Source organism: Talaromyces amestolkiae (genome assembly GCF_001896365.1).
Source record: "Talaromyces amestolkiae strain CIB chromosome Unknown scaffold3.1, whole genome shotgun sequence".
NCBI classification, from domain to species: Eukaryota; Fungi; Ascomycota; class Eurotiomycetes; order Eurotiales; family Trichocomaceae; genus Talaromyces; species Talaromyces amestolkiae.
The window spans coordinates 1,032,792-1,581,651 of record NW_024468039.1 but is presented as its reverse complement, the minus strand read 5'-3'; the positions used below and the strand labels follow the sequence as shown (position 1 = coordinate 1,581,651).

At 46.7% G+C, this 548,860-nt stretch overlaps 174 protein-coding genes across 174 annotated transcripts; 95 read left to right on the top strand and 79 right to left on the bottom strand.

The window, feature by feature from the left end:
* Positions 1–1,770: 1,770 nt before the first annotated feature.
* Positions 1,771–4,509, top strand: BHQ10_002564 (uncharacterized protein; the record flags this gene model as incomplete). Its single annotated transcript, XM_040874724.1, has 1 exon — positions 1,771–4,509. One exon carries the CDS (start codon positions 1,771–1,773, stop codon positions 4,507–4,509), a length of 2,739 nt encoding a protein of 912 aa, XP_040731069.1.
* A 528-nt stretch (positions 4,510–5,037) lies between these two features.
* Positions 5,038–6,105, top strand: BHQ10_002563 (uncharacterized protein; the record flags this gene model as incomplete). Its single annotated transcript, XM_040874723.1, has 1 exon — positions 5,038–6,105. One exon carries the CDS (start codon positions 5,038–5,040, stop codon positions 6,103–6,105), a length of 1,068 nt encoding a protein of 355 aa, XP_040731068.1.
* Positions 6,106–6,355: 250 nt separating this feature from the next.
* Positions 6,356–7,162, bottom strand: BHQ10_002562 (uncharacterized protein; the record flags this gene model as incomplete). Its single annotated transcript, XM_040874722.1, has 1 exon — positions 6,356–7,162. One exon carries the CDS (start codon positions 7,160–7,162, stop codon positions 6,356–6,358), a length of 807 nt encoding a protein of 268 aa, XP_040731067.1.
* A 245-nt stretch (positions 7,163–7,407) lies between these two features.
* BHQ10_002561 (uncharacterized protein) lies at positions 7,408–7,845 on the top strand (the record flags this gene model as incomplete). Its single annotated transcript, XM_040874721.1, has 1 exon — positions 7,408–7,845. One exon carries the CDS (start codon positions 7,408–7,410, stop codon positions 7,843–7,845), a length of 438 nt encoding a protein of 145 aa, XP_040731066.1.
* A 214-nt stretch (positions 7,846–8,059) lies between these two features.
* BHQ10_002560 (uncharacterized protein) lies at positions 8,060–9,918 on the bottom strand (the record flags this gene model as incomplete). The annotated part of the gene is made up of 2 exons (XM_040874720.1): positions 8,060–9,456; positions 9,507–9,918. The coding sequence occupies 2 exons, from the start codon at positions 9,916–9,918 to the stop codon at positions 8,060–8,062; spliced, it is 1,809 nt and encodes a 602-aa protein (XP_040731065.1).
* A 1,140-nt stretch (positions 9,919–11,058) lies between these two features.
* On the top strand, positions 11,059–14,194 carry BHQ10_002559 (uncharacterized protein; the record flags this gene model as incomplete). Its single annotated transcript, XM_040874718.1, has 7 exons — positions 11,059–11,077; positions 11,140–11,368; positions 11,423–11,505; positions 11,592–11,877; positions 12,090–12,869; positions 12,936–13,110; positions 13,175–14,194. 7 exons carry the CDS (start codon positions 11,059–11,061, stop codon positions 14,192–14,194), a joined length of 2,592 nt encoding a protein of 863 aa, XP_040731064.1.
* A 667-nt stretch (positions 14,195–14,861) lies between these two features.
* On the top strand, positions 14,862–18,638 carry BHQ10_002558 (uncharacterized protein; the record flags this gene model as incomplete). Its single annotated transcript, XM_040874717.1, has 4 exons — positions 14,862–14,989; positions 15,044–15,273; positions 15,365–15,472; positions 15,532–18,638. The coding sequence occupies 4 exons, from the start codon at positions 14,862–14,864 to the stop codon at positions 18,636–18,638; spliced, it is 3,573 nt and encodes a 1,190-aa protein (XP_040731063.1).
* A 609-nt stretch (positions 18,639–19,247) lies between these two features.
* Positions 19,248–20,545, bottom strand: BHQ10_002557 (uncharacterized protein; the record flags this gene model as incomplete). The annotated part of the gene is made up of 2 exons (XM_040874716.1): positions 19,248–19,799; positions 19,865–20,545. The coding sequence occupies 2 exons, from the start codon at positions 20,543–20,545 to the stop codon at positions 19,248–19,250; spliced, it is 1,233 nt and encodes a 410-aa protein (XP_040731062.1).
* Positions 20,546–21,594: 1,049 nt separating this feature from the next.
* BHQ10_002556 (uncharacterized protein) lies at positions 21,595–22,629 on the top strand (the record flags this gene model as incomplete). Its single annotated transcript, XM_040874715.1, has 2 exons — positions 21,595–22,392; positions 22,456–22,629. 2 exons carry the CDS (start codon positions 21,595–21,597, stop codon positions 22,627–22,629), a joined length of 972 nt encoding a protein of 323 aa, XP_040731061.1.
* Positions 22,630–26,531: 3,902 nt separating this feature from the next.
* Positions 26,532–27,972, top strand: BHQ10_002555 (uncharacterized protein; the record flags this gene model as incomplete). The annotated part of the gene is made up of 5 exons (XM_040874714.1): positions 26,532–26,672; positions 26,723–26,846; positions 26,914–27,037; positions 27,102–27,556; positions 27,650–27,972. The coding sequence occupies 5 exons, from the start codon at positions 26,532–26,534 to the stop codon at positions 27,970–27,972; spliced, it is 1,167 nt and encodes a 388-aa protein (XP_040731060.1).
* Positions 27,973–28,356: 384 nt separating this feature from the next.
* BHQ10_002554 (uncharacterized protein) lies at positions 28,357–29,415 on the bottom strand (the record flags this gene model as incomplete). The annotated part of the gene is made up of 2 exons (XM_040874713.1): positions 28,357–29,203; positions 29,303–29,415. The coding sequence occupies 2 exons, from the start codon at positions 29,413–29,415 to the stop codon at positions 28,357–28,359; spliced, it is 960 nt and encodes a 319-aa protein (XP_040731059.1).
* A 1,794-nt stretch (positions 29,416–31,209) lies between these two features.
* Positions 31,210–31,932, bottom strand: BHQ10_002553 (uncharacterized protein; the record flags this gene model as incomplete). Its single annotated transcript, XM_040874712.1, has 1 exon — positions 31,210–31,932. The coding sequence occupies one exon, from the start codon at positions 31,930–31,932 to the stop codon at positions 31,210–31,212; it is 723 nt and encodes a 240-aa protein (XP_040731058.1).
* A 1,356-nt stretch (positions 31,933–33,288) lies between these two features.
* Positions 33,289–34,593, top strand: BHQ10_002552 (uncharacterized protein; the record flags this gene model as incomplete). Its single annotated transcript, XM_040874711.1, has 1 exon — positions 33,289–34,593. One exon carries the CDS (start codon positions 33,289–33,291, stop codon positions 34,591–34,593), a length of 1,305 nt encoding a protein of 434 aa, XP_040731057.1.
* A 424-nt stretch (positions 34,594–35,017) lies between these two features.
* Positions 35,018–36,896, bottom strand: BHQ10_002551 (uncharacterized protein; the record flags this gene model as incomplete). The annotated part of the gene is made up of 5 exons (XM_040874710.1): positions 35,018–36,119; positions 36,187–36,428; positions 36,486–36,560; positions 36,621–36,712; positions 36,761–36,896. The coding sequence occupies 5 exons, from the start codon at positions 36,894–36,896 to the stop codon at positions 35,018–35,020; spliced, it is 1,647 nt and encodes a 548-aa protein (XP_040731056.1).
* Positions 36,897–38,609: 1,713 nt separating this feature from the next.
* Positions 38,610–40,241, bottom strand: BHQ10_002550 (uncharacterized protein; the record flags this gene model as incomplete). Its single annotated transcript, XM_040874709.1, has 1 exon — positions 38,610–40,241. One exon carries the CDS (start codon positions 40,239–40,241, stop codon positions 38,610–38,612), a length of 1,632 nt encoding a protein of 543 aa, XP_040731055.1.
* Positions 40,242–40,823: 582 nt separating this feature from the next.
* Positions 40,824–42,584, bottom strand: BHQ10_002549 (uncharacterized protein; the record flags this gene model as incomplete). Its single annotated transcript, XM_040874707.1, has 1 exon — positions 40,824–42,584. The coding sequence occupies one exon, from the start codon at positions 42,582–42,584 to the stop codon at positions 40,824–40,826; it is 1,761 nt and encodes a 586-aa protein (XP_040731054.1).
* Positions 42,585–43,123: 539 nt separating this feature from the next.
* On the top strand, positions 43,124–45,072 carry BHQ10_002548 (uncharacterized protein; the record flags this gene model as incomplete). The annotated part of the gene is made up of 2 exons (XM_040874706.1): positions 43,124–44,624; positions 44,705–45,072. 2 exons carry the CDS (start codon positions 43,124–43,126, stop codon positions 45,070–45,072), a joined length of 1,869 nt encoding a protein of 622 aa, XP_040731053.1.
* Positions 45,073–45,396: 324 nt separating this feature from the next.
* Positions 45,397–49,495, bottom strand: BHQ10_002547 (uncharacterized protein; the record flags this gene model as incomplete). Its single annotated transcript, XM_040874705.1, has 4 exons — positions 45,397–46,063; positions 46,113–47,057; positions 47,113–47,204; positions 48,761–49,495. 4 exons carry the CDS (start codon positions 49,493–49,495, stop codon positions 45,397–45,399), a joined length of 2,439 nt encoding a protein of 812 aa, XP_040731052.1.
* Positions 49,496–50,539: 1,044 nt separating this feature from the next.
* On the bottom strand, positions 50,540–51,250 carry BHQ10_002546 (uncharacterized protein; the record flags this gene model as incomplete). The annotated part of the gene is made up of 1 exon (XM_040874704.1): positions 50,540–51,250. The coding sequence occupies one exon, from the start codon at positions 51,248–51,250 to the stop codon at positions 50,540–50,542; it is 711 nt and encodes a 236-aa protein (XP_040731051.1).
* Positions 51,251–51,865: 615 nt separating this feature from the next.
* Positions 51,866–53,380, bottom strand: BHQ10_002545 (uncharacterized protein; the record flags this gene model as incomplete). Its single annotated transcript, XM_040874703.1, has 1 exon — positions 51,866–53,380. The coding sequence occupies one exon, from the start codon at positions 53,378–53,380 to the stop codon at positions 51,866–51,868; it is 1,515 nt and encodes a 504-aa protein (XP_040731050.1).
* A 737-nt stretch (positions 53,381–54,117) lies between these two features.
* On the top strand, positions 54,118–56,040 carry BHQ10_002544 (uncharacterized protein; the record flags this gene model as incomplete). The annotated part of the gene is made up of 6 exons (XM_040874702.1): positions 54,118–54,226; positions 54,267–54,613; positions 54,671–55,426; positions 55,495–55,560; positions 55,631–55,807; positions 55,888–56,040. The coding sequence occupies 6 exons, from the start codon at positions 54,118–54,120 to the stop codon at positions 56,038–56,040; spliced, it is 1,608 nt and encodes a 535-aa protein (XP_040731049.1).
* A 2,378-nt stretch (positions 56,041–58,418) lies between these two features.
* BHQ10_002543 (uncharacterized protein) lies at positions 58,419–60,345 on the top strand (the record flags this gene model as incomplete). Its single annotated transcript, XM_040874701.1, has 3 exons — positions 58,419–58,696; positions 58,747–59,360; positions 59,411–60,345. The coding sequence occupies 3 exons, from the start codon at positions 58,419–58,421 to the stop codon at positions 60,343–60,345; spliced, it is 1,827 nt and encodes a 608-aa protein (XP_040731048.1).
* Positions 60,346–60,714: 369 nt separating this feature from the next.
* On the bottom strand, positions 60,715–61,749 carry BHQ10_002542 (uncharacterized protein; the record flags this gene model as incomplete). The annotated part of the gene is made up of 1 exon (XM_040874700.1): positions 60,715–61,749. One exon carries the CDS (start codon positions 61,747–61,749, stop codon positions 60,715–60,717), a length of 1,035 nt encoding a protein of 344 aa, XP_040731047.1.
* A 618-nt stretch (positions 61,750–62,367) lies between these two features.
* Positions 62,368–65,300, top strand: BHQ10_002541 (uncharacterized protein; the record flags this gene model as incomplete). Its single annotated transcript, XM_040874699.1, has 5 exons — positions 62,368–62,370; positions 62,433–62,905; positions 62,959–62,963; positions 63,006–63,147; positions 63,194–65,300. The coding sequence occupies 5 exons, from the start codon at positions 62,368–62,370 to the stop codon at positions 65,298–65,300; spliced, it is 2,730 nt and encodes a 909-aa protein (XP_040731046.1).
* Positions 65,301–65,583: 283 nt separating this feature from the next.
* Positions 65,584–66,697, bottom strand: BHQ10_002540 (uncharacterized protein; the record flags this gene model as incomplete). The annotated part of the gene is made up of 3 exons (XM_040874698.1): positions 65,584–66,383; positions 66,440–66,575; positions 66,641–66,697. 3 exons carry the CDS (start codon positions 66,695–66,697, stop codon positions 65,584–65,586), a joined length of 993 nt encoding a protein of 330 aa, XP_040731045.1.
* Positions 66,698–66,981: 284 nt separating this feature from the next.
* Positions 66,982–68,589, top strand: BHQ10_002539 (uncharacterized protein; the record flags this gene model as incomplete). The annotated part of the gene is made up of 3 exons (XM_040874696.1): positions 66,982–67,054; positions 67,112–67,214; positions 67,278–68,589. 3 exons carry the CDS (start codon positions 66,982–66,984, stop codon positions 68,587–68,589), a joined length of 1,488 nt encoding a protein of 495 aa, XP_040731044.1.
* Positions 68,590–69,114: 525 nt separating this feature from the next.
* Positions 69,115–71,429, top strand: BHQ10_002538 (uncharacterized protein; the record flags this gene model as incomplete). Its single annotated transcript, XM_040874695.1, has 4 exons — positions 69,115–69,123; positions 69,269–69,422; positions 69,524–69,635; positions 69,698–71,429. The coding sequence occupies 4 exons, from the start codon at positions 69,115–69,117 to the stop codon at positions 71,427–71,429; spliced, it is 2,007 nt and encodes a 668-aa protein (XP_040731043.1).
* A 988-nt stretch (positions 71,430–72,417) lies between these two features.
* BHQ10_002537 (uncharacterized protein) lies at positions 72,418–74,308 on the bottom strand (the record flags this gene model as incomplete). The annotated part of the gene is made up of 3 exons (XM_040874694.1): positions 72,418–72,586; positions 72,638–73,755; positions 73,808–74,308. 3 exons carry the CDS (start codon positions 74,306–74,308, stop codon positions 72,418–72,420), a joined length of 1,788 nt encoding a protein of 595 aa, XP_040731042.1.
* Positions 74,309–80,627: 6,319 nt separating this feature from the next.
* Positions 80,628–81,554, top strand: BHQ10_002536 (uncharacterized protein; the record flags this gene model as incomplete). Its single annotated transcript, XM_040874693.1, has 1 exon — positions 80,628–81,554. The coding sequence occupies one exon, from the start codon at positions 80,628–80,630 to the stop codon at positions 81,552–81,554; it is 927 nt and encodes a 308-aa protein (XP_040731041.1).
* A 662-nt stretch (positions 81,555–82,216) lies between these two features.
* Positions 82,217–83,209, top strand: BHQ10_002535 (uncharacterized protein; the record flags this gene model as incomplete). The annotated part of the gene is made up of 3 exons (XM_040874692.1): positions 82,217–82,270; positions 82,321–83,062; positions 83,121–83,209. 3 exons carry the CDS (start codon positions 82,217–82,219, stop codon positions 83,207–83,209), a joined length of 885 nt encoding a protein of 294 aa, XP_040731040.1.
* A 418-nt stretch (positions 83,210–83,627) lies between these two features.
* On the bottom strand, positions 83,628–84,074 carry BHQ10_002534 (uncharacterized protein; the record flags this gene model as incomplete). Its single annotated transcript, XM_040874691.1, has 1 exon — positions 83,628–84,074. The coding sequence occupies one exon, from the start codon at positions 84,072–84,074 to the stop codon at positions 83,628–83,630; it is 447 nt and encodes a 148-aa protein (XP_040731039.1).
* A 503-nt stretch (positions 84,075–84,577) lies between these two features.
* On the bottom strand, positions 84,578–84,982 carry BHQ10_002533 (uncharacterized protein; the record flags this gene model as incomplete). Its single annotated transcript, XM_040874690.1, has 1 exon — positions 84,578–84,982. One exon carries the CDS (start codon positions 84,980–84,982, stop codon positions 84,578–84,580), a length of 405 nt encoding a protein of 134 aa, XP_040731038.1.
* A 456-nt stretch (positions 84,983–85,438) lies between these two features.
* Positions 85,439–86,503, bottom strand: BHQ10_002532 (uncharacterized protein; the record flags this gene model as incomplete). The annotated part of the gene is made up of 1 exon (XM_040874689.1): positions 85,439–86,503. The coding sequence occupies one exon, from the start codon at positions 86,501–86,503 to the stop codon at positions 85,439–85,441; it is 1,065 nt and encodes a 354-aa protein (XP_040731037.1).
* A 1,240-nt stretch (positions 86,504–87,743) lies between these two features.
* BHQ10_002531 (uncharacterized protein) lies at positions 87,744–88,200 on the top strand (the record flags this gene model as incomplete). Its single annotated transcript, XM_040874688.1, has 2 exons — positions 87,744–87,821; positions 87,877–88,200. The coding sequence occupies 2 exons, from the start codon at positions 87,744–87,746 to the stop codon at positions 88,198–88,200; spliced, it is 402 nt and encodes a 133-aa protein (XP_040731036.1).
* A 412-nt stretch (positions 88,201–88,612) lies between these two features.
* On the top strand, positions 88,613–89,825 carry BHQ10_002530 (uncharacterized protein; the record flags this gene model as incomplete). The annotated part of the gene is made up of 5 exons (XM_040874687.1): positions 88,613–89,082; positions 89,151–89,262; positions 89,309–89,399; positions 89,453–89,537; positions 89,591–89,825. 5 exons carry the CDS (start codon positions 88,613–88,615, stop codon positions 89,823–89,825), a joined length of 993 nt encoding a protein of 330 aa, XP_040731035.1.
* Positions 89,826–90,268: 443 nt separating this feature from the next.
* Positions 90,269–91,695, bottom strand: BHQ10_002529 (uncharacterized protein; the record flags this gene model as incomplete). The annotated part of the gene is made up of 3 exons (XM_040874685.1): positions 90,269–90,996; positions 91,098–91,496; positions 91,602–91,695. The coding sequence occupies 3 exons, from the start codon at positions 91,693–91,695 to the stop codon at positions 90,269–90,271; spliced, it is 1,221 nt and encodes a 406-aa protein (XP_040731034.1).
* A 933-nt stretch (positions 91,696–92,628) lies between these two features.
* On the bottom strand, positions 92,629–93,690 carry BHQ10_002528 (uncharacterized protein; the record flags this gene model as incomplete). The annotated part of the gene is made up of 1 exon (XM_040874684.1): positions 92,629–93,690. One exon carries the CDS (start codon positions 93,688–93,690, stop codon positions 92,629–92,631), a length of 1,062 nt encoding a protein of 353 aa, XP_040731033.1.
* Positions 93,691–94,513: 823 nt separating this feature from the next.
* On the top strand, positions 94,514–95,566 carry BHQ10_002527 (uncharacterized protein; the record flags this gene model as incomplete). The annotated part of the gene is made up of 1 exon (XM_040874683.1): positions 94,514–95,566. The coding sequence occupies one exon, from the start codon at positions 94,514–94,516 to the stop codon at positions 95,564–95,566; it is 1,053 nt and encodes a 350-aa protein (XP_040731032.1).
* A 500-nt stretch (positions 95,567–96,066) lies between these two features.
* BHQ10_002526 (uncharacterized protein) lies at positions 96,067–97,106 on the top strand (the record flags this gene model as incomplete). The annotated part of the gene is made up of 3 exons (XM_040874682.1): positions 96,067–96,196; positions 96,298–96,625; positions 96,725–97,106. The coding sequence occupies 3 exons, from the start codon at positions 96,067–96,069 to the stop codon at positions 97,104–97,106; spliced, it is 840 nt and encodes a 279-aa protein (XP_040731031.1).
* Positions 97,107–98,173: 1,067 nt separating this feature from the next.
* BHQ10_002525 (uncharacterized protein) lies at positions 98,174–102,093 on the top strand (the record flags this gene model as incomplete). The annotated part of the gene is made up of 3 exons (XM_040874681.1): positions 98,174–98,437; positions 98,494–101,926; positions 101,987–102,093. 3 exons carry the CDS (start codon positions 98,174–98,176, stop codon positions 102,091–102,093), a joined length of 3,804 nt encoding a protein of 1,267 aa, XP_040731030.1.
* Positions 102,094–102,558: 465 nt separating this feature from the next.
* Positions 102,559–104,882, bottom strand: BHQ10_002524 (uncharacterized protein; the record flags this gene model as incomplete). The annotated part of the gene is made up of 9 exons (XM_040874680.1): positions 102,559–103,179; positions 103,237–103,477; positions 103,541–103,687; positions 103,745–103,907; positions 103,980–104,211; positions 104,267–104,375; positions 104,442–104,557; positions 104,618–104,656; positions 104,721–104,882. 9 exons carry the CDS (start codon positions 104,880–104,882, stop codon positions 102,559–102,561), a joined length of 1,830 nt encoding a protein of 609 aa, XP_040731029.1.
* A 2,504-nt stretch (positions 104,883–107,386) lies between these two features.
* Positions 107,387–110,942, top strand: BHQ10_002523 (uncharacterized protein; the record flags this gene model as incomplete). The annotated part of the gene is made up of 4 exons (XM_040874679.1): positions 107,387–107,432; positions 107,491–109,798; positions 110,016–110,749; positions 110,803–110,942. The coding sequence occupies 4 exons, from the start codon at positions 107,387–107,389 to the stop codon at positions 110,940–110,942; spliced, it is 3,228 nt and encodes a 1,075-aa protein (XP_040731028.1).
* Positions 110,943–111,805: 863 nt separating this feature from the next.
* Positions 111,806–113,204, top strand: BHQ10_002522 (uncharacterized protein; the record flags this gene model as incomplete). Its single annotated transcript, XM_040874678.1, has 6 exons — positions 111,806–111,946; positions 112,014–112,166; positions 112,221–112,301; positions 112,360–112,743; positions 112,871–113,050; positions 113,100–113,204. 6 exons carry the CDS (start codon positions 111,806–111,808, stop codon positions 113,202–113,204), a joined length of 1,044 nt encoding a protein of 347 aa, XP_040731027.1.
* Positions 113,205–113,959: 755 nt separating this feature from the next.
* BHQ10_002521 (uncharacterized protein) lies at positions 113,960–118,802 on the top strand (the record flags this gene model as incomplete). The annotated part of the gene is made up of 14 exons (XM_040874677.1): positions 113,960–114,157; positions 114,218–114,262; positions 114,339–114,746; positions 114,796–115,340; positions 115,395–115,900; positions 115,955–116,564; positions 116,616–116,890; positions 116,947–117,122; positions 117,177–117,270; positions 117,347–117,657; positions 117,717–117,923; positions 117,990–118,149; positions 118,211–118,650; positions 118,704–118,802. The coding sequence occupies 14 exons, from the start codon at positions 113,960–113,962 to the stop codon at positions 118,800–118,802; spliced, it is 4,074 nt and encodes a 1,357-aa protein (XP_040731026.1).
* Positions 118,803–120,045: 1,243 nt separating this feature from the next.
* BHQ10_002520 (uncharacterized protein) lies at positions 120,046–121,625 on the bottom strand (the record flags this gene model as incomplete). The annotated part of the gene is made up of 3 exons (XM_040874676.1): positions 120,046–120,831; positions 120,891–121,091; positions 121,161–121,625. The coding sequence occupies 3 exons, from the start codon at positions 121,623–121,625 to the stop codon at positions 120,046–120,048; spliced, it is 1,452 nt and encodes a 483-aa protein (XP_040731025.1).
* Positions 121,626–123,170: 1,545 nt separating this feature from the next.
* BHQ10_002519 (uncharacterized protein) lies at positions 123,171–125,522 on the top strand (the record flags this gene model as incomplete). Its single annotated transcript, XM_040874674.1, has 8 exons — positions 123,171–123,212; positions 123,275–123,624; positions 123,687–124,137; positions 124,197–124,601; positions 124,679–124,690; positions 124,748–125,083; positions 125,139–125,357; positions 125,418–125,522. The coding sequence occupies 8 exons, from the start codon at positions 123,171–123,173 to the stop codon at positions 125,520–125,522; spliced, it is 1,920 nt and encodes a 639-aa protein (XP_040731024.1).
* A 1,201-nt stretch (positions 125,523–126,723) lies between these two features.
* BHQ10_002518 (uncharacterized protein) lies at positions 126,724–127,963 on the top strand (the record flags this gene model as incomplete). The annotated part of the gene is made up of 4 exons (XM_040874673.1): positions 126,724–126,943; positions 127,005–127,339; positions 127,409–127,855; positions 127,922–127,963. The coding sequence occupies 4 exons, from the start codon at positions 126,724–126,726 to the stop codon at positions 127,961–127,963; spliced, it is 1,044 nt and encodes a 347-aa protein (XP_040731023.1).
* Positions 127,964–129,526: 1,563 nt separating this feature from the next.
* Positions 129,527–131,369, top strand: BHQ10_002517 (uncharacterized protein; the record flags this gene model as incomplete). Its single annotated transcript, XM_040874672.1, has 7 exons — positions 129,527–130,025; positions 130,081–130,194; positions 130,245–130,330; positions 130,383–130,637; positions 130,696–130,724; positions 130,786–130,981; positions 131,052–131,369. The coding sequence occupies 7 exons, from the start codon at positions 129,527–129,529 to the stop codon at positions 131,367–131,369; spliced, it is 1,497 nt and encodes a 498-aa protein (XP_040731022.1).
* A 561-nt stretch (positions 131,370–131,930) lies between these two features.
* On the bottom strand, positions 131,931–133,942 carry BHQ10_002516 (uncharacterized protein; the record flags this gene model as incomplete). The annotated part of the gene is made up of 4 exons (XM_040874671.1): positions 131,931–132,282; positions 132,336–132,773; positions 132,823–133,515; positions 133,572–133,942. The coding sequence occupies 4 exons, from the start codon at positions 133,940–133,942 to the stop codon at positions 131,931–131,933; spliced, it is 1,854 nt and encodes a 617-aa protein (XP_040731021.1).
* Positions 133,943–134,850: 908 nt separating this feature from the next.
* Positions 134,851–135,786, top strand: BHQ10_002515 (uncharacterized protein; the record flags this gene model as incomplete). Its single annotated transcript, XM_040874670.1, has 1 exon — positions 134,851–135,786. One exon carries the CDS (start codon positions 134,851–134,853, stop codon positions 135,784–135,786), a length of 936 nt encoding a protein of 311 aa, XP_040731020.1.
* Positions 135,787–135,945: 159 nt separating this feature from the next.
* BHQ10_002514 (uncharacterized protein) lies at positions 135,946–136,682 on the bottom strand (the record flags this gene model as incomplete). The annotated part of the gene is made up of 2 exons (XM_040874669.1): positions 135,946–136,479; positions 136,533–136,682. The coding sequence occupies 2 exons, from the start codon at positions 136,680–136,682 to the stop codon at positions 135,946–135,948; spliced, it is 684 nt and encodes a 227-aa protein (XP_040731019.1).
* Positions 136,683–138,042: 1,360 nt separating this feature from the next.
* On the bottom strand, positions 138,043–140,658 carry BHQ10_002513 (uncharacterized protein; the record flags this gene model as incomplete). The annotated part of the gene is made up of 5 exons (XM_040874668.1): positions 138,043–138,236; positions 138,294–138,778; positions 138,830–140,157; positions 140,212–140,439; positions 140,581–140,658. 5 exons carry the CDS (start codon positions 140,656–140,658, stop codon positions 138,043–138,045), a joined length of 2,313 nt encoding a protein of 770 aa, XP_040731018.1.
* A 2,610-nt stretch (positions 140,659–143,268) lies between these two features.
* On the top strand, positions 143,269–144,420 carry BHQ10_002512 (uncharacterized protein; the record flags this gene model as incomplete). Its single annotated transcript, XM_040874667.1, has 3 exons — positions 143,269–143,619; positions 143,680–144,077; positions 144,129–144,420. 3 exons carry the CDS (start codon positions 143,269–143,271, stop codon positions 144,418–144,420), a joined length of 1,041 nt encoding a protein of 346 aa, XP_040731017.1.
* Positions 144,421–145,442: 1,022 nt separating this feature from the next.
* On the bottom strand, positions 145,443–146,783 carry BHQ10_002511 (uncharacterized protein; the record flags this gene model as incomplete). Its single annotated transcript, XM_040874666.1, has 5 exons — positions 145,443–145,589; positions 145,649–145,896; positions 145,954–146,247; positions 146,299–146,396; positions 146,449–146,783. 5 exons carry the CDS (start codon positions 146,781–146,783, stop codon positions 145,443–145,445), a joined length of 1,122 nt encoding a protein of 373 aa, XP_040731016.1.
* Positions 146,784–147,380: 597 nt separating this feature from the next.
* BHQ10_002510 (uncharacterized protein) lies at positions 147,381–148,961 on the top strand (the record flags this gene model as incomplete). Its single annotated transcript, XM_040874665.1, has 4 exons — positions 147,381–147,583; positions 147,643–148,043; positions 148,113–148,248; positions 148,301–148,961. The coding sequence occupies 4 exons, from the start codon at positions 147,381–147,383 to the stop codon at positions 148,959–148,961; spliced, it is 1,401 nt and encodes a 466-aa protein (XP_040731015.1).
* Positions 148,962–150,222: 1,261 nt separating this feature from the next.
* On the top strand, positions 150,223–152,440 carry BHQ10_002509 (uncharacterized protein; the record flags this gene model as incomplete). The annotated part of the gene is made up of 2 exons (XM_040874663.1): positions 150,223–151,699; positions 151,749–152,440. The coding sequence occupies 2 exons, from the start codon at positions 150,223–150,225 to the stop codon at positions 152,438–152,440; spliced, it is 2,169 nt and encodes a 722-aa protein (XP_040731014.1).
* Positions 152,441–153,207: 767 nt separating this feature from the next.
* Positions 153,208–155,711, top strand: BHQ10_002508 (uncharacterized protein; the record flags this gene model as incomplete). The annotated part of the gene is made up of 3 exons (XM_040874662.1): positions 153,208–154,266; positions 154,672–155,086; positions 155,143–155,711. 3 exons carry the CDS (start codon positions 153,208–153,210, stop codon positions 155,709–155,711), a joined length of 2,043 nt encoding a protein of 680 aa, XP_040731013.1.
* Positions 155,712–158,248: 2,537 nt separating this feature from the next.
* BHQ10_002507 (uncharacterized protein) lies at positions 158,249–159,513 on the bottom strand (the record flags this gene model as incomplete). The annotated part of the gene is made up of 4 exons (XM_040874661.1): positions 158,249–158,702; positions 158,758–159,140; positions 159,205–159,309; positions 159,364–159,513. 4 exons carry the CDS (start codon positions 159,511–159,513, stop codon positions 158,249–158,251), a joined length of 1,092 nt encoding a protein of 363 aa, XP_040731012.1.
* An 867-nt stretch (positions 159,514–160,380) lies between these two features.
* On the top strand, positions 160,381–161,361 carry BHQ10_002506 (uncharacterized protein; the record flags this gene model as incomplete). Its single annotated transcript, XM_040874660.1, has 3 exons — positions 160,381–160,447; positions 160,505–160,948; positions 161,000–161,361. 3 exons carry the CDS (start codon positions 160,381–160,383, stop codon positions 161,359–161,361), a joined length of 873 nt encoding a protein of 290 aa, XP_040731011.1.
* A 443-nt stretch (positions 161,362–161,804) lies between these two features.
* Positions 161,805–163,220, top strand: BHQ10_002505 (uncharacterized protein; the record flags this gene model as incomplete). The annotated part of the gene is made up of 1 exon (XM_040874659.1): positions 161,805–163,220. One exon carries the CDS (start codon positions 161,805–161,807, stop codon positions 163,218–163,220), a length of 1,416 nt encoding a protein of 471 aa, XP_040731010.1.
* Positions 163,221–168,129: 4,909 nt separating this feature from the next.
* Positions 168,130–171,121, top strand: BHQ10_002504 (uncharacterized protein; the record flags this gene model as incomplete). The annotated part of the gene is made up of 6 exons (XM_040874658.1): positions 168,130–168,171; positions 168,269–168,427; positions 168,488–168,594; positions 168,661–168,971; positions 169,045–169,212; positions 169,569–171,121. The coding sequence occupies 6 exons, from the start codon at positions 168,130–168,132 to the stop codon at positions 171,119–171,121; spliced, it is 2,340 nt and encodes a 779-aa protein (XP_040731009.1).
* Positions 171,122–171,808: 687 nt separating this feature from the next.
* Positions 171,809–172,914, top strand: BHQ10_002503 (uncharacterized protein; the record flags this gene model as incomplete). The annotated part of the gene is made up of 3 exons (XM_040874657.1): positions 171,809–171,866; positions 171,928–172,218; positions 172,271–172,914. The coding sequence occupies 3 exons, from the start codon at positions 171,809–171,811 to the stop codon at positions 172,912–172,914; spliced, it is 993 nt and encodes a 330-aa protein (XP_040731008.1).
* Positions 172,915–173,108: 194 nt separating this feature from the next.
* BHQ10_002502 (uncharacterized protein) lies at positions 173,109–173,989 on the bottom strand (the record flags this gene model as incomplete). The annotated part of the gene is made up of 3 exons (XM_040874656.1): positions 173,109–173,468; positions 173,525–173,688; positions 173,737–173,989. The coding sequence occupies 3 exons, from the start codon at positions 173,987–173,989 to the stop codon at positions 173,109–173,111; spliced, it is 777 nt and encodes a 258-aa protein (XP_040731007.1).
* Positions 173,990–174,441: 452 nt separating this feature from the next.
* BHQ10_002501 (uncharacterized protein) lies at positions 174,442–175,630 on the bottom strand (the record flags this gene model as incomplete). The annotated part of the gene is made up of 7 exons (XM_040874655.1): positions 174,442–174,793; positions 174,852–174,989; positions 175,040–175,092; positions 175,149–175,238; positions 175,297–175,412; positions 175,498–175,516; positions 175,577–175,630. 7 exons carry the CDS (start codon positions 175,628–175,630, stop codon positions 174,442–174,444), a joined length of 822 nt encoding a protein of 273 aa, XP_040731006.1.
* A 945-nt stretch (positions 175,631–176,575) lies between these two features.
* On the bottom strand, positions 176,576–177,100 carry BHQ10_002500 (uncharacterized protein; the record flags this gene model as incomplete). Its single annotated transcript, XM_040874654.1, has 1 exon — positions 176,576–177,100. One exon carries the CDS (start codon positions 177,098–177,100, stop codon positions 176,576–176,578), a length of 525 nt encoding a protein of 174 aa, XP_040731005.1.
* A 3,314-nt stretch (positions 177,101–180,414) lies between these two features.
* BHQ10_002499 (uncharacterized protein) lies at positions 180,415–181,680 on the bottom strand (the record flags this gene model as incomplete). The annotated part of the gene is made up of 2 exons (XM_040874651.1): positions 180,415–180,955; positions 181,004–181,680. The coding sequence occupies 2 exons, from the start codon at positions 181,678–181,680 to the stop codon at positions 180,415–180,417; spliced, it is 1,218 nt and encodes a 405-aa protein (XP_040731004.1).
* Positions 181,681–182,420: 740 nt separating this feature from the next.
* BHQ10_002498 (uncharacterized protein) lies at positions 182,421–185,612 on the bottom strand (the record flags this gene model as incomplete). Its single annotated transcript, XM_040874650.1, has 4 exons — positions 182,421–183,143; positions 183,194–184,441; positions 185,065–185,437; positions 185,491–185,612. The coding sequence occupies 4 exons, from the start codon at positions 185,610–185,612 to the stop codon at positions 182,421–182,423; spliced, it is 2,466 nt and encodes an 821-aa protein (XP_040731003.1).
* Positions 185,613–186,795: 1,183 nt separating this feature from the next.
* Positions 186,796–190,470, top strand: BHQ10_002497 (uncharacterized protein; the record flags this gene model as incomplete). Its single annotated transcript, XM_040874649.1, has 4 exons — positions 186,796–187,970; positions 188,021–188,777; positions 188,831–190,393; positions 190,459–190,470. 4 exons carry the CDS (start codon positions 186,796–186,798, stop codon positions 190,468–190,470), a joined length of 3,507 nt encoding a protein of 1,168 aa, XP_040731002.1.
* Positions 190,471–191,091: 621 nt separating this feature from the next.
* On the bottom strand, positions 191,092–193,862 carry BHQ10_002496 (uncharacterized protein; the record flags this gene model as incomplete). The annotated part of the gene is made up of 7 exons (XM_040874648.1): positions 191,092–191,223; positions 191,283–191,488; positions 191,543–191,696; positions 191,753–191,845; positions 193,168–193,511; positions 193,566–193,638; positions 193,707–193,862. The coding sequence occupies 7 exons, from the start codon at positions 193,860–193,862 to the stop codon at positions 191,092–191,094; spliced, it is 1,158 nt and encodes a 385-aa protein (XP_040731001.1).
* A 733-nt stretch (positions 193,863–194,595) lies between these two features.
* On the top strand, positions 194,596–197,272 carry BHQ10_002495 (uncharacterized protein; the record flags this gene model as incomplete). The annotated part of the gene is made up of 6 exons (XM_040874647.1): positions 194,596–195,171; positions 195,222–195,494; positions 195,542–195,742; positions 195,793–196,011; positions 196,059–196,284; positions 196,335–197,272. The coding sequence occupies 6 exons, from the start codon at positions 194,596–194,598 to the stop codon at positions 197,270–197,272; spliced, it is 2,433 nt and encodes an 810-aa protein (XP_040731000.1).
* Positions 197,273–197,814: 542 nt separating this feature from the next.
* BHQ10_002494 (uncharacterized protein) lies at positions 197,815–198,304 on the top strand (the record flags this gene model as incomplete). Its single annotated transcript, XM_040874646.1, has 3 exons — positions 197,815–197,978; positions 198,043–198,166; positions 198,236–198,304. The coding sequence occupies 3 exons, from the start codon at positions 197,815–197,817 to the stop codon at positions 198,302–198,304; spliced, it is 357 nt and encodes a 118-aa protein (XP_040730999.1).
* A 196-nt stretch (positions 198,305–198,500) lies between these two features.
* BHQ10_002493 (uncharacterized protein) lies at positions 198,501–201,642 on the bottom strand (the record flags this gene model as incomplete). Its single annotated transcript, XM_040874645.1, has 4 exons — positions 198,501–199,435; positions 200,238–200,834; positions 201,316–201,534; positions 201,585–201,642. The coding sequence occupies 4 exons, from the start codon at positions 201,640–201,642 to the stop codon at positions 198,501–198,503; spliced, it is 1,809 nt and encodes a 602-aa protein (XP_040730998.1).
* Positions 201,643–204,244: 2,602 nt separating this feature from the next.
* Positions 204,245–205,894, top strand: BHQ10_002492 (uncharacterized protein; the record flags this gene model as incomplete). Its single annotated transcript, XM_040874644.1, has 1 exon — positions 204,245–205,894. The coding sequence occupies one exon, from the start codon at positions 204,245–204,247 to the stop codon at positions 205,892–205,894; it is 1,650 nt and encodes a 549-aa protein (XP_040730997.1).
* A 138-nt stretch (positions 205,895–206,032) lies between these two features.
* BHQ10_002491 (uncharacterized protein) lies at positions 206,033–209,434 on the bottom strand (the record flags this gene model as incomplete). The annotated part of the gene is made up of 1 exon (XM_040874643.1): positions 206,033–209,434. One exon carries the CDS (start codon positions 209,432–209,434, stop codon positions 206,033–206,035), a length of 3,402 nt encoding a protein of 1,133 aa, XP_040730996.1.
* Positions 209,435–209,751: 317 nt separating this feature from the next.
* Positions 209,752–215,280, top strand: BHQ10_002490 (uncharacterized protein; the record flags this gene model as incomplete). The annotated part of the gene is made up of 4 exons (XM_040874642.1): positions 209,752–210,128; positions 210,179–210,779; positions 210,843–214,767; positions 214,844–215,280. The coding sequence occupies 4 exons, from the start codon at positions 209,752–209,754 to the stop codon at positions 215,278–215,280; spliced, it is 5,340 nt and encodes a 1,779-aa protein (XP_040730995.1).
* A 692-nt stretch (positions 215,281–215,972) lies between these two features.
* Positions 215,973–219,661, top strand: BHQ10_002489 (uncharacterized protein; the record flags this gene model as incomplete). The annotated part of the gene is made up of 2 exons (XM_040874640.1): positions 215,973–216,320; positions 216,383–219,661. The coding sequence occupies 2 exons, from the start codon at positions 215,973–215,975 to the stop codon at positions 219,659–219,661; spliced, it is 3,627 nt and encodes a 1,208-aa protein (XP_040730994.1).
* A 340-nt stretch (positions 219,662–220,001) lies between these two features.
* BHQ10_002488 (uncharacterized protein) lies at positions 220,002–221,666 on the bottom strand (the record flags this gene model as incomplete). The annotated part of the gene is made up of 1 exon (XM_040874639.1): positions 220,002–221,666. One exon carries the CDS (start codon positions 221,664–221,666, stop codon positions 220,002–220,004), a length of 1,665 nt encoding a protein of 554 aa, XP_040730993.1.
* Positions 221,667–224,301: 2,635 nt separating this feature from the next.
* On the bottom strand, positions 224,302–226,108 carry BHQ10_002487 (uncharacterized protein; the record flags this gene model as incomplete). Its single annotated transcript, XM_040874638.1, has 2 exons — positions 224,302–225,648; positions 225,698–226,108. 2 exons carry the CDS (start codon positions 226,106–226,108, stop codon positions 224,302–224,304), a joined length of 1,758 nt encoding a protein of 585 aa, XP_040730992.1.
* A 2,169-nt stretch (positions 226,109–228,277) lies between these two features.
* BHQ10_002486 (uncharacterized protein) lies at positions 228,278–230,579 on the bottom strand (the record flags this gene model as incomplete). Its single annotated transcript, XM_040874637.1, has 6 exons — positions 228,278–228,296; positions 228,350–228,570; positions 228,623–229,075; positions 229,125–229,173; positions 229,240–230,460; positions 230,536–230,579. The coding sequence occupies 6 exons, from the start codon at positions 230,577–230,579 to the stop codon at positions 228,278–228,280; spliced, it is 2,007 nt and encodes a 668-aa protein (XP_040730991.1).
* A 666-nt stretch (positions 230,580–231,245) lies between these two features.
* Positions 231,246–232,668, bottom strand: BHQ10_002485 (uncharacterized protein; the record flags this gene model as incomplete). The annotated part of the gene is made up of 2 exons (XM_040874636.1): positions 231,246–232,163; positions 232,213–232,668. The coding sequence occupies 2 exons, from the start codon at positions 232,666–232,668 to the stop codon at positions 231,246–231,248; spliced, it is 1,374 nt and encodes a 457-aa protein (XP_040730990.1).
* Positions 232,669–233,255: 587 nt separating this feature from the next.
* Positions 233,256–237,272, top strand: BHQ10_002484 (uncharacterized protein; the record flags this gene model as incomplete). Its single annotated transcript, XM_040874635.1, has 4 exons — positions 233,256–233,499; positions 233,655–235,728; positions 235,910–237,194; positions 237,246–237,272. 4 exons carry the CDS (start codon positions 233,256–233,258, stop codon positions 237,270–237,272), a joined length of 3,630 nt encoding a protein of 1,209 aa, XP_040730989.1.
* Positions 237,273–237,661: 389 nt separating this feature from the next.
* On the bottom strand, positions 237,662–238,973 carry BHQ10_002483 (uncharacterized protein; the record flags this gene model as incomplete). The annotated part of the gene is made up of 2 exons (XM_040874634.1): positions 237,662–238,447; positions 238,500–238,973. The coding sequence occupies 2 exons, from the start codon at positions 238,971–238,973 to the stop codon at positions 237,662–237,664; spliced, it is 1,260 nt and encodes a 419-aa protein (XP_040730988.1).
* Positions 238,974–240,099: 1,126 nt separating this feature from the next.
* BHQ10_002482 (uncharacterized protein) lies at positions 240,100–244,563 on the bottom strand (the record flags this gene model as incomplete). The annotated part of the gene is made up of 3 exons (XM_040874633.1): positions 240,100–241,767; positions 241,830–244,253; positions 244,303–244,563. 3 exons carry the CDS (start codon positions 244,561–244,563, stop codon positions 240,100–240,102), a joined length of 4,353 nt encoding a protein of 1,450 aa, XP_040730987.1.
* A 996-nt stretch (positions 244,564–245,559) lies between these two features.
* On the bottom strand, positions 245,560–248,414 carry BHQ10_002481 (uncharacterized protein; the record flags this gene model as incomplete). The annotated part of the gene is made up of 12 exons (XM_040874632.1): positions 245,560–245,903; positions 245,960–246,172; positions 246,226–246,448; positions 246,499–246,557; positions 246,609–246,690; positions 246,740–247,118; positions 247,171–247,197; positions 247,253–247,452; positions 247,504–247,685; positions 247,735–247,790; positions 247,857–248,341; positions 248,397–248,414. 12 exons carry the CDS (start codon positions 248,412–248,414, stop codon positions 245,560–245,562), a joined length of 2,268 nt encoding a protein of 755 aa, XP_040730986.1.
* Positions 248,415–253,760: 5,346 nt separating this feature from the next.
* BHQ10_002480 (uncharacterized protein) lies at positions 253,761–255,449 on the top strand (the record flags this gene model as incomplete). Its single annotated transcript, XM_040874631.1, has 4 exons — positions 253,761–253,846; positions 253,912–254,141; positions 254,196–254,570; positions 254,617–255,449. 4 exons carry the CDS (start codon positions 253,761–253,763, stop codon positions 255,447–255,449), a joined length of 1,524 nt encoding a protein of 507 aa, XP_040730985.1.
* A 1,104-nt stretch (positions 255,450–256,553) lies between these two features.
* Positions 256,554–258,515, bottom strand: BHQ10_002479 (uncharacterized protein; the record flags this gene model as incomplete). The annotated part of the gene is made up of 1 exon (XM_040874629.1): positions 256,554–258,515. One exon carries the CDS (start codon positions 258,513–258,515, stop codon positions 256,554–256,556), a length of 1,962 nt encoding a protein of 653 aa, XP_040730984.1.
* A 3,653-nt stretch (positions 258,516–262,168) lies between these two features.
* Positions 262,169–263,773, top strand: BHQ10_002478 (uncharacterized protein; the record flags this gene model as incomplete). Its single annotated transcript, XM_040874628.1, has 3 exons — positions 262,169–262,763; positions 262,824–263,477; positions 263,529–263,773. 3 exons carry the CDS (start codon positions 262,169–262,171, stop codon positions 263,771–263,773), a joined length of 1,494 nt encoding a protein of 497 aa, XP_040730983.1.
* A 356-nt stretch (positions 263,774–264,129) lies between these two features.
* On the bottom strand, positions 264,130–265,723 carry BHQ10_002477 (uncharacterized protein; the record flags this gene model as incomplete). Its single annotated transcript, XM_040874627.1, has 6 exons — positions 264,130–264,237; positions 264,313–264,432; positions 264,491–264,595; positions 264,663–264,706; positions 264,780–265,258; positions 265,329–265,723. The coding sequence occupies 6 exons, from the start codon at positions 265,721–265,723 to the stop codon at positions 264,130–264,132; spliced, it is 1,251 nt and encodes a 416-aa protein (XP_040730982.1).
* A 667-nt stretch (positions 265,724–266,390) lies between these two features.
* Positions 266,391–267,402, top strand: BHQ10_002476 (uncharacterized protein; the record flags this gene model as incomplete). The annotated part of the gene is made up of 3 exons (XM_040874626.1): positions 266,391–266,558; positions 266,623–267,016; positions 267,086–267,402. 3 exons carry the CDS (start codon positions 266,391–266,393, stop codon positions 267,400–267,402), a joined length of 879 nt encoding a protein of 292 aa, XP_040730981.1.
* An 830-nt stretch (positions 267,403–268,232) lies between these two features.
* On the bottom strand, positions 268,233–268,919 carry BHQ10_002475 (uncharacterized protein; the record flags this gene model as incomplete). The annotated part of the gene is made up of 1 exon (XM_040874625.1): positions 268,233–268,919. One exon carries the CDS (start codon positions 268,917–268,919, stop codon positions 268,233–268,235), a length of 687 nt encoding a protein of 228 aa, XP_040730980.1.
* Positions 268,920–270,882: 1,963 nt separating this feature from the next.
* On the top strand, positions 270,883–276,862 carry BHQ10_002474 (uncharacterized protein; the record flags this gene model as incomplete). The annotated part of the gene is made up of 5 exons (XM_040874624.1): positions 270,883–270,905; positions 270,961–271,107; positions 271,581–272,274; positions 274,200–275,015; positions 276,278–276,862. 5 exons carry the CDS (start codon positions 270,883–270,885, stop codon positions 276,860–276,862), a joined length of 2,265 nt encoding a protein of 754 aa, XP_040730979.1.
* Positions 276,863–277,497: 635 nt separating this feature from the next.
* On the bottom strand, positions 277,498–283,199 carry BHQ10_002473 (uncharacterized protein; the record flags this gene model as incomplete). Its single annotated transcript, XM_040874623.1, has 9 exons — positions 277,498–277,692; positions 277,752–278,063; positions 278,127–279,009; positions 279,066–279,680; positions 279,730–280,071; positions 280,120–280,350; positions 280,490–282,075; positions 282,125–282,938; positions 283,000–283,199. The coding sequence occupies 9 exons, from the start codon at positions 283,197–283,199 to the stop codon at positions 277,498–277,500; spliced, it is 5,178 nt and encodes a 1,725-aa protein (XP_040730978.1).
* Positions 283,200–286,334: 3,135 nt separating this feature from the next.
* BHQ10_002472 (uncharacterized protein) lies at positions 286,335–289,577 on the bottom strand (the record flags this gene model as incomplete). Its single annotated transcript, XM_040874622.1, has 5 exons — positions 286,335–286,425; positions 286,483–286,857; positions 286,909–288,032; positions 288,090–289,452; positions 289,501–289,577. The coding sequence occupies 5 exons, from the start codon at positions 289,575–289,577 to the stop codon at positions 286,335–286,337; spliced, it is 3,030 nt and encodes a 1,009-aa protein (XP_040730977.1).
* A 1,806-nt stretch (positions 289,578–291,383) lies between these two features.
* On the bottom strand, positions 291,384–293,916 carry BHQ10_002471 (uncharacterized protein; the record flags this gene model as incomplete). The annotated part of the gene is made up of 3 exons (XM_040874621.1): positions 291,384–292,525; positions 292,577–292,895; positions 292,942–293,916. The coding sequence occupies 3 exons, from the start codon at positions 293,914–293,916 to the stop codon at positions 291,384–291,386; spliced, it is 2,436 nt and encodes an 811-aa protein (XP_040730976.1).
* A 719-nt stretch (positions 293,917–294,635) lies between these two features.
* On the bottom strand, positions 294,636–296,337 carry BHQ10_002470 (uncharacterized protein; the record flags this gene model as incomplete). The annotated part of the gene is made up of 3 exons (XM_040874620.1): positions 294,636–295,289; positions 295,338–295,992; positions 296,090–296,337. The coding sequence occupies 3 exons, from the start codon at positions 296,335–296,337 to the stop codon at positions 294,636–294,638; spliced, it is 1,557 nt and encodes a 518-aa protein (XP_040730975.1).
* Positions 296,338–297,729: 1,392 nt separating this feature from the next.
* BHQ10_002469 (uncharacterized protein) lies at positions 297,730–299,130 on the top strand (the record flags this gene model as incomplete). The annotated part of the gene is made up of 3 exons (XM_040874618.1): positions 297,730–298,012; positions 298,076–298,354; positions 298,412–299,130. The coding sequence occupies 3 exons, from the start codon at positions 297,730–297,732 to the stop codon at positions 299,128–299,130; spliced, it is 1,281 nt and encodes a 426-aa protein (XP_040730974.1).
* A 419-nt stretch (positions 299,131–299,549) lies between these two features.
* BHQ10_002468 (uncharacterized protein) lies at positions 299,550–300,191 on the bottom strand (the record flags this gene model as incomplete). Its single annotated transcript, XM_040874617.1, has 1 exon — positions 299,550–300,191. One exon carries the CDS (start codon positions 300,189–300,191, stop codon positions 299,550–299,552), a length of 642 nt encoding a protein of 213 aa, XP_040730973.1.
* Positions 300,192–301,632: 1,441 nt separating this feature from the next.
* BHQ10_002467 (uncharacterized protein) lies at positions 301,633–303,075 on the top strand (the record flags this gene model as incomplete). The annotated part of the gene is made up of 3 exons (XM_040874616.1): positions 301,633–301,900; positions 301,943–302,098; positions 302,225–303,075. The coding sequence occupies 3 exons, from the start codon at positions 301,633–301,635 to the stop codon at positions 303,073–303,075; spliced, it is 1,275 nt and encodes a 424-aa protein (XP_040730972.1).
* A 1,212-nt stretch (positions 303,076–304,287) lies between these two features.
* BHQ10_002466 (uncharacterized protein) lies at positions 304,288–307,505 on the top strand (the record flags this gene model as incomplete). Its single annotated transcript, XM_040874615.1, has 4 exons — positions 304,288–304,692; positions 304,741–307,041; positions 307,092–307,289; positions 307,344–307,505. The coding sequence occupies 4 exons, from the start codon at positions 304,288–304,290 to the stop codon at positions 307,503–307,505; spliced, it is 3,066 nt and encodes a 1,021-aa protein (XP_040730971.1).
* Positions 307,506–307,762: 257 nt separating this feature from the next.
* BHQ10_002465 (uncharacterized protein) lies at positions 307,763–309,706 on the bottom strand (the record flags this gene model as incomplete). Its single annotated transcript, XM_040874614.1, has 6 exons — positions 307,763–308,026; positions 308,080–308,153; positions 308,203–308,867; positions 309,134–309,251; positions 309,305–309,398; positions 309,452–309,706. The coding sequence occupies 6 exons, from the start codon at positions 309,704–309,706 to the stop codon at positions 307,763–307,765; spliced, it is 1,470 nt and encodes a 489-aa protein (XP_040730970.1).
* Positions 309,707–310,484: 778 nt separating this feature from the next.
* BHQ10_002464 (uncharacterized protein) lies at positions 310,485–310,970 on the top strand (the record flags this gene model as incomplete). Its single annotated transcript, XM_040874613.1, has 2 exons — positions 310,485–310,723; positions 310,787–310,970. 2 exons carry the CDS (start codon positions 310,485–310,487, stop codon positions 310,968–310,970), a joined length of 423 nt encoding a protein of 140 aa, XP_040730969.1.
* A 236-nt stretch (positions 310,971–311,206) lies between these two features.
* BHQ10_002463 (uncharacterized protein) lies at positions 311,207–312,191 on the top strand (the record flags this gene model as incomplete). Its single annotated transcript, XM_040874612.1, has 2 exons — positions 311,207–311,286; positions 311,336–312,191. The coding sequence occupies 2 exons, from the start codon at positions 311,207–311,209 to the stop codon at positions 312,189–312,191; spliced, it is 936 nt and encodes a 311-aa protein (XP_040730968.1).
* A 2,003-nt stretch (positions 312,192–314,194) lies between these two features.
* On the top strand, positions 314,195–315,022 carry BHQ10_002462 (uncharacterized protein; the record flags this gene model as incomplete). Its single annotated transcript, XM_040874611.1, has 1 exon — positions 314,195–315,022. One exon carries the CDS (start codon positions 314,195–314,197, stop codon positions 315,020–315,022), a length of 828 nt encoding a protein of 275 aa, XP_040730967.1.
* Positions 315,023–315,535: 513 nt separating this feature from the next.
* BHQ10_002461 (uncharacterized protein) lies at positions 315,536–316,450 on the bottom strand (the record flags this gene model as incomplete). The annotated part of the gene is made up of 1 exon (XM_040874610.1): positions 315,536–316,450. One exon carries the CDS (start codon positions 316,448–316,450, stop codon positions 315,536–315,538), a length of 915 nt encoding a protein of 304 aa, XP_040730966.1.
* A 587-nt stretch (positions 316,451–317,037) lies between these two features.
* Positions 317,038–317,850, bottom strand: BHQ10_002460 (uncharacterized protein; the record flags this gene model as incomplete). Its single annotated transcript, XM_040874609.1, has 2 exons — positions 317,038–317,577; positions 317,722–317,850. The coding sequence occupies 2 exons, from the start codon at positions 317,848–317,850 to the stop codon at positions 317,038–317,040; spliced, it is 669 nt and encodes a 222-aa protein (XP_040730965.1).
* A 2,538-nt stretch (positions 317,851–320,388) lies between these two features.
* BHQ10_002459 (uncharacterized protein) lies at positions 320,389–321,075 on the top strand (the record flags this gene model as incomplete). Its single annotated transcript, XM_040874607.1, has 1 exon — positions 320,389–321,075. One exon carries the CDS (start codon positions 320,389–320,391, stop codon positions 321,073–321,075), a length of 687 nt encoding a protein of 228 aa, XP_040730964.1.
* A 4,027-nt stretch (positions 321,076–325,102) lies between these two features.
* On the bottom strand, positions 325,103–326,260 carry BHQ10_002458 (uncharacterized protein; the record flags this gene model as incomplete). Its single annotated transcript, XM_040874606.1, has 1 exon — positions 325,103–326,260. The coding sequence occupies one exon, from the start codon at positions 326,258–326,260 to the stop codon at positions 325,103–325,105; it is 1,158 nt and encodes a 385-aa protein (XP_040730963.1).
* A 2,592-nt stretch (positions 326,261–328,852) lies between these two features.
* Positions 328,853–332,894, bottom strand: BHQ10_002457 (uncharacterized protein; the record flags this gene model as incomplete). The annotated part of the gene is made up of 6 exons (XM_040874605.1): positions 328,853–329,491; positions 329,570–329,863; positions 329,919–330,131; positions 330,189–332,525; positions 332,577–332,667; positions 332,725–332,894. The coding sequence occupies 6 exons, from the start codon at positions 332,892–332,894 to the stop codon at positions 328,853–328,855; spliced, it is 3,744 nt and encodes a 1,247-aa protein (XP_040730962.1).
* Positions 332,895–333,990: 1,096 nt separating this feature from the next.
* Positions 333,991–335,418, top strand: BHQ10_002456 (uncharacterized protein; the record flags this gene model as incomplete). The annotated part of the gene is made up of 6 exons (XM_040874604.1): positions 333,991–334,036; positions 334,275–334,391; positions 334,448–334,479; positions 334,530–334,647; positions 334,703–334,899; positions 334,957–335,418. The coding sequence occupies 6 exons, from the start codon at positions 333,991–333,993 to the stop codon at positions 335,416–335,418; spliced, it is 972 nt and encodes a 323-aa protein (XP_040730961.1).
* A 752-nt stretch (positions 335,419–336,170) lies between these two features.
* On the bottom strand, positions 336,171–338,167 carry BHQ10_002455 (uncharacterized protein; the record flags this gene model as incomplete). Its single annotated transcript, XM_040874603.1, has 4 exons — positions 336,171–337,387; positions 337,445–337,529; positions 337,584–337,699; positions 337,765–338,167. The coding sequence occupies 4 exons, from the start codon at positions 338,165–338,167 to the stop codon at positions 336,171–336,173; spliced, it is 1,821 nt and encodes a 606-aa protein (XP_040730960.1).
* A 3,384-nt stretch (positions 338,168–341,551) lies between these two features.
* Positions 341,552–346,778, bottom strand: BHQ10_002454 (uncharacterized protein; the record flags this gene model as incomplete). Its single annotated transcript, XM_040874602.1, has 4 exons — positions 341,552–342,952; positions 343,006–346,245; positions 346,309–346,641; positions 346,698–346,778. 4 exons carry the CDS (start codon positions 346,776–346,778, stop codon positions 341,552–341,554), a joined length of 5,055 nt encoding a protein of 1,684 aa, XP_040730959.1.
* Positions 346,779–348,555: 1,777 nt separating this feature from the next.
* BHQ10_002453 (uncharacterized protein) lies at positions 348,556–351,371 on the top strand (the record flags this gene model as incomplete). Its single annotated transcript, XM_040874601.1, has 3 exons — positions 348,556–348,990; positions 349,040–349,632; positions 349,682–351,371. The coding sequence occupies 3 exons, from the start codon at positions 348,556–348,558 to the stop codon at positions 351,369–351,371; spliced, it is 2,718 nt and encodes a 905-aa protein (XP_040730958.1).
* Positions 351,372–354,638: 3,267 nt separating this feature from the next.
* BHQ10_002452 (uncharacterized protein) lies at positions 354,639–355,317 on the top strand (the record flags this gene model as incomplete). The annotated part of the gene is made up of 2 exons (XM_040874600.1): positions 354,639–354,972; positions 355,031–355,317. 2 exons carry the CDS (start codon positions 354,639–354,641, stop codon positions 355,315–355,317), a joined length of 621 nt encoding a protein of 206 aa, XP_040730957.1.
* A 1,348-nt stretch (positions 355,318–356,665) lies between these two features.
* Positions 356,666–358,686, bottom strand: BHQ10_002451 (uncharacterized protein; the record flags this gene model as incomplete). The annotated part of the gene is made up of 3 exons (XM_040874599.1): positions 356,666–357,173; positions 357,229–357,455; positions 357,508–358,686. 3 exons carry the CDS (start codon positions 358,684–358,686, stop codon positions 356,666–356,668), a joined length of 1,914 nt encoding a protein of 637 aa, XP_040730956.1.
* An 840-nt stretch (positions 358,687–359,526) lies between these two features.
* Positions 359,527–360,780, top strand: BHQ10_002450 (uncharacterized protein; the record flags this gene model as incomplete). Its single annotated transcript, XM_040874598.1, has 1 exon — positions 359,527–360,780. The coding sequence occupies one exon, from the start codon at positions 359,527–359,529 to the stop codon at positions 360,778–360,780; it is 1,254 nt and encodes a 417-aa protein (XP_040730955.1).
* A 141-nt stretch (positions 360,781–360,921) lies between these two features.
* On the bottom strand, positions 360,922–361,984 carry BHQ10_002449 (uncharacterized protein; the record flags this gene model as incomplete). The annotated part of the gene is made up of 2 exons (XM_040874596.1): positions 360,922–361,856; positions 361,918–361,984. The coding sequence occupies 2 exons, from the start codon at positions 361,982–361,984 to the stop codon at positions 360,922–360,924; spliced, it is 1,002 nt and encodes a 333-aa protein (XP_040730954.1).
* Positions 361,985–362,541: 557 nt separating this feature from the next.
* On the top strand, positions 362,542–364,253 carry BHQ10_002448 (uncharacterized protein; the record flags this gene model as incomplete). Its single annotated transcript, XM_040874595.1, has 2 exons — positions 362,542–363,037; positions 363,088–364,253. 2 exons carry the CDS (start codon positions 362,542–362,544, stop codon positions 364,251–364,253), a joined length of 1,662 nt encoding a protein of 553 aa, XP_040730953.1.
* A 659-nt stretch (positions 364,254–364,912) lies between these two features.
* On the bottom strand, positions 364,913–365,705 carry BHQ10_002447 (uncharacterized protein; the record flags this gene model as incomplete). Its single annotated transcript, XM_040874594.1, has 3 exons — positions 364,913–365,210; positions 365,287–365,452; positions 365,702–365,705. 3 exons carry the CDS (start codon positions 365,703–365,705, stop codon positions 364,913–364,915), a joined length of 468 nt encoding a protein of 155 aa, XP_040730952.1.
* Positions 365,706–366,305: 600 nt separating this feature from the next.
* BHQ10_002446 (uncharacterized protein) lies at positions 366,306–367,328 on the top strand (the record flags this gene model as incomplete). The annotated part of the gene is made up of 1 exon (XM_040874593.1): positions 366,306–367,328. The coding sequence occupies one exon, from the start codon at positions 366,306–366,308 to the stop codon at positions 367,326–367,328; it is 1,023 nt and encodes a 340-aa protein (XP_040730951.1).
* A 158-nt stretch (positions 367,329–367,486) lies between these two features.
* On the bottom strand, positions 367,487–369,559 carry BHQ10_002445 (uncharacterized protein; the record flags this gene model as incomplete). Its single annotated transcript, XM_040874592.1, has 8 exons — positions 367,487–367,810; positions 367,869–368,579; positions 368,631–368,726; positions 368,786–368,939; positions 368,989–369,179; positions 369,241–369,382; positions 369,443–369,453; positions 369,539–369,559. The coding sequence occupies 8 exons, from the start codon at positions 369,557–369,559 to the stop codon at positions 367,487–367,489; spliced, it is 1,650 nt and encodes a 549-aa protein (XP_040730950.1).
* A 1,988-nt stretch (positions 369,560–371,547) lies between these two features.
* BHQ10_002444 (uncharacterized protein) lies at positions 371,548–373,442 on the top strand (the record flags this gene model as incomplete). The annotated part of the gene is made up of 5 exons (XM_040874591.1): positions 371,548–372,572; positions 372,622–372,746; positions 372,797–372,909; positions 372,963–373,092; positions 373,150–373,442. The coding sequence occupies 5 exons, from the start codon at positions 371,548–371,550 to the stop codon at positions 373,440–373,442; spliced, it is 1,686 nt and encodes a 561-aa protein (XP_040730949.1).
* Positions 373,443–375,012: 1,570 nt separating this feature from the next.
* BHQ10_002443 (uncharacterized protein) lies at positions 375,013–375,989 on the top strand (the record flags this gene model as incomplete). Its single annotated transcript, XM_040874590.1, has 2 exons — positions 375,013–375,214; positions 375,271–375,989. The coding sequence occupies 2 exons, from the start codon at positions 375,013–375,015 to the stop codon at positions 375,987–375,989; spliced, it is 921 nt and encodes a 306-aa protein (XP_040730948.1).
* A 53-nt stretch (positions 375,990–376,042) lies between these two features.
* Positions 376,043–377,378, bottom strand: BHQ10_002442 (uncharacterized protein; the record flags this gene model as incomplete). Its single annotated transcript, XM_040874589.1, has 5 exons — positions 376,043–376,350; positions 376,413–376,512; positions 376,570–376,739; positions 376,820–377,000; positions 377,103–377,378. The coding sequence occupies 5 exons, from the start codon at positions 377,376–377,378 to the stop codon at positions 376,043–376,045; spliced, it is 1,035 nt and encodes a 344-aa protein (XP_040730947.1).
* Positions 377,379–378,642: 1,264 nt separating this feature from the next.
* On the top strand, positions 378,643–380,559 carry BHQ10_002441 (uncharacterized protein; the record flags this gene model as incomplete). Its single annotated transcript, XM_040874588.1, has 1 exon — positions 378,643–380,559. One exon carries the CDS (start codon positions 378,643–378,645, stop codon positions 380,557–380,559), a length of 1,917 nt encoding a protein of 638 aa, XP_040730946.1.
* An 836-nt stretch (positions 380,560–381,395) lies between these two features.
* On the top strand, positions 381,396–383,224 carry BHQ10_002440 (uncharacterized protein; the record flags this gene model as incomplete). Its single annotated transcript, XM_040874587.1, has 6 exons — positions 381,396–381,593; positions 381,661–381,720; positions 381,781–382,072; positions 382,129–382,397; positions 382,448–382,728; positions 382,945–383,224. 6 exons carry the CDS (start codon positions 381,396–381,398, stop codon positions 383,222–383,224), a joined length of 1,380 nt encoding a protein of 459 aa, XP_040730945.1.
* Positions 383,225–383,934: 710 nt separating this feature from the next.
* On the top strand, positions 383,935–386,133 carry BHQ10_002439 (uncharacterized protein; the record flags this gene model as incomplete). The annotated part of the gene is made up of 1 exon (XM_040874585.1): positions 383,935–386,133. The coding sequence occupies one exon, from the start codon at positions 383,935–383,937 to the stop codon at positions 386,131–386,133; it is 2,199 nt and encodes a 732-aa protein (XP_040730944.1).
* A 541-nt stretch (positions 386,134–386,674) lies between these two features.
* On the bottom strand, positions 386,675–388,063 carry BHQ10_002438 (uncharacterized protein; the record flags this gene model as incomplete). Its single annotated transcript, XM_040874584.1, has 2 exons — positions 386,675–387,603; positions 387,661–388,063. The coding sequence occupies 2 exons, from the start codon at positions 388,061–388,063 to the stop codon at positions 386,675–386,677; spliced, it is 1,332 nt and encodes a 443-aa protein (XP_040730943.1).
* Positions 388,064–389,644: 1,581 nt separating this feature from the next.
* Positions 389,645–390,265, top strand: BHQ10_002437 (uncharacterized protein; the record flags this gene model as incomplete). The annotated part of the gene is made up of 1 exon (XM_040874583.1): positions 389,645–390,265. The coding sequence occupies one exon, from the start codon at positions 389,645–389,647 to the stop codon at positions 390,263–390,265; it is 621 nt and encodes a 206-aa protein (XP_040730942.1).
* A 2,115-nt stretch (positions 390,266–392,380) lies between these two features.
* Positions 392,381–394,015, top strand: BHQ10_002436 (uncharacterized protein; the record flags this gene model as incomplete). The annotated part of the gene is made up of 3 exons (XM_040874582.1): positions 392,381–392,549; positions 392,643–393,034; positions 393,662–394,015. 3 exons carry the CDS (start codon positions 392,381–392,383, stop codon positions 394,013–394,015), a joined length of 915 nt encoding a protein of 304 aa, XP_040730941.1.
* Positions 394,016–396,156: 2,141 nt separating this feature from the next.
* Positions 396,157–398,456, bottom strand: BHQ10_002435 (uncharacterized protein; the record flags this gene model as incomplete). Its single annotated transcript, XM_040874581.1, has 4 exons — positions 396,157–397,072; positions 397,128–397,592; positions 397,640–398,340; positions 398,400–398,456. 4 exons carry the CDS (start codon positions 398,454–398,456, stop codon positions 396,157–396,159), a joined length of 2,139 nt encoding a protein of 712 aa, XP_040730940.1.
* A 1,225-nt stretch (positions 398,457–399,681) lies between these two features.
* Positions 399,682–400,053, top strand: BHQ10_002434 (uncharacterized protein; the record flags this gene model as incomplete). The annotated part of the gene is made up of 1 exon (XM_040874580.1): positions 399,682–400,053. The coding sequence occupies one exon, from the start codon at positions 399,682–399,684 to the stop codon at positions 400,051–400,053; it is 372 nt and encodes a 123-aa protein (XP_040730939.1).
* A 3,711-nt stretch (positions 400,054–403,764) lies between these two features.
* Positions 403,765–405,638, bottom strand: BHQ10_002433 (uncharacterized protein; the record flags this gene model as incomplete). The annotated part of the gene is made up of 4 exons (XM_040874579.1): positions 403,765–403,932; positions 403,993–405,061; positions 405,110–405,310; positions 405,376–405,638. 4 exons carry the CDS (start codon positions 405,636–405,638, stop codon positions 403,765–403,767), a joined length of 1,701 nt encoding a protein of 566 aa, XP_040730938.1.
* Positions 405,639–407,192: 1,554 nt separating this feature from the next.
* BHQ10_002432 (uncharacterized protein) lies at positions 407,193–408,846 on the top strand (the record flags this gene model as incomplete). The annotated part of the gene is made up of 9 exons (XM_040874578.1): positions 407,193–407,369; positions 407,422–407,458; positions 407,517–407,584; positions 407,651–407,836; positions 407,904–407,967; positions 408,023–408,031; positions 408,097–408,179; positions 408,232–408,372; positions 408,424–408,846. 9 exons carry the CDS (start codon positions 407,193–407,195, stop codon positions 408,844–408,846), a joined length of 1,188 nt encoding a protein of 395 aa, XP_040730937.1.
* An 857-nt stretch (positions 408,847–409,703) lies between these two features.
* BHQ10_002431 (uncharacterized protein) lies at positions 409,704–412,277 on the top strand (the record flags this gene model as incomplete). Its single annotated transcript, XM_040874577.1, has 5 exons — positions 409,704–409,848; positions 409,914–409,946; positions 409,996–410,105; positions 410,161–410,978; positions 411,029–412,277. 5 exons carry the CDS (start codon positions 409,704–409,706, stop codon positions 412,275–412,277), a joined length of 2,355 nt encoding a protein of 784 aa, XP_040730936.1.
* A 177-nt stretch (positions 412,278–412,454) lies between these two features.
* BHQ10_002430 (uncharacterized protein) lies at positions 412,455–413,108 on the bottom strand (the record flags this gene model as incomplete). Its single annotated transcript, XM_040874576.1, has 1 exon — positions 412,455–413,108. The coding sequence occupies one exon, from the start codon at positions 413,106–413,108 to the stop codon at positions 412,455–412,457; it is 654 nt and encodes a 217-aa protein (XP_040730935.1).
* Positions 413,109–413,692: 584 nt separating this feature from the next.
* On the top strand, positions 413,693–414,238 carry BHQ10_002429 (uncharacterized protein; the record flags this gene model as incomplete). The annotated part of the gene is made up of 1 exon (XM_040874574.1): positions 413,693–414,238. The coding sequence occupies one exon, from the start codon at positions 413,693–413,695 to the stop codon at positions 414,236–414,238; it is 546 nt and encodes a 181-aa protein (XP_040730934.1).
* Positions 414,239–417,496: 3,258 nt separating this feature from the next.
* Positions 417,497–418,849, bottom strand: BHQ10_002428 (uncharacterized protein; the record flags this gene model as incomplete). Its single annotated transcript, XM_040874573.1, has 4 exons — positions 417,497–418,017; positions 418,071–418,525; positions 418,587–418,720; positions 418,784–418,849. 4 exons carry the CDS (start codon positions 418,847–418,849, stop codon positions 417,497–417,499), a joined length of 1,176 nt encoding a protein of 391 aa, XP_040730933.1.
* A 477-nt stretch (positions 418,850–419,326) lies between these two features.
* BHQ10_002427 (uncharacterized protein) lies at positions 419,327–422,442 on the top strand (the record flags this gene model as incomplete). Its single annotated transcript, XM_040874572.1, has 2 exons — positions 419,327–420,461; positions 420,509–422,442. The coding sequence occupies 2 exons, from the start codon at positions 419,327–419,329 to the stop codon at positions 422,440–422,442; spliced, it is 3,069 nt and encodes a 1,022-aa protein (XP_040730932.1).
* Positions 422,443–422,722: 280 nt separating this feature from the next.
* BHQ10_002426 (uncharacterized protein) lies at positions 422,723–424,711 on the top strand (the record flags this gene model as incomplete). The annotated part of the gene is made up of 1 exon (XM_040874571.1): positions 422,723–424,711. One exon carries the CDS (start codon positions 422,723–422,725, stop codon positions 424,709–424,711), a length of 1,989 nt encoding a protein of 662 aa, XP_040730931.1.
* Positions 424,712–425,388: 677 nt separating this feature from the next.
* On the top strand, positions 425,389–428,758 carry BHQ10_002425 (uncharacterized protein; the record flags this gene model as incomplete). Its single annotated transcript, XM_040874570.1, has 7 exons — positions 425,389–425,686; positions 425,745–426,085; positions 426,147–426,599; positions 426,670–426,902; positions 427,386–427,615; positions 427,806–428,175; positions 428,263–428,758. The coding sequence occupies 7 exons, from the start codon at positions 425,389–425,391 to the stop codon at positions 428,756–428,758; spliced, it is 2,421 nt and encodes an 806-aa protein (XP_040730930.1).
* Positions 428,759–429,000: 242 nt separating this feature from the next.
* On the top strand, positions 429,001–430,286 carry BHQ10_002424 (uncharacterized protein; the record flags this gene model as incomplete). The annotated part of the gene is made up of 2 exons (XM_040874569.1): positions 429,001–429,928; positions 429,988–430,286. 2 exons carry the CDS (start codon positions 429,001–429,003, stop codon positions 430,284–430,286), a joined length of 1,227 nt encoding a protein of 408 aa, XP_040730929.1.
* A 221-nt stretch (positions 430,287–430,507) lies between these two features.
* BHQ10_002423 (uncharacterized protein) lies at positions 430,508–432,742 on the bottom strand (the record flags this gene model as incomplete). Its single annotated transcript, XM_040874568.1, has 5 exons — positions 430,508–432,352; positions 432,404–432,469; positions 432,525–432,582; positions 432,636–432,667; positions 432,722–432,742. The coding sequence occupies 5 exons, from the start codon at positions 432,740–432,742 to the stop codon at positions 430,508–430,510; spliced, it is 2,022 nt and encodes a 673-aa protein (XP_040730928.1).
* A 648-nt stretch (positions 432,743–433,390) lies between these two features.
* Positions 433,391–435,593, top strand: BHQ10_002422 (uncharacterized protein; the record flags this gene model as incomplete). The annotated part of the gene is made up of 2 exons (XM_040874567.1): positions 433,391–435,478; positions 435,534–435,593. 2 exons carry the CDS (start codon positions 433,391–433,393, stop codon positions 435,591–435,593), a joined length of 2,148 nt encoding a protein of 715 aa, XP_040730927.1.
* A 2,980-nt stretch (positions 435,594–438,573) lies between these two features.
* On the bottom strand, positions 438,574–439,269 carry BHQ10_002421 (uncharacterized protein; the record flags this gene model as incomplete). The annotated part of the gene is made up of 1 exon (XM_040874566.1): positions 438,574–439,269. The coding sequence occupies one exon, from the start codon at positions 439,267–439,269 to the stop codon at positions 438,574–438,576; it is 696 nt and encodes a 231-aa protein (XP_040730926.1).
* Positions 439,270–439,739: 470 nt separating this feature from the next.
* On the bottom strand, positions 439,740–440,336 carry BHQ10_002420 (uncharacterized protein; the record flags this gene model as incomplete). Its single annotated transcript, XM_040874565.1, has 1 exon — positions 439,740–440,336. One exon carries the CDS (start codon positions 440,334–440,336, stop codon positions 439,740–439,742), a length of 597 nt encoding a protein of 198 aa, XP_040730925.1.
* Positions 440,337–441,060: 724 nt separating this feature from the next.
* On the bottom strand, positions 441,061–442,041 carry BHQ10_002419 (uncharacterized protein; the record flags this gene model as incomplete). The annotated part of the gene is made up of 2 exons (XM_040874563.1): positions 441,061–441,374; positions 441,435–442,041. 2 exons carry the CDS (start codon positions 442,039–442,041, stop codon positions 441,061–441,063), a joined length of 921 nt encoding a protein of 306 aa, XP_040730924.1.
* A 5,586-nt stretch (positions 442,042–447,627) lies between these two features.
* BHQ10_002418 (uncharacterized protein) lies at positions 447,628–448,915 on the top strand (the record flags this gene model as incomplete). The annotated part of the gene is made up of 2 exons (XM_040874562.1): positions 447,628–448,231; positions 448,293–448,915. The coding sequence occupies 2 exons, from the start codon at positions 447,628–447,630 to the stop codon at positions 448,913–448,915; spliced, it is 1,227 nt and encodes a 408-aa protein (XP_040730923.1).
* Positions 448,916–449,549: 634 nt separating this feature from the next.
* On the top strand, positions 449,550–450,358 carry BHQ10_002417 (uncharacterized protein; the record flags this gene model as incomplete). Its single annotated transcript, XM_040874561.1, has 4 exons — positions 449,550–449,866; positions 449,918–450,017; positions 450,073–450,171; positions 450,233–450,358. The coding sequence occupies 4 exons, from the start codon at positions 449,550–449,552 to the stop codon at positions 450,356–450,358; spliced, it is 642 nt and encodes a 213-aa protein (XP_040730922.1).
* A 760-nt stretch (positions 450,359–451,118) lies between these two features.
* BHQ10_002416 (uncharacterized protein) lies at positions 451,119–454,822 on the top strand (the record flags this gene model as incomplete). The annotated part of the gene is made up of 7 exons (XM_040874560.1): positions 451,119–452,008; positions 452,070–452,302; positions 453,391–453,506; positions 453,571–453,999; positions 454,073–454,426; positions 454,491–454,587; positions 454,674–454,822. The coding sequence occupies 7 exons, from the start codon at positions 451,119–451,121 to the stop codon at positions 454,820–454,822; spliced, it is 2,268 nt and encodes a 755-aa protein (XP_040730921.1).
* A 5,348-nt stretch (positions 454,823–460,170) lies between these two features.
* Positions 460,171–460,728, top strand: BHQ10_002415 (uncharacterized protein; the record flags this gene model as incomplete). The annotated part of the gene is made up of 1 exon (XM_040874559.1): positions 460,171–460,728. One exon carries the CDS (start codon positions 460,171–460,173, stop codon positions 460,726–460,728), a length of 558 nt encoding a protein of 185 aa, XP_040730920.1.
* A 167-nt stretch (positions 460,729–460,895) lies between these two features.
* On the bottom strand, positions 460,896–462,015 carry BHQ10_002414 (uncharacterized protein; the record flags this gene model as incomplete). The annotated part of the gene is made up of 2 exons (XM_040874558.1): positions 460,896–461,558; positions 461,617–462,015. The coding sequence occupies 2 exons, from the start codon at positions 462,013–462,015 to the stop codon at positions 460,896–460,898; spliced, it is 1,062 nt and encodes a 353-aa protein (XP_040730919.1).
* A 425-nt stretch (positions 462,016–462,440) lies between these two features.
* On the top strand, positions 462,441–463,994 carry BHQ10_002413 (uncharacterized protein; the record flags this gene model as incomplete). Its single annotated transcript, XM_040874557.1, has 1 exon — positions 462,441–463,994. One exon carries the CDS (start codon positions 462,441–462,443, stop codon positions 463,992–463,994), a length of 1,554 nt encoding a protein of 517 aa, XP_040730918.1.
* An 853-nt stretch (positions 463,995–464,847) lies between these two features.
* BHQ10_002412 (uncharacterized protein) lies at positions 464,848–466,954 on the top strand (the record flags this gene model as incomplete). The annotated part of the gene is made up of 5 exons (XM_040874556.1): positions 464,848–464,982; positions 465,039–465,125; positions 465,181–465,749; positions 465,807–466,240; positions 466,296–466,954. The coding sequence occupies 5 exons, from the start codon at positions 464,848–464,850 to the stop codon at positions 466,952–466,954; spliced, it is 1,884 nt and encodes a 627-aa protein (XP_040730917.1).
* Positions 466,955–469,251: 2,297 nt separating this feature from the next.
* On the bottom strand, positions 469,252–470,175 carry BHQ10_002411 (uncharacterized protein; the record flags this gene model as incomplete). Its single annotated transcript, XM_040874555.1, has 2 exons — positions 469,252–469,949; positions 470,007–470,175. The coding sequence occupies 2 exons, from the start codon at positions 470,173–470,175 to the stop codon at positions 469,252–469,254; spliced, it is 867 nt and encodes a 288-aa protein (XP_040730916.1).
* A 2,844-nt stretch (positions 470,176–473,019) lies between these two features.
* On the top strand, positions 473,020–475,015 carry BHQ10_002410 (uncharacterized protein; the record flags this gene model as incomplete). The annotated part of the gene is made up of 5 exons (XM_040874554.1): positions 473,020–473,295; positions 473,362–473,468; positions 473,522–473,732; positions 473,792–474,704; positions 474,765–475,015. 5 exons carry the CDS (start codon positions 473,020–473,022, stop codon positions 475,013–475,015), a joined length of 1,758 nt encoding a protein of 585 aa, XP_040730915.1.
* Positions 475,016–475,124: 109 nt separating this feature from the next.
* On the bottom strand, positions 475,125–478,384 carry BHQ10_002409 (uncharacterized protein; the record flags this gene model as incomplete). Its single annotated transcript, XM_040874552.1, has 2 exons — positions 475,125–477,915; positions 477,963–478,384. The coding sequence occupies 2 exons, from the start codon at positions 478,382–478,384 to the stop codon at positions 475,125–475,127; spliced, it is 3,213 nt and encodes a 1,070-aa protein (XP_040730914.1).
* Positions 478,385–479,275: 891 nt separating this feature from the next.
* On the bottom strand, positions 479,276–482,484 carry BHQ10_002408 (uncharacterized protein; the record flags this gene model as incomplete). Its single annotated transcript, XM_040874551.1, has 2 exons — positions 479,276–482,041; positions 482,095–482,484. 2 exons carry the CDS (start codon positions 482,482–482,484, stop codon positions 479,276–479,278), a joined length of 3,156 nt encoding a protein of 1,051 aa, XP_040730913.1.
* Positions 482,485–484,077: 1,593 nt separating this feature from the next.
* Positions 484,078–490,290, top strand: BHQ10_002407 (uncharacterized protein; the record flags this gene model as incomplete). Its single annotated transcript, XM_040874550.1, has 10 exons — positions 484,078–484,335; positions 484,389–484,739; positions 484,817–484,962; positions 485,033–485,486; positions 485,540–485,783; positions 487,343–487,557; positions 487,622–488,364; positions 488,428–488,657; positions 489,320–489,829; positions 489,896–490,290. 10 exons carry the CDS (start codon positions 484,078–484,080, stop codon positions 490,288–490,290), a joined length of 3,546 nt encoding a protein of 1,181 aa, XP_040730912.1.
* A 489-nt stretch (positions 490,291–490,779) lies between these two features.
* BHQ10_002406 (uncharacterized protein) lies at positions 490,780–491,977 on the top strand (the record flags this gene model as incomplete). Its single annotated transcript, XM_040874549.1, has 2 exons — positions 490,780–490,792; positions 490,857–491,977. The coding sequence occupies 2 exons, from the start codon at positions 490,780–490,782 to the stop codon at positions 491,975–491,977; spliced, it is 1,134 nt and encodes a 377-aa protein (XP_040730911.1).
* Positions 491,978–492,111: 134 nt separating this feature from the next.
* On the bottom strand, positions 492,112–493,568 carry BHQ10_002405 (uncharacterized protein; the record flags this gene model as incomplete). The annotated part of the gene is made up of 3 exons (XM_040874548.1): positions 492,112–492,498; positions 492,547–492,898; positions 492,958–493,568. The coding sequence occupies 3 exons, from the start codon at positions 493,566–493,568 to the stop codon at positions 492,112–492,114; spliced, it is 1,350 nt and encodes a 449-aa protein (XP_040730910.1).
* Positions 493,569–493,875: 307 nt separating this feature from the next.
* BHQ10_002404 (uncharacterized protein) lies at positions 493,876–495,756 on the top strand (the record flags this gene model as incomplete). The annotated part of the gene is made up of 1 exon (XM_040874547.1): positions 493,876–495,756. The coding sequence occupies one exon, from the start codon at positions 493,876–493,878 to the stop codon at positions 495,754–495,756; it is 1,881 nt and encodes a 626-aa protein (XP_040730909.1).
* Positions 495,757–497,167: 1,411 nt separating this feature from the next.
* On the top strand, positions 497,168–501,132 carry BHQ10_002403 (uncharacterized protein; the record flags this gene model as incomplete). Its single annotated transcript, XM_040874546.1, has 3 exons — positions 497,168–500,806; positions 500,874–500,944; positions 500,994–501,132. 3 exons carry the CDS (start codon positions 497,168–497,170, stop codon positions 501,130–501,132), a joined length of 3,849 nt encoding a protein of 1,282 aa, XP_040730908.1.
* A 465-nt stretch (positions 501,133–501,597) lies between these two features.
* BHQ10_002402 (uncharacterized protein) lies at positions 501,598–503,092 on the bottom strand (the record flags this gene model as incomplete). The annotated part of the gene is made up of 2 exons (XM_040874545.1): positions 501,598–502,797; positions 502,856–503,092. The coding sequence occupies 2 exons, from the start codon at positions 503,090–503,092 to the stop codon at positions 501,598–501,600; spliced, it is 1,437 nt and encodes a 478-aa protein (XP_040730907.1).
* Positions 503,093–503,739: 647 nt separating this feature from the next.
* On the top strand, positions 503,740–508,348 carry BHQ10_002401 (uncharacterized protein; the record flags this gene model as incomplete). Its single annotated transcript, XM_040874544.1, has 6 exons — positions 503,740–504,724; positions 504,784–504,849; positions 504,900–505,073; positions 505,135–505,159; positions 505,213–505,818; positions 505,867–508,348. The coding sequence occupies 6 exons, from the start codon at positions 503,740–503,742 to the stop codon at positions 508,346–508,348; spliced, it is 4,338 nt and encodes a 1,445-aa protein (XP_040730906.1).
* Positions 508,349–509,522: 1,174 nt separating this feature from the next.
* BHQ10_002400 (uncharacterized protein) lies at positions 509,523–510,511 on the bottom strand (the record flags this gene model as incomplete). Its single annotated transcript, XM_040874543.1, has 3 exons — positions 509,523–509,573; positions 509,630–510,279; positions 510,355–510,511. 3 exons carry the CDS (start codon positions 510,509–510,511, stop codon positions 509,523–509,525), a joined length of 858 nt encoding a protein of 285 aa, XP_040730905.1.
* A 491-nt stretch (positions 510,512–511,002) lies between these two features.
* On the top strand, positions 511,003–516,596 carry BHQ10_002399 (uncharacterized protein; the record flags this gene model as incomplete). The annotated part of the gene is made up of 7 exons (XM_040874540.1): positions 511,003–511,055; positions 511,121–511,187; positions 511,264–511,379; positions 511,442–511,810; positions 511,863–512,937; positions 513,075–513,678; positions 514,483–516,596. The coding sequence occupies 7 exons, from the start codon at positions 511,003–511,005 to the stop codon at positions 516,594–516,596; spliced, it is 4,398 nt and encodes a 1,465-aa protein (XP_040730904.1).
* Positions 516,597–517,054: 458 nt separating this feature from the next.
* BHQ10_002398 (uncharacterized protein) lies at positions 517,055–518,624 on the top strand (the record flags this gene model as incomplete). The annotated part of the gene is made up of 5 exons (XM_040874539.1): positions 517,055–517,173; positions 517,237–517,424; positions 517,477–517,538; positions 517,592–517,801; positions 517,857–518,624. The coding sequence occupies 5 exons, from the start codon at positions 517,055–517,057 to the stop codon at positions 518,622–518,624; spliced, it is 1,347 nt and encodes a 448-aa protein (XP_040730903.1).
* A 751-nt stretch (positions 518,625–519,375) lies between these two features.
* On the top strand, positions 519,376–520,182 carry BHQ10_002397 (uncharacterized protein; the record flags this gene model as incomplete). The annotated part of the gene is made up of 3 exons (XM_040874538.1): positions 519,376–519,473; positions 519,527–519,952; positions 520,020–520,182. The coding sequence occupies 3 exons, from the start codon at positions 519,376–519,378 to the stop codon at positions 520,180–520,182; spliced, it is 687 nt and encodes a 228-aa protein (XP_040730902.1).
* A 186-nt stretch (positions 520,183–520,368) lies between these two features.
* On the bottom strand, positions 520,369–521,102 carry BHQ10_002396 (uncharacterized protein; the record flags this gene model as incomplete). The annotated part of the gene is made up of 2 exons (XM_040874537.1): positions 520,369–520,401; positions 520,452–521,102. 2 exons carry the CDS (start codon positions 521,100–521,102, stop codon positions 520,369–520,371), a joined length of 684 nt encoding a protein of 227 aa, XP_040730901.1.
* Positions 521,103–522,543: 1,441 nt separating this feature from the next.
* On the top strand, positions 522,544–528,399 carry BHQ10_002395 (uncharacterized protein; the record flags this gene model as incomplete). The annotated part of the gene is made up of 4 exons (XM_040874536.1): positions 522,544–524,516; positions 525,678–525,758; positions 525,821–526,047; positions 526,103–528,399. 4 exons carry the CDS (start codon positions 522,544–522,546, stop codon positions 528,397–528,399), a joined length of 4,578 nt encoding a protein of 1,525 aa, XP_040730900.1.
* A 2,767-nt stretch (positions 528,400–531,166) lies between these two features.
* BHQ10_002394 (uncharacterized protein) lies at positions 531,167–533,123 on the top strand (the record flags this gene model as incomplete). The annotated part of the gene is made up of 5 exons (XM_040874535.1): positions 531,167–531,298; positions 531,362–531,469; positions 531,522–531,814; positions 531,874–531,942; positions 531,995–533,123. The coding sequence occupies 5 exons, from the start codon at positions 531,167–531,169 to the stop codon at positions 533,121–533,123; spliced, it is 1,731 nt and encodes a 576-aa protein (XP_040730899.1).
* A 211-nt stretch (positions 533,124–533,334) lies between these two features.
* On the bottom strand, positions 533,335–536,026 carry BHQ10_002393 (uncharacterized protein; the record flags this gene model as incomplete). The annotated part of the gene is made up of 7 exons (XM_040874534.1): positions 533,335–533,366; positions 533,424–533,754; positions 533,807–534,002; positions 534,066–534,190; positions 534,256–534,324; positions 535,055–535,818; positions 535,867–536,026. 7 exons carry the CDS (start codon positions 536,024–536,026, stop codon positions 533,335–533,337), a joined length of 1,677 nt encoding a protein of 558 aa, XP_040730898.1.
* Positions 536,027–537,385: 1,359 nt separating this feature from the next.
* On the top strand, positions 537,386–538,506 carry BHQ10_002392 (uncharacterized protein; the record flags this gene model as incomplete). Its single annotated transcript, XM_040874533.1, has 5 exons — positions 537,386–537,742; positions 537,798–537,882; positions 537,978–538,065; positions 538,122–538,348; positions 538,409–538,506. The coding sequence occupies 5 exons, from the start codon at positions 537,386–537,388 to the stop codon at positions 538,504–538,506; spliced, it is 855 nt and encodes a 284-aa protein (XP_040730897.1).
* Positions 538,507–539,350: 844 nt separating this feature from the next.
* BHQ10_002391 (uncharacterized protein) lies at positions 539,351–543,005 on the top strand (the record flags this gene model as incomplete). The annotated part of the gene is made up of 5 exons (XM_040874532.1): positions 539,351–539,409; positions 539,483–539,693; positions 540,275–540,530; positions 540,587–542,156; positions 542,204–543,005. 5 exons carry the CDS (start codon positions 539,351–539,353, stop codon positions 543,003–543,005), a joined length of 2,898 nt encoding a protein of 965 aa, XP_040730896.1.
* Positions 543,006–548,860: the final 5,855 nt, after the last annotated feature.

Sequence of the window (548,860 nt, the reverse complement as noted above, 5' to 3'; positions counted from 1 at the left end):
CACACTCGTCAACAAACAACTTCGATTGTCCGAGTCTAGTCAGCACAAAGACTGGATTTGTGTCTAGCTGCGTGGAATAGGACCAATACCAACCATCGGTGAAGGCTGAAAACTTGGCCAGCAGCTGCACGGCATGAAGCTGCAAGTGCACCACGAGCTCTAAAGCGAGTGATCCAATCGCGACGAGCTCCAGAAGCTCGAGGTCGACACGTCTGGATCCCTCGCCACTTAATACAGATGCTAGCGTCAGATGCGGTACGGACTACGTATTTTGTCCTACATCGGAAGACATGACGACCGTGCACGGAGTATTGGGCTAACAAGTGAGGTAGGTTGCCCAATCCCGAATACACAGTTCATTGAGTTTCTTCGATCCGAAAATTTTTCAAGCTTGCGATCTGCGGATAGCTAATAGTCTACTTTCTCCATAACTAAACTGACCAGTCCTTGGATACTCTCGGCTTGTCTTACATCATTGTGCATGGAGCTAGTCAGGTTGCGGAGCAACAATTGTCTGGATCTCATAGCAGACCCGATAACGTCGTACAGATTACACCGCCACAGATTTTTCGAAGAAGCAGTCATAGTGACTGTCATAAATACTTGAAACTCAAGTTAACATACTGAGATGCGAATGAGGCCGATAAGACGGTTCCGAATACCCCTTGCATGCAACATCCTTACATTTCGCATGACACCGAAGCTGCAACCTACCTTGGGAACTTGTTGAAATAGCTTGCGTGGCCATGTGTATTGATGTGTTAAGCTAAAAGGGCACGATTTTGTGTGTTTACACACGTTGTCCACGAGTTGTTAAGATGATGCAACTTTCTCGTGGAGTCTAGACAAAACTTGGCCCAGCTAGATTTCATGGCTTCGGCGTTGGCTCGCGGGGKGATCCCCGGCGCCACCTCATCACAAAAATCGATGCGCTACCGCGCCACGTACCAGGGACGGCGTCAGAGGCTAAAAAAGGTTAAAAGCATACTACGTAGGTCACTAAGTTACTAGCTTTTGTGGTTGGGACACTTGCATCTGCGCAGATCGAAAGCTCTGAGGTCGAGAACACACTCTATGAACATGCTGTCATCTGAATGTCTACATACAAATTTCCTTCCGTAGATTTGCGAGATGAAAGATCTGATCAACACTCAACTGGCATGTTTCATCCTAGACAGAATGGTCGATAAAGAGAAGCTCTTCTTTACAGGGGTGTCTTTGTCCAATTAATAATCCACTATGGAGAAGGGTGATAATTCGGCTATAATATAGATCAAGAATGGTCCTAGCAAAGGGGCTGAAAGAGTCCGAAGAGCGTACCTCGCTGTCAACAAAGGACTTGACGGAAACTACGTTTGCGCTGGAACGAGGCTCAAAGTCCGTTTCGCTTCAACTCATGACGCTCATAATACTTGTTGCTTGGTGTCTGGCCCTATTAGTAGAGACAATAGCCTTGTTATTCGGCCTTGTCATGCTGTGCATAAAGACCTTGTCATACGTGCGATAAGATCTCAAAAGAACCTAGCTGGCTTTATGATTAAATCATTGTTGTCTAAGAGGGTTGGGAGAAAATGGAGGAGAGTCATACATCTATATAAATCAGGTAGAAGAACGTTAACATCACTCTATCTGCATATTTACCTGACAAAACAAACGACGCACATTTTTCACGAAGTTTACAAAGTACGTCCACAACTGACAACAAAAAACATTTTCATCTGCATCTTGAAATAGCAAGAGGGAAATCATCACAGACATACCTCAATAAGCATGGCAGATGAGATCACGATAGCGTCTGAAGGGCAGGATAACGAGAATGCAGTACCAGAAAGCCCACTACTCACTAATAAGGAAGCTAAATCGAAGCTGAGGGACAAGTATAGCAAAGAGATAGACAAGCTGCATAGAAACTTTAAAAAAGATTATTACCAGAATTACAAGGACCCCGAAGAAAACGACAGTCAAATCATCGATCTATCCCAGCTCCAGGACCCGCCTGATGACTTCAAGATCACGAATCTCGATGCTAGACACCCCGAAATGGCTGACGGGTTTGCCCTGGTCGTACACCATTTCTGGAATATCAATCCGCAGATATTCCCGAGAAATGCGAGGGATAGAATTACACTATTCAGAAAACTAGCCTACAATCAAGATGAGCAATATAGGCCTCGAGATCTTAGGGAGCTTTCTGACTTATCACGCGATGCAGGGCCGCGGTTGTTGAAACCAGAGATTCTTCGCCGACTTGGAAAGCTGCCTATTAGTCGTCATTATCCAGAGTTCAAAGAAGAAGCAGATTGGGAAGAACAACGAACCCGCCCTATACATCTTCTTCAGCATGAAGCTTTGGGAGAAAATGCCGGGGACGGAGGTGGAGATGGGCCTGATGCTCTTGCTTTGGAAGAAACCCCACCTAATTTGGATCTCATTCGAGAATGTCTTGAAAGACTGTTAATTCAATTGAGGTATCGACAGCTGGAAGTGGTAGATGCGAAACGAGGAGAGGAGTTATTCCATGCCTTGATTGATACATCCGAGAGCAGTCGGAGGAAACACTTGCCCCTACGGAAGGTACCGTTGACACTTGACAATAGCCACAACGTGGAAAAGGCTTTCGGTGGGTTCACTCAACCAGAATATCCATCTCGAGAAAGAGGCCCTGCTTGTACCGAATTTGAATCGGCCAGTAACTCGAAATTTGACTGTTTGATGATGGTTGGCAAATTGCTTGATGCTGGAATCACGAAAATAGATGTTGACCACCTCCACTCTCATAGCGGGCAGGAGACTAATGCTCATAGAAATTTTTTGAACATGATACAAGCTGACTGGAAACAAGGAAACGGTACTAGAAGCGACGAGGCAAGACGGTATTTCCACCGCCTGTTAAATGATCTCCATGCCAAAGACTTCAGGGATCTTGTATTCAAATCAACTCTTTTGCGCGCACAATTCAATCACACTGTCTCTCGCACAATCCAGTGTGACAATGATCACGATATGCCAATTTCATCCAATACAGCGGCACCCTCACTAATTATCTTTGATGGGCCATATATCAAAGAAGACGGTACAGGTGTTACCATGCAGGAGGTTTTACAAACGTCCTTCCCGCAACAGGAACCCCCTCAGGGATATGGCAAGATGAAGGATCATGCTTGTACGGTCAAGGCCTGCGAAGGAAACCCCAAGAAGACAATTATCCGCCGTTCCATGCCGTTACGCATGGCAGTCAGCTTGTCTTCTCAGGTATCACCCTTAGAACATACCAGCAATGATATAAGGGTCAAGTTCCATAATGATGCCAGAGGAGGTGCGGAGGACGTTGCAGTCTACCGTTGGATTGGAGGGGTATACGCTAATACGCAAATTGAAGAGTCAATGACACGTTATCGAGTTTATTGGACGGACTCACTGCGAGGAGGCAAACCGAGTGAAACTGTTTCAATTTATGACCCAGTTCAAGCTGGTGGACAGGTGATTGAGGGGGTCTTCCCAGCTTCCCAGAATGAACCTATTCCGGCAGGCTGGTGGCAGGATAAATTCAAGCCAGTTCTATTCTATGAACGTGTATTCAATCCTGACTTGCTGGATATTACCCTGGCAGCCGCTATACTCGGCGATATGAAGCATACGTTGGATAACAGTCAATATATTCTGCAACTTCACGATCCCCAGTGGAACCTTTCTCAGCCACCTGATGACCGGTCTGTGGATTATGGTGCCTCAAATCCCCCTCGTCCCATTACACCTCCTACTTCTGGTAATCCGTCTGGATCTTTAGTTCCTCAAAGTATTGGAGGATACACAGGTGCAGCCTTTGAAACACAGCCGAAAAAGCTGGACTCCAGAGATGTTCAAATGCAGGATGGTAATGATTACAACGAACCATCACAGTCGCGTAGTGATTTCTCTCAGAATATTGGAAAGCTCGGGGTTGGGGTAACTGGATACAATTTAAACCAGAGCGTCCGCTCAATGCCTCCACCAGCCCAACCTCCACCAGACAATCACGGAATGTTTCGTGCATTCAACAGCGACATGAGTCAAGTAGCACCTGATCGACCTAGAACCCTACTTACACAGCACTATAACCAAACAGCAACTACAAATACCTCCATCTCGAACTTTGCTCAACGAGATCTTGGACAACGTCCACAGTTCATTCCTGTGCAATCGTCTAACGTCCAAGGCTCGAATTTTGCTCCTCAAAACATACAGACCAATACTCAATACAAACCCATAGGGTTCGGAAACGCTAATATGGGTCTCTCTCAGCCAATAAACACTTTGAACCGGGCAGGAAACTCGAATATTGGCAACGGATACCTTAGTCCTGCGCTAGACATAGACTACAACGAGTATCTGCGAATGACACCCCAAATGAGTAATATGAACTTACCGTTACCGGATACACAAGAGGACGTCGGAGCACAAGCTCCTACTGTCGAAAAGCCAGATCCTTTATTTGATTTTGATGACATTATGGTGGAAAATCCACAATAGATAGGGAGTATATACCAGGTACGTTACCGAACTATCCTTATAGAACATCGGCCCGTGGATATCATCATTCACATACCTAACAGAGTAGGAGATGTAACAGTAGGAGATGATATATTGGTGAAGAGTTTGCATAGTAATATCGTCTCCACCGTCACTTCTTCCCATCACAACTCATCTTGTTTTCTCTTCACCTTTCCCAGCTACGACTACCTAGATGGCCTCATATTAATGCATGGCATGATCAATTAAACCATGGACGACAGAGCATAGAAGTTTCAATATAAGCCGTAACATTTAATGATCATGAAGCCATTCATGAGTTGGATCATGACTGGGTGGCCTATTTATTGGTTACATCTAACGCACTCGGCAGTTTCCCGCGCGGCCCCTCTTATGCGGATGACATCCGCACGCTGACTCCGCATACAAAGTCGGAATTTAACATGTATTTTGCTAGCGTCATGATACACTGAAGATATATGACAAATGAAGTACTCTACGCTATTTATATAGACATAATCAGCAAAAATGACTGAGCCAAACACCCAGCAAGTCCACCACATCCAGCCAGCCGAGCTTCAGAACTTTGTTCAACGAGTTTTGGTCGGCAACGGCGTACCCGATGACCATGCCACCATAGTTGCGCGTTGTCTCATCCAAGCAGATCTTCGAGGCGTCGACACACACGGCTCAAATCGCATTCCGTCCTATATGAAGCGTATTCGCCAAAAAGTGCTAGATCCATCCGCAATCCCAGAATTGAAGCAAGTCACACCGGCTGCTGCTATAGTCGATGCAAAGAATGGATTCGGCTTTGTCGCAGCTCATATGGGAATGCAAAAGGCGATTGAGATGGCGCAACAGATTGGTATTGGGATGGTATCAATTAAACATTCAAACCATTTTGGCATGTCGGCCTGGTTAGTGCAACAGGCGATTGACGCTGGGATGATGTCGCTCGTATTCACCAATTCGTCGCCTGCATTGCCTGTCTGGGGAGGAAAATCTCAGCTGATGGGTGTCTCGCCTATTGCCTGCGGAGCACCAGCTGGCAAAGAGCGACCGTTCATTCTGGATATGGCTCCATCAGTCGCCGCGCGAGGCAAGATCTACAAAGCGTTACGAAGAGGAGAGAAGATCCCTACTGATTGGGCTCTTGACAAGGATGGAAATGTGACCGATGATCCTGCAAGAGCTCTTGAAGGCGTCATGCTTCCTATGGGTGGACCAAAAGGATCTGCATTATCGATTATGATGGATGTGTTTTCTGGTGTACTGTCCGGATCTGCGTTTGCAGGTCATGTAACGGGGCCATATGATCCATCAAAACCAGCGGACGTTGGACACTTTTTGGTGGCCATCAAGCCTGACTTGTTTATGGACTTGGAGGAGTTCAAATCACGAATGGATTATTTGTATCAGCGTGTCGTTACCTCTGATAAGGCAGCTGGTGTGGACAAGATTTATTATCCTGGAGAAATTGAGCAGATTACACGAGATAGACGGCTGACTGAAGGGATACCTTTTACTGAAGTAGAGATCGCAAATTTGAATGAGGAGGCAGAGTTGGTCGGTGTCGAAAAGTTGAATATCTAAGTCAATCCGCAATCCACCCTACTTTCTTATATCCACCCTCCTGTAATTTATCACACACCAATGTCATGCACCGATCTAGCAACTTAGTGCATTCAAAGATTGTTGTGTAAATGTTAACACTGTCTAGATAGGATCAAATGCTCAGATCTTGCATTCGGGTATTGAAATAAGTCATTAGTGTCGACACGGACTTATGGTACGATGGTATGAAATATGGTATTCTGATTTAAATACAATCAGGGACAAGGTGTTACACCCTTCCTGTCGATGAAGTAATACCTCCATCAACTACTAATTCCTGACCTGTAATGTACTTGGACTCATCAGCAGCAAGAAACACGACTGCGTTAGCCACATCCCAGGCGTCCCCCATACGATTCATCGGTACCTGCTCATCCCGCTTACGCATGTATTCCTTTTCATCTTCACCAGGCGCATACCGTTTCGCCATCTCCCGTGTATACGGGGTGTATATCAGACCCGGCACAACAGTGTTCAACCTCACATTCTTTCCAGCATATATAACTGCCGTAGCCTTTGTAAATTGTATTATTGCTGCCTTGGTAGTCGAGTATGCGATTTGCGGCTTCCCAATATACCGTAATCCGGCAATACTTGAAACATTCACAATTGAACCAGTTGCTTGCTTCTCCATAATGGGTAGTACATGGTGACAGGTCAAATAGACGCTTTTCAGGTTTAGATCGACTTGCGAGTCCCAAACTTCCTCCGCCATGGTCACTGGACAGCCGGGCTCGGATTTTCCGACGTTGTTGACGAGGATGTCAATGCGACCATGTCGTTGCATACAGGCGTCTACCAATGCTTTGACGGAAGCTGAATCGGTGACATTTGTCTCCTGGACATCGCATGTTCCCCCAGCGCTCTCAATGCGGGATTTTGTGCGCTGCGCTGATGCCAATGATCTGTTGCCGCCGAAAATAACTGCGCCTTGTTTTGCAAGATTACAGGCTATTGCGGCGCCAATGCCCCAGCCTTCGTCCGTTGTTTGGCCGAGGCCGGTGATGAGGACGACTTTGTTGTCTAGTCGTAGCATCGTTTCTAATTGAGCAAATTGGTAGTAAATTGCCAGATGAAAAGATTTGCGGTCCCTTCCGGATGTGCTTTTGTTGTGTCGCGATTGCAATCACCTCAACAATCCGATCTTCTGGTACGTATGTTTACGGAGCGGATGCATCCGAATTATCGGAACCTCTCCGCTTTGCACTTTAACAACGGGCCAACAACAACACGAGCCCGGTCTTTTTTCTTGAGCTTTTTATCATCTCATAACAAAATACAATGGTTTCTGTGCTCACCCACGTCCAAAATGTCTGGGAGACCCAACGATCGAACAGCCCTATCTACGCCTTCCTCCTAACCGATGTCACCATCGAGGATGCCTCCGAAGGCACAATCCGCGCCCGTCTCCTGCTGAACCAAAACCACACAAACTCCAAAGGAAGCTTACACGGGACTATGACTGCGTGTCTTATTGACTGGATTGCGGGCATGGTTATTGCTAGTTATGGTTCGACTTATACAGGCGTGAGCACCGATATTCACGTCTCTTACCTTACTGGTGCGAAAGAGGGGGAGGTTCTGGAAATTACTGGACGGTCAATGAAAATGGGAGGGACTCTTGCATTTGTGTCGGCTGAAATTACCAAAATTCAGGGTGGAGAAAAGGTGGTCGTTGCTACGGGATTGCATACTAAATATGTCCGACAAAAGTCTTGATAGAAAAGCTCTCCTGTTGTAGCCTTCATGCTCACTTCACATGTCACGAAGTTTTCTTATGAGGCTCAGTACGTCATATTGCATAAAAACGTCGTATTTGACGATAGAGGGTATTCACCCAGATATCTGTTGAGGTTTATTCCCGTATCAATATGTCAAGTCTTTTACACCAAGCTAACATCTCTGGAAAGGAAATAAGTACCCTTTCCTCCGTCTAAAAATTCGGGCCCTTTGCGGTGAGGAATCTAAAGTCCGCACCATCATGTGCCTGATTTACCTCTCGCTCATAAAGACCGCGGTATCCTCGCCTAGTACCCCTTGCGTTCCATATCGAGTCTGGTTCTTTCTCAATTCTCTTTTGACGCTGTGTTATTCTTTGTTGTAATTCTTCATCACTAATATCCAATTGCAACAGACGATTTGCAATATCACAAATTATAGTGTCACCTGTCTGAATAACTCCGAATGATGAGTTTGGAATTGCAGATTCCGGTGAGACGTGGAGAATAATAGTTCCTCCAGCTGTGCCAGACATGCGTCCATCTGATATTCGAAGCATATCTGTAACTCCTTGAGCGGCCAATTTCCGTGGGATGGGAATCATGCCCGCCTCAGGCATACCAGGATTTCCGATAGGGCCAATGCCTTTCAGGACTAGAATCGATTCCGCAGATACATCTAGATCAGGATCGTCTAGACGCAAAGCAAGTTCGTGGGAGTTTTCAAAGACAATCGCAGGTCCTTTGTGATTGAGAAGTCGTTTGTCTTTGGACGCAGAGGCTTTGCATACAGCTCCGTTGGGTGCGATATTACCCTTTACTACAACCAGGGAGGAACTGGGATGGAGAGGGTTGTTGAGTGTTCGAATGATGTCGCGCGAAAATTCAAAGTCTCTAAATGGACTTTTATCCAGCAATTCACCCAGAGTCTCTCCCGATATTGTCTTTGCTGATTCCCGGAGTAAGGGCCGTAAACGATGCAAAAGACATAACATCCCACCGGCATTGTGGAAATCAGTCATGTAATTGTCTCCACTGGGCTTCAAGTCGACTAAGAGGGGAGTCGTACGACCAATCTCGTCTAATGTGCCCAAATTAATGGAGCCACTAACAGCTGGGTGGCGATTGATGATAGCCATGAGATGTACCATGGCATTTGTCGAGCCACCAATAGCCTGAAGCACGACGGCAGCGTTATAAAATGAGTCGGATGAGAGTACGTCCAGGGGGGTCCGCTGGTTTATGGCGGCAGCAACAGCATTTGCACCAGTCTGCTCCGCAATCCTAAGCCTTCCAGCAGATACAGCGGGAGCAGAAGCACCTTGTAGAGGAATTAGACCCAATGCAGCCGTAATACAAGCCATAGTACTGGCAGTACCCATCACGCCGCAGGTGCCTATTGTTGGTGCTAGCTCTTCGTTGATAGCTCCTATTTCTTCCATATCTATTTTGCCGGCTCGGTAGGACGCCCAGTTGTTTCGGCAATCGGTGCAAGCTCCAAGTCGTTTCCCTCTGTGACTACCAGGCATCATGGGCCCAGTCAAAAGAGGCAACACAGGTTTATTTGCGGAGATACCTCCCATGATCTGAGCCGGAACCGTCTTGTCGCAGCCTAACTGTGCATTAGCGTGGATTGACCCATATCTTAGGGATGGCACAAACCTCCAATCATGATACAAGCGTCAACGGGCTGAGCGCGAATCATTTCCTCTGTGTCCATGCTCATGAGATTCCGCAAAAACATGCTAGTAGGGTAGGAAAAACCCTCGTGTAAGCTTATCGTAGGAAAGTCAATGGCGATACCCCCATGAAGATGGATTCCTCGTTTGGCAGCTTCGATCAGTTGGGGCACATTGCCGTGACAGGGATTAAAGCCCGAGCCAGTATTGATAATTCCGATAATCGGGCGCGACAGAGCATCTTCTGAATAACCCAAGGCTTTGATAAAGACTTTGCGCAAAAACAACGAGAAATGGGCATCTCCGTATGAAGTCAGCCCTCTTCGTAGTCCCGTTGTGGAGATAATTGACTGTTGCAAGTCGTAGTCTTGGTTTGTAGGCTTCGTATTTTCCATGATGGTGTTTACTTACTGCTTGATGGGTTCGTACCAGGGTGAAACAGCGAAAAGAAACCCATCAAATTTGCCTGGGATACTTGGTGAAATGGAAATCATCTTACACAAACCGAGTTTTGGTGAAATAGTTTAATCGGATCAATGTCTGACGGGTCGCGGAAGGCTCCCGTCTTACAGCAAACGGATTCTCGCCGGTTCGCTCGACCACCAATCTCTTGAATCTAACTTTTGGAGAGCGGTCATAGTAAGTTGAGAATCGGCTAATCCGTTGAACTGACCCATCCGGTAGAAAAGGCACATACCATACAGCATTGTCCCGTGTCATTGCAACAAATAAAGCCTTCTCATCACGATTCAAAACTCGCTAATGAGGTGATGGTCCATTAGAGACCAACGAATCGACTTGTCCGTCAAAATATATCTGAAAAACAAATCCTGTGGGATCCTGTAGTCCAGGCATATCCTGGTCAGTGAAGTGTATGACTTCATCTCTGGAGATGACTAGATCATTCGGCCCTTGAAGGCGTTCCCCATGATAAAATGCTGCAAGCTTTCGAAGCTTTCTAGAAACCGGGGTCAAATTGTATTGCCTGAAATCCGGGATCACAATGGTCTTAGTGATACGATTCCAGAAAAGTCTATTTGGTTCGCCATCATATTCGAGGACTAGGGTCCATTTATCTTTCGAGTCGACAGAGAAAATGCAACCGTAAGTTATGTCGGTTACAATAGAAAGTCTAGCTCGGCGACGTAAATGAACACTTTGAGAAAGGGATCAAGAGGTCTGCCTCGTTTTTGGTCTGGAAGTGTTCGTAGACGCCTGTACATCGGAACGCAGCTCTGTCCTTGAATGACGATCGGTCTATCAGGTATCTTGGTGGTCATTTCTCTATTCTGAGATGAAGGGGCTTCTGAAGCTGCTGGTACTAGTAAGGCACCTACATCTTAATCAGAATCTTGATCACAAAGCCTGGTACGCCACGGAAGACATCCGCGGATTGACCGGTTGACATCCGTCATCCTTATGGATCGGGTGTTTCAGTCAATCATAAAATCCTACGTAGCTTAAAGTAAGCCGATGATTTCGCATACGATTTCCATTGTATCATCTGACTTTACCTACATAAATACCTAGACACTATGACGCTGGTACACATTGGTCAGTCGCCTCCTCTGTATCAGATACTGCCGATTCATCTTGCTAATTCGTTTTTCGAACAGTTCTTTTTAAATTCCGTCCCGAAGTCAGCGATGAACACAAGAAAACCTTTGTCACGGAACTCAAGAAATTGAAAAACCTTTCCTGCGTCAAAGACGGACGGCTTATTGTCGGAGGCCCCAGTGTCACCGACCCCATTGATCGCAGCAAGGGATTCCAGATCGCCCTGGTCAGCTACCACGAAGATCTGGCAGCTCTAACAGTATACCAAGCAAGCCAGGAACACCATTGGTATGAATTACTCTTAATCTTATAGTAAGCAGATCGACACTGACCTTCTTCCAGGGTGACCTCTACATACATGTTTCCATACAAAGAGGATTTGGTGCGATTTGATTTTGAGGTCGATCCCGAAGACGAGGAAATGTGTCAATTCCTCCCATTAGTTACTAAATAGGCTATGTGAAGTATAGAATCGCATACTAGAATTGGAATACCCCAATGTTAAAAGTAGCAGAGAGTACATACATCTCGAATTTCGAAATAACCCCAACCATGCTATCGGAACCACATCCGAAAGCGGTTAGACAACTCGCGTTCAACAGGAAACTTTGTATTTTTCAGAGTCGCCTTCGACAAGATCATTCGACATTTTCAATGCTTTTCAACCAGTCGTTGTACATGATATCTGTCAACATTACATATCAATTCTACGGTCCGGAACTGAATGAAAAATGGATTCCTCAAAAAGAGGTCGGAACCGAGCCGCATGCAGACGTTGCCAGCGGCGGAAAATCCGCGTATGTGATCTGGCCATCAAGAGCGCTATTTCGTGTCACCCCTCTAACTTCAAAAATGTCCATACTTGACAGTGTGATGGGACTACACCCTCATGTGGCGCATGCCGAAAGGCAGGCGTTGACTGTGTCAATGATGGAATACAGGAAGTCCATCGCTCGTGAGATTTCGACTATTCCTGCTACTAATCCAATTTTGTGCTGACAATCGGAAGATATATCGCCAACATGGAAAATCGGATTAAATGGCTAGAATCAATCATTCGGGAGAAGTGTTCTACTGTTGACCTAGACACTGGGAACGACCGAGTCCCAGACTTTTCGGATGAACGGCCGGATATATCACCACTAGTCGAAGCTAGAGGCTTGAATAATCCTCAAACACAACCTACACAGGTCATTCAAGACGAAATACAATTTCCGGATCAAATGCGCCAACAATCAAGTATGAATAACGAAGCCCCCCTTGCCCAAGACGAGACCCAACAGGCACACGAGATTGGCCTGGTTTCATTGTTCCGAGGCGAGGACCCTCGGTATATCGGGCCTTCCAGCGGTTACTTTTTTGCTAAACGAATATTTTCAAATACCGGCTGGCGAGGAAGACACAGCTTCCCCSAAATATCAGCCACCGGGAAAGTGTCTCATTTCCCGGTCGAACTGCTGAATACCCCGATATCATTACCCCAGCAAAAAGAAGTAGCAGTGAAGCTATCAATCCAGTACTTTCGAAGTATTCATCTTTTTTACCCATTTCTGCATGAACAGACTCATATGCAAATGATCGACGAGGTTTATCGATCTCAGGAGGATGCCGATCCTATCAGCAGCTTTCAAACATACATGGTTTTGGCGATCGCTTCATTGAATCTGTCTCGTCAATGCAAACAATTTCTACCTGTGGATGGATACTACGCATCTGCAATGAAACACGTTGACTATATCTGTAATCATGGCTCAATGGCAGCACTCCAGTGTCTATTGTTGCTAATGATGTATGCTCTGTACAATCCGTCTTGCAAGATCAATATATGGAACCTTAACTATCAATGTCTTGCCAGTGTGGTTGATCTTGGGCTCCAGCGTGACCTCCGGGCATCGCCAAATTATCCAATGTCCGTATTCAAACAGGAAATGAGGACTCGTGTCTTCTGGGTAGTTTATACCATCGATCGCACGCTTTGCACGATGATGGGCCGTCCAATTGGAGTCAGAGATGAAGCTTGTGAGATGAGAGTTCGTCAAGCCTGGTTTAATTGTGCCGTATAGACCTTATGAGCTGACTCATACATGTTCATAGTTTCCCCTAGATATCTCAGATGCCGAGCTCATCACCGCTACCGCAAACCAATCCGCGTCTGACATTAACCCATCGCACATGTCAATTTCAATCCGTCTCTCTAAACTGGCACAGCTTAATTCAGAGATTAAATATGTTATGCACAGTATCTGTCGAGACGTTCCATCTTACGCTTATCCCCCTGTCAAAGATATCTTCGCCTGGCAGCGAGATATGATGGCGACTCTCGAAGGTTGGTACTATGATGCATTGCAGCATACAGGAAACGACGATAGTGGCACGAAAGAATATTGTATTGCAAAGTATCATGAGCTTATGGTATTATTGTTGCGGCCCAGTCCTGCAATTCCAGATCCAGCAGACGAGATATTTGATACTTGTTCCGAGCATGCATTTGCGCTGCTTCAGTGTTTCGGCGACTTGTACGAAAAGGGAAATCTGCTTTACAGCCGGTTCATAGTGCATTCGGTGTTTCTGGGCACTCTGATTCTACTGCACTGTATCTGGAAATTTCCAAGGACAGCTTCGAAGTTCTCAATAGATCAGCTCATGATCAAGTTCAATATTGCACAAAATGTTCTGAGCAGCATTGGTGAACACTGGGCTGAAGCTCTCAGTGCACGGGACTGCATCGCGCAATTGTCAACTGTTACCATCCAGCGTTTATTAAAAAGTCAGCCGACAACATGTTCGACATTGCAGTCCGGCGGTCGTTTCAGTGCTGTGAGTTCGCGACACGGCAATATGCAACCAACAAACTTGGAACGATCATCTCGAGATTTCGATCAATTCACAGTGACCCCAAGCAGTAATATCCAAGGACAGACATCTGCAGAGAGCATTGGGAACGTATCTATAGGAACCTGGGCCACAATTCAACCATACGTCTCTACTCAGAATCCACCATCAGAGTATCCGAACCTATTTGATGACCTTCTACAAACAGATCTGGGGGGATGGAATGGAATGTCGGACATTGATGGGCTGCTAAATGACTTGTTGCATAGTTCCCACTACTAGCTATAATTCCAGAGATATAGAAGAAGTGGTTTTCAGCTGCATCAATTTGAGCACCAATGTACAAGGAGCTCTCTCATAGTGTCATGTGCTAATATTTTCCGGCTCAATGTTGAGCAAACAAGACGTTACAATTATTTTACCCCTTTTAAAATTGCGGTCTGCCAACAAATATGGGCCCTAATTTGTGGTGACAGGGATGACACGGTCGTCCTCTCCTATCTGGCAGCCTGACTAGTTGACCTGAAGGCTTGCAAAGTGCAAAAATGGCATGAGCCAATAAGATATGCAGGCTGATTGCATCAGTAGAATGGCATTAGCCTATCAAAAACGACACTACAGCGACATTCAGGGACGTGGAAATGCTTGTAGATAAGTTTGATTGGCCATGGCCAAAAATCAGCCCCATTTTCATTTGTTGGTGAGTTTCTTGTATTGCTTTTTTGTAGACAAGGCTGAGAGCAAAATGCTATTTTGCGATTTAGGCAAGAGCCAATAAAAACATTGCATTCCTTTCAGTGAGGATTTTGAAATATTTAAGAACCCTTCCAATACCTAAATCATAATTAAATCGCTAAGCATTGCCCCATTCACTTTTGAAAAAGAAGTCTTCGGTGTCATATTATTGCAAGAGTAGCACCCTAAGCAGCCTTTCATCCAATCGTGGACCATGGCTCGCTCCAAGAAGGAGGACGTAGCGTGGGAAAAGCATCGCTCCGAGCTTAAAGCTTTATACGAACGTCTCACTGTTGACCAAATTCGAGAATACATGTTCGAGCAATACAGTTTTTCTAAAAGGTGAGTCCGCCAGTACGGAGGCATTGTGTGACAAATCAAGCTAATATCTCCTAGCAACGAACAGTATACCAGGCAGTTCACTAAGTGGTCTTTCAAGAAGAATCTCACTAGCGAAGATTGGAAATTTATTGCACACCGTCGCGAGAAACGTAAACGCGAGGGAAAGGATCCCGGTCCGGTGCGGAAAGATGGCAACATGATACCTGAGCCCAAGGTCAGAAAGGCAATAGCTCGTCATGTTCTGCCAACAGCGCAATATCTAGAGACGGTTAACGGTGATATCGGTATGTAATTCCTAGGTTTGGTTTTTTCGACGCGGAAATCAAATCTCAAACCCCCGACTCTATTTTGAAAGGTTGTTAATTCATAGTTCAGGACCGCCTACTCCAGAGGGAATCGTTGTCGGGACTCCAAAACCAGATGTGCAAGGTACAGATTCATCTTCTCTTCGGTGGGATTGGTTTCCTAATCCTCTAGAATCACGTACGTTATAATTACTTCTTATTTAGTCTTTCACTCAAAGGGCTTATCAGAAAAAACAGTCGTCGGTCCAGATGTCGGTAGGCCTAGCTTCGAAGCAGCCACTGACAATATTAACTTTGCATCACCAATCGACGTCTCAGAATTATTTACTTTCCCAACACACCAAACCTTTGATCAAGCAGGTCTGGATATTGTGACAGACACAGACATTGGCCCTGCTTCGACTACGACGCATGTTCCTCCAGGTGCATTCGGTTATTGTGACTTTGAAAATCTCAACAAAGAGATTATGGAAGGGACGGGAGAACTATTTTCTTTTTCTAAGCCGGTTCGAAACCTTAGCGACCTGAGTGAATCTCTCGAGCCTATTACTATGGAATATGTCCATAGTGATCTCATCAGAAAGGCGAAGAATATATTTCAATCCGATCGCTCGAACAATGTCACGCACTACTTGAGTCTCTGTGTTTACTTGTCGTCAAACAATCTATTGTCACCTCTCGCAATGAATAAATTGGTGGCTTTACTGGCAAAAATCAAGTTTCAGGCCATATTAGGAGACTTTTTGCAATCAGCAAATACGACCAATGAAATATTCATGAGCAATTGTCTGGCCAGCGCCGCCGAGCTAGGCGAAATAGAGATCGTTCGAACACTGATCAATTATGGGGTGGATGTGGATGCTACGCGAGGAAATCTTGTGCGACGGACACCACTTTCTTTAGCGATTATACATGGAAATATAGAATGCGTCAGGCTCTTGATAGAGAACGGTTCCGATCTCAATCCAGTCACAGCCGACGAGACGCCACTTCAGCTTGCATGCAACACTTACAAATGCTCAATCGAAATAGTGCAGCTCTTACTTGAGTCCGGAGCTCATGTCAACCCTCCGCAGGACTCTTCTCGGCTCACAGCGCTTCAACTAGCTGTGAGTCAATCCAGAAAGGATATAGTGAGTCTACTTCTTGAATGGAAGGCAGACCCTAACACCTTTACGACTTCTGAAAGTGGTACTGCCTTACAAATTGCTTGCAGACGTTACTCAGGCGCGGAAATTCCAGAGCTTCTGATAGACAAGGGTGCGGGTATCGATACACATGCAGTCAGACATCGCAATGACGATAAATCCGGCCTTACTGGATCAGAATCAGAGTCCGACGTAGATTCTAATGATGAAAATACTCTTTTTAGATTCAAGTCACCTATTCTGATAGCTGCTGATCATGAGAATTGGGAGACAGTCCAAGTCTTACTTGAGGAAGGGGCTGATGTCAATCTGAGTATGAGTGCATTTCCACTTAAAGCTTTGAAAATGGAATTTGAGGAGGCTGACTGGGACGAAATGGTTGTCTTGACCCCCTTACAAGCCGCCGTTCGGGCAGAGAATATTACCATGACACGAATGCTCCTTAGTGCCGGGGCGCATGTCGATGCGAGGCCCAAGGGCAAGTGTGGCCACACGGCCCTCCAAATTGCTGCTATGGTCGGCAACCTGCGGCTTGTTCGAATCCTTCTCCTAAAGAATGCCGACATTGATGCGGGCGCGAGTGTTCTTTCAGGGGGCCTTACGGCGCTTCAAGCAGCTGCGCGCCATTCAGATACAGAGCTGTTGAGCTTTCTGATAGATGAAGGAGCTGACGTTAACGCCCCTGTATCCTCCGACAACGACAAGTCTGCACTTCGGGTTGCAATAGCGAAAGGAAATATTGAAGCAGTCAGAATTTTACTTGATGCAGGTGCATCCGTTAACGTAAATGCGAATTGCAAGGAGGGGCTTTTGGCGATCCAGGAAAGCATTCGAATTTGCAACCTGAAGGTGAGAAACGAAATGGTATCTTTAATTTTGCGTGCTGGTGCCCCATTTGTACCCCCTGCAGGTCTCGAGCATTTTGGAGCTCTTCATGCTGCAGTGTACATGGAAGATTTTGACATGACCGAAAGATTCTTGAAAAGAGGCGCGAAACCGAATATCGGCTACAGTAGAATCTCCCCCAACTATACCCCTCTTCAAAGGGCCTCATCTGAGGGAAACGAACGGTTAGTGAAGCTTTTAATCAGTAATGGAGCAGACGTCAATGCACCACCAAGTTCTTCATATGGTAGAACTGCTCTGCAGGCAGCCACTGAATGTGGCCACTCAAAGATGGTGAAATTTCTACTGGACTCTGGTGCCGATGTCAGAGCACGCGGGGATTACAGAAATGGAACGACAGCAATAGGAGGTGCTATCGAAAAATGCAATCAAGAAATGGTTCAGATGCTTCTTGATATTCATCCGGATCTGATTACTTCAGATCCAAATATGAGGCGCGGGGCTCTCCACCGAGCCCTACGATCTTGGAAATGCAACGCATCGTTTGTCAGGTTCCTAATTGAACATGGTGCTGAGGTGAACGACTCACCAGGGCTGGAATCATCTCTTCAGATAGCAGCCAAGATGGGGGACTTTGAAATGGTACAATGCTTACTTAATGCTGGCGCAGATGTGAATCATCGTTGGGTATCTGAATGGAAAGCTACGAAAGTCACTGCTTTGCAAACCGCTGTTGACTCTCGAAATATCGATATTGCTCGATTGCTGTTAGAACGAGGAGCCGATGCCAGTGCTCCAGCAAATTCCGTTGCTGGAGGAAAGACGGCACTTCAGATAGCAGTGTCAATGAACTACTTTGAGATGGTGACCCTATTGATGGAATATAAAGCGGATATAAACGGCTTACCTAGTCCACGAGGAGGTCGAACAGCCCTTCAACAAGCAGCGAGCTCGGGTTATCTCAAATTGACCCAATACCTTCTTCAGCATAATGCAGACGTCAATGCCCCAGCTGCTCAATTCAACGGCGTAACTGCATTACAAGGTGCTTCCATCAGCGGCAACATTCGAATTGTTATGATGTTGCTTGCTGCCAGAGCTGACATCAACGCACCTCCTGCTTTAGAGAATGGACGGACTGCTATAGAAGGAGCTGCCGAAAATGGCAGATTAGATACATTGCATCTTCTTTTGAACTTCCACCCCTATACTGAAGATTTTGAGATCAAGAAAAAGAGAGTGGTGAAGCTCGCGCTCGCAAACGGCCATCTGGCAATTGGAAGGTTCTTGATGGCATACCGGAAAAATTTTCGAAGTGATGACTTTTCCACACGCGATAGATTGATCTAATCACAAGATAAGAGATTTTTTTTATGTTGTTATATTATTATATGTCATGTTATCTCTACCATTATCATCCATAAAGGTCGACTATAATATAATTTCGTCAAACAGGCTTAAATGTAGCTGAAATAGATTGTGAGACGACCAGTACTAGGCATGAAATCACTAGTAAATATTGCGTCGCCATATTCCGGGTATAACTTTGACAATATCTTCAGGCTCTATTTGTCACTTGGCTCTTTTATATATATTTGGATTTTACATGCTAAAAGCGATCAAAATATACTGACTTACTATTGTAAGTAGTAACGATTTTTAGCAAGTCTTGTCATAGGCAATGGTCTCCTTGTGAAGGACGAACAATATCCGGTCCTTATGAACTTAATGAACTTCAACGGGTAGTCTCAGCAAATGCCACAAAACACAGATTGAGATTCTGGGTTGTGCACGTAATGATGCAGGCAGTTTAAAAACCACAGGCAAAATTATAATATGCAAGGTCTAATGAGAGTCACGGAAGCTTCACTTCTTTTAATTTTCATGCCAAAGGTGACTGCAGTAAATAACACAAGTAGGTAAATATTTCCAAAAACTTTACAATAGCCGCCCCTTTTCCTAAAGCTTGCTCTCCGTTCGTGATGGTAGAAACCAATCCATATATTTTTCCTGCATTTCCGGCGTCACGCCTGTAACAAGATGTGCAGGCTCTTTGCCTTTGTTGATAAGCCTTGCCACAGCAGCATCAGCATGAGCCTCAACGTCATAACCATAGACGTCGAGAACGGTTTCAGGATCACCGTATAAATTGGCACTTCGGACAAAGTACTTCCCCGCGAGCTCTGGTGCCATCGACGAATCACGAGCCTGTTGCTCTGGGCCATCTGGAAGCATCCATATTGCGCCATTAATGTATGAGACCTGTTGCTTGGAATAAGCTTTCGGCATGCGCTCTTTCTCATACAATGACACTGCATCCTTAAGGTCGATTTTGCCTTGCACCACAGCACCAATGCATTTGGCTAGGAATGCTCCGTCCTCCATAGATGTAGCCGCGCCTTGAGCCATATGATTGACCATAGAATGAGCGGCATCACCCATCAACACAACCTTTTTGTTTGCTGAAGACCAGCTTTCCAACGGCCCAGTCACCATGAGCGGCCATCGAGACTACACAAAAGCAGATATTAGGACTCAATTAAAATCAAGATCCATCTAAAAGGAGTACAACTCACCGTTTCTGGGATCATATCGACAATTCGCTGAATACGGGGATCAAAATCCTTGTACTCTTCTCTCATCTCCTCGATAGGCACCTCATTCTGAGTTGCGCGCAGCTTCTCTGGTCGATGATGAGACAGTACCAGGTTGAAGCCCTTGCCAGCGCTAATGGGGTATGTAATGATGTAAGCACCTGGGGCCATCCAGACTTCCATTGTCAGCTTCTCAACAATGGACTTTGCCACTGGGTCCTTGCGAATTTGCTCATAGGGCACAATCGCGCGATATGCGCAATTCGTTGTTGGTGGTTCAGGGGTGACGTGAGGAAACAGTTTCTTTCGTACTATACTATTGATTCCATCTGCACCCAAGATGAGATCAAATTCATATTTGACCCCCTTATCTGTTGTGACTGTGGGTTTGTCGTTGCTGGAGTCAACCTCGGCAATTCGAGACGCAATATGAATAATGGCCCCGTTCCTTTTTGCGATGGTAACTAGGCCTTCATGGAGGTGCGCACGGTGGACAACCCACCATGGGCGCTTCAAGCTACGCTCGATGGTGGCGATATCTGTGTGTCCAACGAGTGTTCCGTCTTTTCGCCGCATATTCAATTCTTCGAACTGGACCAGGTTCTCGCCTATCACATCCGCAACTTTCCAGCGCTGTAGAAGCACAGAGACATTTGGCGTCATTTGAATTCCTGCGCCAATCTTCAAAGCACAAAAGCTATGTTAGGGTCTTACTCTCTAGTTATAGTTGATTGAAGATTTCAGTCACTAGTACTTACTTCTCCGAGCTCATCAGCGGCTTCCAACACTGTCACGCTTGCTCCAGCACGCCGAAGTGCTATGGCTGCCGCTAGGCCACCAATACCAGCACCGACTATACCAACATGAATATTTCGTGTCTTTTTTCACTTTCTAGTTAGCGATATTCAAGGATCTACCTTTGTGAATGAACTTTGATACAGATATCTCTTACCATTTTTCTCACGGTACACTAGGACAGCTCAGATCTAAGGAATTCGTTAACAGAGAAGTACTATCTTTTCTTTGCAGTTTCTATTTCCTACGCATTTACCATGCCGCATTTTAAATAATGCATGGTTACTTGCCCAGTACTGTGGACTCTAGGAATATGTCAGTGTCCGGGGACTTCGGGAGGGGAGATAGGGAAGGGGAAAATAGGTGCACGTCCACGAATTGTACATGCATGCCCCGGCTATTGGTCCTGTATTGTAATTTATAGTATCTGCACCCTCAGTTTCTCAAGTTTGGGTTTGGCACTTATGCGGGGTTTTTTCCATTTTCACTTGTCAAGAATGTCATTTCAGCATTGAGGGTGAGTATGTATACACACGACCTAAATACCTTAAAACAGAATAAACTTTAGAGCGAGTAAGCTATCGTAGATCTTAATTGATTTAAGAAGTTACGAGTGTATACTAAGCGGACTGACTAAGCTGAGTCAGAAGGAGCATGATCGAGAACGATCTCCTCCCAGATTAAGATTATGGGGGCCTTCACCCAACATAATTCGGGGCGGCATGCGCGAAGTGTGACTAACAGATCGCGAAAAGGAGGGGAAGGAGGGGAACTTTCATTTAGGGCAATAGAACTTCAGAATACAGCTAGTGTATATATAACAAGGAGTTGACCCATTCTTCTGGTCTTTCTCCTCGCAGATACAAGGTTGTCGAAAGCCTCTACAATTCACTATTCACTTCCGAGATTCCTGAACGATGGCAACTACCTCAAGACAAACTCTACGGGTCCCTCATCTTGGAGGGACTGCAGTAGGCTATAGAACGTCTACTCCTAATTTTGATTCTACAAAGCCAACTGTAGTGCTGGTGAATCCATTTACCGCCACCGTCGACTATTATAATGCCGAGTTTGAGAGTCATGAATTGACAAAGGCTGTGAATCTCATTGCAATCGAACCACTGGGTCATGGAGCGACAGTCACAAAAAGCGAGACATGGACGTACTGGGACTCCGCATCTGTCAATCTACAGCTCCTGGACGCACTTGGTATTGATCGAGTGTTTGCAGTAGGAACATCTCAAGGCGGATGGATAGTTACGCAGATGGCGCTATTGGCACCAGAGAGAGTTGGTTTTTTTCCCCCTACAATGCTTCAGATTAGCTCGACTGTACTAATTGTTGATCTTCAATCTATCAAGATTCAGGGACTTGTTGTGATTGGGACATCCATGGATTCTGAGTCTCCTCGAAGCCGTGACCTAGGCTGTTGGGATTGCCCGACAGCAACTGCCGGATTTGTCCAGCTTGCGGCTGACTTAACACCCAAAGACGACTTCGAACCCGGACAAGATTATTACGATTATCTCATGGATATCGGGCATGGGAAGGATGCCGATGCTCCCACGAGGGCGTTTTGGGCCGAAATCATCAGAAAAACGTATCAAGGAGATGAGGGTAAGAAGAAAATTTGCATGGCTGCGATCAACCTTGTCTCGCGAGATGGTTTATACGAAAGGCTGCCATACATTAAATGCCCGGTACTTTGGTTGCATGTGAGATTTCATTCATCGCTATATGGCATAATGTGTGTGAACTTTCACTTACTTTTTATCTAGGGCACTGCAGATGTCGTATTTACCGTTGCAAATGCACAGGAAGGAATCTCACATTTTGTCAATTCAACTGACGCCCAACTTGTAATTATAGAAAACGGAGTTCATTTCTTGGGTGCCAGTCACCAAAAGGAAGTGCAGGGACATATTCTCGACTTCACGTCTCGCTGGAAGTAAGGCCGAACCAATTTTTAGACGAGAGGCTTAATCCGACATATTCATCGTTGGAAACTTTTACCGAGTCTGAAATACTTAATGGAATGAAGATTGGCATTTCAAATTTAGTTGTGATAGACGTAATTTCGCATATAAACACCCTAGTAAAACTTGTGAGCATCAAGTACTTCGACTAGCTAGCTAAGCGATCGAAACCTCAAGCTACGAATCATTTCATTAAATTGATATATCTGTTGAAGTTTTGCTTCTTAATTGCATAAGAGATGAATTTTGTGCCTTTTCTAGACAATGTGATGGCAAAACAAAAAAAGTCCCCGAATTCCGAGAGCCATGAAAGTTTCGACTTTGTTACTACAATCAAAGGGCTTGTGGGGTTGGCCTCACGATTTCCTTCGAACCTAAACATTTCGTCTATTTAGCTGTTGAAGACCCATATTTACGTTGACACAGTTTGAGTCAGGCATATAAAGGGGGCAATGATCCCCTTCCCGAAGTCCCCGGGCTTTTCTTGTTTTACCCAACACTCCTCAGACGCTAGTCGGACATTTGTCCGTGTCTTCCATCAATTCCATCACCAAAAAAGAAGACGAGGGCTATTGCTTCTCCACTGGACATGCCCCCCACATCTTCGGAATCCAGCAGGTCTCGTCATAGGCGGCACGAGCACCGAAGTCCCGCCATCCCCGCCAATGCACAACCCGACAAAGTTGTGTCCACTACTAACGGGGACCTATTGACTAACAATATTCTTATCGAGAGCGGGGGTCAAGAAGCGCCAATTAAACGACGACGTATTGCATTGGCCTGTGGCACATGTCGAAGCCGTAAATCAAAAGTAAGTGGCGAATACACCTCAAATTCGAAGATCGGTGCGCAGTGTTCGGCTAGCTGCTTTATTCTATTGTGTTGACCATGCGCTAAGTGTGACGGCTCTCGCCCAAAATGCTCAATGTGCCAAGAGTTAGGCAGTGATTGTGTCTATCAACAAGTTAGAGATTCTCCAAATCTGACTTTAGGCAAGGAGTAAGGAAACCCCATGAACCAAAAATAGTTAAGTTTGTGATGAGTAATGCTGAATGTGAATATTGTGTCATGAAGATATGTTGCACAATTGGAGCATCGAGTCTCCCAGATTGAGGACTTCATACGCTCACTACGTGAGGGTCGTACAGAGATCACCGCAAAAACCATCTTCACGCCGTTTCACGAAGAATCAGATTCATATGGGCGCCATGGGAAATCAGCAAGCAGTACTGAGCATCAATCTAGTCACATGAGGATGGTTTCATCCGTCGTCAACTCGAGTGAAAATGAGACTCGGGGATTGGACAACTCGGAGGACGCTATAGATGGCATGGCGGCTGTTCAATTTCAAAACGAAAAAGATCCCGGTTTTTTTGGTTAGTTTGACCGCTTCTTACGTTTGTCAGTACAGCAACTAAAGTGACACTGTAAGGCCCATCGTCAAATATTGCTTTCATGCGGCATATTTCACAGGCGATCTCTCAAGTTTCGCACAGTAGTACTTCTCTATCATCTGTCCCGGTTAAGACAAGACATGAGAACCGAATGAAGTCTCGGCCGCCTGCCCACGAATCAACAGAAAGAGTGCTTGATGATACACGAGTAGGAAGTTATGAGCTTCCTTCTGATGAGCAATCCTGGGATCTTCTCGATATTTATTTCTCAAAGACGGGTCAATTGCTTCCATTCATTCATGAACCATCATTCCGGGAAACATATCTTCAAATGAAAAGCAACAACTTCAATAACGTAAGGAGAACGTGGCTAGGCCTCCTCAATATCATCTTTGCGATCGCAATGAGTCTATGTAACGATGGCGATATACCCGCGCAACAGCGGATCGAAAGATCAGATATCTTTTTTCAGCGTGCAAATGCCTTGTGTGATCAGGACTCAAGACGGAACACGAGTCTCGAGATGGGTAAGTATATTTACATTACGTCTTACGAAGACATTTCTCCAGTCATTCACACTTTACGGATTGCAACATTTTGATTCCTACTAAGCTTTATTTGTTGTATAAATGCTGACATCATTCTATTTAAGTGCAATATCTGCTCATTCTGGGACAGTACCTTCAAGGTACTCAGAAATCTGCGCAAGCCTTATCCAATCACGGCCTTGCAATCACAGCAGCTTTTCGGCTTGGTATACACTCTCCGGAGTCGAATAGAGGCTTTTCTCCTCTAGAATGCGAGATTCGCAAGAGAACGTGGTTTGGATGTGTGTTGCTGGATAGGTATTACTCTGTAATCACATTTTGTTGGTTGTGGCCTCGAATCTAATTAGAGCTTTTAAATCAGGACACTGAGCATGACTTTCGGTCGACCCTGTGTCATACCCCAGTCATATATTCGGCTTGAAATGCCTCTACTTGGGATGCAGATGATGGGCCAGTTTCCCCAGCCAGCCACTCACGCGCATCTCGATGGTTGCTTTTTTACCGCTGCAATGTGAGTCTAACATAATTTGCTCTAACATCCTTATCACTAACTCGATTAGTCAACTTTATTTCGTGATGTATAACGTGATCGACACTTGTTACGGCCAAAATCTGGGGTTTGACAGCCGTGATACACCCCAGGGTCTTACATCCTCAATTTACGAAGGCAATCGCCAATTAAACAAATGGCAGTACGAACTAGTACCTTCCCTAGGTCTTCATGTTCTCCAAAGCCCCTTGACAGCCACAGATATCGATATTATGAAAAGTGAAAATGTGGTCACTGCACGATTCAATATTGTGCTTTCCATGCGTTTCCACAATCTACGTATTCTACTTCATCGACAGTCCTTGGAAAGATTCTTGAACAGGGAAAATCAGAATTATTGGCATAGTACGAACGCAGAAACCGGAGATAAATCGCAGCTGCAGGTCGAGATAGACAACATTTCTAATTGTGTTGAATCAGCAATCATCATTATTTCAACTGTCCATACCATTGTTACTGCGGATGGGTGGCGTCGCAACCTCTTGGGAGCTTGGAATTATTCTTTGTATTACAGTAAGTCTCATGCCTGTTTTTACTACGCCAGCCATCATGTTCATGGGTAATCTAACCCTAAGTTTCCAGCCTTTAACGCTGGACTGGTTATTTTTAGTTCTCTCTTGGTCTCAGCGACGGAGAGTGCTAAGAATCCTGCTGCGTGGGAGTTTGCCGAAAGATCAAGGCCGTATCTCGAGCTAGCCTTGGATGCACTTCGTCATCTGGATAGTGGCAATAGTGTTATTGAACGGTGCGTCGAATATTTGTCACAGATATTAGCACTGACGGCTCTCAATTCCAATCCCGGTCCAAGGTCACCTCAACAGCAACAACAAGAATTGCTCAATAACCGTGGGAATCCATTTTCTGATAACATAGACTTGGGCGAGTTTATGATCGACAGTGACCTGGATTTCCTCGGTGGGCTTTTCTTTGACATAAACCAACAAGGTGAGGGCATTGACCCTACCATTAGTGATTGAATAGGCAGATGAAATGGAGAAGACAACGTCTCTATATTTGTAATCATATCCGATGCGTGTGTAGTCGTCGGACTTAATACATTCGGCATAAATCAAGATGAAAATGATGACAAAGACTTCGGAGTCATACTCATAGTCGATGGACAATCAATTGATTAATAAAATGCTCTGAAGATTTCACTCAATCCTTCTGAACCCTAACCTGACGTGGAAGTCCGAGCCAACGAGTGTTTAAACCCGATCCCACCGCATGCAGTAATCACGGCCGATGATAATAAATTTAGAGCATAAAAGACATTCGAGGACTATATATCAAAGACGCCCGGGGTAATTACACTATCGAAAGTATTTGCAAGATACATATTAGAATTAGCACCGAAATTTGTTCGTTGAATACAACACAAAAAAAATGGAGTTGGCCGCAGCACAAATTAGAACTCTGGCGCAGACCGCTGATAAAGCTGGTCGTCAGGAGATTTTGAGCACATTGAACAAATTGCAGTCAGAAATTGAAGATCCCATGGAAATGCTGATGCGACTTTCTAATTTTGTACGTATAAAAACCCCATATTGTTGAAAGATCGATGCTGATGTTAGTAGAATATACTTATTGCAATGTTTCGTGTTGCTGTTCATGTGCAACTTTTCCAAGCACTCGATAAGTCTGAATCCTTGGATATTGATGAGATTGCAAAAGCGACAGGCGTAACATCTGAGCTTCTTAGTCAGTGGTCTTAACTCGCTGCGTTTCGATTTAAAGGGTTGATTCTGACTGGCACCGTTTCCTACAGCGAGAATCCTTCGGTATCTAGCATCTATGAACGTTATCAAAGAAAACCCGAACGGCCGATACACGGCCAACAACATCACCCGATTTTTTACTAATTCTCGAGTGCAAGGTCAAGTCCTTCACGGGTAAGAATAAGTGACATCATATTAATACTCAAGAAGCGAAGTCTCGCTAATTGATTCATATCAGATTCGAGACAAATATTCCGGTGGCTCGTGAGCTTTTCGATTTCCTGGCTACCACAAATTATCGAGAGATCACAGATAACAAACATACACCATTCCAGAAAGCGTACAATACCAATTTACATCCTTTTGAGTGGTTTGCTCAGAATAAAAAACGTTTCGAGCACTTTCATGAAGGAATGGCCGCAATGGCCTCGGCAGCGTGGATTGACGTAGTCGAAGTATTTCAGAAGGCGGCCGAGCAAATCCCACACGCGACTCCAAAGGCAGATGAAGTTCCATTTTTCGTGGATGTTGGAGGTGGCTATGGTCATCAAAGTGTCCTGGTTGGGAGATTATACCCCAATCTTTTGCATCGCATTGTGTTTCAAGACTTACCGCAAACCCTGGATCAGGTTTCTGTGATCGAGGGAATCGAAGCACAGGCACATGATTTCTTCACGCCGCAACCGATCAAAGGTGAGCCAGCCATCTTCAATTTTTGACCTCGATATCAAAGCTGCTATTTTGTTCTCATTTTCATGATCTTTATAACTTACTTTGTAACTCTAGGCGCCAAGTTCTATTATCTTCGTCGAGTCATGCATGACTGGCCCGACGCAGACGCACTGAGTATTCTCCAACACCTGACCCCTTCCCTGTCAACAGACTCCCGCATATTAATCGATGAGATCGTAATGCCGGATCAGTCGGCTCACTGGCATTCTACGATGATTGATCTGTCAATGATGATGGCATTTGCAGGCAAGGAACGTTGTGCGCAGCAATGGAAAGACTTGGCGGCACGATCAGGCTTGCGTGTCGAGGGAATACATACTTATGATGCAGCATCTTATGCCTCTGTCATAGTTATGGTTTCAACTCGGCAACTTTAGGAAAGGGTGGTGCAAGAAACGCCCTTAGGGTTGGGGCGGTCACCTGATGAAGGACGAGCATGCCCCGGACGGAGCTTCTTTCCCCGCGTTGTTGCCGTCTCCACCTTCCTTCCCCCGTCGTCCTTCTCTCTCTCTCTTCTATTCTTCTCATCTTCTCTTCTTCATCTACCTCAACCCATCATCTGGCTAATTTACACCCAAGCCGTACCTTCTACAGAGCGACTGTTCGTCGCTTCGGCCTTGTCCAATCAGTATTGTTCCCAATCGCTCTATTGATCTATTGTCTATGTTTAGTCCTCTATTTCTCTATTACTCAAGTAACAAATGCCTTCATACTCCCGTCGTTCTATGTGCCAAACACCAACAAACAATGACAAGAACATCCTACAACCGTGCCTTGGCGACAACTTCCCACCTTTGTTCCTCTGATTTGAGCGGTCCTGTAGGTGCCGAGCTCTTCTTCGGTGCAGAGATGTAACCGCCGAGAACATTGTCGGTATTAGTCACGTTGCCCTTTTCGTCGCGCTTGATGCCAAGCTCCAACAATTTCGCAAACACATCGGCGAAGTGTTGGAAGAACAAATTTCTGTCTTCCGCATACTTCTTGACCCACGGAAGGAACCCTGCGTCGGAAATCAACGCCATATCAGTAGGCAGCATCATCAGCGGCTCTTCCTTTTCGTCCTCAGATGCGTCAGGGTCGCTGTAGCTGAATTGTTTCACTCCGTTCGATAGATTGCGGGGCTTCCACTCGAGGTTCAAGAGCAACCTAAAGAATTGATTAGAGAACCGTGTCGGATTGTTCACCCAAGGACCTTCGAAGCCACTGCGATCGATATGCCCGCGTCCCAAGTTATGTGCGCCCGTCAACGCGACGATTTCCTGATCGTTGAACCCCATACGATAAAAGATGTGTCGCAAGTGATCAGATCCCTGAGCTGCATCTGGTAAGCGACCACGTGGAGGCAGCTTGCTATCGTCAACATAATCCGTTCTTCCAGGCAACCACTTCACGTCTGGTCCGCCCATCTCTTTCAAAGCGACGACACCGGCTAACGTCCAGAGGTCGGCATACGTGATCCACGGATTTCGTTCTTTCACCGGTTCGAGAAATGCGCGCGCAATTTGAAGTCCTGCATTCGCCGGGTCGCCTCCCTCCGCTTCGTATCGCATACCTGCTCCGTTTGAACCGCCCGTGTCTGTCTCTGCATCATACGTGCCGGCCGAATGCCTGGAGTTAAAGCCTGTTAGCGATTTCCGATACACATCAGAAAAGGTGGCTACAAATGCGAATACCTGATAGCAACCAGTCAAAAGAGGTGGAACTTACCATGCCAAACGAACAAATACAGGTCCTGCGCTACCATCGTCATAATCCGGCTTCTCGAGCTGGGCGGCAATATCTTTACGCACCGCAGCGTAGTCGCCAGGTTGGCTAACCATTTTGTTCCTTTCGGCCGAGAACAAAAATAAGGGTTTAAAGAATGAAAGACTCTGTTTTCGTCTCTTTCGCGCGCGTATTTGTCTTTTGCAGTTCAGTAACCTGCAGTTTTGGGATACACAGAACAATGACGGTCAGGAAAGAAGGAAGATGATACGTACATGTGAAGAGTTGATTGGGATGCCACAACATCCAGCGGAACGCCCATCGGGGCCCGCAGCTTGTTCCTATCGCAATCGGGTGGAACGCAGACTCGAATTTGCCAACAAGAACCGCTGAATTGATAAAGAGCCTTTCACCGATTCGCGGTTCGGATCCACACCGATGATTTTTTTTGTTAATTAGACATCGAATCGTCACCCGACGGATGGCTTGCCGAGGTAAATCGCGGTAGTCGCTCCGTTTTCTACATCACGCTGTTTGATGCTGTCGCAATATTAATCTGTGTAATAATTTCCGCAATTTATTCCTTTGAGGTAGGTATCTGCATGTGAGTGGCTGACAGCCGCCCTGACGAAACCTCAAAGCAACCGTCTTCCGTTGCTACATGGACTTCACCGCTCTTGATTTGATGTGTCAAATACAATGCGATGCGTCCAAGACCAGTAGCGATGGTGGACCTTCGCCTCAAGATTGACCTGTGATGAAGACACAGCATCTTCTGCAGTCGATCCCAGGTTTTCTGCAACGCCTTTTCTGCTTGCAGTCAGGAAATCCCCGTACCGTCTGTCATGTTCTACAGCACTAGCTGTGTAGCCAAGGTGGGTTTCTGTGTAGATAGAGGACAGTTTTCGTAAAACATGCACAACTTTCTAAGAATTTCAATCACACTTATAGTCTCAGGCTACTTTAAGGGATGGTTCGACAGGGAACCGCCTGAATGCGCCCATTTGTATCCACAAGAGACAGTAATATAAAAGCAGTCATAGTCATGTTTAAAGTTGTTACACGAGCATCGAGACGGCGAATAAACTATTTTTGAGATCAAGGATCTACTTGAAGTAAACATGATTACCTTCATATGCTTATTCAACGCTTCCGCCCTACAGGGGAAACAAATGAGGTATTACAAGAATATGGCAATCCGAATTTCCAAAAGGCTTCGTCTGAGACTGATCATTCTGATCGCGAGTTCTTTCTTTACCGTCGAAATTGCAGGTAATCAATTTTTCACCTACTCAAATACGGATATGATTGAGATATGTGTAATTATGGCGCCTCAACCAGCAGAAGAACATTGCTTCGGTTCATGCCCTTGTAGATGGACAGACCAGCATCCGCAAATGTTCCAGTATTATGGAATCGATCCGGCAGCGTCTACATGCTCTTGGTTTTCATTACTTTACGATTCAGCCGGAAGTTGTAAGGACATCTTTTGTGCTTGCTGAAGGAGCCGAAGATGATGAAGATGCGGTAATCGAGGCATTAACCGTCGATGATCATATTAGCAGGTTATGGGACGACGTGAGAACCCAGGAAGGTGGCTAGATGATTCCAAGCTGGCGAGGCATTGCCATGTTATTAATCATATTAACGTTCCTCCTCTGTGAGCTTTGTTGCCAACTATTGGCACATGAGTGTTTGAGGAGTGCTCAAAAAGTATTCATCGGCGGTTGATAGTAAGGATGAAGTAGCCGTTGGCTGGTTTATTTATGAAATAGCTAAGTGAAAACTATCAATGCATAGATTTATCGATTTACAAGCATCTTATCCAACCGTCACCCGCGATGATTAAAGTACATTATGGAAAGGAACTCGCAATCTAAGCAAGTACTCACCTACGAACGTAGCCCTGATCAAGGTAGAATACTTTGCCAAGTCTGTTCTTCGTAGGGAAGCTGAAAATGTACAGTCTTCTCATAATCAACCTCCATACTTCTTCGAGGAGGAGATGGAAATGCGGGGGGAGGAGAAGTCATGGGTTCATCGGGAGACTCCACAGACTGAATCGGTGCAGTGCCTTGCAGTGCTTGTCCCGTGCCGTCACCCCCATTGATTGCTGACCGAAATGCCTCGTTGGACTTGCCATCACGTGTCGAAAAAGTAGTTTGCATGGAAGCCATTTCTGAGTAGATGGTCGACGTATCTGAATCATTGGAACCCTCCTCGGTGTGTTTTGCCCTCTCCTTTTGCAATTTGGCCTCTAGTCTTTTGCATCGTTTCTTTTGCGCTTTTGCCCGCTTCTTGTATCGCTCTAATTTGCGAAGTGTTCGCTGTAGCACCTCCTTGTTCTCATGGCGTTCGTCATTATGGATGTCATTGATGACTTGATCAAATCCGAGCGTGTGCGTGGAGTCTAAGACACCAAGCTTGCTATAATGACCGATGGCCCAGATGCAACCTTCTATGTCTTGGGCGATGGAGTTGATCAGTTCGGCTTTTGCTTTGGTGGAGAGGTTCGCGATGTTGTGTGGCTTTTGGCTGCTGTGGATGCGGAGCAAAGAGAAGCCCGGTTTGGGGTTGGCAGGACGAGGCATTTTGATATTGACTTGTTCTGCCTCGATGATGAATTTGTTCATGGACGGTTGTTGTTTTTCGGAAATTGAGAAATGGTCGCGATGGCTGAATGATACTGTCAGAGTTCTCATGGAAGATTCTGAAGATGAGAACGATGGTATGATTTAGACTTTCGATGAGAGTCATACCTGACTTATATGTGTCTCTTCTGGCAAGATCCACAATTCTCTCTTTCACATTGTACTTATTGTTTTCAATTGATATAGAAGAAGGTCTATTCACACCAGACAAACACATAAAGGTTTGCTTTTTCTTCCTCCGCCATGGAAGTTCATTTTGGTAACAATGGAAACTCAAAACCCATTTTGAATATATAAGAAATATTCTTCAAAAGATATCCAAATGGGTTCTCTAAGACAATTTCTGATGGTACTTTGCGTGTAGGAATATTTCAAGAATCCAACCTTCAAATTTTCGCTCATACAACTGTCAGCTGAAAGCAGTGTTTGGATAGGCATGGTTCCTCTACCTTTGAGTGTACAATAATACACATCACAATGCATGCTCAATAAAGGAACGTTTTTATCTTAGATCCTATGGAACGTCTTATCGACTTGAAATATTTAACGTTAACTGTACACAGATAAAAGCTCTCGAACTAATACACGCTATCGGTTCTGGCTCCTGAGCAGTAGCATTGTATCTGTCTACATAGTATCGAATTAGGGCTTATCTCATGACGAGCCTGTGGCTACTAATTTTGGAAACTAGGAAGTGTATGAAAATTAAAAACCTTCAAGATTGTTTTTCCCATTGATGCTTAATGAAACAATCTATAGTATTTGAATATCTGAACAACCTTGATACCATCGATACCTGGGTGTACTTGTTATGAATCGAAAAATGCGTAACCGATTGCGCATCTCTCTGAAATATATACAAATCTCTTGTGGGCCATGTAATTATATGTGTATCGCTGGATCAACATACGAAACATCCCTGGATGTAAATGAGACCTCAGAAGCACCACTATTCAGCAAGACATACCACGGAAATGACTCATTTCTTGTATTCCGAAGCAAACACGTAGAAGTCGCAAGTGCACGTTAGTACAAAATTCGGAGTTCAAATGTTGGTTTCGGAGTTGGAGATAAGGGAATGTGGCTAGACTGATTAATTTTAAGCGATACCACCTTCCGAGTTCCGATTAGAGAGAGCATATGCTAGCTTTAATATAAATGCGGGGACTTCAGCCTTCTTCAACAACTTCATTCTTGATTGCTTACCTACTAGACAGAGAAATACAAACGTACACGTGAACGAGAATTTTGAGATTATTGGCAAAAGAAGTTCTTGCGACATCAATCCTCCAAAGTTACGGCGGAAATCATTCTTTAAAGGAAAACTTGAACATCGACATGCGTGTACGTCTGGATCAAGAGGCCAGCTCTAGGCTACCACTGCGCCCAGCATCAATGACACAGCGCTCAAGTACCTCAGACAAGAAGCTAAAAGGACTGAAGGCTTCGCTTCTGATACCTGGCCGTGGAGAACCCATCAGAAATGGCGCACTTGTGATTGACGGCCCGAAAATCGCTTGGGTCGGTGAACAGTCCGCCATTCCGAACAAGTATCAAGATGTTGAATTCAATGAGGTCCCGGTGCTGATGCCAGGTCTTTGGGATTGCCATACGCATTACTCCGGAATGGAAGACGATAGCGATAATATACAGAATTTCTTCGGCTCTCCTGCATTGCAAGGCGCACGAGCTGCTAAGGAGCTCGAAACAACGTTACTGGCTGGATTTACCACGATACGCGAAGTAGGGGGAATCGCAGGAGAGATTTGGCCTGCTATAAAAAAGGGTACCCTCGTTGGCCCAAATGTCTACTCCAGCATTGGTGTTTTGGGTATAACCGGTGGTCATTCGGATATCCACGATGTACCACTCGATGTGGTTACTGCCAGGCGAAGCACCGGAACTTACGTGGTATGTGATGGTGTTTCAGACTGCGTCAAGACTGTCCGTTTGATGGTACGCAGAGGAGCGACACTAATCAAGATCTGCGCAACTGGCGGTGTGGGCTCTTTGCTAGACGATCCAGAGGATGCCCAATTCTCGCCGGAAGAAATAAAAGCGATGGTTGATGAGGCAGCACGTACGAAGAGGATAGTTGCGGCACACTGCCATGGGAAAGAAGGTATCCTGAATGCTTTGAATAATGGTGTACACACAATTGAACATGGCAGTTACCTAGATGAGGAAGTTGCTGCATTGATGAAGGAAAAGAACGCTATTCTCGTTTCGACTAGATTGATTGTTGAAGAGGGCCTCAAAAACCCCAGTATTTTCCCACCAACGAGCTACCAAAAGCTACTCAAGGTTAGCGAGGCACATAGGAAAGCCTATGCATTGGCCATCAAGTCTGGGGTCAAGGTCGTACTCGGTACAGACTGGACAGCTGGCGAAAATGGAAAGGAACTTGCTTATGCAGTGGAAGCTGGTATGTCTCCACTGGAGGCTATTGAAGCTTCCACAGCACGGTGTCCGGAGACACTAGGCTCCCATTTTGCGCCTTTGTCGGGGCAATTGAAGGAAGGATATGACGCAGATGTGATAGCTGTGGCGAGCAATCCATTGGATGATATCAATATTTTGGGAGAGCCAGAAAGAATCACTCATGTGTGGAAGGGAGGAAAACTATATAAAGGGTCACTTTAAGTTCTTTCCGTGTAACTTACGTCTTTCACAGAGGCTTTGTTTTCTGGTTCTCAAAAAGGGACAATCTATGCTCAATTGAGCCACCAGCCACGGCAGCAGGAATTCATCTGCACAGATAACATTTCCACATTCAATTCTAAAAAAAAAAATGTACAGACTATTGTCCATGAAAAGTCAAGGCCATGTCAATTTCCAAAATAATGAGTCACAAATGGATCATGCGTGGCATTCCCATATGCTTCTCCACCATAAGTGAGATAACCAGCCGCCAGATCAGGCGATGTTCCACGTATTATGTCTGACGCATTACCCATTATCCAAACGGCTTGCATCCCCATGACCATGTGTTGCAAAATGTGGCAGTGTACCATCCAGACACTGCGAACATAAGCAATATTCTAGGAAAAGAACAAGAGAACTAGACTTACCCAGGGTCAGTCACTTTTAACCTCCAAGCTCTCCATCCTTGACTAGTATAATTACGGCCGTCTCCGTAATGCGGGTCACCATACTTGAATAATAGGCTCGTGTCTCGAACGATGGGATTATAGTCCTTCAATCTCTCCTCATTAGCTGTAGCGTTGTATATGCCCGATCCACTTCCCATGTCCCATACGTGAGCTCCATGAAAATGGAATGGATGCGCGTCGTATCCACCAACAACACCAGCGGGCTCATTCACAAGAATTATATCAACTATCTCGCCAATTTCAGCTGCAAATACGTTGAGTTCAGGATCCCATCCGTTATTCTGGATAGCCTTTTGGTAGTCTGGAATGGCTCGCTCGCCCTCCTTATACACATTCACTAGGTATGGAGTATCAGCAGTTGGGGTGGTGTCATTGAATGGAGTGTCCCCTTCGTGCTGATTAGTTTCGGTCCACGTGTGGTTATTGATAGTCCAGTATTGTCCAGAATCAACGTTCAATTGGGCGGCATTCATAATCACTTGGCGACTTACTTGATCAGAGCCTGGAAAGTTGTTTGGCATCAACGGTTCCAGTGTATACTCCAACCAATCTTGCAAGAAATAAGGTATTGATACCGGAGGTTGAGTAGGGGGTGATGATGATATAGTGCTGGCGTTGTTTTGGGCATATGATAGAACTGCGTAAAAAGTATCGTTTAATTCACGATACCTCGTTTCAATCTGGAGCCAGAACTCGGTTTTTCCAATAGCTTGTAGTTCTTCCTCTGTCTTGGTATGAAGTAAAAAGTCATACCGTTGTCCTGCGGCCATTTGTATGACATCTGTTTCGGTCCGTTGCGTATACGAGGAATCGGCGGCGATAATGGTTAAATTGTCATGATCTTCAAAAGCAAAGGCTAATGGGCTCAATGCCACTCCTCCGATGGCTCGGAAACGGTATGTCTTGTTTGCCTCGACTTGGATAATTTCAGGATGACATTTTTCGTCGCTGCTGTTCGACGGTGCATCCTCAGGAGGCATGCTTGCACTCGTTCCGTTTCCGAGGAGTGCTGAAAACCCATTTCCATTGACAAGGATTGATTCGGATTCACCCGGCCTGAATGATAAGACGTAGTCAGTCAAAGAACGAGGACGATTCCAGCAAACGCAAAGCTTGTACTAACCATAAGAAATGTGCCAATGAAGCAGTAAGTCCTTGTTCAATCGTTTTATCGGTATTATTGAACAGTTCCGACAAAAACAACGTCCGCTCCTCGTCATATTTGTAGGGAATGTTTCCATCCGCTTCGTCCACAATCAGTGGCCCGGAGGCAGAAACTGCTTGAAACCCGACATGAGAGTGATAAAAATAAGTGCCGGCTTCACCAATTCGAGGTCGAAGTTCGTAGTCGAAGAAATGTTGTGCCTGGTCAAGGTTGGTGTCATTGTCTTCCCAAGGATGTAAGGATTGGTGTCAACGCACTTTGATGGGCCACTGACTTGCTTGGGGTGTTCCGTCTGCCCACGGTGCGACGGACTGGCTCAAACCATGCCAGTGCTATAGTAGTCAGTAAGGAACAAGGCAAATAGCAAAATCTTGATATCTTCCTGCACGAACTATTGTTGCATTGTCGGAGTGTAAATCGTTATATACCCTAATCCAAGTGGTCTGATTCTCCCTCAAATAAAGAGCAGGTCCAGGGATCGTTCCTTGACTAGATTAGCATTAGAAATATGCTATTAGATTGAAAGTTATACCATTGACGACAGCAGAAAGCCTCGTTCTACACGCGACCGTGATGTTCTCTGCGGTGATTCTCAAGATGTGGTCTGGCTTGAAGTCGCTGTCGTGCCTGATTTGTTTCAAAGCTATGCTCAAAGGCAATATGGCCATGAGACTTTGGAAGAATAAGAACAAAGAAATTGCCATGATTACAGACCTAGCTGTCGCCTGATAGGTGTTATGTGGTAGTTTAATATCGGATGTTGATCAGAATGGGCAACGAAATCGTGTTTTTTTTGGGTGCTTGAAGTGTCTTTATACATGAAATCCATATAAGGAACTTGTTGATGATATAGTGTTGCCTTACACGACCTGAACTTGATTCTAGGAATAGAACTGGGTGGTGGATAAATGATTACAACCACTACGGGATAGAAAGCGATCAGCAGTTCGGAAATCGTGCTCGATTTGGGACGTGTAGATCCCGACCCTCCCTAGCTGCGATTCTGAACTCCTTGGAGAGATTCTTGCTACGTTTTCGTTCCAGTTGAGGCGTTCGGTTCCATTTTTGATGTTGGGTGGGACAACGAGGGCGGTTGTTGGCAATACCATCGACGTAACCAACGCACCTCAACAGCCATCCTATATCGGAGAATACGATTTGCATCTCAGCTGAGGGTTGAAATCGTTCAAAGAGGAAAAAGTCTGTATTCCACATATTCCATACAGGTGTGAGATACTGCGCAAGACTAGCTCTCTTGGGTAAACCAGCCGTTTTCCATTTCGGGTGCTCGGCTGACTGCCCGGCTTGATCGCAGATTAGCGGAGTTTGTAGCCATTCTAGGGCTTTATCGCCGACTTAGGGCTAAATTACCGAAATTCAAGGAACTGACTCGGAGTTGCACGAGCAACTCTTTCAAAGCAGCGTCGTATTTCGCATGACTCACGACATCATCTTAGTCATTATAGGCACTCGAGTTTTTTCTGCATGTTGTCCACAGGCTCCACGCCTTCCTCCCATTTATCCGGAACAATCCTCAGCTTGGCTCGTTCGTCGCCTGAAAAGGCAGTTGGGAGGTCCACACGCATGTTTTCTTCAGTGTCTGCAACTATTTCCGACCCTCCACAATTTCCATCGTGTAACCCGGCACAAGCAGTACGCCTTCGCGAAAAAGTGATCGAACTAGCCCATGGACGCGATTCAAAAGGTGTCTCGACCGCATAACGCATCACTAGTCTTGTGATTCGGCATTGACAATTCACAGAAGTCATACCACTTCTGCGCTAAGTGTAGCTTATGAAAAGTTTCCTGCCTGTAGAGATTCAGCTGGTCAAAGTTCTCTGCAAGCCCGAGCTATACGACTTACTGGAGTAGATTTATCAAAGTCCAGAAGGAAAGGGACGACGCATTTGGAGTACATAGGACCAATATGTACACGTTGCCAACCAATGAGATGCTATGCTTCGCATCACCAAAATGTTTTGTCTTTATAGACGGCCGAGTATCACAATTTCGGACGATGCGTTGGTTTTCGGAAACATGTGTTGGTCTACGTTCATATACGAGTTCAGGTAAAGCTGCTTGTCAAACTTCGCCAGCTGTTCCACAACCTTTGCCATTTTATATCATCTGTTTGACCCCAGACCATAGAAATCTGCACGCCTGGAAACTTCTTCAATAGAGTGTACTTAGCATGCACGGGGTACTTGCTGGTCGGAAACACCCACAACACACGGTGCAGAATTGGAAAATTGTTGAAGGCCGAATTAATCTCATCAAAACATTTGAAGACATAGTATTACATTCATTCCTAATTTTTAATTCAGCGCTCCCTTAGATCTTTCACTTAGACAATTTGGTGCCATGAAAAATTTCGTCCCAAACTAGCAGCTCTCCTTGAGCACCACCTGAGCTTTCTCATCCTCGTGCTCAACAATAGCCGGACCAACACGATGAAAAAGGTCAACCTTAGTTGACTTGAATTTGCGAGCAGAGACCCCCTGCGCAAACAGAATATCTAACTCAGCATATGTCCTTCCTTTCGGTTCTGGAAGACGGAAAAATATCCAAATCAAGCAAAGGAAACAGCAGCCGGCCCAGAAGAAGGCAGCTTTGGCACCCCAGTTCCAGGCTGTGCTGGTCAGTTGGTAGTTTGTCAGGATATTTGCGACGATTCCTGCAATATTGTACAGGTTGCGAGCGAGAACGATGGATTTGGCGCGCAGGCGGGTGGAAGAGATTTCGGAGACAAGTGAATAACACACTGGGCCGACGGTACTGTCGTAAACAGCGGCAAAGACGAGGAGCATCGATCCAATAGCCCAATTCGCTGCTGAATTGGTCTGTGAAGCGAAAGATATAAATCCGATAATCATAAGAAGAGAGAAGAGAGCAAACGTCCCATAAAGGTACAAAGTGCGACGCCCGAAACGGGTCATGAGAAACCAAGATCCAATAGTTCCGAGGGCACCAACAGCATATTGTACTAAGGTCATATCAAACGAACTACTTTCAGAAAGTCCGGCAGCAATGTAAAAAACAGTTGAATAACCCATAAATGTCGATCCACACAGATTCTGGACGAGCCATGCGACGCACACAATTTCAGTTCGACGAAGGTTGGCGCCTTTGAAACAGTCCCAGTAGGTTGTGCCACTTGTGATCTCTTTCTCTAATTCATTGGTGTGCTGCATCATAGAAATGGCCTTGTCAACATCGAATGTTGTATCGGATCGGCTTKTAAGCCGGCGTAGACTGTGTTTTGCGTTTTCGATCTGCCCATGTCGGACGTACCACCAAGGAGACTCCGGAGCAAAAAGACATCCAATGATCAGGGGAGTGGGCCAGAACCATTGAATAGCAAACGGGATACGATACGCCCAGGAGCTAGGTAGCTCTAATAGCCCACGAAGGACCCCTGAAGCAATGAAACCTCCAATGACCCAGCACAGATTGACGTAAGTTGTAAGATATGCTCGAAGCGCGACAGGGCAGACCTCTGAGGCATAAGCAGTTGTAAGAGTCTGAAACACACCCCAGGGAATACCACAGAGAATTTCGCCAGCAAGCAGCATTTGCACATTTTGCGCAAAGAACACAACAAAGATGAAGCAGATAACAAGCACCAAGGCGCCGAGAATAGTCTTACGATAACCAAACCTATCCTGTATGATACCCGTCATGTAAAGACCAAGGATCTCGCCGACAATAACACCATTGGAGAGTGCCGATTTCCATGGAGCAGGAATGACATAGCTGCCGTCCGGTTGCAATTCGCCGTACTTTTGGTTGAATTGAGGCAAGGCATAGAAGTTCGAGAGAAGGGAGACGTCATATCCTTCCATGACAATCGCAGTGGACAGAAGGATCGACCAGCCTACAGCCTTGGGGTACAGCTTGAAAGCCTGCATGATGCTCATATGGCGTTCGGTCTCAGTTGCATCGCGGGCATCTGACTGGCGATATGCGGCATCTTCAGGGCCTACATCGCTGCAGTTGGTCATGGTTTGCTCCATGATAGCCGAATTTATTCTCCTTGATAGAGAATGCCAATAAAATATTAGTGCTAGACTGATGTTAGTCGGCCTAGACCTGGCTAATTCCTTCCACTTTATACCCCATCGGCACTTGAAGTGCTATCCGGGAAACGTGGGGAGGCCGAGTTCGTACTCGCAAGTAAACATCATTCTCGGAATATTCTCAGGCAAAAGCTGTAGCTATTGCAGTGCTTCTCGCCAGCGGGCCCGTGTTTGCTATGCGGAGAAATCTCCTTGCCCCACAGAATGTCGATTTTGCCTCAACGGCGGATTGTCGGGGAAACTCTCAACATATGCATTTGGACTGTATTTGATAGAGCAACTGACTGAGAGATCGTTGATCACACTGGTGAATGTTAATACCGTTAATGGCAACATAACGTAGTTATCAAATTTTGGCGTTTCTGGACTGGCAAAATTCAGAAAATGAATTCGTCTATACTGGCATCGCATTCTACCATCTCACAAGCTAAACTTGTGGGAAATTTGCTGGCTGCGCTTTTCATTCATACATATGGTGCAGATAAGTAAAATGAAGAAGTTGCTACATACGTAGGTACATCAGACAGGGAATCCCAAACAGGAAACAATAGCTTCATAAGGCCGCAGTACAATCATCTCACTAAAACTTGGAGGAGTCGAGTAGTTACCTCGCAAAACCGTCCACCCTGAAAGCCAAGGAATCGTGATTGTACTATTTTCATCTGAAAAATTCAGCAACACCAAGGCTTCTTTATCAGAGCCATAATCCTTTCTCTTGTACGCGACCACTTTCTCGTGGGTAGCAGATTCGAGCAACATCTCAAAAGAGCCATAAATGAAGACGTCGGCGAATTTTTTTCGAAAATCTAAGGACTCTCTCCAGAACGAAAGAACACTATTTGAATCATCTTGTTGTGCCTCAACGTTCCATCCCAACGTGTAATCCGGATTGACAGTCATCCRGGGACGAGCCTCTGGAACTGTGAATCCGGCATTTGGCCCAGCATTCCATTGCATCGGCAATCGTCCATGGTCTCTTGCCTTAAGCTGGAGTTCATACATAACATCTGCCATTTTGCTGTGGTCACCACCTCGAGATTGAAGTATTTGGTTGTAAAAGTTCCGACCTTCGACGTCAATGTACTGTTCGATACCCATGTCCTTGGGCAAATTCGCCATACCGATCTCCTGTCCTGCAAGGAGAAAGAGCGTTCCACTGAGTGTAGTAAGATACGTGGCAAGCATTTTTGCCGCATAGATACGATAACGAGGGTCATCAGAGCCATAACGGCTAACTGACCGACCGCTGTCGTGGTTGTCAAGGTAGAGCGTATTCCATCCATCGAACCGAGGCATGGCAGTTTGCCATTTCTCAGTGAGCATACGAAGCTGTCGTGGATGGAATCCACCACCGGGCGTGTACTTTCCATTCGGCCCAAAGTCCATGTCAATGATATCTCCAGTAAAGAGCATATTTATTTCGTGTCGAGATTTGGCGACGTATTTAGAAACCGATTCTTCGTCCTTTGTAAAACCCAACTCTCCGACTGTGACTGCGTCGTATGCATCGAATACCTTTGTGCGAATTTCTTGTAGATACTCGTGCATTCGAGGTCCTGAGGCGAACCATTTGTCTCCGGATTGATATTCCTCGTCAGGGCAAGTGATTTCACCGTCTGGAAGATCTGGATGTTTGGACATCAGGTTCATTGAATCTATGCGAAATCCATCCACACCACGGTCAAGCCAAAAACGGATGTCATCGTGTACAGCTTGTCGTAGCTCACTGTTCGTCCAGTTCAGATCCGGCTGACTAGGTAGAAAAAGAGAAAGATAATATTGGCCCGTAGCCTCGTCGAAAGTCCACGCACTGCCACCGAACATCCCCTTCCAATTATTTGGGGGCTTCCTGACTCCTTTTTTATCGTACTTGGGGTCCCTCCAAAAATACCAATCTCTTTTCGGGCTGTCGTAAGATCGGCGCGACTCTTTAAACCATGCATGTTCGTCTGAGGTATGGTTGACGACTAGATCCATCCACAGCTTCATGTCACGATCACGTAGCTCAGCTATGAGGTGATCGACATCTTCTAGTGTACCATATGGCGCATGTATAGATCTATAATCGGATATATCATATCCCATGTCATCTTGAGGAGAGGCGTAGATTGGTGATAGCCAGATCGTGTCCGCCCCGACGGATTTGATATAGTCGAGTTTACTGATGATACCGGGTAGATCACCCCAGCCATCGCCGTTTGTATCTTTGAAGCTGGCTGGGTAGATTTGATAGACGACTGCTTCTTTCCATGGTTGTCTCTCTGAATTTTGTGCTGCCATGTTGCATCGAGTTCAAATGCTAAATCTGATTTTTATGATGATAGTACGTACAGATAGTTTTTTGAAAAGTGTTGGCAAGTACACATCCTCCTAATATCACCTTATCAATTGACAGTCAAGGCATGTTGATATGTAAATTGCTTGCATGTTTCATTTTCTAGATCTGCTTTGACCCATAATGCTGCGGAGATGCCCGTGGAGAATTGTCGGAGAAATMCCCCATCTTTCCCCAGCCACTACACTGTGCTCTGGTACAACGAATCATATATTTATTTTAATATTGCCTAGATAATGACTATGATTTTTAGGATCCGCCGGTACTGCTGTAAGAGGGTCAAAGTTACATTGATCAATACTCTGCGAAGATCTTCCCTTGTCGATATATCATAGCTCCGACAATGCTGCGTACCGAATTCATGACCTTGTAGAAGAGCAAATGTAAAAGCACGAGCACCTCTTCTTAGTTGTTCAATACAGGTGTAGACTTTATGATTGACTCCTACACCGACTCATCAACTATTTTTTCAAGGTTTACAGTCATGTCTTTCACCTCCCTCACATCTACACAGCAGGAGCTGGAAGTTCTACATCTGCGAAACAGACTATTCATACATAAAGATCGCAACAACGAATACAGAACACCCATTTCGTCAAATTGGCGACCGACATTTCACGTCACCGCGCCCAACGGATGGCTGAACGACCCATGCGGACCAGGCTACGACCCTTCGACCAAGAAATACCACCTCGGCTTCCAATGGAATCCGAAAGGAAATGACTGGGGAAATGTATCATGGGGAAACGCGACTTCTTATGATTTGGTATCTTGGAACCGATCGGCCGAACCAATGCTCTCCCCGACAACAGAGTATGACCACTCCGGCGTGTTTACGGGCTGTCTCCGGGCAACTGATATCGATGGAAGAAGTTCTGGAGCATTAACGTGCATATATACCTCGGTCAGCCATCTGCCGATTCATTATACGCTTCCATATGTTCGTGGATGCGAGACCCTTAGTTTGGCTGTCTCGCATGACAGCGGAAAGACATGGCAGCGATTGGAGTGTAATCCGATTCTTCCTAGTCCTCCGCAGAACCTTGAAGTCACCGGTTGGAGAGATCCCTTTGTCGGCCCTTGGCGGAGAACAGAGCCGGACCAGCAGTTATATGGTTTCATATCGGGTGGTATTGTTGGACAGACCCCCACTATATTTGCCTACACTGTCAACCCAAAGGATCTGCGGGAATGGATGTTTATTGGTTGTCTGGTTGATGTCGGACTGAATTTTCGACCTTCTCGGTGGTCAGGAGATTTTGGTGTGAACTGGGAGGTAGCCAATGTCTTTGACCTCGTCAGTCAGGAGGAAGAAGTTGTATCTAGGACGTTCATGGTAGTCGGCACAGAAGGATGTCTCCTGGTTAAAGATGATGACAGAGTCATGGCGCGCACGGCTAGAACGCAGCGACAACAATTGTGGATGGCATTGAAGGCTAAACCTACAATCATCTGTGACGAGGAAAACAATGATCCCTCGACCAATACTCAAGCACTAGCCACGTACTCATTTGCCGGCATCTTCGACCATGGCTGCTACTACGCCGCAAACTCGTTCTATGACCCAGTCACTGCTCAGCATGTAGTCTATGGTTGGATCACCGAAGAAGATCTACCAGATGACCTCCGTCATGGGCAAGGATGGAGTGGATTGATCTCTCTTCCGCGAACGGTGCATTTACAAGTCCTACAAAATGTTGTCAGAGCTCGTAACTCAGAGCTCCAAAGTATCACATCCATGGAAACAGAAGTTGACTCCCGAGGAACCCACACAGTCCGAACTTTGGGAATACGGCCGGATGATAGACTCCGAAAGCTTCGAGACAAGGCTCGATGGGTACACACTATGCAGAGTCCGAGTCTTCTTTCTTCTCAATCTTCACAATCTGTTATACCATTACGGACATCAAAATGGGAAGTCGAGGCGGAATTTGCTGTTCAAAAGCAATGTACTCGCGTCGGTATTCAGATTTCGCATAGCGCTGGTATGTCTTTGTTCATCACTTGCAGTCCTATCATTCAAGGATTACGATTATGCTAACATCTTACTTCCGTCAATACACAGACCTGAAATCACAAACCGTCATTTCATGGGACTCGTGCACTGAGACCTTCACCATCGACCGACCGTATCCCACATATCCAGGAATTAATCATGGCGTCGAGAGCGCACCGCATACATTGTTGACGTTTCGCAACGATCAGGGTGACGAGGTCGAAGAGCCACTTCGAATCCACGCAATATTCGACACAAGTGTATTAGAAGTCTTTGTGAACGAGCGTACGGCGATCTCCACACGTATATATCTAGATGAGGATCGTTGTTTCCAGCTCGCTTTCTTCGCTGGAAGGGAATCAAATGATGAGAAATGTGACTCTGGAGCCCATGCCGTGCTATTAAGAGCTCAGGCGTGGGATGGTCTGGAAACATGAATGATTATATATAGATTATAGACACATACAGACGGCGTCCCGGTCGGCGTTCAACTAAAGAATCTATCCATTCCATTCCCCATTAGCCCCTATGTATCCCAGAGACCTCAGATAGGCATTATACTGCTCCATGTATGGGTGATGGCCACCACGGAGAGTCTGCATAAGTTTCAAGTAATTTCTCGCGAGCTTGTATGTCCCTGAGTCTGGTATCATACCACTATCCACGTTGCTCATATTCATGATAGCACTCGTCGCAATGTTGTATAATTTTTCAATCTGCTGTTGTTAATACAACAAGGCCAATGAGAGAATACATCGATTTTAAATACTCACAATACCAACTCCGTGCGCTTCCATCGCACTAATCCTCAAGGACCGACACAACTCTAGTGTCTTCACTCCATTATCGAAGGCAAAGCGGAAGCATAGCTCTGGTTGCTCGGAGTGCTGCCTTAGAAGTCCATGACTAAAGCATAAATTCCACAGTCGATCCAGCACCCATTTCTGTGTGACCAGCACATCTGCGCATTGTGTTTCTGAAAGAAAGTCTCGCATGACTCTGACAACGTTAAGCTCCTCCGAAACAGACTGGGAAGTATTATCGCCACCATTCTGTTTTGGCAGATCGGGGTCGCTATCAACAATGAAATGGTCTTTGTTCTTGCGTTGCATGTATCGATTGACATTGCTGACTTGCGCAAGAATGCGATACATATTAATAGCTTTAGATTCGATAAGTGTTTGGCACTTTCCCGTGGTGATTATGCTGCAACGCGAGTTCCAGCATACAATGATTGCCTCATCAATGGAATCAAATACCTCCATCAGCAAGGTAAGTCCCATCATGGCGGCGGCATCTTTTTCGTTGTGGACGATGATTCCGGATACCAGGCGCCGGGTAGTGTTGTCCATTTCGTCCACGGACCCTATCGGGTTTGACGGAGGGTTGACAAAATTGACTGGGAGTCGACGCTGTAGGGCATAAGCCCTGTTATCATCAGCAGTGATCTTGAGACTGTAGACAGAGAAAAAGCTACCTTTCGGTCACCGATAACACCAAATATATTCTCAACAACTGCCCCTTATACTCAGAAGAGTGATTCGTATAGGTGCTTGGATCATTCAGCCCCAATATCGATGCCAAATCAACGGCCTCGCGAAGTCGGAGCCTTGCAGCATTGTGTTGATTACTACCAAACAAGAAGCCAAATAAGAAGAAACTGGTGAGCACAGATTCGACAGTCGGGTGCTCTCCAAAGTCAGATGAGCTATGCATCTTTGTTGCTTCTGTCATCATCATTCTCGCATGGTCTGCACGGGAGGAAGAAGAGGGCCGTTCGATGATATCGATTGGTTGTGTAAGTGCAAAGGCGCAGAGCGACAGAATCATGGCACCAAATTGAGGATTTTGGCGATGCTCCCGTTGAAATAGCCTAGTGAATAAAGATGATCTATCCAAAACTGGTAACGTTGGATGAAGACGGTCGAAAAACACATCGATCCAGGGAATGAGATTAGTTTCTTGAATATATGGTGGCCAGAATTCTGTTTTTGATGTGCTAGCGTTAGGTGCTCCCATCGAATTTACACTCTGCGTGTCATGCGCATTGATATCTCCACCCATGAATGGCATCGATTCGTCGAAATTGAGATTCACATCATCAATTATCGGAGGGAGTGCCTGCTTTACAAATATATTTGCTCCTGGAAAATCAAAGAGTGAGCCTGTTTGCGAGTTGAAATTGTCTGGAAGCCAAGAGTCGGGGTGAGAAGGACTATTCCAAGTGGCCTCGGTAGCATTCTTGTCGAGAAGCAGGCCAAACCCAAAATCCTGTTCACCTGGAGTCTGTGAATCATCAAAAGTAGGCAAATCAACAGTCGCCGAGACACTCGTGCCATGAAGACTGGCGAGGCTAGCACTATCCGCACTGCCAGATGACCGCCTGGCTTGACCTTGTCGCTCTTTTATCTGTGTTACCCGGCTATGAGGAGTTAGATTACGTGGTATGAAGGTAGTTAATAGATAAGCAAACGTACTGTGCAGGAGGCCCTCGCTTTTTCTGAGGATTGAGGAACGTACATTCGAATCCATTCAAAATGCACGTCTCACATGGTCGAGATAGACTACACTATCAGTCTCGTTATCAGCAATGACCAGTGTATTGGATGTATATTTGGGGCCTTCCAACCCTTGTCTTGCGCAACCTGCATTGATCGCAGGCGCGGGTGGCACATTTTGTCGGTGTCTGGGCCTGACTGTGACCCTTGCGGCTTGAGGATCCTTTTGTGTTCATTATGCATCTAAAATCTTGATCAGTCAATGTATTCGAATGTTGTTGATGCTTAGTTTATGGAACTATACCAGCTTAGCTGCTTGGAGGATGAAAGAAAGAAGTGGAGAGGAGAGGTGAAGCCGGCGCCCCAGCCATTCAGAGGAAAGAACAATCCTGCGCACGGGCCATCTTTAAATAGGGTTAGGGTTAAACTCAGGTCGCGTGGTATCAAATTCCTTTTAATCCTTAGAATAATCAATCTATCGTGAGACAAAGGGTATAGTTAAGTAGAGATGTAAATCTGATTTTTTATAATTTCATAATAGGATATACACTAACAGATGAGAGATATGTGACGATGCTTCTTTTTTGTTGATCGGTGAACAAACCCTGTAGAAATGGCTATCGCTAGTTTATATAGACGTTGAATGGTGACGGTAGTACGAATAAGAGCTATTGCTAGGTCGATCGGCTATTGGCCTGAAAGACAACTCAGCCAATCAAAAGATTCTAGTTCTAAATCTTGTTCATTGGCAAGTGCGAAATCTCCAACCTCAAAAGGCCGCAGGACTTCATTTATGGCAATGGGTTTGGCGGTCGGTGACAAGTGCGCATCTATATCCATAGCAAGCGCATGCTCTAGGCCGCGCAAAACCCCTCCTTCAAGTCGATTGACCGCATATCGTATCGGCTCSCTGGCTTTGCTCTTCATACGCAGATCCCAGAGAAATGAGACTAGAGTCTGTCGCCAATAGTCCCTTTCTGTCGGCGACAAAGAAGTGACAAGTAGAAGTGTATGGTAGGAGCCAACCAGAGAAAACAAATACGGGGATGCTGTAGATAAAGAGGTGATTAGTCAAAGGATAGTTATGGGATGAGTAGTTGTCATTGTGAGTTATTTACAGGCCGTGGATGGGGCGATTGTGAACTTACGGAAGTACCAGAAAGACTGAATCTGGTCGAGCTGAAGAGAGCCGACAAAATTGGTCGCGTCATGGGCAGCTCTATAAGCTAGTTGACGAATATTTGCTAGAACTGAGGTGTCTGAGCATAATGGTGCAAGAGCGGTTGAGCGGACAAGACGTCGCATAATGTTGATGAGAACTCCGAAATAGCATAGATGAACGTACCCTAATCCATTTTGTTAGGATCCCCATATCAGATTGATGTAATCATGTGCATAGTGACTTCAATAATGGTAAATATGAGGAAATTTGCGCACCTGAAGGGCAGAATTGTCCTGGACTTGAACGTGTCATTGGCAATTTCAGAATAGCTGTCTTCCTCCACTCTTCTAGTTCTTGGATAAAGGTCTGAGCCTTTCCTAGAATCAGAACGGTATCGTGGCTCCGGCTAGATTGTATAGAAAAGAAAGTAGATAACACGCGACTGAGAATTTTGGTAAGATTTACCATGAGTAAAAAGATCTGTCCGCTAATATGTTCATAGCTAGTACTCAGTTGCAAAGTGTTATTTGCTTGCTCACCACAAGGTTCGAAGTCAAGCAAGCACGGGTCTTTGACAGTCCAGTTAACTTCTAAGATATGAGATGGCCTTCCATAGGAAATTGCCGTCCACTTCTCTTGCATGTATAAAGCCCATGAGATACGGCGACGCTGTGCTCGTTCCCATTCTGGTATTGTCCATTCGGAAGCATCAACATGGAGTCCAATGGCCTCCGCAACGGCAAGCATCTGCGACGTTAAGCCTCTTGAGAATGTGTGATCCGAAGTAAGGGGCTCATAGTCTGTTCGCTGAAGGTAGAGAAGCATGGCCTCAATGGAGGACAAGTGAGGCCGATGGAATTCATTCATGATCGTATCTAGTGTCAACTTCCGCAACCGCGTAGAATTTGGGGGAGGCTGAAGGGACAATTCAGAATCATAGTTCCACCATTGAATAGCATTCAGGTAGACAGCACCCAATAGAGCGGCGCCAATTTTCCTATATGAAATGTTGTACAGCTCCATGAATCGTCTCTTGTCGAGCAAAGGATACGAAGGCTGCACTACAAGCCAGAACAGGCGGATCAATCGTGGGCCACAAGGTCGAATCATGGATTCAATCGCATCAGCCTCGGTATAATCACCCACGGAACTAACTGCTTTGCTATCAGAGACCATATGGAACACGACAGGGTACTCCATGCCGTGATCTGTTTTTTGCACTCGTCGAATGCTATGCGTATCCAGATGATACTCGTGATCTTGTGGATCATAGGGCCGGTGTCTCTTCACTCACGGCAGCCATTCCGTGTCAGGATTGAAATACTAGAGATGCCAGGGGACTATCAGAGTACGCACCATTAGTATTGGCTCCATGTCACTTGTCAAACCATACAACTCCCCAAACCTATCGTCACTCATTCCCACACTTCTTGATAATGACAGTGAATCACTGAAACGAGCTACGTTCTGATGATTTGGCCATAAATTACTGGGTATCGCTGTTGGTGATAGAAAAGTCGAAGGTTCTTGATGAGGATTAGAATTCTCAAAGGAAGGGTTTGAAGGATTTGTGTTCCCATCGTCGGTAGGATTTGACTGGTTGGTTCGATTGAGAAAGACGCAATCCGACTCGCGAACCTCGCACATCGTACATATCCTGCTATTCTTTCTAGTGATGCATCTCGACTTGCGGTGACGGCATGCCTCGCATGGATTCGAGGCTCGTTTCGCGCGCTTTTTATTTATTTGACTTGAACGATGCCACATAGTGCGTAGATGCGTTTGATTTGTCAAAAGGATGATAGGATAACGGAGGATGTGGTGAGGTACTTAGATGTGATGTGTCGTGCAATTCTCACTGGCGGATTGGTTGGTATGAACTTCCAAGATTGGAACTTACTCAGTTTTAGAAATATATATGGAAGACATCACGTGATGCAAGATGACAGGAAGTTCACAGCTTTTTACATGCAATACAAAAGGCAATGAATTTGCGATTGATATAAAGTATTTGTGTGGAGTGTTTATGATTAAGACGATTTCTTTCTAATATGGTCTATGGTGGCTAGCATCCTTACTACGAGCCAAGAACAGAGAGTTGCTCACCCATACCCCATGACCACTTCTAACACCTCGCTCATAAATCAGGTTTCTAGATACTTAACAACAACTGTTAATCTTATTTTGAGTTCTAAATTGTTGTTATGTCCCAACACTTCGGCATGTTCCAACTTGTCTCTTCTTTCATCCTCCCATCAGTGCCTCTTGTATACTTGTGACGACAATGTCCGGTACCAGAAGCTTTTCGTGAATAGTAACCCCATTGACATAATCGTTACCATCGACCCGTAAAAGAGCATCCTGGTGACATTTTCCAATTCCAGAATCCACATGCCGTCTCGCCAATCGCTCTCGTACTTCTCGTAGATCGACCTGGATGAAGATGCGCAAGTCCACGAACACTGTGATTTCTCGCCATTGGGGCTCATCCAGGAGTAAATAATTACCTTCAATGATAATTATGGAGTAATTATCAGAGATCGTGATTGCATCCGACACGGGGTCTTTATCGGCGTGGGAAAAGCTCGGAGCATAGAGGACTTCTTTGCTCTTTCCATCCCCAATGGGCACCGTGTCCGCGAATACACGAAGTCTCCGCACAAAGTCCACACATCGCGCTGCATCAAATGTCCAAGGAGCTCCGCGACGAGTGTACGCCTCTTCGCGGTTGGGAAATTGATCTAGGACGGACCGAGGAAAGTGAAAGCCATCCATTGAGATCGCCACTGCCTGTACTTTGGGTGACAAGTTCCGTATATGTCTTAACACACCATCAGCCATCGTGCTCTTTCCAGATCCTGGTGCACCAGCAATTGCTACCACATATCTGCCCCTGTGATTGTTTTTCGCATTGGTGTGGATGATATTGGCCACTCGAATGTATTCGGCCTCCATCCGTTCGACTGAAGACGAGGGAAAAAAAAGGCAAACTGCGGAAAGGTGAGTGTACTGCAATAGGATACCTTAGTAGAAAGGGATCGAACAGGAAAACTGATTGCTGGATATTTACATTCTTTACGTGGTTCGACTGATTTACCAGGGCACTGAGTTATCGGAGCACAGTGCTCCTTGGAAAGGTAGGCTAATGGCAGTCCAGGCATGCTTTCTCAATAGTGGGCTCTCCTCATGGCATTTCACTGGCCTATGGAAAAGGGCTTTTTGTAGAAGGTGGCACAAGCGGACTTTGTACTTCTTAGGTCGATTGCCTCCAATGGCGTGAAAGGAGAAGTTGCAGTACGCAGCCTATTCTGGGATTACAATGACTTGATGACAGAATATAGACATTAAATTCTTTTAGCCAATCTTAAGTAGTGGATTTTTGATTCTAGAACGAAGTATTGAAATTAGAAAGCTCGATCGATACAGAGTAAGCCAGGAAGTCATTAGCCTCAATTCTCTCTTTCTAGCTTTGCTCAATTTGGATTTGTCGGGTATTCAGCTATACAGCGAGCAAGAGAACTCAATTTCAAGGACCGTGCTCATTGTCATTTCAAACAACAGTTTGAGCCCCTATAAGTAGCGAACAGGCACACATCGCAGAAGATTAAATTCAATCTCGCCATCTTCCACAAAAAGGCCTACCGAGTTCTTCATCTTGGCAGAAGTTTTACTTCGTTGCGGTAGGCGATAAGTAATGACTTTGCCCCCGACGAAGAACTCTATGATATCTCCGCTTCGAATCAAAGTCATTGGTTGATCTAGACGGACAGCGCCATGCCGAACTAATTCTGGGCCATCCACTAATTTTGGTATAGAGTGACTGGTGAGGTCAGCCCAAAAGTCATCAAAGGGTGGCATGTCGCACACTAGTGTCACTGAATAGTATTGGGATGCTACATGCTGGAAAGAGATGCGATAGCCGCGCATGTCGTCGTCGTAATCCAACATGAGCCCGAATGAATTAGCTTCAGCTTTCGGCAGAGCGAAAGTCAAGTAAAAGTCGCACTGCGGAGTTGATACAGCTTTTGCGACTGTTGTGCCCGGTCCATTGAGAATCAATTGTTTCGAATGGTCATTAAACATTGTGCCTGCTTCTTGTAGACGCTTCTCGATCTCTGGTAGCACACTGCATTGCAAGGTTCCGTCCATACGAGCAGAGTATTCTCGAGGCTGAGTCGTACTACCTCCCCAAAGCCATTTTGAATCGGCTTCAACGTAATCGTGCACCCAACCGAAAGCGATTCTTTTAGATGGGTCCCCCGCTCGAGCACAAGACTTGGCAGCATACCACCGGCGACCATCGATGACACCCCCAGAGCAATCGCGAGGAAGGTGAAAAGGGCCTCGCGGATTGTCTGCAATCATATACAAAGTTCCGGGGTGTGGAGCCGAGAAGCGTGAGTAAAGAAGGTACCATTTTCCATTTCCGAGAGTAAAAAGCTCGGGACATTCAGGGCAAAAAATATTGTTTGGCGAATGCAATGGCTGAGATGCAACAGTCCATGCTTTCAAGTCCTTAGACGTCAGGAGCGCAACGCATCCTCGAGTCCAATAGGGCCCTTTCGCGAGCCGTGTGGCAACCAACATCCAGTATTGACTCTCGGGCTCGTGGAAGAAGACGTAGGGATCTCGGAAATCTGTTGCTTCGTACTGTTCCAAGCTGCCAGATTCGATGCAGATAGGAGCTTCCGGTTTCGTGAACTGGGTGCCTTGGCGATCGGTCGATTTGGCGTGCAAGATAACCTGTTTACCATTTTCTAGAAGGTTGTATCCTGTGTAAAAGATATGCATATGGCCATCCGGTCCTAGAACTGCAGAGCCTGTCCAAGAGCCATCGCTATCAAAGTCGGTCTTGGCCTGACCGGGAGAGATGACAGGCATCTCGTCCCTCTTCCACTGAATCAGATCCTGAGACCGCTGTCTTGTCCAGGTACATCGAACACGTGGAGGGTGGTAAAGTGTGTCCGGTGGCGACGATAATTGAAAGAGGTGGTATGTGTCATCTTGTAAAAATGGGATTGTATCTCCTGCTGCTGCGTACCCGGTTGGGCGTGAGAACGAAGCAGTCAAGGATATAGCAGACATGGCGTTAGAGATGATGAGGACCCTTGCAAAGGATGTTGCGAGATAAAATTCTCAATAAAACAGAATGGAAAAATAAGAAGGGAAATGGCATTTTCCATTCCATTTATCTATCTGTGCCGTGCGAACTAGTATGAACAATCGACTGCCGGTCACTCAATAGTGTGCACGACTTACAATTGTTGGTCCCACCCCTTCCATACTCCATCTGTCTACAGAATCAATTATTTTAGCAAAATAATGATAGTATACCAAGTAAATCTGCAATATGCTGTACGTACCTAGCTTAGGGCTTCGTCGGTCATGTCTCCGATTAAGATGCCGCGCCGCGTGTAAGCTCTCGGTATAGTTGCCGTCGGTAGAAGATGCCGCGGCGCGGCGGCGCAGTCCACCATAGAGAACGATTTGTATCTGATCAAGTTTCCACTTGTGATAGACAAGACTGTCCACTTTTCCCAGATTTGGCCGTTCATCAGTGGACGCGAGATTTCTCCAAGTTACACTAGTGTACCCCGGACTACGTACTCTGAACCTGCCCCGGTTTGACCCCAATATGGATATAAAAGGCATTCAATCCAGGTCACAATATCGAAAACCTCTGGGGTATCATTTCCATCTTGACATCGCCTAATGTACACGTGAAAGGATACCTTCATCAACTCAAAAGTCTGCGTGGTCGGCCAACAAAAGAGATTTTAAGTATACAGCACTGAAAACCGGGAATTTGAGTTCCTGGATCAATGATGTGTCTTCAACATCCCTATGCGTGGCTGTTCTGCGGCTTCGCCGCGCTGGGAGCTTGGTTGTATGGCTATGATGGTGTGTATTTCACCGGTGTTACTGCGTTAGGTAAGTTCTTCACTTCTAAATGGCTTTACGTTTACTGTAGGCACCTCTACTTATGGGAAATGTACTTACAATCAGGGGGCTTCAGATGTGTTTTCTCGTGAGTTCGGAACACAGCTATCCGACGGAACGTATGCTATCTCGCCAGCGTCATTGTCATTGATGACCTCGATGATCAATCTGGGCGAGTTGGTCGGTTCCTTGTCGTCCGCTACTTTCAATGACTACCTAGGCCGCAAAGGCAGCTGGCTGTTGGGTGCTCTTTTTCTCAGCATAGGGGTTGTCTTGCAACTGGTTACCTCCTCGCAAACAAGCTTTATCAGTGGCGGCAGGGCTATCATGGGTTTTGGTGTTGGGATCTTCTGTGCCACTTCCCCGCTGTACATTGCAGTATGTTATCAAACCCACCGTGAAAGAAAGATACAATATTCTGACAGTCATCGACAGGAGGTTGCACCCACAGAAGTCCGCGGTCCTTTACTTATGTTCTGGCAATTGACTCTGTCCGTCTCTCAAATTGTGGCCGCAGGGATCAACCGCGGTGTCTCAATGAACGAGACAAATTTTGCTTGGCGATTCCCAACTGGTTTCCAACTCCTTTTTCCTTTCTTTGTCTTTTGCATGGTCTGGTTCATCCCTGAGTCTCCGCGATGGCTCGTCCGCAAGAACAAAGTGGCCAAAGCAGAACATTCTCTCAGACGAATCCATCGTGAAAAGGAAAATTACGACCCTGCGAGTGATATTCAACAGATCAATGATACTCTGCAGCAAGAAATACATCTTTCAGGTCAAGGGTCCTGGTCCTCATTGATCAAAGACCCTATCGAGCGAAGAAAAGTCTTGTATTCAGCAGGGGCTTTAATTGCCCAGCAGATCAATGGGATACAGTGGTTCTACTACTTTGGAACCGTCTTTTCCAAAGCCATTGGCTTGAGTGATCCCTTTCTGATGACACTGATTGTGTTTATCATTCAGTTGTTCGTCGTACTTGCTGCCTTGCTTTTGTCGAACCGTATTCCAAGACGTCCGCTGATGCTAACCTGTACGTGCATCATGATGCTTTCCATCTTCATTGTTGGATGCATGGGTATTCATAGCGATGGCAACTACGTTGCTCCTATCTACGGCAAGGTCATTATTTGTTTTGTTATAGTTGAGATTGTCGCTGCCAATTTCTCATGGGGGCCACTTGGTTGGGTCATTGTAAGTCACCACATTTCCTTTCCGAGACTCTTCTCAAATTATTATTGATACTGATACTACGTGTTCAGGCGTCTGAAATGGCAGTGGGTCCGAATCGGAACAAGATTTATGCAATTTCGGTTGCTTGTTTCTGGGTATGGTTGGCCTTTTTTGTGTGGTTTCAGGGACATTCAAAATACTAACGAAACAAATGTACTCTTATAGATTTCTATATGGGTAACTGTTTTTACACTGCCTTACCTCTACTATTCGGCCAATCTGGGACCAAAGACGGGATTTATCTACACCGGTCTGTGTGGAATTTCCCTATCCTACGTATATTTCTGCGTTGGTGAAGTGACAGGTCGATCTATGGAAGAAATTGAAGAATTCTTCCAAAAAGTAAGTACACTCAACTGAAATGCTCTTGCTTCAGTAGAATAAACATCACCGCTAACATTGCCGGCTTCCCTTCATCATAGGGTATTCCGGTCACCGAATGGAAGAATCAACCTCGACGCCAGAATCCACAGCTACACTCATCACACGAAGATCCAGAAATGACAGGTGGGGAAAATGGTGCTAGAGAAATGGGGAAGCATGAAAGCGAGGCTAAGGAGATTGAGCTTGCTTAGCTTAGATTTAAGTAACTTGCAGAATTGTATTGAGTAGATACACCTGACAGCTGTATGCAATCAACATTTGCTAGAAAAGGATGTTTGTGGAACAGTGTTACCATTTATATTCAATAGCAGTACTCTACTGCATGTATCTATCAATACATGTAAGTATCCTCTATCTAGTACTTCACTTACTGTCTCATATTCCCAATAAGCTAGGCCTTGGATTTATATGTTTAAAATTTGAATGTGGAGAGCACGGATTTATAGCGGCGTAAAGCAATCAGGAAGATTTTAACTAGCTACTATGTGTTCCATCGGGTCTCTCCCACATTGCAACAGTGCTGTAAGCTTCGGTTAACGGGCATTTGCTGTAAGGCGCGAAGGTTGGTGAATGCATTGCGAAAACTCTTAACGACCGAGCCCAGAGAGACAATAGCGCATCACGAACGCCCTCATTTCCCTGCAGACTGTCAAGTGTATCATCACTCAAGGATAAAATCTTCCCAATTTTCTGCTCCTTCGCCCTTAAGGATAAGACGCTTTCTACCTATTTCAACCAATTCCTTCTACTCAGAATTTTTTAGTGTACTTGGTTTGGTAAAGAAAAGCGGGTTAGTTCTCAGTGAAAAATAGTAAAATTCTACGGTAGATCTAGATTATGATAAATATCCGCCCTTAATACGCAGCAACACATTCCCACGATCATTCTATATCCATTATCGATCTGAGTCTCAAGAATTCTAGGAAATCAATTCATCAGGTCAGTACTATTCCATCGATTGACTGACTCTAGAGCAATTTTTTTTTCTTCTTTTTTTTTTATCCAAGGTTTGAGTCTTACTCGTCCAAAGGCCGGGTGAAGACAGGCCCGATCAATGGAACTAGATATCCACCTGCGAGATTATCAATCTGATAAAAATTTTAGCTTGGCACCTGTGCTAGTCTGCTTTACTTGTGCAAGTGTGGCTTGCAATCCTTAAGCATGGCATGACTCGGTTGTTGTGATCCGGAGTCACAGCATCGTCCTACAAAAGAAACACCTCCGGTCTCGGAGAGCTTGACAATGCTCAATTCATAGGGACTTGATCCCTCAATCCGCATGAATTTCTCAAGTAACGCCATCGAGTATACTCCTCAATCCTGTGTACGTAGCGGCTCACCGTTGAGTGCACAGGATGCCCTAGGTGCATGAAAATCGGATCATAAAACTAGGATAGCCACCGTCACACACAGTCCAATTCAGAGTCACCCTTGGCATGTTTCTTTTCCGGAGTATAGCATTTTATACGTGGTATGTCAGAATGATGTTAGTTAATTGCTTACATCGGAGACGCCGGTCCTGCAATGGATTTAATTTTCTCGCCCGTCAGCTTGGCATCGGATGATGCAGGCCTGGCCTTAGGTTACCTGGGGGGACAGGAGCAACTGCTCGCACATGGAAGAGATCCTTCAGCGAGTGGGGCCTGAGGCTTCTGGCTCGACTGGCCGGGCTAAAGTATTTTTACTTACTACATAGTACTATGTAGTTTGGAGAAGTCACGTAGCTAGGTAATGTCCCTGTACCCCCTATTGACGAATTCATGTCTGTATGATCTTGTCTTGCGCTCTTTCAATCTGCCATTCAAACATTGACTCGGCATGACCATCGAGCTGCTGGAGGAACAACACGAAGCGAACCCTTGCTCCATGTACCTGAAAATCACTCATGTTCGTTTGGCCCTGTGGAGTCGTTGGCGTTTTTGCTTCATATTTTTTTATTTTTATCAGATCAAAAGCTCGTACGATCCACTTGAAGCTCGTTTACATCCTTGTACATTGTTATGACTAGTATTTACAAGAACCAATACATGACGATCAGCAGAAAACACGGTCACAGACAGTATCAACCGTAACAGTACAGTCAGCCGTATCTTATCAACGCGTGGCCGAGCATCGGAATGGATCGTTGGGCGGGCATTAGCGAATCAGCAGCGCAGCTGATTAGATGGTTGCGTTAATTTTTCTTTATCAGATCCGCTTTTGGCACTACGTAGTACTTATCTGATCCGGTCAGCTCTTTCCCTCTGCCCCTCTCGCCGTTCTTGCCTGTTGTCCGTCCTGCCAAGCCGCAGCTTAGGAAATTTCCCTCTTCTCTCTCTCTTCTTTCTTGTATTTTTTTTCCCTTTCTTCTTTTTTTCGCTGTAACGCATGTTCCTGTTACGGAGTAGCGCTGGTGCATAGTTCTGCGTATATATTCTTATCGCATGCCCTCCCGTTACTAGCCGGCCTCGTCTTTTTTCCTCGTGTCGGGCGTTTTCAGTGGTACTTGCACTTCAGATCGGCCTCAGCCTGACTCTCTCGCATTCGTTTATCAATTAAGTATTAAACGGTGGCCAGGCCCAACCAATAATATGGGCGTTCTCGACAACATTCGCGGTCGCGACACTTCTCAGCTCAGCGCTGCGCTGCMCCGCTCGGAACCCGCCGATGTTCCTGACGAGAAATCACCCGGCCAAGCCCAGGATATCTCCTCAAGCGACTCCGACACTCTGAGTCTGGAGGCTCGAAATGAGAAGGAAATCCGACTTCATCCCGATCAAATCACTGCCAATGCAGAGCTTGGTGTTCAAAAGGCCGAAGCTGTTACGCTCGTTTGGGGCAAGAAGACCGTCTATGCGGTTTATGCATGGTGAGTACAGATCTCTTCTTGTCAACTGAAAATACACTAATCTGTGGCAGGATTTGGATCTGCTTCTTCATGCTGGCTTTCCAGTCAGCTGTGGGCAACAACTTGCTTTACACTGCATACTCTGATTTCGCTTTAGCACCCGCCGTATCGACCGCTAGCATCTTAGCCAGCGTCATTGGTGGTGTGCTTAAATTGGCTATTGGTAAGACTCTCAACTTGGTGGGCCGCGCCGAGGGTCTCCTGTTCTTTGTAGGCGTCTACATTTTGGGTATCATATTGCTTGCCTCGTGCAACGGCCCAGATGCCTACGCAGCTGGTTATGTACTGTACTGGATCGGGTACGACGCTATTTACCTGATTCTCGATGTGTTTATGGCCGATACCTCGGGTTTGCGCAATCGTGCTTTCGCTTTTGGATTCGTCAGCACTCCATTTATCTGCACCGCTTTCACTGGTTCACTAGCAGCTCAGTCCTTTATCAACACGAGCGGATGGAGATGGGGCTATGGGGCTTTCGCCATCATCATGCCTTTTGTATTCGTCCCTCTAGCAGTCGTTTTCAAGTACTATGAACGCAAAGCCATCAAGCTAGGTCTCTTCAAACGCCAAGACAGCGGTCGTACAACGATGCAGTCAATTTTGCACTATTTCCATGAGTTTGATAGTATGTTTGCATGTGACTGGTTCTTGACCACTTATGCTAATATTTCCTAGTGATCGGCGCATTCCTTCTCATGGCAGCCTTTGTTCTATTCTTACTCCCATTCAGTCTGCAAACATCCAACCGCATCACATACGACAGCGCTGCATTTATTGCCATGGTTGTTATTGGCATCTTGTTGTTCCCCGTCTTTGCTGTTTGGGAAGCATACTTTGCGCGTACGCAATTCATCCGATGGGAACTTTTCAAAAACCGCACTGTTCTTGGTGCCTGCATCTGCGCCGCGACAGTCAACTTTGCCTTCTACTGCTGGGATCTGTACTACTACTACTTCGTTATGGTAGTGTACGACCTCGATGTTTCCCTAACCGGATACATGACGCAGATCTACAACGTCGGATCCTGCTTTTGGGGCCCTGTTTTCGGCATGTACGTTCGTTACACCCAGGAATTCAAGTGGTTCTGTTTCTTTTTCGGCATCCCACTTTTGTTTTTGGGAGCCGGACTAATGATTCACTTCCGTGGCCAAGATGGATCTATCAACTACATCATCATGTGTCAAATCTTTATCGCTTTCTCTGGTGGTACTTTGGTCATTGGTGAAGACATGGCTGTCATGGCAGCCTCTGATCGCGAGGGTGTGCCCATGATGCTCTCTCTCGTCAGCTTGTTCAGTAGCATTGGCAGTTCCATTGGATCTGCCGTCTCCACTGCCATTTTCTCCAGCACGTTCCCCAGAGGTCTCCTCCAGGCTCTTCCTGAGGATCAAAAGGCCAATGCCACGGCCATCTATCTCGGTGGATACACAACACAGCTTTTGTATCCTGTCGGGAGCCCAACACGCGATGCCATCAATTATGCCTGGGGTTACAGTCAGAAGTACGGCGCCATTGCCGCAACGTGTGTGACTATCTTGTTGATTCCTGCGGTTGGAATGTGGAAGAACTACCGTGTCGACAAGGCGCAGAACAAAGGAACTCTTTTTTAGATCTCCATCTTCTGGGATCTGAGAGAGAAAGGCATACTGTATAGTTTATGCCATTTACCTGCACATATGCACACATACACATACCAATTCTAATTCGACCTATAGTAAATTAATTTTGGACGACAGCAATGTATATCGATTATTTTAATTAATCAAGCATCTTCTTTGCATTGATCACTAATATTGAAAAATCCGACGTAGTTATCTAGAGCAATGTTGAATTAAGATTGGCGTAGTGTGGCACAATTATTTGATATTCACGCATGCTGTCAGGGATGACGTCGGTTGGCCCTGCCAAGGTATGACACCATTATCTCCGCCCACATAACATACACGTATTAGGACTAGGACCCATGCATGTTATTATAGCTAGGAAACTGGAGCAACCCTAACAACAACCTTCCCCCTAGCCCTATTCGTCCTCAACCTCTCAAATGCCTTGACGGCATCGTCAAACTCAAACACTGTATCTATGACAGGCTTCACTTTGCCATCTTGCATCATGTCCGCAATCTCCTTCAGATCCTCGTATCGGTTCTTGAAGAAAACAAGTTGATATGGCCGCTGTCCACCGCCGAGTATGCGTGGTGTGATCAGGCGTCCCGCAGTCGAGAAATGCGATTCGTTCCCTACTTGTAAGTATGGTTTGCCGGGGAGTAGGAAATTGTGGCTTTCGCGATACATGTTATCGGGTTTCCCAATCATGTCTAGCGTTAGACTGAATAAAGGTCCCTGTTTGCGAAGGTAGTCGACCACGTCGACGGCAGTGTAATCGATGACTTCATCGGCGCCGATACTTTTGAGCAAGTCGACATTTCGCGTGGAACATGTGGCTGTTACGTGACATCCGTACGCCTTAGCGATCTGAATCGCAAATGTGCCCACACCCCCCGAACCACCATTGATAAAAACATGATCCCCGGCCTGTACTTTTCCCTTGATAACCTGCAAGGCAGTTTGGCCCGCAATACCCACCGTCGCAGCATCATCAGCACTTACACCTTCGGGCACAGGCACCACAAGCCCGGCGTCAGCAACCGAATATTCCGCCAACGCACCAAACTGACGCGGTAATGGCAGCGATCCAAACACGCGCTGCCCAATCCTCACATTGGTCACCTTTGCGCCAGTGGCGACGACTTGGCCACTGAAGTCCATTCCGGGCGATGCCGGCATGGAGACTACACATTTCCAGAGCAGGCTGGGCGTGTCTTCGGGGACTTTGTAGTCTGCTGGGTTTAGAGAGCTAGACAGGATTTTGATGAGGCATTGATGGGGGCGTAGGGTCTGGCCGGGGCGGTGGGCTGTGTCGGATTTGTGTAGGTTGTTCTGGAGACCGCCGCTTGTGCTGGACCAGAGCCAGGCGGTCATTATGGAGGGGATCTGGGAGCTGTTGTCTGTCATTTTGTCTCTATAATGAGCCAAAATTATCTAATAGCGTGATGAGTTGATGTAGAGTTAAGTCACTACATGATGAGGATACGTTTCTGATACAGAGGTGAGACCCCAAACCTAAAGATGGAGACGGCGCACGGGCCATCGGATCGATCGTATCAAAACGTCCCTCGAACTATTCGTCGGAGGACTGTGTACTATGTTTTTCAATATTTGCACACTTGGGATAGAGCATATCACTATAGCAGTTATCTCACTTGAAACATAAACATCTAGGATAAGGTACCAAGGCACAGAACGATGAACACCTGCCGAAAACAGCCTAGCGCGCGATCCAAGGGGGACCGAGGTACACGATGACATCACATCGCGAACGCAGCAAGAACTTCCGCCGAACTCCTCTTGTTCTTTGTTAGTTATACATTTGTGAATATAATCTACTCCCATAGTACAGCACATATGTGACATTGCTATCTGTCTTCTTTCTTGTATACTTTTCTTGAGAACCACCCAAACCGCGACACTTCTACATGTTCCCTGATCTGGTTCCTAGACAATCCCAATCGCTGATATGCCTCTAAACACAGCCTGTGTTGGAGCAAGCGTTGCTCCGACGGTGCTGTCAACATGGTTCGCTCATGTTAGTAGATGTTTTAATCAATTAAATCAGTCAACCAACTGACCATGCATAGTATATCGACAGAAAACCCCGTCACCAAAAACCCACCGCTCACATATCGTATGACGAGGGCCTCAATATCGTCCGCGCCTTCCTCAAACATGCCGCGCACCACACAGTCGAGGACTTGCAGGCCTTCACAGCCCAAAAGATCCCATCACCGACGTGGGTCAAGGTCCAGGAACAAGTCATTCCCAACGCACACTTGACCGAAGCCGCGGACCATGTTAATGCGCAATTGGGTGAGCGAGGCATTAAGCGCGTTGGTGGAAGGACATGGTGGCAATGGCGCGGTCTACAGGGCGATCTAAAATGTGAATGGATAGAGATGAAGAGCGATTATAAGGCGAGGAAGCAAGCGAATGCGCATTGTAAGCGGGTCATGTTGTACGTGCATGGTGGTGCGTACTTTTTTGGGAGTTTGGAGACGCATCGATATCAGATGCAGCGTCACGCGCGAAAGCTCAAGGCTCGTGTTTTTGCTCGGTATGTTCTTTTTCTTTGTAGACCGCTCATGATTCCTACTAACTTGCGCCTAGTAAGTGTTCGTTCAGCGAGAAATAAATTGTTCTAATCATGTCGTCAGCTGAGTATCGCCTGTCGCCGCAGTTTCCGTTCCCTTGTGGATTGCAGGATTGTCTGGCAGCATATCTATATCTCCTGACACTGCAAGATCCAACCGAGATTATATTGGCAGGCGACTCTGCCGGTGGAGGCATGGTACTGTCGTAAGTATCTCATATCTTCACTACGTCATTTAACTAACGCGATTAGCATGCTGGTCATCCTCCGTGATCAAGGCATTCCACTACCCGCCGGCGCAATTCTCGTCTCTCCATGGGCAGATCTGACGCACTCTTTTCCGTCCATTGCAAGGGCTAGCAACTTCGACTACATCCCCGAACATGGCTTCTTGCATCGTCCATCACGCAGCTGGCCGCCACCAAACTCAGACGATCTGGCGTACATGTATCAAAATGCCAATCAGAAAAAACCTGGCGAGATAGGTAGTCACGTGCAGACCGACGGAATCGGGGAAGCAAATGACAACGACCAGCAAACTGCAGTTCAGGGATTCACCGTGCGCGAAGAGAATACAGCAGGCGTTAATCATACATATCCCGGCCTGCACAGCGGCATCAACCGAGTCGGGACTGCGGATGTAGGAACGGCTCATGCAGACAACATCGTTGTCCCCATGGCGGATAACACTGTCGTTGAGATCAAGGACCAGATTCAGATGTATGCTCCAAACCAGATGCTCTCACACCCACTGGTCTCACCAGTTTTACAACCTACTCTCGGTGGTTTACCGCCATTGTTGATTCTGACAGGTGGAGGCGAATTACTCCGGGATGAGCAGATCTATCTGGCGCACAAAGCCGCGGATCCATTGTCTTACCTTCCCGCGGATATCTTCCTCGACGAGCATGATCCCGATAGAATATTGATACATAAATACGGGCCCACGAATGTGCAGCTGCAGGTTTGGGATGATCTGTGTCATGTTGCTCCCACATTGAGCTGGACAAGACCTGCAAAATTCATGTATCGCTCTATTGCGCAGTTCGGCGCATGGGCCCTGGCGCATGCTCAACATGAAGAAATAGACATTCCCGAAGACGATGCTTCCTCTATCTCAAGCGAATCGTCTTCAACCTCGGAAATTGAAGAGCCGGTAGCATCGGTAGGGAAAGCAGGAGACCCCTTGCCAGCTTTTCGTAAACACATGATCCGTCAGAGAGTAGATAGACATGGTATAGTCTATCATCTCGATTCACCTCAATCTCTACCAGCTCTTCAGCATCCGCGCAACAAAATCGGTGCCTTGAACCCAGATATCGTCAAGAAATGGATGGGTGCAAAGAAGACGTGGGATGAAAAGTTCGCGAAAGAAAAACTTACCGTTCAACGTCGCCGAATCAAGGATTTTGAAATGGGATATTTCAGGTTTGATGGTGAATTACCTCCTGCATGTGCCATGGCTAGTAGACGCACGGAGAAGGACCTGGCTGGAGCCAAAGTTCGCAAGAGTTACGGTATGATGATGTGGTCTCTTCTTGCTAGTAAACATGACAAGGATATCGTCGCGAGAGAGGCAAGAGAAGACGCCATTCCACACATCACCAACAAGCCATTGAAAGGCAAGGAAGGTCAGGGAGATACAGACATCGTTGCGCAAAAGACCAGTTCAGGACGTGAGGAAAGCATATCGGCGCCCGATCGTCGTAAATTGTCTCCCTTTCCTGTGGAGGAAAGATCTCACAGTCGTCCTCGTAGTCGATCACGGATCGTCAGTGATGCCGGCCAAGTCGGCGAATATGGTACCGATCAATCTGAACAACACTCAACAGGCGTCTCAACACCTATCGTACTCATTCCCGGTGTCGATATCAACACCGACACTCAATCTACTGGCAAAACACCAGACAACGTTAGTACAATAGCAGTCTTGAACGCTGACGGCGTCCTCTCTACCACAGACACGACCACAGTCAAATCAGACGACAGCATCGTCCTACGGCCATCATCACTAAGCGATCAGAATGGCACCCTGTCAGATAGTACACCTCATACTCCAAGCATCATCACCACAGACACCGCCACCGAACTCGGGGTCCATGGATCAAATGCCAGTACGGTGGCTGTCCGCAACGTTCCTTACATTCTCAAGGAACATGAGGAAGAAAAGCAAAAAAGACCCAGCACGGTTGACGAAGTCTCGCCACATGCCGAGCGAGATGCGGTTGTCAGCAATGGGGCAGAAACGCCTAAAGCGAACGGTCAAGATAAAGATGCCTTCTCGTTCCATGCGGAGAAAGAGAGACCTGAGATGCCTGATCGGGATGAGTTTGTGACTGCTGAGGAGATTCAGGCTTGAGTTACACAAGATATATACCCTCGTTTATACATGCTTTTTTAAAATTTATGTCTTGCGTGTTTGATATATACACCAGACGATATCCCTTGCTGGCTTTCTCTGTGTTGAGCGATTTTGATATTTGATTTATATTGAAGTTTTGATTAAATATACATGCAACAGCCTCACGGTATAAAATCCTCCGTTTATACATGATCCGCAGCTTTCTTTCACCTCGTAAATTCAATACATACATGGACATATCTCCACACCAGTGATTCATTATAATACAGCATTTCATGGGCTACAGCCAGTCCATCCCCACCCCCCTCACAACCTTCTCCGCTATACTCATAAACGCCTTTCTTCGCACACTATTTGGGTCCCCTTCCTCCGCAACAACAGTCGGCATCCCCCGGTCCGCATCCTCGCACACTCTCGCATCGAGCGGTATATCGCCCAAGAACTCAATTCCAAGTCTCTGACACTGCGCCACAACACCTCCTTCAGCGTCATGCGCATGCGAATGCGAATGCGAGAATATCTTTGTCTCGTGCCCGCAGTTCGGGCATGCAAAGAAAGCCATATTTTGAACCATACCCAGAACGGGGACGTCCATCTTTTGAAACATCCCGAAACCGCGCACTGCATCACGTAGAGCGATGTCTTGTGGTGTTGAGACGATGACCGCGCCGTCGAGGATGATTTCTTGCCCGATTGTGAGTTGTACGTCACCTGTTCCTGGTGGGAGGTCGAGGATGAGGATGTCGAGTGGGCCCCAGGATACGGAGTGAAGGAGTTGTTGCATTGCTTTTGTGACCATTAGGCCGCGCCAGCTGATGGGTGTTGTGTCCATGGGTGGAGGGGAGGAAGTGGTGAGTTCGGTATCAGAGCTGGAAGAAGAGGAGGAGGAGGCTTGAGGGAGGAGATAGCCCATTGACATTGATTTCAATCCGTAATTCGTCAAGGGGATGAGACAATTATTGCTGTCGAGGCGCGGTTCGCCGTGTAAGTTCAAAAGGGTCGGTATGGAAGGTCCGAAGATGTCGGTGTCGAGGATACCGGTGCGAATGCCTCGACGGGCCAGGGCCAGCGCCAAATTCACTAGACAGAAGATATATAAGCATCATATTGCCCACTGCTCGAAGCCCTCGACATACCAGCAATGGTCGATTTTCCAACCCCGCCTTTGGCCGAAGACACTGCGACGACTTTTTGGACATCCCGGATTCTGCGTTTTTGAGGAAGGCCGCGGCGGCTTTTGAATGTGGGAGGTGTTCCTGATTTTGGAAGGCCCTGTAAATACCAATATGGTCAGTAAGATTCAGTAGGGAAGAAAAGGTAATTGGTGATGGACGTACTAGAGGATTGTCATGTTGTAGTATGCGGACAGTCGAAAAGAAACGCCGCAGGCGCATCTTCCCTTGTATGTATTTCTAGAAGATGAATATAGAAAGACAAAAAAAGAGTTGAATATGTCAATAGTCCCGCTATCGACTGGATCCGACAAATCTGTACAATTGATTGTAGTATTCGCAAAGATGAAGCTATCGAGCTTGTCGTATCCGGCAGCACTTTCCTTCTAAGCAAAAAGCGGCCCCACTTTAAAATCTTAGCTCCGCATCTTCAAAAAAGTTTTGATGCAGAAGAATTTTTGACCTGCCATTCACCACGTCTTTTCACCAGCAATACACTATTCGCAATGGCAGTCAAGAAATCCGGTTTCAAAAGTCTTGCGGATCAGCTTGCTGATTTGGAAGACCCTACACCCAAAGGTTCGTTGCGATCGTATGGAAAGGGAAAAGCGGTTTTTGCTAACGATACTTGCTTAGATTTTGATCCCGAAGATGAAGACAACGGAAATCAAGGTAGCGGCGATGAATCTGGATCTGATATGGATGAGGATGCCGGACGTGAACACTATGAGAAAGTTGGGTGAGTGAATACTTGGTATTTTGTGTATTTCTAAAATCGCAGCTAACGGTAATGTACCATTAGCAAGAGCAAACTCAGGAAACCGGAAACCCTTTCCCTGGGAAAACAATATGCGGGATCGCATGTGAGCAGAGATGCATTAGATGATAGCGACGACGAGAATCCCTTCGGGCGAGGTTCTGACGAGGACGAGGACGAAGATGAAGACGACGAAGACCTTGAGGGAGATGAGGACGAAGAACTTAGTGGATCGGAAGATGATGAAGACGAGTTGGAGGAGGAGGAGGATGAGGATGAGGATGAGGATGACATTTCAGATGACGACGACGACGCTGCGGAAGACGGAGACGAAAACCAGGAGTCCTTGTCAGACGAACGTGCAGAGCTGAGACGGTTAATGGCCACGGACCAGAAATCTGTCGCTGCGACTATTTCTCAAGCCGCCAAAGCCGATGCCGCCAAAGGATTTGCCGTCAGGCAACAACGAGTTGCATTCGACGCGTTGCTTAATGCCAGAATAAAGCTACAGAAAGGGTTCACAGCAATCATCAACTCGTCTGAAATATCGTGGGAAGAAGCGCAAGAAAATTCCGACGCTATCAAGTCAGCGGAATCGGCTGCCTTGGCTCTGTGGTCAACGTTGGAAGATTTGCGATTGACTCTTGCGGATGTTCAGACAAAGGAAGGAGCAAAGAAGCGAAAGCGACCAGGTCCGGTGTCTCATATCACCACTACCGAGTCCCTCTGGCAGCGTATGCAGGACTTGGAATCCGACTCTCAGACTCATCGTCGCGCCGTTCTTGAGAAGTGGAACCACAAAGTACGGGGAACGAACGCCAGTCTACCCAATGCCAAAGGCAAACTTATTGCCAATTCTGACAATTCCATCACCGCTGTACTTGATGCACATGTTGCTACGGAGCTCAGCGAACGATCTACCAAGAAACAGCGCACTGCTGAATCATCTGATTCTGTCTACGACGACACTTCTTTCTACCAGACACTTTTGCGCGACCTAGTCGAGCAGCGAATGTCATCCTCGGACGCTGTTACTAACGGACTAGATTCTCTACATTTACAAATCCCTTCACATCCTACATCAGGCATGCGAAAGGACAAGATCCGCAAGGATGTCGACACCAAGGCATCCAAGGGCCGAAAGATGCGCTATAATGTGCATGAGAAGCTTCAAAATTTTATGGCACCTGAAGATCGTGGTACCTGGACCGATCGCGCCCGAGACGAGTTCTTTGCTTCGTTGCTCGGTAAGACTGCTAGTGGGCTGCTCGGCGAAGATGAAGATGAACAGATAAATGGAGCTGTGTCGGACGAGGAGGATCTAGAGGAAGGTGGTTTGAAGCTGTTTAGAAGCTGAACGATGTTAGTTTGCATAAATAGGCGCTAAAGAGAAATATTCCAGTTAAAATTGAACATAGTTTAAAGTGTTTCCATATATACTCCGAGAAATCGTAGCGAAGCTTAGGGATATTCGTTTCATGTAGCTGAGCACGCGGCCACTCCTAGTACCGTACAATAACTGGCGGCTCCAAGGATACACATGCTCAAGCTAATAGTCTTTATTGAAAATCTACCTGGGAGCAAAATAAATATTAAATCATTCGTTCGTGTAAAAGATAAAAGAACTCAAACGACGCGGCAAACAACAAGATTCCGTATTGGGCTAGCGCGGCGTCTCTGGCTGACCATCAAATTCATCAAACTAAGCAAACTTCGTCCATCAACAACAAGATCCAACCTGTCCCTCATCCTTCCCCTTACGGCCTCGCTCATTCATTCCTCCTTCTCATACCCCTCATTCCACCCTGCTCTATCGTACTTTTGGCTGTTGACTACCAAGACCAGCACATAGCTCTCTTTCTTCTTGACCAAAACCTCACTCATGGCTTCGGTAAGTCGTTCTGAGCTCCGCAAAACCCCCTTGGACCTGTGCATGACCGCATTGCGCTGTCCGGGGGAGCACACCTACAGTGCTCTCATGGATTATTGTTTTGACCTAATGGTTTGCTAATGGTTTTTTATTTGTCTACTTATAGCCCCGCCCTCCTCACAGCTTCGGTATTTCGAGTCCTCTTCCCAATGGCGCTGCGCCCAGTGGTCCCGTGCCAGGCGCAACTCCCCTTCTCCCAAATAATGGCAGAGTCATCCAGAACGGCCCTGTGAGGGTTCTCTGTGTGGCGGATGTTAGAGGTATGATTGATTTGTGGATAGCTGTAGCTAGCTGGACCTAGCTAGCCACGGCGATTCTCCTCAATAACGAAAGTGTGCTGACGTCGCCATCATCTCGCTAGGAAACTTGAAATCTCTCAACGAACTCGCCAAACAAGCCAACGCTGATCATATCATTCATACTGGCGATTTTGGATTTTACGATGACTCCTCGCTGGAGAGAATTGCTGACAAGTGAGTAGTAACGTGATGTCAGCTCTATGGTATTTACTAACACTTCTTGCTTCGCATTACAGGACCTTGAAACATGTCGTTCAGTACTCCCCTCTCCTGCCCGACCACGTGAAGCGTTCAATCTCCCAGATTCCTCCACAGCAGCCGGTCAAGGCTCGATTCACCTCCGATCAACTGCCACTTTCTGAACTTCCCCAGCTTTTGGACAAGCGACTCACCCTTGAAGTGCCTGTTTATACTGTATGGGGTGCTTGTGAGGATGTCAGGGTTCTAGAAAAGTTCCGCTCCGGCGAATATAAAGTCGACAACCTTCACATCATCGACGAGGCCAACTCTAGACTTCTCGATATTGGTGGCATTAGGCTTCGTTTGTTGGGTCTTGGGGGTGCTGTCGTCATGCACAAACTATTTGACAACGGTGAGGGGAAGACAACTATCGCTGGTGGCCAGGGTACCATGTGGACTACTTTGCTACAAATGGGCGAACTCGTCGATACCGCTAACCGCGTCTACGATCCCTCCGAAACCCGAGTCTTTGTTACCCACGCTTCCCCCGCCCGTGAGGGTATGTTGAACCAGCTTTCCGTTACCTTGAAGGCCGATTTCTCGATATCCGCCGGTCTCCATTTCCGATATGGTTCTTCTTACAACGAATTCTCCGTCAACCCTACCCTCGATCATTACCGTGGCAAGCTAGCAGCGTCCAAAGCATCCTTTAACGATGTTTGGGATACTGTCCGCAGCGAGGTGGAGTCCGCTATCTCCTCCAACGAAGCCCAGAAAACACTCTTGGAAAATGCACTAGACATTGTCGATAAGATGCCTTCTGTGGCTAATGGTGGAAACCCCTTTGGTGGCCCTGTTGCTGCCGCCAACGCTGGAGGACAAGTGGACGAGAGTGCGTTCAAGAACATGTGGAACTTCAATTTGGCTGATGCTGCTTTTGGTTACCTTGTTCTTGAGATCGACAATGGTAGAATCGGTACTGAAATGCGCGCACAAGGTTTCAACTTTTCTCACAGGACAGGCAAGCCAGGCGTAGCGGCTCCTGCTGCCACTCAACTCGGTGGTGGACCCGGTGGTCCTCAGTTCGGCCAAGCTCCTCCTGCTGGCCGTGCTGCATTCCCGGCTACTCAGGCCAAGCCTCAGGCGCCCCCGGCCACCACAGTCTCACCCGCTCCTGTCATCCCTAAGCCTGCTACTCCTCAACCTACCACCGCGGAGAAGGAGGCCAACGGCAACAAGGACGGCGAAAAGACATCTGAATCCCCAGCGTTCAAGGGAGAGAAGAAGCACAGCAACGGACTATTCATCTCCAACGTCGAAAACGAAGTGGCTGCACGCGACCTTTTCCCCGAAGAGGACCAAGGTAAAATCGTCAAAGTTGAGAAATGGGGCAAGTTCGGCCACGTCGTAACCTTTGGAACGCCTGAAGAGGCAAAGGCAGCACTCGACCGACAGCCCATCGACCACAAGAAGCCCACACCCCAAGGCCAACCCCGCAAGCCCAACATCAAGTTCTTCGAGGACCGAGGCTCTCGTCGTGAAGGAAACGCAGGTACCTGGMAAGCCAGCTCTCGCGGTGGTGCGTCTGCACCTACCCGGGGCGGATACCAGAGCGGTGCCAGCGACAGTGAAACCGGCCGGGGTCGTGGAGGCTTTGGTCGTGGCCGTGGAGGTCGCGGAACTGATCGTGGAGGACGAGGTCGTGGACGCGGTGGATTCAGCAGATCCGGCGATTCACCTGCCACCGACAAGCCCGCTGCAGCAGGTTCTACCGGCGGCGAGTCTTGAACGTAAATCAATGAAAGCCTTTTCTTCCTTCTTGTGACGACCTACCTGCCGCTATTACTTTTTATTTTTTACCCTTCGTGTTGTGTTCATTCCATACCTTTTTACTCTGTCTTCTCTCAGTTTCCATTAGAAAAATGTCCAATAATTTTTTTACTGATTCCCCCCACCTCTCTCTCTCCCACCCTTCTAATTCCTCCGTTTTTGTTGTGAGCGAAACCTCATCCATGTATGTGTCTAACCACATTTACAACCTCTTTCTTCTAAACAGAGACAGAAAACATCGTTGTTTATGTTACTACGTTTCTATGTTTGAGTAAAAAAATTCAAAAGGTCTTTTTTCTTTCTTATTTCCTTCTCGGTGTATTCTTTGTATTAACCTTTTTCTATACTTTTTGGGGGGCCTTTACAGGGAACTGGAGTATTAGCAAGGGGGAGTGAGATTGGCAGCGGGATGTATGTTTAACCGAAGTAATTGGGCAAGAAGACATGTTTTGGAATATTGAATTGAAAGGATATTCGATCGATAAGATACATCGCTGTGACTAGCCTGAGGTCTTTGTATTTCAAGGATACCTATTTCAAGAATCGAGACACGAAGTCTGGTGCAATCATCTAACTAGAGTGAGGTAGAAGATGCTGAATATTATACAGCTGGACGTATCAAATGTACAAATCTCATTGACGAACTCGGATATACATCTTATTATCAAGAAATCTTCCTCCTTCGCGCCATCCTGCTTATTCGTGTGCCGAAGGTAAGCCAAGGTAAAAATCATGAAATACATAAACCTGATACCATAAAGCATGAAGAGAGAAAAAAAAGTAAAATCAGGATCCAATATCTTTTCGCCATTCCATACCATTTCTCCATTTTCGATGCTCCTCTACGTCGAGAGGGGATGAGATATAAAGCGACCAGTCAAGCAACACCGAACGACCGAACACGATAGCATGAGGGGAATAAAAAATTAACAAGTTTCTGGGTCAACTAGTGAGACTGCATTTCGTTGCCGGCACGTCCAACGATGTCATCTACATCCTTCCTAAAGACGACAACACCGCCTTCTGAACAGCGTGCTTTGGTACGCAGCTCCGTACACAGCGAGTCAATATCGATTTCTCCATTGCGGAATTTCTCCATAGATTGAAGACGGTCCCTACGAGAGTCAGTAAGTTGCGACGGGGATCTAAATCTAGATAGTACGTACCATATGTTGGTGCATGACATTATCTGTGCCTTATCCTCCCCAGGGACAACCTCTTCCTCATCGTCTTGCTTCCGACCAGCTTGTGCAGGACCCTTCTTGGCAGCGACGGAATCCTTAGGGCTGGTGGTGACGTCATTGGCGTCGCCAAACGGACTGTCCAGGTCAGGCAATGGGAAAGCATCGTTGAAGAATGCGCCAAAGTCCTGGGACAAAATAGCATCCTGTGGCTCGCGGKAATCGTTGAATAGCACGGGGKCGAAAGAGCCACCATTCTGTTGGGCCAACCAGTCAAATGAGAGAGACTGATCAGCTGCAGCGGGTTGTAATTGGCCTAGTAATTGTGGATTGTCATTATTCTTATTCAACGCCGCCGGCATCGGATTGTTGATATTGCCACAGGCCATGCCCAGCTTCTCACAGAAGGATTTCTCACCATCAATGGTGCCGTAATTGGTAGCAGCTTCATTTCCATAAAATTCAAACGAATTATCACCCATCTTTCCAACATTAGGCGAATTCAGACTCGGCTCGGGCGAAGTACCTATCGACGACGACTGGCCATGCTGAGAATCTGAAGAGGCACTAGGTGAGTCGGTGTTTGATGCTGCCGAACTAGCGCTTGCCCGACTCTGATAAGTTTGTCCGTTAGTCATCCCATTAGCCTTTGCGGCCTTGGACAAGTTCTTGCTGTTGAGTGAGTTGCGGCCATTCTCGGGAACTTGAGCTGTAGGTGAGACGGCCGTCGTCGAGGGAGTAGAAGACTTTTGCTTGTTCTGACCACCGTTGCTGAACATGTGTTTTCCGGGTAAATCTCCAAATTTGGGGAAGTCGAAATAGAAGTCATTGTTGTTGAGGTTGGAAAGATTACGTGAGTTCATGTTGCTCATGGCAGCCATGGTTGATAGGCCGTTCCCTCCACTGAGCCAAGAAATACGTTTGCGATATTCCTTAAGCTCTACTTGCAATCTCTCTACTTGAGCGCGAAGAAGCCCGTTCTCCTGGTTGGCGGTCTGTGATGCTTTCTCAAGTTCGTCTACCTTGGTCTCAAGGTCTTTGAGATGTTTCTCCTTTCGCTCGCGGAAGGCGCGTTGTGCAGCACGATTCTGAGCTTTCCGTTTCTGCACAAATCAGTGATCATCCTAGATCCATGGATAATAATGGTATACGTACGGTAGTAGGCTCAGATGTGAGTGGCTTTCGGCCAGGTTTCTTTGCGGACTTGTCTTTATCATCACTTTCCCGTCTCTTCTTGCCACTGCTAGAATCATCTTCATCGCCGTCGAAAGACTTCCTCTTATCACCTGATTCATGATTCTCGAACTCAGGAAGATCGCCAATCAATTGATCGGTACCCTGAAAGTCGAAATCAACATCGGGGTCAAAATCGAGGAATGGACTTTCGTCGGTGCCAAATCCCAACTGGCCAGAACCGGGAGCATCTTGCAAAAGTGGAGATTCAAAGTAACTTGATGATGCTGGGTCAAAAGCATTGCTATTAGACGGAGATGTATCGTTAGAAGAAGATTGTGTGCGAGAACGATTCTGGGCATCTTTCTTGTTCTCAACCTGGTTCTGAGATGGGTTGTTGGAGTTTAGAGCAGCCATGAGTAAAACCTGCTGCTCAGGCGAAAGGTAGAGACCCTGCTGGTAAAGAGAATTGAAATCAGACATGGTGAATATTATTATATGTGAAGTTTAGACGATGTGTGAGAATGCTGATAAAGTGTCGATGAATGTCGTGCCTCTATGTGGTACTGGTCGGGCTTCCCGCCCGTGCTGGCTTTGGCACGTATTTAACAATCGACTACAGTTGAGTCGATGACTGATTGATAGAATGATCAATCAACGGTGCCAATGTACCGGTTGTTTTGCGGGTTCGTCCTGTAAGATGAATTTGTCAGTTATGGTTAAATCAATGCTGGTAACTTTTGACAGAGGAACGATTGATTTCCATAAGACAATAAGATCTCAAAACATCCCATATACTTCGAGATAAAGTATGGAGATGGGTGGAAGAGAGAATTCTGAAGTAATGATGAAGTCGAGGACAGATAACGATGACATATGTTTGAACGGGTTTCCAATAACGCCTCAGATGTGGCTTACCAGTGGACAGGTCAATAGTCGACGTGCGCAATCACTCGCACTTGCGAAAGCCAAATGCCAGTCGCCAGATATATCTGGCAAGAAGGACTGACGAAAATGTAGTACGTACAGCTGGCAATTGTCGGTGGTAGAGATTTTGGGGCGGGGCGCGGAAGGACGGGTTGAGGTCGGAGATGACTAAGGCAGGAAATTCTAGAAGATACGCAGAGAGATGGGAAGATATAAAAGGCAGGACTGCGCACTCCGAAGAGGTCAAATTAAATTCAACTAGTAGCACAGAATGACACGACTCGCATGGATAATGGTGTCGAGCAGGGAGGGAGGTGTAGTGGAGAGAAAGTTGGCTGGCGATAGAAGGATGGCGAGCGAACGATGGGAGGCGAATGGAGGCGGGCAAGAACGGCTCTCGGCTCTCCGGGCAGTGGGCTGATAGCGCGAGACTCTATGAGCGGCTAGCCTCAAGGAAGGAGCGTTGCAGGCAGCAAGGCCGCAAACTTTACAATAGGACTAAGTCCGTCCGTTAAAAGCGGCGCGAGGAGGGTCTGTAATGCTGAGTTGGCCAATCAGCAGTCTGCGATGTGTCGTGGCTGCTCTGGCGGCTTCCATTCTCGGCCATCTGCTTATAAATCCAGAAATCGGTCGCTGATTGTCTCGCAGCCAATCAACGCATTCCCTGCCGAAAATAGCTCAGTGCTTACTAACATGCACTAGAATTGACCAATGGGGGCCGCCCAATCGCTACGTGCTCTCAGTCTCAGAGCATTTGCTGGAACGGGCATCGTTCGTATTCATATTGGTCAATCTGATTATGATGACTCACAGGCAACCATGTCAACTCCGTTACTCCTTGACCATAACCACATCCCCGGGAATAGCAAATCAAACAAGCTCAAATCCATCTCGTGTTTCTGCAGCCAGGATAATACCCTAGTTGACGACTTCCTGATGACCACACTTGCGAAAGCAGGCGGTGTCAACTACGTACGTAAATGCCCCATGGAAATGCATAGCAAGGTTCGATCAGAAGAAGCCACAGCCGTTGATCTGGGGTTGATCATTGTTTGCATAGTTTGCACTGTTTGCTTGCTGACAGCTACATGATGCATTGCTGATCCAACCCAGATTAAGCCGTAGCGTACCAAGAATTTAGGGCAATGCAAACACAGCCCTACTAACTACCTCACGACTACAGTATTGTTTTTCGCCTTCCCTCATACCCTTTATCAGCTGTATTCTGCCATGCTTATAGATTAAACCTTTAGTTTCAGAGCATTGGTTATACAAGGTAAGCTGTTGAGCGAACCCACCAAGACATATCGTCTGCTACACTGTTCGAACCCAATCGAGTAGGACTTACCTGTTGTAACTCAATTTAACCACTCTGAGTTCACTAGCCAGACCGCCTTGTCTTCATCTCCAAGCCTACATTGGTCCATTGAGCAGTAAACTGAATCTACTATGTATGTAGTATGTACACTTGTTTACAAACCCGGTGCGCGTTGCTACTCACTTCGATTGTTTGTGAACATGCAAGACCACGGTTTGCCGGAACATAAATATCCCGGCCTGACAAGAATGCTTGGCAAAGTTGCCGGAGCTCTGACCTCTTATGACTCCCCCGTATGGAAATTAGGTGTATACAATATCAACATCGTTGTTGAGCTATAATGCAAACCTCCAGTTCTCTGGAAAGTGGCCCGCAGCCATTAGCCAAAAGGGGGAGGCCTACGACAAGCTGTACCGAGTGTTACCGGCGAAAGCAGAAGGTTCTTTGTCCCGGAGTTTCTCTGCGTCCCAAGTCCCCGCTGAGAACTAACAACAGCTAAAATCCAGTGTGATCGGAAAAAACCCTGTAACCATTGTTCTGCTCGCCAAGTCGCCGACAGATGCGTTTACGAAAGATCCCAATCGTAGGTGATTCGAGAATGTTGTCTTTGTGTTTCTGTTTCTAATGATTCTAGTCCACAACCGATGAGCTCTAGTCTCATACCAGACGAGTGGGAATCAGAAAATCATCTCTCCCAGGCTGATGAGCCAGCCAATTTCCTCCCTCATGGTAAGGAAAGTTTTCACCCCTTCAGTCAGCTTGGATACTCGTCAGTTGCTGGAAGCAACTCCGTCGTGGAACTAGAACGGGTCATGCCCTGTACTGGGCTTCCTACGCCACCGTCCCAGCCTTGTACCGAGGCCTTATTACTTATTTCCCATTTACCTCCTAAGAATATAATAGATGAGCTTACTGCCACATTTTTTACGGATGTAAACTGGCATTATTCCATCGTGGAGGCGTTCTACTTCAATGAATTGCTCGTACGCTGGTACGGCACTGAAACAAGCCATATTTCGTATATTAGCTCATATGAGTTCTCTCAAGAGTTGAGATACTTTCCAAGTCTCTTGTTTGAGGTTGTTGCGCTATCTTTACAGTTTCTACCACCAGGCGCGCCTGCGTGGAAGTTTTTGGGAGACGAGACAAATCTCTCGCAAAAATATAGCGACATCGGCGTCAAGCTTTTGGAAGTATTGGGGGGCGAAGGCACAGCCCTGACTGCCATCCAAGCAATTCTCTTAAGGGCATCTTGGTTGAAGAATCTTGGCCGAGGAATTGACGCTTGGCGGTCTTTGGGAAACGCGATTAGGTATGGCATGCGTATCGAGTCCTCTAGATTAAGGATTCTGACACGTTGACAGACTATCTCAAGAACTTGGCCTCCATCGGCAACAGGTCTATCATCAGTCAAGCTCAGATAGTGTTGAGAAGTCATTGGGCTCTTTCTGGTATAATGAGTATAAGAAGCGCGTGTGGATTAACCTATACTCATGGGACAGGTACGGTCTACCTGAGTTTGAGCTGGTCCTGCTTTCTGTCTAACCGAATAGTCTCATGGCTCTGATCCTTGGTCGACCAATGATGATTAGCAATTTTGATTGTGATACGCAACTTCCGATCGACTGTGATATTCCTGATAGCCCTTCCAAGACTGTTCCAATGACAATATCAAATAACTTGAGGAATCGTCCGACCTCTTTTTCAGCATCCCTTTTCAGGTACTTCATATCTACCAACGTTCACCGAATACGTGAATGGAGGCTAGACACCCCACATCCCAAGGATTACTCTATGGTGGGAGTTTTGCATCAGGAAGTTCTATCGATTTTGGATGGTACGAAACCAGTTCTTCGACAACAAAATCCTGACACTTCCTGGGATTCGCAGTACGCATATCTTCCCCAACAGCGTGAGGAACTTTTGACCATTGTGTACACTTTCCTCACGGCATTACATCGCCCCCATATCAGTGCACATGTGCAAAGCCTAAGAGCTGTTTTACAGTCAGGTATCGTTGTGTTGGACTCTCAACAAAGACTTTTCGATCTAACAAGAACACACGATTATATGCTATGCAACCTTTCATTCTACACAGTGGATGCCGCTATTCTGCTTTTAGTGGTCTGTGCACTCTATCCACAGCAATTGCTTGAGGACACGGCCAATATCCACCGTGTGCTCCAACAGGCTATACTGCGATTGTCCAAGATGGCACCAGTGAATCCTACAGCAAATTCGGGCCTGGACGTTATTCAGCGTTGCTATCGAAGACTTCAAGAATCATCTACATCCTCTCTCCCGGCTGATGCGACACCAGCGCATTCTGCTTCCGCAGGAATTCAGCTGCAAGATATCTGGGGAGCACGGAGCCATGAGCAACTGAATTTTCAGGACTGGGTGCCAGCCCAATCATGTTCTTCTCCTGGTAACCTTACCCAGAACTTATCAATAAGGGACGGGTCTGCAACGACACACTACTACGACGAATCATACTGGCTTCACCAAATAGATGACATCTACTCTGCTGCTAATTATCCCTCGGACATTGACGCAATACTGGAGACAGGCCTAGATTGAGCCAGGTGATACAAAGGCTTCAACGTAGTCGTTTATTGGCGCTAAGAAAAATAACAAAACTGCACAATATGCAAATTTGATTACGAAGCTGGCAGTGTATGACAAGCCGGCATATATGGCAATGCAAGTACTCAAATTGGGTCTGACGATGCCCTCCTGTCAGATTCGTTATACGGGAGATGAAGTTAATCTTTTTTCATTAAGCAAATCCAAGGTTTTGGCCCACAATTTTGCTTCCATTTCTGGACTGTTTGCCCATTCCGCATAGCCGGGGCCATGCCGCTGTGAGGGATCGGCCGGTGGTGCGATTTGACAGTCATCCAAGTATTTCCCCCCCCCCAGTGCCTTCCAGTTCCCTTGCCACTGCCCCCCAAACAGTGGTAGCGGCACCTTGTTCGGGGCTCTTCCAATAGTTCGTTAGGAACTCGTTTGTCTCCCAGTCAGCTTTTTCTTCGACCGATATGTGGCGGAGAAGCTCTGTAGCTATGGCACCAGGATGCAAACTGAAAGCATGAAGGCCCTGGGTACCATATCGTCTCTCAATTTCGTTCGCCATCCAGATGTTGGCGGTTTTGCTCTGACCATAGGCTTTCCAAGGCTCATACTCTCCTTTCAGTGTGAGATTGCCAAAGTGAACGGAGGAGATACGGTGAGCACTAGACGCAACGATGATGACTCGGGAATTGAAAGCCGGAGTTGACGAGGACAGGAGGCAAGGTTTTAGAAGATGAAAGAGCTGAAAGTGTGCTAGATGATTTGTTCCAAACTGGGTTTCAATTCCGTCTGTCGTCCGACCTTCCGGACATGCCATCACGCCGGTATTCGCAATCAGGACGTTCAGACTACTAGACGTTGAGTTGAATTCCTCGGCACATGCACGTACAGATGCCAGAGAATTCAAGTCAAGGTACAAAAGATGGACCCGAGTGCTTGCCACTATATCAATTAATGCAGACTTTGCCTTCTCCAAGTCATGAGCAGTAAGATATAGTGTTGCTCCAGCATGATATAATGCTCGCGCGGTCTCTATGCCCAAACAGACGAGCAACCTGTGATTAGAATCACTTTGCCAATCAAGTCATTTTCACGGCCTGTGTCTTTCACGATTTGAAGCGCGGTGGGACGCGTATCTCCAGGGCCCTTTGGCGACTGGTGGACTTTGGCGTACTTGGAATCCATGCTAACAAATGAGAGGTAGTTTGGTGAGATGAGACTTTCGCAGGAGTGCAGCTTGAAGGTATAGAGTAACATGTCACATCGCCGTAATTAATATGGCTTTATATCTTTGCCTCCGCGGGTCAAATTAGCCTCCGATAGAGATTGTGATTTTTTTAGGGGTTCGGAGAGGGTTCATGTCAGCAAAGTCGGCTCTAGGGATTATCACTGGTATTGAGGCCCAATTCGAAAGCTGACAAGTGGCAGCTTCCTACATTATCGCGGCTATAATTTTCCTTTTCATCTGCGACCCAGCTTAACAAGGTAAACTAAATCCTCCTTACATTGATTCTACTTTGTAGACTTTTCATCAAATAATTCCCTTGGCGGCTCTTCGGAAAATGATCTGCAAATTTCGGGAAAAGATGGGGTCGCTGTGGGGAATGCTTCGTTGGGATTGGACCCGTGAAATACCACAGAACTTAGGCTCCAAAAACTTCATAGCAATTTTGATGATTTATAACAATCAAGCCGTTATGTCCGGTGTTTGAAACAGAGTAGACTTTATGGCCGTGGTGTAATCTCTTATTTCCGAAATAGAATACACTGTCAGCCCTGAACAGCTTCAGCTGCGACCGAAAGGGTTTCGGAAAAATCAGTAATTCACTACGTCATGGACTCCTGGGTTTTGTTACTATGTAGCTATACATATTAAAGTCAATTGAAGGATAAAAAGGGCCGATCTCGACCAAACCCGACATCTATTCTACGCAATCTATATCCAAGAACCCGTTACTACTCCTGGTGTTCTTTATCTTCACAATGTCTGCTCCAACGAAAGTCACCTTCCCATCCTTCATGCTGCAGATCAGCGGCGAGCTCTACGCTCCCGTTGCTGGCGCCCCCAACCGCAATGGCGCTGCTGTTGTGATCAGCCACCCCATGACCGGTGTTAAAGAACAAACCGCTGCAGACCATGCCCGGCTTCTATCCAAAGCCGGGTTCTACGCCCTTACGTTTGACGCCGGTTATCAGGGCGAAAGCACTGGACAGCCACGTGGGCTAGAAGATCCACATCAGAGAGTCGAGGATAATAAGGCTGCTGTGAGCTACTTGAGCACGTTGAAGGGCAAAGTCGATCCCGGCCGGATTGGTGTGCTCGGTATCTGCGCCTCAGGTGGTTATACATCCTATGCTGCGCAGTCTGACAGCCGTATCAAGGCACTTGCTACCGTGAGTGCCGCTTGCGTTGGTCGTATGACCCGCAATGGAGGTCTACACAAGGAGAACAACAAGGAAGTCCCTGAAGCCATCGCTGGTGCACTTCAGGCAGCCGGCCAGTGGCGGACGAGTGTGGCCAACAACCCCAACATTGAAGCCCCGCCTATGTTCAGCAGTGATATCTCTCAAATTCCGGAGGACGCAGACTCCTTCTTCAAAGAAGCCGCCTCATATTACGGATCCAAGCGGGGAAACCATCCCCGTTCAGACCAGAAAGTTCCACCATCTAGCTACGATCTCATGATCGGCTATGACTCATTTAACCTCCAACACCTGATCTCCCCACGGCCATTATTGATGGTCGCTGGATCCAAGGCCGAGACTCTTCACTACAGTGAGAACGCTGTTGCTGCAGCCCGTGAACCCAAGGAACTGTTCGTCGTCGAAGGGAAGAACCATTTTGACCTCTATGATGACCTTACAGTGTCTGGTCCGAAACTTGTAGAGTTTTTCGGAAAGAATCTTTAAGGGGGATGCTAAGATTTGAGAAGGCATGAAAGGCAATTTGAATTGTGACTTTTAGATGCCCATAAGTTCGTGATCATGGCTCTGTCTTGACATGTAATCGAGGAGATCGTACTCAATAAATAGGAGGAAATATTGTTATTACTGTGATGGTGCTCTTACTAGTATTCCGGACATTCCCAACCGGGGCCTGTAAATGTAGAACGGCAGAATAGGAATGAGAAAACAGTGAAAAAGTAGCCAGGATGTTGTTGAGTTTGCAATACCTACTAGATACTCTCGCACCTACAAGATCAGACAAGCGATGTGTGTAGAAGAGCGCACTGGTTTTGCAAACAGCTGTACCTCGACAAAGCTTCAAAACGGCTAGTCGCGTTGGGTTAGGGTTAAACTTATCACTATCCATTTAGTTGATGGACCCACATCAGCGCGCGGCCTAACACTGTCCAATTAATTTTCATGCGCTACCTTGCTCCACGTGATCTGCGTTGCTCGTTCTTTGCAGTCGGAGAATCGTCGTCAGCAAAGAAGTAATCCCCGCTTCTACTCTGCATTCTTCACTACGTACACACAGTTATAGCTAGCTTTACATTCGCCGTAAGCCTACGCGACTCTCTCTTTCTGGAAAACCCTCGCGCATCATCTCACAAAATCGTTCACACCAAATGGCTTCCGATGTGGCGGCCCTCGAGGCAGAGGTTAAAGAATTCAAATTACAGGTGAGGTAGCGCGTACCCGTCTTGATAAAACAACAATCTGACTTGGATAGCTCGAAACTGTTCAATCGAGCTTGCAGGTAGATCCCGATAATGCGGAGCTTCAGAGCCTCAAGGCTGAATTAGAAGAATTCATTGGCTTGACAGAAGCATCGATCGCCGAACTCAAACCTGCTACACCTACACCTGCACCACAACCACCCACAAAAGAGAAATGGTCTAGAGAAAGCCATCCCGCCTTTCAGTCTGGTTATCGCAAAGCCACGGATTCTGCCCCGCCCGACGAACCTGCCGCTCCTATCTCATTCTCCGTCAACGATAGCGTACTCGCGCGGTGGAAATCTGGAGATGGGTCATATTACCCTGCACGAATAACTTCAATTACTGGATCTTCCAGTAATCCGGTGTATATCGTTTCATTCAAGTCGTATGGCACGACAGAGACACTATCGGCGAGAGATATCAAGCCTATTTCAAGTGGAGCTGATTCGCGGAAACGCAAAGCTGATGGAACGCCAGGCACACCTTCATCGCAGTCATCCACGCCGCAACATACGGGTATCATCTCAGCGGCTGCTGATATAAATCCCACTCTTGCCGACCAGGCTCGCAATGAGCCTAGCAAAGTTAGCGATGGACCGGCACGGCCGAATAAGGTACCGCGAAAAGTGAAGGCTAACAAAGAGCTTGAGGCGGGGAAATCGAAATGGCAAGATTTTACTAGCAAGTCAAAATTTGGAAAGACAGCGAAGAAGGAGAGCATGTTTCGCACACCAGAAGGTGTCAACGCTAGAGGTATGCATTCGCTCAAGTTTCTCATAGATTTTTGCTGGGGCTGACACTTCACGTATAGTGGGCTTTGTTGGCTCCGGCCAAGCGATGCGAAAGGACCCGACGCGTAGCCGTCATATTTACCAGCAGGGCGAAGAAGAGGGCTACTGAACTTGATGTGCGATGGGCGTGCAGGGATGACTATTTTTACAGTTATCATTACTCCAGAGCGATTCTTTCTTTCATGTTATGTTCTGCTATTTCTGGTTGATCTCATGGCTGACTATGGTGTTAGTGGCGCAGGCGTGTTCATAGTTGATCAATATGAAGTTTGTGCATGATTGGGTGTCATCCGTCTCCAATTTGAACGTTGGGCGATATTGATGAGCATCATGTTGAAGTTCGTTCAGCAATGGTCGATACTCGTAGGTCGGGTGTTTTTTGTATGACGGTTCGTAGTGTGCTTATGCCATAGCATATCGCAGTCGAGTCGGCAAGTCTCTATCCTCAGGCGCTCCATTCCGGACTTGAAATGGGTGACCTGAAAAGAGGCCGACCCTCTCACAGCCAACATCTACTTTTATGTCCCTCAATCAATATCGTTATTCTCCGACAGTATAAATTTATCCCTCGCCTTCCGTCTAGATTCCTGACACATATCTTCCCTGTAATCTGTCTGCGGGCCTCGAACCTTCTCTCCATTCCTGGACCCGACAGCAGTACCCCCATTATTAGCCCCTTTACTCTCCACCTCTTTGCTGGGCTCGAATAGATATCCCAGCTTCAGCTCCCTTATCATCCATCGATAGACAACACCATTGTCATCATTGTAGTGTTGCACCGGGCGCCAAAAGATGGTATTCAGAATCGATTTGGAGTAGGTTTTGAAAAGGGGGAGGAGTTCATCCGGGAAGGCATTGAGGAGGGCATTGAGGGTGTAGATATTGTCGAGTTGGTCCATTACGGTGAGTAGCAGCTCGAGGGGGAGGTTCAGGAGGKGATTTGCTGTGGTTGCGGAGTTTGGTTCGGAGCTCATGGTTGTGCTTTTTTTTTGGTCCGTGAATTTTGTTAGGTAGGTAGGTATACGTTGATGGCCGGTTTGGTGTCTGGCATGGCTGGCCAGACTGGTATTAGATGGCGCTCCATTTGTACGGGATTGGTGTTGAGAATTGGCTGTACATTGTCTGGAAGTGAAAGGGACGAATCTAGGTTGAGGAGGTTTTTAGGGACAAAGTTGATGATCTTCGCCGGCGGGACTGAAGAACAGCCCCAACGCGCGGGCCTCATTGGCCCAAAGCTACTTGCATTGTCTGATCTTTGGACTCGGACTGTTTCACTCCTGTCTGGTTTCAAACACTTTGAAGTGACTTGAGTTTAGACTATGTCTTGGGACTCAAAGAAAGTAAGCATACACAAGAAGCCTGGAAACATTCTTCTCTCAATGGAATAGCGGGTATACATTGAACTCGCGAAACAACAACGAAGTGAAATAAGACACGGAACAATCACAACAAACATTCGATGCAGTCGTAGGTATATTCAATCATCCAGCTTCTCAACAATACAAGCAGTTCCATAAGCACAAATCTGCGAAAACCCGCCCATATCAACAACGTCAAATCTCATCGCCACCAACGCGTTTCCGCCGCGGGACATACACTCCCCCACCATCCGCTCCACGGCCTCGTTGCGAGCTGTGTACAGCAACTTCGTGAAGATACGGATTTCTCCGCCGACTATTGAGCGCGCGACACCGCCTAGACCGGCGCCCCAGTTGCGTGAGCGCACCGTTAGGCCGTAGACTGTGCCGAGGACTTTGGTGACTTTGTAGCCGGGGATGTCGTTCATGGTGCTTGTTATGACGCCGTGGGTGTCGGTGAAGCAGGCGAACATTTCATTTTCGGGAACGGACGCATTGCTGTTGTGCTTGTTGCCGCCGGCCATTTTGTATCAATTGTTTGGAGTTGCAATTGGGGTAATATTGTGTTGAGTCTCTGCGGTATGGAAGATGTGATTTCTTCAGGATGAAGCTTGCAAGTTCTTTGACGGCCGACCTATATACTCTAATGGCCAAGGCAGTGTTGAGGGAATATATACCTCTTCAGTGAACGAAAAATCACTCATTTGCGCCTTGTAAACTTAAACTACGAGATGAGGCTTATAGGGGGGATCGATCAGACATCGTATTTACGCAGCTCTTATTGGAGGCCGTGTCCTCAGAGTGTGCCCCGATTTGCCGGAAACGGTAATTTGGGGACTCGAGCCAAGAATTTTGTACCAGTGATCAGGTGGTGATTAGCAAATTGCGTTGCCTGATATATACTATGTATGGGTAAATCAAATTTCTGAAGTCTCCAAAACACAAAATAATCGATGGAGAGATCCGTGATAAAGTTACATTCACGCTCTTGTAGCTTCCCGACTAGAAATATACTCCTGACGCTCAAGAGCCCACTGAGGACTCACAACAGACAGAGGCGACGGCTGCTCCGTGCCGCGTATCCAAATACCAGGGTCGATTGTGCGAATCTTTGCCCCGCGAGGGAGTTGTAATGTATCTTCCTCTGGGAGATCTTCTGACTCCAATTGCTTCAGTATCTCCAGTTCGTTGGAATCAGCTGAATTACGCAGCAATTCCCAGAACTCCTGATCTGACACAGTCCATAGAACTTCCTCCTTAACAGCCCCTCGTCTGACTACGTCTCCAATCAGCTGGCCAGTCCTCTGGTATAAATTGACATGGGCTCTGTTCGACCAAACATCCCTATCCGTCGCCACATATGCCCTTGACAGGATCAAAGCTAGATGCTTGTCCTCTAGAACGAGCAGCCTGCGTGTAGCCGATGCGTCTGGAAATGCCTTTAAAGTAGCAAAGATCTGTTGCGCATCGTCTAGAGCAAGTTTTCCAAGCGCTGTGGCATCTCGCAGCGCATAGTCAAGCCTATCAGCACAGAGATGAGGTGATGGCATCTCTACCAACGGATAGAGATCCTCGTTGAAAGCCTTCAGATCTCCAAATCCATGCCTCGTAAGAATTTCCGGCAGTGGTGTGGTCTTGATATATCGTTCTTTATGAACTTCGTGGAAGCTCGTTCCACTTTCATCACCCGGCGGGTTTTTAAGTGCCCAGTCAACGACATGGCTAAGCACTGTATGACTGATATCGTGAAGAAGGGCTGCCACTTGCTCTTCGAGGCTAGCACCGACTTTGCGGACCAGAAGGAATGCGCCTACAGAATGCTCGAAACGGGTTACTCTAGGAGTGAAGCCTAATAATGCTGTAACTCCATATTGACAGATACCTGTGAGTCGGAGGACAGTAGGTGAACGGAGTAGCTCGACCAATATGGGCTCGGAAATTATGTGGTCGCCGTACAGTTGGTCTCGAATGAGAATTGTGGTTTCAGACACCGATTCGAGGGTCTGAAAAACCCCCACGTTGAGTGATGTAACCGGCGACAGCATCTTTATGCTGTAAGATATATCAGCTACCATAAACAAATTTCGGATGACATATGAGTAGTATATCGTTAGCTCAGTCACTTCGCTGAAGATATATGAACGAATATTAGTTGATGGTAGATAAAAACCAACGGATGTCATTTGGGACCAATCAATTTAGGCAGCAGTGCATTAGTTGACGCAATTTCAACAACGAAATGATGTTTTCCAACCTGCCTTATTCAAAAGTCTAGCATCTTTTCCGAACTTTATATGAGCACCAAACTTCGCACCCATCATTGAGTCGTTACCTATGATAGCTACGATTGTTTGATTGAGAACCTCATGAGTATCTTGATTACCTATGATCTAAAGTGAATGCAGCTAGTACACAGCCAATCGAGATGATCCTTTAGTTCACTCATACTAGACCAAGGTACATTTGGAGGTTCTGAGGTCTGGTCGACATTTGTTTCGTTTCATCAAGAGAAAACAACCTTCATCAAGTCATACCAGATGGAAGGAAGGAATAGTAGGCATATGGACCAAACATGCTGGCACATCGGATATCGGCACGCTTGCCCCGTGTTTCCCGTACGACAGCTCGAAGAATGCATCACTTGAAGCATGGGAGCAGTAGGGCATTCCTTCCTATGCTCGGATCATACAACCATGTGGTAGTTGTCCATTTTACAATCCATCACATATGCCTTCTCAGCCACGAAATGTCAAACCTCGACGTTGAATTCGATAGTTTGCGAAACTCAGTTTCGGCATGTTGTACCTTGAATGTGGCTGTTTGCACAAATGAAGGGATATCATACGTGAGAGGTCTGAAATTTGGGCTAGATACAATGCCTGTCAGAAATAAGAATTGAGTCGGTGGTAGGTCCACATTCCATGGCCAATATTGCTATGATACGTAGTACCGTGCTGGGTCTGTTGTATTTCTACCTAGGTAGGGCCCGCATTCCACTTAGAACCCTAACTCTATAGACACTTCATCGACGATTGTCCAGTGGAGGGTGGAAGTAAACAATCCCGCTTCCCCGGTCAAAGATATAAACGTGTTGGTAGTTCCACCTGTCTGTCGCCAGAGATCATCTTTGTATTGTCATTGCCATCAACCTTGTTTATTATTCTCCTCCCCATACCGCTCGTGAACCGAATAGAAGTTCCAGTGCTTCAAGTCGTGAGTTATTCCTAATACATCAAATAGTTGACAGAACAGATCTAGGCTATTATCGGAAATTTATCATTCGACATGTACACCAAGGCACCCTCGACTTTGTTGTTGGCGCTGCTCGCGCTTTTGTTGGTTGGTGTCAATGCTTTACCAAGGGTATGTTTGTAACTTCCTTCCTTCGATTACAAGTGCTCAATGAACTATTACACAGGTCTTACACGCAAATGTCACACCTACACCAACTACAACACTACCATCAGCTTCATTCAGCATGCAAGCAAGCAGTCAAGTGCCGAGCTCAATGGCTGTTCAGACCCCTGAGACACAATCAACACTACCTGGCATCCCCGATGCCCCCATGGCCGAATTTGAGGATGGCAGCGAAACAGAGGCGAATTTGACGGCGTCTTCAACGACACCTAGTCCTTCTGCTAGTGCGACGTCGTTAGCCTCGAGCCTGTCTTTGTTGGCGAGTATGACTAGCTGGTTGTCGTCGCTTACGTCGTCGCTTGCGGGATTATATGGATTGGCGTAGGGGCTTTCGAACACTGTGTGAAAAATCCGGATCTGATTTACTCAATACGAAGGCTGTTTAGGGAAATTGAAGTGGCCATAGAGGGTCATACAGAAATATTGGAGGTCATTGTTCTGAAGCGTTTCACCAAATCATGTTTGTTATACCTCCGCCTGTATTTATCACCAATACCCATCGAACACAATGTCTATCAGCGAATCGGAAAAGTTATCACATCTTACCTTCATTTCTTATGTTAATCACTCAATATGAGCTGCCACTTTGCCAGCGGAGGGTTATTCCGAGAGTCAAAATGACATCACGTCACTCTATAAGTAAAAAAATGAGTCAATTTTACTCAAGTAATCTTCTCTTATTCTTAATAGCACAAAAAACCTAGTAAATAGCATCAGGCCTCTTACTTTACTGCAACATGTCGCGAAACATCTGCGTCAGTACAGCCGAGGGCAACACCGGCTTCCTCATCGCAAAACTCCTCCTAACCGACCCCAAGTTCAGAAAGAACGTTGATCGAGTTACAGCGTTGGCCATAAACACACAATCCCCATATGTGCAGGAGCTCGAAAAACTCGGCGCAGTGGTCGCTCAACACAGACCCGGTCGTGTCAGCGATACTACTCAAGCTCTGCGATATACAGAAGCGGATACGCTAATGCTCATCCCGCCAGCACACGTAGACAAGATTGACATTACTTTGGAGATCCTGGAAGCTGCTAAGAGGGTCAACATTGGTAGTGTTTGTCTGCTCAGTGCAGCGGGTTGCGATATGGCGGATAGAGATGCGCAGCCGAGATTGAGGGAGTTCATTGAGTTGGAAGTGGCGCTGATGAAGATGAAGGGTGATCCAAGTACCCGAACGGGATATTCCAACTGTATTATCAGGTCTGTAACCGCGTTTGAGTGAATCCGTTGTATCAAATCTTTTAAAAAATGCATGCTTATGAGAATAGACCAGGTTTCTATGCAGAGAATCTTCTGCTGTATACACCCCAAGCTCAAGCTGAAGGGCTACTTCCCATTCCCATTGGGAGGGATCATCAATTCCCTCCCATTGCTCTAAAAGTAATTTTGACTGTCAACATCGAGATTAGAAGCTAATGTGGTCTAGGATGTTGCCGAGTTGGCTGCTCATGTCCTTACCAGCAAAGGCAAACATGGCTTTAGCGATAGGCATCGCGGCCAACTCATGACCATGACGGGTGAGTTGTCGTCTCTGGAAGCATTAAATTCAAAGGCTGATCAAATTCAATAGGACCCATGTTAGTCACTGGTGATGAATTAGCTGAGATAGCTAGCAAGACACTTGGTGTCAAGTTAGTCTTCGATGATGTTTCAGGGTATGTACCACTGCTTTACCCCCTGACACGATACTAAGCAACATGTCATAAAGCAACGAGGCCCGCCGTCTTCTCCGCTTTCAGACTACCCATGACGAAGCCGAAAGACAGTATCTGCTCGAATATTACTCTCTCGTTCGCGAAGGGAAGACCAACTACATCTCCACTAATTGCTTTCATGATGTTACGGGCTCGCATCCAATTGAGCCGCCCCAATTTTTCGACATTTACAAAGATCAGTTCATGCCGAAGATGGCTTTGCAGAAGGTTGAATCTGACGGTGCATAAGACGGCTCCAGGGATGTCTTCCAAATCGGTTCGACATTCAATTATGTATGTATCCATGGATGGTTGATAATAGGGCCCGTTGGTTACTTCTAAGAAGACTTTAGTAGTGGTAGTATGTGTGCTACTTGATCGCGAGATCATATTCATGATGTAGTCCCTAACCTTAACAAGGTTTTTGGTCAATACATTTGACAGCTAGACTCATGGTAGCAGCAGGAAAGGGCAATTCATAACCGCCTTACACAGATGTGAATTCTTTCCCCTGTAACCTACGTAGTCGATTAGTAAAGCTGTACTCTGAATAAAATTCAGGTTCACAAGAGTATGAATATTTCAGTCTAGTAGAAGAATGATCAAATACTTCAAATTGCATAGATGTCTATGTCTTCTAGATTACCTACAATCCTAACGTAGAGCTATAGAGCTTATTCCTCTGTACACGATCACGAAGCTTTAAGACCGAGATCTCCAAGCTCCCCGTTGTATATCGCGTACTCAAATCTCTCAAAGGCTGCCCTGGAAACACTATCTCCAGGTGGTAGCAACTGACTACCGTAGAAGAAAGCAACGCCCGTCTCACGGTCTATCACCCACATCAAGTTGGGCAGGCCACCCCAGGACATGCTCCCAGATTTTCTGCCATTAAGCCAACCTTTCTCTGAAATCTGGCCACCAACAGAGTAGTTCATTTCATATTGTGGGATGAGTTGCTTTGTTGCTTCGGAGCCTGCTTTGCTTTCCCGAAAGGACTTATAACCTGCAGCTCTGTTCTCACGCAGTGATGCAGTCCCATCAGGAGTCAGGCATGGAGCGAAGAGATCGTCCATTGTAGATGGCTTGAGTAGTGTACCGTCATTCTTCAGGATCGATATCAGAAGCTTCGCATAATCCGCTGGACAGGAAAAGAGCCCACCACCACCCTGGTCATCGCTGGCGTTGTCAGGAAAGAATCGTGTTGGGCTGGGACCAATAGTTCCCTCGGCAGATCTCATTGACATGTCCGCGCGCCTAGATATGATATCTGGTCGTTCTTGGAGCCTAAACGTTGTTGCCTCCATCCCAAGCGGTTTCCAGATGTTTTCTTCCATGAATGAGCCTAGCGTTTTGTTGGTCACACGCTCGATCATCTGACCGGCCCAATCGAGGCCGACCCCATAAGTCCAGGCGCTGCCTGGCTCATGGAGTAGTGGAAAGATATATGACTCAGTCTGTATAAAGATGACTTTTTCTTAGTAAAAATCCTTGAAATGTTGAAAAGTAGAACGAATATACGTCGGATGCATACAATACGCTTTTCGCCAATTGGCGGTATATTTGCATACTTGCAGTAGCGCATCAGTTCAGGCTGTGCAAAGCCATAGCCCAGACCGGTCTGATGCGTGAGTAGCATTCTGAGCGTGAGTTTGTTTTTGGCGTCTTTGAGAATGGGCTTTCCCGAATCATCCTCGAATCCGACAAGGATTTGCGGGTTTTTCCACTCGGGCAAAATACTAGAGACGTCTTCGTCCAAATTGAGAAGCCCTCTCTCTACGCACTGCATAGAGGCAATGGCTGTCATAAGTTTCGTGCATGATGCTATCCACATTGTCGTGTCCGGAGTGAGAGGCTTAGTCGACAGCTCTGAGGCAGGATCCAGCGACATTGAGCCGAAACTCTTGGAATACGTGATTCCTAGACATTTTAAGTGGTTAGCATTCGACTTGTCTACTTGGAAGCAACAGACATTGCATGGTCCGAGTTTGTATGTAGATCACTCTGGAGCAAGTCCGCACGCACCATCCTTATTCGCGACTATCAGGACAGCGCCTGGAATTTTTTGATCGGAGCCCGAGGCTGTGGCCCGCTGCATGTATTCTTCAATAGTATCCATTTTGGTCAACGAATATTCCAAGTCTATCGACCGTTGCTTTTGTATACATGTCTGTGAGCCGCGACTTCTGGCGGCTAACAGGACCATCGCCCCTCATCCCCTCATACCTCGGTTATTAACAAGGAGGAGTCGCATATATGAACGAAACTTGGCCTATTCTCCACTAAAACGATTGCTACCACGCTCAGAAAGACTTTCATGCGGGCTTTGTTCCTTGCCCCACGTTCAAAGACACATCTCTCCAAGCTTTGGGTACTTGATTTTTTAATTGAATTAATATCTCGGGTCCCATGCTCTGTACAGCAGACCTTTCCATGAAGTACATGCTAAAGTAGTTGACAAAATGAAGAATAGCTGTGAATTTTGATGGAAAGAGTACTTGCTTTTATCCGTAAGGTAGGAACTTGGGCCGAATGTCGTGACATCGAGACTGGAGCAATATTTGGCGAAGTGTCATCCGTCACTGTCGAATTCCTTTCATAAAAAGCACACCTCCTTCTCTACATACTATTCCTTGCTTTCTCAACATCACCATCTACTAGAAATACCTTTGGCTCAGTGTTACGAGTAATTCTAAAACTACCACTCTATTTCAATGCATCCATATGTTGTTAAAAAATAGAGACAATGGGCCCAATATCTAGCCATGTCGAGCAACTTGCTGTTGAAGTCGATGTCTTCTTCCCTGTCCTGTGCGGTTTTGCTGCACGTATGGTTTATGCGTTCGATCACCTTAATAATGTTTTAATTACATACTATGGCATTTATTCATCTACGACTGGCACCCTTAGGGTTGGCGGTCTTATTCTACTATGAAAACGATTCGTGCGCTCCATAGCCACCTCACTCTAATAATGAATAATAACATATTACTGTAACTTGTACTTTCCCAAGTAACAGAGTATAATTCATTGGGTTGGTGATATGTGCTAGCTACTTCTTGATGCCTAGGCGTAGGCTTTCTGCTTGGGCAACCTTCGTGAGAACTTCGTCTTGGTCTTTCACCGGCTCGTAGCCTAGCTGTTCCTTTGCCTTGCTGATATCCCATTGGCAACCACCTGCAAGGTGTGCAAGTCGCTGACTGCGCATCTCGGGGAATTTTGTATTGAAGGTGAAAGCCCAGTACAGCCACTCACCAAGCTGCGCAATACCGACGACGAGCCAAAGCGGTATGATTTTGATTTGATCTGGCGGCACCGGATGACCGGCGCCGGCGTGCAATTTACGCACGAAATCAAAGTAGGGGAGACTGACGCCGTCGGAAATAAAGAAAGCTTGGCCGCCGTTGAGACGACCCTCGAGTATTCGTTTGGCTGCCAGAATGTGTGCTTCGCAGGCCTTTTGTACGTAGACAAATTCAAAGACTGGCTTGTTATCCCCAAGTTGCACCTTATGCTCGTCTCTTTTGATTGTGCTCAGTATTGTCCCCACGCAGTTGTCATCGTTCTCCCCATAAAGTCCAGGGATGCGTATGACAGCAGTGGTCAGGGAGGGCGGTGTATTAGCAGCCTGCACCTCGGCATCGGCAATGGCTTTCGTTTTGGCGTATGGGTTAGCGCCTTTGCTGCTTTCGGTATAGAGCTTCGCAGTTTCCTCTGTCTGTTTGACGCCGGGCATCTGTTCAAGCGCAGAATCCGAACCAGTGTAGATGAAGGCCCGCGCGTTTTCTGTTTCGCGAGCAACCTTCAAGAGGTTACGGGTGCCGTCTACATTCGTCTTGTACAGCAGAGGCTCTGGAGCGATGTCTTTTGGCGATGCAACGTGAAACACGACTCGCGGATTGATTTTTGTAAAAAGATCCGCCACCTGCTGAGCATCACTGATATCTCCTGCATGGTAGGTGACGTTTGGATACAAATTCTGGTCCGGCTTGCGACTGATAACGTGGACAGCTGTGCATGTCGATTCTGCCTGTAGTGCTTTGACCAGATTAGAGCCCAGGTAGCCACAGCCGCCGACGACCACAACAATCCCAAGATCGGAATTGGAGGCCATGCTGGAGATTCAATGAACTACGGCGAAGCTCCCTGAAGAGTAGATCAGCGACGATATATTTTCCTCCTTTTCTCCTGTTTTGTTGCAACCTGAGGAGGTATTTGTGACAAGGAAATAGAACGTGGAGAGTCGAGGTACAAATGTACACAATTCAGCCGCACCAGGCTACCTAAGACACGGTCACACCATTCCTAAATAGACACAAAGACGAACAACGGTTTTGGATGTGTGTGTACCTAGCTCGCCATAGTTGATTCATGATGACAATTGCTATGTCTGTCTTGTGAAACAATTGCTCTATCGCTAAACATCGAGTCATCGACAACGCGTCCGTTTTGAGGCAAACAAAGTAGACCAATACAAGGCGTGACAATACGAAACTATGAAGGTACGGAGAAGGTATAATGGTATTATTACAATAATTCCTTTCATATAATTTACATAGAGTCAATATTAGATCATCTTTGAGATAATCTACTGAGGTCGATGTTATGCCCGGCGTAGAATCTGTTAACCCGCACCACTAAAAACCCTAATCCGCCGCTAATCCGCAGTCTCCGCAGCGCTTGCAAGGCTAGTTACTGCTCAACGCTTATCATTGGATGTGAATAATTGACGAGTGAGTTTTATTTTGTATGTTTGTGCTTGTATGGATGTAGTTATAGCATATCGGTCACATCAGCGCTCCTCCTATGGCGGCAGCCAGTGTCTTGTTCCCCTGAGATATACAGTATAAAAAGTCCCTTGGCTATCACAGCTCAGAGTGAGAACTTATCGGACAATAATTTCCCCCAATCTTGTTCTCTTCCTATCTATCTCTATCATGGCAAAGACACAGCAGCCAGAGTTCCCTATCCAAATAAACCTTGGAGCTGCCCTCGGCACCTTCTTCAAATCACAGCTCTTCGTGACTCCACCTTATCCAGAGGCCTCATTCACTGGCAAGACCGTTATTGTCACAGGTGCTAATAGCGGACTAGGGCTCGAGGCAGCTCGCCATTTCTATCGCCTCAATGCAACAAAAGTGATCCTTGCCGTTCGCACTGTGTCCAAGGGCGAAGCCGCCAAGGAGGATATCCTCACCAGTGTCAAGACAAGGAACGATACCAACGCAATTGAAGTTTGGTCACTTGATCAAGCCAAGACGTCTTCGACACTCGCGTTTTCCGAGCGTGCACATACGGAATTGTCCCGCGTGGATGCCGCCGTGCTGAATGCTGGTATCAACACCAAGAATTTCAAACTAGTCGAAGGATATGAGCACGTGACACAAGTCAACGTACTCAGCACGTTTATGTTGGCATTGGCGCTGTTGCCCAAGCTCCTAGACACGAAGACCCGGTTTCTGGAATCAACGCCTCATTTGACCATTGTTAGCTCGGAGGCACATCACTTGACCAAATTCGAGGAAATCAACGCCCCGAACTTATACGAGAAGCTGAATGAGGAGCAATCGTACGCCCAACAACCGAGATATCAAGTCAGCAAGCTACTCGAAATCCTCTTGACACGCGAACTAGTCGCCCGGCTCAAGGCCAATCCCAAATTCGATACGAATCCCGTCATTATCAACCTCGTAAATCCAGGCTTATGCTTGAGCTCCCTCACCCGCGACGACGTCAAGCCTTCACTCTTTTTCCGAATTGCGAATAAACTTATCGCGCGCACAACCGAACAGGGTGGTCGATGTCTGGTGCTCGCTGCGTCTGCGCCGGAGGATTCGCACGGAGAATTTCAGAGTGATGGAAAGAATCAGGATGTAGAGGCCTGGATATATAAAGATTTAGGCGAAAAGGTGCAGAAGAAGGTCTGGGAACAGACTGTGCCCATTTTGGAGGCCAGAAAACCGGGCCTTCTGAGCGCCGTCGGGCTGTGATTATCCTTCAGTTCGGATTGACTCAACAGATCATTCAGAGTAGTTAAAGAAGAAAGGGTGAGCTGATAGCTACTAGTACAATGCACGATGTTCAATTAGTGCTTTCTATGGTTGAGCGGAGAAGAGTATGTTTCCCCGCACTCGGCATTCCTTCCTTATTTGTACAGCAACGATTACCCTAGATAGCTCTGGTAGTGACGCTGGTAGTACTGGAGCAACAAAAAGTCGACTCACAAGGTCTGCTTTTATTGCTTACCGCCAGCCTGACAGAATAGCAAACGCCATACTGTTTGCATCGCTCTTCGAATCCAAACAGATCGTGTGATCAAGCTTCTCCGCATCGGCCTTCTCCAGTCCGACTCTGGATAACCTACTTTCCACTGTAGATTTCTCGTTCCCTTCACTGAATCATCAACTTTCTTGACAGAAAGTAACGGCTGCCTCATACGGAAAAAATGGCAGAGATTCCTCTTCCTCCCATTCCTCATGTCATCTCAAAGATGCCATGGATACAACTAGGGAACTTTGAGACTGCCTCGTCCAAGACGCCGCCACCGAGACCATATCCTGCACAAAGCCAGCCAGCGGAGCGCGCAGCTGCAAGGTTTGGGGTACACGGAAATGCAATTTGTATGGAACCATTGATTTGATTTTGAATACCAATGGGGTAGCGCTTACGGGATATGTATATGCAGTGACTGGAGGCGCTGGCATGCTGGCTCTAACTTCAGCTCGAGCTTTACTTGAACATGGTCTCACTGGGCTCGCGTTATTTGACCTACCGAGCGCTATAGAAAAGAGCGAAAATGCCATCGAAGCACTACAAACCGAGTTTCCGTCAACGAAAATCATCACGCAAGCCTGCGACGTGACGGACGAGAAAGGTATGATAGAGGCGACTCGATCTGCAAAGGCGCAATTGGGTGAAATCAATATTCTATGCTGCTTTGCGGGGATGGTTGGCGTTGTTCCTTCCGCGGAGCAGTCTGTAAATCATTGGAGGAAGATAATCGACGTCAATACGACTGGTTGCTGGATTGCTGCACAAGCGGTTGGGCGGTAAGTATTTGAAGTCACCTGCATAATGCTTTTGAAGGCATAACATTTGTTGGGACATGCAACACATCGCACATAATGCATACTGACGTGGTGGCACAGAGAGATGATTGCTAGCAAACATGGAGGGAAAATCATCTTCATCGCATCGATCTCCGGTCACCGCGTCAATTACCCGCAGCCACAGGCCGCGTATAACACCTCAAAAGCCGCATTGCTACATATGAAAAACAGTCTGGCTGCGGAGTGGACGCGTTATGGGATCCACGTCAATACCATTTCGCCGGGTTATATGGACACGGTTCTCAATGAGGGCGATGACTTGGCGCCTTGGAGGCAGATCTGGGCGGAACGAAATCCGATGCGTCGTATGGGGTCGCCGGAGGAGCTTACGGGGCCTGTCATTCTGTTATGTAGCGATATTGGCGGAAGTTATATCAATGGCGCGGATATCGTGGTTGATGGAGGTGGTTTGGTTTTCTGAACTAGACAATGGACGAGGTGCACGGCAGGCTTGTTAGAGCTCGCTATAGCATGTGACAAGAACACTGAGATCGAAGCCTAAACTTGAATAACCTAGAGCGTTAACTGCATGTAATCGAGTAGCCAATTCTACCTTTAGAGACGGTGAACCTGTTGGGCCCAAACGTCTCATTGGCACCGCTCCTTGCGTCTGCCGCCTGTTGGATGCCTCGTCAACACAATGTAGGTTCGTCGCCTCGAGCCCTCAATAGCCCTGTTATGTGTTCTTCTCGTCCTAGTCTGCCGGAACACGTGGCGCCAATGCGGACCGGAGCCTTTGCGAACGGCATTGTACATTGAGTGGTGGAAGTCGGATGCAGAGGTAGGCTACTAGCGATGGTGTCCGACCAAGACTAAATATCGCAGAGTCAATATCTATTGTAATGAAATGATTATCTGAGCCGAGGCTCGCTGACATTGTTCATTAATGACTTGGTGAAATTATATCAGGGTCGAATCATAACGAAGGCAAATAAGGATGTGGTGCAATGGAACAGGCAATAGTAGTACGGAGAAAGTCCAGATCGCGGAGAGCTGCTGATGTCATTAGCGTGCCTTAGTCGCCAGGCACCCGAGCTTCCTGCCTTGTCTGCTACCTTCATTCCCGTCGTCACCTGCCTGCCCATCAGCGATCGATCGTCAATCCTTTTTCGTACAACTTGCCGGCCACCAGGCTATCCTTTCAGACTAACTGCCTGTTGGACTTCTCAGTCCTACCTCTTATTTACATTCATTATTCGCACTATAAAGCTCCAACATTCGATTATACAGTATCAATCCCGCGATCGGTCCTGTGTGGATCGGCTCTTGCGAAGCTAACGGCTTKCGCGACTCCACAACCAGCACTCGTCACTACCTTTCTTGCGCAGGTCGGATCGTTAAGCCGCCTCGCCACATAATCGCATCTGTCTTGTATGATATCACGCTGAAACGCGCCGTCCGTCCGCTCATAGTGCCAGGCAGGGATAGAAGACCGTTGGGCAATCACCAGTACCAGCTTGGTCTGGTCACGAGCCGCCGGTTGACAGGATGAGAGGCCTGCAAAACCTAGCTGCGGGCTTGCTCTGTAGCACGCTGGTTTCTACAGTTGCAGCACAAGGAATCACTGCTCTACACGAAGCTGGTCGATGTGCTATTCGTGGTCATTGTGGAAAGAAGAGCATTTTTGGTGGAGAGTTGCCTTGTCCGGACAACGGGCTTGCGCGCGAGCCGGATGACGCTGTCAGAGAAAAGCTAGTTTCGCTTTGTGGAAGCAAATGGTCTGAGGGACCTGTGTGTTGCGAAGGCGAACAGGTAAGTATCATATTTCGGGTACTGGGTAGACTAGCTGACAACCTTCGGTCAAACAGGTCGACGCCTTGAAAAAGAACCTGAAGCTTGCGGAGGGTATCATTGCCTCGTGTCCCGCATGCGTCGATAACTTCTTCAACACGTTCTGTACATTCACATGTTCGCCGGATCAGTCTTTGTTCGTCAATGTCACACAAACTGAGCCTAAGGGAGACAAGTTTCTGGTCACGGAAGTAGACAATCTTTGGTCGGAAGAATGGCAGAGCGGATTCTACGACAGTTGCAAAAATGTCAAGAATGGCGCGTCTGGAGGAAAAGCTATTGATTTTATTGGTGGGGGAGCCAAGAATTATACACAATTCATGAAATTTCTAGGCGACAAGAAGCTGCTCGGCAGCCCGTTCCAGATCAATTATGAGACAGAGCCTCGAAACCCGGATCATGGCATGAAAGCTCTGACAATCAGTCCCAAGGCCTGTAATGATTCAGATCCAGCTTATCGTTGCTCTTGTGTGGACTGTCCTGAAGTCTGCCCAACGTTACCAGAAGTCAAGTCACAAGAGTATTGCCACGTCGGACTTATGCCGTGTATGTCCTTCGCAGTCATTATCATCTACTCGGTATTTTTATCTCTCGTTGTATCCATATCAAGTTTTGTGGCCTATCGAGAACACCGATATCGCAAACCCGAAAGGGTTAGATTGTTGCAGGATCCCGTGCAAAGTGATGACGAGGACGACGGCGAGCTCGTCCATGGTGCTGGCTACTTGGAAACACCTCATAAGCACTACAAGCTGAATGGAATCTGTGATAAAGCTTTCAACCGGCTAGGTAGTCTCTGTGCCCGCTTTCCCGCAATAACGATCTCTGCGAGCGTCGTTGTCGTCGGACTTCTCAGCTTAGGGTGGACCCAATTCACTGTAGAGACAGATCCCGTTCGTCTCTGGGTCAGCCCTACTTCGGACGCAGCTCTAGACAAGGAATTCTTTGATGACAACTTTGGTCCATTCTTTCGCGCCGAACAAGCATTTTTGATCAACGATACAGGCCCAGTACTGAGCTATGATACTTTGAGTTGGTGGTTCGATGTTGAGAGTCGTGTTCGTCGCATGATATCCTTGAAGCAAGGCTCAACTCTAGATGACGTGTGCTTCAAACCTGGTGATGCCTGTGTGGTACAATCACTAACAGGATATTATGGTGGGTCATTTGCTGGAGTCACTCCCAGGAACTGGCAAAAGACGCTCGCTCATTGCACCGAATCACCTGGTGATGTTAGCTGTCTCCCGGACTTCAAACAACCTCTTCAACCTACCATGGTTCTTGGTGGCTATGAGGATACTGACAATGTACTCGACGCAAGCGCTATTCTGGTCACTTGGGTCGTAAACAACTTTCTGCCGGGGACAGAAGGTGAAAGCAAAGCCATCGACTGGGAAGAAAGTTTAAAGCAAGTCTTGGGGGTCGTGCAAGAAGAAGCACGCGAGCGCGGTCTACGTCTATCTTTCAATACGGAGATGAGTCTAGAGCAAGAGTTGAATAAATCAACCAATACTGACGCTAAGATTGTGGTCGTCAGTTACGTCATTATGTTCATCTATGCATCTATTGCGTTGGGATCTGGGGCACTAACTCTTCGGTCGCTCTTGACTAATCCATCAAACGCATTGGTCCAGTCCAAATTTACCTTAGCGATTGTCGGAATTGTGATTGTTCTAATGTCTGTTTCCTCGTCGATTGGATTATTCTCTGCGCTTGGAATTAAGGTGACCCTTATTATTGCTGAAGTCATCCCATTCCTGGTGCTTGCCGTTGGAGTCGACAACATCTTCCTTATTGTCCACGAATTCGATCGCGTGAACATCAGCCATCCTGATGAGGAAATTGACGAGCGTGTTGGTCGTGCCCTTGGCCGCATGGGACCTAGTATTCTCCTATCAGCCATTACTGAAACCGTGGCATTCGCTATGGGTATATTCGTCGGCATGCCAGCAGTCAAGAACTTTGCAGCTTACGCCGCTGGTGCCGTTTTTATCAACGCCATTCTCCAAGTTACCATGTTCATTGCTGTACTTGCACTTAACCAAAGACGAGTAGAAAGTCTTCGCGCGGACTGTTTTCCTTGTTTCACCGTTCGCCGAGCAACATCTTCTGGTCTACCGGAGGGCGTGGCGTATGATGACACGGCAGGAGAAAGCTTCCTTCAAAGATTTATTCGCCGCGTATACGCACCAGCTCTGCTAGACCGGAGAGTGAAGGCAGCTATAATAGTCATCTTTCTCGGCTTATTTACAGCAGGTCTGGCCCTCATACCTGAAGTCGAGCTAGGTCTTGACCAACGTATTGCGCTACCAACCGGCTCATATCTTATTCAATATTTTGACGATCTTGCCGATTACTTTCAAACGGGCCCTCCGGTGTATTTCGTCACACGTGGCGTCAACATAACAGCACGATCACATCAACGACAAGTTTGTGGTCGATTTTCCACATGCGAAGAATATTCGCTTCCTTTCGTGTTAGAGCAAGAGTCCAAAAGGCCCAATGTTTCTTATATATCCGGATCTACTGCCAGTTGGTTGGATGACTTCTTTTACTGGCTCAATCCCCAATCAGATTGCTGCAAGGAGGACAAAAAGATCTGCTTTGAGGATCGCACTCCAGCTTGGAACATTACCTTATCAGGCATGCCTGAGGGAGAAGAATTTATCCACTATGTTGAGAAGTGGATCGAGTCGCCCACGGATGCCTCCTGTCCGCTCGGAGGCAAGGCTCCTTATAGCAATGCGGTTGTGATTGACAGCAAACACCTGACCACAAACGCCACTCATTTTCGAACGAGCCACACTCCCTTGAGAACTCAGGCCGATTTCATCAATGCACAAGCCTCAGCTCGACGCATATCAGAATACCTGTCAAAGGAACACGATATTGACATCTTTCCCTACTCGAAGTTTTATATCTTCTTTGATCAATACGCCTCTATCGTTCGCCTGACAGGTACCCTTCTCGGAGCCGCGATCGGCATCATTTTTGTAGTGAGTTCTGTGCTACTGGGATCTCTGGCTACTGGTGCAGTCGTTGCCACGACTGTCGTTATGATCGTCGTAGACATTATAGGAACCATGGCTATTGCGGGTGTATCGCTCAATGCAGTTTCACTCGTTAACCTGGTCATATGTGCGGGAATCGGAGTCGAGTTTTGTGCTCATATTGCTCGTGCTTTCATGTTCCCGTCTCGCAACATGCTTGAGAAAAGCCCCAAGTTGCGCGGCAAGGACGCAAGGGTCTGGGCTGCACTCATCAACGTTGGAGGCAGTGTCTTCAGTGGAATCACTATTACGAAACTTCTTGGTGTCTGTGTACTCGCTTTTACACGCAGCAAGATTTTTGAGATATACTACTTCCGTATCTGGTTGGCCCTCGTGGTCTTTGCCGCGACCCATGCATTGATCTTTTTGCCTGTTGCTTTGAGTTATTTTGGCGGGGAAGGTGAGTTCATATCTTTTATATATTCATTTGTGCATTACTGACGGTCGTGCTTCTCATTAGGCTACGTGGATCCTGAATCAGATGGCGGTTTGGAAGACAACCTTGCAGCTCGCGGCTATCGATCGCTACTCATGAACGACGACTACGACTCTGAAGAAGAGGATTGAAATCGAACATTTGGTCGACATACGTAATCATAAATTTTATAGGTCACAAGAATGACTCCGTCATGTCAAATGGAAGAATCCATCTTATCGCTTTTTGTTGGTGTTTTTATACGGATGGATTTAATTTCTTCAATGTTTCGATGGGCAGGAAAAGTAGATGATATTCCATATGCCCACCATATGAGAGACAGATATGTAAAACCAAATATCTGGAAATCTAAAGCGTTTCTCGAGCAATAGAGAAAGTAACACACCGAAATAGTCGTTCCTGGGAACATTGAGAAATAGTATAATGCCATTCTTCGATGATTAGCTAGAAGTTATTACAAAAGCCCTTCAAGCGTACACTTTGTAGGCATGAGTCTCGACATAGAAACGAACATCCAGTCATATCAGTGACCTGCACCTTGACAGTAGTCCTAGAACAGACAGATCATCTCATCAGAATCATGAACATAACCATCATCACCTCCAGGTGTCATCAACCGTCGCAGTCAACCCTGCACAACCCGTCGGCACAGTATAACTCCTATTCGGATCACTCTCCCACGTAATGCTGCCATCAGTATTGACAATGATAAACTTATACTGAAACGACTCTCCAGCGGGTAGACTAATAGTTACCGTCCACACCGGATCAGACGAGGTGTATTGACTCGCCGACAACAATACAGCGCTGGACGTACTCCAATTGCCGAGCTGGCTGATCGACCCGGAGATATACACTTCCTGGCCGTAGGTGGTGGTGACTACTTCTTCGAATGTGACTGCTACAGTTGACGCAGCTGTGCAGCTTGAACCACTGCCGCTACACAACGAGCTTCCAGACACAGAAGACCAGGGTAGGAATGCCCGCGGGGAACCCGAGGCCATGGGCACGGCGATTGTGCCGCTAGAGCTAACAGTCACGTTTGTGCAGGTGTATAGTTCTGTGACTACAGTGCCGGATGTGTACCCGCTGCCGCTGAGGGTGAGAGTGCTGGAACTACCGCTTGCGCCGAGATTTGAAAGGACAGTGACAAGTTGCAGGCCTGTTGTGCCTTTGCGCATGGCGATGGTGTTGGAGTCTTGATAGATGGGGGTATTCTTTTTCCTGTTAGTCAACAATGACAGCGTGTGTTTGGGTTAGTGGTGAACTCCTACCTTATAAGTCAAGAAGGCGGAGTCTTTAGTAATGGCCAACGAACGGATGGCATTCGAAGTTTTCGTATGAGTATACAACTGTGCAGTAGTCGAGTAATCTGATGTCCAGAGAGCTTCACGGTTGAGAGGAATGTTTCCGCCGTTGTAATGCTGTTCTTGTCCGTAATATAAGATCGGGATCCCGTCAGTCAAGAATATGAAAGAGATGACATTCTTGGCTTCAGAGTAGTCACTTGTGTAGCTGTTTGGTATTTATGTGTGATGAGAAAGATGCTCCCAATCTTTGAGTTGATCGGTGACTTACTAAGCGAATCTTGGATTGTCATGGTTCTCGATGAAGTTTCCGAGGAGAGATGTGTCGGCGCAGTCGGATTTGACGGTATTGATCATATTATATAGATTGCTGATGCTACCGCTGGAGGATTCAAAAGCGTAAAGCAATTGATAGTACCTGCATGGCACCATTAGTGATCTCGATAGTAGTAGATATATGGACGAATGTACTCACATTGGATAATTCAAAACACCACTCAGATAATTCTGGTAGGGGCATACAACCGCTGGGTCGCCATAGTCTACTTCTCCGATACAGTAAACGCCGGACGATTCTTCGAAAGCAGTGAAAAAGTCCTGCTGGATATGCCCTGCGGAGTCGATACGAAGTCCGTCAACTATATCACTATGGTCAGTAAGAATTCCTACCTAGGTAAAGATGATGAACGAGATAGCCGGGAGTATCATACTGGAATAATTAGCTACAAAGGACTCGACCCATGTGCCCCAAGTGTCCTTCACATATGTCTGAGTAGTATCGATATCCGGTAGAGAGACGATGTTGTCTCCTTCCCAGCAAACATTCCAATCAGTCGCATTGTAAGTGCTATAATCTATCAGGCAGTAAGAGTGATAATAGCTTTTCGATGGGAAAGGATTGAAAATGCTATAGTCGACACTGGTGCCGGCTCCATCGTATGCCTGCGGATTTTTAGTCGCCCAGTCTGTCTAGGTTCCGTTGAGGGAATTAGCATACCATATTGTTTACCACGATATCGACCATGAGGTACATTCCTCGCGCGTGCAACGCTTCGGAAAGTTTGAGCAAATCTGAAGAGGCACCATAGTGAGAGTTCGTCGCGTAGCTACCACGTAATCAAAGTCAGGTACTTTGTTCAGAGTCAACATATGAGTTTAGTGGAATGTATTACGCATTTTGCTGCCAGTAGCCATGATAGGCTTCGCCATCAGAAGTGTCGCCTTCGAAGTTTTCGGTGACAGGTGTGATCCATATGGCTGTAAAGCCCATGCCCTGGATGTAATCCAGCTGTGGAGAAGAAGTCAATCGTTAGCCGTTGCACGTACGGTGTGACTGTGAATCACATACGTGGTTGATCACTCCTTGCCAGCTACCACCACAGTACAACTATTATACACATCAGTATCAGGACTTGTGAAGGGTTACCGGACTAAAAGTCGTCTTGACTCACCCCATCGGCAACATCGCAAGAAGCTGTAGTAGAATTACTAGTCAATGCAAACCGATCCGTGAGCAGAAAATAGATTGATTGACTACGCCATTCAGCTGCAGTCAATCCCAGTGCCACACTTGCAAGAGCACTCCAAACTAGAGAAACGTTGGAAAACTTCATTTTGGCGGTTTTCAACTACAACCGAAATGAGCGCCCGAATCCGAGAGGCGATTGCTTCCTGAAAGAAACAACATTCTGAAGGGACGGGTTGATCTCCGTCTTTATATATTGGACGGACGATTCTTGAAGAAGACTATATGCCGGCTGTTCCTTTAGGATTAGTTTCTCCGCAACCTGGACGGGGGGCCTGTCGAGGGCAGGGGTTATGTGGAGAATGGCGCCGGCAGAAAAAAAACCCTAATGTCGGCGGGKTTTATTTGCCAGGGACTTCTCCCACCAGTCAGTTGACTCTCTACTGGCTTTTTCTTTGTGCATATCTAACTAGCTCATAATAGAGTAGCTTATTCCATAGCCCAGTCCTATTCCGTATAGAACGTTTCATTGCCGAAACGCTAACCCCGCGCTATGCACTTGTATGCAAATGATACAGCCAATTCTGACATTGACCAAGCAACGTGGCGTCAAGCCTGTTTGGCCTTTTCTCCTGGCTAACATGATTTTAAATGAGGTTGAGTATGCCCAACCTCGTATAGGTTCTGCGTGACTTGATCTTGTTCGATTCATTTTTGGGCAGTCCGTTCGTGTCCGATCAGATGGGGCGGGCATTGTTCTATTGTTGGCAAAAGAGTTTTTCCGGTGATTTGAAGATCTACGTGAGTTTAAATTAACTAACAAATGAAGTTAATCTACTAGGGCTCTTACCCCAGTCAAGAGTACGTACGTACCCCGATTTTCAAGACCTGAGAAACACATGCCAGGGTATTTTGTATCTGCCGGAGCCGGGGCCTCTCCTCAGTTTCCGTAGAAGAGAAGAGACGGACAGGATCAAGTATAAGAGGCAGTATTATGTATTTTCACTGCCCGAATATCATCACATGTCCAGCGTTTTGGAGAGTCCAACTCTACAATCCGGATTATTTTTCTGCCCATTTTGCTGACTACTGATCCACTGGCCTAGTATTGAAGCTACCCACGGAAAAGGGTTACATTTAGTGAACGCCTCATTTTTTAGACGCCTTTCATAATCCGTCCTCGCTATAGCTAGACATACCTGAAAATATGCTGAATAAAGGTAAACACCCCACAAAACCGATTTGACTCCTCAAAGTCAAATCTCCGCACACGGGCAATTACCGGACCTGAACCATGCCTTTCGTGGTCGGCATATAAATCTGCGCCGCGCCACGCTAAACAGGTTATAGTTCGGTTAATCATATATCCCTTCAAGATCTAGTATAATCATCAGCCTTGTGTATTACAGAACATGTCTAAAGTTATACATATAATCGTGCTATACTATCGTCAGAGGGAGAATTGAAAACTCTGATGCCTTCCCAATCGGGTCCGTACTGCAGCGGAAATAGCCTGGGTACCTCTGGAACAACCGAGCCTAAGAATAAATAAGGAAATAAAGTCGAGTTGAGATATGCACAGTTTTCCGATAAAGCTCCGATCATAGTGAATGTGAGAAGTAATGACTGGCCTTAAAGCAGTCAAAACAATAGAATGTGGGCGGCTGGAGAAGGTCAGTCAAGTCCTTATAGAAAGCAGAGCCCGTCTTATTTGCATCATTGACTCGGGTGGCATCCCTATACATAACACTTTCTTAATTCTTACGCTGGAGAATTTAATTGTAGGGTTTCTGGCGGTAAGCCCTAATCGAGCTATATATATGTAGGGAGCCAGGCAGTACGTCATTGCCCACTATTAACGTAAAGAATACTTGCCAGACGCCCAGCGGACTACTTTCAATCTAATAGACACTCGAATGGAACATGGTACTCATACACGTTCTGACCCGTTAACTGTAGGCAACAACTGCCGCGTTTTGTGTAAACTCAAGCAGTTGAGTGCCTAAGAGGATGGCTGATACATATTTCGTCCTTGTGCACTCCCGAGGTCAAGATAGGCTACCTCAGCCATGAACGAATGTTTCCAATTTCCTCGAGAAGGGAGTCTGCTAGGAATGTCTCTGACTGTCGCAGTCAGAACCAAAGAGAAGAAGAGATAGATACATGGAAAGACGAGAGAAGAGAGAAAAATAGAGGGGCAAAACAAAAGTCCCAAAAGGGAAAAGTGCGGGGTGGAGACGCGTGTGGCCGTCTTATTGGCTATGAGAGCTTCGTCAGAGCAACGCTAGGCCAAATCTGGTATAACAGCTGGTGGGACAACCGCAAAAAAATTTACAACGTTTACTTTTTTTTCTCCTCAACGTCTCCTTTCCCAATAAGCGGGAAATCAAAACACACACTTTTCCTTTTTGCTCTACTTTTGTGTGTTTTCTTGCGTATTCCTATTGCTCTCAGTGGGCTTTGAGGAGACTGCAGAAGTTGTTTGTGTCTTTTCCAAAAGCTTTAGCAGCACGTTTTTGCTTGTGACCCCGCATCTTGCAAGTTTCTTTTCTTTTTCTTGCAACCTCATCACGCTGAACACAGCCTTTTGGGTGAGAAAGAGGGGATCATATTAGATAAAGAGAGAAGATTATCACATAAAAATTGCCCACCATGGATCAACAACGATTCTTGCAGCAACTGCAAATTATTTTGAACCGTGAGAACATGTTGTTTTATTGATCCGTTCGTGCGAGACTAACCACCATATGATATAGCTTCCACCGGGGACTTGAAAGAAGCCACTGGCGTCCTTCAGAAAGAGTACTACAACAAACCCGAGTCCTTCCTTTTTCTCCTCCAGCTAGCCACCTCCCACGACAGTGATGACCTACGCCAGTTGGCTGCCGTCGAAGCCCGCGGTCTTGTAGGCAAATTTTGGCTAAAGGTTCCTGCCAACCAAAAGCCTCAGATCCGGGAACAACTCCTACGTGGTACCATGAGCAGCAATTCCGAGCTTGTTCGTCACGCCATTGCCCGTATAGTTTCTTCCGTTGCCAAAATTGATCTTCAGGACGGCGAGTGGGCCGATTTGCCCAACTTCTTGCTTCAGGCTGCCCAGAGCGGAAACAAGGACGAGAGGGCTATTGGTGTTTATATTTTCTTCACCATCCTCGAGTCTTTGGGAGAAGGATTTGAAGATAAGTTCCAGGACTTGTTCACTCTTTTCAGCAAGACCATCCGTGACCCCGAGAGCGCCGAAGTCCGCATCAACACTCTTCTGGCTTTAAGCAAGCTGGCTATGCACCTCGACTCTGACGAGGATCCCGCCCCTGTCAAGGCATTCCAGCAGGTCTTCCCCGACATGGTACGCGTTCTCAAGGATGCTATTGACACTACCGACGAGGACCGCATCATGCAAGCTTTTGAGGTCTTCCAGACCTTGCTCGGATGTGATCCCGCCTTGATGAACGTCCATCTTAAGGACTTGATCACTTTCATGAACGAAGTATCTGCAAACACACAGCTCGCTGAGGATACCCGCACACAGTCCATCAGCTTTTTGATGCAGTGCGTCAAATATCGCAAGCTCAAGGTTCAGGGTCTTCGTGTCGGTGAACAGCTCACCCGTACCGCTCTTCACATTGCAACTGAGCTTGACGATGACGACGATGAGGACGAGATTACTCCTGCTCGTTCCGCTCTCGGTCTCCTCGACATGCTCGCCCAGAGCTTACCTCCAAGCCAAGTTGTTGTTCCTCTTCTCCAAGCCCTTGGCCAATACTTCAACAGCGAAAATCCCGACTATCGTCGTGCCGGTATCTTAGCTTTGGGTATGTGCGTTGAAGGTGCCCCAGACTTTATCAGCAGCCAGTTCAACGAGATCTTCCCGATTGTTCTTCACCTTCTCAGCGACAAGGAACCCAAGGTCCGCCAGGCCACTTTGCATGGCGTTGCCCGCCTTGCCGACGATCTTGCAGAGGACGTTGGAAAGGAACATGCCAAGCTTATGCCACTTTTGGTCCAGAACCTCGCCAGTGCTATGGAAAGCTATAAGGGTGAGGAGAGCGGCCCCACAGTAAACATCATGAAAGCAGCTGTAAGCTCCATCGACTGTGTCGTTGACGGCCTCGACGAGAAGGATGTTGTCCCTTACCAGGATGAGCTTGTTCCTCTCTTGCACAAACTCTTCCAACACCCCGACTTCAAGATTAAGAGTCTCACTGCTAGCGCTATTGGATCCCTTGCATCTTCTGCCGGAGAGGCTTTCCTCCCATACTTCGAAAAGTCCATGCACCTCATGCAAGAGTACGCCACCAAGAAGGAAAGTGAAGATGAGCTTGACCTCCGTGCTAGCATCATTGATGCCATGGGCGAGATGTCCGCTGCTGCTGGCCCTCAACACTACCAACCTTACGTCGAGCCTCTCATGCGTGCCAGCGAGGAAGCCCTTCACCTCGACCATTCTCGCCTCAAGGAGAGCACCTACATGCTTTGGGGTTCCATTTCCAAGGTCTACGGAGAGGACTTCAAGCCTTTCCTTGATGGCGTCTTTAAGGGCCTGAGCGCCTGTATCGAGCAGGAGGAAGCCGATCTCGAGGTTGAGCTTGGTGATGCTGCTAAGGACCTTGTCGGACAGGAAGTCACCATTGGTGGTCGCAAGGTCAAGGTTGCTGAGGCCTCTGATGACGAGGATGGTGATATTGAGGATATTGACCTCGATGACGAGGAGGACTGGGAGGACTTCACTACCGTCACACCCTTGGCTCTCGAGAAGGAGATTGCCGTTGAGGTCATTGGTGACTTGATCAGCCATACTAAGGGTGCTTATCTTCCCTACTTCGAGAAGACCATTGAATTGGTTCTTCCTCTCACCGAGCATCCCTACGAGGGCGTTCGCAAGAGCACTATCAGCACCCTCCACCGTGCCTATGCTACCTTGTTCGCATTGGCTGAGGAGAACGGCCAGATGCCCAAGTGGCAAGCTGGTCTCCCTCTGAAGGTGCAGCTTCCTGTTGAGGTTCAGAAGTTCGCTGAGATCTTGATGACCGCTACCATTAAATTGTGGGGCGAAGAAAGTGACCCGTACGTATATCATTTTTTCTTTTTTGTTCTACTCTGCACTAGGTTGGCTCAAGGGCCAGTCTTACATGATGACAACACCGTTACCCAGCTCACTCAGACATGCTATAAAGCATGATTGATGTTAACAACGTATTCCAACGTAACCTGATTGTTATATCATCTGCTACATGATTCGCGAAGAAGTGTCTTGATATTTGCTAATAAGTCTCGAATACAGGGCCACCGTTGGCGATCTCTGTGGCAACCTTGCCGAAAACCTCCGTTACACTGGACCTGCACTTGTTGCTGACGAGAGTGTCTTGACTAACGTTGTCCAACAAGTGACCGATCTCATTACCAAGAAGCACCCCTGCCAGCAGGAATTCGCCGAAGACGAAGAACTCCAGGAGGCCGGCGATGAAACCTCTGAGTTTGACTGGATTGTTATTGACCGTGCTCTTGACGTCGTTTCCGGACTTGCCGCAGCGCTCGGCCCCGACTTCCCTCAGCTGTGGAAGATCTTCGAGAAGAGCGTTCTCCGATTCGTCAGCAGCTCTGAGAACATCGAGCGCGCTACTGCGGTGGGAACCCTCGCTGAGGTCATCACCGGAATGAAGGATGCTGTCACTCCTCTGACTGGTCGTTTCCTGCCTCTTCTCTTGAAGCGTCTTGATGACGAGGACCCTCAGACCAAGTCCAACGCTGCCTACGCCACTGGACGCTTGATCGAGGCCACAAATGATGCCTCTATCGTCTCTCAATTTCCCACCATCCTCCAGAAGCTTGAGCCATGCCTCCAGCAGCAGGTGTCTCGTCTTCCAGACAACGCCACTGGTTGCTTGTCTCGCATGATCTTGAAGCAGCACGACAAGGTTCCCATTGCCGATGTTCTCCCTGCCATTGTCAGCATTCTTCCCTTGAAGAACGATTATGAGGAGAACGAACCTTTGTACAAGATGATTGCTCAGCTCTGTAAGTCACTCTTTACTCGCTTAATTTTTATGATGTGCTAATATGCCTTGTAGACAAATGGGAGGACCCTACTGTGCGTCAACTTACTCCTCAGCTTCTTCCTATCTTCCAGGCCGTCTTGTCCGATGACGACCAATTAGAAGACGACCGCCGCAAGGAGGTGATGGAGCTCGTCTCATGGCTCAACAAATAAATGGCGAGTTTAGGCTCGATTTTACGTGGTCATTATCAGGACCACCGAACAAAAACCAAAAAACTCACCCCTTGATGACGAATTGTAATGATGGATAGATGTAATGATCACCAGGAGACGGAAAGAAAGAATCAAATATCAGAGATACCCCGGGAATTTTGATGACGAGCGAAACGATTACAAAAAGTTGGAAACGAAAGGGAAAAAAGGATATGGTCACAACTGGCTATAATTGAACTTGAATGACTCAAAAATGGTGACTCGGAGGACACATCATTTCAGTTGGGCGAGTGGATTATGTTGCGATTTATATATGTGTGTGTGTTTTTTCTCTTTTGTTTCGTCGATACATAAATAGCCCTTCCCCTACCCATACTTGCATCTCGACCAATCTAGTATTGATGTCAGTTAGTAAATAGACAGTTATGCAAATTCTGAACATAGCTTTTGGATTAATTTTCTGAGATCTGTGGAAATCGTGAGAGAGCTACTGCTCAATCTGCCTATAGTCCAATGTACATCGAATATGGTAAATGGTATAAAATGGGTCGAGCACGACTTTTATTTCTTAAATTGCGTTTTCGGTATTCTTTCCGAGAGAGATCTGGTAAAATTCATCGTTAGATCTCTATCCAGGCGATAAAATTTCTGTGGCTGTCCACTAACCACTCTTCAGTTGTCTACCCAATAATCTCCGTGCCTTGGGAAGTGTGCCATTTCATATGTGCCAATTAAGAGGCATTTCTGTCGGAAAGTTATGATGCTACCATAGGTGGGGTACCTAGAGATTCAACAAGCAGAAGATTTCGATTCCTTCCCAGGTATACTATACCCCCCGCCAACTGATTTAGGACAGACGAGCAATGGCAACTTCATTCGAGACCCTCCCAATAATAGATTTCCAAGCTCTTGGAATCCCGGCAACAAAGTCGGAAGCCCTTGAAAAGTTGAAACATGCTCTATTCAACGTTGGCTTTTTGTATCTCGCCAATACGGGGCTGGAGGTAATTATTCCATCAGATCGGTTCCATGTCCAATGTGAGACGCTAAAGCTAAGATTTTATCAACTAGAAACTTATCGAGGAAACACATGAAACGCTGCCGGAATTCTTTGACTTACCGGAAAGTGTCAAGCAAAGTTGCAACATGCTCAATTCTCCTTCGTTCTTGGGATATACTAGCCTAGGTGCCGAGACTACGGCGCGAAAGACAGACTTGAGAGAGGTATGACACTAGGACTTCAATTATGAAGAAGTGTTGTTGACAATATGCATAAAGCAATTTGATTTTGGGACCCCGGTGACGCAGCTATGGAAGGAGAACGATTTACCCTGGCAGCGCCTTGAGGGTCCTTCCCAGGTTTGTGACTAATTTATCCATTTCAACAATCGAAAATCCCAAACTCATATGCTTCTAGTTCCCAAATAAACAGGTTGAAAGGCTCGTCACAAGATACACATCCGCGCTGTCGACACTCTCTGGAGCATTTCTGCGAGCGGTCGCAGAATGCCTCTCTTTACCCCCAAACACATTTGAGACCTTTCTAGGCAACATGCACCGGCTTAAATTCGTCAGATATCCGCGATCTGAGCCTGGATCTCAGGGTGTGGGTCCACATAAGGACTCTACTGGGCTTTTCACTTTTCTGTCTCAGGATCCAGTTGGGGGCCTGGAAGTTCTGAACAAATCTGGACAGTGGATTAGTGCGCCGTACATAGAGGGTACGTTTGTCGTTAATGTGCAGCAGGGTTTCGAGGCTATTACAGGGGGCTTGTGTCCAGCAACGACTCATCGGGTTATTGTAAGTTCTATGAGGTTCTTTCATCTTAGCTGGTGATGATCTCTACTGGGAATGTCCTCGGAACCCTCCGCGGGACGCAGAACTTATCGGACTAAACTGATAGAAGACGTAAGCTAATTGGTACAAGGCACCCACGACATCTACCCGCTATAGCATACCATTTTTCCAAGCTGTAAGACTAGATCTTACCTTGTTCTTCCTGAAGGAAGCAGCGGCAGATATTGTCCGTCGCATTCCTACCCAGAACGTGACAAACATTGAACATATCACAATTCCTAGCGAGTTCTTGTCACCTTTATTCTCATGCGTAAGATACGAAATTGGACCCATTACTGGTCATTTACTAATTGAAGTAGTTCGGTGAAGCTCAATTGAGAAATCGTATTATCAGCCATCCAGATGTTGGCCGGAGATGGTATCCAGATCTATACGAGAAATATTCCCAACAGAGTCTAAGCTAGTGATTGAGCGGAGACAATCATTTAGGAGTTACATATGAGCAAAGCAAAGTAGGAGGTATTTATTTTCTATATTGAAAACCGTAGTAAGAAGGTTCCGGATCTCTACAATACACGGAAATATACTCCCAGAAATCTGTAAAATGGCTTAGCGCCGATTCACCTCGAATCATACGTACGCAATCTCTCGTATAAGCCCGATGGTCCCGGGGTGGCTGCCGGCAATGTTGCGATAGGTACAGATAGAGACTCACGTATACCCAATATGTGAATGGCGTGTTTCGGGGTACCGACTCGACTGGACCCGAAAAACTTGATAATCATTGCACAAACTACGTGGATCTCCGAGGCATCATGAACTGACGTATCATAATAGAATCTATGGAGCAGAAAAGATGTGAAGTCTCCATTGTGGGCACGGAAAGAGTTATATATTCGGAAAACCGGAGTTACGGAAGTACGGATATACGGATATGTTGGGTGTGCCCTAGTTAGTTGACGGGGGTCATCAATATTGAACGAGTGAAAAACCACGACTCGAATAAAGGAGTTGTGACTCACGGATACAAGAAGATATATAGACACAGTGATTATACTCCTGATTCGAAAGCTAAAAGAAGACAGTAAATGCCATACCTCTCACGTGGCAGATAACACTCCTGAGTTGCCCTAGTGTCACTTGACAAGCGAAGCCCTAATTTTCCCCCAACCGGAAGGGAGTGTATGGCAGACTTGAGCCATCAAGCAAGTGCAACAAGATGTACTCATCTAATTCGTCAAGTTTGACGGATGTTGAGTCGGGAGGTTGTCAAGCTCAGAAGCGTCTGACGTTGACGTTTCGCAATATCAATGTTCGTGTCACGGCGCCAGATGCGGCGCTTGGAGATACGCTGCTGTCTGTGGCGGATCCACGGCAGTTCATAAAGGGATTTTACAAAACTCAGCAGCCAAAAAGGGTATGAGAGAATATACTTATAATGGACTCAAATTTTGAAGGGCTAAACAAATACTCGCAGACTATATTAAAAGACATAAGCGGGCAAGTGAGGCCAGGAGAGATGGTAAGCACCTCTTTCTCACTCGTAAAGTCACACGCTTTTCAATAATGTATGACACTAACATTCTGCCTATCGCTAGCTACTTGTATTGGGAAGACCTGGCTCTGGATGTACTTCCCTGCTGAGAGTCCTCTCCAACGACCGCGACTCTTTCGACGAAATCGACGGAGAAACCAGATATGGTAGTATGAACCATCTCGAAGCCAAGCGTTACCGACAACAGATCATGTTCAATAATGAGGATGATGTTCACTTTCCAACACTGACTGTCAATCGTACTTTGAAGTTTGCACTGCGAACCAAAGTTCCAAACGAACGCCCGGAAAATGTGGAGAAGCAGGAATATCTTCAGGAAAAACGGGATAGTATTCTCAACGCACTTGGTATACCACATACGAAGAAAACAAAAGTGGGAAATGAATTTATTCGTGGTGTCTCTGGGGGTGAGCGAAAGCGTGTATCCTTGGCTGAGGTTATGGCTGGACAGGTACGTTTATGCCTCGACAATCAACAGACGTAACTGACGATCCCACTAGAGCCCAATCCAATTCTGGGACAATCCTACTCGAGGATTGGATTCCAAAACTGCTGTCGAGTTTGCTGAGTTGTTGCGCCAAGAAGCCAATGACTTTGGTAAGACGATTGTGACAACAACATACCAGGCTGGAAATGCCATATACGATCAATTCGATAAAGTCCTTGTACTAGCAGAAGGACGCGTAATTTATTACGGACCACGATCATCGGGTCGTTCTTACTTTGAGGACTTAGGATTTGTGTGTCCTAAAGGAGCAAATATTGCGGATTTCTTGACATCAGTGACCGTGCATACCGAACGAGTAGTCCGCGAGGGAATGGAAGGGAAAGTGCCTAGTACGCCCGACGAGTTTGAAGCCGCTTACCACGCGAGTAAAATATATTCGAGCATGATGGAAAGTATTGAGCCGCCTGAAAAGCTGCAAAATGAGAAGGATAATTTGATCATGGCTGTGAATAACGAGAAAAAGAAGAGTCATATTCCTCGAGGTCACAGCCCTTACACCACCAAGTTGATGGATCAGATAATCTCTTGCAGTATCCGGTATGTACCTCTGCTTGAAAATGAGAGGAATAACTAGAACTTAACAAATCGCAGTCAATTTCAAATCATGATGGGCGACAAGTTGTCTCTCACAATCAAGGTCGCATCCGCTATTATTCAGGCCTTGGTATGCGGCAGTCTATTCTATAATCTTCAACCTGATAGCACTTCTATCTTCTTACGACCAGGAGTTCTCTTCTTTCCGGTTCTCTACTTCTTACTAGAGTCCATGGGTGAAACAACTGCTGCTTTTATGGGCCGACCGATCTTATCACGACAAAAGCGATTTGGATTCTATCGTCCAACTGCCTTTTGCATCGCGAACGCCATAACCGACATACCCATCGTTTTAATCCAAGTCACATGCTTCTCATTGATTTTATACTTTATGTCCAACCTACAGAGGGATGCTGGAAAGTTTTTCACGTTCTGGATCATTGTTATTGTCAACACTCTTTGCTCAATGCAATTGTTTCGGGCTATTGGTGCTTTGAGCAGGAAATTTGGAAACGCATCCAAAATCACTGGATTGCTATCAACAGTATTCTTCGTCTATGGAGGTAAATATTAATGATAGCCTATACCTTGGTTTTAGATGCTGACAAAAAAGCTAGGCTACTTGATCCCTTTTGAGAAAATGCATGTTTGGTTCCGGTGGATATTCTACCTGAACCCAGGAGCATATGCCTTTGAGGCCCTCATGGCCAACGAGTTCAGAGGCTTAGAGCTTGAATGTGTCGCCCCTGATTATATTCCTTACGGTAGTGGATACTCAGATACTATATCACAGAATCGTGGCTGCTCTGTCGTTGGCAGCAGCAATGGTATAATCGATGGAGAAGCATACATCGGCCAGCAGTTCCACTACTCCTACCATCATATCTGGCGCAGCTTTGGTGTCATTGTTGGCATGTGGTTCTTCTTTATCTTCCTTACATCTCTCGGTTTTGAATTACGTAACAGTCAGTCCGGTTCATCGGTGCTTCTGTACAAACGAGGCAGTGAAAAGAAGCGTCACTTGGACGAAGAAAAGGGTAGCAGCTCGACAGCCGCTGAGGTTGTCTTAAGTGGATCTGTCAAGCAGTCTACCTTTACATGGAATCATCTTGATTATCACGTTCCATTCCAAGGAGGAAAGAAACAACTGCTGCATCAAGTATTTGGCTACGTTAAACCAGGAAACCTGGTAGCATTGATGGGATCCTCGGGTGCAGGCAAGACAACGTATGACTTTAATGCTCCCACTATATTGTTCATGACTGATCGTATCCACAGTTTGCTAGATGTACTAGCCCAACGCAAAGATAGTGGAGAAATCTACGGCTCTATCTTGATTGATGGTCAACCTCAAGGAATAAGCTTTCAACGTACCACTGGATACTGTGAGCAGATGGATGTTCACGAGGGCACAGCTACTGTTCGAGAGGCTCTTGAGTTCTCGGCACTTTTGCGCCAGCCTTCGCATGTTCCACGAAAGGAGAAAATTGAGTATGTGGATCAGATTATTGAGCTATTGGAATTATCAGATATCCAAGATGCATTGATAGGAGGTGAGTTCTCTTTTTTGACATGGTCGGATGAAATGTTAAATCTAACCTATCAAAAGTGCCTGGTGCCGGCCTCAGCATCGAGCAGCGGAAAAGAGTTACATTGGGAGTTGAACTTGTGGCCAAACCTACATTATTGTTCCTTGACGAACCGACATCGGGTCTTGATGGTCAATCTGCATACAACATTATTCGATTCTTGAGAAAGCTAGTTGATGGCGGACAAGCGGTTCTTGTCAGTTTAACTGCGTTCTGTCTCTGCATTTCCCGATTGACTGACTGTGAATAGTGCACTATCCACCAGCCATCGGCTGTGTTATTTGACGCCTTTGACTCTCTTTTGTTACTTGCCAAAGGAGGCAGAATGGCCTATTTCGGAGAAAGTAAGTGCCACGATTGTTTTTTGTCAATCAGACATCGAAGTCTTAGATAGTATATTAACCCTGCATCCAACGATAGCTGGCCAAGATTCTTCCAAAGTGTTGGAATACTTTTCGAAGAACGGTGCCCGATGTCCTCCAGATACAAATCCGGCCGAGCATATCGTCGAAGTTATCCAAGGTAAAAGCCAGCAGAAAGATGTGGACTGGGTCGATGTATGGAACAAGTCAGAAGAGCGTCGAGTCGCCATTGAACAGCTGGAAACTCTTAACAGAGAAAACATTGCAAAACCACGGACAGATGAAGATGAGTCGGACTACGCAACTTCACACTGGTTCCAGTTTTGTATGGTGAGCAAGCGTCTGATGGTCCAGCTATGGCGTTCACCGGTAAGCCTAGGAAGAGTCCTCCCGAATGAAAACCACTTTCTGACTTTCATTTTTGACAGGATTACATGTGGAATAAAATTATTCTCCACATATTTGCAGCTCTTTTTAGTGGGTTCACGTTTTGGAACATGGGCAATAGCAGCTTCGATTTGCAGCTCCGTCTTTTTGCGATTTTCAATTTTATTTTCGTTGCGCCAGGCTGTATAAATCAGATGCAGCCGTTTTTCTTACACAATCGTGATATTTTCGAGACTCGAGAGAAGAAGGTTGGTGCAATATTTGCTTTTCATTGATGCAAAAAGGTTGTCCGGTCCCGCTAACATCTTACATAGTCCAAAACATACCACTGGATCGCCTTTATTGGAGCCCAAGTTGTTTCCGAGATTCCTTACTTGATACTCTGTGCCACCCTCTACTTTGTATGCTGGTATTATACAGCGGGTTTTCCCAATGTATCCAGCATTGCCGGCCAAGTCTATTTGCAAATGATTTGTACGTTCTTTTCTGCTTCTGTAATGCGTGGCAACGCTAATAGATAATTCGTGAAATCTAGTTTACGAATTTCTCTATACGTCACTCGGCCAAGGTATTGCAGCATATGCACCAAATGAATACTTCGCCGCAGTTTTGAACCCTGTTATTATCGGAGCTGGAATGATCAGTTTCTGTGGCGTCGTTGTGCCTTACTCTCAAATGCAACCTTTCTGGCGATACTGGCTCTACTACTTGGACCCATTCACATATCTCGTGGGAGGTCTTCTTGGTGAAGTCCTCTGGGACGTGAAAGTCGAATGCACGGCATCCGAGTTGGTACACTTCGCCGCTCCTGCAAATCAGACATGTGGAGATTATATGGCAGACTTTTTGTCAACTGCTGCCGGATATATTGTGGATGCAAATTCGACAGACACATGTTCATTCTGTCAGTATTCCACGGGAGCAGATTATGCAAAAACTTTCAATCTTCAAGAAAAATACTATGCATGGAGAGATGTAAGATTTTCTTTCCGTTTGAATTATTTGCATTACTAACTCTTCGTCCTTAGACCGGCATTACTGCACTCTTCTGTATCTCGTCGTACGCTGCGGTATTTCTCATGATGAAGTTGCGAAGCAAAAAAACAAAGAGTGCAAGATCTGAGTAATCAATGAACAACTTTTGACAGCTACTAATAGCGGAAATATATGGATATTTGTAAAGGCCCAAAAAGGCCTTGGTGACCGCTCTGTGATATTATAGCGCACTGTCATTTAGCGAAAGAGTTATTACATGTGTGATCGTTACGGCATTTGATACATGATAGATCTCCATAATATGATAGAGAGACCACAGGGAATGCTATAGTGAATAGAGAAAATATTGATAGACAGGATTACCTCAATTAAATATTTTGAGCCAAAGCATATCGCGAGATGAATCGATTAGGGCTAGGGCTAGATCGATCGGACTAAACCACGGTTCTTCAATGACGTCATATAGCCGCCCAACTGGTTTGTTTACTTCTTTCATGCCTGGGATTTCTATCGAACTTGACTTCCTTGTGTCTGAATGAGATAGGTTAAAAGAGAAAGCAGGGAATTTCGATCACGAAAGGTAGGCGCACGAAGTGGTAGGGAGAAACCTGGACATATAAATTATGAGATCTTTAGCTGACTCGGCGATACACTCTTAAAGCTTAGTACGAACTCGCTTTCATCATCGATCAGCAAATCACCATAAATCCCAAATCATTGCAATGGCCTCCTCACAAATCGAACTCCCCGTAAACGGTACTCTCCCGACATCGTCGTCGTCATCTTCAACTTCAATCAAGGGGGGAGTGAAGGGAATCAAGAAACCTTGCTTTGGCTGTGATTGTGGTGATACGGAATGCGACTGTTGTATACTCCCTTGCAGTGTGATGTGAGAAGAGTATCGGGGCTATTTCGGAACGGTTTCTAAATGGTGTATCGCATTACAATTTACGAGGATGGAAACGACATAGACACAAGACTGTTCGGAAGTCAACGTTCCATGCCGTGTATGAATGTCAAACAGGTTTTTGCTATTATGAATATAATGATACGAGATAGAATGATAACTATTTTTTGAGTCTCATTCGATAGCTCGATGTTTGGCCAGACCAAGGGTCTAAGCTCACCAAATGTTAGGTGGAATTTGAAGAATAAGAAAGACATATGTAAAATAAAACCGACTTCATCTTCTGGTATATTGACGACATCTATTCAATGTTTGACAACATTCTCGACTCATTAATATTTTCAATACAATAGTATTCACACCTAAAGAGGCTCGGGACATGGACAGGCGACATATTGGAGAACTTTTTTGGCTAGCAGAATGCTTGTCACACGCAAAAGACAAGTTCTTAAAAATCTTTCTGCTTTCTAATATTGCCTAACAACCGGTGCAGGTCTGATCCTGGTGTCTTGAGCATCTGATATCATCTTGTGCCATGCATCGATTGTTTTCTCCCAGTCAAACTCGACATCACGCAAGTAGTCATCGAGGCGAGGTGCAGAAGAGCTCGTTTCGGTAAATTTCCTGTAATTTCTGTTGGCGCCTTCTATCACTCGATCAAACTTTACCTCGAAATCGCTTTTCCCATCTCTCTCCTCTCCCAATACGTCTGCATCTGAAGTGGCGACTAGGGAAGGGGGCCAACGCAGGAGAATGACGGCTAGCATAATAGGAATGGTGGTGCCAGGCCAATCGGGCGTAACGTCGAGAACATCGATAATGCCCTCAGCAAGAAACTTTGCACTAACCTGCTCATCATATTGATGCGTGGTATACCTGGTTGCAAATCGAGTCATATTGACTAAATCGGTGTGAATCCGAGTGAGGGTGTTTTTGCGATCCACCACAAATCTCAGTGCTTCTGTGGAAGACGTTTGAACATCTTTCAGACTTTGAATGTGCTTGTTGATATCAGTTCGATGGCTGTTGAGGTCTATGAGAGCGAGTTTTGCTTTCTCTACACGCCCGAACGCTTCATTGTACCGTGTTTGATGGGTAGCTTGAAGAGTCCTTTCTTCACCTAGCTTTGACTCGTTTGATTCGATAGATTTGGACAATGAAGCTCTCTTGCCGGCAGCGACTCCTGCACCAATACCAAGAAAGCCCCAAGCAAGTCCCTCTCCGAAATTCTGTGGCTTCTCTAGCCTCGTTCTCTGATTGAAATCCATCAGTAAGAGTCTGAAACAAATCGGAAATCGAAAGTGAAGTATACCTTGCTTCTAAAATTTTGAGTTTCCTGTGTCAGGCTGCTTATTTCGCTTTTAAGTGTCTCCAGCTCCGCTTTTTCAGAGTCCATCGTCTTTGTATCGGAGGTAAGGTTGCTTCTTTCATGTTCGCTTGAAGTATCAAGATATTTGTTGCCCTTTTCTGCTCTCTTTAGAAGGGAGTGCATTTCCTGCACCTTCTCGGCGATCTAAAATTCTGGGCGATCAGCGACAATTACTGTCACATCAGATATATTATTATTCAAGATCCAACTTACAGTCTCTTGATGATCGTCGAAAAGTATTCCCAGCTCGGAATGACCCTTCTCAACAAGCCCGAACAAATTTGTCGTCATATTTACTGCCTCAGTCAAAGAGGACTCATGCATACTAGACAGCAAATATGATCGTAATCCATCACGAACTTGATTGACCAGCGCCTCCATCTCAGGTGGAAAGGAGGTATATGCATGAGAGGCAGAGTCAATCAATCCCTCGAGCCCGCCTGGGTAGGTTTTGATGATTAATTGCAGTGATAGGTCAAGCAGTGAGTCATATACAGCATGTATCATCAATTCCGAACCGATTTTGATATTCTCGTTTTGTCTCTGTATTGTCGCGGATATGTTGACTCCTTCGGTAACCATTTGCTTCAGGGCCGCGTCAACTTCATCAACATCTTTCAAGCTGGACACATCCTCCACTTCTTTGTATTCAATTGCATAGTGACGGCGAAATACCATACAGCTAGTGGGTTTTTTAGAGTATAGATTCGCAATCGGATATTGCAAGAGGCTTGCTGGAACGAGCTTCTTTGTCCATGAGTTATGGCCTCCGCGAATAAGAGTAGCTCTGCCATAATTTCGTAGTATATGAGGGGTACGGACCTTAACGAAGTTCATTTTGAGCACAATTTAGTGTATATTTGAGACTTATCATAGTCGAAAGATGAGTGAATGAAATCTGGGCAGCATTGTCTTTATTCAATAGCCTTCCCCAGCGCGGATGCCCTTTTCCCCCTCAACACAACGAGGCATTTTTCTTTTTTCACCGTACCTTTCTGAACTCAATTTTGAGACAAAGAATGAGCTGAATATCGTATCAGCATTCGTCTGCCATTGGTCATTCAATGTCACCACTATACGAGACCGAGATCGACCGAGCCAAACAATACAATTGATGATGCCCGATATTATCTAGCAGAAAATTGAGGTCTGATAAATTGGATCTCCGGTCGGTCTAAATCTTATTTCAGCAAGCTGCTTAATCCTGATTTTGTCGTGCATGCAGGGATCGGCATGTCTCTTTCTCGTGGCACTATCTAGACACGATACACGGCAGCGGGCCGTGCGGGTATCGTGCATGAACGGTGGAGGCAATGGAATTCTATTTCGACGAATGGGGACTTATATGCGCACATTTGAGCTCGTATCTTCATCGCCTCTGAGCTCATTGTACGCAAGTCCCGCATTTCAGCCAGCTGAAATGAGGTCGAGGCGTCAGATAGTGGCTTKCGCTTCCTCTACTGCTTGACTTATTTGACTTCTTGTTGTGATATGTTCGAAAACTATTCGAGAAAGTCTGGGATTCAAAATCATGCTAGAGACGGAGATCATTAGGGGTGCCAGGTCATCTTGCAGAACGTGAGCTATTTAGAGAGCAAGGGTGGTCTTTGCTACCAAAGGATGATAGATTGGCACCATTTTCCATTGCTCGTCACGTTGGGTTGACTGCTCAGATGGGTATAAAGGGACTCATTCTCTCTATTCCGATTCATGTGTCTATATTTCCCATTCATAGTCAGGAAACTACCTAGGTAGTCAATCAATTACCCTCGCCGAAAACAAACATGACAAGTTCAACTCCGGGACCGGACACTTTGGGTGTCCTGATCACCAAGAACACTGCGACTATTTCGTCGTATAAAACAGGTTTATGATCTATTTTGAATGCTCATAGATAGTCGGAACTAATTAGGTACAGATCTACAGGCCAAAGCTCATGCCTCGAAACACGGATGGCTTGCTTACCTTGGAATGGCTCCAGTATGTTTGGAGCTTCTAGCATTGTGTACGTTAACAGCGGCACGAGACGATGCTCGGGGCATTCTATTGATACCCAACAAGAAATATGAATATCTCAAGGGGTATGAGCCATCACGATTGTCATGTGTATTGCAGTGTGGCTAACAAAGCATCAATTATTTCAAAAGAAATCTTTATCTGTCCACTTGCTTGATCGAAGTGGCAAATAGAGGTAGCACAGCCTTCGCAAACTGCAACAAGCATATGGAAGAGATTCGAAGCACTTCTCAGGCTGTCAAGGATACGGTACGCATTGAAAATGACATGATCTACTATCCGAACCAAAAGACTAACTCATTCAAAACAAGGTTACTATGATTGTCAAAGCACTGCTGCGAGGAAATCTTCAGCTTAGCAGACAGTTAGAAACACTGATTGATGCAGCCGAGACTTGCAAGAATGCCGCCGTAAAAATGGATGAGGAACTTGAGATTTGGAATAAATATGTCATGGAGCTACACGAGGCGTGTGATGCCACAGATCAATCGACCAAGAGCAAATATCAGATTGCTCTGAGTGATGAAAAGGCTCGTAAAGTTGAGCAAGACCTTATGAACAAAAGCATTGCCGACGCAGAGAAATGGGTCAAAGAGCGCGAAGAGCAAGTCAAGGAAATGAAGGACTTGGTTAAGGAGGAACTCAAAAACTATCCCACAGGGTACGTTTCTGAATTGGAGGCAATCGTCCTGTCGAATTGTGCTGATTAGTTTTACAATTCAGAAATCAATTGATGGTAATGGACCTTGTCCAAACACTTGGCAACGCCGCTGCTAGTGCTAGCAACATCCTTGCCGGTGCAGCAGCAAGCCGCATTGGCCGTGGTGCAGCGTTCAATATCAACACCAAAGATGCAAGCTTTTCCAGTGGCGGAGATCAAGGGAGTGAGGGAGACGAAGCCGCGGATGAGGTTGCTAATGACCCGGCTGCCACTCAGTTGCCCTTTGCTGTCATGGCTATGGAACAGCTTTACGGACTGGTCTGTGACAAGACTGGAGTCCAATGGGACCTCATCACCAACCAAGACTCGACCAGTGGTAAAGGGGGCCAGTTGGATCTCTCTGGAGTGGCAGGCTCTTTGAAGAGACGCCGCACATACTTGGAGAAAAATAAGAATACGAAGAGTTCCAAGGTTGGTAAGGCGCTATTGAAATCGATTGGTGAGGCAGAGACGGTAAGCTAGTTTCTTTCTTGAATTATGGTCTCTTATCTAATCTCATGTATGATTTGTAGGTTATCAGCGAGCTAAAGGTGGAGAGAACCAAAAGCCGCAACATGGGAGACACCTGGAAAAAGCCCGCAAAGGATTCCAAGCAGGTTACTGACTGGCAGGCGGTAGTCAAAAAGACGAAAAAAGACGTGCAGAAACTTGACACCAAGAACAAGGCATTAACCTCAGGAACCAAAAACCCTCCACTACCTGGCGCAAACCTCCAGGCGGCTGCATCCACTGGAAGCAAGACTGCTAGTCAAATGGCTGTCGAAACAGCTTCTTTCAAAGTATCTACGGCACGAGAAATGTACAAGTCCAGTCTCACTAGTGCCGACACTGCGAGAACTCAGCTTCTGTCATTCCAAAGCCAAATGAACAACATTAAGGCGGACCTCGACAGCTTGAAGGAGGACAAATTGACGCTAGTAAGTTTATTTTCGCTTCAAAAATCTACAACTTGCATGTGTTTGGACTTTCAAGATCAACCTAATCACCATTTTAGGAAGCAGTTAAAGTATGCCTCCGAAATTGCTTGACCTTATTGGTCGAGTTGAAAGATTGTATTTTGCAGCTCAGGCTCTTCTTCACCAAACTTTCTGTGCAGATCAAGACGCTAGTATCGAGCAACGTTATCCCATTCAAGGGCACAGTTCAAGATGCTATCTCTTCACCAAATGCTCTTATTGACCGCATGATCCTGCAGCAATATACTGTAGCCATCTGGGCCGGTTTCGACCAGTTCAAGGAGATTGCCGAATTCTATAAGAGTGTTCACGACCCTTATATCATTAACGGACTTAATTTGGTCAATAAGATGACTCTTCAAACCAACGTTGCTGCTGGGTATAAGGAGATCGAGACATACTCTCAAGCAAGCCAAGACGCAGTTAAGAACTTGATCAATGCGGTAAGTCTATCGTGAGATTCCTCACCATTCAAAGGTCAAACTAACGGTCCTTTAGGAAACGGAAAAATTCAAGACCAGGATTGAAAAGACATACAAGGAAATCATGGAACTTGAAAAGACGGCTCTCCCAGCGACAGAAGATGAGCAGAATCTTATCGGCAGTGCAGTCCAAAATGCGGAAGGTGTAATCAAAGATCAGCTAGACGCAAAGTCCGGCCCTGTTCATTACCTAGTACAACCCCGCGAAAAGCGAGATGAGCAAGCAGACAAGCTAGTGAGTTGTCATACTCACAATTTATGAAACAGGAGATCGGAAAAGCTAATAATCACGCAGTCCAATGCACTCAAGCCAGAGATATTGCAGCAGCAAGCCGACGCCTTGGCTGACGAAGGGTTCTTTGAACAGAACAGCCTTGAGTATCTAGGACTAGACGATTGATTGATTTCTAAGCCACACTACAGCGGAGAGGCTCGATTGAATGTTTTGTAGTGCGTAGGTGCGCGCCAAGTTGGCATAATACATATACTTACAAGATATTGAGCGTGGAAGACTCTAAGTTAGTTAATAAGTTCATAAAATAGGGAGGCGCCCATCAAATTAAGCCTTATAAGCCTTCTATAAGACTGCCACAAGATTACTGACTTATAATTTAGCTAAGTCTCGTTGTATATCCGTGCTATGATAACGGGTTGTCATCTTTTTTAATTACTGTAGGGCTTACAGAACGAATGTCTCAATCACTGGGCAATTACCGGCTAAGGGCCCGTCACCACGCTCTTAGAACAAACTACTATTTGCCGCTATTGAAGGAATTAGGTAGTTTTATATTGAAGTTTCAAGATTCTTTACCTAATAAGGCAACTTGCAATTTGCTTCCTTATTGAGCAAGCATTGAGGTCATAGCTACCTGTTTGATTTCTAACCTTGTGACAGCAAGTTTCTGTGGTCCTTAAAAATTCACTTTCAGATTGAGTAGGAGATTATTTCCAAAAATTGTTTGTATTAATGCCTAATAATAATTAGGTCTGCGGAGAATGGACGAAATATTCCTAATAAAAGAAAGAACCGCCATGATTTGAATACATACCCAGATATGAATTTGCTGTGTGCTATCCACCTGGACGGAGACATTTGTAATCATAAATGATTTACACGAGAATTTTCAGCGGCTTTCGATGTTATCCCACACGGCAGTAGTGGATCTGATGATAAATACTGCAAACGACGCCTCAATCCAGATCTATTACCCAGCAGTCTTTACGTAACAACTATACTTAATTGATGGTGAGAATTCAAAAAACACACGAGAGGAGAGGAAAAATCGGTAAGCAGACTGTTGATGATTTAGAGTTCATGGAACATTGCACAAAACAACGTCAACGCCCCTCCCACCCGGCAGTTCAACAAGACAAAACCTTGGAATCATCAAAATCTTTGAAATCATAGCTTAAAAATCAGAGCTATCATGTAATTTCAAATGGAGGACAAGTTTCATCAAAGCACTATAAATATGAACGTTAGGGTGCGTTTTAATGTAAATATCTTCTAGGAATCATTCTCTAATTCTCGTGAGGTATTCAACTTATTTTGTATCAAATTCGATTCTAGAAATTCTTCTCCAACTATAGTTAGATGAAAAATGGCACCAGCAAAGACCGTCAAGCAATGGACCGTCAAGGGAAATGTAAACGGCTTCGACGAGCTCAAGCTGGACACCGCCGCTTTCCCGGAGTGTGGTGAAAATGAAGTGCTGGTTAAGCTTGGTGCAGCATCATTGAATTATCGTGATCTCATGATTCCTAAGGCAGGTCTCAGCTTGCAAAAAGTAATGCAATATGAAGAGAAGTTGACTTACAAAAGTCTAGGGCATCTACCCTTTCCCAATCAATCTTCCAGTAGTCGCATGCTCCGATGGCGCAGGTGAAGTCGTTGAAGTCGGATCCAAAGTGACAAAATGGAAGAAAGGCGATCAAGTCGTGACACTCTTCAATCAGGGTCACCAGTATGGTCCTATGACTGTTGCTGCCGCTTCAACAGGTCTTGGAGGTGCGCTTGATGGTACGCTTCGAGAGCACGCCGTGTTCAATGAGAATGGTCTTGTCCGCAAGCCAGACAATCTAAACACAATTGAGGCCAGTACTCTTTCATGTGCTGCGCTGACGGCTTGGAATGCGCTATACGGCTTGAAACCGTTGAAGCCTGGTCAGACAGTCCTGGTCCTTGGGACCGGAGGGGTGTCCATTTTCGGTCTTCAGGTAGACATACCCTAATGAATCAGTGAAGATACCGAGGATTAAGAATCTCATATCATGCGTTCTATTTAGTTTGCCAAAGCAGCCGGCGCAAAGGTCATTGCAACAACCTCATCCGAAGCAAAAGCCGAGAAAATGAGAAAACTAGGAGCAGACCACGTTGTCAACTACAAGACTGATGCGAACTGGGGAGAAACGGTACGCAAACTTTCCGTGGGTGGTGAAGGTGTCGATCATGTCCTTGAGATTGGAGGGCCTGCTACATTGAAGGACTCACTCCGAGCCGTCAAGTTTGAAGGTGTAATTAGCATTATTGGACAGGTTGGATCTTCCAAGCGCGAAGATGTTCCGCAGATCATCGATGCGTTATCAAATGTGTGCATCTTTAGAGGCGTGTATGTGGGGTCTAGGGAGCAGATGGAAGATATGGTTCAGGCTATTGAGATGAATAATATTCATCCAGTGGTGGATGACGAGGTTTTCGACTTTGAAAAGGCTAGGGAAGCATATCAATACCAGGTGAGTGACCATCCCCTAAAATTTCCCGCGGAGTAATGAATAGCATGTTTGCTAACCGTACTTCAGTGGGATCAAAAACATTTCGGAAACGTTGTCATCAAGATCTAGTAAAGGAGAGCAATCATTGGACCGGCAAACCCGATTTATTGCACTTATTAATGTTTCGAAGCCAGGATGGCAATGATCCTCCTCTGAACGATGTACTGAAAGTCCATTATTGTTTCTATAGATATTCATTGGACGTCCCTAGGCGATTTAAGTTCCATCCGTCCAATTGCAATACAATCATATGCCATCATAACGAAAAAAACTTCTATACAGCCTCGGTATTATTTTTCTTCATACAGGGGAAGTCATTCATTCGAATCTTGAATGACTCGAACCCCGCAATCTATGATAGGTTCGTAGAATAGTACCTCGTTAAAAATCGACGATCTCGTACACCAGAGAAATTGATTCGTTCTACGGAACGTCGGAATCGTTTGCCATTTCCACTAGGAACATCCCTCGGTACGCCACGATCACAAGGATTATTGAAACCAAACTCAATCTAGATAAAGTGTTTGCTGAATATTTAGTTGGCGTTCGTTTTTAGGAAATTCAACGCGGAACTTTCTTTAACTTCTGAGGTTTGAAGAATCTCTGGATATCTACTCATGTCGTAAATGACATAGATTTCTGCCGCCAGCCTTGACTCGAATGAGTTTTAGACAGCATATTGATGAAAAATCATAAAGCCTTATTTCACCAGAATTATAAACCAGCATTGTAGATCTGCATGATGCATCTGACAGCCGTCAAACGTGCATGTCGTGTAACCCAAGCCAGGACTTCTACGAGCATAATGTGCAATGACGATATGGCTTCAAGCCAACAAAATGGGATTCTTAATGGCGTTAATCCGAGTACATCGACATGGATCATTCCTTGATTCTGTGGTGAATGCGGTGCCTTTTATTTTTCAACTGTGTACTAAGACTTCTTTTTAGATTAATATTTCCCATCTTCATCGGAAAATCCGAGTGTTCATAAGTGCAGATACCTAGGTACGAGCAAACTCAATTAAAAGATTTAATTTTGTCCTAAAACTAGAAAAAGATCTGAATGACTCAGGAGGTGTTCATCACTACCCCTCTCCTTTAGGCCTATAACGACAATCTTATCAGTACCCAACAAGCTACAGGCCCAGCCAACCGTGCCGAAATCCACGCCAAGTTTTGACAAGTGGGCAAAGGATTACTGGCGGCTTTTGTGGATGGCGATCTTATCTAGATTTCGGCCCTGATTTGGAGCTAATAGCCTAATGCGGCAATTCGAGGCAGGTGGCTATGGAGCTGTCACAGTTCACGGATTCATTTTCCTCCTTTTTCTCCAATCGGCTGTGGGGAATTGGATGTATCCCCTTGATATTGAGGTATAAGATATCTATTATTATCAAGGTAGAAGTGCGATGAACAGCAAATCAGGCCTCTACAAAGTCTACATTGTAAAAAACAAGGCATCGCTCTAGATCCAACGACTGAAATTCAGGGGGGACAATTGCGAGATTCAGCTCATCCTACCTAGGATTTATAATCGCTGTCTCCCTCGGTTTTTCGGAGTTGAGTGAAGCACTCATTCACCGCCGTCGGATCGCTGTACATCTGGTTATGCGCATGATATAGCGTCATCATGTATACACTAAAAAATCTTCCTAGGGCAGTCGCCCTGTCTGCATTTGCATTCTCAACCTTATCATCGGCGGATATATGTTCCACCGTCCAAACCGAAACAAACGCCGTCCAAGAACCTCTTTCCATCGCCTACGAGTCAGAACTTCAGGATTACTGGTCTGAGGCATGCTCAGCCCTACGGCCAACCTGTATCGTCTTCCCTACTAGCGCCGAAGAAGTATCGGAGATCATTGCCACGCTGCAAGGCACCGATGACCTCTTTCAGATCAAGTCTGGTGGGCATATGCCGAATAATGGGTTCTCGAGCATACAGGGTGGGTTGTTGATTGCGACCAAGAATTTGAATAATGGGGTTGCGTATGACGCGGAGACGCAGACGGCTAAGATTGGGCCTGGACTGACATGGTCGGAGACTCAGGATGGGCTTGCTGGGACGGGTAGGACGGTCGTTGGTGGGAGGTTGGGAGGTGTTGGTGTGGGAGGATACATCCTTGGCTGTATATTCTCCTGCAATTCTTTTATTATACCTAGTATACAACTGACGATCGAAAGGTGGATTGAGTTTCCTGAGTTCTCAATACGGCTGGGCAGCGAATAATGTGGTTGATTTTGAGGTCGTTTTGGCTAATGGAACAATCACTCATGCAAACAATTCGACTAACACAGGTATGTTATGTCTCAATCTATGAATGTATGAAGAGGGGCTCATGGAGTAGACTTGTTTGCTGCTTTGAAAGGAGGCGGAAATAACTTCGGCATCGTCACTCAATACACTCTACAGACACATCCTATCTCAGATCAGGTAAGTCATATATATGTTTCCTTATATGAATCTACTAACTTTTGAGAACAAGGTCTGGGGTGGTGTCCTCACATTCTCATACGATAAATCTTCTCAACTACTGCAAGCTATCCGCGATTTCACCGAATACTACCCCGATGACAAAGCAGCCATCATTCCTACATGCGAACATACTGCTCTCTTCACGGAGTGGTTTGTGTTCGTTTTTTATGATGGTCCTACTCCTCCGGATGGTATTTTCAATAATTTTACGGATATTGGAGCGGACCTAAACACGGCTCAGACGTGGGATTCGTATTATGACTTGGTATTTTCCGTCGATATGTTGTGCATCATTGGAATTGAGACTAACATAAGAAATTTAGCTTCAAGATAATGACAATTACGATTTACAGTGAGTTCTCATTTTCTCCCAGCCGAATTCGGTTCAGGATTACTCGACTAACGTTTCACAGCGGCCAACGCTATGCCATTGCCACAGAGACAACACCTCTACCCAACGCAACCGTGGGCGTTGAAGTAATGACAGCCCTCTTCGAGACATTCTACAACACCACATCCGAAGTGCTTCTAGACACAGGCGTGATCGGCACAATCGCATTCCAGCCTATGCCGCGCACCATCACCAGTAAAGCCATTGCTTTAGGCGGCGTACGTCTCAAACCCATTCCCTCTCAAAATTAAACATTGAAAATTCACCCAAGTCTAACTGGTATCATAGGACCTCCTCTCCTTCCCGGACACAAACGACTACATAATCATGGAACTCGACATCTCGCACTCCCTCGCCAGCGACGACGACACCACTGAAGCTGCCATTCAGCAGCTCTACACCGCGCTAGATAACCATATCCAGAACTTCATTGCTGAAGGCGTATTGCCAGACGTGTATAGGCCATTGTTCATGAACGATGCACACGGAACACAGGATTATTGGGGTCGAATCAGTACTGCGGATGAGGCGAGAACAGTTCGGGAGAAATATGACCCCGAGCTGTTTTGGCAGAAGAGAACTAGTGGTGGATTTAGGCTTGGGTAGGCTGGTTGACATCGGTGTACATATACTTATAGTACAGAAGCTATTACATGTAGGCCTCGCCCCTCGGCAACAGCTAGCTGCGAAAGGTTGTGTATGTGACTGGCGGCCTCTACGGTTGCGTATGTAGAATGCGTGAAAAGGACATAAATTTTTATAAGAAGTGTGGTAATACTTAGATAACTAATGCGAGATAGTTAGATGGTTGTCAGGAAAAGGTTTTGCTCACATGCCATGTCCAACCCTAAGCAATCAACAATTGCCGTGTTTGGATATTCTCCTTAGTTTCCCTTTTCGCACGCATGCTACGTATTAGCGTAAGTAGTTGTTTCGTCTTGAAATGAAGGTAAAAGCGAATTAGGAACTGCACAAGATATCATTGAATTGATGTTGGGCTTCCACCCGTGTCTAAATGTATGAGTATCAGTATAACTGACAATTAAACAATAAAGGTTTTAGATACAAGTAAAATACATATTAAAAGTTGTATCGCGCTGTTGCCACAATAATGATAGATCCACTTTGTTAGCAATTGCAATGCATACACAACGGAAAGTGTATCGCTTAACAAGTGTCATCAGGAGGAGTGGTGTCACTTTCTTTCTTCAACAACCACAGGTAATCTCCAATTGAGCCATCATCACCACGAACGAACTCCCATTTGACGGCAGTCTCGTTGAAAACGGTCATCTTACTGAAACCGTAGTGAGTTTGGTCAAGAAACGCGGTGATATTCTGGACTTTCTGGCTGGAGCTCAATGTGCTGTGGCTCTCAATGTTACCTGCCATGCCGTTGACGACGTGGGTAATGGCTTCACCGGGGCTGGTGTAGTAGGTGTGGTTGTTGACGATGGCAGATTCAAGAACGGTGCCATTGGCGGTCAGAGGGAACATACGTTCATACCAGTGAATATGACTGTGACATGTTAGTCGATTGAAAAATCAAAATGGCGAGGTACTAAAACTTACCCAGAAAGATAAGCATCAACCTGGTGCTCCAAGAGCAGCTCCTGCCAAGCATTCTTGATATTGGTCATGTAGGATGAGAAGGCAGAAGAGTACATAGGACGGTGAGACATGACAAAAACCCAGGGAGTAAGGGAACGGTCAACCTTCTCCAAGTCTGCCTTGAGCCACTGGTACTGCTCGTAGGCCTTGTTGTCGCTATAGTTACTAACACGGCCAAATGGACCACTATCGGTGATGTAAGTTTCATTTTCCTTGGGATGAGTCTCATTGCCCTTGAGGTCGCGAGCAAACGGCCATTCGGGACTGTTGACAAAATCGGTTTCACCATCGAGAGTAATGAAATGAGCCAGACCGTAGTCGAAGGAATACCAGAAGTTGCCAACACCGCCGGTTTCATTGCCGGGATTCCAGAAACGATGCTGGTAAGCAGTGAAGTTTCTACGTCGGTGAGTCAGCAGCTTGAATCAAGATAGTAAAATTTTCTTACCTCTGAGAAGGAGGGCAGCTGTAGTAGGTGAGTTCAGCCGAGGCTGCAGTGCCATTGAGCTCGCCGCTATCCAACAAGGCGGTCAGAGGGTTGCCGGGACCATCAAACTCTGCGCAAGCAGCTTCGTGGTTTCCGACAACGGTCATGTAAGGAACCTTGGTAGTAACGTTCAAGAGCCATTGTTGCCATAAATCCCAGTTAGACTCGTACAGCACACTCATGTCACCACCGTAAGGACCACCTTGGTTAGGAATTTCACCCTCAGGCAAAGGGTCGTTGTAAGAGTCCGGATAGTCACCTGCGGGGAGGCTTGAGCTTGTTCCGTTATAACACACTGGCCAGTCATCCGCACAGGGCAGGATACCAGAGTACCAATCGTCGGCATAACTCAAGTCACCACCGTGCCAAGCAAACGCAGCCCCGTCGTCGACGGCCTTTTGCAATTGTTTAAAGGTGCCGCCGGCATTTGTGTAACCCATGTCATTCAAAACAGCCAGAGAGAATTCACCGGGTGTACCGGCTGGGCGGGATGTAGTGAAGGTGAGGACGTCGGACTCGGTTGTGCCATTGGCCGCTGAGATCTTGTAGTAGTACTTGGTGCTGGGCATCAAGTCACGTAGCTGGACCTCGTGAAAGAACTGACTGCATTGAGTGATAGCAGCGACGGCGGAGCAGGGAGGAGTTCGGTCGTATCTTATCAGCCAAGGGTTAGTCACGATTGTCTATTCGTATTGAAAACCTCTACATACGTGTGAGAGTAACCAGTAGCAACTTGATGCAGCTTCTTTGGATCAGTACCATATTTGATCTTGGGGAGCTCTCCCAATCCGAACGGAGTTTGGTAATGAACGTTGATACCCTTTGGCATAAAGGACAAAGAGATGACATTGATGTTATTGGTAGGGTTCTTGTGCTTGGGTTGCACAGCAGGAGCCTCAACTAGACGCGGGAAGCCCTTTCCATTGCCATTGACGGTTGGGTCGACCCAGTCACCGACGGGAATGGCAGGACCATTGTAGGGATAGGTCTCATCGACATCAGGTTTAGGTGCGGCATTGACAGCAGTGAAAGTCGTGGCCGACAAAGCGGCAAGCAACGCGGAGGCAGTGGTGGCCTTCATGATGTCTGAACGAGTGACTAAGATGCAGCTGCTCGGTGAAATTTCTCCTCGTGAAAATTGAGGAGATATATAGCTGTCCAACGGTCGGCGTCCTCCGTCGAGCGTTAGATTAAATGTTGGACAAGCACTCTAAATGAGTTATTACATCGTCCAGGGCTGGCGCTGTGCCTGGCCAGTTGCAACGTCAACAAAATCCGCATGGTGGCATCTTGCATCAGAGGCTGATCCATCCGATAAACATGTGATAAACAAACAGGCTATGATTGGTGCGAGAGTGTCGAGATTGAGATTCGAGAATTCCAGCTCTTTCCTCTATCCAGCCTAGCGTTACCCCACGCGCGGATCGACTAAGTCTTTTCGGACGCTCTGGTAGCACTCTAAGCGTGCAGGGCAATCTGATAGGCCGGAAGGGCTGGGCTTCATCTGGCTAGACAGGGGGAAATCATTGAGAGGAGAAATCAAGCGACATGGCTTTGAGGAAGTTGCAGCAATACGAGGATAGTTAGAATTAGCAGATGGAAAGTCGAGGGTTGATCAGGAACAAGTTGGGCAAGTACGATGCGGTTAGATTGTACTATGTAGATTGGACGTACATGGTAATCAAGGAAGGTGCGGGCGGCGGCCCGGAAGCCAGCCCAAGAAAGGAAGGAGCCAACTGGGCTCATAAGTCAGCCAATCATGCTCTGCTGATTGATCATTCAAGATGGGTCAGCTTCTAAACATTATGATAGGCCAGCTTCATTAGTCATCCCGCGTGCCAAGCTATMCCTTATTTGTCCTAGGCMCCTGCCACAATCCTCTCGTTGGTTTGCTTCGCTGCAATGTTTACACGTATTACAGTCACCGTACCATAGGCGAGACCTTTGAAGGGTGTCAACAGAAATCAAAAGAAAGAAAAGACGCAAAAAATGCCCGCTCGTAAAGGCGGAAAGATCATCTTGAACCCGCCTACCCAAACAGAAATCGTCGAAGACGAGACGATAGAAGACGACGAGAATATCTGGTCACCACTCCAGGTCGCCTCGCGCGATGGCAACCTCGAAGAAGCGCGCAAATTGATTGAATCATTGACATCAGATGAAAGTAAAAAACATATTATCAACGAGTCACCGCACGGCTGGTACGGCCAGACAGCATTACAATCCGCCTGTGCCAATGGACATTTAGCTATCGTCAATCTACTACTGGATGCCGGTGCCGAAGTTGATGCCCCAGGCGGAAATAATGGTGGGCGTACCGCCTTGACCCTTGCTGCCATCAACGGTCATCTACCCATCGTTGAGCGGCTAGTCGAGGCGGGKGCTAATGTGAATATTCCCCCACACAAATATTATGGCAGGACGCCTTTACAGGGTGCTGCTGAGCATGGACATGTCGAAATTGTCAATTTTCTCATCAGCAAAGGAGCAGATATCAATGCTCCCGTCGCAAATAATGCTGGTGTTACAGTTTTGACGGGTGCAGCTTCAGGCGGACATGTTGCCTTGATTGACATGCTAACCGAGAAGGGAGCCAACGTGAACCCCCCGTTGATGCGATATAAGGGTCTGACTCCTCTTCAGGCAGCTGCTTATCATGGTCATATGAATGCAGTGGAAAGGCTACTCCAGGCCGGCGCTGATGTCAATGCAGAAGGGTGTCGCTACAATGGTTATACAGCGCTTGCGGCGGCTGCTGAGCAGGGACATGCTGATATTGTTGAAAGGCTGCTTGATGCTGGGGCTGATGTCCTGCAGACATCTGGAAATAAGCATTGGACAGCATATCAGTGTGCATACTTTGTTGGCCAGCAGGATATTGCGGAGCGTTTATGGAAATTGGAGAGAAATAAAGCTCCATCCTAAGCATCACTCGATCTACATGACGCCTATGAAATATAATTGCGGCACTTATATCATGATATTTATTTTCTCCACGCCTCACAGCATGTTTCATGTACACATAATATCGCCAACATCACCAACCCCCCTTTCGCCAACATTCAAAGCGACTCAATCAATAACCTAACCGCTCGCAATAGCCTTGAGCTGGGACAAACCACCATTGAAAATATCCGAATCACCACCATACGTATAACTATCTGCATTCTGCCAAATAGTCTCGTAACCCCAGTTACCAGGAATGGTTCCTGCAGAACTACCATACCTGGCCAACACCAAGGGACAAGTGGAACTAAACGCCGTCGAGTCACCAGTACAGGTCGTCCACCAATCATTCGTGGTATAAATTAAAGGATAAACACCCTCCGAGGAATGGTAGGTATTGACAAAGTCACTGATCCAGCTCACCATCGCGCTGGCCGAGAGACCATAACAGGTTGCGCCGCTGGGGTTGTATTCGATATCTAGCATACCGGGCAGAGTGATTCCGTCGCCGGACCAGCCGCCGCCGTGGGCGATGAAGTATTTTGCTTGAGTTGCGCCGGAGCTGCTGTCCGGGTGTGCGAAATGGTAACCGCCGCGGATGAAGCCGGCGTTTGTGGCGCCGGTGTAGTGGCTAGAGAAGGTCGAGTCAATGTAGTCAGTGCCTTCGGTTGCCTAGTTGCCTATCAGTTCGATGGTCCGTTGTGCTAGGAAGATGAGGGATGTACCTTAATGATAACGAATCTGGCACCGGAGCTGTACGCGGCACTGAAGTCGACGCTGGGTTGGTAGCTGCTGATATCGAATCCTTGAACGGTAGCCTTTGCAAGGCCAATAAGGGAGGCCGAAACGGCCAGAGTAGATACAAGCATATTCATGTTGGATGATTTTTCAATTTTGCTTTGAATAACTGAAAACTTGAACGGTTACTAGTGTGATATACAACCTCTAAGTCAAGCCTTTGAAGTGTGACGGGACTCTTATTTATACACGTCTCCAGCCACCCCATGCTATGAATAAACTACTAAAGTCGGTAACCCATTCGCAAATCGAATATCTAAATGATCCCTTGCCTTTGAAAACCCTAGTCCATACCCCAAAAGCAACCCATTCAGCGAGAATTACATCAAGCCATCTACTAATGAACTCCGATCGACAACGCCACTCGCTTATGAAAACTTCACCATGTAACGAAGCCATGGATTTGTTTGGCTGATTGATGTACCTAGCTAGAAAAGTACAAGATGCAAACAACGAGTATCCAATCATTTCGGCATATCAAACACTCCGTAGTAGATTAAAGATGACGATCAATTTGGGGCTCAAAGTTTACCCACTGGTCAACCTAAGGTTCGACGCTCAAGATTGAGGGTTCAAGGGTTGCTCCACTTGAGTTAATTGATCCATGGGCAGGGATATGCTTAAAATATAGTAATACTACAGCCATGAGGTCCATCAATGGATCGTCAAGTTTACGGGGATCTACGAGATAGCATTTCAATACGAGGTGATCATCTATTTGCTGACGAGATACATCTACCTGCATACATATCATTGGCTCGTATTTGATGTCAATAAGTCAATGCATATTGCAGATGATCATATCGGTGATCAATTCGGGACATATTTTTAAATCATTATTAAAAAGAAATTAGAAAGTGACGGTCCTCCAATCTCCTGGGCGAAAATACGATGTCCTGATGTTTCGTCCTGAGAGCGAAGGTAGTTTACAACATTGTGAGCTATACTGTATACGGAAGGTACATAAGAGTCCATCCTAGTTGCCGTATAGGGTAAAGTGATGTAGCATTTGCTTCATATGCTAGAAGCGTTTCAATGCAGATACTCGGGATTCAGTTGGTATTTAGTGCTAATCGAGGTGTTTACCCTTCCTTGTCAGAATCACTCTCGTTTCGAGATTTGAAGAAATGAAAGGGGTCGCGGATAAGCGCTTTACTGAGATCAAAGCAGGCAATATGTTTAGTTTCAAAATTGAATTAATCAAGTACTTGAAATGTAAATCATTGGTGTTTTCCAATACCAAAATTGAAAAGATGTCGATGAAATTCCCATGTTCCTTCCCATACCCAAGTAAATACCATATTAACAAGAAATAATCTATAAATGATAGTAAAATAACAGAAAAGATCGGCTCAAAATGTCTAATCCAAACGAAGAGGATATAAAAAAAAATCAAACGAAAACGCTCGAAAAGCGAAAGTCAAGATGAAATAGAAATCAATGCCATGAGGACGGTCCAAAAGTTTGACCAGGCGCCAATGATTTCCAGGGGGTACCGAGACCATCTGCGGTCTTTGCATAAACAGTGTTTCCCCACCACTGCAGGGTACCGCCGGGGAGAACGATGCAGAGGAAGATGATGACAGTGGAGACTGCGACGCCGCAGTCGAGTGCCGAGGCGAGGATGTAGTCTGTAAGACCCCATTAGTTCTAATGTCTGAGAGTTGGACTGGAAATGGGAAACTCACTATATTTAGACCACCAAGCTCCTCTCCTGCGCTTGATAATACCATTGAAAATGGCATTGAACGCAAACCACGACGAAAAATTGATACCCGTAGCAGGCGGTACTAGACTCATACCACCAAACACTACAGGCCAGGCAATGTAGTTAAAGAACTTCCATTTACGTCCTAGAGCCCATGTCAAAAGGACAACCAGGGGTCCAACGAGGAAGAACCAAAGCAAATTTCCGTAGATCTGGCCCGGGGAGAAATTACGCCCGGGGCCCAGGGCGCCCCAGATAAGAGAGGATGAGTAGGTGACCGTTCCGTGGGGGCAGGTGTACCCGCCAGATTGTTTGGAGGTGCAGACGTTGTCAACGCCTTCGAGGATGCCGATTGTGAGGCCGGATTGGACTAGGGCTCCGACTAGCGTAGCGATGCCTTGGGCGAAAAAGACTGTGCGAGGGGGGATGTGGAAGTAGTGGCCAAGTTTTTGGTCGGCAATGAACCTACAATTATTAATAAAATCCAAAAGATGGATAGAACGAATCCAGACTTACTCTAGTCCTTGCGCAACACCGGCATAACCAAGAAACTTGAACGACATATTGGCAATAGGTGTGCCCAAGAAAGCATATCCTCCAATGAACTCGGTGATCAGGTTGATTTCATTGGTGCTGATATTAGTCAAGGCTTTGATGATGCCAATTGGCAAGAAATACACCAGAGGCAACAAGAAGCCTAGAAGAACAGCCCACACTGGCAAGCCGGTATGCCAGACTTCATTGACAATAATACTCAACACCCACATACCCAAGGTAATACTAGCAAACCACCACCATGGGACTTGTCGATAGCCTTCGTTAATTCGAGCATGTACATCTTTCTTGCCATTGCCTTTCCAAATAGTCCAGATCTCTTTGCCATGGTAAAGGGCAATATGCACAAAGATTCCAGTCAAATTGGCAAAGGCAATACCGTAAGTCAAAGCATAGCCGGCAGGAAGGAACATGGGCGAATATTTTTCGTATTTCTCCACGTTGACAGTGGCATCCGCATTCATAATCCTAGATGTGTTGTACGATTTTCCGGTATTGTCGAATGTGTTCGAGCTCATCATGGGCATGTATGCAGAATACCAGGTATTGGTGTAGTAAATAATAGGGCAAATCAGCCAGTAGAAAAAGACGAACCCGAATATGACGTTGACACCAGCCCAGAAAGGAGTCAACAAAGGGTTGGCATTGGCGTAGACAACCTGAGCCCAATCGAATGTCAAAACGGACATTCCCAATCCGCTGACTTGGCCAAAAAGCTGGTTGACCACGACGTTGTGGGGAACGATCCAGCAGATAAAGCTGAAATAGCTCAATGCCTTGAAGAGAAATCCGGGAAGGAAATACCAAACAAATCCTGCTGAAAATACGATAAGGAAGAATTTCCGGCGCGATATAGTCCATCCATCTGCAAGAGCATTCGTTCTAGAATGAAGCGCCATCAAAAGCGCAGAGTTTGATAGAACACTAGGCCAAATCATGGCGGCTGGCTGAACGAGCCATCTCTGAAATAGACCTGCAAGACCGAAACCGAACAGTTGTGTCGCAATTGTGAACAAGATACCGAAGCCGGGATTGTTGCCGAGGTTGTAGAACTTGACCATGGCTTCGATGACTTGGGTTGCGGAAGCGGACCCAAAAGAGACATTGGCCATGATGGTGATGAGAGCATGCTCTTTAATATTGAAGTGACGATCCGGATTCAAGATGCCGATGGGCATCACGCGAGCCCATGCGACGCCTACAGGATATGCGAGCAATTGACCGACAAATGCCGAGATGGTGACACTCGGTTGGCGCAAACTGAATAACTGATTCAAAACGCTTCCAATCTTTCGAATCATTAGCTAACTTTTTGCTCAGCACAAAAGATTTGATATACTCACGATAGTGAACAAAAGACCAATCACCCACATGCGCACTGTGTTGGTAGGCGTGGTTGGATCATCTTTAGCTGGCACAACAGCGCGGACCTCTGGGTATGGCGAATCGTTCGCATCATAGTCGAGGGTCTTGCGAGCCTCATCATCGTCAATGATCATCTCATCGCTGCTACTGCTACTGTTGGGATTGTTCTTGTCGGTTGGCGAAGTCGCTTCGTGACTCGTTTGTTCCTGAAAATTGGATACAAAGAAACGTGTCAATCAAACGCATTGTTCTTGTTATTTCCGGAGCTGTTCATGCAATGCAAGCAACGAAATTGTTCTCCGTATATGCATCTGCAGATCACACAAAGAAGATAAAGCTTGTCATACCTCGTCTCCATTGTCCCGTATTCCCTTTTCTGGCGGCGGGGACGTCATGATCGACTGCGAAGCGATTTTCTCATCCATGGTTTGTCACACAGCTTGTATTTTGTGCAACATCAGAGTGCGTTCCTCAAACTTTCGTTCCCAACCTCGAGTATTTATACGTTATATCCGTATATATACAACAAGATATTCAAAGCGTGGCCGGAGGGTTACGGCCCATTCACCCGAAAAGCAGGGGAGGAGATAAGAAACAGAAACGAATTGGCGAGCACAAACCACACCACCAGGGCAGGAAGAAGCAATTAAAGCATACACAAAGAACTGCAGTACAGCTCGCTCTTTGAGGATGAGCGGATTAATAGTCAATGGTTTTAAAAGGGTGAAGCTGCAAGTAACAACCAGGATTAGATTATTGTGCATGGTGTTCTAGCTCAAGTACCCCGAACACGCGGATGGCTTGAGTCCAGGTCCTCGGTACTTGCCCACATGAGTACAAGGTAACAGTTGTGGCGTACTGTTTGATACGGTATTGGAACGAAGGAACCAGTCATACGCGTCCAAGACAATACAAACCATTTCAATAATTAACCCACGAGCCGAAGAGAGAGCGGCCAAGTGGGCCTCAACGCATCTAGTCGCGGGTGATTGGAAGGGACGAAAGTCGGACTCGAAGGATCGGTCGATGTTATCAGTGTCATCCAATCATGTCTTGTCCCGACCGCTCTTTCTGCTCCACCACGGTTCAATGCGGGTCATAGCGGGCTGATGCAGATAAAACGCCCCACCGTTACAGAACCGTTTGTTGGCGTCTCAACTCCGTACTACGCCGGATCTGTGTTTAGCGGGACAGACACGTCTTGCCAACAGTCACATGATTTCCCAGTTGAGTTTCCTGCAGAAATTTCTTGTGCCTCAGGCAGAAACCAACCATTTATGAAACAGGCCAAATCCGTCCATTTTGAAACCGACCGGACATATAGAACGGATTGTATAGAAACGGTGGAGCTAGATCACCGATATACCATTTTTATCAATCATTCGACGGAAAGATTTTCGTCAAGGCGTATCTAGTCACGTACGCAACAGCGAGTACAACTCTGCAATTTATCTCAACACCACCATTTTCAAAGCTCTCTCCTCCTACTCGACAGGAAATATAAAATCCCTGCTTCAACGGCAAACTCGGATGGGAATCATTGGAGTAATTAATATGACATGCATCGGTTGTGGCGGCGCCCATACAAGGATTTTTCCCTTCGCTTCCGTCGCTCTCGATCTAGTTGCGTAGTCGGCTTTGTTTTCGCTCCTCGCACCTGCTTATTAGGGTACTTACTCCGCGGATTGACCACGCAGGGCTCTACGCGTATGCATAGATGCTGTACGTCCTTAGTAGATATACGTTTGAAAGTTGCCGTCTAGGGATGTTGGGAGCGGATGTCACCGCTTTTGTGTCATGATCTTCGATTCTCATTTTTAGTTTGAGAAGACCCCGTTTGATTTGTAGCTTATAAATGTCACCGACAGGGATCAAATCGGGGCCTCGGCTCCTATCCCGAGCATGGTAGTAAGTAGCTATGGTCATGCTGCCATATGATGAGTACGTCGTTACGGCTACTCGCCAGAGAGCTATGAAGTACCTTTGGGTGCATTTCTACATAGATTGCATTCAATACGTACTTGAAAATCTTGTTCAGTCTTGAGTCCTCCTGAAAGTCCATATAAGGCCAAGACTCCCTCGCTCAGGCCTAAACCCAGTGCCCACTTGCCCGTATTTGTAGTCGTTCCCGTGTCGCTCATCACCATAAATAAAGAAGGCCGTGCCGACTTGTATACTTCCGATCCAGTCATGATTTGCAGATATTACTACATCCGGTAAAAAATTTTGAAGATACGCGAGGCCATGTGTGACTTTTGCGGCTTGCCTGTGCACATCAGGCGGCCCAAGCCGCTGTCTGTTGTATCCAGTCAGCGTTTACGACGCCTTAGGGCTTGATGAATGATCATTCGACCATTCGGGACTGGCCAATGCCGTGAGTTCCTCCCGGTGAAACAAAGTTGAAGACTGAAATAAAGTTAGGTTTAACGTTGAGGATGGGTTCCATGGCTCTCATCGGCTCGGGTAGAGGCACACTCGCAGATACCGACGAAGATGACAGCATTCTTTGCCAGTCTTGCCATATATTAAACAATAAATGATGAATACTACCGTATATCGTATTTATAGCCAAGTCATAAGCCACCACGGAATGACCGGTAAAAAATTGAAGCGCGGGGTCAATGGAGGAAAGAAAGTGGGTTGAAGGGTTTTGCTTGGTTTTTCTGCAGCCTTTCGTGGAACGGCGGGKAGAGCCGACGGGCTATGGAGTTTATGGCTGGCCATGGGAAAGGGATATATAGGAGTGCATTTTGCAATTAAGTAATTTCGAAGAATTTTCGGATTATTCATACTTGTTTATATATACATACAACTTCTTTGCGGCTGCGTGATCCTTTTGGGAAGTTTGCAGAGGCAGATATAGCATATCGTCATACAGACGACTGGGTGGCCAATTTAGAGATCTTCAAAAAAGTTCTCTATATCAGTAGAAAAACCTAGATTTTCCACGACAAAAGCACCGGAAAATCAGCACCGGAAGGCCAGAAATCAGACTCAAACAGCCTTTGAGTCATTTCATGGCTATTAGGCCTATCATGCCAACCCCGTTTGCGCAACGACCCGTCATAATCCTTGGAGCAGGCATCATCGGCTGCGCCGCAGCTTACCAGCTCCTTCAAAATGGGTTTCAGGTGACCCTGATAGGCGAGTATCTGCCCGGAGACAAGAGCATACTATACGCTTCGGCTTGGGCAGGCGCTGCGTGGCACGCAGCAGCAGGTCTGGATGGAGACCAGAAATATATTCAGGCCGTTACGCATCGACATCTGCTGAAAATGGCATTGGATGATTCTTCATCCGGTGTTTGTGTTGTAAAGGGCAAGGAGTATCTCGATCAGGTACCGGGAAAGAACTCGTCGGCGTGGGGAAAGACCGTGTTGAAGAATGTGAGCCTCTCGCTTCTTGTACCCAATTGATCGATCATCGTTTCTAACAAGTGGACATAGTTCCGCACACTGAAACCAGGCGAATACCCAGACATCTTCGCCACAGCCTGGGAATACGACTGTCTTGTAGTCGATCCCACCCTACACATGCCCTGGATCGGCGCCAAAGTAGAGGCCCTAGGCGGCAAGTTCGTGCGCCAAAGGGTATCCTCTTTGGGTGACCTGTACAACATGTACCCCGAATCGAGCGTGTTTATCAATGCCAGTGGATGGGGTAGTAGGGACCTTACAGATGTCTTGGACTCGAAATGCTTCCCCGACCGAGGACAGAACGTGCGATTGAGAAGCCCGACTTATGATACGATGTATTTCAGGAATGGGAAGGAGTACACGTATATTATTCCGAGACCGATGTCGGGACACATTGTGCTTGGGGGGCACAATTCAAGAGACAACCTGTAAGTTCCCCTGGCATTCACCAGGAAGGAAGGTACTGATAGAAATGATAGGAGCGGCGAACCAGACATGGACGTCGTCCGTGACGAAATCCGACGTGCTCACGACCTCGTCCCGGATCTTGTGCCCGCTGAACCCGCAGAAGAAGATATCAGCTACATAATCGGCATCAGGCCGGCACGCGAAGGTGGATTTAGGCTCGACTCACAAAAGATTGGGAACCGCATCGTGCTCTCGGCGTATGGGTTTGCGGGTGGTGGTTATGCGTTTAGCTACGGCATTGGTGATGCTTTAGTTAAGATGGTACAGCAGGCGGAGTTTGATAATGTCATCATACCGGAATAGGATATTGAAGGTCTAGATGGCAGGATGTTTGATTGCATTTAAATGCGTTTTTGAGTCTGCATAGCACTTTTTATATACACAGTCTTAGAACAATAATAAGTCTAAAGTACAGACTAGCATGAGAATTTAACCCATAGTCTATTGCATTATGCCACTATGTACTATAATAAAGGCCTTATTGACCAGGATAAGCGTCGATCCGGAGTATACTTTTTCCATCACAGGAGCGTTTACTTTAGCTGCGATTCCTATGGACGTGTTGTATGAAGAGAGATTCTAGATATGTTCAATATCAACTCTATATTGTACCTTGGTCAATATAAATTATGCGAAACTCTTCGGCATGTTGTTTTTGTGAGCACATGTCTGCACCTCCTATGGACAGAAAAAATCAAATGTAATTACGGACAGAATGAATGTTTACTAGGAGACGGAAAGAAATAATGACACACATACAGTCTGTTGCCTTGAGTTCCGAAATCGTTGCCTAGGAAGAGGTATTCGAGGAGCAGATTTCCCTGCTTTCCGAGAAACAACCTTGATATTATAGCTACAAAATCTCATGACACACTTATCGATCACAACAACATGTAAGAAGGAGCCGGGTCGTACGTGCCTAATCTATTCTTCCACAATCACACCTTCCTTGGCGCAATTCACGTTCTTCTTATTACCTGGGATTTCGTCATTATACCCTCTTCTTCTTTTCTCTCTTCCTTGTCTTCGTCGACTTCGTTTCTATCTTCATACTGCAAAGTTGAAAGTTTTGTACTTGGTTTTGTCTTCTTTTAGCCGGTCTATTCATTCTTTGGCAAGTTGATTTTTCAATAGGGACATTCTATGAGGAGAGATCCACGCGATTTCTCTTTTTTGCAGCTCTACGTATGTTGCTCGTAGAGTCGAACAGAACAGATTGTGGAGAGTTCTTGAATGTGCTTTGTTTTATGTATCTAGTTACAACTGTATTTATGATATGATGTTCCTGGTTGAGTGTTACTCACAAATTTTACAGTATAACCAGTCTAAGAAACTGGAGGAACTCTAGGACTCGACTTCAAAATTTCTTTCCCTTCCTCAAAGTCATCAATTCTTCCATCTTCATCCCACAACGCTGCCAAAACAGTCCTCTGGCCCGTCCAGGGAGATCGAGAGTGCATAACTGCATAGTTCTATCCACATCGTCAGCAAAAACCATCAAAACACCATGCAATGAACAGAAAGAACATACATCAAGTAACACAATATCACCCTCCTGCCAAGTCAGCAGAAATTGCGATGATTCCGCCAACGAAAGCGCCAAGTCAAGGTATTTATTCTCAATAGGTGTTCCGTCTCCGTATGTTGGTAGGGGATGATATGAGCCATCGTCACCCAGATAGGGAGGCTCTGTAGCACCGTGGTGTTTGCTTCGTCCATAGGCGCTGGTTACGTTGCCAAAGAACGTTGTTAGGCCGGTTGGTTGGTGTTTTCGAATTACTAAATCAGTCGGCAGATAAGATATCAAGATGGATAACAAGAAAGGGGAAGTCATACCAGGAACGATATGGGTAACACTAATCGATCCGTCATCATGCCACTCGAAACGGTTACTATGCCGTCTCACCTCAGCCTCGACTTTCTGACGAGTCGTTTCTGGGCTGTCCGAAGGAAGAACATTTTGTCCATATGCATCGAATAGACTTGTCCCGGTGTTAGACTTGACTTCTTTGACACTGTAGCGATATACGTATTTTACGCCCTTGACGAGCAGTTTTTGGTAGAATTCAGGGGCTTGGTATTGAATTGCGGCTGCAAGGTCGATGCTTGAGTTTATAGGGGTTTGGCCGCCTGGATCAGGTTAAATACTGTAAATCATATAATATGACCCTGAGGCAATACCTGAGTTGGGTGTCTTTAGAGCCGAGAACATGATCCATGCGGGATTGATGGTCGACCATCCATATTCATTATGCGGCCAGATTGGGAGTTCCGGTGGACTTATTATCGTCAGCCATCTTCCATTTGCAGAAATTACAGGAAGCAAAATACCCCTCATTCGCAGTCTTAATATTCGGTGCTAAGGCAGTACGAAGCGGTGGCCTGCCCACTTCTTCATGAGCCTTGAAGCCAAACGCATGCGCTATCTTGCTATAATCATCCGGCGTCTTGATCGGCAGGCCACGAATGAGAATTGCGCCGCCATGTTGTTGGACAAGATCGAGAATTTTGTTTTCTGAGCGAAGCTCTTGTATCGCGATCACTGCTTCTTGGACAGTTGGGCTCCAGTTATCCTTTGTTTTGAGGGCGAGGGGGAAGGGAAGACCGGTATTAGGGCTTTTTTGTTGGCCTTCTAACGTGAAAGGCTCGAACTTGATCGTGGCCATGATTGAAAAAAAACTATGGGACTCGGTCTGAGAGCAAGCGAGGAAAGATGATTGAAATTATATCGAGCCTAATGAAAATAATAAAATTCTGGGCAATTCTGTGCGAATACTCCTCCTTCCAGCATTGGGTGACAGCCTCCGGACCTTCTCCGATATTATCTCAACGATTTCCTATTTTTATATAGCCCTGGGTCCTTTAATTTTGCTGCTATATATTAAAAGTTTCTTTAACCGGAGTTATCACCGAGGAATAGCTTGCATTTGCAGCCCTTCTTTGGCGTTATGCCCTTATACGATGGCGTGCTTCGCTCCCGCCAAGCACAACAACCTGCCCTTGGTGCTTAAGGCACCCGTGTACTGCCATAAAAGACAGCACCACTCATGGACTAGATCAAGAAGACCCAGTAATATAATGTACTATTGCTGCAGTTGTCGTTTTAAGTTTTCATTTATCGCCCAATGGAGTAATATCTGACGGTGTCGTGATCCGAGTCTCGGGTGTCTGCTAAATCCTTATAAAAGCTGAGATGTTTATCAATAGTCTTTTATAATTTCCAACGAGCAATAAAGTTGGATTCGTCGATAGACAGTAACCACATGGCTGAGATTCAAAAGACAGCAAGGAACCCGGTCGCCACTGAAGATGACCATTCTTCTGGCAATGTTGCCGGGTATAAATGGCATCGAGGTGTGTTTTTCCAGGCTACCGTGGTAGGAATTACGGCCTTTGCAGCGCCTGGTCTGTGGAATGCGATGAACTCGGTTGGTGCTGGTGGTCAGCAAAGTCCGTATCTTGTTATGTTAGTATCGTCGTCACATCAGTCACTTGGCGTTTGAGGGCTGACTTGTTTGTATCTAGGGCGGGCAACGCAATTCTGTTTGCTCTCATGGTCATTTCCTGCCTCACCGGCAGTCTCATCGCGAATCGTTTCGGTTTAAAAGCAGCTCTTATCTTCGGTACAACTGGATACGCGCTGTACTCCGCAGCTCTGTACACAAATAACAGATACGGAACAGTATGGTTCATATACTTCGGTTCTGCCGCTTGTGGTATCACCGCCGGAGTCTTTTGGGCGGCTGAAGGCGCCATCATGCTGAGCTACCCTAGTGTTGAGACCAGAGGCCGATATCTATCTTATTGGCTAGCATACCGGAACAGTGGTTCGATTTTGGGTGGTATCATTCAGTTGGCCTTCAACTATTCTGGTGTCAAGACAGGGAAACTTGACTGGCGTACATATATTGTATTTGTCGTTTTGCGTAAGTGGGAGCCTCCTGTTTATCAAAGGTGTTGTATTGAAACTATGACAGAATGCTTTGGTCCGGCAGTGGGATGTCTGCTCTCTCCGCCTGAAAAAGTTCTACGTCGAAACGGAACGCGTGTACAAGCTCCAGAGCGAATCTCTGATATTGCCGAGTTGAAAGCTCTCGGTAAACTCGCCATCCGCAAAGACTTTCTCCTGGTGTTAGTATTTATCGTCATGCCTGGTACTTGTGATTTGTGCTGACAACAGTAGGATCCCCTTCTTCATGTATGTGACATGGGAACTCCCTTACTCGAGCGCATACCTTTCGCTATACTTTAGCGTACGAGCTCGTGCTCTCGCCTCTCTCGTATCCGCCATCTCCCAGGTAGTAACCACACTTGCCTTCGGAGCCTTCCTCGACCAGAAAAGAATTTCCCTGAACAAACGCGCACAAATCGGATACATCTTCATCATGGCGCTCGTCGGTGGATGCTGGATCTGGGGTACCATCGTCCAGACCGGCTACCAAAAACATAAGCCCGCCTTGGACTGGGTCGATAGAGGCTTTGGTCGAGGATGGGCATTGTACATCCTCTGGCAAGTCAATTTTTCGTTATTGTACAATTTCGGTTACTGGTTGGTTGGGTTCATGGCCAAGGAACCCGCTGAAATTGTCCGATACACATCTATTGCTCGGGCCTTGGAGGCTGCTGGGCAATGTATTGCTTCGGGTATAAGTTCGACCTCGGCGCCGTTGATTGCGTCATTGGGTGTCAATTTTGCTGTCTGGGGAATTGCTGTTATTCCGGCTTATTTGGTTGTGCGACAAGTTGGGATTGTTCATGTTGGTATCAACCATGAACAGACAACGACCAGCGAGACGGAGCGGAAGCTATCGTCTACAGATGAAGACATTCATGGCGAGGATTAAGTTAACAGATAAGAGCGTCGTGTGCTGTGTATGGTATCGTATTTGCCGCTTAGTATGATACCCCAATACACGGCACGTGTATCCGCAATCCGGGTGCATGCCGCTATCCCCGGAATAGATAATGTTCGTGTAACAAATCCCACGAGGCGAACGCGGCTTGTAAATACCAGTACAAAATGTGGAGTATTTGTCATCTTATTGTGTCGGTTGTTGACAGAAACTCTGGGCATAAGCCTAGGTATCGAATACTCGGAGCCCATATCGTCCGTCCTGACTACAAGATATGAAGTAGAAAAAACTAGCACGTTAAAAGAGAGCAAGTCAAACAATGGTGTACACTACATATGCAACTACATATGCGGTTTAATTTGGAATTGGATGCTGTAACTTCCAGCTGAAGATCCTTGCCCGATGTCTTGCTAGTGTAGTACTACTAGCAGTAAGAAGTTAGTACCAACTGAGTAGCACCAACGACGTGGTCATTCAAGGGACTCACTCCCGAATAGTCCACTGCATGGCAGGATTAGTACACAAAGTGTCAAAAGCAAGCCCGTTGATGACCAGCCTCACTGGATGTATTTAACATGAAACGGCCGCCGCGTAATCCACTTTACGATAAACAGTTCTCAAATACATGAAGTGCTTCCTCACAATACTTGTATTCGAACCGAAAGGCACGGTAATTTTCCGCTCAATACACAAGTTGGTGTATTTGACCAATCAGATGCTAATCCAACCCGTCGCTGATCTTCGCTAGTCGCGGGTCAGCCTCCCCATGGAAGGAATCGCGGATGCGCCACCATGAACCGCTTTGAGGAAGAGCGAAAGCACTCCTTCTCTTCCCTGCTCCGGACTGCATCTGGATTATACCAAAGTGATCAAGCGACCTCGCAATTTTTCTGTGCATCTCAACGTCCCACAAGTTACGAGTCTCGCCGTACGTCGAGTCGATCATCACAACATCCTACGTACTTATCTTTTGAAACACCGAAACCGGCATATCCGCCAGTCCAACGTCGCAACTCGCCAGGAAACTTGTTCAATCTGCCGGTTGAAGATCCTCCCCTCTCCGTTCCCCACACATTTCCAACAAACCGCTGTTCAAGTCGAGTCTCGACATGATGACTTGGCCCAGATGGTAATCGACTCATCGTGATCCTGTACAACCAACGGCCCGTGATCGAGCTCCATATGCGGAGACAAGATATTGCTGGAGTGGTAGATTGAGGGCGCGGCGATCATCGAACCAAGAAACCGCATCATGACAAATAGCACCGCTGCTGCTAGACGCCTGTCGGATAAGGGCGCCAGTTTTCGTGGTCAGCTCGGCCGATTTCGTCTGAATCCAACAGTCTCTTCTTCACAACCGCCGCCGCCGTCGCAATCGCAATCGCAGTCGCAATCGCAATCACAACCGAGTAATGGCCATCCTACGCCGACCGCTTCGCACCGAACAGAACTGAGTGCGGGTTCGGTATCGTCAACAAGTACCGCGACTATAAGAAGACGGGCGTCCAGGTCGGACAGTCCAGAGACAGGTGCTGCGGGAAATGATCGGGACGGACACGTTTCGAAAAGCAAACGAGTCTCGACCGCGTGCGAGTTTTGCAGGAAAAGGAAGAAGAAATGTGATTTTCGGTACCCGAATTGTTCGGCTTGCACCCGCGCCGGTGTAGTATGCACCGTTTTGACCCTCGGTCAATCCGTTGCGCATCAACCAGTGCCTCGTGATCAAATAGAGAACCTCGAGAAACGAGTCGAATGGTTGGAGGAATTGTTGCGGACGCATGCGAACATAGATGTGAGCAGCAAAGCAACGGGCTCTATAGTTGATGACCATCAAGTCGAATCACCCGTTGCAGAACAGTGGTTCAATGTCCCTATCATGCTGTCCCAGCCTCGAGCCGGGATCGGACTGACAGCTGTGGATGACACAATTGATAGCGCCAACCCAACGAACAGTCCGACAACACTGCCATCTTTAGATAGTGGGCAGCTGCCAAATATTGCAGAGATATTTCGCGATAAATTAGAAAACAGGCGAAGCGTTGTCCCACGACCTGCATCGTCAATCATTCCACCCGTGCGTCGACTATCATCATGGGAGGAAGCAGAACAATTGGTCAGCAAATACTTCGAAGGAATAGGAACACAGTATCCATTTATACACAAAAGCGACTTTATGCGAGGGATGAGAGCGATCTATCAAAACAAATCTGTTCCGCCGGACATGCAGAACTCATATCACATCACCATGGCAGTGGCTCTTCTAACGACTTCCTATGATATTCAACAGGCCACGGCCTTTTATCGGATTGCAAGGGAAACACTGACTCCTACACTGCAGAACGAAGACCGTGTATCCCTTCAAGCACTTTTAAGTCTCGCTTTGTATTCCTGTTCATCCCCTGCAGGACCTAGTATATGGCAAGTACTCGGTACAGCTATGAGACTTGCCACAAGTTTGGGCTTACACAAGGCGCGACCAGCCTCGACGTCAGCAAAGGATATGGTCGATCATGAAATGGATAAACGCACTTTTTGGAGTCTTTACAATCTAGATCGACTAATTTCCGTCACCTTGAGTCGGCCGCTAGGCATTTCAGACGATGACATTACAGTGGATATTCCTATTGAATATGATGAGAACTGGGTCGAAGCACCAAGGAACTGTCAGATGTCGATATCTGTTCAAGTGGTCAGACTACGCCGGATCTATTCGAGGATATATCGATGTTGTCAGTGCCTCTCTCCAAATCTGCTCAAGATCTCACTAACGGTTTGCAGTTTACAATCCGCATGCGAAACCTACCGCGGATGTGGGTCCCCTTTTACAAGGATTCGCCCAAGAGTTACATGATTGGCGCACCTCTGCGCCCGTTATACAGACTTGTCTGCATTATTCAACCGCGTATTACGACTTTCTCTATTACGGAGCTTTGCTAGTTCTCTACCGGCCCTCCGTTCTTAATCCTCATCCAGACAGCAGCTGCATCATAGGATGCGGTGACGCTAGTATACTGGTCATCCAGTCCTACTGGGACAATTACTCGGCGAACAAAATAAAATGGCTCTGGATTACATTATGCCATATCTACTCCGCCGGCATCACAATGCTTTGGTGTCTAGAGCAAGACATTCGTGCTGTTCGACAAGGCATGTCACCCTTATGGGGCAATCCACGGGTGTACTCATCTCTCGAATTTGTCCACACTCTACTCGACGAGTTTTGCGCAAAACGAAAGGGCGCAGATCGACTGGCCATTCAGTTCAAAACTCAAAGTCAAGAAGTTACTCGGCGTATGGCGCTAGCAACTGCAGAGCTGCAACGACAACAGCAGCAGATGGAATCTGCACAGCAACAAATGCAACAGCCTATTTTCATTCCGGCGGCCGTCGATCCGTCGATGATGGTTCATCCAATGTTCTATAACTACGGATGGGCCGGGCAGGAGATTGCGTCCTTCTACGGTTTATAATGTTTTTTCCAATATCTATTTAATGTTTTAGAGCGGAGCGATATCTGGTGCCATGGTACACTGTCGGTTATTTGTTTTATTGTTTCATATCACGATGTCAACGCATATCGGCGAATCAGCGTTTTCAGCTTTTAGGATACCATCACTTCGTGGGCTGGCAAGAGAGTATCATGATATTACGTCTCGCGTTATTTTCTTGTATTGTATATGCTAGAATGTATATACCTACACGGTACATATTAATCATCGATCAATGAACATATACAATGTAAATCTTATGGTCGTAGGGGTAAGAGAAGATCCGCTCGGGTATGAGTTCATCCATGTAGTTGGGTAGACTTCAACCTTGGAGTTCCGACATCACACGTCTATCGATAACAAATCATTATACTTTCAATACTAAAGAAGCGAATCTCCATAATTGATTGCTTTGCGTGATTCTCAAAATATTTTCGTGACTTTCTGCGGTCGTGGAGATTTGTCATCTCGAACACTCTGAAAAGGTCCGTGATACCCCACACTTATCGGAACGAATATCTCCGCATCCATTTTATGTTTTCTTGATCTCAAGTCCTTCATCTGAATTGGCTATTTTTCGTCTAGTGTCAGACAATCACTGGCAGTCTATAAAGCTCTCTGTAGTTGTTGATTAAGACTGACATATGCGACACCTCTCACGCTTCATACCACGACATCCCGATATCGGCCTCAGACCCCATCGCTTCTGTAGCCATTCTACAGCTTCTACAATACCAAGAATCGGCAAAATGTCATCTCCAATCAAAGTCGCCATCCTAGACGACTACCAGGATATCGCAAGCTCCAAATTCGAACATCTAGTCAAATCCAACAAAATCTCCTTGACACTCTTCCCTCAAACCCTCAACATCCGCAATGCCGATGAACGAGAAGCTCAAATCAAGCGGCTGCAGCCGTTTGAAGTAATTTCGACGATGAGGGAACGCAGTATCTTCAATGCGGATCTGCTTGGTTCATTGCCAAACTTGAAGTTGTTATTGACGACTGGCAAGCGCAATTTCTCAATTGATCATGAATTCGCCGCGACAAGGGGTATCGTCGTCGCGGGCACAGATCGAATAGCTCAGGATGGCGCTGCTGGAGGCGGTGCAGGACCTGATCCAACTACCCAACAATGCTGGGCTCTCATTTTGGGATTGTCAAAACATATCGCCCGCGACGATAGTGCGCTCAAGTCCGATAAGAGCTACTGGCAAGGAGATAGTCTTGCGATTCACCTCCCCGGTAAGACCCTGGGGCTCGTCGGGTTAGGGAGATTGGGTACTGCCTCGGCGAAAATTGCGATTTTGGCGTTTGGAATGAAAGTTGTCGCGTGGAGTTCGAGTTTGACGCAGGAACGCGCTGACGAAGCTGCCACGGAGATTGGGTTGCCGGCTGGAAGTATTCAGGTTGCTGCGTCGAAGCTCGATTTATTGAGGCGGGCGGATATAGTTTCGTTGCATTATGTGCTTTCAGACCGGAGTCGGGGGTTGATTGGTCGCGAAGAATTGGCGGCTATGAAACCTACTGCGTTGCTTATAAACACTTCTCGGGGACCATTGATTGATCAAGAAGCGTTGTTGGAGACGCTCAAGGAAGGAAAGATTCGCGGTGCGGCGCTGGACGTGTTTGATGTTGAGCCCTTACCGGCAGACAGTGAATGGAGGACAACGGAGTGGGGGAAGAATGGGCGTAGTGAAGTGCTGCTTTCGCCGCATATGGGATATGGTGTTGAAGAATATATTGGGGGGATGTATGATCAGAATGTGGTTAATTTGGAGCGGTATTTGGAGGGGAAGGAGCTGTTGGTAAGGTATAACTAGATCTCGCATCTCGGCGATGATAATGGTATTGCTCGATATATAATTATGACGATACACATGCCGCCAGGCCTCACAACGCTCGGCCACAGCTTCTCTCGAAAGATCGTGTATGTGACTGGCGGTACCTACAGCTGCTTATGTAAAATCCGCGAAAAAGACCTTAAGATCTGGTAAGAAGTGGGATGCTATCTAGTTGTTTGGTATTAAATTCGAATGTGAGATATGCAACATGCCTAGGTAGCAAGGTGACTAAACTCAATTACGGCTAGCATCTGCTCCAGGCAGCTTTATTAATTGGTGTACATAGGCATTTAAGAATCCCAACTTTTATTTACCATCTTTGGTAGAGATCTTCTCCAAACAAGTTTCGAATCATTCTTCCGTATACAGCCGACCATGGCCGAATTGACAATAAGATCCTACGACAATGACTCCGACGCGGCCAATGTATCGACACTATGGCAAAATACATTCCCACAATACCCTATTTCCCCGCAGCATCTAGAAAAGCTCCTGAGCCTATCAATTGGGTCGCACTTTGTTGCGTTAATTGAGAATAAGCTTATAGGCTTCTGTGCAACGTACCGCGAGCCATTGAAAGATGGAGAAACTGGATATCTAGCAATACTTGCAATTCAGTCTGAATTTCAGAGTAAAGGACATGGGACAAAGCTACTTGAGCATGCAATTGAACACTTGTGCAAATCCTTTAAGCAGGTCAAAGTAGGAAGCTCAATTCCAAGGTTTTGGCCTGGTGTTCCGACGGACTTGAATATCAAGGATCAAGAGTTCTTCGTGAAGAGGGGTAAGTAAATATCACAACCTACTGAATTATAATATATTCGCCTAACTGTAATAAAGGCTTCAGAGAAGGCACAAAATGCAAAGATCTTTATCAACCACTCTCCACCTTCAAAGCACCTCAATACCTCCTCGATCGCGCAACCTCGAGCGGTATCACTTTTGCGCCTCTAAAATCATCTGGTGCTGATGAATGTATCACCGCTCAGGAATTAATCTTTCCTCAATGGGCTGGAGGGTATAAAATGCTCCATTCCGAGAAACTCTACGATGAGATCATGGTTGCATTTGACCAGAACGGTAGCCGGCAGGTAGGATGGACGTTGATGTTATCACCAGGTAAATCAAGGTTGTGGCATGGATTTGCGTTCCTACCAGTTGTTGGTGGCGAGAAGGATGGAGGGACGGGTGGTGATGGGAAGACGGGATTGATTGCTGCGGTTGGCGTGAGAGATGATGTTAGAGGTAAAGGGGTAGGGTTGGGTTTGATATGTGCTGCGATGGAGGAGATGAGGAGGAGAGGAGGGCTCGATGGCGTTTTTATAGACTCGGTGGTGCTGGATAACTTTTACGAGAAGGTAGGATTTAAGATTTGGAGGGAGTATAGGGTGTTTGTGATGGATGGGTGATCACCTGGGCATATTTCACGGCGGGKTAAGGGCTGGACCAGGGATTCTTCCGCGTAGAGTTTTCTGACACTCGGCCTCGTTGATTATTCGTTGCACTAAATCTATTCGTCTTATTTCACGCGAAATTGCGCAAATGTCTGAGCTCCAAGATCTCGAAATTAGGATAGTCAGCGCTTTGACAGCCACCCACAGACTGATGATATTTGCGCAAATTTGCTTCACAGTCCTAATTTCTCCTTGCCGTATAGACTGCAACAGTTGTAAACAAGAGAACCGAGGTCACTTCTCACATGCATGATTTTAGCAAGGTCTTCTCGAATTGTACGGGAGAAAGATGCGCATCTACTTACCTAAAGACAAGCCAAATAATACCTCGATCCTGTGCACAGTAGGAATCCATTCAAGGGCTCTTATGTACCTTTCAAGATCCGTGCCATAGTAGAAATTTGAATCTTCTACTTCTTGTCGATTTTCTTGGAAACGATTTCTCGTTCCACTTTCATCAAAAGGCGCAGTCACGTGTATTATAATTCTTGCTTCGTATAGAGTATCGATTATACTTAGGCTTCTGCTATCGATTTTCTGGGTTTGCTTCTCGGATTTCATGCCCTGCTCTTCGTTGTTGTTGCGTTGGTCGTTCATCTTCTGGAGTATACTAAACCCCGCCTGACATCCGGTCATTTTGGGCCTTGCCATGATAATCAAGAGCCTGTAATTGAATAATCGTCTTGTTTGAGTATCCTGAGATGAGATAAATATTTGCTGATGTTCATTCCAAGTACTGGTGTGAAGATGAAGGCTGGAACAATTGTATTTGTACATAGGAGCCGAATGCTCGAGTATCAATGTTTCAAGTCTTTTACGTATCTCAACCTGGGTACTTGGGATCAAGTCCATAATATCGACGTTTCATACTAGGCTTTGTTGACATTCATTAACGGTCTCATGTCTTTTGAGACAATTGTGTAGGATTTTTGAGACAAGTACGGATGTAAAGGATCAATTCTTGAATGAAACACGGAGCTGCAGTGACTCGTACAGCCCTCATGTCCGGTAATTCTTGCTTTCAACATGATCAGAACATACTCTCACGCCCTCCCGTGAGCTCGTCTACTGTGGGAACCTCATCAACAGCTCTTTCAGCTCCGTCAAAACAACCAAATCCGGGAGCGGGCAATCTGCTATTCTATTCTTACGAATAAGATTGTGAAAGTGCTTCTATAGACTGACAAGAACGTGATGCAATACAAGGACACCTATGATAGAGTGTTCCCGGGAGAGCCTATTAGTGCTGTATAGTGTCGTGTTGGGGACGATAAAGCTTCAAAGAAAGTACATTACTTACACAAACCAGGCGCATTTGCCAAAGATTGTCCGCTTGCTCTTCTTGCATCTTGTAATACCGCTAAGACTTTATCAAAGTCACCTCAGTATGCAGCATCAGCCAACCTGTCTCGAAGCAAACAGTGTCTAGTCTCAAACCAGACCGAGACAAATCTCTGAACAGATCTGAAGTCTCTTAATGATTTACGGTAACCCGAGTAGCTTCGTAACAGTTAAAGTACTCGATTTACTCGACACGTCAATTGTTGCACCGTTGTAGGAGGCTGGATCTGTTTAGTAATAAGTGCAGTTCCGTAAAAGCCAAATGGCGAGGGAAATGTCGAATGTAGAACAAAGGCCACACATTAATTTCGGATATAATGCTCTATTCTGATAGACGATGCTCTAAAATTTGAGTGTCACTCAATGAGCCCCTTTACAACAAACTAACGTTACAATAGATAACATCACCTGTGTGATCTCAAAGTCCTAGCAGTGGAGCTTCTTACAACTTTATCAGTTATTCCAGCCTTGGAGATAACACCAATTTTGAAGAAGAAGTTAGATCCTTGTTGATCAAACTACATGAGCGACTCCAACCTTAAAATATCAACTTAACATCGAGCATGCATTGCTGTATGTACATAGACAAAGCAAAGAGCATAGATTTCATAACCCAAATCTATCCACAAATGAATATTCCCAGCAATTGCGCTTCCATGTCATCGTCAAGGGTCTCTGCAAAGGTTGAACGCTGGCATGATACCATACTGTCTTTCTATGATTTTTTTTTTTGTATCTTCAGCTACGGATTTCATCACCCAGGGGATTCGTAGTTCGTACAGGTTCAGAAGCGTGCCCTAAATTGTAGGGTTGTCCCTGCCGAGACTAGCCGGAGATAGGGTTAGTGACCCCTAGGGACTGGGGCTATTCCGCACTGAAACGCATCCAATGGTTATTCGAGGTCTGCCAAACCTTAAGAGGAAAAAGAGTATTACGAAAGGCCAGATAGGAAACACTATCAGTGGGGCCTAGAAATCCCCGATATTTAGTTGATAGGCCGAAGTTATGTGTGTGAATTGCCACTTCATACGAAGAGTCGGAGACTAAGCCAATGCCAGAAAAGTGGGCTATTGCTATGCAACTAAGAATTCCACTTTTTTTTTTAAAGGTGCATACATATAAAAGGTTTATTATTATTCAAAGGATGCCTGCTAGTTTCGAGTCTTAAATCCCAACACCTGGCTTCTTTCCCAAGCGCCTGGTGTAGTGGATCGTACTTTGGACGTAACTGCGACCTCTGTCTGCTTCAGAATATGCCTCTCGCTTCCCCCGTCCCCGTCGCCATCACCATCGGCAGAGTTGAGTCGCTGAAGAGTATCCATCTTGACGCCTGAACCCAACGGATGGTGTCCGCTCCTGGATCGTCTCTGGTTGTTGCTGTTGGCGTAAGGGGCGTACGGAGTGCTGTTGCTTTCGCCTGCGGAAGAACGGCTGAAGATTGGGAGGGAGAGGAGTGGACGAAGGGCAGGGAGAGAACCGGCGATAATACCAATGCCTTCTTCGATGACAGACCAAAGACCAATCGCGCCGGTACTGAACATGAACTCGGCTGGATTGCTGTAGAGACTGAGATAGCGGAGTCGTACGATTGTTGCGCAGCTTGCACTTGGAGGACGTTAGACAAATTTAGGAATGAGCAAATTCGCACAAGAAAACTCACAAGGCGGCCATTCCGAGAATGATGCTAACTGAAAACTTGACCTTCCTCTTCATCTGAATATTCCACAACAATACCGCAGGCAGGATCGCCAGAGCAAAATCAGTCACAATCTCAATGGCGGAGAAGAAGAAACTGATATCACTGTCGAGTTTGAGATTGCATGATCCAGTTGTAGTCTCACCCCACAGGGTTGTGATCGGGTGACAGATATTGGCAACACCAGCCATGAAGATGATAGCAGCTGCACCACTAGCAAACATAATGGCTATGATGGACCAGGTGAAAACTGGTCGTGAGCCTGCAATGCGTAGTAGAGTGACGGCGATGCTGCATTTAATGACTGCTGCACCGGAAGCATAGAAGAACTCAGCAATGAAGAAGAGCTGTACCAAGAGTTAGATTTCGGAACACCATTTTCTGGTACAGAGGGGACCTCGGGAGACATACCTTGGTGCCTTTCTGTATAATGGCAGGTGTCAAAGCAGCGGCTAGCTGAMCTGAGCCTAAAAAGGAACACACGATACACAGGCTAGCGGTCACAGAGTAAAGAAGCTACATATTATGGCTTTAGCATACGCGATTCGGTAGTAGCAGTGCCATACTCACCAGACCACATAACATCAAGTAGTCATCCAGACCCAGCGCTTTTCTCCATATTCGCACTATCACTCGTGGAACGAAAACGACCCAACTTAGGGTTAACAGGACGATTGCGGTATAGAGGAGCGCTACACCGTCTCCTGCCGGTTTAACCATGATTAAAACGGAGTTGAATGTTCTGATTCATGTCATTTCAGATGAGAGAAATAACGTGAAGAATGTGATGGGCAGAAGTTATATACAGGTCAAACACCCAAGACATTGTCCCTTTCCCATAAAGAAAAGAAATACGAGGGCAGATGGGCATTCGGTTGTTGGATAATGTTGTGGAGAAACTACTAGGTAAAGTCAAACGCCTTCCGGACTGTCAAATCAAGAATTGGGTTAAAAATCATGTTGATCAACCGGTCTCGACTCCACTGACTGGGGCCCAGCCGTTGGGCCGTTTTAATTTGAAACTATTCACACCCGCGTCTCTGCAGATCTTTCCATTTGACAGAGTGGGTTTTGGGAAACCTACCGGAAGTTCCAAATTCGTAAGCACTTAAAAATCAATTTTAACGCATGCAATATCGACGTTGAACCGTTGACAAGCCCTTGGACAGCGGAATACGAATGGTTCCTGAAACGGTTTAATGAACTTTATTTCGACAAGCGGCACGGCACGGCCAACTTTTCGAACTCAGTGGCCACTGGCCAGACTGTTGGGTGACCCGTAGGTATTCACGGAGACAGATCCCGAAATGAATTTCTAGACCGAAAGCAGACTGTACTCCGTCTACGTCGGACGCTAGCAGGGATGCCGCTGTCAGTTGCTTCTTTGGTATCAATCAAGCGCCGAGTTTATTGGGTTTCGTTGTCTAACGTTTGCTGGCAAGTCAAAGCACATAAGAAAGCATGGCTGCTCCTGGATCTGCTGCGTTAGAACCTATGAGTACATAATAAAGAATATTATATGCAGCGATAATTTTGTAGATTTCTCCTTTACATCGGCCCGTATAGTGCTTACGCAAACGAACGACAATGGCGGAATTTGTTATCAAGGATGAGGAGCTGAACAGTGTCAAGGGCAAAGTTGTAATTGTCACAGGTACGCACCTTTGAATTTTTTCGCTGTATGTGCTTGGTGACTTGCGCTAAACAAAAGTTTTCATCAATGCAGGTACCTCATCTGGTATAGGTCTCGCAACCGCCAAGCTACTCCTCTCCTTAGGAGCTTCTGTCGTCGGCGCCGATATCCAACCTTCAACGCTTACCGAGTCGTCTCCTGCATGGTTTTTCGTACAAAGCAATGTGACCGTCTGGTCTGATCTGAGCAATCTTTTTAAGAAAGCAAAGGAACATTTTGGACGAATCGACTATGTTTTTGCCAATGCCGGCATTGGGCCCCGCGCCAACTACCTCGCCCTCGAGATGGATGAAGCTGGAGAGTTGAAGGAGCCATCATATGACGTTTTGGACGTCAATTTGAAGAGTGTGATGAATACGGCAACTCTTGCTGTTCATTACTTGAAGCAGCAGCCTGAGGGTGGCAGCATTGTGCTCATGGGCTCTAGCACTGGATTGCAGCCCCTCCGTGCTCCGGATTACTGTAGGCCTCAATCAACCCTTGCGATGAATTATCGAGCTGACTGTATCATAGCCACCGCCAAACACGGCGTCCTTGGATTTGGCAGAGGCATTGCACGACTTGTGGAGGCAGCAGGACTGCCCATTCGCGTCAACACTCTTATGCCATCATGGACCTCGACAAACATCCTTCCAAACTTGGACGGCCTGATGCAGGGCATCTCCCACGAGGCACAGCCTGGTCTCATTGTTGCTCGCTGTGCTACTTATCTCATGGTCAACCCCTCCAAGCATGGAGAAGTGATTTATGTGTCAGATGGAAAGTACACGGAGATTGAAAAGGCCGTTCTCTGGCCTGCTGCTCAGACTATCATTGGAGAGGGAAACCCCAGTGATGATCAAATTTTGGAGCGTATTTTCGCACTTGCAGCATAGATCTCTCACCTGTGCAGCGTGTATATATCCATAGATACCCGGGTAGCAGTTGTACGTACCTGGTCAGAGTACTTAGGTAACCAGCGTTTCCATAACTTACTGAGCAAGAATTACAATTTTTGAAATGAAAAAAGCAAAAGAAAAATATAACGTCCCCCATGTACTCTTTGGATGAACTAATGTATGATGCTAATTTTCGGGAAGCCACCATGAGCTAAAGCCATCATATCTTAGAGTGCTCGGCCGAGCTCGGGAAAGCCGTAAGCACTTTAAATTCCCTGAGTGACTTCATAGATAAGCGATAAGACGGGGGCTTATCTTCCCCGCGATGGCATGTTTACCTTCAACCTCAGCTTCGACATTTTTCTGTCTCAATTTTCTCAGTCTCTTTTCATTTCAAAGAATTTCTCGGATGCTATTTTAATTTCAGAGGCAAAGTCAACATGTCACTAGAAACCACAATTCCGCAATTGCGCGGTCTCCCAATCGCCTTCCACGGCACCATGATCCACACGCTGGACGTTACTCAGCTCGAAATCTTGCAAAACTGTCTTCTCATAATCGACGACGAAGGCAAAATCGAGAAAATATACAAAGATGTTCCCATCGAGAGAGTGAACGACTTTATTTCTGAAGCTGGTCACACCCCCGACGTGTTTCCCGTCAAATATCTCAAAAGAGGAGAATTTTTGATCCCCGGGTTTATTGATACACACCATCATGCACCGCAATGGGCTCAGCGGGGTATGGGTCGGGACCAGACGTTATTGGACTGGTTGAATAATGTCACATTTGCACATGAGCGGAAATTTGAGAATGTTGAATACGCCAGAAAAATGTACACGGCTTGTGTGCAAGCCGGAATCAAGCAGGGTGTGACTACCGCGTCGTACTATGGAAGCGTGCACGTGGAAGCAACAAAAATCCTGGCAGAAATTTGCCTCGAGCAACATCAGCGAGCTTTGGTGGGAAAGTGTAACATGAATCGTAGCTCGCCAGAGTGGTATCAAGATGCGTCGGCTGAGCAATCGCTCAAACATACCAAGGAATTGGTTGCGCATGTACGCCGGATTGATAGTGAAGGAAAACTGGTTAAACCGATCCTCACACCCAGGTTTGCCATTACCTGCGACGATAAATTACTCTCCGGATTAGGTGAAATAGTGAAACAGGAGGCTCCCCCAAACAGTATCCATATCCAGACACATTTCAACGAAGCGGCTGATGAGATGGAATTTACCCGCCAATTGTATCCACAGTTCAAACATGAAGCAGACCTATACGATGAATTTGGTCTTTTAGGTCCACACACCATTCTGGCGCACAGTATTTTCCTGGAAGAGGAAGAAATGGACAGAATAAAATCCAAGGGATGTGGAATCGCGCATTGCCCTATTTCCACTGCGACACTAGGTGAGTTCATGATGGCACCGATCCGAGAGTACCTGCGGCGAGGAATAAAAGTCGGCTTGGGTACGGATGTTGGCGGTGGATTTTCGAGCAGCATGCTCGAAATAATGAGACATGCCTTTATCATATCCAAGGCACGTGAGACGATGACAAAGGGTGCCGATCCAGCCCTCAAACTGCACGAAGGGTTTTTTCTGGCTACCCTGGGTGGTGCTCAGGTCTGTGGCTTGGAGGATAAAGTTGGTAATTTTGTGGAAGGCAAGGAATTCGATGCACTGGAAATTCATGCCATCGGTCCAGATCCGTATAGCAGTCTCGGTGTGATGAGCCCGATTGAAGATGATGATTCTATCCATGTTATTTTTGAGAAGTTTCTCATGACTGGTGATGATCGTAATATTGCAAAGGTGTATGTTGCTGGGCGGTCGTTGAAGGAGACGGTGCTTTGATTAATTCTCGTGGGAAGCGTTGATCGCATATCTGTTACAAAATAAAAATTGCTGCTTCTTTATGTATCTAGTTTTGAGCACCATACCACGCGCTGATTTCTGATACGTACTAATAAGCGACAGGGAGACTCCCTAGCACATCTTTAAATATCTTTCTGAGTAATAGTCCTTGTTCGCGAATGGAGCTCTCCAAACGATATCCCCTCTTGGACCTCAATCGGTCATAAGGGGTCTCACTTCGGGGGCTCACCAGAGGTTTATATTACGAAAACATGCCATTAATTCTAATTTTACAGAGGCTGTTGGGGCTCTATATAAAGTTTAGATGCGAATAGTTTCACATAACTGGGAGCCACATGGGAATACAATTTGAAAGTTTTCGGTGAAAATACCATGCATAGACAAGCTGCGTAATCTTTTGTGGTTATGGTTGTGTAAGACTTGATTCAGATACGGATGTAAATAATGAATTCGGCACAGGATTCTCGTAGACTATATGGACCCTTTTGACGACTTGACATGATATACAGTGAGATAAGAGCCAATGATACATGAGCTGTGTTACCTTTATGTAATCAGGAAATCATCCCCATATCTTCTTTTTCAAGAAAATTTCAAGAGACTCCGACCGCCGAGCGGCCCACCAGCACTCCTCCTTCGGTAACAAAGAATTAACCATCCGGAAGAAATGGTACAGAAGAATCAAAATTCTCGTGTCACTTTTAAAAAGCATATCTGTAAATTTCGGATGGAACATGATTGGAAATGTGTATACTACCCTCGAAACATCGAGAAGTAGATCAGGACATATCTCCAAGACGGATGGCTCCGACGTCTCTTGTGAGTCGATTGGCAATAATGAAAGAAGCGCCGAAAGACGATTGGTCACATGCGTATAAGCGGAATGTTCGTCCGCAGACTGGTAGTCTAACCATTGTAATATCTGAGCACCCTGCAAAGTGTTTCCATATCCAAAGTTCTGCGGCGGTGGGATCTCATGAAAATCCTTACCAACGACCGGACCACCTTGATCGAGCCACAAACGTTCGAAGAAAGCGTGATATTCACCACAGACTCGTCCGACAAATGAAAGTGTTTCATAAATAGACCATATAGGTCTATATAGCATGACATTCTTCAGCACGGTGGAGTTTTGTGACAAGTCTGACATGGCGTACATGCAAACATGTCTCATGGATTCGCCGAGAGTAAATAGTTGATCTTCAGATACACTATATGCCGAGGTAGAAGTAGTGTTGTCTTTGTTTTCTAAATCACGTTGTGGCGGCAAGAATGCAATGTCAGACCAGGCCTCAAAGTATAGCATGAAAGAGGTACATAGAACGGCATCCCGGTTTGCCTCCGAAATGGTAGACGATAGAGCCTCTCGGAAGAGTCGTAGAGTATGCGAAAGATACCTCCGGGACTGAGTCATTTCTCCTTCTTTATGTTGAAATGAGTACTCAAGATGTCTCGCAGCCAAGCACAAAGCTGCATGCATCAGATACTCATATTCAAATGCTTTGGGAAGAATGCTTTCCCAAATCTGGCCTACCACCGGAAGGGTGTGCTGAGTTGATGATTGAAAGTGATGAAATAATCTTAGCTGTTCCATGTTCAAGATTCCGTGTCCAGATGATATAGGTGTTGATACCGGTGACGGCAGTAGATAAATCAATCGTTTTGTCTTGACTTGACTGTTCCTGTCATCGGTTCTTGATGCTTGTTGCTGCTGCCGTGCCGGGCGTCGACGACATACATCCCCTCTCTTCATGCAGCGATCACATGTTGGAAAGTTCTCATCACACTAAACCCCTTCTATTAGGCAACTAGTTTCTCGGAGCATATGTATTAAGAACATTTTCAGCATCATGTGGTTACCACCAACCTTGACCTTTCGTTGTCTACAAGTAAGACAACCGCTCCGTGATTTAAAATGTGATCTCTTTTGTCTCGCAGCCGATGAATCACTGCGCCATTTTTCAAATCCGGATTCGTTCGTAGCTATGAAAGTGTTTATAAAATATTCCGGGAGAGAGCCCGGGGATGAGGACATATTCGGATCGAAGATTTGAATAGACCAAAGAATAATCGGAATATGCAACCCTGATGATGCGTGTGGCGCTTATTTCGCTTATTCAATTGGAAGCGGCAGATACAGATGAAGCAAGTACTTCTTCGATATGTCTTCAATGATAAGTGTATCTGGAATAAAAGGATGCAGTCGGTCGTCGTTCACTAAAACTGGAAAAAAATGAAGCTAGGCCATCTTCGGTTTAGTTTTCACAGCCTCGCTTTCTCTTTTGGGAAAGCGAGGGTCTATACCTATTTGGGAAGCCAAGTGTATGTATGAAGGTGTAGCCTGTGAGATACGTATAGCTTGTAAGATGTCTCAAGTGAGATATTGCATGCAGGACAGTGGTATAGTCACTAGTACAGAAACATCTAGACTAAACACGTAACTGAGTGTGCCGTACTCAAAATCAAACAGGAGCTATTGTAGTATGTCTCTGCTGACATCTGAGTCTGGATCGCCGTCGCATTTAGATCATCATGTACCCAGGTTTTAAGCAATACGTCTCTCAAAGGGTGCATCAATCCATGCGATTTGGACGCAATGGTTCGATCCAAAACGTCCAAAACGATCGCGCGGTCTCGATCCGTGCGGGCCTCGCAGCCGAATATAACGTATGCAAATGGTTTGTTGCAATGAGAAATGTGAGAAAAAATTTCCAATGCATCATTTATCCATTCGGTCTTTCGCGTCGAGGGGTTGTGGCCAGTGGAAGTTTGTTCGATGTAAAGCACCGCTGCTATGATGAATAATTCCTTAACGAGTATCGATTCCGACTGTGTTGTGATTGTGTGAATTTCTGCTTGTTGTCGCTGAATTTCAGATCGTATATTGAGTAGCTTGTCTTCCATACCACTAACCCACGATAAGTACTCCTCGGAATGGGCATGCATATGACCGGGCGGCGCTCGATTGGCGCAAAATTCATAAAGTAGTTTCAGAACGTCGTGGCCAAAGTTAGAAAAATTCGTGATCTAAAATATTGACTTAATAACTTGGAAGTGATTTGCGATGCGTTCTATTGCTTTAGATAACGTACCTCATCGAGCACAAGACGGTCGAAACCGACCTCTTTCTGTAAGTGTTTCTGAAATGTCGTCTTTCCACGCCAGTGACTGACTCCTATATGAGCCATCGTGTCGTAATAAAAAACCCACTGAAATAACAATGATTTATCCTTATCCTGAAAAGAATTTTCCTCGTAAAATCGAGAGATAATTTCTTTAGCATTTGACAAATGCAAATACCATGTGGATGAATCCAAAGCAAAGAGGTGCATCTACTCTTAGTCAATATAGTTTCAATATATATGAAGAAAGAACTCAGTCGTTACCTCGACAGAGCAAATTAACATGCTAGCAACAATGTGCTGCAAACTCATATCTCGACTCAATCCGGATTGCGCCGAGAGACGGAGGGACTTCAGTGCCGCTACAGTCAATTCTGTACTTTGTTGTCTATCTCCAGTTCGATAAAATATTGCGAGGGCTAAAAGACTCTGAAGTACAGCCTGGGTTGATGGGGAGTCGTCGGAAAATGCCAATCGCGTGATTATACCGCTCAATTGAGAAAGATCGATAGCAAATGCGGGCAAAGCTGATAGGACGGCTGAAAAGACTTCTTGATATTAGCAAATCGCCGCATGCTTCGACTCAAAACTAGGGATATAAAATCAGTCGTGGGAAGTCTTACAGTACGGAACAAGGTTTATGTTCTCCTCTAGTAGCTGAGACTTCACGTGCATGTATTTTGAGGATGGGACTCGAAGTAGGGATGCGAGAGGTGTGATGATATTATGACCGTGGAAAATTATTCCTTTTATTTCAAAATGGTCAGTACTCAGGGCTCTCGATAATATCAGTCCAGACGCTCGGTATGTTAGGCCGACTGATTGAGCACAAAACTCACTGGGATTAATGCGACGCAGGTGAACGTTGACATCCCGGAAGCTCGTATTTATGAACTTCCAATCTTTGCATTTATATGATACATTGGGATGGGCAACACTCAATGCTCTTCTTCTATCGTTGGCCTTGGGCCAAGATAGTCGCAGTCGGTGGTATTTGCAAGAGCGATTTGATCGGATGCAATTCTTGCAGATAGGCTGAGATGCATCACATGCAATTTTGCGATCTATTAGTACAGTCCACGGTAATACTGTTAGACAGAATCTCTTCATGAAATAACAACTTTACGGTTTCAATCTCTCAATATTTCAAGGAAGAAGCCTCTAGAAAGCCAGCTCGAAAGTTTGAAGATGGTTAAAAATATGGCCATACCTTTGCAAGTAGCACAACCGTTCTTTGCCCCTCTCTCCATCTTTAACTCACCAGATTGTCGACTACGGATTAGTAGAATCCAATTCCCAAAGAACGACTTTCTTATGAGATTTTCTGACCTTTTATCCGACAAACAAAAGAAATTTTGAAAAGTAGGCAGGAAATTGTGAGGAGAGATTATGAGGATTAGTACAGCTGTGTCAGACAAGGCTTACGCTATTCCTCATTTGATAGTAGGGCAACTTTCCGCGAAACTCGGACCAATCCGGAAAAAGTGTTAAATTTCCTTTTTGGGACTATCGGCAAGAATCTGCGAATATGCCACAGGAATATTGCTCATGGTCGAAAATGCATTTATCAGCATGTAATAGACTGGAAGAATGGGGAAAGAACATTTGTCTTTAGTCTAGGACAGGAGAAAACATAAATAGGGCATCCTCCCTCTCAATTGAACTCAGCTTTACCGACATAACCATTTCCGGGTTCCCTCTCACATACATATATTCTTCGCACAATAACAAAAACAAGATAGAAAAGCTCTATACTACTTGCCAGAATGCCTTCATATCTCATTACAGGGGCGTCTCGAGGCCTTGGCGTGAGTACCATCTGATAATAAATTATCAACTCATCCTTGTCTTGCTTGAATATATATCGTTTAGGTAGCTCTATTGCTAATTTAGTCATACTTATAGTATGGTTTTCTTCGCCAGATTTCCGCAGACCCAAATAACACTGTTATCGCGCTTGTTCGTGACAAACCCGCTACCGATGCCCGGGTCTCCGCCGAATTGTCTGATAGGAAGAACATTTTCGTTATCCATGGTGACTTGACGGATGTACAATCACTGAAGGTAGGATTAAAAAAAGTTCAAACACCTGGTTATAGAATGAGACTAATAGTTTGGATATAGACTGCTGTTGAAGAGACTAGCAAAATCACTGCAGGCTCTCTCGATGTGTTAATCGCCAACGCTGCCTATGTAGGCAATTACGCTCGTTTTGACGGAATGGGAGACTTGTTAGTCAAATATGTCAAGACATTTAATTCACATTGCAGATTACTAATATGTCACTTACTATACAGGGACGTCGAGCCTCTAGGTGCAGACCTGCGCCAGCATTTTGAATCAAACGTCATAGGCAACATCAACCTATTCAATCTCTTCCTTCCATTGATCCGTAATGGTAATCTCAAGAAGATCGTTGCTATCTCATCTGGACTGTCAGAGCTGGATCTGATTAAAGAACTACGTATTGCCAACGGTGCGCCATACTCGATTACCAAGGCGGCCTTGAATATGGTTGTGACCAAGTTTCATGCTCAGTATGCCGACGAAGGCATACTATTTATGGCTGTTTGTCCAGGTTCTGTGGCTACGGGTAACTTTGATAATCGTAAGTCTTCGGCTTATTTTTTAGACTTTATGACCTATGCTAATGATCTTCCGCTTTTCTTACTTCTTCGAAGTTACACCTGAAGAAGAAGCTAAAGCAGGTGTCATGTTTCAAAAGTTTATGAAATATGCTCCTCATTTCACAGGTCCCGCCCCTGTTGATGATGCAGTGAAGGATGTCCTTCAGGTGGTGGAAAATGCTACTATCGAAACTAATGGCGGAACTTTGGTGTCTCATTTTGGTAATAAACAGTTTTTGTGAGCCTTCGTGTTCTATGTTTGATGCTGCATGTATACGAAGTCCATCCAATGACGAAAACCTGGTCGGTTGGTGATGCACCGTTCTTTATGCAAATCTGGTATGGCTGAGCGGCAAACTGTAGGGTATAACAGCGTTACTCATATAGACAGGGGTCTAGTCACCAGTTAGTAGTGTGGAACGGGTTCAAATTTCTAGTTTTGCTTCCAGATGTCAAATATTGCTATCTATTTCTTTTCTTTTCTTTGTGCTCGACATCATTTCTAACCCTTGAAATGGAAATCAATTTACCATTAGTAATTGCCACCACTGCAGGCTTAATCACAACACTCTATGCAGTGTCAAGGTCAAAAGGGAAGAACAAGAAAAACCTCCTGAAACTACCCCTCATCGGGGATCTTCATAGTTCGCCCATCGAAACACCTCTTAGCAACTGGGATGCCTGGGCACAGGAAAATGGTCCAATCGTCGTCCCAAGACTATTTGGGCTCATTCCAATTGTCGTCCTCAACTCATTCGACGCCGTGACAGAGTTGTTTAGTCGTCGCAGCCAATGGTACAGCAACCGCCCAGGGTCAGTCAGCATGGAAATGATTACAGGCGCCAAACTAGGACAGTGCAAGTTTACCCTGATGCACGATTATGATGATCAGTTAAAACTGCACCACCGTATTCTTTCCCCAAGCCTCGGGGCTCCAGCCGTTGCACGCTATCAGCCATTAATTGAACTGGAGTGCAAGCAATTGTTATTTGACCTTTGTAAAACTGCTGCGGAAGCGCCTCTAGATGGAATCATCAGCACTAAAACAGTCTACCCACTTCTCGAGCGCACTCAGTCCAGTTTGATTCTTGCTCTACATTACGGACTTCGTATTCCAAGCTACGATGAAAAGATACTCCAAGAGGTCTTCGATACCCAAACCCAAGTAACTCATCTCGCAGCCAACCCAAGGCTACCAGACATGATCCCGCCCCTTCGGCACCTACCTGCATTTCTATCACCATGGAAGCGCTCTGCAGACAAGCTTCATGCTACACAAGTTGATTTAAACATGCGCCTTCTTAGACATGGCAAGGACTCGGCGGGTTGGAATGCGACCAAACAAGCACTAGCTACAGCGAAGAAACACGCCACAAACGAGATTCCAGAACTTGATATCGCCTTCACTCTCGCAACTTCAGTACAGGGTGGCATGGAGACATCCCCACGACAGCTTTTGTGGCTCTTTATAGCGGCGCTCCACAAACCTTCTTTCATGGGTAAAGCACACGCTATACTCGATGATGTTGTCGGCCGCGAACGTCTTCCGAGATTCTCGGACAGATCCAACCTTGCGTTTATCGATGCTATTACCCACGAGCTATTTCGGTGGAGACCGATTGCCCCTGGCTCAATTCCGCGTCGAGCGGACAAGGACGATGAGTTGAATGGAGTCAAGATCAGCAAGGGCTGGACTATCATGGCAAATGCTTGGGCGATCGGGAGAGATGAGAAAGTCTTTGTTCCTTCACTGGGCGATCTCCACGACTTCGTGCCAGAAAGATGGCTGCAAAAAGTTGAACAAGATGGAAAAACAAAATTACGTACTGACCTTCCGCTGCCAGTATTTGGGCAGGGTAGGCGAACCTGCCAAGGAAAAAGAGTTGCCACGGATGGAGCTTTTATGCTGATTGCAAGTTTGATATGGGCATTCGATATCGAGCCTGTTAATGGGGTGATCGTGAACCCATGGCAAATGGTTGTAGCCGGATTCATGACAATGCCAGGCGAGGTAAACTTCAAGCTACGCCCAAGGGGTACCTGGGCTGTGGATGTCATCAGACGAGAATGGGAGACGGCAGAAAAGGCTCTAGAGAAGATCATGGGGAGAGCGAACGATGTTGAACAGTGAGATGATTTAGGGAAGTTTTCACTTGTATCTGCCGGTAATAGCCCTACAATTCCGGAATGCGCAGATACCGTGTAGTACTTTCATAATTTTGAGTCCCTAGCCGTGGTAATCGATATCTTCGATCATAAGGCTTGCAATGCTTCGACGACTTGTCTGGTTGGAATATAGTTAATCTTTGCTTGAGCAGTTATCTATCTCGCTTGAAGATCACGAGATTGGTGCCAAAATAGGCTTCAAACTATGTTGAAAATTGCGAAGTTTTAAGAATAATGATATCTCGCTGTCTTGAGTTCTCATTTCTTTTGACCAGCTATCTAATAGCCTTACAAACTGCTTTCGACTGAAACGAATGTTAGGGCTAGATCTAGGGCTAGGTTGTCCTCCAATTACGGACGAAACTCGTCCGATTAAGTGGGGCTAGCATCACGAGCATTCCAACCAATGATTTAGCTTCATGCTTGACCTCATCTCGAGCTTCCACATTTATCTGCGAGCTTCCAGACAGTTGGATTCATATATATTCCTTATTCCTTCTCATACGCCTCGGCTATAGCTGAAATTCCAAATTCCAAGTGGAATACCGAGTAGTCTAAGCTCATTGAGAACTCTACGCGGTTATAACAACCCGAACGCAGCTCGACTTTGTACAAGACAGTCTAGGCTCCAACTTTTCTCAGTCATTTCAAGATGGTCGCAATTTCAGAGATCCGTCAGCAAATCACAAGTGTCAAGAATCTCGGTTCTGGTCTCGTTGCTGTATTCGGTACAGTCACTCCTTCACATTTCACGACGACTTTAGCTAACAGAGGCCAAAAAAGTTGGTGGAACAAGCGGCATCGGCCTCTCAACAGCGCGAGAATTCACGCGTTACGCCGTTGCTCCTCATATCTATCTAGTTGGTCGGAATGAAGCCCAAGCGTCTGATATCATATCTGAATTGAAGACAATCAACGAATCGGCGACAGTGAGCTTCGTGAAGAGTGATGTCTCTCTACTCAAGAATGTGGATGAGGCATGTCAAGAGATTTCCAAGAAGGAATCAAAGGTGAATCTGCTATTTCTAAGTGCGGGTATATTCACTACTAAGGGGCGGACTGGTATGTTAATCTCTTCTTCACTTTCGGAATTTTTACTAATAAGATGAACTAGAAACAAGCGAGGGAGTCGACAAAAAACTCAGTCTACATTACTACTCCCGCATCCGCTTCATCCAAAACCTTCTCCCACAGCTAGGTCAAGCATCCTCCTCCGGCGGCCTGGCACGTGTAGTGTCTGTCCTAGGTCCAAGCACAGAGGGCAAAATGATCGAAGACGACCTCGACCTACAAAGAAACTACAGTCTTCCCAGAGCCGCAACGCACGCGGTCACCATGACTTCTTTATCTATGATTCATCTCGCAGCCTCAAACCCTTCTATTAGTTTCATCCACAGCGCACCCGGAGGCGTAAAGACCAATCTCATGCGAGACTTTAACCCCATCGCTAAAATGCTCGCCAACGGCGCTTTTGCGTTGTTGTCACCTTTCGGATCGAAGATTGGGCTTATAGGTCTTCAGGAGAGTGGGGAGAGACATGTTTATGCCTCCACATACCCGAAATTTGCGCCGAGGGATCAAAAGGTTGAGACGGTGGGAGCGGATGGGGAGAAGGGGAGTGGAGCGTATAGGGTACATTTTGATAGTTCGATTGTGGAGTCGAAGCAAGATGTGATCCAGGAGTATTTGGACAGGGGGGTGGTGAAGACTGTGTGGGAGCATACGACGGGTGTTATTGATAAGGTAGTGGGGAAATAATTGTAAGTATATTGAAGGTTTATTGGAAATTCGTTTATTTGGAGTATAATAATCAACACACATCTCCTCTCTGTTCATCTTTTCCAAACTCTGCCACTATATACAAGCTACAATTACCAAAGCCATGTAACTGTATATACCTAGCATTGGGGCATCTTACATACCACCAACCTATATTCCCAATGCTGTACCAATCAAGCCCTATTGGCTTKCGCCCMAAWATCCCCCSATGCTGCCAACGTACTAACAATCATCACGATACCCACCTGCGTCGATGAAGCCGGGATCCATCCCAACACACTCCCCGGAATCACAATATCGCACGCATCAACAATAAGGTTTTTGACGAGGGGAGTCAAATCCGACTTTTTCTGCTTCTCAGCGGGCTTTGTCTTCTCGTCGGATTGTTTTGCTGCTGGAGGCTCAGAAGCAGGGAAGAAAAGATTGACGGTGGAGCCTATGATGCTCAATGCAAGTCCGAAGAACCACCATTTGTGGCATTCGAGGAATGTTTCCTGGGCCCAGGCGGTTGGCCATATACCCATCGCATCCAACTACATCTTCTTTTTAGCAACGGATTCCCTCCAAAAGGAGTGGGATGAGAACTTACAATAGTTAAATCCTCCATAAAGAAATACACGCCCAGAAAAGACCATTTTCCGACAGCGGCAATCTTCTTAACGGCATCAGCTTCAAGTGGAGCAGGGACAAGCCATGCTTTGTAACCTGCGTCGAAGCAGTCAATGAACTTGAAGAATCTCAGATACCTCCGAGCTACTTCCCAGTTAGCATCATCCACAAGTCAGTAGGATTGGGACGAACCGAGAGCGATCTGATTCTTTGCCAAAGCAGATTTGACGGCGTACACGGAATTCGGTACATATGAGATAAAGATGCTAGAAGATAGGATTGTGCAGACGGCCTGGATAAAGCGGAGAGTCTTTTCAATGCCCAGTGGGTGAGCGTTGGTGAAGTTTGAGAATTGTTTCCATACTGGTGGTGGGGGAGGTGGTGATGGTTTGGCCACTTTGATATTTTTTGTAGTGGTGATGGCTGTTTTTTGTGGTGTTGCCATTTTGGTGCAATGTATTGATTTTCCAGAGATTCTCTCAGGGCTTAGCAGGATGTGGATTGATCCTATTATTCAATGGTCTTACAGGAGAAGAATTGAAATCGACATTCCGAGATTCAGACGGCAGATATGCTTATCAAGAGATCCACCTCACTTTACCTAAATGGTTGCTTAGTTTGTCTGCTCATGGCCAATCATGCGGCTGCATTCTTGAATTTGATTTACAATAGCTTCATGTATGAGTTCGAGTATATGCTATTCTTAGTGCACTGAGGGTAGATATGCACTAACATATTTCGGAATCATATTAATGGGACAGCCTTGGAACCCTTAGGTGGCGGACCGACGATGTACCGCATGAAAGTCCAAGAAAATAGACTGATATGTTCTACTAAGCATCATATACACGCAAGCAACGACAAAACGACCATCCACGATACGCTAGGAGTAAGATTTTACCGCCCCTTCCCTCCAGAAATATCCTGTCCCAACCGATAGCCGCCAACCCTCTCCCACTCCACCTTCTGCCTCGTAATCGGCAACTGTCGTCTTAAACTCTTAAATGCGCCTTCCGCCAGTCGACTAAACGCGCGATTGAGCTCTTCCTGATGATCGCGCTCCGCAGCACCGATTTTTGCCATGATTGTTTCGGCGGATATGTTCGATAGTGATAGCGAGATGGGCTTTGTGGTGCTCAGAGCCACGTTGCCGTCTTCGTAGTAGTGTACATCGACGTGGATGGTGCCAGTAATTGTGGTAGAAGATGAGGAGATGGGGATTTGATAGATGGAGCGGTAGCGACCGTTCCTGTTATTGCCGGCGTTAGCACCAGATTCATTGACTTGTTCGTATTGGAAAGAATTACCAGAAATTATTCGGAGAGTAGCGGTTAGCCACCAGGACAACGGCAATTGCGGAATCGTTCTCGATGGGATAAACGCCATAGGAAGAGCTAGGGTAGTGCTCCTTGGCATGCGTAGAGAGGGATCGAAGGAGAGATTTTCTATTCACCATCAGCACGTCGCAATGCCCAAGAATTCAAATGTAACATACACAAGGTCTGCGTTTTGCGAGTCGAGGGGATATGATTGCGCAGCTGAAGCGGTCTGTCAAGCTTAACATGAGCAACACAAATCCATTTTTCGATTGCAAGACAGTATACCTGTGTAATATGATCAAACTCAAACGACGTCGAGCTTTCAACATCAAAGTACCGATCTCCATCCAACCGATTGAACTCGCTCACAATCACCTGCGCCCCCGGATGTCAATAACTAACCATGACAGCGGCGGGAACGAAAGTGAATCACCTGCTGACTACTACCGGGAAGCTTCACGGTAGCCAATTGCTTCTCATTATAGCTTTTAAAGGCGGGTTCGAGGTCGGGGAGGATGTCGGGGCCTTCTGAGGTGAGAGCTTTGATGTCTGAGATGGTACTGTTAGTACAACATATATCATGGCAGTATCGTAGCCGCAACTTAGGTTTCAAAAGGGATCAGGGTACGCATACCAGCGACGACATCGGACAACTATTAAATTGTTTAAAATCAGCATGCAACCTGCGGAAACTGTCTGGAACGTTGACGTACCTCTCCCGGAGGAGCTCCCTCGATGAACGAGGAAGCAATCTCAACCGCGCTCATTGTGATCGCCCAACGAAGAATTGCGAAATGGTCGTATATAATGCAAAATGAAAGATGCGCATAAACGAAAGTGGTGTTGGCTCGCAAGTTGTGTTGATACTAGTCTTGCGGGGTTGTTGCGGGTGTGTTGACACGTTCATACGGCACCAAGGCGGTCAGCTACTGTATGAAACGTTCATAAAGTCAAAACCCTAACCCTACAGTATTGTTGGCATAGTTTACCGCGCGATTCTATTCAGTTGACGTGCCGTCTAGTCCGGACTAATATTTTTCCTCCTGTTTGTCACGTTTGCATTCGTTTAGCCACGTGATCCGAGCGTCCATATAGTTATTCGCGATCCCATTCGGACGTGGAGGAATAATCCTCTTACACATCATATTTCCACTACGTGCGACCCTGGACGAGCCTTCCCCTACTTGCAATCCAGATCTCTGTCTTCTGGTGTGCTTTTCTTATTTTATCCAAAAATCGGGATCTTTTATAACACTTTATGACATAGTTTGATATATTATTTTGTGGCATTTCTTAATATATAGATAGTCAGAAAAAAAATCAAAGGACATGGTATACTATACATAACCTCACTAATTTCCTTTATCTCTATAGTTTTGGGCGTTAGTTATTATTATAATCAATACCCTCTTAATCTATAAGCAGGCACAACCTATGAGGCAGCTGTACTGTCCTTGCTCACTATCTTACACTTCCTGATACGGAATATAGCTTAATCAACATAATAGAGTACCTATCATACGTCAATGAAATAGCCAGTAACGTGCTATTGGAGGAAATTAGAACACACCCAGTTGCAATAGTATGCCACAGTTCGAGGAGTCTTGTTTTGAAAAGTGGACAGACTAGAATGAAACTTTGAAGCAGAGGAATAATTAATACATTCAGAATTAGCCCTTGTTCTCCCGGGAGTGCAATGCACATCCCTCCAATCAAAGATGGATCACAATGACAAGCATTGCAACCAATGCGGATGCTGTCACGACGGCGAATTGGCCATTCAAGTCAGCTGATGATGCAGAAGAACTGTGATAAGCCGGACAGGTAACATTGGGGTTCTTTAGGGCACAGGCTGTAGTGGTGCCTTCGGCAAGTATACTAGATGCCACTGTGGCATTGATAGTTGCCGAGCACGGGTTTGTAGTTGGAGTAGATCCCAACCATCCGCAGAATTCGAACTCTTCGAAAGAGGTTGCATTGAATGCGAAGGCACTCGCCAAGCCACACGTATCAGAGGATGTAGCCGCCACAACATTAGGTGCCTGGCCAGTCTTGCTGATGGTGAAAACAGTCGAACTATTCACGTAGATGGGTTGGAAGTTTTGGAATGATGAGTTGCCAGGTTGAAGGCAGGTATCGATCTGCAGGCTCCAGTGAAAGGTCCAGTAGCCCTCAGGATAAGTCATGGTGTTGATGAACTCGGTGATGAGGGCAGTATTGTTGGATATGAAATCCATCGAGTTTACATCAAAAGCGCCCTGTTGTATAGAGCCGGGAGACGAGTAATTATCCCCTTCCCATAAGTCCCAAGAAAAAATGGCTCCCAGCGGACGAAGTAAGGACGGATTTTGTACTGCAAGTACGATAGGCATCACCGCCTGAGGACTGTAAGTTTAATTGCGGGGGAAAAGAGCGTCCACTTCGAGAATGCCAGGGGATGCAGGTTGAACAGTTTGGCCCATTGCAGGCATCGAGCTGGCTATCAGTGTCCCCCAAAGTAAAGAACGAACCACGTTGGAAGAGCGCATGATGCCAGAAATGATAGTAGAACAGATAGTCGAGTCAAGTTGAGAGCCTCAACTTGATTAGAAGCAAAGGAGAACGCTCGAGACGAGCGACAACTTGAAGTTGACTGAGTGAGAAGACGGAGAAAAAGTGGGTGCGGAAAGTCTGGCAATGTATTTACAAGACAGAAAATCCTGCAGACACCCTTGTCTGTTGACAGTCCTGAGTCTGGGTCACGAGTAAGCGAGTGAAATCTCCCTACCAAACTAGCGTGCTCTCATCTCTTTCACGGCGCAACAGGTACAATAGTCCCAATATGCTAACGAGCCCGGAGCCAACGCGCAGGGGTCGGTTACACTAACTTAATATACTAACAAATTAAATACATGGCCAGTAGACGACTGAGTACTCCGTATGGTCAATTACAGATATGACTCGGGCAGTATTTTCTCGCCTACCTAGGTAGACCTGCATTGGTTGCACTCGAACTCGTAACGCTCATACATCTTGATACATATCTAGCAGTTTACATATTTGGTGGTCAACCTAATTAACGCTAAATGGATACCAGTTAGGATAATCTTATAGAATAGCGAGAAATTTTTACATACCTCTCTCTCGTGTTGCGGAGGAAAACAATTTTTGTTTGAGAGTGAAGTTGCTCGTAGGTATCTTTTCTTTCGCCGCGCTAAGTAAAGGTAGATGTAGACCGCGACTGAGGACTAATTGTCAACAGGTTTCCACAACTTACTCGGTAATATCCCCGAGATCTCCGTTTCCTGAGCTTGTGCCAAGTTGCCAGCCCTGGACCCTGCGGCTGAATAGTTTCGACTCCTATTGGCGCTGATAGAGATTTTAAATTACACTAGCGCCCAACAAGATATCACCCCCCCCCCCCCCCCCCGGGAGGATATCATCCTCAGCTATAACCCGCGATGAATCCGCTCCCTCGAATGTGAGCGAGGTCTTATTGGCAGGKGACTCACTGTCTAAAATGGCGCAAACAAGCCAGCACTAATGATAGTAGTGAGACTAAGAATGAGACAATAGGGAGGTTCAGCAACTTTTATGCTTGCACCGGGCAAACTCCACCCCGCAACCAATCATAAATCTAGTCACTACTAAGGTTGACCCCGGTAATTTTCATAGTACGGTGGGGCCTTACAGGGGTAGTATCTATGCATCCATATATGGTGTTCAAGATTGCGACTCGCGCTTCAAACCATTGAATGCCTGCCCGCAGTTGGTACACGTGCTTATATATTTACCTAGGTATGATTACCTGGATACGTATTAAAGGATCAACAAACATTTTCCTATTCCAAACTTTCGTTCCACCACCCCAAATTTGCCTTTGAAGTCCGTATCACTGTAACAAGACACAAATACCTTTGATGCATCATGAACGCCTACCATGGCGCCTCAGGCATGGACTGTCGAGATATCGCTCCGGCAGGCTTTTGTTTTAGGTGGAAAATTGTCAGTATTTCGAGGGGTTCGGCGCCGGCGAGGGCGACTCGGGACCTGCAGGCATGGTGATCTGTAACTCCATAGTATCTATCAATTCGGCGAGCTTTGATACCCTTTGCTCGAACGAAATTCTGATGGAAAAAAGAGGGACAAGAACATGTGACTGACAGAAAGCTTCATCCTAGATGTACTCCCAATACTACAACAACATCGTTGCTGCATCAGCTAAGTACGTCGTTTACCGATGCAGGACTTCGAGGACACTTTCGCAACGGTGGCCCCGCCTCCTGACGACTCATGGCTAGTGATCATGATTGATCCCTTGGGGCTAGGTTTTACTGCAGCCGCCGCACCATATTTTGATGGAGGTGAGTTGTCATGTGGAGGGTCCCGGCTCGCTTCCTTAAGAGTGATATTTCGAATGATGAAACCGACAAATGCTAATACTCCACAGTTTTGGGAAACTCCAAGCTCTGGCTACTCTAGGAGAGGCAGGAGCGGACACTATCAAATATATCACCTATGCCAGTATTTCGTTTGGTGCCGCAATCGCTGGCGCTGCACTTCCTGGAGGTTTGCAGTGAGTGACAATCCTCAAGTCTTCTTTGGGGCAAGGACTGGAAGATGCGTTACGAGAATCTGCTGCGAGTTTCCTCATACGCAGTAGCCAAGTTGCAGACTACTTTTGTGAAGGAATCAATGAAACGTACCTGCTCAAGAAAACCTCACAGCTAGTCTAGGTTCGGTAATCAAGGGTTGGGCTGACATGGCTGCAGACCAGCTCTATCTGTTGTTCAATGGATCGGAGTCGGCCGTCGACCTGCTCACAACCTTGGTTGCCAACAGTAATTTTGTTGCGGGTATGGATGGCGCTCCATTAGGAGAGTATAACGCTACAACTCAAGGGACGGATGATTTGGGTGGCTATATTGGTAAAGCCTTTTTCGGCTTTTCAATTCCAGTCGCGTGGACGCTCTCCGGCACTTCGGCATTTGTTCTTGACTCGGGTTACTCGTGCGGTACTCAGAATCCATTGACTGAGTATATGACTGTAGATACCCAACAAGCCACCTATGCATGCTTTAACAATAACCTTTACTATCTGGTCCATCCTGACGGGGATTGGAAGGGCTGCCTAGTGACAGCACGGCGAAAATCGATAGTATCAATTGCGTTGATTGTGATCCGCCACCACCAGAGTGCAACCCGATTTACTTCACTGCGCCCACAGGGCTAGACAGAATTGATGGTGCAAATTGGGGCTACATTACCATATCTGATCTCATCGTAGGCGCCGTCAACACGTACACCGCCAACGGCAATTCTAACGGAGGATCTTTGGCCGATCCGATGAACCAACGATTTCTCTAGCTTGGACTATATATTAGATTATGCATATTATCGTCCACAGAAATATTGATTAGACAGACCAATATGACAAGCGATTTCCACCCTATATCTTTCTCATTGCCGCTTCGTGTTAGTGGTAAAGTCTTCCATTAAGTATATTTTACAAAATTGCTGTTTGCAGCACTTGACAGAAAGCTGATACTGTAGTTCATTTATATCTACTTGTCTACATACCATCTCTACAGGAAAACCTCGTCTCCATTCCCGCCCAATGACACTGCAAATCCTTCTCCAAACTATCAGCGACCGAATAACCACTCGACCTAATCGATTCCACGACAGCCAGCACTCTATCACGTTCCCTATTATCCACCGAGATTTGTTGCGCAACTACGTGCAGAATCGGAGCATAGGCGACGGCCTCCAGCTTATAAGAGTGTATGTTCCTCTCGACATACTCAAAGGCTCGTTCGGCCTGTTGACGGGCGAGAGATTGAGGCATGACGGGTAGTGGGATGGCGAGAGTCTGCCAAGATGGATGCGTGAAAAGGTGAGACAGGCTTGTGAGGAGCCAGTAGTAGTATGGCAATAAGGAGCGGCAGAATATGTCTTCGGAGTAGGAGGTTGAGTAGAGGACGATGGTGGAGATGATTCGTTGTTGCATGTGGGTTGCGCGAGTGACGAGTTCGATGCCATTGAGTCTATGTAGAGCATCTATAGTAGCGTCTGGTGTTGTATGTACAGAGTCTTTGATCCAGAGTAGCAGTCTAGGAAACGTGAGTTCGCGAACCACTGTCTGTAAGTGGAAGACTTACTTGTATTGTAGTTTCCCACTCTCTTCTAGAGCTGATGCCATATCGTCCCACTGTCTATCCACCTTATCCAGCATATTATTTACTGATAAATCCTGCTCCGGCGGTAAAGTGTCAGGCATTTTCTGCTCCGAGGTGCTCCAGAAACAATCATGATCGAAACATATCGCCCAGAGCGCACCACTGGTTCTCAGAAACAGGCGCAATCGACGATTCAGAGACGAGAAGTAGTCGTCACCACCAGGCGCGGAATCATCTTTTGGCGAAACCGTCGACAAAACCTGATACACCAGCGACCCCCACGTACTCCCACTATCATACAACAACAACTCAACAAACTGCAACAAACACGCCGCTACCAACGAACCCGTCGAATCCTGCGGTGTCGTCGACGGCGCTTTGAGAAGTCTGAGCATATTCACTCTCAGCCTCGCAAGTAATTTTCGTGAATCATACTTGAGTCGCGAAGTCGGTTCCCAGGATGTGCTGCCATACGACCCTTGCGAAACATACGCTTTGCCAACGAGGTTGACTGTATCCTGCACCAGTTCATTTGTGTGAAGCAGTTTGCCGATGGACGCAAATGAGAATAGTTGAATAAAAGGAGAAACAGAGGAAGTTACAAGGTCAAAGAAAAAGGAGATGTATTGCGTGTTGGTGTCTATTAGTGGTTGGTCCATGGGCATGAAATGGTGGACTATGGAAGGGTGTTGATAGGAGACTATGTTGAATTTGGAGGGTTGTAGGGAGGAGGTGCATGTCGTGCCTCGCTTGAGGCATGTTGAGCATGGTCGAGCGCCGTCACACTGTCAATTAGTTACTTCATGCTTTTAATGAGTTGCATTCTGTTCATGATGGCTGGCCAGAAAGAAATACCTTTGCATGTTCACGCTGGCAATATACACATCGCCGTCTTCTCAGCCGGCGGTCTGCTTGTCCGATAGGCATAATAAATTGAGTTTCTATCAAATCTTCACATGCATTATTGTTGCTGTCTGAAGAAAATAGAAGTCTACGTCAATTTCGAGTTTCTGGTGGAGGATGGATAAGGTAAGCCTTAGTATGATGGCTGCTAAATCCGAGACCTTAAGCTGAATTAGGAAGTGTTCGTGCGCCTAGCGCGATTTAACGCTCGTATGGTACGTAATGACGTTGCCTACGGTCCATGTTTTGTATGTGTTTTGAAAGTACGATACGGTATTTTGATGGCGGTACGATACAAAAAATACAACACTGAGCCTATCTTGCAATTCATCAAGAAGAAACCGAAATTTAGAATATCATAACTCATCCGTAGCGCTAAACATATAAAAGGGTAAAAGGGTATATGTGCATAGAAAGAAGAAAGGAAGGAAAGCCATACTCCCTGACCAACCGCGTTCGCCCAATAGTCCCAGTTTTGAAAAGAAGAAGTCATTAATTACTCAATACTCATATTCATCAATCCATCATGCGTCTCGTTTATGCCCTGCAGACCAATTCGCTTGATTCCAGTCGGCGTTGAGTTGCTTGAAGAGCTGTGTGTTTGCTCCGTCAACAACGCTGATGCGGCTTTGGAAGGGATGATCCATGATCCGTTGAGGCCGTTACTGTCTTTGGCGGTTGATTGCAGGACAGGGCTACTCTGAACACTCATACCAGGTGACACGGCTCGGCGCTTGAATGATTCAGCATCAAAACCATCGTCGCGACGACGTTTGCGACGGATTTCAGTTGCTAATGCCGATGTGACTGCTTGCGGTGTTGGTGATCGCCAGCGGCCTTCTCGTCCGATATTTGATACTGGTGTGTCCATGTTTGTGTCTTCACTCATGACGGAAGACTGCGTTGATAAGCGACCTGGAGGTGGTGGGGTGCGGTACCGGCCATCGAATGTCTCCCAGAATTTAGTGCCTCCTGAATTCAATGAGGCTTGATTGGAAAAGGCAGTTTCGGGGACACTCCTGCTTGGATTTTCAGATACTGAGGTGGTAGAAGTGAGTTCTTCCAGTTGCTCTAGTGGAAAGCTAGGTGCTTTTGTCTCGCTTGGATCGCTTTCACGAACTTGACGGATGACTTCCGCTTCTTTCTTTGCTTCCGTATCAAGAGGTGCGCTCTCTTCCATCAAAGCCGCACGAATACGAGCGAAGGTCTTAGTTTTGGGCTAGATAAGTCAGTTAAATGCAATAGAAGCTTGGAAAGGTCTGAGCTTACAAGTAGATTTCCTCGTCGAGTAACAGCACGACGAACCACTCCCCGTGGACCAGTTTCTGCATTTGCCCCAGGGCTGTCTGCTCGGAATGCACGAGCTTCGCCATCGTCGCTCAAATCGGACAGCTGGAGATCTCCAGTACCAAGACTCAGGCTTTCCCGACGTGACTGCAAAGCACTTTTGGACATTTCACGCGCAAAATACCCTCCATTCGATACCTCAATACTTTTTAATACTGGCGGAGATAATGGTCCCGGGCTAGGCTTGTTGCTATTCCCGCTAGCACTGCTGGAACTATGACGACTGTTTCGTGACTTGCGAAACCGTGCCCGTTGGAAACTGGCCAGACTGGTAGCTGCGGAAGAATAAGTACCCATCCAGTCATTTCCTGGACTTGGGACTGCGCCTCCAAAAGGATTGGACAAAAACCCATTGTGCATTTTGCTCGCTTGCGGTGTAGTAGTTATCATCATCTCATCACGGTCACCGTTCATTGGCTCGTCATCGTCTTCTTCGCTGCTACTGGTATCAGATTCGAGCATGTTCACGCTAGAGAGTGAGCTGGACATTGTTGTTTGATTTGCTGACCCAATACCTGATGGCTGGGTAAGGCTTGTGCCAGGTGAGCCGAATGCGGATGAAGTACCCCCTCGTCGTTGAGGGATATTGACACCACGGCCACCCACGTTGGGTGATGAATCGGGTGACGATTCAGCGAGAGTAGAATGATGTAGATTCGTACAGGCACGGGCGAAGTCTAGACCTCGTGAGCGGCGAGGAATCGCTGATGCTGGSGAGCCATAAATTGGCGCAGCATCAAGTTTTGGAGAGAGAGGTATTCGGTTCGCAGAAGGTGTAGAGAAGGATGGAGTAGACTGTGGCGGAAGTTGAAGAGAAAGGCCATTCAGAGTCGACAGACGTGGCTGTGATGTCTTTTGTGGTGTTGACGGACTGTTTGTTTTATTGGTGGTGGTGTGTGTAAGTCCTATGTCATCTTTGGAAGAAGGTGGAAAGTCCCGTAATGCTGATGGCTGCAAAGCCCCGTGTTTGGCAGCATCAGACAACGAGCGTGATTTGGGGGATAAACGCGGTATAGGAGGACGTTTGGAGTCGCTGCTTGTCGTTGTTCCACTGCTGTTGTTCTCGTCGCTGTCTGACTGTTCGATGTGTCTTGACATCTGCCTCTGCAGCCAGTACGGTTCTGCCACTCGCATTTCGGTCTTCATGAGTTCGCAGTAGGTGAGGAAAGGCTATCGATCGTAGTTTGATGACGGTATAAAGCCCGGGTGTGATTCAGAGTCTGTTAGAAGTAGTAGGTAGATCTGCCTCTAGGAAGCCATGTTGGCAAAAGCCGTGGTGTAGAAGCGAAGCCCTAGGCAGTACTAAGCATTTGGTCAGTGATGACGGTGGAATTGAGAACAGACAGGTATTGGAGACAGACGTGTGATGGAACGATAAGATTGAAATAGGTCCTGCAGATAGAGCGCTTATAAAATCGACCAGTTGGGATAACTAAAAGGGTGATCCTATTCACATGGAGTTGCTAACGCTGGGATTCTTTGACGTCGTCGTCGACCTTGAGCGCGAAGGTAGATTGACCAATCAGCGTAGCTTTTTTMCCCGCCCCCGCCGTTCCACCTGATTGCCAGCGCTAACAGTGTCTGTCACTTCTTGGCGATGATACAGCATATGACTTATTTGCTATTAAGGACTGATCAACGCTGATATAAATCAAATTGAATGATATATATTGGTATACTACTAATATACACGCAGTACATGCAAAGAGATGATGCCTTTAGCAGAGACGAACCCGCGTCTCAATCACCCGGAAACTCCATGGGAAATCACCTCATTCCGCCCTCTCTCATACTTTGTTATCGCTTGGTCTCCTCACTGAAGCGCCAACACTGCCCTCATGGTATGCTGGTGGCGGCGCCGACATATCTGGGTGGGGTGCATATGTTGACTCGGTCGCGACGGAGGATCTGGAAGGGGAATGGTCTCGTCGGGATTGGGGTGGTGCCAAAGAAAACTCGTTGTAATCGGGGTCGCGACTCAATCCATGCGGATCATTGAAGGGGTCGGCATAGGCGGCGGGGTTGTGGTTGCGGTTGCGATTGTTTGCGGTAGGCTCATAGATTTCAATTTCAAAAGACTCACGTTCTTTTGCTGCTTCGGCCACGAACTGTCTGCGTCGTTTTCTGGCGATGAAGAAGAAGACGATCCCGGCAATAACGAGCATACTAGATTCAATTTAGATTTCCATGCAATCAAATTTTCCCCAAAAAATACTAACGCTCCGACGATGGCCGCTGGGACAGCATTGAGAAGAATCTGGCTGGTGGGTTTGGCGCATGCTGCGGAATTAGGGTCGGACTCGTCGCAGGCCCGTCGGTAGAGATTCGTAATCATATCCATGCTTGCTGTAGAAATGAAGGAATAAAGATGTGTATGGCGGTGATGCGAAAGACGTTCAGAAGTTAGAAGCGCAGTTGAGCGAGTGAGCGTGTTGGAACGAGGGACTACAGTGATTTGGCGACGTGTACTTCCTTGTAAACAGAAGAATCAGAGACAGACAAAGAAGGAGGATATCGTGCAAATAAGTCGCCGGTCAATTGCGTACTACATCAAAAATGAGCGTCAGGTGCGAAGAAGGAGTGTGTCGGGGTATGCTGTGAAATGCCTCGAAAGCATCGCGGCAGGAAGTCCCCCTTATTAAGAAGATGAGACACATTGGCAGGGCTTGCTCCGTACGCCGTGTAAGCAATCGTGGCTGACGCTGGCCTAGGCTGGACGCGGTTAGCGACTGCGGAGAACCCAGCTGTCCCTGGTATGTGTGTGGTATTGACACAATCTGGCCGCCTTTTGCACCAATGAAGGGCTGATAATTCCGTTATTTATGTTTCATAATACAAACTGCGAGGGCCAATGTTGCAGCGGATCAATCAAGCATTCCATTTCCGAGGCAGCATGGGGCATATGCGGATATACGCTGCCCTATACTCATTCTAACACATATTTAGTGCATCAGATTGAGCATTTCCTTCGGAGGATGCTCGAAGTTCTGGATTAAAGTTCTTCAAGTGAGCCTGGAGCCTCACATCAGCCTCTGTATCACTTCACTTTTACCTCAGTCATTTGCAATCTTTCATCGTGCTACTCATACTGATTACGGAAGAGAGAGAGAGAGAGAGAGAGAGAGAGAGACAAACGATATCAGTTTTACACGCTATGCCTCTTCAGGATTAAATGGGATAATTTTTTCGTTGCCAGGGACAGCCATCTCATCCAATCAGAGCAGCGCTAGCCACGATCTCTCGGCGAAAAGATGCCCCACCACCGCGTGGAAGCAGAACCGTGACGTGATAATCTTGGGGCAAAAGGCAAGTCAGACGAGGTTTTTTCCAGACCGGCAGAGTGCGAGGAAGGGCAGGACCGCCAACGACACAAAGGAGACAATATCTATCTGAACTTCCACCGAGCAGCGCCCGCGATTCGACCGCTAACTCCGATCTCGAGCCTCGTCGCATTTTTTACCGGGCTGGTCCTGCCAGCAAGTCTACGCCGCCTCGCCGCTGGAAAACCCATAAAAGCTCGCATCATGGCTTCCTTCTCCGACGACATGTCCATCGAGGACATCATCGACGAGCTTGATCTGAACAAAGCCCTTCTCGAAAGCCTCATCGAAACCCGCCCTGACGAGCTAGAGGAAAGAGAAGAGCTCCAAGCGACAGTGATGGATCTCGAAAGAAAGTTGGCTGAGCGTCGAGGGGTGCCATACAATCCTCCTGGTACACACCCGTCAGACTCCAGATCTCGAGGTACATTTCAATATGATGGGGCAGGATCGCCTCAAGAGTCAGGAGTCCACAAAGGCCACGACGATGATGGTGCCACATTCTCTTTACCGCATCGTGATACCCCTCAGCGCAAGCGCAATCTTAATCCCTCTGATATTGGCGACTATTCTGGTTCTCCAGTTTCCAAGCGAGCTCGCTCCCGCCACTCGAGGTCTCCAGCTCTAACTGGCCCCTCCGGTTCCAGCTCGTCGAGACACGATTACGAACCCCTCAATGACTACTTTCAAGACGATGACATAGACTTCCGGGAGGGACAATACGAGGCGGAAAAATGGCTGGAAGAGCGTCGTCTACAGGAACTTAAGGACGAAGAATTTGCTAGACGTCTTCAAGAATCGTTTGAAGAGGAGCTCTCGTACGTGCCCTCCAAGCAAGCAGAGCCTTTTCAGCCTTCTCAGCCAGAGCCATACAACGCATATTTCTCCAGCAGTACGAATCCTGTCAAGCCAGAGTACAGTGCGAATCCTCTCAAGCCACTGTTGAACACGCAGTCTCCATTCATGCAGAAACCAACGGCACCATCGTCTTCTCGCGATCAGCCAGCCTTTGGTACGACAGGTTTCGGCCATCCCTCCTCTTTCCAGTATCCTTCTAATGGACCTTCATTCGGTTTTCCATCCCAACAACCTCAATACCCAACACTGGGAGCTCCATCTGGCTATCAGGTCATTGATAGCAGTGATGAAGATGAGGATTTTGCTGAAATTGGGGCTGATGATTTCTATGGGAACGGCCGGGTTCCGATTTTGACTAGCAAGAAGACCAAAACAAGCATGGGGACCGGTGTTGGTAGATATGGCTCAGAAATGTTGAACCGGAATTCCGCGCTAGACTACTCGCCCATCGGTCGCTCTCCTAAGACATGGATGCAAAATATGATTGAAATGCCTGCTGTACCGCCATGGATGAACGTTGAGTTAGTAGACACATAATTACAAACCTTTGACCGTGGACTAATATTTGTAGGGACGAAACCGTTGACGGCAAGCAGGCAAACCAGGAACTCAAGTCCTTATTAGAGGGTCTCCGGCCTGATTTCGATATAACCCGAGAGACGACACCTGAACAATTGAACTTTCCGCTCTTTGAACATCAGAAGCTAGGGCTGGCGTGGATGAAAGCCATGGAGGAAGGCCAAAACAAGGGTGGCATTCTGGCTGATGACATGGGTCTCGGAAAAACCGTGCAGGCTTTGTCGTTGGTCGTCGCTCGACCATCCACGGATCCATCACGAAAGACTACACTGATCATTGCGCCTGTAGCCTTGATGCAGCAATGGAAACGAGAAATAGAGAGGCTAATCAAGCCAGAACACAAACTCAGCGTTTTCATTCTTCACGGTGAAAAGCGCAAGACTGGTTTCGATAAGCTGAAACGCTACGATGTGGTCTTGACTACATTTGGTAGCATGGGTACCGAACTAAAGAAGAGGGAGCAGTTCGATGATATGAGGCGATTCGCACAGAACAATAACAATCTGGTTGCAGAAGCCCGCGGTCTTCCACTTCTTGGGCCTGATAGCACATGGTACCGTGTTATTATTGACGAGGCACAGTGTATCAAGAATCGAAACACAAGGGCTGCCCTTGCTTGTTGCTCTCTTAACGCTACTTATAGATGGTGTATGAGTGGCACCCCCATGATGAACGGTGTCCATGAGCTACATTCACTTCTTCGATTCTTGAGGATTGGACCATACAACAGTTTGTCACTGTTCAGCTCGGTGAGTAAATCCTGACGGCGCCTTGTTTAGATCTATCTACTAATTGATCACAGACTTTTACACGACCTCTGAAAGGCTCAAGCAAAGCAGATCGAGAAAAGGCTCTGGTACAACTCCGCGTTGTGCTCAAAGCTATTCTCCTTCGCCGGACGAAATTCTCCAAGTTAGACGGCAAACCTCTTATTCAGCTGCCACCACGCACAACTGAAAAAATTCATGCAGTCTTTAGTGAGGACGAACAGCAGCTGTACGACTCCTTAGAAAGCAAGACGCAGATCCAGTTCAACAAGTATCTCAAGGCGAACTCTATTGGGAAGAACTATTCCAGCATTCTTGTGCTATTGCTTCGCCTGCGCCAAGCTTGTTGCCACCCTCATCTGATCCGAGATTTGAGCGTGGATATCTCCGGCATTACAGAGCAGGCTGACTTTACTGAGAATGCGAAGCACTTCAGTCCTGATGTCGTGCGACGTCTCAGAGAGGATCCGCCTCTTGAATGTCCTGTCTGCATCGATGCCGTCCAGAATGCAGTCGTTTTCTTTCCTTGCGGTCACGCTACTTGTGCTGAATGCTTTGCTAGGATATCAGATCCTGCTCTCGCCGTCCAGCAAGGAGTAGACGGATCGACCGACGCCAAATGTCCCAATTGTCGCGGCAAGGTTGATCCTAAAAAGGTCACGGATTATTCTTCCTTCAGGAAAGTTCATTTCCCCGAACTAGCCATTGATGGCGAAGAGCTTCCAGAAATTGCTGCTAGTCCGGAAGACTCTGACTCTGATTCGAATGACGACAGCGACGATGAAGACGACGATGAAGATGATGATGAGGACTCCGACCTTGACGGTTTCATTGTTCCTGATAATTACGACGAAGATGATAATTGTGACGATGACAACAAGGTCTCAAAGAAGAAGCACGATGACTCTGACTACAAGCCTAAATCGAAGAGCAAGCCGAAGCCGAAAGTGTCCAAAGCCAAGGGCAAAGGCAAGAGCAAGGAAAAGAAGAAAAAGACCCTCGCTGTCCTCCGCCGCGAAGGTCAACGCAACGCATCTGCCAAACGCAAATACTTCAAACGCCTGGAAAAGAACTGGATGACAAGCGCCAAGATCGAAAAGGCCGTCGAAATTTTGGAAGAAATCAAGGGTTCTGGAAAAGGCGAAAAGACTATCATCTTCAGCCAGTTTACGTCGTTGTTGGATCTGCTGGAAGTTCCCATTAATCGTCGCGGATGGAAATATCGCCGTTATGATGGTAGCATGAATCCTCGCGATCGTAATGAGTCCGTCCTCGAGTTTTCGGATAAACCAGACTGCGATATTATGCTCGTCTCCTTGAAGGCTGGTAACGCCGGCCTCAATCTAGTCGCGGCTTCGCAAGTTATCATCTTCGATCCCTTTTGGAATCCCTACATTGAAGAGCAAGCCATCGATCGCGCGCATCGACTCGGCCAAATCCGTCCCGTGCAGGTGCACAGGATCCTAGTTGAGAATACGGTCGAAGATCGCATACTAGAGTTGCAGGATAAGAAGAGGGAGGTCATTGAGGGCGCGCTAGATGAGCATGCGGCGAGTCAGATTAGTAGATTGGGGGTTAGAGAGCTGAAGTTTCTTTTCGTGAGTCCCCTTCCCCTTCCCTATTTTCATTTTGCAAAATCGCCATGTACTGACTGGAGATATAGAATGTGCAATAGAGACTGTATCATCTCGAAGTCTCTCTCCTTCACTTTCTTTCATTTCGATTCTTGTCTAAAATTTTAACACCCTAGGGGAAATTTTGTTTTCTTTTAAATGTCCGGAGGAGCAATTGTCGCACGTCTTGATTTGTTTGATACCCTAGAAGAACTAAAACGAGGCGCATTATGGTATGGTATGGTATGGCTTGCTACGGAATGGTACGGGGGCGGGCTTCTCTCTTTATTCTTTCAAGTTCGTTTCTTATGTTTTATCCCCCTCGGCGCTTCAGTGCATTGCTCTTTCGGGAATATTTAGACCAATGACGTTTTGTTATTATTGTCAGCTGCTCGTAAGCAGATACTAAACAGAATGGGATTCGATTTCGGGGGTCTTTTAATACGTTTCCTAATCTTCCTAACATGTAAAACCAAATATCATGGGATGAGGTAGGTAGGTTAAACAATTATATTCTACTTTGCATTGCAAATTCGATTTCTTGTGCAACTAAGCACTGACTGGCATTCATTTATGGCATAACACAGAGGGGTGGGTAGGAGGGCATTTTTAAGAAAAGAACGAGACCAAAACAATCTGACGATTCAAGGGAAGGAGATTCGCGAAATCAATCCGTCAATAGTCTAAAGGTCGGCGTCCTCTTCATCGGGCAGAGGTTGAGCAGCGGCATCTGTGAGTTCCTGCTGGTACTTGGCCATAACTTCGGGGTCGACCTGGACTTCGGGAGGAGCCAAGGCGGGAGCGGCGACGAATTCCTATATATCTAGTATTAGCATTGATTCAAGTTTTAGAATCCTAAAGCGGGAAGACGGACCAAAGTCTGGTTACCAACAAGCTTACGAGCGAGCCACAAGAAAGGCTTCTCGAAGTTGTAGTTGGACTTCGCAGAAATATCGTAGTATTGGAGGTTCTTCTTGCGGTGGAATGTGATGGTCTTAGCCTTGACCTTGCGCTCCTTGACGTCGACCTTGTTACCGCAGAGAACGATGGGAATGTTCTCGCAGACTCGGACCAAGTCACCTATCAATTCGTTAGTACGTGACGAGCCAGAAGCAAAGAAAGTGAAAGACGTACGGTGCCAGTTGGGGACGTTCTTGTAGGTAATACGGGAGGTCACGTCGAACATGATAATACCGCACTGGCCGTTGATGTAGTATCCATCACGAAGACCGCCGAACTTCTCCTGACCAGCAGTGTCCCAGACATCGAACTGAATAGGTCCCAAGTTCTGCGTGGAGTCAGCCATCTGGTCCTAATAACTTTATTTTTTTAGGGCGAACATACGGTGGTGAACCCAAGAGGGTGAACTTCCACACCCAGAGTCGCGATGTACTTCTTCTCGAATTCTCCAGTCAAGTGGCGCTTGACGAAAGTAGTCTATTCAGCTCGTAGTTAGTAAGGTGTTCGGATACGCAAATAGCGATGATGATGGTGATATCGATATTGACGGAGGATGTCGCTAGGATGTAGATGGGAATCAAGGGAATCGAGCAGAATGCGGGGTCACGCGATTATCGCATCGACAAATCTCGTATGATAGCAACACGATTCGATGGTTCGTGATATGCAGATCGTATCTCCAGATGACTTGCCTTTCCAGTACCACCGTCGCCGACAAGGACAAGCTTAAAGGTGGGAATTTGTTCGGCCATGTTTGATGACGTGAGAGGGGTGAAGAAACTGAAAAAATAAACAACAACACAAGATCTGAGGACCGCAAAATCTTGTGTGCAAAATCAAGCGATGCGGATTAATTCAAGACGATAGGAAAAAATCCGGAGCGTGTCACAGAGCCCGTGGAAGCAAGGGTTGATGATGTTTTTTGGGAAGGGGAGGGAGAAGAGAAAATCGTCGGTATTCCTTTTGGGGATGGAATTTTCGACTTTGCCAGGGCGGTGACCACAACAACAGGCAGAGTCACGTGATGCGTAAACAATTTTTGCCCCTCTGCCATCAGAGCCCCACTAGGCGCACTCATACTATTAAAGAGGCAGTTTTATTACAGTGAAAGAACTCATTGATCTTCATTTTAAGAGGTCGCGGGACATTGCCTGATTCTTTATTACAATCTACAACTTGAATAAGGCCCAATTTTCGACTCTATACAAATCGATTGGCGGGGTCCATTTTGCTAGAGTGGAAATACAGGGCGACCCAACTCCCCGACATAATATCGCATTGATGCCATACAAGGACATGTACTGTTGTACCATATGACGATTTCTATAGCATATTAGTCTTTGCTTGGGCAGCCTTTGCTGTCATCAAGGCGGAACAAAGCCAATGACGTCGGTTAAGGCTGGCCAGGCTTGCCGACAGCACTGACCATTTGGCACCAATATCGCTCTAGCCTGATTGTCATGACAATAATCGATTTTGCGATTCACTGTTTAAGTGTCCAGCATATGCGCCAAAATCCATCCGCATGTCCTTGTATACTATGCCAGATCGCTCCAGAACTCCGACAATGATGTTTCATAAATCGTTTTAATTTCTTGTCTCATAAACCCATCATAAAGGCACCAAGTGACAGCCCAAAAGACCACGACCCCCCCAGTTCCGACGCGGTGTCAGACTGACACTCAATTCGCGAGTACCCTGACCTGATTCATTTGTTCGCGACACCTTCACTACAAGAGGACGCTAGAATCGCTACCTGTCAGCGCAACTTGACCTAGTGGAAGACGAGACATTCTTACCCCTTCATTCTGCTGCACAACCTCTCCAACCTTTGTCAACCGCTCGTGGTTCACCCAGTTGACCGTCCCGAAACTCCGGATGATATCTCCAGCTTTCAAGCCAGCTTGATCGGCGGGGCTGCCAGACGCGACGCTGTTTACTCGTGCGAAAGGTGTTTCGATTATTCCATTTTGTGTGGCGTGTGTACCATTCTGTTGTTGGGCAGGTGTAGATGTGGTGGGTATCGTAGAAGCTTGCGCCTGTTGTAGAGCCTCAAAATGTGCGTGTAGGCCCTTCTCGAGATGTTTCATGACCTCTTTGTGATCGTTTCGGAGGTGGATAATTCGTGCGCGCGTCGTACGGACTATTTATCAAAAAGTCAGGTTATATTCTCGTCGGTTGATCAAGGTAATCATACTTTGTGCCACATCGATATCGTCGCGAGGAAATCCGTCAAACGTTGTCAGACTCGTATCCATAGTAACACCTTGCTAGACATGAAGTTGGATCAGTATGCGACCAAAGATGAGAAATTCAAAGCTAAGCATAAAAATCTTACAGATGTCAACACGCTACTGTAAGCCGATAGTTCTGCTTCGATGCGGTCCTTCTCAGTCATAAGCTCAACCATCGATAACTTGGACAAGTCTCGGAAGCCTGTCCCCGCGGTCGTCGGACCGGAGGGGACAGTTGGCGCATGGATATCTCTGTTCATCGTAACTCCTTTATCAGGAAGGTCTTGTCGATATTTGTGGATGCATTACCGTTGAATCAACGGTGATGATAGCAAGTGGAAGCTCTGATGGGGAAGTGGCGGAGTCCAGACGGCAGGCACAAAACGGTCCCATACAAAATGGAATTGTTAGGTAACCTGCCGCAGCATCACAGGCAAGCAGCACCACGAAGGCGACATTCAACTACTCGGTCTCGATTGGCGGATTGGGAATTCCTTGGGAAACATGATTTTTTTTTTTTTGTTGTTGAGGATGAACTACAGCGACCTGGACTGGAATTTATCAGGAGCGGCCATGGATTTTCAACTACAAACTCAAGATGTGAATATGTATGGTCAACTTTCAACAGAATTCACCTACATTCAGTGAAATACTGAAAGCAAGGTGTAACTCTGGAACAAAGACAGATATATTTAAGAGATTGCTCTTAATGGCAGGAATCAGTCCACAATAATAATTTTAATTCTGTTCGCAGGATTAATGGGTATTTCTACCTAGGTATTGTGCAAGACAAAGGTGAAGCCACCATCGTGCCTTCCCTAGTAGTGCTCTAGCTGCTTCCTTCTGCACATTACCCATGGATGTCATCCTGTTATTTCTCCCTACCTCGTCAAAGAGAACTTGACAATGTTCGCTGAATTGCTGGAAGGATACTCATCTTTTCTTAACCCATGTATCTGAGGTATCTATAGCAAATATCTCCACCTTCGAAAAATGTCTGAATGCACAGAAGATCCAGCCATCACAGATGGGGAGAAAGAGGAACAGACACTCGAAGAGTTCGACTCTGACGCAGAGACAGAGTCTTGCGAATTGCTGCATTCTCCCCCCTCAGGTTATCTTCCGCTTGCCCCCTCGGTTGAGTCCAGTGCAACCTATCCATGGTCAAAATGGGTCGACAGCCTTCGGTTGAAGAAACGAGGCTACCAGCCAGAGACCTACGTCGATGGATGGTTTGATGGACCGTCAGTTGACCGGGAAGATATCGCTTCGACACTTAGCAACAAGAGATTCTGGGATCAGGTATCTGGTGGAACAGCGTCGATCTTGGGAACCATGAAAACGGCCAGCATGAGTGTACCACCCTCCAGCGTCCCTAGGTCGAGAACGAACACGATCACTAGCAACAGTATGGCAGTATCGAGGCAATCGATGGAGAGCACACGGTCCAGTATCTACGATGCGATAACGCAGGTGAGTAAGGTCATGGCCATCAGACGTCGACATGTGCTGCATGAGATATATACCTCGGAGTTAAATTATGTTGATGGATTGCGAACTGTAGTACAGGTGAGTTCCTCGAAACGAAACGTCTGTTCGGGGCGCTGATTGTGTGTTAGATTTTGTCCACTTATCTCACGATGAGACCGGCTATACTGCGCGACTTGCAGCAATTGTATGACATGCACGATGCCTTCAAGAAGCAATTGGAATCCGTTAGCCCACAATCAGCAGAAGCCTGGCTGAATGGCAGCCCACTTCGGAAGTCCACCATTCTGCAAAAGTTTCAGAATCAGTCCCTGTTGGCGAGACGGCGAATAAACTCTCGAATTGGAAAAGAGGGCGCGGATCCATCCGAGGCTTTGTTGGTTGCGAAAGAGATCGACAAATTGGTAATTGTTATCCTTCCTCATGTCTTTTGCCTTTCTGACGGCGATAGACTGCCAAGTTCCACCTCTACGAAGCTTTCATCAGATCGTACGACGTGCTTTCCGAAGACCTCACTCTTCTTCGACAAAGCCACCCAGCCGATGGATTCTGGACCGAAGGTATCGAAGCTTTGCAAAAGTCCGTACACTCAACGCAAAAGAGGAAAGAGAATCAGAAGAAAGCAATGACGCTGGACGACCTCATTGCTAAGGTAAGTATGTCGAGCCTTGTACTTGTAGCGATCATTGACATTCTAAGTAGCCGGTGCAACGAGTCTGCAAGTATCAACTTCTTCTGACCGAGTTGCTGAGAACTGTCCCGGAGACCGCCTATCCCCTGACATACTCGGGGATTAAAAAAGTCTTAGAGAAGAATACGCAGGCAATCGACCGTATCAACACTGTTGTTGGAGACCCTAACCTGCGTATTCGGATCAAAAAGACCATATCTTTACATGAGCGGCTAGACTACGGTGATCAGGTTAGTCAATCGAATCTTCATGGCGTTTACATAGCTGACGTTCGAAGAATGCTCTCGAGAACGTTTACCAAGAATTGGGACCCCTTATTCTCTGTGGAGTTCTTCATGTGGTTTATCAGTTGCCCAGTGGCATCACAGGACAGTACCTAGCGTGTATATTGTTTCCAGGCTACATGATTCTGGCTAAACCCGGAAGCGACTCACGTAGGCTGGCTCTCATTGCATCCATCTACCTATCGGATATGACCGTTGACGGTTCAATGAACGGACAAGGTGAGCTCCTTTGCAACCTCAACATATTCAATGGTTGACATCGTTGCTAGGGCTTGCTTGCTTGGATACCCCATTTACATGGAAAGTTATCTTCCAGTACAATCAGAAGCACTACGAATTTATCTTTAGCGCTTCCTCATCAGCAGAGGAGCGTGGCTGGAAGACTGAAACTCTGAAAGCATCCGTCATGCCGCCTAATGAGGTGCCAAATATATCCTTAGAGCCACGACGGTTTTCTTGTGTATGCATGGCGTTGCAGCCACTGGAATCCGATGGTCAGTCATTACTCCTCAAGCGACGAGGCTCTCTTCGAATTTCGTCGCCACGTCCTGTGCGAATCCAACAGAACCAAGTGACGATTAGAAAGACGCATAATCCTATCTACGATACCGAGGTTAGATTACTCCAAGAAGCAGAACCTTTGCGCTCCCACTCGCTTGCCAAAGAAGCTGCATTTGCACCGACCGTCCTAATACCTGCAAGATCGCATCGGATCAAACTTGAGCGTAACATTTCGAGTATTTACAGCCAGGAGCTGCTTCCATATCCGGGGATGACTCTGGGACGGGGTGAGTATATGAGCCAGACTATGGTGGGAAAAACTGTCATGCGGGGGTTGTCTATTCGAGGTGTTTTTCACAGCAGACGCTCCTCATCTCTCAGTAAAGCTACATCAATATCTCTTGTTGGCAGCCTAGAACAAGGGGACGATGGACAACACGGGGGTATGGGTTCGGAGAAAGCTACCACATCAAAAGTACCTTGTGAAGCGTTATGCAAGTCAAGGGATCTGATGGAGGATGAGAAGCTAATGGCTACAAAGACGGGTTTCGGCTCCAATCGACAGAGGAAGACCAGATCTACTTCTGACAATGGTATCGAGGAAGGTAATGTGGCCAAGACTAGTAACAAGCCTCGGGTGCTGTGGAAGAGATGGCTGCCACCGTCAATAGTCGGCTATTTGGATATAACAAGAGAGGTGACCTGATGAGTATGGAGAGCAAGCTCTAGAAGGGGATGGATGAATGCGAGGAGTGGGTCCTGGCTGATAGACGACGTAATTGATACTGGAGTGAGCTGTTGACTTGGAAACGCTGTACTATATAGTATTAGCTAGGCTCTGCAGTACGCTCGAAACAGAAAAGCCTCATGACAGAGCTGATTATCGTTAGCACCAGGCCAATTGAGTCATTCAACAAAGGAAATAGTTTCAGCGATGATAATAATAATAATTAGTAGTGAATCTAGTGATGAAGGGAGAATGAGCGACGGCGGGTCCCTGGGGAGATCCGCAGCGAGCGGGCCCGATGACGTCGACGTTGGCATACATCATCGCCGTCATCGTCGAGTATATAACCCGTGTCTTTCGTTTCTTCTCAACTACTTTTACACCTACAACATCAACAGTCTCGTGATCCTTTACCACATCCATCTATCTCATACATTATCCGAGAAATAGCTCCAACAACGACTACTTAGACTCCATACACAACTACTACCACACACATACACACAACCCCAAACATCAACATGGCTCSCGGAAACGATCAAGTCACCAAAGTCTTCTACCATGGCAAAGCCGACGACTTTGTCATCTTCATCGACGACGTCGCCGCCGCCCATCAGTGGCGCAAAGACCGCACCGTCCCTCTAGCACAGGTCGTGTCTGGCTGGAAGGTCTTTGTTACTCACAAGTATGTCCTATGTCCCTTTTCAAAATTCAAACACAAGAGAGGATGTGCTAACAAAGGCGAATAGGCAAGGAGCTCAAGGCATCCTCGACGGCGCGAGCAAAGCCATGCTCGAGAACGAATTCGGCACAACTCGGGACGAGGATGTGGTGCAACAGATCTTGGAGAAGGGTGAAATTCAGGAAACTACCGTACGTCATTCCCTTTCTCTTTCTCTTTGAAGAGTTATTTTTCAATTATGCTAACGTTGGCCATGATAGAACCGCGAGCGCCAGGGTGATCGCAACGTAATGAACGGCGGTGGCTTCGTAAACACCTTCCAGGTTTAAATTATTTGACGAAATGATATCATCTGGCTACTGTATTCACCAGATTTGGCGTGCAATGGGTCATGAATTGAAGGGGTTTTGTATTTTTAGTTAGCATGCATTGAACGATTTCTTGTGACATGGAAATGAAAATGAAGATATGACTTCTACTTCTCGTATAGATCGTAACCTCCGCTCAACGTAATTGGGTACTAAGCTATGATTGAGATGCAAAACTACGCTCCTCTCTTCGTCGTCTTACCCACGCCCCCAACTCATTCCAGACCTCCTGCTTCTCCTGCATACTCATCGTAGCCGCCAATCCACTCGTCGTCGTAGCCACAAACACTCTCGCTCCCCTCCACCCTTCACACTTCCCCATATTCTCCTCATCGTCTTGCCATCCATACCTAAACTCCTCCTTTTTGATATTTCGTCCATGCCGAGCCCTCCATACACTTTCCCATATGCTCTTGCCCACGAGCGCAACCGCTTCAGGTCTCGATGTTGCGATTTTGGTCTCGAGAATGGGGACGCCGGCGTCCATCTCCGCTTTGGAGAGCATACTTGCATCTTTAGTGGGACGCTCGACGATATTCGTGTTTCCGACGCTGTATAGTTCTGGAAGTTTGTAGGTGTCGCTGGGTGGGTGTCGGATGCTGGTTATCCCCGAGGAATGGAGGAGTTTCCAGAAGAGATTTGAGGGATGTGCGTAGGCGTAACCCGTTGAGCCAGTCATAAGGCCGGGGTTAACACCGATGAGGAGAAGGATTAGATTTGGGGTAATGGAGTCGCGGAGGCGGGAGGGAGGGGAGTATATTGTTGTTGTCGTCGCGGTGGTTGGATTGGTGACCCTGGATTTCGATTTGCGTTTGCGGATGGGAGAGCGGGCTTGTTCTTGTAGAGTTGGTGTCTTGCTGGGCGACGAGGATGGCGATTTTATTGATTCGCTCTGTGTGATGATAGACGGGGAAAGGGACGAGGATTGCGAACGAGTTATCCTTCGTCGAAGGACCGGTGTTGTTGTTTTTGTCATTGTCGACGTTGTGTCGGCTTTGTGAAGAAACTGGTTTAATCGGCCTTCGAAACTGCGCGCTCTATCCACGTCGTGGTCATATTCATTCTTAATGTCAACGTCTGCACTGGCGTCAGCTTCAAGGTTAGTTACATCCATAGCTGTCATGCGCATCCGACAATCATTCAGCCTCGCACGACTTGTATTTTTTTGCTGTTTGCTGTACGATAATGAATCCTGGTTAGTCAACCAATAAGTTCAGAAAAACATTCGGTAGATTCCACGTAAACCTAGAAGATTGTCACTTGTGCTTCTGCCTGAACAGAGATTTTGTAGGTCAAAAAGTCCGGACGCTCAGGCACGCGCTGGCAATTGGCGGGTCACGGTTGGACACCTTTCAACCAATCATATTGTGTTAGCTGACTTGTCTAGCCCTAATTTCTCAACCTCGAAGGCTTTCAACGCGGATTGCTTGGGTATGTGAACAGGACATAATGCCGAGTCGATGGAGTGAGAAGTCTTGAAATCTTTTCTCTGACAAGATGTTCATGTGAGCTGATATGTCGGTACGGACTCGAAAGCCGAACCCCTACCTTATATCGAATTCGGCCGTCTAATATATGGTTTGTGTATTGAAGAGATCAGGCTAGAAATGGGCTGATAAAGGAAGGGGTAAGAAAGATATCGTATCTGGGTTGGTTTGTAGCCAAAAGTATAACAAAGCTCTTCTGACCATTTCTTGATATCCAGCTTACTACTACACTGCTTTCATATTTGCATTCACTGAAAATGTCGACTGGAAGGTCTCTTTGCAGATTCCCAAACACATGCAGATGAAAGCTATGTAAATGGAGAATTGGATTCTTCCTTACAAGATTTATGTCTAGAGTCAGTCCAATAACCTCCTCCCCCTCCCAAAATTCCTCCTCTCTTCCAAACTCTTATCAATCCTGGGAATAATCCGATCCCTCCACGGCGTATTAGTCGCCTGTTTGAATTCGTCCGTCTTGAACGAAGCCAAACTCTCCCATTCATGGATGGCTAGAAAATTGGACACTTTTTTCTGCCCCTCGTTGCGCTGGTTGGATGATGATGACGCTTCTTTCAACACCCAGCGAGTCGACTTGAGCCACCCTGGCACAATCGATAACAAGGGGATGTGTTCTTGTTCGTACCAGTCGTCGTAGTCTTGCACTGAGAGCTCGGGGCCCGGTTGTAAGGCTAGAGTGCGGAAGATTCTTTCGCCATTATCGCCGGCGACATCATTGGCAAGAGCATATTTGGGTGATGTCTTTTCGCTGAAGAGGTTGTACAGCCTCAGCTCCACCGAATCAAAGTTTTTGGTGCCGGCATCTTGGAGAATGCGCGAGAGATTGATGTTTGAATAGTCTTCTAGTTCGTAGACTGCTAGATACTCGGGTTTTTGCTCGTCGAGTGCTGAGTATGTTGTCGCGGTGAGAAGGCCGGCGATGTTAGACTTGGTGGTGGTGAACCAGGCGTGTACTTGTTCGGTTGAGGCCGTTTGACCGGGGGAGACTAGGGTGTATAGAATGCCTTTAGCCATTTTTCTACTGCTTAATTGATACACGTCTCTTGTGAATTCAATCATGAAGGTTGGAATAAACTATGGTCGGTGGGACTCTCGGACAATTGTCCGGATATGAAGGGTTAGGGTTACAGCTCAAGTAATTCCTTGTAGCCAAGGCTTCATTTTCTATTCATGTAATACTCAACTGTCATCGTGCTATGCTAATCCATACCAATCGCAACGCCACCCGCTAAAATAAATGCAAACAACAAACAGTAAGGTCATCACACCTTCCCGACCACAGCTCTCTTCGGCAGTGTCCACGGAACAGCACATACCACCTGCGATTCGTTAGTACTAATCCTGCAATAATATAAGAAGGAAGACGAACCTCTCCTTCACTGTAAGCCCAGAAATAAGCCCCCATACCAATCAGATAATATATCGCAACGTCGCCCGACTGATACATAAGTGCGCAAGTCAACGCACTCAATGGATATACCAAAAGCCTCAACTCGATGCTGCGATGCGGCAGCGTGCCTGCCAGTGGTTTGAGAGGCCATTCCCATGCCAACGCAGCGATACCCAGGATCAGATTGATGATTTGCAGGATGGGGATGGGTTTGACGGCGGCGTCGAGGTTGTGCGTTATAAAGTCCCAGAAGACTTTGGGCCAGAAGAAGCCTTCTATTGAGGCGCCGACTTGCCCTGAGCAAAGTTAGATTTGCGGAAAGAATCGAAAGTGAAAGAAGACTTACACCCTGCGGCGGATAGAATGATGAGACGGGCCCAGTGATTTTTGATCAGACGACCCATTGTGGATTATTGCATCGACCGGCGACACGAAATATGAACAAAATCGAATCGAAGGAAAGAATACCCTCGGCCAGCGAAGGTCTAACGAAAGAAGAGAGAACGAAAGGAATGGGCGCACGACTTGATTGTTGTCGCCGTCACCGATTCCAATCCTCCTTCAGTATCGAGTCGACCGGGTCGCAGACATGAATGATATATTAGTGAGCCTCGAGTTCGTCGGCGGGTATTGTGAGATGAGATGAGGCTCGAGACGATCGTCAGTTTCGTTATGGCGTCAAGTTGATTATTTGGTATTATGTGTTCCAGAATAGTGGAATGGGATCGAATAGTTTATGCCTCATCAGATAAACCGGATAGAGTATCAAGGGGACGGGTCACACAGAGACGGTTTTATTTGAGCTTCGAGTCGGCGGCACCCCCGCGATAGAATTGCTCGAATTAAGCAAATGCATCTCGCTAGATCATGCAACCTGTGACTTGCTGGGGAGACAACTGCACGACTGAGAAGAGGAAAACCGGGCATTGCCGTGTGAAGTTAGTGCAATGAGCTGTCGGCCAGTCAGACGGTGAAGATGCATAAAATTCAGAGAGTACTACTGCGTACTCAGTCTAGTGGTGACAGTCGGCGCCAGGGTGCAGGCGAGAGGCCAATCAGCATGGCAAGAGGTGCAAAGCGTCCGTGCCGAGGGTGATCCGCCGTGCATGCAGCATAGGCTTGGCGTGATGGTGAGGCCGGCCGTGCATCAGAGTGCTAGACTCAAACACATTCTGCTACAAGATACTCGGATTCGCTCTGCTGAGATTTATTATTATGCTCTTCCATCTGTATCCTGATGAGAGATCAGTCGATTATCTACGAGGTCAATGCTTACTCGAACTGGACTGAGGAATACATCTGACTGAGTTCGTCAGATTAGACCGATAAGATAATACGCACGGATAGCTGTCACATCACTATCACAATGCTCGGGCAGTCACCGGATGTACTTTTATCCAAGCATGTCCAGTATGCTAAAGATAACTCGCTTTTTCTTGCCTTCTAATAACTCGACCGTGGAGATTAAATGCTACACGTGCTTGATTCTTCAGACTTGAGAGTAATTATAGAAACCTACACAAAAAGAGAGCGCTTGATATAGCATTCTGATTGGCCGACCTAAAAATCAGGAAGCAGATCCACAAAAGTGGGCCGGGCCGGATTGGTAGCTCGACGGCCAATAAGAGCTCGTATTCGGGTCTTTTCCATATAGAGTTCGATCGTGGTTGCCCTGATTGCCCGCCCCCGCACTTGATTTGCTCCTTCCGTCTACACAGAAGTATCACCGCTCCTTCCTCTGCTGGCGATACCTCACGGGTACTTCCTCGTAGTACGCAGCTAGGTACCTGATTGACTCGCAAGTCTCCGGTTCATTTCGCTAAGTTCGAGAGAACAGACTCTTTCCAGCCCATCACAAGGTACACAACACTTCGTATACGCCAAGTGTTGGTTGTGGCTAGCCATTGAGCACGGGAACGATGATACAGATGCCCTCGGGATACTTAGAGCTCTGGAATGAACGGGCACTGCGAGAACTTCAACGACTGGACATGCGGTGCTGGAATATATGGCATGCGGTGTTATTCTCGAAGCGAGATCCTTGACACGTACCAAGTATGTATATACGGTTGGCCCACGCCACGCAGAACAGGGATCGTAAAAATAGATCGAGAACTCTTCAGCCATGAAGCCTTGATCGATTGGGTACTTTGTCGTCAGTAAACCCGGAGTATTTACAGAAAACGGCGTAGTGGCCTCTAAGAATAGGCCCACTATACGTACTGCAGTAGTGTGCTGCACCTGCCACTAACACTAACACTCGAACTCAACTTCCATCACCTCACACCACACCACACCACACCACACAACCAACATCTCGTCCCAACATCAACTCTCGACATTGAGCGATATCAGCAACAAAATAGACTTTGCACATACTCCGCTGACTCGATCGAAAATTCCCATCCTCGTCGCATCCTACGGAAATCCCCGCCAAGCCGCCTCATACCCAGCTCATATACTTGCCGCAATCCTAAAACGTCCCCTGTTCGAGCGCACATCCAACCGCCATCGTCTCGTGTTGCAACAGAAAACTCAGTCTATTCTGACACCGTCGCAGTTTGAAGCACCACAGAGCCTCAAGAAGATTAAATCACCACAATACTTTCATCCCGACATAATCTCCGAACCAGCAAATCTGCGGAAATACAACTCAAAATGGCCATGTCTTAGCCAGCAAACTCTGTTTATCTGATCTCGCAACGCACCGGGTCTCGAAAAGGTTGATCAGGGGCCCTACTCCATACGGTTCGTGGAAGGGAAAGAGACCGACCAGAAGCTTGGGTTATCTGTGGTTCTTCATCATCCMCCTGGACACAATCAAAAGAGCCGCAAGCCGCAGTTTCTCTCTTCTCTTTCTCTTCATTTCACCACAGGGTTTGCAGGTCATTCCCAGCCAGTCTTTCTTTCGTTTCTTCGCTTCTACGCGGCCATTTTTTTTATCAATATTCGCTCTTTAATACACTCTCACTATATGTGTTAATCGCTGGTCGGTTTTAGCAAAAAATGGAAATCAATTGGAAATCGCATTTGGCGCCGTCCAAGTTGTTCTTTTATTTCATCTTCTGGGGAGGTCACATCGGTCTGTTCGCCCTCGGATGGTATCTGCAAGCAACGAACCCGAAACTCGCGCCACTGAACACACTGAAATTCTCAGTATGGATCTCACGAGGTGCTGGTTTGTGTCTGAGTGTTGACGGGGCGTTGATTCTGCTGCCCATGTGCAGGACGTTGCTGAGATATATACGCCCGAAGATTAAATGGCTTCCTCTCGATGAGTCGCAATGGTTCCATCGTCAAGTTGCTTACTCTCTACTCATATTTACCATCTTCCACACATCGGCACATTACGTCAATTTCTTCAATGTTGAGAAGGCGCAACTACGACCACAGACCGCCATTCAAATTCACTATACCCAGGCGGGAGGGATCACTGGGCATATCATGCTGCTATGCATGTTGCTCATGTATACAACTGCTCATCACAAAATCAGACAGCAATCTTTCGAAACCTTTTGGTACACACATCATCTCTTCATTCCTTTTTTGCTGGGACTATACACCCACGCAACGGGCTGCTTCGTCCGCGATACAGCCCAACCCTTTTCGCCTCTGGCAGGGAGTATCTTCTGGCAGCACTGCATTGGTTACGAAGGATGGCGATGGGAGCTCTGGGGCGGTGGTTTTTACCTGATTGAACGACTATACCGCGAAGTGCGAGCACGTCGTGAAACAGAAATCACGAAAGTCATCCGTCATCCCTACGACGCGATGGAGATTCAATTCCGCAAGCCCAGTATGAAATACAAAGCTGGTCAATGGCTCTTCCTCCAAGTCCCAGAAGTCTCCACCACGCAATGGCATCCATTTACAATTACTTCCTGCCCATTTGACCCCTATGTCAGTGTTCACGTCCGCCAAGTTGGTGACTTCACTCGTGCCCTTGGTAACGCACTCGGTTGCGGTCCCGCCCAAGCAAAAGACCTTGAAGGCTTGGACCCAATGGGCATGTACGAAATCGCCATGCAAAACGGGCAAACAATGCCCAAACTCCGCATCGATGGACCTTACGGAGCCCCCGCCGAAGACGTCTTTGACAACGAAATCGCTGTTCTGATCGGAACAGGTATCGGCGTCACACCCTGGGCCTCCATCCTCAAAAACATCTGGCACCTCCGCGCCGGCCCCAATCCACCTCAGCGTCTCCGCCGAGTCGAGTTCATTTGGATTTGCAAAGATACCTCTTCCTTTGAATGGTTCCAAGCTCTCCTATCGTCCCTCGAACAACAATCCGCCATCACCGCCGGCGCTCAAGGCGGTCCCGAATTCTTACGCATACACACTTATCTAACCCAACGACTCGACCAAGACACCGCCGCAAACATCTACATCAACTCCGTCGGCACCGAAGTCGACCCCCTCACCGAACTCAAATCACGCACGAATTTCGGCCGCCCGGATTTCAAGCGGCTGTTTGGCGCAATGCGTGATGGGTTGATTGATCAGACATACCTGTCTGGGTTGGAGAGTAGCATTACAACGAAAGTAGGTGTGTACTTTTGTGGACCGAATTCGGCGGCGAGACAGATTCGGCAGGCAGCGCAGGACTCGTCGACGAGGGAGGTCAAGTTCAACTTTTGGAAGGAGCATTTCTGATCTTTTCTCTCTTCTGCGCGTATGTATCAACTTTTTGGAATGGATTTCATTATTTATGTGTGTACGTATTCATGTATGTAGTTCAATTTCAAGAGAAATTGATTCATTCATTCATTCTATACATAATATGCAATTAAATCATACTGAATGATCCGTATCAGCATCATCGGGTAAGTAGACAACTTCCCTCCCTTTACCCGTCTTCTTCACCTTTCCTTTCTGTTTACTGTCTCGGCCTCGAGATTTAATTCGCCTCTGTTCCCTCTCAATCCACATCCTCTCACCGTCTTCAAGCAAGTCATCATCAATCTCAACGTGTATCCTCAACTCCTTATCAAGAAGAACATTGTATATCCTGCGTAGTTCCCACCAATCTTCTTCACCGCTATCATCGACAAACAATCTCCCCTTTGCTTCGTTGTCACTTGATGGGACGGAAGGGAAAGCGAGCATAAGCAAGTCCTTTGACCAGGGACAAGCCCTCATAGCCCTATAGAATAATTTCTGTGCTGCGGAGATGTCCTTGGCGCGATGGAGTTCGAAGAGGATGTATAGTTTCCACAGAGAGGGGGAGGGTGTTGCATTTCCCGATGGAGAAGGTTGCAAGGCACGCTCGAATGCGGCGCGGGCGGAGTGGATAGTCGAGCCGGTGTAGATTGGGCGCGTGAGTTCGGCCAGGATGCTGAGGAGCGATGTCGTTATTGGTCTTTCTGTTGTGGGCGACGATTTCGGTACAATGGCGCTGCGTATACGTTCATCGACGCGGAAACGGGATTCGTTCCATGTGAATAATGAGAGGAGTAGAGTATTGTGTGGAAAGAGGGTCGTGCTTTCGATGAGCAACTCGCGTATAATGGATGGTTTGTAGGTGCGTTTTGTCGTGATGTGATGATACATGAGGCGAGAGCGGGATTGGTGTAGAAGTTCCAAGGCCGTAGATTTGAAATTCTCCGTGACTAGAGAAGATGTTTCCAGGCGGCTGAATGTACTGGAATAAATTTCCAGAGCGGATGATAGATCATACGATCCTATGAGATAGTGTAGTAAGGCCGTTAAATCTATCCAAGCTGTAAAAGATGCCAGATTCTGAAGGGATAGTGAGTGGTCACAAGACTCCATCAAGAACCGCTGCGTCTTCAGGCGCTGTGCTGGACTTATGTCAATCTGCTTGGCCTGTTGCAAAATTTCTAGATTGATAGTAAAGTCTGGAATGGATTTCAACACCTGGATTGCAGATTCGGGTTTACTTTGGACCAGAAATTCCCACACCCAGCTGCGTAGAAGTGTACCAAACTCCAATCTTTGCACCTCGGACAAGATTGCAGCCATGGAAAATGTGGTGGCCCATACGTGCAAAGCCGCCGAGAAATTATCAGAGCAGCTCTCCATCAAAGCGAAGGTATTATACAGCCGCAGACTAGACGATCGCTTTTTCAGCAAAGATTTGGCATACTTCTTGCCTTCAGTTGGGTTTATTGCATACTCAACAGCCAGTGCAAACTCGGCCAATTCGTCATTTTGAAAGAATGCTCCGACCAGAAGTCTCAAACACCGCCGAACCCATTCGGCATCAATTATGGTCTTGTCATGCATTATAATCTCTTTCCATAAAGACATTGACTGAACCCAATTACCGTTCGTAAACAATGTATCAACCGAGTGTATCATATTCTGCAACGGGGCCGTGCTGAAAACTGTGGAAGAGTTGGGCTGTGTCTCTTCTTCAGAACTAGCGTTGACCATAGTAACAATAGAAGAATCAGATATGTGAACTAGCTCGGTGCGCAAAAAAGCGTTGCCTCCTGAAATGGAAGTAGAAGCTTGGCGCAAAGGAGGCAGATAACAGAATTTCAGGAATTCCTGGATCAGCGTGCTTTCGTCTTTCCAGCTGAAAAAGAATGAAAGGAAAGGTTCAATATCTGACCACAGGACTACACGAAACGGGTCATCGTTCTCAACAGTGTCCACGGTTCTTGCAGGTAAGCGGGCACCACAACTCAACCGTCGCTCTTCAGTACTCCATGATGAGAATAACTCTTCAACCTTGAGTTGTGTCTGGGCATGATCCGTAACGAACTCCAGATCGGAGCTTTTGTTACTTTTCCAACCTTTCGAGCCAGGCTCTCCGATACGTGCAACTTCCGACTCCCAAAAGCCAGTGAAGGCGGCCAGAATATCGGCTTTGGCGGCGGTCGAATATGTCTCGGGACGGAACAATGTGAATTCAAGAACAGCCTGCCAGAGGCCAACACTGAGTTCAGAATAGCCTGCTTCGCGCATGAATAACGTCAGGCGCAAGAAGAGATACGCCTGAATGGCTTCTTGCTCAGCGTTATTTTCACTCGATGCGTTCAGATTCATGCATTCCAGATAAACACTCTTGCATCGCTCAAAGCTAAATTCAAGAAACGCCGTCTGTCGAAAGTCTATGTAACGAACCCATAAATTAATGTATCCTGGATTGTGTTTCAGGATAGTATGCCATTGTTCGGTCAGTCTCTTCGATTCCCATAGAGTAGCCCCCTCCTGCAAGTACCCCAAGAGTAAGCGGTCCTTCTCAGAATGTTTTCCAACCTTCTTCAACGCTTTCTCATAGAGTGATATCTTTATGTCGGCAAGACTACGTTTCTCAGCTGCGGTCAGCTGTCGGGTGCTATCCGACCCGGTCAGAAGAATATCTTGATAATCGATCACTTCGAGCCAGGTATCAACGTCCCCAGGTTTATCTTCAGCCCGCCGCAAAAGTTCCGAGTTCTTTTTATTCGCCTCTCGATCCCATTTCAACGCACTACCTTCATCGCCTGTATCCGACTCCAAAGATGCTTCCATGTCGCTCGGAACATCTTCTTCAGGTTTCGCTTTTCCATGGATCGACCGATATCCGTACTTCTCAGCTTCATCATCAGAAACGTCACTAGAAACATATCCACCCGACGTCTTCCGCCTTTTTCGGCTTCCGTCATGACTGAGTGGAATGAAGCCTTTCAAAACGTCATCTTCGTTATCCGGGATGAACTTCTGCCGAACTCGAAAGATGTTTCTCTCTTTTGTGTCTGTCTTTGCAAGTACGCTTTTCGTTTTGTGGCGTGCTCCATCGGGAATCCAACCACCAGTCCGGATTACTATATAGTCCTCTCCGTCGTAGGCGCGATCAATCCTGAATCGCGAAGGCAGGCCGACAATGCTACCGCGTCCTGCACGGCGATATTGAGGTATACTGTATCGATGGATTGTCCCGTAGACCACATTGTGTATGTCGCCCTTCCGGTCGATTGTGTAAATGTCCTGCGATTCATCTTTGGTAGGAAGCGGCGCTGGAGAAACTTTCCGAGTTGGTCTTTCTTCTCTATGTGATCTGCGACTGGAATCTCTATCTCGAGATTGCGAGCGATGGCGATGACTGTTATGTCTCGATCGATGTCGGCTTCTTTCGTCCCGATGTTCGTCCTCCGTGCGACGCGATTTTTTCACATCTTCGATCGGTGGGGCTGGCTTCGCCTTGAAGCTGGCGAACTTCGGGACAGGCTTTGCTTCCTGCATCCGATATGTCAAGACGAGCCTGGAAATTCACTTAGAGATGTCCAGCTACTCTCAGTCCATGTTGTTAAACTCTTGAAGGCGAGCTGCGGCTTCCTTGTGAACGGCTCGGTTAGACTTGCTCTTGCCGCCATTTGGAGCTCCGCGGGCCCGGGAAAAACTTCCTTGCCGAGAAAACAATTTTTTGATTCTTCAATCCGCAGACTTGACAACTCCATTTTCCTACAACAACATCTTGTCTTGCCTAGCGCAATCCCACAACACATCTAAACGCGGGATGGGGAAGTAAGACGATACAGCACACACATTATCCAACGACCATGGCGTCCTCTCTCGCCGCCCAGTTGGCACAGGTTGCCGCCAAGTCGACGAATCCTCTCGACCTCAAGGCGCAACGGATTGCGCATTCGAAATCTCTGATCTTCGAGTACAAAGTCGCCAAATCGCAAGACTTTGACACTTTATACCAAATATGCAATGATGCTTTCCAAGAGCTATGTCGACTCGACGCACGATTCACAGAGTTCGAACGAACAATATTCAGCGTTCACAGTAAGACCGAAGACCGTATGGAAATGACTGCGGCACAAAATAAAGAACTCGATGTTGCATTGGAAGCATTTATGTGCCTAGTAGGAGGGAAATTGCAATTAACTCCAGCAGTCAAAGCATTAGAGTGGCTGATAAGGCGATTTCGGTGCGTTGAACTTCCAAATATTTGCGAAAGTTTTGCTAATATCGATTTAGCGTCCACGAGTTCAACACTGCTCCTCTTATTCTTACCTTCCTTCCATACCACTCGTTACCGATCTTCCTGAACCTTTTGGACATATTACCGGATGATTTGACGCCTACCTTCAATTTTCTCCAACCCTACAAGACAGAGCGGGTCAATCCTCCTATGGCAGCCATAGTTCGCACTGCAGCAAAAACTCCTTCTTTCTCATCAGCTCTCAACAATTACACTCTTCAAGTCTCGAAACAAGGGGCACATTACCATGGATTATTGGCGTTTTGGTCCGGAGTGATGACACAGGCATGCTCGGAGATGCTCGTGGCCGGACGCGCTGGGCGTCGAGACGTCGAAAAGAAGAATCACGAGGATATATTTATCCGACTTTTGCCTGTCCTGAACGATGGTTTGGCAATGAAGAAAATATCCGAGTTGGTTATCGGCTGCTACATGATCATTGTCGTCTTTGTCACGAAAGCGGCTCTTACAGAAGAAGTCCTTGATACTTTGATGACCGCGGTGGCCGGTTCCTGGACTCAAGAGACTGTGAACTCGGCAGTAGTTACCCTGGCAGTTCTTGCCGAGCAGAAAACCAGCCCGACACTACCCAAGAAAGTAATTCGCTCTATCACGAAACTCGATAATCCTATCAATCTCTTGTCGGACGTTGCTTCCCAGCACAGAGCCTCTCGACTCTCTCTTGGCCTGATTAGCGGCTGTCTTGAGCGCTTGCAGAAAGACAGTTCTCAAAAAAGTCTTAAATTGGTATCACAGATCTTTCAACAAGGACTTTTGGACGAAGCCGCTAGCAAGCAGGCTCTGAAGACGATATTCCAATCTACCATGGATGCTCAAAAAAGCGATAATTTATCTTTGGATGTGCAAACTCAAATTTCCGAAATTGTGCAGACACTCAACGCTTCTGAGACTTATCGACCAATCCTACAAGCAATGACTACCGAGATAGACATGGACATGGACACTCTAGAGCACAGTCTACAGACTACCATCAGAACTCAACCTGCTCTTCCGACCAGCGAAGACGTCGTCATGATAGACCTAGAACAAGAGGAAGAAGTGGATTCTTTCACTCCGTTAATAGCTTCTCTAGCGAAGGAGCCTCTTGCAAGCACATCGTTTCTTTCTGGAGAACCTTCATCTCTTTTCGAGCAGATTATTCAAGCTTTTACGATTGCTGGCCAGTCTTCGGACAAGCTGAAACAAATCTCTGACCTGCCATTGATTGGAAAATCTCAATTCTTACAGAAGCCCCAATATCTGTCCTTCCTTGCACGGGTCTTCTCTGGACCGTACGCGATTCGCACCAAAGTTGCTGCTATAGAAATGATGTCTTCCGCTCTCAATGCAGAACAGCCAACAGCAGATTTGCAAGCCTTGCTGCCATACATAATCGCTGCTTTCGCCGACCCATCACAGGCCATCAGGGCTGAGGCTGCAAAGCTTTTCAGCAAACTCATTTGGACTCAACGCAAGGCAAAGAAAGAAAGCGATACTCTCTCCCCATGGGCCAAAGAGAGCCTCTATGACCAACGGAAGGATGTTCAGCCGGTCTGGCTGTCAACTTCCGACACACAAAAGGTCATTGAGCGGATATTACTTGACGGTTTGGAGGGCTTTGTCCACGATTCCCGTCATGTCATCTCAAAAATTCAAAATGCGCTCAAGGGTTCTAGCTCCGATTCCGAAAAAGACACTGGTACCGAATTGAAGAAAAGCTTGCGACAAAATCTTTTGCAATTCCTATGCTATCATATCGTTGCGACTCCACTTTTCCAAGTCAAGCTAAACCTCCTCAAAATTGTCAATGGTGTGGGCAGGGTTGGCTCTGTGACACGAACAAAGCTGCTGGCACCCTTTATTGATTCATGGAGAATTCTTTCTCAAGCGCAAGCTGCTCAGATTTGCGACAGAGAACACATCTCTTTATCGGAGTTGGAGCAAGAAGTTGCTGCCATTATCAGTCCAAAGGATTCAGATGCCGAAAAGGTCTTATTCACCAACCTCGAGAATTCAATCGTACGGCCCACATTCGTTTCTGCTGTGTTCACCCGCGTAGAACAGATTTGGAACAAGCTCGGAGAAGACAGACAAAATGCAACTGCACGTCAAATATTTGAGTTCTCATTTACGGGCCCTGAAGTAGTACAGAGCTACGCAAAGGAAACACTGCGAAATGTGTCTCTCAGTGGACCAGTACTCGTTGGTTTCCTCAACAAGATACCCGAGTCCGTTGCCACTTTGGAAAGCCACAGTCCCTCTCCGAAGAGGCGGCGCACAAATAACAACAATGCCGTTGCTACATTATCCGACTCGCCTGAGTTGGATGAAGTCATGGGCAAGGTGACATTCGTCCTCGAACTTGTGGATAACTCCGCTCCCGAGGATCATCCAGTACTTGCTGCAGGCCTCTTCAAATCTCTAGCAGCTCTTCATCATCTAAAAACCAGAATCCAGTCTAGTCTCGGCTATCTACTCAGTCTAGTGCTCGGCAGCTTATTGGCCATTGTTAACAAAGCCAAGAAATCGTCCAAGCCATCTTTTGACCCTGCTGCTATCCGTACTGACCTAGTCGTTGATTGCGTTAGAAGCTCCGAAAGCCCTCAAGTACAGAATACCGCCCTGCTCTTGGTCTCTGGTCTTGCAGTTATTGCTCCTGAGCAGGTGCTTCATAGTGTCATGCCAATTTTCACATTTATGGGATCCAGTGTGCTGAAGAAAGATGATGACTACTCGGTTATGGTCATTGATCAGACCATCGACCAAGTCGTCCCCGTTCTTGTCCAGTCATTACGCAACCAAAAGCGCGATGTTGTTGCTGGAACTTCCGAACTTCTTCTCAGCTTTACAGCCGCCTTCGAACACATCCCATCTCATCGACGACAGCGTCTGTTCCAGGCGTTGGTTACCAAGCTTGGCGCAAAAGACTTTTTGTTCGCAGTATTGGCCATGCTTGCAAACCTTCATGGTCTAGACAAGAATGTTTCTGTCTTGATGACTTATCTAGCTTCCAATCTTGAACCTCAAGACCAGCTCATCACTTTCCAGAGGTATCTAAGCCTTGTTAGCGATGCTTTGAAACCAAAGCCCGGTATTTCTCAGATATTATTGGGAGTTGGAAACGAGGGTGCAAGGGACAGGCACGTGGTTGCGGAGGGTCTCCTGCGATCTCTTTCATACTGCCTGAAACATTCTAGCCTGAAAGCGCAGATGGCTATAATATTCAATTCTGATGCGGAGGATACTGTCACTCAAGTCGCTGGTCTTTTCTCTCAGATTCTTGAGCAGGTTTTGGTCATGTCCGATGCTGTTCAAGATGTTAAGCCTTTGGGCAACGCGTGCAGCGAAACTCTTGGATCAGTCTTGGGAGTCTTGTCTCTGGTTGATCTTCTCGATACTGTCGAACAGCTTCTGCAAAGACCTAGCGTAGATCTCCGTCGTAAAGTTCTCCGATTACTGGAAACTCGACTCCGTCAACAGCCAGAACGCGATGGCTCAGCTCAGAACAGGGTTCTAGAATTCATCTCCTTCCTCAACCAGGTCGTTGAAACATCGGATGACATCCTTCTCAAACATGCCGCTATCGCCTGCATCGACCGAATTGCCGAGAAGTACGGCCGCAAGAACCCAGACATGATACTACCAGCGGCTATGGTTATTAGCAGCGATTCATGCCTTGGCCAAGAAGATGACAGAGTTCGCATCATGGGCTTGTTGTGCCTTGCATCAATGGCAGAAGTTCTTGGGGAAGGTATTATTCCTGCTCTTCCAGAAATACTCAAAAAATCCGTTGCGTTTTTGGAAAGCAGCATGGAAGGAACCATCAACGAGCAACTTCACAATGCCGTCTACTCCTTGTTGTCTGCTCTGCTCGTACAAGTTCCGTTCATGCTCTCTGGCAAGACACTAGACACGATCCTTCGACTATCCTTCAAATCTGCCGAGCTTGAATTATCTGAAGAAGGTAATGAGACTCGTCGTGATGCCTTGAAACTCATTGCAAAGAAGTTCGATGTCAAAGAATCATATAGTGCTGTCGAGAGAAACTGGACCATTGCAGTCTCATCCGGACCGATTGCTACTAAGGAAATTCTTGACGTTGTCATCCTTGCTATTGATAAGCATCCCAAATCTGCTACATCCAAGAATGTCGGTTTTCTCTCGAAGTTATTATACCGTGCTTTCGACCTACGTCGGGAACAGCAGTCCGAAGAGACAAGTGCTCAATTCGAGGAAACCCAACTTCAAGCAATCGAGGACCTCGTCAACAATGTTGCTATCAAGATGATCTTCAAGTTGAACGATACCATTTTCCGACCTCTCTTTATCGAGATTGTGGAGTGGGCCACGAACGGCGTTTCCAAGAGCGATGCCAAGGGCCGAATTCTTCGATTGACTTCCTTCTATAAATTCTTGCAAAAGTTCTTTGGCACTCTCAAGTCGATTGTCACTAGCTATTCCAGCTATATTATCGAGAATGTCATTGAGGTTTTGAAATTTGCCAGGCCCAATGTCAAGGAGTCGAAGGATCTGTGGTTATCTGCTGTTCGGACGCTTAACGCCGCATTTGAGCATGACCAAGATGGTAAGTCAACACGCCCTCATTTCAATTCCCCGTTAAATAAACGGTATATGAGATAAGCGCTAACAATCATTCATAGCATTCTGGCAATCTCCATCCCACTTCAGCGGAATATCCAAAGCCCTCATCTCTCAACTCCCGCGAGCCACCAACTCAAGCACCGCAACAATCATCATCGACGAGGTGGTCCCAGCCCTTTCCGAACTTGCAGTCGCCACCGACTCGCCCGACAACTACAAGGAAATGAACACCACGCTCATGAAATACCTCCGCCCCTCAACCAGCACAGCCACAGAAGGCGGCGATAGCGCACATACCCGCCTCGCCGCACTTAAAGCCGAGCAGGCTTTGACCGACCGCTTGGGCGAAGAGTGGCTCACCTTGTTGCCGGAGATGTTGCCGTATATTAGCGAGTTGATGGAGGATGAGGATGAGATGGTCGAAAGAGAGACGAGGAAGTGGGTCAAGGGTATTGAGGATATACTTGGAGAAAAGCTTGATGATATGTTGACCTAGATTTGTGTATATTGGGGCTGACATATTGTGGATTTGAGCTGGTAATTGGCATGATTGGCGTTCTCCTTTGAATTGGGTTATTTGGAGATTTGTTACGTTAGCAATCAAAAGTTGATATTCATTGTTCAGGGCAACTAGAGTGGACCTTCTCTTTGTTATATCTGGATTCTGCTTTATGATACAATTCACTAAGCGTGTTTAACAAATTCGTTTACAAAACCTGTAATCTCAATGGTCAGCCGTGTGCCTGCCCGAATGGTCTTGCACAAATTGGCAGGATTGCCTCCTACAGACTCGCTGAACTTTCCACTCGAGAAAATCTCCCTCAATTCACCCTCAATTCAACACCATCATAATAATCCTATCATCTCTAATTGTACCTTTGTTTCTCCAACGTCCGTGCCATTCTATGGCCAATGAGGTGGCGGCGGTGCATCGTGCATGAATAGCTTCGGGCTAGCCCGAAATGGCGTGTCGCGGTTCTATGTCGTAGCAGCTCAGTCTCACTGCCCCGTCGGTGTTTAACTTGACAACACTCAGAAATCGAGCCTGAGGGGTATGAGAGGAGGTGAAGTAATCCTCGATCCGTATTGTTGCGGGATTCTTGATGCGATCATGTAACGAACGAAGAATCCGGGTTATTCTCATCATTTCGACCTAAATATCGCGGGGCAGCTACCACATGTTTCATCATGGCATTGGCGTTGACAGCTGCTTCACGACTGAAGCCAGAAATCCGGCTGGCGMAAGCCGTATCCGAATTTGAGGCCGACCTGACTATGGAACAGAAAATTCGTTTCAACTCATATAAAACACAAGTTCACAAATCGCCGCCGGAGATTCACGATGTCATGCGACTCACGGCTGAGATCGATCAGAAAATCTCGCCCAAGATCGGCCGGGGCCGTTGTTATGGTCCGCGACTTACCAACTTCCTACAAGGTGTTCAGCAATTTGTGGGTTTGGGAGACATTATAGTTGGCGGCTCTCAGAATCTGGTCGCATGCGGCGTGTGGTCGCTCGTGCGAATGTCCTTGATGGTGAGTGATCTATGTCCTTCACATGTATTTGCTCATTTGCCCTAAAGACTAACACGTATCAGTCGCTAGTCAGCTCTGCTTCATATCTCGAGAAAGTATCCCGGCTTCTCATGATTGTAGGTCGAGGGGCGCCTCGATACCAAACTCTAGCAGCTATATATCCCCGTTCGAAGGAATTGCAAGCAAACCTCGGCGAATATTTCATTGTGGTGGTCCGTCTATGCCATCATATCCTCAAATTCACCCAAAAATCAACAGTTATGCAACTTACCTCTACTATGAATACTTCAACTCTGGAATCTTTCCAACCGGAACTTGAGATTTGGGCTACAGCAATCAAAGAAGAAGTGAATTTATTGATGGCCAAGAGGTCTGAAGATGAAGCGGACAAAAATTCAAAATTTAGAGATTGGTCACTCGGCTTCAGGACTCTCGATTCCCACCAAAGACAACTCGCAGCAACTCGACGGGTGCTTGATCTGTGCTCGACATACGACCACCAAGCGAAGTGGAAACAGATTCGCAAGGTCGGAAACGCGACGGTATTTCAGTCGGACGAAAAGTATCAGAATTGGAAAAGCTTCCCAAAATCAGCCACTCTTATGTATACGGGAAGATTAGGGTCTGGCAAATCTGTTTTAATGGCCAACATTGTTGATGATTTAAACATGAACTTGCAAGACAACATCTTGGTGGCATATTTCTTCTGTCGACATGATGAAGCAGAGAGTTTGAAAGCGAAAACGATTCTCGGCTCTTTGGCCCGACAACTTCTCGTCGCCGCCAAAACTTCTGCAGTGGAACTCAAGAGATTCGATGAAAACAAACTGAAAGACGTGGAAGATCTTATGGTGATGCTAGACACAACTTTACCGGCCGAACATAGAGCATTCTTTGTGTTGGACGGTCTTGATGAATGTGGCCATGCCGTGGCAAAGAAAGTGATTCGACATCTTCGAGCTACGCAAGTGAATTGCAATCTGCATCTATGTATTTCGCTGAGATTGGACCCGAATCAGCTACTGCGGTATCCCCCTGAAGATTTCGCTATATGTACCGTGATTTCGGTCCCAGTCGAAAACCCAGATATTGAAGCCTTTATCGAGCGTGAACTGGAAAATCGTATTCAGTTAAATGAGCTGATAATAGGCAATCCGGAGCTCATCCTCGATATCCGAGATAGTCTCATGGCTGGATCACAGGGAATGTTCCTCTGGGTGGCTCTTCAGATTGACATCTTATGTACAATGAAAACAGATGATGGGATTCGCCAAGCGCTGGCTGATCTCCCCAAAGATCTTTCAACTACATTCACCCGTATGTTGAAAAAGCACGAACCAAAAACGAAACCAGAACAGCGAACGATTCTAGAAATTCTCGCAGTGGCTCAGCGCCCCCTCACGAGCGACGAGCTTCGGGAAGTTTTGAGTGTAACACCTAGCGACACCTCGTGGGATCCAGGCAAACTGCTCAATGACGTGAAGTCGGTCTTAGCGAGCTGTGGAAGTCTCGTCATTATCGATGAGGAAGATTCGACGGTCCAATTCATTCATCATAGTGTCAAACAGTTCCTCATTGAAGAATATCGTGACTCGAGTGGCAAAGAGTTTGTTATCGATGATGCCAATCTGAATATGGCAAGATTGATACTCACCTATCTCAGTTACGACCGATTTGATAGACAGCTGTCTACGTCTGTTGTTCCTCGAATGGATGTTGGTTCCGCGCCCTATAAAATAGTCAAATCGACTATCAAATCTCAGAGCGGCGTTCAAGAAGCTGCTTTAAAACTCCTCAGGCTCAAGACGAGACGTGATCAGGACATAGGAAGGACGATACAAGCAATGAATGCGCGACATCATGAAGTCAAAGAGTACGATTTTCACTTTTTGAACTATGCGAAATTATATTGGATACACCACTTGTGTGCAACGTCAGCAAGTGAAATACCAGAACTATCATTGCTGGCTAAAATCCTTGAGAGGCGAGCTGTGTCCATTGATGAAGCCGTTGCGTACTCTGAAACATCCCCTGGTAGCCAGATAATAGAATCACGGTCCAAAACGCCACGGAACTTAGTAGAAGTCGCTCCTGGCGGACAGAACTCTGTATACCGACCAAAGGATCGCCGAGGAATAACCTTACTTTTCTGGGCCTGTGGCCTGGAAGAGCTGTCCCTTTTACGGAGACTGATCCAGATCGATGGTATTGAACCCGATCATAGAAATATGCAAGGACAGACGCCGTTGTTACATGCTGCTCAGTGTGGTTATAAAGTTGCTGTTAGAGAATTGTTACTTACCAAACGCGTCGATCTGGTGGCAAGAGATCTACACGGTTATACACCACTTATATGGGCCGCGCGTCGTGGATACAGAGATATCGTGTATGATTTGCTCACAAGGCATGGGTTGACGGCAGCAGAACATCCAGAAACTCTGATTGCTAATAAAGTCATCAAAGACGGGTCGTGGTCATTAGATGCATCTCGAACCGCCGCTCAGCTCGGCTCCATCGATTTCAGGGATTCAAGGCAGCGCACGGCATTATCATATGCTGCTGGAATAGGTTCTAGCGAATGTGTCTGCGAACTACTTGTATTGGGTGCAGATCGCTCATTAGCTGATGTTCTGAACCGAACACCCTTGATGCACGCTGCCCTTTCTTATCGTGCAAATGCTGTTCAACAATTTTATGACTTCCCCGATCCTGATTACGACCGCGATTTTCCCGACAATAAAGATTTCGAAGGACGGACGGCTCTATCCTACGCTGCTCAATATGGGACCTTACCTATGGTTCAAATATTTCTACGGGATAAGCGCATTGACCCGGACACGAGGGATAATAAAAATCGATCCCCATTATCTTATGCCGCTCAGGAAGGGAATCCAGACATTGTTGAGGCTCTGCTTATGAACTCACAAGTTGATGCAGACTCACGGTGTGCCGTTGGGCTCTCGCCTCTATCATGGGCCATTGAAAAGAAAATACCTTTAGCGAAAGGGGACGGCATCTCTTCAAAAGAAGAAGATACGCAGCGCTCAATTATCCGAGCCTTTCTTGACAGTGGCCGAGTTAACATCAACACAAAGGACAATGCAGGCCGGACGCCGCTGATCAGGGCGGTCTTTCATCAGCGGTATTCATTCGTTGCACTCCTTCTCGACTATGGCTGCGACATTCATATCCAGGACAATGGAGGCAAGACTGCACTCGATTGGGCCCAGTGGAATGGAAACGAGAAAATTATCCAACTGCTACGAGAGCATACCTCGGGTTCGAGTGGAAAGAAGATGTTCACGTCGTATGGCCATTTGACACATCGATTCAATGACTAGGGTAGTTTGCTTGAGGATTTATCGTAACAGGACATTTCCAGAATCCATAGCTACAATTGCCACCTGTATATGTTGGGGTTACAACACTTGCCCTAATCACATGAGAAAAAGAAATAAACTCAAAATTCGTATGTATATATATTCATCAATGTCTCGTAAACAGATTCTAACAAAATTAGATATTATCATATATTCAACCAATTTTTAGCAGGATGCATGTAATCCAAGTCATAACACCGTCTGTGTCTTCCACCACGGCCATTTCTAAGTACCATTTCATATGCAATGCAATAAAACCAAACAACGGACCCCTCAATCAGAACAAAAATTCAAAACAAAATCATTGAAGACTATCAAGCATCCAACCCGGCGACAACGGGTTCGACGTCCGCACCCCAGCCCCCGACTGCGTGACTGTCGAGTACTCCGGAGGCGCATAATCACTACTGCCGGTATGCGACTGCGCATCTTGGAATGAGTCACTCGACGAGCGCTGTGTGTAGTGATCTTGATAATCCTCTTCGGTCGGCGGCGCGACGTTTCGCGGGCGGTAGAATTCTTCCTCGATCTGAGTTTCGGGGAGTAGGAGATCTGACATGTCTTCAAGAGCGGCGAGGCCGTTGCCAGGTGCGGAGGTGATTTGGATGGGAATATGAAGAGATATACTCGGTGCGAGGAGCAACTTTGTGCTGGCTGGTTGATATGATAGGGACAGATCAAGTGTGTACACTCGTGAGACGAGACAGGAGTGGAACGTGGGCACGAAAGCTCGGTTTGCGGTCAGGTTAACGGGAACAAGTATAGATGCGGTGTAGAATGTCTTGCCGGAGTAGGAAGATGATGCCGATGGATGATGGATCAGGCTCTCTGCCAGCGAGGATGACGACTCTGATACCAGCGAACTCCGTCGTGAGTCATCCAATTCTGTACCGTCGTGCTTCTTCCACTGCGCCGATGCCACGCATAGTGAGGACAAATTGATCGTCTCGGAATATACACCGTGTGTTGTATGATTATACGCTTCGGCAACCGCCTGGGACGGAAAGTCCGACCACGGCTGCGTTGCATAGAAAGTTGACACTTTCAGCTTACTTGACGTCGACTTGAGTCGTGGCGGCTGCTCATTTTCCGTCTCCGGATCAAATCTCACATGAAGCTTGACATGACTACTAACGGGCGCTTTGAAGCCCGTGCTGCCCGGCGCAGATAATTGCAAGGGCTTCGGTTGTGCCGCAGAAACCACCAATCGACCCGTCTTCCCACCCAGTAACGCCTTCCGGACATGCTTCTCCCGTCGAACTCGGTATCCATCTGTACTGTAACACCCAACTTCCAGCGGCGGCTGCTCCGTTGTCGCGGGGATAATGCGCACTTTCTTCGCGACTGAAGTAATCGCATAAAACGGCTTGGGGCTTGCGGGCGGATTCTTGGTCATAACGGCGACTTTGAGTTTATAGGAGATTTCACTCATCATTGGTGCCATATCGTTGATCATTGTTTTGCCGTCGTCGGAGAGCATTGCGTCACCTAGTGTTGGAGGTAATTGTGTATGCACTGCTTTTAAATGGGGATTGGTTGTGAAATGGCTACAGGCATGGAGCAGTAGGTGCTCGGGGACGACGAAAGTGAAGGGGAAGATGTATGTCTCCAGAGGCTTGAATTCGCGCGATTCCGGGTATGTGTTTGGGTCAACAGGCTGTCTCAATCTGAGGAAAGGGTGAAAGGCGTTGAGGTCGTTTGTTATATGTGCGACGGGGGATTGTCGTTGAATGATTGTTTTGGATATACCTGCCTTGATTAGCTTTGAGTCCATCTCAGGGTGTGTTGGCGACCAACCTTCGAAAGTAATCTGGACATGATCGAATGCCGTATCTCGTTCTGCTTGAATATGGACCTCGCCCTCGATTTTGTCGAATGTAGTATACGACGGGACAAGGCCCTTGACCTGCCCATTTAGGGCAATGTCAACCTTGAGACGAGAGTTTCGCATTGGCAGAGATGGCATTGCGAACATGTATGTCAAGATGGTCGAACTTGACGATAAGTCACGGTTGATATATGCAATTCGTTGATACTCAGGACAGCTGCAGCTCAAAAGAGATTATGGCGGTGCTATGAGCAGCCTTTTATACAAAACCACTTGGGCAACTGCTTCAAGTAGGCAACGATTCACCAACTGATCCCAAAATGACGAATGAAACTCACAGTATGAATTATAAATCAGAAACGCAATCCGTGGTCTCAATATATACTCATCGGCTAGAGAACTATAGACAAGAACAAATGGATACTCGCTTCCAAAAAGTTTAAGCCTGAGTCATCCCTGCAATAATCTACTAGACTTGGACCACAAGGTTCCAGTCTCGATCATCCATGATCCAACGAACTAGGACTGAACTAACGGGTACGGCGAACTAGCCTTTGGAGGTAACTACTCTTGGAGGTGCGAACTCCATGGATTGTATGACTCGATGGGCAATAACCTGCCTCTAAGCGTTAGCCGCCATTCATGTCTGGTAGACGTGGTCACGAATTAGGATTAGGGCGAGGACTAAGGACTGGTCATGGTTGGGGCTAGTAGTAGTACTCCGGAAACTCAAAGTTTCTCCATGGCATGTGCTTTAGTCTTTGTGGCTTGAGTGTGTACTTAGTTCACTTTTAGGCAGATGACGAAGATTGATTATAAATCCCAGACGTATGTAGCTCAGACGGCAGACCGCTTGGACATGGCATATTAGGCTCTGGCCCTGTGACAAAATTGAATCGATCAACTTCCATTTCGATTAGGCGATGAGCATTGACAATGTCAGTGGTAATGCTCTTGACCTAATCGAATGATCCTGTTGATTTCTAATACGCGAATATAAGCGCATCTCTGGTGTATAGCTCTGAAAAGACCAGACATGAACCCGATGTCGCAGACGGAGTAAACATTAAGCTCGGAATAGAACGTGCTCGTTTCATTCCGTACGTCTAAGTATTGTGGAGTTATTCCGGCGCTACTTTGTACCCACCACCTCTCTCGTATGTACATATTGTAGTGAAAATATACAGTCCCCGAATGACTCACTATGCAGGTTTGTATTCTTTGTCTAGACATATACTACGTAGTACAAGCACGTTCGAGGGTAAGCGAATTAAACGACTTGCGACTGACCCGCTATTCACGTTCGGCACTTTAGCCGTGTTCCCGTTGAGTCACCGCGAATTGACCACTTACAAGCTACCTAGAGTGTTAGGGCTTAACTTAGGGCATGCTTATCCTTAGTTGTTCTACTTACTAGGTAGTGCTCGGAGAATGATCCGGACGGCGAATGATGATTGCCTCTACGTATATTTATTCGAATACAATCAGTACAGAAATAATGAATATCTGTAGAAGAATAGTCAATTCTGTTTCTTGATTTTCTTGAAGACTACTCTCGAGATCTATTTCCACATGGACGCCGGTCTATGGGTCATGTCACAAGGCGGTAAAACTTAATCTTCTTGTGCTTAATATGGACCCATCGCCAAGTTCCAACTCGCGCCTTATGACTACGTCTGCAAGACCAAATCCATAATAAACGGTGGACACTGACCCGAGCGTCATGTCAATCTATTTAAGCTCCGTTCTTGCTGCTGTATAAGTATACAAGAAGCGAGGGCGTACGTAATCCAATTGCTCACCGTCCACCAAGGCCTAAAGGGTACATAGGTATACACCGGTACAAAGGAGCCCGTTTCTCCGCGGTTTTGCTATGCGTTGATGTACACTAACCGTTGGAGGCGAATCATCCGAGAACTTAGTTACAGTATGGATTGAATTGAATTGGATTGGCTTGGATTGAGTCATCCGCATGCCCTAACATAATTCCCTAACCACCCCATTGGAATGGTCATATCCAGGATTGTCGCATTACTAATCCCCTTCCCTCCCTCTCTCTCTCTCTCTCTCGATTCTGTCAATCGGTCAAATGTCGCAATAACTAAGTTAATCAGCCATTTTCCATGTTTATTAATCAGCTACCCCGTAAATCTACTCCGTATTTTCATTCTGAACTCCGAATGGGCCCAGGTAGGACTGCTGCCTAGTTCTTGAGGCATCCAATTGTATCTCATGGCAGATGTGTGGGCCAGGCGGCGAATCGTTTCGTTTTGCGCCTTCTAGCTACAATTTATGGATATCGGATTTAGGTTTGATATAATTTCGTCGTCCGCATTGCGTTAAGCATTCTGTCATACGGTCCGCGACCGCTGAACACACAAAAAGAAATAGCTTTTCACGGCAGTCAATTCCTACTATGGTAAACAGATGAACACGATATGTATTTACAGGATTTTGATTTTATTAAAATCAGCTATAGACATGAACAGACAAATCAAATCTGACTGTGCAATCATCTGAGGTCATCAGACACAAATCCCTGTTTTATCAGACCCGATACCCATTCTCATAGGCTCATGCAGCGCTATACCCGGCAAACTAAAACAAAGTGCATGCTATGCATGATAAGAAGATAGAACAGACATGTGAGGGGCAAATCAGAAGAGAAAAATGAAGGGTATAAAATCACAAATTGCTCGCTAAATCGTGCAACAAAAAAAATCGTGAGTCATGGACTTTATGCGGGCGGTTGGTTATTGATTGGACGCCAGACTTAAAACTGGTTCGTGGGAGCTGGGGCGTTTGCGACACGCGGCCAACGAGAGAGGTATTCGACATTGTCGAGGTTGCCTTTGCTTTGGTTGCGGACGTATTGCGTGCTCGGGTCGATGCGAGGTTCGTAATCCCAGATAGTCGGGACGCCCTTGATCAATGCGGAATACACGATACGACGACGACGCTGTGAACGGACTACGTCCTCGTGGATGGCGCGCAGATTCCAGCGAGAGTGAACTTCGTCAATGAAATGTTCATAGACAGTTTCCGGGTCGTCTTGCTCGGGAAGGACAAGAGGGAAACTGGGACTGGGGGTGCGAGGAGGTGTAGGGACCACTTTAGCTGGGATCTTTGGGAAGAATGACTTCTCCGTGCTCACGAAAGTGACTGCATCCGGTGCCACGCCGTTGGGAGGAGTAGGCAATCCTGTGGCTTTGATCTCAATTTCTTTGGTCTTTGGGGCTGGGATCGGAAGCCCGGCAGCCAGGTTCGTGGTTTCCAGAGGATCGGCTTCTAGATCAAACAGCATGGGCGGGTCGATCAACGAATAAATAAACTTCCACTTTCCGCGACGGATCATAATCACTGGAGTCTGGGATCCTTCGGCCATGTACTCGCCAAAAACGGTGTCGGTCTTGAGTCCTTCGCCGCCGGTCAGATAAGGAACCAGTGAAACTCCGTCCATGGGTAGGCCAGGCTCTAACTGAGCTCCCACCAGCCCTGCGAATGTGGGAAGAATGTCCATGGTCGAGACATTCTCCTTGACGCGCTTGGCAGAGAACCGGTTTGGAGCGTGAACGATGAACGGCACGCGTGCAGAGTTCTCAAACCAGGTCATTTTGTACCACAAGCCGCGCTCGCCAAGCATATCGCCGTGGTCTCCGGTAAACACAATAATGGTATCGTCGGTCAAACCGCAGTTGTCGAGCGCTTTCAAAAGCTTTCCAATGTTGGTGTCGACATATGTGCATGCTCCGTAGTATGCGCGACGAGCGGCCTTGATGCGCTCTTCGGGCATCTCCTTACCCCAGAGATCGATACACTTCAACACACGCTGTGAATGGGGGTCTTGCTCATCATGTGGAATGGCCGCTGTTTTGGGCAGAGGGATTTCGACATCTTCGTACAAATCCCAGAATTCCTTGGTCATGGCATATGGGTCGTGGGGGTGAGTCATGGACACGGTCAAACAAAATGGCTGATCACCGCGGTGTCGGACGTGGTCGTACAGATACTGAGTCGATTTATAGATGACCTCCTCGTCATAGTCGAGCTGGTTGGTGCGAACAACAGGGCCAGCATCCAAGACAGAAGACATGTTGTGATAATAATCAGGGCGAACCTCCTATGCTTTGTTAGCTCTATGCACAGTCTAAGCACGATGGACAACGTACAGGCTCATCCCAGTTCACAGACCAGCCATAGTCTCCAGGATAAATGTCACTGGTCAATCGCTGCTCATACCCATGCAGCTGGTCCGGACCACAAAAGTGCATCTTCCCAGCTAGAGCAGTATGGTAACCCTCACGACGAAGATAGTGTGCATATGTGGGAACATCGGCAGGCAAATCGGCTGCGTTGTCATAGGCGCCAATTTTGGATGGAAGCTGGCCAGTCACCATGACAAAGCGGGAGGGCGCACACAGGGGAGAATTGCAGTAGGCATTGTCGAACGTGACACCTTCCTTTGCCAATCGGTCTAGGTTGGGGGTTTTGATTCGCGAATTGGAGTCGTGGATGGACAGGAGTGGCGCGGCCATCTGGTCAGCCATGATATAGAGGATGTTGGGTCGTTTGGCCGCCATGTTTGCGGTCTGTCGTTGCTCGGTTTGCTTGGATATTTGAAGTCCGGATTATCTATGAACCCCAGCCAACGGTATGGACAAGTCGTTGAGCTGTGTTCGGCTAGGACTCTGCCTAGCTACTGGAATTACAAAGAGATGATGCAGAAAATGTATTGGCTTTTTGCAATTCAATGGTTGACAGCTGAAGAAACAAACAAAGCGCGCTGAAAATGTGGTTGAGGAAAAGAAACAAGCAAGACGACAAAATATAACTGAGGTGGAAGAGGCGGGCTTTTTTAAATGACGCCAGGAAAGTCTCCCTCTTTTTCCTTAACCTTTCCCGGGGCAGCCTGGAACGGAAGGAGGTGGGCTTATCGAAAATTACATACATGTATGGTACGCGTGTGCGTGTACCGTTACGAGGGCTTATCGAGTACTGGATGGTGATAAATTACGGTTAGCAGCGGCCGTTACATGTACCACACGAGTACCGCGGTTACACCGCCGCACCGAAGGAATGGATAGTCATTCTCTGGGGCGATGTCGTGCGATGTCGTGATTGTGGGGTTAGTCAGCTCTGTCTCCCTTTTAAGAGTATTATACACACAGTCGCTTGATTCATGAGGATAAATGCGCCATCCTCGCAGACATGGCGTCGTGGGATTTTCAGGGGCCAGATAAGCAGTTAACTAGTACACAACTCAAAAGTGTCAGAACATGTATTGAAGAAAAGACGATGGGTGACACTCCCTGATTCAGCAAGAATATCCTCCGGCTAACTAAACAGGCCAAACATCGCGTGATCCTCTTTCTGAATGTTGAAGAACGTGTGTATTTGCTGGGTATTTCTGAGTACGTACGAGTATCGACTCAACAATACGCTGCTTATCAGAAAGAAAAAATACACAAACATCTCCCCCACATACGCTAACAAGGCTTGTTGGCAACTCGGCGTACTGGCAGCAAAAGAATCATATGGAATCGAGTCCTGCGATAAGAGACGCCTAAGGCCCACATGTATCTATCCTTTCAAATTTACACACACTTACACACAGCAAATTAAGTATTGTGCAGATGGACCGTCTACTCCGCCAATAGCATCACATCCTTCCCTTACCTACCTTGCATACCTAGTTGCATAGTAAAGGTATAGCGACAAGCCCTCCAATAATGTGCCGCAGTCCAGCTTCCCAGTTCGATGAAGATGCTCATTGGGGCCGCGGATTGCGTGACTGTCGCGGTTATCGAGGATCCACTTATCCGCGATGGTTCTGCAATTTTGGTTGTTTGAGGGAGGATCGTTTCGCACGCAATCTCTTGGGAAGGTGATTGGGCGGGATTTCGGATGAGCTACCGTACTACAGAGTAGTAGTTTCGCCGGGGGGTGTTGCAGGTACGCTAGTCTTAATATGGCATAGCTCAATACATAACTGAGTAATCCAAATTTCGATGTGCTTTGCTGTATTTGACTGAGTGACTTCATGCTGATCGAGATGCCCATCATATCCGCCTTACAGAATCTACCTCGACATCGAGCATCATGAATATAATGGAGACTATCACGCCATACCACTTTTACTGGCATGTGTGTCGTTGCGATCAAGGTATCAAACAAGAATTTTATAAGGATCTACATATATATATATCCTAATGTTACACAAGGATGGCACAATCTTCTAAGGGGTCACTGCTGGATAGGACGGAGTACATACGTGTAGCTTCAATGGTACTATCAACATGAAAAACACACTAGATGTAGATCAAGATCATGGTATTAAAACATTGACCCTGAAGAGTCGCCACCGGACTTCCGTCGCGGACCGATCGACTTGTTTCTGCCTGATGCTTACTTGTACCCACGTGATGATCTGGCCCTAGCCAGGGTACGTGGATGACTGCTGACTGTCAACTGGTAGGTAGTAATTATGTGGAGAGTGTCACTCACCAGCCCTCTTAATCTGTTAGTCAGAATACCTTGTGTAGCTACATGTACTACTACATACGCTAGGCCATGGATATTCTTACCCTTCTTGAACAAGTAATCATGAAAATAGTCAACATATGTCATGTCTAGTTGCGTCCGTCTCGCATTAGTATAATTTGCTAAAGTATGATATGAAAAGAACTAAATATTGGTGTGCGGTAGAAGTACAATTGTATTTTGTCGCCTTGCAAAAATCGTCGGCACAATCAATCCGCTTTAACAGCACTGCATAGAATCAGCATCAGTAGTGTCCGATAGCAAGATGAAAGGGTGCATACCTGTATATCCTCCGGATAAAAGCATACGCTGTCAGGAATCCCACCGTACCAGTCAACAATCCATAGACCGCGCACGCCAGGAAACTATAGCTGAAGAAAAGCAAACTCGACACAAAGCCGGTTATGTGGAGTTTGTATGTATAGTACCAGATGCAGTAGGCGAAAATCCAGAAGGAGCTGCTGCCGCCGGTAAGGAAGCTCTGCCACCACCAGTGGTAGTTCTGGAGATGTTAGTCAAGGATCTGCGTGGATTTTGGGACGATAAAGAAATACCTCTGCACATAATTGGTTGTATGTTGCGATGATCGTCACTTCGCTCACTGTGACAATCAAGATAGTGCTGACCACACTCAAAAAGCCAAAAACGTAGTAGTAGCCACTCTTATCTTGCCACAGATTCTTGAAAACAAACAACAGCTCGATAAAAAGAACGGCAAATGGAATCAACCCCGTCAAGATGACCCCGTTGATGCCACGGAAATACCACGGTTGTCGTGGAATCTGGCGTGGAATAGGTGAGGTTTTGGTTGGGTGTTGCCATGGCTCTGCCCTTACGTATCCGAACCAACTGCCGGCATAGCACAAGGGGACCTGGACTAGAAGCCAAAGAGCGACTAGTCCTACCAATGTGCCAAAGGGAAGTGCTGTACTGGACGCTTGAGCCCAGACAAATAAATTCAACACGAATATCAAGCAAAATGTCAATCCCGGAAATAGGGAGGCCGTCTGTAAGGAAGTTAGCACATGCTGACAACATAGTAGAAGCGGTACGTACGATGATAGTGTTCTTCCGCCAGTTCTGTCCTCCCAATGTTTTGTACAACCTGGCCGAAAAATAGCCAGAAAACAATCCAGCAAATACAAACAAGCCAAATCCAACTGTGACAAACCCGCCCCGGAAGCTAGGATTCAGCACTCCCAATGAACTGAGAATGAGTAGACCGATTGCTACAAAAAGTAATTGCGTTCCTGACCCTACCAACGGTGCGAGCAGTCCACTGTGAGCGGGTAGACGGAAAACATCTGCATGAAGTAGTTTCCATCCAGCGACATCCTCTAGTTCATCGTCAGAAAGTGGATCGCCCTCGCCTTCCTGAGTCAACACGCCTTCACTCGACTTTTTATCCTTGTTTGGCGATTTTGAGCGACGTTTCTTTAGCTTTCCCTCTTCCAAGACACCGTCCTCGCGTCCTTTGGTAGTGCTCTGGACAGTTCGGCTCCAGATGACAATGACAGTCACACCAAGCACACCCGATATCGTCAAAGAATTGATAATCGCAAGCCAATGAGTCATGGAACTGTCAACTTGATCGGTGAAAAACAGATCCCACCGGTTCGACCATTCGATAGACGTATCTTCCCGGAAGTAGACCGAGTACGTGTACGGAATTTTCATCGTAGCACCGTCGTCCGCATCCTCACCACGCTGAGGAATGTACGAAGAATCGCTATACTTCTCCTCGACTTCCTTGTTGTTCGGCGTGATGAAAAGCTCCAAATGCGAGTTGTCTGCATGCACATCGTACGGACATCCGTCCTCGTCTCGATTCTCATATCCTATGCTCTTCGGGTAGACTTCGAAGCCGAGAATCACACTTTTCCCTTCTTCGCCTGCCTTTCCTGGTGCTTTGCGCCAACGCACAACAATTGTGAAGTGATTGTGAATATAGATCCGACCCAAGCCCTCCGCTGGCGAAAAGTCCTGATATCCTAGCTTGAATCCGCTCGAGTAGTACTTTCGGCTGCGATCGACGGTGACGAAGCTGGTTGCCGCAGGGAGATTATCAACAATCCACTCGGCAACATACCCATCCTTGATGAGTTGACGGCCCCATTTGACAGCTTTGCGGTCGACCTCGCGCGTGCAAAGCGCGCGACATCCGACGTCTTGTTTCATCACCAACTCATAGTCCGATGTCATGATTCGATCGCCGCGCAATATCTCGCCCAGATTCAAGGACAAGCTGTGTCCAGATCCGAATGGGGAATTTCCGTGTTTCTGACCAGTCGGTGGGCAAACGAAGGGGAGGTCAAAGTAGGCATATTGTAGTTGGGTATGATCTGAGAAGATCTTGTTGACGAGCAGCGGGATGGGTTCATTGTCTTGGTAGCTAACGACCGAGTAGCCTACGCATAAATACTAATGTCAGCATTGATAACCTGCGATGTGAATCAAGGTAGCGCACCTGGGATGTAGAATGACTGGCAAACAGAGAATAGCATCAGCCATGGCATTAACCGCCAGCTGTAGTTATAAGATATAGTGTTCATCTTTAAGCAGACGTGACCTTCCAACAAGCCCTTCGCTACCGAGCATACGTCAACTTTCAAACGTTCTCAACTGGCAAGTTCAATTAGAGAAATAATCGCGATCTGATCGTCAACGTGTACTAGCGCTCGACAAGGGATAAACCCCGAACGATTCGATAACGAGTGTAAACGGTACAAAGTACCTTCAACTGATACTCGGTCCTTGTGTCGTCAATTCGCTCGACTGATCTACTAATGATCAATACGAACGTCCAGCATCCTCGACTTTGAGAAAGTGATTGATTGATTCAAGGGGAAAACAGTGAGGTATGTTCGGTTTCCCGTAACTCCGCGCTAGGTCCACGGGGCATGCTGGCAATTTTACGCTTTAGGTTTAGCGTGGGAGAGCTTATCCTCGTTTTCACGATAGCTTCAATTTACATACAAGGTACCAAATAGTTGTTATCAGTCACTTAGATCATTGAGGCTGCTTGACAGCCGGGATGATTCATTATACACTCTTAACAGTTATGCACATGAAAGAATCAATGAAGCTGTAATGGTCGCTATGTATCGACCGGATCATGAGTAAAAAGACATCACTGGGAATATCGAAGGAAACAGAACGCTGCTCGCAACTCATCAGTTAACCGCCCAAGAGAAAATTGACAGCGCCTTGCACGCTGCCACCGCTTCTTCGTAGAGCTGCAATATTCTGGTCAAAGTCGTAGAAGCCCATGTCATTCAACTGGCGTAATTGTTCTGCATATCGCTCTTCAGGGGGCCGGTTGTCTACTGGAGAAGGAGCAGCAGGAGGAGCACCAAATAGAGACGCCCAAGGGTTCTCTGCACCTGCACCTGCGCCAGCACCGCCTCCGTTCATAGCTTGCATGACATTTTGTAGCAAAGCGGGGTCTCGCATGAAAGGGTTATTCTGAGGGTTGAACATATTGTTCAAGTTCGGCTGTGCCGCACCACCTGCACCTGCCTGGCCTGAAGGTGCTCCGAATAACGCCGGATTGAAAAGAGCGGCAAACGGATTCTGTGCTTGTTGATTCTGTGCGGCGGAATCTGTCGTAGCTTGCCCACTAGTCGTAGTCGGCTCGGTAGCGGTAGTATTCTGCTGTACGGCCGTTGATGGTGGTTGAGGAGGCATGCCAAAAAGACCGGCGAGAGGATTGGCACCAGCCGCGAACGGGTTGATAGGCGGAGTTGTTTGGGTCGTGTCCTGCTGTTGGCCACGATTTTCCTCTGGAGTAGTGTTTGTGACGCCAGGAGCGGGAAATGCTGTGTTGCCAGCTCCTCCGAAGCCCATACCGCCACCGCCGAAAGCGCGTTGCATCTGTGCCATTTGGCGGATTGCCGCAGGGTCAGTGAGCATTCGTCGGAATTCAGGACTTTGCATCATTTGTCGAACACCAGGGCCCATCTCTCGCAACATCGGGTTTTGTTGAATCATTAAATCGATTAGAGCGGGGTTCTGGAGCGCCTCGTTCATCGTCGCTTGGACTTGAGGATTCTCAAGCATACTAAGCATCTGGTCTGTATCGGGTGGAGGTCCCATCTAAAATCTGTCAGTGAATGATGCTACTGCGCTTCTCGACGCTACTTACGCCACCGTCCGGTCCGAACATTCCAGCTCCAGGGAGTTGCGCAAAACCAGCATATCGTGCTCCAGTCAAGCCAGCCAAAGGATTATTTCCAGTGCCAGCGGCAATATTTGTAGGTACTCCAGGTACGGATGAAGGTGTCGTACCAGCAGCGGTGCTGGCAGGCTGAGGAGGGGGGTTTTGTCGTTGATTACTAGCCGCGCTCTTGACTAGGTGAATGGTGTGCCCATCTTTGATCTTGTAGGAGGCAAGAGTCTCGTTATCTTTGAGGACTCGCCCGGAGTATATCAATCGCTGGCGCTCTGCAGGTGTGTCAGCGTGCTCAGAACTCGACAGTTTTTCTTTCAAGTCCAGAACGATTGTCGAATCGGGTAATGTGAAGGTGTATTTGGCGTCGTTGGATGCCTTGACGCTGAAGGTGATGGAGGTAGGTTCCGCTGCCGAGGCGTCGTCCGCCATGATATCACACGTAAGAGGGGTAGGTTTGTGAGGTTGTTTGATCAATCGCTGGCACTCCGACTTAGAAGTAAGATATTCAGGCAAGTAACAGGCTCTGATGCTTGTGAAAGAATGTGACAAATAATGTCGCAGCCAAATGAGTGATCGTGAAGGTTGGAAGTGTCTCAGCAAGCAGTAGGACAATCAACGGGATAATGTCATCCCGTCCGGAAGCTGGCAGAAACCAATGGACTAAGGCAGAGATTAAGGCGTTCCCGCGTGGCCTTGTTGCCTCGCTGCCTTGTTGCCTTGTTGCCTTACAGGTCTTGGCGCTTGGCACGCTAAAGCCACAGCTTTTCTTTTTTTCGTACAGGTTTTGCAAGCTCACACACGTTCACAGCCTTCCTCTCCCACTTTGACGGCAGGACGCGTTGTCCTTGATCAGCCAAATAATACAATCTCATTCTATCATCAACCGGTCTTGACTTCAAGACTGTCATACTATTTCTTCCTATTGGAGATGGAAACCTGATCTCGACCATTTCTGTCCTCGGCAACGCGACCAACCATCAGTTCACAGCTCGACCAGAGCACAGTAATTGCCCACTATGGCGACTACATCGAATATGTTCATGTATTCCTTGACGCTACAGAACCCAACAGCTGTAACGCAAGCTATACTCGGACAATTCGCAGGTACAAAAGAGCAACAGATTGTGACCGCTTCCGGTTCGAAGCTTACCCTTCATCGCCCGGACGCCGCTCAAGGCAAAGTCACCCCTATATACACGCAAGATGTCTTTGGTATCATAAGGTCTCTCGCGGCTTTCCGGCTGGCCGGAAGTAACAAAGGTATGTTGCGCTCTACTTTTCCCTAAAAGAGTCATTTTAGTGATTCGTGAAGCTCCCGGGAACCAGCCACTATTGTCGGATGTGCCTCGGTCGGAAGCATCGAACCGTTGAAAGCTCTGCAGTGATAGCGTTGATCCGTGCTGAAAATTGTACAGATTACATCATCATTGGGTCAGATTCGGGTCGTATCACCATCATTGAGTACGTGCCGTCACAGAACAGGTTCAACCGCATCCATTTGGAGACATTTGGAAAGTCGGGTGTTCGACGAGTAATTCCTGGCCAGTACCTTGCGGTGGATCCCAAGGGGCGAGCTTGTCTCATATCTTCTGTGGAGAAGAACAAACTTGTCTATGTTCTGAATCGTAACTCGCAAGCAGAATTGACAATCTCTTCACCTCTCGAAGCACACAAGGCACAGACTCTTGTCTTCGCGCTTACTGCTTTAGATGTGGGTTACGACAATCCGATTTTTGCCGCCATTGAGGTTGATTATTCCGAATCAGACCAGGATCCCACAGGCCGAGCATACGAGGAAGTTGAAAAACAACTTGTATACTACGAGCTTGATTTGGGTCTGAACCATGTGATTCGCAGATGGTCAGACGTTATACATCGGACTTCAAACATATTGTTTCAGGTTCCCGGAGGCGCTGATGGTCCCAGTGGTGTTCTTGTCTGCGCTGAAGACAGTATCACGTATCGGCACTCCAACCAGGATGCATTCCGTGTGCCAATACCCCGTCGCAACGGCCCTACCGAGAATCCTGAACGGAAGCGATCCATTATTGCTGGTGTTATGCACAAAATGAGAGGCGCTTTCTTCTTTTTACTGCAGACAGAAGACGGTGATCTCTTCAAGTTGACTATTGACATGGTTGAGGATGAAAATGGTCAACTCACCGGTGAAGTCAAGAGACTGAAGATCAAATATTTTGACACTGTTCCTCCTGCAGCTAATCTGCTCATCTTGAAGAGCGGTTTCTTGTTTGTGGCAAGTGAAACAGGCAACCATCACTTCTATCAATTTGAAAAGCTTGGCGATGACGATGAAGAAACAGAGTTCTTGAGTGATGATGTTTCCGCTGATCCAGCCGACTCTGTCAAACCCGTTTACTTCAACTTGAGAGGCGCCGAGAATTTGAATCTGGTTGAAAGCATCAATTCATTGAATCCTATCATGGATTGCAAAATTACAGACGCTATCGGAGAAGATGCCCCCCAAATTTATACCATCTGTGGCACAGGAGCTCGCAGTTCTTTCCGAACCCTCAAACACGGTCTGGAGGTTTCTGAGATCGTCGAGTCCGAACTCCCTAGTGTTCCGTCCGCCGTATGGACGACGAAACTTACCCGTAATGATGAGTTTGATGCTTATATTGTACTCTCATTCACAAATGGAACATTGGTTCTCAGCATTGGTGAAACGGTCGAAGAAGTTACAGATACTGGCTTTTTATCCACCGCACCAACCTTGGCTGTTCAACAACTTGGCGAAGACTCTTTAATTCAAGTTCATCCAAAGGGTATTCGACACATTCTTGCTGATCACCGAGTCAATGAGTGGCCTGCCCCTCAACATCGAACAATTGTTGCTGCCGCTACCAACGAGCGTCAAGTTGCAGTTGCTTTGAGTTCCGGTGAGATTGTATACTTTGAGATGGACACGGATGGCTCACTGGCCGAGTATGATGAAAAACGTCAGATGTCTGGTACAGTCACTGCTCTGAGCTTGGGCGAGGTGCCTGAAGGCCGTGTCCGAAGCTCTTTTCTCGCTGTTGGGTGTGATGACTCGACTGTCAGAATTTTAAGCTTGGATCCAGACACTACCCTGGAAAACAAGTCCGTCCAGGCCCTGACATCTGCACCATCTGCCTTGAACATAATGTCAATGATTGACTCGACATCCGGTGGCTCGACGTTGTATTTGCATATCGGACTCTATTCCGGTGTCTACCTCCGGACAGTGCTTGACGAAGTTACTGGTGAGCTTTCCGACACTCGAACTCGATTCTTAGGCGCAAAACCAGTGAAGCTGTTTGGAGTATCCGTCAAAGGCCAGCCTGCTGTCCTTGCTCTCAGCTCTCGTCCTTGGCTAGGGTACTCCGATGTGCAGACAAAGAGTTTCATGCTTACATCCTTGGACTATGTTAACCTTGAATGGGGATGGAACTTTTCCAGTGAGCAATGCCTGGAAGGTATGGTTGGAATACAGGGTCAAAACTTACGGTACGTAATTTTTAATCAGTTCTTGCAATTTTTTTCCCTTGTATCATGATGAAAAAGGAATCCGAACTTTCGTGTGGAAGAGAAAAATAAGTTTTTATATCCAATTGTTCCTACTGAGATACTTCTTCTATTCTTTATCATTCTCCATGGCATTGACTGGTCAATTGCTAATTGAATTTAGGATCTTCTCCATCGAGAAATTAGATAACAATGTGTTGCAAGAGTCTATTCCTCTAGCATACACCCCACGACACTTTGTGAAGCATCCAGAGCAGCCTCTATTCTACGTGATTGAATCTGAGAACAATGTTCTCGCTCCGGCTACACAAGCTCGCTTATTGGAAGACTCGAAAGCACAGAATGGTGAAGCCGTGATTCCTCCAGCAGAGACATTCGGCTATCCTCGCGCTACCGGACATTGGGCTTCTTGCATTGAAGTTGTAGATCCTGTCAGTGCTAAAGCTGTTCTTTCGCGTCTTGAACTCGAAGAGAATGAATCTGCTGTTAGCATTGCAGCTGTCTCCTTCGCAAGCCAAGACAATGAGACTTTCCTTGTCGTCGGCACAGGTAAAGATGTCGTGACGTATCCAAGGTCTTTCTCCGCTGGCTTTATTCATATCTACCGTTTCCAAGAAGATGGCAGGGAATTGGAGTTCATTCACAAAACAAAAATTGAAGAGCCCCCGCAAGCCCTACTCGCGTTCCAGGGACGCTTACTTGCCGGTATTGGTAAGAATCTTAGAATTTACGACCTTGGAATGAAGCAAATGCTTCGAAAGTGTCAGGTCGAAGCTGCGCCAAATCTCATCGTGGGCCTACAGACGCAGGGTAGTCGTATCATTGTCAGCGACGTACAAGAGAGTGTGACTTACGTGGTGTACAAATATCAAGAGAACCAGCTCATTCCATTCGTCGATGATGTTATTGCACGCTGGACTACCGCCACGACAATGGTGGATTACGAAACAACGGCGGGAGGKGACAAGTTCGGTAACCTATGGCTTGTTCGTTGCCCGAAAAAGGTATCAGAAGAGTCCGACGAAGACGGTTCTGGTGCCCATCTCATCCACGAGCGTTCGTACCTCCAGGGTACAGCGAATCGATTGAACCTTATGGTTCACTACTATACTCAAGACATTCCTACAAGTCTCCACAAGACCAACCTGGTTGTTGGTGGAAGAGACATCCTGGTGTGGACGGGTTTGCAGGGTACTATCGGTATTATGGTTCCATTCGCCAGTCGTGAGGATGTTGATTTCTTCCAAAATCTAGAGACTCAGCTTGCTTCTCAAAMCCCGCCGTTGGCAGGACGTGATCATCTGATCTACCGAAGCTACTATGTTCCTTCAAAGGGCGTAATTGACGGCGATCTTTGTGAGACCTACTTCCTGCTTCCTACCGACAAGAAGCTCATGATTGCTGGTGAACTTGATCGGAGCGTTCGGGAAATAGAACGCAAGATCTCGGTATGTCTTCTTCCTTCTTGCATGTGATCACTGCTAACTATCTAAATGTAGGATATGAGAACCCGTGTGGCTTACTGAACGTTTCACTTCTTTGCCAACCTGTACATTCAACGGAGTTTCGGCAGGCGTTTTCAGGGATCGTGAGCGTCTGATTATTTAACCTTAATGATATCAATCAATGACCAATCGAAATTATCACTCCTTCCGCTCTACTATAAGCAAACATACAAAAGCCGTCTCTTGCCTCGCTCGATCAGCTGTTATTTCATCAGCTGATTTTGAGCTGGATACACCAGTACTTCCTCTGGAGTATTGGTTGTATGAGACAAGAAGAATCTAATCGATGATCTTTGAGTACGAGTTTATCTGTTATGCCCTACGGATAATCATCGTAATTTATCCATCGATACAGCTTTAGAATTATCTGAATTCATGATTTCTCTTATCTTTGCCCTTTTCTATTCAGTCTAAAAAGGAGGTGGATTCAAATCTAGCCCTTCAACAGTAAGCTTAAAAGCATCATTTCGTGAATAACTTCCCGCCACATCCAGATCCAACCTTCCTCGTGTGCAATCGTCAAAGTCGATTTCGGCAATGACCAGGCCATCACCTACTGCACTTGAATCATCATTGTCATCAGTGCAGACATCCCAGATCGGACCGCCACAGATCTGTCCCAAAGGCCCGATAATGCATGACCCGCCGTGGCAGATGTACTCTTCTGTTGCCGGATCTTTCTTTGAAGCCGAATTGGACAATACAGACCGTTGAGCGAGACCCTTCTTTTTCAGCTCCAGCTCGGATATGGCGCCTGCATCGTCTTCAACAGCCAGACTTGCGTACATCTGATCTCGCTTCTTGTCTGGATGTAGCTGTTCGCCTGCTGATTGTGGCCAGGTGATTTCTTGGGGTTCTTTGGTGTGTTCTTCTGTCGACGTACTATCCGCAGAAGGAGCACCGGTAATCCAACTCGGCAACTCGGTCTTTCGCACGCATTGATTAGCAGAGAGCACCACAGCACGACCCTCAGTGGCCACTGTCCGCATAAGCGGGAGCCATGTATCTCTTCCATCAGCCGTGGGGGCGAGATACAAATTGACGTTTTGCGAGTACAAACTCTGCCGAAGAAGAGGCATGTAATTTTCCCAGCAGATTGCAGAGCCGATGATAAGATTCACGCCGTTTATTTCGGTTGTCACGGCTTTGAGGGTTGAAGGGGAGCCTTGTGCCCAAATCAGACGTTCAGTTGCTGTCTATACTACAGTCAGAGAGGACTTGGCATGAAGAAACTGGGGGACGACTCACTGGCATGACTTTCCGTCTCTTCCCTAACACGCCTCTTTTCGGATCAACGTAGACCACGGAACAATACAAACTCCCACCAGCTCTCTCAATCAATCCCACGCCAATGAACACATTCGTCTCACTCGCCACACGCTCTAAGAATTCCCTCGTACCATCACCGCGATACTCCTTCCCCTTGGCACAGGGTAATTTCCTCTCAACCCAATCATCCCCCGCACCGGATGGCGTGTCACCTAGGTCAACCGCCGAGTTGAAGTATTCCAAGAATTGATCCCGACCCTGAGGGTCACGAGCACCAATTGCTGTTCCAAAAGCGCATGTACGTGGATAGCCGCCGAGGTATGCTTCGGGGAAGAGAAGGACGTGGACGCCGCGGGATGAGGCGTGGCGGGKTGTTCGCTCAAGGGCTGCGAGGGTGGAGCATGTTATGTCGAGGGTGCGGGATTGCGCGACGGCGACGGTGAGATTCTTCATTTTCTGCTCTTTATTCTCCACGAGGTCTTGATTGATCGTGTGTCTGGCGAAGAGGAGGCACGCTGAGTTTTCTCTTCATGAAAAGACAGGAGATGAGCTCATGACTCATGTGCGGAGTGCGGGGAACATTTCCGGTTGATTAGGGTTACCGGTAGGGCTGGGGGAAGAGCCTTGCCATTCTCTTCAACATGTTCAAAATCGGTAACAGCACTTTGATTTTGCTGATGAGCTATTCGAATAATCCATGAATGAAGACAATGGTCTTCATACTGCGAATCAGCTTTAGCTCGTTGTCTGGTGTGGCTATAATCTTGATGTCCGTCTGGTGAAAGTTGTGACGGCTTGGTTATCGTAGCCCTAAATCAGATAGTTTTGTATGTGTGCAGTTTGGTCCAGCACAGTTAGTCTACCGTGAGTGCTGACATCAGTTCTGTCTGTTGCATAGTTCCAGATTCGTTGCCAGAGTAGATCTGAGTCCAACATATAATATGGCATTGAGGGCAATTTCACAGCACTGGAGTTGGCTAGTTGAAGTTTAAAGAGGTGACGAATCTGCGATGACTATCTTATTGTGCTCATCCACATATACTATGTACAATATCCGTCGATGTCCAGCTTCTTTGCTCCTGTGGATATATGGGGGTCAAAATTAGCGTGTTACAGCCAGGGTTGCTCGAGATACAATCAAGGAGATATTGAATACCAATTTCACTTGGAGGGCCATGAAACTATGAGATCTTGGCGGCTAAAGAAGCCCCTCAAGCTTTCACGAGGGATCAATTCCATGTGCAGTAGAGGCTGCGCACTGCAATTGAAGACGATTACCAACTTCTAAACAGAGATCAAATCCTTCAAATCGAGAATCCAGCCACTGCGACCACGTGCGCCCCAAGGGGGGAGCCAGTCATCCTCGCAAGAGCCCCAGAGTAGCCATAGAGGAAACTACCAAGAAGGTGGCCACCCGACCACTACCGAAACCACACGATTATCCAGATTAACTAGGCCAGATCCTGGTTGCCCTGTGTCCCTTTGCAAATGCAGAGGCTTTCTGAAAGAACGTATGAATTTCACCATCGTTGGCAAAAAAATGATATAAATGGACAACAGCCAGTGACATAGAGTTGAATCATTCGGTCGAAAGGCCCCAGTCCTGCTTTATCTTTTGAAGCCAATCCTCCACCGCCATGACTTCCTGCCCGACCATGACATTGCCTTTTCCGATATTTTTCAGTTTATCCTCATCATATTTGGGGACATGGAGCATTTCGTGGTTCTTGCTGCACACCTGAAGACCCAAGGTTCCCTCTTGTAGCTTTCTCAAGCAACTTTCGTCGAATTGCACGTCCGCACATACTCGGCAGACATACATATCGTTTGCGTATGTCCAAATAGTTCCACATTTTCCATCGCATGAGAATTTCAAAGGACCTTCCAATTCTTTGGTTGCCTTGTTAGTTGACTCCAGTCGATTGGTCTCTTTTGTAGCGTGCGTATCCTCATCTTCTTGGTTGGGTATAATGAGGGACCATGCCGCCAGAGAGTTATCATCCTGACCAGCAAACATGAAGTGCGCTGCCAGGCGCATAAATCCCTGCCAATCATTGCTGGGATCGTCATCTGACAAAAGATCTATATTGAGTTTAACAAAGGCCCTGATCACGTTCTTTGCTTTCTCCGTGTTTCCACAAAGTCCATAGTACCGGGCCAGTAACTGCTGCGGATATTTCTCCTTCGTCTGGTCCGTTGGATTTCCGTCCGATTCCAAAGTAGCAAGATGCTCGAGATCATCGATGTATTTGGCTGCTAGTTGGGTACCATGTCCCGCCTGGAGAGCCTTTTCGAAATAGTGGCTGGAGAGTTCCCGGGTGGCAAACAGCTTTGCACGTCCTATGTACGAGTTTCTTTCGGTTTCGTCTAAATGGATAATCCGCACCCACATGGACAATGCCATCTCGTTTTCCTCGGCGCATGTGGAGTGGTTGTAGAAGAACTTGGCACAGTAGTGCATCAGCATGGCCATGATTTCTTCTCTGTAGGTTTCTTCCTCTCGGCCTAGCTGGTCCTGTAATTTTTTTTCTGCMGCGTCGACAGCCATACGATAGCTACCCTTCAGATTCGTGATATCGTTGCCGTTCAAACTGTTTCCGGCAGCGGCGATGGTGCCATGAAAATCGCTATTCCAGAAATACGCGTGGAACATTTGCGTTCGCCGATCGAGACCGGTAATCTCGTCTGTAGAATCTTTCAAGCCTTCGAGGAATTCAACCAGCTGTTTATAGTTCCCTTTACCATGCAGAAGTAAGGTCATAGCATAGGCGGTATCATAGTCATCAGGATGTTCCTGTAAAATGGACTCATAAATGTCCCAGGCCTTCTCTGCATTCCCAACTTTTTCGTTCACCTCGGCCAAATGTTGGGTGATTGGATGCAAATAGTACTTAGGATCAGAGGGTTTAGACTTTCCACATTCGATAGACGCTTTAAGTGCTTCTAGAGTCTCAAGTGCCAGCGCATATTGTCCTTGGTAATCGTAAGCCCGCGCGAGACCCATTCTGGCCCCCCAATTATCTTCTTGAAGCGACGATGCCCGCTTGAATGTTTCGACCGCATCATCCAACTTCCCAAACTCTCTCAAAGTTTTGGCCACGTTTCGTGTTTCCTCATATCCAAGACTGTCTAATCCAAGGCGTTGTCGACCCCAATCGGCTATCTCATAGATCCGAGACGCCGTAATCTTCTTTGATTCCAGATCCTTGGTCTCGCGCTCCACGTTGGGATCTTTGCGATTTGCAATCTACCAAAAGAGATTAATATCCAAACAAAGTAAATACACGAAGGACAGTCAGCCGGACTTACCTTGTTCAAATATGCATTTAGCCAATAAAACAACTCCGTATAATCCCAATCMCCCGCCTGTAGCCATTTATGCGCCATGAACTTGGCGATATGCTCCAGGAGATCTGCATCAGGCTGCGACTTCGAACTAAGACTCTTGACCCATGCCCTGTCCTTTTCCGGGAGCTTCTTAGTGACAGAGGAGTCCTGTAGCCACTTCAACACCACATCAACGCAGTCATCCTCGTATATCCAGGAACGCCGCATCGACAGGCGGCTCTCCGTCCACCGGAGTCTGAATATATTCTCGTCTGTAAACATTTTCACCAATTGTGGACCGACGATGGCCTTGATTTGTGGCTGTATCAATGACAGATCAATGAGGCGAAGATGGTCTTCAAAGTAAAATGTCGCGTAGTCTACCAGCGGAGAAGATTCATCGGTTTTCTCTGAAACGGCTCTGAGACAGGCCATTATAATTCGCATGTGGGCTGTGTCTGTATCAACGCCGAGCCGAGCAGTCTTTTTGGTCAATTTTCGCTCAAAGAAGGCTTCAAACTCGAATTTCTTGAACAATTTAGGCTCGCAGACCAATTCGAGGAATCGTCGGACAATTTTGACCTCCGACTCGAGGACATCCCCGGTGGTGTTCCATTCAAGCTGACCGTCGTCTGCCTCGGTCTCCTCGGTAGCGGCCTTTAGTCGGAAGTATTCCTCTATCGAGTTTGACACTAGAGACACAGTCGCTGTGGGGGGTACGCTCTTTGTTTTCAGGTCTATTTCTCCCTCTATACGTAATAGGGCAGAGAACCGACCGTTGATCTCGTCCACCAACGGGCGAAGTGATGGCTCGCCATTCTTCACATAGAGAACGGCTTCCAATTCGTACAGCCGCAGCGGGCATCGTGCGTTCATAACCCAGAGTAGGAGCTCATTGAGATCCGAAATATTGTCTTCACCCAGAGTCTGATTCAATCTCTCGATCTCGCGGGCAATCGTGTTCGAACGTTTCTCGCCTGACCGAGAAATTACGTCTCGGATTTCTCCGGGACGTTGCTTCTCGCCTATTTCATTCAGTAGAAGACCTATGTTGACGAAGTCGCCATGCGCCTCTTTCAATAAACCTTCGAGAATTTCCTTCTTCAGGGCTTCGACCAGGCTCGAGCCGCTGCTGAGGATATCTATGCTTCCGAGGCGGTCGTTGATGAATAATTCGATATCGTCCTTATTTTTCGAAGAGACGTTAATGGTAGAGATGCCTTCGTTCAATCTGTTTGTGATCTGCTCGACGGTTTCGTCTCGCGCAGAGAAGAGGATGCGAAGGCGGAATCGGCCCATGGTGTCTGATATCTTCTGGAGGTCGGCTAGAACATTCAGGAGCTGTTTGAGGTCTTCCAGTACAATCCGTTCGGCGCCATCCAAAAGTATGTAGAAAGTCGAGTCCCCTCTGTAAGACTTGCCGAAGAGAGCATTCCATAATTGGGTTACTTGGTTGGCTTCCAGCGACTTCGCGGAAGAGGCAAGTTCTTTCCGATAGACCGGGTCATGGCTAGCCAGTTGATAAGCCACAGTCTTCAATACCTTGACTAGAGATGGGGTGTCGTTCGGCGTGAACTGACCGGCTCCTCGACTGGGACTTCCCTGCTCGAAAAAGTAATAGGCGATTGATTTTCGACTCAAGTTGTCCGTCGCATTTGAAATCCTCTCCTGCAGATCCCGAATGACTTCAGTGAAAAGGTAGGATTTACCGCATCCTTCGCTTCCGGATATGCAGAGCACATCTAACGGAGAATCTTCCTCACAGCTCGCCCATTCCGTATACGCCAAATCGTTGCGGAGCCATTGTCCGCTTCCATCGACCTTCCTGCTGCGGAGATCTCTGTACTTCCCTCGCATCTTGGCAAAGCTTTCACTGGGATTGTCAAGATAGGTGTCCACGTCCTGAAGCTGTTTATTCCCCGTAATCCCGTCCTCGGTTTTTTGCTGAAGCTCTAGTAATTTGTCGACGCCCACATTTATCTTCTTTGTCCCATCTCTTGTCTCTATGATGTTCTTCTCACTGTTCTTCTGCGATTCAAACCCCAGAGTCCCTCGCATTTGCGACTCCCGCTCGACGAGCTCCGCCAGCCGATTCAACTGCCCAGTGACCCCTTCATCACTGTTGAAGGCAAAAACCTTGAGTGCAATCAAAATTTTATGTCCTTTTAAAACTTTCATCGAAAGCGCACAGACTTCTACAAAACACACTAGCTCATCATTGATTATCCGTCGTAAAGATCTATCCACATCCTCAGGTGGCATGCGAAGATAGATCTTGCATCGTTCCAAAACATCTGATATGCGTTTAAACAGCTCGGCAAGACTGCTGAAAATTCCCTTGAATTTTGCCCCAGTTTGGATGAGATATGACACAGCATTGAAACAAAGAGCGCTTGGGCCAAATACCTAATATGATCAGACAGACCTCTGTGGTGCGAGTGAGTGAGATACGAACCATACTTGCTCCCTGGGCCGCAATTCCACCAAGAACTTCGATACAGCTCAAAGTCTTGCTGATGACATCCTTTGCGACTTTATATTTGGCATTTCGCTGCTCATCATCATCTTGCTTTTGTCGGATTTGATCAAGGACTTGATCGATGGTGTATTTCGGGGTTGCTGTGAGATCCACCGAGGTTGTTTTGGCGAAGGACCGACACACCGTGTCCCACGCCGCCTGGAGATTGTAGTCGTCGCTTCCTGTGAGATCCGCCATTGAGTTCTGAAAATCGTTGTGTCCCCTGAATGTGGGGATAACATTCTTCTAGAGCTCTTGTGGGGAGATCATCGTTCATATCATGAGGGGAAAATGTCAGCGCGTGCGGCTGAAGACAAAGGAGGCGGCTGATAAGCTTTGATCCCGCCCTTCATGCAGGAGTGGAGGACCGTGCGGATTTCATTGACTCCATTGGCACAGCTTGGTTGCGCTCCGATTTCAGCTGGTGGAAATATGTACTGCTTTCTCGCATATGACATGCGATCCGCCAAAAAACCCCCGAGAATACACCAATCAATATGAGACATGAGATCTGTTGCTCATGAGCCATGATCTGAGAGGTCAGATATTGCTCAAAATTGCTTCGTGTGGCTCCTGGTGGTGTTTACCGTACGCTCTAGAATCACCTATCAATGGTACATGCTGAAATGAACTTGCTTTTCCGCCATGTCTAGTTTTTCGTACTGCAATCTATGAACGCGCCATAGACTTTTACATGAGCAAAGCTGTCCATCAGTGTAAGCATTGGCTCGCCTCACTGACACGAGATTATTGTATACCTTTCATTCTGTGCAATCATGGCCAGAAATTTTGTCTTGTGTTCGGAGGAGAATATGAACTTGTGGACGAACAAGTTGCGAATAATGGCAAATGCTGTTGCTCGACTTGTAGACAGTCCGTAAAGTCGACAAATCCTCGCTCAACGAGTATTCTCCTCTACGTATGTGTCGTGGGTTTATTCTTGGCTACCGTGCTGCAGCCACTGGGCGCGGTCAGTTATATACTAGAACGTCTCATAACTGAAACATGATATGATGGGGCTGTCAGAGACAACAGGCAAGTGCCAAAGAATCTGAAAACTCCAATACGTCAATTTGCAAATTTGATACATTGAGGATTATTTGTGACGAGATTTCCCAGCGACACCAGTTCAGAAGCAATCGAACACATAGGGACTATCAAGGTAATCATGGAAATACGAAAGCATGCCGAGTCTTATCCCTCCATCACGACTTCCTCGCGAGCGAGATTCAAGAGATTATCCATAGCACTTCTGACAGGTTCCATATTTTCTCTAGCCCGAGTAAGTTCTGTTGTAAGGTGTGCTCGATATTCAGGATTTCTTTCACTCTCTAGGACCACATTTTCACTTCTCAAAGTGTCCAGATCGGCTGCGATAAATGAGAGCTGGTGGGTCACTGCATCTTTTAATTCCTGTTGCAGTGTTTCAGAGATGGCGAGGAACTTCTCTTTAAAGAGTCGACGATGGTCAACGAATAAGCTCGACGAGCTGAAGCCGGACTCTATGATATTTTTCTTACGGCGGTCGCTACCTGTACCTACAAAATTGTGAGAACGGAGTTTCATTATGTAAAAGGGCGGGTTCGAAAGATACCGTTTTCCTTGTTGGCAGCGTCGTAAATACCTTCCATACGCTGGCCGACAATTGATGTGCGGATAGGTGAGAAGGCATCAGTCTGGACACTGGACAACTTGATTTGAAAATCTTCGATGACTGTTTCGACGCTACCTAATAGCAACGTCTCGCGATGATGTAGTGTCGCGATGAGAGGGTTAAGTCGATCTTGCAGACAGCGATCTGAATTCGCTATGCTAGGCGTTAATATCTTCAATATAGAGAAGAGACCGCGCTCAACTTACCTATACCGCCTGTGGCCCTAATACCATTTCGGAATACCTCCTCTATTGACATCGAAATTTGATTGAGGAAGGTATCAATATCTGTATCAAACGTCTCCCATAGTCCGAGCATGTCACTTCTCATTGAACGAATGGCCTCTTCGTTCCAGCATCGATGCCCTACTTTACCCGTTGTATGGTCACCATACTTCCGGCAAAAAGCTGCGTATGAGGAGTGATGAAACTGAAAATTCGTGAGTATCTAGCAAGCCATTGAGCGCAAGGAAAAAATACCGAGTCCCAGAGCATACTTGCTTGGCCCGCGCTGGCACTCCATTGCTGTGCTCGTTGTCCTAAAACTTAACAAAAATCCCATAAATATGTAGAAATGGAATGAAACTTACTCATGTACCCCCTCAACTGCTCGTCAAATTTGGAAATTAAGATTCGTGAGACATTATTGATTTGAGACACTGGAGAAGTCAACTATTGGACAATCAGCGAACTATTTCCAGGATTTCACAAAAGTACTCACTCCGTCTAATTCTCGCTGAATGACAGACACCATATCTAAGATTTGCTCTTTCCTCTCTGCATTCACGTCCCCAGATCCTGCCTGAATCCACAATTCAATCGAACCTAAGAGTGCAGGAATCTCATCCTTGATGTACTCGGTTGTTGCTCGAAGATGACTTTCGGCAACGATGCCGATGCAATAACGCCGCAATTCAATGATCCCGCTGAGGGTGAGAAATGGAAGAGCTTTCTGAGCGGGCTTGTCGCGCTCCTTTGAATACATGGTATTACTAATGCAGAAGGTTTGAAGGTGGTCCCCTCCTGGATAGCTTCTGTATATATTCTTCAATTGACTAGACACTTTGCGATTTCGAAAGGTGATGATGTGGTGGCTCAACCTATGCAAGTTAGTCTCTATAAAGGAAATCTCTCATGGTGAAATAATCTCACTCAAATTCAAATTTCTCCAGCAGTTTTCTACAGACATAGTAAGCTTTTGACGCCAAACGAATTCAGTTATTCAACCACCTACTTTGCTCTATCGCGGTGCTGCTGAATTTCCAACAATTCCTGCGCGTCCTCAGTCGAGATAAGAAACTCTTCGGTAAACTCGCGTATATCTTCGTCAAGAGCTGCAATCACATGCCTCTGATCGACGATGTCTTTCTCTAGTTTAGTGATTCTAGTCCGTTCAGAAGGCCAGTCCTCCCTTGCCTCGTTGGGCCTAATGTCCTTTTGAGGTGTAAGTAGCACGGAACAGCTCATTTCTTTTAGGTCACTTACGTCTGACTGTGTACAAATGACTCCAACATTTGACATTGCAGCTCGGCGTGCGAGTTCAAACACTTCCTTTACCCCTGTATCTGTCGTCGCTCTACCGATCCTGGCAACTGCAAATATCTGGTGGCATTGTCTGACATATCGTTCCGTAACGTTCTGTCGTGCAGAGTTGAGGTCCCGAAGTCCTACATTAGTCAGTGTTAGATTTCTTGAATCTTAGATCATATTACTTACCTGGAAGGTCTGCTAATATAAGCCCCCTGCTTAATATATATGCCTTCATGTACACCCTGCTCCGCTTACGTATTAGCCGCGTGGTCCGAACAATTAACTGGGAAGGATCGCACTAAACGAACTTTAATTTACGAATGAAAGGCCAAAGGCATGCTTGATCTCTTTCTTCCATCTCGGATGTCAGGCTTTTCAGTCGATTGGAACATTGATTAATGTCCTCGAACGACTCTCGTGATAGAATGACTGATTCTCCCGTGCCTAGCTCTGGGAGAACCTGCAAAACCCAAGTCATCATTGTGTCAATGGCTTCATCAAAAACCATAACGTCAAGCACCGCAGTATTATTATCCAATCTTTCCCTGAAGCTCGCCCTGAAAGTACTTGTTGCAAGATCTGCTTTTCGCTTCAGGTTCTCGCGGTCCTCGGCTGCCATCGCTGCCAGGGCTGACGCAGTAGTCGACTCGTAGTCTCGCAACGAGCTTAGAAGCTGCTCAAATTGAGTTCGAAGCTCTTGCAAAGAAAAATAGTCAACTTCAATAGAGTAGTCATTTCTGTCATGAAAATGATACTCCGTAACAACACAAGTACAAGCAGCACCGCTATTGCTCTGTTCAGCATCGATATCAGTTTGTGGCCACCAATGACAACTCCGAGGAACTCACAGCTCGTGCAAAATCCATTTTATCTAGTAATGAGTTGATAAGGCTGCTTTTTCCTACACCAGAATCCCCGACGAGTCCAACTATGCGGCAAGAGGACGGTTCAAATCTACTCAATTTGGCTGCTTGTTGGTATATGGCCTGAACGCTTGAACCTTGCTCTTGATGCATATTTGATCTCGATAAAGCTCGAGCAACTCTTCCAGTAATGTTTCTTGCACTATTCAACGCTTCCTGGACTTGCCTTTCGTAAAATAGTGACTCCGGGGGCTCCTCATCTTCTACTCTGTGAGCGGATCGATGAATAGCAGAGCTGGATCGACGACGTCGGGAGGGAGAGGGAGATGAGTGACCTATATTAGGTCTTTCAGATCCTGAGGCTGGACCCAATAGTTTATCAGGTTCTGGGGATTGAGTGGGTTCATGGCTGGAACCAACTTCGAGGGCGCCAATGCGATCAGCTAGACCTTCTATTCCTCTGCTAACCGTAGAATGTCGTGAATTCGCGATCGGTGGCGTTGGAGTAACACGGATAGACGGGGTGGGTGAAGTAGTTGACACTTCTCTTTCAGGTGTGAAACTTCTAGGACTCGAGATTGATCTTTGCGGTGTTACTGAGCCTAGTCGCAAATCGTGGAATCGACGATCCAAGCTCTGATGCTCAGAGCCATGACGCAACGTTGCTCCATCAGACGACACGGAGGGTGTATAGATTGGTGAACCTGGAGTGCTCCCTCTGGCTACGGATGTTGAAGGAGTGGCTCTTTCTATGGAAGGCAGAGGATAGTCGGGATCTAGATTTGGCGACGTAGGCGATGGAGTATGCGGAACAGTAGCCAAGTTTCTAGTAGGAGATGAGATGGTAGACGTATCCGACATTGCTGATGCTGACAACGTGCTACTTCCTTCAGAAGGCAGCTCCATATGCTGTCTTGCGTGTCAGTTAATACAGAAAGCCAGCAAATATTCAACAAACGTACGCGTTTAACCATATCCAAAGCGATTTATTGAAATATAGCCCAGATCCGAATGGATTGTGTATTGTAGCTGTTTGTAAAGAAATGACCGATCGAAATAGACACAAGAGAAACCATACACAGGACAAGCAGTGAAGATATAGGAGGGGAAGTATCGGCCATTTTGTTAGCCACGAGCCGGAAGGAAGACTAAAATGCGGCGCAGCTACTGGAATAATACATACCGTCCAATGAGTGTAAAGAAAAAAGTAATGAAGTGGATGATACGCTAACATGTCCGCTTGTCATCTACCAGGTCAACCCCTCCTTAATGTGCTCCTCGCAGCTTTTCCGATGTCATGCGATCCGCCAAATATGCCCAGAAACACCAAGTAATATGAAATATGTGATCTTTAGTTCATGAGCTATGATCTGTGACGTCTGATGATTTTAGATTAGATAGAATTGAATGGTATACTAAAATGTCGAAACCAAGACTGCCTCGTGGGACTCCTGGTGGTGTTTACCGCCCACCCTCGAAATCGCTTATCCATTGAATGGTACACACCATTAGCTCTCACTTAGCTACTAACCGAATCTTTGAACACCTGCTTTAGAGGGTTTCGAGTTGGATATTGGCCACAATAAACCTCACAAATAGTAGCCGCTCGACAGTCCCATTGCATTCATCCATGGAAATTATGCCGAGGGGTAAGGTTACAATTTTCCCTCCCAGCAAGTCTAGAAGCAACGACTAGTGTGTCTTGCGACAGATTTCGTGAGAGAAACAAGCTGATAGGTGTACATTCGAGTTCATCGTCTTGCGCTATCTGCGGGCCGCGCCGGTGTTACAGATCTATCAGCAACCATGGACGAACCATGGACGGGCTGAGATGTGGCATATATTTAGCCCATAGGTTTTCGGGGAAATTAGGAATTAATGCCGCAGATTTAATGCGAATTATTGTACTATCTGATGAATAAGGCTGCCACAGACCACACTATTTTCTAAAGTGTTCTGTGTATCAGCCTCGGCTGTCCTTTAGTCATTCAAAGACGCTAAGTCAAAAGGCTTCAATTTATCATGCCATTTCAGTCACGAAATTAAAAAGGAACGAATCTTACTACCAAGCTCGCAACCACACGCTGCAGGTTCACCTTGCAGGGCAGTTGGACTGCCTTTCCTACCATCTACGCTCCGTGATACGGCCTGCAGTCAAACCAACACCTGGAAAGATACATCACGAAGTCGTTGTGACGTATGGATCATTTGAATACTTCTCAACTAATAACTTGGTCTATTTATTTAAAAATTGTCTAGATGCAACTTTCACACTAGTAGTCAGTGGCGACACTGAAGTACACTATACTCAAAGCATAGTGTGGTTTTCGGGTGTCGGATATGATGATTGCATATGCCTTATTTAAATTAAAATAGCCTAGAGGAATTTTTTCTTTTGGAAATTTCTCAGTGTTAGGACATAATTTTTCTAAAGCTGTAATTGTGCATTTTGTGCAAAATCAAGTAAAACGTTAGTCTTGACTTAGTTGATAAAGCAGTAACCTAAAGTCCGAGCTAATATCACTCGCTATCTTGAGAACAAACCTAATTTTAACCGCAGCTTATTCACCTTAAACAAGAAAGTTCCTGATGTGTTAGTGAGACCCATGGGTTGATCTCGTCCAGGTGTCGAGAAGATCATCACTCAGGATAGGGCTCAAAGCCCTAGACGGTGTCGTATACGAAAATAGTCTCAAGCGGTGCCTTAATGGAAGGGGTCTTACACAAAAACATATAAATATCCTACGCCGGGGAGGGCTACATAGGCATTCTCCTCTTCCCTTCCTTTTCCCATGCTTGATATTCCTTGCAAACGGGCGCTCGCAGTATCGCTTAAATCCTTAGAAAGATTCATTTTAAGTGAGCTCCCGACCTTCTGAATGTTATCATAAGGCCCTCCCGCCTAATAAACTGGCTCTTAGCTCGGTCGATCTGTATCCCAGGTCCGCTATGATACTAGCACTTCATCTCCCATGGCAAAATTTACTTCTTGACAGTGCTTGTCCGCTTGGGCTTTCCGGCATAAAACTAGAAATCTGATAGAATGTTTCGAGCAAACTACTATATCTTCTGTATACGGCTAGCCCACACGTATTCCTTGCTGATTGATAAGCCAATTCGCGGGTAAGAGACCGTGCGCTTCCCTAGCAGATGTCAAACGATATCTGCCAACTTCCAACACGTGATAATATCCTCCACACTGCTTCTACAGACTACCCTGATATTGTACAATCATTAATACCGGAGAAATAAGCAAATGTTGTCTTTCAAGACTGATGAATATCCTTAGATTCATATATATATACGCAGATAGATGTATAATCAAATGCTTTGCTTACGAACATAACAATCCGGAGATTGACATAACTGTCGTGGCTACCTGGTGGAAAGGCTATATTCAAGCGTCATTCATGTTTTATGTCTCCCCCCGGTACATCCATTTCCCACAGGGTGAGACCAGTTAAGATCGCTCTCACAAACCGCAGAGCCATCTGTCTCTTTCTTAAATACCTTACACTTAAAGACGATTCCCACAGAAAGATCAATTGTTACGCTCCACGCTAGATTTGCGGTGTACTGGCTCGAAGAAAGAGGKATCGCATTCGCTGTGTCACAATTCTCAAGCTAAGAAATGGTTCCCATAATGATGACATTCTCTTCATACGACGTCGTCACTCGTTCATTGAAGGTAATTGGAAGTGATGCGTTCAAGATTGTCCGGTTCCACGGCGTCAGAATCGACCAATCTGCTCAATACAACTCTACTTAACACGTCCTTGCCATCGCCATATTGCAAAACAAGACCGGGCAGGGGGTGCAGCATGATGATTGAGTGTTGGAAAAGTAGACGAGAAGAGAGCCCTCGCCTATTATAAGCGCTCAAGCTAGTCCTAATACGGCCCTGCCGTCCCAAACGGGTAATCGCATGTTACTAGGGGATTCCGTGAGGCTATTCCTGATGTTTCTCTCCAGCTTTAGCCTTTATCATCTTCACTACTAGTGGAAAGATTGATATTACCTAGGTAGTCTGTATTAAATGCCGTGGTAAATGTATGCACGTGATAATCCTATAGATCAGGAGGCAGCAAGAGCCTCTGTTGAAGCTCTAAGTGTGATACCATGTTTGGGAGCCCCGGCCGTTTCGAAAGTCATGAGATGATATTAACGAATAGACGGTTGTTAGATGATCTTCAGTATATTCAAGCTAAAGATGGAATGGTAACCCTACATTTCTATACAGTAGGAAAGTTTTAACATAATTTAACTGTACTATAGTATAGCAGCTGAGATAAGATGCTTAGTGGGGCGGTATTGATGGGACCTTACATGCATTAGTGAGGCACAGACTGGCTCTTGGCAGGGCCATGTCGATCTGCATAGTTATCCAAGATCGGTAAATGGCCTTGACGAACACAGGGGACAGAAGACCTGGCACAAGCGAGGGCCATACAATATTGAAGCTCTGCTGAACATCTACCTAGTAAACATTTGAAGAGAGCGCCATTGGTCGGAAGACACATTTCCATTTCCGGCTTAGTCGTTCCGAGCTGCCGGATTTGACGTCAGTTTTTTTTTCTCCCACACTAAAATAATCTATGATATGACAATATTGATAGTGTAGTAGCTGTACTAGCCATGCAAACACATTTTCTTTTTGAGTAGAGGACAAGAGCTAAGAAAAGTAATAGACAGTGTCTCAAGATCGATCGATCACATTCCCGAGCATTGCTGAACCCGAAACGGATGTGACAGGTCAGCCACGCGTCGGTATGCTGTCGCTGCTTCGGGGACGGAGTACAATCAGCTTGAATACTCCGGACAGAGCCGTGAAATGATTGGCAAGTACAAACAATGACGAGGGCGTGAATAGCAGCTTCTGGAGGAAAAAGGGACAAAAGGAAAAGAGGGGCGAAAACAGCAAGAAAACGCAATGAAAAAAGGGCCGATGAATCTGGGGAAGGAGCTGGCCGGAAACATCGAGGGACAAGAAACGGAACTCAATCAGCCATCAATCAATAAACTTCCCTTGTAATTCTCTACTGTACATTTCTCAGTCAAAACAATTTATTGCTCTTCTAGGGTATTATTGTATTTGTGTGTGGGAGCAGATCGCTGCGAACGTCAGGATCCACTCTTTATCCCTTGTCATTGGCAGAGAGCAAGGTGTCTTAGCTAATAGTCCACTGTTCCAGCCACTTTGCTTTTGCCCACCACAGCTCTCTCCGTAATTTGTTTCACTTGCAAGCTACATCTCTTTCCTACACCAACGATACCCGGAAATACTACCAATTGCGTCGCAATCACGTTTACGACTCAAAAAGAACTCACGTACGACCTCGATTGACCACCATGCCGAAGAAGGGAGGAAAGAAGAACAACAAGAAGAAGGGAGCTGGCGGAGGCGGAGCTAAAGTCCCGGATGTGAAGAACGTCATGTGAGTTGGAGACTTCTTGGAATCAACAACAAATTACCACTAGTGCATCTCTGACAAGTCGATAGAAGCCCCGGTCACAAAGAAGAGGATAAGCTCCTGTACGGCGAGGGAACCGCTGCAGAGACGACAACAGAGACTGGACAAGCAACAGCAAGCGGATCGGCTGCCGCCGAAGATGCTGCCCCAGTTGCGACAGCCCTGGAGACACAAGAGGCTTCGGCGCAAGATATAACTAAGACGGAGCCGACTGCTGCAGTACCGGAGAAGGAGGTAGCGCTACCAGTGCGCGAGAAAGGTATGCATTTATCTGCCTATCCGCATTTCGACCTTTCTAATGGAATTGACGCAGACATCGTTTCGACCGAGGCGACTAATGAGCAACGAGGCGAGCGAACAGAGGCATTGGCCGCTGCTGCACCAATCGGGCCCACCGAGGCTGCTCCAAAGGAAGCTCCAAAGGAGACCACGATCGCCGAACCTGAACTCGAACATCCAGCTACTTCTCGTTCTACAGAGCGCGCGGATCTGGTGGCGGCTACACAAGGCAAAGCAGAGCCAGCCGCTTCTACGACAACTGATGTCTCAGAAGCTATACCGGAGGTGACTAAGAAGGAGCAGGTTCCTATAGAGAAAACCGCCGGTCTTGTCACAGCTGGAGGAGCTGCAGCAGTTGGCGCGACAGCATTAGCAGGAGTAAAGGCTGAAGAGGGTCGAACACAGCCAGGTATGTATCTCGTATATTGCCATGGAGCGTAACTGACTTGGTACAGCTCCATCTGCGGTGGACAAAGCGGAGACGGCAAACAAGACACCCGCTCCGCTTGCTGAAGAAAAAACACAAGGCACCGAGGTTGCTACAGCTGCTCCTCTTGTTGCACCACACATCAAGCGGGCTCACGAGGTACCAGCATTTGTTACTGAAGAGCGAGATCAACCATCAAAGAAGCCGCGTGTCGATGAGCCTGTGGAAGCTCAGCAAAAACTGGCCATTCCCGGACGTTTCCCATCACCATCAGTAGCTGGGTCAACAGCATCTGGAACAGACAGCGCCATTGCTTCAGAGGCACAGAATATCAGCAAAGGGGAGACAGTCGCAGGGAAGCCCGAGACGGCCGGCATTGTAACAGCTGCTCCAAGCACTCAACCAGCCTTCAGAAAGGGACCAACAGAGGCGACCGCTGTTGCACCAGCAGCTGTACCCGTCACTACCAAAGACACCAAGACAGAGCAAATCAGCACAGCCGATACCGGCGCCAGCGCTGGCACTGCAGTTTCTGCTGCATCGCCGGCTGGAGAAATCTCGGCACAGAGAGAACCTGCCTTACCCGCCACTCCTCAGAAAGTCGATACAACAGCGAAGCCGACTAGTCCTGCGGCGGCGGCAGCAGCAGCAGCTTTCCGCGCACAGCCAACACCAGAACAACAACAAAAACAGCAGGAAGCTGCTGCTACCAGGACCGCCGAAGAAGTGACTCATTCCAAGCAAGCGCAACAAGCACCAGCTCAAAAGGAAGCCAAAAAGGGAGGATTCATGGCTTGGATCAAGCGCAAGTTTAAAGGAGAAAAGCCAACCACTGCTACTACAAACGGCAACGGCCATTGATTAGTCGATTAGTGGGGCTATTTTAATGATATTTGGTCTAACTGTATTTTGTTGTACATGAGTACTCCTCGTGCGCGAGTTGAGTGGTTTCGGTTCTTGGGGCGTTCCGTTGGATGGGTGGATTGTATGATAGGGTACGATATATCGTGAACTCCGCACAGGCTCCGTACAGAGGGGAACTGATATCTATGTTAAGCTTCTTTGTTTGAAATAGTTATGCAAAGATAGAAAAAACAATCACATAATAAGGATAATTAATCAGTCGTAGTTGGACGTCTTTCGGAGACCGTAACTGATAATGCTTGAGCTGGCACCGTCGAGGAATAGGATAGTGGTCCGTGTCGGCCATGGTGATTTAAAAAAGAAGGGAATAAGGACGACTTGAGCATAAAATTCTCAACCCACTGAGACCAGAAACGGCTGAGACCGCAGATTGCAAGAATATCTAGTACTAGGAAATATTCTCAGTGAGTCCCTTCATAATATAATATTAAATTGAAACATCTGATGCGACTCCTCAAAGTATACGCCAATTTGTACGCCAGTCGACTACAATCAAGAAACGTATAAGTGAGCGTATAGGAAGTCCAAATCAAGTGATTGATTGAGAAGTTATGCGGATATTAAAGGCCTATAAAACAACAATGAATGAACTTTTATGTGTACTCATATGGAAAGAAAACCGTGAGTTACGTACTGCGCATGGAAAAGAGAAGCAAAAACACCAAGAATCTAAGAAAGAGATATCTATTGAGTATATATTTACTAGCGAAGAAGCTCAAGCTTTTATATAAGATTAGATAGAGGCATCTCAAACTGTTACTACTGCTCTGGGTGAACCAGAGCTCCTAGACTCTTAGCTAGTCGTATGCCGCAAATTTCGCTGCAGTGGTTGTAACGTTATAGGGTATAGAATAAATCAATGTCTTAGTCGTACTAGTAGTCATTTTTAATATATATTTTTGTATGTGGTTTTGAAATTAGGATTTGAAATTAATATAGAACGTATTTCCGGAGAGATGTGGCTAGGCCGCTTACCCACATGTATTTTGTTGGCCGATTAACCTCACACAATATACCATTGTACATTGGAAAGATTTACATCTACACTAGCAATATGTCTTCCCGCCTAATAAACTGAGGCAACAAAACACTTGTATCCCACTCATGCACAAACTGCCACTCCCACTCTTCGAAATCATTCGAACCAGCGATCACCATCAGTGGACCTTTGACTCCTTCCCCTTGATACTGATACGGTCTCGGTCCTCCGTCTGAGCCCTTACCAGTCATCACAGGGAACAAAAGTGCCACATATTGAAAGCCCTTTTTGAATATGGGCGAAACCAGTGAACCGAGTTTGTATATACTCTTCCTATCCATTCGATCGAGTCCACCTTCATTATAGACAAAATAATGAACTTGCAGCGCGCTCAATTTCTCTTGATCGAGGAAGGCGAACCCGCCCAAACGGGTTGGGAGAAGGGATCGATTACGATAGATTCGACATACGAGCCATTCTGCTTTGAGGCCCCTTTCGGTTATCGTACCTATTGAACTACCTTCTCCATTGTAGGCGGGCCATAATTTTTTCTTTTCGCCTTTGCTTGTTATATTACTGGAGAACCAGTGAGTGTCGGCTGTCGGGGGTAAGAGATTAGGCCGTGAAGGTGCCCAACTAAATCCATGCTCGCCCTCGAGCCGTGGAGAGCTGGAGAGGAGGAATCCCGTTGCTAGCGGCTGTCCGACTTGAGACTTCCAAAAGTCCACAGATGCCTTGATGAGTTTGGACCCGCAGACAAGACTCCATATCAGAGTCACGTCGCGGTCCTTGGTAGCGTGTCGGTGGTTCATGAGACAGGTTGCTTGCTCTAGTCCGACGGAAGGGACTTCGCCTTCGATGGGGCGATAGCCAACCTGTGGCATGTAGTGCTGTAGTGCTAAGCATGGCGATACCAGGGAGAGATTACTATACGCTAAGACGTCGTTGAAGACGTCTATAAGGGATATTATATGATTGTTCTTGCCAAGAATGTGCAAGTTCCGGCAGCCTCGCATTCCCTCTAGAAGTGTCCAGGCACGAACATTCCAGTCGCAAACAACGAGAGTCGCCAAGATAGCCTCCTTTGCTTCGAGAGAAGGTGGGTCAATATCAATCTCCATGAGGTCCCGATCAACTAGCAAGGTGACTTTGCTATTGATAAAGTTGTGATTAATATGGCCCATAGCCTCGTATCGCAGTTCCATTTCTGTCGGGATACAAGGAGAGTCCATCCAATATGAATTACAGCCCAACGACCGCGCCAATTTGGTGTATCTGCGATGAAGACAGAGGTTGAATCCAGTCTCGGGTCGTCCTCCCTGACCATGGCTCCAGACGTGAGAAACCGCTAGGGTTTCCGTGGTCACGGGACAGTAGCGAATATACTTGTCGTCAGTATCTTCCAGAGAGACTGCTCTGGCCCCCTTGGCGGATTTGTAGGATTCTTCATCCCAAGTTATGAGAGTGCAAGCGTCTAAGCCTGGGCACTGGACATCATGAGCAGACTGGATCTGGACCCCGTCGGATTCGAATCTTTGGCAGTTTCCAGGCGCTTTTCCATCACAGGCCCTCACTTTACCGCTACTATCAGCAGCAGCAGTGAGATTGCATCGTGGCTCACGGTCACCAAAGTGCACATTATAAACATCGAATAGTTTCCTGAAATCCTGCGTCACCGAACTCAAATCAGACCGGAGAAGCTCAAAGGCCCATTTGCACATATAATTCGGTCGTACTTTCTCGACAACTTCTCGTTTGGGGACTATCATAGGCTGGCGTTGACCCTGCAGACCTGAGAGGCGCCATTTCATGTGATATTTTGCGTCTCTCCATAGTTGAAGTAGCGTGGTTTGATACCAGGTTGCCCACGTAAATGCCTGCAAGACGAATAGAGCTCGTGCCTCGGCCAGAGATTTTGGGGATTGTTGCTGCCGCGTATGGAATAACTCGGTTATTGTGTCTAGAAGGGTGGTGATCGTGTCAAGATATTCGGCAAGGATCCCTACCGGAAGGCTGTCCTGCATTACTAGATATAAAGCTATTCGTATGACATTTGTGGTCGGTCTGGAAAGGACTTGGAGTTTTGACCATTCATATCCATCGTTTGTTGCAGAAGAAGAAACAAAATACTCCTCCGGCCACGGACTTTCTGGCTTCATGCTCGCTTGATACTCAAACTGTAGTTCCGGAGGATACGCAGGAAGACGAGCTAATAAGGCACACGCCATATCAATAATCTCATCCCTACTCCATTTGTGCTGGTGAACCCAAAAATTGCACACAACCAGCGGAGACAGCATATTATCCAGCCTTTCGACATGGGTATGCAGAGTGTTATTCTTGTTATGCTCAGGGCTCAGAATTACCAACGCGATTCGACACCATTGCTCAATTCGCTCTTTGGTTTCTCGACTATTTAGCCAGTAAAAGGTGCTTGCTTCGCGTTCCAAGGTGAATGATCGAATTTGTATTTCGCCTGGTTGTAGTTGTAGTCCGGGCTTGTCGTCACTTGGGGGTGTCCATGTATTCTGGTCGAGGATGGAAGCTACCTGGTCTCTGCTCAGGTTTGGGAAAGCCGATTGTGTCATTTTTTTGCCTCGCTGAAGTTGATCTTGCTGAATCATGTATTTTGCCTCAAGCTTGTTTCTTGGAGCCGTGGAAAGCACCTAGATAATATATGACATTCAAGCACAATATATAGAAGCGGTAGATAAACAATCCAACACTTAGTTAATTAGTTCACAATGTGTATGGCTAAGTACATTTAGGTCTCACTAATCTTCTAAGAGCTTAGTCCACCATGTGGACAATAATCATTGGTTCCTAACTTCGATGCGGCTGAATTTCGGACTGACTTACCACCTAACAATTTCTAGAACGGGAGAGATCTCGATCCAACATTTGAAACACTCCTGGTCTCCTGCTCGCCTCAGCTACGTATCTCAATCAATCATGGCCGGAAGCATAATTTAAATAGCGCACCGGTACGTGTATGGGGTTAATCATGGCTGGGGGAAAGAAAACAGAGTGCGGAAGAAAAAGTCCTAAATCACATTCTACCAAGCAGCAAATTATTAATGCGCACAAATAATACGCTATCAGCTAAGCAACATGACGAGCGCATTGGAATAACTTAGGTACCCCCTGGAAAAAGCCATGTACGTGTACATCCACTTGAACGCGCACGTTGACTTGATAAGTCAACCCACACATATGCCGAGTAATGTAATTTTTGCCCTTGAGTTACCCATACCATCTTTAATAACGATCGATAAGGAAATGAAATTTCTCAGCTAAACTTGAGAAAATACTGTTCATGCTGAGAAAGGCCAGCCTCATGTGGCCATAACAAGCGGTCTATTTGACCCTGATCGTTTTCTCGGAAGATCAACTTGAAATGATGGGCAACCAAGGGATAGGTAGTCATTCTACCTCGTTTGGCCTGCTCTTCACGACTCGCCAAACACTAGAACGTGTCTGATTCATAATGGTTCAAATCCCATGCTTGGCTGTCAAGACCTTTTAAAGCGACTTGGAGCTCACCGTTTTGCTTCTGTCGCACGTCGATAAACCAATCCCAAGTAGGATGCTTGTACCGACCTGTATACTGAATGAGGTTTCTATAGGATGTGTTTGAGCACTTCTGTTGTTCTAACACCCTTTGTAGTCTTAGAACGTTTCCGACATTAGATCTAGCCGCTTCGGTCGCAAGTTTGACAAAATCAGATGGGTTTGGCGTCTCAATCAAGGCTTCAAGCACAGCAAGGCTAACCCAGCCGGAGACATCTCCAAGCGCAATCGAGTTGGTACAAACTACAACGCTGCTATCCAACTCGGGTAGTAGGTCAAAGTTCTTCACACCGTTTTTGAGCAGAACACCAGTGATAGATTACTCCAGGAGCGCATCTAGTCTCTGTTCATCATGTGCTGGTGCATTTATCTGTTGCAACGGATGGAGGAAGCCCCGAACGGTTTGTGCGGCCTCGCTCCCCGTCAAGCGGCGCTGGACGAAGTCGGACCGGGCAACGTAGCCAGATAGTACAGGGAGTACAAACGCAACCCTTATGACGGGATCGGTACTCCTTTCAACGGACTCGGCAAGGAAGGAATTTGGGTCATATGGCTGGCGAAGGCTCTCTTTCCCATCCAAATAAGGCTGATTATCACTCAGCACCAGCGCATGAGGTTCCGAGTTGTTATTTGCGCGCTTCAGGGCCAAAGACAGAAATTTTCCAGTTTCTGGATATGAACCTCCGGGAAAGCCGTAGGATTGCATGGACCACTGGCACTGAAAAACTTCTGTATTCATTCGGTATAGGTATGAGCGACTTGTTTTTCGTGAGGTATGTAGAATTCTAAAGCTTACGGTTGAACCCATGCTGCCTCACCACAATTTCGCTTATTTCAAGTCGAATATCTGCCATGATTAATCTGGGTATTTCTTCTCTCTATCTTCTTTTCTAGTATCTACTTTTAATAGAATATTTGACAAGCCAAGTACACTTGGAATTCAGCAGGTGTGTACTGCAGAGATTGACGACATGAATGTGTTTCACACAGTACTACTACTTGCAGCTTGTAATACCAGCAATCGTCACTTCTTGGTCTTCTAGATTGATCTTTTGTTCAAAGGCATCCAAGTCCTACAATGCATGAAAGTTGATGAAGAGAATATCCTCATTGCATAATGCAATAGAAAGATTCAATAATGGGCTGTAGAGTAATGCCTTCCTAGTGAAAGTTATTGTTCAAACGAGAAGATAGCCTAGTTGCATGCAAATGACAATCTGTAGGACTTTGAGATATTCGCATTTGCATTCGTAATTTGCAAATCTCTACGAATATGTTCATTATTCGTGCCGACCCCTAATGCAGTCCTGTCTACATTGCCTGTGTATGTGTGTCTGTGGTTCCTGACACGTTTTCTACATATTCCCTATTGGGACAAAGGCCGCCAGTGGGTAAGCCCTGTCTACATTGCATATACGTTAGCACCATTCAACGTGATGGAAGATGCCGACATGATGCTAGCTATAACCTCGGCGACAATTTTCTAGCTCCAGATAAGCGCCTCTGATTTGTTGTGTAAAGGGTGGCCCTTGTGGACCGGGTGTCCAAATTAATTTATTAGCGATAAAAAGGAGGTACGTACAGTATTTTACAGCATATGTGAGACATATGCGACAACCTAACACCACACCCCTAAACCTGATCCCATGTGTCTCGTATATGCTGTATAATACATTACAAAATACAGCTAGTTCACCGGGTGAATCAAATTTTAACGCCTGTTCTGAGAGAACCGGTGTCTTCCGCATTTAGTGCTACATAGTGTGTATACTTATTTCGGGCGTCCAATTAGTGGTGACAGGTGTTATTGTGGCTTGCGCTGGTCTAGCGCTTGCGTTATCTGATTAAACTTAGTCGTTATCTGATGAGTCCGACTTCCTTTAGACGAGATGTGTTCGTGTTATGACTGAAAATAGTCTAGACTTTCCTGCTGTTGTGAAGGCGTGCTGGATGTGGAAATCGCGCTTACTAAGGGGAAGTTCTTTATTTTGCTGTCACCACCAAGTCAACTCTCATCAACATTTCTCAGTGCTTTTCTTTCCACTAGTAGGACCAACACAACGCTCTGACTACGCGTATTCCCTCAAAGTCGATTGCATACTCAGCCATGGACAACCCTATATTGCACGATGAGGAGATCGCACCTATCCCCAATTCTCCCGCCGTCGAATTACAGACATCTGCGACCAAAACTGCAAAAGACTCCGACCCCTTCCTCGTGGAATTTCGCCTGCCCTACGACCCTGAAAATCCGCTAGATTGGCCAACGGCGCGCAAATGGAGAGTCACAGATATTCTGTCGGCCACAGGCTTCAATCGGATCATGGTGTCAACGATCATGGCCCCGGCCCTCTCGACCATCGCTCAGGAGCTAGACATGAATTCTACCGAGTCGGCTATGTCCTTATCAATCTACCTCTTAGCCACCGCTTTTGGTCCGCTTTTCATTGGTCCGCTATCAGAGCTCTACGGGAGACAGGTAGTTCTACATGCTTCCAACATCTGGTTCCTCGTTTGGAACCTGGTCTGTGGCTTTGCGCATACCAAAGGTACACTCATCGCCGCGCGTTTCCTGGCAGGATTTGGAGCTAGCGCTATCTATGCGCTTGCAGGCGGTGTTTTGGGGGATATATGGAGGCCGGAACAAAGAGGTCGCTCTTTGGGTACCTATTTGTTAATTCCATTACTGGGTGCGGCTGTTGGTAAGTCACCTTTAACAAACTGTATAGCTTTATGTAAAAGTCAATTAATATGTAATACAGGACCCATTATTGGAGGCTTTATCACGGCACGTACAACCTGGAGATGGATGTTCTGGGCCACGTCGATCTTCCAAACCGTCATGATAGCTGTCTCATTCTTCAGCTTCCACGAGTCGTACGGTGCATTGTTGCTTCGGCGACGTGCGGACAATCTACGTCGGCGTACCGGCAACACCCAATACTACACAGCAGCTGAGCGACTTGATGGTAATCGATCGGCCATTGGAATTCTGTGGAAAGCCTTGACGCGACCACTGCGTCTCCTACTCTTCCATCCTATTATCCAGGTCTCGGCCACCCTCTCGGGTCTCAACTACGGTATAATGTACATCACGCTTTCCACTTTCTCCGATCTCTGGACATCTCAGTATCACGAATCTATCGAGATCAGCGGACTACACTATATCGCCTGTGCCTCAGGCGAGTTAGTTGCATCGCAAATCGGTGGGCCGTTGATGGACTTTCTATACAATCGTCAAAAGAATGAAAACCCATCCCCTGAGTCTCGCCTCCGGCTCATGTACCCCGGTATTCTTGCCGCATGGCTGGGGGTCCTTCTTTACGGATGGGCCGCTGACTATCGGCTATTTTGGCTGGTTGTAGATATTGGAGTAGTGATAATGATGTTCGGGATGCAGTTGGGGGGCATGCCAAGTAAGTGGTCTGCCAATCTGTTTTTTGTTATCCCACTGACAACGAACACAGTGATGGCATACGTGATTGACACGTACGGAGAACACACGAGTAGCGCCCTAGCAGCGACACAATTTGTCAAGAGTCTTACGGCTTTTTTGTTCCCCCTATTTGCCCCGGCCATGTACCAGGCTCTAGGTTTTGGGTGGACAAACACTGTGATGGCCCTGATAGGCTTGTCAATTGCCGCCCCCCTTCCATTCGTTATATGGAAATATGGGCCGAAGCTGCGGGCTAAGGCTATCTCGACTTACTAAAACGAAACAAGGTCCGAAGCTTCCTGCTGGTTGCTCTTCCCTCCTCGTACGAATGAAGAATGAATATTACACTTCAGTGTTTTGAATGCTATCAAGCACTTTACATATTTTCCCAAATCTGAGTCTTTATATACATGTATGGTATCCCGGGATCTGCTCTTCTGAATCGCAGCTGCACGGCATATAGACTTAGTAAATCTATTACTATGCAAGAACTACCCTTTGCTGCTATAATCATCTTAGTCTCCGACTGTGCAGAAGAAATATTTGGACATAATAGATGAGAAATCTGTTAGCTGTAAGGAACGTGTAGTCTAGGCTAGGAATCTGGCTGCTATAGATAAAGATATGAAACTTCAGACTGAGGGTACAGGCTGAGCGCTAATTCCCGGCTGATCCCAGAAGCTTGCCAAAACCTTGCGTTCACCCTCCCAAGCCCATCGGGCATGCTGAGCGGCATAGTTCTGTGTCCGCAGTTAGCCTCTTATGTTTCTATATTTCCTTGTGGGGGAAATGAGAAGGAATGGTCCTCAACGTACATCAATAACTAGAACATCACCAACGTCCCACTTGATGTCAGCTGTTAGTTTATGCTGGTAATAGTCCATTCTCTCCAGCCATTCTTTTGGAATGATAGTATCTTTTTCAATGCCGCTGAACTATTAGGGGAGATTAGCTTTCAAAAATTCTTCCAATGTCAGAGCGTACGTTACTTACATGAGGGGGCACGGCGATGCCCTCTGTGCCATCCGCGTTTTTGAAAGTAAAAGGGGGCTCCCAGGTGTTGTTTACCTTGGCGTTGGTGTAGCGGGTCGACATTGCCTAGGGGGATGAAACATGTGGTAAGCCTAGTAACCACAGCATGACTTAAAAGATATGTGCTACTCACATTGAAAATGGTAGGTATGTGCTGAGTCGGGTACAACCGGACGCCTGCAGGACATGAAGTTAGTACTCTTTTAATCGCAAATAGAAGCACAAAATAAAATAAAGCGGGAAAACCTACCAGGAACTCGGTGAATAACCTCAAGGTCTCCGTTATCCTGCCAGTTCCAGGAAAACCCTCGGCGCTGCCAAGCAGGTATACTCTCATCCGTCTTGTCAATACCAGCATACCATCCCCCGCGTTCAGCGAGCTCAATGACGCGGCTCTCAACAGCCTTCCTCCTCTCCTCCTCGGTGTCTGCAGGGGGTGAGCCATCTGTAGGCCCGAAGGCGGATGCTTTGTATAGTCCGTTGCCTCCAACGATGCCGCCTACTTGCTTAGCAGTGTGCGGGGTCTGGTAGACGAGACCTTTGGAAGTGCAACCTTCGACAAATTCGGGTACTTCTTTCTTGAGTCGGTCATACAGGGCCAAAGAGCTTACCACCGACGTCTGGCCTCCAGACTGCGCTGGAACTTCACAGAAAAGAATCAGGTAACCCGGGTGAACGGGTGACACGGCATACTCATTGTGCCAGCCGATGAAATGAGATGGTGGTCCCCTAAAATGAATGAATTTTTGGTTATTTCTGTTGTACTCAACGACATCTTTTATATTCTTGTTTTGCTTACTCGTTGGTGGTGAGGACATGCTTAGCGCGAGGTCGACGCAACACTTCCATACCCACGTCAGTATGGGGCTTCCAAGCATGATCACCTTTGCCAGCCAAGGAAACCAGAAAGTCCGAAAAATCTTCTGGTGTCTTGAGTGGGAGCCCCTTGAAGTGCACTACGCCACCATTTGCGTCGAGCAATTGGCGTAGCTTACTTTGCTCGTTAGTCTCGGTCGACTGGGCTGCTATGGCGCTAATCCCATGGAGCACTTCGGCCTTGTCTTTGGCTGGCTCGTGGGGTTGCAATACGAGAGGAAACCTGATTATTGGCTCATCAGGACCCTCAACAATCTGAAGCTGTTGCTGGTAGTCCTTTTCTACTGAGGTCCAATTGCTATTAACTGCGTGAGGCATGTTGAAAGAAACTTGAGAAACGGATTTGTTCAAGGTGTAGTTCCTTGTTTGTAGAAAACTAAGAATGTGAAATGAAATTTTTGTAACTTGTCGAAGTAAATAAATGCTGACTATTAAGCTGTGTAGGTATCTGCCTCCCTTGAAAATCGTCGTAGGCAATGGACGCGTCAGGGATTACCTCTTAGGGCTTCTTCCATGCATGACGGGATGCACGGTAGACCTGCCAGGTAGACACGGTATCTGTCTTGCAAAAGTTAGGGTTACTGAAATAGAAATGATTTCTGCTTCAAATTTGACACGTATTTGACACGTGTTTCGACATTGTTTCTGTGCAATGTAGAATACTAAGGAAATTGCACGTGGGCCGACTGATGAATTTTGCAACCGACAGATGCATGGAGTAATTTCGCTTCCCGCCGTCCACGGAATGTCAATGTCCATTGGTCTGATAGGGATTTCTGAGTCCTTGCATGGCGAGACCACAATCCGCTACATGGGTGGATTTGTGTAAGCGCACGCAGATACCTAGGCTACGTACTCGTTAATCCCGCGTCTTCAACATGACTTTTAATAGCTTGCCCTGTATCTCCAAGGAAGCAAATATGTAAATTTATGCAACTCACACCTATGAAGATTGAGCATCGCCATCTCTGTCAAAGAAGCCAGAATGTTGAACGTGAATGATTACAACGCCCAGAGTCTCGCCCAGCCGACAAACCTTCGGGCCATGTTACGCTCTGGCGAGCTTCTCTGGGGCACCTCATGCCGAATAGCAAGTGAGGAGGCTGCCAGAATTGTGGCGACACTTCCGCACCATTTCTGTTTTATCGATTCGGTCAGCATCTCGGGATCAATTAAAGAAAAAGCGGTTTGTTTCAGTCTACTAATTGAACGGACAGGAACACTCTCCTCTTAACGCCACATTGCTCGTCTCCCTCGTCAAAACTATTCAACAATATTCTGAGGGGAGAATGGTTCCAATCGTCCGAATCGCGCCCAATTCTACGGATTTAATAAACTACGTTCTTAACGCTGGTGCTGGCGGCATCGTGATGCCACATGTTCAGAACGCGGTCCAGAACGCGGCTCAGGCCGAGGCCTTTGTACGTCTAGCCAAATTTCCACCTCTTGGAGAACGCAGCTACCCACCCATGGCGCTACTTGGGGCTCAAACTCGGACAAGGGATGGTCAGACTGTATATGATATTTGGAACGAGCATACCGCCATTTTCTGTCAGATAGAGGATGTTGAAGGCATAAAGAATGGTGAAGAGATTGCCAGGGTTCCAGGAGGTGAATCTCGATTATAAGCAAAAGACAAATTCGTTTTTACTGATACTAATGTCCTTATAATACCGATAGTTGACGCAATAATGGTTGGTGCGGGCGATCTGAGGTGCTCTCTCGGCCTTGCGGTTGGCAGTCAGCATGGCAACGAACAAGTCTTCCTTGATGCTCTTGAGAAAGTTCAGCATGCGGCTGATACAAACGGCCTTCCAGTATTGGGGTTCGCTATGACTCCAGAAATCTTACATCATCGTTTGGAACGTGGCTGGAGGGCATTCATGGTGCATTCAGATGGCTATGGTGTTTTCACGTCTGGAACGGAGAGTTTTGTCAAAGGGGTTCAGCTATCAGAGCAAATATTAGCAAGGGAGAAAATAGTAGTCAATGGGTAAATAAATTAGATAATTCTTAATATCTGTATGTTGTGAGTTGAAGGGTTATGGCCAGTTCTTATGGTGTTGCAAACCTCGGATTATGACCGATAAGCTGGCTTTCCAATGAAGCCATCAAATAAGCTCACTATGCTCTGAGGCCCTATATGATATAAATAAGACCTTGTAGGCTAGCTATATTATAAGGCCTTGAACAGCATCGCGGAAGCGGAGGTCTAGAGGTAGACCACTACTGGAGTAACGGGCGATGTGAATAGTTATCGCGCGGTTCATGGAGATAGACCATTGAGTCATTTGAGGTCGATGAAATGTCTTGGTGTTCCAAGTGGGCGTAGACCTCGCCACGACCCGCGGGTCACTCTGACGATCCGGACCGCGAACCGGACCAGGAAGGTTCCTGGGTCATGAGTACTGACCCTGACCCTCCATGAGGGGCAGGCTCTGAGGCAGCACATGCTCTGAGACAAATTGGCTCTAAAGCAGCCTTTGCCCTGGAGCAATCATGCTCTGAGGCTAATATGCCCCTAAGATTGTCTGTGCTCTAGCCTAGATTACTCCAAGGTATTTGTTAATGTAAGATTTCCGGCCCAATTTTTGCACCAATATGTCCTTCACCATCGAAAGGTAAAATGCTGGTTCACGCCGAAAGAGCTCGATATGATACTTGACCTGAAGCTGAGCAAAGTTGTGCATTATTCTTCTAATCTTGAAGGGCCGATGGACTGGCTACATCCACCAAAACTTTTTACGGAGCGAAGTTTATTTATGATTGATATTATTAGGGAGTGAAAATTTATTCGAATGGTGAAATTATTCATCAGGAAACCAATTTATTCCCCATTCGGATTCTCCTGAATGGTCTGCTGCACCGAATCTCGCGCCACCATCTTGGCTATCCAAGCCTTCAAATACGGATAATTGTCCTCATCAAACTGCTCCTTAGTCGCAAAGATGCCGGCAATCATGTGCCAGCGAACAAATGCTAGGTCGGCATAAGACAGTCTATTCCCGACCAGCCAGGGCCCGTTTGCCGTTAGGTCCGCATCAGCAAACTCCTGCTGCTGCTTGGCGAGCCATGAATCCAACACGCCTGACACACGATTGATCTCCCCTACATACCGCTCAATGGCGCTGGGGATCTTCTCGGCATGGAACTTGACAAACCAGCCGAATTGCCCGTAATAGGGGCCCTGGCCACTAACCTGAAAAAAGAGCCACTGCTTCGCGTGGTACGCCTCGGCCGAACCGGGAGCGAAGCTGAGGCGCCGCTCGTCTTTGTCGTACTGCTCGATAAGATATTCAATAATGGCACCGGACTCCCACAGTGTAATGCCCGTGTTGGGATCGTGGATGGCCGGCAGGCGGCCGTTGGGGTTGATGGCGACGAAATAGGGCTTTTTGACGTCGCTGAACGGTATAAGGATGCTTTCGTAGGAGAGGTTGAGTTCTTTGAGGAATATTTCGACTTTGAAGGGATTGGCGCTGGGGCATTTGCCGTAGAATTTGATGGGCTGCATTTCCGAGACCAGTCAAGGATGGATCAATTGAGATAGTGGTTATTTGTTAGATGATTGCTGCACTGGTCAATCTGGGAACACCAGGAGCGGCTTTTATACCTGGAACCATTCTCCCCAATCCTCGAAGCAGGTGTCGCGCAAGTAACGCCTCGCTGACAGCCATTACAAATCAGTTGCTTGCTTCGATGGACTGTCGGTAGCATCGCCATGTACCGACTCGCGGACTTCGGTGCTTGTGGCGGAGAAGACGCCTGATGAGGCTAATCGCCGAACAACCGATTGATAATCCGCAGTTCCACATTTGTCAACTTACTACGCCTACCGATTAGACTAAGTGCGCATAAGGGAAAATATGCTACGCACTATGGGAAACCGTGGTATCCGGTGCAAGATTAACGGCTCCAACGTGCATAAATATACGGCTGTGTTTGCAATCTTATGGAAAGGGCAATGAGTAGGTTTTTCTACCATTGATGATACATGTAGATGTCCAGGTGTGATTGATCTTATTGGACAACTCGAAGTTTCAATCTAAGTCGTAGGTCTATTACCGGTGATAGAATTGAGGTATGATGTCTTTCATAGGACAAGATGCTCAACCCCGATCTGTCGAAATGTAACGGCCAGACGACCATGCTCCGACAGCTGTTTCACATCTTTCTAGAAAGATCATGGATCCTGCGAAGAACACTGTCTGATTATAGCGATTGAACCCGGCGAAGCACAGTCTTCATGTTGAATATAGAATATATCGGTGGATGTATTGTTCCGATCTGGAAGTGCATGTGGGTCTGTGCATAAGTGGTGTATATAACCAGTCCATCAGCCCCTCAGTATTAGAAGAACAATGAACAACTTTACATATCTCAACACCTCACAAATGTACAGCGCTTACAAATGCACAGCGTTACTAATGTACAGTTCTTACAGTTGTATAGTCTTCACACATGTACGGTCTTCATAAATGTACGGCATTAAGATGACCAGAAAGTAGAGATAGACACAGCGATCAAGACAAATGCCGGTGCAGAATCTCGGAATTTTCCGTTGTTAGTGTGCTTATTGTACTCTGTAAATAGTCAGTGTGGGGATAAAAGGCTAAGTGGGCTGGCTTTCAGGCCGTGAGATGCATGAACTCTTATACGAAGAGAAGTTTGTCTTTGAGTGTGGGTAGCCATTAAAGTCATTTTAGGCTTCCTGGCTTCACTTGCAGCCTAATAAATCAGAAAATTGAAGGTTTTCTGGTTGCTCTGCCTAGAGACGTTATAGGTCCTATGATGTATACAATCTATGACTTATCTCTAGGCAACAGCATTCATCAATCACATCCCCTATCAAGTCTTGATGTAAAACATGGTTCTGTTTTGCTAATAAACTATATCAAATAAAACCCATCCATTCGAACGTGACGACCTAGGAGGATAATGGTAGAGACCCGCCGATCATCTAATGCAGGCCCCTCTTACAATGCACTATCGGTGCAAATTCTGTAGACAGAAGTTCCAGGGGATAGACTGGCTCTACTAACAAAGAAACGCGATATTATAGAAATTCAGTCGACCCCGCAACTTGCCGCCCTCGCCTGTGCCTCCTTGACTTGGCACTATTACTTCTCTTTTATCTGATATGTAATTTGTAACACACAAATATTCCCTGTTCTTTCGTCCACCTTCGTTCTCTGTTCAAGATAAATAGGATTCCCACATCAGTTCTCCTCGTATCATAGCTATAAAAGTTGCTGTCCTCCGTCGTGCAGCACAGTTTGGCAGAGACCGCTGGCCGATGCTAGCATGGCATCATTTCCATGGGTATTAAGACTATCGCTTGTACTTATTCTGACGGTTATATTTGCATATGCGACTGGCGGCCAGCGTGGATCCCAAAATGGTTTACGACAGGCTCCAGGGAGGCTACAAAAGTCAGCCTCACCAGCGACGTTTTCATCCACAACAAACTGCAAAAAATGGCTGCGACAAACCCCTGCAAGTATTGTCTATAACTACGGTGTCAATGACACCTTATCTGGCGCTGTTTCTCTCAGGGACTGTCTCAAACGAGAGGAAGCAGCGCAAGCAAGACAGAAGATTCAAGAGATTCTAATCGCCTTTCCACTGTTTAGCGAGCCAAGCGGGGAGCAACAGTCCTTACAGGAGATTGTTCAAATTCTGCCAAACTTGGAGGCCGTCAGGTAAGTGACGGAATATCAAGATGAATGGACGATTCTTATTTACAAACCACCTTTTAGATGTGACAGACATTATTATGCATGCATATCACTTAATCTTCAGGTCCCCAGGAAAAATAACAGTTGGTCTATATACTTTGACCACGACATTGGGGACAAAGTAGATCCCTTAATCGAATGCAGCTCTAACTCCCTAGCGTATGATGGTGGAGAGAATGATGAGAGACTCAGTCAGCTCTACAACGCCCTCGTCTCGTGCTCAAATATACGGTCATTGAGCCTTTCTCTCAGTCAAAGCAGCTGCACGATTGGGGATACACGCCGGTCTTTCGGCTGGAAAAAGGATGACCGTTTTCCCCGCCTGGAGAATTTGACATTATCTGGCTATGACTGGGATTCCAGGGTTAACAGCCGAGAACCATCAAACGCTGAGCAATGGAGAGCATCCATGGACTGGAGTAAGCTGAAACGGTTAGATTCAGTCTCCCATCGAATTCGTTTCTTGAAACCTTCCGCGGTGAGTTGGACGGTCTTGAGTCGCTTGTCCTCCGCCATAAGTCTGGATTTTGGGGCGACGAAGAGACGTTGTGTGCCTTTGATGCAACTGCGGAAGAACTACGACAAAATTATACCTCCTTCATTGCCGCGCTTCCGCCGTTGCACGAATTGAGCATCAGTGGCATGGGTCGACCGCTCAATATGACACCCATCTTGGAGACCCACGGCGCCAGTCTGGAAAAACTAAGTATTCACGAGTTTGAACATGACTGTAGATATGAAACCGGAAACGCTACCTGGGTACGGTCAGTTTTGAGTGTATCAGAGGTAGAGCAAATCGTTCTCTCAGCTCCCAACCTCAAAGAGCTTACACTGGATGTATACCGAAGCTCCAATAAATGGCCCACTTCTATGCTCAAGACACTTTCCAAGTTTCCTCATCTTGCCCGACTCACTATGAACTTTAATCTAGAGGATCCCAGCACGTCCAAATATGCAGAGCTGTGCCTTGTGAACGAACAGGCTCGTGACGAATATTGCACCATTCACGGGCTCATGGAACCACAGCTAAATTACACGACAGCAAGCGAGATATTCCACACCATACGGCAATATCAAGCTGACACCAAACTCCGACACGTTACAATTTCTGCTGGTGACTTTGGAAGGCGGGTAGGGGGCGGCCTGAGATTAACCCCTCACCATGAGTGGAATAAGCCAGTGAAATATCATTGTTGGATAAAGGAGAATATCAGCAAATGTACAGGTCAACACCATAGTCATTTCGATGACGAGGTCTTTCAATGGAGCTAATCAGATCGAGTTGTGCCTGTTATCGGTATATTCTTTGTTCACTTTTAAATGCTACATTGATACTCGGCATAGATTGAGCACCACCGAGATGTCCATTACTAAGTAGTATTTCCACATGTCGGAGACTTCGGTCCAAATACCGTCGAGTAAATCTCGCTAGCTTATAACACTTTGAAGTTATAAGACTTCTAGAGCAAAATCTCAACGGTAAACCGGGATTTTATTGCCCACTCTCTCCCTAAAGCTGCACGCAATGTGCCGAAGGACTGCGGTTTGATTTCCTTAGCACGGAATGCCGCTCGTCATCCTGAATATCCACTTGAACCACTGTTTCGGGCCATATACATGAAGCATCTTTCGTTCGACCTACAATCAGTTGATCTCATAACCGATTGAAATACCATTCGCAAACTCCTGTCATTCGTCAATCCTAATAACAGCAAGAATGGGCTTGAACCTTTCACTATCCAGCTTGAAGTCTTCGAAAACACCGTGATTTTCTGTCGTGCAGAAACTGAAACCAAGAAGTTCGTTCAACCGCATAAATTCTTCCATGAGTCGAGAACATCTACTGTAAAATGAAATTTTTTGGCTTCATGAAATCCTATGTGCGATCTTACAGACGAGGGTTATATATTAGTCTGTATCAATGAAGCGGATCAAATTGCAACGCAGACATTAATTGGATTATTGGAGATGGCGTTTAGTACAAAATTAATGTTGGCGGACCACGGCGTGCGACACACGCTCCACTAGTACGTACTCGTGATCTACAGGGTGTGACTCACCTCCAGGCAACAGCGTCCATTGTCCAATGCTCTCAACATGTCTCAACCCAAAACATAGGACCAAATACTACAGTTCTTTGCACCTTCAGAGTAACAACGAACACTCTCTTGTCTTTCTTCTGAAATATTGCCAAGAGGACACCATAGCAAATATAGAATAGTGTAGGAATAATACTGTTCCAGAAACAATACTGTATCTGTTGATACGAATTTTTATTTACAATACATGTACGGTGATTGAATACAATTCTGGCATATTCGAGTCTACCCGTAAGTCTGAACATGGGTCCTGAAAATGCCTGGTAAACCTGGCAATCTGTCATTAGCAGTATCTTGTGCTTTATAGCTATCACTATATAACCACGTTGACTGTTTGACCAGGATATCCCATCATACGCAGTTGATACTCAAGAACGTGGTTTGCGGGACGAGAGCGGATAATAATATCTAGCATAAACACTGTACATAACGGGTTTAAGAGCAAATGGTTTAGGGGCATCGCAATACGGACGCGGGAACCGCATGGCTTGACATCCAGTACAGAAGGAAAGCCCCAACGTCTGAGAAGCGGATAAAACAGTGCTAGGATCCACTAGAGCAAACATGGATTAAATATTAGCGAACAAGAAATGCGCGGAGCAGTATCATCCTACTTTTCGCGCCACGCCTCTCGCTCGCCCTCTCTCCGTTATGAGGCTCTATATAAGCGCTTATACTATGTAAAATACAGAGACATTTGACTTACGTATGAAATATTCTCTCCGACCACCTCACGCACTAGGAATCATATATTAGCCGTGTCGAACCTGCCAAGTGCATTTCGGGGCATTCCAGATTTCCGTCCAGCTCTAAGGTCGTCCTCTACCACTCCTCTCGCTGCTCTAGTCCCAGACTGTATCAAAAACACAGCTTGGCAGCCTGATTTTTTTTGGGATCGGGATATTTGCGCACATCATGGCATACAGTGGATTGCGCACTCCTCTTGACGACCTCCAGAGTCCCATTCTCGATATTAATGGGGAACGGCTGTACGACCAAGAATACGAGAGCATCTTGCATGCAATAGTTCGCTGCAACGATGTGGCGAATTTAAATTGTTATATAAAGCAAAGACCCTTGGATGGAATTGCTCCGTGCGACTCCTACCCATACGACCCGATCTACGTTGCTGCTCAGTCTGGGAGCACCGATTCTCTGCGAGTGCTTCTTGATCTCTATGAAGCTGAATATTTGCAAATCTATGCTTCCAATAAAAATGGCAGTGAACTCTCACTTTTGAATGCCGCATGTGCAAATGGTGAACTTGAGACAGTGAGATTCTTGCTAGATCGCGATCCCCCGCTTGGAACCGCCTATGCTGGGGACCGCGATGGAGGTCAAGCGTTGGTGTACGCAGGAATGTCACTGGAAGTACCAAGGGCTTTCGATAACGAGAGAGATAATGATACGAGCAAGGGCGATTTCAATCAATGCATTGCGGAGAGCGAGGATATGCTACGCCTGCTTCTTGACAGAGGTGCTTGTGTTCGCAATGCTATTGACATTATCTCTTTGAATCATGGGCACAAAGAAGAACTCCGAAAGCTGCCACAAAGCCAACAGCCAATTGTAACTGTGCTTGGTCAGGCAGTCTCCCGGGCCAGTCATGAACTGATCTCCCGCCTGATTGCTGAAGGGGCAGACGTCCATCAGCGACAGGCAATAGAATCTAACCGGGTTTTTTGCATTATGGACATCACTGCGCTGCATATTGGAAGCGGCTATTGGAATGCAGCTGGAATAAAAGCATTATTCGACAATTGTGGCGGAGAAGTGAGCCCCGCAGAGATGGCATTAGTTCAAGATCAGGCCAAGCGACTCCCTTTACACTGGGTAGCCGAGGGTACTGACTGTGCTCATAAAGACATTTTCTCAGAAGAGGAGATTTCTTCACGCATAGTCGACACTTTTAAGATACTTATAGAGCATAATTCTAGTACAATAAACTGCTGCGACCAGAATTCTGAAACCGCCTTGCACCGTATGGTGGCTTGTCATAGCTGCTGTGGTCACAGACAGCACTTTGAGGATGCTATACAGTTTTTGTGTGAGAATGGGGCAGATCCTAGTTTGAAAAATCGTTCTGGAGAGACTGTTTTACATAAGCTAGGATTCTCTAGCAGCCGTGTTAAGCCAACGGTTATAGAGATATTGATGAAGCATGGGGGAAGAGCTGCTATAAATTATGCTACTGAGTCCGGCCACACTGCGCTGCACCTTATAGCCAAAAATGTCTGGCAGATAGAAGCAGTCCGGTCCCTGCTGAGCTATGGTGCCGACGTTAACGCTATGGATTCGGAAGGAAACACACCTCTTCATGAAGCTGCACTGGGTAGGTTTCTACCGCTCAATGCTACAGAAAATATGACACAAGCCGTCATGGATAATTTCAGAGCACAGGACATGATGATTATGACTTTACAAGAAGGAGGGGGCTCCATTGACCAGGTGAACAAGGAAGGTAAGACTCCTAGACAACTAAAGGAGGAGATTCGGGCCCAGCGGCAAGAAGAAGAGAAAAATCGAGGTAAAAGGCAAGGGAGAGGCCGTGGAAGAGGACTTTTATATCACTAAAACTTCAAATCAAGAATGAAGAATTTTAGCAATGCACTGGAGCATAATAGAACCTGGCCCTGTTTCACTTGTGCCAATACCTCTTATCAGGAGCATACTCTTATCAGGAGCATACGAGGCGATACGTAACTGATTTCATATATTCTCCGTTATTCTAAAGGTCTGTGTAGAAGATAAGAATGACAGGATAAATGAAATATCCCTGAGCTAAAACGGCGATACGTGTAATTTACAGGCGTATTGATTCGGTGAATGCAGAATACAAGCGGAGAAAAATACACAAGCCAAGGGCTATTCCGGATCTAGCCATACATATACTGGGCGAATCCTCGGCGCTGTTTCAGAGGAAAGACAAGAGAGTGTGAGTTATAACCCCGAACCTGCAAACTACTGTACTAGAAACCCTCTGCTACTATTCTCTGTGCCAAATTTTCTCGCCTGGCTAATATTCCCCGCTGTAGTTTCCTCTTGTCTCATTATTCATGACGACTCACCCTTCCGACCCAAAATCTCTCCTCCCTGCAACGATGCCTGCCAACCCCGAGGCTCATCCTGACCAGGAGCAGCACATTCCACTATATCGAGGTTCCTGTCATTGCGGCTTTGTCAGCTATGAAGCGCGCATCAACTTTAAAGAACCCACAGCCGAAGAGCCGGACTATGTGCTCTGCAAGTGCAACTGTAGCTACTGCCACAAAGCCGGATTGTTAATTGCGAATCCGTTAGAAGAGTCATTTCGGCTGCTGACGCCAGTGGAAAGCGGCGACGAGAAGCTGAGCCTTCCTGTGTACAAGTTCGGGTCTGGTGCTGTTTCGCACCCCTTCTGTCCTCGCTGTGGTGTGACATGCTACTATTATGGTTCTTACAAGACAGATGAAGGCAAGATCATCTCATTTACGCGGGTTAATGTGCATACTATTGATGGACGAGTGGATGGGACACAGATGGAGAGCCTAAAAGAAATCAAGACTAAGTACTGGGATGGGAAGACCAATGGCTGGGACAAGGGTGCAAGTGAGGAGCCGTGGGATGGAGGCGTGTGGTAAGGGAGAAGCAGATCGCAGGACTTTTTACATTAGTTAGAATTGTTCAGTCTTTAAGCAGAGTAACAGAACGTCTCAGTCCGGTTAATGCACTATATAACCCTTTTGTCAGTGTCTTCTCTTTTTATTTCATCCCCTCTTCTCTTTTTGGTATTTTGCATCCAGACTGATATATCCCCTAGTAATACAAAGTTCTCTGTGATGGAGTCCGGTTTATAAAATAGTACAATAAAACACAGGAAAGAGATATTCGGGCTTCCTAGTCAATCACGTACCTTCGCCTGCACTCCCTTGCCGAACTATGACATTGCTTCCTGTTGCTGTCGTACAGGAATTAAGTTTCCCAGCATTTAGTGACTGGAGCTACATTCTTTTCACTACGCTATTGAAGATGCAAGGTTTGTGTCCACCACTACCCATATTAGCTACGCGCATTCTAAGCAGCTTGCGCGAGGTGCTCTGTGCTTTGCATATTACAAATGGCCTCTAATTGGTTGTCTCTAGTCCTGTAATACACCACTACTGTCCATCGGATCAACAACCACCTCGTCAAGTTGCTCGAATAATTTTCATTCAGGGAAAGGCACCCAGTCTTTAAAATCGACTCAACACCTGTAATTTTGCTCACGCAAAACTTCTCAACGCTGAGCTGTGACGGCATACGTGGGCACAGAAAAATTCAATAAGCCCTCCTCGCCGCGCGTGTATGGATCCAAATACACCCTCCACTGCGGCTGGTGACTTGCTCCATCTGCCAACGCATCTAAGCCCGAGATGCGCAGAACGGCGTAGACTTCTGACGGCATCGCGGAAGTGATGCGCAGCTTCTCTGCCTGGTTCATAGGTTAACCCCAAGGTCTGCAGGCCTGCTGCGTGAAATGGTATGGCTTACTAATTTGTGCTGATGTCCACTCATATAAAAGGTAGTAGTGGGATCTTGACTGGTCGTGCTCTTGACCTCCAATCGATAAAGAGGCACATTGCCATTGTCGCAAACCGTGAATAGCCACTCTGGCTTTATGTACGGGTGTTGCATACGCTGAAAATGACGGGTTAGGACGCCTTGCGTGTCCTTATAGGTAAAATCCGACACTTCGCGGATGCCGAAGGTCGAGAAACCAGCACGAGAGCGCAGCGAGCTGGTCCAGTTATCCTCGCCCGTGAAATCGGGCAGCTGGAGCGTATCGTGTAGTAAGGTGTATACCTAGCTAAGAGTCAGCTTCCCATCTGGCCAGATATGACAAGCCAGACAGTCTGAGGGCCTTACAAATTGTTCTCCCAAGAAGCCGACCTCAAAGTCACGGGCCACTTCCTCCTCATTACGATTTCTAATCGGATTCGGTCGTCGGCGTGGACTAACATTGGCTTGAATTGGCGTCGACACAGAAGCAGGCTCGTTGACATCCAAGGCCTCCCTCAACGTGCTCATATTAAACATCCCACCTCCGCCACCAAACTGAAAGATTCCACGTCGAGAGTTAGATACAGGGTCTGCATTTTGGGCGAAGCTTTCAATACGCGTCCTGTTCTGGTTGCGATTGATCGAGCTGTATAGACCCGTTGCTGTGGAATGGGGGGTAAATGGTCGATCGCGAGGGCTCTCATCGGAAAGTAAATTCTGATGATTCTGCAAGCGAACCTGGGGCGAGCTAGTTTCCGAGCGAACACCACTTCTGAACGTCATCCACAAATCGTCACCACCATCATCAGAGCTGTTACCCCTTTGGGCCCGTGACTCTTCGTTGACTGGATCTGCTACCAAATGCTCTTCGTTCTCGTCTGCAGCGTCCCCACCAGTGAAACCCTTTTTGACCAGCAACACTTTCAGTGAGGCGAGTGGCACGCTCAGGAGGTAAGAAAGATCTGGGAGATCGGCTGGTTCAAGCTCCATTGCTGCTACGAGCTGCTCTGGTAAGTCTACGAGAAGCGCACAATCGCGCGTCTGCTTATTTGCCGAGACAAATATTTCCAGCTTCTCCGTGTCATCTTCTCCAAGGCTGACTTTTACACTGGAACCTCCCTCATTTCTCGTCACAGTAGTGTCTCCCAATGTATAGTGCGTCTTAATGTCTGCGCTAATCCAGACCGTGGCATTCTCAAAAAGGCGCCGAGGCTCGTAAGGTGACTTGCACTCGACATGCTCAAAATATCTAAGCCAGTATAAGCATGAAAAGTATAGTGTTTGTTGGATGACGAAATTGCGTACTTTACAATTGCATCCGCACGGCCTCGAAACTCGCTAGTAAGGTCATGATCGAAATCAAGCGGTTCACGAGATTCCGTATCTATAACAACTTGGTCGGACAGAAATGAGTCGCAGCCTAGATTACGAAGCAAATCTGCGAGACGTTTTGAGATGTCAAATTCGAAATCTAGAAAGGTATAACTGTTAGAGAAGATGTTAAATAGATCTTGCCGGTCATTGACGTAGAAGCTTCCAATCGAGCAAAGTTCGCGTTGGCGAAGTGGAGCGTGGCAAGGCCAGCAATTTGTGCCGTGCAGTCGTTCTAGATCCTTATTGTCCTTCCACAGGCGGGCAATTTCTTGCAGAAGCTTTTTTACGTACTGGTAATCGTCCTCATCTTCCATGGGGCAGTACATTAGTGACTCCAACAAATCAGTGACCAGCATGTCCACGGATGCATTCGGTACTTTCAATGTAAACCGGAACAGATCACGATAATCATTCAACGAAGGCATCAGGGCATACTTGTTCCGCAGAACCGACCGGGTCCAGATGCAGTCCTCGAGTGATAGCCACCGGCCCCTTTGATTGTTGATACCCCGAAGAAATACGAGGGGAGCCTTCTTGAAAGCTATTCTATTAAAATAGATCAGCCAGTTGTCACGCTATAGGTGTGGACACCTACTTTATAGCAGCTGGCGAGGAGCGACGGCAGCTCTCAATTCTCTCATAAAGCCGATGCACTCGCTTTGGATCATCGCGATTTTCTTTTTGCATTAATGCCAAGTCAGCAAGTAGCTCATTAACTCCAGCATTTGGGAGTTTGAGAATGTCGGTGAAAAAAGCTTTTGCTGCCGGTGCATGCTGCTCTACGATGCGACGGATAGCGGTCTTGCTCTCTAGCTTGAGCTCATTTTGCGAAAACTCCTCGTCGTTCCACACGCACTGACTCGGCGTTTTCCACTCGATGGCAGATCCCGCCATAGATGGCACGGCAATGCAGGGGGTTTGGTTATTAACACTAAATCTGTTCTTGATCAGTAATATGTTATTCAGCGTACTACAAGCCACTCACTTGTCTGCATAGTGGGTTTGTAGAAACACGTAGACTTCAGCGACATCTGTCATGGTCGTTGACTCATTGTGCCTAAGCTGTTCAAGATAGTCTAGAACTTCAGCACTCGTCGCGTTTGGGACTTCCAAGATTTCTCGGAAAAGCCGATCCAATTCATGGCCGTAGATTGGGTTTAAGGCAGGCTTGGACGAGAGGCCCTTGGGTCCTACCCAGATACAGCTATCGAGAGACCTAAAGTTGTGGTTTGGTAGATTAATGACATGATTGCGAAAGGCTATCCTGTTGATGACATCCCAGCATTGTTAGTCGGCCGCAGGCCATATAAGCGCCTAGAACGGAGATCGCTGCACAAGCAGCTGTGTATACTTACTTGACCATCACTTTCTCAATAGGCGAAAAGGCCCGTGACTGAATAGCTAAATAAAGGTTTTTTGACCTGTTGATGTCCATGTGTCGCTTGAAACCGGGCTGGTTAAGTATCCATAAATAGAAGGCGAGCCCTTCATCTTGTCCGACACCCAAATCGCTTAAAAATGTCCAGTCACTTGGATCACCGTTAGGTAACACCAGGAAATTGCAGTATTCGGCGTAAGCAAATTCTTGAGCCTTTTCTAAAAGTTTCGGGAAAGGTAGGTACGTCTTACGCAAAGCAACCTGATCTCCCGACTTACAAACGAATTCATGGCCTGCTAGTGTGTCTTTCGCTATGCTCGTCATGCACTTCTTATAAAGACACCAATGCTGGTGCAAGATATCTAAGACATGCTCGCGTTGATTAGACAACAACCATTCAAAGTCTCTGTGAAGCCCATAGGAAGTGGTTGAGATGAGGCGAGGGGCTAGCGCCACGCTTGCCACATCATTCAGCCATTCTGCAAGCTCGGCTCTTTCAAAAGGTTCGAGTTGTACAAAGTAGTTGCTATTCAAGAAATGCGCGTCGCTGAAGGCGGAGAAAAGCTGTTTCAGCTTGCTATCAACAGTAATATCGGCATATACCTCAGTGCCTCTCTCGAGGGGCTCGCTGGCGGAACACGCAAAGTATACCTTGTCCATGTCGCCGGGCCGCAAATGCTGTCGCATTTTGTAGAGGTATTTTAGCTGGGCGATGACGTGAGCAAGTACTGCAAGATTCAACTTGGAGTGATAGTCGAGGATCTGCTTGACGACATTTGGGACGTTACAGTCCTTTACCCCAAGGAGTCGAAAGAGCTTACGCCTCTCGGAGCAAGCGCAAGCTTCCTCGTCGACCAGAGACAATGGCAGCCCCGGTGGAATGATCGTTCCGGAGCTCGCTGGAAAGTAGATTGGATCATCTGCAGAGGGAGGGCACTTCCAGGTGCCGGTGGCCATGGGGATTAAAGGAATATCTTTCAGGTCTCTTGCATAATTGCTGTCACCCCTAGACTCCTGTGGCTCAAGGATCACTTTAGCAAGGTCCGAGCACCACTCTTTGCTTTGCATTTTGATGGAAAGCATATGTGTATTGTGGAGCTCCTGAATCTTGGAGCACAACCACTTCCAGTCAGGGGCAGTGATACCTAACGACATGAGCGCCTCGCGGACCGACCCTGGATAGTCATCGCAGACATAGTTACACATTGGCCCAAACATCGGTTTACCATTGCGATCGTGTGCCCAGTCCAAAAACATGAGACTTTTAGGCGCCTGGACCATGCCGGTTCGGTCTTTAACGATAAGTGCTCTGCTGAGATGCTCATTTATGTTATCTGCTATATTCCGCCAGTACGGGCTAGAGACATGAAAGTTGTGACTGAGGTAGAGCGGCCATGTTTTTGAAAGCTCCTCCAAGTCTGAGTTGCTGCTACAAAAGTTGAACTCGTCGATAGCTGCCTCAAAAGCGTGCGGAATCGCGGCTGCAATATTTTTGTTCCAGTCTTTATCTTCATTGACTGATTGCCGATTCGACGTGGTAAGAAAATCAGCCTGAATAACAAACTGTGCACAGCATTAGCAGGGGCGTTTGAGCCACAATCAAGTATCGCACCTTAAATCCAAAGTCCCCAAGAGGCAGGTACGCAAAGGCAAAGTTCTGCTTCCGTATCGAGGCTAGATACGTGCCCGATTCCTTTTTCACTGGAAATGCCAAAACAATGTCGGTCTCTGTAATATCTTCTCGTCTGGTTTCTGTGCCTTCATACTTAATGGTGAATTGGTGCTTGTATAAATGCCGCATCGTGTTGGCATTTTCGTCTTTGATGGACACAATTCCAGAACCTGGCGTCCAGTTGACGAGTTGAAAGCTTTTTGAGATGACCGGCTCATCACGCGAGAGGGAGTTGAAGAGTGTAAGATCTAATCGTTCTATACGCCGCAGAAAAAGAACGAACACAGGGTCGATTGCGTCAATGTCGTCTTCTAGCGCAGTTGAAAAGTTTGTGCTTTGGTCACAGATGTGGTCTAGGACGATGGTCGTCTGATATTCTTTCTCATGGTTATCAAAGTAGTCTTCGTCCCACTGCGGCGTAATCATGCCGAGCTCTCTTGTCTGATCCAACTGAAAGTAGTAAGGCGGAGAGCGTATGTGTACCCGGTTGGCGAGCTTGAAGACGGACTTGAAGCCGATGCCCTTTTCGCCCGTGTATCCTTGGCCAGGTCTTTTGGAACTCCGGCCCGATCGACACAGCGCCAGAATGTTCTCTCTGGAGAAGCCCTCCTCATTGCATCCAATCTTGACATGTTGGGGAGTGACAGTAATAGACACCGTTGGCGTCTCACCCTCTGCATATTTGTTATCGTCAGCATTCTGAATAACTTCCATCAGGAATCGCGCGCGACTCGTATACAGGTCGGTTGATATGCTAATATAGCGTCACTTCTATTTCATAAAGGACTTTACAGAAGACATTGCGGGGCGCTCACATTTTCAGTGTCTGTGCCAAGTCTTCTCGAATTTCTTCGCCGCCCTCAATCAACTGCAACATGCTGCTGCGGCCATTTCTGGCTTCTTCCTCTGCTTCTAGTCTGAATGCATGTGTAAAGCTGCCTTTTCGCCGAGCCACCTCTTCAATAACTGCACGTGCATCCTTTGTGGTCGTCACAGAACCTAAATTACTATCCATGTTGTCATAGCTCTAGAAGCAACAAAAGTGCAAATGAAGTGTTGCAAAGACCTAGTAAAGCGTTATGCTAATATGCATCTTTGTATCTAGGCTTAGTGGTTTCCACTGTGGGGGTTCGAAAGGCATTTAAGCAATTGTAAATTCGAAGACTACAAGCTGCAAGGCTGAAACCTACAAGAGCATATGCACCTGGAGTAATTACCACGATGTTAGGTGGATTCGTCATGGGGAAGCTGCATGGAAGAGGTGCGAAATGTCATATCTTATAGTCAACCTGGCTCAAAGCATTTGCAATTGGACCGGAAAAGCCGGCTTTGAGCACGTTATCTCAATAAATTTCCATGGGGGGTTGTCCATGCGGCAAAGCTAGTTGACTTACGTGCTCACATTTCACATTACCCAGTGCCCGCAGTCACTAAAATCTTGAAACAGATAATGAAATGCAAACAATCTATCTAAATTTCGATACATTTTCATTGTTTTACTTCAGTTCCTTGCCGCTTGACGAGGCCAGAATGGATTTGAGACGCGGAGGACGCCATAGTCATTTTCATAACACCAGCAGACCGTCTCATCCACCCAGAATTCAGATCAGATGATGTGTCAATCCTAGCACGCCAGGTCCAATAAGATCTACGAAAGTGAAGTAAGCCCAAGTAAGCAGGGTATACTACGTACGTATGGCTGATTCCACGACACGACGTTGGCTGAATGAGAACGCTAAGATATCACCCCTGCTCTCCGCCATATTCTCGAGCTAATGCATCAAGATTGGATCCCTGAATGCGTAATTTTTCTCAGTTTTAACTGAGGGGTTTCCACGAGATTTATACCCGGTAGCAGACGGTGGCGCCAGCGACTTGGCGAGAATCGGTTAACGAATTACACAAAATATAGAGGTAGATCAGTTGGGTTTCGAGGATTCAGGCCGGCAAAATGCTTCAACCAATGAATGAAGTGAGATGACCAATTGAGCATTATCACCAAATCTAATTCATCCGACAAGGAATCCACCAGATGTACAATATGTTAAGTATACCACTTATAGCAGAGCGAGACTAATACAACATTGAATGACTAAGTGTATATATCTCTATAGCAGGACTCTTTGCATTATTTAGAATTGTTCAGTCTTTAGGAAAAGCAACAGAAAGTCTCAGTCCGGTTAATGCACTACAGGACCTTATTGTAAGTTGTTGTAAGTGTCTTCCCATTTCAATTCATCGCTTCTTTCTTTTTGGTATTTTGCATCCAGACTGAAAAATTCTAAGTTATTTAAACTTCTCTATGATGGAGTGCGGTTTATAAAATAGTTCGATGACTGACAAAAGCTCATCTCCAGCTTTGTACATCTGCACTCATTTTTTCGCCTAAGGAAACTATAGTCTTTTTTTTTTTTTTTTTTTTTTTTTTTTTTTCCTTTTTTAAAAAAARAAAWAAGGTTTGTCCATGTATTAAAGAGTTGCCAGAGATGAAATCAGCCTGGAGTGTGGAATTACAGAGCCTTGAAGACCTCTCCAGGGGGTTTGATGTGACTTCTAAGATTACTCACCTAACGGCCAAGCATTAGGATCATATTCTAGAGATCGAACTATCAGACTCTGGGATACTGCCACAGGAGCCCTGAATCAAGTTCTTAATTGCCACTTAGACCCAGTGAAATATGTTACATTTTCCCCGATGGCAGTGCATTGGCATCAGGCTCGGGAGATAAGATAGTCAGGCTGTGCGATGTTGCTACAGGAATGTCAGAGCTGGCTCTCATTGACCATAAAGAATCCATCCTAGCCGTGATATCCTCAGTAGATGGCCGAGTGTTGGCATCGAGATCTGAAGATAAAAGCGCAAATTTCTGGAATATCACAACTAGGTCTCCTCAGCACGTCCTTGAGGACCACTCAGATTCGTATGGGTCTGTCGCAGATTCACTTGATGGCCTGATTCTGGCATCAGGATCCCAAATAATATTTTATAGCTCTTTGAATACTAATACAAGGGCCTTGGACCAAGTTCTCGATGGCCATACTGCACAGGTTACATCTGCGGCCTTTTCACCCGACAGCAAACTTCTAGCATCAAGCTCTGATGGTACGACTACTAGACTATGGGACAGCACGAAAATAGGCCCACTACTACGACTAAAGCAAAGGCCTGTTATATGGGTCAATTTCTGGCCAAATAGTCAAATCGCATCTTGCCTGTCGTTTAGGTAGTCAAAATCTGGAATACAGCCACAGGCTTTCGGACTTCTTAAAATCATTCATTACCAAAGCACTCTTCGATACTCCCGCCAGCTAGCCAACTTATCGCATCAATCTCAAAGGATGAAACGAGTGAAGATTGGGACACATTCTCAAGTCCCTTAGAACACATTCATAGAACTAATTTGGGGTTGGACATACTTCGAATATTTTCACCGGACGACCGAGTGCTGATTAACATCTCTGAAAATTTCAGAAATAGCACTTTCCACGTTTGGGATACGGCCACAGGAGCCCTTCGGCAGACCCAAATTATACTTGTGGGAAGATTTCAATCCGGAGTATTTTCCCCAGATGCCACAATTCTCACACTGTACCCCGCTGAGATTAAAATGAGGCTTGGAGATTTCACTACCGGCACCCGTAAGACAGACCTGGTTTTCCGGGCTTGGTTTTTCTGCATGATGATGAGGTGCAAGAGATCCTCGAAGGCCATCCGCGCGACGAACAAAATCACACAGTGGGCATATCGCCTCATTACGAAGTTTTCGAGGTGGAAGGTCAATCCAATGCTGCATGTCTCGATAACTACATTGTTCCTATACCAGCAAGTGATATAGTGGAGAAAGAATGGGTGACTCAAGACGGTTAAAGATGATTTTTGCCTGTCGAGTATCGAGCACCATATTCAGCAGTCTACAAGAACATTCTTGCTATGGGACATGCTTCAGGTCGGGTTACTGTCATGAGAATGACCTAGTTTTTGGAAGTGCAGTAGGGCTTGCACCTCTTGTCGTTGCCACAAGACACGCCGCCGGATCAATACGCTCAAAATCCTGAGAGGTAGAGGGACTTGTTTGGATGATGATCTTTCTTTTTTCATTCATGCTCAATATTTTACATGCGTCAAGCACATCGGTCGTGGTATCTGTCTCTAGGCAATCCTCTTCTCAACCTCCTTCTCCGACAACCGACTAATAACATGAAATGAGAAATCTAATTCTCCAACCAAATCCCTCACACTCCTATCTATTCGTTAGCAGTAATTCGTTCTTTATTAGCTAAGAAAATGGGGAACGTACTGAATCAACCTCTCCAAATCCCCCACAATACACCTACTAGCAAGATGCAGCACACTAAAAGCTGCATACCCCGGCTCAGCCGCATGGCATATATTTAATATATCCTTATCGACTTCCTTGAGTCGTTCGCTGAACGCGTCGGGGCCGGGGACTTGTAGATATGGAGGAAGGGGTTGAGCGTTCACGATACTTGCCGATAAGAGGGCAAGGATGGATGTGATTTGGTGGGAGGTTACATGTGTTGTTGTGATGAGTTTTGTGAAGTCGGTGTACCATTCGGTTTGTTTCGAGGGACCGTTGTATGGTGTGTGCACTGACAGGGAGGAGGAGAATGTTTTGGAGGCGTATTCGGCGAGGTTGATGTAGTTCATTATACTGCTGCAAGTTAGTGGTTATCGATATATTCAAAGGTGAGGAGAGACATACTTCTGCATACAATCGATAATACGTTCATATTGATCCCTCGGAAACCGTCCGCCGACCTGAATTTCCCACTTTATGGAATCTGCGTACGAGCGCAGACCGTTGATGGCCATCGATTGATTGGCGTATGCTTTGTGTCTGGCCTTTTCTAATCGTCTTCCCGCAGACGACTTGAGTGTCATATCACCTTCATCACCCCTCGCACGCGCAATCAGTGTCTCATGAGTGAGCGAATAATATTTTGCCAACAGATATAACGAAGCACCCAGATTCTGTCGCAGGACCGAATGATCGGATATCGGATACGGGAAAATAGTCCATATAAATGCAACTACAACACCGCCTAGTACGACCGCTAGACGGTATACCGCCAACAAATAAGTAGGGTAGTATGGCTGACCACCGGCTTCGACAGCCTGTTCACCGAGTTTGACGACTTCCATCTCACTGGCAATGATCACAATTATAGTGAGCAAGCTCACGATACCGGCTTGTTGTAAGACTGCTTTTTTCAGTGGAATCCACCAGATGCCGGTTGTCCAGATGAAGAATAGAACGATGACGCCGGCGATGTGGCCTACTGGGATGTACCAGACTACCATGGCACCGATCATGCCAATTACCGTGCCGCTGGATCGCAGTGCGAAGTTTAATACGGTTTGCCCGGCTGTAGGACCCATGCTGATAGTCTGCATGACCATAGCCCAGACAAGGCGTTGACGCACGAAAAAAGCGTGCGAAGGTTCAATATAAGCGATAATCCCGATCGAAGTAGCAGCGCACGCAACCCGAAAGCCATATAGAGATCGCGAAGAGCGCAGAAAACTTGGTATTACACGTAGCCATTCTCCCATCGACTGCATAAAATTTTCAGGTGGTAAATGCTCTGGATCCTTACGTCGATGATATGCTTCACCTAAGTCAAGGATGACTCTACGACGGTAGACGTCTTCGCCAGTGCTTTCGCTTTGATGGTTTCGATAGAGACTTTCGATCCATTTACGGACTTCTTTGCTGCCGGGGACGATAAGGCGGCTATGTGAATATTTTCCGCTTGCTACGCGTCGGTCGGCGAAGCGGACAAAGTCGAGGATGGCGAGGCTAGACGAGTATAACATGTGCTCGACCTAGTTTATTAGTACCCATGTAGTCCACATGGAAATATTTTCAATGTGGCGACTTACATAGAGTAAAATGTACAACTGCCGCTCCGTCCGATCTCGAGGCAATGCTCCCGGCACATTCTCAGGCAGTTGTATAGGCTGGTCAGCCCTTGGATGATAGAAATAATCCTCCGGAAGCTCAATCCCTTTTTGCTCGCACCATTCCCGCAGGGTCACTAATCTCGCTTTGTAAAAGACCTCGCATTTAGCCTCCAAATACTGCGCAAACCCTTCTTCTCCAGGGCCGGCATGAGACGAAGCAGTCTCAATGTCTTTGTCTACTCCCTGCCTTTTCCTTTTCGCCAATTTCAATTGATATGCTACATGCTCCAGCCCGTCATGCATAACATCAATAATCTGGGCAAAATGGTCATGCGTAGATGCCATGATCGCATTCCAATCACGCACCATCCTTGCATGCACCGCATCATTCTTCGGATCAACCCCGCCTTCTTCAACGGGCTTGATCCAGTTATTCCACTCCATGATGCGATCAAAAATATCCACCACCGTACTGAGGCCCACAATCGGCACCATCGTGGCACGTAGCTGTTTAAAGATCATGCCGAATTCACTTACGCTCGGCTTGCCGTATGCAATTTCCCGTTTCGCATATGGTAGTTCATTCGTGAGCGATGCATGCATCTGGGATACTCGCCTTGCTGCGTTCTTGACTGCGTCTGCTTTTGCTCTATACAGCTTCTTCTCTTCCGTCGGATTGCGCGTCTGCACTCGCACAAACATGTCCAACTGCTCCATGGACTGGAAATACGATTCATGCACCCTGAGTGTATGCTGCATGGCTCGAATATACTCGCCCATAACGTCCAACACGGCGTCGCGACAGGTATCCGGGAAGATAAGTATATGCGTCACAGTCGCCAATGCCATACCCGTCAATATGGCCAATAAAAGCCTCTTGACGAGCGCAAATCCATCCGAAACAGTAACATAATCCGGTGCTTCGGTGACAGCCACGAAGAAGAGCATGCAATGCATCTGCACGGGAATACCGAGTTGCGGGTCTTCGCCGCGCAACGTATTCACAATATACGTCTGAAAAAACAGCCAAACAGCCGCTACGACGGATGCGGCGGTATTATGAGGCACGGAGAGAATCTCCGCCGTCGATATACCAGCAGGCAGTGGGCCACTGGTATGTTCCCGCGCTTTCACGCAGCAATAGACCATCAACAGACTACTCGCAGCACCGAAACAGACTAGCACAAGACCCTGCACTAAGAAATGGAAATATTTGCCGCGAGGAGCGCTGCAGCGACTGAACATTGCGGCAACGGGCATTAGATAGGCCATTGTAGCGTATTCTTGGGCTATGAGGTCGGATTGATACATTGCCAGTGCGATTGTTGCAGGGAGGGCAGCCCTGGCCGATTAGTCTTTTTTCGATTGCTTTGAGAAAGAACAGACGTACTTCATCATCCTTAGTAAAATCGGTACATCGATATCCATCCGCGAGAAGGCTCGCCTGATAGAACTCGAAGTCCACATTTTGTACTGGCGAATCCAAAGGTCGGAAGCTATCCGACCCATCAAACAGCATCCCACCAAGAAAAATGAAAGAAATATAGCTGATTATAACAATTGATGAAAGTCTGCTGCATTTTACTATTTTTCTTTTTATTCCTCCTAGTCGATTATACCATCGAACTATTGATTTGTCGACACGGTTAAGCGGCAGTCAGACGATCAACGACTTGCAGTTGCATTCGTGGATTTGGGATGCGACTGGCTGTCCAGACCAGTATTGATGTATGTATTCGCGACAGTGCTCACCGTATCGAGATGGCTATGTCAATATGCTAGTGAAGTGATAGATCTCGCATATTGATCAAGATGGCCATGTTTGTCGTCATTATATCGATGCTCCAATGCTTGGCGGTGGTTGACGTTGAAGTGTGGAGAACAAGAAAAAAAATCCCGTCGTCTCAAGTCTTGGAAAACTGGGTGGATCAGTGGCTAAATTTTAGTCTATAATCAAGTCCCAATACAAACATATTCATCTACTCCGTATACTAAGCCTGATCATTATAGAATTCATAACAAGTAACTAAGATTGTCGAAGATACTCATCCTTAACCGGATCAACCTGCCTCCTCTTGGCAGCCGGCACACAGTTCAAATATACAGGAAAAACAGCCCCAACACCCAAAAACCCAATAAAAGCACAATATGACTTCGGTTTCCCAATAACTAATTTTACCGCATATCGCACAACTATCCCAATAGCCGCACCACTAAGACCAGCCGTCAAGAACGACGCTGCCGTCTTTGCATGCGTTCCCACGCCACGAATCCAAATCGCGAAAGTGATGGGATAGATGGGGGCAACAGTAGCTCATATTAGGAGCGCAAAAGTGACAGGTGTTGTGCCGGATGTTTTGGCCCAGAGAAAAGTGGCGATAAGGGTGGTGATGTATGCTGCGACAAGCACTCGTCGTGGATTTGAACGCTTTCCATTGAAGGAAGGCGGCGGCGAATTGGGATGCAACTGCTATACTACTGCCGATGGCGATGTAGTCGAGAGGGTCTAGCTTAGTTTTTAGCCGTTAGTTGTATTAAGTCAGATAAAGAACTTGCTGGATCAGACTTATCTTTTAATTAGATTCATCTGAAACTCAACGAGGCATGTGCTTGCTGCTCTGCAGCATAGAAAGATTGCGACAAAAAACAGCCAGTACCAGCGTTCAGTAAAGCACTGAGTACCCCTTAAACCCTACTCTAGCTTCATCTGCCGCACGCCGCTCAGCCAGCATTCTCAAGTCAACATCCGGCGCCTCGGGCACCGGCACATACCAGAACACGACAGCAAGCAATATATTAAAAGGCGTATGAGCGAGACAGGCCCATTGCACCGTAATCGTTTGAGTCTGTTGACTGTCGTAGTGGACCAGGTTGGGTATAGGTCTACAGCTAAATATGACGTTGATAGTCGATCCAGGACCTACTGAATTCACCACGAAGAGGCACGAGACCAGGTACAGGCCTACAAAGACGCTGGCAAAGACGAACAGAAGTATTGATACTACCAGAATCAGTAGTCGACGGTCGTCCATTCTGAACCATTTTCTTGGTTTGTGTCAGTGTAGGTTTAGCAATATAAGTATGTACGTAGTAAGATGGTTCAAGTGGAGGCAATCATTATGATAAAAAAGTAACCTTCGAGCCGCCACTATGAAGACGTCCGCTATAACAGAAATCGGGAGATCATGTGGATGGTCATTGTGTATGTATTTACACCAGAAAAACAGACATGGTCATCAGGGAAAAAGAAAGAAATGAGTATGGGAAGAAAAACTACTCTATGGTATAAACCGGCGCTTGGACAAGGATATTATTCGGCCCGCGGCCCTTGACCTCCACCGTCATGAACGTCGAGAGTCGCACCCGGGATCGCTTGTCTTGCTGCTGTAATTGCTCATCTCGTTCTTTATTACTTGTAGCATTGTCAGGAGATGTAGCCAACCCTTGAGTCTGACCCTGTGATTGTGCAGGTGCGGGATTCGGCGATGCCGCCGATTTCTTGCTCATTAGACTTCCGAATGGATACTTCTTTCGTTGTTCTCGGTTTTGAGGAATATATTTGCCTTGAGTGTCGGGTTGTTGTGGTTGAGTTGGTTGCTCTTTGTTGTCAGTTTCCATTTCTTCGTTGCCCTCGCTTGCAATATCATCTCTGGCTTCAGCAATTGGTCGCGTCAATGCCGGCAAACCCGTTTCAACTTTCATGTTGATCTCCGAAACAAAAGTTCCAGGCTGAATGTAATCGACCACAATGTCTCGCGCTTCTTGTGGAATCTTCTCAGCAATGTTGATTGCATTCTCGACAATCATCCGTGTATAATGAGCAAGTTCCGGTGGAGCGGGTTCCTTTAAATCGCACTGCAGCGTTGCCGAAAGCTTTTCAACCAGATACTCGACCAATTGATCCATATTTTCTTGCGTGGTCTTGGCTTGCAGCACATCCGCCAATCCATCCAGCGTAGTCCGCCTCCAGTTCGAGATACGAGCCACCTGGTTTTCTTTGTCGTCATCATTAAAGACTTGGGTTTGTTGGCGGCGCAGATTCATCTCAATAGCCTTGAGGCGTTCGCTAAAACTGCGTTCCAAGCCAGGATGAAAGTAACGGTTGAATACATCCTCAACTACCCATCGAGTAATCACTGCACGACCGACGCCTGTCATCTCTTTAGTGCCCACCGTCACTGCATCGTCATTAACAAACGGGTGCAACCAGTCAGGAATAGCTCTCCAGTCTTTTCTTATCGAAAAGGCAAGTTCCTTGATAGCACCATCAAGACGCTGAAACCTGGCCGTGTACTCGTTGTCATCCAGAACCGTACGCGAAACAGCCATTCGCTGATGAGCTACCGTATTCTGGAGCGCTGTGACCTGCGCCTCTTTTTCGAAATAATACCTCTTGACTTTTTGATATTTGGCCTCTGCTCACAGTCAGTTCGTAACATCTAACCATATTTCGAAAATAAACGTACGAAGTTCTTCATGCCTCATAATCAATGCACCAACATCCAAATTCTCCAATTCTTCGCGCACCTTAGAATTCAGCTGTGCCGACGGTGGCGTCTCGCGACCCTGCATATCGTTCAGATTCTGCTGTGAAGCATTCTTGAACGATCCCTGTGCTGCATTCTGAAGATACGGTTGTCCACTCGGAGTCGCCAACGAATCCTTACGAGACGGGATCTGGGACTGCGACTCTGTCGGTCGTGTGCCCATTGGTTGCTGTGAAGTCGCCATATCGCTTACCGATGGATCAACGCTCGTGTGAATAGATGGTCGACGAGAGGAGGCCTGAATTATTAGCATATTGCGCAAGAAAAAGAGTCATCTTGCTCACCTGGCTAGGAATCGACTCAAAGCTCTCAGACCGCCTGTGCTGCCACCCCAGATGACTGCGATCGCTAACGTCCACACCTAAGCGTTGCGGCGATTGCGTATTCTCCAACGGCGTATGCGGCTGACTCGGTCTATTCGGACTAGCAGGCGTTTCCGCAGTTGGTGGTCGCAGCGACGCCTCCGACTCAAACGGTTGACTGGCGTTATCCAACGTCGACCGACTCTGGTTTTGGTCTAATGAATGTGTACTCGTCGATAGCGTGGTTACTCTTCTTCCATACTCCGATGACGACTGCGACGGCGGTACGGTGCTGTCTCGTCCGAACGAGTGCTTGATGGAAGCTGACCGACCGAGCGATTTTTCTTTTTTGCCGGATTGTTTTGTAGCTGGGCTGCTGGATGCGACGCTCTGGTTCCGGCTGAAGAATCCCTTTTTCTTCTTTTGTAGCTTGCCGCTGTCTTGGAGTAGGTCCGGGGTTGAAGTGTTGTGTGCGCTGGTGGGCCACTGTTGTTGGTCAATAGATTCTCTGGCACGGTCTGGGCTCTGGTAACCACTATCGTCAATTTGCTGCTGCTGCTGACTAGGCGTCACCACACTGATAGTAGGCCGGTCGATAGAGGGTTGGCTACGATTGTGTGCAGGATGGCGGTATTGTTGTTGTTGTTGATGGTCCTCTTCCCGCCCGTACCTTAAATCAACAGCTGGATATGGACTGTGCGGGGAATGAGGGCGATGGCCGTGAAACTGATGGGTGGGAAACGGCTCGGAGGGACGGCGATTCGCTTCAAATCTTTTGTCGGCAAATTCTTCCAAGGATTGTTGCTGTTGATGAAGCAGCTGGTAGGGGTCGTTGGGTAGCGGTGGTGGAGGAGGTCCTGGAGGGAGAGGTACAGCTGAACCCGACGGAGACTCGCCCGCGGGACCTGCAGAGGAGGCCTGCTGGGAGCGGGTCTTTTTGCTGAAGAACGAGGGCATGGATGGAGAGAGAGCTCTCTCTCCGACGATATGTAAATGGGCAGAAAAGAAATGTTTGATAAACACAGTTTGTTAATAAAAGAGCGTTGTGTAAAGGTTCAGTGTCATCTTGGATGAAGTGAGGGCGACTCAGCCTGGTGCACAAACAGACTAGTGACCTGCAACTAGTTCAGCTCTGTTGGTACTGTCAGCCTCCTGTACCTTACCATCACCAGTAATTAAGGAAGTAGTGGTTACGTATGCTTGAACATACAAAGGTATTACTGAGTTAGTGAATATGAAGCATGTTGTTCTTAGCATTGATGTACTAGTAGTTCCTACGTAGAGAAAAAATGAAGGATGAGAACGGATCTATAAATAGAAGTGCTTGTAGCGCCGACTTCAGCCCTGCTCTCAGAAATGCAAACCCCTTGAAATAATCACCAGAATATACTATCTGTGCTCGTCACACCAACAGAAAAGAAAAGAGGGACACCGCTAAGCGACTTGGATGAGCCTTTGTTTACACTTGTTGACGTTGGGACCTGGGTTCTCCGTGCTTGTCCTACTGCAGACGCCACGGGGCTGTGCTGTGTTGATCACCACCAGAAAAGAATCAATAGCTGGCTGAATTAAGCGAAACATCAGGCTACGTGTCTACATACGTATGCGCCTAATTGGGTTCTTGGTAGCAATCAATCAATTGTTTCATATCCATAATTCATACTAACTTATCATAATTAGCAAACGGCATGGGTCTTGCCATGCTTGCCCTGCAAGGAGTGCTTCTCCTTCTTATACGCAGGGTGATTATGGTGAGACTTGTGCGAGTTGACAACATGATCCTTAACATGTTTCTGGTACTTGTCCATCATCCCCTTGTCCATCTCGCCAAGAGTCTGGAGAGCAAGTTTGATGTCGTTGACGAGAAGGTCGGCGCGGGGGAGAGTGAAGTCTTCACGGACAACAACGCGCATCATCTTCAATCCCTCGCTATGAGGGGCCATCGTGTAAGCAGGGACAACCCAGCCGCGTTCGCGGAGGTGGTGTGCAATGGCAAATTCGTCGTAGAAGTGTTCGCGGTCAGGGTTGAGACGGAATGCGACCAGGGGCAAGCCGTGGCCACGGCCTTGGCTCATGATGATAAAGCCGAGGTCTTGGAGCTTGCTGGAAAGGTAGTCGGCGGTGCGGGTGAGGTTGAGCATGATAGAGCGGTATCCTCGCTTACCGAGACGGATCATCTGGTAGTATTGACCAATAACCTGAGAAGCACCCTTGGAGAAGTTGAGGGTGAAGCTGGCTTGGTCGGCTCCAAGATAGTTGATGTTGAAGACGAGTTCCTGGGGAAGAAACTCGGGCGATCGCCAAACGACCCAGCCAACACCAGGGTAGACCTATGTATGATTAGCAGCCGTAAAAGCTTTATTGTAGTAACAACCTACCAAACCGTATTTGTGACCAGACACGTTGATTGAGACAACCTTCTCCAGTCTGAAATCCCATTCCAAGTTGGGATTGACGAAAGGAGCCACGAAGCCACCACTGGCAGCATCAATGTGAATAGGGATATCAAGGCCCTTCTTAATCAACAAGTCATTGATAGACTTGGCATCTTCATATTCACCAGTGTAGGTGGTTCCCAAAATCACACAAATACCGATGGTATTCTCATCAACCAAGTCCACAGCCTCCTTGGGATCAATGACATATCGCTCATCAGTACAGTAAACGTACTTTTCCTCAACATCAAAGTAGCGAGCAGCCTTTTCCCAGCAGACCTGCACAGCACTGTTCATGATGATGTTGGGACGAGACCAGTCTTTACCTTCGGCCTTGCGCTTGTTTTGCCAGCGCTTCTTCATGGCGAGGGTAGCAAGCATGATGGCCTCGGAGGAGCCGATGGTGGAGGTTCCCATGGCGTTGTCACTGTCGGCGCCAGTGGGAGCGTTGAAGAGGCGGGCAATCATGTTGACGCATCGGTTCTGGATGTCGGCGGATTGAGGGKATTCTTCGTAGTCGATGAAGTTTTTGCTGAAGGCTTCGGTCATGAGCTTCTCCGCTTCGTCTTCCTGGTGACCATTAGATAAGTAATTGTAGCTGGAGCGAGATTATGTACCATATAAGTAGTAACAAAAGACGCCAGACTTTTCGAGTTTATTAGTTCTCTCCTGTTATTTTGTATCAAGGAACATACTTGAGCATAGGGTTCCCATCCAGACTCAAATCATCCTTGATCATGCGGTAGGCGACTTCGCGAGGCATCTCCCTCTCCGGCATCTCCAAAGAGGGGAGCGACTCAGCCGCATAGCGAGTTCCGTAGACGCTGGTGGAGTAATCATCAGCTCCGGGAGCATTGAGATCGAGCGTTTCGATGCGCTGAAGTTGTCTCGGCTCGAATTTAGGAACCTCGTGCTCTTTCTTGACACTTGCTAGGTGGACCATCTTGGACCAAGTATAGATGAGAAGAGATGAAGAGTAGATAAGCGGGGGGAGTAAGATAGTTGGGAAAAGAGAGGAGGAGACGAGTCAAGAGAGCAAGAGCAGAGAGATCTTTTTAAGGGGACAGAGAGTGAGTGCTCTTTTCTTTTTTTTTTCCCTCGACCTACTTACATTGTACTAGTACTCCCCTCTGTTCACGTTCTCATGGCAGCGACATCATTGAGTGGATGCTCCGGGAAAGCTTCGTGTGGCTTGCGGTGGGGAACCTGAATCCACGTCAGTTTCACTATCGGTACGCGTATTTACGAGATAACACGGTACTGGACAGGGGAAGTATGGTCAATGAGGGTAAAAGCTTGTACGAGCCCCTCCATCGACGTAATGCACCGGCCAAAACGAGGAACTAACCAGGCACCCAACCTGGCGCTAAGGCACTCGATCGCAGAGAGTGGCTGGTGGCCTTCCCTGTATCTCCGGCCAACACATCCTGGTTGAGTGAATAATCCCCGGTCATTTTGTGTCGATCGAATGATTTGACTCGACAAGCAAGTCTCCGTTAACTGCTATGTAAGGTATCAGTCAGCAGTTGCTGTGCTGATACGTCCAAACATGGGCTGCGATATGTGCCACGTACATGTGGAAACATAGTCATACATACTTACTACATAAGTAGTAGGTAGTGCAGCGCGAAAAAGCTTAGCCTCGACGATCTCGGCCATAGCGGGGTAATCTACGAAACGGTGCTACGTACCTACAACTTGAAGATGGTCCAAGACACAGTCACTATTCATATAGATTGTCATCTCTGATAAGAGACAAAAAGAAAAGAAAACTATTCGCGGCAATCCATTTACTCCCTAAGAAGAGGAATCAGGGAGCTTAGAAGCTAACTTCCGAAATTTGACGATGGTGGAGTCTGTCTTCCCCTCTCCAATATCCAATTATCCATACCCAGGCCCATGCACTTGACGCAAAGAGTCTCCTGGATAATACGTCCACGCATGCGAAATGTACGTAGTGCCCTGCCGGGCTTGCTGCAAGAAAGACGGTCAATATATTTCCAATTCAACCCCAGACTACTAGTCATAATTAGTTCATGGTCCATCTTTTTCGTTCAATCCAAAAGAATAAAGATATGAAGCAAAATGACGGTCTCCATGAACCTCCATTCAAGCAGTTGCTTTCTTTAATTAGGCAGAGTCTGACTTCCAACCAATCAGAGCCTCAGATCCGATAATGCCACATGTTTGTCCTGTTTGCATCCCGTATCTCCTCCGCGGGGAAAAATATACCCTTATCGAAATATTTTTTATCTGCTCCATCATTTAGCTTCCACTCGCTTCATTTCTAATTCCGTTCTTTTTTGTACAATAATATTCCCGAGATATAGACAACATGGGCCAAATAGAAGAACTCCCCGACGACTACGACGAGTCCCAACCCCCAGCAACCACAACTACACCTCCAGCAGAAACACCATCGATCCCGCCCTCGCTCCTCTCCAACGACAACATCCCCTTCCCCATAATACCAGAAAAAGTGAAAAATGCAGATCCATTGGCGCCTGAGTTGCCGCCTGCAATGGCATCGATTCGGTCGTATACGCCCGATCAACTGGCGGATATGATGAAAAAGACGCCGTTGTTTATGACGGATTTGGATAATGCTGGCGATGAGGGTGATTCCCCTAATTCCTCAAGAATACCAATATGAAATATAAAAGCTGATTAAATGAGTGTAGAAGGAGAAAACGTCATGCTCGAAGCCATCCGCGCGCTGCAATACGAAGGAACTCGAGGCGACGTCACGCTCAGTTTCAGGGAACAAGGCAACGAAGCCGCCAAGCTGAAAAACTGGACGGACGCAAAGGAGTTTTATACAAAGGCCATTGCGGTGCTAAACGTTAAAAAGGAAGATGATAAATGGGAGAAACCGACTGATCTGGAAAAGGAGGAGAAGATGTTGAAGGAGGCGAGGGAGGCGTGTTATGCGAATAGGGCGTTGTGTAATTTGGAACTGAGTAAGTCTTTTCTTTTTTGTGTGGAGGATGGGGAAAGGTGGCTGCTAATGGAAACAGAGAACTATAGATCAACAACCCTAGACTGCGCCCAAGCCCTCAAAGTCAATCCGCGAAACGTCAAGGCGTACTACCGCTCCTCAATGGCCCTACTAGCCCTCGACAAAATCGCCGAAGCCACCGACACCGTCCTGCGCGGCCTTGCAATCGACCCAAACAACAAATCTTTACAACAAATGTCGGAAAGGATAGCCGCCCGCAAAGAAATACTTGATAAAATCGCCGCCCGCAAACAGAAAGAAGAAGAAACGAAACAGAAACAGAAATTATTACTATCCACGGCACTACAAGCTCGCCAGATCCGCGTGCGCAAAACAGACGCAAAGCCGGATATGGAAGATGCGCATATCGCGTTGACGCCGGACCCATTGTCGCCGGAGAGCACGCTTGTGTTCCCCGTGATGTTTTTGTATCCGATGGATGCGCAGACGGATTTCATAAAAGCGTTTTCGGAGATGGATTGCATTAATGATCATTTGGAGTATTTGTTGCCCTTGCCGTGGGACACGAAACAAGAGTATCAGGCTGCGATGCTGGATTGTTACATGGAGACTGTGACGGGAGGACTGATTAAGGTGGGCAAGAAGTTGCCGTTGCTCCAGGTCTTGTCCGGTGGGAAGGTGGAGGTTGTGGATGAGTTGGTGAGGATTATTGTTGTGCCGAGGGGGAAGACGCAGAAATTTGTGGAGGAGTTTAAGGCGAGGAAGGGGAAGGCTTAATTGTAACAGCTTACAAAGACATACAATATCCAAGACGAAATATTCATCATATTAACCTGCCCATTCAGGCGTGCAAAGACACATGGCGAGGAAAACCGAGTGGTTCTTGTGTCAACACTTGGAGTAAACCTCGCCTCAGGTCACTCTAATCTATCAATCGTACATTTTCTCAATCACCAAACATGTCAAGCTGGTTGACGGGGTATCTCTGGGTATCTCTCAAAACGGGTCATTCAATAAACAAAAATTTGATGCGCATCAAATGGGATACAACATTTTTTTGCCAAGTACAGGGATATATGTTCCGGAACATATTGGAAAGAACTCGGAAATGGAAAGTGCTTTCAAGGCATTTATATAGTGTCACAGTCCGCCAGAGATCTATTCGTTCTTCGTTCACTCATCATCAAGTCATTGACTTAATATTTCCCAGTCTTAAAGTCGACGACACCAAGGTATGCGAGAAACTCCAGCTCAGCATTGGTATTGTTGTCGATATTCTCAATTTCCGACTCGTAGCCGGTCATAATAACTTCCGCTGTATCTCCCTTGGTAACACAAACCTGGCCCCAGAAAGTGGGAGCATCAGGTGTTCGTAGCGTAGCGGTAGCCTGCGTCTTTGTGATTGCGGTGGTCGGTTGTTTCTTTGCGTTGTAGGCAGTAAACGCAGATGAATCGTCGTCAAGAAGAAGACCAAAGATAGCGGAGAGCTTGTTTCGTCTGGATTGTTGTTCGAGTTCTTCTGCAGAGGTCGGGGCCGCACCATATGATGCAGTAAAGATCGAGCCGGCTTCGATGCTCTTGTCGTCATCATGGGTGTTGCCCTGGCGGAAGTTGCAGGTCAGGAGTTCGTTGAAATGACACTTATAGGAAGCGCAGAGGCGGCGGGCAGCTTTGAATGCGCCCGCGAAGACGTTTGTGGTGGTCTTGGTGTTGGCCACTGATTCGGTGGAGGTCCTCAGGGCGTTCTTTTCATCGACCAATGTGATTGGGCGTTCAAGGCCGGGGAAGGAAGTGAAGGTAGCATCAAATTCTTCAGTGAATTGAGATACACGAGCCATGTTGATAGAGACAGTGTTAAACAGTTGCGTTGCGTCGCGAGCTGGGTGGTTCAATTCGGAATTGCTCCGTGTTTTGTTTCGGGCGGGTTTTATCCTCGCAATTCGTTTTATTTCTGAATATTGTTTTGTGTTTGTGTTTGGCCTAGGCAAATATAAAGCTACAGGCAGCCAGAAGGTTAAATGGAAACTTGTTCCGAAGATTGGAATTGTATATCAAAGCTCAAGCGGAAACGTGGTGTTTGGTTTTGGTTATCCTCGATATCGCAGGGCTGCGTGGGTAGAAAAAAGAAAGAAGAGGAACCTCTGGGAGGGACGTTTGATTCTCTTCTTATAGACTTCGAGGCTCAGACAGCCGTAGTTGCCTGCCATGATGGTGTTGAACAATCCACGGTTCACGGCGCAGGCAGATGCGTCATTGTGTGTATAGAAGGAGATCCATGGATGGCGGTGATGTTGCCTGAAGCTTTTTCATTCATGGACCGTAGATTTTTTGAGGTCCATAAACTCAATCGAGTCCTTTGACGGGGGGTTTAGTAGTGCAATTGAGTTTCTTCTCGACAGGCAGCATAATGAATCATACTTCCCTTATGCTAATTGATGTGAAACTGATCATAAACAGTCTGGCATCCCCAGGCTGCAGTAGAAGAAGGTTCAGGCAACAAACCCATGATATTAATCTCCAGACAGTCGTCGAGCTGGATTGACTACGCGCCATTGCACAATCCAATCAAAGTATAGAGGAAGATGGAGCGCAGCTCATCTTGTACTCCATACTCAACCTTTAATTTCTGCAATCTACAAGATAGCAGAAGTGTGCTAAGGCATGGATAAGATATGGTGGAGAGCGGAGATTATTAGACGGGTCTTGGCACCTTTCTAGTGACCAATCACAATGATGGCTCATACTCTAGCGTTGCTAAGCGCAGACGCCGCCAAGAGCCGGCGTTGTAGCTTCCCGAAACAGCCTAGCGCTTGCCCGCCCCGAGATTTCTTCCTGTCTGTCTGTCGCCCACTGCATCACAACAAATTTCCCACGCTGTGTCAACGAGCTAGCCCGCGAGATAAAATACTTCTTCCTTGGTACTTACCGGTCAATCCTTGCTCTCTTTTCCTCCGCCAATCACAGTCCTTCTTTTCTATCTTGTCCCCCCTGTTGCTGAGTGTCAACGAGTCAGTCTGCCGTACACCCGACCGTTGACCTGTTCGTGTCTGTCTGCCTGCCTGCCTCGACTCTCGTCTCTCGCTTTGTGTTGGCGCCTTCAAACTCTGATCTATCCTTGTAGCTGTGGTACCGGTACATGGGTGTCTACTGTCTAGCCCAGTACGGAGTCCTGCGCCAAACAGCCATCCCATTCCCGAGCAAAAATAGATAGTCACACGGTTCTCAGATCGTCCCGCTCCATACACTACAGATCCATCATCTGCCACCGCGGCTGCCACAATGAATTCCAACCCCACTGGCTATCCTACGACCATGCAGCAACATGCTAATCCCATGTTGGCGGCCACTGCAGGCTATCCAGTCCAGTCCGGAAGCCCAAGCAATCAGCAGTTCCCCTACTACGCTGCCAACCCGATGGCTGCCTATCCGCCGCAAATGCAACAGCCGTCGCAGGCACGTCCCGGCCAGATGCAACAACATTCCTTTAACCCCATGCAGATCCAGACCTCCGGCCCTGGTGGAGCTATGATGCCGGCTAATATGGTTGGTAAGTTATGATCCTTTTGTCTTTGATTACTCGTTGTTCTAGCGCTCGGCTTCGTCTTCCCTCTTCTCTTGATTCGTCTCTCCGCTGCGGTCATGGCGTTGCGTCAACTTGCATATTTACAGCCACTTCAGTCTCTGCAAGAGGACTGGCTTGGCTTGTCTAACTTTGTCCTACTTGTTTATTGTCTGGCCAATCAATGTATGCGCATGGTGCGTCATCTCAAGTAACCATGCTACCTCAATATCAGCCCGGCTGTATCCACCATCTGTATCCACCAGTGCCTCGTGGCTATAGGACGCGCAAACTAACGTAGGGCCTCCACAGCTCCGCATGCCAACATGGCTTACTCCTCGCCTTCTCCCTACCATCCGACCTCCATTCCGACTACATCTGCCTCACCCGCACACTCCCAGAGTCCTGCCATCGCAGCCAGCGTCTCGATGCAGATGCCATCTCAGAACATGACTGCTGTTTCTAATCCTGCAATGCTGCTTGCGCAACAGCAACAGCAACAGCAACAGCAACAGCAGCAGCAACTTCAACTTCAGATGCAGCAACAACAGCAGCAGCAGCAGCAGCAGCAGCAACAACAACAATTGCAACAGCAACAGCAACAGCAACAGCAACAGCAGAGAGCGACACCGCAGACCAACCAGACCCCACCAGGTCAGCAACCTCAGCAACCTCAGCAACCCCAACAACAGCAAGCAGCTCCTCAATCTCCTGCCGCCGCTGCTCGCGAACGAGCTCGCGTCACTGCTCTTCTTGACATCAATTCTGCTCTTTTGCAGGAGTTACTCAATTTACAAGCAGCAGGCAAGTCTGGTGGCGCCCCACAACAACCTTCCACATCGACCCCCGAGCAGTCATCATCACCAGGGTCGGCGACGGAGCCAGCAAGCGCTTCGAGTGATGCTCCAAGGAAACCCAGTCAGGAATATGTAGAGTGCTTGAAGCGCCTACAAAGCAATCTAGTCTATCTTGCCTCCGTCACGGATCGCAACAAGAAGCCAGTCTCGGTCGCTCCGGCCATTCTCTCTCCTCCGCCCCATATGGGCAATCTGAACGAGCAATATGCGAAGTTGAATGAACTTTTTGCCGGTGCTCCTCGGCCTGCTGCAGCACACCAGCAAAGACCCAGCCAGTCAGGCGCGGCCGCCGAGACCGCTGTGTGACAGGATAGAAATGAATGCTACTTTAAGGTCACCCATCGCTTGCTACACATGCAGCGCGCTTTGCGCGCTATACCTTAACTGCAGCCGGTCGTATTCGATTCTGAGTCCACAAGACTTGAAGGTATTACGACTCCAGAGTCTGGTAAGGCTCCCCTCTGGTTGGACGTCAACGTCCATCAATAACATCGTCTTGGGAAAGAGACGCCTTTCATCTTGTCTTCATTACAAGACGTTGCGCAGTATTGGCATATTGGAAAATGGGCCTGCATGTTGCACATACAGAGCGGGACATAATTATGCTTCCGCTAGCCATTTAAGGGCAGGTTACGCTTCCTTGCTTTTCGTACAGTGTACCATCTCTGACTGACGGGGCTGTCGCCCGGAAGAGTATAGTGTATCATGTGAATATTTAAACCTGCAATCTATTCAATTTTATTCTCTCACCACGTAGGAGTGGTGCGAGTCTCTACCTTTCTACAAATTAGCGCAGATCAGCGAGTCACGTTCTACAATATTATTTATTCCTCATTTACCTATCTAGTTTCATTCTCTTTCTTAAGTATCTCAAGCTAGGAGTTGGTGTAGAGATGAGTGCCTGTTCATCCAATCAGCATGGCAGATCCAAGGCGGGAGATCATCCATCACAAATTTTGCCGTGCACTAGCTCGCGATGGTGGCTCTGCTGACCCTGACTACATCGCTCACGCGCCGCTCTAGTCTCACCCTCCTCCGCAATTTTAGACAAGAAGGCAAATTGATCCGTTCCGTTGATTTTCAATCGAACGGGACTCTTAGTGGTTGCTGTATTGATTGTGGATGTCCCCCGTCTCATTCAGGACGACGCTCGGGACGGCGACGGGCATTCTTTCTTCTGCTTCTTCTGCGTTGACCTTTAGCTCCTCGACTGCTGCAGCTGTACGAACGCCACCCATCAGAGCTTCGAAATCGACAAAACCCCGTTTTACATCCACATCTTTTGTGCGTTGCGCGAGTCACAAGCTCGGTTGTACTCCTCCAAAAGCTCAATTTTGGTCGTGCATAGATTTCTTACCGCCCTGGAAGCTTGCTCGGTTCTCGTCTTATAGACCATCAATATCCGCGCAATCCCTGACTCACAAGTTACTCATCTCGGAGAGTTGGAGACACCTACAATTTCCCAAATTTTACAGTACATCATCTCCTCCCGATAAAGCACCCGATACATCCTCCAAAATGAACGGCGAAGCTCGCCCCAAGCGCAAACACAGCCCAGTCTCAGCATCCGACAGACCAGCGAAACATCTCAAACCCGAATCTACCGTCCTCACTCCCGGCGACGAGACACCCGCAAATGGCACCGTATACGACGTCGAAAATGGCGAGGATATCACACCTATCGTCGCAATGGGCGCAGCTCAGGCAGATTCGCCCGAGTGGCAGGCGACTATTGAGTCAGTGGTGAAGAGTGTTGTGTCGATTCACTTTTGTCAAACGTGCTCGTTTGATACGGATCTTTCGATGTGCAGTCAGGCTACCGGCTTTGTGGTTGATGCGCAGAGGGGCTATATCCTCACGAATAGGCATGTGGTTTGCGCGGGCCCCTTTTGGGGGTATTGTATTTTTGACAATCATGAAGAGGTGAGTAGCAGACCTTGAGGTGAATGGCACCAAACTAATACTCTGCAGTGCGATGTTCGTCCCGTTTATCGAGATCCTGTCCATGATTTCGGTATTCTCAAATTCGATCCCAAGGCTATCAAGTACATGGACATGACGGAGCTAAAATTGAACCCTGACGGAGCACAAGTGGGCGTTGAAATCAGAGTCGTCGGTAACGATGCTGGAGAGAAACTTAGTATTCTGTCAGGTGTCATCAGCCGACTAGACCGAAACGCGCCGGAGTACGGTGAAGGATACAGCGATTTCAATACAAACTACATCCAGGCTGCCGCTGCTGCTAGCGGCGGAAGTTCTGGTAGTCCTGTCGTCAACGTGGCTGGTCACGTTGTTGCACTCCAGGCGGGTGGCCGTGCGGATGGTGCTGCTACAGACTACTTTTTACCACTGGGCCGTCCACTACGAGCGTTGCAGTGTATACAAGACGGCAAACCGGTTACACGTGGAACTATCCAAACACAATGGATGATCAAGCCTTTTGACGAATGTCGACGCCTCGGCTTGACTCCCGAATGGGAAGCCTATGTCCGAAAATCCGCACCCAAAGAGACCGGAATGTTGGTGGCGGAGATTGTTCTCCCAGAAGGCCCCGCTGATGGAAAGCTTCAAGAAGGAGATGTTCTGCTGAAAGTGAATGGAGAGTTACTCACTCAATTCGTGCGACTTGATGATATTTTGGACTCGAATGTCGACCAGTCTATTCGGCTATTGATTCAACGCGGTGGTGAAGACCTTGAGGTAGAATGCACTGTTGGCGACTTGCATGCAATTACGCCGGATCGCTTCGTCAGTGTCGCTGGTGGCACATTCCACGATCTATCTTACCAGCAGGCTCGCCTGTATGCTATCGCCTGTCGTGGTGTATATGTCTGCGAGGCAGCAGGCTCATTCAAGATTGAGAACACTTTATCCGGCTGGATCATCGATTCTGTGGACAAGCGGCCGACACCAAATTTACAAGAGTTTATCGAAGTGATGAAGACAATTCCAGATCGCTCGAAAATCGTCATCTCCTACCGACATATTCGGGATCTCCACACTCGAGGGACTAGCATCATCTACCTTGACCGTCACTGGCATCCAAAGATGTCTCTTGCGGTCCGTAACGACGAGACTGGTCTATGGGACTTTTCTGATATTGCCGGTCCGCTACCTGCTGAACCCCCAGTCCCGATGAAAGCAGACTTTATCCAATTAGATGGAATCAGCCAGACTGCAGCCGCTGAGATTGTGCGCAGCTTTGTCCGCGTGTCATGCACCATGCCCTTGAAGTTGGATGGCTTTCCTCAAGCTAAAAAGACCGGATATGGTTTGGTCATCGATGCGGAGAAGGGACTGGTTGTTGTGTCGCGAGCTATCGTTCCGTATAATCTGTGCGACATCAACATTACTGTAGCGGATTCAATCATTGTCACTGGAAAAGTCATCTTTATGCACCCCTTGCAAAACTACACTATTGTGCAATATGACCCAAGTCTTGTTCAGGCACCTGTCCGAAGTGCGCAATTGAGTACAGAGAACATCAAGCAAGGTCAAGATACGATCTTTGTCGGATTCAACCAGAACCTCCGTATTGTCGTTGCCAAGACGACCGTGACTGATATCACAACGGTCGCCATACCTGCCAACGCCTCGGCTCCACGCTATCGAGCTATCAATCTTGATGCCATTACAGTAGACACGGGGCTCAGTAGCCAATGCACGACTGGCGTTTTACTCCGTGAAGACGGCGTAGTGCAAGCCCTTTGGCTGAATTATCTTGGTGAGCGAACAGGAAACTCACACAAGGACGTTGAATACCATCTTGGCCTGGCAACACCGTCTATACTCCCCATAATCAGCAAGATCCAACAAGACGAAATCCCTAAGCTACGGATTCTGAACATGGAAAGCTATGTCATTCAGATGAGCCAAGCACGCATCATGGGCGTGTCGGAGGAATGGATCAATAAAGTGGCAGAAGCCAACCCATCCAGACATCAGCTGTTCATGGTTAGAAAACTAGACAGCCCACCTCCAAAATTCACGCATAAGGCGGATGCTCTTAAAGAGGGAGACATCATTCTCACTCTTAATGACAAGCTCATTACCCGAGTGTCAGAGTTTGACATCATGTACGATAACGAAGTACTTGACGCATTGATCGTTCGGAACGGCCAGGAAATGCATGTCAAGGTGCATACGGTGCCGACAGAAGATCTTGAGACGGACCGAGCAGTGGTGTTTTGTGGAGCTGTGTTGCAGAAGCCGCACCATGCTGTGCGTCAGCAGATTTCCAAGCTTCATAGCGAGATATATATCAGTGCAAGGGTACGTCCTCTCTTTTTCTTTTGTCCAGATCATTTGACTAATTTGAGCAGAGCCGCGGTTCACCGGCATATCAATACGGATTATCGCCTACGAATTTTATTACCGCAGTCAACGGCGTTCAAACCCATGACCTTGACAGCTTTGTCGAAGAAGTTAAAAAGATTCCCGATAACACATACTTTCGTCTCCGAGCGGTCACATTTGACAATGTGCCATGGGTAGTCACCATGAAAAAGAATGACCATTACGTGAGTCTTTCACTTGCATATCCCTATAAGAATCACATCTAACTAGTTATCCAGTTCGCCATGTCGGAATACGTAAAAGACGCCTCAGCGCCAGCGGGATGGAAAGTGATCAATTACCCAAAGAAGGATGAATCGGCAGATCAGGGTAATCTCACTGCAGATGCCATGGATGAAGGAGGTGAAGGTGGCGGAAGCGACGCTGAGCCTGATTGTTAGACTATTATCTACCACATTGTACCTAGGTAGGATTGGAAAGGAACTTGTACAATAGAGAATTAGTAATCCCGGGCTCGATTGGGAATATATAGCGATTGAGTGGATTGTGTATAAATAAAAGTTATATCTTTCAATGTTATCAGCTCTATCCCAAACGCTCCCACGAGCCCTCAGTAAGTGCTTGATGGACTCTCCCTAAGCGAGCATTCTAATGAGTGTCTATGTAGGTACATAATTCCCATGGTAAGCGATGAGAACTAATGCGCAAATCTAAAATCCAACCTCTTACTCCCCTGCAATTTCGTATCCTTTATGTATCTCGTCCTCTCCTCTTCCGACATCACCTTCCAGACCCTATCTCTGCGCCGATTCACATACACGTAGTAAACCTTTGTGGAGATAAAGACCAGAATCACGACGAGATTGATAATTAGTAAGTTGGTGTTTCCGCGGTGGTATTTGGGTTTGTCGTCTTCGCGGTAGATGAAGAATGCTGCTACGTCGCCTACTTGGACGGACATCTACGTCATGTGTTAGTATGTGTCAATAATAGGGAGAAGCAATCAAAACTGACATTGTATAAGGCAGCTGAAACGGAGCGAGTGCCGACGTTGTTGGAGTTGCGAGATATCCAGCCTACGACGATTGCTATATCGAGTCAGTGACTCGGTCATATGGAAAAGTTAGATGGGCTTACCATGGCAATAGGGATAGCTCAACAGCACAGTAACCAGAGCATACGTCCCCCACGCATTGTCAATAACACCAGGCCAAAACCTCAACGCAACGATACACGGCAAACTCCACAGAGGCTGCAACATCGCCACCAAAGACCTCTCATCAACCCACTCCGACAGCCTCGTAAGCAACAACAACGTGACAATATGAAACACACTCGACGGAATCACCAACAGATTCGTCGTAAATGTACTAAATCCAACCGACCTGAGCGTCAAAGTCAGATACGTACTCGGGGGCGATTGCGGAATATACGCCAAAAACCCGATGATATAAATCGGCCAGAGATGGTAATCTGTAACCGCATTCCAGAGCCTTCGGGGAGTGATGGCTTGACGGTTATGCATATCACCCTTTGAGGGATCATCCCGTAGTACACGGTTTACCACGATGGAGACTTCGCGGTCGTTGAACCACCCGTTGGGGCGGAACCAGGATTTGGTCTGGACAGCGGAGGCGGGCATCATGAAGAATGAGCCGAGGCCAACAGAGAGGGTAATTATACCCTCGATGAGGAACAGCCAGCGCCAGCCGGCCCAGCCGTGGACTCCGTCGAGGTGGAAGATGGCGAAGGCGAGGAGGGAGGTTACGATTCCTGTTAAGGAGAGGGTGGCCCAGAAGAAGCTATCACAGACTGTTAGTTGGGCTATCGTCTTTTGGGCGTGGGGTTGAGCTTGCCTAAGACGAATCGGTAGCTCCTTTGAGGTATAGAAATACGATAACCAGAGAACTATATCCGGAATAAACCCTCCCTTCATCCATATCAGCACCGCATCCTCACATATCATAGACAAAAGAAAGAGAATACCTCAAGAAGCCCAAGCAACGACCTTGTGACAAGAAAGGTTTCCCGACTATGTATAGCGCACTGCGAAATAGCAACAACAGACCACAGGGTGATCTGAATCGGAATCCAGCGGTCCGGCCCAATCTTTTTGGAGATGAGTTGGGACGGGAGTTCGGCGCAAAGGAAGCTGACGCGGAAGGTTATGTTGCCCCAGTTGTAGTCTATATCAATAATTAGTCGTTGATTTTTAATCTGGGAGAAAGCTGCATGTTACCGTTCGTATTCAATTTTAGGTCCTTTAGAAAGGTGCCAGAGACCGCTTGTTGGAGGTTGTTTCGATCAACTTGTAGTCCGAAAAACATGACACACTTACTCAATCAGTCAACTTTCGATTCAACTTATCATTTGATGTTATACGTACAGCCCACAGACAAATCCTCCAATCCAACTTGCGAATCAACCGCTTCTCCTCTTCCTCTGACCACGTCAGACTCGGATCATACACATGCCGACACTCATACTGCGACTTTTCATATGTAAGCCGCCAGTGTTCGGCAACTTCTGGGTCTTGGAATGGATTCTTTCGCTCGGAGAAAGTGGTATGCCCATCTTCGGATTCCGTGGCGCTGGATACGAATGTGTCGTATTTGGGTGGTGGATCAGATTTGCCGGCCATGATGATTAGGGAGTTTTCTACTATTGAATCTGAGTCCGGCGTCTCCAAGAGCGGTGCTATCTCATATACAGAGTCACGCTTGGTACTTCTGAACCACCGCCATAGTAATGATACTCGAGACGCCATATTAGGCTCGCTCTTAAATACTTCAAATTCTGAAAAAGCCAAGCAGCTAAACCCCCTCTTCTGTCTCTTGACTCTAGCAGAATTGTTCAGCTTATATCATTTTATTTTGAGGATCTCCGCGCAGTGTCAAAATATTAATTATACCAGACTTGGCAGTATGGACTCATGGGGTTGTGCAGCCAATAAGCATTTCTTCTGCTGGTGTTCAGGGACGGATTGCGTGCTTTTGGGCCGGGTGAGCGAAGTTTGTATGCAGAGAGACATGTCTGTCGTTGGAGGGGGTGAATGTTGCTCCAATGATGTGGGCGTTAAACAGAACATTTTTGCTTATTTTAGGTGTAAATCATGTTGCCATCAAGAGATGGGATTGCGTTACGAGGTCAGCTGCGCTGATCGACTTAGGGCTTTGTAGGGCTGGGGATATCAAGTGACATAAGGGTTAATATAGCACGTGATATTGAATATAGTCACGTGTAAAATCGGGGTTAAGTGGCTCAAAGCAGCATTATCTCAGCAAGCCGCATTGCTGCCTACCACTAGCGTTGGAGAGGTAAGATAAAGTCGAGATATTTCCAGGGGCATCAGATCAGAGCTTACCTTCGGAATCAAATAACCTACCTTTTGTGTACTCTAACATTTCAAGAATCCTCAAATGGCGGACAAACCTCTCAAATCCACCTGCCATTGCGGCGCCATCACCGTTATCGTGCCTCGTCACCCGGAGGAAATCAATGAATGCCAATGTACAATCTGTCGGCGCTATGCAGCGGCTTGGGGGTACTACAAAGTGGATGAAGTCAAATTCGACATTAAAGAAGGCGCCAAACTCTCCAAGTACGTGTGGGGGGACAAGGAGAAGTCGTTCGATTCCTGTGCGACTTGCGGATGCGTGTAAGTCTCGATAAGGTGTCTGATTGTGGTCAGCTCATGCTAATTATACTTACCTGAACATAGATGCTACTGGTGGCCGTTCGAATTGAAGAACCCAGACGGCACTGCAGCTGAATTCGGCGTCAATACGAGGAATATGGACCCTCTGGAGATTTATCACGTCAACCGCAAGATCGAGAGAGCCTGGCTGTTCGCGCCAATCAACAACAAAACCGCGGCGCATGCGGACGATCAGGCCAAATACTGAACTGTATGAAGTAGGTGTAGAAAATATTGCAAATGTAGTTAAAAATGTGTACGCAAATCGACTTGTTTTCAGGGTCCAGTAGTTGTTGATAGTTTTTGGGCTTAATTACCCCACCATCGCGCGACGCGTCTTCCGTTTGTCGCGTCACTCAACACTTCAATTTATCCTACTTCGGCTTCCAGACCACAAACACAGCAGACTCTTTCTATCAAGCGCTGCATTGGGTTCTATTAAAAATGACTGTACCACACGAGGAAATCCAGTACCTCGATCTTATTCGCGAGATCTTCGATCAGGGCGAGCGACGACCAGATCGGTGGGTTGTCCACCCAACTCACAGCAAGGAAACAACTGACCAAGATCAGAACAGGCACAGGAACACTATCCATCTTCGCGCCACGACCATTCAAGTTCTCTCTTAACGATAACGGACGACCGATCTTACCTCTGCTCACAACAAAACGAGTCTTTCTCCGCGCCGTCATCGCCGAACTCCTCTGGTTCATCGAGGGTAACACATCGTCCATCGCGCTCAATGAAGTCGGCGTAAAAATCTGGGACGGCAATGGGTCCCGTGAATTCCTCGACAATTTGGGTTTGACTCACCGTGAAGTCGGCGACCTGGGCCCCGTTTACGGGTTCCAATGGCGCCATTTCGGCGCGGAATATAAAGATGCAAAAGCCGATTATACAGGAGAGGGCGTTGACCAGATTGCCGATATTATACACAAATTGCGCACTAATCCCTACGATCGTCGGATGATTCTTACGGCGTGGAATCCGAAGGACTTGAAGTTGATGGTCCTGCCGCCTTGTCATATGTTTGCGCAGTTTTATGTCTCGTTTCCCGGACAGGGACTCGCCGATGGTACCTCCGAGAACAAACCAAAAGGTCATCTTCATTGTCAATTATATCAACGATCCTGCGATATGGGTCTGGGGGTGCCGTTCAATATCGCCAGTTATGCGCTACTTACGCACATGCTGGCTCATGTTTGTGATCTTGTCCCCGGCAGTCTTACGCATGTCATGGGAGACGCACACGTCTATCTTGACCATGTCGATGCTCTCAAGGTGCAATTAGAGCGCGAGCCGCGACCATTCCCGGAGCTGGAAATCACACGTGAAAAGGGCGCGAGTATAGATGGTTGGAAGGCAGAGGAGTTTGTGGTCAAGGGCTACGACCCTCACAAAGCCATTGCCATGAATATGTCTGTTTAGCGTGTATGTTTTGTATAGGTCCATTTCGTGTATTTGTATAAATGTTGCATTTACTATAGACCGTTTCCTCATATGGAAGTGCTCCGATGCCTCGAGTATGAAATCCATGAGGTGGGAATAATGACAATTTCGAACTCGTCATCGCCTACATCCCGGCAGATCGCGGAATATCAGACCTTCTTCATCTCGCATAACGTGATTGGGAGCATCTTCGAGCCAACTGCCCAAAAATGCTTCGTCGTATGTCGCCAAATCATCGTAATACAACCTCTTTCTGATGATATGATAGATATTAATTATAAAGACGTTAACTAGCATATCTGCACATTCTTGCATATAAACCTATTATAAGAAGACACTGTCATTCAACGCTTGTATGTTGTAATCTGCCTTTTCGTAGTTGGTCTTAAGGCGAGATCCATCTGTCCTGAACCGCGGCTAGTCGAACATGGCTGGCGCCCACGTTGCATCGGAAGTTTCTTCTGAATTTTAAGCACCTCTGTCGCCTTCTCTCCGAGCTAGGACTTTCTAGTACTAGATGTATACATGCATAAAACAGGATAATCGAGACTTTAACGTGTGGCGGAATCAGAACTGGTAATTATACGACGATCGCTCGATTAAACATCTCAACAATGTACATAGGCAGGTAGCATCAAAAGACCTTGGCGGAGCTACGACGTTTCATTGATCCGGGCGAGTCTAGGTACCTTTGAAGTTATCTCTGCCAGTAATTCCACTGATCCGGCCATTTGCAACCCTATACGAAGTTGATCGAGGCTGAGACTTTCCTGATGTGGTAACTATGTCGTGCTTGCTGTTGCTATAGTTCTGCAGGTTTAAGGGCAAGGCTAGTACGACGTGCTCGCTCGGGAACCAGGTTAGAAATCACAAAATAGTTGATGACTCTGTCGTTATGGAAACTTCTAGTAAAGTGCTTCTATCCTGCAGGGAAATTCTATCATTGAGTAAGGTTCTCGGGCTTTTGGATCATCATCAAATTAGGCAGGTGACTGAGGTGGAAAAAAACTAATGCAAAATGATCAGCATCTGGTGGGTGCCACAGACTAAAGATTCCGAACCTTCAACTCCCTTAGACACCACGAGAGTGGTCAGACAGGTGCCCGCTGTGGAGAGAAGGAAAATTAGGCTATTGTTAAGCATAATAGTGCCAACCGTGCCAACACTGCCAAGTACATTCTGCTCGTTTTTAAGAGCCAGTGTGCCTCTGTTATTAGCCATCATATTATTAAGCTCTTTACCCCATTTAGGCAGGTCCGTCGCTTTATCATGTCGCTATATGCAAACGCTATGGTACAAACTCAATGTTCCAATTCGCAAGCCTTAGTCTATATCGGTAGTGAGCGCTTCGAAATATGCACTGACATAACAAGCAACTAAGGCCAGGAACCGCATGAATGGCGTGTTCTCAAGGACCGTCGAAGTCGAAATTGTCATGTGCTACAAATCAGATGAAACCTCTTGGCTCTGTTCGCGCCCGATGATTGGCGTGCTATGATGGGAAACACAGTGCGTCTGCAAGTAGTTGCGTAGACATGTAGTCCAGGCCTTTGGTGACAGCGAAATGAGATGACCATATTTGCTATCATTTTGGCGCAATCATCCATAATGTCAACTGGTGCCTCGATGTTCAGAAACACCATAAACATGTCGAGGCTATCGAGCTAGATACTAGTCATAGCGCTAATGATGCTACAAGGGGTATGAGATGATAGACAATCAAGATAACGACTTTGACCTCTTGCTAACGACTAGATGAATTCTGGGACGCCTTTAGCGCCATATTCACTCAACTTGTTTGGGCTGGAAGAAAGATTCAAAATACAGATGTAACCTAGGAGAGACGATAGGTTCAGAAAAACTATATAAAGTGCTTGGAATTCCCCCCAAACTCCTTATCAATCATCACATCGCAACTCACTTCTCAGTCCTCTACTAGCTCAAGACAACCAACAGAAACTTTCTGTAAACCTAATTTCAATATGAAGTTCTCAGCAACTATCATTGCCTTCTTCGCCGCTGGCGCTTTGGCTGCTCCCTCGGGCCATGGTCTCGCTGCCCGCACCGAGGCACGCGCCGTTGGACGCAGCCGTCTCAGCAACCCTCGCCGACCTGGCTCTGGCACGCTCAACAATGAGCTCACCGGTGAAGCCACCAATACCACCAACGTCGACTACTCCTCCAACTGGTCTGGAGCTGTCTTGACCTCTCCCCCCGCCGGAGCCACCTTCACCTCCGTCTCTGCTCGATTCACCGTCCCCACCCCCAAGGCTGTTAACGGCAAGGCTGGATCTTCATCTGCCTGGGTCGGTATTGATGGCGACACCTACAGCAATGCTATTCTCCAGACCGGTATTGACTTCAGTGTTACCGCCAGCGGCGCCGTTTCCTACGATGCTTGGTACGAGTGGTATCCCGACTACGCCTACGATTTCTCTGGCATTTCTATCAGCGCCGGTGACGTGATTGCCGTCTCTGTTGTCTCTAGCTCTTCCACTGCCGGAACCGCTGTCATTGAAAACGTTACCAAGGGTCAAACCGTGAGCAAGAAGCTCACTGCCCCCAGCTCCTCTGCAAAGCTTGGTGGCCAGAACGCCGAATGGATTGTTGAGGACTATGAGGAAGGTAGCAGCCTCGTCACTCTTGACAACTTTGGCACCGTTACTTTCACTTCGGCTTCTGCTGGTTTGTCGAATGGAAACTCTGTTGGTACTACCGGTGCCGACATTATTGACCTCGAGCAGAATGGCCAGGTCTTGACCTCCGTGACTATTCCTAGCTCTTCTGAGGTCGTTGTTAAGTACGTTTAAATTCGTATAGGACATCGAAACAACGGTCAGTCAGAGTTTTGGCTGCTGTTGCTATGAGTTAGTGATGGATGGAGAAGATTGTATTGTTCAAGCGAATTAAGTGCCTTGCAAGGGGCTAATAAACAATGCAACTGAGCTTACGAAGGAAACGATGGATCAAGGACTTTATATTTGACTCAATATTGGACATCTCAAATTGATAATTGTCAGCGAGCTAAGCATTTTTGTTACACATGGATATAGTGGCTGTTATTAATGCTATTGAGTCGAACCTAAAAACTGCTCGTTTCTCTCGTCTATCTAAACATGAACTGACTGCCAAGGTGATTCACGGGTAGAACTCAGTAAAACTCAATTGAGACTACAAGGTGATCGAGGACTCCAGAGGTCACTATTTATATATAAGGCTTCTAGATCAGTATAATGCATAATGATGATCAGGCTTGACTGTGGATGGTCTGATGGGTTAATGACTGTCATATTGCATTGAAAACTTCCCACTGGACAATTGTATTAGGCCCAGTTCTTGGTCAGCCACTCCTCTACTGACTCCGTATGTATTCCAAGCCGCTTGTTCCAGGTTGAAGCCAAATCCCACGCCACACCGCGACCTTGACCAAAAACAGCCTGATATTTGAGCAGTCCGTTATCTGGATCCTTTGATAGAGCAGCTAGCACGTTCTCAACTTCAAGAACATTTCTTTTGAAAGGCTTTCCAGTTTTGGCTTCAATCAATTGTGCTAGACGCTCATAACTGACTGTATCGCCACCAATGAAAATTGGCTGATTGTCGAACAAGTCTCTCATCACGATTTCTGCCGTCAAAACTCCGATATCTTCTGGTGTGGTGACGGTGACACGGTTTTCTAAGCTTCCCAAAGCATTGATAACACCATTTTCCTGGTCCACAATGCCAAAGGAGGGTTCAAAAAGGAAGCTTGTAAACATGCCCGTGGAAATAATTGTCCAGCGAGTCTTAGTCTGCCCCGGTGCCCGCAGCAGATCGCGCACATCCAGCTGCTCGTCGAAGAGATCTTGTGGTGAGCCACGCCCGATAGCGTCATAGTCCACGCCAAACTGCCACGGAATATAGCGTGGTGTTTCTGCTGCGATTACTGCGCGCGCCAGCTTGGTCTGGATAGCTTTGCTAGAAACAAAGCCACTGCAACCGATTACAGTGTCGTAAGAAGCAAAGATCGATGACAGTATTTCTTCCGAATTCTCGACAATGTCACCCGGGATGAGCTGCACACCTATCTTGCGTAAGGTGTTGTTCTGTTCTTGCTTTTGTCTTGAAGTACTGTTGATACTGCCGGGACGTAGCAGCACCGCAATTGTGGCGGGKTTGCTTGGATGGGCTGCCAAGGCATGGAGCACCTGGAAACCCAATTCACCGGCTCCAATAACGAGGATCTTTTGAGGGGCCATTTTCATCAGTGAAGTAACAGCACTTGAAATCGATGATATCGGAAGAGAGTAGGTTCATTGGGAAGTGTTCATATACCGTTCCTCCTCCAATCTCCACTAACTCCGCTTGCTTAATAATATAAAATCCAGAAATACACAAAACCGAAGATCTTGAATCGCACCTCGGCATTGAAAGACACAAAAATCAGGAGGCCTCGAGCTCCTATCATGAGGTTTAAATTTCTATTCTTTTCATGACGTACAGTTTCGCTGACAAGTCCGCTCATTATGTGGCTCTCATCACTTATTATGAACGTATGAGTCTAATTGGACACATTTTGGTTTAGCACCTTCAAGGCACAAAGAAACGATAAGCGTAAGGCCTATCCAGCAGGCCTGGGGTGAGCGGTCAATAATATGATATCAAATAGTATTGAGAATTGGTTATCAAGACTATCTATCGAGGGCGATGCCCATATATAAGGGCAAGCACCCCCTTCCCCCTGACGCGTGATCTCGCTAAATAAACCATATTCGGAAGAGACAAGCCTTTTCTCGTAGCAATCGAAACGGTTCGCCAAATATGAAGCTATTCCCAACACGTCATCCTATCGACTAGCAGCAATTGCAGCTTCCTTGTCAGTGGTCAACATCGTCTGTATGGCTGGGCGGTTCACGCAGCGCTTCCACCAAGCATTCACGGCTTTGCGACTAAGGACGATATCCCCATATCCGCACACAAAAAGCCTCTGTATCATCGGAATGTAGTAGATGTCCACGAGAGTAAAGTCGTTTCCAGCCATGTATTTTCTTTCGAGCAAGAGACGTTCCGCAACATCGAAAAACATCTCGAGCGAACGCAGTGCATCTGAGACAATGACTTCATCCGGAGACAGTCCAATAAATTTTTTCACGAATGTCTCAAAGGCGATTTTACCTGCAGGCTCTGAAAAGTAGGACATTTCTGCGCACTGCGCCTGGTCGAACAGTGCCGCAGCTTCGACGTCGGAGTCTGGAGGTAGAAGAGGAAATGAGTACTTTCTTGCGAGATATTTGCAGATTGCGCGACTCTCGTGGAGGGCGAAACCATCGGGGAAGGTCAACACGGGTACTTTGCCCCATGGATGATGTTTCATGTGTTCTTCGGACTGGACTCGACAGCATTAGCTCCCACGAGAACTGATGTTGCGGCAAGGATATCACAATGAGTAAAATCTTTACGATTGATTCAAGAATAATTCACAGCTTCCAAGGGAAAGCCGCATCACTTTGTAGGGAAACTGGTCACTCACTTTCTGCTCTCCTCTTTGAAGGTTGAGAAACACGAGCTCGTAATCCGTAAAGCCGCCTTCGGCAAGAGTTAGACGGACTCGATCAGTGTTTGTTGAGCCGCGAGCGCCATGTAGAATAAAAGCTGGCATTTTAGAGCTGTACAATAGTTTCGATGGGAATCCTGAGTTGTGTGCGAGTCTCGACATAGTGCGAATACTCCATTTTGAGGGGCATGGAGGCAGTCACTCAATATATAAACTTAATGTATCGATCTAGGACATTCCACCGAGCCTGAATGCCTGGCTTTCGTCTAAGAATTAGAATAAGACAAAACTCTTCCCCGTACTCGTATATGCCATAGTTATATTAGAGAGTCATATGATTGGTGGGTTCGCTCCTGCTACCTGATCTAGTTAGCTTCGATGTCTCCACCATTCAAGTATCTTTTAACCTCCTGCTTGACACAGCTTAACTCTTCCTTCTCCTTCTCCTTCCTGCATTCTTTGATTTGCCTCTTCGGATCCTCTTCTAATTGCAGAAATTTGATTATCGAGTCAAATATCAAGCGTGGAGAGTCCAACCCACCCAAGCAACCAGTACGAAGCTGATGGGCTCTCCGGATGACAGCCGGAGATAATTTTATTCTGTAATAAGTGTTCTCAAAGAAGATATTTTCTCACCGGCTACTGAAATGCCCAAGGGCGTCTGCTCTATCCAATAATAAAATATGGCACAAAGCGCCTCCGTCCACAAATGGACCGTGAAAAGTAGAACTAAGGTGAAAAGTGGTTGCCTTACCTGTAGGTCAGTTCACCATGCACAGGCCGGTATGCAATATGAGATCTGGTTGTTAATCTGAAATAGGACTAGGAAAATCAAGGTAGCCGACTGCATTTACTTATGAATACCCTGTTTTCCTTTACTACCATTTCTTTCTATGCCGGCAACTCTCAATGGTCACCGTATCTCACTAACTTGGGTCAAGTGCGACGAGAATAAGCCATTCTGCCGGAAATGTGTCAGCACTGGTCGTACTTGCGACGGTTACGAATCCCCCTTTCGAGCTTTCGCCAGTCAACCCATCAACAACGCCTACGTTGACAGTAGGACATCAGACTCTTGTTTGCAGCCCGCCTTCATTGAAGTAACAGCTCAGGATATCAAGATCCTCAGTCGCCACTTCTCAGTCAAAACCATGTTCGATGTAAAAATAGACTGTGAAGAAGAAGCCCGGCAAGTCCTTCGAGCCAGCTTGACTGATCCGCTTATAAGACACGCACTTTTGTCTCTAAGAACTCTTCGAGAAGATGTTGAGAGGTTCGGAGACGGTCAGCAAACCCCGAGCTATCACCATGGTGTCCAGCAATACACTACAGCTTTGGGGAGTCTTGCTTCTAACTTATCCTTCCCAAATTCACGTGGTTTGAAGTCGGCATTACTTTGCTGCCAGATCTTCATCAGCATTGAGCAAGTACGGAAGAACTTTGGTGCGATGGCCCAGCATATCATTCTAGGACTCAAAATCATGCATGAATACCGGGTGAGACCAAGTTTTGTTGCCCCGAACAAGTTGGTGCCAGCTAATCATGATCAATTACCTCTCCTGGATGTCTTTATCGTCAAGATGTTTGCTGCGCCATGTAAATTCACAGACCCATCAGCAGTAGCCGAGGCAAGTGGAACACTGTCTCATCAACAATCTGCTGGAATTCACGATCCTCGCACTATTGTGCCCGATATGCGGACAGAGCTCAGAAGGATCTCTGTGTTAACGCTTGATTTCCTCGACAGAGTGTCGCGAATTGGAGCTGAGGGAACAGCTCTTCAACTATTATCCGAGAAAGCAGCTCTGCTAAATGCTTTGGAATCGTGGCTCATCAATCTTGAAATCGTTCAGGCGGAGCTTCAGCCTTTGAAATCTGAGCCGATCTCAGTCTCTTTCTTACGCATTTTTCATTCTATACTGAAGCTTGTTCTCTTGGGGGCACTGAACTTTTCACCAAGTATTCATGCCGAACTTCAGACTGAGAATGACCGATTGCAAGCTCTAGCCAATAATGTTGGCGAAAGAGTCAGCGCTTATAGATATAAGATGGAATGATGGACTGAAACTTGCATATATTTTACAGAAACTTGACAACCCTTTTACAAATATCCACCTACACAGCTTCTCAGGATCAACCTCAAATTTCACGCTCTATACCCTGGCTCCAGCGCCAAGTCGACACGTAGGAAATTCGTATTCTGGGAGTCACCCAAAAGAGTATACGCTAGCTTAAGTGACTGGTAGGGGAAAGTACGTAAATCTGAGAGAAATGTGCATTGATATCCTAGCAAGTGGGGGTCTTTTTCAGCCTCGCCTCTAGGCTCTACCTTTTCACAGCCAATGGACGCCAGCAATACCCTCGGGGAAAGACTTGGTCTAGTGTGGTTCAATTATTCATATTACAGAAAAAAAACGAGTGGGTCGACTTCCATTTCCAGTACGCAGACCGAACGGACCAATCAGAAGCTGTTTTTGTCTCTAAATAGGACTCACTCATCATCCATGGTCGTCTATCCTGATGCCTGGTCAAACTCATAAAGCGATGCGCAACCCCATCACACTTTTGTAACAATGTCTCTTCCTCTCTTCAGAAGCTCACAAGCAGATGAATACTTGACGGCATCGCCCATCGTCAACAGCCATGCACTTCCTCCTACTCGGTGCCAGTGGACGAACTGGCCAGCATGTTGTATCTGAACTGCTCTCACAGGGTCATACAGCGGTAGCCCTCGTGCGTACCTCTAGCAGCCTCGGCCCTCGTCCTGGCCTCAATATCGTCATTGGCTCTGTGCTATCGAAATCCGACATACAGAGCGCTCTTTACGCGACCCCTTCTCTATTACCTTCCGCGGCGATCATCACCTTGAACACAGTTCGCAAGTCTGACAGCCCTTTCGCAGCTCAGGTTTCGCCTCCTCGTTTTCTAGCCGATTCATGCGCCAATGTCTGCGAGGTTCTAGAGCAGGCTGGCATTCATCGAGTGGTGATTATGTCGACAGCAGGCGTAGGAGATTCATGGGCTAGACTGCCGTTGTTGAGTAAGGCATTCATGTCGTGGACCAATGTCAAATACGCGCTCGAGGACCACGGCCTCATAGACAAGGAGATCCGGGAAACGAAGATGGATTGGACGCTCGTGAGAGCGGTGAGGCTAGAATTTGACGATCCGAAGCCGACTAAGACGAAGCGGGAAGTAAGGACGCTGGGCAGTAAGGGCGATGGAATGAGCTTGACCGATAGCGTAGGTATTGCTAGTGTAGCGAGTTTCTTGGTCAAGGTTGCGGTTGATGGACTTTTTATTCAAAGCGCAGTTGTCGTGGCTGATTAAAGTGGTTGTGGTGGAGCTTTGTTGATATAATTTAACAATGCTGGAAGACTCGCAGATCGAATCCTTCTGATTGTTCACAGCTAGCTAATAAAATTCGTAATAGCCCGGACTTTAAATCATAGATAAGTTAGTCGTTCAATATGGTCAGGTCGGACCTCCGATATGGCAAGATTTTAGACGAAGACGTTTCCCGACGAAAGCCCCGTAAGATCCTATCAGCGAGGCGAAGATTGCACCTAACATGGAATTCAAAGCATAAAACGCCCCGAGACTCCTTTCAAAGACTATATGGTCCAGTCTCAGAGAATTTATGTTCTCGGCTCATCTTCATGGCATACAGCCTAGATATAACTCTGACTCAATCATGGCCTCAATTATCACATGAGGGGAAGTTCTCGATACGACCACAAGTCAATAACATTTCTCATCGACTGTGGACTGTTCGACAAAAGGGATCCAAAAAATGCTCGGCGGTGAGGGAATTTGAGATCACCAGCTTAGTGAATGTTTTGGTTCCAAAGCCATTGCCTCAACGAGTGAGTTCAGCGATCTACAGTTTTCCACATGACATCAAGGCAGTGACACTTACATCTGGTTCATTCACTCCTTCATTGATCACGATATCTCGACGATGGTGCCACAATCAGTGTTCCACAGTGGCGATGTTCAGACTGACAGGTTTATAGTGAAAAAATAATTTACTAGATATACTGTCACTGACTTCAGTGACTAGGAAGATAGCGGCTCTTGTCCAGCATACGACGCATGCACTATCCAAAGTGTACCTCAAGTCTTGCCGATGAAAAATAATGGTATCTTTTTTGGCAAATAGCATTGCGCCCTCGAATTTTCTACACATTGATTGCTGGATCGACACTGGACGCTTCATTGTAAGACCACGTAGTCAGATAAATATCGAGTCTTTGGAGAAGCATTATACGATGATAAGCATAAGCGTAAAACGAGAAAAATTTATATACGGTGGATTTTATCAATATTTTAGTTCCTTATAGGTCTGCCACCGAGAGCAGTAGTACTTGAATTTTAATACGCGTCCCAAGACAGACAATATCTGATGATACTCTATCGATAACAATGAATGCTTTGATTTTTTTTAATTAGCACCTGAAGTATATAGTCAAGTATAACATGAATTCTCAACCTTTTGGCTGACCACACGCGAAAAAGAAACACTAACTACAAAAATAATTAGAATATTCTCGTGATATGTCGAGTTTGCTAGGCAACTGTTCGGACACCGAATCAGCTATCTTTATACAAGACCAATCAACCGGTGTCCTCGGTCATTGGTCGAATTACACATCATTGGTGTACCGTATCTGGAACTTATTTGGCCAAGTATATCATTTATCTTGTTTTGGGTGGTCAATGCTGGCTTGATGGTCGAAGTGTTGTCTTTCCAGACCCGGAGTTCCTAGTACGTCTTCCGGTCATGTTAGTTTGCTGACATGCATATGTACCAGTGACTTTTCAGCTTGTTATTAAGGTGTCAGTTTGACATCTGACCAGTCATATATTGTATCAATTGTAATCAGTGCCCGTATGCATTTCTATACAACCATACGGGCTTATGGCCTAACTTATAAAGAGCAAATACCTTCGAATACTATCATGTCGCTACCTATAACGGTAGAGAAGATCGTTGTAGGGGTCTTATCTTTTTAAAGTTTAAGGTCAAATCCAGATTTATCGCCATCGGATCTATCTGACTGGGTGACATCAACCAATCCTTTCGTCTGGATTTGGCCCCCAAAGCCGTCGGTGTCTCGATATATTAATACCATGTAGGTCAAAGCCCGTACGTATGCAGTACGTCAAAACGAGTATTGTTTACCCAATTTCCCCGGGAAAGAATTTCAAATACGAACGGCGCGTAATGTACCTCTAGCAGTGAAACGAGACGCTTACCGTATTATTTAGCTTAACTACTCGTTATAGATCATTTTCTACACCATTAACAACAGAATCTTAGCTTGTTGATGAGTTATAACCATTACGTTTTGGGCAATTGGTCAGTCAAGTGGCCAGAGCTGATGCGAGCTACTATACGAACTTAGTTCGTCGCTATCTAAGGTATAACGCGGAGCTACACCACACAATATATCCTTTGCCAGAGAAATAGGTTAGCATGAATGACTGACAAAGTAGGTATAGCATCCTCGAGTATTATTTTAATTTTATCAGTGATATTTTATGAAGGAACTTCTGGCTTAAAAAATTGGGGAAAATCTTGAGTCTTATTGTGGCGTCGTCAACTGGTGTTAGGGCTTTATTTCTCCGTTGACGAGCAGAGCTGAATTCCCGAGTTTCATAACAAGAGCATTCCCTCATACCTAGCACAGGCAATCCACAAGCAGAGAAAAAAACTGACCTGTAGCTTCTGGGTAGTATCGGATTCAATTGGCTGTATTTTATGCGACCTCAAAGTCGAGCACTGGTATCAAAATGCGAGTCTCTGTAAAGGGACATGACCTAGGTAAGATAAGAACAAGTGCGGGGCCCAACATCACTGAATGCAAGAAGAAGAAACAAAGGAATGAGCGGGGTGAGTTGACTTACAGAGTCCGATATTAGAGCTAACTTACCCCAGTTGGTCTATTTATAAGTTAGGTGACAGTAGGCATTTTGTTGAGAGCCAGAGATGGTCGCCGTAGGATTATGTGGTTGTGCGAGGTACACCTAACGAAGGCGGAATCGCTCATGGGTTGAGATCAAGATCGATTGAAAGCAACATTTGTAATGTGACTCTCAACAAGAAAACGCCCGGCATGAGGTGATATACAAATAAAGGCGTGTAAGCTTGCCCTAACTGCCCTAATCGAGCCGTCCCCGGATTTCCTAAACAAGTAATTTTTGGTACAATCATTTTGTCTACGAAATTGCATGAATTGGACTACTTGATAGCAAACTAAGTATTTAGTCACTTCCTAATCAACAATGTTAATTGGATTCATGCGTATTTGTACGTAAAATCGTCCATAAATACAATACGCCAAGGTTACTAGTGATTGGGGCTGATTGCATTGCTAATAGGCTGATGCAAGTCTCCGGTCCCGATTCTGTTCCAGTCTGTAACGGCCAGCTTGTGACCTTACATGTTGATCTCGTCGGATACTCAATTATCGCACTAAGGGAAAACATCTTTAAATAATCACTCGCTGACTATACTTCAAAAATGATTACGCCATTCGAAGGATTCCTACACACGGAAGGATCCGTAGCCTCAGTACGAACTAAAGTAGGGCACCGGAGTTTCCCACAGCCTAGGGCTGCATTGCTTATGTACCTTAATTGATTAATCCGTCAAATATTACCTCTTTAGAAATTTACCAATACACTAACCAGGTTACTGAATGTATGGAAAACATATTGGCAATCAACGCCACAAGTAATTTACCACACTGTCGGGACCAAACACATGCTTTCATTTGCTTCGAAAAGGTGGATATCACAATTGCAGTAGGAATTGACAGATTCTCAAAAAACCAGGATTCAGTAGTACTTCACCCAAACAATGATACTCCGTTCCTAGGTTACGCCCTTGTAAGGTCTCGGCAAACTCGGAGTCCGGATGGACTCTTCCCATCCGAGCGGGATTTGCTCTCCGTTGCTTTCATCTCAGGAATCGTTTTTCCTCCGCTGTTCAGCTCATTTCTTCTTTTGTCGTAAGATTGTCTCTTATCGTGAAGAAGCAGGCAAATGTTCGTTAGTGTAAAGCAATCCTCGAAATTCACCGGGCCTTTGAGTAGGAGATGGAGAACCGCGGCCGAATCTGACGCCGCAGGTCCGCGGCGAAGGATTTTTACCCAGACAGCATACAGGATCAAGAAACCCAATGCTATCAGGAGGCATTTCGTCGGGGATCCTTTTCAGCTTCAACAGATTCAATTGCTCACACTCGACCAACGAAAACCCTGTCGAAGCCTGAGACAGTTGACCCAGCAAACAGTCCGAGAAGTCCAGGTTGTTGATTACCCGATAAGGAAAAAGCCGCGACGCTGTTTCATCATGATATTGACCGCCGAATGCGTCCAAATTCATTTTCAATTTCGCGCGCCTTGTCCATTCTGCCGAGCTGACGATATATCAAAACCAAATTACGTACCATCAGATTCGCCGTCACGGTCCGATCGCCCAATTGGCGACGGCACCAATCCAGAACCTGGTTCTGTAGGGCCTCCGACTCTCTGAACCGGCCATCTAGTCTCGCATATGCAACAGCTAGATAGTATTTGAGCGAAATAGTATCGGTTTCATCAGAGCCGATACTTTCTTCAAGTATCTCAATTGCCTGTTCTAGAATAGCTATCGTCTTAGCGTCGGGTACTTTCCCGTCCCCTTCGGCGGTCATGCGGCCGTGTGCTTCGGCCAGATGGACAATGCAGCGGCGGGKCGTGGGATCTCGAGATCCCAAATGCACCCTGCCAGCCTCCGCGGCATCTTGCAGTAGGCGCACTGCTTCCGGTAGACGGCCTTGAGAGACGTAGTCTCGACCAGTGCTATCCATGACCGCGATCGTGTACGGATGACCTGGTCCAAGAGCGGTGGTGGATAAGCGTAGCACTCTCTCGTGTAGCCTAGCAGCTTGTGCCGGCAGATTCTGCATGAAGAATGTATCGGCTACATGGCACGTGCGAAGCAGGATGTCCATAGCTGGAGAATGCTCGATGCCGGATTTCGAGGGACCTGCAGCAACACTTCCGCTGCTGTTTCTGGTAGGACTATCCTCAAACTCATCTGGCCAGTAGATCTGAGCGGCGGCTTCAAGAACACTTTCTTCGATAGCCAGTCCCTCCAGTAGTCGTTCGGGCTGTAGCTTAATATCAGTTGCCAGGTGATACATAACCAGCAACGTATCCTGAGCATCTGGTCCAAGCAAACGCTGGCGAGTCTCAAGGACTTGTCTGTCTATACTTTCAGCATCCTGGGGTCTTCCAATCTGACGGAATATGTGTGCCAGCATCAGCTTGTTCTTCTGCACCTCAGGGCTATCGTCAAATGGCGTCGTTCTTCTGTTCGATGGCGAGACCTGATCTGCTGCCTCTGCATCTGCATCTGCCAGAATTCGTAGAAGAATGCTCTCTGCGTCTTTCCACTGGCGTCGTTGGACGAGAGCATCTATCTCGTTTTTTCCTGTCACGGGGTCTCGAGACAGAAAGCTCATTCTCGTTAAGCGCGGTGGTCGACATCTCAACAAATGTCCGTCTCGCGTGCTTGCTAGTTCTACGCCTAGAACATACAGATTCATGCGGTCAATGTGTGCGATTTGTAGGTTGATATAGAGAAAGAAGATCTTATCACTGCAAAAATAAGAGAAGAGAGAAACAATCAGAAGACCGTAGAGAAACCGGATCCTTTCATCATATATGAATAGGTCACACGCTAAATTCCCCAATCACGGAAATATCTCTTTGTCCGTACAGCTGTAAATAGAATGGAAGAAGTGGAGAATAAAGGTATGACCAGCTCTCATTCCCCGTGAATGCGTGTTTTCCACGGATAATACTCCGGAAGTAAATCCATCATATCGCTTCCATGTTCATGGCATTAGGTTCTTACCGGGAAGCTTGCTCGTTCGCTTGCTTGAAAGAGGGGAGAGTGGGTAGGGTTCCAAACCCCCATCAGCGTATACAATCCATTCAAATGTTTAGCTTGCCTAGTTCAGTAATTAAGTGGTTGGTTAAGCATCAACTTAGGGGGCCCAAGTGTACAGTTAGTGTAGCGGTAGTGATCTTTCTCGTACATTCGTAGCCCACTCGCCATTCCTTCCGTACGTAAGGAAACCCTGGTATGGTTATTCTTGGCTCTGAAATGCGCGTTGTGGTCAGATTACCGAGCATAACGGTTGGGAGTTACGGAGTACTCTAAACAAGTACGAAAATTACACGTTTAAACACGTCAACCCAGCCCAGTCAGGCAAGCTAGTCAAGGTCAAGTTAGACGGTATACCCCGCGAGCAACAGTGCATTACATATCTGTCTCCCCTCGTACATCATCTGTTGCATTAGGGAGGGCAGATCGGGTCGAAACGGACCTGGTACCCTTGACCGAGTGGCATTACTGCACCTACGTCCTCAGCGACTCAGTGCGCTAGTGATCATGTAGGCTGTAGGGAACACATCCATCTAATCATCGAGTCATTTTTTGTCCAGAGGCGTTTGGGGAAGCCATCTGCACAGCCTGTCTTCATATGCAGGGATAGAGAGATTGCTTGTCCGTTTGTTTTATTCGTAACTTGCCCGACATCCTCTCATTTCCAGTGACTTGGGTATTGTAGCGTGCAGGGTTTTTAAATTTGTATGCCTGTATGTGGACTGAATGCAAGAATCCAAATTTAGAGAGGGTTGATCCAATCCGACGGAATATTTTCTAGTCCGTAGGACTGAAAATCATGCTGACTGCCGGTCAAAGCAAAACTCTCGTGCCCCGGGAAATACCACTCTCAATGTTGACAAAAAGTCAAACCATATATTTTATTTACTTGGTTCTTCGTATAGAGTCAAAGTGGTGGGAAATATCCCGCTAATTGTGGAAAGCCAACTTGTACTCATAAGTCTTCAACCCCCGGGTTAATTAGTTCCGTTTCCAATAAGTCCTGAGTACGTATTGTCGAATCTAGCTAGGTATGCCCGCTATTACTACCGAAGTGCGCAGTAAGGCGTTTCAAAAAGAAAGAAATGCAAATAAGGCTAAGTTTCTAACTGGTCAAGACCTTTACAGAGAATGGGCACATTTGTGTATGCAGGTGCGTATGTATGTATGCAACCGTCTGAGCCCTCGTATGTAATAAACGGATTTGAAATTGAACCACCTAGGTATGCAAGCTCACTACGTATGTCAGGTCATCATCAGCTGCACAGAGTCGGTTTCATGGATGAGAGTAACATCCGACAGATCATAGTCGAGCCCTAAGAGCGATTTGGTATACGGAAAGTAATCTTCCGTTCCGGTACCGGAACAGTACCGTACCGGTACTCCGTCTAAAAACAATGTGAAAGTACCATATCTATGTACTTCGATAAACTCTTCTTTTACTTACACTCGGTCAATCGACACAGGATAGTTCATTACCCAGATATCGATTGAAATACAAAGACGCTGCCAAATTTAGCACCGTATTTTATTCTGCATTTTGTCCCCCGAAAAAAAAAAAAAAAAAAAAGCACATTTGGGGCTGCATCCTGCAGCGTGTATGTAACGTATCAACGCTAACTTGCTGTACAAATCATGTCGATCAAAAGTTGGTGGTGCCTCCCTCGTGGCCGCCATCTGCTCAGCTTTTCTAGACGTTTTCTATGCATTGTTTCAGGTTATGTATGTATCTTTCACGTATTACACTACGTGACTACATACCTAGGTATATACAGATTTAATGAGTCAAGTCGGTACGTGCTCTGGCTCAAGATTGTTGGGTTTGATTTGCAAACTTCTACTTATACGTAGTATATCTCTCTGGTAAGACTCAATACTTAATCAGTGGTAAAGTAAACCACAACAAGGCCATCATAGTGCTAATTTGGAATTGACCAACTCCCAACTTCCAACTGATCGATGTCACTTTCACCCAATAAAAAAGTCCATCCGCCCACACTAACGCCAAACTCCGTTCAGCCCAATAAGCCAAAACGCATGCACCCATGTCAATGCAGATGATAGCTGAACAAAATGTTCAAACAGGGATAATTATAGCAACAAAACCCGTGCAGGTTGAAAACCAACGGCTTGCATAGCCTTCACACATCGTCGGCTGATGTCGTCACGATAAGTTGAATGACCMCCCGCCATTTGCACGCATTACCCGACGTGCTGCCAAGTCACGGTTGATCTCTTCTTGAGTCAAGCCATCCGGTCCACCCCAGTTGGCACTGCTTGTGCGCTCGCGGAATTTTTTAATCTTCTTGTCGTTCTTGAACGCATCTTCCAATGTGAAAATTGGTATGTCTCCAAAGATTCCAGCCGGATCCACATCCTCCTGTGAAGCCAGGGCAGCATGCAGTTCTTCGCCCTGTGCCCAGTTTGGTGCCGGTATCATGTCCTCATCAGAATCCTCTTCTTCACTGTCAGTCGGCGGTTCAGGAAGATGGATACTCTCGCTGGGTGGGTACTGCGGGGATGGTTTTGCAGGCACACGTTGAGCACTAGGGCCAGCCTTAGGTGTCTTATGACTGGGGGTCTTGTGTGCTGTACCCGGCTGTGTAGCGTGAGCTGGTGCGAATGAAATCTTTCCAACGGCAAACTGCGCCATGTCCATCGGGGCTGCATGCTTCAGTGGCTGGCCCGCTGTACCCAGTGGCACGGGCCCAGTCTTATACATTGAGCCTGTGTGATGATGTGCTGCAGGCGGAGGTGCCTGTGGATAAGTAGTATGTCCCAAAAGCGAAAGCTTTCCATTTTCCTAGAAACATTGTCAGTCACGCGGATACCCCCGCGTTTTCGGTGTACAATCTAAGTGTAATTTATGCGTTGTACATACCTTGCGTATAGGTTGCTGCTTCAATGGAGCAGTTTGGTTATACTGTTGCTGGTTGTATTCATCCTCTGTCTTCCTCCTCTTCGGTTCGACGACCTGGCTTTTGGCTTGTGACACAAATGCCTGACTCCGGGGTTCATCTTCTAAAGGCCTCTTTTTGGGTGGCTTTGCTGGATTGGGTGGGGGCTGATTGATTGATCGATTGTAGGCCCGCACCGACGAGCCCAATCGCGAAGGTGGTCGTGCTGGTCCCACATCAGTTCTGTGAGTTGCGTTTTCTTGCTGAGATGTCGATTCCTATACGAAATGCTGTCAATTGTTGGAGTCTACCTGTCTAGATTGAGCGACTTACCAAGTCATTGGCTGGTTTCGGTGGCTGGCTCCCTTGCCTAAGACGAGAATTTTCGAGTCTACGCTGCTCAGCTTGCTGTCGCTGTGCTGCTTTCTTGTTCTCTTCTGCAACAGAGCGCTCCCGTTCCTGACGTCGCGCTTCTTCTTGTTGTTGCTTGAGTAAGGCAGCACGTTTCTTCTGCTCTTCCTTATGGAACATCGCCTCCCGTTCCTCCTAGAGAAAAGCAGTCAGTACATTGATCAAGACATCTGGATTGAACACAACTCGTACCTGTTTCTTGGCTTCCGCTGCTGCTGCCGCATGTGGCCTGCGCTGGGACTGGGTGGAAGTTGAGCTCTTAAGGCTTGTGCTTGATGACGTCGTATGCAGAGAAGAATTACTTGGGTTCTTGGCTAGTGTAGGCTGCTTGGCAGGAACAGATGATGGTGCTGCGCTAGGTTCTTGTGAATTAGGAGCCACGGACGGTATCGGCATACGGGTACCAAGACGAATCGACACGGGTTGCGGTCTCTGCTTCTGCGGCGGTTCTCGGGTGGGTTTGACAGGCCGAGGTCTCGTAGGCTGCGATTGGCTATAATTCGTAGTAGGTGGAAGAGGAAATTTGGGTTCTAAGTCAGCTGCAGTTCCTGGGTCTTTTCGTGCATGAAGTTGTACTGGCTGAGCTATCTTAGCATTGGCGCGGGTCGATGATGCGGGGATATCACGTTCTTTCGACTCCGCTTTCTGTCGACTTTCTATACTAGCACTGGGTACGGTCGCTTTTGCTGTTGGGCGGATTCGTTCTTCTGCCTCGAAGGGATCCTCGAGCCGAATGGGTTTGGTAGCCTGTTTGCCCTTCGACTCGTTTGTGACTTGATCTCGTGCAGGTAACCTCTCCGGACTTGGCGAATAGCGCTCGGGACTAATTTCCACGAGCTGGGGGTTTGGCTTAGAACGGAGAGCGCTTGGAGACGACAACGTCTCCAACTTAGCTGCTGCTGACAAACCAGCACTGCTCGAAAAAAGGCTCTTTGCGGAGTCCATGATTGACTGAAATCGTGATTTTGGCGTGCCATCAATTCGCCTTGGAGATGCAAGCGATGTCGTCGACCCAGCATTTGTGTTAGAAGTTGGTTGAGCAGGTGAATCCATTCGACGAGGTGGGGGCGTAGATACAGATACAGGTTTGTGCTGATCGAAGGCGGAAAAGATTGAACGTTTCGTCGGTGTGCGAGAGCCTTTCTCAGAAAAGTCATGGAAAGTTTCCGTGCGTGTCATCTTGCCCCTTTCCAGATTTACAATTGTCTCATTGTCCGCGACTCCTTCCATGACATCTGCAGTCTGACTCTCCGTTATTACTGGCCTCTGCGGAGACGACAGAGGCTTGATCCAATCCTCTTGAGTGGTTGAAGCCAAGGTAGGAATGCGCTCCAAATCTGCGTTGGTATTTTTAATGTCGGGCAACTCGGGGTACTTGGCTTGTGGTATAGCTGCCTGAGACAAAGGTGCCGTCTTCGTCGTTCTGGGAGCCCGGGTCTCGCCAAGCATACTGATTTTGTCATGAAGACGCTGAGTATTCAACTTGTTATGTAGCACAGACGTATCATATGCTTGTTCGGTCTCACCCTGCTGTGATTGCTTTGTTTTTGTGTTATCTTGTTGCAGCTCCTCCTTTTCTGTGGCGGTATTTTGAGAAGCTGATTTAGATCCTTCCATATGGCCAGTGAAGTAGCTTTGGCGTCCCAGTGTCGTCGACTTTATCATCTCAACATGGCTAGTGCGAGAAACTCGTGGGCCCATGCTCTTCTTGATCAGCGGGTCGCGTGGAGGTAATGATGCAAAGCCAAAACTACTATTCTTCCGCATGGCAGGTCGAGCTGGAGTTGATCCATCGGACGGAGATCCAATGTCATCAAAATTGTCGTCAATAATGACATCACCATCTTTTTCAAGATCATCTTTGACTGGGGACGCTACCTGGTTGTCTTGAGGCTTTTCCGAGAAAGCCGATGGTACGTGGACAGATTTGACGTTGGGACGTGGCGTTTCTTCGTCAGCTATATCTGGCAGGTCCTCTTCGACATCCATGGGCTCCACGGTTTGTCCACGGGAGACAATGTTTTCTTGGGCGGACACGAAAGAGCCTTCGGTCGTGCGTCTATCCACGGATAAACTTTTTCTGTTGCTCATGCCACTGTTAAGCGGCAGCATTGATGGGACTTGCATATCTGTAGTAGTCGAGACTTGGGTTTCGGGCAAAGGCTGTGTGCTCGGCAGGACAAGCTCGTCATCATCACCCAAGCCATGATATCCTGAGTCGGTGTTGAATGTAGAAAATGAATTGAGAGCTTTGTTGAGCGGTACGTCCCGGATAGGTTGTTTGCCTTTGATATCAACAGTCGTGAGTTGTGGATAGGATATTGGCTTTTCAGGAGCTGTATCGATAGGATTCCCGACTGGAGTCTGGATCGGTCCCTGTGGTTGGTCGTTGACAAGCTTGCGCGGTAATGCCGATTCAGCTGCCGGGGCATTTGCTATTCGAGAAGAGGATGGCTTCTCGGGCGACTTGGAATACTTGGAGGGTGATCTGAGGCTCTGGTTTGCGGTTGAGAACAAATTACTGAGAGGCTTTTTCAATATTAGTACGCGTTATCTCCATAGTCATATTGAATGACGTACCACACGCGCTTCATCTGGATTGCGCTTCCGTGCAGTGTAAGGAGTTCTGCCTCGTAATTTTCCAGGTGTTTTGAAAATTTCCATCATATTACTACCAGTCATTTATTAGCAACCAAAGTCAGAGGATCCAGGGTTAGTTGCCACGCACAATTGATTAGTTGAGAAGATCTCAGCCATATGTTCGTTCAACCAGTCCATCTCGTGACGGACTGGGTACTCGACTTCCTCCATCTCCTGTTCCAGCAAACGCGTGACATTCTCCTTTTCCGCCGCAATCCAGGCGGCGGAGCCAATGGCTTTGGTGCCGCCAGCAGCCATGGCTATGAATTCGCGTCAAGTGTTGGGGTTTACGTCGATCGAATGCGCAACGCGTTTCTTCAGTTAAACGCCGAGGTTGTTCATAGAGACCCGAGCATCACGTTGAGAGACTTTTGCAAGAACACATGGTGAGAAGTTGAGGTCGGCGATGGTTGATTGTTGGCGTGGTGGTTGTGGTGGTTGTGTTGGTCGAGGCGGGAAGGTCGCGGTTGTGTTTGGCGGGCGTCAAAACATTCAACCCGGTCGAAGGAAGGAGCGACGCGCTAACACGCTGGATCACGTGCTTTCGGCCATTCAGGCAACAAGGCAGTAAGGCAGCGTTTCCGCCTTCAGGCAGCAAACCAGAGAGCTCATTGCCATAGCTTAGCTTAACGTTAGCTCATGCTCTTATCTCTGACAGTCTCCCTCCATCTTTTCAGTTTCATTTCTGAATGTGATACAAATGGTTCGATAATAAAGGAGGCCAGTCTACAGGTTCTGACATGGTAGTCTTCCGCAAGAAATTTAACTAGGCCGCTACTTTGATGACCATCATGATAAGCTTACTGTTACGAGTCCGATCACATGCCAAAGTTGACGGTGCTTGCAGATAAAAGCATCAAGTATGTCGCGTGATAAAATACTTGTTCGGTATTTCTGATTCCATTGACTGGTGACATCAATTATTTCATAGGAAATCCACAGCAGTAATCCACAATAAATCGGGGGGAAACAGTCAATGAAATGGCCGTGTGTCTCGTAGTAGCTCGTAGTTATGACTGCAGTGGGCTCCCGTGCGTCTCGGCTCGGCGGTTCCAGCCAGAAAAAAATAATAATAAATCGTCCATGATTGCATCGATTGCATCACCTGTCTAGAACCAGCAGGAATCACTCACCCTGCTTTTCCTTCATCCTCTACAACCCACCATCCACCACACAAGCCATTCATCCATCAACTCTCAAATTTTTCGTCAACTTCACTCAATCAGTGTAGCTACTTTTTCTCGTCGGCTTCCTGTTGCTGGTCGCCCCCATAGCTTATTATTGTGTTCCTACACCCCTTTATCACCTGGGACCACATCGCACATCGCACAACATCCAATTTTCGCTCCCAAAAATGGCTTCTTCAGGTGACGTTAAATATCCTGCTGTCAACGGACCTGGTAAGGTAAGTCGAGTTCGTCTCCTTCGCATAGCTATGTCAGATTGCTCACCTTTGGTATGACGTACAGTGATGCTTTTCGCCCTCTTCTCTTGCCGTTTGTTTTGATCTCCGGTGTCCGAATCCACCACGATAGTTGCATCACAAGCGAGGACCAATACAATCAAGCCATCTACTCATACATCGTGTTCAAATGACGATCTTGCAAAACGAACATAATTACTGACAAATCGCGATAGCATCCGTTGCCGACAACGTTGCAGTCGAAGCTTCCAAGACAACCGCTGAGCTTCGCGGGCTCAAGGATGCAAAGGTCACACCTTCCACCAGAACCACAAACGGTCAACAACTGACTCGTACGTATTGATTGGACCATCATACTACATCAAGGAAGCATGGCTAACATCAAAAGACTACCATTCTCTTGTGTACAGCCTTTTGAGCGTGAGTAGCCCGACCACAACCAATTGCACAATCCAGCTAATTCTCGACAGTGGGAGCGTCCCCGGGCTACTGCTATCTCCTTCGCCAGCGTCGTGTTCTTCATTCTTGCTGCTCGCTTCTTGCCTCTTTTGCGATGGGTGTTTAAGTTTTTGTACATTTCACTCGGAGGTGAGTACTGTTTTAACATCTGCGCGTGATTGCCATCCTAATTTGTATTTCATAGTCACCGCCGCCGCTGAAGGAGCCGGCAAGCTCATCTTCAACCAAGGCTTGACAAGCTCTTTCCGTCCTCGCAAATACTACACCCTACCTAAGGAAACCGTCGAGGGAATTTTGGAAGATTTGGAGCAACTCGCAGACTTCTTCCTTATTGAGTTCCAGCGCATTCTGTTCGCCGAAAATGTCTTGCACACTGCTGCTGTAAGTCACTTCTCTACGAAAATTGGAAATTAGCGAATTAAACAACTGACAAAATAGGCTTTCATTGCTGCCTTCCTTTCCTACTGGCTCATCAAGGTTGTTCCTGTCTGGGGCCTCGCCTTGCTCGGCACAACCGTCGCTTACCTTGGACCCTTGATCTACATCAGCAACCGCGAATTCATCGATGAGCAGATTGCCCAGATCCAGCAGCTTGTGAACGCCCAGGCCAACCATGCCAAGGAACTCGCCAACCAACAGACTGCCCGTGCCACCGGATTGGTGAAGCAGTATGCCAACGACTACAGCTCCAAGGCTCACGAGTACATTGGAAACCGCCGCTCTGCATCCCCAGAGGCCGTCAAGGCCCCAGCTCCAGCAATCAAGGTCGAGCCAATCAGCCCTCCCAAGTTCCAGACCACCGACTTCCCCAAAGCTCCCAAGACTGAGCCCGTCGTCGACGCTGCCGAGCCCGAGCCTGCCGCATCTACCGAGAAGCAGGAGCCATTGTTGGCTTTGTAAATAGTTCCACTTTTGTCAAATGAGAGGACTTTTCGAACATCTTCTCATTGCGAACAGATATGGACTCTGGTTTGACACCAAACACTTTCTCGCCGTGTCAAATCGTCTTAATCTTCAATGAACAACGGACAACAAGCTTTGACCGACTCTCGAACGAATTTTCGAATTCCAATCTTGTTGCTCTTCTTTTCTGTAAGTATTCACGTTTGACGACGATGACGACTATGCTACCAAAAATTGAACAAGCTCAATGAAGGGGACGTTATGCAAGAGACTGTTTTGTCGATTGGCTGTGCGATGTTTCAAGTACACCATGATGCTTCTATTCTTTTCTGTTTTCGGTGCCTCTTATTTTTCTAAATGCCTTTCTCTTCTCTTCTTTTTTTTGTTCTTGGAAAGGGCATGTTTCGATTCTACCTTTGTAGTCAGTCGCCTTTTCATTTTTCATCCCGTGTACCTATTGTTAATTTACATGTTCATTATGCAAGTGCTATGTTTAGAGAATCCAGTGATTTATTTTATTAATCGTTTCCGGGCACAACATAGATGTCGAAATTGCAATTACACCGTCGATTGACCTAAGGTATTTAGGTACGTACTAATTATCCGATCACTCTATGCAAAAGAAACCATATGCAAAAATTGCTTTATCATCATTGATCTCAGATATCTTTAGATACATACAAAAGAAATAAACAAAAGAGAGACGTAGAGAAAGAAAAAGTCCAGAATGCTCATATCCATTTCCAGCATCAGAAACTAGCTCTTCGCAACCTCTTAGCCATCCGCTCAATCAAATCCGACTGCGAATTAACCGCAAGACTAAATCTCTCTATCTCTGCTTGAGCACCAGCTTTGTGTCTCCTCTGCCTGTGTTGATGACTGTGGCGACACCGCTTCTTTGCATTCTTTGCGGATACGCGCTCATCCTCGCTCTCGTTTTCGCTAAGTGTACTTGAGCCGCTGCGAAGAGCTAGTAGGGTCTCTGCAGCGGTCAGTTCGTCGCCGCGACTGTGTCTCTTCGTCTTGCTGTGATGATTGTGACGGTGTTTGACTGGCGTTGGCGAGGCCGAGGAAGATGATAACGGTGCCGTTGGCGGCGGTGAGAAAGGGGAAACCACTTGCTTTTGCTGAAGCTGGTGTCGAGATGATCGCTTCGAAGTAGTCTTTCGTTTCCTCTTCTCTTTCCGGATATGTTTCTTGTCGTGTCGTGACTGGGTTGCCTTGCTCAAGATGGAGCATTCCGAGCTGATATCAAGCTCGGATATGGCATCTGAATCAGATTCGGAAGAGTCGGTATTAGACTCGGAGATGTACGAGGATGCACTATTGTCCAGGCTCGCTTCATCAGTGAAACAACCATCCTCATCATCTCCACTCTCTGCACAACGCTTTCGCAACGATATTGGTAATCTGGCCATGTTTATAAGAGGTCTGGAAGTAATCTTCAATTGCTGACCGTCATCGTGAACATGAACATCATTCAATATTCGCCGTTTGAGTGGATTGGCACACAAATACTCAAAGCTCTCAACGCCCAACGCCTCCTTGATTGATGGAAGCGTATCAGACTTTAAGATCTTGGATTGCGGGGAGACTCGCGGAAGGCTAGTCTGGTCTGATGACATATTTATTGGCGTAAATGTATTGTTGGAAGAACATGTATTGCCCTCAGACCATACACCAGCGGCGCCATGCAACCCGGTCGCCACATCGTTAGGCGACATCGGCCGATTCTGTGAGTGCACAATGCTCTTCGCCTCAAATTCCATTTGGCAATAACGCCTGGAAAGCTCTGTGGCTCGCTTGATGATTTTGGCGTCAATGGTCATTTTGCCGAATGCGCGCTCGTGTGGTTGGATGCATTGGGATGGGAAGTCAGTGCCGAATAGGGGTGTAAGTGCGAAGCGAATGTTATAGCAGAAGGTTGCTGCGACCGCTTTAGCAGTCTCAAAAGGCATCCAGTATCCTTTTTCTATTAGTCACGACAGAATTGAAAAGATAGGGGGTCCTTGTAGTGACTCACCTTGTGCGGCTAGTGCACCTCCAGTGATGCTGTGGCAGATGTCTCGAAGGCCTTCGTTGGAATTCAGCATTTTGGCCGGTGTAGTCTAGCTATTTCATTAGCATTGAGCAACTTTGAAAGGAGGAAAATATGGACATACCTTCGGATAATCAAGGCACTTGAACAAATGCGTGATCCGAACAAGCCCAATATTGTAATCCCACATCATCGTCCAGACCTTCTCATCACCAGGCAGCTTGAACGTATATTGAAATACTGCACCAATCCACTCATTAGCCCACTTAACTTCAACAAGGACACTGAGTGAGGGAAAAACATACCCTCAAAACTCTCCCTTCCCGTCTTCTCCATCAAACTCTTCTTCTCACTGCTGTACGGAATATGTCTCGGATAATCCGCAATCTCATCGATGGGCGGATAAATGCTGAATTTCGCATGTTCTTCCATCATCGTTGCTTCAACTTGGTCAGCGCAAGGCCGGTAGCGGACTTCACCCCTGACGCTCCCGGGAATGAAGATGGGTGCATCTTTTGCTACCCTGGGCTTTTTGTTGGACGTAATCTGAGATTGAGATTGGCTGAAGGTGTTGTTGCTCATCCGACGGTCAGGGAGAGATGTTATGCTGGAGCGATGGAAGTATGAGATGTTGGCGTCATCTTCGTGGTGATTTTTTGACCCGGTTCGGTCTGGGAGTGGGTTGAGGAGTGATTCGATGGAGGCCATTTAGTTGATCCTCTTCAAGTTGGAAATGAAAAAAAGCGTGTCTGAATTGAGAAGATGGAGGACTAGGTGCACTCCTGTTGAATGTCGATTTTCAAATGGATAACAATTGAGAACTTTATCAGACTAGGCACACGAGGGTATCTGAGGTCCTTTTATACGCCGTCAGTTCAAATCAAGACATATTGAGAATATTGAGCAACTTACAAAGAATTTTCTGAAATCCACCAAACTTTAAGGGATATGCAAGCAATATAGTAAAATATGGTATACATAAAAGTCGAAAGAAAAACAACAAACCACAACGAAAAAAACAGCCCAAAAGATGAAGAACGTATTGTGTAGTATATCAAATAGGAATATAGTATGCAAACAACAAGGACATAGGCCATGTATACAATAGCAAAGTTCCCTGTCAAACGGTTCATGAAAGAACCTAAAAATGTGCATGTGTATGGATGGATCTCTTCAAACAACGTTGATCCTTCTAGATGGGTGGAGTTGTCATTCTGTTTGTTCTCTGAACGGCAAAAGAATCAGATAAGCGGATAAAAGATCTTAATACAAAGCGTTGGAATATAAAGTCTCAGTTTCAAGATGTTCAACGACTAAGAGTCAATGGAAGTAAAGGAGGTTGATTCAGGGTTGTCATCTCTTGAGCGATCTATACATGGATGTAGGCGTTACGATAAGGGTAGCATTACCGAGCCCACCTGCAGACAGCCTCGATACCAACGACCATCCTGGTGTACCTAGGCACGCAATGAAGTAGATCAGATTTACAGACGGGGCTAGAAGTCCGAGGGAGCGTTAAGGGCATGTCCTACTTCAGAGCTGTTGACAGCGAGTGTGTGAGTGAGCTTGGGCCCACCAGTAGGCGCAAAAGGTTAATTGGGGTAGCCTGAAAAAGGCTATGACTTGCCTCGCGCCCTCGATGTTCTCTTTTTAGGGGACAAGGGTGGAGATTGATGGGCAGACAAGACAGGGGGGGAAGGTGAGTTGAGAGAGAGGCAAATGAAACTGACGCATCAGCCATGATTCGACGAATCATCGAATGGGACCTAATGATACACATAATGCACGTACACAAGAATGCGTCTTGTTTTTGAGTCTCAAAAAATTCGAGAGCAACCTTGTGTTTCATGACCGCTGAGAGCAACATCAGAGGCAGAGAGAGCTTAATCCGGCGGACCTGCTACATCAAAAGCAAGAGGAGGCATGTTCCTTTCTCTAATAAGATATGGAAATTCACCTACAAGTCATAAAACGGAGATCTAGGTACCTGAAATACCAACATGGCAATGTACTCATTCTTCAGTCTCTTCAGTTTCTTCTTCTTCCTTGACAGAAAGGAAGAAAACGGAGGAATCACTCCGTACTGCCCCAATCGCATGTAGATCCTTATSGAGCCATAATAGATAGCTTTCTATCTCTGCATTCAATTCTTGTCCTCGTCTTTCCTGGTCGTACACCTTTGCTCGGTCGGTCGTGGCTACTTTACGTTGCATGCAGATATGAATCCGGGGTACACAGACTCACACAGCGTCGTAGTAGGTAATTTGGAATAAAGTGATAGTAGCCTCGTTTATGGCATTTTTCTAATTGAAAAAGAGAATTACCAATTTATCGAATCTATCCACCGTCAGTGACAGTGTTAGTGTCAGTGTCAATTTTTTGCGTCTATTTTCCTTTGCGCTGTTGACGCTAACCCAAAATTGATTCTTTTCTTTATACATGTAAAGAAAATAATCAGTTTTGGGTTAGTCCAGCCTGATGTTTTGCATATGAGCAAACCATCAATTAGCTGCAATTGCAGCTATTTGTCCTTCAGCGTCATCAGCCCTGTTTTGTAGCTATGACCCATTACAAACCCGTCAATAGAGAAAAGAAAATGTTTAAAGGACCCGACAACCACAAAAGAAAAAAAAAGAAGAAAAAAAACAGTTTATGGGGCACATCGACATATGCAATCACATACACCTGGGCTATCAAGATCCGGCGAGCCGCATAAACCTTTCAGTTTCGTCTGAATTCTTTTTTGAGGCTGCCGCTCTCTCAAGTTCCCCCTGACCTGGCTCTGAACTAGATTGGATTGAACCAGATCGAATCGGAACAATGATTGGCAATCAATTTTCTGGAATGACTAGCATTGGCCCGGATGTAAACATCCTAGAATGGGAAAGAAAAGTCAAAAATTCAATGTATACCTTCGTAGCTAGGAAGTAATATCAAAAGAAACGTTGACATGGGTTATGCATGTCATAATAGGGAAAACAACCGAGCTGCAGTCTGTTGAGCTGTCTGAACAGAGGGTCCTGAAGAAAGAGAGAAATATAAATGAACGGTCACCAAACAACGGCAACGGGCAATAGCTACCCCCGGAGAGCTATTTGTCTCCTCCATTGAGATTATTTCAAGAAGGTGACACAAACCGATGAGGTAGCCAAATTAGCCAACAACTTGAGGCTGGGAATGGGGCTAGGCTGGGTTGGTCTGGGTCTGATCACTTCAAAATTCAGGGTCCTGCCAGATTTGAGTAAGTGCTTTTTTTCTAACTAGATTCACCTATTTCTCCCCTTTGAAATTCTTTGAATCGGTTGAATGTCTGTATTTCTCCTTTCAGTCAGTGGGCCCCGTTGATAGTCCTGTTGCACCTAGCCGTCAAAACCAACGTGGTAACTCTAGAGATATGGAGTTGGTGCAACTTCAGAGACAAGTCTCTTCTCTTGCTAAGCTTCTGTTGTAGAGAGTTCTGGAAGGTATCTAGAGGAGAAGAGGACAAGGAGATGAAAAGAGATGAAAGAGAAGGGATTGTTGATGTATGTCTCATTTGGGCTGATTGTTTGATTCGCCCTGCTCGCCATCTAGGGCCTTGTCCGGCCTGATATGGTTATACACGTTGTCACCATGTTTATGTCACCAGTTACGGTACCTCGGCAGTACTCATTCAAAGAAATCTACAAGTCTTTCAAGTCTTACCATCACCCTCACGTGGTAGGCCATGTGATGTTGCCTCCGATGTATCACCGTGGTACCTTCTATGGTCCTCTAGAAGGCCGCGATAGGAAAGCTGCCCGAGGACTTGAATTGCTGCCGTCGTGTCCTCATGGTGACTCTTGTGGTACCTTTCATCTACGCGAATCATTACCAACAGGGTAGCGTGAGTTACTCGAATCTCATTCCATGACAAGCTAACGAGGCTAGAGCTCCGTACAACAAGAAAGTAACTGCAAAGGAAAAAGTAATATGACTGTAACTTTCGTCATGATCCCTATCTGCGCCCAGTTCCAGTAAAACCATTTCTCACCCGATAATTGTAGAAAAAAGACAAAATGAAGAAAAGTAACGAATGCCATGAAATATACACTGTCAGCTCACTTGAATCGATCACTCGGAATCATCATCAAAAGCATCTGAATCATCGCCGGCAGGGTCATCAATCTCGCTATCGTCGTCCTCGATCACATACTTTTTAGCCTTAGTCGTAGCAGCTCGGCGTGATGGACGTGGTTTGACAGGTTCGTCGTCTAATTCAGCTCCCCCATCGGAATCAAGGATGTCATTTGCCATGGCATCGATGTCATCATCAGAAAGATCGTCTACCACCTTCTTCTTGCCTCTTCCCTTGGCAGCGGGTTGAGCCTTCTTGGCAGCTGGTGCAGCAGCATCTTTCTTAGGTCGTCCGCGAGATTTTGTCGCAGCAGTGCTTGCCGCTGGTTTGGCTTTCGCGGCGGGTTGTGCTTTTGTGGCTGGTTTGGGAGACTCATCAGCATCGTCATCCGTTATGGGCTTCTCTTTTTGTTTGACAAGGAGTGAGCGACGAGGCGACGACTGTGGAACAAGCTTGCTGTAATCCGTCTCGTCAGGGTCGAATTCACTACTGATCTTAGAAAGCCTGGGAGTGGACTTCTTCAAGCCTGCACTAGAGCCAGGTTTGGTGAACTCTGAAATAAGAGCTTTTCCATTAGAGTCACCAATGCCTTTCACCATCTTGCTCACGTCATCCAATAGGTCATCCCCAAACTCGCTTTCTGACTCGCTCGACACGGTGTAGCTGACTGGTTTCTTGCTTGTGGTACGGCTCTTTGGCTCCTTCGGCTCCTTCGCAGCTGCTTTCTTTGCAGCGGGCTTTGAAATAGCGGGTTTCGATGCAGCTTTGGATGCGGCAGTAACCTCAACCAAATCATCGCCCTCATCCTCTTTTTCCTCTACATCCGGGGCTATTGGAGGCTTTGAGGTGGCGCGACTCTTTTTGGGAAGAGCTTCGGCTTCGATTTCAAATTGGTCGTCTTCCTCCTCCTTCGGGACGACTTTAGGTTTGGCAGCTCCCCGACTCTTCTTCGGTATAATCTCTGCTTCAAAGTCGTCATCGAAATCCATATCATCGTCCTCAGCGCCATCGTCTTGAGCGATCTTTTTAGGTTTGGGAGAACTCTTAAGGTAACTCATCAGGCTTCCCTGCGCCACAGCCTTCTTGCTTGTCGCGGCCTTCTTGCTCTTTGGAGCAGCATAGTCGTCGTCATCGTCATTCTTGCGCTTCCTGCCTGCACCCTTGGAGGCTGCAGTCATGAGCTTAGATGACTGGCGCCGACCCATCCCTGCTACCTTTCGTTCACGGCGATGCTCTTCTTCAAGTTGGAAGCGCCATTCGTTGATGAATTCATCAAGATCGCGACGCCAGATGTCTTCCTTGGTGAGTTTGATTAATTCATCAATTTCGGTCTCTTTCTCTCCAATCTGGCGGAGGAGCTTCTCGACACGCTCTTGTGTCAGAGACCAGATAGCCATCTGTATAAATATAGTTAGTTATAATCCATCGATTTTGACTTCGAATAACATACCCCGAGCAAATAATCGTAAGCATTAGAAGCCACTTCAGTGGTTGCTTCTTCCTCCGAGCCTTCTTCCTCAACAACTTGTTCAGTCTCACCAGCTTTGACAGCTTCAGCAACTTTTGGGAAAGCCTTGAAGCCTTTCTCTTTCAACTCGGTGATAAGGATCGACTTCTTCTTCTTAGAAACGACAAGCTTTCCATCGATGATCATTTGCACGAAACGTGCTTGATTGGTAAGTTTGTCCAAATCTTTCTGCAGTTCCGACAGCTGGTGCTGTTTGCGTTTCTCGTAGTATTTGAGGCGAATAGCAAAAAACTCTTTCAAGATGTCGCTGACTGTTGCATACTTGGTAATACGACCCTCGGGATCAAAGGCCACCAAGTTTGTAGTCGCAATGGTTTTGGAAAGCTTGAATTTTTCTTCCAAGCCTTCTTCCACTGCAGATTTCAAATGCTTCTCATCCATCTGAATCACGAAATGAACCTTGGTGTGGGTGTTGTAATCTTTGTAATCCTTGATGAATGACGGTGTCTTTTCTGCTTTGATAATATCCTCCAATTTGTCTTTGAAGTCCTGGGTCCAGGTACGAATGGGAAGCTCGGTGATTTCTACCTCCTTCTCGTTCACTTCCTGGATTCGACCACTGAACTTGTATCGATCAGGACCCTGAGGAGTAACATCACCGTGGAAACCGCGGAACCAGGGATGCATGGGTTCAGGTTCTTCTCCGTCCATCATACGCTTGAGATTGGCAACAATATCTTCGGGATTGTAATTAGGAATGGATGAACTCCATCCAGTACCAATGCCGTCAGCACCGTTGATTAGGATCAAAGGAACCACGGGAACGTAGAGCTCTGGCTCAATCTTTTCTCCGTCATCCTCATTGTAGGTAAGGAGCGGTTCATCCTGCTGGTTGAAGACTCGTCGGGCAAATGGAGACAACCGAGTGTAGATGTAACGAGCACTAGCACAATCGGAACCACCCTGAAGACGACTACCGAAGTTACCACTTGGCTCCAAGCAATTCAAATTGTTAGAGCCGACGAATGTCTGGGCTAAACCAACGATCGTCTGTTGTAAGGATATATCACCGTGTTGATAAGCGGTCATACCAGAGACGTGACCTGCCAACTCCACGACTTTCATATCCTTTTTGACATTTCGTTTGAAGCAAGTGTACAAGACCTTGCGTTGACCAGGCTTGAGGCCGTCAACAACTGAAGGAATAGATCGCTGATTGTCGGCCATACTGAAGAGGATCAGCTCTTTGTTGATAAAGTCTGTGTACGTGATCTGCTTGGTGGAGTGATCCAAGAATGTGCCTGGCTTGTACTGGCGAAGCCATTCCTTTCGCTCGTCTGCCTTCTTCTTGGAGAAAGCCAAATCAATGAGCTGAGCTTCGTGATCTTGCATCGTGTGAAACTCTTTCAAGTGACGATCCAAATCTCGGAAATAGATTTGAGCATCATCGGTAGTGCTGGTACCCAAACCCTTGTAGTATTTGTGTTGCCAATTACGATCATTCTTGTGTTCTTCTTTCCATTGTTCATATTCGGGCATGGTGAAGAAGGACTTTGATTTTGTAGGGTTCTTAGGGTCACCCTTCCACACCTTGATGATCGGAGTGATAAACTCAATCAAAAACTCCGGGATTTTGAGCAAACTAGGGAATTGCACTTGAAGAAAGTTGATCAGCAAACCCTTGATGTGACTTCCATCGTGATCCTGATCAGTCATGATCATGAGATGACCGTAACGTAGACCGCGTGTGTCGGTATATTCTTTCTTGTGCTGCAAACCAATGAAACTCTTGATGTTTTGAATCTCGGTGTTTTTTGAAATCTGGTCAATTGAAGCATCGCGAACATTGAGAAGCTTTCCGCGAAGAGGGAAAACGCCAAACAAGTCAGGACCAACGACGGCACGACCAGCCATAGCAAGACCTTTGGCGGAGTCACCTTCGGTCAAGATCAGGGTACAGTGATGACCATCTTTCGTACCGGCTTTGTTGGCATCGGTAAGCTTGGGATTGTTCATTCGCGATCGTTTACCTCCGTCGGTCTTTTTCAGTAGCTGGTCTGCTTTCTTCTCGGCGAAGTGAAGGATGTTTGTCATCACTTCGGTCTTCAAGACTTTCTTGTAGAAATCGTCGTCCAAGACACATTTGCTGCCGAACTGACTGGGTTTAGTGGTCAATTGTTCCTTCGTCTGGGATGTGAATGCAGGATTCACGATAAGAGCGTTCACAAAAATGAAGATGTGGTTACGAATCTGCGATGCCTTCAGAGTAGCACCTTGCTTGTTCTTCTTCTTCACTGCTTCGGCAAGTCGATTGCAGATTTGATCGGCGATGTAGTTCACATGGCTTCCACCGGACGTAGTTGCAATGGAGTTGACGAATGATACTTGCTGGAACGACCCATCAGACACAGCGAAACCGACCTCCCATCGAGGGTCGGGGCTAGCAGTGACTATCTCGCTCTTGTCATTTGCCGCCTCTTCACCACGTTCCTTCTTGATAGCCTTTGTGTACATCTCCATGTATTTCTTGAAGTTACGGACCGGGATTCGACTACCGTTCAATTTGACTGCAACTTTGGCGGTTCCAGCCAAGTCATAGACTCGACGCTTTACAAGAGCCTCGAAGTCATCGTCCATACCCTCCATGCCGAATTTCGTATAATCGGGCTTGAAGGTAACCTTGGTGTAATCATCGCCTTTGGCTGACGTAATCTTGGCTTTGCCTACCTTGCTCATGTTGTCCGTCCATGTTTGCACATATTTTTTGCCCTGACGAGAATCAACGGTCTCAACGCTAAATTCCTTAGAGAAGACATTACAGAGCTTGGCACCGAAACCGTTACGACCACCCGTCACTTTCATTTGACCGTCATCGTAGTTGGATGAGGTCAGGAGGTGACCGAAAATGAGCTCAGGAACATATATCTTCTCTTTTGAGTGAATCTCTATAGGAATACCACGTCCGTTGTTCCAGACGCTGATTACACCAGATTCCCGATCTATGGTGATTCGAATTTCGTCCATCTTTTCGTCATTCTGTTTGTTATCGGCAGCGTTCACAACGATTTCGTCGAATATCTTGTACAGACCGGGGACGAAAGTGACTTCTCGAAATGTCATCGACTCGGTTGCGGAATCGTAAACCCACATCTGCTGTGTGGCTTTTTCAATGGAACCTATGTACGTATCTGGACGTCTAATAATGTGTTCATATTGCGTGAGCTAGTTTGACCCATTAGTACGATTTTTGACAAATTATCAAGGTTCTGTCAGAGTTCAAGTTACCTTCTGGTACTTATCGCCAGCACCCGTTTGTTTAGGAGCCTCGTCATCCACATCATCAGCGCCATCGCCACCAAAGGACTCATTAGCGACGTCTGCTAACGGCTTGGAGCCGGCTTTTTTGGCAGGGGCTTTCTTTGTTTTGGGTTTGCTTGGAGGTGTTGTAGACATGACCGAGTCTAGGAAATCGTCGATATCATCGCGATCCGAAGCTTCGTTCTCGGAATCGGCCTTTGCCTTTTTCTTCGTGGCCTTTGCGGCAGGATTTGTTTTAATGGTTGTTTGTGTTAATTTCTTAGCTTTGGTCGCAGCTGGTTTTGCCTTGGCCTTTGGCTTCTGATGATAATTAGTCAATCAACTAGTTATTTTCAGAGACAAAGTGGTAGTCGTACAGGAGCTTCGTCTGGCACGAAGTCGGAGACTTCTTCTTCTTCTTCTTCTTCGTTGAAAGAATCGTCCAAGAGGGAGTCCATCTTGTCGGGAGGCCTGCTCGGCCGATATCAATGGTATTTCACAGCAAGACGAAGCAAGAGATACCAGAGCGAGCGACTGTATTTAGGTAGATATGAGGGGGAAATGAGTAGATGATCAGGCAGGAAGAGGGCGATGTGTAAAGAAAGTGGCATGCCATGTGCTGTGTTGACGTGAAAGCGCGCTGAAATTGCAGTCGCGGCTTGCTTTTTTGAGACTAGCGGCGCGGAAATAACTTGTTCCTGTGGCACATGAGACCTGCACTAGGCCCAAAACTGAAATGCCAAAACAAATGCCGTTTGGCCAATCACGTGTCGCCGCGCCGTACTCGAGTTCGATCTCTTCAGACTCCAGTCGTACTGCGCTCTCTTAAATGCTAGTACAATTATATTGATTGTTTGGTTGTATCTAGCAGTGGCTAAGTTGCTTGCTGGTCGTGAGCCTTCTCAAATTGCTTAAGATGACTATTGTTTGGTTGGTTAAGAACATGGAATCTTGAAAGAAATATATATCTGACCGTCGAGGTCCCGAGGTAGGTACAAGAATTCGAGCCATCTGCCTGGCACATCTGATAGACTTTTCTATGCAGTCGAGAATCTTAAAGTTCTGCAGACCTGCAGATTGGCCATAAAGGTTAAAGTATTCGTAGATTGATCGATCATGAATCATACTTGTAGTAAGACCGCAGTTTTGGAGATGGGAGTCATCACTGATCTGGTTGACGCGGCTTTCACGTCGATCCCCTCCAGTATCTACAAATTGTGGCCTGCAATGACAATTAAAATGTAGGTATTTCATAAGTAGCTCTATAGAAAACTTTCTCATATTGGTCTCAGAATGATCCTCGTTATTGCCAAAGTAAGGTTATCAATGTTCTACTGGCAACGCGTACCGAGGGAGGATCAAAAACGTCCGATAATCTACTATGCAGGACGAGCTCTCAGATATCGCCACGAATCTAGGCCGATTTTGACCAGCTACCGTACCTGGATAATCCTCCCTTTGAGGGTAGCATCCAGTTGTCACCATCCCCAGCCCAGTCAGCATAGAGACTACTTAGAGCGGGGAGTCTGGATCGTTGGTCGAATGCCAAAAAGCCACCAGAGGGGCGCCAAGGGGGCTAGCCTTAGTGCCTGTTAGACGCGATGGCACCTCACAGGCTAATGCTGACCGCTCAGATATGAATGAAGTTGAATGAGATTGAACATGGTGGACTTTGGCGATATGACAGAGGCTMCCTGTCGAGCCTAGACAGATATAAATCTTTCTCGATAGAATAGTTAGAGGAGCCAAACCAGAGAGCTGGGAACAGTCATTTCGAAGTCATTCAGGGGAGGAGAGGAAAGAGGGGCAGCAGCGGCCCGCCGGATCAGCGAACCATTGGGAAGGCGCGACGCAGATTGGCTGCGTCTGGTACCTGCGTAACTAATTACTATGTAGTTAGCGCGGTTTCCTCTTTATTGACTAACCTAAGTAACTATTAGTACGCATCGCCAAAATAAGGATGAAACCACCATCCCTTATTCCTTCTCCTCGCTTTGCTTTTGTGTGATTATGCTTGTTATCATTCTTTGAATGATCCAGTCCAAGCATCCCCTACAATCCTTTGGAATGCACTCAGAAGTCGCAGGCGGCAACTGAATGATTGTTTGTGACTCGGCGTTGTATATTTAGCTACTCCTTTATCTGCGTCAACAATACGCTTTGTTATCACTGCCACAGTCGACTTCGGGTTGATCCCACTACCTTACGCAATATATAGTCCGGAGCTCATCGAATATGGCCGTTCCGACGAGTGTTATTGTCAACACGGAGGACATATCCTCTCCCTCTCTTGCCGAGGAGCTTATCTCTCCAGTGACTACAGATTCCATGGTGACAGTGCCGCTGTCAGATCGCCAATCGCTTTCCGAAAGCATCGCAACCGAGTTCGATAGTCCTGCGACTCCGATCGATGAGAAAGCAGACCAAATTTCTTTCATGGGCACCGCGACACAGGTGGATCTGACTCCAAAGAGTGACGTTACCGGGAAAGTGGTTGAGACATCTATGGCGGGAGAAATGAAACGGTCATCGAGTATATCTAACGAAGCAGCGAACAATACACAAGATGGATATGAATCGTCATCATCTACGGAAAGCACCGGTGGAGTTGATTGGGAAAAACTGGACAAATCAGAGGAGCAGGAACCGCGGACACAAGGAACAGACGAGGTTCGTATAAATTTCGATCTCAAAGAAAATCATAACTGACACTTTGAAGTCTACGGCGTTATTGCTGGCCCGCCTAGAGCAAGAGAATAATGCCCTCGCGACGAATCCTAAATCGGGGCTCGCAAAGAAAACGCATCGAAAGTCTCGTCCCCCTTCGATACAACACTTGCAGAAACTCGTCAACGATCCGCACTCATCCCTACGATACTCTCAATTACAGCCGCCACCTATGACCGAACTCGAATTCTGGGCAGCACTTGTCGCGGACTATCCCTCGACGGCTCAGAGGCTGCCTACGTTGACATCGCACAAGATTCGCGCCGGAGTTCCGCCGCCGCTACGTGGAGTAGTCTGGCCTAGTATTGCTGGAGCTAGGGACACACTATTGATAGAGGAATTTGCACGACTATGTAACGAATCGAGCCCTTACGAAGGACTGATTGGCAAAGATATTGGCCGTAGCTTTCCGAATGTTGAGATGTTCCGTGACCCTAACGGGGAGGGCCAGCAGATGCTGGCAAGAGTACTGAAGTGTTTCAGTCTGTACGATACAAAGATTGGATATTGTCAAGGGCTTGGATTTGTCGTCGGCCCTCTGTTGATGCACATGACGGATGCAGAGTCATTTTGTGTATTGATTAGGTTTGCTTTCCTCTTCTCTGGCATTATCTTTTGCTAACCAGTGATATAGGCTCATGGAACATTATGACTTGCGGTCATGCTTTTTGCCAGACCTGTCAGGTCTCCATTTGCGGATCTACCAATTCCAGAMCCTCCTCTCCCGCCATATACCAGCCTTGTTTGCCCACCTTCAGTCTCTGAACATAGAGCCGATCTATGTCTCACAATGGTTCCTTTCATTCTTCGCCGTCACATGCCCGCTACCGATGTTGCTTCGTATATATGATGTTCTGTTGTTGGAGGGAGCTTCCGAGACACTGATGAGAGTCGCGCTGTCACTCATGCAGCGCAACGAGAAGAAGATTATGGGATTTACCGAGTTTGAGGATGTTCTGCAATTCTTGTTGTCTCGAAGTTTATGGGATACCTACGCGTGCAACGCCGACGACTTGGTCAATGATTTCGTTTCATTGACTCCTCTTGTCTCAAGAGAAAGCCTTCAAGCACTGGAGGCGAGTTATAGCCAGTCTCAGGGCGTACCAACGGGAATTTCGTTCCCGCAGATGCAAGCTACAGCATCTCGATTCCTCGGTCGATTGTGGGCTGGCTCTCACAGATCGCTGAACCCTTCGGCTGCACGGCCCGAAAGTACGGTCAGACGCTCGCCGTCCAAACAGAGCATGGCGTCTACACTCAACTCTATGGAGACCTCCGTTTCCGACGCCAGTACTGCTCCTACAGAAGCTTCTTTAGGAGGCGAGCAGAAAGTCCGAGCAAAGTCGGCGATTTCACATAAAGATCGAGATTTGCACGGACAGATTGAAGATCTGCTCACAGCTTTGAGCGATATGCAGCGGGAACAGGCAGAGCTGGCTAGAGATTTACAGAGAGAGCGCGAAGAACGAGAAGAGGACCGAGAAATTTCGAGAGCTCTACTAAGCCATATCAAGCAGTCTGAAATAAATGAGGATACTGAGGAGCTCCTCAGCAAGGCAGAGGAACGATTTTCGTCGGTGAACAAACGAGACTCGATTCTACAGACGAAGCATCAATTGAGAGACGAGGCAGGCAGATGGAAAGAAAAACATGAGATGGAAGTGGCACGATGCGCCGATCTTACACGACAGCTTGATGACCATGAAAGCGAGAACACTCGCCTGAAAGAGGAGTTGCGCGAAGCGCGGTCACGTATTCATGACGGATACAGAGAGAAACAGAAACTGGAGCGAACGGTCCAAGATCTTCGTGCACGCAAAGGCGTAGTCGCTGACAATAGCAGCCAAGACACATCGGGTGCGGCCAGTGACAATGAAGCATGGCCTACTTCGTCTACCGGTCTACGTGAATTCAAGCTTGGCCGATCAAAGACAGAAGTCGGAAGGTTTCCCAAGCGGTCTAGTAGTCTAGGTCTACAAACTCTGCTGAGTCAATCGACAGGTCAATCGACCGAATCCGACAACACTACAACTACGAATGCCGGTTCAGAAGATTCACTATTACTGGAGCTTGTCAATGCCAAGACAGCAGAAGCAGTAGCGAAACAAGAATTGGAAGAAGTAAAAGCCAAGCTGGACTCTCTCCGAAGATTGATGAACGGACATTCTCGAGTGAACACGTCGACCGGTGAGATGCCAACGAATTTTTCCACACCGACGAACAAATTATCGCCCGAATCGATCAAGGCCACTCCGACAGGCGGTGGGTTTTTTGGCTGGGGGAGAAGAAGTGCGTCAACAGTTGGTGTGACGGATTCTAAATGATTTATCACTCTGGTTTTTATATATGTATAACGATTTTGCACAAAGTCTTTTGTCGTTTCAGCAGTTTATATATTTGTGCTTATGATACCTTGCAGTTTGCTATCCTTTCCGAGTCTTTAATGCTGGCGATGTTCTGTACATAGGATGTATTTGGATATACCAGGATCAATTACCATCTCCCATACTTCATTATTGTTTCCGGTACCACAACCTTGTTTTGGTTTGATTGATGTAGGCATGTAACACAAAACTAGAAAAAAAGTCGAAAGTCGTCTCGATTGAGACGAAAATCTAGAAGATCCAATGAAGTAATGAATCGAATCGACCTGCCTGCTCAAGTTACAGATCATTACCTTGTACATACAGAGGTAGGCATGGGTCGACTGAGAGGTCTGCAGATACATAAAGCGAGTTATAGACTCGATCCAAGATCCGACGAGAGGTCCATGCATTATTGTCCTGGCCCGGGTCCGTGTGTGTGTACCTAATGTTATTGCCTTTATGACCGTTTCATCTTCGTGGATGGCAATGTGCCTGGTGGCGAATAGCTACGTGTCTGGCTGCTAAGGGATGGAGGAGTAGAAACAGATAGTGAAGAGAAAAATGCCTCACTACAGCCGAGATTGGTGATGAAATTGGTACCTATCTAGCTATGGGTATATTTGGAGGTTCTTGAGTAACGTTATATCAGGGCAATTAGGTTATTCACCATTGCAATACTTTACCTTGCCTGTTTAAGATAGAACAGATTCACTGTTTACTTTAGCTGGTTCTAGAATTTAAAAACCCGTTTCGTGGGCAGGTAATTCGAAAACACGATCTAGACCTCTACACTTATGGAGGGGAATATAGGTTGAAGCGCAACTGGCGGTACTGGCGGCTGATATACTTTCAGACTCTTCGTTGAACGCATGGTCCTTGTCTGCAATGTCTCCGACTTTCAAGTCGGAGTACGAGTACGCGAGGGAAATAGCTGCATGACCCCGGATCTTTTCAGCGCACTAAGGAAGTGAAAATACGGGGTATATATGTATGTATGTATGTACGAATGTACGTATATGCCTCAGATACGTTACACAAGATAGACAAAAAAAAAATAGAAATGGACTGAGTAGTCGCGTGTCCGGTGAGCAAACACGAGATACTTACGTAGTACACCTTTGAGTTTCAGAGTGAAATCGAGAAAAGAAAAGAAAGAAACGACAGATTGATCCTGATGTAAGAAACGCGGTGTGACGTGGAAAAGCAGACATTGGATCCTGTCAGGACTCAGGATGTAAATACGCATTGCATCCATTCGCTGGTCAGACCTTCTAGAAAGGAAAAATGCCTCATGATGAGCGACAGGAAAAAGCTTGTCACGCACTCTGATCGCTGTACTGTACTCCGAAGAGTCTGTATGGACAAGGCTACGAGCTGAGGTGGATGGAGTTAGGGCTAAGCCCTGCTGGGGGAAGAGACCCCTTGCATGTATCCAGACGTTGATCATCTTCACCGCGACTTGGCACATTTCCAAGACATTGAAAGACCTTTCATGATCTGGAATACACTCATACGGAGTACTGTGGTGACAGTACGACAGCAACTGTCGCGTGCTGGTTTGTCTCAATTGGCCCCTGCAAGACCCTGCAAGCGCTCGGGGCACGATGTGTCCAAGTAACTGACAGCTGTAAGTGCGATGGCTGGCTGCTACGACCTGCTAGTGTTGTATTGCATGAACACCAATCAGACACAGTCAATACTAATCCTCAAGTACGTGTAATATGTGCTATGGACGTATCGTACAGGATTGTAATCATCGTGAGCGAGTAGCACGGATGGACGGATATAGATCGGAACAAAATTGCCGAGTGGAGGCAAGACGTGGCCAATCAAAGCGCCAATCGGCCGAAATATCCCGGGAGTTATCGTGGAATGTATACGTGGATAGGAGACGGAGTACGGAGTTTATCTCTCACCTCAATTCCATCATTCAAATGTGCAATCTATGGGATTGAGAAAGTAAGAGAGAGTGAAGAGGTGGATGAGCGCGGAACATTTCTCCTGAGAAGTGGTGGCGGCAACAACTTCAAGGAATTGATTGAGCGAGGTCGAGTACCATGGAAACAAAGACGCTTGGTATGAAGGATTAAATGAATAAAATACAAACGTTCTGTATATTGTGTACAGAGAGGCTGGTAGCCGCGCGATGCGACAAAATGGTAATAACTGCTCAATTACCTGCTGGGATGGCAGGCCGATTCACGATGCGTCATTTATAGTTTTGCTTTGCTTCCGAAGTTGGTCAGTTGTTTAGTCTTTGTCTTGACTTCTAAGTTCTTGAATTTCTCCATGTACTTTCTTTTCTTTTTCTCCCCGTGGAGATCTCGTCTTGGAGTAAACTGTACGAAGAGAACGGACACCCGGTGAGACCCTTTTGAAACTTGCTCTGATCCACTTGATCCATATCCATGTACCATTGGATGTACCAACTATTGGCCGGGATTAGAGGATCGTTGGGAAAGGTTAGATTTTGGCGTTGATGGCAGTAACACAGACATGGCTAGTGAGATTAAAGTGGATAACTTATGTAGTCTCCTGTATTGAATCTCAAGATCATACCAAGACAGAGACAGAGACTCAGGGAGGTTGCAATTGTACTGTTATAGTCGTCATTCCAGCAGTTGGCGGGCGATGGCACAGTAACATAGCCATACGTATTATGGTGTATGTGCTGTAACGTATGTAGCATGTAGGGCGTACATCTACTAGTACCTCTGCTAGTACTGCCGTAATACCAATACACGATACGCGCATCGGCCATGGTTCCGGCGGCATCGCCGCTTCGAGAGCACCGACTGTCAATCGCGTACGACGTCGTACCAGAACAGAAAATCCACTCGCATCTCCAGAATGGTTGGCTCATGCCGTTTTGCCATCGTCAGAGGAAACCTACATAGTAATTTCCTGGCTGAACTCAATCTGCGATAACTGGCATGCTTGAATCTATTTACTCCCGTCTTCCCCCCTCCTTCCCTTTCCGTTCGTTTCTCTCACTTCTCAGACCACACCTCATACATATGGTTTCGACACTTGCAACACTCTCACCCAGTTCTCAGTACGGCCACAGCAGACAATGATACCACGGTCGACACGCATACAAGGCTCGTTCGCGTTCAATCAAGCCGCCTTCAGCCTCTATCCGCTGTAGTCGATAGAAACCAACCCGCGAGACATACCCCTGCAAACAAAGATTGAATTTTGTTTGATCGATTTGAATCACACGAAATGACGTTCCGCGAAAAAGTCAAAAAGGCCTTCCGCCGCAGTTCAGACAAGGACAAAAACAACGGCAAACCCAAGATCGAATACTACCGTCGAGGCGAATGCCCACGTTCCAAATACCGTGGTCCCGTTGACCCGGAACACAGACGGAGATTGTACGACTGGAATTTCGAGACGGCGACTGCTGATCGGGATCGTACCTTCGAGTTGGATTTGTCGCCCTGTACGAGTTTGCCGGATCAGCCTCGTGATGGCAATGACAGTGACGCTACGACGTTGGAGGATGTGTCGGAGAACGAGCCGGAATTAGTAGGCCCGCAACATATTCAGATTATTGGTATGTTCCCTAGGAGGTCTGGGAGTATGACTTGGACAGCACACTGACTTCTGCATAGGTTCGGGTTCTATCACCGTCGCGCATCACGAAGTTGCGTTTTCTGGATCATTCGACACCAATTCTGACCAGTCCACGGCCGTCGTGTCGAGCTGTCATTCGTCTTTGCTGACATTGAAAGAGAGCTGGGATTGGCCTGTGACCAAGCGAGATGCGCTTGGCTCGTTGAAGGAGACACTTGCTATGACTGCTCCAATGACGCGTCGCACGTCGGCACCGGAGAAGCGTCTACCATTTGACCCTCAGGAATTGAGCATGGCGTTGAACGCCGTCCGAATCGTGTCATAACCTCTCGACATCTGACACTATATATTTCATCGTCCCGACATGACGATTCTCACCCTACCGACCACACCATATGAGTACTTCTACAATGACTCAACTGCATGAAATGACACTGCATCAGGATTCAAGGCGTTTCCTACATCACTTTACCACAACTTGCATACTACATCGCCCACGGGAAAGGGCATGGATTTAGCGCGGCGTTTGCTTTAACCTACAACGGAGGCTGTCTGAACTGTTTACACTTGCAACTAGACTGATAGATTTGACCATTATCAGCTTTTGACTAAGCTTCTTGTACATAGAAATCATAAATCAATCTACTTCATCGACTTGAATATCGAAAGACTCAACAAGCAACACCGACTCAACACACCTCCACGCTAATCCCGCGATAAGCGACTAACCCATGCAAGCCCGCACTATGCCATACATGAACCACCGTCCACTAGTCCCGTTACGTGTGCCACTGCATGGATTTACTTATTTAGCCTGATTAGCGCTGCTCACGTAGGTGCGCGATTTTAATAGAGCAGTGATATAGATGCAGCTAGGCCTAGTTGGATCGGGCGCGGGATGCACAGTACATACGTAGTACATAACTGCGGGAAGGTTTGTGCATCGGTTAGGGTCGGGCATGAGGGGTGGGATTATGGTTTACATAGTAATGGGACTGGATTTTTGTGTTTTGTATAAAATGTTGTTATAAGATTGTGTTTCGGTATAATCAAGCTTGTCACTCAACTGGAAGTCATTCATTGTCATCGTCATAGTCAGTCTGATTGAAGGTGAACGATGATGAGTGAGGCTGGCCGTGTCGGCAATCGGCACAGTATTGATACGAGCAATACAGTCAATACGTGGTCATAAATACTGGAAGATCGGTTAAATTACAATGATGTAATCCCTTCAGCTCCTTCTGAATAGCTTCTTGGTCTGATGTCATTATGTTCCTACTACACAGTGGACTATGTTTTTACGTGAATTAAACAAGATGGACTCTGTCGATGATAATGAGTAGCTTGTCAGTTTTATGGGTATGGATAGAATGGATACCGAATTCGGACCGTATGATCCTCGATATTTACTAGAGTAAGTATTCGTTGCCTCGATGATGAGTACATACGGATGCCGGGCATGTCGCTGCATGGGAGTAACCGTTGCGTAGGACATGATATGGTCTGTATGAAGGGCTAGACCCTTGAGCCGTGTAGGTAGGATTGTCCAACGACGGTTACGATGCATGGAATGTGAGAATGCGACCTTGGATCTCTGTACATGCCGGATAGGGTTGGGCCGAGCACGTGGCTACGATGATCTTCCATCTATCACTATCTAACATCGAGCTATATTAATCGCTCCATCCTATCTTGACCCGATACATAAGCAACTCCATAAACCGCCCCTCGGTGACGTTCGCATCTTCAATGCCGTCGTCAATTTGAGTACCGTTTCCCTCGACAATGGCGTTGGTTGCACTTCTCCCATTGCGATTCTGACTCATCTCCTTGGTGCTGCTACTCAACGATGACCCCGTGGCCGAACCAATGCCGCCAAAGAAATGCTCAAAATTCATAAAGTTTTTCCTGTGCGGAGTGTGGTTTGTAGAGTAAGCAGGTTGACCTGCCGTTGTGGGAGGGGGAGCAGCAGAAACGAGCGGACGGCAGGTATTAATAATCGATCTATAGAGACTGTAAATGCGAGTAGCGAGCGGGTTGTTGTCTGTCGACGTTCCAATGATGCGCACGGATATGAACCTCGCAAAGTCTTCTAGAAGTTTAAGATCTGTTACGTCGCGGGTGCGCATGATGTTGTAGGAGAGGACGCATAACGGAGAAATAGAGTAGAGAAGGGCATCCCTGTATATTGAACCCGTTAGATTTATGGTTCGACGGGCTGAAATGAAAGACTAACCAGCTCAAATCAATCATCTCGAGTTTCTGCTCATTCCTGGTCAAATCTCGCAAAGACTCAAAGCACTTTCGAGCACAATCCACTGCTACTCGTTGTAATAGACTGCTCTTGGCTACGTCGGTTGACGTCTGCAGTAGTATCGTCTGAGTTGCATACCCTCTGAAACGGAGATGGTCTAAATCATGAACGAATACATCAGATACGCTGGCAGGGCTTTCAACTTCCCACTGTTGACGCCACTGTCAGTACGAGAGTTTTGAATTGATGGGAAGAACTTACAGTGTCAAGACGCTCCCATAGTTTGTTCAATTCGTTATGCAAAGGCTCAAGATCCGTCCAGTGCATTTTCTTGCCCGAGTCACTTGTAAGAAATGATATCAACCCCTGGATATGCGTAAGATCTAGACTCAATTGAATGAACTGGAGACTCCAGTCGATCCCATCGTCTAATGGAATTCGAGAAAATTGAGGCGGTATAGCTGATTTCGGTAACAATGGGGGACGACGCAGAAGTAAACTCATTGACCGATCTAGCTGATAACACCACACAATACATGCTTCGCGATCTTCATTTGATATTTGCCCATCAACTTGAAAAGCGTCGTAGCCCAGACCGACGAAGGTCCGTGACGCAGCGATCATCATGCTCCATGCCTCGGGCACATTCCCAAAAAGTTGAAGGATCACTACACCCATACATTGTGCCCGTAGCATATGCAACGACGGCGGAGTACGGAGACTAATCTGATCCAATTTCGATAAGACGTCATGGAACTTCCGTCTCTTGATCAATTCGATATGTTCCCGTATCCCGCCCGGAAGCTCTTCTTGTCGATCAAGTAACATAGCAGCCTGGAAATTTAGGATGATCTTGTATGGTAATGTCTTTGATTCATTCTGCATCTTGCCGTCAAGCAGCTCCATACTTATCGTTTCCGTTGACCGAGACGTCGCAAGCGTCGAGTTGGACCAGTGAAAACTCGATATGAGAGGATGTGGTGCTGCGAGGACATTAATTATGTCGCTGGGCGTCAAGTCGTACGAACTCTTGTCGTACGCTGCATCGGCACGGCTGCCGACGCTCCAGTCTTGGTGTGATCGGGCTTTACTGAACTCGTCCAACGCGGCAAGTATTTTAGTCAAGGCCACGCGTTGCATAACCGGGATACTGAGCTGTAGTTCCCCTACTGAAGATGCTGCATCCGTATGCGTTGGCTCAACACGTGCAGAAGATGACGAGCTCATACCATTTATACTGGCTTGAGCCGAGGTATGAAAGACTGGCGGCTGTGGTACTTGAGTCACGAAATCCTCCCAAATGTCGATGATCTGGTCTAATCTTTTTCTCGCCAGATCATTACCCCTATCGTCTCCTTCATTTGAACGCCCCGTTTCCCGCTCAGGAACAGTAGGAGCATCAGGTAGATCCTCATCCAGCCCCGAGAGATCATGAACCATATTCTCAAGATAATGCATACGTTCTGTCAACATGCGTATTCTCTCGTTCCTTTAAGCACTGTTAGACTGAACAGTTACTTTCCTGAATGACGGAAGTGATGACTTGCGGGTTCGTTTTACGTGATCTGGTCTTGCTTCGTAGACGAGCGCAGACTGTATTGGCCGAAACACAGTTTTTGCAGGGATCTAGTCTGTCGCATCTAATCTGTATAGTAGAAGTGTGCAAGGTTAGTCAATCACTCGTACACTGATTGTAATACTTGGTAAAAGATTTCTACCTTTCTAGAATGGCATCGGTCACACTGTGCAAGACAATCAAGTTAATATATATTCCAGTATTCTTCTGCGCCGACTATACACCACATATGGGCCTATACTAACCGCAGTCTGCACGGACGCCGGAGCTCCTGAGTTCTCAGCCATATTTCAGGCTCAATCTATTAGAATCCTCTTTTCCTTGGGGTGAGGTATACAAGAATAACTTCACTCGGACGAACCTCAGAAGGACGGAAAGTTCGGGTTCCTAGCGCGTAGCTTACAAGCCAATAAGTGGACGGAGTTCAGGCTCACTAAGCCGAGTTGGTCATGATGCACAGACCATCGGATGCGTCGATTTCCGTCGGGACAATTATCACGATAGCTTCAACAAGGCGTCAACAAAAAGAAAAAGGGTATTTGTACATATATAAGCTTAGTTTTTCTATTCTCTAATGTGATGATTACAGCCAGTCTCTTATAATACGTTTGATCAGGAGCAAAACACTCACAAAACCAAATTGCTTATTCTAATTTCAGTAATTTCCTATTCGGGACGAGCCGACAAGCCCTAACTTCGCGAAAATGAGCTCCAACACCAAAACCATTTTGATACTCGGAGGCTCCTACGCCGGTGTGGGTACGGCACACTACATTCTCAAACATGTTCTTCCTTCTCTACCCGAAAAAGACGACTATCGTGTTGCCCTCGTCAGCGATTCCTCGCATTTCCTCTGTCGACCTGCCTCTGTACGCGCACTCGTTTCCGAAGATGCCTTTCCGGGAAACAAACGCCTTTTTGTGCCGCTGAGTGAAGCGTTTGAGCGATATGCAAGTACTTCGATGACTGTGTACCATGGTACTGTGGCCAAGCTTGACCATCTCACCCGCACAGTCACGGCTATCCCAGCGGAGGCAGGCAAAGCTGAGATAAAACTTGAGTATCATGCTCTCATTATCGCCACTGGAGTATCAACCCAGTCTCCTCTAATGGGGCTTTCGGGTGATCACCAGAACACAATCGAGGCATGGACCTCATTTCGAAAGAAGGTCTCGACGGCCAAGAGCATTGTCATTACCGGTGGAGGTGCTACCGGCGTGGAAACAGCTGGCGAATTGGGTCAATATTTAAACGGTAATGTCAGTGGAAAGCCAAAGGTGACAATCAACCTCGTCACAAAAAGCAATCAGTTGCTTTCCTACCTCCCACTTTCACTTGCGCAAAAAGCAGAAGAGCAGTTGTCCAAGCTCGGTGTATCCGTTATCAAGAATCGGGTGGTCGAGAAGGTGGTTTCGGTCGATGCTGATGCAGTCAATGGTGCAGGCCAAAGTCTTGAGCGACTCACTGATGCAGTGATTGTACACCTGGACCATGATCAGACCCTTCAAGCAGACTTATACATCCCAGCGACTGGTGTGTCGCCAAACACCAGTTTCTTGAATGGTCAACTACTTGACGACGAGGGGTATGTCATTGTCCATCCTTCATCACTCAAAGTGGAAAGTGCTGGGCCTCGTGTCTATGCCCTTGGCCATGTGTGCTCGTCGAACCCACGCGCAATCCACGCTATCATGAAACAGGTTCCAGTCGCTGGGGAGAACTTGAAGCGGGACCTTCTTGCTGCCGAAAACTCGAATCAAACTCACGACGCGGCTTACCGCGCGTACGAGCCGGAGTCAAAAGTCACTCAATTGGTGGTCATCGGGAAGAAAGGTGTCGGAATGTTCTCTGGGTGGAGAGTGCCGAGTTTCTTCGTTTGGTTGATCAAGGGCAGAGATTACTGGGTTGATATGACACCGCCTATGTGGAATGGGAAAGCTTTTGCAAAGGCGATCTGACCCAAATTGCTTCCTTTGATATCCGAATTTTAGCTTCAAAATGAAATCGTAATATAACTTTTGTCTATGTACATTCATAAATCGTATGGGTATAACCCATGCTAAATACTAATAAACCATGCCAGTCAAAGAAGACCTGTTCTAATCTTCATGAGTAACAGCCATATCGAGAACTTCCACCCTTCCACGCCCACGCGTCTCACTAGTCACAAACTCACTCAAGCCTTTAAAAGCACCAGGCTCGGCAAAGCCAACGGTTTCCCATTCCTCGCCGACAATCTCTTGCGACTCTACCGACTCGATAAAGCTCAAGATCTTTTCCTTCACGTTGGAAGGCGCCTTTGGGGCCGCTTCCTGATCCTCGGCTTCATCTTCGTCTTCCGAGTCTTGATGTTTCTTGCCTTTGCCTTTTTGACCCTTTTTGTTGCCGCCTTTGGATGGCTTGCCTTCTTCCTTTGGTGCGCCTCCCGCCGACGCAGCGCCTTTGACGGATTGTTTCAACAGCGATACGGGACATGTCACTCGCAAACGCATGCGAGCACGCATCACTGGAATGGGTTGCCAAGCGATAAGAGCCTTCATTGCTTCGAGCGCTTGACTCTTTGCTGACTTGGTTGTCGACACGCCCTTCCACAATGGCTTCCGAGGTTCTCCAGGTGTCGCACCATGTTCCGGTGTTTCCTCGCCGTTTTGTTGCTGCTGCTGTCCACTCGTCGCACTTAACTGATCCAGCGCCTTCTCAATCATCGTCGGGGTATATACTCGCTTCGTGGTAGGATCGACAAGCCGTCCAGACACAATATCCACAACTTCCTTCTGGATTCTCTCAAGTATATCCTTGCGCTCGCGCTCTCCGACTTGCACTTCTCCCTTGCGCAGAATCTCCTGAATGATCTCATCTTGTGAAACACCGGCACCGAACGATTTGGCTAGATCTGCTGATGGAGCGGTTTGGGCTTTTTGCACGGAGAGGAAGACGGTATGGATTTGAAGGACATTGTCGATATCTTTCTCGACGCCGGAGCGGTATTCTAGGAGTTTGTTTTTATAGCATGCTAGTTCGAAGCGCTTTTTGCCTGTGTTGTTCTAGAGTTAGCAATGGCGTTGGCGGAACAAAAGTCGAAATGTTCTTCGTACCTTTTTTTAACTTCACGATAGATACGTTTGTGAACTTGATCTGATTCGAGGGCTGATTAATAGGCATTTTGAAAATTGTTCGACTTCCGTACACCTATGACTGGTATAGTCAGAACTTTGTGAGAATGGTATGGAATACTTATCTAAAAAATGACGCCAGTGGGGTAAAGTTAGGCCACTTGGTGCCTGAGAAAACAGGTGCAGAAAGCCGTATAGTCACGTGTCATGCTGGTCAGGTGCCTGCCAAGTCTTCTCCTGCCTAAAGCAGAATCGGGGTTGCCTGGAGAACGGAGCAGCGACGATAGCGGCAGTTCCTGTGGTTGGCTGCCTTGGTGGACTATCCCCGCCGGGCTTAGCGCCGAACAGGTATCGCATCACCATCGAACCAAGGTACTCCCAGTCGTGTGGTCATCCACCTCCCCATCTTCCCCAACTCCATCTCCTCATCTTCATCCCAACTCAATCCTTACAGAGAGCTGTACAGTATTTGAGATTTATCTCTTGACTTCTGTGAATCTCATACAACCTATATTCTGTAAATCAAACCCGATTTCACTGTCTATCGCTGAGTCACCGCTGATAACGACGTCATTACTCTAGGTTCGAACTGCTCGTGCTGCCAACATGAGAGGTTTGGCTACCACGCTCCTCATAGGAGCTGCAGCAGCTTTTTCTCCTGCTCAGCAAGTTCTCAAAGCCCCGGAGCATGTTGAGAAAACCCACAAGACCTCCTCTCCCTCGCTAGCCGAGTCTATCGCCCAGCCTCTCCATGAGCTCAACGAAGAGCTCAAGTCGTTGACCCACGACGCCGAGGAGGTCTGGGAACAAGTTTCCAATATGTTCCCAGGTGCTCTAGATAATGTTCCTTTCTTTTCTTCACCCAAGAAGCACACTCGTCGCCCTGACTCACACTGGGACCACATCGTTCGCGGTGCCGATGTCCAGAACATCTGGGTTGAGAACGCCAATGGCGAGAAGGAACGTGAAGTCGGCGGTAGACTCGAAGCCTTTGACCTTCGTGTCAAGTCTGTTGACCCCAGCTCGCTCGGAATTGACCCCGACGTCAAGCAGTACAGTGGTTACCTTGACGACAACGAGAACGATAAGCATTTGTTCTACTGTACGTGCACACCATCATACCTTCCAAATCTATCGTACTGACCATATCAGGGTTCTTTGAGTCCCGGAATGACCCCAAGACTGACCCCGTCGTCCTCTGGTTGAACGGCGGTCCAGGATGCTCTTCCTTGACCGGTCTTTTCTTTGAGCTCGGTCCCAGCTCTATCGGCAAGAACATCAAGCCCATCTACAATCCCTACTCCTGGAACTCCAACGCCTCCGTTATCTTCCTTGACCAGCCCGTCAATGTCGGTTTCTCCTACAGCGGCAGTTCTGTCAGCGAAACGAGCGCTGCTGCAAAGGATGTCTATGCTCTTCTTACTCTTTTCTTCAAGCAATTCCCTGAATACGCTACCCAGGACTTCCACATTGCTGGTGAATCCTACGCTGGCCATTACATTCCTTCATTTGCTTCTGAGATTCTCTCCCACAAGAAGCGCAACATCAACTTGAAGTCTGTCTTGATCGGAAACGGTCTCACTGATGGCCTCACTCAGTACGAATACTACCGCCCAATGGCTTGCGGTGATGGTGGCTACCCTGCCGTCCTTGACGAGAGCACTTGCCGATCTATGGACAATGCTCTCGGTCGCTGCCAGTCCATGATTCAATCTTGCTACGACAGCGAAAGTGCTTGGACTTGCGTTCCTGCCTCTATCTACTGCAACAACGCCCTTTTGGCTCCTTACCAGCGCACGGGCCAGAACGTCTACGATGTCCGCAAGCCTTGCGAGGACAGCAGCCTCTGCTACGCTGATCTTGAGTTCGTCAGCACCTACCTCAACCAGGCCGAAGTCTTGAAAGCTGTTGGAGCGGAAGTTGACAGCTTCGACTCTTGCAACTTTGACATCAACCGAAACTTCCTTTTCAAGGGTGATTGGATGAAGCCTTTCCACAAGCTCGTTCCCGGTATCCTCGACGAAATCCCTGTCCTCATCTACGCTGGTGATGCCGACTTCATCTGCAACTGGCTCGGCAACAAGGCCTGGTCTGATGCTCTTGAGTGGAGCGGTCACGAGAAATATGCCGCCACCGAGCTTGAAGACCTCGAGATCGTCGATAATAAGCACAAGGGCAAGAAGATTGGTCAGGTCAAGTCTTCCGGTAACCTCACCTTCATGCGTCTGTTTGGCGGTGGCCACATGGTCCCCTACGACCAGCCTGAGGCCAGTCTCGAGTTCTTCAACCGCTGGATCGGCGGTGAGTGGACTCAGTAAGCGAGCCGTGTCTCGTTTTATCACTCTGGACATTCGTCCTACGATTTATATAGCTAGCATGTTTTCCTTCACGTCTTTGCACTTGGTGAACTGGTTCTGATTTCAAATACGTATATGTTTGCAATCTGTCTTGGAACATAGACTGGATATTGTCAGGTTGCAGTAAACGCAGATTATCGTTCGCGATGTTTCTTTTACCGTGTAAAGACCAAAACAATATATCTCTTCAATGACTTCTTTCTCTTTATCTAGTAATTCTGTTGAAAGATCGTAATAATTGATCAATCGTAAAATTGAGAGGGACAACAATGGCTCAAACGCTATTTGCCAGCAGCACAGTGAACTTGTAACCGTCCAAATCCATCACCTACAATAGGCACCCATGGCCAGTCAAATCAATTCTACGTTTTCGAAGGTAAGTAATTTTAGTTATTTTATTTGTGGTGTTCCAAATCACATGTAAACACCGAGAAGCCTTGGCCTTTTAAAAGTTTTATATCATGATAAATTTGCCATTTGTTTGACCCCCCGCAGAGCAACATACAACCAAGAACAAAACACCGCACATGAAGAGGGAGAAACACGATGCAAAAGTACTGTAAAAAATATGGAATCCTTTTTTGTATTGTAAAACTCCGGGTTTCGTCTCCATAATTCGTTTAGCCCTTCTTCTTGCTGACACCGACGGTGCGGCCACGGCGACCAGTGGTCTTGGTGTGTTGACCACGGACACGGAGACCCCAGTAGTGACGGAGACCACGGTGAGAGCGGATCTTCTTCAGGCGCTCGAGATCCTCACGGAGCTTGGAGTCGACACCGTTGGAGATGACCTGAGAGTCCTTGCCGTCGGTGATGTCGCGCTGTCTGTTGAGGAACCAGGCAGGAATCTTGTACTGGGTGGGGTTCTGGATGATGGTGACGATACGCTCGAGTTCTTCGGAGGTGATATCACCAGCACTGTCCATCAAAACCTATCAGCAAATGTCCCTTTCAACCGCCTAAAAGTTATGAAGTTGTAGCGAAAAAAACGTACCGCTTGCTGAGGTCAACATCGGCCTTCTTGCAGACCAAGTTGGAGTAACGACGACCAACACCCTTGATCTTGGTCAAGGCGTACATGATTTTCTGTTTGCCATCGACGTTGGTGTTGAGCAAACGGATAATGTACTGGAAGTTCGACTTCTCGCCGGATACGAGCGCTGTAATTGAACAAAAGTCAGCACCACATTTTCCCTATATTTTCCACATATCCCATCTTGATATGAGTGCCGATGCTTTGAGATTCTCATCCCCCCCATCTTTTCATGCCTTCATCCTCGCGACAATCAATGAACTGATTTTTTCTCCCCCCTCCTCCCCGACCACCATCCACCATCCATCTCCTCTCAAGCACAACTCTCACATCTCATATCAAGCCGAATATAATAAAGGAAAGGTTGAACACGTACACATGATGGGCAATGGCGCTCCGCGGTGTTGATGCGAAATTGTCGACGGCTAGGTGCGAAGGAGAGGAAAGACAGAGGAACTTAGAGGTGGTGGACTTAGCTTGTGGGATGTAGTGCGGACTAGCCGAGTTAGGTATGGTGCGTGAAAGGGCTTCGCTTGAAAGGCGCTACTGCCTGTTGGAGTTAAGCGATCACGTGTGGGGCCGGATTGAGTTAGTTTGTTGTACTCCATATAGGTTGTGAGTCTCGCTGTTTCTTGGTTTATGAATTAATAGGAGGACAAAACAAGTGGAAGAATATTGAGAAGAACCTAATTTCTCTGATCGTGTGGTAGGACTTCTGTTGCTGATTGAGTTTTGCGGATACGTTTACTGAAGTCTTGCTGACTGCACGTGACCTCCGTTCGGCAAAGAGTAGAGTAAGCTAAAGGCCCAAAGCGGACTAGCTGCATAGCAACCAGAGGTACAAGAGTTCAAACAGCTGCGATATAAGGCTCAAAGAACCCCGGACTCTCGCAAAAGATGCTTGCTATCACTCATACGCGACATTGATTTATCTTGCGAATTCCTGTAATGCATATCCAAACCTCAGAATTGTCAACAAAATGAATGCGCAGCTCTCCTCCGCCCTCGACGGGCTCGAAAACAAACTCAACTCTCTATTGACATCTCTCACCACCCCAGCTGCCACAGGAGCCCCCGCTGCAGCAATCGCACTCCTTGAAGCCGACGATGTCGTCTCTTCCGCTCTAGATACCTTACGAATCCACCAAGCGAACTATGCCAAAATCCTACACTTGCGCACCGAAGCACAAAACCTCGAAGAGCGGATAAAGACTATTGTACGCGATATCTCGGGCGCCGGGAAGGAAATTGCTCAAGCCACAGGGGAGAATGACGACGATGACTACGAGATGGATACGGACGATGAGGATGAAGACAATGAGTCTGACACAGATACAGAGAGTGAGAACGGAGACACAATCGGCCAGCAAAAGAGACCCCAAAAGGGAAGAAAGAAAGAAGTAGATTACAAACTCCTTCTAGAGTTTGCGCGCAGAATCAGCAAATACAACATTCAAGCAGCGGCGGATGCCACAAGTGGAGTTTTGGGGACGACAGGCTCGACGACAAAGAAACTACAAGAGAAGCAACTCGAAGATGCGAAGATGATCGATGCCAACGGTCTAGCTGAGCAGGAACAACAGCAGCAGCAGCCGGGCGGAGAACAGGAAGAAGTTACAGTTGGAACCGTGACAAAGGAAGCTACAAGCTGGCTCGAAGAGTCGGCCGATGCAGATCGGCAGTACTTTATGATTCCGTATCCGAACGAAGATCGTATACGTATGGGATTGATGGGTCAGTTGCAGGTGGCTGCAGTGGATGGAAATGCTGATCCGGAGAAAGAGGCGGAGCGTATGGTGCAGGAGGCTGAGGGTATTGCGGGTGTTGCGAGTGGTCCGGCGGACGTGCAGCCTCGGCCCCAGACGCTTGCTGATGAGGCTGGGATGGCCGCTATGAATGCCGGAGCACATGCTGTCGCGAGACCTGCAGCGAAGCCGGCGGCGCCTGCTCAGCCTAGACCGACGCTGGATTTGGATCTTTATGATCCTGAAGATGATGATTGATGTTTCAATGTATTTCGCGCAAGATGCCTTTTGAATGATACCAATTTATGACCTTTTTAAAGCTAAAAGAAATGATTATTTGCCTAAACATATTTGCATTTATACGTGCATCGGATATATCTGCCTTCAAAGACAGCGACTCTTCCAAGTCTCTACTCCTAAATATCACTCATCTGGTGCACGCTCGACTTTGCAGTCCACTTCCTACACTGCTTTCCCCAGAAATAAAACACAATTCCAAAGGAACACCACAAGACGTGAAGACACATATTCAACATGATTGGTGAGAGAAACCCGCTCATGTCAATCCAATTAGTGATGAATTCACTGAAACCATAACCCCACAGATTCTTGTTAATTGTAATGTTCACGAAGAGAGACCCGGCGACGGGTTTGTAACTGTCGACAGCATATGTGCTAGCAATGGCGGGGAGGGCAGCGACTTGGATACCGGAACAGGTGTAGCCGATGATGACAATGATCTGTATTCCTTATTAGCAAACGAGGCGGGCTCCTGATCACCATAGATGAAGTACTCACCCTCCAATCCCAGCTATGCTGATAACCGAATGCAACGATAAAATTTCCCAAAATCGCTATCAGGACGTATGGAATCATAGCAGGCAAACGCATCTCCGGCTCACGAACTCCGTTATTCTTGCGTGTTGCGCGCATAGATATCCAATCCGACAAAGGTCCATTCGTCGCCAAACCGATAAGAGCACCGATGAAAACCGCAAAGTTGGTAAAGCCGATAGACTGACTGGACCAATTGTACGGTGGTGCAGCGAATACTTGACTTTGAGTCAAATTCACCGTCAAATACACCGAGGCAGACCATGAAACGACAAAGGCTGCGAATTCGACGATGGGGAAGAAATGGAGTTTCCACGGAATCCACAGCGTGATGGCCATTGTCTTAACGGGTTCAGGAGAAAGCTTCCAGAAGTGAAACTGGGATTTGGCTGGGGAGCCACGATGTAGCCATTCATCCACGGGTTCGGCCTCATTCTTGGTGCTTTCGATCTCGGTAGGCTGGGTTATCTCGCCCTTCGGGTTAGGAGGCGTTTGTAGCTCTGTTGATGTGGGAGTCACAGTATCCGCCTCCAGCGGCTGGTCTCGATGCCACTTGGTTTCCGGGAAAAAGAATATCAAAAGGATAATCAGAACTGCAAACAAGGCTACATTGAGCCACCAGAAATTTTGCATTCCAACATGATAAGCCATTGAACCTGAGATGATTGGGCCGACCTAATTTCTTAGCCACGTCCAGAATTCTTTAAAAAAGTTGGGGGTACTCACCATTAGCGAACCGAAGTAAAATGTAAAATAGAGCGTGTTATATGCTCCTCGGTCATGGAGAAATAGAGTGTCCGCAATGACTTGAGGTTGAAGAGACTGTACACACAGTCAGATGCACGGTTGAAGATCACTTATTGCGAAGAATGCTTTCCCACCTCAGAAGGGCCGGCTCCGATACCATTCAGGATACAAGCACCCATGAAGCTCGAGTATGTGGTCGCTTTGGCTCGCCAGATCATCGAAGCTAGACAGATCAGAGATGAAAAGATTGCTACCGGACGTCTTCCGATGGTTTGGGCCATGGGAACCCTGCAATTTCATTAGCTGACTTGCAAAACCCAGGAAGCCAGTGACTTACCAAATAAAGTTACTGAATCCGAGAACTAGGATACACACTCCTGTAAACCGTACAACCGAAGGCAAATCACTATGGAACGCTTCAATGAGCTCCCCAAACATTGGCGCAAGAGCAAGAGGTCCTAGTCCTTGTGCAAAACTAAGGGTGGTCGACAGCGCAATAATGGCGAACTTCCAGCGTCGGTTCCAGTTCTAATCCACATGAGTGTCAGTCGCCTTTGAATATTTATGAAAAGGGAGGCGTACGACATACCAGAGGGTCATGCTTCTCATTGGATGGCTGTGGCACAAGAACCTGCTTGGAGTTGATGGAAGATTTGACGAAATGATGGGACCCAACATCTGTCATAATCTCCGTTCCGGGGTAGATCTTCGTGTGAAGCTCCTCCTCGAGGCTGGAAAGCTTAGTCAATAAAAGCGTCATCTTTGGGTATGATTTCCTGAATAGGACTTACTGGTGAAGCGCCTAAATATGCGAGATCTGGAGTTAGCGGACTTGCAGCATTTCAATGTTGGATGATTTAACAAATGTGTATCTGAGGGGTACTTACACCATCATGATTTGTCCCCATTCTGGAGGGCGAGGTGTGTTTGATACAATCTGAGATCGACAAAGAGCTCAGGGTGTAGTGGTACTCTTCAAATAAAATGCATACAGAGTGATTATAACAGCTAGAGTCCAGCTAGAGGGGGGTCATGTTCGGGAGTGACATGGCGGAGGACGGACGTAGTATTTATCACCTCACAAAGGCGAGCGACAAGAAAAAGCGTAATATATTTGTCGAATATAGGCTATACTGGTACGGACATGCATGTCCGTTCTGTTAGTGATAGGCCTCAATCAGCGGACTACGATTGGTAGTAGTGATAGCCCCCGTAACTATGTGATAGGACTATACCCCAAAATCGGTCCACTTTTTCTCCTCGTTCCCTCATTTCTTCCCCGGACCCGCACTTTTGTTGCGTAGCCCTCACCCCCGCGGTCAATAAGATGGCTGCTCGGTGAAGCTTACATATTTATTTGCTGCCTAAGCGTCAGGGATTCCAGACGGCTTGCCCCAAGCCACGAATCTCGGCTAGAAGAATCGGCATTTCTCGACTCGTAGCCTGTATTTTCAAGCGAGGCTCACCGATGTACCGAGCTTCACTTGTCCAATCATTGTTGCTTTTTTGACCGTTCATCAATGCATCGACCTGTTTCATCCCGAAACCGATCTCGGTCGGCTAAAACAAGAATTACCCTTTATCCAATCGACTCGGAGATGATTCTTCATTGGTAGCTGATTCAGTTAGACCTTTTGCGCATCGTGATGACCCCAGATTTTGATGGTAGATACACCACAGTGCATCTCCCGGTTGAGGTTTTGAACTTTCGGGAAATGCACTGAGAAAACTTATTTCTTCCCTGCTGTCGGAAAATCAAGTTGTTGCTCTTTGTGTGGCGTCGGATAATGGACTTCGGAGAGCTAATTGCATTAAGCAGCTGGAAGTCTTTGTTCTCGCATGAAAAGATGAATCTTAAGAGGTTACAAATCAAAATGAAAATGACCGAGTTTTGTTATCAAAGAGTCATGGCAAGCGACTTCTATTCAGATGGTTCCCCAGGTAGAACCAATTTCCCCGAACATGGCACCTCTGCGGACACAGGAGGCACAGACGAGTTGAAAGTCAAATAAATTGTTTGCGCACTGTATTAAGGAGAAATTTACATATGGTAAGCTCCTTAGGTTTCCTGCAGAGGAGGGCAGGACCTCCCCAAACAGACATCTGTCACGCGCAGTCCCTTACTTCCCTTTTTGGGACATCGCGAAGAACTTCACCTCGAAGTGCAACACAACATGCAGAAGTTCTTATTTTCTTCCGTTCCTCTTCCCTGTATGCTAGCTTTTATGGATTATTCGTCTTGATTGTACGAATTGATTCGGCTCCTACAACGTTTTCGCGCGGCAATAATAATCCACCAGACTTCAAATGGGTGTCCACATTCGCCCACGGCCGTACTTTCCAGCAATCCCCACGATTCCGCCATGCGGTCTTTGACAAAGATTCGCTTCTGAAGTGTGTTACAAGGCCATCCAGTGATGCTTGACAGTCGTCACATTATTGGTCCGGGTTTCACATTCATGAATGTCCATGTCCGAGAGCTCCTGGCCACAATGAAAGAACCTCCCGGAGATGACAATCCAGCAATGGGAAAAGTGGACGGCAAAACCAATTGCATCTGAATAATCATCATCGCCTTTGCCGGAGCTGGTTCCATCCTTTCGAGTCATTCAACAAACTTTCTGTGCTACGGATCTGACGTCAAACCTTGTCGGCTTTACAAAGCGCACAAATCATGACATTGCCCACAATATAATCCCCGGAAAATGGCAAAACGTACACATCCCCAGATCGAGGCATTTGATGCTCGTCGATTACTTTATTATCGACTCACATCCCCAGATGAACTATCCATTTTGCATGCTCGGGACACAGCTTCCATTAAGCATGGTCTTCTTCTCTGGACTTCAGACTCAACCTCAAGACTACGAGAATCTTCGTGATTTAAAACCGCGTTATGCCTCACCCGTCACATGATGGTGTTCCCGACGGAACAACGAGTGCTCATGTCGCTGACGGTGATTTTGAGAAACAGGAATCCGAGGATGGACGAGATGACGCCAGCCGACGAGTGGCTGATGAAAAACGTACATCAGATGGTGGAGTAATTCTTACGGAATCGGATGTGTATGACAAGTTAGGATTTACATTTCCCTTCTGGAAAAAATGGGGCATCCTCAGCGTGATTTTTCTCGTCCAAGTATCAATGAACTGGAATGCTAGCTTTTACGCTGGCGCAATCACTGGATTGTCCAAACACTTCCACATTTCCAAGCAAGCTGCGCGTGTGGGACAAATGATTTTCCTGGTCTGTTATGGATTTGGTAGTGAATTGTGGGCTCCATGGAGTGAAGAGATGGGCAGGTGGCCGATCATGCAGCTCAGTTTGTTTTTCGTCAACATCTGGCAAATACCTTGTGCTCTAGCCCCAAATTTTGGTACAATTATAGTGTGCCGAGCTCTCGGTGGTCTATCTTCTGCTGGTGGTTCGGTCACCCTTGGTATGGTTGCTGATATGTGGGAGCCCGACGATCAGCAATATGCTGTCGCTTTCATCGTGCTTTCGTCCGTCGCTGGATCGGCCTTTGCACCTATTGCAGGAGGCCCAGTCTCGGAATGGCTAAGCTGGCATTGGAATTTTTGGATTCAATTGATTATCGGTGGTGCTGTCCAAGCCATTCATCTCTGGGTTCCTGAGACACGCTGTAGCATTCTGGTGACTCGCGAGGCTCAGAGACGCCGCAAGAGAGGCGAAAATGTCTACAGCTACAGTGAACTCGAGAATACAAAATTCCAATGGAGGCCTATCGTCACGGTCTGGCTTCGACCGTTCCTTATGTTTGCCCGAGAACCAATTGTATTGTGGCTTTCTTTGCTGTCTGGATTTTCCGACTCTCTGATCTTCACTTTCCTTCAAGCGTACCAACCAGTCTACCAGCAATGGGGGTTTGGAGACGTTCGAGTAGGTCTTTGTTTCATTCCGTGAGTATCAGCGAGGTTTTCTCAAAAGATCATGGCTTACTTTGGATAGTATCATCATTGGATACGGGATTGCGTATCTTTCATTCTTACCATGGATCTACAAGCATACAAAGATACGGAAACGAGACCCAGATGCGCTTCAACCGGAGTCTCGGTTATATTGGCTCTTATGGAGTAAGTCGTGCCACAAGCCAGGAAAGAGTTTACTGACACTTAATTGTTAGCTGCACCGTTAGAGACTATAGGTCTGTTCGGCTTCGCCTGGACCAGTTTAGGTCCCCCTCATGTTCACTGGATAGCGCCAATGATATTCTCCACTTGTATTGCAATTGCAAACGTGTGTTATCTAAGGCATCCCAATCCTTTACGAGAACTTACTGACTTTTGTAGTATGCAATCTACATGGCTACAATTGATTACATGGTTGCCTCATATGGACCGTATTCCGCTTCGGCTACCGGTGGAAATGCATTGGCACGAGATTTCCTTGCAGGTATTGCTGCAATGTATTCAACTCCCAGTAAGTAAAAATGATAATTCTTTGGCAAGACAAAAAGACAAATTTAACCAACTATAGTGTATGAGAATATGGGCACTACATTACACTTGGAATGGCCGACCACCCTACTAGGCTGTCTCTGTATCTTCATCACCGCTCCGATCTACATCTTTTATTGGTTTGGTCCAAAGATCAGAGAAAAATCCAAATTTGCCCAAGTTCTTGCAAGCGACCGCCGAGCCAAGGGAGCCAGATCCGTTCGCTGCGGTTCAGAGACCCAAGGTGCGGAGGGTACTTACTTGGGCTCGCAGAATGCTCACACTGGCTCTTTCCGTGGCACTCGTGCGTCCGGGTCGGGGTGCTCTGCATAAGAGGTTAACCTTTCGTTCGAGTCTCCTAGTCCAATGAGACTTTCGTGGTTTAAGAAGAGCTTACCCACCACGGCGTATGAAGAGAATCACGACTTCGGGGGGTGCATTGTTGGTGGTATAAAAACGATTGACCGACCAACTTATATATGGTGAATGCCTTCAGAACGATGCAGGCACCGCATGGCTTGGAAGAAGGAATTACAAATTGTCTACATTATATATCAATTTCTGTCTTACAATACTAAATTGATCTTGTACTAATAGCTACAAACAGGGTCTATAGATGAATGCCAATTTTCTAATTCCTATCTATGTGATCTATTGACATCAAAATCTAAGACTGTGACAGTTTTCAAATAGAAGCCAGTTTTCTTAATTCTTCGATTCGTGACGCTGAAACCCACTACCAGAATGCAACAATGTAGCAAGGGATCCCAAAGAACAAGTCGTCATCAAAATTGGACCCCATATCGCGGGCACAAACCGTCCTTGAATCAGAGTCCTTCGCACAGAGACATATCGAAATATCCCATATCCGAATGAGCCGATGCTGATTGTCCAGCAAAATTGGCTCGCTAAGATGTCGCTCTGTCCGCCTGCAGATGATGATTTTTTATCGTGATTATCCTTGTTGGTCTCAATTGCCGCAGGGTTTAGCTGTTTTGAGATGGTGATAGTGTTGTTGCTCAATTGAGCATTGTATTTGTTGAAAACATGATCAATCATCCCTAAGCGCCCCAGGGCAAGCGCCATGGCGGCAAAAGCGAGGCCCATGCGAGTCCATGATAGGAATGTGCGCTCGTTGGCGAGATGATCGCGTAGTTGGGATCCGTTATTGAGGACGGGTTTGGGGAAGAGAAGTTGGCGGAGGCGAGTTATTATTGCCATGTTCACTTTGAAAGTCTTTTAATGGTTGGCCAATGTGTTGGGCAAAACTCAAGTATCTATCTCAGACGCTTAGAGTATTCCGAAGGGTTGTCGTGATGGATGTGATGGGAGTTGTGATGTTGTCAAGAAAAACAAAAACTACCCAAGTACAAAGAAGCCCGGAAGTGTTCTCGGCCGGGCTGATTAACGGCCAATCGAAGCCTAAAGGCGCTCTCTAAAGCGAACCAATCCTGTCCATTTTTAACTTCGAGAATTTATTGTGACTATCTCGATCTGATTTACCCGGCCGACTCGTAAATTATGATGTACTCGATTGAATCGGTATAAAGATTGTTAATCGGATTGGCGAGCTTTTAGAACTATTCAAGAAGTCGCCGGTCTCGGGATTTTCCACGGAGGTACTCAGGGAGGACCCAATCAACGGCGACTACGCCTATGGACACTTCGTTTTTACTTTGTGATTTGCTTCAAATGGCGATGAGTTTGGATATGTAATTATAAGAGGAGATGGATGCCGTTACAAAACTGCATTGATTGGCAATATTTTGTGGGAACCATCGCGACAAAGTGAGCTGTGGGCATTGCACGAAAAATTTACTCTGCATCGACTTGCCTGGCTGGATCAACGAATCTGAATGATTGGCATTATAGCTTCGACCAACCTGGTTGATCTGAGATCATCATGTCTAAAGCCTCGGAGAGCCCATTCAATTCTTTGCTTGTCTCTCCCACAGAGCTTCATTCGGCTCTTTCCAATGCTTCTTCATCMCCCCGCCGCATCGTCCCAGTGGCAGTGGGGCGCGAATCGGGACTGAAATCTTGTGAAGCCAAACAAATTCCAGGCTCTGTGTATGAAGCTCTTTCCACAAAACTTGAAAGCATATGTCAGTCCAGTGATAAATACAGTAGCTAACGAAAAACAACAGCTTCTTCAACGTAGACCATGTGCGCGACACCACCTCCGCATATCCATTCATGCTACCTTCACCATCCCACTTTGCCGTCTCTATGACCAAACTTGGCATTCGAGCTGACGACATACTTGTAATCTACGACACGCTCGAAACGGGATTCTATTTTTCGCCTCGTGTGGCGTGGATATTTCGTCATTTTGGACATGGCGATGTTCATGTTCTGAATAGTTTCCCGCTGTACGTGGAGCAGTGTTATGAAGTGCTTGAGGGACAGAATCTGGGGGTATTGGCAGCAGGGGAGACTTATCCGGTGCGAGCGCTGCTGGTACCTAATGATGTGGTTGACTTTGACGAGTTGCGTACATACCTTTCCGCCGGTGGAAGAACGGAAAGTAGTCAATTCCAGATCCTTGATTCGAGACCAGAAGGCCAATTCTCTGGATCGGATACTGGGGGTGCTATCGTAGGGCATATGCCTTCAGCAGTGAATGTACCGCTTGGCTCGTTACTAAGTACCGATAAAAGCCTGCTTCCTGCTTCACAACTAAAGGAGTTGTTCGAAGCAAAGGGCGTGAAAGAGACAAAACCTGTGATCTTGACATGTAATTCGGGTACGACAGCCGCTGCATTGGGATTGGCATTAGATGTGAGTGGTTATCAGATGTCGAAGAGGCTTTATGATGGAAGCTGGTTTGAATGGAGGGACAAAGTGACCAAGAATGAAGGACTCATCGTCGTGGATTGATGTATTTCTTCACCTCATATACTTCAAAAATCAAACATAGAACGTTGCATAATCTAAGAACTATAAGTTTCAAGCCCATCCTTGACAGATTGCTCCAATGAGATCCAGCCAGGCTGTCCAAACCACTCCTTGAGTAACTCCTCCGCCCTCTTCGCGGGTGGTACCACACTCAAGTCGTGTCCTTCATTCTCTGGAGGATTGGGAATTTTGTCGCTGTCGGGACGATATTTGCGAAGAAGATTGATAATGTCGGTCCATCGGAAAGGGTGGGCGAATGCGAAGAGGCGTTCGGATTTGACTTCGGGGTCGAGGAGCGCGATGGCGTGGATGCGGGCTACGTCTTCGACGTTGACGTAGTATTCTATCAGCGCGACATAATTAGCATTCATAAGGGCATTTGGAAAGGAAAATCTCGAGATTTACCAGGTGGCACAAGGTCCATTAGCAACCTGTTCCCATCCACAAGTCCCAAGATGTATTTTCCAGAAGACCCGTTAAAATTGGGATGAAGGAAACGTCCAATCTAATGTTCAGAATATGTCAGGAGAAGAGACAGCCAATCCGGAAAGTCGGTACATACATTCATATTCGGGAGAACAGCATTGAAAACGAAAGGAGGGTTGTTCTCCTTGACCCATTTGTGTGCAAATCGTTCTCCTTCAGTCTTGGAAGCACCGTAGACATACATCGGGTTGCGAGTCTCGGGGGTACCTTCCCATGCGATTTTGACTATTTCGTCGTTCCATGAATCTGCATTTGTTTGTCAGCGAGCGACGTTGAATGAGATCGTAGGGGGTTGATATTAGCTGGGAACGAATGCTAAAACTTACCTTCAGTGATGACGATTCCCTCCACGTTGGGCTTTGGAAGAATAGCTGCTGACGAGGATGAAGTAAGGACGACCCTCTTGATAGACTTTTGCTCGGCTGCTGCTTCTAGCATAGATCGAGTGGCAGCGATAACATTATTGATCACCTTGTCTGTCTCTGTACTTAGAGATAGATCTGAGGCCTAGATCAGATGTATTCAGCGAATTAGCATGATAATGTAGGTGTTGTCGCTCGCACCAAACGTGTGGAGCAAAGATCATTTCAAATTAGGGCTACTCCATACCACGTGAATAAGCCCGCTGACACCACCCAACACCTTGACCAGAGACTCTTTCTGGGCAACATCAGGAACAACCACGCTCTCATATTTGCCAGTGCCGTACTTTGTTGTAAAGTACTCATCGAGCCAGGGTTTCTCAGCACGGATGGTGCCTCGTACAATATATCCCAAGGACAGGAGGAGGTCCACAACGTGTGAACCAATGTAGCTGTTGGCGCCGGTGACAAGGACTAGCTCCCCGGGCTGGAGAGCGGTGGATTTCTTCAATAGAGCAGGCATGATGAACTTTAGGACTATCTAGTAGGTACTAGGGATATGTGATATTTTTCTGCGGATCGTTCGTTTCGACGGGTGTGTCTCGAAATATAACCTTGCATATATAAGCGAGGTGCACGAGGTGCATGCATCGCTTTATATACTTAAGCTGCTAGAACCTGACAGGTGATTATCCATCAAGCGAATACATATGCAGCATTTTCGTCCGTCTCTCTGGACACATTCGATGTAATACAATTCGAGAAAAGTGGACCAATTCGACCGAAATTGAGACAGCGGCGTCATGAATCAAGCCGGTTGTATGACCGGAACTCTCAACCCAACCATGATCCCGAGGTCGGAAGTACAATGCAGAATAGCGATTTTGATTATTTGATTTGCTAGTTAACTAGTAATTTGAGTGATTGGTAATTGCTTAATCATTTTACGTGGGGTCTGCGAGATTTTATACATTGTTATGATACATGTGCTAAAAATAACTGCACACGTTGGCAAGGAAACGGTTAAGAATGTGTAGCCGAACACCCTGTAACTTGGCAGAGGCAAAGAATTTAGTGACTTAGGGATACTGTGTCTATGCTTCGCTAAGCTTTTTTATATTCGTTATATTTTTTTCTAGAGACAGAAGCATGAATTCTACTTCGTTGAAGGTCGAAGAATTAACTTAAAGACGAGATTTTCGTGTTATGATTTATAATCACATTACAGGGGCTAGCTATATGCGGCTAGTATGCGACTGCTCTCACCAATTTGTGTGTGATATGACAACCACATCCTTTGGACTGATATGGAGTCATTTGACGATTATTAGGGTCATCTAATCATAGTGTATCGTATGTTGCAAGATAAATATTTTGTCAAAGTGGTTTTCCTATTTAGAATACACTAGTCACATTGTGTCTCTTCCCTTAGTCGTGGAAGATATTATTTTTATTACCACGTGAGTCAATGGCAACTGTTGGCCATATTTTACACTACGCTAGAACAAAATCTAGTCCGTGGATCTGTCTATTTGACATATATTGGTGTGATTGCAACATCATTTAACGTACTATTTAATACGATCTAGAAGAAATTCTGACAGCCTACACTCTCACCGCACCATTGAAGGCAGTAAAGTTGTTGCCTACAAAGTCCAACCCGACTACAAATGAAGTACAACATCATCTCTTCATAAATAAGCATTGACATATAAAAAGAAAAGAATAGAGAGCTGCACGACATCTCTCCTAAGTCATACCTAGGTATCATTGTCCACTTACTTGAAATGTCGAGAAACATTACCTCCCAGCTACTCGACCTTGAGTTACCGACTAGCGTCAAGCTATCTCCAGACGGCCAATCCGTCGTGTATTCGGCAAAATCAAATTGGAAAAAGGACGATCACATTTCGTCCATATGGATTGGCGAGATAAATTCACCAAAATCGGCATATAAGCTTTTAGATGGCACCTTCAACGACTACGAACCGCGATGGGCTCCAGATGGCCAGTCCATTGCATTTCTTTCCGATCGTGGAGCTCGTGGAAAATCGTGTGCTATATATACGCATCACTTGAATAGTTCTCAGGAACCAAAGGCACTCACTGCAGCCACAAATACCCAAACGATCGCGAAATTTGAATTCAGTCCCGACGGAAACTTCATCGCTTTTCTTGTTCCTTCAGAGGAAGAAAAAAACCCTGTTGTCCATGTCTGGAATGAAAATTGGATATACACTAATTTAAAACTACTTGATGTCAGGAGTGGTGACATCAGACTCATCTCGGCGAATTCGTTGCATGTGGTCGATTTCTCTTGGAGTGAAGATGGAAGTCAGATAGCTTACGCCACTCACCGCTCTCCAGATATCGAAAGTGAATGGCTTCATGGAACCAGTATCTGGACAACTGAGATTGTGGATACTGATGTGCAGTCTCGCAAAGTCTGTCATATACCACGCGAAGTAGTTGACATCAACTGGCTCAATTCCGAGCTGTACTTCATAGGTTTTAGTACCTTGACAGATGATAATTCGGCAAGATCTGTTTACTACATTGATATGCAGGATCCAGAAGGTCGGATAATCAAAGCTGCACATGGCGATGATGACTGTGCGGAAGGTCTGCGAAGGGTTGGAAGTAAGCTGCTGGTGTATGTGCAAAAAGGAATGGAGGACCAGCTGAGACTACTCGACTCCGATATCATATACAAGGAAAAGAAGTGTATCTTGGCATTTGACGCGATTATGGACACTGCTGGAAAAATCTGGGTAGCATTCGTGCAGGGTAGCGTTAACCGACCACAAGAGGTTTTCGAATTCTTACCTGCAGGGGAACTGATTCAACTCTCTGACCACGGTAGAGCATGGACGACTGACTTTTGTACCCGAAAGTTCATTGAATGCCCAACACTGGATGGTAGTGAGAAAATTGAGGGCATGTTTATCAGTCCCATTGCCAAAGCTGGCCAGAAGATGCCAACCGTCGTGCTCCTCCACGGAGGTCCCTACTTGCGTGTCACTGATTCCTTCGACTTTTTGAACCATTTTTTCATGCCTCGATTGTTACTCGAGGGATTTGGAATCCTCCTCCCTAATTACCGTGGAAGCTGCGGTCGTGGTGATAAGTTTGCAAGATATACGACGGCCGGTGTGGGTGTTTATGATGCTCCAGACATCATAGCTATGACACAGCACGCCATTAATCTGGATCTTGCGGATCCATCCCGACTGCTCGTGGCTGGAAAGTCTCAAGGTGGATTTTTGTCGTATTTACTGTCCGTACGTAACGGTGCACATGGCCTGGGGTGGCATTTTAAAGCAGCTATTGCCACTGCAGGTGTTACGGACTGGGACGCAATGGCCATGTCATCAGATATAGGGTACATTGAGGCTGGTATGGCAGGRGGAGCACCGTGGAGACTTAGCAAAAGCGATGTAAAAACCCGCTCTGGTTCGGCCTTATGGGAATTCCGCGATGCAGCAGAGAAAGAACGGATACCTCCAATTTTGTTGATACATGGCGAAAACGATATCCGTGTTCCAGTCTCCCAGGCTATAGGTTTCAGACGTGCCTTAGAAGAAGCAGGTTTAGAATTTCAGTGCGCAATATACCGCGGTGAAGGACACTATTTCCAGAAACGAGCGAGTGCTGAGGATCTAGTGGAAAGGATTGTGCGGTTTATTACAAAATATCTTGTCTAAAATATTACAAAGCTTGGTCTGAAGAATAAAAATCGCACGACAATGTGCGAAGTTTGATCGGCAATCAGGAGGTGTGTATGCGATGACCGATTTTATCGGTGCAGATACCAACCGTAATCTTCAATTTGCATATATTACATATCGCTATCTATACCCCCGCTGTGAGGTCAAACTAGCTTCACTGACGTCGGCTGGAATTCTTCGTGAAGCCCATCCTGTACGCAGCTATTACAGTCCGGAGAGTCATAGGAGAGAGCAATCTGACCTGTAATACAAAGTTAAGATCTCCAAAGGTGCTTGTTTTGGACAATATACGAGTTGAATACTCACACCGCATCACAAATTATATATTCAGACTTTGTGTTTTCAGAAAAAAGATATTTCAAGCATCTTCTTAATTGAAGAAGACCGGCGGAAGTTCTGGGATGTGACTCGAGAAATGCCCTGGACATGAAAAATTGAACATAATCGGACAAGTAGAATATGCGAGTATACTAAAAATTGGAAAAACGACCCAGCATGCTTGGTAAAGAGTGGCTTATATCAAATGTTGAGTAGAGTTTTGAAAAGAAAGATGGATGATGAAGAATGATGTTTCTTTGCCAGGAATCAGGAGGCAGAAATCTTGAGCGAGCTCTGATTGGCTGTAAGCTGATACCATCATGTGATACCATATCATGCTTTCTTTGTTTTGTTTCGTTCTTGGATCTTAGCCTGTTCTTTATATCCGATCGATCTCCAAGTATTGGCAATCAGTTACATCCATCGACCGATCACCTGCTTCTACACGCTAATGATAGCATGTCTTGCTGGGAGCTATTCGAATCCACGTCAACATGTTGAACGACATCGAACTCGAGAAGTTGAACAGTGACTTGACATCCCTCACGCAAACGAGTAAAACATACCAGAACAACCTGCAACTTGCCCTTGAAAGTTTTCATGATCTTCTCGAGCGATATAAATCCCTCAAAAGTGACTACGAGGAGGAGAAGGCTGGACGTGAGAGATACAAAAGACAGGCTAAAGCTCGAGTAAGTCTGAGCAACTTGATTCAATTATGATTATTGGACATCGACACTGAGCGGCAAAATTCATCAGTCCCTCATCCAAGAACGCAATCCGTTTGTGCTTGTTCTTATTGATGGTAATGGCTACTTGGTAAGCTCTGCTTTTATACCAAGAGACTCTATAAAGTATATACCTTCTGACAGAATCTAGTTCAAGGAAGATTTGGTCAGAGCTGGTGCAGAAGGCGGATTAAGAGCTGCGCAGTTGTTGAACAATGCGATCAAAGCAGAACTACCCCCTGATATACCAGATAATTGTCGCATTATGGTCCGCATATATGCTAATATTCTTGACTTGAGCGCTGTCCTGGCTCGTGGCGACCTTGTTGGAAAGGAAGCTCGATCCTTGTCAATGTTCACAGCATCTTTTACTCGTGCACAGAACTTATTTGATTTTGTTGATGTGGACGCCAAAAAGGGAGGAGCAAAATCCAAGATCAAAGGTACCCCCAGGAGCAAGTCAATACGTCCCGTTTCACTGTCGACTGATAGTATATAGAAAATTTTCGTCTGTTTATCGATAACCACCAATGCAAACACATATTTCTCGGAGGATGTCACGACAGGGAGTACATGCCGATGTTGGCCCTGTATCGAGATGAGAAAAATCGCGTCACTCTTATAAAATCTGCCAATACGTATCCTGAATATCAGACATTTGGGCTATCCATGAAGGACCTTCCTTCAGTATTTATGTCCACATTTATTGAGGATCGTCCATCGCCACCAATTGACCCTAACAAGCCCGTTTGTACACATTTCTCCAAGGTAATATTAGTAGTTGATGCAGCTATAAACTTAAGCTAATTTGTTTCTAGGGTATCTGTAAATTCGGCGTTTCGTGTACGAAATCACATCTCTCGGAAGAGTTCAAAATCAAATCCAGCGAAGACCCGCTCTTCAAATCACCACCAAAGAATTTGCCAAGCCTCCCCATTCACAAGAAATGCTATGCGATACTTCTCCCTAAAGCGAGCGGGAATACCACGAGCCGCATACCAGTGGATAAAGAGGGAGGTCGGATTGATACATATACACCACGACCCTCTGACGATTCATTCCAGAGATATAAAGACCTATCTCTGCGCCTTTGCAACAAGTATCATCTTTTAGGCAGTTGCAACGATACTAATTGCCCATTTGACCATGGCCATGTGGAACCGGAATTTATTGACATCATAAGATACCAGGCCAAACGGCGTCAATGCCTTCGAGGTCGCAGTTGTCGGACACTAAATTGTATCTACGGACACCACTGCCAAATTGATGGTTGTACGGGTGGAGGCTTTTGTAGAATGACTCATCTCTTGCATAGCTTTGACACGCGTGTGGCTCGCTGGGKCAAGCCAGATGACGATGCAGAGGACGAGAAATTCGAAGAAACACGCACTGATGACACTGGTAGTAGTAATCAGACCAACGCGAAAGATAAAGGGATCGAGGAGTTCGAAGCTATGTGGAATGGTACCGATGTTGCTCAGACCGACAATGAATCCTCCCAATCATTCTCAGTAGCGAATTCCACTAATGAAGATACGAGTCCAGATCTTCTGGAAGTTGAGGAAACAGCATCAAACTTTTCTATAGAGTGGTGAAAGACATGGAACCATTCGGTTCATTGGCAGGCAGGCGTTTACGGGAATGCTCAACTTTGCGGGATTCGAAATCTTGTCTTGTTTGTTTATAGATCAAGTTGGTACCTCTATCTGAGCGCTGTCATAATTCTTTGGATCGCACGTTCTCATATGATATTGATTGTGGGTTTTCGGTATTAATGAACTGTTTATCCTTGCCCCTGCGATACTGAGAGATGCAAATGAGCATTGCATGCCACGAGAAACGATGAAGTTAATGGAAAAGCAATAGATCAGCTTCGTTGCGAATTATTTTTTCTTAGATTGAAAATGAGGACGGTATTCCCTTCTTCGCTGTCTTATTATAGTATTTTGATTGATAGCCCTATACCATAGCCCTAATGGCCAGTAAATAAGATGAGATTAGGGCTGTCGTGGAATATTAGTAATATATTCATGCCGCTTTAACGTCCAGACGTTTGTACGGTACCCGCTTTCAATGACATGCCTGTATATCAATACTTAATAGTCCTTCGTGGCTGAAAGGCATCGTATCCTGAGTGTAAACTCAAAAATACCTCATTAACCAATGATATGTTATGTCCTTGTTGGTCATGCTAATTTACGAGTAGTTGCAATTGCGACTAGTGATCCATTTAGTTCCCTAAATTCCGTTCAAGAACCACCCGGATCTGTCGCTCGTCATCCTCCCTATTACTGGCGGCGACAAGATGTTGACATTCAATCATCTGAACGCAGACGCATTCGAGAATTCCAAAAAACCCAACGGTCGAAAGAGACCCCGTATTCGGGAGCCCGTGGCATGTAATCATTGTCGAAAATTGAAAGTGCGCTGCGATCGCAAGTCACCATGCAAGCAGTGCCGAGATCGTGGAATGGATACAGAGTGCGCTTACTCGCGTTCCAAAAGTCCAGTAGTTTCGGTCTCGGGGTCTGTCAGGCCGTTGGTATCTCCTCCAAGTACAGAGATAGATGTACTGACGGCACCCGCCTCCGATGGCGAGGTACCTCGCAACGTATCTACCGCCAGCCATGGCAATGGTGCCTTCAGAGGGTCTGATTACAAAACAAGACTGATTGGCGGCACCCACTGGCTAGCGGCATGTAATGATTTGCCTGTAGTAGAAGCCATGCTGAAGAAGACCGTCGACTTTCAACCTACGTGGAGCAATTTCGCGGAAGTAAAGTCTCTCCTTCGCGTGGCAAACTCGGTACCAGCAGGAGTGGCTGGAGCTGGTAATACGAAACTATGGCATCTCCTTCCCGATCGACCGACCTGCGAAAAATGGATTCGGCGATTTTACGAGACATATGGTAGAATCTATCATGTGATCGACCAGAACTTCCTGATCGGTCAACTGCAGAGGGTATTGATTTCACCCGTCGATGCCAATGAAGTTTACATTCTCAAGATTCTGTTGGTAATTACGATTGCCAAGCAGACGGACAAATCAGAGCGATTACGAGGGCGACTGATAATGCAAGAAGCAGAATGGCATATATATACATCTCCGCCGTTCCAAAAACCTTGTATAGGCGTCATGCAGGTTTTGTTGCTGCTGATTATTTTGAAGACTATCAATGCCTCAGATACTGACAGTATTCACGGCCTCTTGGGTATTATGGGGCTGACTACGCAAATGGCCTTGAGCATGGGTTTGCAAAGGGATCCGGCTTTGTTTCCAAATGTCACTCCGTACTATGCCGAGTTTCGAAAACGATTATGGGCGTGCTTCTTTCGATTGAACCTTGATTATTGCATCCGGAGCGGATCTCAATTTAGTATTAGATTGGAAGACGTGGATTGCCCTCTCCCGAGTTCTATCGATATTCAGACCCTTGACCAGGGAACCGCTAGAGAGCCAGTTCTCCTGCTGAGCCAGACGCAGCAAGCATCGGACCAAGCTTTCAACATCGCCGCTATGAAACTTGCCATGATGAGAGCTCCATTACAACAGCAGCTTTGCTCCACAACACCACAATTATCGAGCGAGGTACGCGATCAAGTGCGCGCCTCTTGCCGTAAAATTCTACGTGAGCTGCCCCCAAATTTGCAAGAGGGGGCTTCGTCATGCAGTCCAATCGAAAAACTTCAACAAGCCATATTGACCGCGCATGTACATGGCTCTATGATTATCATCACACATAATAATGTTCTCGGAGTTCTACCCCATAAATCACAGCGGGACGATCTCTATGAAGCATGGGACAATTCAGTGCCCATTCTCAACCAGTTACAAGAAGTGTTACAAGGCGACTCGGAGCTGTCTAGTGTGGCTTACCACTTTCTTTGGAGTGACCTTGCCCGCGCCGCATTGACTGCGTGTTTGGTAGTGTTTCGCCTGCGGAGCTTCACTCTGGGGACAATAGTCTCTAATTGTCCTCCTCCTACGCTAGTCATGTTCCAACAGCACTTATCAAAGTATCTTGAGTACTTTTCACATATATTAGCGGGGAGGTACCACCTTGGACCTGTCGTAGCAAAGACGAGACTTATCCTTGCTGTCACAACAAGTATCACCTCAAACCTGTTCCGCGACTTTGGCGACATACAACATGATTCCAAATTCATAAAACTCGGCATCGCAGCTGCTGAGGAGACTGTTACGGAAATGCAACGGTCTCTGAGGCGGGAATATCAAGTCTCGGCACCCTTGTTGCTGGAATTCAGTGATACTGCAAGGATAGAGACTGCCCTAACTGCTCCCCAGCCTTTGATCACTAATTGGATGGACCCTACACAAATTTCTGATCCCTTGACGCGGACTTTGTTTGCAAGCGACTGCGACTTTGGTCTGGGCTCAAAATCTCCGGACTTAGATTTGGAGTCCAGTCTTTACGCTATGGCACCATTTGAACCTACCTTGACAAATCAGTCCACGACCGACAGTCTGTGGGAAGATATATAAGTTTTAGGCTTTTCAGGAAGTCTTTACATGAAGGGTAAAGTCATGCTACTTACCTAGGTAGCCTAATCAATGAAATCAAGCTTGCAGATTCACTCTTCTTTTCCTTTGTTTACCATTTTTACGTTATTCAAGATCCAATCTTGGCTCATAAATGCTGGCATGTCCATTGTGTGCCTATTCTAATTGTAACAAGTTTGTCTCAGGAACAAAGCTGAGTCAAAGTTAGAGACAAGGACAGAAAAATAAGCCGGAATTTGAGTCGCAGGATGAGCCGGAAGGCCAGGATAGGTTTCTTACCTAGGTATAAGATTCAGTTTCATTATTGTGGGCTTGACTAATTAGTAGTAAAATTTTTGAATATAAGAAAACGAAAGATGCTTGAATTCTAAAAAATCTAAAACAGAAAATGGCAGATATGAGATTTATATGTAAGATGAAGCGCGTATTAGACAGCGAAAACGTATAGTGAGAGAATATGATATCTTCCGGAAAATATGCTAGATCTGGAGCGGACCGAAGAGAACCCCGCATACACATAGTGTCAGGCCTTCTTCAAAGCGAATCCCACCTTGAACACGCGAGCAATGGCCAAAAGTACACCACCAGCCAAAATGAAGAGTGCTGAAAAGGTCAATGTACCCCAGAAGACGTCGCCCCCAGAAGTCCGCTGGTGGTCTAGAATCGCMCCTGCCACAGGGCTGCCAATCAACAACCCTAGTCCCGACGCAAAAAGAGTTACACCGATGTTCGTGCCTAGCTTAGATAGATCGGGACAGAGAAAGGCAACTGTTGCGGGAAGGACGGCCTGGATCGAGCCGCTTGTCAAGCCGACAAAGAACGCGATAGCGATTAGACCCGACTGAGATTTCACACTTATCCATGCCAACATTAAGATACCGGTGAGCAGAACGGAAGGAATCATGACTGACAGGTTACCGATCTTGTCGGCGATGATGGATGGCAAAACACGGCCGGGGACCGAGCCCGCGTTCATGATGATCAGCATATAGAAAGATAAATCTTGCGACATGCCGAGGTCAAGACCATATTGTCCGACGTAAAAGAATGGGATGTAGAGGCCTGTGAAGATGAAGAAGGCGGCAAAGAGCCAGAGGACGAAGACCGTGTCCCGAAGAGATTCAACGTTGATAAGGGGGCCTGACTTGCGAGGCGGAAGGCGAGGCTTCATGACCGCGACCGAAATGAGAAGTGTTCCTAGCATGATGAATGCCATGACTCGGACCGCCCACGGTAACCCAATTTGGATGATGAGACGTCTTAACACAACGGGGTAGATGATACCTCCAATACTTGAGCCGGTAGCAGCCAGACCCTGAGCAGTGGTGCGTCGTGTAGAGAAATATGTACCCACGATGGTCACACTGGCTATAAATGACATTCCAGCACCGAGGCCGACACATATGCCCTGGGCCAGAATCACCTGCCAATACTCCTTGCAGAGTGAAGTCACTGTTGGAGAGTTAGCAAGTCTTTCGCTCTACGTGAAAGTGCACCCTGAAAGCTCACTCATCATGCCAAAAACCTCAAGGAAGAGACCCAGAGTAATATCCACATAGAAATATCCAGCGTCAAGAGCGCGTCCACAAAGAACGCCTATTACCAGCATCAGAAACGCCTGCAGCGATCCAATCCAAGCAATCGAAGACTGTGACGAGTCCCTCAGCAAGCCTGTACTATATTCAGACTGAAATGTGCCAAAGGTATTGATGAGACCCCAAGTGTTGAAGTTCAAGAAAAAAGCCCCAAGAACTTGGAGCCATGCTTTCGTGCCTCCATTGGGTGGTGGTGGAGGTCCTGTGGGCTTGGGTGGTTGTGCTGTCACTGCTTCCGTCTTAATGTGATTATTGAGAGTCGCTGCGTCGGATTCGACGTTTTTTCCGAGCGTGGTAGATGGCTGCGATGATGCCATTGGGAGGTAGTTGTATCTTTGACTGAGGGTAGGCCTCGGGTTGAAGTTGGAATGTATCGAAGAGCAGAATCAAGAAGAATGTCTAGGAATCAGTAAAGAAGGTATTCATAATACATTGGGAAAAAAAGAAGAAATAAACCACAACTCACTGGCGATGCGCCGAGTTATACTGTATGAGCGAGCTGCTAATCCACAAGGCCAAACAAATAAACCAAACCGACCAAGTGGCTCTAATAAAAATACGCCCTCAACAAAAAAGCATGATCGAGTCCCAATGCCCAATTATCAGGAGATACCAACACCAAAGTGACCGATTTGGAATTTATCCAGCAGACTACCCCATTGGGAGATGCATGATCCGGAGTTAAATTACCCAAAGCGGAAGTGGATAGGGTTGAGAAGTGACGAAACCCTAAGCTCCTTATTTATATCCGACGGACCGGCCAGTAGTCACCAACTTGAATAGTCAGAAAAAATATATAACAAAAAAGAGATCCCTCTAGTAGGGCTTTCTGGTAATGCTTTGTATAGCTACGAGTTTTGCGATACGTTCTGTATCACGTGCCTCTTTGTCCGATATAACTATCGGCGTAGAGTTAGCTAACAACCCTTTTTTACAATGTATAAGGTTTCTTTGTTGTACACACGATTTACTCTTCATTGAGAACTATCGATATAAGCGATAGCTCGGTTTTCGATTGAAGACTTGAAGTCACAATCTTGTATTAAAATTCCGCTTGAGTACCTATAGGAGCATCTTCTCACATCGTCTTGAACAACAAAATAAAATTGTATAGAAGTTTAGTACTTGCTTTATCTGCCAATTTCTAGACAGAGAGAGCTCTATATACGGAACTGTAAGGCGCCTCTTAGACATACTACTTTGTAGATTCCTTAGATCGCCGGCACCAACACAATTCGTCCAATGGTTGCCCAGGATAATCTGGCGATGGAAATCACTTGCACCATATCTATACAGGGAAGTTCTACTAAGGAAAGTGCTGTTAGGTTTCAGCACGTTCGTTGCCCTTGCCTTACGCAAAGGGAGTGGTGATTATTTTAGTACTACATAAAGTGCGTGGGGTTATTTTGTATACACTGTAGTGTAATCCACAAATTGATTTTCATCACTAAGCTTAGAACTTAGTAGCTTATTAAGCTACTCTTTGAGTTAAATTCATATCAATTCTAGGTACCTAAATGGAAGTATACTTTCTTCCGCGATTATCAAGAACATTCAATTAGAATTTAGAATACCAAGTAAGTTTCAACCCCACAGTTTGAGTTGAACCCTTGTCATGGCGGCAGTCATCATCCGATGCCAGTGAGAATGACAGAAAACCATGCGGCTAGAATGAGACTATGTTACATGCATGAGTTGGGGGCCATTTTCCTTTTATGGCAGCCATCCGCGATGACTACCCCTTGCAAATGTAACTTATGTAAAGTTTCTGAAGTTTGCACGTCGACGTCAATATAAAAGGGGTACTTAAGATGTCGAGGATTCCCATCTGAAAATAAGCACAAATTTACATATTCAGAAGCAACGCATATAAGGATCATTACTCCTTAAGAGACAAAATGGGTTTCAAGAACATACTTGTCATTCTTTCTATCGCGACCTCAGCCCTCGCTGCCCACACAGTGGGAAGTGGACCCTGGACTTCAGTCACTGCCAGTACCACTTTTAACGTCCAAGAATGTGCCGGGGGTGTGGTTGATGGTGACACTTTCTCGCTTCCCACATCACCAGACGGCAGCACAAGCGGCAGTGGCTGTTCAAACGGTCACCTACGGGCTGAGCGCCGCTACTTGAATGACTACACGTCCGGTGTGCACCAGTTCGGAGGAAATTTCCAGATTACATCCCTGACTGGCACCAATATTGCGCTCAAGCAAACATTCAACGGTAACACCGGCCCTTATTTCATCATGGGTGTCAAGAGCAATGGCGATCTTTACGATGTAGAGGGAGGAGGAATCATTGCCAGTGGCGTGGCTACTGTAGGAGCAACTGTTACCATCAATACTATTCACGATGCCAATAACCAGCTATACTATGTGTATGTCAATGGCGAAGAGACATTCAACATTACCGCCCCTGGAGGCAGCTTTTATGACAAGTGTGGAGCCTATACGAGCGACAGTGGCACAGGCGCGATTACCGTTGTCTGGAGCGACATTTCATTTTGGACTCAGTAGAAGCAACGCCTGGCATGGAGCAGGTTTTCTGTACTCATCCACTGGAGCACATGAAAGTTTGCAGGATTCTGTGGTGACGGTAGTGGCCTTTTTGAATGTCTGGTTATACCGTACATGGGTAACGTGCACCCTGAAAAAAATGTACCATACCAACCAGATGGGCTGAATAGCCCGTATGCAAAATCAGTAGGCTTAAGGTCTTGATTTCGATGTCGCTTACAGGCTACTCTTAGATTTATATACACTGCTTTGTACTATGGACATCAAATTCTTATCCACGTTCTAGATATTCATTTTTTTTTTAGCTTCTGTAAAGCCATTGAAGTCCAACACTGTACATACAGGGATAAATTCGTGATTTTTCCTATCCTATGACTGTTTGAATCGAGATAATTGAACGAACCGGCTCCTTGGAGCAATGAGTTTTACCCATAATTTTACACACAATTTTGTTGTAGACTTTATCATCTTTCACTTTACTTTTCCTACTACTTCTGCTTTGACAAATGTACTTCGGTGAGACCATTTAATGATATTACTACCCTGTTTGAGTCTCGTGAATTTCGCCCCATTTCCCCATTTCGGAATATGTCTGGGTATACGTGCCTCATTTGAGTAGAGTTCCGCAGCGTAGCTTGGTCCTGAAAATATTCATACAAGCACATCCTAGATAAGCCAGATTATATTTGAAAAAATTGTAGTGATGTTGCTACGCCATACGTCTGCACCTACGTGTCGTCTACCCCGGACCATAAATTAAATAGCCGGACCGGCACGTATATCACCAATCTGGCTTTGGTGGAAAACAAAAGCGAACTTTGGGAATTTTACACTCATAAATGTATGATAAAAGATAAGTTAAATTCCTCTCATAAATATCCAGATGCGGAAATTGGAACGTCAAATTGCCAGAGCTAATATCTGGGATATCGTGACATGGAAACGCTCAACATCTACGTGTTAGTCTGCAGCGGTGGCATGGTAGGTACATCCTGCGCCTCGTTCGCAGCACACTCCTGGACGAAAGCACTAGTTGCCGAGAAAAAGGCACATATCGAGGCTCATTGAATTACTCAGCAGGCATGTTGTAAGCTACGTTTAATCCTTTGTTTCTAGATTAGCAATCTCAGACAATATTTTAAACGGCAGCTGGGCTCCTCGAAAGCTTACGAGCTTACGATCGTCGGTCTCAGATGGCGAAACAGACTTACAGCGCGCCTTTCTAGATGACTGCCTTCCTGCGGTGGAATGAATGCGGCAGAGTGGTGTCCCAACAGCTAAGCGGTTTGACGATATCATGACAATTGTTACGTTGGGCATTATTCAAAGAAGTTATCTTCTGATTATCTACAAACTTTTCAGACTCATTATCTATGTGATAGGCATTGAATAGCCGATCAACACCCCTCATCTGTACTCCTTCTACTAACGCCAAACCTCGTCCAGCGGAACAGGCTCCGAGGTAAAGAGGCATCGCAATAAACACTCAAGGCCATGCCCTGGCACCGGATAAAATGGCTAACCTTGGTCTCCTCGTAGCCGGGGTTGATAACGGTGGATTTAGCAATCTAGGTTACGCCGGTGACCTAGCTTTGGCCTTTGTCACTGGTCTCTGGGCTGCTCGTTAGGTTGCGAAGAAATCACGTTTCTCGGAGCTAAAGCTACCTGCGGCAAATCCACACGATGTAAAAATTCAAGGCCGGCTGTAATCGGCCTTTTGAACTATAGATCCTGGAATTGAGATAGTTACAAGGTTTTTAAGGATAGATTCAATGTTCTTCAATTTACAAGTTTGGGCAGTACATGAGGGATAGGCTAGGGGAAATCTACTGATCTACTTGAGCACACTCAGCGGAAATAGAAGATCAATTGAATAGTACTACTTGAAGTGCCCTAAAGCTCAGAAAGCTCCATATGTCGTTTAGCATACTTTTTCAACATGATCTGCTCACTCTCACCACTTATCGCGAAGCCCGAACGTTGCGACTGATTTTCTCAACCTTCTGCCCCTGAATAGAGCGTGATTATCCAGCTTGTCAAAGAGCTGTCGTTTCTCTCTAGATATTGTCCTCGTGTTGTGCGCCGCGTGAGTCTTTAGCAAAGCGGTTCCCATTCATGCGTGCTTTTGATACAGACCCGGTATTTATGTGTGCCAGTATCCGAACCGACAGAGGTATTACCACCGACCTGAAGACGGTGGCAAGAGATCTTACCGAGCTGGGCGATATGGCCGCCGCATTTTCCAAAGCTGATGGGGGTCGCATGCTGAAAATCGGATATGAGGGTTTGTCTTGGGCGACGAGAAATAACACTTGGTCTTCATCATGGGAAGTTGTCTGATTCGCGAATCGACCAAACGTGGGCTTGATCGTTGAAGCGTTTAACGTCCTTGCTGTGGAGTTTGCAGATCCGTACAACCCTGCTGGACATGGTCGAATTTACCCTACAATTGAAGAGTCAATTGAAGTCTTGGCTGCGTCGATGGCTAGTCTCGCCGCGACAGTACCAGGTGATCGCATCGATTTCTTTCAGTGCGGCGATGCTGAGTTAATGAATCCACACAATTTCAAGCGACCGGAAGATCTAAAAACACCAGCGCTGTTGCCATGGTCAAGAGGTCATCGATTATATCCATTTGAGCATTCCAAGAGTGCTTATATGCCCGTCGAATTGGTCACTGCTGCAGTACTGGCTATAGGATATACCGGGCCCATTTCGCTAGAAGTATTCAACAACTCCCTCGATAAGCCAGGTGCTGATGTTCCAACCGTACGTGCAAAGCGTGGGATGGTTGGCCTTCAGCAACTAGCTGACCTTATGAGAGCAATACCTGCGTTTTGGAACACGCCTGCGAGGATTTCGAAAGAAACAATGCAGGTAGTCATCGACGGAGTCCGGTCAAGGCATACCGCACGGTTATAGACCATACATAGATGTATATCTATCACTTTATACCACTCGAAATTGATTGAATTTGTATTGGATCGGCATGTCAGCCGATGAATGTAGTTCGATTGCCTGAAAAGAATGCCAGCGATAACAAATCGGCATCACCCCCATAACCACCTACCAAATTACTGCCAGTGCTGGTAGGGCTAATAAGCCCCGCACGCAATTCAGCCCACTAACACTGCCGGCCATTAAATTTAGCAACCGCCACGTCCTATCGTTCAATGTGTAAAAATCCCCATATCATCGACCATGACTGCTCGATCTCGGAATGCAATTCAAGCAACCAATAAGTCCATAGATGACGCACCACTACAGCACGAGACGCCGCAATCAACCGCTGGTGCGGCCTGTGAGGCGTGTCGGAAGATTAAGGTGCAATGTGCACCCGGCTCCGAACGATTTGATATTCGTTATGCATAGAACTAATGGTGATAAAATCTCTAGATGCGATGCATCCGACCACTGGGACAACCTCCCAAGAACCCATGCGAGCGCTGCAGTCGCAATGACCGGACATACACAATCCCACAGCGCAAGCCACAGGGGCGAAAGCCGGGAGCGCGTGGCCGTTATCAAGGCATCGAAAAAGCCTATCGCAAGATGCAATCGGAACTTCAGAAGGCAAAAACCTCATTCGACAGCGCCCGTCAGATGCAAGAATTGACCAGCAATGCAACGCCAGGAGATGATGACACGGAGATCCTTCAGATGCTGCTTGCCGAGAACGCGGTGACATACCGCAGAGGGCATTCGCGGATCGTCACCAAAGTCGGGATGCGGAAGAGAATGTACTTATAACACCAATTGAAGAACCATCAGATATGGAATCTGTAATATATTCTTCTTCGATAGCGATACGGCCGTCTCCGATGTCGACCGAGGACATTAGCGAAAGTCGAGAACCGATCAATAATCCGCTTGCACTATTAGCAGATGCCTCAAGCGCTGCCCAAGCGCTGCACCACAGAGCTGTACAGTCTAATGAATCACCAGTATCGAACATAAGACTTGGCACTTTCACATCAATCTTTGTCAAACTCCTCCGGCTCCTGGCTTGCGCGGCGCTTGCTGTCCCGACCAGGGTACGTCTCGCTAGGCCTACAGACCAACCGAGCAAGTCTGGAGCAAGGACTTGAAGCTCGTTTCACAAGCTACAGAGCACGAATATCGACACTTGAATTATTTTAAGCCACTAGCCTCGGGCCCATCTCGGGATGTGGGACCTGAGCTCGATCCAGTTGATTTGGGCTTGGTAACCATGGAAGAAGCGTATTATTTCTTTTCAATGTAGGTCAACCTCAAACCTCGTCTTTGATTCTCTTTTGTTCCAGCTAGAGGGTTGAAATTGATTAGCTACTTCGCTCGATTACCATCCTTCAATGGGATGCTCGACCCTTTGTTGCACACACCGGAATTTGTAAAAGATCGATCCGCACTTTTATTCACCTAGATCCTGGCAATCACGGCACAGTTCGACCATTCGTGCAGCATGCTTGCTAAAAGGCTGCGTCTACATGGGGAAAAGTCATCCCAGCACGTGCACTCTTCAGGATTCAAATCAGTAGAAATTTTTCAAGGATACTATATCTCCCTGTTGTCAGCCACCCCGGCCAAAAGCATGACCGAAGAACGAGTATGGCTATATACCAGCGGCGCTTTCAGTGTCGCGGTAGAACTGGGCCTAGATCAACGCGCCCCGCTACTTAACCCCGGAAGTAGTGGTAATAGCCTGTCAGCAACAAGAATAACGTCCTCTTTACCAGCGGCCTGTGTGGATCATCAACCCGCTGAAAAAGAGGACGCTTTTCGTGATCCAACTTATGTAACTACCCAAAGGCTCGCCCGAAACCGTGAACGCACATGGCTGAGAATCCCTCTCTGGGAGCGAGCAAACAGCGCGGCATGCGGTCGTGTGAATATGTTCCCAGAAACAGAACTAACTCAGAATATTGAAGACTGGCGGCTACACCCTCTAGCAGATCCCACAGATCGATTCAACTGCGCTTTTATCCCGCTACGTCGACAGCTCTCAGCATTGCATATCAACCTGCGCGTGCAAGCAGCTCTGCCGCATCACTCCAATCCAAGATGAGACTGGTCTAGAGAAGTCGAATTTACAACCACATAATCACTTGCTTACAGATTTTGACCCGTTTCTTATACCAATGCTCACGCTGTCGAATATGGAATGTAACGGCGAGGCGTTTGCGGACATTTCCCGCAAACTGTTTGGACAGGGATTTGGAGGCGTAGTCTGATTCTAAAGTCTATTACCATTATTATTGAATCACACCTGCACATGCTGTGTTGTTATGAGTGTTTCTGGTCTCGTTCCTCATCTCCCTCTTTAAGATCACAGTGCTGCATCTATATGTTGTCACTATTGCTGTGTGCGCGTACCCTTCCTAGGTATATATTATTATTGAATATCTATATTAAAATTATGATCAACAGGTTGAATAAACCACAGCGTTGATTTGTGGGTATTATGATCTCTCTTCCCAGCTGTTTTGAGATTCTGCTTCGCACTTCTGCAGTATTATTATTTCTTGAAAAACAAGAAAAATGATGATATAAAATCAATATCAAGAAGTCAAGCTCGATATAGTCGTTGCCTCAATAATCACGGCCTCAAACGAGGCTGTCTTGTCCTAGAAGCTTTGAGCTCACCTGGGCTATGGCTTCGTTTCTTCAATGTTGAGTTTTGTGAGAACTTTCAGGTTGCTGGAAACTATCAAACGTGTCCCTCGGAGGGAGGAGTGTGGGTTGCCGGCTAATAGATTGACCAGTATTCTTTTTACATGTTGATTGGCCATTGACGCAGTCGACTTCTCATCGAGAGGTATGCATGCATCTTTCATAATTGAAGAGGGCCTCCAGTAGCAGTTCCACTATTGAATAGGGATAATTTTCTTCAATTCTGTTGAGAAAGTGATGTCTCAACTCTTCTTCCAAAGTTCATGTAATTGCGCAATCTTATATTCCGTCTCCCATCCAGCTTCTGCTCGAATGATGCGAAGCAGCTCGACGACTTTTTGACGGGCCTCCGGCCGATCGTCACACAAACCAACCACATATAATGGTTGAACCAGGTGAATCTGCACGGCGGATGCGGTTCTGCCCATTGCAATCCCAGCGATCTCACGAGCACGAATATCGACCTCCTTCGTTATTTCCCTGTACTCAACCAATCTATCACGAGCTACACTTTGACTGTCGTGCGGTTTGTTGAGCAGGAGAATGATGCGCGCAAAGTCGTGAAGTGCCACCGTAGCCGCATGTGTGGCGCTGCTAAATACTATCTCTGGAAACGGTAGAGATGTTGCAGAAGGAGTCGGGGAAACGAGATCATGCGGATTCTCTAGACGAATGTATGGTTCGAACGTATCAGGCAGAGATTTGTGCCAGTTACTGAGCTCCTGGACCAATTGATGCCATGTCACTGCAAGACCGCTCGACTGAGGTACGGAGATATTTGATAAAAAGTCCGGAACTGGTGATGACATGGTAGTAGCTGACTGTTGAATGTCTTTGAATTCAGCGATAAAATTCATGAGTTTGAGAGCGATAAAGGTTATGCCGCGTAAAAAAGTATCATCTCGTCGTGGAGAGGACGGAGGTGTGGGTGACAGGAAAATTCCCGCGTCATCAATGGCAAGGCCAGCAGCACGGAAAAGGTCGAAGTTGTAAGCATCCATACAAGTGCGTCGACGATTGGCATATGATGCGAAACAATCTAAGTATGCAAGGTTCCAGAAGGAAACCTGGAGCGCATACGACAGGCTGGTGCTCTTGCTGGGAGACGTAGTCAGCGCCATAATGGATTGCATGAGATGCCTTAATCCGAGTAGTCGCCTGTACTAAAGTCAGCGGACAAAATTAGAATACGCACCAGAGAGGCATAGCTCACTTTTCCCATTCCGTTCCAGGTTTATCTATGATATCAAAGATGGTCAAGATGACCACACCGGGTAGAATATCATCCATGTAGGATATGAAACTTGGGGGAAGAACAGCCCTTCGAGCCCCTTCGGATGTATGATCGATTTCTAGATCCTGACATAGGATCTGAATTGGTGGTGTCGCAGCATCTAATTGCTGAAAGTCTGCTTGACCAAAGAGTAATTGTTTCAAATGGAATAGTGCTTGGTAGTAGTAATTGGTGGCTTTGAAGAGCCAATCGACTTGGCCTGCATTAGGGTATGTTTCTGTCGTTGTTGTGTTAAGTGCCGTGGTGCGGCAAGATCTGACACCATTAATTCGAGCAAGATGCTTTGCAGCTAGTGCCAATGTGGCGTATTGTATGAACGGAACTTGAAGAGATCTCTTTGGAACATTTAGCATGAAGAATTTCTCCGAGTCATGCAAATCAAGCCTATTTCAGTTAGTACTGTGGCGTAACAGACTAGTCAAAACTCGTACCATGGAGATATAAACTCGACGTAGTGCCTTTTAAGAAATGCAATTTCACGATCGCTATTAATCATTAGCTCTGAGTAAAGATCTCCAAATGCGTTGACGTTACGCGCATCCGGCATGGTATACGCGTAGTTAGAAGTTGACGTGGAGTTCAAATTTTCAGAATTTCCAGAATTATTGCCGAAGAACATAGGAGACTGTAAAGAATTAAAAAGCCCAAATGTGTTGGTGTAAGCCAAGTTCTCCGGATTTGGGAGATCTGAAAGAGGCTGTTGTGCGGTATCGAGAAAGTTTGCTGGAAGGGCAATGTTCGCATAAGGAGCCGTGGTGGCTATATTAGGCTCCACATCCAGAGACATTTGATTCCTGGATAAGCTATCAGGCTGGCCTGAACCAGAGGGATTGATTTGATCTTCTGTTGTGGAGGATCTAGAGCTACCGGGTGCTGGATCTTGACCCGACGCCTCTCTCGTATCTATTTCTTGCTGGACCTTGCCCGGCTGAACATTACTACTTTCTTCTTCAGTACCCGCTCGTGCTGAATGCTGCGATGATGCCTGGCTCCGAGAGTCTTCTCGCTGATACGGAGCATATCTGCGGCGCACAGTAGCACCTTGATCAATGAACTTGCGATCTTGAGAATAGCCCGGACATTTTACGTTGGCAGCAATGCAACGCTGACACTCAGGCCGTCCTTCATCACACTGAACTCGGCGTTAGTGAGGTCGTGATGATATCGCCGGAACGAAAAATTCAAACATACCTTGACGTGGCGCTTCTTGCATCGATCGCATGCTTTGTTTGACGGGACTCCAGGCATGGTGGGAATTTTAAGAGTGATTATATGTGAAGACTTTGTCTGACCGAACTATTGCTCAGCAGACATGAGCCATTCGAAGAGCGCATGTCCAACGGCAACTGGTGGTGACAAGTCCCGTAAAGTGGAACCGGAGACGGCAATCACAAGATGTTTCTTTGAAAACGCTACTCCTGCAATGAGCTGAAAGGGTAGTGGTAGACTGAAACAGGCTTTCACCAAGCAAAATACAAGAGAATTATAGCATATCCGGGGAAGCTGGAAAAGAATGAAGGGAATCAATTGAAGGTGAAGGCGAGAGAGAAGAAAAAGGGAAGAAGTCCCAAAGTCACTCAAAACGTCAAACTCCAAAAGAGGCTAGCGTCTTATCAGTCATCAACTTTTGTGGGTCCGCTATCTTTCCTCCTCCCGAAAAGTCACAACTCTATCAGGGCCGAATTGTTGATGTACCACCTACTCCAATATTTTGCTTCTCTTCCTTCGTCGACTCGCTAGATTGTGCCGAATACCTACCACACCCCATGTCTGAACACTTTTAAATTATAAAGGACCTACGTGGTGTTACGTGGACTGTGTCTCCGTTGTTTGAGCTAAAGAAAGAAAATCAAGGTATTCATCGATTTCGCCAGCTCACCATCTGTCAAACCAAGGCATTGAGTGGCTGACTGATAAGAAACTCCGTCAACTAGATCTCTGATTGGAAGATATCAATCTCGATGCAATAGAGCTACAATGACTTTAAGAGAAGGATACTTCTAAATGCCGGTGATGAAAAGCATTGAGAGTATCATCTCGACGAGCGAAGCCATGTTAAATGAACACACGAAAAGTTTCATTGAAAAAGAATGGATTAGTGAGTCTTTTATCTAAAATTTGGATTAACATGTTCAAGACGTGCCATGACCAGGTCATTCACAGAGCTAATATGACTTTTAATTAAGGTGCTGGGAGACCACACAATATCATCTGTTCCCAATGCCTTAAGCCGGGAAATTTAATTTGGTGCTCAACTTGCTGTCGGTCCTATCATTTTGCCTGTCTGGTATCACCGCCATCCGTAGAGGGCGCCGCATCATGGTCATGTCCTTCGTGTCAAGAACGCCAAGCGGCTCTACATCTTGAATACGATCGGCTCTCTGATCCCACAAATGTACCCATCGTAGATGGAAGTCGTGATACCTCTGCCGGCGACATATTTTCTACTGCTTTTTCCGATCCTGCATACGCCATGGCAAAGAGATTCCTTGCCAATCACGGTCTTGCAAACAACAAAGCCATCACCGCAGATTTTCGTCGCGACTTACAACAACTGATAGCCAAGGCCGAACTTGCATCTCAAAAAGATACGGAACTAGTGAAACTGCGGCGTGAGAACTCGCAGCTCATGACAGAGGTTTTCAGGAACCGAGTCCGCTCAGAGTCCCAACAATCCCAGCAATCCCAGCAATCTCAGCAATCTCAGCAATCTCAGCACAGTCCAGTCTACAGTGCACAGCAAGCTGCTTCCGCTACTCCGAGTTGTCCTCCCAGCAGGACTGAAATCTCGAAATTGGATGTGTCAGACAAATCCTGGGATCGAATCATAAGTGAGGCTTTCTGATATGAGATGATTTGGCGACATTATTTCTGGTCTCCATTGCAGATTGTGCGAAGACCCTACGAGAGAAGGGTACAGCTTCTACCAAGATATTAAATCACCTATGGCTATCCTGTACAGACAATATGATATATAATAACCCCAGGAATGTTGATTTCATGCTCTTCACATTTATGATTTTCGAGGTCAAGGGATTTCTTCATAGGAATACTGCTACGGAATCGAATGAGTGTTCTGAAATTCACCCTGCCGAAATGATATCTAGTCATATTTTTCAGAGCAATCCACATACTGCGCACTCTGTCAACTGGTACTTGCACAGCACTCACAAGTACCTGGAATACTTGAAAAAACACACGATTCTTTCGTCATTGCCAATGGAATTGGAGCATTGGGGATGCAACTGATTCTTTAAACACTGATATGATTGATATGATTGGTTTTGTAACTAGATTCAGACCAATCATTTCATTCTTCGTCCCAGTGCCGCCAAGGCGATGCTTTTCTGCTGCAGCTTCTCCACCAAAGAAATTCAGTTACATGAAAGAACCCCTGTTATTAAGCGCAATTATCACTTGGGCCACAGTCAAGTCTGAAAGACTTAATGCTTTCCCCAATACTAGCACATCCATAACCCACACCACCCATCGGAGTCGGCCCAATATTTTGGGATGTACAAGTATAGGACGAATGATACATCAATACCGAAACGTCATAACATGGGTCGGTACAGTCTAGCCATTCCGCAATAGTGTCATAATCACCCCATGAGATAGACCACATGTCGAGGTTTTGACCATTCTGGTTGTAAGTGACACATCCATCGCCTAGATATGTCCAAGTGGTCCCAGTGACGTCCCCATCTCCTCCACAATTTGGCGAGTATGGATAGGCTTTAACGCCATGCCAACCGCGACTTTCGAGGTCAGTGGCATTGAGAGTAGCGGTACTGCCTCTAGATATGGATATACATTAGTATCAAATACCTACAACTTTAAGGTAGAACTCACTCAGCCAGGTCTGCAGTGACAGCATTTACTGCATATGGCAGGACAATAAGAGACAGAAGTGACTTGATGTAGACTTTCACCATGGTTGCGATATTCAGACTGGACTTGAATAATAGAATTGATCTCTACTTCTTGATTAGTATTCAGCATGTCAGCCCACGCCCTCTTTATATAGTTTTTCGAGATTTAACTGGAGATATATCTTTAGTATTCGGTATCATACTACGTTATTGCTCTAGTCTAATTTCGACGCATCAGTCTCTCTGAGTCTCTACCATTTTGAGCTGCGGGGTGGGGCCGACCATATATTAAGTCTCCTATGCTCATGGGTTGCTGCGGCTGAAACTTAAAGCAAGAGTCTGTAGAAATGAAGGAACGTTATCTGTAGAAGGTGGGTTTAGTTTAGTCATATGATATGCCTAGCTAGGAACGGAGTATTGGATTAGGCTTAAGTCACTGTACGTATTACGAACTTTGACCCACCAGCTCATCTATATTTCTTGTCAGCTCTGAGTAAGTCAATTTGACTTCCACCGCTGCTGTCGGAGGAGTACTAATATCCGGAGGTCGTAACCTCCAACTTGGATGTCTCGGTGATTTCCGCCACCATGTCCTGACCTTCGGGCAGCTGCTGAACCACATCGTCGTCCACCATAATCCTAAGTCCTTCTCGATTGACACATAATATGCGGATAATACGATCGGGATCAATCTTGTATTTATCCGAAACCTTGTTCAAGAGATCTCGGACTGTCCTCTCCGTCAGATGCACAGCTCTGTAGTAATCACCATTTTGCTCGTCAGGAAATCGAATGTAGAAACATGCAACTATGGATTCGCTAGCCTCTAAGTAATGTTGGCTTAGCGAAATGTATGGAGAGCCATGCCAATCTTCCAATAGGAGAGCTTCAGAGATGGAAACAGACAAAGCCATTGGTTGGACAGCTTTGGGACCGTATCTATCAGGTCTTCAACCAGAGGCCCATCCGAGCAGATATGATTCGATACTGTGCTCAGGACGTGACTATACTGCTACAGAAGTAATTAATATATATCTAAAGTATTTTTTATAAAATATAAATATTACCTAATAATGGAATATGTGGCGAAGGAAGCGCCCGCAGCCCGAAGTTATAAGATATATATACATCTCTGCCAGTATCGGGACTGCATGTGATGTGGTTTAGCCGAACCAGGTCATCCAAATGCTCCCACAAAACAGATCCAAATTGTTCTAAAATATTCTTGACTTCGTTCCACTGCAAACCTTTCATTTACCCCTCATAAACAGTACAGTGCGTACGCACTGCTCTAGTCTCTCGATGCCTTCATGAATGATTTTATGCTGAGTTACCATCTTGTTTTTATTTTTGCGAAATGTAGGCATTCGGATCGCAAAAAATGGGAAAACATGGGTCTGTGAACAGTAAGTACAAATTCAGATTTCAATCAGACTAGGGTTTTGATACCTCTTCGATGCTACGGTGCATATCAAGTCCCTGGCAGAAATCAAGACACAAATTTAGATATGATCCAAGGGACATGCCTTGTGGCCGTGCAGACGTCGTAGCGGCTGTGTACATCGTATTCCATTGTATACGAAAGTGATTGTGCTTCAAAATCCTTGTGTCAGAAACCTGATAGCTCTATAAACCAGGAACCAGTTCTTATAAAAGCTTGCATTTTTTCCTGCCATTCGACCGTAAATTCTCAACTCATCCGGACTTAGAGGTGTATTAGCAGTCATAGTTAGTCTGTCTCGGTGTTGTTGATATCAAACATGACATTTTCTTCAGTATAGCTAACTCTATATTGTGACTTGGGAGTCTTACATATTTACAGAAAGTCTTCACTATTTGATAGTGATATAATCCGGTTTATGTCACTTTTTGCCAGCTATCAAATGCTGATTATTCATAATTATCCTTTGGGGGAGTGCGGCACGTGTATCTACCATGGAAGAGTTGCAAGAGAGCCACCACTACCAGTTTTGGCAAGATATGGAGCCCATATGTCGTTATTCCCTTTCGATTATGTAGAATTCATGCAGGCGTACTCCGTAACGTTATACCCCCTATATCCGGGTTATACGGTGCGGGTTATGTAACTCGGGCTGTGACTTGGCTCCCGATAACTAAAAACATATGCCCCCAAACCAGGAGATAAAAGCAGTGGCAGCTGAAAAAGGAAAGCTCCACCTGGCAGGAAGAATCAAGTTCGTACAGCTACCTATGTATAACCTTTACAATACGAATGCACTCTGAGAGACCTTGTCATTCGTAGAGTTATCGGCACTTGAGACACTAAAAGTAGAGACCCGGTGATTCAGTTGTGTAAAGGCAATGAAGGTTTTGTAAGAAGATCAAATATGGATACAATCGCAAATATATCACGGCCTTGAATATCGCCGAAGATGATGACACTGAGCGCGAATTTCCGCTTTGCTTCTAGGAACTCACCCATGGCATTGATTCTTCTTAAGAAGTTGTTTCTTTTGAAAATACGATGAGCTGCAAGAGCAAATGCACTGGCATTGAGATAATCCGAAAAGTCCATGGGTGCAACTGCAAAACCTTATTAGAGACCTTATAAGAACTAAATATGTAGAGAATGGAACTATCTTTGTACAAATGATCCTATATAATTTTATGTCCATGCTCTCTAAGTCAAAGCGATACTTGTAGAAGTTGAAGAGGATCTAGCATCAAGTTCTACACAACCGGCCGTTCTCCAACTCAGTCCATTGGTCCGAGTTGACAGCAGTAATAGCGTAGAACAAGTCTTCAGGGTCGTACTTGGCTTTGACACATTGCAGTTGTTGGTAGTTAGCACCGAAGAAGGCTTCTTGGAAGTCTGGTTGACGGAAGTCGGCCTAAGAAATAAATTATCAGTTATGAGGCTATATCAAGTTCAATATTTTGGGAACAATTACCTCATTCATGTAAGCACCGGAATTGGGCGCCAAGGCTTTCAATCGCGGGATGTAATCGTTGGTCATCTTGAGCTGTTCTGCGACCATATCAGATTTGGGGGCTGTAAAGTTCCATGGTGTGGTGATGACAGTATCAATTAAAGTATCTCTCCAAGCAGGCAAAACGGCATTATAGATATCATTGCCAACAAGAGCCTTGGAAACATTCACACCAACACCGATGAATTGGGCGCCATCTTCGGTAATGTAGCGATAGACGTCAGTCAAGTTGTCGTTATTTGTCTCAACGACGGAGCGTGGGATAAGCCAGCCGCCGTATTGGGCAATACCAACTTCGATGGCGCCCTGCATGCCGTTGTACTCGTCTAGGTAAGTGTCGAATTGTTGAGAATAGGTAGTGTATTTGATGCCAAGTTCGGTCAGTGCATCTGTGAAAGGCTTGACGAGACTGATCAACTTGGCAACGGGGATATTAGGTCCGGTAATTGGGGAGATTGCGAAACTGGTGTTGGTAAAATACCAAACACTCATGGCACCGGCATCAACGATCGATGCGAGATTAGCGTGATAGATACCAACAGCCTTGTAGTAAGTGTCCTGGGAGACTCCCTCATTTGTGAATGTCAGGTTCAGACCAGATACAGGTGTGCTTGCGTGAGCTTTGGATGTCATCGACCACACAACACCGTAGGTGCTACCACCACCGCCGGACAACGCCCAGTACAAATCCGAATTTTGCTCACGATTGGCAACCCGGAACTTTCCCGTGCCGTCAATGACTTCCCACTCGACGACCTGGTCAGCGCCCAATCCGTAGCGGGAAGAGAGAGCGGAATGACCGCCGCCTTGAGAGTAACCGCCGGCAATACCGACAGTAGGGCATTCTCCGCCGACGACCTGGAGGCCGTTTGCATTTGCTAGCTCATAGGCCTCGATGCCTTGAACACCGGCACCGAGTTTGACTGCTTTGCCTTGGTAATAGGTGCCGTTGTAATCAATGACTTCCCGAGTTTTTAAGTGATGGGTCCAGATGGCGATAGCACCAGCACCAGTGGACTTTCCATTGTAGCTATGACATGTTTAGTCACAACACTCCCTCGGTAAGGAGCATACTTACTCGTGACCGGTGTTACGAACGACAACACGGATGTTGTTCTGTTTGGTAAACGCAAGAGTCTTGGAAACATGCTCTGGCTTAGAAACGTTGACCGAGTAGACAACATAATTTCCTAAAGTACAAGGCTGCGAGACTGGATGAAAAGGATCGCAAGTCTCGTTCGTGAACCATGGAGCCATAATGGACGATGAAGACTCATAGCTGCGGAAAGTATCGGGTCAGTACCAGTGAACCAGACCTGTTTTTCTTTTGGAAGGTAAACTTACTGCTCTTCCGGTAGGAGCCATCCATTGCGAAGCACATCGCACTCGGCGGCATTGTATGAGGGGGCATGACAGGGAGTGCCCAAAGGTACAGTTGCGATTAGAGTCCCATCGACAGACTGGTTGAATTTCGCCCATGCAGCAGCTGAAGGCCAACAGGTATCACCAGGAAAACAGCGACATGTAGATGAAGAAGAGGACGAAGCTGCAGCCTTGGCAGGGACAGATGAAAGCAAAAACGAACAGATGACTGCAGACCAATGCATCCTGACGATCCTGTACGAATGCAAAGTGAAACACCCAAGGACAGAAAGTACTTGCAAGTTAAGGCTTTGCTTCGTATTCTCTTTTTTCTTTTCTTTTTTCCTGTTTCTTGCAGATTTCTGCGTTTTGGCCTCTCGTTTAGTCTTCGGAGGAATTTACAATGCAGACTCAATTTAAGTTTCAATGCTGAGAGTTCGTCCGCATAACAAGTTCATAATCAATCATGCCAAGTAATAATAAGACATATTGCTTTCGGGATTTGCTAGTCGAATCATTCGATTGAGTTGTCTGTTTTCCCAGGATTTCCCGAAGAAAATTGGGTATCCCCTGTATGGTGCCACAATGTATATGTCACCATTCAGGAACTATAGGTCTGGTAAATGAGATCCTGCATTAGCGATACAATAGTCAGTGGGAACGTGCGCATAGTATAGAAAACACTATTCGTCGAGTTGAGACGTAGGAGTTCCGTATTTCCAGCAGAGTGGCAATCCTGGAGTACTATCATTTATCGTTAGTTGAGACTTGAGATTGGCTCTCGTTAGGGTCAAATAGTAACATGGCTATTGGAATTTTCTTGGAATATTCCACGATGCAAGAAGAAATTCCCAGGTTCTTACCCCAGCCTGCATACATAATGCATGCTGGCTATGGGTCAATATGCAGAATTCGGCCAATTGGAAATACTGTCTGTATTGATCTGCAAATCAACGCCAGTTATTCATGGATCGCCTGCCGTTTGGGGCTAAGATTTGCACTGCCGATGCAAGGCTACACCATATTGGGACCAGAATCAGCCAATGAGCGATTTTATCGATGCCCAAATGAATGCTTAGTCAGATCTCAGCTTTAGGCCCGCTAGTTAACTTATGCATAATTATTCTTTTGCGCGCTCTCCAAAATGACTCTGCACAATTCTGATAGGCCTCTCTGGATCTGAAAAATGCTGATGTTTCAGATCGGCGCATCCTTCGTCCACGCGAGAACAGGCACATCATTAGCATCGACTACCACATGCAGTCATTACTTCTAAATCGCCCCTGACTAGAGCTGATTCGCAGCCCTCCCGGGATACCTCATCGGCGGTCCATGGGAGTTCATCCGTCGTCAACCCTCCAAACACAAATCCGTACCAAAGAGCGGCGGCAAATGTATGAAAATGGCAAAGTCAATGATGTCGAAAGGTTACTTTATACGATTTGACTCCTGCTTAGTAGAGTACTGGGGGGCTCAAGCGTTGTTACCGTCCATAGATTTTCCTCGACTAGGCTTCATGCTCTCTCGACGAGCGATTTGATCCCTGTGCGTAGCCGTGTAAAGTTTCTTTGCTAGGTGGACGGTGCACGATTAACTCAAAACCCGAAATGTGGCCAAACTTTCAAAATAGGTTTTCAGACCTTTTGCTCTGTTGGGACCAAATATGGAGCAATCGAGAAATCATTCTTTATCAATGGTCCAATCTCGGTAAACCCACTTTGTTTGGAAGAATTTATACTACTGAGGTACCCTCTGCTCATTGATGTGCACCTGGGTCTGCTCATTACGCTCTTTGCACCATGGGCTGGGTATACAACCTCGATACTCCAAATGCGCCAACGAACGCGCCTCGACTGATTGCCATCGTCTCTGTATTTTCGGTTGCGGCGTTGTTGKCGGTGTTGCTCAGATTCTATGCACGTTTCTTTACCAACAGAAAGCCGGGGATTGATGATTATACTGCCCTGGTCAGCGTGGTATGTTTTTAGCCACGAGGTTACTAGATGATTGAACTGACGGAATACATAGCTCTTGTTAATTGTGTACTCTGGCCTGGCTATAGGTCGTAAGTTGCTACTCATTCTATTCCATCAGATACGTGTCATACTCATCATCACGAACAGAAACACGATGGGGTCAAGGTCTCGATCCAGCCGCCTTTCCACCTGAAGACATTATTCCTTTCGGAAAGGTAAATTCCTAAACACACCCAAAACCTCTTCTCAACATCAGTATATGCTAATCAATTCGAGCACAGATTCAATACGCCGGCGGCCCGGTCTACACACTCGCTCTTCTCGGTTTCAAATTAGCCCTCCTAACCTCCTACCTCCGCATCGGCGGCTTTGTGCAATTCTACAAAAAGATCCTTTACGGTCTCGTCATTCTTTGTATATGCAACTCGATTACTTTTACGCTTTTGATTTGTTTGACCTGCATTCCAGTATGTTTCTTGAATGAGGCTACCGTGGAGACGATGACTCGGGCAAGCTGTCTGACATGCGTTATAGGTAGCGAAAATCTGGGATGCAAGTGTTCCTGGACACTGCATTAATGCTATTGCGGCTTACTATGGTAGGTGTATTTTATGCCCGTTTTCTTGTTTCGCTGTACTGACTGTAATTTCTAGCGATTGCCGGTACGCTTTCTTTGAACAAACATGATCTGCTCTCAATCTCGAAAACCGTCCTGACACTCACATAGGATCTAGTCTTGCACTCGATGTACTCATCATCATCCTGCCTATTCCGGTCCTATTAAAGCTGAAGTTGAACACTAGGCAAAAGGTAAGTCGCAGCATCTTCTGTACACACTTCATCCTGACAATCTCCCTTCTAGTTGGTTCTCGTAGGAATGTTTGCTACAGGATTCTTCGTGACCGTCATCCAAATCATCAGAATATTCACCATCAAGAACCTCCAATCATATACCGACAGTGCCGCCATCATCATCTGGTCAGCCATCGAAATCAGCCTCGGTGTAAGCACTCATCCTAACCTCTGCTAAAATCTCATTACTTACCTTTCCCAGATAATTGTCCCCTGTATCCCAACCTGGGCACCCCTTGTCCGCTCAATGGCACTCGCATCGGGCATCGGCTCTAGTTCTGGCCCCTCTCGTCCCTGGCAATCGCACAACACACCTCAACGCAGCGGTGGCGGAACCGGCCTGGGAGGAGGAGGTAAAAGAGATAAATTCTCAGCCATTCACTCGACTGATATGCCATATGACATGAGCGCATTCGCAACAGTTACGACCCATCACAATGACGGGGATGGAGATAGGTCCTCTGAAGAAGCGATTATTCATAGGGCTGCTAATGATGCGGCGCCGCAGCATGCTGATGATGCAAGTAGGGAGGATAGGTTTCAGATTCACACGACGACGACTGTGAAGGTTGAGAGTCATCAATTGGAGGAGGATGTGGATGAAGAGTCGGATTTTTCACGCTGAGTTTAGATATACACCAAGTCTCGAACTAATCGGTGTCTCGTAAACTCATTGATACGGTTTCACATAGATTTCTTTTCTCTTTATACCCTTTTTCATGTGTACATATTCAAAAGTGATTTAAAAATAGCCCTTATATGTCAAAATGAATACTTTCATCTATGTTTTAAGAATCTACATACTAAGACTTTTGCATCGGGCCCACGGGAGACGAATTCGACTTAGGGTTAGAGTGCTGCGGACACAACGTTGGAAATTCCTAGGTAGGCAGCACCCACGTTGAGCTTCAATCTCCCATTCTCTTATTTTGTTGTCTCCAATATTCACATTTTGAATCCACCATAGTGATACAATACATCATTTACGAGAAACAACCACCAGAATCAAGTTTGACAGGCAGGTACGTCATCGCCAGGGCTATACATAGCAAGCAGTCATGTACAATTGACAGTTACCACATACATTAGCACATGTGCAGCTTTCAAGACCCAGTGCTCCAAGTCCTCAAGCACATCTGCTCGGGGAATCCTCCACCGAAGGAATATTGTCACTGTAACAGTGTAACATCACCTAGCGCCCTTTATCACCCATCTCGTCCAATCGAACTCCGCTGATGCGCGTCACCGTTGTGGAATGTTGTACCCATACCGCGATGGATACATATGTATAAGGCGGGGTTCTCCACATAGTATAAAGCCGGGATGTCGATCAATCCTTGCTTTATGGTGAGCAGGGATAGAATGGTGAGGGGCAGGATTGTTTTCTTCGGGGAATAAATAGTTGAGACCAGCGTCGCTTGCATCAAATGTGTTGTGGTCGTGATTGCACATACGGTTCTTTTCTTATTGCGCGTTGGCACGATGAAGTTGTTTCCGTTGACCATTGCGGCGGTCTTGAAAGAATGTGTTGGTGCGCGTATACTCGGTCAGCGGGATGCGAGTACGGATAATTCGTCGTTTAATGTCTTGGATTATGTTGATCCGTTGATTGGGACAGCAAATGGAGGTTTGTCATCGCAAAACACCAGTGTTTCCTGGACACGCGATGCTAATCTCGATATTTGTATACAGGCCATGTATTTGCTGGCGCGTCATTGCCTTTTGGTGAGTTCCATAGTCCATCCATCTTGACGCAGATGTTGATATCAGTCAGGTATGGCAAAAGCAGTTGCAGACTCCTCTGTGGATAATCAGGGCGGGTTCGCCTCAGATAGTAATAGTATAAGCGGCTTCTCGCACATGCATGATTCTGGAACCGGTGGTGTAAGTCCCCATTCCTAAAATTGAAGGCATGTATCAATGCCAATACTACATACAGGGCGCATCATTGGGAAACTTCCCCATCTTTCCCAACCCGGGCTGTCCAGACGACGACCTGAACCAATGCGTATACCGCTACCAAGACCGCTCAGTCGGCTTCAGTAATGCAACCTTGATCGCACAAGCAGGTTACTTCAGCATCGACCTCGACAGTGGCATCAAGGGCGAAATTACAGTCACGAACCATACAGCCTTGTACAGATTCACATTCCCTTCAGACGTGACTACTGCACCTATGATATTTGCCGATTTGATTGATCTGCCGCAGTCGAGATCGAACGGTACTGCCTCTGTCGATGATAAAACTGGACGTATTACTGGTTCAGGAACGTTTAATCCTAGTTTCGGCATTGGGAATTATGATCTCCATTTTTGCGCAGATTTTTCCGGAGCAGATATCTTCGATACAGGCGTGTTTGTGAATGACCGTGCTGGAAATGAGCCCAAAACAGTACAGACATTGTCCGACGGCGTGAATGATGACGAGTCTTATTCAGCCGGTGCATTCACGCGTTTCAAGGCTGGTACGACATCTGTCATCGCTAGAGTTGGCGTTAGTTTTATAAGCGTTGACCAGGCATGCTCCAATGGCGAGAAGGAGATTCCGGATTTTGATTTTGATAGCACGAAACAGGCGGCGCAGAATATCTGGAAGGAGAAGTTGGGCGTGATTAGCGTGGACGCTACAGGTGTTTCGACAGATTTACAGACTGTTTTCTGGAGTGGTGCGTACAGAGCTCTGCTGAGTCCTCAGGATTATACCGGCGAGAATCCGCTATGGGAGAGCACCGAGCCATACTATGACAGTTATTACTGGTGAGTACCTCATCTACGCACACCACTGAAACAGAGATTAACGGGAATAGTATCTGGGACTCATATCGAGCCATCCATCAACTAATCACCCTCGTCGATCCCCTCTCCCAGTCCCGCATGATCCGCAGCTTGATTGACACTTACCGACACGCAGGCTATCTCCCCGACTGCCGCATGTCGCTATGCAAAGGTTATACGCAAGGAGGCTCAAACGCCGATGTCCTGATCGCAGAAGCCTACTTGAAAAATATCACTGACATCGACTGGGCTACCGCTTACGAAGCCGTCATTCAAGACGCTGAAGTCGAGCCGCTGAATTGGGCCGTTGAGGGTCGTGGTGGGTTGACTAGTTGGAAGAATCTTGGATATATTCCGACAGATGACTTTGATCCGTACGGTCAAGGCCCGCTTACGAGAAGTATATCGCGAACTGTCGAATATGCGTACGACGATTATTGTATTGCGTTACTTGCAAAAGCTCTGGGAAAGACGGACGATTATGAAAAGTACATCAAAAGCGCGACAAATTGGCACAACATGTTTGACGCCAATACCACTTCTCTCGGATACACCGGCTTCTTGCAGGTAAAGTACTCGAATGGAACATGGGGATATCAAGATCCGCAGTTCTGTACACCTCTGATGAACTTCACAAGCTGTTATCTGAACCCGGATGGCCACGAGACCTACGAAGGTAGTACATGGCTCTACACTTTCTATGTTCCTCAAGACATGGCCTCCCTAATCAGCGCACTCGGCGGACGTGACACATTCATCGACCGACTGACCTACTTCCACAACTCGGGCTTACTCTACGTCGGCGACGAACAAGCCTTCTTGACCGTATATCTATTCCACTACGGCGGCCGACCAGCGCTATCCACAAAACAGGTTCACGCCTACATCCCCTCGCAATTCAACACCAGCATAAGCGGTATACCGGGTAACGACGACAGCGGCGCAATGGGTTCATTCTCGACGTTGAGTATGATTGGTCTTTGGCCTGTTCATGGACAGGATGTGTATCTAATAAATCCGCCGTTTTTCAAAGAGGTTAATATCACGCATGGTATAACGGGTAATGTTGCGACGATACGCAATGTGAATTTTGATGCGAGTTATGCGGACTTCTACATTCAAAATGTGACGAGAAATGGAGAGGTGTGGACGAAGAATTGGATTCAACATGATTTCTTTGAGAAGGGGGGTGTGTTGGAGATTACGACGGGCGCGAGTGAGAGTGCTTGGGGGACGAAAGCGGAGGATCTGCCTCCTAGTATGGATTCTTATGCTTTTTAGGACTCGAGTACCGAGTTCTTGGTAGTGAAGAATGATTCAATAATGGCTCAATTAACTCCATTGAGTTTTATGCTCATGTTCATGGTTCGCAATGATATATGACTAATGAGAAGTATCTGGCTCGATCAACATAGATCGTGAGCTGTATCAATTCCCTAGGAGAATATAAATTACCCATCATAGATGTCCAGAACGAAACTCCCAGGCCGCAGGCTTGGTCGTCCACAACTCAAAGACCACCCCTTTCAAACGCCACTTTGGCACTTCCTCACCGTCCTTCTTGATTGCTGCTTCCTTGAAGATGTGCACTAACCCTTCTTCAATCTTCTCCCAGTCGTCGCAGATTGTCCCTGGCTGAATGTAGACGAGGATCGCGAAATGAGTGATGCTGCTGATATCGCTGCCATCCACTGATTTAGGTTGCGCGCGATTGCCATCCTTGCCGACTCGTGGATAAGTAATGACGTTGAGACCATGGCACTGCCCCTTTAGATGCGTGAAGAGATAACCGTAAGCATCGTCGACGGCCTTGCTTGTCGCGACTGCGCTCAGAACAGATGTTGGTAGAGTCTTGTGAAAATTGTTGGGCTGCGGGTTGCGATTGATGTAATCCTCGATTGTGATTTGATATGTTCCAGTTGGTGTTCTTTTTCGACGTGCCTCGCGGAAAGAGAGTACGCTCATATTTCCGATTGAGCCTGTCATTTCTGTCGCCTGAATGGAGGTTGTCGTGTCTGACGAGGATAAGGACTGTTGGCGCTTTCGTGGGCGTGGTTTGACAGACGTGCCAACCTTCTTGCGGATGAGGATTGATTGTGGATCGACAGTCATTATGTGATGAGATAGAAAGAGATCTTTCAGATAGGTGAAGCTTTTGACAATGAACGAGTCTGCTAGAGAAAAAAAAAAGCGAGGTAAGTAACATACACAGTCTGAGTAGCAAGATTGAAAGATAAGTCGGAGGGCCCAACAAAACAAGAGGTTCAAATTTCCCCAACAAAGGAGACAGACACTGTACTCAACTATCAACAATCAGAGCAGTGGCCCTGGAATTGCCATCAAAGAGTATAAGTTCTCAGTGATCTCCAGGTGGTGTTACGAATTCTGATGGGCACTGATAGAGGACAGTCAAACGAAATCATAACCTGTGATTATATCTCCCAAATAGGAAGGAGCAGGGCGCAAGCACCCCAAGGCAGCACAGGGAAGGAGGCATCGATAGCACGTCTCTTAGCCTTTGGCGGACTCCAGAGAATGACCACAACTACAATCCACAGTCATTGTCTACCGCACGCCAACCATTACAACCTTATATCTTGGAATCTCTTTATACACAACTCCCTCCTATTGTGCATCAGCCAATAGCCACGATTCAATAGCAACAAACCAATACACACAAGCCAATGCTATTCATAATGGCTCCCCGTCGCCCTCCGTTGCTACCTATTCCCGGAAACAATCAGAAGATCCAAAAGACTCAATCGTTCGAGGAGCGCCTCAAGCAATTTTTCACATCGAGCTATAATACCCTCGTGTCAGATCTGCTCATGGATCTCGACCACCCATTCATTATTCCCATTGAATTATATCTCTCTGTGCGCCAGCCAACTGTATCCCTGGAGGGCCTCGATTACTCAAGGCACGACCCGTTTGACTTCAAAATCAACTTTTACATTGCCACGTTCGTCGATCCCGCGAGCGACGATATTGCCGCATTGCTACAGGCTTCACTGGGAGATACGAGCTCCGTGAGTGTCAGCTTTGAATGGGCATACGTGGGTGCCATAGAGGTTATGCCTACGGTTTACATTGAGGTGCCCCCCGAAACAGTAACGGACTGGGCCGATTTGGAGAGTGGGATTCGTGCAGTGTTGGCGAGGAATGCTTCGAAGATGGGGATCGTGGTTGACGTGCAATTTCGAGTGAAAAGTTCGCAGAACAGGGCCATTGAGATCACTTGAATATGTGCATGAGAAACCTATTGATGAGGTAAGTGGTCTGCTTCTGCGATTTTCCGGGGGGGCTAACAATGTATGTTTGGTGCCTTAGCAGACAAATCGGCTGCCTAGATCTCGCGAACCAGGAATCGCGTTATTGCTACAGGGATGGATACTTCATGGTATATCTTTAAGCTTTGAATTCTAAAAATTATTCACGCCTCTGCTGAATTATTATGGTCAACACAACTCGTTACCAAAAGTTCATCCCTACTGTACTTTCGCCTCTCGGTAGCTCAAATATCACCACCCCTTCGCGGTGTAAGCTTCACTATAAGAGGTCTTTTCAGCCACAATGTGCTGGTAGTTTGATAGGTCCAATTGTAGCTCTTTGGCTGAAGTTCCACGTCAAAATTCCAAAAGAACCTGCAAATTATCAACCTCATCTCGGCGTATGCCAGACGAGAGAGAGGGTGCTATGCAGTCATCTATCTCAAAACCAAGATGAGAGGTGAATATGCTCACTTTTTACCTGAAAATTTTCTAGGCCCATGCGAAAACGGATGAAAAGCGTCCTTACGGTCATCCTTGAACCGCGGGTCTTCCGCCTCAAGCCATCGCTCTGGATGGAATACTTCTGGCTCAAAGAAGTTCTGAGCGGAGTGATAGCAAGAATAATGAGGCAACCCGACAGAGGTACCAGCAGGAAGGAATCTTTCGCAGCTGAAATGACCCGGTTTCGGAACCATGCGAGGTAGAGCAGCGGGCACTGGCGGGTAGAGCGTATTGACCGTTCCAGCACAGCATTCAAGTATCGAAGCGGAGCAGCGCTGATTATACCGATTTGATTCTCGCCTCTGAAGGATGAGTGGATCTAATTCGTTAGACGGGCCAGGCACTAGGACTCCTATAGCAGATAGTACAACGCGCCAGATAACGCCGTGGCTACTGTCTCACTGCCAACAAATATGATAATGTCACTTACAGAGACCGTCTCGTCAAAACCAAGACCGTCAGGGCCCATGGGTTTTTTGGAGCCTTGTAATATATAATTCACTTTATCACTGTAAGCTTCACTGCCAAACTTCCCGAAAACAGGAGACCAAGTACCGAAATCTTTTCTATCGGAGTCAATCAAGACACACTTCTTGAGTTTGCTTTGCGCAAGTTTGCACAAGCTCATACTGACACACCCTGTCAGCCATACCTCGCTTCGGCGTGACTAAATTGGTCACAAAAGATCTCCATTCCAGCGGAAACAAGCGTTTGATCGCAGGGTACCAGGCAGTGAATTGTATCATCACAAAAGTCGTCGAAAGATATCTCGACAATACGCCTTGATGGAAAATGAGTCGAATACAAGGTCGCCAATAAGATCGAAATATATAAAGTTGAACCAATGCATCATGTTGACGATGCCGTCATTTTCCGACCCTCTTTTACGTAGTTGAGATATAAATCTGTTGAAATAGCCCTAGAGAATCGCTTCTTGGGCTTTCAATGCTCGATCGGAAAAGGCTTGAACTAGGAGTCGACGAAGGCGGCGATGTTGTTCGTCAATTGTACCGAACCAGTCCTGTGTTAGTTTTGTTTGCTTCGAGTAAATGAGTAGTATTAGGTACAATGTTATGTTCACCTGTGGGAGACTCGAGGAAGAACTTCTGATCCTTCTCGAACAGAGACTGGTTGTTGATTGTGCGATGACCTGCTCTGTATACTAATTGATTCTATAGCCGTCTCTTTAACTTACCACATATTATCTCCCACGCTCTGCCAGAATTGTATGACAGCTGATTTGGCGCTATGCGTATAACTTCGTCGTATCGATTGTGCTATTGGTTTATCTTCAGGTGAGAGCTGCCTTCTAACTCCCAGAAAGTTGCATAATATTCGGTGGTTGGACAAAGGAATGGGCCGGAATCTGAGCGTAAGGAGTGAAAATAGAGGATTTTGCCAGATATGCCGTTGCGACGATGGCAGAAGTGCCTGATTTTGAATGTAGACCAGTCAATGCCCATTGTGATGGTAGAATAGAGATTGAGACACCAGAAAAAGCTGAAAACCATGAACAAGAAGGAACTTCGTTATGAAAACGACTAATTCGGAAAGAACCACACATGTTGACAAAAGCAGCAAGTGGGCTACTTAGGGTTAAGCTGTCATGGTGAACATAAAAGTTTCCGCCACCATTCTTAAACTTTAATCCTTGTCTACTCCCACAACTTCGTCTCTTCGTCTTAACCTCACTGCAACGTTTCCAACTGCATTGGAATCTCAGTCAAATTATTTTCAACCAGAACCCTACAAATGCCTCTCACCGGTCAAGATGCCTGCTACCGATGGACTTCGTGCGTCTCCTGATCCGTTTTATCAATCTTCTTCGTACAGTTGACTCTCGTTCAGTGCCTCCATTTTCTACGACTGAGCAAGAGATTGTAGAGAGTTACGGCGGCTGGACCCATTTCTGTGCAAGCTTTGGTCTCAAGCCCTGGAATGACGATGATGCTGAGGAAGCTATGCAAATTGTCCGAGATTTTGCCGCACACAGGGTGTGAAGTGATATCCAAAAATTCAATCGCACAAAACAAGGCCTGGAGGAAGCATCTCAGAATTCAGAGGGCGATGAGATGTACCATTCTATTTATCGATTGTGTCCACGACTAAATTCATCCTACTTGATTATGGCTTTACAACTAGCTTACAATATGCATCGATTATCACACGAGGCATGACCTCCCAACACCATCGTCAGTTTGTATGCCTCTTATTTTTTAGTTTATAACGTTGAACAAAGAAAAGAAAGTCCTCAATGTGCGTGGTTCTACTCACAGCCATTCACAACAGTCATCACCATGGTCCTGAGCATACTAAAAATTGTGGCATAGGAAGCTCGCTCGAAACTAAGCATTTGACCAATTATAGCTTGACAGCAGCCTTGCCTCCGAATCATGCCATGGTAATCCTACCAAGCACTTCTTTGTCTCGTGGCTACTTCAGGTTCAGTCTTCTTTCGATGAGCATTGAACTCGTAGTACCATGATGTCATCGTAACCGAAGGTGGGATATGGAGGTTTTACTACCAGGTGAGAATCCACGATGGTGGTGCATGGCACCAATCAGGTTGTTCCTTTAGTAAAACTGGGATCTAGTGATCGCATCCTTATTCAATAGAACAACCAGCAATCAGAATATCAGTCTCAATTAGAAATTACTTTATCCCAAAATTAGCAGTTGTCTATATGCTCCCTAACTCCTTGTTCCCTCTGTCTAATTCAAAAGACCTTAATGCGGATAGTAATACGTGTTGTCCACCGTCGTACCCCTCATATAAGGAGGCTCCGCTCCTCTCACAAAGATATCCTGAAACAACGTATCCTGTGTAGGAGGCGGATTGTCCATTTTCTGTGCCGCCTCCGCCTCAGCATTAACATGTCCCCTGATCTCCTTTTCCATTGCCTTCAGCTCATCCTTCGTGTTGACTTTCAATTCTATCAATAGCTCTTTGAGTACCATCAAGGGGTCTTGTTTCCTTGCATCTTTTAGCTCTTCGCGTGTTCGGTACGCGATGCCGGGGTCTGACATGCTGTGTCCGGCGAATCTGTATGTGACGAATTCATACAACAGGGGTCCTTCGTGGGAGCCTTCTTCGCCAGTGATTAGGCGACGGGCGTATTTGACTGCTGATAGTACGGCAAGGACATCCATGCCATTGACGCGAATGCCGGGGAAATAATTGCCGCGTTTGTAGTAGTCTGTCATGGCAGAGGATCTTTCGGCGGATGTGCCCATTCCATACTGGTTATCTGCTTGTGCTCAGCATATAATTTTCCCTTCTTTGAGATTTAAAAAAACTTACTCTCACAACCATACAGCACAGGCAAATTCCACAACTTCGCCATATTGAACGCCTCATGAACCTGCCCTTGATTCGCCGCACCATCCCCATATATATCAATAGTCATAGTTCTCTTCTCAGAATACTGTTGCGCGAGAGAAATACCCGTACCGACAGGTACATGTGCACCGACGATCCCATTTCCGCCATAAAACCCTCTGGCAAACATATGCATCGACCCACCTTTGCCGTACGAGATTCCCTCCTTTTTACCTAACAATTCACCAATTATCGACCGCAGACTTCCACCTCGCATGTATGTGAAGCCGTGGCTGCGATATGCCGTAATCAAGGGGTCAGATTTGGTAATGGCATGCTCGATGCCAACGGCGACTGCTTCCTGGCCTGTTGAGAGATGGCAAAAGCCTCGGATCTTTTGCTCTTTGTAAAGTTGATCGGAGAGAAGTTCCAACCTCCTATAGCGTGTCGTAAGATGCGGACTATATGCATCCGAAGAGAAATCAGGTGAGGACTTACCGGATAGTGGTCATATCTTTATACAACTGTCGCAGCTCGTTTTTTGAAGTCTCTAAGCTGTATGGAGGTGGATCTATGTTGTAGGTATCAAAGGAGTCTTTGGGAATTGAGACATTGATGATTTGGTCGTCTCCCTGGCACAATTAGATATTAGCTCTGTTTGAAGATCGTAGAAAATGTTTCAGATAAGAACAGACCGAAGACTGAGAACTTCCCCCATCTGCTCTCGCCAAACTACGCCGTTGAGACGAAAATGTCCCCATGGAGCGAACCGGCAATCTGCCGGCTCTCAAGCTCATCGTGTAAAATGACATCCTGACCAAAAGATAGCCTTGAATATGCAACACAGGTCGATATTGAAGGATACGGCACAAAGAAGAAGCTGAGCTGTTGTTGACAATGTCTACATTATGTCATACTGAGGTTAGAAAGTAATGTTTCGTGATTGGTCAATCTATAAGAAGATTTTCGGAACGGAAGATCCTGATTTCCGACGTGTAATCTTATCGCGTTCTCCTTGGCGTCATGCCATTCCCTAACTCAATAATCTTGCGATGACATAGTTTACCGCCAAAGCGATCCTTTGTCGCAAATTCCACCACAGCATATTGTGTATATGTGGATGACAACGGTTATCGCAAGTAGATGACTGTGTATACGGTCTCTGCTGCAACCTTTGAACCATGCTAGGGACATAAATTCTACGGAGTTGAAATAGCTCCAGCTGACGAGACATCACCATGCCGCGAACAACATTACCCCGACGAGGCAGGGTCCGACCTGGAAACTTCCAGAAACCTCGAAACCACCGCGACCGCGAGGAAGAAATTCCCCAAGTCTATCGTGAATTATTAGCCGAAGCAGATGCGCGCGCTGGGGATGAACCACAGTCGGAAAGACCGATTAAACGTCGAAGAGTTGGGGAAAGGGCACAACATACCCATAATGTACAGACAGATACAGACATCCAAGATTCTCCAAGCTCAAACAACGTTATCGATTTGACACAAGCGCAAACTATCTATGACCTTGACGCCGAAGATTCGTCCGAAGATGAATCGGATATGGAGTGGGAGGAGGTTATTGTGCAACAGCCAGCCACAGGTATTCAGAATTCTGTACATACGGGAGGTGACGAATCTTTGGACATCACACTCGAGGAACCCACCGTACGAAGGACGCTTGTCAGAAGACGTAAACCAGTCACTGGATCCGAGAAGAGACTTCGTTTGGATATTCACAAGGCTCATGTTCTTTGCTTGCTGGGCCACGTATATACGCGTAATTTGTGGTGTAACGATGATGACGTTCAAAAGTATCTCAAGCAGATGTTGCCGAAGCAGACTATATCGCTCTTGAACCCGAGGGAATCCATGCCTCAGTTTCAGCGATCTACGACTTTTATCGACGGTTTGAAAGAAGCGAGTGAGGCTTTTGTGCGACGATTCAAGGTTACAGCGCCTGGCCTGAGGCGGCCATATTGGGCGGAAAATGTGCAAGAGTGCAAAGATAGAGCAGCTTCGATCATGCGCGATGGAGAGATCATATCGACCCGGGAAGAATTCCGAGAACAGGCAAAGAAGCTTCACGGTTCGCGTGATTTTGGTGCCCAGTTATTTTGTGCGCTACTACGCTCAGCTGCGGTTGAGGCACGGCTTGTATGCTCTCTGCAGGTGCTACCTTTCTCCGGAGTCGCAAAGGGCATCAGCCCCGAGAAACCAAAACGAGACTATATAGTAATATCCTCCGATGACAATCTGAGTTCAAGCGATGACAAAATTGTCGCGCAAAGTAGTAGTCTACCTGCTAAGGGGCGCAGACTTGGACAGCCGTCTTTCAAAACACAAGTGCGCCCCTCATCCTCCAACAATTTACGTACGTTTATTTCAAGTGGCGAGTGAATACAGACTGATTCTTAATAGACCGTCCACGAAGCTTCACAAGTTCTCCATACCCTGTCTTCTGGGTCGAAGTCTTCAACGAAGCTGTTCAAAAATGGATTCCTGTCGACCCTCTCGTCACGAAAACCGTGGCGAGGCCATCCAAATTTGAGCCCCCTGCAAGCGATAGACATAATAACATGTCGTACGTGGTAGCGTTCGAAGAAGATGCCTCTGCACGAGACGTTACAAGGCGGTACGCCAAAGCGTACAATGCAAAAATGCGGAAAACACGGGTGGAAAGCACCAAGGATGGCGAAACATGGTGGACCAACGTTATGAACTACTTCGAGAAACCTTTCTTAGAAGATCGGGATCAACTGGAGTTTAGTGAGTTTACGGCAAAATCAGCGGCTGAGCCGATGCCCCGGAATATCCAAGACTTTAAAGATCATCCCGTCTATGCGTTAGAAAGACACCTTCGACACAATGAAGTAATTCATCCAAAGAGGAAGATCGGTCAGGTTGAGGCTGGTAAATCAGGCTCCAAGAAGGGTACCGTGGTCGAACCCGTTTATCGCCGTGCGGATGTACATTTGGTTAGAACCGCTGATGGCTGGTATCGACTTGGACGAGATATCAAGATTGGGGAACAACCACTCAAGCGTGTCGCTGCTTCGCAAAGAAGGGATGAGAGTGATGACGATCCAGATGCTATCTCTGGTGCGGAGAGAACGCTGTACGCCCTGTATCAAACCGAGTTGTACAAACCGCCGCCAGTCGTCAACGGCAAAATCCCTAAGAACGCATATGGCAATCTGGATGTTTATGTTCCTACTATGATACCTCCCGGAGGATTTCATCTCAAGCATCCTGAAGCAGCCCGCGCAGCTCGAATTCTCGGAGTCGACTACGCCGCTGCCGTGACGGGATTTGAATTCAAAGGTCGTCATGGTACAGCCGTGGTCAACGGTGTTATTGCAGCATCAGAGCATCGTGAAGCTTTGGAAGAAGTTATCAGGTGCATTGAAGATGAACGGATCCAGGAGGAACTTGACAGGAGAACGGAGGAGGCACTACGTCTATGGAAACATTTCTTGTTGAAATTACGCATTGCACAAAAAGTAAAGAGTTATGTCATTGAAGGAGAAGCTTCTGAAGGGGAAGAGGAAGTTTTAGAAAAGGATGGACATGTGAGTGATGATGCTTCAGATGATCCAGACTTTGCGGATGGAGGTGGATTCATTGCAGACGATGATGTAGGCGAGTCTGCGAGCGGCGGCGGGTTTATTCCGGAAGATAATGAAACCAGCTCTGCGGACGGGGGCGGTTTCATCCCAGAGGATGATGGACACGACCTTTCATTGGAGAATAACGATTTTGGCAATAGTTTGGATTCAGAAAATCATGAAGGTGGTGGTTTCATCATGAATGAAAGCGATGGCCTGAACTCAGAAAGTCGTAATGACGGTGGTTTTATCACAGATGAACATTCGCCGGCTACTGACAGAGATTCGCCTTATAATAAATCTGTCGAGGATACAAATAACGTTCAGCAATCAGCAGTAACTGAGCGCAATGTACCGAGATCGAAGAAAAATATACCACGCTACAAATTAATTGTGATACCCAATACAACGACCATTGAAATCTCGTCCAGCACGTCAGTTCAGTCGGCCAAGAAAGCAGCCGAAGAGAAAGATGTTGCACAAGCCAGCATGAACATATCTGATGGTGTGGTTCCAGCCGACGGCCTCTCTGAAGCTGCGCCCATTCAACTTGATTCATCTAGCGATCAAGCATCGGCCGCGATGAGCGTGGATCTCAATTCGCAAGGCCCAGAAGAGCCCAAGTCACCGGAACAATTTGTGCAACCAGCAGACAGTGAGTCCGACTCAGCCTTGGAGAAAGAATCACTGTTGTCTCATGATCCTGAAGACGAGGATGCCGAACCTGAGTGGCTTCTATCTGATTAATATGTGTAAATGAATAGATATCTCCAGAAATATGAATGAATGACATCAATGTACGATATTCATGTATTCGGCAGCTAATTCGCAACATGTAAAGTTGAACTTTAAGCAATTTAGCCAAAGGAGGAAAGGCGTACCGTTGGGAGTCCAAAGCGGTTAGCGCGGCACGACGCGTCTGGACGCGTCCCCTCGAACAGGAGGCACACAGCGGCAACCTAGACTTTCATCAACGAACCATAACGCTACCAATCATGCACGATATTCCAGTTCAACACTCGTGGAAATGAGTTCGCGAAAGACTCATCAGCACCAACCTCGAGATAACAACGATCTACCGACCACACCCGCCGAAAGCACGACTACAAATGCCACCAACGGACGACGCGCAGCAACGACGTCTAAAGCGAGCCGCAAGGATAGACCGATAGCCTCATCATTTTTGACAAACCCGAAGAGACGCAAATTCCCCAGTTCTCCGGACTGGGATAGTCAAATAACATTAACGCAACTGGTGCCCAAGGCAGAGACAGAAGCACCGGATGGCGGATTGTTCGAATACGATGACGATGGGACGGAAGGCAAATTTGTGGAGGTGATCGATCTGGCCGACGATGCAGATGAAAATGATGCTTCATGGAGACCGTCGACAAATCGACGGCCGCCGGCCAAAAGACGAACCAACGGCGGTTCTCGTTCGCCCAGCAGTATTCCCACGACTACATTCAAGAAGCGAAAGTCTAGCGTGTTGATTAGTGGAGGGCCGAAAATTAGCAAGTCGATAAGGAGAAATAATAAAGGATCTGCGCAGAAGGAAACCAAAAGAAACAAAACCCTTACGCAGATGGACTTTGTGAGGCGGTTTATACCACTTCCTGATTCGGATGAGGAGGATCTGAATTTGTACGAGAATCCACTAGCGGCTAAAGAGGAAGATGATAAGACCAAGGGGCATACTGTTGAGAAAGATGACTTGGAAGATTTGACGCCAAGAAAACGACGCAAATTGAACGATGAAAATATCACTCCGTCGCCTGCAATCAAAAGCAAAGTTTCCCCTGCCGAGAAGAAGCCGACGCTCCTAGGTGTCCCTGGCGTTCAGCCAAAGACGCCCCAGAAAGAGCGGCGATTCGAGATACCGTCGTCACAAACTCCTGAAACTCCTCAGGAGACATATGTGGCTTCTCCGAGCATTCGTCAAGTGTCTCGTTTCTCCATCGAACGATTGTCGAACACAATAGACACAAATATCTCCGGAAGTTCCCTTCGGGAAGCACCCGAAGAAACTCAGGATCAACAGGATGACACAAGACCACCGGATCTGGAAGTTGCCGGAGATGATATAGTAGCCTCTACCATGATATCAAGTTCGCAATTACTACTATCAGGCACCAAGGAACAAACTACGATTCAAGAAACGGATGCCATGAAACAAACATCACAACCACCAGAGCCGCCACCGCTATCGTCACCACCAATGAGGACTGTTGTCTATGATACTGATGCAGAGACAGACTATGGCGAGCTAGAAGACGATAATCTGCCAGAAATCTCCATCGGAGCAAAGGCATTGGAGGAATGGCCCGAACCGATCGACAATTCCAGTAGAGATCACACTTCTCAAAACTGCGATTATTCAGATGACCTTCCTCCTGTCCCGAATTCCGGAACCGATCTGGAGATAATCGGCAATTTCTTGTCCGACACGACGTTGCCATCGGAATCGTCGGTATACTATCGCCGGCCTGCTCGATATACGCAATATCCAAACGAACCTGTACCTATGATGAATACCCAACAGGTAGCAAAACTCTTTCCCGTGATCGAAGATCATGATGATTCAGCTTCGACGATACAGACATCAATCCCCTCTACGAGAGATCCCGCAGCTTCTACATGCCATGAACACTCCAATGTCTTGAGCTCCGAAATGGAGACTCCGACACAAGATGACTCTGTCAACCGATCAATCCAAGTCGTTCCGGAATCTTCACCCATCACACGAAGCTACGACGCAGCCAGATCTGCATCCAACACAATGGCACCACCACCAGCACGCGAGTCAATAGTACTCGTAGAATCGTCCCAGTTAGTGGACAGACTTAATCGGCAACTCGACAGCGTGGATGCTGGTAAATCTTTGAGAAGACTGTTTTCTACACGGGACTTTCTCACGGATAGTGTCATGGAGAGCATTCCGGCTCCTCCGGGGATGGCGAGTCAGGATAGTATTGGAGAGCCCTATCCAGAGAATGACGGGCATGGGTACAGTTGATAGCAGTCATTATAACATAATTTATTGATAGAATAGATTAGAATGTACGCGAGTAAGGTTCCCTAATTATACTGGAGGATATTTATCAGCTCAACTAGCATCTACATTATGCATCACTAAATCACAACACCAAGACCGTCGTCCGGGGTACAGTTTTTTGGTCAATTGCATTTCATAAAGCGACTGATAATAACTGAAAACAGATTCTCCTTTTCTTTGATAAGCGCTGACTTTGGATACCGTAGTGATACACCGAGATCGTTGACCATTGGACGGAATCGCCGATACCGACGATACCCCGTAAATTAGGGCTAATTTCCCAACATGGAAGGTAAAGGGAGACGCTTGCCGTGGCAGATAAGATAAGAGGTTAACCTTACAGCTGCTTTTGAGCCCTCTAAAAACATTTCAGATCGTTAGTTTATGCATATCGTCACATCCAAGTCGATATCATTACTATTTGACTATCATACTACCGTAACGTCTCCATCAAGCTTCCATTTTGGGGAACCCTTTACGATTATGTGACACGGACGATAGCGCGACCTCTTCCAACAAGGGGGTTATTTATACCCCAGCAATTGCCCACGTGCTCGGGACTGGCCACGCCTTCCAGTCCTCTCTCTTCTCTTCAATATTCAAGTCACTCGTACAATTACCAGAAATCAGAGAGAAAAATGACATCCTCAGTCCTCTACTCCAACATCGCCAACCCTCCCCTACAAATAACCAGAGCCGACGGACATTACTTGTTCACTGAAGATGGCCGCAAAATCTTCGACGCCACCAGCGGCGCTGCCGTTGCCGCACTAGGCCACAACAATGCTGAAGTCAAGAATGCGATTGTAGAGCAGTTAGAGACGTTAGATTATGCTTATTTACCGTTCTTCACTTCTGCGGCGGCGGAGAGGATTTGTAAGTTTTTGACGGATTCGACGGGTGGGGAGATGGAGAAGGTGTTTATCGTCAGTTCGGGTTTGTAGAAACTTCTCAAGTGTGTGGTGCATGGATAACCAGTTAATTGATCCCATAGGAACCGAGGCTGTGGAGGCGTCCCTCAAAATGGCTCGGCAGTACTTCGTTGAGCTGGGACAAACCTCGCGAACAAAATTTATAGCTCGGAAGCAATCTTATCATGGTAATACGCTGGGTTCTCTAGCTACTGGTTTCCATAAGGGGCGCAGAGCGATTTATGAGCCTATACTAGCGACGAATGTGTCGCACGTGTCGCCGTGCTATAGCTACAGGGGTAGGAACGAAGAAGAAAGAGACGAGGACTACGTCAAAAGACTTGCTCAGGAGCTTGAGGATGAGTTTCAGGCTCAAGGACCGGGAAATGTGTGCGCGTTTATAGCGGAGACTGTCTCGGGAACTGTGAGTATCAGATTCTGCCCCGATTTCATGAATTAGAACTTGGGAACTGACGAGCACTTAGACTTTAGGCTGCGTGCCGCCTGTCCCCGGGTATTTTAAAGCAATGCGCGAAGTCTGCGATCGCCACGGCGCATTATTGATCCTAGACGAAGTCATGTCCGGCATGGGTCGTACCGGCACACTACACGCCTGGCAACAAGAAGGCGTGGTACCGGATCTTCAAACAGTGGCCAAAGGCCTCGGAGCCGGATATATGCCCATCGGCGCTCTTATGCTCCACAAAAAGGTGGTCGATGTACTGTCCAAGGGCTCCAAGGCTTTTGTGCATAGTCAGACTTATCAGGGACATCCGGTTGCTTGTGCGGCAGCTTTGGCGGTCCAGAACATTGTAGTTAGAGAGAATTTACTTGAGAATGTTAGAGTGCAGGGTGAGTTGTTAGGAAAGTTGTTGCAGGAACGGGTTGGTGGGCATAAACATGTCGGAGATGTGCGTGGTCGTGGATTACTTTGGGGAGTAAGTCTATTTTCTATCATTGGCTTCTCTCCTGATTATCATTCATGTATTGACTGGATTTATTGTGTAGGTGGAATTCGTCAAAGACAAAAAAACAAAAGAACCGTTTCCTGCACACGAACAAATCGGAGCAAAAATCAATGCAAAGGGCTTAGAAGAAAAGTACTCCATCTCGCTTATGCCAGGACCGGGTATTGTAGACGGCAGAGATGGAGATATTATTTTACTCGCACCGCCATATACCATTTCTGCAGCCGAAGTTGAGAATATGGTGAATAACGTAGCGGAGATTGTGAGTGAGGTGTTTGAGGGTTATGCTTGATACTTAGTTTCAAGGCAGCTCTTGATATAGGGAATTTCAATTGAGAGGCTATTGAATTAAAGAAGGGTATATAATTTCATAAGAACCGTAAAGATCATATTTGACGTTGGGTTCATAATCAGCAATGTGATTGGACAAACTATATCGTACTTGTAGTCATGTATCTCCGGCTTATCTCGGTTGTAACCAGCATTGAACATTCACCAATCCTGCTCTATTTTCCTTCATGAATCAAGATCGATCAGAATAACATGGGTCCATCAAATCCTCAATTGCCTATCGGGAAAAAGAGAAAGCGACCAAAAATAAAAGGTAATATCTCGTATATAAAGCCAAAGGCTGTTTGAGACCCCTCCAAGGCTCATCCGTCATTTAGGTTGTTATCAGTGCTCACGACGCAGAATCGACTGTGATCGCCAACAACCGAACTGTACAAAATGCATGACGAACGGGTTGACCTGTAGCGGATTGGGTATTCGATATCGATTCAATGGCAGTCTAGCATCTCGAGGCAAGCTTGTTGGTGAGACTATTCCATCGAGGCTCTCGTATGCTGGGGAGACCGATGCGAACAGTTCAAGCCTGATCATCAGTTCAACAAATGCCTCTCACAAAAATGCTCAACTTCGCCGTTCAGAACGGAAATGTGCTGCTCGCCATGACGAGGAGCTCCGGGGTCTGTCTGACGATCCTCGTATGTCCCCGCAGCCGCCTTTGGGTAGTACGAAAGACGATAAGCGGGCTACACAGGAAGATGAAGATGCAACAGTAACGATAGGGAGGTGTCTCACTCAGGTCGAGGGAAAGACTCAATATTTAATGCAATATTGTACAGGAGCCTTTCTGACTCGAATTGTCGTACTGAGCTGATCATTTTTCATCAGTTGCTACACACATCGCTCCCGCGGCAGCAGTAATAGATAGAGGCTGGAATGGCTTTCGAGACCTACTCCTACCGTACGCTGAGACAGAACCATTCGTCAGGAGCGCGATTGCAGCAGTTTCAAGACAGCACATCATCCTACGTGTTGGAGGTGACTTCACTTCCGATATCCGGGAATATAACAGTCTCATTGCAGAGTTGGTCGCGAGATCGAAAGTGTTTCCTCCCAATCAGGACATTGACAGCTTAGTGGTGCTCCTGCTTCTACATTATAGGGAGACCGTCAGCGGAGGTACTGGATTCAAGTATCTGTATGGCTCGTTGAAGGCATTACCGGATCTGACGATTCAGAATGGCTTGTCGGGKCAGTTGTATGAGCTGGCACGATTTGTAAATATACAAATCTTGAGGTAATCTATCTAATTGAGATGTATTAGATCATACTGATTTCTAATTAGACTCCGCCTTTTCGCCGAGCCACTTTTCGACGAAGCTGCTGGAAAGCAATATCTATCCGTCCATCGCACAAGATGCTTCGAATTCCTACGTTTCTGCCAGACGCTGCACCCCGAATATGAAGAGCTAATGAGACTTTTATTTGCTGCCGTCACCTTAGCATGCGAGGCCTACGTTCGACGAGCATATTTCGATCCTCCATCTTCCGAAGTAGCTCACCTAATCGAAACGTTCCGCCAGCTCGTCCGGCGAGTGAAATGCTACGGTAATGTCGTGGGTCAGAATATGCTTGCATGGCCATATTTTGTCATGGCAGCTGAAAGCTCAACAGAAGAGGATAGAGAGTTCTTTCTTAATGAATTGCAGGCACTGTATCAGGCTACAGGCTATCGGAGTGCTCTTCGAGGCGTGGAGACGATCTTGAATATGCGACAGGCTGGATCGAATATTCGATGGACGAGTTTGCTCGGTGGATACGATCAATTTTTGATTATGTAGTCCAAGTAAGAATATGATTTTTGAGCAGTGGATCAGGTGTTAGGGTTAGAAGTGATCGAAAACAGTAAGCTGCACGATTAGCATGAGCGGAGCCTATGGTAGCCCGTAGCAGCTACAATCAGAGTGATCGGATGTCACCTCATCACTACACCAACTGTCCACGACTCCAGCAAGGTTGCTGTTTGTCTTGATAAGCAACTATATTGCGAAGTTATTAGCACAAATATCATATTTCTAACACCATGGATTTCGCTTACGACCACATCCAAGAGGAGATCCTAGCTTCCAACCAATCCGACAAGCACGAAGACGGAAACCCCTCCACCGACTCAAAGAACATAGACCTCGGCGCCGAATTCGAAGAGACCTTTCGCGCCTTTTCCAACAGTCCCTGGGGCGCCAAGATTGGTGGTCTGTGGAGTAATGTGCGGAAACAAGGCGAGAGCTATTATGAAGGTGCCAGACAGGAGTATGCTGCGGTGAGCGAGGAGGCTACCAAGGGCTTCTCTGGTCTACGCGATAGTATTGTCGATAGAACCAAGGGGATTTCGCTGGGCGGTGCTTTATCGGCGATTTCTCCGGGAAACGAGGAAGCATCGGGTGACTCTACGACCAAAACTGCAGATGACGAAAACAAGGATGAAGGCGAATCGAAGGACCAGACACAACACGAAGAAGCCGAAGGGTTTATTTCAAGGTTCCGTGCCGAAGCCGCGAAGAGACTGAAGGAAATTGAAAAAGCCGAGGACGCAGCCGACGAAGCACTTATCAGATTCGGTACGAATGTTCGCAATTTCCTACGAGATGCCGTGAGTATCGCTCCGCCGGAACAAGGGTCCGACAAAGTACTTTTCGAGAGCAAGGATTCGGAGGGGAAACGCGTGTTTCATGCTACTCGCCTTGAAGCTCAGTTACATGCTATTCATACGAATTTGGAAGGTCTGAAAAAGAACCCGGATACCGAGCAATGGACCGAATTCAACAAAGAGTTCAATGTGGAGAGCAAGACGGATGATATCACCAAGGATTTGGAACAATACCCTGAGCTACGACGTGCTATGGAGAAGCTTGTTCCGGAGACTGTTGATTATAGCGAGTTCTGGTCGCGGTATTATTTCCTCCGTCTGGCTGTTGAGACGGAGGAGCAGAAGCGCAAGGAATTACTAAAGGGTAAGCCTAAGGTTCATTCGGCTTGGTCTTCTTTAATGCTAACACATAACTTAATTTAGGCGCTCATAAAGCCGCCGACGAAGAAGAAGTCGGCTGGGACGAAGACTCCGACTCCGAATCCGAATCTCCATCCACCCCCCACGTGAAATCCAAGCCGAGCGCCGCGTCCTCCCAAAACCTTACCGTTGTCAACGACTCCAACCTCTTGAGCGAACCCCGTCGATCCCACGATCAGCATTCCCAACCCGATAGTGAATCAAGCTACGACGTTGTCAGTGGTGCTACAAGTCAGMCTCCCGCCAGTCCGCGCGAAAAGTCCTCTGCAAAGGTCGAGGAAAGTGATGAAGATTGGGAATAAGTCTGTCCGATTTGAGAATATCGTGTTATGCTTTTTCTCATCCCTGGTCCGAGCGGGAGTTATTGGGAGTTTGGGGCGTATATATTCTAGCACGTGGTGATGCTCTTCCACGATTTCTTTGATATAATACCGCGTATGATTGTCAGGTTCCAGTATTTCACTTTTGATCTGATATCTGGCCTTTGCTTCTTTGATTGATAAGAAAATTACTCTATCTCGAACTACTGTGTTGCAGACTCCTGCCCAACGCTAGGACTTGTCCCCAAACCCTCATCTGTAAGCGCTGTAGTAGGCCGCCTAGACAACGGCGATACTCTAGGCACAATGCCCTTCTTTCCGCCCGCAAGTCCCTGTCTAACGGTCTGCCTGGGCAGACCCGGCGATGACAATGGCGGTGTCTGCTCTCGCGACGACCGTGTCTGATACTGCTCTTCCGAAGCACCAGGCGACGCAGGATCGACACTAGACTCTCGATACGCATATCGAGCCGGTGTCCCTGTCGGCGTCCAATGACCATCGTCATTGTACTGATACTGATAATCCTCCCCGCGACGCTTTAGTGGTGACTCATCGTATGGGTCCCAGCCTACTTTCCGCCTTGCTTCGGCGCGCACGCGCTGGCGATGTTGCTCGTCGCCTCCCGCGCCGGTGCTGGAGGATTCCTCGAGGAAGAAGTTGAGGAGTTCGTCGGTGATTGAGAGATGGGATTGTTGTTGGAATTGTTGGAGTGATGTGAGGCGGAGCAGGGTCTCAAGGAGAGATAGTGAAGTACGGATGTTGTTGAAGAGGGGGTTGGAGGCCGTGGACGCTGATAGATCATGAGATGAGAATGAAATTTGCTGTGTCGAAGAGTCTTTCTGATCGTCAAGTTTCAGGTTCGCCATCTGGGATGCAGCGTCAGTGGCCTCTTCTTCATCATCGACATCAGTCTCATCTTCATCTTTGTCTTCCTCTTGATAGACCTCAAAAGCCACCCATTCCGGATCCAAGCCAGGTGGCAGACGCCAAGGTGCAGGTATATGGCGTTCAGACAAAGATTTAAAATAACCCAACTCCTCTTCCTCCGGTTGTGTGGCGTTCAATTGCGCGTCAAGTTGTTCTTGTAATTCATCTCTTGCCGCCTGTTTCTCATTTGTCTCCTCAACCAGAGCCTCTTCGCTCAGTTCACTGTACATAGTTTCATTCCTATCAATCATTCGACGTGGTGGGATAGCATTGATATCTCGCTTGAGCAGTAGCACCGGGCTGTTGGTTTCACCCTCACTTCCAATGTTGAGCATCTTACCAGTGTCTGCGTAGAAAATCTTGGATATTTGGTGAACAGGAATAATTTCTCGCAGGCCAGCAAGTTTAACTCCTTCGTAGGGTGCAGGGTGCGCTTCATTATCTTCGAAGTTATGCACTCTGTCGTCGTCCAGATCCTCGACAATCAAAATCTGATAGGCAAATTCGTCTACCCTTGCCGTAGCAGGAAGATCAGATTTGTTCGATTTTTGTTCCGATGTATCAGCAAAGACGTCCATGGGAACTCTCCTCAGTTTCACGCGGGCTTTGTGTATGACTTCCTTCCACGTCGTTTCGCGAATGTTCTCTTCATCAAAATGCCTTATGTGCCCGCTAAAAAGCATGTACATTGATAGCGTAAAAGTTGGACCGACTTGTACAGCCCTAAAAGGCTTAATCGAGTATTGTGTATCGCATGCACTCAGAAAAGTGCTGGCCTGTAGCAAGCGAGATGGCGAAACCGTGGATGGTAGAGTCGTGGAAAGTCTAGCGCCAGATGTCGTAATTGCCAGATTCATTAATGGTACTGCGTCCTCAATTCTTTCTAGCACCCTACGAATATCGGTTATAATGAGTTTAATCTCAATCTCGTTCTGGGCTCGTGCTTTGGATGATAATGCTCCTCTGTGGGCTAATTCCTCTGCCGACGCTGCTTTTTCAAGTCGTCGTGCAAGTGATTGTATGTCGTGTCTTATTGCTTTGGTAAGGGAAACGGCAGATTCGAGTGATGTGTTTCCTCTGGCAGCTATCAACTCAATCATGTCTATTGCAGGCGAGATGACCTGAAATTCGGTGTCAGTCTTTGACCCAAACTTATTCCATGGATGACGAACCGTAATCTTGCTTTGAAGCCTCTGTTGCAAAGCCAGCAGTTCTGTTCGTTCGGTGCCTCCAACATTCTATATCCATGTGTCAGCTTGAAGGCATGCTGAAACTGTTTCAAATGCACCATACTTTGAGCAGTCTGGTTGACTGTTGGATTGCATATGTCGCGGTGATACTTATGCCAGACCTATTCGCAATGTTAGTTACAGTCATATGTCGAAGGTTCTGCGTCTTTATTACCGAATAGCATAGTTCATAGCCTGGTTGGTGATCTGTTACGGATATCAGAGACGGCCGACAAACAAACAATAAATAGGAGACCCCACCTTGGACAAAAACACCTCCATTTTGGCATGGAAGAATGATTTTGATGTATGTCACCAGCTTGATTAACAGTTGATCAACAAGAGGTCTGCAGAATTTTGTGGAAGTTGAGAATTAGTGGTTGTATTGAGACTGCAGAAGTGGCGTGTAAACATTGAGGGAATGCCCGCTCTATTTTTACTCCTCAAGGAGAAATGAGAGTCTGGGAGAACGGGCCACTTCTTTTTGTTATCAAAGTCTACCAGTCCCTATTATTGGCTCGAAGATTTTTTTTKGATTTTATTATGTACAACGATGTTCAAGGATTATTGTGCGTGACAAAAGCTGCCTAAGGAATTGCTTATGGTTCCTCGATACCTGAATGCCTCAATGCCTGGAGCTGTTGCCTTGATGCCTTATTGAGCCGCCAGCCCCTGCCTTCACTAGACGCGCGGCTGATAAACCAATCACCATCGCAATGTCCCGCAGGCCCCGCACAGCTGAGTCATCAACTCGGTGCAAAATTGTAGCCCCTCCACTTCTTACTTGTTTTGTCTCGCAAGAAAGAAGGAGAAGAGTCTACACACGACGTACGAGGTGGTCTTTTTTTAAAATAGCCTTGTCCGCAGTCTTGCTTCATTTTTGCTTGTTGTCGCATACTTTTTTTTCGTTTTTTTGCAAAAGCTATCATCATGGCTGACCAAACTCCCGACAACTGGGAGGAGGMCCTCTCCAGACAAGCCGACAACATGAATTTGAACAACGGCAACAACAACTTCCAAGCTCAAGCGGCCTCGTTCCAACCCGGTGCAGCATCTTTTCAGCCTGGTGCCAACACCTTCGTTCCTGGTCAACAGTTCCAGCAATACGGGTACCCTCAATACCAGCAGCAGCAACAAGGCTATTATCCCGCCTACAACCAACAACAGCAAGGATACAACCAGTATGGTGGCTATGGACAGCAACCGGGTAACTACAACCAGATCTACAATAATCAATATAGTGGTGGTGGCTACAATCAATACTCGCAACAACAGCAACCTCAAGCTCGTCAGGCTCCTGCTGCCCAAAGGGCTCCCGAACCCGTCGCCGCGGCTGCGCAAGCCCCCAAACCCGCGACTACAACTGCTCCGAAGGCCAAAGTTCTCTCACTCGGGGATAGCACTGGTGCCCCGAAAGCCAAGGTTCTTTCTCTTGGTACTCCGGCAGCGACAAAACCCACCAAGGACGAAACCGCACCTGGCGATAGCAAGGGCGCAGCTGCTGCGGAGGCTGCTAACAAAGTGACTGCCGCTAAGGCAATCGAAAAGACAGAGAAGAAAGCAGAGGCAAAGGCTGCAAGCAGCGGGAAAGCTTCACCTGCCCCGTCTTCCGGTCGTAATAGTCCCGGACGCAGCAGCCCTTCTCGAAGCGATGGTCCCAAAGCCACTCGTGACGCCGATGCGGTTAGTCGTGAACAAAAGGCCGATGTTGACGAAGCTACGTTGAAGGAAATCTACGGCGAAAAGCGCGAACATGTCAACCTCGTGTTCATTGGTCACGTCGATGCCGGAAAATCGACTCTCGGAGGTTCCATATTGTATGTCACTGGTATGGTCGACGAACGTACACTCGACAAATACAAGCGCGATGCTAAAGAGGCTGGGCGTGAGACATGGTATTTGTCATGGGCACTGGATTTGACAAACGAAGAGCGTGCCAAGGGTAAGACCGTCGAAGTCGGTCGCGCTTTCTTCAAGACTACCTACCAAGGACCTGACGGCGAGGTCGAGCGTCACTTCACTATTCTCGATGCCCCCGGTCACAAGTCTTTTGTGCCACACATGATTGGTGGTGCGTCGCAGGCCGACGTTGGTGTGTTGGTCGTTTCCGCTCGTAAGGGTGAGTACGAGACTGGTTTCGAGAAGGGTGGTCAGACCCGAGAGCATGCCCTCTTGGCCCGAAATACCGGTGTCAAGAAGCTCATCGTTGCTGTGAACAAGATGGATGACCCCACTGTCGAGTGGGCCAAATCTCGTTTCGACGAATGTACCGTCAAGATCGCCAAGTTCTTGGAGAACTTGGGCTACAAGAAGACAGACCTGACCTTTATGCCCATCTCTGCCCAACGCACTCTTGGTATCAAGGACCGCATTCCCAAGGATATCTGCCCTTGGTATGACGGGCCTTCTCTTCTCGAGTATTTGACCGAGATGAAGATGCCTGAGCGCAAGATCAATGCACCTTTCATGATGCCCATTAGTGCCAAGTACCGTGACATGGGTACCATGGTCGAAGGTCGTATTGAATCTGGAGTTTTGAAGAAGACCAATAATTACATCATGATGCCCAACAGAGAAGAAATAGGCATTTCCGCGTTATACGGCGAGACTGAGGATGAAATTGCCACTGCAACCTGTGGTGATCAGGTCCGACTCCGTCTTCGTGGTATCGAAGAAGAAGATATCCTTCCCGGTTTTGTCCTTTGCTCGCCCAAGCGACCAGTCCACTGTGTCTCAGCATTTGAAGCCAAGATCCGTATCTTAGAGTTGAAGAGCATTCTTTCTGCTGGTTATAACTGTGTTTTGCACGTGCATTCTGCTATTGAAGAAGTTACCATTGCTGCATTGCTGCACAAACTCGAGCCCGGCACAGGCCGTAAGAGCAAGCGTCCACCTGCTTTTGCCAGCCGAGGCCAGACTATCATTGCCCGTGTTGAGGTCACTGGTTCCGCAGGTGCAGTCTGCGTGGAGAGATATGAAGATTACGACCAACTGGGTCGTTTCACATTGCGTGACCAGGTAAGACCTTCCTCTATTATACCACTACCAAGTATTCTAACATTTTGATTTCCAGGGACAAACAATCGCCATTGGTATGATCACAAAGCTGCTCCTTAACGAAGATGCCGCTTAAAATGGGTGTGACGTATATGCATCAAGTCTTACAAGATAAGCATTTGGACGGGCTTAGGTTTTCTATTTCCTTTTGTGGATTCTGTGATGATTATGAAAATGTTTATGCTCCAGTTTAGATTTTTGCATTCTTTAAGTCAGTGAAATGTGACTCGAAGTGCTCTCTCTCTATATCTCTAGTGAATTGCAATTGACTCGGATTGTGTCAAATTCCCCTTAAACCCTTTGTAACGTCTCCAAAGCTCTAGACGACAAAGAGAACTCTCTTTTTGCGTCCTGTCAGATGAGACTAGCTCTGCGACGAGCCTCAAGGGAAGTATCATCCTCATATAATTGCATCCATCCCCACAGCTGTCCATATACGAAGCCGCGGACAGGATTGATGAGCAATGTCCTTGTAGTATCGCAGCATAAGTCGTGTTCTGGTTCTCACCATCGTTATCTTTGATGTGAGTGAAACGATTTAGTACAAGGATCCATGCGAGACTGTAGTATGCCACTGTTACCACGGACTCTTCCGAGTCTGAGGTTATAGGACATTGATAGCTTGAGGATAGGAGTGATTCAACTGGGATATGATATTGCCATAGATCAAAGCCATATAACTTATTTTCTCTCGCCTTGTAGTCTCCTTCGCTTTTCGTCATTGTCGTCGTCGTCGCCGGAACAAGTAATTGCTTGATAGAATGCAACTCGATCATCAATGGAAGTAGCGAGGCCATGGAGTCTGTAGTATTAGGATCTAAACATAGTGACTCTGGTAAAAGAGATGTGATTATATCCACGATATTGTCCAAAAGCGTCTTGACCTTGTATTCGAACGGGATTGTTTGCCATTCCTCAGATGCGAGGAGTGGCGGATGCCCTCTGATCAGAGAAACAAATAACTGAATGACACAGCAACATCAGTATCTTTTAACCTATGATAAGATATCTAGAGGATGTAATAGGGCTCTAGACTTACTGTATGAAACCTAACCGTCCTAAATAAATCATGAAGATGGCCCCCTTGACACATCTTCGGCCCTAGCTCCTCCAGAAACCGACCAGCTGCCAGAATATGCTCAACGTACGCATCTGGCGAAGTCAGCGTGAATAATTCGTAGTATGCCAACATTAAAGCCATGGATACGTCTTCGGCAGAAATGTTCATCTTTCCTGCTTGTCCTGTTGTTTTACCTTGTGATCGAGGAGAGGTCACAGGAAGAAGGAAAAGTAATCTCCCTCTCATCCTTCGAAGACTGACCCCATACCACTTTCGTGCCTCGTTTGCATATACTATATCATCATCGTGAATAGCACTATATAAAGCTAGCGATGTGGACAATATGGATGACTTGTGCGCTATATGCGCTCCCTCTGAAATCATGGAAAGTAGATGGATCATCCAATCTGTTGGGCGTGTTTTGGTGATGTTTGGTTTTGCGAAGTACGAGATGAGCTGGGCTACAATTTGGGTTTCGTGGATATTGACTGTATGAATCGATTTGATAAGGAGTTCATCTCTGGGTGAAGTGGTGCCTTTGGAGGTCTTTTCAAGTTCCCGATGTGGTGAATTCTCAAGTCTTGAGTGTTTTCGGGGATTCTTGTCGTCGACGAGAAGATACACATGACTGTTCGATGTAGCTCCGGGGCAGGACACTCCAAGGCGTAGACATTGTGAGCATGATGGCTGTTTTTCATCACACTTGTACACATGTCACTGAAAGTCACTGAGTACATCTCAAGATTATTATATGGCTCACCTTGACTTTTCGCCTCCTGCATACAGCGCATCCTTTGCTTCTACCGATACCTGAACATCGGACCATTTCCCATCTGATATACTAATGTGTCGATAAATTATGGCGCTGATAGATAATATCTATGTTCAGTGGATAGATGGATGTAGGATGGGAAGTTCTTCTGGCTCAAAGCCCTAACCTTTTTATTTTGGGATTAATGGCGCTAAACCCAGTTTGGAGATTATTGCGAGCAATTATTCATCTATCTTCTCAAATGCTTATATGCTCCCAATCCCTCCATATCAGGTGTAGAAAGAGAAAGACATCATGTCATAGTATTGTTCCTTTCTGTCCCCTCAATCGTCGGAAGCCAATTTCCTCTGTTTCTGCAATAATACTCCTTCTTCGGCACCCACGCGTCCTTCCCCTCGAGGTTCATCGTCCCACTAGTCACAATTACCGCCCCCTCCAGCAAAGGATTCATATCATTCGTGATGAACAGAGGTGACCCGCACGTGCCACAAAAAGACCGGTTCACGGTAACTCCAGCATCGGTCTGGCTGTCATGATATGTCCTCAGATTGTGTTCGCCGGTATGGATTCGGAGTTTCTACGGCATGATATGTTAGACGAATACTAGAATGAGCATCGGTTGAAAAAGGCAGAGGGACTGAGTACAATTTTCTTGTAAAAGGCGTTGGCCATGAAAGCTGAACCAGTCGCTTTTCGGCAGTTATTGCAGTGGCAGAGGACATTCACTATGGGAGGGCCGAGGAGTTCGTATTGAACTGTGCCACAGAGGCAATTTCCGGTCATTGTAGATTCAGCCATTTGTCAAAGCATAGGAGGGTAAAGGGATAATAGAGTATAGTAAGCGGAATGAATTGGGGGTTGTTCGTCTTTTAAATCTTTATTGCAGGGGATCCTATTATGGTGGTACAGCATGAAGGTGTAATGAGGATGATGTGCTGGTTTGTCAGATCCTCGCAATAATCGACATATTCGGAAGTGGCTGGCAAATTTGAGACATATCAACCACCAATATGCATGCCGAGTTGGTGATTATCTGGATATTTATTTGATTGAAAAAATTGCTAGACAAATACCGTCAACTGGTGCAGGAGTTGTCCGTCCAGCTGACTATTTATCTGGACATCTTCAATACGTGGGGATCAAATCCAGACGCTATATACACTTCGAATCTCCAATTTTGATGCATGATACATACTGCATGTTTCACATCAATGACCTAAGATCCTAGGACTCTTCAACAATCTTCCCATAGACTATGACAGCAGCCCACCCATCAGTGGTCAGATTGTCTCCACCCTCGATATAAAACCTGGTCTCCAATCCCTTCGTGACATACCAAGCCTGCGCCAACTTGTCCTTTTCGTTCGAGAACTTCCCCCTCAATTTGACAACATTGCGCAAAACTCCATTTTCTTCTCCCGGACCAAAAGTTTCGACTCTCACCGTCACACCAGGAGCTAAGTACGTCGGCAAGAAGATAACTTCTGTCTCCCAAACCTTGGCCAAGACTCGCACATTCTCACTTTCCTCGTCCGGATGCGGTTTAGGGAATTCCAGCCCAAAAACATCCTCATTCGGAGGATAAAACTTCCCCATCCCATACGCAGCATCCAGAAAATTTCCAACGTCATAGAATAGATGATTCCACAACCAGTATATCTCGTTTCTCCAGGGATTATGGAGTGTTTTCGTGTCTGAATTGAGTGGTAACTTTGCTTGCTCTTCTTCCGGTAGATCTTGATATCGTTTCATGACGGGACCGACGTCTTTACAGTCTGGTGTTGGAGGGACGAATGTCCATGCTTGCCGCAAGAAACACGCTACTGTCCACTGCGCGGCGTCCATGCTGAAGTTGATTTTGCGAAAAGTTATTTGGGACACATCGTTCAAGTCCCAGTCACCGTCTAACATTGAGAACATTTTGACTTTTTCTACTATAAGACGCTGGATGGGAAGATGGGCAGAGATGAATCCAAGATGGATTTTACGTGAGTAATAACCACCTTAGCAGACAACAGGCTGCCCTCTCAAGCGCCAAGAACATGACTCACAGAGCTGTATCTATATAGATATGATGCGCCAATGTCACCTAAATTGGTTTAGGGCGGCGCAGTGAGTATTCGCCAAGATGTTGGTGGCTGGTATCTCAAATGGAATAGTCTAATATCTTCTATATTTTGGAGTATTGAAGGGGTATATGCAAACGGCAAAGAAGAAAACTGCCTGAGAGTGTGAATTCCATGAGAATCTCAGCTTCGACCCGTTTTATCTGGCTTGAAATCCGACGAAAAAACGTCATAAGTCATAATATGTAACAGTAAGAGAAGGCCAAAAGCTCATTATTTCATATATGCATGGGTATTTTGTATCAAACACAAAGGGCAACTCAATCACCGCTTCTTCTTACCCACAACCTTGGTAAATCCATCCTCATCGACCTCAGGCTCAACCCTTTCTCTAGGCGGTCGCGACACCAACGCCGGCGCATCGCCCATCTCTTCATCCTCATTCTCATCATCGTCGTCATCATCATCATCCCCATCCGTCTCCTGATCCTCATCCTTCGTCTCAACACGCTTGAATATAGCAGCCTGCTGTTCCGCCCCTTTCCTCTCCGTCCGCTCCTTATATTCGGCCCACATCCTATCCACATCTTCATAATCACCCAACTCAATCTTCCCTTTGAGCGTCATAATCTGATCCGCAACCACMCCCGCCGAACCATCGTCAACCGCAACGTCGAATTCGTCGGTCATCACTTGCACGAGAACATCTTCAATATCGTAGGAATCCGTCTCGGGTCTGGTGGAGATGATGTCGGAGATTGCGCCGCAGAGCCAGTCGCGTTTGTCGGAGGAGTTTTGGCCGCCCCAGGAGGATTGCACGGCCAGGGTTAGCGCGGGCCAGGTGTTGAGGGCGAGGGTGATTGCGAGGTCGAGTTTTTGTTGCTTCTCGTCAGAAGCAACGGGGGTTGCTGTGGATGCCATGTTTGCGATTGTGTGTTTTCTTCTTTCTTGAAAAATACTTGATATGTACCACTGGCCGTTGTTGTTGTTGCAGTCTTCCAGAGTCTGCCCCGCTGCGGTGCCGATGCTTCAATGTCAACGATCTGATCGCCCAGGGATGAGAATGCAAATGATACGGTGAAAATAAGTCTCAGGAATCTAGTTCAACTTTTGGGTAGGTAGATGCGCCAGGAGAACTGCTGAAATAAAGGTAATATAGAATCGGTGAAGTTGGTGACTCGCTGCAATGAAAAATTTCGAATGTGCCGCAGCCAACTCCGCTTATCGTTATCTTATCGCCATCTTATCCGCAATATATTTCTGCCTTTATTTCAAGGCGAAATGACTGGAAAAAATCGCTCCCTGTCGAGGGTTTAGTATTCAACTGCATCGCTTCATTGGACGAGATCGAGCTCTAAGTCCCAGGTGGTTAAAGAATAAAGTCTATAGGGAAGGCTTTGATGATGCAACGCACTGAAAATTTACGACCTTGGCAGCAATCGAATTTGAAATAATGCAATTGTATAAACAATCAAATCTAAATGCAACAAATAGCTATATACCAACCCAACTTAACTCCATACATAGACAAAGAAGACAATGATATCATGAAAACCATCGAGTCCGGCTCGCGTAGGGTATTTACCGGCCAAAAGGATTCCGCGCCGCAATGCTTCGAATGAGACATGCCAAATTTTAATAGTGCTCAAAGCTGAGCCATGTCGTTCAGAATTCTGACTTCCTCGCCAGGCTTGAAGGCAGGCAACCCAATGAAGGGGCAGCCCTCGCAGCGGAACGCATCTCCCAGGGAACAGCTGTTGCAGGAACCTGTCTTTCCCTGCACGGTAAAGTCGACTTCATCGTTGAGTTCGTTGGTGTTGAGTTTGAGAACATTAAGGTTTGCATTGGCTTTTTCGCGACGCTCGGCGTCTTCGGCTTCAAGTTGGGCGGCGAGACCACAGGTGCAGTCTTTGCAGGCGCGTCGTCGCTTTTTAGCGGTCTCTGGTTTGCATTCGGCGGCTACCAAGATTGCATTAGTATTGAGAAGTGATTGTTTAATATGTGAAGAAGAAAACTTACGCTGCTGCACAGGCCTGCCAAGATCCTCCTCTGCCAGCAAATCATCTTCATCAATCAATTCGTCGTCATCGTAATTATCAACAAATCCAACAGTCTCAACCTTGACAGGTTCTGGAGCAACCTTATTTTTCTTCTTATTCAACCCGAACCGGAGGGGTACGGCGGCTTCCTGGTATTGCGGTTTCTCAAAGGCGCCATCCTTCTCCACCAAACCAGCCAGAATTGCCTCACGACCTTCGGTGGATTGAAAAGGGCCGTCTTGTAACTTCAACTGTGCTGAGGGCTTCATTGCAGGCGTCAGGACATTGAAAACATCCCGAGTAAGCAGGCCAAGAGCCTCGTTTCGTCGAGCGCCATTGGTGTCTGTGAGAACGAGTACGAGATCGTAAGTGGACGTAGGGAGCGTGACGAATCCGGCAGAGAGGCGATCCAACATCTGCAAATCGGTGACGGAACGATCGAATGTCGCAAAAATGTCTCTCAATTTCTCCTCATGGGCGGCAATCGAGGGGGGTGCGAGGAGCAGACTGCGCTTCTGAGTTACATTTTGGGCGGGAGAAAAATCAAAGTCGGCGGTATTGTCGATGAGGACGGGCAGGGAAGGCATTTTGTTTGTGTGATTCCCTTCTGATGAGTCTTGCCGTTTATTTTAAACACGCAGAAACAGACACAGAAGCGCTGGACGAGAGTAAAACAGCGATTATGGCTTKTCGCGAGGAGGGAGKCTGATTACCAACCCTCCAAAAGTATCCGAAGTCGGGGGGGAAAAGTCGCAGCCCCGCTGTCTGCCTAAAATTTCAGGCGTCATTTGCCACGGGCCGGACAAATCAGGCTAGCCTTTTTCCGGATCTTATCGCTGATATTTACAAGTGCTCTGATTGGTCAATTTCCGTACAGTATATATGTAATTCTATTTATTATACTTAGAAAGCGTACTTTACACCATACCAACCCAAAGAGAGGATATGTTGGTCTAGCTACGGTCCGTATCACGAAGCGTGATTTCGTGTTTTGGTGCCTCATCCCGAACCAATCCACTTGATTCCAAGCTATTCTGACCTTCTTTCTGAGGCTCACGGAAGTTCGAGGACTCTTCCATACAGCAAATTATATCACTCTGTTTGTGGTAAGTGCCGCAGGGTTGGGTCTGATTTTCAGTCAAATCTTTCAGTATCGCCGAGTAAGGGCGGTATTCAGTTTTAAAACTGAAACTGTTGCGAACTGCACAAACATATTAGCATCGTCCTTGTCCTCTGTGCCTTACGAGGTAATCACAGACTTCGCTATTATCATCCTCCCGGCGCCCCCTCTGACTCGATTACACATACTATGGGAACGGAAGCTGATATTGATCATTACTTTTGGCGTTGGCTTCTCCGTGATCGTGATAGATGTAGCCCGGATCTCACAGCTTCGAACTACTATCATGAATCGCCTACACCCGGTGGGTTCCGCTGTTGTCACGGATATAGCCCATCAAGATTATACTTGTTGTTGACCATCTCTCCGTCTTACTTTTTCCCCCTTCAAATTTTGCGTGACCTGCTGATTCATCGTGCAGTCGGGATTTATTTCCGAGGAGAACTTTGTCGCTTTTCAGGCTAGCTCTAATGAACTCATCAGGCTTCGCGTCACAATTGGCAGAGTACATATATATACTTTCGCAATTGAATTCCGCTATCCTACCAACAATGAGAATACGTATGGTCGTGGATCCACCTACAATGATTGGACACCTTCGAAAATCATCCATAGCGCCAATTAGTAAACTTTCAAGGGTTACGTCGGGAAGTCATTTCCAATCTTCTTCGAAAGACTTAGAGAAGCACCAGCTTTATCTCATAAGGTTATTAGATTACTCTAGATATATAGGTAGAATGATTAGGTAGAAGCAATGGACGTCACGGTTACCTGTGATTAACTCTATTCGAAAATCATGCCCCTCAAGATTACAATTGTATATTCCCAATCAAGTCGGCGGCATATTCCTCTTCTTCTCTTCGTGTTCATGAACAACCTGAGAGCGGCGTCTTCTACATACCATTAATTTTACATTTAACTGGCCAAAACATTTAGCACATTGCCCAAGATGCAGAACCCCCCCAACCTAGGAGAACTCGCTACTCCCGGGAAATGCCTTGCGGATTTTTCTTTGGTCCCGGTAATGCACGCCATAACGACCGTATGAAAACTCACGGTTAACGCTCAATATCTTCTCTATCACAGATTGGAGATAGCTCGACCTCCTATGCTCAGCAGATTGCCGCCATACAGCGATTGTGCGAGAGATCTGGTGTGAAATACTCCATGCATGCTACAGGAACCACGCTTGGTACGTACACCAGGCATTTTCCATAAGATACCCAGTGTTCTAACATATGTTATTTTTATCTCGGTTAATAGAGGGGCCATGGGATCAAGTAAATCAAGTCATAGGTTGTGCTCACTCCCTGGTCCACCGACAAGGAACGGGGAGAATACAGTCAGATGTTAGACTGTCTACAAGGTAATTATACCCTCATACTATGCGTATAGAGCTAAAATATGTGACGCTGATTATAAATAGAACGGACAAGCCACAGAGCATGGAATCAGAAGTTGCCTCGGTCAATAAGGTCTTAGCGGCTTGATGACTAGAGCATGTGCGAGGTTGGCTTCGAATATTCTCTACGCCTTACAAAGAGTTATTTAAATCGGATGGTATGCCTCAGGGATGGCATCTTATAAGTCGTTTCTCTAGGTGGTAATATGATTCATAAAAACTTATAAAATCCAAATTGTAAACCTTCAAAAGCATGCAAACAATAACCAAGTTCACTAGTAAAACAAATAAACATAAGACACCAGGGAACCAGCCCCAGATCTTTGAAAACGAATTGAAATGAAATAAAAATACCAACAGCAATATTCCTACAACAGAATCAACCAAATTCCATGACTGTCTATCTTTTAGAACCTATGCGGGCAACGCATTGCCAACAAAAACGACGAGAACGGCGCAAAATCTGGGCCTATTAGCATAAGAACCATAAAATCGGCTTTTGAGGAAACACACGCAGCGTTCGTTGCAAATATGATTTCTGAACTTTTACCAGCCAGATGCCTCGTCATGAATGCGAATATAATTGCAAACCCCCATAAACATGCCATTCGATCCCAAGTTGAGTGTATGGCATATAGTGCAAACATCGGCGCCACAATTATAGTGGGAACGATAATGACGACAAGTTCAGAGAACCAACTTGATATATCTTCGGTCCCCAAGACATGTTCACCTTTATGTGCGGGGTGTTCGAAATAGTTGCGTATGCAAAATGGCAGTTTCTGAACTACAGTTAGGGATCCGGATCTAAAACGATATATTGGGGACATGGAACTCACGGCGACCGAAGACTTGAACCATTTAGACGTCCCGACTTTGTTGAAAAGACTAACTATGTGCATCGTCATGGGGCTTTTCTGCTGCAGATGATTGGTAAAGGGGTTCATGAGGTCAATCTCCTCAAGCCAGGGCGTCTGCTCAACATCTGTCTGAAGCTCTTTCCGAAGGTTATTTTTGAACTGCTCAAGGACAACTTTATGGGGTGTCCTATAGGATTGAATCTTCGAAAACGAATCGAGAAATACGTCTGTAAATTAATAATAGCGACTATATATTAGTGACTTCACAGTTCTGATTTTTATCAAACACGCACAATAAGTCGCTACTTACAGTAATTGTAAAGCTTGAGTTGCAAATCTCGTAGATACCCTTCTTCCGTCGAGGCTTGTGCGGCCAATTCTACGTCCGATGCACCGTTTGTGTGAAGACGAATACGTGCCCTAAGAGCATCGCTCCTATGTGCCTCTATTGCGGTGATTTCTGACTGGAGTCTAAGAAGTACTGAGTACCCCAGGGACCCAAATTTGCGTAAATGAGCAAGGCTGGGTCTCTCAACTAAGCAAGTTATCATGTCAGATTCACGTGGGATGGCCATTTCCACCTGCGATGTAGATCACTGATATGTATATAAAGCCGAGATAAAAAGGTAATTATCGGGCTTGCGGGAAGGGTTGATGATAGCTGGGGGTTTCTCAACAGATACTGTTCTGTCCATGTTCCTCGTAATCAAAGACGCCCGAGAAAGGTCCTTATTATACCCAATCCCTCGATTATATTTGTTCAGCCTCATCAGAACATCTTCTCGATTCAATTCCATGTTCATGCACAATTCAAAATATCAAGGCAGCGCAAACATGGCATGTGTGTCGATATCCGATGTGGTGTAGTGGAATCACTTTCTGTTGGCTCCCTTCCCATGACTAAAGCCACCATCTTGACAGCGTACCAGACTTACATGCACAAGCGCCTGTGAAACACCAGTCAAGATACAAGCCAGATACGTGCGTAATGGTGTCCAGATGGAAATGAAATTTGCGGCGTAGGTAGATTGATACTACCCTGAAGCATGGCGTGCGTATGTATGTTCAGTAGCAGGATTTCTTCGGCGCATATCTATACTTGCATACGTGTCACTTAGGCCAGTTTCAAAAATTTATAGCGGCAATCTTTTGATGATTGGAGATTTTTCGGCGCTCAGATGAAAAGAGAGCATTTTTTAGACTGGGAGCGAGTCGCTCCCTGCAGATATACTGAAGAATGGTCCATCAACCGTTGGGCCAAAACGAGCTTGATGACCCACGAACATGTCAGAATTAGATAAATAGCCGCTAAGTCTAATCAGCTAAGAATCGTTTTATGTTTCGTGTACTGGAGGGGGGTGAACGAATAGCACCGTGATGATTTCACGGAGAACCCAGCGCTAACTCTCAAATCGAGCATGACATTCGGATTATTAACTTCTTTTCGGGAAATACTTGTCATAAGACTTCAGTGGAAAACGAATGGAGTATTCCCTTTGCCTTTCTGAAATCGGAGGAGTTCCATGAGACTTGACAACGGCAAGGAGCCATTGATGGATTGTTTGCGGTTGGGGTTCTTGGTGCTCATTAAGTCATATTATCTTCCATGACAAAATCTTACTAAACTTAGAGCCTGATCGGCCGCCATTCCATAGAGGCTGTCCATGCAAGAACATGGACTCCAACCTATCAGTTAATTCTCCTTCTAGACAGACTAACCACCGACGGCGTCTCACGAATCATGCGGCCCTAACGCAACGAATTCATTGATTCATGCTTTGGAAAAGATAGGTGAACAACAGTATGGTGAGTAGATCAAAATAAGCTAATAATTCCTTAGAAAGAATAATTTGCATACCTGTCTTTACATACAATCCAAGTTTACTATGCGCAAGTACTATCTTAAGAGGGTTCTGTTTGCAAGAATATAGATTTTTTTTCAATCGATTAATGACTTGACGTAAGCCCACGGTAAACAAATCGGCTCCTGTAACAATATCTGAGCCACTAAATTTTTATTTTTATCAAGGAGAAATCGTTGTCACCAGGAAAATATTGATCGCAAGGCGCTTACGGGTGAGGCATCCCGAGTACCTTCCCTTTTGGGAATCTAGCCCTAATTACACGGCAATTGGTATCAATTATTCCCGCCAATAAAGAAAAATAAATGACACTGATCTGGGCATTAGAAGATTTGAGTCTAACATAGATGTATGTGACCTTCCAAGAAAACGGAAATTTGACCCTCGAAACTGGGGCTGGGTAGTGATCTTGACAACCAAATTATCCGGTGCTGCAATGGGCTCGACTCCGGACGTTCCTCCATACCTTGCCAATACATTCAGACCGTGACTTATTTATTCTCTGCGATGCGAAAACCTACCCATGGTTTTTTTTTTTTTTTTTTTTTTTTTTTTGGCTTGAAAAAATGCGGAGTGAAGCATAACACCTTCCCCACGTTCCGGACTCTCCTCTTCTGCTTAGCAGCACATGTTCTTAGCCGGGACAGGTGCCGGGGTAGCTCCGGATCTCGACATGGAGAACGAGACTGGAAAACGCTCTCATGCTTACAGGACAGTTCTCAGGTAAAGTTTGATATTGTATCAAATTCCGAAGTATGTCTCCTGGGTCCAGAAATTGGTTACCGCGAATGTTCTTGTGCCTTGTTCCGGTTATAGAGAAGGAGTCGTACGAAGAAGATACCAAGTGCATTTTTTCAATCTTTGTTTTCGAAACAATTTAATCCAGGTTTCAGGAAACACCACAAGGGGGGAAAAGACAAAACTTCATCATGGAGGTCAAAAGGCATTTTTCCTGGCGCTCACTAGTCACCATTGCTGCGCTCTGTCTCTTTCATGTCACCGCCGGGGAAACAACGTTGGGTCAAACCCCACAAATGGGCTGGAACTCGTGGAATACCTTCAAGGCCATTATCAATGAATCTGTTATTCACGAAACTGCCCGGCTTTTTGGTACGCTTGGACTACAGAAAGCAGGATACAACTACGTTGTCATTGATGACGGGTGGGCGAACCACTCTCGTACTGCAGACGGATATCTACAAGCAAATGTTACCGGATTCCCATCTGGTATCAAGGCACTGGCAGACAAAGTTCATGCTCAGGGCTTGAAGCTCGGCATTTACAGTGACAGTGGAATTTTGACGTGCGATTTCAAACCGGGTAGTTGGGGTTACGAAGAGCGAGATGCACAAACTTTCGCAAGCTGGGGTGTAGATTATCTAAAATATGATAACTGTGGTGGTTTCGAAGGAATGACGGAGGCGTCTCAAGTCCGATTTGGCACAATGAAAAATGCTCTTGAGCTTTCTGGTCGAAAAATCTTTTACTCGGTGTGTGAATGGGGGTTCCAATTTCCATGGCGCTGGGGAGGAGGTAAGATTTAATGAGACGATTTTAATTATTTTCATTGTGTCTAACCTTTATTTTGCAATAGGAATTGGCCACTCCTACAGAATCTCTGGTGATATTACCGCTTCCTTCACCAATGAGACCGGATGCGCATGCAAAACTGCCTACTGTCTCAACACAGGGTACGCTGGCTGCTCTGTTTTGACTATCATCAACAAGATGCGAGAGATTAGCCAGTATGGCGTTCAAGGGCATTGGCTAGATATGGATATGTTGGAAATCGGAGTCGCCAACATGACTCTTTATCAGCAACAGACCCACTTCACGTTTTGGTCAGCCCTCAAGTCGCCTTTGATTATTGGTGCCGATCTCAGTAGATTGTCGAATGAGAGTCTGGCGATTCTCACGAACAAGAACATCATTGCTCTCAACCAGGACTCTCTTGGAAAACCCGTCAGCTATGTAGAAACATTAAGTGAAGACGGGCTATGGCAGGTCTGGGCTGGAAACATTGAGAGTGGATATGTTGTCCTTCTATTGAATGAGAAGAGCTACCCTCAGACTATCTCTCTTCAATTATCGAACCTGGGACTTGGGACCCCCCGCAAGATTGTTGAACTGTGGTCCGAAAAGACATTGAAGACGAACGCATTTAATGGGACCCTTCAACCTTATCAGACTCTTGTATTCAAGATAGACACTGCCTGAATCCCTATAGCGGCAACAATGCTTTCTGAGGAGAACCGTAAACCTCATTGCTGAATCAAAATTTTCGATATTTTACATTTGTCAGATTTCCTTTTCGCATGGACACAGATAGTAGTGTATTCTTCTTGCTTGCTAAATGAAAGAAAATGTGAGTCACAATGCCTCGAACGGGTTATCGTAAGAAAATATTCAAATCGTCATAGCCGCTTATCGGCTTKCTAGCTAATTGTAAGATGTAAAATTCGAATTAGAACTTCTGGGGGCTTTCAGCGCCGATGATCGGGCACAGTACGATTAAAAGTTTTAAGTGAGCTTTACCGGGGAAGTGACCGGAAGCACCACGGAGCAATTTGCGGACTGGAGGATTTCCTATGTCGATCCGTTAGAGACGCGTCAGAAGGTTATTCGGCCGCATCTGTGCAGTTCACAGGCTGTGCCGAGATTGTAAAATCAAGTACCCCGTAGGTAACGTTGAAATAAGTCGAATGTAGTGCGAGGCATGAACTGTACCTTAAAGTAATCCTGACTTTGAAAGCATATGTTCAAGTAAGGCATTCTTGTTGGTGTAACTCCCCAAGTTCATATCAAATTTCCAAAATCCATTGCTGTTCGAACTCCAACCAAAGCAAGCAAAATGAAAGCTACAAACTCACTACTTCGCATTTCCTGGTTGATATTATTGAGTAATGTCGTTCAGGCTACCAATGATCCTCTTGTCTACCGTGAAATTACCGGCTTTGTACCTGCAGCTTCAGCAAATGTCACCACTTTAATGGAATTCATTGCTGGTCGACCTGACCTTAGCACCTTGGCTAAAAACATCGGGGAAGTGGGAGGCTTTTTAGAAGCTTTCAACACGACTCCTAACTGGTCATTTACCTTCTTTGCACCCAACAACGACGCATTTATGAGCCATACAGGAGAGTATTTCAACACATTTCAAGCAACTCCGTAAGAGAAATATTCAGAATCCTGACTTCATTAACTTACTTCCTGAAACAGAAAAGGCAAATGGCAGCTGGGCAACACTATATTGCATCATTATGTGCCAAATACTAAGCTTGCCTCTACTGTGTTTAACAGCACCTATCAAAGAATTCAGGTGAGTTGGTGATTATCGAGTTTTGAAGAGGTCGCGATATTGACTTCTGGTGTAGACTGCTACCTATCTATATGTCGGCACACAGGCCGAGAATGGAACTGTTGTGCTAAATCAAGTTGCCAATATCGTGGAAAAGGACATATCGGTTACAAATGTGAGATTTTATCCCTCAAAAATCTCTTGGTTGGGTAGAATGTAATTCTCATCATACATAGGGTGTTGTTCACATCATAGATCGAATTTTGGATCCCTCGGCACAAATATTCGAAGCTGAGCTTCCTAAAATCTCCCAGGCCTTCATTCCTGGAAGTTGCTCAAACGCGGCTCTTGCATACTGCTAAATTAAAGAAGCAAATCAATATTCTTTAGCATTATATAGTAAAGTAGTCTGTGGGTACTTAGGGTCTATAATACAAACATGAATCTTGCATAACTAAGATTGTTTATCAAATGATGCGATCAAATACCTAGGCGGCATCGATTTCTTGACAACCTTTGAACGGTCGATACAAGGAACAATATCATTGCAATCTCGACTTAGTAGAAAAGGCTACTTCTAGCCTGCGTTTCTATCGTCCCAATCCGGTTTCTACTAAGCTTACCCTTAACATGCTCATTTGGCCCCCGCGATACATTTCACCTCTTAGAATCATGGAAAAGATAATGTAGAGTTGCAGTAGTAGACTATTGAATGAAATCAGGACCAAACTTTTTTCAATGACGTTAGGCATGTGCCTACGTGTAACATTCCCGCATCGAATATGGGGTACAAATCATGGGGTGCAGCATACAATCAATTTATCCGCCACACGGAGATCCCCCAGCGACATTCCGGGATATAGAGCATCTGACTGATAATTCTTGAGATATTGAACTTGGCCGGACAAGTCTCAGGAGAAAATTGAAGGATGCAAATGAAGTAGACAGAGGGGCGTGGGGAAGGAGCAGAACGATGTTTCATGTCACATGATTACACTTTTGGATTTGTTATAAAATGATCCTCGAACACTCTGAAGGTTATTATGGATTGTGAAATATACCGTTTCCATAAGGAAGTCCTACTGATTCTTTGCGTACTGAATCCTTTTCTGATAGCCAATCATGATATCCAAATCTTTCTTGTTGCTTTTCTCGGCCTTCGTGCCATTCATACAGGCTGCGTTCGTTCATCCTGGTGCCATGCACACTGCTGCTGATTTTACACGTATCAAGAACTATGTAGCTGCGAAATCAACGCCCTGGTATACCGGGTGGGAGCTCCTACTGAACAGCTCATATGCTCAAAGTACCTACACATCACACGCTGTTGCAACAATCTACCGAGGCGACGACGGCATTCATGCTCAGAACTACGCTTTACTCTATGATGACGCTGCTGCTATGTATCAGCTTGCCATTCGCTGGCGAATTTCCGGAGACGCCACATACGCCGATGCTGCCGTGAACCTTCTCAACTCCTGGGGTACAACATTGAAACTCATTTCAGGTAACCCAGATCAGTGGCTTGCAACTGGTCTATATGGTTACCAGCTTGCTAATGCCGCCGAAATTATGCGAGACTATTCTGGATGGTCCTCGACCGATTTCGCGACCTTCCAACATATGATGGAAGACGTCTTCGCAGCCCAGAACGAGTACTTCCTTCTCACACACAATGGTTCCGCGAACATCCCTTATGCCAATTGGGATTTGTGCAATATGGCCTCCATGCTTTCCATTGGTATCCTAAATGACAACGCGACAAAATATGATTGGGTCTTGGACTATTTCTATAACGGATGGGGCCACGGCGCAGTTGGAAATAAAACAAACTTCATCATTGCCAACTTTACCGAATCTGGGTCGTCAAAAATTCTGTCTCAAGGCCAAGAGGCCGGCCGTGACCAGGGCCATGCTACTCTGGATTTTACGCTCGCGGGCGTTCTAGCTCAGCAAGCTTACAATCAAGGCACTGACCTCTTCGCTGCCGTTGGCAATGCTTTTCTAAAAGGGTACTTAGTAGTGGCCTATCAAATAACGTAGTTCTGAACCATTCAGCTAACTAATTTATAGGTCAGAGTATGTCTCCAAGTATAATGTTGGGTATGATGTTCCATATACCACATATGTTAGCTACGAAGGTACACAATCTGTGATCTCTGACAGCGCCCGTGGAGATGTCCGTCCGGGATTTGAGCTCTTATACGCTCATTACAATGACCTTAAGAAGCTCAATGCGTCGTGGACTGGAAGGTATCGTGACTACGTTAACAGCAACATCTCAGCAGGCGTTGAGGGTGGCGGAGGTAACTATGGTACTAATAGCGGTGGTTTCGATGGTCTTGGATTCGGCACTCTGTTATTCAGACTGACAGCATGAACTTGTGTGCGGTTCCGCAGAAAAATTTTCAATGTGGTTCGAGCAACTGATAAGCATTTCTCGTTTTTACGGAGATGGTGACATCTTTGTTGTGTCAAAATCTCTTCGCAATACTATGTCTCGACCTTCATGCCCATTTAAGTGTTTGACTTGCCACGACAGAATCTTGAACAGATACCTTCTTTGAAATATTGTGACACATAAAGTTATGCGAAATGCAAAATGCGACGTTTTGTGTGTGTCATTTCTTGTGGATTCAGATTCCGGGATGCGGGTGAATTCTCGGAGGGTGGCCGTTCTTTAGGCTTCATGCCCTAAGGTAATAGGAGTACGTAGAGGAAATCAAACGATTACTAAACTTTTTTGAAACCTCACGGCTTCTGGATGCAGGACTCTCTTGTTCAGAGGCAATTAATGCGCACTATTTTGTCGCCCTAAGCTCCGGAGGTGCCTCCGGGGATCGAGATCAGAATACAGAGTAGTCGCTCCTTGATTTATCTTCCAACTTTGCATCTCGGATCAATTGATATTAGCACATGAAGGGTTCGCCAGTGGTAAACCAAGCGTGGGGGAACCAGGGGTATCATAGGAAGCATCATGCCGGGCGGGGAAATTAAGCTTTTGAAAAATGAAGTTAGGTTCACCTTGAACATTGATTGATCTCACATTCTCAACTAGTCCTTATTTATGCATGTTGATATAGTATATTATATAGTAGGCATCCCCAGCAAATTGACACAACATAAGCTCTCACGGTTGTCAAATATTTGTCACAAATTTGTCCTACGCTTGATATCATCATCATCTTCTTCTTCTTATGCGCCCCACCAGTAATGATTATCACCAGAAAAAGTGGACTAAGTCCTCTTTCAGTATTGTTTTGCATATGTATCTTCATCCAAGGTGCATTAGCAACGGGGGGTCTGAATGGATTGCCCATTTTGAACGGCCCCATCAATACCGTTCCCAGAACACCAGGAATGAAAACACGTGTTGGTGACTTCATACACCCAGGTCTATGGCACACGCACGATGATCTTGAGAGGATTAGAAATGGGGTGTTGAACAATGAGGAGCCATGGAAATCGGCTTATGCCAACTTCAGCATTAACTCATATTCCCAGGCTAATGTGAGTTCTTTGACGAAACACCAATACACTTTCACTCTCAAAAATGCTAAGTTGGGTTCGGTAGTACACCATGAAAGGGCCGTACAGTGTTCTCTGCAGGGGTTCTTGCAGTAACTACACGAGTTTTAGCCAGGACGTCCGGGCAGCCTACCAGAACGCTTTGATGTGGTACATCACTAAGGAGCAAGGTCATTGGGATCGGGCGACGACGATTCTTGATTCCTGGGGCTCCAACTTGACTAACATTATTGGAACTGACACTTCCCTTTTGGTGGGACTTGAGGGTGACTTTTTTGCCAATGCGGGTGAGATTATGCGATGGGAAGGCAATTGGACCGAGAAAGGTGCCGCGGCCATTGGAACATCTGGCTTTTCCAACCAGCTATACTGGTTGTTTGCCAGACAGTCTGTCGTTATTGGCCAGGCCAACTATGGAATGGTGAGTATCAAAGGATTGCTATCGTTTGGTGTATACCTTGATGACGTGCAGATGGTAAGTGAACCTCCGTTGGTTGCAGCTTAGATTGACGAAGAGATTAAAAATGTCCCAAATTAACTCTTTCCAGTACAACTACGCCCTTCACGCCTGGCAAAATGATCTTTGCGCGGGTATTTATGGGAACTTTGACCCCGCGACAGGTCAGAGCGCCGAAACAGGGCGAGACCAGCAGCATTCTCAGGGGGGCCTTGGATGGACTGCTGAGGCAGCCAGGGTTGTCCAATCCCAGGGTACAGACTTGTATTCATTTGATAATAATATGTTACTCAAAGCAGCAGAATACGCTGCTCAGTACAATCTCGGATATGATGTCCCATACGACGAGAAGTTTTACCGCTGCGAAGCGATACTTGTAAATGGACCGTGGTCGGGCCCTTCTCCTATGGGTCGAGGGTACCAGAGCAGTCCATCAGTTTGGGATGTAAGTACTGGATGATATGCAATTCTGCAAATAATTTGTGGTCACTTACTTACCAATGATGCAGATCCTTTACTATCAATATGTCGTCAAGCGTGGTGTCACCGCGCCTTGGCTGACAAAAATCAAGAAAGCTATAGACTCGATTGGCGGCGAACGTATAGGTGAGTTTGCTGTTTTTTCGGCATGATGATTTTCTACCCGTTCACAAATATTGAGCTGCGGGGACTGACAACACTTTTGGTGGTAGGAACGACCAATATTGACGATCATCCGAGCTGGGGAGACTTGATTTGGTCCTACCCAGGGAAAGGCTCCTTCTTGAATAACGACAGCTATACTATCTGGGGCGGTGGAGAGATTGGACAAAATGGAACAGGAAATTTGAATCTCACTTAGTCTTCCTTTGAGCTTTAATCTAAGGAGTGTTGATGGTATGCTTATATGGAAGTTTTGGCTCGAAGCTCTACCAAACAGGTGATTTGTGGCCGGCGGATCAGTTTTCCAAGCTTGTCTTACTCGTAGACGTTCCAGGCTCTTTTTTATCTCAGCAAGCTCAGCTGCTCTTCGCGGATTATGTAAGCTAGATTCTGCCAATTAAGTTAAGTACCCGTTCTGGATTGGCTCGAGCGCAGCAAAGAGCGTCCGAGAACTTCATGTCACCATTTATTAGTAATTTAGTGATTTTAAATTGATAAATTTCTCAGACCCTTCTGCGGAGGATTCGCTTCGCGATTGGGTAAGCCAATTAGCAGCTCTGCTGCGAAGTCTGTCACGCCGTAATTAGCACGTCCTCCTTGTTGAGATAAGCTCTTTTGAGCTCCACGTGTGTACCGCTAAGATATCCATTGCTATGGAGCTCGGGCACGCTAATTGTTGTACCTACGTACTACTCATAGTACGTACATAGTATGTACATAGTACCTAGGTCCAGTGCTAGTCGCTGTTAGAGCTTATGGCAAATGTAGGATCCAGTGGTCCACTGCTAGGATGATCCATGTTTGGGGGGTTTGCGCCCCGCTGGTCACTTAATTCATCAATATTAACGTTCGTCAATGAGCATGTTGCAGTGCCCCCAAGATGTATGCTACACCGATTGAGAAAACGAGAATAGAAGCAATGAAACATGATTCTCAACATCCTGTAGTCTTTTTAACGTGTCACACACCGAAAATCATGCATCAAGTTGATAATTATTGTTCATACCTTTAAAGTAATCCATCCATCTCTCGTGGGTACTAAGGAGCCGGGTCAGCACCGATAATTAAGGTACCAGAGTCCAGGATTTGGAATGCACCAAGCGTTTAAGCGAGGCTTCTAGTGGCCGGGGAACTGGCTCCCAGCCTCCGCGAAGCCCTGTCTCCGCAAGTTCGTAAGTTAAACCGTCGATCCCTGGGACAAAACCGCTCAGACATGGCCTTAGCAACACATGGCGATCGTCTTTCTGGCTATAGTGCTCCAAAGACTGAGGTTCAATCTGTAGTCCCAACAGCTGTCGATACGGTACAGTTTGATTCCTAAAATCATGACTTAGTTCTCTGGTCTTCAAGCGATTGTGGATAACGTCGTTCTGAGACGCGGTGATTGGTGGTGGTGGCTTCTTGGTCGCGGCCAAACTACTTTGAGATGGATCAGCACGGTTCAACAAACCCCAGATAGGAATATCGACGTCTTTGTCTCCGCGCTTACCTCCGTATAGTCCGTATCTAACTCTGTATGGGATGGTACGCCCTCAAATGTGAGCCACACGAAGTATTCCGTACGGAGAGTAGTCATCGTACTGCTGTGGGTAATTCACGTACTAGTTAGTACATTTGTCCATAACAAGATATGGTTCCACATTAAAATTGAGGCTCCGTCGCTGAAGACCCAAGAATAAACAAACTAAGCACTAGTGTGTCGGGTTTTGGATTTGAAAACAGTGAGTCCATTATGATGATTCCGTCGCTGGAGCAGATAAAAATACTCAGCGCCTGTGCCCCAGGGGTGTGTCGCGTAATTTCACACTAAATTTCCGACGCACACAACAAATGTCTGGCTCTTTTTTTCCCTGATTTTGATAGTAAATGCCATTATCAACAAGGCTGGGGTGACAGGGTGGTCGGTGATTGTGGACTCCCTCGCTAATGAATCCCTAGTAAGATCTTTGCTTGCTCGCTTGGACCTTACTCAATAATGATTATTGAGTCACATACCCGATCGACCAGGTTTTCTTGAACAAAATTGTGCCAGTATTCAATCTTTTACACAGTCCAAAGATTGAATTCGCAATTTCGCGAGGTTCGCTTGCAAAGCTAAACCCAGAAGCGACGCGTCGAGGTCGAACTCGTTCAGTCATTCTAAAGCTGAAGATTTACCCTTGGTAAAGATTATTTTCTTCTTGGTCACCCTCCTTTGTTCAAGGTCTCTTGGAGCCTGAATATTTGATTCCTTCCACTTTCGACCATGGTGTCCTTCGCAGACCTTTGTAAGTCGTTATTCAAGACGCCGACCGGAAGTGAGACGTTACCCACGTCTGTTTCCCCGGGCGAGAGCAGACCTATCGAGGGAGGTAAGTTTCATTCAATGCACCGATTTGTTCAATCCATTTGCTGATGAAAGATTGTGTATCGCCTACAGAACAGCCACCATCCTCTCCAACGACGCCCATACCGCCAACATCGGCCCAGCGAACTCAAAGTAGAAAACTGCGTCCAGACCAGATCCCTATCCTTAAAGATGTGAGAATTGCTTTCCCAAGAAACAAAACCTCAAATAGGTCATTGTGTTGACGTCAAGTTAGGAGGTACCTATATAAGTTGTCCAGGGACGTTGCGGATGTGGGTCCATACAATCACGGCGTACCTTGCCCCAGATTCGATCGCCTGAATCGCTGACGATGAATCCACTTGAAATTGAAAAGTTGCCAGTCGCCCGATACTGTTTCTGAGTGTTGTACGGGACAGTTGTGAGTGAGATAGGCGCATAGCCGTGAATAATAGGTGGAAGCCTTCGAAGCAGAATACAGTCCCCATTATCTTTCTTTCTCGTTGGGTTTCGCTGGGATATTCAGGCCACTTCAAAATCGTGGTAATGAGCTGATACAAAAGAATTTCGGGTTTGCTTTTGGGTTTTGATTATTAATATTGATAGAAATATCAGAAAAGTTGATTTGCTGAGATTATATGAATATTTTTAGTACCAGTACAAGCGATTTAGAAGAGATCATGGATGCTCATGAATGCTGTCGAGTTTTGCTGCATCTCGGTAGGTCAATTCATTGGACTAGCTGCAGGTCACTTTAGCAGGATTACGCTGCAAGGATTCAATGGTTGACACGTGAGATGAACCTACCTTTGCCCATCATCTGGCATTCATTATTTCAATCCATTCTTTAACAACTCCTCGACATAGGGCTAAATGGTCAAGATTTCGAGTTTCTTCCCAAGTGCAACCCACTGACATTGTATGCAGACACATTGCTCTTATCATTTGAGCACTCAAACGTCGAAACTCGTCCATTGATTGTCATTGAGGCTTTGAGTGTATCCTCATCGCCCTTACTTGATGATCCCTTCTTCAGCTCTTCTCTTTCACAAAGATGAAATACAAGTAGATGACAAAGTTTAAAAGAGAGGAATAGAGAAGACTGCGATTTCTTACCAATATTAGCCGAGGCATTAAAAAGCCAATAGGCACCCTTTTCACCCGTCTAGTCTCGTCACATCAGTCGGTGACTCCCATAGGCTAGACTAGACGGAGAACAATGCAACCTGACCTACATCACTTCACACTTCTGCGAGAGCTATACATGTGCTTACATGTACATAACATCAACCAATTGTTACTTTATGGTTTTGGGCTAGGCACGGCCCGTACTCGGGCCGCTGTGCATAATGTTTGGGACTCCATCGCCTGGGAAAGAGGCCAGGAAGGATTAAAGGTGTGGAAATTTTTTGTGGGGTTAAATTATCTCGTCATTGCATTGCATTGATGGAGTACATGTGTATCACTTTGAGTGTTGATTTAGATCTCAACCTAGCATTTTAGTGCCCACCAAGATGACTCGCGAACAAACTTCACGAGTCGTTTCGTCTGTTAACGAGCGTCTGTCTAAACAGCATACCTAAATCGATTAACAGGATATGAATCATATAGCATAAAGCGACATCACCATCTCTCTATGGCATAACTTGTCTTCTCTTGATGACAGGATACTTGTTGCCCAACGTGCCGTCAATTCCTGCCATTAACTGCGGACTTAATTTCTGAAACACGCCCGACGACCTCACACTTTCATAAATTTGATCTGGGTGGCTAGCGCCCGTAATGGTCGATTTCACTTTCGTGTTAGCTAACACCCAAGCCAAAGTCTTGCTTGCCTGGGACAAGTCGAACTTATAACTGTCTTGAGCTTTGATACGACAGCCTTGTTGGCATCCCATTCCTTGCCACCAATTCTGTTTCTCATGCGCTCAAAAGATGTATGTATACTGCTCACCAAAGGGGGTTCCCTAAAATCCTATGGCAATAATTCCCTGTCACCATGCCAACCTTCACAGGATCAACAACAGTAAGAACGAGTCCTACTTCTTCATACAAATGAGCAAACTCTTTCTCAACCTTATTCCATATAAGCAAGTCGTACTGTGGCTGTTCCATCACTAGACCAATTAGTTAATCCGAGTATATATGCGTACCGCCGTGCCATTGCGATTTCTTCGGCATTTCATTCTTAGGTACTCCTGTAGAACGCCTTCCCTGCATTGATGACATAATTAAAAGCATGGAGGATGTTTTCGTGGAAACAATTCTATCCGGTTGACGAGCAACAACTATCGACGTACTCTAGATCTCGACTTTTGAGTGAACTATTGAGTCTTTCGATAATTTTTTGAGCGATAAACCACGATTATTCACCGGGTTTTCGACCAAGACCTTGCCGCGGAGAACCTGGTCGATGATATCTAGCTCAAGATCCTTGATTTGGTAAATAAGCTGACTGCAACTTAGTAGCTACTACAATGTCATTTCATTCTCAACTAAATTTCTTGGTAGTCTGGTCCACGATGCGCTCAGATGAAATAGCATTCAGCCCAGTCGAAGAGTTCGATGCCCACGTTATATGCTGCTTTCGTTTAAGCAGGCGTATTATCTGGAGTAATCTATGGAATCAAAAATATAGATATATACGGGCATTAAATCGTACCAATCTCAACATGTCCTTGATATTCAAGCCAACTCCCAAGAGAAATAGCAGAGACTTGCAGCCCTGACCAACCAAGAAAGCGATACTGTCTGTACCTTTGAAATACCTTACCTTCTGGGATTGGCATTTTTGGCCATAAACTACTGCTCGAAAAAACCCCTCGAAAATCACAGGGATACTTTTGACATTGGTTTAGGTACCTAGATAGACCTAGGTATGCGACAAACAGATGAGAGATACCTAGCTTCTTTCAACGTGAACCGGGAGGTTCATCACAGCCATGATCCAATAGCATGACAATAAAGATGTCATTCCTCATTATTTTCTTCTTACCTTCTTCTCTCGCTAGGAGTTGGCGTATGAGTGGGCTTCTTGTCCTTAAACTCTTAAATCCAGCGTGTCCGGTACCGGCAATCTCCATCCCGGTTCAGGTCACAGTTTGAAGCCATAAATTGCGACTGAAGTTCAATGTCCCTGGTGGGCAATCAGAATGTAATTGATTATCAAAATTTCCTTGTATTATCCAAGCCATTCTCCTCCGATCGGTCCAACCGTCAAAATGAGTAAAACAGCCCTCCTCGTGATGGACTACCAGGCCGGCATTATCTCTCGCTTGCCGTTGCCCACAGACCATCTCCAGCGCCTCGCAAAAACAATCGATACTGCACGTCCTCATGTCAAGGTCATCTACGTCACAGTCGCCTTTCGCCCCGGTCATCCCGAGATTTCAGCTTCAAATGCCACCTTCAGCGCTGCTAAGCAGAACAATTTGTACATAAGCGGCTCCCCCGAGACTCAAATTGATCCGGCTATCGCCCCCAAAGAGGGCGACATTCTCATTGAGAAGAAGCGTGTTAGTGCATTTACCGGCAGTGGCTTGGATCTTGTCCTGAAAGGCCTGGGTGTTGAGACATTGGTGTTGGCGGGKATCAGCACTGGAGGTGTGGTTCTTTCGACCGTTTGTGAAGCGGCGGATAAGGATTTCAAACTTGTTATCCTGAAGGATCTCTGTGCGGATGGTAATGAGGATCTTCATAATACACTGTTGAACAATATTTTCAAGAAGAGAGGAGAGGTCTTGGAAGCTGAGGAGTGGTTGCAGAGATTCGACGCCTGAGATCTCTTCTTGTTGAGATTGGAAATTGCACATTACTAAATTTGGGACTTGTAGATTGCCTATTGTAGATGCATTTAGAATTGAACAATTCTACTCACAAATATACTATCGCCAAGGCCGGCTTTTGTGTCATTAGGACTTTCCTCAATGTATAGGAATCTATCTATTTAGGCACTCGCGTCTGCCACGTTCTTAAAAAGCCTCTGCATATTCTCCATTGCACTCTTTGCAAATTTGCCCACATCGTACTCTTTTCCCGTGCCGTCTGGACCACTATCAAATATCTCCATGGAAAACCAGCCTCTAAATCTTGTCCTGAGTACCGCTTTCGTTACATCTTCGATTGGTAAATATCCACCATTATACGGCATCGGCCGGAAGTCATGACTCCACTGTCCTCGAGGGAGCAAGTCATTTTTAATCTTCCTTTCAATAGGAGTATTTGGCTTATATGCATCTGATATCTGTAGCAGATAGATCTTTTCTGCGGGAATCGAGGAGGCCAATTCTTCCATACTGTCTTTCCATCGCTTCTCCAGTTCAGTCTTGGATACCTCTTCAATCAGTCCCGAGGCTGTTGTAGGATCAGCCCACTCGCTACCCGCTGTTTGGAAAGTGTCGAGACATAACCCGACATTTGGTCTGTCGACCTGTTGCACGATTTCCCATACCGCCTTCCATGTCGGCGCATGTGTGGACCAACACCAGTTCTCGTAGGCCATCCGGAAATTTTCTTTAGCCAGCATATCTGCAAGTTCCTGGAGGTCTTGTACAATTTCGTTGCGATCGGTCGTTATTCTATCTTCATCTGAGCTGTCCGTTGACCCGACCTAGATTTCAATGCTCAATTAGAATGCGATTATCGATAATTATTGCTGGGGAGATCACCTGTAACAAATCCGTCCCACAGGCTTTCATTATTTTAATCCAATTTTTCGCTCTTGAAAATGCTTCCTCTCTTTCTGGAGACCCATTCGGCCATCCCTCAAAATTCGCAAATGGTTGCAGCATCATGATCTCGAGATTCAACTGCTGACACAATTTCCCGATTTCTTGCGCTGCCCTGCACAGATCATCATAATCGTCGGGTCCGACTTTTTTATCCAAGAGCTGCTCTGCATACTGCTTAATATCCGGGAACGATAGTTCAATTCCTACGAAGCCCGCATTTGTGATTGCTTCGAGTCTTTGAGAGAGTGAATCGGTGACTTTCCCAATGGAGCAGCTGGCGTAAGAGAGAGGGATCCTCCGCAGGGAGCTTAGATTTATTTTTGATGATTCGACCATTCTGAATATATGCGCCTCAATTGGATATCAAACATTCAATTAGAATTGAAGATAGCCATAGGAGGACTGAGAATGAGTCAAACATGTTTACCGAGATGATACTTTTCTGCTCCGGATTGTTGATGATAGTGATGTAATCCCCACATCATGCTTTGGTGCTCCATATTTTCCGATCAATACAAGCATTTGCAAGGCCGACTCGTTCTTTTCTTTTATAAGAGCATTCTGACAATGAAATTTCTTCGAAGAAAGACGAGAGATAGATAGCATGAAATGACGTAATGAATTTGTCGCGGTGAGGTATATACCGGACAACAAGCCCGCACACACAAATTTATTAGTCTTGTATAAAGTTGCTTCATATTTATTCTAGGCGCTTCAATATCATCTTCATTTGATCAAGTATTAACTATACTGGAATCGAAATGCCACACGTAGACCCTATTCAAGAATGGAAGGTGATCGGTGTCGTCGGTGCCGGGAGCATGGGCTCCATGATGGCCTTCGCATTCGCTGAATTGGGACTGGATGTTTCGATTTGGGACGTTGCAGGAAAAAATGTCGATAAATTGCTGGAAAATGTCGAGAAATCACGAGAAAAACTCCAGGGAAAAATTAACGGCTTCAAAAAGATCGACGAATTCATGACAAGCCTCGAAGGCAAGGGGACGCGAAACTTATTCCTCTTTTCAATCACACATGGAGAACCTGCAGATTCGGTGTTGCATCAAATGAAAGGAAAATTGAAAAGTGGCGATATCATTCTAGATGGTGGAAATGAGTATTATCGTCGGACAGAGCGACGCCAACAGGAACTCAAGCCCCTTGGAGTAAGCTGGATTGGAATGGGGGTGTCCGGTGGCTACCAGTCTGCTCGCCGGGGACCAAGTCTGTCTCCTGGTGGCGACAAAAAGGCCATTGAGCAGGTGCTGCCATTATTGGAGCTCTATTCTGCCAAAGATAAGAAGACCGGCAAACCATGCGTGACTTATATTGGCCCTGGCGGATCCGGTCATTATGTCAAGATGTGTCACAATGGTATCGAAGGAGGCCTTCTATCCACAACATGTGAAGCATGGGATATAATGCACAAAGGTCTTGGTATGAGCTACGACGAAATCGGCGACATTTTCAAGGCATGGTCAAGCCATGGCGAATTAAGAAACAATTTTCTTCTCAACATCGGAGTTGACATTTGCCATCGAAAGAAATCCGCACAAGGGGATGGCAGGGGTGAAGGCGTTGATCCGGCTGGGGGACATGTATTAGACGATGTCCTTGACAAGGTAGTCCAAGACGATGACAACACAGAAGGGACTCCACTATGGTCAATCATGGAGTCTGCTCTTCGACACGTCTCTAGCCCTAGTCTAGCTACGGCACACTATATGCGTATCGCTAGTGGAAACAGGAACCAACGAGTTCGCGTCGCTAAGAAGCTTGATTTACCCGAGCCAAAGCGGATCGACATTAAAGATAAAAATGACTTTCTAGAGCAATTGCGCCGCGCCGTGTACGCTTCGTTTCTCTGTTCTTACTGTCAAGGTCTAGAACTTATCGCGCGAGCTTCTGCCGACGAACGCTGGGGAGTGGATCTCGGAAAATGTATTCAGATTTGGCGAGCCGGTTGCATCATACAATCTGAAGCTATCGCCGATATGTTGCAGCCAATCTTAGCTCAGGACGTTCAAATCATGAATATCAAATTGATCGATGAAGTTTCACGAGATCTTCGCAATAATTTCGAGTCTTTGAAAGAGGTTGTTCTCCGTGGCACTGAATCGGATGCGTGCATCCCTTCACTGTCCGCGTCGTTGGAGTACTTGAAGTATGAAAGTAGCACAAAGTTGCCTACTCAATTCATGGAAGCGGAGATGGATTACTTCGGGGCTCATGCATACAATAAGCCGTGCAAGCCAGGTGAGGATCCTGGGCCGGTCAAAAAAGGGCCGCATCATTACGAGTGGAAACCAGCATGACGCGCTGCTCATTGTACGTAGCCATCCTGTACCTAGTCTTTCATATTAATTCGTGTTCGAATTTCAATTCCTCATTCGCCTAAAGTACCATCCATGGATAGAATGATAGTTTACCCTTCAAACTTAGATAGGCGGTTATTTAATATCCTTTCCTGCAGGCTGACTTCCCTGTACTGAAATGTTTTTGAGCGATTTGCCGTGTATACCGTGTATGCCGTGTATACCGTGATTATAAGATAGGTGATATAAACACACACTACGTAATTTCATCCTGAGAAGCAAGTATCTGGCTAAATACTTGCATAACCTTATCGCCTATAGCATGAATCCACTATAACAAACCTCCACCAGAAATCGTTCAACCATTGGTGGCAAATCACCCAGATAAAATAGTCTCGGAGATCGCCCCTCGACTTGGCTAGAGTCAAGCAATAAGTGCATTTTTAATGAACTTGTGAAATAAATTAAGCGTTTCTTTTCCGACAAATATGACGAAACACTCGACAACGTGCGCAGATCAGGCGGGCTCTATTATATTGAGTACCGTGAGCTGCAAAGAAAAAATAGTAAGCGTACAAAAATTTTCAATTCTCAATATAAAATATATGCATATCTGAGTTCATCTAATATAAAAAAGTAACCTTAGAGAAGGACTAAAGGCATGGATGAGACGCACGTGTAAGGCATAACCCTAACTATTGATGCAGCGTCGGCGGCTACCTAGGCAAAAGTATAGGGGCACCCCCGCACCTATAGTCGTATCTGAAGTATATAAACCCGAGGAAATGCATGTCTTATCCTTAAATTTTATGAAAAACGTAGTTTAGCTCACGATCAATTATCCATCGACACCATGAACATCGTGTCTTTATTGAGCGCCGGGTCGGTGCTGGCTTTACTCGTCAGCGCTGCAGTGCCCAGCAAGAGAGATACAGCTTCCACGATCTGGTCTGATATCGAAAATGCAACGACATGTACTGGTTGTGAGGTTGGTACTGATACCTAGACTTTTTTGATCAAATATAACTTACACCAAGTATCTAGAGTCTTCTGGTTGTTCTTCAGGCACTGGCACATCTGGGCAACGACGACTTTACCAGTGTCATAACCGAAGTGTGCATTGATGCCGGTGTAAGTAATCGCCAGATTCATTTCTTCCAGGGTACTAGTCTAATATACCGTCCAGGTCGAGGATTCAGACGTCTGTACTGGCGCTATAGGTCTCGATGGGCCCATCTTGGCTCATGATCTTCGACAAATGACCGTTGGCACTCACACCGCCCAGCTATTTTGCAACACCATCTTTGGACTATGTCCCTTCCCTGCAGTTACTGCCTACAATGTAACATTCCCATCAGCCAAACCAGCGACTAGCCGACCAGCTGTTAGCGGCAAGACTCCTATTGAAGTCGTGCATTACAGCGACATTCACGTCGATCTCTCTTACGAGACTGGAAGTAGCTATAACTGCACAAAGAACATTTGCTGCCGGCCTTATACCAGCGCAGATGCTCCAGGAAATACTTCTTATCCTGCCGGCCCCTATGGCAACCATGCATGCGACTCCCCGGTTACCCTTGAAGAGAGCATGTATGCTGCTATTCAAAAGATTGCACCCAATGCGGCTTTTACGCTGTTCACTGGAGATGTCGTCGAGGGTGCTGTGTGGTTGGTAAATGAGACCGAGGTTACCAATGACCTTAAGAATGCATATACAAAGATGACAGCACTAGGTCAAGTCTATGCTACCGTTGGGTAAGTCTGCTCCATCACTTCTTTTGGTGAAAAGTTTGGTCAGACTAACGATCAAAGAAATCACGATGCCGCACCTGTAAATTCCTTTCCTCCTGCAGCCGTGGATACGACTATCAGTAGCCAATGGGTCTACGATACTCTCTCAAGTCTATGGGAAACGTGGATCGGCTCTACGGCATCAACAACAGCCGACACAAATCCCGGAGCATACTCTGTCCTCTACCCCGGAGGTAACCTGCACATCATTTCTATCAACACAAACATGTACTACAAAGAGAACTTCTGGCTTTATGAGGCCACAATGGAGACAGATCCTAGCGGCCAGCTCGCCTGGTTGGTTACTGAGCTTCAAGCTGCTGAAGATGCCGGAGAGCGAGTTTATATCATTGGCCATATGCCGATGGGTGCTGGAGATGCGTTCCATGATGGTTCAAATTATTTCGATCAGATCGTGAATCGTTATGAAGCTACTATTGCTGCGCTCTTCTTTGGTTGGTTTTCCTCTAATTCGGTATTGATTATGGATGCAAACTTACAAACTTCTAGGGCATACTCACAAAGACGAGTTCGAGATTAGTTACAGCGACTATACTGCGCAAACTTACTCCAACGCTGTCGAGCTCTCATACGTCGCCCCAGCCCTGACCCCAACGAGCGGTATGCCAGCCTTCCGCGTGTACTCTGTCGATCCCGAGACTTTCGCTATCCTCGACATGACGACCTACATAGCCGATATGTCAGACTCTACCTACCAGACGGCTGGCCCAACATGGACCAAATACTACAGCGTCAAGGAAGCCTACGGTCCATTGGTGACACCACCTCTCACCTCTGCTTCTGCAGAGCTGACACCAGCTTTCTGGCACAATCTGACAGAAGTCTTGAGCTCTAATCAGACTGCTTTCAATGAGTATTATGCTCGTAAATCTCGTGGCTATGATGTCAGTTCGTGCACGGGCACTTGTGTGACGGATGAGATTTGCCAGTTGCGTGCTGCGCAGTCGCAGTATAACTGTGTCACTGTCTCGCCGGGTATCAACTTCAAGCGGGATGGTACCCAGACCTCTGTTTCGGATGGAGCTCATCGTGACAGTTGTGAGGGTAGTCCTGCTAAGAGTATTCTCAAGGCTTTGTTGACAAAGAAGGACGTAAAAGAAGAGATTGAGAAGAGAACCAGCATATTGGCTAAGAGGAAGGCTAACTAGCCTGTACATAGCCAATATCATAACGAACCGGCTAGCTATGGATATGTAATATCTATCAGTAGTTCATCAATTCCAAGGTCAGCTATTACCTTGTAGATAGTTTTACTAGTTCGGTTGTTTGGGAATGAGCCGAGCTGGACGATTCTCAACATTTGATTCGCAGCCTAAAATTAATTCCCTATGACATCTCTTTTATCAAATCCAACGAGCCTACCTATTTTTATTTACGGCGTAAGTCATAGGCTCTTCTAAGCGCCCATGCATCGCTGACGCACACCCTTCTAACTGAATGATTGGCCGGAAGCCCTAGCTCGATGCATCACCGGCGGTTAAGTCCTACTCGTACGTACCCAGTTGACTAGCAGTTTCATATTAATCAAAAAGAATTATTTCTACCGCTGGTTTCATAATATTCGCCGAGACATATTTACTCCCTGGATTCTATCTTCCTCACCATAGCCAGTTGCTTCTTATTTACGAACCAAACCTATGTCTTGTCCATGAACATAGTCAGCTGAGAAGGACCAAAAAATGTCTTCGACGATTATCCTCGTTCAGTTAATTTCTATATGGGCTTCGATAGCCCGAGGAACAGGAACATGTTATTATCCCAATGGCACTGCAGTTCCGGATGGATCGTTCCAACCGTGTCGCAATACGCAATATTCCATGTGCTGCGCAACCGCACAGCGACCAGCTTACACCACAGATACATGCTTGGACAATGGATTATGTCTCAATCCTTGCGATATCGCTACGGATGAATGTGGTTCTGCATCTGGAGGAACATATTGGAGAGAGTCTTGCAGCGATCCAACATGGGCGAGTCCATTCTGCTTCAATCATTGTATATCGCCGGTGAGTTTGACAGCAAAGCAACTAAGTATCCGCTACAAATCGACTAAATCTTCGGTTTAGAATACAAATAGCAGTGCATATGCCACGACCGGGAATGACAACGCAAATAATGTGCCGATGACTCAGTGCCCGTCCGATGGCAAATGGTGCTGCGGCTACATCTCGCCTCTATCCTGCTGTTCAGATTCCAGTCGGTTTGCAGTCAACCAGACAATTGGTGTTCTGAGCTCAACATCCACTGTAGCAAGCTCTTCAACAACTATCGCTGTTAGAAGTTCGACAACGGCAGCCGCGCAGACTGCGACTACAGTGGCCACCACCACGCCGAGCACGACTCCACAAAGCGCTGGAAGTGGCACCATGAGCAAGGAGACTCAGGTGGGCATTGGCGTTGGTATTGCAGTAGGAGTCCCAATTCTCTTAGCTATCGCCCTTATACCGTGGTGTCTAAGAAGAAGAGGAAGCAAGGAAGACGCGCCCACAGATCCTACTGGTACCGGAAATGCTACTAATTCTGCATTTTATGGCCAAAAGCACGAGGTTGACGCCAGGAATAGTAGGATTAATGCTGTAATTCGGGAGAAATTTGGATATGCACAATTGTCCGAGCTGAATGCGCAACCTGTGATATATGAGATGGGTACTAGCAGATGACAACACTTCTTTCTAACTCAAATTGATTTTGCTCAAGAATCAAATATGGCATCAGAATTTGATTCTTACCAATATATTTACATTGCTATTGAACTTTTCTCCAGAAGGAGCATGTTAAAGCGATCAGACGCCGCTACTGCAAGTGTGAATCGCGTGCCCAGGCAACTATGTATTCGAGCGCGTAATAGATGTATTTATTTAGACATCTTGACTCATTTCTAGTAGAACATTGAAAAATGATGATAGTATAATGTTGGAGCAGATTGATCGACCTCCGTCACAGCAGCAATGGCGCAATCAAGACATAAACATCGCAAAGGTACCTCAGTGTTGTGAGAAGAAATCAATTGTGATTCTTATTTAGGTAATCGTTTTGCTCATGCATTCTGTGGTGATAGCTCAATGTTATCTAGGCATCATGATAGCTCTAAAACATATTAGCATAACCGAGTATGGCTCATGTAGATTTGAAGCTGGTGGACTCCTGAGGTCTAAAATCGGAAACTTATTCCTCTAGAAAGAAAACTAACAAGATAAAAGGTACATGAGAAGAAAATGACAAGGAAACCTAAAATGTACCCAGGTGTTGAAAATGCATGGTGATATCCCTGTACTTAATCAACTTATTATTACATATGTTGCTAAATAACGAAGACAGACAACGCCAAGAAAAGAAAGTCAAAGATTGATGTCGCTCGAAAAATGATAAATGCCGAGCCCCATAGCCTCAGCTTCATTTGCCCAAAGTCCTTTGGCAGAAGAGTCACGAGCGCCTATTTTTTAAATCATGCCATTTCATATGCTTGATGGCTGGAAGGCATTTCATGTACCGCAGACTGTTGAGGTATCGATTGGTAGTTTCCCTTCACGTCTGTCTGCTGATTAGCAGCGGGTGGCAATTCGTGAAGACCCTGGTGCTGATTGTTCGCTGAATATTCCTGTCCGACTGTCGTGTTGCTTCCAGGTGCCGGTGGTTTTGTGAATGATTCCATTGGTTCATCTGGTTGTCCCGCGGCTGCTGCTGCTCTCTGTTTCCTCCGATTCCATAACCATGCACCAACGACCAAGACTGCTAGCAAAACACCCCCCAAAGCGACACCGATACCTATTCCAGCCTTCGCTCCCGACGATAATCCACTCGAACTGTTATTGTTGGAAGCTGGTGTTGTTGTCGCGCTCACTGCTGCTCCTGCCGTTGTTGTTGTTGCAGTCGTTGCGGACGTTGTCGGAGCTGCTGATGTGGTTGTAGTGACATTGTTCCAGACGTTGAAATCAGGTGACCAAGCCAAAAAGCCAGAAAGAGGCACTCCATCTTGGCCAAGAGGAACCGACGAGTTGAAAACACCGAATTGGAAAGTTTGAACATCGTTGGTGGAAACGCCGGCATCGCTCGGGATTGTTAAGTTGAGTTGATCGAGTTCACATGTTGATGAGGAGTTATAGAGGCGATATGTATTGCTATTTCGGCTAAAACCAGCGTTCACTAATATATAATGTGAGCATTTCCTCCTCGGCATTGTTATTTTTTCCTTTGACTTACACACTAGTGATTGTACCAGACTTCCACCGGGTCTCGTGAGGTAGATGTTCAGATTAGTCGTATTATCGAAAGCACCGAATTGGACCTGAACAGTATCGCCGATATTGAGATTGGTTTTGTTGAAGGCGTACCAAGTACCGGAATCACAATTCGTGAAGGTTTGCGACATGGCGACTCTTTTTATTAATCAAGTAGGAATCGTTCCTTTTGTATGTCAACAATACATAACGGTTGCGATGTGTTTTGAGAATTGCAAAGCGTAAATCTATGAAATCGGCGTAGTAATTGATTTTAGAAGAAGAGGATCTTCTGAGGCTCGATCGACGATACTAACATATATACATGACAGTACTCCGTAGCACGCTTGGTAATGCAACCTAGAATCCTACTCATTCTAGTCCATATCATATTTGACCTAGCCATGCCCCATGGAAGCCCATTCGAACTGTCCAGGCAAGAACTTGTAAGGCGCTGACCACTATATTTAAGCTAGTTTGAGGCTAATCCGAAACTTATCATGCTAGCGCATGGCTGAGCTCCACGTCTTGATTTTAGACTGGCATTATCAAGGCTTGGCGTTAAGCAGTGTGCGCTGGTTGGCTCTCGAGCATGGAAACTCCATTGCTCCAGTACGGCTGAAACTGCTCATGGTTTTGATTAAAATATTCCTTTCCCTTCTTCGGCTAGGTTATGGGCCACAGCTAACCAGTAGTGTAGCCTGAAGAAATTTGCTGTTCCCCTATTGATCGGCTAAACTGTTACTAGTCGAACGTTGCAAGGCTTGGACATTCGTTCAGCCGCAAATGCTATTAGTAGACAAAAATAGGGGAAGAAAACTTGAATGCTCGAATGGATTTCCAATGCGAGAAATCAGGCTTGTTCTCTGAGACTTGCATTGAGCTACTAATCGCGTGATTACGACCAATAGAACGAGTTTTCTCTTGGTTCATGGATCGCAGAATTCTTCAACGTCGTTTGAAGTATACCAATTCACTATCATGTCCACTACACGATGAACAGAGTTTCCGGAAGAATTTACACATGAAAACCTCCTTAGTCCGTATCTACGTACGTTCTGTACTATGCTGTGCCCATGAACTCGTTCGTCGAAAAAGGGCACAGTTGGTCGGTCACTGTCAGAAAATGACTGACCTAACCGAATGTCCTTAGCTCAGCTTTGACGTGGCACCAAATGCGCCAGGTTCAAGCTCATAAGTTCATAATAGTCTTATATGAAATAGAGGCCTCCCATGCAAATCTCTGCACTTCCGCCCGCGCAATTCTTCTAGTTCGACAAATCCAAATTACCGTTTGATTACAACGCGTGGTTTGCTGTTCCGGAACTGGTTCATTAATATTGACTTCTCTCTCATATTCCGAGATGAGGCAAGTCCACTTTGTGGTTGGCTTGGGCATTCTCAGATGCGACCAAAAACCGATAATACGTGCTAACATTTCGCTGGTTCTTATTAAAGCTCGCTGGAAGGGTGTACTTGTTTCGTGGGAAAATCTACGTTATTGGCTGGGTGATCTATATCCATCTACACTGCACTCAAGCATTGCCATCCGAGGTATTTGAAAGTGGCCAATTCAAGCCTTGACTAGCTACAGTGGCGAGGGCAGCGACCCTGTCACGAGAGATAGCCCATTCCATGGTGTTCGACATCAAGTTTTCGGTGTCTACAAAAGCCATTTTAAGCTGCTGAGGCATCTTCAGGTAGGATTCAAGTATTAAGAACATGGGCCTAATAATACATAAATGCGACTATAGAGATAGATACGTCCAATCTGACTCAGGTTTAGACCTAGTTCTAATTAGTGTCAAAGGGTGTCTATCAAGAATATCATCATCCGGTTTCATTGAAAACCTACCAAAGGGTACCAATTTGGTCAATAAGAAACAGCTTGTTTAGACCTTACAGTCATACTAATATTTCGTTCTGAATGATTTTGGGACCAGATCACTTATATTTTGTGGTCTACCCTAGGCTCCCGACTTTGAAAATTACATACATATTATCTAGCTATCTGCAAAGCTAAAAGAGTTGTGTGTTGGTATTCTTGAGTTCTGAGATATGCCATTTCTGAAGATTTTGTTAGCATTTCATGCGGCTAAAGAAAACACCGAAATTGTAGGGATCGACATGAAGCTAGAAACCTCCGGACTTTAGGTGCCCGCGCTTATACTAACAATGAAGCGAGCAGAGCTTAAATTCTGTTAATGCGCTTGGTCCAGGTAGCATGCCCATGATTATGAACTGCCGAAGAAGAAGAAAAAGAAAATTAGCAAGTCAAATAGGAATTCGTGTGGTCTTGTGAAGTGATAGTGTGAGAAATGGCTTTCATGGCTTACTTGCTTATATACTTACATGGAATGGGGAACTGACCGCTCCACCACTGGAGAAGAGGGGTCCGTGAATTGGGTATACGTTCTTCCGATATTGACATTAATTGATAAAGCGGGGATCGATCTAGGAGTTTTATGAATCATGTTTGCTATCTACGCAACATCCCGACTCGCGCGGGGCCCCGGATGCTGGTCAACGCTCTGATACCATGTGGAGTTAGCCTCCTCGGAGATTGTTGCGGCATCCCTAAGTGGTGCGAAAATTTGGGCAACATGATCAATTAGGGCTTTCTAGTATGATTTTCACTTGGAGTCGAGTATCTAGGTATGCTTGCGACTACGCGGCACCCCTCGGGCGCTGACAGAAACGCAGGAGAGTCAACTGCTGCCATGTTCTCTTAAGCGTTTACTAAAGATTGATACCTCATTAAACCCTCTCGGCTCTGTGAAAGTATGGATCAAAATCCGGTTCCCCATAAATCTTAGTCTCTTCTCCTCAATCTTGCGGGGAAGAGTATAAGCGAGAGCGGGACAAGGTTCCATGTATGAGTCGCTAGTTGATTTTTGATAAATCTTGCCGTATATAAACTGCCCAGAAGATGTACCAGGATATGTTTTTGGAGCCGTCTTATCATTTGCTGTTAACTTCAGCACAGACGATTGAATATGTTAGCCTCCGTATCTTTGGCTGTAGCTGCTTTGGTTGGTGCTTCCCTGGTTTCGGCTAGCCACCATCATTCAGTTACAGAACCAAAAGCAACCGTCAAAAATGGAAGTTATCATGGGCTTCACAATGACTTTTACAACGTCGATTACTTCCTAGGGATGCCCTACGCCCAGCCACCAACAGGAGACCTTCGTTTAGCTCTGCCAGTTTCGCTAAATTCCTCATTTGACACTCGCAATGCCACGGAACTTGGGCCAGGGTGTATTGAGTTTTCGGTCTGTTTCCGTGACTATTGATTGAATCGGTTTTCGATCAGCTAAGAGATCTGACGGATACCATAGATCGCAGGCTATGATCGGCCCCTTTCGGAGGATTGCCTCAGCGTCAATGTGTACCGACCATCAGGTTACGAGAATGAGAAACTTCCCGTTTTGGTTTGGATTTATGGGTACGTCGACCTAGCAGCTTTTGATACCGTCAATCAATTAAATAGTACACTAGTGGAGGTTTTGTACAGGGTCTTAATGCCGATCCTCGGTATAACTTGACTTTCCTTGTCAAGAACTCTGTGGACATGGGAAAGCCTATCGTTGCTGCAAGCATTAACTACCGACTAAATGGCTTTGGGTTTTTGGATAGCCCCCAGATCCGCGAAGCAGGGCTTTCTAATCTTGGCCTTAGAGATCAACGGCTGGCTCTGCACTGGATACAAGTAAGACCTCGCTTAAAATGTACTGCAAACTTTTGATGCAGATACTAAACGCAGCATAGGAAAACATTGATGCCTTTGGCGGTGATCCGTCTAAAGTTACAATCTGGGGCCAATCTGCTGGTGCAATGAGTGTCGGTTCCCAGATATTGGCCTTTGGAGGTCGTAATGATTCTCTCTTCCGTGCAGCCATCGCGGACAGTGGTGGACCACTTGGTGCCCAGCCTCCTACTGCAAACGCTTCCTTGGCAACATGGAATAGCATTGTGAATCTCACAGGCTGCACTTCGGCACAAGATCGGATCAGTTGTCTTCGTTCTGTGTCTGTTGCCAACTATACAAATGCTGTAAATAACACGTCAGGCTCCTATTTTCCCGTTTACGATGGCGATTTCCTTCCGACCTATAACTCAGTACAGATCAAGTCTGGACAATTCCTCAAGGTGCCTCTCTTAATTGGGAGTAATGCTGACGAAGGAACCGATTTCGTTGGTGGCGCTCCCTATATCGGGGCGCTTCCATCCAAATCTTATCCAGATAAAACGTCGTTTTTGAATGTGGCACAGGGATATGTCAGGAACTCATCTCAATTAGACGCTGCCCTTGCCGCATTATCGGTTCTCTACCCGGATATACCCTCGATCGGTACACCTTCTACATATCATGGTCGTTTGAACGCAACTTTTGGCGCTCAATATGCTCGGGTTGCTTCTCTTGCAGGAGACCTGAATATTCACCGTGGCCGCAGATTGAGCGCTCAATCGTGGATCAAATACGGCCTTCCTATATATTCATACCACTTCGCAGCATGGCCCATTGGAGGTCTACCCGACTATACAGGCACAACACATTTCACTGAAATCCAACTAGTCTTTGATAATGAATATGGCAACGGGTATTTATATCCATGGTATCCTTCGGGCAGCGAGTTTGCAGGCCAAGGCAAATCGCTCATTGCACTAGCTAAACTGATGAGTCAGTATACTCCCATTATGCCGTTTTAGTTACCTGTGACTATATCTAAATCTCTAACAGGTCGCATGTGGATTTCATTTGTCAATGATCTGACACCGAACAATCATGGTTTAAAACATGATAGCAATGGCCATAGTATTCCGGAATGGCCTTTATACGCAGCAAATGTCAGCGATGCCTTAAATGGTTACGGTGTCAACTATAGATTTGATCAGGCGGAAAAGGGCTTAGCGATTATTGAACCAGATACATGGCGCGCTGAAGCACTTGCTTACTTGATTGATAACAGTGACAATATTTTCGGAAGTTAAAAGCGGATTGCTCTACTAAATCTATTCATTAATCTAGTTAGTGGGTGGTAAATTAGTGGCCATATAAGTCTGTCAATTCTTTTACTACTAAGAAAGTTCCAGCCATGGTTTACGTTACCCGGAAACTAAAGGGCACATCCAACCGCTCGGAGGGGGTGATGACACTTTCGAGGCAGAGACACAGTCCAAATGCACAAAGCCGATTGATTTTGCCCGCGGTCACAATTTCTTCAAGGGCCTCGGACAGAGAGCCTCGATTATGGGGAATCGGAGGCCCGTAGATGGGCGTCACTTCTGGTCGCACTTCTCGGGTTCCCTTGCTCGAAAGTTTCGTGCGGAGAGTCTCCATGTTGGATGGTTGCACTAAGTCTAGGAATTCCAACAACTCGAATGCCACCCTTTGGTCCGATTCGCCGCTAGTTTCATCAGCGGTCTGGTCGTTATCCGCCAGTTCAGAGGCAAATATCCTCACGACAAACATCACATTGCGGTCAACATCGTACTGCAAGAACTCCTCAAGACATCGATTTTGTGGCTCACTACTACAACCAGCCATGAAGTAATTCTCGACGAAGCAATACAGCCAGATCAACCACACAGAAATGGTAGCCTGCGGAGCTGGTATTGTTGTGGAACTCTCGAAGTTGGTTCTGTCTAAGGGAAAGATCGGCTCCATAGGCACCATCTCTATGGGGGTCCGCCCTTCACGTAGGAGACCTTGTACGAATCCCAGGTCTTCAGATCGAGTAGCAGCGGTAAGGAGTAGATTTGGACCCGAGGTCGAGTTCTGCTGTTTCAGGCGGATCATTAGATCAGGTGAGAGAAAATTGTGTAGATCGCGCCTAACAACTTCGCATAGGAAATCGGGAGAATGATCTGATCCTCTTTGTGTGAGCCATTCACGACCGGTGCGTTGCAAATTCATCCCCCATATACAACCCTTGGGCTCCAGAATCTCATTTCTGGGGGGAACTTGTGTTCTTGACCCTCCCGTATGGGTGTGATGCTGAATAATGTGGCTGAGCTCCTCGAAGAAACGTGATGGCACGTCGTATCCGCAAAACTTATGGGCAGCATACATCACGGTGAAAAGCACATGGAGAGCCCTTCTCAAAGGGCCGCCTTCTCCCCCAATTGCCCATACTCTTGGTTTGGTATCATGTAGTGTGAATCGTGCAAATTTGAATTCTGCAAGTAATAATCGAATAATCCCGGAGTAAACATCAAAGTCAGGTATACGGGCTCGCATTTGCGCTTCCCTGGTATTCGCAATGTAGTCGCGGGCACTGCGGTGGAGAAATCGCACTTCATAAGTGAAATAATCATGTCCGTCTCTTTCACGGCTGCGCTTTCGGGTCATCTCTAGCAGGCCTCGAGAAAGGTGATCCAACGCATGCGAGACACGCTCAAGTCGCTCATTGATCTCAGTCTCTGTGCATGGTCGCATAGGTAGTTCATAAGGGAAGTGTGGATTATCAAGGTCCTCGAGCCATGAGTATGTTATCGCATTCCGGACTGTTGGCTGCCACCTGCAGAAGTTGGGAGTCGTCAAGAGGAATAATTGGTCCGAGAGCAACTGGTCGTCCGGATCGATGGAGCTAAGGATCTGATCGAACAGGTCATCCAGCCCCTTGGGCATCAAGTGAAGCTTCCTTTTCAAGTCTTTCTCGCTGCCTCGATATCCTATACTCTTCAGGAGGGAGCGCACAACCAGCCGTGCCCAGAGAAATACCCCGTCGGAGGCGTTCACAACCTCAATGACCAAGTCTGCATATGAGTTCTTGATACGATGGAAGTTGGGGTCCTTTTCAAACATGGCCACACTGAACTTGAAAATATCTTCTCGGGTGAGGTCGTGGATACTAATTTGATGATTCAAGTCATTCGCGAAAGACTGGACAAAGGGAACATGAGGGCGACTGCTGACACAAAGCTTGATATTCTCCGCTTGTCCTGTCCAAGACTGAAGATCTCGAGAAAAACGCCAGTGATCGACCTCATCACCCTTAAACTCGTCTAGACCATCAATGAAAAAGCAGAAGTAGCTTTTGGAGGAGCTTGCTTCTTGGATTAGGCGATTGAATGCGTCCCTAACTTCATCAAAACGAATCGGGGCAAACCCGAAGGTTGAACTCCCCCAGAGCTCAGGGAAGAGGCGGGGAATTAAACTAGGCATTTGCCTACAGGTTTCAAACAGCAGACTTCGATATAGACCCTCGAGAGACGTCTGTATCTCATCTCCCGAATTCCAGAAGAAGAATCGAACAAAAATCAAGGGGCGACCCCGGGCCCAACTTTCTAATCCGCTCTTGACTCGAGACGACTTGCAAAGAAATTTCATCAAGGTCGATTTCCCAGAACCTGCCTTGCCTGATATATGGAAAATGTGACGGCCAGAATTGAGCCAGGTGAGAAACTTCTCTCGAGTACACTTTCGCAGGGCTTCCTGCTTTTTCTTTTCCTCTTCATACTGCCTCTTTTCCCTCTGCTCCTCATGGTTTTCTTCGGACACTACAAAAGAGTCGCTCCAATCATCTGCCGGTTGAGATTCCTCGTCGACTATCCACGCGAAGGTCCCACTCTCGGCATTATCAATGCTGTTCTCGCGACTGTATATAGACGGAAAGGCCAGACGCTCCAGGATCTTGTTCTCTTGTGAGATTGTGGTTATCACATTCCGGAATTTGAACAACGAAACGCCCAATTCGGCCAACACTCCCTCTTTGGGTCCGCGTGAATTCTCTTGTGCTGGAGCCGACCTAACGGAATCAACCAGCGTCAAAATGGTCTGGTATAACTCATCCAGCTGGGAGACCGCCTGATTCTGAAGTTCTTTGGCCTCACTTCGAAGGGCTGCGAGCTGACTATTGACTAGAAAGTGCTGCTCATCGGTTTTCTGACTATGCTTATCTTAGCACCTCCTATTTCACTTCGCACGAGGACGTACTTGAACATGACTTGCAATCGGATCAAAATCTGAGATTGATACCCATTCAGTCGTTGCTCAATCGCAATGATCTCCTTCTCCTTCCGCATACTGTCCCACTTCACCATCAGGCCCTGCCATTTCGATTTCCTGTCTCCCACTTTCAAATTTCGGAGAATTTGAGAGAGCTCTCCGGACAACGCGTGACAGTTTGCAGCCAAGGCGCAGAACTGCCTTTCGTTTTCGGTCCGGGCCGGGACGTCCGCGACCAAGTCGTGTGTGACAGCATTCAAATCTTCCACCAAAACACTCAGGCGTTCATTCTCGGGGGTCATACCATTCGGGGTCGAAAGGACCTTATTTACTCCGGAAATTACTTTATAGGAAAAGTCAATGAATGTAATGATGTTGCCGGCCAGGCCGATGGCCGTGAGAGGGTCCATAGCGCCGTCCCGACCCTAGTACGCGAGGCAGGTGGTGGAACAATATACCCTCGACAACCGACAAGAGATTGAATAACACAAGAATTGTCCGGTGCCCGATGGGTCCATTATGCATTATGGAGCGAACGCTGCCCCGCGGTGGGGCCGAATTTAGCAACGATCGGATCAGTCTGAGGTACAGATTCATTGGAGTTCGTCTCTGAGCAGAAATGCGAGTAGCCTTGCATTTTATGCCCCCACAACTCGGGATGCGGGAGATTTTTCCCCTGGTGGGACTCTGTACAGTGTTGCACAGACAGCGCGACCCCCTCATTTTCATCTCAGACACTTGCTTACTTGATTGATAACAGTGACAATGTTTCACGGTTTTTAAAAATACTATTTAACAAGCTTGAATCCAGCACAAGTCAAGGTAGTTCAGTCTTCCTTTGCAATCCTCAAAGAACTCTGTGTATAGCTTCCAGGCCAACGCACAATGACACGTGCCAACCGGCTTATTTAGCTTGTGGTCTTTAGCTGCGTACAAATGCAGTAGAAAAATTGGCAGATTTGCCACTTAATTACATAGACAATTGCCTGACCGACCGGCCTCTTCGCTAATCCTAAAATTCTGTGCGTGTTAGTTAGCGTTGACTGAGTCAGGCAGTCCGAGGCTTGCTATATACTTCTAAGCAAGTGATCAGTATTATCTCACGGGGTGGCATAGCCATACTTATGTTAGATGTGAAGGTTGGTAATTGGTCAGAAAATTGCACAAAAATGTGAGGTGGATAATATTTCTTAATTTGCCAATTTCCCAACATCAATTAGGGCTTTTTAGTATGATATTCACTTGGACTCGGGTAAAGTTTCCATCTATACGCCACGGGGGCCCGACCAGGGGTATGCAACCTAGATGGTCATCTTCTCAAACATCGCGACTGTATCTTCTAATGCCCGCAAAGAGGCACTGACATCCCGCTTCCTGCGGTCGGCTGATCGCAAAGCATCAGCCACATCCTTGTCATGCACCTTGCTCAGCTCGGCTATGATCGATTCGACATCTTCTTGGTCCTTCATTGCGTCGACTAGTTTCCCTTTGAACTTTTCGACCTCTTTCTTTGTATCTTGGATACGGTCCTTGATGTCAAGATAAACGTTTGCATCAGCCGAAACAGAGAAAATGGCACAGGCCTCAGGGCTGATTTCTCCAACTTTGAGTATAAGGATATCCACTGGTACCTTGCCGCTAAGGGATTTGATTGTGGAGAGCTGTGCTGATATAGTGTCATGTGAAAATTGGTTAAGGGGCATGATATAAGCCAAGCCTTTGTCCTTGACAGCATAGTCAGATAAGAGAGAACGAATGCCTTTCGATACACCCAGTATAAGCTCATAGGCCACCTCAGATTTTGGGTCATCAAAAGACGACTCATATTCGGGATAATTGGCGATTGTGATTGAAGGTGTGTTGTCACCCGGTCGGCGTGGGAGCCGTTGCCAAAGCTCTTCGGTCAAGAAGGGCATGAACGGAGAAATCATTCGCAACCCGGATTCAAGTGCGGTGTATAGCGTGTCTTTGGCAGAACGAGCTTCGTCGGGAGTGCCCTCTGAGATGATTGCCTTTGAGTTCTCGATATAGACATCGAATAGCTCATCGTACAGGTACCGATAGCTGATCTGGGTTGATCTTGAAAATTCACGCTCCTCGAGTGCCCGATTGATCTCTTTCGCAGCCGTATTCATCTTCATCAATATCCATTTGTCTGGTAGACTCTCCTTTCCTATCAAAGCACTAGACTCGCGAGGAACGAAATCATCACCCAGCTTACCGAGGACATACTTTGTAGCCTGATAAATCTTGTTGCAGAATTTTCGGTAGCCATGCATCGTCTTGACATCGAAGTTGATATCACCGCCAGAGGACTGAGTATAATTAATAAGCGAGAACCGCAAGGCGTCGGCCCCGATCTCAGGAATTCCGTGGGGGAAAGTCTTCTTCTGGTACTTCTCGGCAGTCTTCACCTCTCTTGGGGCTAGGTTGCCTTGCAGCAGCTTTTGGTGCAGAGCACCGAGGCTGATGCCGTCAACTATGTCGATAGGGTCAACAACATTGCCCAGTGATTTGGACATTTTCCGGCCTTCGCTGTCACGAATCAACCCGTGGCAGTAGACCTCCGTGAAGGGCACCTTCCCAGTCAACTTGAGAGAGAACATGATCATACGGCTGACCCAGAATGGTATAATATCCCATCCTGTCTCAAGCGTCGTGGTTGGGAAATACCTTTCGAAATCTTCCTTTTTTTCTGGCCATCCGAGGGCACTAAACGGCCAAAGACCAGAGCTGAACCAGGTATCCAAGACGTCCTCGTCTCGCTTGAGTGTCACTTTCTTACCGGGGAATTTCTTTTCGGCCTTTTCTTGAGCCTCACTCTCTGTTCTTCCGCATACCCAATAGCTGTCATCGGAATCATCTCCATTGGTTTCACCATCGACAGTGACAAAATACGCTGGGATCTGATGGCCCCACCACAGTTGTCTCGACAGGCACCAGTCCTGGAGATTCCGCATCCATTGCAAGTATGATCGCTTCTGTATCTCTGGTCGAATAACGAGCTCGCCACTTTCAACAACATCTATGGCAGGTTTCGTGAGAGACTCCATCTTCATCCACCATTGGGGCTTCAAAAGTGGCTCCACAATATCCCCTGATCGGCTACATATGGGGACAACCATCTTGTTCGGCTCTTGTCTCGTATAGAGACCGAGTTTCTTAAGTTCTTCAATAACACCGTATCTTGCGTTGAACCTCTTCTCTCCGGCATAAGGACCCGCGTTGCTATTGAACGTGCCATCCTCGTTAAGAATGTTGATGAATGGTAGACCATGTTTCTTTCCCAGGTTGAAATCATTATGATCGTGAGCAGGGGTCAGCTTAACTGCGCCAGTACCAAACTCTGTATCAACATATTCGTCGGCGACGATCCTCAGCTTTCTACCACGAATGATCGGGTGCAGCGCATTTTTGCCGACGAATTCATTATACCGTTCGTCCTCAGGATGAACCGCAATGCCAGTATCGCCTAGCATAGTCTCTGGACGTGTGGTCGCAACTTCGATTGTATGATCAGAGCCCTCGATTTGGTATTTAAAATAAGTGAGAGTTCCGAATTCAATTTTTCTGTCATAGCCCGGCACGTCCAACTTTGTTGTCCCCTCGAGCTCCTTTTGGTCAACTTCTAGCGTTGACAAAGCAGTGGAGAGACGACATGACCAATGCACAAGCCTGTTGGCTCGGTAGATAAGGCCTTCGGAGTGCAGCTGGATGAAGGTCTCATTCACCGCTTTGGACAGCTCCGGACTCATAGTGAAGGCTTCGCGCGACCAGTCGACGGAGACGCCGAGTTTGCGCACCGTATTGTTGATCGACTTATGGTAATCCTCTTTCCAGTCCTGACATAGTTGTATAAACTCAGCCCTAGTGAAGTCTTGGCGTTTAGATTTCCCGTTTTTCGGGGTTTTGGCGAGCTGCTTCTCGACAACAGCCTGGGTCGCAATGCCTGCATGATCGCAGCCAGGTATATAAAGCGTTGAGAATTGTCGCATGCGATGCCATCTGATCAGGGTGTCTTCCAACGCGAGTGCGAGAGCGTGTCCGATATGTAATTTGCCAGTCACCTACAAGTGAATTTTAGCAAATGGTCGGGCACCTTCGATTTGATGTTGCATACATTAGGTGGTGGAATAGCGATGACATATTTACCCTTCGGCTTAAGACTGCCATCCTCCTCTGTTTGTGGCTTKAAAAAMCCATGCTCTTCCCAGTAACTATACCAGGCAGATTCTACAACCTTCGGCAGATAAGCCTTGTGGAAGTCGTCGTCCAATGATTTCAATATCTTTCGATGTCCAGCCGGTGTCACCTCGACCCAATCTTTCGTCTCGGCCGCAGGAGCAACCTGCTCCCTAGGTTTCTTCCCCTTGGATGCGCCAATGCCTTGTTGCTGTTTCAGTCGCGCTTCCTGTTCTTGCTTCTCTTTTTTCTTGGCGAATTTCTCAAGCTTCAGTTGTTGTTTCTCGCTCATAGGCTTCGCCGGAGGCTCGGCCTGTGTGGAGGCCATTCTGCGTGACACACTCCAGATCACAAGACATAGGGGACTGCACAGCGCGTGCCTGATGCGAAGTGTAGCGGCCGGGGTGATAGAAGCCACCGTGATATTATAATGGGTGAGAAGGGAGGAGAAGGGAGAATCGGGGCCAGGGAGGGCTGTAACTCCCAGTCCTGCCTGAGGCGGGAATGAGTCACAGACGCAGCCTTGAAATAGTGGGCGGTGTAGTGGAATACGTGCTCGATCCCCCAAAAGAGCTGATAGCGTCGTGTTAGATGTGCCTTACAATCTGATTATAGCCCTAAAATTAAGCAATATTATTGGGTATAAACGGTGTGTACTTGTATATTGTGGTATGAAGCCGTATGGCTCTTCCGGTCCCTTACGAAGTCTTCTGTAGTCTCATGAGCCCCCTAATCTAGTCTCATCGCTCGACCGCTGAGACCTCCAGACCCGATTGGCTGTATAAACCGTAGAAATCGTAGAAATAATACAAAAAATGAGTCACGGCGGAACAAAGGATTATCCGCAACCATTAGGGCTAAGGTATCATAGGAATCAGAGCAACAGCTATGATTACTATGATGATCGCCGCTTAGGAATAGGATTCTTTGACTTAAGATTCTATAGCTAGTATATTCATTCAATATTACTATTCCTAAGAGATTCCCAGTAAAATATAGATATTCGACGGGCATACTGTAATGACATCGTTGACTGGGTGGTGAAATAATGGGGAACTAAATTTGACAGACTTATATGACCACTAATATACTACCCATTAATGGGTTCTCGTTTTTGGTCGTATGGTAAAGACATGGATTTTACAGAATTATATCAGTAAGATAATTGATCAGAAAATTGCACAAAATGTGAGGTGGATAATATTGATTAATTTGCCGAATTTGCGAACATAATTACCCCTGTCCCGAGGGAGTGCTCTACATGAAACACATTTTTGACGCCCGCCTAAATCCTCAACTAATCTCCCCGAAGTCCGCAAAACGTCAGAGAAAACGGTACACTGTCTAAAGCACCTGATTTCTCTGTACACAGCAGAAGGAACGATATTATATCCTGATATAAGTGGAACTACTCGAAGCTCGGACAAAATTGGAAAGTTGAAACACTCCATCAAATAACAATCAAAGTTCAACTACGTACTTCTCCGGTAGTCTACTCTAATGCCAATGTTTGGCGCAAATAAGAAACAAACAATTACGCAATCCTCTTGACTGGAAAGCAGCCCATTGGTGGAATTGATGCAAATTCGAAACATCGTAAGGGGCATAGTATGTTCTTTGGTTTAGAACGCCATACAGAAATCTTTGCTCAGCACGTTCATGATGTATGTTTACGTCGATGTGGCCAAAGATGTGGATTTGGCCATCAAAAGCTCCTCTATATTGTTTCGTGAGTGGGGTGGGGTAGCTGTGTTTTCAATGGAGAAATTTACATATAAAACCTCTGAGCCATATTCGTTCATGATATTTGCTTGAAGTCCAGACTTCAGAGCACAGATTGACTCCTGTATACTTTTTTCTTTTCCGTCATTCTCTTACACTTTCGTTCTTTTCAACTTCAAACTCACATTCGCTTTTCAAAATGCGCAGCGCGCTAGTCCTTTCCTTTTTGCTCCCCCTGGCTTTGGGGTGCAACAATCCTGCTAATCATCCCTGTGCGGCGGTCTATACTGCATCTCGATCCTCCGCGAGTGAATTCTGTGCCACTTTCACTGCAAGCACCATTACGGCCACGACCGGCTTGCCTACTTGGGCTTCTGCTTGTGCCAATGAAGTTAAGCAATTGTCCAGTGCATGCAGCTGTCTCGACACCACCTGGACTACCACCACCGGTGTAGTGGTAAGCTTCTCTCTCTAGAGATAGTAGATAATATTTTGTCTGACCCATCATAGGCCGCTAGCACTTCGGTAGCTGCCACCACTACCCCCGTCGTCGTCAGCATCAGTACTCCAGTCGCTGAGACTACTAGCACTGCAGTCGCCGTGGTTTCAAGCATTAAAGCTGCCACGTCCGCAACTTCCGTCAGGGCAACTACTCTCGCCACCTCGACCAAAACTACTGCCTCGATTACATCTGCCGTCGACACAGCAGGCGCTTGTGTTGTGACTAGTTATGCTGGCATCTCATCTGCTGTCAAGTCCTGCACAAATATCGTCTTGTCCAACATTTCTGCCCCTCCTTCCAGCACAATTGATCTCCAGAGCCTTCAGACTGGAGCCACTGTCACCTTCGCTGGTACAACCGTTAGTTCAACTCATGCCCCTTGATCCCTATTCCCATATATTTGCCTGGGGTGAATTAATCTAATGACCTGATATAGAGCTTCGGCACCACACTCGACTCCGACTTTGATCCTATTGTAATTTCTGGTACTGATTACACCATCACTGGTGCTGACGGCCATATTATTGATGGCAATGGCGCAAACTACTGGGATGGCGAGGGATCCAACGGTGGACAAGCGAAGTAAGTAGAGTTGAAAGTACCAGCTTGTGACAGAGGCATGTATTGATTATATGCTAACTGATTCTATAAGGCCTGATCACTTCATTGTCGTCAAGGATTCATACAACGCTCAAATTACCAACCTCAATATTCAAAACTGGCCCACTCATTGCTTCTACATCAATGGGGTTCAAGGTCTCACCGTCTCCGGGCTGACTCTTGATAACTCTGCTGGTGACGAGCCCAACAGCCTTAGTGGAAGTGACCCAGCTGCCCACAACACGGACGGCTTCGATATCTCCGGCAGTGACACTGTAACCTTGCAGAACATCAAAGTCTACAACCAGGATGACTGCGTTGCCGTCACCAGTGGTAGCAACATTATTGTTAGCGATACGTATTGCTCTGGCGGTCACGGTCTGTCGATTGGTTCAGTTGGTGGAAAGAGCAACAACACCGTCGCTGGAGTCACTTTCGAGAACTCTCAGGTCGTCAACAGTCAGAACGGTTGCCGAATTAAGAGTAACTCTGGTACTACCGGATCCGTAGGTTGATTCTCTATATACCTTTGCAACAACTTCTAACTTTTCGTCTACAGATCAGCAATGTCATTTACCAGAACATTACCCTCTCCAGCATCTCAGACTACGGTATCGATGTCCAGCAGGACTACCTCAACGGGGGCCCAACTGGTGACCCAACCAACGGTGTTACTATTTCCGGCATCTCTTTCATTGATGTTACCGGCACTTGCACCGACGATGGCACAGACTACTACATTCTCTGCGGCGATGGCAGTTGCTCCGACTTTACTTTCAGTGGCGTCTCTATCACCGGAGGTGGTGAGACTAGCAGCTGCAATTACCCCAGCGACACCTGCCCTTAAACAAATATTGCTTTGCGCTTCCTGGGAGAGTAGAATGCATCTACTTGAAGAGAATTTAGTGCGAGCCATCTGCTATGCCAACCTTATTCTTGAAAAAAAGATTCAACTTTGTATTATATCTATAAAAAAGAACTGCGGTGCAGAATCATGATTTACCTCAACCTAGTAGTAAGAGTAAGCATAATCGAATGAACACGTACTCGGCTACCTAACTCATGAACTATGAACCATTCGTACAAGATAGTATCAGAGGCGTTTATCTCCTCCAAATCGCAGCAACTTCGCAACAAGGAGTGAAATGTACTGACTGATTTGACACCCACTTTCCATGCTGATGCTCAACTACTAGGACCTCATATCGACTAATTTCCCTCCCACTGAAATACCGCTATGTAAATCGAGAACACTGGCTCGTCTGCAGGGTATAGAAGTAGCCAATCAACAATGCAAATTTTGATCCCGCCCATGCATGCACGAACTCCGCTGACTCAGCGGAAGTTTTCTGAATAACTACTTCCGTCAACACCTCAGCTCATTTCTTTTCCAGTTCTACAGGCTAAGAAATATTTCTGAAAGTAAAAGTAAGAAATTCTATTGACTCTTCCATTTGGATGACTGCATTTTGCTCCTAGCGACTGGAAATCGCACTATACCAGGTCGAAAGCCAATGCCGGCTACCTCCAAACCCAAGTGCAGGGGCCCCATGCCACGAGCCTGCGACTCATGTCATAAGAAGAAGGTGAGATCATGTTCATATACTAGTATTGAACGCCTTATCTTGATATTTCTTGTTCTCTCTACATATCTCTTTGATTTAAGCATTCTTCGAGATCATGAAAATGATAACAATCTAAAGATCCATTGCGATAGACGACTGCCAAAGTGCGACTGGTGTCTCCACCATGATTTGTCCTGTACTTTCAACAGAATCCAGACCAATACGAGAAAGAAAAGGTGGGCATATATTCTTTACTCCTTGCTCATGAGTATCATTCATCTAAAGTAATGCACTGTCACAGGTCAAAGCCGATTTCGCACAAAGGATCGAAGGGAGGGAACCATCATATGCGAAGTGGAACAGAATCAGGTATATCATGTCAAAAACACAAATTGCCTGCTTTTTGTGTATCTATCTAACAAAGGCAGAGTCTTCAATCATTTCTGACCGCTTCGAAGTCAATGTTCCAAGGCCCATCTTTACGGACACGAAGTTGTCATCAAGTAGCCCCTATGAACCAAGTGGACTCATATTATCATCACCAGCACTAAGAAAACTAGTCGCCTCTTGTGCAGGTCGAATGGAAATGGACCTCGACAGTCTGGACAAGTTCGGCCTCCCATGGCAATACTCGCGACCTCAGAACCCCCATATGATAAATCAGATATCCAACGGAAACGCGAAACTACCCAGCAGACCAACCATGGAGAGATATGCACGAAGATGGTTCTCCTCAGTACACTTTCTTGTCTTTCCAGTCATTAGCTTAGACCTCTTTGAACGAACTCTTGACCTAGTGTATGGTTCTAGGGATGTCAAAGATTATACTGGATCAGTCAGTGCCAAAGCAGCACTCTATGCATTTCTATCCATTGTTACCATTATTGGCTTTACCAAACAGGGTACTTCACATGGGCCTAGCGGTGAGTTTTATGCGGCCAAGGCCCAGTCTTATCTGGTTGATATTGTTCAAGAGTCGACCATGGACGGCTTACAAGCACTCACATCACTTGTAAGTCTCTATATTTGGCTCGGATTCTCTTCGCTTATTTACAATTCAATTTTTTTTTTTTTAGATTCTAGCTACAAGTTTCTCTGGAGATTACAAAAAGGCGGCAATGTTCGTTGCAATGGCATCTCGCATTGCGTACGCTCTAGGTGGTCATAAGAATCCCTTTGAATCACAGTCCTCGGTATATGATACAAGTCGACCGGAGTGCCACATCCGCAACTTGTTTTGGCTCTGCTATACATTTGACAAAGAACTCGCTCTACGGACCGGCCAACCGCCATCAATAAGTGACGACAACTGCGACCTCACTCTGCCTCCTGGATATGTAGAGTTACAGAACTCCAATATATGCTGTCCCGACGTCGTGATCGATAACACGACGGTGCCACTCTACCCCTGGGACCCTCGACTCTCAGTGTTAAAATCGCGTACCTACATGCTCCTCTACTCCGAAAGTGCACTGAGGAAATCGAAATCCGAAATTTTAAAACACATCCGCGAACTTGACGACACTCTTGAGCAATGGCGACTATCTCTAGACCGGGAATTCAGGCCAACACTTGCATTCTCAGAAGATATGCTTTTCCCATCTGCGTTGGCTACGCAACCGGTCATGCTTCGTCTAGCGTATCATCATTGCGTGATCATCATTCATGGTGCGAGTAATAGATGTCGGGATCCATCCGGAGATTTGGATATGCAGGAGATCGGTGTTGCGTCGAGCTTGGGATTAAGTGTTGAGGCGTCGAGGTCTTCGCTTCTGTATCTTCAGGCCGCTTTACCGAATATTGCGGGAGAGTGTTTCTGGTATGCTTATTCCTTTGACTCGTAATTGATATACAACCTACTGATACAGTACCCGCCATCTAGGCACATTCTATTCTATGTCGTTTCGTCAATCGTCACCATTCTGGGACACATGATCTCCAATCCGAACGATCCTAAGTCAATATCCGATTTCGAGTTACTGTTGCAGGTATCAGACATGGTACAAAGCTTCCCGATAACCGAACTGTCGGCCGCCGAATTGATTCAGATGCAGCTAGTAAAGGACTTTTCGCAGGAGTTGGTTGGCATTACTGGGATGGCAACGTTTGATCGTATTCATACTGTATGAACCACCGAAATTATTATGACGCTAGATAAATGCTTCAATCGCATGTTCTCATGACATCATTATACACATATCCACGGCTGAATCCCTATTGTTGTCGGAATTCCGGTTCAGATTTGCGGCCAAAAACGTCGACATATTCTAATTACTTGATAGATGGAAGGTGGAGCTCGTACATATAGAAATAAGTGCAGGATATTTTTGTAATTTTTCAAACTGATATAAGAACACCTGTATGGCAACACATTGTCTCTTCCATGGCTACTTGCTTACCTATTCATACCAACGATCTTTATGTCAAATGGCTGTACAAGGAAGATTCAAACACAAGGCTAGTGCTAGGGCTAGGGCTTGATGGAATGGCGCAATCAATAGATAAGGATTCAGGCACCGATAAGGCGATAACGGAGGGGAAGAAAAAMCCCCGCCGCCAATAAACAGTGCTCCTTGTCTTCCACGTGCTGGCTGAATATCTTACAAATATATGCGCCTTCCTTTGCGCTTCATTCTCAACTTTGACTACTCCCATCTACAGGTCAATCTTATCCGAACAGAGGTTAACAAGAATGGCTGCTCTTCCAAGCGAATACAAGGGTACATTCCCACACATTCACCATCCTCATCATCTTTGGTACTGACAGCATCAAGACAAGGTCCGCATCGCGGTCATCGGCGGCACCGGCCTCCAGGACCTCCCCGGCTTCACCAAAGTCGCCTCTCTCGACATCGAGACTCCCTGGGGCAAGCCCTCTTCGCCCATCACGATTATCCACCACCAATCCAGCGCGTCTGGCAAGGACGTGCCCGTCGCATTCCTCAGCCGTCACGGCACTCACCACCAAATCGCGCCTCATGAGGTACCCAATCGCGCCAACATTGCTGCCCTGAGAAGCCTCGGTGTCAGGACTGTGATTGCGTTTTCGGCCGTGGGAAGTCTGCAGGAGGTTATCAAGCCGAGGGATTTCGTGGTGCCGGATCAGATTATTGATCGCACCAAGGGTGTGAGACCTTTTACGTTCTTTGAAGGAGGGGTTGTGGGCCATGTGCCATTTGGTGATCCTTTCGATGAGAATGTTGCAAAGATTGTACGCGAGTGCGGACACAGTCTGGAGGGGGACGGTGTTGTCTTACATGACCGCGGAACCTTGATCTGCATGGGTACGTCTCTTTCCCCAAAATTCAATTCTCTTTCTTATTAGTGTACTGACGAAAAAAAAAAAAAAGAGGGCCCTCAATTCTCTACCCGCGCCGAAAGCAATATGTACCGCTCCTTCGGCGGCTCCGTCATCAACATGTCCGCCCTCCCCGAAGCCAAACTTGCTCGCGAAGCCGAGCTTGCATACCAAATGATTTGCATGTCCACAGACTACGACTGCTGGCACGAGTCCACCGCTGACGTTACCGTCGAGATGGTCATGGGACACATGAAGGCCAACGCGGTCAATGCGCGACGATTCGTCGGTGCTGTGCTCGATGCGTTAGCTCTGGATGAGAATGCTGAGACGGTCAATGCCAAGCATCTTGAGGGCGGGATCAAGTTTGGTATGAGTACACCGCACACCGCGTGGAATGAGGATGTGAAGAAGAGAATGGAGTTTTTGTTCCCTGGATATTTTTAGATGTGGTCTGTGGATATGAAATCCGTACATAGCAAGACGATACCTCGACAATATACATAAATATGCTGAGTACATTTTATCAAGGTTATTTACGGCTTAAACCGCGGAGCATCTGCATGTTCTATCACGCCAATAGTAGCAAATTAGCCGATATTCCAAGCTTACCGTAGTTTATACACATAGTAACCTATTTAAATATTAGTAAGTGCACATACAAATCCTGAACAAGCTCGTGGGCTGAATGGTTTAGTTCATCCCCGATAATATGGGCTAGGCTATTTTGGGATTAGTGCTCCCTTATCAGATCACCGATAACGTGCCCATCGTCATTTCGTTTCGCTTCTTCAACTCCAACGCTCATCACCTCACTACTCAGTGTTCAGGCACGTCGAGACTAGGTGCTGGTTCGCCGACCTGCATATATTTATATTTTATATTCTTAACAGTCGACCGCTCAAAGCGCAGTCTCCGACGGACTGAACCGCCACCATGCAAGGCTTCAGTACGTTCTTTCCATCATCTACGCACCTTCCCAAGAAACCTCAACTAACCATGTTTGCTCACAGATATGGGACGCTACATCCCCCCGGACCAAGAAGGTCTCACCACCTCCAACAAACTCGCCAACAAACACCCTCTCGGCAACCGAGCGCGCCACCTCCAAACAAAGGGTGCTCTAATCGTCCGCTTCGAAATGCCCTTTGCAATCTGGTGCACAACCTGCAAACCGCACGAAACCATAATAGGGCAAGGCGTACGCTTCAACGCGGAAAAGAAGAAGGTGGGGCAGTATTTTTCGACGCCCGTGTATAGTTTTAGGATGAAGCATGCGGTTTGTGGGGGGTGGATTGAGATTAGGACTGATCCGAAGAATACGGCATACGTCGTTACGGAGGGTGGGCGGAAGAGGGATACGGGGGAGGATAAAGATGGAGAATTGGGACCGGGGGAAATCAGGATTAAGCTACATGCTGGCGATGAGACGGACGAAAAAAAGGATGCGTTTGCGAGGTTGGAAGGCAAGGTTGAGGATAAAAGACAGTTTGATACGGCTGCGACTAGGATTGGGGAGTTGGTCAAACGGCAAGATCGCGATTGGGATGATCCGTATGAACAGTCGAGACGGTTGCGAAAGTCGTTTCGGACGGAGCGTAAGCGGCTTGAGAAAGTTGGGCAGGCGACGGAAGCTCTCAAGGATAAAATGAGTTTGGGGATTGACTTGTTGGAAGAGACGGAGGAGGATAAGCTGCGGGCTGGACTTGTTGATTTTGGTCCTGCTAATACTCTGCTGGACGGTAGTAATGCTCTGGCGACCATGAGTCAGACTCGACCGATGTTCGATAACGGCACACCCATAAAGCAGTCTTCAGGCTTTCAAAGGAAGGAAGAAAGTAGGAAACACAAAGCAAAGCTCAAAGCGGAACAACTCGCAGCTGAACGAAAGGCTTTGCTGAGCAATGAGCTGCGCGGGAACACGCGCGCCGCGGTGGATCCGTTCTTGAACGAGGGTGCGAAAATATGGCAACCAACGTTATTAAAGACACGGAAGAAGAAATTTACGGACGCTGATACTTCGACGGAGCGTGGTGGCCAGGCGGAAGAAGCAGAGCCAGTGGCATCTACGACAGCGCCTTCAAAGACCCCGGCACCGATCGCTCTGGTTACGTATGGATCGGATTCCGAATGATTGATGCAGATAGAATGCGATTTTGTATCTACTTTTATTATACCCCACAGAGTTTCTCAATTTTTGGCCTCTTAGGCATATTCATCACTTCCTTTCATTATTCATGACACAATCATAAGTACTTGCCCAATTCGTTATGAAGGTTTGGTCCATGGTGCTCTAGTAGGAGTCATTGGCCCAGGAGGATTTCGCGAAGTATCGGGTAATGTAGTTCGAACGGGCATACGAGTGGCTGTAGGAGCACCAGTCACGGAGGGTTGCGGGTTTCGTGCTGTGGATGTTGCCCATGGCGCCGCAGTAGCCCCCGGTATTGAAGTGCCTGGCTGGCTCCAAGGCGCACGAGTTCCTGCCGATTGAGTAGCAGGTGGGACTATGGCTCTGTTTACTTGCTGTGAATGTGTCGTAGGTGGAGGGAAAGTGGCACTAGGGTCTCGATCCCAGCTGAATAGAGAGCCGAACGGGAAATGTTGCACCACGGGGAATTTGGAGAGTACTTCTGCATTGTACATTTTGATCATGCCCTATCGCTCATGTTAGTCTGACATCCAACTTTCGTCATTTGGAAGTACCTTATTGATTTTCCCCCAACCATCCTTCACGCCAGATATATCAAAAAGCATGGGACTGTGCTCCCAGAACGGACCCTTCTTCACATCATATATGAAGCCAATGGCGGAAAAGTACATGTTCACTTTTCGTTCTCTCTGCACGACGTTATCTTTAACTACTGAGGGTGGATCGGGCGTATCAGGTAAAGATCCTTCCGTCGGAGTCTCGTCAGTCTCGGCGATGGCAGGGGAATATTGAGCGGAACCGAATATATAGGGTATGAAAGAATGGTCGTCGAGACCCCATACGCCATGGGATCCTGCGGGTTCGAGGTTGTATGTTTTGATCAGGTTCCGAACGAGTTCCAAGTATCTGTAGACACAATGGTGATATGTTAGTAGGGATGGGAAATTGCATGAGTTGATACGTACGGCTCTATGACCCCAACTACAAGACCCCGTTCTTCCACCCCGGGGCCAGCTTCTGGGAATACGCTCAACTTCCATAGACAGGCCAAGAAAGCCAAAAAGCTCAATTCGTGACCAGTGCCATAGTCAAGTCTCTGTGCGCTACCAAAACTCCCAAGGAAGTATGCTTCCAACTCTTTTCGTGCGGGTACCTGCTCAGAGGAAGAATCCTGCGAGGTGCCCAGAATATCAAATCCAAGAGCTTCATCTAAAAGATCTGAAGCCCGTTGCTCAACAAGCTGATACCATTTTCGAAAGCTGATATTTCCAAAACGTCTGGGACCTGTGTCCGGTGGTGCCTCTTCTATGATGCTTTCCAGTCTCGACAATAATAGCTGTATGCGTCGAACTGGTTCTGAGAATTCGACTTCGTGGGAGTTTAATTGCCATGTTTGCACTGTGTTGTCGATATTTCGAGGAAACATTGCTCGGTTTAGCTGTAGGAGAAATGACATAATGTCTCTGTAGGCTTTTGTCGAAAAGAAGGTCTGCACATCGCCGCCATCGTGGATCTTTTTAGTAGGTACGGCGAAGATATGATGTGTTTTGTCTATACGTTCGAGGACGGAAGCCATGGTGTCACAGAAGGAAATGTTATTTAAGTTGAAGAAAGAGTGAGGAGTTGAATGAAGCTACGCGGGGAAGCTCTCATTTCATAAACGGTTGGTGGGGCCGGCACGGGGAGCTACCGTACATGGAAGTTACGCGCTTTGTCTGATGCAAAACTGATTTCTGAATTAGCCTGACCAGTCGCCCATCCACCGTCGTCTCATATCATTGATTTTATGGCCGCGTCTTCTGTCATGTAATACAGCTTCTTGATTGCATCGCTTTATATTCGACCGCTTTTACCCCACGTGAGTATATCGCCGGAATTTGAGGATGGCGCGCAACACGAGGCGGCGAGCAGCGCGTCAAAAAGGCGAAAAGGCTCTCGATATCATCAATAGTGTGGCGGAAGACCGAGAGGATGGCGACGATTCTCGCGCGACAAACTTTGAACGGCGTATAGATACAGAATTGGTTGATCACGAACACGTCGATGAGCAGCGACAATTAAGGCGATCGGCTCGCAACAAGAGAACAGCACACGGCATGGAAGGCCGATTCAGCCCATTGTTTGTTCCGCAAGATGAGCCCCAAGGCAAAACTAAGGAAGCTGCAGACAAAGATATCAACGGGTCTGAAGAGGCAGACGAACTCGAAAGCGAGGCTGATGATGCTGCAGATGCAGAAATCAGCGAAGCCGAAGAGGCGGGCGAAGACGAAGAGGATAGGGAAGTAGAAGAAGACGGCGACTCAGTCGATTCAGAAGACGACTTTTCGATGTCCGATCAACAACAGCTTTTGCAGGAGCAAGAACAAGCAATTGTCAATAGTCAGCAAGAGCAGCAAGAGGAGGAGCGAGAGCAGGTGTTGGTTAACAGCCCTGTTTTGGTGGTGATAGATAGATCCAAGGAAAGGGTCAGCAAGGAACGAAAAAATGCTGCTACAGCCAAAGCTGCGGCACCTGAGACTGCGCGTGCTAAAGCCGACCATGCCCATTTTCTAGGGGAAGATGGTGAGTTCGAAGACAGTGAATCGGAGCAAGAGGATGAGAATGTCGACGGGGCCGGGTCTGAACTGGACTACGAGGACGACGAGGAAGTTCCATCCGATGATAGCTTTGATATGGATGACACACAGCACGATGCGGGCACTGCTTTAAAAAGCCTCTTTGATTGGGGCGATGAGCAGCCAGCCGAGCCCGTACAAGGATCAAGAACAAATGACCAGCTGGAAACGCAATCTCCACGACCAAGAGAATCGTCAAGCCGCAAAAGAAGACGAGCATCAAATACCAGCACAGACGAGCCTAATAGGTCTCGCAGGCGCATAGATCTACAGAATCAAAATCAGGTCGCAGCTAGAAGGAGCACCCCTTTCGCCCTTCCTGCAGATTTAGAAGCCACAACCAGCCCAGAGATGCATGATCGAACTCGCAGACGTATGGAAACACCAAATCAGGGCATCGAGCGCGCTCCTCGTCGCAGGCCACCGGTAGCCCGAGACTCGCCAGAAGTTGCGGACTGGGAAGCAACTATCCTGGAAAAAGAAAACCAGGACGATGTGATAATAGTTGGCGAAAGCATGAGCTACGATGATGCAACTAAAATCCAGGATCTACAAGTGACATGGAAACGTCTAATAAAATACTGTCAGAAATTGAAAGATAATGGTGTCAGAAGAATGCGACGTTATGTTGGCATCGAGGCGATCGTGGAGCGGATTTCAGATTTGCTCAAAGATTACAAGATGATGCAAAGAAAGCGGTCTCGAGGCCGTCCTATTGATGCTATTACCTGGAAGCGGACAAGGCAAGAGGTGAACTACATCAGTGAAGATGCTGCTAAGATTAGAAATGTTCTTGTACGGCGTGCAAAAGAAGGTAAAGAGAGCAATGACCTTCAAACTCAGGCGGATGCGGTGGAATACGCAGAGTTGATCGTTCAGCACGTGATGACATCCTTGTGCGAGTTAGCCTTGGAGTGTCTCAAAACGTACTATTCTGTGGAAGACAAATGGCTTTTGAACGGGGGCTTCGGGGCGGTCTTGGATATAATCGACATTGTCGGAGAGCTCGATCTGACCTTGACCTCATTACACAATTGTGCGATGGTCATGCTGTCTCCATATCCAGGCCGGCCGATACGGCAGGAACTACGCAGCATTCGAGGCTCGTTGGCCAGAGCCGAAGCAGATGAACAACGGCGAGAGCGATAAAGTTGTCCACACCAACATCTAATGACGATTTACAACCCGCGTTCTGACGACAGCTAGGAGTTCTTTGGTTTCTGATACCTTTTGATACATCTTGATACCACTATGCTATTTGAATTTCATACTTTATCGCATATTCGAATGTCTCCAAATGAAACACGTAGGCATTGACACCAACACTGTTGGTCTCTGAGTTGTCTTAGGGCTAGATGCCTGACTGCGTGGCACCAGTACTCCAGGACTTGTCTTCGGCCCTACCATTGCGGCCAGAAGTACTGTCAATCTTCATGCTGCAGGCACACTATTTCCAGCATGGAAATATCTTATTATTTTACTTCTGGTAGACTCTACGAGGACTAATGAGCAATCGCCTAATATAAAGATACAGCAGGACGGACTCCGATTGGCTCAAGCAGGGGATGGTTCGCGTCGCGTCGAGCTAGTCCCGTGACGGCTTAGCCCAGCTCAGCTTAGCTTAGCTTCGTTGACAGCGAAACATCCCCCTCCTTTGGAGATGACTCGAGATGATCGAGAAATAAGTCATTGCGAGTACGTAGTACTCGTAGGTCTACTTATCATCTGTCTCTTATTAATGTTTTGTTCATTCACACCCAACAATCAACGAAATTGTCCTTTGTTGATCGACTGTTCTCCCGTTGACAGTGGATACATCCTAGCTTGACCCCCTCGGGCCTCCGTCTAAGCCGCGACCCCCCTTAAAACCGCAAGCTAAGCCAGCACTAAGGTCGCTGGTGACTGGACAATCTGTTTTGCCGACCGGGCGTCCGTGCGTATCTGGCTAGAAGGTCAAGGAGGAATTGCTACTCCTAGCTTTTCAACTGTCCTCTGCCATTTGTCGAGATCCAATATCAGCAACTCGAACACTGAATTGATACCTACCAGAGGCTGCGACACGCGCTGCTGCTGGAAGGACAAGCAGAGCAGATTGGGAGCAAATTAAAGGTATGTGGATAGCGTATTGAAAATTGTTTGGAAACGGAAAAGAAAAAACAAGCAGCAAAAAGGAGGGACGGCTTGTTGCACATGGAAGGGAGTCAAGGGACAACCTTGCAATTCCGCAACGAGTTTCACAATGAGATATATCTGGGGTACATAAATGAAAGATTGTCATGTCTCAGCATTAATATTGGTTTTATGCTCTGGGCCAGTGACGTTGTCATAGCACTTTGGGCCCAACTGGGACTGTCTGGCGCAAATGCAAGCTTGCCCTTGCATGCAGTGACACTGAGGCAGCCACGTACTAGACCAATATCATTCAACGTTGGAGTGCATGACATGCCCACCTTTATTTACATGATTGTACAATTTCTCTTCTACGAAACATACTAATTTGTATGCTTGTGTACAGTTACTCATTTGACACACACGTCCGGCGCGCTCATCTACGTGAACCATGTCTACCACTGAGGAACCTATTGCTACAGCTGAAGATGTCGAGCTTCCAGCCACCGAAGCTCCAGCAGTTGAGCCTGTCGCCGAGGAACCTTCCGAGTCTGCGCCAGAGACTGAAATCCCTCCTCCTCAAACACCTGTAGATGCGGCGCTTTTGTCCGGCGAGGAGTCCAAGTCGGAAGCTGTGACAAGCCCTGAGGTTGGAAAGACAAGTGCATCACCGGCAAAGAAGTCGACTATTTCGAGTACGACCAAGCGACCTGTTACAAGCTCGACAGCGACAAAGCGGACCGTTGGTTCAACCACTACCACGGGTACGAAGCCAACATCTCGCACTTCGCCTGGTGGCAGCACATTGAGCAAGCCGCCAACCCGCCCGACCACAATCTCAACTAGTGCAACCCGCAGGCCACCGAGTGTCAGTACGACTGCGACTCATCGATCCCGAGCTTCGATCAGCAGCTCTGCAGATGAAAAATCCTCCAAGGTCGCCAGTTCCGGCGATGAGAAGAAGGGTATTTCCAGCGCCGCGAAGCGCATGTCTCTGGCAGGGACACCCTCTTCACGAGCCCCAACGAAGGCTACTTCTACCGCGGATCGASGAGCCAGTGTGATTGGCTCGGCCGCTGACAAGAAGCCGACCTCAACTACGGCTGCCAGAAGTACTACGAGTAGACCGAGCACTGCTACTACAGCATCTCGCACCCCTACCACGGCAACTACTCGTACCGCTGTCCGTCCTAGTACGACCGCACCTGCCAGACCAACAACCACTGCAACGAAGCGCTTGAGCACCGCCCCGGAAGCTAAGGCTGCTGCCGCTGATGCAGGAAAGCTTGCAGAGCTCCAGGAGAAGCTATCTGAGAGTGAAACAACCATTGCAAGCTTGAAAGCAGAGTTGGAGGCTACTCAAGAAAAGATGACGACCTTCGCCAACTCCGCTGAAGAGGAATCCTCCAAGGTTGATACTGCTGTGGAAGCTATTCGAGCCGAGCATGTGGCCAAGATTGACAAACTTTCTCTGGATCATGCACAGGAGGTTCAAGAGTTGCAAGGAAAGCTGGAAGCTGCCGAAACACGACACAAGGATCTAGAAGCCAAGTCATTGCAGGATTTGGAAGTGGCCAAAAAGTCTGCTCTTGACCAAAACGACTCCCAAACAGCAGCCGTTTTGGAGGATCTCAAAGCAACTCACCTGGCCGAGCTCCAACGTCTTCAGACCGAATTGGAAACCGAAAAGGCTTCCGCAGCGGAGACTGCAGCACAGATTACTCGCTTAACCGAGGAACTTGAGTCACAAAAGTCCGCACTGGAAACAGCATCCAAAGCTGCTGAGGAGAAGGAGGCTGCTTCGAATGAAAAGCACCTTAGCATTGTTGACCAGCTTGAGAGGGAGCTGAAGGGACGGGATCAAGTCGTCGAAAATCTTGAAGTTGAATTGAAAAAGCTCTCTGAGAGCAAGGACAAAGAGATTGCAGCTGAAAAAGAGTCGTCAACTGAAAAATTATCGTCACTGGAGGCCAAGATCTCTGAACTTGAAGGCAAGCTAGCTGAGGCGCAGTCTGCTCATGGCGACTCAGAAAAGGCAGCAAAAATTCTGGTCGAAAAGGAAAACGAAATCGCTGAACAGACCGAGGTTATCAAGGCGTTGAAGGCCGAGATTGATCAATACAAGGCCACAACCGAGTCGTTGACAGTCGAGATTGAAAGTTTAAAAACGGCTTCGGGAGACTCTGAGGCGCAGGCAAAGGAGCTCGGGGCTTCTCACGAACGCAACATTGCCGAACTCAAAGCCGAGCACGAGTCGAACGTTGCAGCGCTAATCGCCGGCCATGAGCAAGCTCTTTCTGAGAAGACCCAATCCGCCGAGACTCTCCAAAGTCAGCATCAACAGGAGCTTGAGGCTTCAAAAGCGCTACAGACTGAACTTGAAGCTAAGCTCGCCGAAGCTAATGCGACAATCGACAACCTCAAGCGAGGTTACGAAGAGGGCATCAGCTCTGCCAACACTGTCGCCGGACAGGAGATTGAGTCTTTGAAGGAGAAGGTGGCTACAATGGAAAAATCCTTGAAACTTGATGCTGAAAAGATCAAGGCCTTGGAAACCGATTTGAGCTCTAAGCAGGAAGAACTCGACTTATTGCAAGAGAAGTTGAAGGAAGAAGCTGCTGCTGCTTCACAATCCGCGGATGCGCTAGCCCAGGAATCCAGCAAGCTTTCTGAGGAACATGCACGTGCTATTGAAGCCTTGAAGGGCGGCCATTCGTCTGAGTTGGAAACATTGTCATCTACTCATGCGGAAGCCCTTCAGACTCTTCAGTCTAGCTATGACGAGCTTCTCAGATCCAAGGAAGCGCTCGAATCCGGCCATGCTGAGAAGTTGCAAGCTCTCGAATCTCAGCTGGCTACGTCTCAGCAAGAGGATTCTTCCAAGCATGCTAGCCAGCTCGAGGCTCACCAGGCCGAACTCTCTGCTACAAAGAAGGAGTATGAGGAGAAGCTTCAAGCACTTGAGAGTCAGTTCGCTGCAATACAACAAGAGACGTCTAGCAAATCTGCCAGTCAACTCGAAGCTCACCAGGCGGAGATTGATGCATTGAAGAAGGAACACGCTGAGACGCTGCAGGCTCTTGAAATCCAACTGGCTGCTGCTCAGCAAGAAACTTCTACCCAATCCGCTAGCCAGTTGGAAGCTCATCAGGCGGAAATTGATGCCTTGAAGAAGGTCCATGAAGAGACACAGGCTAAATTAAAGGAGGAATGGGAGGCTGCCCAGGCTTCAAAAGCTGCTGAGACGGACTCTGACCATAGCCAAGTCATTGAGGAGCTGTTGACCGCCCACGAATCGAAGTTGACGAACTTGCGCAACGAATTAGAAGCATCACACCAGGAAAAGCTTGAATCTCTTCAAAAGACCCATGACACTGTCTTGGCTAATGTCAGCGAGCAGCTCAACAAAGCTAACGAAGCTGCTGCAGATACCTCAATTATTGACGGTCTCAAAGCACAAATTGCGGACTTGACTGCCAAGCTTAACGCTGCTGAACAGAATCTGGCGGCTGCTGAAGAGAAGTCTTCATCTTCCACTCTCGAACTAACTGGCAAGCATGCCAAGGAGCTATCAAAGGTGCAGCAGGAAAAGACTGAGCTCGAGCAAAAGCATCAAGCAGTTTCAACTCAGCTTGAAGAAGCACACAAATCACTTGGAGAACACCAGCAAACTCAGTCACGACTTGAATCCGCCATTCAGCAGCTGACCGCCGTCCAGGATGAGTTGGATGCTCTAAAGAAGGCCCATGAGCAGACCAATGGCGACTTGGAATCGGCTGTTGCCCGCAACAAGACCATCGAAGAGCAAATCGCCAAGGGCGAAAAGGAGCTCAACGAGCAAATCGAGAAGAACATGTCCTTGTTGACACAGCTCACTGATGTCGACTCTAACATCTCCAACAGCCGTAAGCGCATTCGTGAGCTAGAGGCAGAATTGGCTGCTCTCAAGGAGTCCTCGAAAGACACAAAGCCGGCGGAGACTAGCAACACTCTACTCGCAAGCAGATGGGCCACGAGTGAGGAAGAAACGGAAGAGAAGGGGGGCGCGTCTGCGGAAGGTGAGGAACTTGGTTCTTCCATAGAGGGAACGGTGGGGACGCCCCGTTTTGATACCTCTGCATTAGATTGACCGAAGAACGAACGCTGATATAAAACAGATGGCGAGCATACAGGAACAGCTTAAACAGATCCGAGCGGCAAGCGACGACTGGTACGATGAACATCGCAGGTATGTCACACCTTCCCAAAGTCGCTATACTTACTAATGTTGTCGATAGAATCGTTGGCGAACTTGTACAAGCATCTCGCGGAACAACACCAGACCCATCCTCCAAAGAACCCAGCTTGAAATCACCCACATCCATCACCCAGACGATAACAACCACAGTAGGCGGCGCTGAAGACGAAACCGCCTAAAGTTGTTTCCACCATTGCATGCAACAATTCTTTATATTGAATCAAGCTGTATATAACATGTCCAACTCTTAAGTCTTTTTTTACTGTTTTGGATACCCACCGCTGTGTTGTTTCGGGTCGAATGCCATGATGCGTTCTCTGTCGTTTTATGTGTCGTTATCGCTGTTGTCGTTGATATGGTTGATGTAGGGTTTTTGAACCCTTTATTCCCCTTTTCTCTTGTATTCAATATTTCTATTTTAATTATTGTTTATATACCATCTCCTGTCATTGATGTTGAGGATTCGATACGTTTAATAAGGATACTTGTCGAAAAAACACTCCCATGCAGTCTATGTTTTTTTTATCAATAATCTAGGGTTCTATATTTCTGGTCCTACACACCAGACATATACGTACCTAGCTACCTAAAAATATCAGCGTACGATTTCCCTCGGTTAAGAAATTGATACAACCAGACTAGAACTAATCAAAAGTAATCTTTTTCCCCTGAAACGAAGCCTGCGCCTTCTCCTGCTTGGCTTTCCTGGCTGCTTCCCACGACGGATGCAACCCATCATACGCCTTTTTCTTATTCGCGGCTATCGCATTCTCCTTCCTGACATCTTTCTCACCCCCATCACCATTTCGCGACGATGAACCAGTATATTGACGCCTGCCAGCAGCACCACCCCATCTCGGTCCATTGTCGTTATCATCCGTAGCMCCCCGTCTCGCATCCCAGCCACTATTCTTACTATTGTTTCTGCTACCTTTCTTTTGCTGCTCTTCCTGAATGTGTTTCGCTCTGGCGCCGAATTTCTTTTCCCACAGCGCTCGGCGCGCTTGTTGGCCCATTCTGTTTTTGCGTGCGGGTTTACCGCTACCGGTAGCCGCGGCGGCGACTTCGTCGTCTTCCTCGGGCTCAGAGTCGGAGCCGGACCAGTAGCCGCCCATCATTAGGGAGGGAAGAAACGTTGTATCTTTTGGTTTGTCGGCGACATTTGTATCTTGTTTGGAGGGTTTGGATTTTGTGAGAGGTGGTGGAGAGTCAGATTCGGATTCAGGTTCAGGTTCGGAGTATTCGGATATAGAGGATGCTTCTTCTGCGGATGAGATCGATATGTTGTCTGGGAATTTGGGGGTGATTTTGTTTGAATTTAAGGCGGGTTTAATGGGAGAAATGTCGTCGTCGTCGGAATCTGAGCCGTCGGATGCAGATGCAAGACGGGCATCGAAGTAAGAAAGATCCATGCTCTCGCCGTCGGATACGTCGTCCACGTTGATATCATTCAAGTACTCTGCTTTTGATTTTTCATCTTTTGCACTCTTCGAAGATACCTCATCTGGTGTGCTTTCTGGCTCATTTGCCGATTCTTCCATGCTCTCGTCTTTTTGAGTTGCTTTTTGGTCCGCCTTTTTCTGCGGCTGCTTTTTCGTACTCGTCTCGTCGACACCCAATAAAGTTCGAATATCGTTTAAAATCTCAGGCAGCGCATTCTGGACAGGGTTCGATTTGAATAATCGCGCCGTGACATTGGCCTCGGCGGGGTCGCGTGGGCCAGCGTTGATTGAAGCATTGATGCTTTTCTCTAATCGCACGAATTCAGGAGCCTCCGCGATCCGCTTCGTCTTATTCAATTGTTTGAGCAGGTATCGTTGCGCTGTTTCCTCAAGATCAAGAGCCTAATTCGGGTCTCTCAGTCAGTACAACATCATTTCATGCCCTGGCTAAGAAACGAACCTTCAAAACATGCACCTCCTTCTCCAATCGCTCCAAGGTCTTGGCATCCTTCTCACTTTTGGCTGTCTTTTGCCGTCTACCCAGTTTCTGTCTTTCAAAACCGCGAGATGTCTTTAATGCGCGGAAGAGGAGCTGGGTGCCTCGTTCGAATTTGTGGCCGAGACGGGTTGCTTTGACGCGGTTAAAGTTGTCGGAGGCGTCTTCGCCAGAGAGTTCGGAGTGTTTGCGTTTTGGCATGGTGTCGTATGGAGCTGAGTAATCAGCACAGAGCTGTCCTGGTATTTGAATAATTGAAAGTGATGGAGGAGTTATTGATGCTCGGGAAAATTTCAGTGGGGAAATATCCAACTCGGTCTCTGATTGGCGGGAGTCCGCCGTACCTTCTTTAGTTGTCGTCTTCTCCAAGACTCCCAACACTTCTTTTGTGTCACATCATATACTTAGAGGAGTAAATTTGACATGACTGAGCAATCAACAATTTGCACTGGTCTGCCCGCAGTTTGCTCGGAGTGGTCTATGGGTACTAATTTTCACTCTCACCACAGCGTGCAAGATGATTAGATGAGCTAAAACGACGTCTTCAAGAACGATCGGCTAACTTGTCAGTAACAAAGAGCTGACCGACGAATATAAAAATTAATATAATCACCGCATTAACGGTATCCTGTTTCCGGCTGTGCAGTATGGCCTGCTCTCCAAGAGCATCCATATACCCCGATTCTCGAGGTATATGAATGAAAATGATTGGACTTTCGCGCCACAGGCGGCTGCATGTGGCGTCGACTTATGATAGTCTTAAGGGAGCGGGGTGAACCCTCTCTGTTCAGCCTCGCGATTGAGGCCATGCCAGTCCTCGGTGATAGGTATCATGGTGCAGACACAATATGGCCACCGTATCGAAATCATTACTCAAGCCGCACGATTATACAGTAGCATGGATCTGCGCTCTTGCCATAGAAATGGCTGCCGCGGAGGCAATGCTGGATGAGAGACATTCTTTACCTACCATCTCCGGTGACGACAATACCTACGTCGCAGGAAGGGTGGGCTCCCATAATGTTATTATCGCGTGTCTTCCAGCGGGAGTTTATGGGACGACCTCTGCTGCCAACGTAGCGTCTCAGATGCGGCTCACCTTCAAGAGCATTCGGTTTGGGCTCATGGTGGGAATTGCTGGGGGAGTACCTAGTGCAGATCACGATATTCGACTTGGTGATGTCGTAGTCGGCAAACCAACGCGGGATTTTGGGGGAGTAATCCAATACGACTATGGCAAGGCTGTGGCTGGCGGCTATTTGGAACGAACAGGKGTCTTGAATAAGCCTCCAACCATACTCTTGACAGCCATGACGGCGCTACAGTCCGCACACATTGCGAACAAAAGTCGTATTCCTGATCTAATTGCAGACTTGGCCGAGCGACATCCGCGAATGAAGGAGAAGTTTACGTATGACAGCCGCAGAGAAGATTTGTTGTTTGAGTCCCAGTACCATCATAGTGATCGTGCGACGACCTGCGATGAATGTGATAGGCAGCGGCTAGTTACTCGAGCGCCAAGGGACAGGAACGACCCTGTTATACACTACGGTCTGATTGCATCCGGCAACCAGGTCATGAAGGATGCTCAGAATAGAGAGAAGCTCGCCCGAGAATTGGGCATCCTGTGTTTTGAGATGGAAGCAGCTGGTCTGGTGGACACATTTCCATGCCTAGTAATTCGAGGGATTTGTGATTATGCTGATTCTCACAAAAACAAACAATGGCAAGAGTATGCAGCTGCAACGGCGGCAGCTTATGCAAAGGAGCTTGTCACCATGGTCCATGCTCTTCAAGTTGTAGATACACCTTCGGTTATGCCGATCACCGACGGTACGTAGGCTATGTGCAACAGACTGTAAAGTTCTCGGTTCTGACTATAATCCTGCCAGTCGTTCATAAAAGCAAGGCTATGGCCAAACTGCGAGGCTCGTCAACTTGGGTAGCAAAGCCGAATGGTGAGTGGAAATGATTCAATTCTTGCAGCACATGTGCTCATTCATTGCAGGCGAACTCGACGAGACGATGCTTAGGCGGATTTCAACCTATGAGCATGAAAAGATTCATCAGCGACTTGCTCGCAAACGCGTCATGGGGACAGCGCAGTGGTTCCTGGATCATCCCGATTTCCAAGCATGGCTGAAGGAGAAAAGATTCTCGAGGCTGTGGTGCTCTGGGAAAAGTAAGCGTGCCCACTGGGGCTCCTTGCACAACGATCAGCACTAATCATTACTCTTGAATAGTCGGCTCGGGTAAAACAACGATAGCGTCAGCACCCCTTCGCTCGTCGCCTTGTGGTGAGTAGGCTAATCGTGCCATAGGACAGCGGCTATCGATGAAGCCAAATATCGATTATCGAACAACTTGGCTTCGACGGCCTTCTTCTACTGTGAGAGCGACAGACCAGACGAGCTGAATGGGTCTTACATACTTTCCAGTCTGATCAGACAATTATGCAACTATCTTCGAGTGAAAAATAGACGCTGCCCCGGCGATGTGGCAGATGCACTGAATCGCTTTTTTGGGAAGGATCGAGTTTTTCCAGACTTCGAAGATTTGAAGGGTCTTATGTTCCAGTTATTCAAACTTGTCCCAGACACAGTGTACATCATTGATGGACTCGATGCATTGAACCCAAGCCAAAGTAAAGATCTGTTTGAGTTCTTCAGGTCCCTATTCTGCGGTTCTGGATCACCACCAGAGTCAAGAATACTTTTTTTCAGCCGAGAACAATTGCCTGGTTATACAGGCATTCCCCTATTCATGGCCGGCGCTCGTCAAATTTCGACTACGTCCAATGTGATGCCGGACCTTCAAGTGTACATTGATACGAGTGTCACCGATAAATTGATGACCAGGAAGCTCACGGACGATTTAGCCTTGTTGGATGAGGTCAAGCGGGTCCTCCTGGAAGAATCATCTGGAATGTAAGAAGCGTATCTCTCTTTTATATTAGCTGAAGGCTAACAGACCAGGTTTCTTTGGGTCTACCTGCAGTTGGAGATTCTGTGGCAAGAATGTTTCACAGACAATCGTATTCGATCAGCGTTACGAGATCTTCCGACAGATCTGGAGGAGACATACCGTCGCTGTGTCCGAAGAATGACTTTTGCTAATTCTTATGCATTGCGCGTTCTTCAATGGGTCAGTTTCGCTGCGAGACCACTTCATATCGACGAATTAAGAGAGGCCGTCGCGTTTGACTTGGAGGACATGACATGGGACGCCGGAAAGATCCCACAAGCTGATGTGGTGATTGGGTGTGGTGCGAATCTCGTGGCCGTCGACCCATCTGATCAATGTGTGCGCTTTGCGCATCCCTCTGTTAAGACATATCTGCTCAAAGATTCAGACTCAGCCAGTTTGATTCCAAGATACCCAAAATCCGATAGGCAGGGCGAGCTCCAGTGCGGAGAATTCTGTGTTGCGTATTTGTCGTTCTCTAACTTCAACCTCGCACTGGTGAAGCCAGCCAACGAGACTGAAGTGGTAAAAGTCCCGAATGCCCAGCTGCTCGCCGGCGATGCATTGACATCTCCCTTCGTTAGATTTTTCTGGGGACGAGGGAAAAATCCCAAGCCACCCACCCAAGTACAATTTCGACGCATTGGATCAGCCACTATCCCGGATCGTTCACAATATAAATTTCTGGACTACGCAGTCACTCACTGGGCCTTGCAAACCAAAGAGATCACTTTTAAATCTCTAGTCTGGGAAAAGTTCGAGCGACTCTCGCTAAGTTTCAATGAAACCTGGAATTTTCACCCCTGGGTGATCGGCGGCCGCTCACAAATCTCACGTCTGCATGGCCTCTTCGGCTGGGCTGTTGAAAACGAGCACCTTCCGCTATTGGCATTAGCTCTCAATTCTGAGCGAGACATACGATTGATCTGTAACCTTCCATTAATCGATGAACGACTTCCTGCACTTCATCTCGCATCAAAAATGGGGCTTGTGGACGTTGTCAGACTCCTTCTGCCCGTGTGCCAATTGAACTTGCAGGACGAAGAAGGATATACTGCCTTACATCACGCAGCTAGTAAAGGACATGTACGTGTTGTGGTCATACTTCTAAATAAAGCAAACATTAAAATAGGCATCCCGTCAAAAACCCAAGTTACACCCCTTTGGCTGGCTGCTAGTCATGGCCATTGCGACGTTGTGCAGGCTCTAGCTGAGAGGCAGGCGGATTTTGAGGCCGAAGATAGTGAAATGCGACGGACGCCGCTTATAATGGCTGCTAGTAATGGCCATCGAGCTGTTGTCGACTATCTCGTGAGCAACAGAGCGTATTTGGAAGCAAAGGATGCCGGGGGTAGGACGCCATTATCATGGGCCATCACGAATGAGCATGTGGACACGATCGAACTTTTACTTGAGAGAGGCGCCAATCCTGCTTGTAAATTTGCGAACAAGGGACAATTGCTGTTACGGGTGGCGCAGACTGGCCATGCTGCAATTATGCACTTACTAGTCAAAGATCTCACGACGAACCTAAACACTACCGATGACAATGGCTTAACAGGCTTACGGTGGGCTGTACAGAATAAAAACTTGGAAATTGCTAATATCCTTCTTGATGCCGGGGCAGATCGGGAGATCCGAGATGCTCGCGGCCAGACGCCTTTACTGTGGGCAGCGAGAAATAATCACGAAGCACTGACTGACTTACTGCTAAAGAAAGGCGCGGTTGTATATGCTCAAGATAAGGAAAAGAGAACAGCATTATTCTGGGCTGTCAAGAACAGCCGCGAGGGTCTAGTCAAGCTACTGCTCGACCGAATCGGAGACCAACACGCGGGAAGGAAGCGGTTACTGAACGCTATCGCCTTGCGGACTGCACAAATGCGAACTCAGGATACAGTGGAGTCATCACTTGGCGCAAATGGAGATTTTGAGGACAAGACGCCGCTACTGTCGGCTGTAAGAAAAAGCCACGAGTGGTTGACTCAGCAGTTTATGGAAATTGTCCCTAACGTGGACCGAGAGACTATTCTAAAGGAGGCAGCTTCTATGTGGTCCACAGTGAACGGACAAATGTCCCTACTCGAAATGCTCGTTGGGAAAAAAAGTAAAGATGACATCGATGAGTCCTATATGAGGACATCCCTCCTACAAGCTGCGGAGAAGGGTGATGAGCATCGGGCGAAGCTGATGGTTGCTAAAGGCGCTGATATCCACGGAAGAAATCTATACGGGGAGACAGCACTATGGTGGGCTGCAAGAAACGGGCATGCGTCGCTTGTAGAATTTTTCTACGATAAGGGTGCAGATATTGAATCCAAGGATAAATTTGGTCTCACGCCATTAGCTTGGGCGGTTGAGAAGGGATACTGGGATGTTGTTAAGCTATTGGTGGGCTGGGGCGCTGACATCCGGGCTCGCGACAAGTCTGGCCAGACACCACTTACTAGAGCTGATGGCAAAGGAATGCGGAATCTATTGGTTGGAGAATGAAGGCACAAGTGATGCAGGACTTTCGCCTCTGGCTCTATTCCGTTTTGCTTGCCTTGTATAATGCCAAAGACAAACGGATACCCGCTGCGTGCTGGAGATTACGATTTCAATCGAGGAAGGCTTTGACTTTCCTGCTTAGTTCATATGCTAAATCTCATCTTTGGGAACCTGTTCGGCCAAGTCTCATTCCAAACCCAACTTAGGTAAACCATGAATCCGGCCTGTTCATATTTTATTCCATAATCGCCTCGACTTTTCTACATCTTGATAGACCAGGAAATTTGTGTCAATTGACGCAACATAAGGCGGGAGAATGGGCCTCATTTGAGACAAAGTTGAGACAATCCTGGCTAAATCCTGGCTTCGTCTGTGCCGCTGGCACCGCTGGGACCTGTTTATTATGCTTGATCACCATCCCTGCTTTCGCTACATGCGAGCCTGACGTCCGTCCCTTGGAGAGCCGAACGTTCTATCAGCTGTGGAGCGAATGACTTCTGAGTCCAGCAGTCTTCGGCCTGCTTGTCACGGGTTATACCGGCTATTTTTTGCACATCAGAAATGGCGTAAGCATTGGAGTTAACTATCTCTTCTTGCCTTATATCCAAGTCTGCTCTTATCGAAGCGTTACAATATTTGCTTGAAATTTATTTTCTTGACGCTGAACTGTATTCACTAGGTCCTTCGATGTAAAAAGTAGTACTATGGTTAGGGCTGGGCTCGCCAAATCAATGTATTATTGGATATGCAATAGTGAATACCTACCCAGGTACCCAGATAGTGAGGACACATACGCACGACTGGTAGTTCCGAAGTTTCAAATGAGGTGCTGCCTAAACATACCACCTCAATGTTTCGGGCGGGCCAACTGGTTTATATATTTATGGCTAACGCGGCAAGATCTAAGTTTTTCAATTTTGGATTCACGAGATCAATACCCATCAATTTTGGTCCAGTGTCTGGTGAATTAAATGTACAAAGGATCAAACCAAGCAGACTACACATGTAGGTGCGTGGCCATTGGTACTTGTAATCGTGAATAATTGAGCTTGTTTTTCTCTTTTCTATCTGCATCCAACCATATCCTTGAAGTGCAATTCGCGGGTCTCTATATACAAAGTAGACATGACACAAGGGAAACTAATGAAAGAGTAGGTTTACAAAGGCGACTTGCCGCCTATTTCTTTTCTGCTGGTTTCTCCTCTGGCTTGGGAGTGGGAAGTTTGAACTGTTGAACCGTCTGTGTTAGTAAAAATCAACACGGATACGCAAAGGGAAACTTACGGAGTCAGGAGCACGGTCGGTACCGCTGCCAATCTGTTCCCAGGAAGAGCTTCCTCCCTCAAAGTTACGGAATGCCTGCGTAAGCTCGAGAGGCTCGTACACAATGCGCTTCTTCTCCTCGTCGTATCGAATCTCAGTGTAACCGGTCAATGGGAAGTCCTTGCGGAGAGGATGGCCGTCGAATCCATAATCGGTCAACATACGGCGGAGATCGGGATGGCCGGAGAAGAAGACACCAAACATGTCGTACACTTCACGTTCGTACCAAAGAGCGCCATCGAAGAGGCTGGTCATACTGGGCACGGGCTGTGCTTCATCACAGTATGTCTTGACGCGGATACGGGAGTTGTGGCGGACACTGAGCATGTTGTAGACAACCTCGAATCGTTGGTCGCGGGTGGGATAGTCGACCGCAGTTATATCGGAGATTTGGGTGTACTCGGCGGCGGTGTGGTACTTGAGGAAGGTCATGACGGGGACCAAGCCGGAGGGGGGAACGTAGATGGTAAGCTCGTCCTTCCAGACGGAGAACTGTTGGACGTATTTGGGAAGGCAGGACATGATGTATTGTCCGTATTTGTGCATGGCGTCGGCCTGGTCCTTGTATTTGTCGGCAGGGTTGACCACGGGAGCGCGCAACTCTCCTTGAGCTGTACGAATAGCAATCTTTAGCACAAGCACGCATTGAGACCATTAACCGCATTGCTATGGTAGGAATCACTTACGAGGACGTGCGGCGTGTCTCATGTTCGGGACAGGATCTTCCTTATCGAGTTGACGAAAGTGAGTCGAAGAAAAGGTACGGACGCATACTGCGGATCTCGAGGCAGCGCCCAGAGAGCGGCTGCTTCCCAATCGCATCAAAGACCGCGTGGCCGCCATTGTGACAAGGCAATTGCTTGACGAATATGAGGATGAAGCTGGACGACAGCAAGACGGACGGTTTGATGATGTTGAAGCGAGCCGCGGAAAGAGGGTCACATGATAATGCTTATATAAGGGGTCATGTGATTTGAGTCGCCGCCCAAGCGCGACCAAGGCCCGCCAAGCCTAACCAGCCTATCTGGGAAGGAACCACCTGCCAGCGCGGCAAACCAAGATTGACCTTCTGTTCTGTTCCTTTCCTGCTATTCTCCACGAAATCTTCTCTTTCACCACATCCCTTCCCACCTCGATCCCTTTCGAGCTGTTGTATTAACGATTTCCTTCTTTCCTTCTCTTCTCGTAATCTGTTTTCATATACCTATTCCAGTTCCAGTTCGTGCAGACCGGGGTTGTCAGTTTTTCCTTGGGTTTACTAGCGACGGCCTCGTTTCATTTTCAAACGGCGTACGAAATCGATTCTCGTCGTAACTCACAACATATCGCCTATCATGTCGAATCGAAATCAGATAGACTCGGTCATTGACGACGATGACGAGTTCTGGTAAGGACTATGTCTAGATGATTACCGTGAGCCCGGTTAAGCTAACCTTTGACCGTCTTTGACAGCCCACTCTGTATTGAAGAGTTTGATCTTTCAGACAAAAACTTCAAACCTTGTCCTTGCGGCTATCAGGTACGTTCTTTGTCGTCTTTCGCCTCCCGCTCTCCCTCTCATTAAGAGGTTTGCGCTAATACTTTGATACTCTCAGATCTGTCAGTTTTGCTACAACAATATCAAAACTCATAGCGAAGAGGGCCGGTGTCCCAACTGCAGACGTGTTTACGATGAAAGCACTATACAGTACAAGGTGCCTGATGTAGACGAGTATGTTGACCCTCTGATAAACTGTCGAGCGAGCATCATAACTAATCCTTCTCTACCCTTAGGTTCAAAGCCGACTTGGCACTGAAGCATCGGAAAGCGGCCGCCGCGAAGAAAAAGGAAGCAGAGAAACGAGAAATTGAAGCTTCCAGCCGAAAGAACCTTGCTGGTGTGAGAGTCGTTCAAAAAAACCTGGTTTACGTTATTGGGTTAAATCCCACAATACGGGACGAAGGGCAGCTTTTGCAGACGCTGCGTGGCCCGGAGTATTTTGGCCAGTATGGCGAGATTGACAAAATCGTCGTTAGCAAAGCCAAACCAGGTGGCAACCCCAACCAAGGAATTGGCGTCTACGTGACATTTTCGAGAAAAGTCGATGCAGCTAGCTGTATCGCGGCTGTGGATGGTTCGACAAACGGCGATAGACTCCTTAGGTTTGTAATGATTCCGTAGTTCCTATCGTGCAAAATACTGACCCAATTCTAGGGCGCAATACGGAACCACTAAATACTGCTCGTCTTTTCTGCGAAATGAACAGTGCAACAACCGCAATTGCACATTCCTTCATGAAACCGGCGATGATAATGAAAGCTACAGCAGGCAAGATCTGTCTTCGATGAATACTGCGCAAAGACCACATTACACGAACGGCGCGACAAATGCTGGCACTCGACCCTTTACTCAGCCTCTGCAATCCCAACCCATGCGCAGGCAGGGTAGCAAAGATGAAGGCGGAAAGCCTCTACCAGATGGCCCTGCTCTCCCATCCTCTGCAAGTTGGGCGAACAAGGACGCACCTTTTAATCGCGCTAGGCGACTTAGTGCTGGTAGCCGCTCATCACCAAGTCCGAAGCCGGCAAACGTTCCCCTGGCGAAAAGCGAAGAACTCAAAAAGAATTTTCCTACGGCACAAGAATCGCGACGATCCACTCCCGCTCCCGCTCCTGCCCCGGCTCCAGTATCAACACCAGCACCCGCACCGGTACCGGTTGCTGCTCCGACTCCAGCGCCCTCTCAAGGCCTTCCTCCGGCCAAACCAGCAACAGCCCCCGCACCAGTCAAGGATGGCCTATTAGAGTCGCTTCTCAACGCGGTAAACTCTCCAGGATTTCGCTTCGTCTTTTCGACCGATGGCTTGTCCGACGATGATTTGAAGTACATAGAAAATGGTCCCTCCTTGATCGATCCATATGGCGGGGCAAAGCGCCGAGCGATGCGGGAAAAAGTCGAGCAAGAGCGTGCTAAACAAGAGGCCGAAACACAATCGTTGTTGCAATCAGCGGCAGCGGACGACGAGAACCGCGAGAGTGGCAGCTTGCAATTGGGTGGCGAGCCGGATGATGTACATCCATCAAGAAATACAGTCTCTCGTAATCGCGATACACATGGTGCGATCCAGCCTCCCTCCCAACAAACAACAAATGCCAATTCGTTAGTTGGCTCTCCTGTGTCCATATCGCAACAATTTCACAACTTGAACACGAACACTCGGAGCTTGACCCCTCTTCAGCAACAACAACTTATGCTTCTGAAATCCGGTGCTGGTCAGCAAGGCGGACTCGTGGATTCTTTGAATCCTGCATTTGACCAAGTTTCTCAGTCTCGATCAGGCCTGTTTCAAGCAGGAATTTCGCAAGCAGGGGCAAGTGATAGATTCTACTTCCATCTTAATAATCTATTAACTAACTTTGGGTATAGACATCCAACACGAGGCTATTCGGTCAACAAAATCTGATGCAAACTGGAAATCCCGGTCAACTCGCTGCTCCCGCTCCTCAACAAGGTCAATTTTACACCAGCAGCGTTCAAGGGCCCCCTCCGGGTTTGAAGACAGCCGGTACACCCCCCATCAGCGGTGGTGGCATGTTTGCACAGGGTCACGGCTTCACGTCAAACACGAATCTTGGACTGGGTTCGAATGTCGGAAAGCAGGAGTCGAATCCAGACCTTATGCGCGAGTTACTTCGTGGTCGTGGCGTGTCAGCTGGAACTGGTGGATTGCAGGGTCATGAATCTGCTAAGCGTGAGTTCTTACTTCCCTTCATTCAACAGCACCATACCCCCCCTCCCCTGACTCCCGCTACTGGCCTTCTCAACGCGTTCTATGGATCCCAGAACGGTGCTCTCACCGATTTTGGACCACAGAAGCAAAAGAAGAAGGGGAAGAAGCACAGACACGCTAACACTTCCTCCGGTGGAGGCGGTGTAGTAGATCTTGCGGACCCGAGCATTCTACAGGCGAGAATGCATCAAGTCGGTGTTGGTTCGACTGGGCAAGTGCTATACGGAAGTCAGGGGCAAGGTGGGTACAACCCCTCTGTGATGTACGGTGCCGGGTTTAATCGGTGGTGATTTGTATACCGTCTTACTGGCGGAAGCATCGGCTTGCCATCGTGTTTCAGTTTCGAGATGTGATTATCCTTTCCCTTTGCATATTCGAATATCCCTTTTTGTATGATCGTTTTGATTTTTCATGACATGTGTGTTTTTTCCTTGCGAGGCCAGGCTGCTAGGAAGCCTCAAGGTTGCGTGGTTTTCTGGTTTTTTCCCTGTCAATTTTTTCTGCATTATTTTCCCTTTTCCCACAGCAGCCAGCATTTGTGAAAACGGCCATTCAAAAGAAACGGCCTGGGTCTGTTTTTGGCGTTTCAATCGGGTGTACTCTTCTTTCCTCGTCTCAATTCGATTTCTGAATTGGCGTTGCTGCATTCCCCATTGGTGATTTGCATGTTTCCGGCTGTTTTTTTACTCCAGCCACCACAAGCTTCCTGCACTGGCTTGTTCTACATTCAGCATTATGCCGGTGATCAAAGCGGTTATGTACGTTAAGACCTCCCTGTCCTGTCTTGAATACAAGACGAGTCAATATGCTGAAAACAAATTCTCACATATAATGTCCTAGACCTTTTGCTGTTGGTCACTGGCTGAGTATTTGATTTAATTGAGCCCGGAGATCCTTGTAATACCCTATGACTGTATTGTATATATGAATGTTCTTTTGTTTTTGACACCCAGACGATGGCAGCCGATTGCTTTTTGCTGTTCTTTGCCTTTGACTGCTTTTGACATACGACACTGCATCCGAACTTGGACTAACTTTCTATAGTGGACGATGAAGAATTCCCACCTCTGAGTGTTGGACCGAAGAGCAGGCTGGAACATGCTTTTAGGCCGACATTGACTCAAGAGTCGCGAGAGCATTCTCGAGCGGGTACTCCATCTCTTCCTCCTGGTCTTCCCCTCCCACATGGCCATCCACCGGCAGCTTTCTTCTCAGATAAGAAAAGTTTGGACAGTCCAGAGTTCCCTTTTAGTCTACCGACTCATGGTCCTCCCGGTCTTCCAGCGTCTGGACGTGCGACACCATTGCAAAAGTCATTGGACACTGTATCCCGGCAACAGACCCCAATGGTTCCGGATGTCTCGGATGAAAATGCACAGGTCGAGAAGATTCGGAACTTTGGAGATATCTCATTAGGTTCTCCCAAGGCACGATCGGCTAGAAAGCCCAACGCTGCGGCACCAACAGACCTGCCGGCTAGCAACAAATCAACGGTGACAAAGGGTTCACAGAACAAAAAGCACAAGCCTATCAAGCTAGACCTTTCTATGCCGTTGGAAGAGGTGCCGGCCGCATCACCTGTAAAGGAAAGCCCAGCATCTAGCAACGTCACTCCTGCGAACTTGCCACAATCAAACGTTGCGGCTAACTCGCGACCTGGCACGCCGCTGACTGGAATATCACGGAATTCCGATTCTTCTGGACCGCGTCAACCAAGGGTCCTTCGTGTTGTGGACACGCCAAAGGCAGAGACTCCCCCTCCTCCATCGGCAGCGCCGTCGCTATCTTCGGTTGTTCAAGCCAAGATCCGCTCTAGACGCCCAAGTATTTCTTCAGCTGATCGTCCTGAAACGCCTGGCGATATAGGCTCTGAATTTGAGTTTACTTCCGCATCTGCGTCACGAGCCAATTCGCCCCCTCCAAGCAAAATCGGATCTGCCCCTGTCCGTTCCATGACAAAGAATCAAGTGAAGAAAGAGCGAAGAATGAAGGCAAAGCAGGCAGAGGAGGCTATCAAAGAAGAGGTAGCGACAGCCATTCCTGAGGAACCTATTCAAGCTCCAATTATTGGGCGCAAACGCAAAACCAAGAAGCCACCTACTGCGTCCGAGGTTGCTGCTTCTACATCTACCAAGGAGCCTTCCGATGCGGAAAATGTCCCTACGCCAAAAGTCGAGGCGAAAGCCGATGTAAGCACTCAGAAACCGAAACCATCACCAGAGAAAGTCCCGGATGTCAGCAAGCCTGTGTTGGATGCAGAAGTAGTTGAGCCTCCGGCCGACGAACCATGGAGAGCTAACAACACGATTGCGCAGTTGATTGAAGACGCCAAAGCTACGGGTACTTCAATTAAGGATTTGTTCTTGGAACGAACAGCGCCTCTTCATGTTCTATTGGCTCAAATGCAAAGCAAGGGTGATATTGATCTTAATAATCATCCATTGTTCAACCCTCCCCCTCTTAGTCAGCGCACCGACATGAAAAGTGAGGCTGAGGACTACGAGTTTTTCAAGCTGCCATTGTACATTTCGGAAGAGAATAAGAAAATCTTGCTCAGCGGCCAACCACTCCGAATCAACCATGGCGTTGACAACCTGAAAGTGCGATGCATGATAACGCCCAAGGGTCGTGTGTTGCGCCACCTGTCTGACGAAGAAGAAGACCGCTATCTTGAGCTGGAAAGTCACGTGGATGCTGGTACTTGGAATGAATACCCTTCGACTAATGTTCCGGGTCTTGACGTGACCAATATGAACGGGGGGTTGGATGCGCTATTCTTGACGCCTGGAAGATTCGGTGTCGCTCTATCCGAACCACCAAGTCCTAGGATGTCGCTTGCTGCTGGTGGAGCAGTCGTCACTGCCGAAGACCAGTTCGCGCTGGATCCCCCATCAGAGTCCGGTCCTACCATGGGCGAGACCGATCACACTCACAAACTTCCCGAGTCAGCGAGATATCCTCCGATCATCCCCGAAATGGACAATGTTTTTGGTATGTCGAACAAAGAGCTGCGCGCTTTTATCGAGCAGTCGCAGCGGGAGTTGGAGAGTTCCCGAAAGGATTTTGACGCTGTTGACAAGAAACTAGCGGCTTTGGTCAAGCGAAACAAGAAACTTGCGCAACAGGCACTTGGTTCTGTCGTTGAGGTTGGGAAATAGCTCCTTACGGCTTCATGGCTAATTATGAAGTTTTTACTGTATTTTTTATGGGAGACAATTATCCACGGATAGGATAACATCGGGAGTTGTGTATTACTATGCTGTAAGCGATTGGATTTGTGTCTTTTAGCAATGGTTCAATGTTTAGCAACTTCATGGATTTATCAATAAAAGTGTATACTATAGTATAATGTATTCATCAAGCAATGTCTTGAACAGTCTTTCTCCCTTCCACTCGGCAAGCGTCGGCAAACCCGCCCGCCTTTATCAGCTTATCTCAGCGCCGACGCCAACCGAGCCCTCTTCTTGGTTTCACTCATTCATTCACGTTCACTCACCACCTCAATTTTCACACTTCTTCTGTTTGTTTGCCTGTAAAATTCATACAGCAACAAGTTCACACTTCAAGTTCATCGCTGATGTTGTAGTTCGTGGTCAACAAACATCGACCCCTCACAATGGCGTCTCTATTCGCCAGCAGCCGTATCGCTCTCCGCTCCATCAACAGACACACTCGCTTCAGACACGCCCTAGTGCGATGGGAGAGTTCAATTTCGCAGAGACCTGGGTCGGATACGTATGTCTTTCACCCCCATACATTGCAGAAATATCCGCTAATATGTGTTCATTTATTATCTAGAGTCCGCTTCCCAGGCGCCGTCGACAGCAAATTCACATCGGAAATGGGCTTTTCGAGGCCCTCGTCGCTACCTGCCATGCCCACGTATCGAGTGATGGATTCCGATGGCGTTATTGTGGACACGAAGCATGAGCCTTCGGATGTAGCGATCGAGGAGGTCATAACGTGGTACAAGAATATGTTAACTGGTATGTCTTTTGTTTCTCGGGTAGTGGAGATCGACACGCTAATTGGGTCAAGTCAATATCATGGATGTCATCATGTTCGAGGCGCAGAGACAGGGTCGTCTGAGTTTTTACATGGTATGGTCGGTCTTTAATATGTGCACTAAGTACAGTACTGACGAATAGCAAAGGTCTCGGCGGGCGAAGAAGGTATTGCAGTCGGATCTGCATCTGCGCTAAAAGACCATGACGTCGTGTTCTGTCAGTATCGCGAAACTGGCGTTTTCCAGCAGCGAGGCTTCACAATGAAACAGTTCATGGCTCAGTTGTTTGCGAATAAGCATGATTCGGGACGGGGCAGGAATATGCCTGTGCATTATGGGCTTGAGTATCCTCGTATTGTACGTCGAAACCCTTACAAGGCCAGGAATATGTGGGATTAATGAGTCTGTATAGTTCACCATATCCTCCCCCCTAGCGACACAACTCCCACAAGCAACTGGCGCCGCATATGCTATGAAAATCCAGGCCCTTCAAAACCCCAACACCCCAGCTGGCGTTGTCGCCTGTTACTTTGGAGAAGGTGCGGCTAGCGAGGGCGATTTCCACGCCGCATTGAACATGGCGGCGACACGCTCCTGCCCGATTGTGTTCATTTGCCGAAACAACGGTTTCGCGATCTCCACGCCCACATTGGAGCAATACCGCGGTGACGGAATCGCCAGTCGAGGCATTGGTTATGGTATCGACACCATCCGTGTCGACGGAAACGACATTTTTGCAGTCCGCGAAGCCACTAAGGAAGCGCGGCGCATGGCTCTTGAAGATGGCGGGCGACCTATTCTGATTGAAGCAATGAGTTACCGTGTCTCCCACCATAGTACCAGCGACGACAGTTTTGCGTACCGCGCCCGCGTCGAAGTAGAGGATTGGAAGCGCCGCGACAACCCCATTATTCGTCTACGCAAATGGCTTGAAAACAAAGGAGCTTGGAGCGAGGAACTGGAGCAACAGACTCGGGCAGATCTTCGCGCTGCGATTTTGAAGGAGTTCAATGCCGCGGAGCGCGAGAAGAAGCCTCCTCTTAAGGATATGTTTGTGGATGTCTATGAGGAACTGACGGAGGAGCAGGAGGCGCAGCGCGAGGAGTTGCGAAAGCACCTGGAAAAGTATCCCGGTGAGTACAATATTAATGATCATGAGAATGGTCTCAAGGGGCTGTAAATAGATTTTTCCTTGACTTTTTATTTCTCATGTTTACGATGGCGTTCAATGACCTCGGGCGAAACTGGTTCAAATTGTACAGGGAGCGTTTGCATAGAAATGAATTTGTGTAGATGATATCCATTGCGATGGTAGTATGGTACATATGACAATAAACCTAGTAACATCGTGGGTCTCATCTTGCACGATTTTTGCCTATTTAATGCGACTGGAGAGGAAGTCGTCAATAACCCTAACTTTGAACGAATAGCAAATGTCCTACTTAGGTATGCGTATAGCCTAGGATAGATGGTTTTATGTTTTTCAGGTGATATCAACATAAATTGAGATTGAAGAGTGCCTAGGTAGACTCCAATTCGCCGCTTTGCTTGACTCGTTTCAGTGCCACCACCTGATGCTAACGGCAGACAGCTCGGATGAAACTCGGCATTTAATTCTCAGCGAAGTATCGATTTATATCTATGCGCTAATCCCAAGCCTTTGAAAATTGCACGTGCGATTATTTTGGGAAGGTTATTGAGCCACGCACCCCAAACTGAGATGTGATGGGCTGAGGGTTGTGGAATGGAGAGACGTATGATGCTTTCATCTGGAGATGTTCCATGGTTGTATGCCGGGGTATAAAGTCATGCCCAAGTCCGGTTGTCTGGGACTGATTTTTGGAACCCCTAAATTAAACCTCACCTAGAGTAGTTCCACTAAACAAGTAATTAATTACTTCAACACGGAAATAAGTACCAGAGATACCAGAATGAGCGTCGTCACCGAGCCGCGAGGCTTCATCGACTTTTACAACAAACCGGGGTCCTCGAACGGAGCCAAGATCGCAATTATCCTCAACGAGCTTGGGTATGTCCCTTATTATTACCTTCTTTTAACATACTCAAGCTGATAATTCACAGCCTCACCTATCGCTACCACGAAATCCACACCCCAGTCTCTCCCCTCGACAAAGACACCTACCACTCCCTCAGCCCCAACGGCCACTTCCCCGTGCTCACCGACATCCACCCTGACGGCTTCAAAGTCTCTTTGAACCAGACCGGCGCTATTGCGCAGTATCTAGTCAGCGAATACGATCAGATAGACAATGCAATCTCGTTTCCTCGCCGGTCACCGGAAGAGATTGAAGCTATGAATTGGTTCTTTTTTGGCGCATCGAGGGTTGCGCCGGCCCATGGGGAGGCGGTGCATTATACCAAAAAAGAAGAGGGCCCGGGAAGTGAGGCGTATAGCGTTGGTCGGTTCAGGAGTAGCACGACGGGTCTATTTTTTGCGTTGGAGCAGAGGTTGAAGGAGACCGGGGATTATCTTGTGGGGCATAAATTGTGCGTTTCTTCTTCTTCTATCGATCAGTATGGTTGGTGCTTAAAAGTGTGCTAATGGTGATTACAGCTCAATTGCAGATATTGCGCAAATACCGTTTGTGGTTGCTGCTGAAGAGGCTGGGATCGGTATTGAGATATTTCCGAATCTGACAGCGTGGTATAACAGGGTATTATCGCGGGCTGGTGTGAAAAAGGGACTTACAGTTGCTGGGATTGAGTTTTTGGCATAAGTTCATTATCGATATTTGGTATGATCATTTCGTATTGATTGATTGTCGACTATTGTGAGCGCTTTTGCTGTTGTTCACGTGCTTATTGCAGCCCTATGCAGAGTTGTATGTCTATAATCACAAACATTCCGTTCCTTGCATGTTTATCCATAACTTATATCCATGAATACTTCGAACTGTACGTTATCATTCTGTAGCCCTGGAAGGCCTTATCATGTACTAAGAGACCATCAGTGTGCATTCATCAAGAAGTGTGTATTGAGACATACCGTATATGCATGCGTCCCCTCAAACCCAAAGTCCTTCGCATCAAAAACATTTGTCCTAATTGTCTCAAACCCATTCTTCGCATACAGAGGAAATCCTTCCTCCGTCGCCTCGAGATACGCGACCAATCCCGACGCCTCCGCATCCTGAATACATCGCTGCAACAACGCCTTCCCAACACCCTTGCCCTGATGTTCTGGATGCGTAAAGAGTGACTCCAAATCCACCCTTGGCTTCAATTTAAACACTCTCCCGTCCTCCTCTTTAATCCCCATAATCTCGCGTTTCCCCTCGAGCAAACCGCTATAAAATGCCCTCGCTACATCTACTCGCAATTCAGGTACGCCGAAGGCTCCTAACCCTTGTGCAGTCTCTTCCTCCACGGTCTTCTCGATAGTCTCTACTTCTGCATGGATACTCCATCTTGCAGCCCCAATAATAGCGCCGGTCTCACGATCCACGGCCTTGAAGCTTTTTGCGAGTGGGTCTTTATTGAAGGATTCGACCCGACGCTTTGAGAGGATATCCATGGACTCTTCTGATAGCGGGAAAGGGTCGAAGAGAATGCGATTGAATCGTGTGAACGCTTTTCGCGCTGCTGCGAAGACTTCTGCGGCATCGTCTTTCGTTTGGGGCAGGATGTCGAAGGACATGTTGTTTTACTTGTTGACTCTTTTCTTAAAGACTGAGTATTTGCGAAAACAACGTGATGAAACGATATAACAAAGAGTTGAGCAAAGGAATTTTCAGGAGTCGGGTGGACGTGGTCAGACAAAGAAATAAATAAATTGATCTATTCCCGTCAGGCAACCCTATTTTGGTTATGAGTCAGCCTAGACTTCTAACTTATCTTTGTTCCCACCTGAGCCTCGAATGTGGAAATTGTGTCGCATTTTCATGCAAACTATATTAGAGCAATCTAACTAATATATCTTCTTTCTTATTGGATGTGAAGGGTGTCATTAGTTGGTGCTTTGGTGACGTGACGGTCTGTCGCGGGTCAGCTTGCGGCTGTAACATCGTCGCAAGTGCTTTTAGAGCTTGCCCCAGGTATGGAAACGATGAATCAAATTCCCCTTTGTCGATATGATTCATTTCAGCCCTATGCATCATAACCAAAAATAATTCCGAGCATTTATATTGACTGCATGAAGCTAAGTTAACATGATGAATATGTCCCCAATAATTACCCTGAAGTGCCTTTACTCCAGTTGTCACTATGCTTCGCCGTCCGAGTTGATGGGTCCAGATAATTCATCTCCATTCTGATCGGATGATCTGCCTAACTTGAACGCGGGCAATAATACCATATGTATCTCGCAGAACCGAACAAGAATAGATCCTACCGGTAAGAAATCTGCTCATGAAAACACCAAAAGGCAACTTGCAATTCCTTCGGTGGACCATCGAAATATTGCAAAATCCAAGTATTCGACTTGAGTCAAAATAGGAAAAGTGGCGGTTTAAACTACGCCGGAGGATTCAGACTCGTATTCAATTCTTCAGAGTTTTCCATATCAACATTCCGGGGTGCCAATTGTATGTTGCGTGCAGGCTATGAGAGCTACATTTCTATTCTATATTTACCCCATACTCACAAAAGTAAAATTAATATCGGAAAAAATAATTTCAATTCAGTTCTGCACACTAATTGATGCTTTAGATTTATTCCATGGATATCTAGTGGGTCTATACTGCGTTGTCTACAATTTCCATCCCCGTTCCTCTCGCGTGACATCTCAGGTTTCCTAATCGCCTAGGCTGTGCCTGGACTCCTGAGTAAGTACTCAGGGAACTGGCCAGGAATAAAGATTTATAAAAATCAACCTAATTCTTGTAGATTCTCCACTATACGCTACTAGCGGAAAGGTCCCTGAATGTTGAGGCATCGTAGCCGACAAGCGAACTAATGCGCATCTGAGGCTACTTTCAGAGTGGATCTGGCCTTGTTGACTGGAAGATATAATTGCCGACACCATGATGCATATATATTCAGACTTCCGCTGCTACGCATGTTATTTTTTTTAGTAGCCATTTTGTCATTCATTTGTTCAGGCTTCGATAAGCCGTTCATTCGTTTTTGCAACTTTCATAATGCGTTTCTCGGTCCTCCTGGCGTTGGTGGCCAGTACTGCGGCTTTGCCTACCCCTGACACTGTTTATGATGACGACGATGTCTGCTACGTGGAAGATGATCTCGTTGAGCTTATTCTATCATTGCCTGAAGGACCTGAATTTTGCCGAGATCTCATCCATATTCCTACCGATGTGACAACCATCACTAAGCCGGCGACAGTGACCGTTGCTGCTCTAACGAGCACCATAACATCCCTATTTACTACCACCCTGCCGGCGGAGACTGACTACGTGACCATCACCACTACGGACGATAATGGGGCTCCAATCACCATCACCGATGTCCAAACGGCACTTGTCACTGATGTGGTTGCCACTGTTGCATTGACTGATGCAGTCACTCAGACCATCGTCAACGATCTTACTAGCGCAGTCACAGAGACCTCTACTTTCTTGACTACCGGCACGGTCACAGAGTTCGCCACGGAAACCATCACTCAGCCCTTCACCAACACCGTCACTGAGTACGCGACAATCCTCGTGACGGATTCCGTCTACAGCACATGGACCGACGTCTCAACTCAAACGCTTACCAACTCCCACACCGAAACCGTGGTCCTTTCCTACACTGATACCATCTTTGTGACAAACACACTGGATGTCACCGCGACTGAAACATATATCCCTACTTCTGTCCATAGCGACTGGGAGACAGTGACAGATGCTACCACAGCGACATCTACAGACTTACTTACTTCGACAATCACCAGCGTCCTCACTGCAGGAACCACCACAACAATTACAACCACTATTTCTGGGATGTCTGTCCTCAAGCGTGCTCTCACAGAAAGTGCTATTATCCCTACCCCGACCGCCTTGACCACCTACTTGCCTGATGAATTGTCCAGCGCCTGCTCTGAACTGAACCTCCAGCCGGAGACTTCCACCGAAGTCGTTACCTCGACTGAGACAACGACCATCTATTCGACTGCTACTGGAGACTCGCTGTCCTATATAACCCAGTTTGTAACTGTCTGGGAGACTATTACTGCCACCGGCTCTGAACTCATGGTCACCTCGACAGATGTCGTAAACAACCCTTCAACTGTGACGCTAGATGTCTACTCAACTTTTGAAACAGATATCTCGCTGACGCAAACAACTACCGCTACTGCTACCGTCACCGAGGACGATGTCACTACAATCACTGACTCTGCCACCGTCGATATCACTACCTGGGCAACAACTGTTGCAACTGTAGATGTCACAACAGACGAGACTTTGACTGCAACTGTTGAGGCTTCCACAACTTTGACAAACACCAACTCCATCACAGTGACTCTGGAGGAAACTGCTACAGCCACCGCGGATGTCACTGTTTCCACTACGCAGTCGACCACTTTCGACGTCACGGACGTTCTGACTGTCACTTCCACCTCATCCCTGACGCTGACAGTACCTACCAATATCGAAACCACAATCACGAGCACCGTATCCGTAACCGGCACGGCAGTGGTAACAGCAGTGGTTGATGTTACAGCCACACAAACAACCTCAACCACCAGCACCGTGACCGCAACTGCAACGGCAAACTGTGGTGTTAATCTTGTGACTAATCCTACTTTTAACGTCAACAACGCCTTCTCTCTCTCCGGCTGGTCGGCCTCAGGCCGCAGCCTCTCAGTCGGATCTTCTTCTGGCTCAGCAATCGGTACTACTTACGTATTCTATTATGCTGGCACCATCCCGCAAACCTACACGCTCTCTCAGTCGTTGAGCACTTTGCCGACCATTACATACACCGTCTCATTCTGGTGGAGAACGGGCGCTCAAAGTGCATCATTGATTGTTTCGCTTGGATCTGAAACTGTAACTTATCATTCCCCGATCAACAAGCTCGGTGTCTGGATCCAGGAGACATTTACCTATACGGCTACCGCCTCCTCGTCGCAGCTTACATTCGAGTTTGTCCCCTCCACACTCTCGGCAGCGTACGAGTTTGGTTTGATTAGCGTAGAGTGCTGAAGGACTTTTTGATAAATGGTTTATTAATATACACGTAATACTAATGCCCTGTTGTCAAATTGGAATTTCTGTAACTTCGGTACCAGCTGCGTACGTATGTAGATCGAAAGACAATACATCATGATATTATGTATGACTGTATTCCCTTTTGAAGATTATGCAGCTTTTTGTCTACGGAACATTTTCTTCATAACTGCTTCCAAATGTTCCAACATTGATTGTATTCGGTCATACGGTAATAAATGGACAACTCACCGAGACATACCAACATTTTGAACAACAAAAGATATTTGTTTACCTATTTTCCGGGATGCCATGCAAAATCCCCGCATCGTATCCCCAACCCATCCCACATCGATTAAACTCCATCCAGCTTAAGCATTGCTGATCACCACACCAAGTGGGCCGGACCTCAATCAATTGATGTCATTCAATTAACGGATCATCTCTAAAGGCTCCGTGACATAACAGGTAATTCCGTTATAGGAAGGTCGGTTCAAGATCTGTGATCCGTGAATGGACGATTCCACAAACTAATCTGTATAGCATGCAGATTATACTGGTCGTTGAAGGAGATGTAACGTTGCAAAGAATAGCCGGCAAGCCTAGAAAAACTGGTTCATGAGCACGGCGCTGTGGCTGCTGTGTGAAATGTCGATCATTTTGCGGTCTAGAGCTGCTGCATTCCATCCGTGCCGGGGTGGTTATGCTTAAATACCTCGTCAGGTCTTACTCATTATTTCACCTCAAGAAATCTATTTCAATACCGTAGCAAAACTGAAAATCTTGATTACCAAATAAATCTATGGTGGCTAATATGTTGCTGGGAGGTATATTGCTAGCAGCAGGGTTTCCCCTGTTGACTTCAGCACAACACGTTATCGACCTGAGCGGGGACAACTGGACAGTGAAGAATGCACAGGGTAATGTGTCGGCACCGGCTTCCTTGCCTTCCCAGGTTCATTTGGATTTGTATGCTGCTGGAGTGATTCGTAAGTCGTCTTCCAAGGTGTGCATCAATGGTCAATTGATATGTGAGACTAACGAAAGAAAAAAAAAATAGCCGATCCGTAAGTCGAGCATTCGATGATTTGTTTATTCACAGATTGACAGAGTCTTGTGACCAGATACGCCGGCACAAATGAAATCGACCTTCGATGGATCGCCTGGTCCAACTGGACATACACAAGTCATCCAGTCAAGGGATTGTACGATATACATCAACTGCATAGAATCCCAAAAGAGAGCAAGCTAATTTAAAACGTCTTAGACTCGATAATGCTTCAAGTTCCTGGCTCGTATTCAATGGCCTAGACACATTCGCTACAATTGAGCTGTGCAATCAGGTCGTGGGTACCGCAAACAACCAGTTCCGTCAATGGCAATTCGATATTTCGGATGCGTTGAAGTCGTGTAAGGGCGATCCAGTTATTAGTATTAATTTTGGAAGTGCACCGGAAATCGCGAATGCGATTGCTAATGAGACAGGACAAGAAAGTAAGCACCAACCACATATGTACGAGTGGAAGGTGTTCCGTCTGACAGTTTACAGCATGGCCTGTTGGCGTTCAAGGTCTTTTCGAATTCGATAATAGATGGTTTATTCGGAAAGAACAATCGGATTTTGGCTGGGATTGGGGTCCCGCTTTCTCACCGACTGGGCCGTGGCAGCCGGCTTACTTGGTTCAATTCAAGCCTAATGATGGTGTCTATGTGCTGAATACAGATATCGACATTCACCGTGAGGGACAGGTTAATTGGTTGCCTCCAGACCAAAGCAAGCCATGGGTCGTCAATGCGAGCATAGATTATTTGGGTACACTACCAAAGGGGGCCTCATTGACTGTCGAGATCAAAGATTCTCAGAACAAGACGACTATTGCTTCGGGATCATTGAAGAACGTGACAACTGCCGGGAATAGTATTTCTGGAATTACAACTGTTGGTGCCAATATACCGAAATTATGGTGGCCGACTAGCATGGGAGACCAAAATCTCTATTATATCACCATCAACGTCGTCGACAGCAATAACAAAACCTTAGCCAGTGTCACAAAACGCACAGGTTTTAGAACAATTGTTCTCAACCAGACAAATATCACCGATGCCCAACTCGCACTCGGTATAGCGCCTGGAGCGAACTGGCATTTCGAAATCAACGGTCATGAGTTTTATGCAAAAGGTTCCAACTTCATTCCGCCGGACGCTTTCTGGCCGCGGGTTACTGAAGGTCGTATGAAGAGGTTATTTGACTCGATTATTAAGGGTAATCAGAATATGCTCAGAGTATGGGCGTCTGGTGCCTATCTCCCGGACTTTATATACGATATCGCGGATGAAACAGGTGTGCTTTTGTGGAGCGAATTCGAGTTCAGTGATGCACTATACCCTGTTGATCAAGTGTTTCTCGATAACGTTGCGGCAGAAGTCACCTACAACGTTCGCAGAGTTAATCATCACCCTTCACTTGCGCTCTGGGCTGGCGGTAACGAGCTGGAGAGTTTGGAACTGCTTTTAGTAAAAGAAACCGACCCTGAAGAGTATCCCCGATATGTCGGCGAGTACGAGAAACTATTCATCAGCTTGATCTTCCCCTTGGTCTACGATAATAGTCACTCGATAAGCTACACGCCCACCTCAACTGGGAATGGATATACCAAGATCGATTTCTCTCTACCCGTCCCCATGGTAGAGCGATACGAGAACGTGACTCCTGGTGAATACTACGGCGACAGTGATTACTACAACTACAACAGCGCCGAAGCGTTCGATATGAGCCACTACCCCGTCGATCGATTCGCAAACGAGTTTGGATTCCACAGCATGCCCAGTCTGCAAACTTGGCAACAGGCCGTCGCCGACGAGGATTTACAGTTCAATAGCTCAGTGATATTACATAGGAATCATCATTATCCACCAGGAGGATTGTCGACGGATACCACACTCAGCGCAAAAGGGATGGGCGAGATGACTATCGCCGTTGAGCAATATTACCCGATTCCCTCGAAATCGGACCCCATTGAGAATTTCAGTGCCTGGTGTCTAGCGACGCAGCGGTTTCAGGCTGATATGTACAAATCCGAGATTCAGTTCTATCGTCGTGGCAGTGGGCATCCGGAGCGTCAGTTGGGTTCGTTGTATTGGCAATTAGAGGATATTTGGCAAGCACCGACGTGGGCTGGCATTGAGTATGATGGTCGATGGAAAGTGTTGCACTATGTAGCCAAAAATATCTATGAGCATGTCATTGTGGCGCCGTACTGGGATCTGACGACTGGTCAGTTGAATATTACGGTCACTTCGGATTTGTGGGAGTCTGTGTCTGGAAGCGTGAATATGACTTGGTATGATTTGAGTGGGAAGCCGTTGGAGAAGAATGCGGGTATCCCTTCGTCTGCAGCGTTTGAAGTTGGACCGTTGAATATTACTGATATTCTCACGACGAATATCAACGATTTATCAATTCCGGATATCAAGGACGCTGTGCTAGTACTCTCGTTGTCTGCCAAAGGTCATTTACCAAACAGCAGAACGACCACCCAATTCTCACACGAGAACGTCTTTACTCCAGTCTTCACCAACGAAGCAAAACTAGTTGATCCAGGACTCAAACTGTCATACGATAACCGTACTGCCAAGTTCACGGTTGAGGCGACAAAAGGTGTCTCGTTATATACGTGGCTGGATTATCCTGCGGGTATAGTTGGGCATTTTGACGAAAACTCGTTCGTCTTGGTCCCTGGACAGCCGAAGGAGATTGGTTTCACGGTGCAAGAGGGCTCGTTGACCGAGCATGTGGTGAAAAATGTTACGGTGCAGAGTATCTGGGATCAAGCCGAGCGGACTTGATTTGACCATAAACCGGTCTACGGCTTTTTCATAACTGTAAACAGTCACTGAATATACACTTACTACGGAGGTATATACACTGTCTGATAATAGTCAAACCAAATAAAACCCACAAATAAGCCGTTAAAGTAAAAATGAATAGACCTTCCGGGTGCGGATTGCTTTTTGTACCCAGCTCCTCTAGGCGTATAATTCGTAGAACAGTCTCTTCAAAACACTTTCCTCCATTATTAAGCATTGCCGATTCGAATCGATAGATTCGAATCGTCTAAAGTGCTGCGAAAAGGATGATATACATTGACGCATACCCGGATTTATGGATGACTGCTTCATTGAACATGACTCATGTTGATAGTATGTAGAATGAAAATGACTCCAGCCTGGCAGAATGTGATTCATTTATGTCCAAATGAATAATGTTACAGCATACTAGGCCAAAAATCGAATCCGAGATTACCGAGTTTCAACAACTTCATTCCCGTCTCTTTGTGGTGAGTGTTTACGATCCGTCACAAGCAAAAGACATATCTCCCACTTTCGCCAAAATTGTTTTTGTATTTAGTCACGGAATGAAGAATAGAGTATTAAGCCAATAATTTCAACCTCGAGCACAGATGTGCAAAGTCCAAATCTACTTCTACAAGACATGCAAATGTCGTCGCAGTATGATTCATCTATGCGACAAGATACAAGAGTACAAGCCTTGTCCTCACCCTGAGCTGTCATTGAAAGACGTTCAACATGATAATCCACGCTGCCCTTATCATGGGTGTATTTACCAAACTCACGGCGACATAACTGCCCCCAACTTTGTGGGAAAGATTATATCCTCTTCTGGGCGTATGAACGAGTCCGCCGATGCAGAAAGACGGGAGCACGAACAATGTCAAAACTGTGAAACAAAAGACCGCAATATGACCTCTGGTTGTGAGAAGTGTTCGAAGGTGGTGGTTTGGTATTTCTCGCCGATAGAAGAGTGTGCGGGGAGAGTCACTGTTGACAAAGATGGAATCATTAGACGGTATGCAATGGACGGTATTGATGAGGCTGTGAAGAAAGTGCCACTCTCGACGATTTGTCCAAGACCACCACCACCACCACCACCACCCATGTCTTTGTAGCCACGGACAGGACTCTCTAATTATTCAAGTGTCTCTAGCCATGGCCCAGAGTTGCTTAATGGTTGTGGCATGTTTTGGATTCACTCTTCTAGGGGAGAAGATCAAGTGAGAATAGTGTCTTGATAGAAAATATAGAGTAAATACTGTCCTTAAGTTAAAAAAAGCAAAAGCCTATGTAGAACAAAAAGGAAATTGCTTTTCTGCATATCGATATGGAGATAGAATGAAATAATTGCCTCTTCTGGTAATTGGTGACTGACGCCCGAGCGTCTTAGGGCTTCGGGCCTGCAAACCGCAATTTCCTCACCAATGATTCCGTCCAGCAAATAAGCTTTACAGAAATGCACGCCACTTGACGTTGCCATCTGTCATAGCCTTTATGTGGACTTTTATTCACTTCTCTTTTACTATCCCGGACAGCACGGGTATTGTTATGAGGTACCACCTGCAAACTTACAATGAAGCTCGCGCCTAAAGTGCTTATACTGGGCGGCCACTGCAAAGTAGCTTTGCTGCTTACGCCTCTATTGCTCGCTCGAGGATGTGATGTTATTAGTCTTACCAACAGTCCGGAACATCGGCGGGACATACTAGATCTTCGCAAGAGCAGTAGGGGAGGAAGCCTTGAGGTTCTCGTTACAGATTTGAAGCACATCAATACAACTGATTCAGCTCGTGCGCTATTGGATCTTGTTGATCCGAACTACGTTATTTGGATGGCTGGTAAATTTCCCAGGGACTTGAATAGGCGTGGACTAAAATCTCAGGACAAGGCACCGGATGCAGAGGTGGCTCCCAGAGGTCGATAGATTGCGAAGAACTGAGATTCGTCGTCAAACAAATGATAATCGCCGCGTTTGGCTCTTCCAAAATCTCCAAGTTCCTCATGATATCCTACATGAGCAGCCGGCGCGAGCAACGAGAGACAGAAATGACTGACCAAATGTGGAACGACATTGCAAACTCCGAGGAGGGCCAGATACCTATATATGAAGAGGAAAAACTCGAAGCGGAGGAATTTTTAGATGCGATGACAGCATGGCGCAGGAGACAGACGCATTTGCCACCGGATTTTCAATCTATACACGTGACGACAGGTAGCTTGTCGGATTTACCGGGTAGAGGGAGAATAAGTATACATCCAGAGCAAGTATCTCTAGAAGGAGAGATCTCGAGACAGGATGTGGCTTCTGTGATCAGTCAATTATTGGACAGACCAGATACCAATGGGCGATATGGGATCCTGAGTGGTGAAGATGATATCAAGACGGCGATAGTAAAAGCGGTTGACGACCAGCAGACGATGGCTGAAGGACCTGTTTATAAGGACATTCCTGGAGGATTTATTGAATAAATCATAGAATAGCAAAAGGTAGAAATGAATGAAGACAAAATGAACCGATGATAGCCGGTCAGGGGTCCCGTGATGCGCGCTGACCGGGCCGGTTACCGTTGAAGCCTGAAGACCCAGGCATCAGGCAAGCTATGGTGGGGCGATAAGAGCTTATCGGTGCGTCACCTGCCGGCCCAGAGAGCTGCCAATCCCGGTCACTTTTTCTTTTATCATTTCTCACCATGACCTGAATCAATTTCTGTTCTTCTCTCTTCATCATTGATTTAGTGGTTTGAATAGCAATATATCCAACATGCGTTTTGCTACACGACTTTGCGTACGGCCGACGAGCTATAGCAGATTGCCCTCTCTTACACCATCTGGCGTGCGGGGTATCAACAGCTATGCCAACTTCAAGATTCCAACAATCAACAATGAACCTAATGTTCGTTATTCCCTCAATTGATTGCCAGTATTATGATGCTAATGAGGATGGTATTGACCATAGAAACACTACATCCCTGGATCCGCAGACCGTAGAGGGTTGGAATTGGCACTGGCTCAAGTGAATCAATCCAACATTAGAAATATCCCCTTGTTCATTGGAGGAAAAGAGGTATATAAACTGGTAAACTCATCAGAAATACGTGGTATACTGACTTATCCAGATCACTACAACCAAAACTTCAGAACAATTGAACCCGGCAACACACAAGCCGGTCGCCTATTACTCCGAAGCATCCAAAGCCAACGTCGAAGCGGCCATTGAAGCTGCACTGGCTGCCCGAGGAGACTGGGCTGCTATGCCATGGTCGGACCGTGCTAGTATTTTCCTCAAAGCCGCTGATTTAATCTCTACCAAATACCGCTATGACATTATGGCATTGACTATGGCTGGACAGGGAAAGAATGCTTGGCAGGCGGAGATTGACTCGGCGGCAGAGCTTTGCGATTTCTTCAGGTAGGAGATATCCTTCTGTTGCTATCGCTATGTGAATGGGCACTCATGTCAAATTACAGATTCGGTGTCAAATACGCGGAGGAGGTGTACTCACAGCAGCCAGCTCACAACTCGCCTGGAGTGTGGAAGTAAGTTTTACAATCAGTACTTGGATGTTTATCGCTAACAGGTGTTTTACAGTCGACTTGAATACCGCCCCCTCGAAGGCTTTGTATACGCCATCAGCCCATTCAATTTCACAGCCATTGGAGGTAATCTAGCCGGAGCACCGGCTCTGATGGGTAACGTTGTGGTCTGGAAGCCGTCTCCATCCGCTATCGCATCAGGTCACCTTGTACACCAAATTCTGCTCGAAGCCGGTCTACCCAGAGGAGTCATTCAATTCGTACCTGGAGATGCCGAGGAAGTCACCAGCGCCGTGCTCAATCATCCAGACTTTGCAGCTCTCCACTTCACAGGCAGCACAACCGTATTCCGGTCTCTATACGGAAAAATTGCGACTGGTGTTGCTGAGGGCAAGTACAAGGGTTATCCCCGTATTGTCGGTGAAACGGGAGGCAAGAATTTCCATCTTGTGCACCAGACCGCCGATGTTCGGAACGCTGTTGTTCAGACCGTTCGCGGCGCTTTTGAGTATCAGGGTCAGAAGTGCAGTGCCACTTCGAGAGCATATATCGCATCCTCCATTGCAGATGACTTTGTCGCACAGATTGTCGAAGAGGTGAGAGACTTGAAGGTTGGCGACCCAGCTGACTTTACAAACTTCTGCGGACCTGTCATCCACGAGGGATCTTTCAACAAACTCACCAAAGTGATTGATGAGGCCAAAAACGACTCTGAGCTTGAATTACTTGTTGGAGGCAACTACGACTCTTCGAAGGGTTGGTTCATCGAGCCCACCGTGTACTTGACTAAGAACGCAGACCACCCACTTCTGTCCCGCGAGTTATTTGGACCCGTCTTGGTTCTGTACGCTTACGATGACGCCTCACCCTCTTCATTGGCCGATATCTGCGAAAAGATCGAACAAACAAGCGAATACGGCCTCACAGGCTCCGTGTTCGCGCAGGACCGCAGCGCAATCCGTTTTGCCGAAGACGCTCTCCGTAACGCAGCAGGCAACTTTTACATCAACTGCAAGAGCACCGGTGCAGTTGTCGGGCAGCAACCTTTTGGTGGAGCTCGCGCAAGTGGCACAAACGACAAGGCTGGAAGCGCAAACTTGCTGTCGCGATTTGTGAGCCTGAGGTCTATCAAGGAGGAATTTACGCCGACATATCAGGTCGCTTATCCTAGTAACTTCAACTGAGTTTGAAAGGATCGTGCGCTTGACTGTCTTTCGATAAAAACCGTTGTTGCATTATTGGCGTATTTGTTTGTGCTATGTATATATACATTTTCAGCCTGAGTTAAGTTCTATTCAAAGTTTCAATGAATCTACAAAGTTGCTGTCGTATACAAGTAGCCTTCAACATGATCTAATGACAAGTTCTATAAACAATCCGATACTTCGCATCCCTCTATCTTCCATCCCGCAGGAAATCCACCACAACTATTCAAAATAAAATCAGTGACCAGTCAAGTCCTCTAGAATKGAGGTGTCACTCACCACGTCTAAACTCCTCCGGCCGATCCTGAACAATCCAATGGCCACAATCAAAATCCACAACCCTGGACTGCGGAAAAAATGATCTTATGAGCGGCAAAGCATCATCGGGTATATAATGGCTTTTATATGAGCGAAGGAACAACGCTGGTTTGGAGAACTTCACAGCCTCTGACTCTGACCCCGACTCTGATGGTGGTGATGGGTAGGGAAAGTCCCCGAGCGCATCAAGGGCGTTTCTCAGGGTATCTAGCGGTAGCCGAAGCTTTAGATATGGAGCGTGCTGCCGATCTTTGACGAAGTTACTTAGAAGCCATAACCGTACTGCGGCGGACTATTTTCCGTGTCAAATTTCATGCTACATTCGCAGTGAAATGAGCTCAAACCTCTTCATATTGAGCGAGGATCCGCTCACCCTCCGAATGGGTTCTGATCCTGGCTTTGGCTACTTCTGCAAGCGCATCGATGTATTTCTCAAAGTCAGCTGGAATGGGTAGTTGTACAGGACAGTTGTCGACTGCGACGACATTGGAGATTAGGTCTGGGGCGCGGAGGGATAGTGTTAGGGCTGTTTTGGCGCCCCTACAATTAATGTTTAACCCTTTCAGCCATTTGGCTCATTCAAGTAGGATGATGTAAGCTTACATGGAATGACCTATTAGCGACACGTTTTTTAATCCGTGCGTCTTGATAAAAGCTTCAACGTCGTAGGCCATTTGCATATAGTTGTGTATGGGATGGTGAGCCGAGTCTCCATGATTTCGCAGATCCTGTTCCAGTGAATCAATATATTCATTACTGGGCGGAAATATACATCGATAGGACTATCACTTACCAATGCAAAGACGTGTCGCGAGAGATCACGGGCCAACAAACTTTCACGAGACGAAGTTAGTACCACGACCTTGAGTCAAACAGGTGTATAAATTTTTATAGCTACCGGCTGACAGCTCTATTCTCCCGTTTCGATCCGAGGAATCCATGGAGAAATATTATCGGGTCATGATGGCTGGAATGTGAAGCTTTATCGTGCGACTTCGCGCCATGGTGTACCTCATGCACCAACGGGATGACAGATTGACTCAATGACGCCGAGGTGTGAGTCAATCGGATATGTCTCGTACATTGTTTCAATTTGAACACCATGGTCGCCTTCTGATTACGAATTTTCCAGGCTCGAAAATAAGACAGAAAGTTTTGTGAGTCATGATAGACGCGGTCAAGGATAAAAATCCGTTAGCGTCGCGAACGCGGAAGATTAACCCTAATTACTCTAATAGTTTCAGCCCTGATTACAATTCTTTTGGCTGCTGCCTTTCACATCCGACCGGAAACATATGCAACTATAATACAGGAGACATAGATGACGATGAAAATAGTGTACACACAATGGAAGATTGCAGCTGAACGTGCATCGTGCACCTTTACTCAACCTTCACTCAAATGTTCCCTTCCAGTCGGGTAGAGAATGCGCATGGCGCAGCATTCCGGCAAGTCTACAATGAGTCTGAAATCCCACGGCTATGCTCTAAATGCCTCTTTGTCCGGAGCCGAGCCTCCTCCCAAATTCTGTTTATATAAACCGAATTCCAAAAGAGAATAGTCAAGGAGACCAGAAAAATCGGTATGCTCACCGCTATCCACAGCTCAAACCCTTTGCCAATGCTGTCTACTTGCACGAAATTCATCCCAAAAATACTGCACGTAAAAGAAAACGGAACGTAAAAGGCGGCAAAGGCAGCAAACTTCTGGCTATTTCTGCTGAGCACAATACCCCGCCGAGCGTCCTCGAACATGGCTTCGTTCGTCATGATATCTAGTTCATGCCTACATCTCGACATGAGCTCCCGGTTATTGTGCTGTAGATATTCCAGGTCCACACAGAGAGAGCGAACAGCCGATTTGGCGCGTGGTGAAGCATCGGCTGCATCGGTGATAGCAGGGAAACGGAGAAAGTTGAGCATCTCAGCGATGTGACTTTGTCGGCGCTGCAGCATTCTGTGCGAGTGAAGCAGAATTGTGCGAGTATTTGATAGTCCTTCGGGATTGGTACGGTAGTCTTCTGCAATACTGGTCTCAAGAACGGAAGCTATCATGTCTAGGTATTGCTTCTCTGACGCTGAATGAAATCGGAAAAGTTCATCAAGAGCATAGATCGGATTTTGGCACATCTCTACGGGATCGAGACTCGCTCCGTATGCACTGCGCAGCAATGACAGGCTCTGTGGAAGCCCACCCGAGATTCCTGAAGGTGAAAATGCAGTCTCCTTTGCTGCCATAACCTCAGGTCCTGGTCCGTGGAGAATTACTGGGCGAAAGTGAGCATTTTTTGTAGGACCAAGCCAGGGTACAGCTGGACTGTAGCTCAAATCTGCCCCAGCGTCTGACCATATGGCGACTGTGATCTGTTAACCTATGAATAGTTTTGCTCTCGAATGTTACCGACCTGTCCATTTGTCAGAACTTGGCTGATTTCTCGTTATGTGAATTGTCACAAACTGCTCGATGCTGAAGCGAGAGGAGTCATGGATCTCCGACGACCGCACGATAGAATGAAAAGGTCGCCATCCCTTGCCCATGCGCAGGCCGTGCATATAAATATTCATTTCATCAGCATGTATTAGCTGCTGTTTATGCATCTCTTCATTGAGCCATACTCCATGGACGCCACCTATTGATGGTATGGAAATTTGAAGAACTAATTGCTGTTCAGACGGAAGAATGTAATGGGACGGATGTATTTTGCAGTTGGTAGAGCCTTCGGTTACAAAACTCAAGTGTTTGTCGAAGAACTCTGGACTAATTTGATACTTGGAACCAATCTCTGTAAGTGTATGGGCAGAGGGGTAACCCGACAAATAGAGAATGCGATTTCCCCTGTCTGAGCTTGTATCACCGTTGACCATTTGTTCATTTCCATCTGTTCTACTGCTTAGTAGAAACTGACGGGCGAATTCATTCCCTTCTTGATCCTTTGTACCAGAAGCCTCAGCATCGTGGAGAAACTTAGCCAGCCTCTTGCAATTACCAGTGAAGAGTGTTTCTCTTGGAGATAGATAGGAGAGCTGCTTGACCCATTCACGATATTCAGTTGCCGCTTCATAGTTTCATTAGCATAAAATTCTATTTTCCGACACCTAGATCGATGGGCTTACTACTTGGGTACATTGACCGTACATTGTCCATCTTTGTGCCTGCCTGGAATACGGGATTCCCTCGGCGTCACTATCTGCGACCAAAGAGCTTCATCGACTTCGCTTGTCGCATAAAGCGAACATGAATGCCAAAGATATGGACGAACCGCATCTAATTTTACTATCTGTCATCCTGAAAATAGTCAAAGTTGGCGGGGAGATAGCCTAGGAAACGAATGCTACTCAGCCTTGTCCAAGGCGGAATTGATCACCTAACTACACCAAATATAGCTAGTATGTACTGTAAGATAAAGTGTATACTAATTGGCCCTATTGCATCCAATGGCCTTTTAACCTTTGGCATTGTTAACAGCTCAGCCTTGTCCTTGTGTTGGTCATAGAATGCTGGTTAAATGTGTCGATACGATGGGTCAACTTCAGACCAGCCCTGAACAGTGCCTTTAGAGGAATGAAAAAAAGAAAATGACTTGCAAGACTATATCTCCCCCTTTCAAATGCTTCTCTGTCTGTCTAGACGATTATAGACATTTTAGGGAACTAGTTCCAAGAAATCCGGCACATAGGGCTAACATCGGTTGTGACCTGTTGTGAGGGGTAAGTGTCGGGGGCGAACAAATTAGAGCCTCTGATTGACTGCTTCGTTTAACATATCCGGATTATCTGACAAGATATAGCTAGTTAAACCCCCTCCAACCGGTTTAGCGGATGCCGCTTCAGCCATTCCTACTTGACTAGCAACCATCGTGAGGCTGTGATCTATCCCGAAATCAAACAGTCCCAAGATCATGAATCTACAACTCTACTCTCAGAATGGAGGATAGTGATACCAGTATTCGTGGCTCTTTCAACTTTATGAAGCAAGCCGAGCTGTATGACAACGTAAAACCGTACAGCATCGACAACGAGATCAAGAGATGGGTCGGTCACGTACCGCGCAGCAATTATCAAAACTCAGCAGTTGAGAACGTACTTGTCAAGGATCTGAGGGGACGCGAAGCTGAGTTCACATTCGAAAAAAATGGCTTTGCGATCATCGAAATGGAAAGCGCCATGACCTATGAGGATTTCGATGACCCGGAGAAGTTCAGTGGTATTTACCTTCAAGAAGTTGCTGCATGTTTGATTCAGTACTTTGATGCTCGATCTGTCCATATCTTTAATACCGTGGTGAGTATGAAAGTCCCTGAAATTTATAGCTCCGCTTGTTGATACTCTGTGCAAGCGTCGTCGGCGCCATCCCGACTTCCCAAATGTTGCGGTAATTCGTCCTGGAGCAGCGACACAGCCGGCAGCACGGGTTCACATAGGTGAGTGATTTACTGCGAGCTCGCATCTTTACGAATGGCCTCTGATTTCTTTGGCTCACTGGAACTCCTCGACGCCGTGGTTAACTATCGTTTAGATTCTACCCGGCAATCATTGGACCAGCTCGTGAGAGAGCTTCAGGACGACAAGCTTAATATTAACGGTCGTCACTACATTTACCTGAAGTAAGCTGAACCAGATCGAGTCTCATTCCCGACCACCAATTGCTAATTGATCATAGTGTTTGGAAACCCCTGACTGGGCCTGTTCATGACTGGCCTCTAGCATTTTGCGACGCAAGAACTATTCAATCAAAGGACCTAGAGCCTCATGATCAAGTTTTTCACGATGTCGTTCGTGAAAATGTAATGGTCTATCACAACCCAAAACAGGAATGGTACTACCTTAGCGGACAAATGCCATCAGAATTACTTTTATTCAGGCAGGCAGACTCGCAAAACAATCCAGGTATATTGAATCAGCTATTCATAGATATGAGCTATAAATTGACAGATACTTCGTATTCAGGGGTTGCCCACACAGCCTTCGAGATCCCCTCGCCACCGCTCCATCCGGTTATAACGCGAGAGAGCATTGAAGTACGTGTTATTGTCTTCCTCGACTAAATCTCCGTCCATCTCCCCTCGGAAATAGGGTTGGAGAGTTTCCGTAGCTCAATATGCATGTATTTGAGCTTTTCCGGAGACGATTAGCGCAGCGGTGTGCGGATGTTCATTGCAGGCTTCTTGAGGAGGGTTTCCTTGCTATTACTACTTGTTAGATATTAGGTGCAAATATGACGAACAACCAAAGCGCCCAGCTTTACCCACCTGACGATTAAATTCCCCTTGATATGTGCAACAATATGGTAACTCTTTGGGGCAGAGAATTCTGGGGCGTATTGTTCATCATTCCACGTTGCATTCTCGTTCATGGGTTGCGTTGTTGGAGATGGAGATCCAGTAGACGAAGGTTTGTTCATCAGCTTCCACGGCTGAACGCGATTATCCTCAGCTCTATCCAGCATTTTCGATAATCTTTGGTTGAGAGTTATTAAAGAGAAGCCCTATACAGAAATTCACGTTAAAGTTTAGATGTGGATATCGCAGTGATTGAAAGGGGAAAATGTCACAGGGGGAAAGTTAGTAGATAAAGCGGAAGCACCAACAGCCATTTCTTGCAGGAGCATTGACAGAAGCCAATAGACGAAGACTCCAAACAGGGCCCATGTGATTACCCCGCTCAGTTCAATGACGTGGACAGATCAGCAAGCCAATCAATAAGCACTTGCGAGTATGGCTAATAATCCCAGAGTTGCACGCCAGGACGGATGTCTTGTCGACCAACGTGTTCGCCTAACCTGAGTCATTTGAACACTTGAGCCGCATCTATGTCTTGCACCAAAAAAACACTTGACTCCTATTTCGCAATCTCTTCACATAGTGTTTGTATCATAGCAGCACTAATACCATGTCGAACGAGGCCCAAGTGCTCGTGAAGCCAACACGGCCCGAAGAGGCTGGCTTAGAGTATGCTGATCTAAGTTGCCCAAATAGAACCTAGCGTATCCTATATAGACTAACGAGGATACGTCAACTATAGTCTCATTGTTGTACACGGGGTGACAACCCTGGGACTTCCTCGATTACCCCAGGATTGGTATCTTGTGCTTGGGAAGATCTTGCCAGAGAACTCCAGCATCATCAGCTATGATGCTGACCTTCGTGTCGACAACAAATTTCGCTGGCAAGATATCCTGGCGAGGACTGACACGCTGCTGAATAGTATCTGGTTGAAGTGGAACTCGGGAAAGGTGAGCTGCAATTCTTTACCGGTCATCCAATCCGAAAACTTTTCGTTTTTCGTTTCTCAAATAATCTATATTGTAGACATCCGATGGTAGGGCCTTTGTCTTTGTAGGAGTTGGACTAGCAGGATGCATTGTGAAGCAGGTCAGTCCCTTATTTTCTGTTAGTATGTATCAAAGTTTTCCACCAATCTAAATATCTTCTATCCAGACACTATACAGGTTTTCGCAAGAACACCGCTATCTCACCTACTTGGCAGTAATACGGGGGATCATCTTTTTTGCAACTCCCCATTTCACAACTTCGGATGATGGTGCCCTTGTACACCTTGCAGGGATACTACGCCATAAAGCATACACGTCTCCAAAGAAATTATTTACCAAGTACGACTTTTCTTCCATGGTGTATAGCTCATGGGGTTTCGAGGAACTGAAGCTACCTTGCCCTATTTTATGCTGCTACGAGCAGACATCTATTAAGATACGGAACAAGCTTAATATAGGGCGTTTAGTTGCGGTAGGTTGTGACCACCAACCGTATCAAGTATACTGACCGCTAATCGCTGCTCGTACCCGTATTCATGCAGCCTGTTGACGAGAGACTGTCCACAATGACTGCGCATAATCTGAATACTGTGGCTATTGACACAAGCTTAGCAAGCCTCTTCGACTCTGTTGATTGTGTCATCCATCAGCATGTGAGGACCTTTCTTCAAGATATTTTGGGTAACCTACAAAAGGAGCAGCAGGTGAAAGACGATACAGAGAGCAAAATTCTGGATGCTGTCGTTGATATGACCTTATCCCCTCGATCCGAGGCCCAAGGAATCCTCAGCACCCGAGGTTTGTCTCACTATGCAACTTCTGAGGTTGGGCATTAGAGGCTGATGGAACGGCAGATTCATTAGGGCTTTCGTTACCGTTATCCATATCTCCAGAACCCAATCCGTTCACTGCCAATTCACCTCCAGAAAACTCTGTTCAACATCCAAGCTCGTCAGGTGATTTATCCAGCAACCATCTATCAACTCCTCAAGTCATTAGCAAAGAATCGTCTCCATCCCCACATTCAGCGGCTTCTGATAGGAGCTATCTTGTCGTACCTGAACCTAATGACACCAGGGTTCCCGACTCTGTCGAGTATATTCAAGCAAGGTCCTATAGTCAGCCGAACTCTGATTATTGCGGCCATGAAGTTGTCTTCAAAAAAATGCAAAACTCCCTCCTAGATCTGGCAAACATTCCAGATATGGAATCCCCAAATGTATTTGTTCTCTGTGGTCCAGCAGGGTTAGGCAAGACCCAGCTAGCCTTACACTTTTTTCACGCCTGCAAGTCCCAGTTTGATGTCAAAATCTGGATTCAAGCAAATAGTAAAGATAGTCTCTTTGTTGCTTTCAAGGAGATCTCAGCTAGGCTTAAATTGGAGTCCAAGGATGATGCCTCAGACGACATCCTCAGTCGAGAGTTGGTGAAAGGCTGGATGGCAGAGCCTTTCCAGAACTTCAAAAGGGGCACGGGGAAATTGATGAAATGGCTACTAGTCATCGACAATGCGGACAACCCAGATGATGTCCTCGACTTCTGGCCTAATTGTGGTCAAGGTTCGATAGTAGTCACCAGTCGAGATCGTCAGGCTATGACAAAGAATTACTTTGGGGAGTGTGGTACTGAGCTCTCCGTCTTGGAAGAGGACGACGCCATTTCCTTATTGCAAGGGCTCCTGAAAAGGCATCATCGACCAACCGAGTCCGTAGACGTCCTCCGTCAAGTTGTTACGACTTTGGAATGTTGGCCATTATCGATAGCGCAAATGGCCAGTATCATTGGCCGTCGAAAGCTTTCACTTTCTAAGTTTCTGGAGGTTTACAAGAGCGACAAAGATCGTGCCAACTATCATTCGAAACGGTCTGGAAAATTAGACGGCTATCCATTGACCTTGTCTGCGGCATGGGCCTTGAAAGATATGAGCCTTGGGGCTGCCCAACTCCTTTCAGTTATCTCCCTGCTTGCCCCCGCCTCCATACCTGAAGAGATTCTGACCAAAAAACCGGAATTGGCCCAGCTCCCATCGTATCCTCTTGAAAGCGACCGCTATTATCGAGAAATCGAAAAGATTGAGTCCTGTTCCATTATCACGCAGCAGCGGGGACCAACTGCTGAAGACCCTATGGAATTGTCAATTCACCCGCTCATTCAGGAAGTAGTTCGCGGGCAATTGTTGAACAATAATGATCAGATAGTATCTGTTTTCAATGCGACTGTGAGACTTATGACAGCCGTCTGGCCGTTTGAGACCCTTCCATTTTACGGCTTTCATGAATTTAATCGTGTTCAACGCTGGGACCAGTGCGATAAGATCCTGCCGCATGCATCGCAATTGCGTCAACTCTATGAAGCGTTCTCTGATGATATCAGACAACGATGTACCACACGTGACTTTTTGAATATTCTCAACGAGATCAGCTGGTACGTTGAACATATTTACTGAGAAGACCGTACTGACGTAAATCTAGGTATTTATTTCAGCGCTCTAATTATGACGCCTCCCTGGATTGTATTAAGATGATCCTGAAAACGCTCAAAATTGACTCGGAAGACCATTCTCAGATAGAAGCCGGCCTGTATGGAACTTGGAGTGGCATCGCAGTTGAGACCAATCAGCCCCAGGTAGCTCTTGAAAAGCGTCTGGAAAACCTCACCATTCTAGAGAGAATATTCGCCGAGACAGGGGACGTCAACTCACAGATTGCCGCTTGCTACTCCGAGACAGCCCGCTCTCTAATTATGAACGGCATGTTCACGAGGGCCGGAGAGTTCATTGATAAATCAGTTGCTCTTCGAAAGAAAATGCCTCATTTCTCCAGATTACAGCTATATAGTCCCCTATACTACACGGCTCTAATCCATATACATGAAAGGAAGTTTGAGGATGCAGAGTCAGTACTATTAGAAGCCCTGAGAGATCGAGAAGTCAAGTATGGCAAGGATGATTGCGAAAGCAAGCGGTTAGTACGCGCTCTTCCCGGAAGCTCAATGCGGAAATCATGGAATCATGGAGCTGACTCAGGCAGAGCTGGGATATTATTGTTCAGCTTAGGCAATGTCTTGACCAAGCAGGGTCGATACGACGAAAGCTTTGACTATCACCAGCGAGCACTATCCCAATTCCGCGCAACAGGAAATGCGAATGATTTAGACGTTGCCAACGCTTATTACAAGCTCGCGTCGCATTATCTGAGATACAAAAGTCTTGATCTGGCGAAGTTTGTTCCCTTTCATTGCTCCTCCGAAGGCTTGGAGAAGATCAATTGCTAACTGAATAATAACAGGATCACGATCGAGCAAGCAGTTAACATTTTGAAATATTCAATATATCACAAAGGGGAGCATTCAAGAGCCTTGTTTTTGCAGAGTCGGATTTTTCAGAGTGCAGGAGATAATGCCGCTGCACAGGACAGTCTTAAGGAAAGTGTAGCAATTAGAAGGCAGATCGTGGAGAACGATCTGCGTCCAGGTGAAGCGCTGGATGAAGCTGACTTTGATGATATGGTTGTTATTTGGAGGCGGTAATGACCTTGGGAGTATTTAATTACCCTGTATATCAATCGCCTCACCGGATTATGCTACGATTTCGGCTTGATGGGACAGTTCGACGTCTCGAGGCTCCAGCGAGGTGCCGGAGCAGCAAGTCCCATCATAACCCCAGTTCAGGCTACAAACCTAGTCAGTGCTAGAGCCAGCTTTCAGCAGCTAGTACATCTGTTACTTCTGAGAATATGCTTGTCAAGGGGATCTCGTCATTAATGGGTGATTACTACTACGTGGTATCCGGAGACCTAGAGGGTCATGATGATGCTGTAGTTCAATGGTATAATTGCTGGCATAATTCCTAAGCAATTTTTTCGTTTAACTCAAGTAGAAAAAGAAATGTTTAGTGGAGGCTGTATTAAATCACAGAATCATTGGTCCATCGACCTTGGAACTCTCTCCCTGCAGATGGGCTCAGTCCCCGCACCGCCGGAGGCTGAGAACGCACACATATACCATCTCTTTCTCATGACAGTTCTTGCGAGGTCCGATTCAACCTGCAAAAATCACTGATGCTTTCAACTTCATAGATTCTCTGCATCGTCAACGACGGCAAATTCGTCCTCGCCCAATCCGGGCCTTACACACAACGACTACACTGTTGGATGGATCTGTGCGCTGTCTTGCGAACTCACTGCGTCCGGAGCAATGCTGTATGAGTGTCATTTGCCGTTCTACCAAAGCGCGCAAGATGACGATGTATATACTCTGGGCTGAATTGGTTCCCATTGTGTAATAATCTGCCGTCTTCCAGCCAGCCATACGGGAACAAACCGCGCTGCTACAGTAGCAAGTCAAATGCGGTCTACATTCAGCTTTATCCGCTTTGGCTTGATGGTTGGCATTGGAGGTGGCTTCCCAAGCATTGGCTATGACATTCGACTGGGTGATGTCGTGGTTAGTCAACCGGACAAAATGAGTGGAGAAGTCATTCAATTCGACTTTGGACGTACGATTGAGGAATGCCGTTTTGTTCGTAAAGGATCTCTGAATAGCCCGCTTATTGCGTTGCTTAGTGCCGTCAAGAATTCACCGATGAAACGTAACCTGACTGGACATGATTTGGCTTCTCACCTTCCCTTTTTTGAGTTTCATCGACTAGGAGTCAAGTATACCTACCAAGATGAACAGAAAGACATTTGATTCGAAGCAACCTACGACCATAAAGGTGAACTGCCAACCTGTAGTAGCTGCGATAAACCGATAATTGTCGATCATCCCACTCGTTCGAAAAGGAACCACACATTCACTATAGAACCATTGCGTCAAGCAACCAGGTCATGAAACACGGCAGGACTCGAGAGATACTCTGGCAAAAGCCTCAAAGATGCTGTGCCTTGCGATGGAAGACGTGGGATTGATGAATACATTTCCCTGTCTAGCAACCTGTGGCATTTGTGACTATGCTGATTCTCATGAGAACAGAGATTGGCAAGTGTACGCTGCCGCCGTGGCAACTGCCTACGCCATTCCCCTTAGAATACCCCGGAATATGGCTTCACACGGCCCAAGAGAAATGATCATCACCAAGTGACGAGCTGATCAAGTTCTGTCCTGCTTCATATCTATCAAACTTTGAAAATCATGATAGCCACTAGAGCCTTCTATAGTTTTCAACATCTCCACGGCTTCGTGCCGTTTATTTTCATTTAATGTCTCAATCATCTTCTTCCATCTACCTTGTATTACCTGTGGGGCTTCCTGGGCGTATCGGCGAAGGGCTGACACTGTGGTTCGGAAACCTTGCGAAGTATTACTGTCAAACTTACAGATTCCTCTATGATCGGAAGCAATACCAGATCTTTCTGTATTATCCAGTATAGGTGCTGCGCTGGCTTCGTCCACAATATAGTCCTTGGTGTACTTGAGATCAGTCTTTTCCTGTTCCCAGAAAAAGAATATGCGGAAATTGGCCATTAATGGCGCGAACTGATCAGTGATATTCTGAAGTGTCTCAGACTCTTTTTCAAGAGCATTCAATAAACCCGATTCGGAGTCCACTAGAGTCTTTGGTAAAGCGAGAGATGCAAGCTTTTGGAGGCTACCAAGAAGCCGTGCTTTACTCGCACCACTGTGAGGAGTTCCAAAAAAGAGGATTGCAAAAGTGCAGGTGTAAATGGCATGAAGGTGTGCGATTTTCGGAGCGGTTCGACTGGCTGAGTATGCTAAAGCCTAGGATTCGGAAGTTAGAGGTTGTTTAAGCGAGTAGATATTGAGGGTTTCGAAGGGCAAGTGTGGACAGGTGTGAAAATTGCCACCTACCCTCTTCACTATAATCCCGCCTAATGAATGACAGAGGAATATAATGGGTCTGTCAATGGCATCTTCAAGCTGTCAGTTGTCAATGAATGTCTCCAGTATCTTCAGACATTGAAACCTACTTCTCTATCAGCCTGTAACTGCGCCACAAGTGTCTGCGCGTGTTGCAATATTCGGTCCGCGCTCGCAGTTTTCCCCGCCAGGGACGCAATATTAGCATTATAGCCCCATACAAGCACCCTAGCGCATTTCACGTATTTCGGTAGGAAGTCATTATGGCTAAGCCAACAGATATTGTGCGGCTGTGAGGTCCAAGTCTTGATCGAGTCGCCGTTAAGGCCATGCACGGCGACGATACTAATCAAAGGGAATCAAGTCAGTTTGGTCATGTCAGAGACGAAATTGTTCCCACTTACTCAACCTCGATTGGTTCTACCGTTGGACGATATAGCTCCTGTATTCCGAATTGCTGGGGAGAGTCGTAAGTTGTCATTGCTGAAGTAAGAATTACCTGCTGTGGTGTCTACGTATTTGCAAAGGTGGAGGGTGTCATTGTCCTTATAATGTACAAAGGCCTGTATTGCTGGGTTTCATGGCCGTCCGACCTCAGCCTGCGTCAGAAATGCCATGTACTTAATGATACTTTTGCTATGATTATGATTCGCGGATGGCCAAATGGATTCAGCCCAACCAACTTTGAAGCGCAAGACTGAAGACTAGGATGTAGCGCTTAGGGTTGTGAAGCAACTGGACTTTGCAACCGCGCCCATGTGATTATCTTGCACTAGTTGCAGAAATGAGGCAGGGTTGATTGAAACATGGCGAATGATGTGCCGAATCTGGATTAGAGGACACTTTAGTGCGACGTGAAGAAGGGACAACTTCCAGTCGCAAGTTTCAGGAAGGAGATACTATCATTGAATCCAAATTATGGTTCAATCTTAAATGGACGAGCTCGACATGAATTACCAGATTATTTCTTTATGTTAAAGTAGCGGCCACCCTCTCTAATGCTGTCACACTCAAAGGTCACCTAGCGTTGACTCCCTGCGCCTAACAGTCACCCTGCATCCATCTGCACTCGATAGAACAAGTGTCAACCGTTGTCTCTCACTTCCAATAGGCTCATTCCTATCATCTGTAGGCAATTTAATTGATAGAGCCTTTAAGAGTCTCACGATGGTATATGAAACCTCCATCAAGGCAAAATCTTCACCCAAACATTGCCTTGGCCCGCCATTAAAGGGAAAGTATGCCCAGCCGATGTTTGCAAGCTCTGGCCCTTCCCATCTCTCAGGTCTGAAGTCATCTGCATCGGGACCATAAATGTTCTGCTTTCGTGAATTCACGTATTGCGAAAACACAACTAGCTCGCCCTTTCGTACAAGGATGGGACTATTCCCCTCTGGGCCGCCACCAGTGGGAAGCATCGTAGTCTCGATAGCTTGGCGGTTATTCAATGGTACTGGGGGATAAAGACGAAGGCCTAAGATGAAATTTCAGACTGTGTTAAGCAGATAGAGAATATAATACTAACTTTCTCTTATAACAGAAGCCAGATACGGCATCTTTCTGATTTGCTCTCTGCTTGGGTTTTCTGAATCCCCCATAACCGAGTCGATCTCTCTTTGAAGGCGAGTCATTACAACTTCGTGGCGTACAAGAAGACGACTGGTCCCAAATTAGATAGAAGTCAGTATATTATAGAAAAGGGATTGGATGACAGTTGGAAGTGCCTACAGTGTCCAAGATAAACAACACGCTGTTGTGTCCCTGCCAGCTAATAGAACGTTTAAAAGCTGGTCTCGAAGGTCTTCCATGGAAGCAGATTCCTTCGCAATTTGATTGATAAAGCCAAACGATGCTTCTTTCTCAGATTGGATATCTGAGAGGTCTAACTCCTTGATATAACTTTCCACGAACTGATGAACAGTATGACAAGCTTGTCTGAATTCTCGAGGGTTGTAAAGAAAATGCCATGGAGCAATGCGAAACCGCTTTGCTAAACCTTCCTGAGCTAGGTTAAAAGATTCTGAGAATATTTTATTCTCAATAGCCTGATCAATACCTGCTCTTAGACTGTAAACAGACTTTCCAAATAGTAAAGCAGTTGTTGTATCCAATGTAAGACTGAAAAACAGGGGTTGTAGATCAATATCTCCTTGTACCGGTAGATGTGCTATTAGATTGTCCACATGTTCGCGAAATAGGTTGAGATTCTGATACTGAATACGACTGAATTGTTTTCGTAGCAATTCTCTGGAATGTTTCCAGGGTAGCCCTTCTTGTGTAAAAATGCCATTACCTAGTAAAGGAGAAAAAACACTGCGTCGTGCACCAAAGCCGTAGTCTAAGTGGAATCTTAATTGAGTGGCATATTCAACTGCTTTATAGGGACTTACCTTTGAAGTTAGTAGATAGAACAGCTTCGACATTTTTGGGGTGTAGAACGTGGAATGCACGAGGCCCAAACAACAAGTATTGTGTGAGATTGTTGCGCGGTTCATAGTCCTTAGCAACGGTACACAGGAAAGCCAAGAGTCTGCCTTCAGCATTAGATTCCCACAATTCTTTAATCCTATCGATTCCAAGAGGTAATCTCTTGGGGAGTTCGGGGGGTAATTGGCAGCCGTGACGACGCCCAAAAGCGATATCTGTCTGTACGATTGTTAGTGGGTTCGTTTCTGTAACTTCTCAAAAGTCGACAAACCTTATATTCAGAATAGATGCGGGCCAGATGACGGAAAATTTGGAACGAAAGGGCGAAAGCAAACACATAAAAAATGGTCATCTTCCAAGATCCCTCGCGGGGATCAAAATTCAAGAGGGAAACTTGGACGGCCATATCTGCGTGCGTAGACTACTTGATACGGACTGAGTGTCGAGGTTTCCCAGTCACAAGCAATGACGATAAGGATTGGGAACCTTTGTACGGTAGAAACGGCGTGCAACCATCTATATGTGCTCCAAATGCGTATGGTTGGTTTCCAGGCCTAGTTGTGATCTTTGAAACCTCTTTATTACTTCTCTCTCACCGCCTTCGCCAGCATGCTGCGTGGTCGTCCATTCATGGTAATTGTTGATTCGGCGACACAGATTATTTAGGCTAACCAACTGGTCCTTGCGATTGAGCGCCACGGAAAGCGACGATCCGGTCAGTTAGCAGATTTAATTGGGCGACGCAGTGTTCCAGTAGCCATCCTTTTCGAGCAAGTTGTGGGCTTGCAGTGCAGCGCTAACGCTGATGCCCTGCATAGCTGCGACGCGGGCCGTCCCAGTGTCACATCGCATTGTAGCAAATCCAGTCCGCGCGCGGCGCAGTC